Source organism: Neodothiora populina (genome assembly GCF_041146345.1).
Source record: "Neodothiora populina strain CPC 39397 chromosome Unknown canker_contig_11, whole genome shotgun sequence".
Lineage (NCBI taxonomy): Eukaryota > Fungi > Ascomycota > Dothideomycetes > Dothideales > Dothioraceae > Neodothiora > Neodothiora populina.
In genome coordinates, this window is record NW_027191410.1 from 362,582 (window position 1) to 790,761 (window position 428,180).

The 428,180-nt window shown below is 51.4% G+C and overlaps 136 protein-coding genes across 150 annotated transcripts; 73 read left to right on the plus strand and 63 right to left on the minus strand.

The window, feature by feature from the left end:
- Positions 1-5,048: 5,048 nt before the first annotated feature.
- On the minus strand, positions 5,049-6,516 carry AAFC00_000446 (uncharacterized protein; the record flags this gene model as incomplete). Its single annotated transcript, XM_069344233.1, has 5 exons — positions 5,049-5,431; positions 5,530-5,597; positions 5,651-5,768; positions 5,848-6,244; positions 6,355-6,516. 5 exons carry the CDS (start codon positions 6,514-6,516, stop codon positions 5,049-5,051), a joined length of 1,128 nt encoding a protein of 375 aa, XP_069200280.1.
- A 2,456-nt stretch (positions 6,517-8,972) lies between these two features.
- AAFC00_000447 (uncharacterized protein) lies at positions 8,973-9,694 on the plus strand (the record flags this gene model as incomplete). The annotated part of the gene is made up of 2 exons (XM_069344244.1): positions 8,973-9,138; positions 9,237-9,694. 2 exons carry the CDS (start codon positions 8,973-8,975, stop codon positions 9,692-9,694), a joined length of 624 nt encoding a protein of 207 aa, XP_069200281.1.
- A 419-nt stretch (positions 9,695-10,113) lies between these two features.
- Positions 10,114-11,658, minus strand: AAFC00_000448 (uncharacterized protein; the record flags this gene model as incomplete). The annotated part of the gene is made up of 1 exon (XM_069344257.1): positions 10,114-11,658. The coding sequence occupies one exon, from the start codon at positions 11,656-11,658 to the stop codon at positions 10,114-10,116; it is 1,545 nt and encodes a 514-aa protein (XP_069200282.1).
- Positions 11,659-12,046: 388 nt separating this feature from the next.
- AAFC00_000449 (uncharacterized protein) lies at positions 12,047-14,349 on the plus strand (the record flags this gene model as incomplete). Its single annotated transcript, XM_069344268.1, has 3 exons — positions 12,047-12,124; positions 12,197-12,392; positions 12,620-14,349. 3 exons carry the CDS (start codon positions 12,047-12,049, stop codon positions 14,347-14,349), a joined length of 2,004 nt encoding a protein of 667 aa, XP_069200283.1.
- A 441-nt stretch (positions 14,350-14,790) lies between these two features.
- Positions 14,791-19,791, minus strand: AAFC00_000450 (uncharacterized protein; the record flags this gene model as incomplete). Its single annotated transcript, XM_069344279.1, has 1 exon — positions 14,791-19,791. The coding sequence occupies one exon, from the start codon at positions 19,789-19,791 to the stop codon at positions 14,791-14,793; it is 5,001 nt and encodes a 1,666-aa protein (XP_069200284.1).
- A 693-nt stretch (positions 19,792-20,484) lies between these two features.
- On the minus strand, positions 20,485-22,740 carry AAFC00_000451 (uncharacterized protein; the record flags this gene model as incomplete). The annotated part of the gene is made up of 2 exons (XM_069348558.1): positions 20,485-21,602; positions 21,657-22,740. The coding sequence occupies 2 exons, from the start codon at positions 22,738-22,740 to the stop codon at positions 20,485-20,487; spliced, it is 2,202 nt and encodes a 733-aa protein (XP_069200285.1).
- Positions 22,741-23,445: 705 nt separating this feature from the next.
- On the minus strand, positions 23,446-24,131 carry AAFC00_000452 (uncharacterized protein; the record flags this gene model as incomplete). The annotated part of the gene is made up of 2 exons (XM_069344291.1): positions 23,446-23,963; positions 24,017-24,131. The coding sequence occupies 2 exons, from the start codon at positions 24,129-24,131 to the stop codon at positions 23,446-23,448; spliced, it is 633 nt and encodes a 210-aa protein (XP_069200286.1).
- A 1,092-nt stretch (positions 24,132-25,223) lies between these two features.
- AAFC00_000453 (uncharacterized protein) lies at positions 25,224-26,190 on the plus strand (the record flags this gene model as incomplete). The annotated part of the gene is made up of 4 exons (XM_069344302.1): positions 25,224-25,696; positions 25,794-25,888; positions 25,986-26,043; positions 26,127-26,190. 4 exons carry the CDS (start codon positions 25,224-25,226, stop codon positions 26,188-26,190), a joined length of 690 nt encoding a protein of 229 aa, XP_069200287.1.
- Positions 26,191-26,706: 516 nt separating this feature from the next.
- On the minus strand, positions 26,707-28,294 carry AAFC00_000454 (uncharacterized protein; the record flags this gene model as incomplete). Its single annotated transcript, XM_069344313.1, has 2 exons — positions 26,707-27,995; positions 28,063-28,294. The coding sequence occupies 2 exons, from the start codon at positions 28,292-28,294 to the stop codon at positions 26,707-26,709; spliced, it is 1,521 nt and encodes a 506-aa protein (XP_069200288.1).
- A 1,216-nt stretch (positions 28,295-29,510) lies between these two features.
- AAFC00_000455 (uncharacterized protein) lies at positions 29,511-31,661 on the plus strand (the record flags this gene model as incomplete). The annotated part of the gene is made up of 5 exons (XM_069344322.1): positions 29,511-29,544; positions 29,612-29,680; positions 29,739-29,976; positions 30,038-30,501; positions 30,553-31,661. 5 exons carry the CDS (start codon positions 29,511-29,513, stop codon positions 31,659-31,661), a joined length of 1,914 nt encoding a protein of 637 aa, XP_069200289.1.
- A 481-nt stretch (positions 31,662-32,142) lies between these two features.
- AAFC00_000456 (uncharacterized protein) lies at positions 32,143-32,520 on the minus strand (the record flags this gene model as incomplete). The annotated part of the gene is made up of 2 exons (XM_069344334.1): positions 32,143-32,304; positions 32,389-32,520. The coding sequence occupies 2 exons, from the start codon at positions 32,518-32,520 to the stop codon at positions 32,143-32,145; spliced, it is 294 nt and encodes a 97-aa protein (XP_069200290.1).
- A 535-nt stretch (positions 32,521-33,055) lies between these two features.
- Positions 33,056-34,051, plus strand: AAFC00_000457 (uncharacterized protein; the record flags this gene model as incomplete). The annotated part of the gene is made up of 1 exon (XM_069344347.1): positions 33,056-34,051. The coding sequence occupies one exon, from the start codon at positions 33,056-33,058 to the stop codon at positions 34,049-34,051; it is 996 nt and encodes a 331-aa protein (XP_069200291.1).
- A 2,679-nt stretch (positions 34,052-36,730) lies between these two features.
- Positions 36,731-38,699, plus strand: AAFC00_000458 (uncharacterized protein; the record flags this gene model as incomplete). Its single annotated transcript, XM_069344357.1, has 5 exons — positions 36,731-36,775; positions 36,830-36,899; positions 36,953-37,430; positions 37,487-37,895; positions 37,950-38,699. The coding sequence occupies 5 exons, from the start codon at positions 36,731-36,733 to the stop codon at positions 38,697-38,699; spliced, it is 1,752 nt and encodes a 583-aa protein (XP_069200292.1).
- A 720-nt stretch (positions 38,700-39,419) lies between these two features.
- On the plus strand, positions 39,420-40,568 carry AAFC00_000459 (uncharacterized protein; the record flags this gene model as incomplete). The annotated part of the gene is made up of 3 exons (XM_069344369.1): positions 39,420-39,740; positions 39,977-40,413; positions 40,502-40,568. 3 exons carry the CDS (start codon positions 39,420-39,422, stop codon positions 40,566-40,568), a joined length of 825 nt encoding a protein of 274 aa, XP_069200293.1.
- Positions 40,569-40,986: 418 nt separating this feature from the next.
- Positions 40,987-41,946, plus strand: AAFC00_000460 (uncharacterized protein; the record flags this gene model as incomplete). Its single annotated transcript, XM_069344382.1, has 3 exons — positions 40,987-41,015; positions 41,082-41,788; positions 41,870-41,946. 3 exons carry the CDS (start codon positions 40,987-40,989, stop codon positions 41,944-41,946), a joined length of 813 nt encoding a protein of 270 aa, XP_069200294.1.
- Positions 41,947-42,234: 288 nt separating this feature from the next.
- On the minus strand, positions 42,235-44,045 carry AAFC00_000461 (uncharacterized protein; the record flags this gene model as incomplete). Its single annotated transcript, XM_069344393.1, has 2 exons — positions 42,235-42,942; positions 42,996-44,045. 2 exons carry the CDS (start codon positions 44,043-44,045, stop codon positions 42,235-42,237), a joined length of 1,758 nt encoding a protein of 585 aa, XP_069200295.1.
- Positions 44,046-47,071: 3,026 nt separating this feature from the next.
- Positions 47,072-51,436, minus strand: AAFC00_000462 (uncharacterized protein; the record flags this gene model as incomplete). The annotated part of the gene is made up of 1 exon (XM_069344405.1): positions 47,072-51,436. The coding sequence occupies one exon, from the start codon at positions 51,434-51,436 to the stop codon at positions 47,072-47,074; it is 4,365 nt and encodes a 1,454-aa protein (XP_069200296.1).
- A 602-nt stretch (positions 51,437-52,038) lies between these two features.
- Positions 52,039-52,596, plus strand: AAFC00_000463 (uncharacterized protein; the record flags this gene model as incomplete). Its single annotated transcript, XM_069344416.1, has 2 exons — positions 52,039-52,349; positions 52,416-52,596. 2 exons carry the CDS (start codon positions 52,039-52,041, stop codon positions 52,594-52,596), a joined length of 492 nt encoding a protein of 163 aa, XP_069200297.1.
- A 7,141-nt stretch (positions 52,597-59,737) lies between these two features.
- AAFC00_000464 (uncharacterized protein) lies at positions 59,738-60,429 on the minus strand (the record flags this gene model as incomplete). Its single annotated transcript, XM_069344452.1, has 2 exons — positions 59,738-60,004; positions 60,079-60,429. 2 exons carry the CDS (start codon positions 60,427-60,429, stop codon positions 59,738-59,740), a joined length of 618 nt encoding a protein of 205 aa, XP_069200298.1.
- Positions 60,430-61,399: 970 nt separating this feature from the next.
- Positions 61,400-62,958, minus strand: AAFC00_000465 (uncharacterized protein; the record flags this gene model as incomplete). Its single annotated transcript, XM_069344461.1, has 3 exons — positions 61,400-62,317; positions 62,372-62,727; positions 62,793-62,958. The coding sequence occupies 3 exons, from the start codon at positions 62,956-62,958 to the stop codon at positions 61,400-61,402; spliced, it is 1,440 nt and encodes a 479-aa protein (XP_069200299.1).
- A 1,360-nt stretch (positions 62,959-64,318) lies between these two features.
- On the minus strand, positions 64,319-64,925 carry AAFC00_000466 (40S ribosomal protein eS19; the record flags this gene model as incomplete). The annotated part of the gene is made up of 3 exons (XM_069344475.1): positions 64,319-64,671; positions 64,757-64,820; positions 64,896-64,925. 3 exons carry the CDS (start codon positions 64,923-64,925, stop codon positions 64,319-64,321), a joined length of 447 nt encoding a protein of 148 aa, XP_069200300.1.
- Positions 64,926-66,865: 1,940 nt separating this feature from the next.
- Positions 66,866-68,978, minus strand: AAFC00_000467 (uncharacterized protein; the record flags this gene model as incomplete). 4 transcript variants are annotated; one of them, XM_069344488.1, is made up of 3 exons in its annotated part: positions 66,866-67,050; positions 67,106-68,722; positions 68,885-68,978. In XM_069344488.1, the coding sequence occupies 3 exons, from the start codon at positions 68,976-68,978 to the stop codon at positions 66,866-66,868; spliced, it is 1,896 nt and encodes a 631-aa protein (XP_069200302.1). The 4 variants fall into 4 exon arrangements, with proteins under 4 accessions (XP_069200302.1, XP_069200304.1, XP_069200303.1 ...); XM_069348184.1 differs by lacking the exon at positions 68,885-68,978 and having other exon boundaries at positions 67,106-68,747; XM_069344489.1 differs by lacking the exon at positions 68,885-68,978 and having other exon boundaries at positions 67,106-68,483.
- Positions 68,979-71,140: 2,162 nt separating this feature from the next.
- On the minus strand, positions 71,141-72,812 carry AAFC00_000468 (uncharacterized protein; the record flags this gene model as incomplete). The annotated part of the gene is made up of 4 exons (XM_069344501.1): positions 71,141-71,926; positions 71,992-72,268; positions 72,327-72,730; positions 72,786-72,812. The coding sequence occupies 4 exons, from the start codon at positions 72,810-72,812 to the stop codon at positions 71,141-71,143; spliced, it is 1,494 nt and encodes a 497-aa protein (XP_069200305.1).
- A 4,808-nt stretch (positions 72,813-77,620) lies between these two features.
- AAFC00_000469 (uncharacterized protein) lies at positions 77,621-78,905 on the plus strand (the record flags this gene model as incomplete). Its single annotated transcript, XM_069348559.1, has 3 exons — positions 77,621-77,731; positions 77,795-78,514; positions 78,594-78,905. The coding sequence occupies 3 exons, from the start codon at positions 77,621-77,623 to the stop codon at positions 78,903-78,905; spliced, it is 1,143 nt and encodes a 380-aa protein (XP_069200306.1).
- Positions 78,906-81,350: 2,445 nt separating this feature from the next.
- On the plus strand, positions 81,351-83,687 carry AAFC00_000470 (uncharacterized protein; the record flags this gene model as incomplete). Its single annotated transcript, XM_069344511.1, has 1 exon — positions 81,351-83,687. One exon carries the CDS (start codon positions 81,351-81,353, stop codon positions 83,685-83,687), a length of 2,337 nt encoding a protein of 778 aa, XP_069200307.1.
- A 563-nt stretch (positions 83,688-84,250) lies between these two features.
- AAFC00_000471 (uncharacterized protein) lies at positions 84,251-88,818 on the minus strand (the record flags this gene model as incomplete). Its single annotated transcript, XM_069344522.1, has 3 exons — positions 84,251-85,329; positions 85,381-85,447; positions 85,507-88,818. The coding sequence occupies 3 exons, from the start codon at positions 88,816-88,818 to the stop codon at positions 84,251-84,253; spliced, it is 4,458 nt and encodes a 1,485-aa protein (XP_069200308.1).
- A 1,603-nt stretch (positions 88,819-90,421) lies between these two features.
- On the minus strand, positions 90,422-91,643 carry AAFC00_000472 (uncharacterized protein; the record flags this gene model as incomplete). Its single annotated transcript, XM_069344532.1, has 3 exons — positions 90,422-90,949; positions 91,003-91,157; positions 91,229-91,643. 3 exons carry the CDS (start codon positions 91,641-91,643, stop codon positions 90,422-90,424), a joined length of 1,098 nt encoding a protein of 365 aa, XP_069200309.1.
- Positions 91,644-92,525: 882 nt separating this feature from the next.
- AAFC00_000473 (uncharacterized protein) lies at positions 92,526-94,517 on the plus strand (the record flags this gene model as incomplete). Its single annotated transcript, XM_069344541.1, has 3 exons — positions 92,526-92,585; positions 92,649-92,819; positions 92,877-94,517. The coding sequence occupies 3 exons, from the start codon at positions 92,526-92,528 to the stop codon at positions 94,515-94,517; spliced, it is 1,872 nt and encodes a 623-aa protein (XP_069200310.1).
- Positions 94,518-94,688: 171 nt separating this feature from the next.
- On the minus strand, positions 94,689-96,125 carry AAFC00_000474 (uncharacterized protein; the record flags this gene model as incomplete). 2 transcript variants are annotated; one of them, XM_069344553.1, is made up of 2 exons in its annotated part: positions 94,689-94,846; positions 95,276-96,125. In XM_069344553.1, 2 exons carry the CDS (start codon positions 96,123-96,125, stop codon positions 94,689-94,691), a joined length of 1,008 nt encoding a protein of 335 aa, XP_069200312.1. The 2 variants fall into 2 exon arrangements, with proteins under 2 accessions (XP_069200312.1, XP_069200311.1); XM_069344552.1 differs by having other exon boundaries at positions 95,276-96,047.
- Positions 96,126-96,503: 378 nt separating this feature from the next.
- Positions 96,504-96,955, plus strand: AAFC00_000475 (uncharacterized protein; the record flags this gene model as incomplete). Its single annotated transcript, XM_069344566.1, has 3 exons — positions 96,504-96,633; positions 96,704-96,886; positions 96,951-96,955. 3 exons carry the CDS (start codon positions 96,504-96,506, stop codon positions 96,953-96,955), a joined length of 318 nt encoding a protein of 105 aa, XP_069200313.1.
- A 938-nt stretch (positions 96,956-97,893) lies between these two features.
- AAFC00_000476 (uncharacterized protein) lies at positions 97,894-98,724 on the minus strand (the record flags this gene model as incomplete). The annotated part of the gene is made up of 1 exon (XM_069344579.1): positions 97,894-98,724. One exon carries the CDS (start codon positions 98,722-98,724, stop codon positions 97,894-97,896), a length of 831 nt encoding a protein of 276 aa, XP_069200314.1.
- A 353-nt stretch (positions 98,725-99,077) lies between these two features.
- On the plus strand, positions 99,078-99,773 carry AAFC00_000477 (uncharacterized protein; the record flags this gene model as incomplete). The annotated part of the gene is made up of 1 exon (XM_069344592.1): positions 99,078-99,773. One exon carries the CDS (start codon positions 99,078-99,080, stop codon positions 99,771-99,773), a length of 696 nt encoding a protein of 231 aa, XP_069200315.1.
- Positions 99,774-101,795: 2,022 nt separating this feature from the next.
- On the plus strand, positions 101,796-102,718 carry AAFC00_000478 (uncharacterized protein; the record flags this gene model as incomplete). Its single annotated transcript, XM_069344605.1, has 2 exons — positions 101,796-102,420; positions 102,474-102,718. The coding sequence occupies 2 exons, from the start codon at positions 101,796-101,798 to the stop codon at positions 102,716-102,718; spliced, it is 870 nt and encodes a 289-aa protein (XP_069200316.1).
- A 2,158-nt stretch (positions 102,719-104,876) lies between these two features.
- Positions 104,877-106,930, plus strand: AAFC00_000479 (uncharacterized protein; the record flags this gene model as incomplete). The annotated part of the gene is made up of 4 exons (XM_069344617.1): positions 104,877-104,879; positions 105,082-105,150; positions 105,358-106,236; positions 106,301-106,930. The coding sequence occupies 4 exons, from the start codon at positions 104,877-104,879 to the stop codon at positions 106,928-106,930; spliced, it is 1,581 nt and encodes a 526-aa protein (XP_069200317.1).
- A 1,227-nt stretch (positions 106,931-108,157) lies between these two features.
- Positions 108,158-108,835, minus strand: AAFC00_000480 (uncharacterized protein; the record flags this gene model as incomplete). The annotated part of the gene is made up of 1 exon (XM_069348202.1): positions 108,158-108,835. One exon carries the CDS (start codon positions 108,833-108,835, stop codon positions 108,158-108,160), a length of 678 nt encoding a protein of 225 aa, XP_069200318.1.
- Positions 108,836-109,766: 931 nt separating this feature from the next.
- AAFC00_000481 (uncharacterized protein) lies at positions 109,767-111,374 on the plus strand (the record flags this gene model as incomplete). Its single annotated transcript, XM_069344626.1, has 2 exons — positions 109,767-110,033; positions 110,094-111,374. The coding sequence occupies 2 exons, from the start codon at positions 109,767-109,769 to the stop codon at positions 111,372-111,374; spliced, it is 1,548 nt and encodes a 515-aa protein (XP_069200319.1).
- A 461-nt stretch (positions 111,375-111,835) lies between these two features.
- On the minus strand, positions 111,836-113,234 carry AAFC00_000482 (uncharacterized protein; the record flags this gene model as incomplete). Its single annotated transcript, XM_069344639.1, has 5 exons — positions 111,836-112,102; positions 112,201-112,366; positions 112,465-112,751; positions 113,020-113,077; positions 113,152-113,234. The coding sequence occupies 5 exons, from the start codon at positions 113,232-113,234 to the stop codon at positions 111,836-111,838; spliced, it is 861 nt and encodes a 286-aa protein (XP_069200320.1).
- An 845-nt stretch (positions 113,235-114,079) lies between these two features.
- AAFC00_000483 (uncharacterized protein) lies at positions 114,080-115,427 on the minus strand (the record flags this gene model as incomplete). Its single annotated transcript, XM_069344649.1, has 3 exons — positions 114,080-115,137; positions 115,234-115,302; positions 115,397-115,427. 3 exons carry the CDS (start codon positions 115,425-115,427, stop codon positions 114,080-114,082), a joined length of 1,158 nt encoding a protein of 385 aa, XP_069200321.1.
- A 5,845-nt stretch (positions 115,428-121,272) lies between these two features.
- Positions 121,273-121,779, minus strand: AAFC00_000484 (uncharacterized protein; the record flags this gene model as incomplete). Its single annotated transcript, XM_069344667.1, has 4 exons — positions 121,273-121,345; positions 121,472-121,627; positions 121,685-121,722; positions 121,774-121,779. The coding sequence occupies 4 exons, from the start codon at positions 121,777-121,779 to the stop codon at positions 121,273-121,275; spliced, it is 273 nt and encodes a 90-aa protein (XP_069200322.1).
- Positions 121,780-122,504: 725 nt separating this feature from the next.
- On the plus strand, positions 122,505-123,360 carry AAFC00_000485 (uncharacterized protein; the record flags this gene model as incomplete). The annotated part of the gene is made up of 2 exons (XM_069344679.1): positions 122,505-122,897; positions 122,953-123,360. 2 exons carry the CDS (start codon positions 122,505-122,507, stop codon positions 123,358-123,360), a joined length of 801 nt encoding a protein of 266 aa, XP_069200323.1.
- A 1,237-nt stretch (positions 123,361-124,597) lies between these two features.
- AAFC00_000486 (uncharacterized protein) lies at positions 124,598-126,457 on the plus strand (the record flags this gene model as incomplete). The annotated part of the gene is made up of 1 exon (XM_069344690.1): positions 124,598-126,457. One exon carries the CDS (start codon positions 124,598-124,600, stop codon positions 126,455-126,457), a length of 1,860 nt encoding a protein of 619 aa, XP_069200324.1.
- Positions 126,458-130,574: 4,117 nt separating this feature from the next.
- On the minus strand, positions 130,575-131,915 carry AAFC00_000487 (uncharacterized protein; the record flags this gene model as incomplete). The annotated part of the gene is made up of 2 exons (XM_069344704.1): positions 130,575-131,087; positions 131,142-131,915. The coding sequence occupies 2 exons, from the start codon at positions 131,913-131,915 to the stop codon at positions 130,575-130,577; spliced, it is 1,287 nt and encodes a 428-aa protein (XP_069200325.1).
- Positions 131,916-133,376: 1,461 nt separating this feature from the next.
- On the minus strand, positions 133,377-135,150 carry AAFC00_000488 (uncharacterized protein; the record flags this gene model as incomplete). Its single annotated transcript, XM_069344717.1, has 5 exons — positions 133,377-133,394; positions 133,456-133,488; positions 133,547-134,143; positions 134,198-134,704; positions 134,770-135,150. The coding sequence occupies 5 exons, from the start codon at positions 135,148-135,150 to the stop codon at positions 133,377-133,379; spliced, it is 1,536 nt and encodes a 511-aa protein (XP_069200326.1).
- A 596-nt stretch (positions 135,151-135,746) lies between these two features.
- On the plus strand, positions 135,747-137,385 carry AAFC00_000489 (uncharacterized protein; the record flags this gene model as incomplete). Its single annotated transcript, XM_069344727.1, has 2 exons — positions 135,747-136,595; positions 136,663-137,385. 2 exons carry the CDS (start codon positions 135,747-135,749, stop codon positions 137,383-137,385), a joined length of 1,572 nt encoding a protein of 523 aa, XP_069200327.1.
- A 4,638-nt stretch (positions 137,386-142,023) lies between these two features.
- On the minus strand, positions 142,024-146,979 carry AAFC00_000490 (uncharacterized protein; the record flags this gene model as incomplete). The annotated part of the gene is made up of 1 exon (XM_069344741.1): positions 142,024-146,979. The coding sequence occupies one exon, from the start codon at positions 146,977-146,979 to the stop codon at positions 142,024-142,026; it is 4,956 nt and encodes a 1,651-aa protein (XP_069200328.1).
- A 722-nt stretch (positions 146,980-147,701) lies between these two features.
- On the minus strand, positions 147,702-149,656 carry AAFC00_000491 (uncharacterized protein; the record flags this gene model as incomplete). The annotated part of the gene is made up of 3 exons (XM_069344752.1): positions 147,702-148,852; positions 149,085-149,393; positions 149,461-149,656. 3 exons carry the CDS (start codon positions 149,654-149,656, stop codon positions 147,702-147,704), a joined length of 1,656 nt encoding a protein of 551 aa, XP_069200329.1.
- Positions 149,657-150,602: 946 nt separating this feature from the next.
- On the plus strand, positions 150,603-155,862 carry AAFC00_000492 (uncharacterized protein; the record flags this gene model as incomplete). The annotated part of the gene is made up of 2 exons (XM_069344764.1): positions 150,603-154,830; positions 154,889-155,862. The coding sequence occupies 2 exons, from the start codon at positions 150,603-150,605 to the stop codon at positions 155,860-155,862; spliced, it is 5,202 nt and encodes a 1,733-aa protein (XP_069200330.1).
- A 1,628-nt stretch (positions 155,863-157,490) lies between these two features.
- On the minus strand, positions 157,491-158,045 carry AAFC00_000493 (uncharacterized protein; the record flags this gene model as incomplete). The annotated part of the gene is made up of 3 exons (XM_069344773.1): positions 157,491-157,654; positions 157,717-157,881; positions 157,946-158,045. 3 exons carry the CDS (start codon positions 158,043-158,045, stop codon positions 157,491-157,493), a joined length of 429 nt encoding a protein of 142 aa, XP_069200331.1.
- Positions 158,046-160,674: 2,629 nt separating this feature from the next.
- AAFC00_000494 (uncharacterized protein) lies at positions 160,675-162,043 on the plus strand (the record flags this gene model as incomplete). 2 transcript variants are annotated; one of them, XM_069348214.1, is made up of 3 exons in its annotated part: positions 160,675-160,865; positions 161,007-161,356; positions 161,412-162,043. In XM_069348214.1, 3 exons carry the CDS (start codon positions 160,675-160,677, stop codon positions 162,041-162,043), a joined length of 1,173 nt encoding a protein of 390 aa, XP_069200332.1. The 2 variants fall into 2 exon arrangements, with proteins under 2 accessions (XP_069200332.1, XP_069200333.1); XM_069344786.1 differs by having other exon boundaries at positions 160,789-160,865.
- Positions 162,044-163,843: 1,800 nt separating this feature from the next.
- AAFC00_000495 (uncharacterized protein) lies at positions 163,844-165,379 on the plus strand (the record flags this gene model as incomplete). The annotated part of the gene is made up of 1 exon (XM_069344806.1): positions 163,844-165,379. One exon carries the CDS (start codon positions 163,844-163,846, stop codon positions 165,377-165,379), a length of 1,536 nt encoding a protein of 511 aa, XP_069200334.1.
- A 1,658-nt stretch (positions 165,380-167,037) lies between these two features.
- Positions 167,038-168,547, plus strand: AAFC00_000496 (uncharacterized protein; the record flags this gene model as incomplete). 2 transcript variants are annotated; one of them, XM_069344811.1, is made up of 3 exons in its annotated part: positions 167,038-167,602; positions 167,654-167,967; positions 168,026-168,547. In XM_069344811.1, 3 exons carry the CDS (start codon positions 167,038-167,040, stop codon positions 168,545-168,547), a joined length of 1,401 nt encoding a protein of 466 aa, XP_069200335.1. The 2 variants fall into 2 exon arrangements, with proteins under 2 accessions (XP_069200335.1, XP_069200336.1); XM_069344810.1 differs by having other exon boundaries at positions 167,275-167,602.
- Positions 168,548-169,122: 575 nt separating this feature from the next.
- On the plus strand, positions 169,123-169,655 carry AAFC00_000497 (40S ribosomal protein eS21; the record flags this gene model as incomplete). The annotated part of the gene is made up of 2 exons (XM_069344824.1): positions 169,123-169,154; positions 169,427-169,655. The coding sequence occupies 2 exons, from the start codon at positions 169,123-169,125 to the stop codon at positions 169,653-169,655; spliced, it is 261 nt and encodes an 86-aa protein (XP_069200337.1).
- Positions 169,656-171,871: 2,216 nt separating this feature from the next.
- AAFC00_000498 (uncharacterized protein) lies at positions 171,872-173,437 on the plus strand (the record flags this gene model as incomplete). Its single annotated transcript, XM_069344833.1, has 3 exons — positions 171,872-172,217; positions 172,366-172,922; positions 172,988-173,437. The coding sequence occupies 3 exons, from the start codon at positions 171,872-171,874 to the stop codon at positions 173,435-173,437; spliced, it is 1,353 nt and encodes a 450-aa protein (XP_069200338.1).
- Positions 173,438-178,506: 5,069 nt separating this feature from the next.
- Positions 178,507-181,494, plus strand: AAFC00_000499 (uncharacterized protein; the record flags this gene model as incomplete). The annotated part of the gene is made up of 1 exon (XM_069344844.1): positions 178,507-181,494. The coding sequence occupies one exon, from the start codon at positions 178,507-178,509 to the stop codon at positions 181,492-181,494; it is 2,988 nt and encodes a 995-aa protein (XP_069200339.1).
- Positions 181,495-182,658: 1,164 nt separating this feature from the next.
- Positions 182,659-183,155, plus strand: AAFC00_000500 (uncharacterized protein; the record flags this gene model as incomplete). Its single annotated transcript, XM_069344856.1, has 3 exons — positions 182,659-182,702; positions 182,842-182,926; positions 183,009-183,155. 3 exons carry the CDS (start codon positions 182,659-182,661, stop codon positions 183,153-183,155), a joined length of 276 nt encoding a protein of 91 aa, XP_069200340.1.
- Positions 183,156-184,130: 975 nt separating this feature from the next.
- Positions 184,131-185,003, minus strand: AAFC00_000501 (uncharacterized protein; the record flags this gene model as incomplete). The annotated part of the gene is made up of 1 exon (XM_069344865.1): positions 184,131-185,003. The coding sequence occupies one exon, from the start codon at positions 185,001-185,003 to the stop codon at positions 184,131-184,133; it is 873 nt and encodes a 290-aa protein (XP_069200341.1).
- Positions 185,004-187,446: 2,443 nt separating this feature from the next.
- AAFC00_000502 (uncharacterized protein) lies at positions 187,447-189,009 on the minus strand (the record flags this gene model as incomplete). The annotated part of the gene is made up of 2 exons (XM_069344878.1): positions 187,447-188,771; positions 188,838-189,009. The coding sequence occupies 2 exons, from the start codon at positions 189,007-189,009 to the stop codon at positions 187,447-187,449; spliced, it is 1,497 nt and encodes a 498-aa protein (XP_069200342.1).
- Positions 189,010-190,558: 1,549 nt separating this feature from the next.
- On the plus strand, positions 190,559-191,563 carry AAFC00_000503 (uncharacterized protein; the record flags this gene model as incomplete). Its single annotated transcript, XM_069344886.1, has 2 exons — positions 190,559-190,593; positions 190,648-191,563. The coding sequence occupies 2 exons, from the start codon at positions 190,559-190,561 to the stop codon at positions 191,561-191,563; spliced, it is 951 nt and encodes a 316-aa protein (XP_069200343.1).
- A 1,038-nt stretch (positions 191,564-192,601) lies between these two features.
- AAFC00_000504 (uncharacterized protein) lies at positions 192,602-194,320 on the plus strand (the record flags this gene model as incomplete). Its single annotated transcript, XM_069344895.1, has 1 exon — positions 192,602-194,320. The coding sequence occupies one exon, from the start codon at positions 192,602-192,604 to the stop codon at positions 194,318-194,320; it is 1,719 nt and encodes a 572-aa protein (XP_069200344.1).
- A 351-nt stretch (positions 194,321-194,671) lies between these two features.
- On the plus strand, positions 194,672-195,884 carry AAFC00_000505 (uncharacterized protein; the record flags this gene model as incomplete). The annotated part of the gene is made up of 7 exons (XM_069344904.1): positions 194,672-194,725; positions 194,790-194,808; positions 194,884-194,999; positions 195,064-195,206; positions 195,268-195,405; positions 195,477-195,786; positions 195,849-195,884. 7 exons carry the CDS (start codon positions 194,672-194,674, stop codon positions 195,882-195,884), a joined length of 816 nt encoding a protein of 271 aa, XP_069200345.1.
- A 485-nt stretch (positions 195,885-196,369) lies between these two features.
- AAFC00_000506 (uncharacterized protein) lies at positions 196,370-197,663 on the minus strand (the record flags this gene model as incomplete). The annotated part of the gene is made up of 3 exons (XM_069347792.1): positions 196,370-196,599; positions 196,661-196,709; positions 196,797-197,663. 3 exons carry the CDS (start codon positions 197,661-197,663, stop codon positions 196,370-196,372), a joined length of 1,146 nt encoding a protein of 381 aa, XP_069200346.1.
- Positions 197,664-197,716: 53 nt separating this feature from the next.
- On the minus strand, positions 197,717-199,561 carry AAFC00_000507 (uncharacterized protein; the record flags this gene model as incomplete). Its single annotated transcript, XM_069347793.1, has 2 exons — positions 197,717-198,892; positions 198,950-199,561. The coding sequence occupies 2 exons, from the start codon at positions 199,559-199,561 to the stop codon at positions 197,717-197,719; spliced, it is 1,788 nt and encodes a 595-aa protein (XP_069200347.1).
- A 588-nt stretch (positions 199,562-200,149) lies between these two features.
- AAFC00_000508 (uncharacterized protein) lies at positions 200,150-201,379 on the plus strand (the record flags this gene model as incomplete). The annotated part of the gene is made up of 1 exon (XM_069344915.1): positions 200,150-201,379. One exon carries the CDS (start codon positions 200,150-200,152, stop codon positions 201,377-201,379), a length of 1,230 nt encoding a protein of 409 aa, XP_069200348.1.
- Positions 201,380-202,803: 1,424 nt separating this feature from the next.
- Positions 202,804-204,428, plus strand: AAFC00_000509 (uncharacterized protein; the record flags this gene model as incomplete). Its single annotated transcript, XM_069344926.1, has 2 exons — positions 202,804-203,113; positions 203,170-204,428. 2 exons carry the CDS (start codon positions 202,804-202,806, stop codon positions 204,426-204,428), a joined length of 1,569 nt encoding a protein of 522 aa, XP_069200349.1.
- Positions 204,429-204,828: 400 nt separating this feature from the next.
- On the minus strand, positions 204,829-208,074 carry AAFC00_000510 (uncharacterized protein; the record flags this gene model as incomplete). Its single annotated transcript, XM_069347794.1, has 1 exon — positions 204,829-208,074. The coding sequence occupies one exon, from the start codon at positions 208,072-208,074 to the stop codon at positions 204,829-204,831; it is 3,246 nt and encodes a 1,081-aa protein (XP_069200350.1).
- A 62-nt stretch (positions 208,075-208,136) lies between these two features.
- Positions 208,137-209,606, minus strand: AAFC00_000511 (uncharacterized protein; the record flags this gene model as incomplete). Its single annotated transcript, XM_069347795.1, has 2 exons — positions 208,137-209,492; positions 209,565-209,606. 2 exons carry the CDS (start codon positions 209,604-209,606, stop codon positions 208,137-208,139), a joined length of 1,398 nt encoding a protein of 465 aa, XP_069200351.1.
- Positions 209,607-210,830: 1,224 nt separating this feature from the next.
- On the plus strand, positions 210,831-213,251 carry AAFC00_000512 (uncharacterized protein; the record flags this gene model as incomplete). The annotated part of the gene is made up of 1 exon (XM_069344936.1): positions 210,831-213,251. The coding sequence occupies one exon, from the start codon at positions 210,831-210,833 to the stop codon at positions 213,249-213,251; it is 2,421 nt and encodes an 806-aa protein (XP_069200352.1).
- A 617-nt stretch (positions 213,252-213,868) lies between these two features.
- Positions 213,869-214,998, minus strand: AAFC00_000513 (uncharacterized protein; the record flags this gene model as incomplete). Its single annotated transcript, XM_069344946.1, has 3 exons — positions 213,869-214,246; positions 214,305-214,640; positions 214,747-214,998. The coding sequence occupies 3 exons, from the start codon at positions 214,996-214,998 to the stop codon at positions 213,869-213,871; spliced, it is 966 nt and encodes a 321-aa protein (XP_069200353.1).
- Positions 214,999-215,435: 437 nt separating this feature from the next.
- AAFC00_000514 (uncharacterized protein) lies at positions 215,436-221,021 on the minus strand (the record flags this gene model as incomplete). Its single annotated transcript, XM_069344959.1, has 2 exons — positions 215,436-217,823; positions 217,878-221,021. The coding sequence occupies 2 exons, from the start codon at positions 221,019-221,021 to the stop codon at positions 215,436-215,438; spliced, it is 5,532 nt and encodes a 1,843-aa protein (XP_069200354.1).
- Positions 221,022-221,698: 677 nt separating this feature from the next.
- On the plus strand, positions 221,699-223,491 carry AAFC00_000515 (uncharacterized protein; the record flags this gene model as incomplete). The annotated part of the gene is made up of 7 exons (XM_069344971.1): positions 221,699-221,747; positions 221,800-221,871; positions 221,922-221,998; positions 222,055-222,213; positions 222,265-222,384; positions 222,445-223,286; positions 223,407-223,491. The coding sequence occupies 7 exons, from the start codon at positions 221,699-221,701 to the stop codon at positions 223,489-223,491; spliced, it is 1,404 nt and encodes a 467-aa protein (XP_069200355.1).
- A 509-nt stretch (positions 223,492-224,000) lies between these two features.
- AAFC00_000516 (uncharacterized protein) lies at positions 224,001-226,021 on the minus strand (the record flags this gene model as incomplete). Its single annotated transcript, XM_069344983.1, has 2 exons — positions 224,001-225,922; positions 225,976-226,021. 2 exons carry the CDS (start codon positions 226,019-226,021, stop codon positions 224,001-224,003), a joined length of 1,968 nt encoding a protein of 655 aa, XP_069200356.1.
- Positions 226,022-228,877: 2,856 nt separating this feature from the next.
- AAFC00_000517 (uncharacterized protein) lies at positions 228,878-230,647 on the plus strand (the record flags this gene model as incomplete). Its single annotated transcript, XM_069344992.1, has 4 exons — positions 228,878-228,994; positions 229,060-229,147; positions 229,210-229,592; positions 229,646-230,647. The coding sequence occupies 4 exons, from the start codon at positions 228,878-228,880 to the stop codon at positions 230,645-230,647; spliced, it is 1,590 nt and encodes a 529-aa protein (XP_069200357.1).
- A 1,545-nt stretch (positions 230,648-232,192) lies between these two features.
- On the plus strand, positions 232,193-234,020 carry AAFC00_000518 (uncharacterized protein; the record flags this gene model as incomplete). The annotated part of the gene is made up of 4 exons (XM_069345005.1): positions 232,193-232,474; positions 232,536-233,030; positions 233,096-233,750; positions 233,839-234,020. The coding sequence occupies 4 exons, from the start codon at positions 232,193-232,195 to the stop codon at positions 234,018-234,020; spliced, it is 1,614 nt and encodes a 537-aa protein (XP_069200358.1).
- A 1,160-nt stretch (positions 234,021-235,180) lies between these two features.
- AAFC00_000519 (uncharacterized protein) lies at positions 235,181-237,451 on the minus strand (the record flags this gene model as incomplete). Its single annotated transcript, XM_069345017.1, has 1 exon — positions 235,181-237,451. The coding sequence occupies one exon, from the start codon at positions 237,449-237,451 to the stop codon at positions 235,181-235,183; it is 2,271 nt and encodes a 756-aa protein (XP_069200359.1).
- A 1,039-nt stretch (positions 237,452-238,490) lies between these two features.
- On the plus strand, positions 238,491-240,467 carry AAFC00_000520 (uncharacterized protein; the record flags this gene model as incomplete). The annotated part of the gene is made up of 1 exon (XM_069345030.1): positions 238,491-240,467. The coding sequence occupies one exon, from the start codon at positions 238,491-238,493 to the stop codon at positions 240,465-240,467; it is 1,977 nt and encodes a 658-aa protein (XP_069200360.1).
- Positions 240,468-242,682: 2,215 nt separating this feature from the next.
- On the plus strand, positions 242,683-245,233 carry AAFC00_000521 (uncharacterized protein; the record flags this gene model as incomplete). Its single annotated transcript, XM_069345041.1, has 5 exons — positions 242,683-242,802; positions 242,881-242,983; positions 243,050-243,289; positions 243,364-244,489; positions 244,546-245,233. The coding sequence occupies 5 exons, from the start codon at positions 242,683-242,685 to the stop codon at positions 245,231-245,233; spliced, it is 2,277 nt and encodes a 758-aa protein (XP_069200361.1).
- Positions 245,234-247,352: 2,119 nt separating this feature from the next.
- AAFC00_000522 (uncharacterized protein) lies at positions 247,353-249,016 on the plus strand (the record flags this gene model as incomplete). Its single annotated transcript, XM_069345053.1, has 2 exons — positions 247,353-247,883; positions 248,003-249,016. The coding sequence occupies 2 exons, from the start codon at positions 247,353-247,355 to the stop codon at positions 249,014-249,016; spliced, it is 1,545 nt and encodes a 514-aa protein (XP_069200362.1).
- A 1,261-nt stretch (positions 249,017-250,277) lies between these two features.
- AAFC00_000523 (uncharacterized protein) lies at positions 250,278-253,610 on the plus strand (the record flags this gene model as incomplete). The annotated part of the gene is made up of 1 exon (XM_069345066.1): positions 250,278-253,610. One exon carries the CDS (start codon positions 250,278-250,280, stop codon positions 253,608-253,610), a length of 3,333 nt encoding a protein of 1,110 aa, XP_069200363.1.
- A 2,135-nt stretch (positions 253,611-255,745) lies between these two features.
- On the plus strand, positions 255,746-257,156 carry AAFC00_000524 (uncharacterized protein; the record flags this gene model as incomplete). The annotated part of the gene is made up of 2 exons (XM_069345078.1): positions 255,746-255,956; positions 256,015-257,156. 2 exons carry the CDS (start codon positions 255,746-255,748, stop codon positions 257,154-257,156), a joined length of 1,353 nt encoding a protein of 450 aa, XP_069200364.1.
- A 3,685-nt stretch (positions 257,157-260,841) lies between these two features.
- Positions 260,842-262,169, minus strand: AAFC00_000525 (uncharacterized protein; the record flags this gene model as incomplete). Its single annotated transcript, XM_069345091.1, has 2 exons — positions 260,842-261,475; positions 261,535-262,169. The coding sequence occupies 2 exons, from the start codon at positions 262,167-262,169 to the stop codon at positions 260,842-260,844; spliced, it is 1,269 nt and encodes a 422-aa protein (XP_069200365.1).
- Positions 262,170-263,049: 880 nt separating this feature from the next.
- AAFC00_000526 (uncharacterized protein) lies at positions 263,050-264,791 on the minus strand (the record flags this gene model as incomplete). Its single annotated transcript, XM_069348560.1, has 2 exons — positions 263,050-263,186; positions 263,243-264,791. The coding sequence occupies 2 exons, from the start codon at positions 264,789-264,791 to the stop codon at positions 263,050-263,052; spliced, it is 1,686 nt and encodes a 561-aa protein (XP_069200366.1).
- A 2,316-nt stretch (positions 264,792-267,107) lies between these two features.
- Positions 267,108-268,724, plus strand: AAFC00_000527 (uncharacterized protein; the record flags this gene model as incomplete). Its single annotated transcript, XM_069345103.1, has 4 exons — positions 267,108-267,176; positions 267,247-267,303; positions 267,435-268,622; positions 268,698-268,724. The coding sequence occupies 4 exons, from the start codon at positions 267,108-267,110 to the stop codon at positions 268,722-268,724; spliced, it is 1,341 nt and encodes a 446-aa protein (XP_069200367.1).
- A 676-nt stretch (positions 268,725-269,400) lies between these two features.
- On the minus strand, positions 269,401-271,493 carry AAFC00_000528 (uncharacterized protein; the record flags this gene model as incomplete). Its single annotated transcript, XM_069345115.1, has 4 exons — positions 269,401-269,411; positions 269,479-271,066; positions 271,145-271,269; positions 271,331-271,493. 4 exons carry the CDS (start codon positions 271,491-271,493, stop codon positions 269,401-269,403), a joined length of 1,887 nt encoding a protein of 628 aa, XP_069200368.1.
- Positions 271,494-272,180: 687 nt separating this feature from the next.
- AAFC00_000529 (uncharacterized protein) lies at positions 272,181-273,191 on the plus strand (the record flags this gene model as incomplete). The annotated part of the gene is made up of 1 exon (XM_069345127.1): positions 272,181-273,191. One exon carries the CDS (start codon positions 272,181-272,183, stop codon positions 273,189-273,191), a length of 1,011 nt encoding a protein of 336 aa, XP_069200369.1.
- Positions 273,192-273,228: 37 nt separating this feature from the next.
- AAFC00_000530 (uncharacterized protein) lies at positions 273,229-276,183 on the minus strand (the record flags this gene model as incomplete). Its single annotated transcript, XM_069345139.1, has 1 exon — positions 273,229-276,183. One exon carries the CDS (start codon positions 276,181-276,183, stop codon positions 273,229-273,231), a length of 2,955 nt encoding a protein of 984 aa, XP_069200370.1.
- Positions 276,184-279,099: 2,916 nt separating this feature from the next.
- Positions 279,100-279,853, plus strand: AAFC00_000531 (uncharacterized protein; the record flags this gene model as incomplete). Its single annotated transcript, XM_069345151.1, has 3 exons — positions 279,100-279,115; positions 279,184-279,597; positions 279,669-279,853. The coding sequence occupies 3 exons, from the start codon at positions 279,100-279,102 to the stop codon at positions 279,851-279,853; spliced, it is 615 nt and encodes a 204-aa protein (XP_069200371.1).
- A 922-nt stretch (positions 279,854-280,775) lies between these two features.
- Positions 280,776-283,892, minus strand: AAFC00_000532 (uncharacterized protein; the record flags this gene model as incomplete). Its single annotated transcript, XM_069345162.1, has 3 exons — positions 280,776-282,914; positions 282,978-283,261; positions 283,316-283,892. 3 exons carry the CDS (start codon positions 283,890-283,892, stop codon positions 280,776-280,778), a joined length of 3,000 nt encoding a protein of 999 aa, XP_069200372.1.
- A 1,093-nt stretch (positions 283,893-284,985) lies between these two features.
- Positions 284,986-286,595, plus strand: AAFC00_000533 (uncharacterized protein; the record flags this gene model as incomplete). The annotated part of the gene is made up of 2 exons (XM_069345173.1): positions 284,986-285,380; positions 285,452-286,595. 2 exons carry the CDS (start codon positions 284,986-284,988, stop codon positions 286,593-286,595), a joined length of 1,539 nt encoding a protein of 512 aa, XP_069200373.1.
- A 5,252-nt stretch (positions 286,596-291,847) lies between these two features.
- On the minus strand, positions 291,848-293,179 carry AAFC00_000534 (uncharacterized protein; the record flags this gene model as incomplete). Its single annotated transcript, XM_069345204.1, has 1 exon — positions 291,848-293,179. One exon carries the CDS (start codon positions 293,177-293,179, stop codon positions 291,848-291,850), a length of 1,332 nt encoding a protein of 443 aa, XP_069200374.1.
- A 1,012-nt stretch (positions 293,180-294,191) lies between these two features.
- Positions 294,192-295,868, minus strand: AAFC00_000535 (uncharacterized protein; the record flags this gene model as incomplete). Its single annotated transcript, XM_069345214.1, has 3 exons — positions 294,192-294,209; positions 294,260-295,685; positions 295,753-295,868. 3 exons carry the CDS (start codon positions 295,866-295,868, stop codon positions 294,192-294,194), a joined length of 1,560 nt encoding a protein of 519 aa, XP_069200375.1.
- A 1,186-nt stretch (positions 295,869-297,054) lies between these two features.
- AAFC00_000536 (uncharacterized protein) lies at positions 297,055-299,980 on the plus strand (the record flags this gene model as incomplete). Of its 3 annotated transcripts, none has more annotated exons than XM_069348241.1 (4): positions 297,055-298,195; positions 298,251-298,775; positions 298,826-299,544; positions 299,600-299,980. In XM_069348241.1, the coding sequence occupies 4 exons, from the start codon at positions 297,055-297,057 to the stop codon at positions 299,978-299,980; spliced, it is 2,766 nt and encodes a 921-aa protein (XP_069200376.1). The 3 variants fall into 3 exon arrangements, with proteins under 3 accessions (XP_069200376.1, XP_069200377.1, XP_069200378.1); XM_069345226.1 differs by having other exon boundaries at positions 297,289-298,195; XM_069345227.1 differs by having other exon boundaries at positions 298,183-298,195.
- An 822-nt stretch (positions 299,981-300,802) lies between these two features.
- On the plus strand, positions 300,803-302,906 carry AAFC00_000537 (uncharacterized protein; the record flags this gene model as incomplete). 2 transcript variants are annotated; one of them, XM_069348243.1, is made up of 3 exons in its annotated part: positions 300,803-301,069; positions 301,146-301,346; positions 301,563-302,906. In XM_069348243.1, 3 exons carry the CDS (start codon positions 300,803-300,805, stop codon positions 302,904-302,906), a joined length of 1,812 nt encoding a protein of 603 aa, XP_069200379.1. The 2 variants fall into 2 exon arrangements, with proteins under 2 accessions (XP_069200379.1, XP_069200380.1); XM_069345238.1 differs by having other exon boundaries at positions 300,944-301,069.
- A 1,097-nt stretch (positions 302,907-304,003) lies between these two features.
- Positions 304,004-306,841, plus strand: AAFC00_000538 (uncharacterized protein; the record flags this gene model as incomplete). Its single annotated transcript, XM_069345249.1, has 4 exons — positions 304,004-304,165; positions 304,226-304,444; positions 304,497-305,357; positions 305,408-306,841. The coding sequence occupies 4 exons, from the start codon at positions 304,004-304,006 to the stop codon at positions 306,839-306,841; spliced, it is 2,676 nt and encodes an 891-aa protein (XP_069200381.1).
- A 1,428-nt stretch (positions 306,842-308,269) lies between these two features.
- On the plus strand, positions 308,270-310,896 carry AAFC00_000539 (uncharacterized protein; the record flags this gene model as incomplete). Its single annotated transcript, XM_069345261.1, has 2 exons — positions 308,270-308,644; positions 308,746-310,896. The coding sequence occupies 2 exons, from the start codon at positions 308,270-308,272 to the stop codon at positions 310,894-310,896; spliced, it is 2,526 nt and encodes an 841-aa protein (XP_069200382.1).
- A 188-nt stretch (positions 310,897-311,084) lies between these two features.
- Positions 311,085-311,483, minus strand: AAFC00_000540 (uncharacterized protein; the record flags this gene model as incomplete). Its single annotated transcript, XM_069345271.1, has 1 exon — positions 311,085-311,483. The coding sequence occupies one exon, from the start codon at positions 311,481-311,483 to the stop codon at positions 311,085-311,087; it is 399 nt and encodes a 132-aa protein (XP_069200383.1).
- Positions 311,484-312,521: 1,038 nt separating this feature from the next.
- Positions 312,522-314,426, plus strand: AAFC00_000541 (uncharacterized protein; the record flags this gene model as incomplete). Its single annotated transcript, XM_069345282.1, has 5 exons — positions 312,522-312,648; positions 312,706-313,016; positions 313,075-313,582; positions 313,638-313,896; positions 313,952-314,426. 5 exons carry the CDS (start codon positions 312,522-312,524, stop codon positions 314,424-314,426), a joined length of 1,680 nt encoding a protein of 559 aa, XP_069200384.1.
- Positions 314,427-315,826: 1,400 nt separating this feature from the next.
- Positions 315,827-317,028, plus strand: AAFC00_000542 (uncharacterized protein; the record flags this gene model as incomplete). Its single annotated transcript, XM_069345294.1, has 2 exons — positions 315,827-316,233; positions 316,323-317,028. 2 exons carry the CDS (start codon positions 315,827-315,829, stop codon positions 317,026-317,028), a joined length of 1,113 nt encoding a protein of 370 aa, XP_069200385.1.
- Positions 317,029-317,490: 462 nt separating this feature from the next.
- AAFC00_000543 (uncharacterized protein) lies at positions 317,491-319,594 on the minus strand (the record flags this gene model as incomplete). Its single annotated transcript, XM_069345307.1, has 2 exons — positions 317,491-319,343; positions 319,390-319,594. The coding sequence occupies 2 exons, from the start codon at positions 319,592-319,594 to the stop codon at positions 317,491-317,493; spliced, it is 2,058 nt and encodes a 685-aa protein (XP_069200386.1).
- A 1,346-nt stretch (positions 319,595-320,940) lies between these two features.
- Positions 320,941-322,925, plus strand: AAFC00_000544 (uncharacterized protein; the record flags this gene model as incomplete). Its single annotated transcript, XM_069345317.1, has 3 exons — positions 320,941-320,988; positions 321,059-321,490; positions 321,549-322,925. 3 exons carry the CDS (start codon positions 320,941-320,943, stop codon positions 322,923-322,925), a joined length of 1,857 nt encoding a protein of 618 aa, XP_069200387.1.
- A 1,528-nt stretch (positions 322,926-324,453) lies between these two features.
- On the plus strand, positions 324,454-325,607 carry AAFC00_000545 (uncharacterized protein; the record flags this gene model as incomplete). Its single annotated transcript, XM_069345329.1, has 2 exons — positions 324,454-324,478; positions 324,547-325,607. The coding sequence occupies 2 exons, from the start codon at positions 324,454-324,456 to the stop codon at positions 325,605-325,607; spliced, it is 1,086 nt and encodes a 361-aa protein (XP_069200388.1).
- Positions 325,608-325,945: 338 nt separating this feature from the next.
- On the minus strand, positions 325,946-327,088 carry AAFC00_000546 (uncharacterized protein; the record flags this gene model as incomplete). Of its 2 annotated transcripts, none has more annotated exons than XM_069345343.1 (3): positions 325,946-326,138; positions 326,254-326,338; positions 326,419-327,088. In XM_069345343.1, the coding sequence occupies 3 exons, from the start codon at positions 327,086-327,088 to the stop codon at positions 325,946-325,948; spliced, it is 948 nt and encodes a 315-aa protein (XP_069200389.1). The 2 variants fall into 2 exon arrangements, with proteins under 2 accessions (XP_069200389.1, XP_069200390.1); XM_069345342.1 differs by having other exon boundaries at positions 325,946-326,153.
- A 722-nt stretch (positions 327,089-327,810) lies between these two features.
- AAFC00_000547 (uncharacterized protein) lies at positions 327,811-328,776 on the minus strand (the record flags this gene model as incomplete). The annotated part of the gene is made up of 1 exon (XM_069345353.1): positions 327,811-328,776. One exon carries the CDS (start codon positions 328,774-328,776, stop codon positions 327,811-327,813), a length of 966 nt encoding a protein of 321 aa, XP_069200391.1.
- Positions 328,777-329,192: 416 nt separating this feature from the next.
- AAFC00_000548 (uncharacterized protein) lies at positions 329,193-331,378 on the plus strand (the record flags this gene model as incomplete). Its single annotated transcript, XM_069345364.1, has 3 exons — positions 329,193-329,290; positions 329,360-330,113; positions 330,554-331,378. 3 exons carry the CDS (start codon positions 329,193-329,195, stop codon positions 331,376-331,378), a joined length of 1,677 nt encoding a protein of 558 aa, XP_069200392.1.
- Positions 331,379-332,372: 994 nt separating this feature from the next.
- On the plus strand, positions 332,373-335,407 carry AAFC00_000549 (uncharacterized protein; the record flags this gene model as incomplete). The annotated part of the gene is made up of 2 exons (XM_069345377.1): positions 332,373-332,599; positions 332,656-335,407. 2 exons carry the CDS (start codon positions 332,373-332,375, stop codon positions 335,405-335,407), a joined length of 2,979 nt encoding a protein of 992 aa, XP_069200393.1.
- Positions 335,408-339,982: 4,575 nt separating this feature from the next.
- On the plus strand, positions 339,983-342,256 carry AAFC00_000550 (uncharacterized protein; the record flags this gene model as incomplete). 2 transcript variants are annotated; one of them, XM_069345403.1, is made up of 8 exons in its annotated part: positions 339,983-340,098; positions 340,148-340,318; positions 340,370-340,416; positions 340,465-340,571; positions 340,635-340,769; positions 340,866-341,380; positions 341,433-341,763; positions 341,831-342,256. In XM_069345403.1, the coding sequence occupies 8 exons, from the start codon at positions 339,983-339,985 to the stop codon at positions 342,254-342,256; spliced, it is 1,848 nt and encodes a 615-aa protein (XP_069200395.1). The 2 variants fall into 2 exon arrangements, with proteins under 2 accessions (XP_069200395.1, XP_069200394.1); XM_069345402.1 differs by having other exon boundaries at positions 340,468-340,571.
- Positions 342,257-342,553: 297 nt separating this feature from the next.
- AAFC00_000551 (uncharacterized protein) lies at positions 342,554-343,852 on the minus strand (the record flags this gene model as incomplete). Of its 2 annotated transcripts, XM_069345415.1 has the most annotated exons (5): positions 342,554-342,997; positions 343,049-343,466; positions 343,515-343,551; positions 343,607-343,690; positions 343,747-343,852. In XM_069345415.1, 5 exons carry the CDS (start codon positions 343,850-343,852, stop codon positions 342,554-342,556), a joined length of 1,089 nt encoding a protein of 362 aa, XP_069200396.1. The 2 variants fall into 2 exon arrangements, with proteins under 2 accessions (XP_069200396.1, XP_069200397.1); XM_069348561.1 differs by lacking the exon at positions 343,747-343,852 and having other exon boundaries at positions 343,607-343,697.
- A 1,164-nt stretch (positions 343,853-345,016) lies between these two features.
- Positions 345,017-345,668, plus strand: AAFC00_000552 (uncharacterized protein; the record flags this gene model as incomplete). Its single annotated transcript, XM_069345425.1, has 4 exons — positions 345,017-345,101; positions 345,172-345,456; positions 345,514-345,550; positions 345,611-345,668. 4 exons carry the CDS (start codon positions 345,017-345,019, stop codon positions 345,666-345,668), a joined length of 465 nt encoding a protein of 154 aa, XP_069200398.1.
- Positions 345,669-346,251: 583 nt separating this feature from the next.
- AAFC00_000553 (uncharacterized protein) lies at positions 346,252-350,735 on the plus strand (the record flags this gene model as incomplete). Its single annotated transcript, XM_069345438.1, has 3 exons — positions 346,252-346,772; positions 346,828-347,491; positions 347,544-350,735. The coding sequence occupies 3 exons, from the start codon at positions 346,252-346,254 to the stop codon at positions 350,733-350,735; spliced, it is 4,377 nt and encodes a 1,458-aa protein (XP_069200399.1).
- A 247-nt stretch (positions 350,736-350,982) lies between these two features.
- On the minus strand, positions 350,983-351,741 carry AAFC00_000554 (uncharacterized protein; the record flags this gene model as incomplete). The annotated part of the gene is made up of 3 exons (XM_069345449.1): positions 350,983-351,165; positions 351,223-351,602; positions 351,654-351,741. The coding sequence occupies 3 exons, from the start codon at positions 351,739-351,741 to the stop codon at positions 350,983-350,985; spliced, it is 651 nt and encodes a 216-aa protein (XP_069200400.1).
- A 1,102-nt stretch (positions 351,742-352,843) lies between these two features.
- On the plus strand, positions 352,844-354,938 carry AAFC00_000555 (uncharacterized protein; the record flags this gene model as incomplete). The annotated part of the gene is made up of 4 exons (XM_069345458.1): positions 352,844-353,170; positions 353,229-353,352; positions 353,403-354,470; positions 354,541-354,938. The coding sequence occupies 4 exons, from the start codon at positions 352,844-352,846 to the stop codon at positions 354,936-354,938; spliced, it is 1,917 nt and encodes a 638-aa protein (XP_069200401.1).
- A 1,143-nt stretch (positions 354,939-356,081) lies between these two features.
- Positions 356,082-357,890, minus strand: AAFC00_000556 (uncharacterized protein; the record flags this gene model as incomplete). The annotated part of the gene is made up of 3 exons (XM_069345470.1): positions 356,082-356,386; positions 356,442-356,731; positions 356,782-357,890. The coding sequence occupies 3 exons, from the start codon at positions 357,888-357,890 to the stop codon at positions 356,082-356,084; spliced, it is 1,704 nt and encodes a 567-aa protein (XP_069200402.1).
- A 3,098-nt stretch (positions 357,891-360,988) lies between these two features.
- Positions 360,989-362,102, plus strand: AAFC00_000557 (uncharacterized protein; the record flags this gene model as incomplete). Of its 2 annotated transcripts, XM_069345478.1 has the most annotated exons (5): positions 360,989-361,268; positions 361,322-361,393; positions 361,447-361,777; positions 361,829-362,038; positions 362,093-362,102. In XM_069345478.1, 5 exons carry the CDS (start codon positions 360,989-360,991, stop codon positions 362,100-362,102), a joined length of 903 nt encoding a protein of 300 aa, XP_069200403.1. The 2 variants fall into 2 exon arrangements, with proteins under 2 accessions (XP_069200403.1, XP_069200404.1); XM_069345479.1 differs by lacking the exon at positions 362,093-362,102 and having other exon boundaries at positions 361,829-362,042.
- Positions 362,103-362,723: 621 nt separating this feature from the next.
- Positions 362,724-363,408, plus strand: AAFC00_000558 (uncharacterized protein; the record flags this gene model as incomplete). The annotated part of the gene is made up of 4 exons (XM_069345490.1): positions 362,724-362,869; positions 362,963-363,063; positions 363,172-363,318; positions 363,386-363,408. The coding sequence occupies 4 exons, from the start codon at positions 362,724-362,726 to the stop codon at positions 363,406-363,408; spliced, it is 417 nt and encodes a 138-aa protein (XP_069200405.1).
- A 4,108-nt stretch (positions 363,409-367,516) lies between these two features.
- AAFC00_000559 (uncharacterized protein) lies at positions 367,517-369,334 on the plus strand (the record flags this gene model as incomplete). Its single annotated transcript, XM_069345503.1, has 2 exons — positions 367,517-369,110; positions 369,213-369,334. The coding sequence occupies 2 exons, from the start codon at positions 367,517-367,519 to the stop codon at positions 369,332-369,334; spliced, it is 1,716 nt and encodes a 571-aa protein (XP_069200406.1).
- An 854-nt stretch (positions 369,335-370,188) lies between these two features.
- AAFC00_000560 (uncharacterized protein) lies at positions 370,189-372,393 on the minus strand (the record flags this gene model as incomplete). Its single annotated transcript, XM_069345514.1, has 2 exons — positions 370,189-370,828; positions 370,883-372,393. The coding sequence occupies 2 exons, from the start codon at positions 372,391-372,393 to the stop codon at positions 370,189-370,191; spliced, it is 2,151 nt and encodes a 716-aa protein (XP_069200407.1).
- A 1,129-nt stretch (positions 372,394-373,522) lies between these two features.
- AAFC00_000561 (uncharacterized protein) lies at positions 373,523-374,257 on the plus strand (the record flags this gene model as incomplete). The annotated part of the gene is made up of 1 exon (XM_069345526.1): positions 373,523-374,257. One exon carries the CDS (start codon positions 373,523-373,525, stop codon positions 374,255-374,257), a length of 735 nt encoding a protein of 244 aa, XP_069200408.1.
- A 403-nt stretch (positions 374,258-374,660) lies between these two features.
- On the plus strand, positions 374,661-375,859 carry AAFC00_000562 (uncharacterized protein; the record flags this gene model as incomplete). The annotated part of the gene is made up of 2 exons (XM_069345539.1): positions 374,661-374,790; positions 374,862-375,859. 2 exons carry the CDS (start codon positions 374,661-374,663, stop codon positions 375,857-375,859), a joined length of 1,128 nt encoding a protein of 375 aa, XP_069200409.1.
- A 510-nt stretch (positions 375,860-376,369) lies between these two features.
- Positions 376,370-376,972, minus strand: AAFC00_000563 (uncharacterized protein; the record flags this gene model as incomplete). Its single annotated transcript, XM_069345548.1, has 2 exons — positions 376,370-376,381; positions 376,439-376,972. The coding sequence occupies 2 exons, from the start codon at positions 376,970-376,972 to the stop codon at positions 376,370-376,372; spliced, it is 546 nt and encodes a 181-aa protein (XP_069200410.1).
- A 2,299-nt stretch (positions 376,973-379,271) lies between these two features.
- AAFC00_000564 (uncharacterized protein) lies at positions 379,272-379,703 on the plus strand (the record flags this gene model as incomplete). The annotated part of the gene is made up of 1 exon (XM_069345559.1): positions 379,272-379,703. One exon carries the CDS (start codon positions 379,272-379,274, stop codon positions 379,701-379,703), a length of 432 nt encoding a protein of 143 aa, XP_069200411.1.
- Positions 379,704-380,754: 1,051 nt separating this feature from the next.
- On the minus strand, positions 380,755-383,307 carry AAFC00_000565 (uncharacterized protein; the record flags this gene model as incomplete). The annotated part of the gene is made up of 1 exon (XM_069345571.1): positions 380,755-383,307. The coding sequence occupies one exon, from the start codon at positions 383,305-383,307 to the stop codon at positions 380,755-380,757; it is 2,553 nt and encodes an 850-aa protein (XP_069200412.1).
- Positions 383,308-384,102: 795 nt separating this feature from the next.
- Positions 384,103-384,569, plus strand: AAFC00_000566 (uncharacterized protein; the record flags this gene model as incomplete). The annotated part of the gene is made up of 3 exons (XM_069345583.1): positions 384,103-384,111; positions 384,170-384,183; positions 384,272-384,569. 3 exons carry the CDS (start codon positions 384,103-384,105, stop codon positions 384,567-384,569), a joined length of 321 nt encoding a protein of 106 aa, XP_069200413.1.
- Positions 384,570-384,928: 359 nt separating this feature from the next.
- On the minus strand, positions 384,929-385,241 carry AAFC00_000567 (uncharacterized protein; the record flags this gene model as incomplete). Its single annotated transcript, XM_069345593.1, has 2 exons — positions 384,929-384,998; positions 385,066-385,241. 2 exons carry the CDS (start codon positions 385,239-385,241, stop codon positions 384,929-384,931), a joined length of 246 nt encoding a protein of 81 aa, XP_069200414.1.
- Positions 385,242-386,555: 1,314 nt separating this feature from the next.
- On the minus strand, positions 386,556-389,033 carry AAFC00_000568 (uncharacterized protein; the record flags this gene model as incomplete). Of its 2 annotated transcripts, none has more annotated exons than XM_069345606.1 (4): positions 386,556-386,714; positions 386,807-387,236; positions 387,289-388,685; positions 388,902-389,033. In XM_069345606.1, 4 exons carry the CDS (start codon positions 389,031-389,033, stop codon positions 386,556-386,558), a joined length of 2,118 nt encoding a protein of 705 aa, XP_069200416.1. The 2 variants fall into 2 exon arrangements, with proteins under 2 accessions (XP_069200416.1, XP_069200415.1); XM_069348264.1 differs by having other exon boundaries at positions 388,902-388,997.
- A 1,137-nt stretch (positions 389,034-390,170) lies between these two features.
- AAFC00_000569 (uncharacterized protein) lies at positions 390,171-391,235 on the minus strand (the record flags this gene model as incomplete). The annotated part of the gene is made up of 1 exon (XM_069345618.1): positions 390,171-391,235. One exon carries the CDS (start codon positions 391,233-391,235, stop codon positions 390,171-390,173), a length of 1,065 nt encoding a protein of 354 aa, XP_069200417.1.
- Positions 391,236-393,419: 2,184 nt separating this feature from the next.
- AAFC00_000570 (uncharacterized protein) lies at positions 393,420-394,406 on the minus strand (the record flags this gene model as incomplete). Its single annotated transcript, XM_069345627.1, has 2 exons — positions 393,420-394,032; positions 394,096-394,406. 2 exons carry the CDS (start codon positions 394,404-394,406, stop codon positions 393,420-393,422), a joined length of 924 nt encoding a protein of 307 aa, XP_069200418.1.
- Positions 394,407-395,064: 658 nt separating this feature from the next.
- Positions 395,065-396,922, plus strand: AAFC00_000571 (uncharacterized protein; the record flags this gene model as incomplete). Its single annotated transcript, XM_069345640.1, has 4 exons — positions 395,065-395,593; positions 395,649-396,034; positions 396,091-396,774; positions 396,830-396,922. The coding sequence occupies 4 exons, from the start codon at positions 395,065-395,067 to the stop codon at positions 396,920-396,922; spliced, it is 1,692 nt and encodes a 563-aa protein (XP_069200419.1).
- A 1,289-nt stretch (positions 396,923-398,211) lies between these two features.
- Positions 398,212-399,801, plus strand: AAFC00_000572 (uncharacterized protein; the record flags this gene model as incomplete). Its single annotated transcript, XM_069345654.1, has 1 exon — positions 398,212-399,801. The coding sequence occupies one exon, from the start codon at positions 398,212-398,214 to the stop codon at positions 399,799-399,801; it is 1,590 nt and encodes a 529-aa protein (XP_069200420.1).
- A 180-nt stretch (positions 399,802-399,981) lies between these two features.
- On the minus strand, positions 399,982-400,929 carry AAFC00_000573 (uncharacterized protein; the record flags this gene model as incomplete). The annotated part of the gene is made up of 1 exon (XM_069345661.1): positions 399,982-400,929. One exon carries the CDS (start codon positions 400,927-400,929, stop codon positions 399,982-399,984), a length of 948 nt encoding a protein of 315 aa, XP_069200421.1.
- Positions 400,930-401,182: 253 nt separating this feature from the next.
- Positions 401,183-402,962, minus strand: AAFC00_000574 (uncharacterized protein; the record flags this gene model as incomplete). The annotated part of the gene is made up of 3 exons (XM_069345672.1): positions 401,183-402,272; positions 402,326-402,593; positions 402,650-402,962. The coding sequence occupies 3 exons, from the start codon at positions 402,960-402,962 to the stop codon at positions 401,183-401,185; spliced, it is 1,671 nt and encodes a 556-aa protein (XP_069200422.1).
- Positions 402,963-404,795: 1,833 nt separating this feature from the next.
- On the plus strand, positions 404,796-405,722 carry AAFC00_000575 (uncharacterized protein; the record flags this gene model as incomplete). Its single annotated transcript, XM_069345690.1, has 1 exon — positions 404,796-405,722. One exon carries the CDS (start codon positions 404,796-404,798, stop codon positions 405,720-405,722), a length of 927 nt encoding a protein of 308 aa, XP_069200423.1.
- An 896-nt stretch (positions 405,723-406,618) lies between these two features.
- On the plus strand, positions 406,619-409,200 carry AAFC00_000576 (uncharacterized protein; the record flags this gene model as incomplete). The annotated part of the gene is made up of 7 exons (XM_069345701.1): positions 406,619-406,900; positions 407,036-407,097; positions 407,163-407,211; positions 407,271-407,355; positions 407,456-408,071; positions 408,127-409,078; positions 409,144-409,200. The coding sequence occupies 7 exons, from the start codon at positions 406,619-406,621 to the stop codon at positions 409,198-409,200; spliced, it is 2,103 nt and encodes a 700-aa protein (XP_069200424.1).
- Positions 409,201-410,009: 809 nt separating this feature from the next.
- On the plus strand, positions 410,010-411,476 carry AAFC00_000577 (uncharacterized protein; the record flags this gene model as incomplete). The annotated part of the gene is made up of 3 exons (XM_069345713.1): positions 410,010-410,073; positions 410,161-410,941; positions 410,999-411,476. 3 exons carry the CDS (start codon positions 410,010-410,012, stop codon positions 411,474-411,476), a joined length of 1,323 nt encoding a protein of 440 aa, XP_069200425.1.
- Positions 411,477-411,607: 131 nt separating this feature from the next.
- On the minus strand, positions 411,608-413,440 carry AAFC00_000578 (uncharacterized protein; the record flags this gene model as incomplete). Its single annotated transcript, XM_069345724.1, has 1 exon — positions 411,608-413,440. One exon carries the CDS (start codon positions 413,438-413,440, stop codon positions 411,608-411,610), a length of 1,833 nt encoding a protein of 610 aa, XP_069200426.1.
- A 531-nt stretch (positions 413,441-413,971) lies between these two features.
- AAFC00_000579 (uncharacterized protein) lies at positions 413,972-414,548 on the plus strand (the record flags this gene model as incomplete). Its single annotated transcript, XM_069345735.1, has 2 exons — positions 413,972-414,218; positions 414,295-414,548. The coding sequence occupies 2 exons, from the start codon at positions 413,972-413,974 to the stop codon at positions 414,546-414,548; spliced, it is 501 nt and encodes a 166-aa protein (XP_069200427.1).
- A 1,653-nt stretch (positions 414,549-416,201) lies between these two features.
- On the minus strand, positions 416,202-419,036 carry AAFC00_000580 (uncharacterized protein; the record flags this gene model as incomplete). The annotated part of the gene is made up of 1 exon (XM_069345745.1): positions 416,202-419,036. The coding sequence occupies one exon, from the start codon at positions 419,034-419,036 to the stop codon at positions 416,202-416,204; it is 2,835 nt and encodes a 944-aa protein (XP_069200428.1).
- A 2,773-nt stretch (positions 419,037-421,809) lies between these two features.
- On the minus strand, positions 421,810-423,491 carry AAFC00_000581 (uncharacterized protein; the record flags this gene model as incomplete). The annotated part of the gene is made up of 2 exons (XM_069348272.1): positions 421,810-421,969; positions 422,023-423,491. The coding sequence occupies 2 exons, from the start codon at positions 423,489-423,491 to the stop codon at positions 421,810-421,812; spliced, it is 1,629 nt and encodes a 542-aa protein (XP_069200429.1).
- Positions 423,492-428,180: the final 4,689 nt, after the last annotated feature.

A 428,180-nucleotide genomic window follows, 5' to 3' on the forward strand; every position in this document is an offset into this window, starting at 1 on the left:
GGTTTCCTATGCTCTCTACCGATCTGGGAAGCCCCTTGGATTCCGGGTCCATACCTGACGACACACCCTCACTTCAGGGTTCATTCCGGGGCTCCCAGCTCTCGCTTCCTCTGCGACCAGGTCTGAGCCCTCGCAGTAGTCTACCACGCACTCCTTCCGGTGCCCTTCAGCCCTTTGAGCGGCGTTTCGCTTCCCGCTTCTCTTCCTCCCCGTCTCCTTCACCTCGTCGAGCAGCTTCTCCTGCATTTCTGTCGCCACACTCGCGACACTCTTCCATGTCCTCCCACTTGCCCGCCTCCGACACTTCCGAGCTTGCCGAGACACCTGAAGCGCCGTGGGACGTGGTGAGGTGGACTAAACTCAAGAAAATCACTGGCCAAGCTTTCTCGGAAGTGGGCAAACGTAATTTCGGCTCTCCTACCTGTCTCGCTGTAACATCCATCATTGCAATCGGCACGTCTAAGGGTTTGATCCTCATTTTCGACTATCACCAAATCTTGAAGAGCATTATCGGACAAGCGACGAAAGCCATCGAGTCGGGAGCCATCACTTCACTAGCCATTGCTGCCGACCACAGTACCATTGCCGGAGGCCATGCATCTGGCAACATCTTTACCTGGGAGATCGCGCGCCCCGCTCGTCCCTTCCTTCACATCCCACCGGTGTCGAGGACCGATGGCGCTACTGGTCGGGACGGTCATGTCCCCGGACGCTCTGTTCTGCACATAGGTTTCCTCGGCACTCGCCACACTGCCCTGGTGTCTGCCGACGATGGCGGCATGGCATTCTCCCACCTGGCTACGAGAGGCCTTGGAGCTGTCACTCGTTCAGTCAAGTCTACACGTCTGCTTGGTCGCTATCCCCTGCCACCCGCACCAGAAAAGCCTCTGCAGAAACCGAGCTCTGTTCTGGCCTTGGCACCCCTGCCGCTTGGTAATGTCGAGCAGTTGACCGACGAGATGGGCCTGACAGCGCTGCTCACTCCTTATCTGCTGGTCATAGTTTCCACCACCCCCATTGCTCAGACTCAACACAAGGCTTCCAGACCCAAAGACCTGCATGCTCATGGTGCTCTTAGTGGTTGCCTCGCTTGGTTTCCATCTGTCAAGCTAAAAACTGCCAAGGGCGGCAAAGCAAATTCCAACACCAAGCTGGTCTACTGCTGGTCGAACATCCTGACTGTTCTTGATGTGGAAGCCCGTCAGCCCGAGTCGTCTGCCGGCAAAGACAAACCCCCCGAGCTGTATTTCCAGTCAAGGAGCCGCTGGAGGTGTGAGGAAGCCATCGTTGCCGTGCAGTGGTTAAGCCGTTCTGTCATTGGTGTGCTCACTATCAGTCAGCAGATGATCATCCTGGAAGATCCCAGTCTACATGTCATGGAGTCCGTCGATCTGCTGCAGAAACAGATCTACCATCTCGACCTCTTCTCCGGTCAACTACATCAGGTAGTCGAGCAGACGGATAATGAACATTCCGAACTGCACGGTGTCATCGCCGACGCTTTCTACCAGAGCTTCCGCGTGTACAAGGGCCGCATCTTTCTCCTTGGCGTCAGCGATGTGTCTATCGGTGTCGTTTCTAATTGGGCTGACAGACTCACTGCTCTGTTGGAACATGGTGACAACATCGCAGCCATCCGTCTCGCCAAGAATTACTGGACCGGCGAATCTGGAGGTGTCACGGTGGGCATGCCCGAGGATCCACAGGCACGCCATGCTCTTGTGGGCGATCGCGTCCTCGAGCTCATCACAGCTTCGATCACTTACACCCTCTCCGAAGCCTCAGAGGACCGTCCCCTGCGTGCGCTGGTGGTCGAATGCTTTGACGCCTGTGTCACCATGGACGAACAAGACTTTCTATTCGACCAGGTTTACGAGCCTTTAAAAGATGCTGGCCAAGGAACTCCCTTTCTCGATATCCTCGAAACATATATCATGGATGAAGAGATCAACTTTGTACCACCGCCTGTAGTCAAAGATCTTGTCGAACTTTTTGTCGACAAAGACGACATTGCCCGCCTGGAAGAGATCTTGTGCAGATTGGACCCTAGAACACTGGACCTCGACCAGATCACGACGTTGTGTAAAATGCACTTTCTCTATGACGCGCTTATCTTTGTGTGGAACGAGGCACTTCAAGACTACGTGACGCCCTTTATGGACCTGCTGGCTTTGATCAGGGATACGAAAGACACGGAAATGGATGATGACGATATTGCTGTGGAGTCGGCGAGGAAGATATTTCCTTATATGGCCTTCGCTCTGACAGGCCGGAAGTACCCTCAAGGGGACTTTATCGATGAAGACGAAGCTGACAATCACAAGACGGCTTTGTACAAGCAACTATTTGCAGACGAATATGTCGCGTGGCCGACCGCAGATTCTCCGAAGTTCAGCACTCGACTCGATGGCACTGATGGACCTTCGTTCCCATACCTCACTCTGCTTCTTGAGTACGACACAGCAAGTTTCATGAGCATGATGAGCGAAGCGTTCGAGGATCCTTTCTTGAACGGAGGTCAAGAAGCAATTGGAGATGGCCCTCTCTCCAACGGCAGTGGAGTGAAGATCACCAGGCAGCACATTGTGAGCATTCTGCTCGATGTCATGGCAGACTCCGGTTTCGCGCCTGAGCACACCATCTATCTCGACATGTTCATAGCCAGAAACCTGCCGAAATACCCTCAATTCATGATCTTGTCCGGATCGCAACTACAACATGTGCTTGATCGCCTTTGCACATTCCGTTCAGACGACCTGACCGCCGACTGTCAACTGAGTGTCGAGTACCTGTTATCTGTCTACCATCCCTCAGTGACACCGACACTCATAGAGCAGCTACGAGACGCCAGATTTTATCGTGTACTTAAGTCACTTTACAGGGCTGAACAGAGGTTCGTAGATTTGATTAGCATCTACTTTGAAGATCCATACGACAAACAGGAACTCTTCCACGACTTATCACAAGCCCTCAAAGTTGTAGCTCCCCAAAAGCAAGCAACGCAGGTCAAACAGCTTTTGTATGACCATGCTGATGATATTGCGACAATCAACACGCCTCAAACAGCGAGGACCCTGGCACGATTTGCACCAGATACCTTGGACCATTTTGTCGATGCATTAAAAGAGACCTATCACCGCTTCATCTTCCTTCGCACTCTTCTCGAGCCTTCGCGCCTTCACGGCAGCGCTGGCCGAGCTGCGGCCGTCGACGCCATAGCGGAAGAGATGACAGCGGAATTCTGCGAACAATACGTGCAACTCATGTGCATACACGATCCCCGGCACGTCGCTGAATACATCGGCATTCTCGACTCTGGCGACCTTAACCTTGACAAGGTACTTCCGGCAATGGAAAAGAATGGAGTGATAGATGCTGCCGTACTTTTGCTCGCGCAGGACGGCCTGGCCAGAGATGCCATAGACAGACTTTGCAAGCATATGTTGACGTTACAGAATGCGCTCTGCGGTCTGATCGAGGCTGCCACATCCGCGCCTGATCCGACCAGCACAGAAGAGACTGCGAACGATCTCACAGCAGCCGTAGACAAGTATGTTCGTTTGGGCATGTGGCTGTGTCAAGGACAGACAGCTGCCGCTGCAAAATCGAGGCGCCCACGGCCGAGGACCAACGTGGCATGGGACGTTCATGAGTCCGATCTGGATCTTGACGAGCAGCTGTGGCTGGATCTACTGGACTCAGTAGTAGCCTTGTCAAAAGCAGTAACATCAGAGACCGTCGATATTCCCATATCGGACTACACCGATTTATCGACAGCTTTCGACCTGGACAAAGTCAACAACACCCTTCGGGGTACAGTCCAAAGCGCATTCACCGCCCTACTGGCATCCACATCCTCAACACCAGACACGCAGACCTCGCTGAGCAACAGCCATCAACACCGCTTCAACCAATCCTTCTTGCGCGTCTTCCGCGCCTTCCTAAGCCGAGCATCCAACTCCTACGCTCCCACCCTCAGTGATCTGCGTAAAGTGCTCCTCGACATCTTCACAGCCTACACGCACGAGTCCTCGGTCCTGACCCTCGCATCCCAGCTCCTGGACCAAGACGTCTTCACCGACGTCAACGACATCCGCGTGCTCCGACAACGCGGCTGGCGGCCCAAAACCCAAGTATGCGAGCTATGCAAGCGTCGAGCGTGGGGCACAGGGACGATGCAAGATTTCCACTTCTCGGACCCCAACGCCAACGCCAACAACGCCACCAACGACGATGAGCCCCGGATCACTTCTCGCCCCAATCATCAAGGAACAGAGATCATCTGGCGCGAGTGGCAACACATGACTCTGGAAGCCGCCATGGCCAAGACGGAGCGCACGCAGAAGAAGCGCGAGCAAGAGCAAGAACCGAGCGACAACAGAGGCAAAGGCAAGAGACCGTCCGTCGCCGTCGTCCACGAGCGCAGCCCGGAGGAAGTGGCCGCAAAGGAAAGAGGCACGCTGGTCGTTTTCGCCTGCAGACATGTCTTCCACCGCGCGTGTCTTGATTCTAGGATCAAAGAGAGGCACGAGAGTAATAATATCCGAGGCGGGGCAAGGAATGGCGGAGCGGTGAAGGAAGGTAATGATGCAGGAGACGACGACGATGACGATGAGAGAGAGGGGTACTGGTGTCCTTTCGACTGAATAAAGTGAACGAAGAACACTAATTTCGAGGGCAACGAAAACAAGAAATCTCAATAATCATATTGCTGCCTCCTTTTGATTTTCCCTCTGTCTCTATCCGTTGCTCCGTCCTAAGAAGTCTTGTCTAGCTGTCTGTCCCAACCCTTTTGTCCTGTCAACCATCTCTTCCAGCTGGGGTATATACATCTATCTCCCGAAAACCCCAGTCCAAAAGTTACATGTACGTGAAGGAAATTAAATTCATAGAAGACATGGCGTGTCATCCCAATCCTCCCTAGCCCAGCATAAAAGGAAACAAAAGAAACAAGCAAGGGGAATAGCCCCTAAAAGTAAAACAAAATCTCATAAGAGAAAAAGAATTATAGAGAAAAGAAGAAGAAAGAGAACCAGAAAAGAAACAAATCATCGACCACCAGCAATAACAGCATGATGAGTCAGCAAGACAGGATGCACAGCCGCGCGCACGGGATTCGCATCATCAGCGCTCTTGACCAGATCCTCCTGCGAGGACCCCGCGCTATGATGCTCCAAGTCCAACTCTCCCGTAGCGGAGAGGCTGTAGCGTCGCAAGCTCGTCAGCTCGACGCTGGCTTTCCGCGTGATGCCGCCGGACGCGGTTGATGCCATGGTCATGGCGGCGTGGGAAGAGGAAAAGGGTCCGAATGTCGAGGATTGCTGCGTTATCCAGCTCCAGAGCGGCCGTAAGGGCAGCGAGAGTAGTGAGCCGGTGAGGATTATTATGTTGGCTTCTAGGATCACCCAGATCATGAGCTTGACGAAGTTGTCTGCAGTGGAGGATTGTGTTAGTGCTACGGTCTACACCCTGTTTTTTTGTCCGAGGATTGTTGCTGCTTGGGATGCTGAGGTGGAAAGATGGGCTTACAGGTTATGTCGGTACTGCTTGAGAGTTCTTTGATCTCGACGGCCTTCACTACTGATGCTGCAACAGCGCTAGGAGACTTGGTCAGTACACACCAAGAATGATCATCAGCAAAGACACTTACACATAGCTGACCATAAGAACCAGGCACAGTGACGTCTTTTGCTGTCGAGTGAGCTGGAGACTGAAGATGATCAGGAGCGGAAATGAAGACAGCAGCAAGTCAACCAAAGAATTCAAGGCTGACGTATGAACAGATGTTAGCTTCCTATCACACAGACGATCGAAGATCCCTGTGACATGCACAGGTTCGCAACGCACCACTCTGGCCATATCCAACATTAGTCTCGATGCTCATAGATTGGCAATGAGCAGTAGCAGCCACAACAGGATCCCACACTGCACTAAAGTCCTTTCCGCACTCGGTATATACTTGCACCACCGTGGCAAGGTTGAAAGCAGTACTGAGACCGACGACCGACAGCACCACGATATAAGCGTTCCGTTGCTTGCTGCGTCCCGTGTTTTTGACGTACTTGCCCTGGTCCAAACCCACGGAGACACGACCTAGAGTAGCGGGAACAATGGTGAAGCCTTTAGTGATGGCAATCCACTTCTTGGTCTGCATCAGCTGACTCTCTGTCAATGTCGTCGCATGGCGACCGAGGCCTTCAGCTACGCCACCGGTTATGCAGATTGCATGTCCGATAATAAAGATCTTTCATTGTCACTCGTTAGCCAATGAGTCCAGGATAACATGCGGAGAACAAAACCATTGTTCGTAAGGACAGGACCAAAGGCACCGAGAATCGGAAAGAAGATACATACCAGAGACAGGAACATGAACCAATCCGAGGCATTGATCCTTCGAAAGTTGTATCTATGATGACCGCCTGCCTCAGCATTGAATGCCGTCCTAGCCCAGAACCGTAGAACCAGGATCGACACCGAGGCCGATATCATCGCCCAAGCGAATGCAACGAGCCACATATCGACGGTCGTTATGCAGAACACAGACAAGGGATCATGCGACACCTATGTAGGAAACCTCAATCCAGTGGATTTGTTTTCTTATGCTTCTTGATTACAACGGTCGCCAGCTGAGTCTTACCGGAGCAAGATTATGATGTAGTAGTTCACCGGTGCCGCGCATATACTGCTTCTTGGACCCGAATGAATGGCGAGGAGGGGTGCAGATCACAGGACATGATGGGATCCATAGGGTTTATCAGAGCCCACTCACAACGTGGTTGCAAAGAGGTTGGTCCCGAGGCCTGGGAATATACAATAGATGACCCCACCCACGCCGCCGGATCCGCAATCATGCACTGGCTAAGTTTTTAGTATCAACGGCTGCGGAACGTCGTGCGATTCTGTACAAGACACCGGAGGCTTCCCTGAACCGTTCCCCGGCACTCTCCCCGGCACCCTCCCGTAATCCATAAATTTGAGATCCGTAAGAGAAAGGCGTTACGTCCGTAACCGAACAGGAGGTAAGGTTTGTAGGGTGATACTGGTACCTGTATGTGCTGTATATAGTACTTGTATAGGGCATGCTGTGGGAGTTAGACTTCATCAGTTGGTTCTCGAGATAGACCAAAGCCCATGCGGCAGATCATTTTAGCTCCGAAGATGCGCTAAACGATCGAGAGCCATCAGGCCTGCAAGTCGTATGGTTTTTCTTATCCCCCAATGCCAAGATGCATACCTAGTTTAATGAACGAATACAGCATATGCACGCCGCCTTTTGTTAAGCGACCAGTTGAAAAGCGAGACAGAAACAACCAAGAATCAGCCGAGGCCGAGGACCCGCTTGCTTGTTCTCTATATTACTTGCATGATGGGAGAAATGCCTATGAACCTTATCACGGACGATTAACCCTGTTGCGGGTAATCTTGCGAGATGTATTTTGTGCGTAATCCTCCGAGACCCCCAGCATGTCATTTAGTCTACATATTCGTGGAATGTTCGACACCAGAAAGATCTCCGTTTTTTCCGTTGGTATGGTTGATGTGAGGGATTGGACTAAAGCTTGCACGTTGCTTTGACCTCGATCTTTCTGACTTTGGAGTCAACCGAGTCAGGATTTGCGATGTGCGTGGGCGCACTGTCATTGTAGCACGTGTTGGAGCACGGAGAATCGAGGGCACAGATTTACCGGGAGCGAACGAAGGGTCTCCGTGCTGGTGGTGTCGATTCTTCATCGTTAAGCCTTCGTTTCGGGAAGAGCGGCGGAAGAGTGCTTAGGGTAGTGTTGTGCATCTTTTAAGGTGAGACAAGCTCACAATCGCGTAAGCACTAGGAAGGAACATTTGTGTATTGTAAAACTTGGTCGGATAAAAGCGTTGGACTCAGCTCTGTGTGCCGTACAAATTCCACCTTCCACTTAAGGTACTCGTCGAACTGCTGGCCCGCGTGGTGTGTCGCACATCTACGTTATATGGTCTACGCCCCAGATACACAATCTCGTCTTGATCTCCATTAATTATGGCTCTCGGAGACGACCCTTTTGTCTATCGTAAGATTGCATACAGGCGCGAAGGTCACTGACTCATAAAAATTGAGACTATGCGGACCTGCAATCTAATGACGAACTCTGTTGTCGCCGAGAAGCGCCGTTACGGGGATCCACGAACCAGTTCGCCCTTGCGGCTTTCGCTTAGACAATACAAGGTACGAACCGCGGCAGCTGTAACCTCAAGTAGCTGTTAGACGAAGGCTTAGGTGCAGCAAGTGGATACTAACCATACGTCTGTGTACACCTTTCCTTGACCTTCCCTATCGAGTCGCATCTTGTCTGGCCATATCTTGTCTGGCCATATCGTACAGGTATAGTATTAGCCAAGACGGTCTTCTTATATCGCTCTAAGGGTCGCGACTGGTATATGCACAATGAAGTCGGCGAGATAGTGTGTCCCCATAAATGATGGACAATCTACAAAGGACCGACCTAGCCCGGCACATATCGATTTGGATTCAAGAAGGGGCCCACCAAGTCGTCCCACATTTTTAGAATAGGGAAGGTAGGCGACGAGTGGTGTAATGGCAGCTACAGCTCAGACCATATTCTTCATCTTTTCCATATGGCCCACCGGGAGTGAATCCCGGTGGAACTTGACGTTATGGGGCCTCGGTGGGCAGGCATAGAAGTAGCACATATTGATTTCCAACTACTGTAGGTCTGAGCCCAGCAAGTCCCGTAAATAAGATTCCAGACCAAGTAAACCCTTCATGGCGAGAGAACTATGATTAAGTTTCAATACCATTGACCACTGCGAAAGCGGTGGTTGGTAATCCCATTAATAGCTGGCTTCGTAGAGCCTTTATCTTTCCACTCTCCTCACAATCAGTCCACCGTTCTGCCAATTGATATTCTGTTGGTAACCAAGGTCGAGAAATCACGCGGTCATACTCAAAGGAAGAGAAACGTAACATCTAGACCAAAATGCCGAGTATCAAGCATCTAGCTGCGTGGGCTGCTGCAACCTCAGGCCCATTGATGGCCTTCTGCCAGACCCCAGCAGGGTGGGAACCTACGGCGAACACCTCCATCGGTATCGAGTTTGGATCAACAGCCGTGACGCCGGCGGGGCTTTTGCTTCCTCAATCCTGTAAGCTTGCTCCTTCATCTGCTCTATCTCCCTTCTCGACATGTGCCCTGAAAGCGTCCGAGAGCCCGGAACTAACAGCCATGCCCTCAACCAAAAAGTGGTCGACGCAGGACAACCCCGAGTGTACTCCCCAGCGATCTACCCCTCGACCTACGTCTTCGCACTGATCGACGTGCGCGTGCCCCGAAGCGCAGTCGAGACGTCCGATCCCACGTCTCTATTCCCAGGCCTCGGCGCCGACCGCACGACGCGTCTGCACTGGTGGCAGGACAACGTGTCGCAGACCAATGGCACAGGCGACTTCAGCGCGTCGTCGCCTCCTCTCGCCGACTATCAGGGCCCTATGCCGACGCTCAACGATGCGCCTCATGATTATATCTTGTATCTGTTTGATCAGCCGGCCGATTGGGTCAGTCCTGCTGGCGCAGAGGAGTATTATGCTAATCCGGCTGATATGCACCGTATGAGCTTTAATGTCACCCAGCTGGTTGAGGAGTTGGGCAAGCCCATTGCGGCGAATTATTTCACGGTTCAGAATGAGAATAATACTGTTTAGAGGACTAGGAGGGAGGGAGCATCAGGGGAGTATGTGTGTCATCTTTCTAGTGATAGGAAAAGTAAGGTAGTGGACAAGACATAAAAACTTCCTTGTGAGAGTAGGACCTCGACAGTCAAACAACCACAACTTTTCGCTTTGCTATCGGTGACTCCGGTGGTCTGGTCTGGGTCATGAGACCTTTAAGTTGCATTTGCGTAAAGGGGGTTTCCATCATTTTTGGAATTCCTGTATATCGTAGAGGACAAGACTTTTTCGTCCTTTGCTAAAGCTTTTAAATATCGTTCTTGTGGGAGGCGGCAATGATGATAAAAGCCTACATCTGTCCCAGCGCGCAGGGAAAAGCTGCCATGGTCGACCTCCACTTCTATCCCATCATTGACTCTTTGCCATCTATAACGTGGCTGCAGGTCTGACACCTATAAGCTCAGAGTCTCAGTCTTGGCGGCAATGGTCTCAACGGCGCTGCTCTGGCTCTTCGCAATCTTCTCCTTGACCTCCTTCTCCAGGTTCTCCATGGAGATGGGCACACCGTCCTTCTCCGGGTGTCCATCAGGCAGACCCATCTCCTTGAACTTTGCCTGACCGGCCTTGAGCTCCTCCTCGCCGAGGATAATAGCAAAGGGAACGCCGTTGGTCTCGGCAGCCTTGAACTGCTGTGGTAGCTTGGGCTTGACCTTCCAGCTGAACTCGGCCTTGACGCCGGCGTCCCACAGACGTTTGGCCACCGCCATTCGCTGGGGCAGCAGGCCGTCGAAGCCCTTGCCGCCGAATGCCATGACGTAGACGTCGACCTCGTTTGTTCGCACCGCCTTGGCGCTGGCGTCGGCCTCCATGCGCGACTTGGTGATGCTGAAGATGCGCTCGACGCCGAAGGAGATGCCGACGCAGGGCACGTTTTGCTTGCCGCTGAACATGCCCACGAGTTCGTCGTAGCGACCTCCTGCGGCGATGGAGCCGACACCAACGCTCGGGTCGTTGCTGCGGTCCTCGTCGTCGTTCTTGGGCTTGCCTTCCTTCTTGGCCTTTGCGGCGCCGGCTGAGCTAGCCTTGGGTGCTGAGCCTTCGGTGACGACTTCGTAGATGACGCCAGTGTAGTAGTCGAGACCGCGTGCTAGTGACATGTCGAAGGAGATGTGGTTGAGGACGCCGAAGCTCTCGAGATAGTTGAAGAGGAGCTCCATGTTCTCGAGGCCGAGCTTGGCAGATTCGTTCGAGAAGAGAGTGTCGTCGGCCTTGAGGTCGGCGAGGAGCTCTCGTCCTCCCTTGCGCACAACGTACTTGCCAATCTTGTCTGCCACTTCCTCGTCCAGGCCCTTGTCGACGACCATCTCCTTCTTGACTTCCTCCCACGGCAGCTTGTCCAACTTGTCGACGGCTGATGAAATGGTTCTCAGCTTGTCCTGTGGCACACCGCAGACGGAGAATATGCCGTCTAGGATCTTTCGGTGGTTGATCTTGATTGTGTATCTGCCGTTCCAGCCCAGATCGTCAAAGATCTCGCACGCTATCCTCAGGATCTCGGCGTCGGGGAGCATGGGGTCGTACTGTCCGGCAATGTCGAAGTCACACTGGTAGAACTCTCGCATGCGGCCCTTGGTCATGGCGGGCTGGTCGCGTCGGTAGACCTTGGCGATGTGGTAACGCTTGATGCTCTGGACGGACGAGTTCATTGCCAGCCACCTGGCAAAGGGGACAGTCAGGTCGTAGCGCAGGGAGCACAGTTCGCCACCCTGGTCTGCAAGGTCGTAGATGAGCTTGCTGTCCTCGCCGTACTTGCCAGACAGGATCTCCTTGAGCTCGAACACAGGGGTGTCGATGGTGACTGCTCCGTGGCGCTTGAAGACGTTGGCGATTGTGCCGAAGATCTTCTCGCGGATGACCATGTCCTTTCCATCCCAGTCCTTGGTGCCCTTTGGCACCTTGAGCTGGAAACCGCCCTTGCCCTCGTCTTTCTTGCCCATTGTGTCTGCTTCTTCTGTCTCCTCTTGCTTGTTTCCCGTTGACGCTGAAAATGCGCGATTGGCGACGAAGCAGGTGGCGGCCTTCCTTGTGTATTGGTGAGACAGAAAAGAAAGTCGAGAGTGTTTGGCGAGGGAGACGACGACCCTCATAAATCAACGTCCGGCGATGGGAGAAAAAGATGTAGTGGGGTTGAGGAGGGGCTGGCTAAGAGAGTGACTCCCACTTCCTTCCTGCTACAAAAGTTGGTTCATCTCTCGGTCATGGTCCCCCGTCTCCGATGTCACGCATGACTCGCTCATCCACTCCCGCGCCAAGCCAGACTGCTCCAACCTCACTTCACTATACCCCGGTCATCAATGTATAGGGTATATTCTCAATAAACATGTAATGGCGCCACAGACGCATATAAATCCCCAAGACATAAGCGACAAAGCTCGCAGGGACTTGCTGTTACTGCTCGAGAGCGTAAGTAAGGCTTGCCCAATCATCTTGGTTATCTTCTGCCCTCGAGCACCACGTGTTGACAGACAGTCCTAGGTCCCTGGCAAGAAGAACCTGGTAATTGAACGAGCTCTCGCAGGTCCTGTTGGTCTGCTCGTCAAGTTCAGTACTTTACAAGAATATGGCGTCGATAAGCTGTTCTACATAGAGAACCACAACGTCGATTCGTCACAGCGTAATGTTATCTTTCTGTCCAGGGCCGAGAAGCCTAAGCATGCCCAGGCGGTGGCAGGTGAGTGAAAACAAATATATGCACACTGCTCCTTTTCCTGTCCTTATCCCTGTTTGTATCTTCGAAAATCTACTGTCGGGCCAAAAAGAGAGTGCGCAGGTATCATTGCCACCCTGCCCACTCAGTCTTGTGCCCCATAACAACGTCCTCTTCTGCATCAATACATTAGCGTCCTTGTTCAGAGTTCATTCGAGCCTCGCCATCAGAAGGTGCTGACATGATTGTAGATTCGATAAAAGAGATTCGACAGAAAAGCGACGTCAGCCACGACTTTTCTGTCTTTTGGGTACCACGACGCACCCTGGTCAGTGATCGTGTATTGGAGGAGAATGGTGTTCTCGGCGAGGTCACGATAGCCGAGTGTCCGCTATACTTTATTCCCCTAGAACCGGATCTACTTTCATTGGAGCTGGATGAGTCCTTCAGCGATCTCTACTTGCGCAAGGATCCGTCCTGCATCTTCCATGCGGCCAAGGCTCTGATGCTGCTGCAAAAGTCTACCGGCTTGTTCCCGCGGATTCTTGGTAAAGGCGACAATGCCAAAAAGCTGGCAGATCTGCTTTTGCGGATGCGCGCAGAAGAAGACACTAATGCATCCTCGACGTCGTCCTTTACGTCCTTTGGCACAACACCCAGCGCTGTTGTCGACAACGTCATCATTATTGATCGCCAGGTCGATTTCACTACCACATTACTCACTCAGCTCACATACGAAGGGTTGATAGATGAGGTGTTTGGGATACACCATAATCAAGCCGAAGTTGACACCTCGATCGTGGGGTCTGTTCAGCAACAGCCGCGTCCGCAAGGCTCGTCCGCCGCGCAAAACACCACTGCCGCTGCTCAAACGGGGATGAAGCGCAAGCTGCAGCTTGATGGTTCGGATAAACTGTACCCTACCTTGCGCGACTCCAATTTCGCCGTCGTTGGCCCTTTGCTCAATCAGACCGCTCGCCGATTACAGTCTGATTACGAAGCTCGACACAAGGCAGACCAATCCATCTCGGACCTGAAGTCTTTTGTAGCAAAACTGCCCTCCTACCAAGCCGAGCAAGCGTCGTTGAAAATCCACACCTCTCTAGCAGAAGAAATCATGAAGACAACACGAAGCGACATCTTCGGGCGCGTCCTCGAAGTGCAACAAAACCTAGCCGTCGGCTCCGACCCAAGCAGCATGCACGACAACATCGAAGAACTAATCGCGCGCGACGTCCCCCTCTCCCTCATCCTGCGCCTCCTATGCCTCGAATCCTGCATCGCCGGCGGCCTGCGCCAACGCGACTTCGAGCACTTCAAGCGCCAAGTCCTACAAGCGTACGGCTACCAACACCTGCTGACGTTCGCGAACCTCGAGAAAGCCGGTCTGTTCACCCAACGCGCCGCGAACACAGGCTACCTGAACCCCATGGGCGGCGTCAACTCAGGCACGACAGACTACAACGCCGTACGCAAGCAACTCAAGCTCTTCCTCGACGAAGTCGACGAGCAAGACCCCTCGGACATCGCCTATGTGTTCTCGGGCTACGCGCCCCTCAGCGTGCGGCTTGTCCAATGCGTGCTGCAGAAACAGTATATCCAGCAAATCGCCAACTCACGCACGCCCGCCCTCGCCGCCGCAATGAACGGATCCGCATCTCCGCAAGCAGCAGGCGGGTGGCGCGGCTTCGAAGACTTGCTAAGTCGCATCAAAGGCGCCACCGTGGACGAGATGCAGAAAGGGTCGAACAGCGAAGCGACGCAGGCGCGCCAGGTCCTGCGCGGCGCCGCCGCGAACAACGGCCCTCCGAAAACGACTATCGTCTTCTTTCTCGGCGGCGTCACGTTTGCTGAAGTCGCGGCGTTGAGGTTCGTGGGCAGGCAGTTGGGCGAGAAGAGGAAGGTGCTCGTTGCTACTACCGGCATGATTGGTGGCAGGGCGGCTGTGGACTCGTTGACTGAGGTCGAGGGGTTTAAGTGAATCTGTTCCTCGCTGTTGTGGACAGAGCGGGGGTTTGTCGAGCTTCAGAACGATCGTCTGATCTTGTCAGCTCGTCAGTATCGTGTTCTGTGTCGTGAAGGAGTGAAGACTAGGGTACCGTTACCGCCGTCACTTGGTAGTCTGATAATAAATGTGCGACAACCCACTCCAATGTCGCAAAATGTGTTGACGGACCGATGAATCCTATCCGGATCTCATTCCATCGTGTACATTCCAGTATACACATATAACAAACAGCCTACATCGACGCAAATCGATATCGAAAAGATCGTCCTTTTGAATTTGTTTCGTTTCTTTTTCTTCTCTGGCCATAGAACGATATCTATGTATATGTGTGTACATACGTCTTTCTCTCCCTCCCCGTTCCTCCGTCTCTCCACTTTCACCCTCTCTGTGTTGTCTCTTGATTTCTTTCGCTGACTAGGGACCAGGTTTCTTGCCCAGCTTGAGCTTGAATTTCTTGCGCTCGGTGGGTTCAGCAGGCGAAGACGCAGTGGCTCCTCCCGTTACTCCAGCTGCACTTCCCGCCACTGATGGTCTTGCTCCGCTCGGTCCACTAGTAGAAGTTTTCGACGCACCTTTATCTCCGAACCCTGACGACGTGGGTGCCGCGCTCTTCTTCATGCCTGCTACTGATGACGAAGACGACGACGATCCTCCTCCAATTGCAGATATAGGTGTGCCGGCTCTGCTGTTCGCGGCGCTGTTGTTACCACCGCCGCCACCACTGAAAGACTTGGGAGTGCCTGATCTGTAGGCGCCGTTCCCAGTCCCTCCCGCAGGAGTGCCTGATCTTGAAAATGTGATTTTGGGCGTTGCGCTTCTTGACGGTACACCGCCAGAGGCAGCTCCGCCGGACACACTGCCTCCTCCTCCTCCTCCTCCTCCTCCGTGTTTTTCTTTCTTGGCGGCAGAGGTCCATGAAGACGTCATTGGCGATATGCCGGATGCAGGCTCGTCTTCGGTTTTGATCCTGGCCGCCGAGGCGGTGCTTCCTCCGCCGTAGAAACGGAAGCCGCCAAAGTTTTGGTTTCCGGATGCTGCGCTCTGGACTGCGGGTGAGGAGAAAAAGTCGCTGCCGCTGGACGCTGGTGGGACCGGTGTTGTCGATGCCGTTGTGGATTTGGGCATGGCGGCGATTGCGGATGCGGTTGATGCTGGTAGAGGGGTGGTCATTTTTATCGTTGTTGAGGTCGGTGTGCTCTTGGGTGTCGCTACGAATGGTCTCTTTGTGATGCTGCTGCTGCCACCGCCGTCCCCTGTCGAGACCTTGAGGGTCGGCCGCGGCTTCTTGGAGAGAATGGAACGCAATCGGTCTGGATGTGCAATCTTGAGTTTCACAATCTTGGACGGTCTCCCCGGGCCGATCTTGAGACGAGCAATGATCGAATTACGACCATTCTTGGTCTTGGTGATGGTCGGGCTGCGAGGAGGCTTTGGAGCAACAACTGGAGGCGGTGCGGGTGCTGGAGCAGGAGCTGGTGGGGAGAAAGCCTGCCTTTTGGGACTGCTGGCACGAATGCTCGTTTCGGACACGGTGCTTTGCTTCCTCTTCAAGCTGATCTTCGGCCCACCTGATGAAGGAGTAGGTAGTGCTGGAGGTGACATGGCTGTGTTAGATTTCGGTAATGCCTGAGATTGTTGTTGAATCTGCATTTTCAATGCAGCAATCTGTGCTTTGTGATCTTTGTCGTGTTGCTTGGCTTCTCTCTGATGGTCTCGCACGGCCTTGGACAGCGGACCCGTCCATTTGAGGTGATGCTGCTGAATCAATTGCCATGCTTCTAGGCCAAGACCATGCACTGGAGTGGTCCTGTACATTTCTGTCTCCTTCATTACAAGCACTAAGCTTTTTCTGCCTGGCATAACGTCCTCGCGGGCATATCTCGATACTAGCTTCCTGTGTCGCGGATAGCGAAGCTTGACCATGAGTGCTGTGGATGGCTCATAGAGCAGTGCTGCAATATCAAGGAAGCCAACGACCTCAGCTAATGTGAATAATGGCGACTGGATCACTTGCCACAATGCATGCTTGAACACGTCATTATCTTGCAGTGCAGTTTTAAGCGCCTCTAGGGCCAGTTCGGGTGGACTCTTGCTCACAACTTCTTGCGGCTCGACATCCATCGGTATTTCCTGCTCCAACTCTAGGCCAGAATCTGCCGCGGGCTTGGGTGCAGGTTTACCGGGCTCATCGCCTTTGATTGCAATGCTGCCCAGGGCGCGGCCGAAGACTCGAGTCAGTCGGTCTCGGAAGTATGGGGACAAATCATCGGAGATGCTGAACAAGAGGTATTTCAGCGTATTAGGCTTCTTTGCGAAGATTCCAAGATTGACCATGCTGCTGAAAGCGGTCAATCTCACATCATCAGCGTTTCCTGCCTGAGTGTACAACATGATTTGCTTCAGCTGGTTGGGAATCGCGCCGACCATTTGAAGCTTCTGCATGCAATTGAGTGCAGTAACCGAATAGACGTTCTGATAGGAAGCTATCCATTCATCGATCCTTCGGTACCGTTCCAGTTCGTTCAGCGCTTCTTGCTTGATACTCTTGTTTGCTTGGATCTCCTCCAATATATCATCGTCCTCATATCCATCAGCAGTGCGGATGCTGTCGCGGGGGACTTCTGAAGCAACTAGAGTGTCGGCAAGACAGCTCATCAGTGTCGCCACATAAAAACAATCAGAGAACTCGTTGTTCGAATTGTCGTTGAACTTCAGCTTCTCAACGAAGAAACGCCTGACGCTCACTGGCGCTCTTCCTCGGGGATCTCGAATTCTCGACATCGCCTTCGGTATCGCGCATTGTATGATGTAGGACGTGCGGTCAGAGAAGTCGTTGGCCCGAGGCATGGACGAGCCTGGTATGCAGAAAAACTCTTGAAATGCCTTTTCGAGATGGTATAACCCGACCCAATTCAAGTGCGCCAGAGCGCATCTTGCCAATCCAGCAGCAGCAAGTGTACGTATACCATGGAAGTATCGGCTGTCCATCAGTGTTCGTATAAAGATGGTAGACATTAGCGGCGTTGGAATTTTCGTTGCAATGTGTTGCAGAGACTCGTATTGTGCCACAACATCCCTGTCTTGTTGTAGCTGAGAAGAATACATGTAGTCTGGCATGTCAAGCTGCATCTTCATGATCCACTCGAAATCGGCATCCATACGGATCCACTCGTAAGACTCCTCGCCCATTCTGTCTTCTTCTTCTTTGGGCCAATCGACTAGACGCCACTCCTGAACGTCGTCTTCTGATTGCAAGACATCTCCCAGGCAGTACAGCAGAACGTCGTTTTCCGCTTCTCCAGCGCCATCCGTAGTGTCGGTCTTTGCCAACGCACGCTCCTTGGCGCGCTTCGATCGCTTGAGTCGCTTGTACTTTGTGTTGTACGGGATCTCTATCTGCGTGTACGCTTCCTTGATCTCGACAATGTGTTCATACGGCGTGCCGTCGGCCTCGTGAATTCTAATCGTCATGGATCCGGTGAAGACCGGTTGGACACCAGGAGCCCACGCCTCCGAGACCTGCTCCTTTATCTCGCGCATGAAGTTTGTGGTCTCAAGCTTCGGCTTAGTCTTTCTCTCGGACTGAATCTGGTATATCCGCATGTCAACGACCAATTTCTTCTTGTTGAACTTTTGGCTGACTCGGAACATGGGACATCCGGCGCCCAAAACCCACTGTCGAAAGAATGGATCAAGCTTCTGGTGACCGAGCTTCTCACAAAGCTTTTGGAAGAAATCCGTCGATATTTCTCCATTCTCGAGATCTCCAGTCTTTTCGTTCAAGATCAGTCTGGAAATGATTCGTAGCATGCCCGCAGACCCACTGGCCTTGGCGAGTCGTCGATCCAATATGAAAAGCACTAAAGGAGCTTTGAGGGCCAGAAAGTCATACTCGGAAGGATCAATGTCAAGCACACCGCCAAGTTGATAAATGGAATAACGTTCGTGGTCCAGTTCAAATACCTTTTCTGAGGCAAGCTTCTGTCTGAAACGGTACTCGTTGTTACCAGCCAATTTCTTCATGAACCAGTCGGACATGAAACCGGCGACGCCAGTTATAACCCATAGGTCGGTAGGCTCCCTCGGGATGATGTTCACGCCTATGTACTGACTGGCCAATGCATGGATCAAGATCCTCGTGTTGGAGTCAAGCGGTTCGATAACGTCATCGGGGAATAGCAATCGATTGCTGCAGATGGAAAGCGAGGCGGTGTGTGCGACGTCCTGGACCAAATCATCGACGAAGAGCATCTTGTAGTTGGTGAAGGGGAATGAGCCGTAGTCCAGGGTGAAATTATCTATCGCCTTGGCCATAGGCATACACGTGTTCCGTAGATCATCCGCCCGCCCTGGTAAGCAGTAACCGTGAACATGAATGGCATTCTGGCCGATCTTATCGTCCGAGTCCATTTCACGGAATTCCGAGAGGTCGACGTGCTCGAATGGACCAACACCAAAGCCAATGTGTCGGGCACACACCGGTGTCGTCTGAAGGAAGGATACGGTTCGCATGGTGGGATCCTGGGGATCAATAATATCGTCGGTCAAGTCTGCGGAAGCAATAACAATAATGTCGAGGGCACGCTCTTCCTCAGTGAGATTGATCAGGTATTCATCCCGGACTCCTTCAACTTGCTCATTTGCAGCCATGACAACATCCTGATCCTTGTCTTGCGTTGTGTGCTTCCTGAAGGCATCTCCGAGTGTTTTTGGACAGCGCACGGAAATGTCCCACATGCAACGCATGTTGAGATCATCAACACAGGGAAAGATGGAGCTCGTGGATCCAGGGATGATGCTGTTCATCGTATACAGATGAGGGTATCGGCCATCGCCATCTTCGAAACCAACAAAATGTATTCCATCCCTGAAGTCCGTCACACTGAATTCAAGGAAGACCTTCAAGGGCGCAAACTTGGCCAAGTCCTGGGCGTGTGATGTCTGGGGGGTTTCGGCGCCACCCTGACCATTGTCGCTGTCTTGCCGCACGAGAGAGATGCGGGCGAGGGCCGCAGGATCATTCTGCAGTTCCTGAATGTGGACGCGCGAGGGAATGGTCAAGACCAGCTCTGACTCGGGCGGTAATTTGACGTAGGGCTCGATTCTGTTGCGCAGATCTTGATACTGGTATATGGTGGAGTTGGGGCGCACGCGCAGCCTTTCGTAAGGGTCGACATAGTTGAGGGCGGCAGTCTTTCCCTCGATGCGCGCCTCGGTGATGCGGGCCTGTCGGCAGTTCAGACGAATCTCCTTGAGGTCCTTGTACGAGGGCTGGATGGTGATTTCGGTGCTTCCCGAGATGGATCTGGAGGCGAAGTCCACGTTGAAATTGACGCGCTGCTGTACGACGGTGAAGCCCAGGTCGGTTGTGGTTTCGGGGGGAGGAAGCGCTCCATCAAAGTAGCCAGACGACATGGCGCCTCCTGCGCGCTGCCTATAAGTTTCCTCCTGATCCTTTTCTCATTTCCTGGGTTGACTGGAGCAGTGCTCTTGAGGGGAAAGCAGCGGTGGCGAACGAGTCTTCGCTTTGCGAGATGTGGATCGAAGATGTGTGCTTGATGCGAGAGAATGAACGTCGACGTGGATGTTGTTGTGCGCTGTGTGAAAATGGTGGCCCGTCGTGGAAGTGAGAGTACGATGGTGATATTATTGGTGGTGTTGTTATTAATTGATTGAAGACGCGCGTGGTGTCTGGCTATACCGGTGACAATACCATCAATGAATAAGACAATACCTTACCTTAGCCACGACTCGTGGATAGAAAGCGTGACGCCCATGGAAGGTGCACAGAAGCACAGACCATTTCTCTTCCCTACTTGTAGATGGACGATCAGCGAGGTTGTGAGATATACTTCATATATATTGTGTGTATCTTCCTTTGGTCGGTAATTCAACCCAGTACACAAGCAAAAGCATACCTGATCAAAAAACTCATCTGAATTAATTGCTGAGCGATTGATTGTTCTTTCTTGGTTGGTGGTCGAGTGATTCTCTAGGGAACCACTCGGACAATTCTACCTTAGCATTGACAAATCCCATGCACCGAGGTATACCCCAACGCCAATGCTTATGCCCTTATCCACAATCCTGTCCTCACTCGTAGACTCCTCACTTGCTTGCGCTTCCATCCATGAGGCTCTCCCTCTTCATTCTGCGCCGTCTGCGGGCACTCTCCTTGATCGCTTCTGGAGTTATATAGTCTGAGGGAAGCGTGAACTCTCGCTCCTCGACCTCCGGCAGCGCCTGACCAAATGCTGTCAGCTTCCTTCCATGCCGCGCCTTTCCCAATGCCGCCGCTCTCAGATGTGGTTTTGCATAGAAGCTCGTGAAAGGCCCTTCGGGTGTCGGTGGACGGTAAACCACCGGGGGTGGAGGTCGGGGCGGCGCCAAAGCCGGTGCTTTCTCTCGTTGCTGCTGATTCAGAGGCTGTGGATGCTGGAGTGGCCGTTTGCCCTTGCTACCTTTACCTCCCTTACCACCTCGTCCCTTGCCTCCACCAGATGCTTCCAGCTGGAGCTGACGCGCTGCTGCACCGTCGACATCACTAGACGACGGTTCATCTTCCGACCCGTTTACGTCATTACTCGCACCTTCCTCATCGTCACTGTCGTCTTCATCCTCTTCGTCGTCGTCGTCGTCCTCCTCTTCTGCTGCTGCCGCCGCCTCTTTCTCCATCTTGAGCCGTCTCTCCTCGTCCTTCCAAGTCTTGAACTTCTGCAACAATGCCTGCACTTCGCTGATGAAATAATCGCGTTTCTGTTCATATTTCCTTGATTCTGTGTCTGTGACGCCGGTTATGCCCATGATTCGGAGCCAGTCGTAGCCTTGCAGGCCGTCCAGCAATCTTTCTAGCTGCGCCTTCTCGTGCATTGCCCGCTCTTTCTCGATATTGCGGAGTTGCTTCTCCTTACGCTCTGCGCGACGATGCGCCGTGAAGTAGAAGGTGTCATTGAGAGGGTCTTTGGGATGGTGACCCACACTCTTTTCAATACTAGAGAAGTCGATCACCTGGGCGCCGTTCAGGCGGTTGCGGTCTTTCGATGGCGACGTGACGCTCGTCGAAAACGGCTGGGGCTTAGGCGAAGTCAATATGCGTTGCGCTGGGGAGGTCATGTCGGCGTTTTGTGCTTCGAGTCTCTCCTTGCTCTTTCCTTTGCCTTTTGTCTTAGAGGGTTCTGCGTGGACATGATCAATTATCACGAATCTAGTGTCAACATCTAAGAGTTCTGCGAAACGTCAGTAGGTGTTACTTTCAGAAGTGACCATGAAGAACGACATACCTGGCTCTTGCGGCGTATCGTACACGACATCCTCGTAGTTCGGAAAGTAGACTGCAAGTTCGCTCTTCACGCGCGAGCCTTCATCGTGCGATCTCAGACTGCGCCGATCGGCCGTCTTCCTCGTCGGCCTTTGCGCAAGCTCGGCGGCCGAGGGTGCGACTGGTGCATCCTCGAGAGCGATGGGTGTGGCTGATGGTGACGGTCCGGACACTGCGGGTGATGTAGATTTGACGGCCTGCACGGCATCTTGGGTGAAGCTCAGTCTCGTCTGCACCCCATTGGTTGTCTTGAGCGCATGGCCATGGGGCCTGGTGAATGTCAATCTAGTCGGCGGCCGCAAGGTTGGTGGCGGCGAGGTATTGTTGTGTCTAGCATTGACGCCATCGGCGGCGGTAGTGATTGTGTTGAGGGTGGTGGAGTTGCCATCTGTCTTGGCGCTCCGACCTTGACGCGTGTCGGAAGACGCGATGGTGGGATCGCGGACAGTCAATTTAATTCGCTTGTTGGATCTCTCGCTGCTGCCTGAGGTGGAGGCAGAGGATTGTGCGTAAAGTATGCCTGGTTGCGGAGATGCGGGGTCATCGATTTGATGGAGTTGACGATGATGTTGATGGTGTTGTTGTTGTGGTGGTGGTGGTGGTAGTTGATGGTGATGGAGATGATGGTGTTGATGATACTGGGGTGGAAGCTGGAGCTGGTGGTGACGATGCTGATGCTGATGATGATGATGATGATGATGCTGAGAGCTCGAAGTGGTGGAGGCTGAAGCTGAAGCTGAAGCTCGACTGGCCACACCCACGTCCGGGCGAGTCGGTGACTGCCTTGTGAGAGGTCGGAAGGGATTGCCCATACCGATTACTCCCGACGACCATTTCGGGGTTCTTTCCCTTACTCTGGACGAGTCATCCAATTGCACCGCTATCCCTCCTGGATGCTGCTGCTCCTGTTGCTGCTGCTGGTGCTGCTGCTTCTGCTGGACTTGGGCCTTTGTGAATCCCGCGTCCTGCAAGCTTTGCAGCAGTGTTCGTTCGCAGCTTCCCCTTTCCGACCCGTTGGCCGTCGCCGAGGACCAGAGCAGCGTCATTGCGCCTCCAATTAGAACTTTAGCTGACCGTCATGTCGGCTATGTCTGTCACGTACACCACTGACTAGATTTGGTTCCGTACTTGAGATTGTGTGTACTCTGGAATTGTTCTCATATCATTGCTATTGATCGAGTGCTTCACCCTTCAATCCTTTATTGCACGCTCTTCCCTTGCTCACGCTAGTTTTGCTTTCCGATCCCACACCTAAACCTTAGAGCACAGAAGCTTACTCTTTGACTGTGTCGGCCATGTTCCGTGCCAAGATGCGGAGTCGAGTCCTGGCTGGTGCATAAGCGCTTTGCATTTACTAGACTTGGATGTGTACTCCGTAGGTACAAAGTCTCGCCTGAGCCATCATGCATCGACCATTACTCCACAAATCACAGCAGTGTGATGTGACGGTTCCATCACAGCCGCTGTCGACGGATAGATGCTATAGCTAAGGTATACAGGTCTCACCACACGGCTCCATCTTAGCTACAGCATGTTCTCTTATACGGAAGGTAAGATTAATATTGTCGTAAATTGCCGCTGTGATTCAGTCCCGGCCTGTTTTATGATAAATCGAAATCGCAACCAACGCCATGCATCATGTATGCTCTCTCAAGGAATGACTATCGCTCCGCTTGCTGGCTCGCTATCGCCAATGCAAATAACAAAGGTCCAATAAAGATCGTAAAGATTCCGCAATACCTGGTGTTAGCTCAGAGAAGAAGAGCAAAGCCACCGAAGAGGCCTGCAGCAACGACCATCAATCCGTAAGCTTGACCAATCTCAAGAGCGGTGGCGCCACTCTGACCAGAGGAGCCAGCCGCGGTCGATGTAGCGGCAGATCCTCCAAGTCCAGTAAAGATCGTCTGGCCTGCGCTGTTGGTTGTCTGACCAGCAGGGGCGTTGGTGGCCGTCTTTGACATGGTCGAGCTGGTGGTTGTGTTCACACGTGTAGGGTTTTGAGCACCGCAGGGGTGATTGGCACGGCAATCGGACGCGCAGGACGAGTCAGAGCCACAGCCAGTGACACATTGGTTGCCCCATTCGGTGCAGATGAAGTATGGCAGCGTTTGCGAGAACTCGGATGCATTGGGGGCGATGCCGTTGCTGCACACACAAGAGTAGGTCAAAGTATCGGGATCGCAGGTATTGGCGTCGGTGTCGGAACTGGCCGCAGCGGTCTGCAGGCAGATGAGTGGGCAGGCGGCCTGTTGCGAACTACACCAACTGTCTACGACATTTGTAAGCTTCGAAAGCAGGATGTCATGGATCCATCTGACTCACCTCTGGTATCGCTTGACACTGAGTCTGGTGAGATGTAGTAGGTGCCGGCGGTGTTGTTCTGGGAGGCAACCAGGGTAGCCATCATGGCAATGGCCCAAGTGGCGTAGGAATGCATTTTTGGTTGATGTTATGGAATATAGGTAGGCAGGACCTTGATGCAAGGATGTCTCAACAGAAGGCAATCAGATCAGCCGTGCTTGTTAGACTAGTGCTGAAGTGCTATCCACAATTGATAAGCACAGCGATTGAATGATCAACGATAATGTTACAGGTCAAGGTGAGTGTCAAATCTTGACAATAGCGACAGACTATGCACTCTCTTATAACACAACACAAGGGTGAGGGATGTAAAGGGCAGAAGATTCTGGTCACCAGAGCAGGCCATGGTTCAGGCTTTATGGTCCTCGAATGCAGGCCATAGCTCAGATAGCTATATCAGTTAGCTTGCCACTTGGAATGCACTATCCGTCCTGTTTAATGGACAGAAGTGGATTGGCGCATGGTCAGTACGCTCCATGCATGTGCGACTAGACCTATTCCCCGGAGGAAAATGATAGAACCTGAAGAAATCTCCCGTCGAAGGCGCGCCTGGCGAGAGGAGCCCGGCGAACCTCAAACGGCCCAGACGTGGATATGCGTGTGGATAGAGCAGGACGCGTAGGCAACGGTTCTCCACGTTGTCTAAGTACACGGTACGCATTCCCGTAACCCGATCTCATGTGACTACGAGGCTGTGGATAGGCATCACGGTATGCACATGTAGGAAGGGGTGACTTTATTGAGTCAAGGGTTCGGGGATAAGAAGTATAGTGTAGTGCTCGGGGAAAATGCTAGACCTGTAGGGATACTTTTATTGGAGAAAGTCTACTTGCAGTAGACGTGGACAGCCCGTGAACCCTGCATATCGCTGGTCTAGCTGCAGAACTGGGTCGATCTTCAATATCTAATCTGGCCAGTTCGACGCGAGCCAAGCCCGGTATAGCTAAGCGTGCTTCTCCATCCTACGGCTTGTGTCCACCCAACCTCTCGCCATCCACGCATAGACGTATCGCGATTTCACCGTATCTCACCCCTCGTCTTTCTTCGACGAAAAGGCTGTGCGCTTGAGACAGACCGTGGATTCCTGGACTAGCCTCCTCTTCTTGCTATTTCTCCCCTGATTTCTCCTTCTACAGGCTAAAGCCATAGAATCCTGCCGAGCCCATGGATGGAGCAAACCTCGGAGTCGGAAACTCAGAACGGTGACACCAAGTCTCCCCGCAATAACGGAGGCGCTCTTCCTGAGCTTGTCGCCACCACGACCGGGAATGATGCAGCAGCAGAGTCAGCATCGATAGAATCACAGCAGCAGCAGCAAGGCTCGAATGTGGCATCGTCCTTGACAGAGGTACCGTCGCTGCCTGGAACCGCTACCAATACCCCGCCATTCTGGAAAGGTCATGACCGTACTGCCTCATCTGCGAGTGATGTCTCGCCTTTGGAGTCTCGACCCCCACCCATCCAACTCGAGGATCATTCCGACGAAGATCACGAATTGGGCAGAGCGTGTTGGGCCAAGCAAGTGACGATCGAGGAGTACACCATCGTCGGTGGGGGTTCAGTGACTGGAGCAGGTGCATATGTCGTGTGGATATGCACTGTGGAAACTCTGAAAGGTGCTCCATTCACCATTCGAAAAAGGTAGCTTCCTTTCCCTACTCCATCATTGTTTCCGATGTCCTTTATGTTTTTAAGGTTTGCGGGCTGATCACTCGATGTGCTACGTTTGGAGAAAAAGGTATTCGGAATTTGATACATTGAGAGAGAATCTTGTACGCGCGTTTCCGCACTCAGCGGCTTCTATTCCGGAACTACCTCGAAAAAGTGTCATATGTATGTATAAGGAACTCACCCACTTTTTCTGCTTGCACCTTCTTCGTACTTTTCAAAAGATAAAGCAAGCTAAGACCATTTACTTCGTTTAACACAGCGCGGTTCAGACCGAAATTCTTAGAGCAACGGAGAGCTGGACTTTCACATTTCCTCAAGTGAGCCTTCCTGCCCCATCCTGTTCCTTCCTCAGTGGTCCACATGAACTCACCTCATCTAATCTTTCGCCTACCTCCCACAGCTGCATTCTGCTGAACCCAGAATTTTCCGGTTCACCACTGGTCAAAAACTTTGTATTCTCTTGAAACTCCAAAAGAACCAAATGAAAACGAGAACAAAGCATATTGCAGATCCTGACTACAGAGCATCATGGCATACCCTTGACGAGCGCAACAGTCTTCATCTCTTTCTGTATTCTCTTTGTTGTTCTAGCATTTACGTATATTTCACTTATATCCACGGCCACATAATTCGCAGTTTTGAACAAGAAAGGCTTTTCATATTCCATCTCTTACCGCATTCTTCTTTTCCTTATTCCCCTTACGGGAACACTTGTTCTGGTGGCAGGCTAAGGATATCCCTTGCCGCTTTTCTGCACAAGATACATGGACAGCCGCAGCCACAAACACTTGCTAGTGAGAGATAATTGTGCTCATCTCAATGGTTCAGAAGTCAATTAATCATGCCTTGGAACATTCGAAACATATGCAAGCAAACAAGCACAAAATATGAAATAATACACATGAGGGAACTATTCGCTTCGAAACAGAAAAAGACCACAGAACTTTCGGCGAATCTCCCTACAAGATAAGGTTGCATTATCACAGACGCGTGGCTTGCTTCATGAAGAAACCCTTGACAAAAGGCAACTTATCCACGGCCTCGAGGCCGAGTGTCCGCACCCACACGACGGGCCCACTGCCGGCGCTATACAACTTGTGCAACTTGTCGACGGTGCCAAGCATGATGTTGTTCTTGGGCCATTGTTCCGCGTTATACGGTTCTAGCGCCCAACTGCTTCCAATGTCTTTGCCGACCGCGACTGCTTCTCCGATGTGTTTGGCGAGGGACTGGGCGTCGCCCAGTCCGGAATTCAGGCCTTGACCTGCCAGAGGATGTACGGTGTGGGCCGCGTCGCCGAGCAGAGCGACGCGGTGGCCGATGTATGTGTCTGCGTGGCGCATGCGCAGAGGAAATGAGGCCACGCTGCCTTCCTGCAGGCCTACTACCTTCTGCGGAACTTTGCGCGGGTCAAATGTGGTGTTTGATTCGCGCCATGAGAACTCGTCGGCTTGGCCTGATGTGATGGTGTGCATGTAGTCGAGGTCCACAGGCAGGAGTCTGAAGGCGGCATTGACCATTGCGAGGAAGTCGGCGGGGCTGAGGCGTTTGAGCAGGTTGGCTTTGTCGGGGGTTGTTGACCAGACAAGGCTGGCATGGTTGTTTGGTAGTGGTAGCAATGCGACGGGACCAGAAGGCAGGAAGCGCTGGTAGGCGATCTTGTGTCGCTCACCGCCCCAGCCGAGACCTCTCATCTGCAAAGTGGCGACGACACCCTGGCGATCGTAGTCCCATCCTCGCGAAGGAATGTTGGCAAATCCACGTACGGGGCTGTTGGCACCATCTGCTCCGATTAGCAAGCGTGCAGCCAGCTTGCGAGAATTCGACAACGACAAGACAGGCCAGGTGGATAGGTCCAGCTCTTCTGTGTCCTGGCCCAGCTCAATCTTGTCCACGCGGGTCTTGTCAAAGATGTCTATCGGGGCGGTGGTGGCCAATCGACCGAGTAAAGCGGAGACTGTGTTTGGGTTTTCTGTCATGTAGGCGACGACGTTTCCTTGTTTCGATGTTCCGGGGATCGTGACGGGATCGAAATTGATGCTGCTGCCGGAAACGCCATCCCAGACCTGCATCGAATGGTACGGCTGAACCCGTGCCGAGGTGATATGGTCCAATGCTCCTACATCTCTCAAGAACTTGACTGATCCGGGTGTCAGGGAACTACAACGGTTCGAGAACTCCGTGGCGAGGGCATCCTTCTGCAGGCTTTTTGAAAGATCTTGGCTTTCGACGAGGGCGATCTTGAGGTTCGCGGTGCGTGGTGACGAACCTGTGATTTCAATCTTTCAGTTCCGCCCTATACAACCTGACGTTGTTTGTAGTCGGGTTATGCTTACGAAGGGCAGTGAGCAGACTCAGACCAGCCGGTCCACCTCCGACACAAACAATGTCGTAAATGTCTGGTTTAGCAGCCGGCGACGGCGGCGGCGATGAGTGAGAGGCGTCGGCGGCCAAGGAAGAATGCGACCAGAAAGAGCGGCGGCGAGGATTGATGGGGATTAATGATGAGCATCTCCATGATGACATGGAGAAATCACATGGTGTCCTTGGGGAAAGGCGCAGTGGCATTGCCGTGACGAGTGGGTTTGCAATTGATTAGATGCTCGAGATCTACTCGAATACGCTTGACTTGAAATTCTTTTTGTTGTCGTGGTTGTTATTATTAGGGTATTATGATATAAGACAATTGGGAATAACAGGGCGGGAAAGTCTACACGCTACTTCGGCCCATAGTTTTGCTACAATGGCGTGAGATTGACGATTTGACCTTTCTTTTCCCCAGATCTTCCTCGGAGCATTGACCTTTTCGGGCAAAACAAGGCTCCCCAGCCCGTCAGGGGTTTACGAGGGCTCCGGAGAAGCATTCACGCGAGGACCGAGATTGGTGTTGTTGCTCGTATATACAGGATGTGGCCAAGTAGGAGCACAGCAGACAGGCAGGCTCGAGAGTCATTCCAGGTCGGGATACCCTGAGGCAGAGGCCGGTCGTTCCAGTTGCACATGACAATGCACAGCAGTCACGTGGAAGGACTGTTGTAGGCAAAGTGTGTTGTACTGTACAACGATCACACGTTCACCGACGGCTTACGACCGAGAGTGGTGTGATTGGCTGTCCGAGGTCGGTCAGCTCGGAATCGTCGTCCCTTCACATGTCAAGCGCCGAGTTAGTGCCAGGACGACCACATGCGAACGCTGCAATTGCCCACTGTTCACTTTATCTGTCATGTCGTCAAACTCCACAATTACCGACCTGCCTTGTTCTGTAAAATCTGGATACCTTATCTAGCAGATTGTCACGCTTCTGGTCTGCGGTTCCCACGCAATTCACTCTGTGGATCATTGCGCGACGCACAAAAGATCTTCGCTCGCATGCTGTACAATGGTAAATACTACACATATCACCCCCGCGAGGGACAAGCATCCATAGGGTTCAATGTTATTCCCAGACTAACCCGCATTCGTGGCTGCCTCGGCATCCGCTCCCCCAGGATCTCCACAAGACTGTCCCAATTAGCGCCATCTCGGGCCAGTAACATGTGTATTCCAGTTGCTGCTGACCTTTGATTGTGCGTGTGTGTCTCTCTTATTGCAGAGAAACCCCCTCTATCTGCCATTTAGTCTTCAGCCCCACACAGTTGGCATTCGGCATCTGCTTCTATTCACGCCGTTTATATATACTTTACCTTGACTCTGCTCCTTCCTCTTCTCCTTTCCCTTCTTGCCTCGTGATTCGTGATACCCCCTTCTCTTTTTACTCCCCTACTCTCTGTCTTCCACATCAAATATGCCTCAGAGAATCATCGTCGTTGGCGCCGGGCGTGAGTTACACCTGATCTGCTCCTCTCGCGCATCGGATCTGCAGTTGGCTAATCGTTTGTTATGCAGTTTCTGGCTTGAGCGCAGCCCATACCATCTATCTTGCTGGCGGCAATGTCGTCCTTTTGGACAAGAACAGTATGCGCAACCTGATTCTGTTAGTCGAGGGTCCTGTTATACTGATTGCTCTTCCCAGACTTCATGGGAGGAAACTCCACCAAGGCCACATCCGGCATCAACGGAGCCCTCACACGCACACAAGTCGACCAGAAGATCCAAGATAGCGTCAAGCAATTCTACGACGACACCCTCAAGTCTGCCAGAGACAAGGCGAGACCGGACCTGATCAAGGTCTTGACTTACAAGTCCGCTGCAGCCGTTGAGTGGTTGCAAGATGTCTTCAATCTCGATCTGACGCTCGTGTCACGGCTTGGGTAAGTTGAGATGATCATGCTGCGCATCGTAAAGCTAGGGATGTGCTGACATTGCCCACAGAGGTCACTCGCAGCCCAGAACCCACCGCGGTCACGATGCCAAATTCCCCGGTATGGCCATCACCTACGCTCTGATGCAGCGCTTCGAGGAACTAGCCGAGAAAGAACCCGAGCGAGTCCAGCTCATCAAGAAGGCCAAAGTCAACAAAGTCAACAAGGATGGAAATACCGTAAGTGGTGTCACATACACATTCAATGGCGAGGAGAACACCATCGACGGTCCCGTCATTCTCGCCACCGGTGGCTACGCTGCCGACTTTACCGAGACTTCTCTCTTGAAGAAGTGGAGACCCGACACCTTTGGTCTGTCCACCACCAACGGTGCTCACGCCACTGGCGACGGCCACAAGATGTTGATGGACATTGGTGCCAACGGAATCGACATGGACAAGGTGCAGGTTCACCCAACTGGCCTTGTCGATCCCAAGGACCCTGGCTCAAAGTGGAAGTTTCTGGCAGCAGAAGGTGAGCAGTTTGTGTTTTCTTGAGGAGAAATGTCGTACTGATATCCGCCAGCTCTCCGTGGAGAAGGTGGTCTGCTTCTCAACAACAAGGGACAGCGCTTCTCCGACGAGCTCGGTCACAGAGATTATGTTTCGGGCAAGATGTGGGAAGAAAAGGAGAAGGGAACATGGCCCATCCGCCTCATTCTCAACTCCAAGGCTTCCAACGTTCTTGACTTCCACACCCGTCACTACTCTGGCCGTGGCTTAATGAAGAAGATGACCGGAAAGGAACTTATCAAGGAGATTGGCTGCTCCGAGGCTGATCTCAAGAAGACCTTCGATGACTACAACGACATCGCCGAAGGCAAGCAAAAGGATCCGTACGGCAAGAAGTACTTTATCAGCACGCCGATGAGCGTCGATGATACCTTCCACGTGGCTGTCATGGAGCCTGTCCTTCACTTCACCATGGGTGGAATCGAAATCAACGCTTCAGCCCAATGTTTGAACCAGGAGGGCAAGCCATTCAACGGTCTTTTCGTCTGTGGTGAGCTTGCCGGAGGCGTGCACGGTGCGAACCGTCTCGGTGGTTCGTCACTGCTCGGCTGTGTGGTTTACGGCCGTGTGGCAGGTGAATCCGCTAGCAAATATCTTTTCCAGCAAATGCTCACCGGCGGCGGTGCTTCCGCTGCAGCACAACGTCTCGGACAGATCAGTCTTCACATTGACCCAAACACACCCGGCAAGATTTCTGTCGAGTGGGCAAACGGGGTCGGTGCATCTACGTCGAGCGGTTCCGAATCTACACTCGAGAAGCAATCACAAAAGTCGGCAGCACCTGTCATGGCAGGGAAGGGCGCCGACTCAAATGACCCGGGCAAGGTGTCCCAGCCGAACAAGATGGAAGACTTCAAGGTGCCGGACAAGGAGTACAGTCTCGAGGAGGTGGCCAAGCACAACAAGAAGGACGATCTGTGGATCGCCGTCAAGGGTGTGGTGATGAATGTGACGGACTGGGTAGACGAGCACCCTGGCGGTCCTCAGGCTTTGTTTTCGCACATGGGCAAGGACGCAAGTGAGGAGTTTGAGATGCTGCACGACGATGAGGTTATTCCCAAGTATGCCGCCGGTATTGTCATCGGCAAGGTGAAGGGACAGGCTGTCACGTTGGAATATTAAGTGGATGGAATTTTGTCAATGCAGCAAATGTTAATGATTCCGAAATGAACAAGGTGGATTCTCTGATGAATCTGAAACGTCTGCTGTTGTCATTATTTGGCTTCCTTCTCCTATTCATCCTGAGCCGACAAACCCCACCACTGCGGATGGATTCTATACACGTATCCGTGATGACTGATAAACAATTTCCATGACTTGCTGACCAGTGGTAAATAATAACAACATTTCATCCGCAGAGCTCGACATAAATAGCACGATATAAACACTCGACAGGGAGGAAAACCCAGCAAAAGAGAACTTCATATTCAAGCATCACTAATCGTACACCGGGGTATCACTCGACATCCAATCCACTTCTCCTCCTACCGTACAATGACAGACAAGACCAACAAAAGCGATCAAGTCCCAACCCCAGCCAGGCTCCCCCTCATCAAGCCCCATCACCTACCCATCCTCCAAAAGCAGGAAAAGGCAACAGCACCTAAAGGGCTTTATCAAGCGTGCCCTTCTTCTCAAACTGGCCCGTACGGAACTCATCTCTGCCTCCACGCGCCACGTATTCGTCTCTCTGTTGCGCCGCCGTGTCGCCGCTGAAGTGGTCGATTGCGCCGTTGATTTCGCCGCGCAGCGTCTCGCCTATGCCCTGTTTTTCATCCACCATCGTTCAGTGACTTGATCTTGATGAGGTGTGTAGAGGGGAGGGGAGGGGAGGGGAGGTGATGCCTACGTGGCCTTTGGCGAAGATTCCCTTGAGGCCTTCGCCGGCTTTTGCGCCTGTTGATGCGCCGCCTGTAGAGGTGCTTGTGGTTGTGGTGGGTGCGGAGCCCGTGCCGTAGGTGTAGGTTTGGTTGTGGGTCATTTTGTTCGTTACTTTACTTTGGTTTTATCCTGGTGCAGAGTTGATGGTTGTTTTGTATAGAAGGTGATGTGTATTTTGGATGTGTAAATAGATTGGACACAGGTTCGCTTTGTGGGTGGGGTATACATATATATACTCGGAGAAAGTAAATGGTTTCCGAACGGAGAGACACGGCAACCAGCACAAATGTCACACGCCCACAACTAAGGTAAATCAAGCAATTCCATCAAGCATTCGTCACCCACACGACACCAAACTCTGTCAATCAAATCCAGAAAGAGACGCGGCCAGTCCGGTCGGTCGATGACCAGAAACAAGTAGAAAAAAACGACATCATAGGTGGGTTGTCGGTGGATTTCCCCAGGGTCCGTAACTGACGTCATGGAAATCACATGTGTGTCTTGTTCCTCCATACCCGGATCTAGACCATTGCTCGAGGATAGGCTGTGGAAAATCACGGTATTATCGCCATTGGATCTGCAGTCTTACGTGATATTAATTCTCTCTTTGGCTCTCGAAGGTAGACCCTCGAAAGATGAGTGTCGATGCGAGCGCTTACGAGTCGCGAAGACTGGAAAACATAAGGCGTAATCAGGCTTTGCTCAACGAACTCGGGATCGAGAAACGGAATCTCGCTATAAAGCAAGAGGCATCTCGACGGCCCGCTGCCCAAAAGAGGAAGTTGTCTCCTTCCATCGCAAAACCTGCCCGTGCATCTGCGCGTATAGCTTCGTCTGTCACGCGTCCGAACTACAACGAGGATGTTTCGTTGCGCGCTACCCAGGTATCCTCGTCGAGAAATCAGAGAACGAGGACAGCAAACAACAAAGTGAAAAGAGAACCAGTCACTGCTGCTCCTGTTGTAGATACATCGTCACCTCCGCCCGACCTCCAAGACATCCGAGCGGGTTGGACATCCTGGGACTCAGTAGCTCCTCCACCTACGAGAGACGAAGATGGCACATTCCACTTCGATTCCCATCCCACCTTTCTGCCGAATAAGTCACCTGCTGAGATGCTAGCCGAGGGCGCATTTGGAGGGTCGTACTATCGACCATTATACTCCAAAAGTCTACGCACCACAATCGAGGACGACTGGAAAGAACTGCCCGAAGCATGGCTCACAAACCTCAATGTCGACACTCATCTCACCAGTACCACATATGATCCTGAGGTCAATAAATTTCGAGTAAAATGCGGCCAGAGCATCGAAGAATGGGAAGCCGCTGGGTGGATCGCTCACGCCTACGATGTGCGAGGGTGGTTCCAGTGGTACACACGTTTCTGGATGGGTCGACGATGCGACGACGATGATAGACAAGTAGGAAGGTGGGACCGATGCGCAGGTAGATCAGGCAGGTGGCGGAGAATGCTGCTGAAGAAATACCTCCAAGCTGGCGTCAGGACTGTCGCTGATGAGGGTATGGATGATGGTGAGGAAGTCTCGCCGGTCATGCATCAGACTTGTCATCAGTGGGCCTTTGAGGTCAGACAGCAGGATCTCGACGATGCCTGGGCTGGCAAGACTTGAGTACGCTACAGTCCTCAGTAGTGCATGCGTTCCTTGCTCGAGCTTCGCCGTCTTTCGCATTGTCAGCAGGCTCGGGAGCCGCTATGCGCCTCGACTTTACTCTGCTTCGGCAGTCAGTCTTGTAGGCTTGATGAGAAAGTATAATCGAAACCATAGCTAGGGCTCTGCGAGTCATGATCGGCATAAAAGCGACAGACTAGTCCATTGAAGTTGATCTGTCTGTAGCATACTTGGTCATCCAGACAGACGTCAGAATCATGAGCGTATTGCGTATCTCAGGGACCGTGGTGTTGAACGAATTCCGTGTCTTGCTTCCCAAGTAAGACGAATAATCGCAGCCATTAATGGATATAAAAGGCAAATCCAAGAATATGGGCAAAAGCTTGGCGGCGCAATTTGGTAAACTCAAAACGTGGCATTGCTATTTCTGTAAGTAAATGGAAATGAATAAGCATATTTTGTCCTGGTAGATGATTGCATCTCTTCTCAAAGAGTAACCGGATGACCTCAATGATCTCTAGTGTAAGTCATGGAATGCCAGAGTCAAAATATCCCACGCGCGTTGTAGCAGAAGCAGCCTGCATCACGTGTGCAGGAAGTAAAAGTGCGGAAGACAAGCGATGAAGCCAACCGCTGCCATCAAACCATGCGTTGCCATCTTCATCCTCCTCCAGCTTGTGCTCAACGACCCCAGCAAAATTGTCTGGCACATCACGAATCGACAAATCGTCAATTTGAGGATGTAGAGATCCCTTTAACGGGAGATGCACTGGTAGCTTCAACGATACGTAAGATGGACGCAGCCGTCGCGTTCCTAGCCTCGGTGTAGGCGCCCCTTTGACTAACCCAGCGAAGTCGAAGTGCTCCGTGGCAGATCGAGCATCCTTTATTTAATCAAGATTGATCAGTATTCGATTCCTATCCTCTACTATACTCCTTCTCTCCGCTGCTATTGTGGAGTCAGGCACTACTGTCCCATGATAATGTGGGGTTCTCGGATGATTCATGCGTTAGGAAGAATACAGCACCGTCAACACGATCCAAGTTCATAACTATCTCCTATACGAGTTTCATCTATCCGGCATAAATTACTGGGATACCATGACTGTACCACGCAGATATGACCAGATCACCACTTAAGTCACGCGGAATGGAGACGACGCTGACGAAGACGAGGCTCTTCTCCCACCCAACGAAGCGCTTTTGCAAAAGCCCCGAAGCCTTTGTGTTTTCCGAAAGATCTCCAAGATATACTCCTAGCTCTTCTGGACATACCCTTGCAGCTGCTGAAGGATACGAGAAAAGAATGGATGCATCCCACAAAGCATGATCCGTTTGCCATTCCAAAGCTGGTGGGACACAAGTGCAAAATGATAATCCATTCCAACGATGGGTGCAAGGAAGACTTGAGACAAGATTCGCCAAGGCTACTGGCCTCGAGCAACTCAGACTGGTGCAGACACGGTGACAGGATATCCTCTGCACTGCAGTGACGCTGCATGCGTCACCTATTGTAATATGAGCTACTTTGCCTAGCTCCGCTTCTTGTAACATGTTGGTCAGTTTAAAACATACGAGCACTGAGATGGGGCAGAATCTACCAGGTGTCTGGCCATCTTGTTCGACTGAACAGGCCTAGTACCCGGAGAACCGACTATTAAGCAAGCTTACACATCCTCCTCTGCCTCACCGAGTCCACTCTCCGAAGTTACCATCAATGTACTGTTCCCTTGCCAGGTCATCTGGAAGAATATTTCCCTTACACAGTCTCTGTACGGCTGCTGTAGAGGGACTCTTTCCCCATTCAAGTCGCCGAGTGCAATGCGCGCCATCAACGGGCCGAACGCGTCTACAGCCGTAGAACAGTATCGCCTTTGTAGCACATACTCCATCAAGTGCAGCAGAGATAACCGATTCACAGCCGCGCCTACTGGATCGTCATCTGCTATCCAAGCATACCCGTGGCTGCCTTTGAGCCTGGCGGAACGCTTACGTGAATCGCATTCACTAGGTGGTTCGCGATGAGCATGGGCTGAGAAGAGAACTGCGGTGTACACGCAGTACCAGAGGTAAGCGCAAACCTTGGACGTCATATAAAATCAGGCGGTAGGTCGACTATACCAAGGTTGTTTATCAGTGGCATCTGTTGCGGCACTTTTCCGGCTCCACGGCTGTAGCGGGTCAAGGCTTTTGCCGACGTTGCGCTGGTGAGGAGAACATGGATTCAAGCCAAGACGTGCGACTTTCTCAATTCTCAACTATCACCATCACTTCTTTCAGTTTTAATCATCGGGGGAGCAAGAGAAAATATCCAATATACCCATCCAAGGTTTTTATTGTCACTTTCCACGCGTTCAGGTGTTGAGTTGTCGCGAAAGTGGTTTTGACGTCACGTGACGATCTGCTGTCGCTGCGCTTCCCTCATATTTCGAGCTTCGCGTTGGCTTTCTCATCCTTCCGTCCTCCACACAACACCACCTTGTCCTTGTCACTGCCACAACTTCATCGACTTCACATTGACGATCTAATTGCGCATCTCAAGTAGCGCATCTGTTACACCTTTGTGACCTCCCATCTCAATTTCGCCTCACCTGAACGCGCTTCTCGCGCTAGTAACGCGTCACCACCCCCCGTCGATTACGTCAAATCACGTTTCAGCTACCACTCCGGCACGTCAGGATGGCTGAGGAACAGGCAACCACTGCTCCTGAGGAGACTCAGACTGTACTCATATCTCCCACACCTATCGGTCGACTCATGTCGCTAATTGACACACAGACCACCGCGCCAGAAGCTACCAATGAGAACAGCACTGACGCACCTGCCACAACCAGCGACAACGTTGAAGGTGAGATTGATCAGGAAAGTTCATAGATCTCATTTTGGACTAACTCATCTCAGCGACCCCCTCCACTGACGCTGCCGCGGACGAGAAACCGGCAGAGAAGCCAGAGGCTGACCCTGCCACAGCTGGTGAGCAAGCAACCACTGAAGCTACTGGCCCTGATGGCCAGACCGCACAAGCTGAGACCGCCCCATCGGAAGGCGCGTCTGCTGCTACCCCTGCTTCTGCCAAGGGCAAGAGAAAGTCGACTGGTGGAGTTCCAGAACACAAGAACAAAAAGGCGAACAAGAGAAAGTCGATGGTCAATATCATAAGCGGCGCGCAGCCGGGCGACTATTTCTTTGCCAAGTTCAAGGGTTACGCTCCGTGGCCGTCCATCATCTGCGACGAATCCATGCTTCCCGAGACTTTATTAGCGACTCGACCTGTCAGCACTATCAACGCACAGGGCGAGCTCCGTGCAGACTACCGAGAGGATGGAAAGAATGCCAAAGACCGCACTTATCCCATCATGTTCTTGGAAACCAACGAATTGTAGGTTGAACTTTGCATATTGCTGGGTAGGATACCGATACTGATCCGTTCAATAGTGCTTGGATCGTCAACACTGCTCTTACTCCGCTCAACCCCGGTGACACTGCCGAGGACAAGCTGAAGCCTAAGATGAGCCAATCTCTCAAGAACGCCTATGCACTTGCCGAGGAGCGTCACGACATCGAGTACTTCAAGCAGATCTTGCAAGAGCATCAGGAGGCTGAGAAAGAGCTTCAAGAGGAGCTTGCTGCTAAGGAGGCCGAGAAGGCCGAGAAGGCTGCCAAGAAACAGGAGCGTACTGAGAACGAAAAGGTCAAGGAGAAGAAGGAGAAGCGCAAGAGCACTGCCAAGAGCAAAGATGCCGTCTCTGACGAGGACGAGATGGACGTTGACGGAAAAGCGGAGGCGGCTAAGCCTTCGAAGAAGCGCAAGAAGGAGGCCGAGAGTGAGGGAGAAGGTGCCAAGGTAAGTCGCACACCATGTCCTACCAAAACTTGTCATTCACTTACCGTGTCGCAGCCTAAGAAGACACCTAAGACTATCAAGCTCAAGGCCGAAAAGACACCCAATGGAGACTCTGCGAAGAAGACCGAGAAGAAGAAGAAGATTGTCTCGAAGCCCGAGGAGACTGAGGAGAAGGAAGTCCTCACTGATGCGCAGAAGCTGGCCAAACGCGAGACTGCCGTTCTCTACCTTCGTCACAGGATGCAGAGAGGATTCTTAACCCGCGATCAAATCCCTAAGGAGGAGGAGATGGACACGATGGCCGAACTCTTTTCTCAGCTCGAAGCCTTTGACAACATCGAGCCAACTATTCTTCGCAAGACCAAAATCAACAAGGTTCTCAAGGGCATTGTCAAGCTTGCTTTCATCCCCAAGGAAGAGGAGTATCACTTCAAGAAGCGATCCAACGATCTTCTTGCACAATGGAACACTGCTTTGGACCAAAGCAAAGCCGAGACCCCTACAGACGCCCCTGCTACCGATGGCGAGGCCAAGACGAACGGCGAAGCTGCCGAGAAGGACGAAGCTGCCGAAGCTGCTCCTGCCGAGGAGCCAGTAGAGACAGAGCAGAACGGCCATGATGCCAGAGACGAAGCCGCTGATACCGTCATGACTGATGCGCCAAAGGAGGACAAGCCCGAAGAAGCTACTGCGGAGAGCGCCATCGAAAAGCCCGAGGAGAAGGCAGAGGAGAAGACGGAGGAAAAGACCGAAGACCAGGCAGAAGCCGCACCCGCCGCCAGCGCGGAGGAGGCTTCATCATAGGCGGTCGACAAATGAGTCCTGATGACAATGCTTCATCTGACGTGATGGCTAGCAAGCCTACGTATTTCTCTGTGCATAATTAAAGCACACTTGACAAAAATGGTTATCATGCGAAGCAAATTTCGAGCCAAGATACTTTCCCTTTTGCTTTGGCGTGGAAACAGCGATTCGAAAGGTGGGACGGGGGCAACGTATTCACGGAGGTTTGCTAGTTGATCTGTTTCCTTTCCTTTCAATATTGCCACAGTCTTCTGATCAGAAGACGGATAGGCAGGCACATTCTCTGGCTCAATGAGATGGACCAAGACAGGGCTGTGTGCTAGACACGCGATGCAGTTCGCTCTTTATTCTACATGAGGATTCTGAATGATGGTTTTTCATACCTTACGCCTCTCTCTCTTCTCATACTGTGTCTCTGTCGAAGACTGCAATGCTTTGAGTTGTTGAAGGGTACTGTACATATCTATTGTACGGCGGAGAGCTAAGGGCTGTGGCTGTACATGACGTGATAAGAATGCCCCGCATGTTTCCTCTCCAGCTCTCGACTCTCGACGCGCCCCGCAAGTGAAACAGAAAAATTATGCTGGAGAGAAGGCCGAGTCCGGGTCAAGGACAAAAGTATATCATCATATTATCAGAATTGCATACCCACAAAGACAGGTCAACACTACAAGTACCAACGAATACTTTTGACACCTCCACATAACTCAACCAGCTACCATGGCCGAACCCGCCGTATCAGCCATCGACGGCGTATACGCAAACACGCAAACCACCGCCGGCCGCAACGACAACAACAACAACACAAACCCCGATGCACTGATCACGTCGCCGGATCACGATCACCCGGCGAACCTGATCTGCTCGCTATGTCGCCAGTTCTACACTCAAGGGTGGGTGACTGGTACGGGAGGTGGCACCTCGATAAAGAAGGGCGAACATATCTTTCTCGCGCCAAGCGGCGTGCAGAAGGAGCTCATGCAGCCCAAGGATCTTTTTGTCATGGATGCGAAGAGTGGGGAGTATATTAGACGACCTGAGGTATGTCTCTCCGGCATTTTTCCGATTTCTTCCTGGTGGTATTTCGGAGACGAGGGGGGTGTTGGGGTGGGGTTAAGGGATCCAAAATTCAAAAATGTCTTGATTGAACGAGAAGTGAAACGGAATGTGATATTGTTCAGTAAGAGGTTCAAGGAAGGATAAGGAGATAGGAGGAGCTCGAGAGATGGCCGAGTTATTTAGTACGCCCCGCTGACAAAGATCTGTGTTCTGTATAGGTCCTCAAGCCGTCAGCATGCACACCCCTCTTCATGGCAGCATACACACTCCGCGACGCAGGCTGCTGCATTCACACCCACAGCATCCACGCCGTCCTCGTCACTCTATTGTGCGAATCCCTTCCCAACCTCAACACCGACGTCTTCGAGATCGAGCAGATCGAGCAGATCAAGGGCATCGCAAGAGGTTACGACGTGCTTGCCGACGAAGCAGGAGAGGACGGCAAGAGAGCAGTCATGAAGAAGGCGGGCAACCTCGGCTACTTTGACAGGCTCAGAATTCCCATCATCGAAAACACGGCGCACGAGGAAGATCTGAGGGACACTTTGGAGGAGGCGATTAAGCAATGGCCGGATGCGCACGCTGTCTTGGTCAGACGGCATGGTATCTATGTCTGGGGCAGAGATGTCGCGCAGGCTAAGACGCAGTGTGAAAGGTATGTTTGTTGCATTTTCTGTTCGGCCTGAAATACAGACGGAAAGGGTGCTTCATCATGTGATCGCTGGCTGACTTACTGCTCACAGTCTGGACTATATCTTCCAACTAGCTGTAGAGATGCACAAGCTTGGATTACCGTGGACGAAGAACTAGAGAATTTAGTAAAGGTTCATGGTAAATATGGGAGAAGGATGTGGTACATGAATATAGATGGATTCCTTTCACATGCGTCGGAAAGACATTCGTCACATATAGACCTTGTGATGGCTCTATTTGGTTTTTAATGCTCCATTGGTCGTCACAGCTAATTGATAGTAACCAGCCTGGTGTTCAATTATCCGTAGTCACAGGATGGTTTATCAAGGTAGTCAGGAAGTGATAATATAACGCAGAGGGGCGTAAACCCGGCTATAATTACCGTCTCCGTGATCTGACGTCGCGGTGTTTGGATCCCACGTTGTGCCTTCCCCTTCCAGCTGCTATACAGCACACTCCACCGCATACAACACCCCTCATCCGCCAGCAAACTTCGACAATTACTCTGATCTGCCATAATTCACAACCCAACAAAATGGCAGTCGATCAATTTGATTCAGCTCTGTAATTATCCCCTCTTTCATCTTTCAATACTTATCGACCGAATGAACTGACACGGAAGCCTCCCAGCGACCTCCTCCGCCGACTGAACCCCAAACACACCGCCACCAACCTCGCCTCAATCTGCACTCTGGTCCCCGACCAAGAGGAAGAGCTTCTCGCATCCGTCGATCAACCTCTGCAAGTCCGCCGTTGCAAGAAGTCCGGCCGCGACTACCTTTTGTGCGACTACAACCGCGATGGTGACAGCTACCGCAGTCCGTGGAGTAACGAGTTCGACCCACCCGTCGAGGATGCCGAAGTGAGCAGCGAGCGAGTACGTCGCATGGAGGTCAGAGCCAATGAGGCCTTTGACGTCTACCGGGAGCTCTACTACGAAGGCGGCACCTCCTCCGTCTACTTCTGGAACCTCGACGATGGCTTTGCTGGTGTGGTCTTGCTGAAGAAGGGTGGTGCCGGCACTGCCTCTTCGCCCTCTCAGAACGCCGCCTGGGACTCGATTCACGTGCTTGAGGTCAACGAGCGCGGCAGGACAGCAAAGTACAAGCTTACCTCCACTGTCATTCTTTCTCTTGGCAACTCCAGCGAGGCATTGGGCGACTTGGACTTGAGCGGAAACATGACGAGGCAGGTCGAGCAGGACTTGCCTGTTGATGGTGACGAGGCCCATGTCGCCAATGTTGGCCGTATGGTCGAGGACATGGAGCTCAAGATGAGGAATTTGTTGCAAGAGGTTTACTTTGGCAAGGCCAAGGATGTTGTGGGAGATTTGAGAAGTCAGTATCCTTTCGTTTCTTCATTTCATTGTGTTGGACATATCAGCATTGCGTATTCGCATTACTGACAACAATCTACAGGCATACCGTCCATTTCGGAAACCAACAAGGATAGAGCTACTCAGCGGGAGATGATCAACAGCATAGGAGGCCGATAGATGACTACACCTTCGCGTGCATAGCTAAGAAATGCAGAATAGAATGCGTGAACAAAGCACCATGAAAGAGAGCTGTCGTTGGCTCCGTGATGCTACTTTTCCTATGACTTCGCCTCCTTTCACACTGCACATCAGGACTGATACACAGAATGAATTTTGATGAGAAAACCAGATTACAATATTCATTATATCATGAAACTACCGAATTAACGCTATGCAAAAGAAGCCACCGCTATGCGTCAGGATTATACACATTCGTAAATGCTCGTGTTCTTTGACCGTCATTGCTCACTTGCGAAGAGCGAGGATTCTCTCTGCCGCCCGCTCAGCAGCCACAACGATGGCGGCACTGGGGTTAGAGGTCGTCAACTCGGGGAAAATGGAACCATCGACAACAAACAGGTTGTCCATGCCGTACACCTTGGTGTCAGGATCGACAACCGCAGTGCCTCCGTTGCGTCCATCGTCGGTTCCGAGCTTGCAGCTACCGAGCCAATGGTTGACAGCTGCGTGCTCAGTCGAGTCGACATAATCGCTGGCAGAGACTTCCGGTTTGGGTGACAAGATTGTCAAGTCACTGACGTTGCTCAACGCTGACCTCATACTTTCGATTCCGTGGATGATGGCCTCTCTGTCAGCAGCGTTTTGACTCGGGCTTGGCATGGTCTCGACGATCATCTTGAGCTCAGAGGTGATGGTCGTTCTACCTCTGGCGACCTGGCCGAGACCGAGGTAGTTCGAGATGGTCATAGCCTTGCCGTCGTCGTTGCTGATGCCGAGAGAGGGGGCCACACGCGCGGTCCATTGCAATTGGCGGTACTTGCCATCGCTGCCAGTCACAGGCTCCCATACCATTGGGTTAAGGTTTGAAGCGCACTGAGCGAGGATGCCAGCGCGATTTTTGAGGTAGTTCTGCTTGTCAGACTCGATGGGCGAGTTGTAAGCGGCTTGCCAGTCGTAGGGCACGACGTTTGGGTGGTGAATGACAATATCGGTCTAATCCTATATCAGCTCTCAAGCTCGTAGCATCGTTTCATCGAATAACTTACGTTGATGTTGTCGAGTAGGTTCTTGCCCACGGGAAGATCGATCCATTGGTCCTGTGCGATCATCTTGTCTGACTCGGCATCACGCACAACCTCAAGCATATCTTGTGGACCAATTCCACTTCTGAACAAGATCTTTGGTGTTCCGAAAGCACCAGCAGACAAGATGACACTGCCACCGTTGGCAGAAATGCCGACGCTGCCGTCGTGACCGCCGTTACCAGCACTCTTCAACTCGAGTCCGGTGACCTTGCTTCCGTCTCGGATGACCCTCTCAACCATGGTGTTTTGCCACAGCTCGAAATTGGGCCTTGCGGATGCCTCGACCAAGTACGTGGCCATGGGACCGCTACGCTCGCCGTGCTCGTACATGAATGTGGTGTTGGTGAAGACTCTTCTCTGCGTCTTTTGTTCCGGAGTCTCATTGCTGAGTTCTCTCTCCCACCCAGCGGTCTCGAACGCCCACTCCAACACGCCCGGCCCCTGCTGCATACTGATTACTCCGTCACTGCTGGGCACATGCGTACCGGGAATCTTGTTGAACACCCTCTCGGTAGCAGGAGCAAGATCACCACTTCCCCAGCCGACGTTAGCAGGGAAAGTGTCGTCCCAGTCCATGCTCGCGGGCTTCCACCAAAGACCAGCATTGATAGCTGTTCCACCACCCAATACACAACTTGCGATCGCACCTTCGACATCGTCGCAGTAGATACCGTCTTCCCATCCTGTGCCCGCCCACTGTTCGTTGTACAGACTAGGCACATCGAACGAGCTCAGATTCGTTCCTTGCAACCAAGGCGCCACACGCAGGTTTCCTCCCCATCGACCTGACGAGGGAGGACCGCGCTCGATCAGAAGAGTACGGGCTCCAGAGGCGGATAGCTGTGCAGCCAAGGGAATACCTCCCGCGCCAGAACCTACGACGATGTAGTCGTATGTGGATGTGTCTTGGCGTGTGGAAAGAGGTGCCGCAGAGACGAGGACATCGGCCGGTAGGGCCAGGAGGAAGGCAGTCACCGCTGCGCTGGCGAGCCTGAAAACTGTGGGTGCCATACTGGTTCTCTTTTTCTGCCTTGACGGTAGTCCCGTTTACTCGTACAATATAGAAAGTGGTTCTTTCCAATCTCAAAGGGTAAAATATGCCAAACGATGTATAAGATATCCAAAATCGAGTATCTATTCTCTCACAATAGTGATAAGGGACCTGTATCGAAGGAAAGATATGTATATACAAAAACCAGAAGCCTCATAAGACGGACATCTAGAATGCTATATATACGAATCCAAGAGCAAAGCATACCTCGTCCAGAACCGCCACATACATACTACCACTCTACACTCCAGCCAACATTCCTCCCATTCAGGGACCGAACGCAACTTGACGCAACGCACAACCCCCCCCCCCCCCCCCCCGAAGCTAAACAGACTAACGCAAGGCATCTGCTGTACATCACTCTACCGTACCATAGTAAAGTGTCCGTGTCGTTCCCTCCCAGCATCAGGACAGAAACTAAAAATGTCCACAAGCCAAGACCTTACGCTTCCACGAATAGACTTCGCCGTTAGTTCCCACTACGCATTGACGTCCGACACGGCGATGATGATGCTGATGATGATGGTCGGTCGTGGATGGTTCTGGTGGTGAGGAGGGAATCGTGACTGTGACATTGACATGACACGAACCTTGCGGGTTACGGTAAGGTCGAGATTCTTTAATTTTTGTTTTTTGCTCTTTTGGCCTGATCTTAGCTTCCGCTCTGGCTGTGCCGCAGGGTGGACGGCCGCCGGGCGTGCTTATACGGGGATTTTGGACGCCTGGGGATTCTCCTCGTATCTGTTCGTCTATACAAATCTGCGTCTGTGCCTTTCGAAGGGTAATCGCCTCGAGGTCGCTGGCCCATCGTGCTGTACCGTGTATTGGTCTCCGTTGCCGGAGCAGGACGAGATTGAGGGAAGGGGGATAGGCACGATAGAAAGCTAGCTCAATCTTACCGACGCTGCCACTAAGGGCCCATTCCTACTGTATCTCTTTCTTCAAATTTCTCTCAACCTTGCAAGTACTGCTCCTGTCGACCCCAGCATTCATTTCGCATACGGTGACGGGCAAACAAAAACTAAAACCCAAAACACAAAAACCAAGAAGCATAAAAACGCCTCATGCCATCATTACCCGCGCGAAAGCGCGAACTTTCAGGTCAAGAGATCCAAAAATAAGAAAAAGCCAAGGTAGACCCCACCACCGCCTCCGCTGCTGCCGTCGCCGCCCGCCGTTTGGTACAGTAGCACTGCACTGTTCCCGCTCGTCAGGTAGCGTCGGTAGGAAGACAGCGTTGGCGGGGATGAAGAACGGTAGAAAAGAGAGACCCAACGAGGAAAAGGTAAAAGTTATTCTTAGTCGTGGACTAGTACTGTATGGGTACAGTATTTGGTCTTGGGAGTGGACGACGGACTAGAAAGGCTTGGCTTTTCGCTTCGGGCCTCCAGGGTAGTATCGTATCGTATATATCTCGGTATAGCAGCGGTCGGTAGTGGGATGATATCGATTGTCTGATAGACTAAAATGCCCGAGTGAGATCTCGTATGCAAGTGCAGACAATTTAGATTGGAGTAGAGAGGAGAAAGAAAAAGCATGGATATAGAAGAGAGGAGCCTCGTTCAATAAACAGCCCGATATCGACAGGCCACTTTAAATTATCGCTCGTATTCACACTCTCCTCGCCTTCCCTGCCCAGGTCATTGCACTCTACGCACACACACGACACAGAAATGCCAATGCCCCTTAGAGGGTAGTCTTTAGCGAAGCGCTCAATGTCATGACGGCTTCACCACTCGCGAATCCTCTGCTCAGATACAAAAACGAAGAATCAGCATTTGAGACACTCCACTATCGCTTCAGACAAGTAATAAACCCGTGATTGTGACTTTCACCCTACCCTCACACACGGATCGCGAAAGACCAAATAATTGTTTCTCTACACGGACTATGTGCAAAGCACACTCCTCTCTCTTCTCCTTGAGCACGAACGTCCCCGCGTGAAGACCCGACTCGCGCAGACGCAGTGGTCGCGCAACATGCCCTGTTGTTCGGTAGTCCGTGTTCGCTTCGCACTCTGTGCTCCCTTTCGTACGTGACACTCGAGTGAGGTTGTCTCTCGTGGCAGCCAAGACGGAATAGGATATCCATCTACTGTGTACGGGGCTCTGTCAAAGCTCGGTATCGGCGAGCCCGTCTGCTCTCGAGTAGACTTATCTGAGCACTCGAACACGAGGATATGGCAATCGCCTGTCTGTTATGCAAGAGCCATGGCGCTCTTTACATTACTGTGACCATGACGGAAAACAAATACATTCACCTAATCCAACACGAGAACCAAGTGCGGTCTCAGGCACCCGGCATGCAGCAGCAATGAACGCATACATGCATGTCCAGTAATGTAAAAGTATGCGCAATGACGATGGCCTCGTGTCGTACATAAGGTGAACAAGCCTTTCTAATCGAGCCGTAAAGCTTACCTTAACCTTTTCTATCTTGCCCGCTTCTTCAATGCTCTTTTGTACGAACATGATGACGGAGGCAGTGAACGTTGGAGGCTTCTTCGGTAATAAGATTTTGGAATATGACATACATAGAAGTAAGGTGATCCTTGCAGAGCATCAATGCTACTGAACACGATATTGCACAAACTGTGTACAGCATCATGCTATGTCAAGAACACACAAAAACAGAGAGTGTTCAAACCTTGACTACTTCTGTGTTAGCATTCCGTTAAATTGGCATTTCGTCCATGTCTGGCTGGGAAATACAGATTTCTTGACGAGAAGTGATGGTGCTATTGATGTGTGCTTTATCACGCATTCTTCGGCCCATGGCTACTAGGGTATTATGTGGCACATATGTTGTTTTCTGTAGTATCTAGTCTCGATCTATGCATGGTTGAAGATGCCTAGCGTAATTCCGAGAGTATCGTTGTTCGTGAATATATGTTACGACTAATGGTATGCTGTGGAGTAAGAAAGACGACATCAATGCTGAAAGGGAAATGCAACAGCTTGTGGTAATCCGTATTACGTCTCGTGTCTCAGTCATCGCTGTCATCGACAACAGCCCGTCTCCTACGCTGCACAGGCTGACGAAGAAGAGACACATGGCTGCTACCTTGTTGCGTTGCAGCACTATCGCTCAGCTCAGCCAGAGCCTCAAAGGCAGCTCGGCCAATGTCGTCTTCGTCTTCACTCTCTTCATCACGCATACGAGGTAGTGAGGAGCTGATCATCTCAATGGGAGCGTCACTGCCGACCACGAACGCATTCAATTCAGAGTCGGGTTCTCCGTCTTCGTCTTCCTCGCCCATCGTGTCGTCGGAGCCAAGATCGATGCCCTGAGTCCCTATACGCATATTCGCTGGTGTAGGCTCTGGTTCTGATTCGTCGCCTTCCATTTCTGAACTGTCATTCCTCCTTCGAGCAGCAGTACGGCGTTTTGCAGCTCTACTCGCTGGTTTCGAGGCTGTCTTGCGCCTACTTGCAGCCGTGGCCTTGTTCTTGCTGCCATGGGTAGGTAGGGTGGGAAGACGCGGCAGCTCCATATCACTTTCTGGCTCACCAAGAAGATTATCAGCGCTATCTGTCAGATCAGAAAGGCGGAGACGATTCTTGAACAGCCGAATGCGATCTGAGTCCATGTTGTTGATGTTTCTCATCGTATTGGCGATCGCGAGGGAACGCTCACTATGTTTGACGAGCCTTGAAGGACCTGGAAAGCCCGATGTAAAACTGTCAAGCTTTGGAGCACCAACGGTAAGCGCACCGTCACTTGTGCCGTTGACATATTGATACTTCCGCTCAAGCTCCCGTTCCTGGACCTTACTCAACGTGATATCGCTGACAAAAGGTAAGGGAACAGCTTCAGGCTCAGGTATTGGCGCTTTAAGCTTGGAGGCCGGAGCGATCTTCTTGGACGTAGTCTTCGCTTTTGGTCTGACAGCAGCTTCTTCTTCGTCGGATGCATCCATTCGCGACGCATTGACAAAGCCAGTCCGGACGTTATCAGGCATGTGGAATTTTTTAGGCGGTTTCTTTGGCACTCTCTTACGCTTGTTCGGCTCAGGCAGGTCAGCTTGCGAGTTTTCCACAGGAATCTCGACGACACGCTTGTCGACAGACGGATTCACCCCTCTAGGAAGGATACGCGGCGACTTATCATCGTGGAAAGTAAAGCGAGAACCTTCGCTGATCATGGCTTGCATCTTTTCGTAGTTGTCCTTTGCCTTTTCGAAATCGACTGCTTCCTTGTCCTTCATAAGCAGTACGGCGATCTTTCCCTTGCGCTTTCGACCAGTGCGACCCATGCGTTGAAGCATTCGGATTGGTGATGAAGAGGCATCGTAACATACGATAAGATCAACCTCGCCAATGTCGAGTCCTTCCTCACCGATAGATGTAGCGACAAGAGTATTGTAGGTCCCATCCTTGAATTTCTCGATGACATTGAGCTGGAGCTTCTGATTCATTCCTTCAGATCCTTTGGACGCTGCTTGACCAACAAAAACGTGGGCTCTGATCATGGGCTGATTTCGGTTCATGACACGAACAATTTCTTCAGCGCTATCTCGCCAGTGCGCGAAAATCATAATTCTTGTACTTTGATCTTTCGAGTCAAGGAAGTGATTCAACACTACACTTCTCAGATACTCCAGCTTCGGGTGACCAAGAAATTCAGGGTTCCTGACCCAGCTCTGTACGGTTCCCATCAGTTTGCGGAAATTCTGATCCTCGCGTATTTGTTTCGCGTACTTCTTCTTGTTTTGTCCACCATCAACCTCATTCTGAAATTCGCACATGTTATGATAGAAAGGAACGATTCCGTGAAACTTCAGAAGGGAGATGCCATGAGCGAGACTGCTGAGAACAGAGAAGATAGAGACTACCATGCCCTTGATCGCCTGTGGTGCCTTCCGGCCTGGTTCCGACTTGCTCCATTCGCGCTGAGCTATCGTGCAGCCAAAAGCAGTCAACTTCATGGGGTCTCTGTTCCAGAACGCATTCTGACCATTGAGCTTGCTGAGAACAGGCTGTATCGCCTTTGACAGTAATTCCATAACGAGGTTCATTTCATCGGAGTAATCGAACTTCATTGCATCAATCTCACGTTCATGCACATATTGTGTTATGTCGATAGATCTCTCCGTACGAATCTCGACTCGCGAGATATCCAGACCGTCAATGACCTCCTGCACAGCTTCGACAGTCGAACCCGGTGTAGCAGTCAGAGCCAGCACTCGGAAGCTCTGGTTGAAGCGGCGGAGGAATTTGATCAATTCCACATAGGCATAGCCACCGGTTGCACGATGAGCCTCGTCAACTACAACTAGCACAATTCGCTTCGGGTCGCAGTAGCCGTGCTTCAAATCATTCATGATCGTCTGTGGAGTCATAAAGAATACCCTCTTCTCTTTCCACTCTTCCGCTCGTATCGCTGGTTTGGTCTCACCGGTGAGCAAGACAGTTTCCGAACGAGGGATGCCAACAATGTTGAAGCATGCATCGATCTGCTGTGCTACCAAAGGTTTCGTTGGGGCGACAAACACCATCTGAGACTTTGGCGCCCACCGGAACCAATTGAGCATGACTGTGGCAGCGATGAATGTCTTGCCTAAGCCAGTTGGGAGGGCAACCAAAAGATTGTGGAACAATCCTCTTGCAACGATGTTGTATTGATAATCTCTGATACTGCCCAGATTCGTAGGATACACCCACGTCTTGATTGATTCTAGATCAAGTGCGTGGTGGGTGGCAGGTTCTTGCTGTGTAGCCAAAGGCCATGCATGTTTCTTGTTCGTCATAGTAGCAGCAGGCTGATTAGGCGCCTTGCTGCCGAACAGTGTTGTCTGGACAAGTCCCGATTTGGGCGCTGCAAGATTGCGGACACGATGTGCAGCCGCAAGCTGGGCTTGAGCCACGATCGGCTGATCAAGCTCTCCAAATGACATTGATGAGTCTGAATCGAATGCATCTGAAGGCAAATCCACAAGTTCATCCGGCGCCGGGGTTGATAGAGCCGAGTTGCGAACCTGATCGAGACCTTTACGAGATTGCACTGCCTTTTGTGGTAGCATTGACCTCGGATTGTCAGGCGCAAGCTCTGTTCGGTGTTTCGAGGAGATGGCTTGAAGAGGAGCATTTGCAAAAGCTTCTTCGTCTGATAAGTCGTCGTCAATGTCGATGAAAGGAGCGTGATGTCCCCTTTTCCCGAGTGTTCGAGATGGATGTTGTGGCGACCGATTCGTGACAAGGGCTTTAAATTGGATATTACTGGAAGCTCTCTCGACTTCGCGGTGCTCAGATACCGCAGCGTTCCTTGCTAATGGCTCGGTAGCACTATGTTCCAGCATCGACCAATCTTCAGCGTCCAATTCATCGATAAGGATGGAGTCTTCAACCAACTCCGGATGTGCGGCATCGTCTTCGACCGGCACCTCTGTACTAACGGGTAAATTTCCTGCTGCGATAGAATGTTTTAATGAAGAATTATGTGCAGTCTCCGCGGGCCGGTTGACTGTTCGAGCTGGAGGAACCTTGGGTCTCTCGTAAAGGTGCGCCCAATCCTCCATATCCAAGTCATCACTATTTGGGATGTCTGAAGGCTCAATCGCTGCCCTTGTTGGGAGTGACGCAGGGGGAGAAGGTTGCACGCTAGGCAGGGTAGATATCACGGCATTATTCGGTCTTGCAGATCTTGCGGTACCACTTACTGCTAGAGAAGTAGACGTGACTGGCGGGCGCATGGCACCTGGAGAACCTGACTTGGGAGCAGTGTGTACATTATCGAAAATTCCTTTAGGCGCGTCTCTTTTCCAGATTGCACCTCTGATCTCCCACGGATTTGTAGACGGTGGCGGGGCGTTGGCATCCAAAAACCTATCCTCCAGATACCCCTCAGCAGTGATATGGATAGCATGCTTTGGCTTTTGCGGTCTGACAAAGTCATCATCATCATCAATACCGTTGATGGTACTTTGCCTTCTGCTTCTACTCTTCTTCGATCGAACCGAAACAGCGGAGCCATCCTCGTCGCTATCGAAGGTGGTTGATCGCCTAGTCTTTCTTACAGGAGGTTTGGCTGAAGGGGAAAATGCCTCGTCGCTGTCATCTACGACAGTCTTTGCCTTCTTGCCTCTTGCACTCCTCTTGGACGGCGCCGATGTGACTGATGCATCATCGTCACTAACGATGGTAGGATTCTTCTTGGGACGACCGCGCTTGGACTTTGGTTTCGATGTTGCAGGAGACTCAAAATCATCATTACCATCGGCCTTGATAGCCTTTGATGATTTTGTAATCTTTTTGGAAACAGCTGCCTTCACAGGCGGTTTTGTAGTACCTGAAACAAGCCGACGTTTCTTCACAGGTCGCGGTGAGGAGTCGAAGTCCTCATCATCAGTCATATCGCAGACACTGCTGGGAGATATGCGGAGGAAGTGACTGTTCAATTCGCTTCCATTGATGGTGACATTTGTCTGCTTGCCACTCATACAGATAATTGACGCCGATCTCATAAGGGCACCTCAAGGTAGACGCGTTCTAAATTGGAACACGCGTCTCACAGTGGCAAGAGCGAACCTGGGGTCATATTGCCAAGACCCACCAACACTGAGGTGTTCATCTATCACCAGCGCTGGCTTGATCATTACAAGTGAAGCAGAATACATCCTGCGTTAGTGATATTTTACGTTGTGCGTGTGAAGTGTCACCGTTCAATTAGTCAACCTGTGTTGATTCCTATAGGTCTCCCACTCGTTATGCTAAAGTTGAGGCAGAGCGATTACATTCCGCACCTCCGTTCCGCGATACCATGAATAGGCGCAATGGGCCGCTCGCTACCTTATACTTCACCGGATCCTCGCACGCCCATCTCGAGTGCGGGGGTCAGACAAGTTGGTCAGCAACTCGGCACCCACATAACTCGAAGGAGTCAACGACGCCATGACATGTAGACCTCTTCAGGAACTCAATCTACTCTTGTCTCTATAGTCGGTCTCCTACCAAAATGCCAGAGCTTACAGGCGACCCCAATCAGCATGATCCCTCTAATTTCGCCGAATCGATGAGTGGCACCTGTCTTTGTGGGAGCATCAAAGTGACTATAAACGACAAAGAACTGTTCACAAGGCCACGCGGTCATCTCTGTCACTGTGCAAATTGCCGCAAGGTGGCTGGGAGCTATGTATCCAGTAATCTGCTTATCGAGGAGGATAAAGTCGTTATAGAAGACCGGAACGGTACTTTGAAGTCTTACACAGATACGGAGACTGGAAGCGGGACGCCGCTAAGTAGGTTTTTCTGCGGAACCTGTGGCAAGTGAGTTCTTCCTGGAGACATCGCCTCTATGCTCTAGGTATGCGGGATGCTGATGAGTAGCACAAGTCCTATCAAGTCCGTGGTGCCGCGGCTTTCTGGCAAGGTCATCGTCAAGATGGGCATGTTTCCACGGATACCAGCACCAGAGCTTGAGAGTTTCGGTCTTCATCGTCATCCCTGGCAGGGTACTCATGAGGGAGTAACACAATATAAGATCAAGATGGGAGAGGAGAAGTTACACGAGTAAACGGTGGACAGTCAAGATGTCTCTTGGGAGGTGATCACTGCAACTTGCTCTGCGATTGTTGGAGCAATGGCAGCTGCATCTTTGATAATTCGTACTTAATGGAAAGGTGTTCTTGGTCTCTAGGCAATGAATCCAGTCCCTGTCCAATCCTCAAGGTCGATTCTGAGATCGAAGTTGGCGACCCTCGCTTTCTTAGACACACCGGTCTATGTTCGGTTTTCAATGCTATGAGACTTGTGACCAATACGCCTTCCGTCGATGTATTGCAATGAGTGACCAGAAGAGAAGACCAGCTTCAACGCAAATATGGTTTAGTAGTACACACCTCAAGAATGATGAAATTGCTTATGTCTTCTAACGCTCTTGCCATTCGTTCTTCAATCTCATCTGTAGCTAATCAATCCTTATATACCGGCTTCGAAGGGAGCGACCACTGGTCATAGGCGTGTCCATTTCCTCAGGATCCTTGACATCATCACTTAGATTAATGCGTGCTTGGGATGGTGTCTCCGGTGTTGTTTTGACTCTGTAAAGGCGACTGATAGCTCGCTGACCAAGGTTCTTTGCCCCCTTGGTCACTCTAGTGATGACTGCTCCGAGCAGCGATGGATGTCTTTCGGGGATTTCTTCACCAGCCTCCACTTCTTGGACAGCAGGCGTAACATTCTTCTTGGGCTCTGTGTTCGGTGGCGAAAGGTATGTGTTCCTTGTCGTGAGGTCATAGCGATGAGGATATTTTACTGAAGTCTCACGAACCAGCGCATCCATGCCGTCATTACTCTCAGTCGTGAGGTCAGTACTTGGAGGTGTAGCAATTCCCGTGTAGGGAAGTACACGACCAGGTGACGAGATCACGGCAGTTCTGATGCGAAAGAGCTCAGCCGAGATTGAGCTCATGGTTTGTGCCTGCGCTTCTTGTGATTCTTTAAGGTGATTGGAGTACGTCTCATGCTGGATCCTGATTTGTGCATGTAATTTCTTATGCTCAGTGTGCAATGCGTCATACTTCTTCAGCAATAGGTCATGTTGGTCTCGCAACTCCAGAAACTGATCACGAGATTGCTGCTGGAGACTAGTTACCTCGGCCCAAATCGCGGCACTCCGTTGGGTGAAGTCAAGACGAGAAGAGACAAGTTCGTCTTCTTCCTTTCTGTGCTGTTCTTCAATCGGCTCAGTGTTGCTCAGAGTTCTTATGAGCTCGTAAACCCCTTCAGGAAGCTTGTCAAGCTCGAAATCAAGTGGGGTGGCGTAACGAGTCAGCAGGCTTTGCAGCTGATCATGTAGTTCAAACGTGGCATCTACAGGGTCGATTGGCACTGCAATCGCTCTTGAAGAGGACGCCTGCAAGGTACGCTTGATGCGACGAACAGGCTTATCAGGCACGCTGCGTGGTGATGGGATGTCAAGGCTATATCCAAGGGAAGTGGTAGGACTTTCCTCCCTGCCCGTCTGGGACTTTTCTTGTAAATGTGCATTATCGAGACGACGACGCTGCCGCGATCTCGTGAAGCGACTGTCATCATCATGGTCATCGACAATGGACTCTGCGACAGATTTTCGCTTGAGTGACGCTTTCAATACCGTGTCGGCCTTCTTCGACTTTGGTTCTGGAGATGTCTTGATTGCGACGATCAGACTACTTGGGGAAGAAGAGACACGCCTCAGCATTTTAGCCAAAATTGATGATGGACGATTATCGCTGATATTGAGGTAATGATCGATAATGGTCGATGGCACAACTCCAAAGAGCGCGCAAGTTTGGCAAGAAACGTGCGCTCAGCGATAGATTTGCAAGCCTCAGAATTCCTCGTTATCAGAGTCCACGAGAAACACGTGACAAAAATGCACCAAAGTTAGCGTAGAGACAAATGACCGATCATGTTATGTATGGAGGAGAGATAATCCTCATTGACGGTCCAAGATTAGAGTCTACGTTGAGTGATGGGAAAAGCGGCATGTCTCGAGTGACTGAATCAGCCTTGGCCACTTTCGCCGGATGTGGGACGGTTAATCTCTCTCCTGCCACACAAAGTAAGGTACCCTACCTACTCTTACCAGCTTTCAAATATGAGGTATACTTGAGGACAATATATCACGTTATGTCCTGCTGGGGTTCGTTGCGCTTGTCTTGCGAGTACATGCTATAGGGGCTCTGTTCCACAGGTCTTCTTGAGTGTATAGGTTCTCAGTGTTCCGACCTGAAAGCCGGTGATACGGTATGCTCGTCTCGACTAGATTACATCAAGACTTGTCAGGGTAGCAGCACAACCGCTAGCACATTCCCGCTCATTGCTACTCATTGAATGTTACACAACGTCTCCCACATGGCATTATATAACCATGGTACAAGTTCATCAATGGTTACGTAAACCTCATAAATGCTTCAAGCAATTGCATGATCTATAGCGAAACATCTGTACAATGACTCGTATGCTATAACCACGAGGATCTGTTTAACCAAAAGTCGGACCTGACAGGTTGAGACGGCTACTGAGGTGCATCTAGTACTTGGCTGTCGTCCTTCTTGATAATTCCCAAGCAGCTCTTAGCACTGCTATACCTCCACCCTGCGTTTCTACAGTCCGGCCACGCCCGCGGTCATTAACGTCATTCGTGCCATCAGCTCGAGATCGGATGTCAGTTGCAGCGAAAGTCGTAGCACTCTGCTGCGTATCATATGGCTGTAGATCTTCTAGCGACGTCCAAGGAGACAAAGACAAGAGCGACACATCATTCCTATAATCTTGTGCACCTTCAGGTAAAGGTGCGGTAATGTCGTTGTCGACGCCTGAAGAACCCCACCACATACCGAACTGCCCTCTGGTGTTTCGAGATCGCAAAGCTGCTCTCGCGTTATATGACGCCCAGCGGCTTATCTCGGAGCATTGTCGCCCATGCGTGCTCGCAAGATTTGGACTGGCGTGGTAGGTCTTGCCAGGCAGGAGTGGTTCGACAGGAAGCGGCATGCAGAACTGTGTCAGATGTTGGAAGAATATACCTTTGAAGGTTTGCGAGTCTTGACTACACTGTCCTGAACTGTCACAGATGTCCTCAAGAACGCCATTTCGTCCAAGTCCAGCCCAATCAGGGGATCTAGACGAAGCGTCCTCAGACCACCCGGTCGCGGCCATCACATTCCGGATTAGATGATAACCATCTTGCAGGTAAGCTTGATTGCCTGTGGCTTCCCAAAGACCCCGCAGACCAGTCAGAACAACACCTTGGTTGTACGTATATACGATCTCATTGCGCTCGTCGCATTTGCCTGTTCCGATCGTCCCGTTCACACCCCAATCTGTCACATGAAACCCATCTACGTAAAGACCTTGCGCGTTCGTCATGTTGCTATCCTTGAGCCAGGCGTAGCCCTTGACAGCAGCGTCAAGATACTTTGGATCATGAGCACGGCCAAATGTCGAGTTCGTTGCATCGGAGATGAACGGGAATGTGTTCTCGTCTCCTGGAAAGTAAAGATACATAGAAACAGATGCTGAAATGAACAATTGATTCGTGATCGCATTCTTGTACGGCGTAAGACGAGGGTTCCAGATCATACCACCGTCGCAGATCTTGGTATCCCAGCCATGCGACGCGAGATCCCAGAAGACTCGTGCTCGATGAGCAAAACCTGGTATGAATTGACTTCCATGCCAGAGAGCGTCAGTCCTATTGCGAGCATTGATGAACTTGATACTTTCCAGCCAGCCTAGGACGACCCAGAGCATATCATCAAATGCTTCATTGCGTATACCGAACGCATCTTCGCCGAAATAATACGCAATGTTATGGGCAAAGTATTCGTTGATGATTTCGGTAGACTTGACGCGGCCAGAGTCGTTGTCGTGTCGAGCCAATGATCCCAGGAGGGCCGATACATACGTGTTGACCACAGCACCAGTCCAGTCGATACAAGTAGGCCAGGTCCCGATCCAAAGCTCGAAGAAACGCGCTTGCATTGTTTGAAGCGCATTCACGGCTTCATCCAGAAATGATTGGCCGGAGCGTTGCAAGTCATTCGCTGGATAAAGACGTTCCTGATCGCTACTGCGAATAGCATCTCTCGCCACATCATGGTGATTCTGCCAATACTCGGGTAATAGAGGGGTGTGCTGTGAGGCGGAGGCAATTTCGGCAGGTTGACTGATCGCTAAGCTGACGTGATGAGACAGCAAGCAGAGGGGGATGCTACTATACGCCGCCAAGTAGGCTGCTGCTCGACTGCAAACATGCACCATGATATATCATTCAATGGAAAGAATATATCTCACACCCAGGGCTGACAGATTCGAGCGAGGCTATGCTTTTATACAATAATAGACGGTCAAGAGATGCTGTTCGGCGGGTACGGGTGGATGATCACAATCCGAGCTGCAAGTGGATCTTCAATAGTTTGAATATCAGCCCTTCATGGCCACGATGTCAACTATTTGACCTCTTCACACCGCATGAGAAGGGCAATTGGAGATGGACACTCCTGGGCGGATGCACGTTTACCCAACGCATGACATGTGCTAAGACATCTTGGTCTTATGGTCGCATCCTGAGGCTCGGCTGAGAGATAAGCGTGCCTTGAGCCTTCTCCGCTTGGTTATTGCGTAAAGTTCAGAACGACCTGGACTGAGACCACGCGGCGGCTGCCCTTGTAATACTTTTCTTGTATTGTTAGACACCTCTGAGGAAATTGTAGGGACAAGAATCCTATCTGTATATAGAGACGAGCACTATGTATCAAAGAAAACTAAGTATGAGTGAGTCTTACCACGTTGGTGCTGCGACTCGGCGGCCATTGCGACAACGCAGACCCGGTTACAACCGCCATGAGTGACGCGACCCTGTCCTCGTTATGAAGTGTGTATTGCATCCACCTACCCCCGACCTTATCCACCACGAACATTGCAATCATGGAATGCAGAAGGCTGTTCAATGACTCTTTGTGTCAATGTAGAATGACAGATAAGCAAAAAAGTCAAGGACGAGCAGCGTCATGTCTTTCAAAGCAGGCATATTCTACAGATTAGTGTGACTCGATTGATATGGCTATTCACAAGAATACTCTAACCGTACTTACTCCCTCGAGAAGTGAAGTCCGGTGATGAGGACTACCAAACCACATAGCACACTTTCTCCATGCTCCTTCCCAATGGTATGGCGCCGAGGTGCCGAGAAGGGACAGATGCGACAAACCCACAAATCCGTTCTTTCCAAAATGCAATTCCTCGGCATGGGTGCCTATAAAAGGAGGTGGATCTCCCACAACGTTCACTTTCCTTTCATCTCTTTGCTCGACCGCAACTTCGTCACAACAAAGTGCAGAGCAATACAGATCCTCGAACATGTCCGTTGAACAGTCCAACCTCTCGAACGGTGCCCCTGCATCCTCCGCGTAAGTGTCTTCTGTCAGGCATGACTTTGTTTACTCATCTGGTGTTGACTGACCTTCTAAAGCAGACTCCCACCTATCTTCATCGGTATGAAGCGCACCTCTGACGGCATGCCAAAAGCCATGCCTGACGACGTAGTTTCTGCAGCCGAAGATGAGCAGGACGTGGACAAGGAGAAGCACAACAAGAAAGTCAAGAAACTCATGACCAACATCCTGTGCTGCGCAAACAACATCATCAGAGAGACCGAAGGGGAGGGAGACCTCGAGGCAATCCGCTACGATGCTGCCAAGATTGCCGACAACCGCGACTACCTCGAGCGTGTTCTCAACAAGTAAGTTTTGTTCTTCACTTGGGAGAAAGTCATTAGCTGTACTGACAATGTCTGGGCAGGCGCAGTGACGAGAACATGCCAGAGACTCCCAAGAGTGGAGGTGCGATTCGCAAGGTTGACATCGACGCAAAGCAGCTCAATGCGTTGATCCAGAGCAAAGTTGAAGAAGAAGTCAAGGTGGTCAAGAGTCAGCTCAAGGCCTACATTCGTCGCACCATGGATCGTATCGGCAGAGAAACCAAAGACGAGGTCCAGGACGCCATGACCTTTGACCTCCATGAACGCATCGTGGAAATTGTTGAGTCTCACTTCAATGCCGGATTGATCGATTACGAGGATGATATGGGTGTCCACATCAGCGAGCGTATCATGGACGGTATGAAGGAATTCATGGACGAGGACATGATAAAGGTCAAGCAGGCGGTCATGGCGGTCATTCAGGCAAGGGAAAACCAGGGTCTTCCAACTACCGCTCAGGGTCAGCTCAGCGCGGTCGCAGGCCTCCTTCACTGAGAAGGCACTTCTCTGACCTCGTTGTCGTCCAGAACTCACATGCTCACAGCAAAGGAAGTGCGGATGGAAAGGCATGAAGCCTGCAATAGCTGCCTAGATGTAGCTGTTTAGCTATATTAGCACTTCAGCATAGGAGAATGCATGAATCTGTACTTTTACTCTATCACCCCAAAACCTTCCAGACCGTGACCAGTGATACTGTCGGATAGTCAATCAACAAAGCGATGATGACTCTACACAACATAGGTCACAAGAAATCACACAGCCATGATCCTGATACCCAAGGTAAATTTCATCGTGAACATGATTTCCTTGCAAATTTTGTTTCGGATTTTCTCAATCTACAAGCAGGTCATTAGTCTCTTTTTTTCCGCTCTCAATCTCAATTACCATTCCTTGCTCTTCTTCTCAACATGCAGACAGAGAGGTGGGGGTCGGGGAGAAAAGGCTCACCTAGACAAATCATCAATAATCACCGACTTGATCGTAAAGAGAGCAAGTCGGCATACAGGCAAGTGGAAGTCAACTTCGTCTTTCCTCTTCGTCCTGGTGTCAATCCTGACCAACGAGACAAGACAAATTCCCTCCTTGTATGGTTCTCCTGATTCTCTTGTTTCCCGCTTGTTCTCTCGTGCCAGATGGACGAGAAATGCTGTGGTCGTTGCTGTGTATTTTTTACGCTCAGGAGATCAAGGAATTTCTACACCGTCGGCGATGTGTTTTTCTTGCTTATCGTTGCGTTCCCTTGCGTCGTAGTTCGTGAGCCCATTGACTTCCTCGGTGATGGCTTATGGAGTCCAGAACATGCCACGAGCTGCAGTGATCGAATCATCCAAGCTACACTCGCATCGCCACGCATCGCCACGCATCGCCAATAGTCAGGGAGAGGAAAGGCGCAGGATCAAGAGCGCGCTCAATCCACAAGATCATCATCGTCGTCTCCGCGTCTAGGCGCACCCGGACTTCTACTCCTGCTCCTGTTTCTCTGTCTGCCACCATTACGTCCCCCTCTCACGGCGCCGCCATTGCCGTTGTTGTTGTTACTGTTGTTCTTGCTGGGAGGAGGCCTGACGAAGGCAAAGTCGACGTTGATGGTTTGCTCAAGCAGTTTCGTGCCGTTGGCGCCTTCGACGGCTGCTTGTGCTTCTGAGAGGGTCGGGTACTCGATTAGGACATAGCCCTTGGGGGGCGTGTTAGTATTGTTCTCGTGTGCCCTGCAGGAGCTGACGGAAGAGAGTGTGTTTCCAGTCATACCTTGACGTAACCCGTCCTCCGATCCAGATTCAAATGCAGATTCCTGATCTCGCCGAACTCGCCGAACAAGTCCATCAGATCCTCTTCGGAAGCCTCCTCGTGCACGCTCGTGCATATGACGATCCAGCCCTCGATGCTGCGCACTGCCACGGCTCCTGTCGTTGTCTTGACTTCGTTGGCTGAGGGTTTGCTGGTGCTGTTGTTGTGGTCTTCGTCGACGTCGCCGTCGGCGGCCATGGGGGTCGGCGAGCGTGAGATCTGTGCCTGCTGCTGCGGGTCTTCCTGTTGGATAGTGTCTGCGGGACCGGTCGCGTCGACTTCCATTTCGGTGGTGTTGCTGGCGTCGGCCATGTTGGGTTGTTGCTTTTGTGTTGCGAGAGTAGGTGTCCTGTGTTTTTGCGCCGAGCGACTGGTGCCTCTAAACACTTGGCGAGCCGGGTCTTGGGAATGTAGATGCAGCGCGCGAGGCGGTGCAAGGTTCAAGGTTCGAAGAGCGTTGCAATTGGTGCTTTCTCTGTCTTGTAGGTGGGATTGTGAAGTTGTGACGTGGAATTGCTGTTTAGAATCATTCCATTATTGGGAGCTTGAGAGAGTCGCGCGTAAAGTCGCGGCTTCGGCCGAGGTTGAGCCGACCCTGTCACCCCCACTACGCCTTCCATCTTCTATACCAGACCATTGCCATGACTGTCGATTCACATGGTTCTTCTCTGTCACAAGCCATGCACTCGTTGCAAAAAGGAAGGTTTGTAGAGACATGGCTGTCTGTTTGTTGATTGATTGCGTTGCTACGGTGGGAGTGATATAACAGGATACACAGATTGGTAGTTAAAACCAATATCTCCCATGTGCGGTGTTGTTTGCAAAGCATTCGCTAGGTAGAAACTGAAAGAGCACATCGACTTTTGGGGAAAAGGCCACCAACCGTTGGAACAAAATCAATCTTTTAGACTTACAACAAGGGAAGCTACGTAGTATAATGCTTCCGATCCGCGAAAAGGAGGGTTCAGTACGCGCGCGCGGGTCATTCATATCATTGCTTTCTTCTCCCAGTCAGCGCTCCCTTCTTTCCATGCAATGCACCAGATGGGATCCGTGTTCGGGTCAATGAGATCAACCACTTAGCTGCTTGGGAGATTGCACTTGGTCCATGTCCACCAGATCCAAACCAGAAGGCATCCTGCGGCCACTGATACCAGCAAGTTCTCGTGTCATCCGGCCTAGATGTGAGGCAAGGAACATGTAGTTAGGAATCGAGTACAGTGGTCTTGCGCACCTTGACAACCCTGTTCCCCTTATCGTATCTCTGTTTCCCCAGACTGCTTCATCCTTGCGCGTCCAGCACTTTGTCCGAGTCTTGCACGGGCCCCGTGACGCTGCCTTCGAGGCCGATCGGCTCGAGGACCGTCTCCTCTCCCTTTTCAGGCGTGAAGCTGTACTTTGCTGTCGAAGCCAGCATCTCTTCGGGAGACTTCTCTGCATCGTTGAAAACAAGTCGCTGCGCCTTCTTGGCCTTTTTGGGTTCCGCTTTCTCCGCCTTCTCTGGTGCAGGGGTGGGTGTGGCTGACGGCGCAGCAGCAGCAGCAGCAGCAGCAGGTGTTTGGGTTGACTGTTCAGCCGCGTTGGATATCAGATCGTCGACACTCTGTGCATTGGTGTTGCCATCTCCGGCGGACTGGGACGGTAGCAACTGAGGTTGCGCTTCTCCAGCGGCATTGACGCCTTGATGCATGCCCGCCAACTGCTCCCGACTTACATGAGGCGCGTTGAATGAAGGACGTTGCGGCAGTCCAGGAGCCGCGGGCAGGCTGTTCTGGCGCGGGGGAGCTTGCTGTGTGGGAGGAGGACCAGTCGAAGGGAGGCGCGGCGCATACTGATTGAACGGGCTGCCGGCGTGCGGAGCAGCATGTGGAGTCGGAGCACCGGGTGGCGCATACTGACCAAAAGGCGGTGGAAAAGCCGATGGCTCTCCATAAGGCTGCTGTGGTGCAGGTGAGAAGTGCGGTTGCGGAGGAAACTGACCTGGAGGGAAAGCTCCTGGTGGTGGCGCTTGCGGTGCACCCCCGAAGGCATCTGCATAACCGTACGGCGCTGCTTGCGGTGCGCCATAAAAGGGTGGCGGAGCGCCTGCCGCGGTCACGGGTGGCTGCCCATACAGATGAGGATATGCTGGCTGTGGAGGACTTCCAGCAGAAGGTGCCGGATAAGGGTTCTGAAATACAGGTGGCGTACCTGTCTGTGCCTGAAGACAAGGTTCAGCTGGATTGCAATTACCAGAGAGAATAGAAGAACTCACCGGTGTGTTGGGGTCACTGCTAATGGAGCCCGCAGCTTCGGCAGCCTTCTTCGCCTTGTGCTCCGCCAGTCTCTTCTTCAAATCGGCCGGAGACTCAAACTTTGGTTTCTTCGCCCCTGAGCCGCCCTGTTGATTGCCAGAGCCACTTCCAGGTCCTGCATTTCCAGATATCGCGCGTCGCTCTGCCTCGGCGGCGAAGAACTCATGGCTGATCCTCTGGTTGTGTGCTAGCAGAATGTCTTCAGGAATGCCCTCCATACCAAATATCTCAATGTCGGGGGCGGAGCGGTTAGCCAACGCATTCTCCACCGTCGTCAGGTTTTCCTTATGGACTTGATTCATGTGCACAGACAAACCTGGTAAAGTGTCAGCAAAGCGGCGGACCTCCCCGACATGTATTCACGCCTCCAGCTCAACATACCTCCGGCAGTGTTCAGTCTTCGCCCGCATCTGTCACACTTGTAGTGCTTCGCCTTTTGATGAGAGATGAGAATCTTCAAGTCGTCGAAGTCACGCTCACAGTAATAGCACCACGGACGCGCCATGATCTCCTCGACATCGGGGTGGTTTCTCTTCTTCTTACCCATGATGACGACTGAGCGCTATGGACACAAAGCCAGGGACAAAGCAACCAGAGGCAGCAAAGAACAGCCTAGTCTGCGAGTTTGGAGATGTGTAAACAGCGGAGTTAGTTCTTGAATGGAATAAGGTGTAAGTGCATGACGAAGTGGTGTAGCATCGCAGCATCGCAGCATGTGAACTCCGTCAAGCGCTCGGACCAGCTCGATGTCGTCGGGTAAGCTCCGGGATAACGCGGTGCCAAGCGGCTACTTGGATCATCTTGATCTGTCCGCTCTGTCCGCGTCTCTTCTTCATTTTGATACTGAGAAAAGCTGGACTATGTCTGTTGTACAATACCCACTTCAGACCATGAAGCGTTGCAATATCGGCCCGGTCCATGTGTCAGACCTCGACGCCATTCCGCTCAGGTGGATGAGAGTGTATAGAGCTTCGGAAGCACTGTCACATTGTTAGGTGACCAGATCGGACCAGCAAAGGTCGATAGTCCTGCCCGCAGTACAGGATAGGATGGATAGAGTCCGGGACAAGACAATGAAGCATCAAGGCAAGTCGGTATTCTGGGAGCAACGTAGAGAGGATGGCTTTCCAGCAGTCGTCTCAAGCGTGGTTGCCATGCCATCACAAGAAACTTCCCCTGCACTTCACCACGACCGCAACACCTCAAACCCAGCCACTCACCCACTCATGGACACATTGGAGGTCCCCTCTCGCGGGGGGAGCAGTCTGTCTGTTTCACGTCTTGTGTCCAGGCAATGCTGTGGGCTGGAAAAGAGGGGGGAAGTGAACATGCTTCGGCATCTCCTTTTCTTACCACCGTTGCAAGACCAAACTTATTACCAGCGTCCTCATAGTTCATATCTTCGCAGTCTGATCTTTCACTCTTTTCTTTTGGAAGGAATGGAAACCCGGGCCCTCGGTTGAAGACTGACTCCGTGCGTCGCAACATCTCGTGCCTCTACATACATATCAATTATCACAACATAGACACCATCGCATCTCTTACGTAGTCACTGAACATTTGAAACATCAATGAAAAGGATTCGTTGGTCTCATTCACATATAGAAGAAAATTTGGTATCTCGGATTCGCGACTTTTGTAGAATAGCATGGCGGAGAAAAAGGCGTCAGTCGATTTGAAGAAATTGCTGCGCTGTACTGCAGGTGCAGCCAAAGTAATCCAGTACTGAAGCATCAGGTTCCCCCAGCCGTGTGTCTGGCATTTCCGTAGCCAGAAAAAAACTAGTCCTTCAACGCCATGTAGCTGTTGTTTCGTAGCTTTTCTTTTGCCCGCTCTTTCTTCATCTGATTGAGCCTCTCCACCCCCTAGAGCTTGGATATATGCATCATGTTGTTGATTGCACGGATTTACTCCTCATCCTCCTCGTCGGCCTCGAGGGTGGTCATGGCGATACGGTCCAAATCACGCTGGCCGGACTGGGTGATGCGGCGGCCACCCTTGTCCTCGTCCTGCTCAAGGACGCCGATCTTCTCGAGGGACTGGACGACCTTGCGGTCGACGGAGCCGGAGGCATCGACGTGGTGAGAGGGGCGGGAGCCACGGTTCTTGGTGGAGCCGTGGACCTTGCGGAGACGGCCGACACCGACGGTCTTGCGGAGGTAGATGTGGCGAGCGACGGCGGCAGCGCGAACGTAGTACCAGTCAATGCTCTGGGGAGGGAGCTCCTTGGAGGGGCCGGTCTTGACAGTGTCAACCCAACCTGTAGATAATGTCAATATGCCATTCTTGAAGAAAGTGCGGCGGACATTATCCCCCGATGTTTCACGGGATTCAGGTGGACGCACCAGGGATAGGGAGCTTTCCCTGACGCTTCAGGAAAGAAGCGTAGTTCTGGATGAACTTGTCCGCCTTGAGAGATCAGTCAGTAAAGATGCACACTCGCGCCGGGACAGGGACGTCGCGTTTTTCATCGCGCAAACATACAGGGACATCGCGCACGCTGACACCGGGCATTTTGGCGGATTAATGGAGATGGTTTGTCGGTGGTGGAGGAATTGTCGTGCGGAAGTCGTCGTCCTTGAAATCAAGAGAAGAGATTGAACAACGGTATGAAAATGCGTGATTCGAACATGGATTTTGCGATGGCCCGTGCGCTGTGTGAGCCCGAAGCTTAGGCGGTCCAAACCGGCTTGGCGTTGGGGTTGTCCATCGATGTCGCTTCATCTGAGCGCTCTTGCTATTTGCTTATAGTAGCACTGGTATTACAATACTCATGTCCTGTTCTTGTCCAACGTTGAAGATACTCACTTGTCAGCCCTGTAGCATCATCATGACTGCCTCGTTGCGATCTATATATGTTCAATCAGCTCTTGCTGAGATATACCGGAAATCTATGGAGTACAGCTAGTCATTTCCCTGGAACGAGTAAATGATCAGGCAGACACAGATGCAGTATATAATACATATCTAATCAAAATCCTGCAGCAGTGTTTCAATCGCCACTTGCTTGCATCCTTCAAAGACTTATCGTAAAACATACAAGTTTCTTTGTTGACTTTCTACTCTCGACTATAGCCCAGTCTATGAGTATACGACTTTGATCTGAAGTAGGAATGTGCCGTAGTCCCTGTCCCAATACATGGCTTCCACCAGCTTGGATTACGCAGTAGAGCAAGAAGTCAACTCCTTCTTCTTTCAGGCCACTACGACGCGAGCTGCCTGCGATGCCCGTGCAATCGAGCTTGTCGGTGGTGGCGTTACTCTGGTCGCTGTGCAGGGCGTCTGCAGCTGTAGATGTGGTTCAGTTTCGACTCAAATCTCTCATGCTGCCGCTCGATACCGTGAGCCTTGCCCACAAGATATACGGGCCCTTCGTACCAAGCGTGTCGTTCGAGGGTCAGCTTGGAGAGGAGGTGGAGGATAAAGAAGTCGTCTACGTCTATGTCATGTCTCGAGTCAAGGGCATCAGCCTTTTAGACTTCATACTGGCCAATGGATATCCGGCTGACAGCTCCGCCATCTGCGCCGCGCGACTGAATATTGTTACCGGTGTCGCCCAGTAAGCTTGTGCTCGACTGGCTCTGATGGTACGTGTTGACAAGGATTCACTCAAGTTCTTCGCTCTTGGATGGGCAGCTCCACAGCACGTGGATAAAACACAACTCGATGACTTGCGTGGCCGCTATGAGAAGGACCTAGGTCTGCCATCCACTGCGCTGCCAGACCGCTTCCGCCCAATCATCCAAGGAGTTCTTCACGCCATGCCATTCACCATGTCTCTCCCCTTACTGCTCCTCCACAAAGATTTCGGTGTCTGCAACATCATGGTCGACGAGAAGACGTGCCACTTGACTGGAGTGATCGACTGGGCCGAGGCAGAAATCGGACCGTTCGGGCTCAACCTCCACTCTACGCGGCAGATAACGGGTCACTTTTATCTGCGTAATGGGTGGGCTCGATACATCGACTACGAGGTCTTGCATGATGCATTTTGGCAGACCCTAAGGGAAGCAATGGGGGGCTTGAGCAAGGAGGAAATCCGCGCTGTCAAGGCGACTATGGTTCTGGGATTGTTGCTATCTCATGGATTCACGTCTCGCCTTGCGAACATGCCTGACCCGGTCCCTATCTCTGATGATGAGACCGGGGCTTACAATATATTGCACCTCGACGGTTCGCTTCTCAATCTTGACACAAAGTTCATTGATCAGGCTGAGTTGTTCGACCAAAACTACCAAGAGTGGACACCGGACACTGATAGACATGTTTGGCAAGATAAATACATTGACTGTTGAATTGTTCTAACCATCGTGAAAGAATATAGGCCAGGCGCGATGAGGACGATAGGAAAAGGATATCATTAGTCATCAGTAAAGCCTGACACTCATTATTTAAAAGTCCTGCGTGCCCATATAGCCACATGATTCGAATGTAATCATTAGTCAAAAAGCCTCCTAATCACAAATCGTAGGTCTTCTTTTCAAACCTACAGCGTAGCGCACAAACAGTTCATTGATGAAATGCTCGTGCCTGATTCCCGGCGCTCTCTTTTCGGCAAACTCGTCGATGGCGTCCTGGACTTGGTAGCCTAGTCTTTCCACCATGTAACATACGACGAAAAAGCCGGTCCTGTTGTAGCCTGCAATTCGTCAGTTTGATCGTCACTACCTTGGAAAACCACTATTAGTGCTCACCATAATGACAATGCGTGCCGATCGTGGCATCCTTGTTATCTTCTTCCTTGGCGATCTGCGCTCTAAGAGCATCGATGAGTGCAATATATGCTCGGACTTCATCGACTGTGGGCGGCAGTTTGCTGACAGTAGGAAACTTGTGATACTCAATCTGACCATCTTCCAGACCTTTGGGGTCGTAGACTGGACTTTCATGGCTGATATCGACGACCATGCGTACACCCTGGGGAATATCGTTCTTTGCAGCCCATTTCTTGACAAAGACTGTAGGCGTGTGTTCCTCGTCAACTTCGCGCAGCGTCTTCATGCCTCTGAAGACGTTCGCTATGGGAGGGGACACTGGCTGCACTTTTTGCCACTTTTGTAGGTTTTTGACGTCCCATTTGCCTTCGGTCGTCAAGTGCTGGAGTTGCCAACCTAGGGAGAGACGGTGGTCGATGTGCGTGGCTAGGAAGGACTGAAGTAAACCCGAAAGAATACGGACTGTGGATGATTGGTAAGGTAAGGCGTGGGATGCCGGTGCTGGGAAGACTGTTGTCTTTAGTACGAATACTGGTTTCCTTGCCGTTGGCTTTTCTGCTGTTTGGCGCGTTTCGGATAGAAGTTCAGATGATGGTTTCTTGACTTTCACGTCGCCACTCGATCTCGTCTCTGGTCGCTCTCCTCCTGTAAAGTCTGCTGTGGGGATCTCACCTGCCGCAGCAGGTAGTGATGTGTTTGTAACAGTTGCTGCAACCGACGTTTTGGTGTGATGATCTAACCATTTGGAAATCATCTCAATATTTATTGGTGGGCAAACGTGATCTAATTCACCCGCGATCAGGAATAGAGGGACTTCAATGCCTGACCAGATAGTCTTCCCAGGCATGCCATCGTGGACGTTCCCGTTGTTAGAGTCCTGTGGCACAAGACCGGCTGCCATAGCAAAGAAGACGTCAGATTGACTCTGTTCGTTGAAGCGCAACTGTAGGCGCTTGGTCTCTTCGTCCGCGTCTTTGCCGGTATACCGTATGACACTAGCACTTTCGACACCACCTCGCCTGTCGTACGCGCGAAATAGATCGAAAACAGGCAAAGGCATGTATTCCATTGCTAGTCTCTGGCCTAAGCCTAAGGTTGGGGCTTCCGCACGAGGACACAATGCAATGAACCCCGCGATATCGTGACCCATGAGGTGGTAGAGTGGCGAGGTTGATGATGCTAACATCGCAGCAAGTGAGCAACCCATGCTGTGGCCAATCAGGATTACTTTCTGCTCATTCTCGACATCCCTATGTTGTTGAATTGCCACCGCAAGGAGTCGCGCGAGTGCAGAGGTTCGATATGCCCCCAGATCCTTGGGCGCAAAATCGGAAAGACCACAGCCAGGCAGATCCATCGCTAGACATGGCGCTGCATTGATCAAACTCGTAAGTAGAGGACCGAATTGCGCGGCACCACCACCTAATCCATGAACGAAGACTAAAAGTGGCAGAGCCGTAGGCTTTGTTGGAAGTTTATCGGCCTGGATGTGAGGATGGTAAAAAGTCCGAATGGATGGATACTGAAAGCCTGCTGCGGAATAATTTTTCAAGGAAGAATGCTTCTTCAGTAATCCCGGATCAGTGGTAAATGCATCTACGTCGCAAGTCAGATCAAACATGTTATCCTGATGGGACTTCCACTCGAATGGCAAGATCCACTTGCGGGACTACAGGGTCAAGGCTCGTAAATGATATGTAGTATACCACATATATACGGTGACACGATCAAAGGAAAGAAAATAGCGCAGATGCTAACCATTTTTACCGTTGCCGCGGCTTCTCGCTCTCGAAAGGAAGAAGATTGGTACAAGTAAAGCGGTGACCCCTCCCAGCACCAGGAGTGTGGCCATGCCTTCGAGCCAAAGGTATGTATTGGCTCAATTGATTGCAAGGCCGCTGCGAGATTTAGTGCCTGTGAGGCGCGGCCACCTATAATCAGTGTACCATGTAATAAGAAGGGTGAGAGCCTCGCTCGGTATTGAACATCCGTGTAATCAGACGAATGATGCGATATCCTTCAAGGTTGCAGCCAATCGCTATAATGATTCAGATAAGATGGGTGCCAATCCTCCCACCAGGCAGTGGGGAGTGAAGCAGAAACCGCAACGCCGAGGGAGAATAACATGGAGAAGGCGGGATGACGGACCAATCAGCATCAATCACGAGGCACGACTATGCAAGCAACCAGATCGGTTGGTTGCATCGCATTGAAGTTTCAAATCTTCAACTTGGGACAGTGCATGACATTGAGGATTCTTGTCGGCATCGAGCGGTACTGCATACTGTACACTTGTCATACCATTGGCGGACAGTGCCTGCCGTGGTCAGATCGGTATGCTAATAGCATAGACGATGCAAGTCAAAAAGTCGGTAATTTGAGACAGTGTCCAGGTGGTATCGATCCGATATAGTCATTTCCACACGCGGAGATGGTCACTATTGTACCGATAGTTCCTAGGTCGTTTGGATGTCAGGATATTACAGCGTGGTACTTTCGCGTACTCTAGGGCGTGCGAGGTCCATTCGAATTGTTTCAACACTCTTGATGTGCCTTACCATACCCATTTATGGTATGGCTTGGCAGTCAGGGTTTGGCTCGGCCAGAGCCGCAGGGCACATTGTTTCTTGTCAAATGAAGAAACAACTCATGGTCGAATATTTTCATATACTTGTCATTGCACTCAATTGAAATGTCAATATTCCGATCGAAATTGTCAACCGCAATACCGGACATATTACTGCCTGGCCGAGTTTGTGGGCGGAAGGACAGATGGTCACATATATTCAGATCTACACGACACGCATCATCTCGATCAATTTATAGCGAGGCGGTACCGCTAACCCAGGACGTCACGCAAGATGACTTTCTGCATGTTCATACCAATGAACGACGAAAGTTGACTCAAGAAGTGCAAGATCGACCAAGAGTGCGGTATGATGCACTTTGGGATAAGATTCATGATGGGCCATTCCAAGTTCAGACCGCTAGTGGCATGGCGAATTTTACAGTTGGCACTTATCGCGTAGCAATTCCAACAGAATTGAGACGACTTTGGAAACTCGATTCACTACCCAGAGAGCTGCAGCAAGTGCGCGTTAAATTTGACCTGGCGAATGGAGAACACGAACACAAGTGGGCGAAGAAAGCCACCGCGGCTGACGATGCATCCCGCTTGGGTATCATGGTACGATTCAGGGATAACGAACCGACCTGGATACAGTCGAAGTCGACTTCAGCAGTAGCAGTAGGTAATGCATTTGGTAAGTTTGTGTCCAACCTTTGGATTCGCGTTGATTTGACCACTGATTCCTCTAGTTGATTGGAAGACTGGCAAGATTATAGATCCAAGCACACATAATTGGGGCGCGGATAGATTTCCTTTCTTAGGGGGTCTGGATGACTGTATATCTCTGGCCTCCTGGAAGCAATATTTCGGGCCAGAACGTGCCATGTCAACAAAACCGCTAGAGGCGAGATGGACTCTGACCACTGCATTCTGGACATGCGTGGCTGATTTCAAACGGAATACCACAGACAGGCATTCATTGTGGGTTCTTGATCAGACAATCAAGCTATACGAAGAACTCGGCTTCATTCCGGGAGGTCTGATTTATCGGAGCCCCAAGACTGCAGTGAAACTTCGTTCGAAAGCGATGTCTGTTTTGTTGAGCTACAAAGAATCGCACCCACACCTCTTCAAGACCTGAGGAATATTCCCAGACTTGTCGTGGTCATGAGAATACAGAGCAAAGATCTGGCCTGAGGTCACATCAAGTAGGAACACTGTGTTCCGTCACCCTATGGAACATCACTTGGATCTTATCAATTCAGGCTATACTGGCACTTGCCGCTAAGCAGCAGCTCTTCCTCCTTTTCTGACAGCAGACCTCAACAGATCCGTCCAGAACACCAAAACAGATCCATCGTTTCATCAATACTTCTGCATTGCTGGAAATGTCAACGTAGCCAAGCAGAGTCTTGTCCAGAAACAACATGACCAACAACCCGAATCTACGCAGGCTTCCACTCATAATGATATTTGCCAGTCTCGGGCAAACCTTTCGGGTCTTCTCCCTTCTTGTCGTACATGTGTTTGCCGAAGTAGTCCAATTCGGCCTCATAGAAGCTCGTGGGCAAGTCGAGTCCCGTGCTGTACTTGATGTACTCAAGGGTGCTACTGAGCGCGGGTATGACGTGGTCGTTCGCAACCCCTGAACTCACGATCTTCTTAAGAGCAGGGTGGCCCTTTCTAAGGTCTGCGGCGATCGAGGATTGGAAGAGAAGATTCATGGTTTCTTGAGAACGGAAATCGGCGAATATGGGTTTGAGCAGAGATGCGATGTAGTCGGCTTGGATAATGCATCCGGCACTCCAGATCTGGAGGATTTGATCGAAGTTAATGTTCCAGTGGTGTTCTCGATTTGCTTGATCGATGATGTTGATGCCCTGCACGTAAGCCGCTAAGCAAGCTGTGTATGTGGCCCGTCGCAAATCCTCCAGGAAAGCGGATCGGTCCTTTACCTCGAGTTTCTGAGCCGGGAAATCAGCTCCGAAGGTCTTCTGGGCGCGCTCACGTTGCCAGCGGTAAGCAGAGGCTAAACGCAGGTAATGTGCTGATGTCAAAGTTGGGGCGGGTACATGTGCTTTAACTGCTTGCTCGTTCGACCAGATGCCCGTCCCTTCTTCGCCTGAGATATCTTGGACTACCTTGTCTTCGACACTATCGAGGACGCGGGCACCAGATGAGTCTTTCGTGCGGCAGATATCTGCACCGATCCAAACGAGAAAGGTCCCTTGCTGCTCAGGGGTGATCATCAGTAATGCTCAATACTCTCAAAGAACGGATAATGTGGGCTGCGTACAAATTCACCCTCTTTGTTCCACTTCTCGAAAACATCGCCGATTTCGTCCTCGTCCATGCCTAGTCCATTAGTCATGATGCCCCAGGCCTCTGATATGGCACTCATCATGCCGTGCTCGATGCCGTTGTGTACCATTTTCACATAGTGGCCTGCACCACCAGATCCGGCTTTCCCAACACAAGCATTGCCATGCTTATCCTTGGCTGCCATCTTCTGGAGAAAGGGAAAGACGAGGTCAAGTGTCTCATCGTCAGCACCAGGGCACATGGAAGGGCCACTATAGAAGCATAGTCAATATTAGTCAATCACACCATCCTCTCAAGGTTCTGTCGTACCGTCTTGCAGCCTGGTATCCACCACTCACTCCACACCCTACATAACGAACACCACGAACGACACATTTGCCCTGTCTCCTCTCTGTATTCTCCCAGTGCTCATTACCACAATCAATGATGATATCGCCCTTATCGAGATAAGGCAGCAGGCCAGCAAGGACAGTATCTCCAACACTACCATGAGGCAGACTGAACATGAAAACCTTTGGCGAGTCAAGGGATTCGCATAACGACTTGTAATCGGTATATTTGTGCATCTTCTTCGCCACATTGTCCTTTTCGGCTTGCTCTATTATGGTATCCATTGCCTTCTCCGATGGATCCTGCAGTGAGACTTCGCAGCCTTTCTCGGCAGCGAGCAAGGCCATGCCGCCGCCCATGCTGCCGCAGCCTATCATTGCGATCTGTGGTCTCGTAGTCAGCAGATATGATGTCTGTACTACTGTAGCTCTCGCTAACCTTTTTGATGTCAATAGGTGGCGCCATAATGGAAAGGCGATACGCTCAAGTATATCACTTTCACACTTCTTGATGAGAATATGGTACAAAAGTCGGAAAAAGTAACTGAACCTGTCCACTCTCAAACTGCTGTGTTTATAGTAGGTACAGCTTCCTCAAACAAAAACAAGATTTATTGTATCCGGAACTGTTGACTTGATCGTGATACACGAATTAATACGTCGAAGGTGATGGCGATGTGATGTGACGTATCTGGGGTTACAAACGTCAGATCGACGCACAAGAAAGCTTCTTTCAAGGATGGCTCCACGGTCCCACCACGGCAGGCCTGCAATAGTGATCAAGCTTTCGATGGAGAGCTTCATCTGTTTAGCTGACGACTTCACGATAAGAGAGATACGGTAAGGTAACATCTCTATTTTCTCACGCCGATTTAGACTTCAGATATCCACTTCCAAGCGCTTAAACACCATCAAGTAGCCATTTGCTGCGTCCGTAGGATTAGACAGGGTCCCCCTCTTGTGCGCGGCGTGGCGTACTACTATACCGCGCGTGGGTCCAGCCTTGATCGTATCAAAATCTAATCACATTGTTTCCCGTCCTTTACGCAGCGTAGATATTATTCCGAATCACACAGAGCACTGATATTGCACACATGCAGGGTCAACGCACTCTGCTTAAGCGGAAAAGGGTACATCGTCTATAGCGATGAAGCAATTGAAACGACGCTTGGTGACTATGTAAGCTGATCACTTACTCCGGTGTTCCTTGTTCGTTGAAATGCTTGATGCATAATCTACCGAAGCACTTGCTAATCATTGAGCATAATAACACGCCTGTTCGTGTCTGTATGAGGGCAAGACAGGAGCTGCTGTAATCTCTGCTAGTCCAAGTCTTATCATCGTGGTCAACTCAGACAGCAAGCAAGGTATGAAATTATTGTGCTGGCATGCTTGTTGGTGTAGTTGGTCTGTTGCACATACTCCATACCTTACCTTACCTTGTGAATGGTCCTGACGAAGCCACCCTCGTCACATCTTCACCCCGACCACATGGGACGTAGCCGATGGCTGCGGGGTACGAGTGTAGTGCGGGGAATATAGGTACGGCAGGAAGTGCGAAGGATACGAACAGCGAATCAAATAACAATAATGGTAAGTACTATGGGAAATACTACTACTCTTCATTTTCGAATATACCACATTCTGAGAGTATCATTGAATCAGTATTCAAGTCATGGAACCTGCAAATCTTCAACAACAGCATGAGCCCGAGGAGCCTCGCTATCTCCAATTCCCGCATCATGATACAATGGAGGATGGCTCTCCCAGGCTGAACAGATAATCGCACGTCCTTACCCGCGGTCATGACTTCCCAGGTGCACAGGCGATGCTGTACGCGGCCGGGGTACCAGATAAGAAGACTATGAAGACTGCACCCCAAGTGGGTATATCGAGTGTGTGGTGGGAAGGAAATCCTTGCAAGTTAGAACTGTCATCCAACGAAGTGGTTCAAACGCCTGCTGACCGTCGATAGTACCCATTGTATGATAAACTGAGAAGGTCTGATGGCAATTGACTAATCAAAGTTCTAGTGAACGACTTAGGAAAGGTTGTCAAAGACGCAGTACAGAAGCAAGGCATGCTTGGGTGGCAATACAATACCATTGGTGTTTCCGATGGCATCACCATGGGCGGGGAGGGAATGCGATTCTCTCTGCAGACACGGGAGATCATCGCAGATAGCATCGAAACAGTGACCTGTGCTCAGCATCATGATGCAAACATCGCAATTCCGGGCTGCGACAAGAACATGCCCGGATGTGTGATGGCGATGGCTCGACACAATCGCCCTTCGGTTGTGATATATGGCGGAACCATTAACCCGGGTTATTCACCATTACTCAAGAAACCGATCAACATCACGACTTGTTATGAAGCACATGGAGCGTACAACTTTGACACGCTGAAGAACCCAGATGATTTAAGTCAAACCAAGGATGACATCTTGTCAGATATCGAGAAGAATGCATGCCCAGGCGCTGGGGCGTGTGGTGGTATGTTCACTGCCAATACGATGGCAACAGCAATTGAGACGCTCGGATTGAGTCTTCCTGGATCAGCAAGTACACCTGCAACGTCTCCGGCCAAAATGCGCGAGTGTATGAAGGCAGCGGACGCTATAAAGATCTGCATGGCTAAAAATATTCGGCCTCTGCATTTATTGACCGGCGCATCTTTCGAGAATGCTCTAGTCATGATGATGGCTCTTGGTGGCTCTACAAATGGTGTGCTGCATCTTCTGGCCATGGCCGGTACTGCGGGTGTTAAGCTTACTCTAGATGATTTCCAAAGGGTGTCTGACAAGGTCCCGTTTATTGCTGATCTTGCTCCATCAGGCAGATACCTGATGGCTGATCTATACGAAGTGGGCGGGATCCCCGCCGTGTTGAAGCTACTTATAGCATCTGGCATTCTCAATGGCGATACTCCAACTGTCACTGGTAAGACATTGGCCGAGAACGTCGCGTCCTTCCCATCTCTATCTGCTGGTCAGAAGATCATTCGCAGTCTCGATCAGCCAATAAAGTCAACCGGCCATATCGAAGTCTTGCGTGGCAACCTTGCTCCTGAAGGTGCTGTGGCGAAAATCACAGGCAAGGAAGGTCTGAACTTTACTGGCAAAGCCCAAGTTTTCAACAAGGAGCACGAGCTCGATGCAGCCTTAAACAAAGGACAAATATCTCGCGCAGAGAACCTAGTTCTTATCGTGAGGTACGAAGGGCCAGTTGGAGGTCCTGGCATGCCGGAACAATTAAAGTCAAGCGCTGCCTTGATGGGTGCCAAATTGACCAATGTTGCCTTAGTCACAGATGGACGATACAGTGGTGCTAGCCACGGATTTATCGTTGGACATGTGACACCAGAAGCTGCTGTTGGGGGGCCGATCGCACTTGTAAAGGATGGTGACATGGTGACGATTGATGCCCAAACGAAAACGATCACTATGGACGTGCCTGAGGATGAGATTAACAGGCGGAGAACGGCATGGAAAAGGCCAGCAATGACGGTGACCCGGGGCGTCCTGGCGAAGTACGCTAAATTGGTAGGCGATGCAAGCCATGGTGCAATGACTGATTTGTTCTGAAATGTAAGTATTGGATAAGGTCAAATAGCAGACCTCAAAAGGGGCAGTACTCTCAAGTCAATTGACTCAGCCAAGATGTGGCAGGACAAAAAATGCCAACCGCTCTCATTCTTACCCAGATCAGCTCAAGCGTCCAGAGACAACACCGTGTCCATGACTCGACACCTGATCGTCGTATCATCACTATGGAATGGTTCATGAATTGGTAACGAGATCTTGACAATTAGTCTGATCTGGCCGATAAGCAGTTTGTTCCTATGAAACTATCGATTTATGCTGCCCGGTGCCGTGCTGTGGAAGGCGCAGACATTGCGTCGATTGAAAGGCAAGAAATGGAACCGCCTTCGAGTCTTCGCCTGTAGATCTACTACCCGAGGCGCAGCTTGCTCAAACAACTTTACACCAGTCCCAATCGTTGCATGGGCTGAGTACATGAGTATTCAGATCGCTCTTCGAACTTATGGGAAACCTCTCGTGGGTGAGCGAAAGTAGTGAATAGGTACAATGACGGGCAAGTCGGACCGTATCCCTCACATCAACCCCAGATTTGCGCTGCATGTCTAGCAATGACACTTGTACAGATTGTGAAGCTGAAGATCGCCATGCCACATTTGCTCTATTCCACGCGCTGGTCATGTATGCGTAGATGAGAGTAGAACTTTGGTCATGTTTGTGCGACCTGTCCTGAAACAACGCTAAGTCGTTCCAAAACAAGGACTTTAGCAGGATATGCAGGCTGATCAAACGTGAGCCATTCGCAGAATATGAGCCAAATTAGGCCTCATTGTTCCAAATATAGGCACTGCATACTAACGGATCAGATTGACGCTTATTTTTACAACCTCTCTCGAGCCTTCTTCTATCCTTCCATTGTAGCCAGTAGATCTAGCGCCGGACCCCACAGTCCTGGGGCTTTCTTACTACACCCACTGCACAATGATCAACCAGGGGGCTACCGTCTGCTATGTCATTTTCGTGTACTGTCAGGTGGGGTGCGGGGCCTCAAGGTGAGCAATCTCGATTCGCAAGATTATGTTCGTGGATGAAATCGCCCATTACACAGGCACCCAGAGGATTTGTAAATTAGGTCGTTCAGTCACACGTCAGCCTATTGTCTCGAGTTTGACCCGACTTGGTCCAGAAAACATCGATTGATCGCGCTATCCGAAAGTAGGCTTCTTTCTCGGGTCTTCAGAGACCGCCCCTTGATCCTCCATCAGAAACATGCCGGACCTCAGAGCGCGTTAATGCAGCCGCGGTCGATATGATCTCCATGGGCGCTTGATGCCATAAATCTAGAAGGCAGCGCTAATATCGAATGCACTGTGCAGCAGAGCCTCGAAAGCCACACTGGTGAATTCTCCGGATGTCTTTCCACCTGATATTTTCGCTGGCACTGGTCATGTAGTTTATTGATCCTTCTCATGCGGATGCAGCTTTCCAAGTAGTCTATCTTTGTCCTGGGGATACTGTACGTCTCCCATTAGACTGAGCCGAGCCACGCTGTGTACCCGTCCTCTAATACCTACGGTGAATAGAATAGTACAAAAGACGGGGACATGCCTTCGAGAAAATATAGGCTCGTTACCAGCCCCCCTAGAAACAAATTCTTCATACAATATATATATTTCCTTGCCTTTCAAGTAGTGTGCCTTACGCCTAGCAGTCCCTCTTTATGGATAACCGCAATGTCGAATACGCCGGCATACTCTACTGATGCGACGCAGTCCAACTGTGTGGCATCTAGCTCAACAGATGGCGCGCCACTCTACCAGACACCGATGTACTTCCCTACACAAGTATGTTGAGATATCTCGATTGGCTTGAGCTGTGATCACCATGCATGGCGCTAACCGTTAAAGTCTTACTATCCCATGCACCCCTTCTCATTCTCTTCTTACGAGTATGACCCGAGTATGACTCAATGCTCTACCATATGGGGACCACAAGAACCTCCAGCCAATGCTACCACTAGTGCGGCGTCCGATGACCGAATATTGTACGCTTTGCCACCAGGCATGGCGACATCAACAAACAGCCTCCCATATGGGCTCGGCATATCATGCCCACGAAGCAGCTCCTGTAGTCCTCCGAACATGCTAGATCTCCAGCCTGCGATGCCCATACAGCACGATAGAAGGTTGCTGCCTTTGCAAAGTGAAGATACACATATGTGGCCACATCTGGTGAACGGATCGTACTCACCAAGATCTCATCAGTCCCAGATGTCACAAACACGAGATCAAGCCGGAGCGGGATCTAGACGTCGCAGAGATGAAGCTGATGCATCAGAAGCTTCTTCTCCTAGTAAGCGTCGTAAGCGAAACTCATCGGATCCGAAGTTGATGGACGAGAGTGCAAAGTTACTCTTCAGACTTCGGGACACAGAGATGTCATGGGCTGAGGTAACGGACATATGGTCAAGGCGGACCGGCGTGCCAACCACGCGTGATGCTTTACAGATGCGATTCAAGCGTCTACGTATCCGGTGGGGTGCTTCTTTCAATCCGCCGGATGAAGAAGCCTTGCGGAAGGCGCGCGAGTGGTACAAGGACAATGAATGGCTCTTCATAAGCAACAAGGTATGTGACCTCATCCTGCTCCGTGTACCTGAATCTGGCTCTTTTGGGCAAACCGTTGACCTTCGGTATATTCCAACAGTTGTCAGAGCTTAGCGATATCAGAGATTGCCCTCCTCTAGTATGTCGAGAGAAGTGGCAAGAGCTCGAATTTCGCGACCAACAAGGGACCTCTACCAAATCTTCTCCAACTCCTCAACAGCCCACGACAACGCCTAGCTCAACGCCACAGCATATACCCTCCTCTCCGCTTCCAACAGGGCTGCGGACTCTACAGGACCCCTCCCGATTACTGCAAGCTTTTGTTACGACAGCGCCGTTCTATCCCACTCCGTCTATCGCCCCATACTCGGAAGGCTTTTACTCCTTCACAGGACCTCCACTCATCGAGTAGGGTGAGATTCTATGAAGGCTCTCGGCAGTCACGTCAATGACACAAGACAAAACAGGCCCCTTGTTTCTAGCTATTTCACTCCCCAACTTATGAGGACAGTGAATGACCCGTGGCTTTTGCTGGCTCGAGTTGCAGTCTGTCAGACGTTTGACATATTCTTTCCCTGATTATTTTCACTTCTTTTTGTAGCTCCAGGACTTCCTGTGGTGTCTATACGTTTCTCCCCACTTTTCAAATGCATTATCACATCTGCATGTTGATGTAAGAGGAGTTTGACTTATTCGTTCGGTCTTCTGCTTCATTGCTCTATATCATTACGATGCCCAACGTCACTCGCTTTGGTTGTGTCCTTTCTATTTCTTAGACTACTGCATATCGATTTCATTTTCTGTCTGAACTTCTCAAATCTTTCATTTCCTGCATTTCCACTTTCTCAATCACAAATCCTTCTTCATTGTTCTATTAGTCCATCGTAAGCAGAGCCGAGGTGCCCGATTTGGATATGTCAGGGAGCTCGGTGTGTGCGGGTACCTACAGAAATTGTGCTTCTGCCAGGCGCTGTACAGAGCCAACCAATTTACCTAAATTAGGCTTGACAACCAAAGCCGAGCAACACTCGAATCACACTCGAACCAATCCATACTCGCTTGGTATTGGATTTTTGGAGCTAAGTATCATGTTTCGTATGTGCCATCACGAAGCGTATGTTCCGGGTCTTCGAAAAAGTGCTCATAGGATCGTACTCCTTACTGACACTATCCCTTTACACATCTTGTGCAGCACCAGCCAAAACAGCAAAGCAACACAAATTTAGGACAGGTCCAAGCGATCACAAGTCTTGTTTAGTCCTGCCACTTCCTGGCTTTTTTGCTGCCTTTTATTTCCCCCTGATGTCAGTATCGTCCGTTGTCTAAAGAGTCCTTTTCGGATACAGCCGATCTGGACAATTAGCGGCTCGTAGATCCCAAAGACGTGGCTGACAAGAATGAAGAATCGTCGGATGTAGAGAATGTGTGTGGTGTGTTGCGCGCGACATCCTTCATATACATCATCTGATCGAAGATGACAATCTTGCATCGAGTTCTTTCTCTGTACATCTGTTTCTATGCGTACTTGGACCGTGTATATGCCTATATCGATGGCGAACTTGATCACCGGAATGTCTTATATTACTCACTATGATGATGGGACTACAGGTAGATCATTAATTAGTCCACGGGCACGTCACACAAGTTCGAGACAATATTCATATGCAATATATACCCCATCATACTATACACTACGAACAGTCAGGGGTCGTTGTTCCAATCGCATCTCCAGGATAGTTAATTCTCGGTTGTTGTTCCAGGTTCCATCTATCGGCTCCTGTGGGTGCCGTGTTATCGTGCACGCCTTCATACATCAGGGTACATGCAAGAGCAAGATGACAAGCAGTGCGTTCGATTGATCTGTGCCAAGTGTCAATTCATCAAGAGATGATGTTCTCATGTCGGCCACGTCTTTGAGACAAGATATTGACAGCGAAAACGTCTCGCTGCGGTTATTATCTTTCCATATGGACCTTTCCGGGACCCTGCAGACCAGACACTCATCACACGACACACTAATAAATGTCGCTAGAGGTCCAACGCACTTGGCACAAGTGCTGATCAAGCTACGTGATATACTACCGAATAACACTGCCACCCCACTAGCACTTTGCGATAGTCTGTGAGTTGTGATCTATGCTTACTGGTTCTGATCACGCCGTTCTGCTGATTTTCACAGATATTAACCCCCACAATGATGCGGTACGCTCTCAATGTTCGGAAGGTGATCATGTCAGCATCTCGATTCGCAAACGCGATCCGTTATGGAAAAAACAACAATCACAACAGATATCGGACCTTCCAAACCGCAATCTGTCTTGCAGTGGCCCCAAGATAAGGGTTCAAGGGTTGTTGTTTGTCAAGTTTCTGTCATTCCCTGGAAACGGGCAGCAAAAGCCCAAGCTCACCGCAAACGAAATAAGCAGGGACATAAGGCAAGTACAGAGTTTTCAATGCCTCATCTCCGAAGAGTCATGATCCGGTGGTATAATCAGCCATTCGCAGTGAGAGAAGTGGCGGAGATCAAGCTAGGCAGCGTAAGATCCATATGTTTTTCGAGGGTTCAAGCTTTTGAAATTGAGGGTCGGGCCAAGCACAGACCCTTTGTTGACGTCGTTCTATTTGGAAGTGTAAATATCTAATATCAAATGAAGCCAGGGAGTGTCATGGCGGTGAATAAAAGGCATGTGCACAGTACGAGGCCGCCGTCTCAGTCTAGCACTATGGCCATCCTGCAAGAGGAAGGCCTAGGACCATATAGATATCTGATGGATTCCCTCGACTGATAAGACTTAAGAAAAGGTTTGTTTCCTTTGTACAACACAGACTAAGTATTACAATATTTTACTCATCAAATATGGACACTGGTTTGGAAGACGTTTGGTACAATTGGCTTGGGTCTTCTTACCAATCAATACGATTTCTCAAGAACACACCAAAGAAAGAAAGCTCCGAAACAAAGGGCAAAAAGCCGATATCAAAAGTCGAGGAACACATTAGCAATCTCACCCAATCTCTCTCGGAAACCCAAGTGGCGCTTGCTCAGGCAGGAGATGCAGAAAAGACAGCACGTGATCAACATGCTGGATGTGCAGAAGCATTAACGAAGCAGAAGAATGTAAATCAGCACTTGGAGCAGGAGATGCGGAGGTTGTATGGAGAGTTGGAGGAAAGCCAACTAAAACGTGATGATCAAGCCGCGGTCCACGAACGCCTCAAGGAACGGATTTCCGAACTTGTCGGGAAGATCAAGCAAGCAGAAAAAGATGCAGATGAGACTCGACATCAGATGGACCATGAGCGACTGATCCACCTACAAGAGCGCGAGGCTCTACGGGTGGTACACGCCGCGCACGAAGACTGTCTAGCTTCCCTTCGCGCTGCTCAGGAGACTTTGGTCGCATACCAGGAAGACCTTGCATTGAGGGACGGTATAATACAGAACCTCAAACGTCACAAGTCCCGGATATCTTCGAAACTCGGCTACTTTAGTTCCTCTCTACGTCGAACCGCCAAGGAGCTGGAGGATACGAAGAAGCGTCTAGCCCAAGTTTCGGACCAGCTCGGACAAGCTGAACAGATTATCCAGCAACACTTCACGATGCTGTCGTCGCTCGAAACCTACAAGCAACGATTAGCTGAGGAGCTCGGTCATCTACGTAGTAATTACGAGGACCGGACACAACAATTAGTACGAATGCGGGAGACACTACTGGAGAAGAACGACACCATAGCCGAGCTCCGCGATCAGGTCGAAGAGCAAGCAACACAACTCAGAGACACCAAGTCACGGGCTCTCTCGACTCAGCAAGAGCTAGCTGACACAGTTGCTGGGCTTGCCACAGCCAAAGAAGCTACTACCTCGGCTGAGAGGGATATCCTAGACATCAGAGAACACTTTGCGAAGGTCTCCAATGAAAAAGACCACACGATAGCAGAGATGGACTCTGAAAGGAAAGAACTGAGAATGGCTCTAGAGGCAGCATGGCACGAGAACGATGCTTTGAAATCTGACTTGGTCATCTGTCAGACTCAAGCCTCGACGAGTGAAGAACGACTGGCAGAGGAGATTGCAGCCCATAGTCGTACCTCCGCTGCCGCCGAAGCGCAGAGGTTGCGCTTGCAACATAGCATCGACGATCTCAGGAGCAACCTGGAAAGGGCGAACGGGGATCTAAAGCAGACTCGGGAGACACTCTTCGCTCTAAACGAGAAATGCCACAGCCTCGCCCGAGCTCAAATGTCGCTCGCAAGTTACCAGAAGCGAACCAAGATCCTCCTAGACACCGAGCAAACCCACAAACGCCACGATTCCGGCACCTTTGTCGACGACTTCCCACCTCACGAACGTGAAGACACCATCTCCCGCATCTCTACAAGCGATGGCTCTTCCCACGATTTTCACAATGACGATGACGATGACGATAACGATAATGTAAACAACGAAAATAACAACGAAAGCAACGAAGCAAACAACATGAAGAAATGCGATGTTAACGTAGCATTCATGCTCAAAGTAAAGGCGCGCCAGCAAGTAGTGCATCGCCTCCAACAATCCGCGCAAAGAAGTCCGATCGGCGTAGCACCCGAGGACGTTCACACGAGAGGGCCCGAGTCTATCTTCGAGCCCATAAATACAGAAGGTACACATGCTCCTGCCTCCAAGGCCCGCCATACACCTCCCCATCTCGATCTCCAACCTTTGTCTCTTCTGCAGCGACAACAGCCAGGACGAGGAAAAGTGCCCGGAAGTCTCTTTGTTGATTTCTCTCAACTACCCGATACACCTCCCATCACACCCGCCTCCACAATCGACGGTTTCTTTCCTCCCGCTTTCTCTACTACAACCAGCTCCTCTACCACCACTACATCTAGCACCCGTCCAATGTCTAATGCCACTACCGCCTCACACCCAAGTCTCTTTCCTCAACTCTCTTCTTCCTCTTCTGCTTCTGCTCAGCAACAACACCAACAACAATCGCAACATCCCAAGCGTGTCAGGTTCGCTGACGAGGGCTACCAGACAGACGAAGAAGTAGCAGCGGACTCTACTCTTACCACAACCTCTGAACATCAGATCTGGGACATCATCGGCAACCTCGACCGTGCGAGGCGTGGCTTCAAGACGGTCAAGAGGAGGCAGAGGCAGAAGAATCTCCAACTCGCCTCGGGGGCTGCTACTGATGCTGTCTGAGCTTGTTGCCTTACGACGAGGCGTGACATCGAAGAGGAGGACGGAAATGAAGAAGACTGTAGGAATTGATGAAGAGACGAGATAAGATCGACGAGACGGATGATATTTTTTGTTTATTTTCTCCTTTGTCATCATCTCACGGAGGGACGGAGTCATGGGTAATGCCGAGCGGGCGATAATCCATTTTCGTCCTTCCAACCATACGCGTTTGTGGTTCTTTCCTTCCCTGTCTGTTCATATCTACTGTCTCACGGTGGGCGCTTTGGAGATGGGTTTCATTTTCCTTTTATTTTCATTCTCATGTGATGATGCCTGGAGATAGACGTCGACGAAATTGTAACTTTTGATGTTGACGAAATGGAAGACTATATGCGAAGAATCACCAATAGACTCTATGAGAGAAGAATGATTTGATTGATATACTCGATGTGACCTTTATGGTGAAGCTAACCTTTCTCACGTGTTCCCTGTCCGTCGCTCTCGTCGAAGAGACAACATTCGTTCGTTTCTTAAGTTCGTCTAATGTATGATTGTCTTCAGTTCCAATTCCTTTTTCATAAGTCCTATGTCCTACCCGGTGTCTCATCCCCATGCGCCACCTCCGACTGACCGAAAACCATCTCTCCCACCTCGGCAGGACTACCTTCGCCAATGACTTTCCCATTACCAAGAGCGAGACAGTATTCGGCGTCTCGGACAGCAGAAGGTCTATGAGCGATAGTGATGACCGTGCTGCCCTTCATTTCCTCCCTCAGCACTCTCTGGATCTTCCATGCTGTGTCCATGTCTATACTGGCGGTCGCCTCGTCCATGATCACAATGGCGCTTCGGCGCAGGATCGCGCGCGCAAGTCCGACGAGTTGGCGCTGGCCTTGACTTAGGTTCTTGCCGCCCGTGTCGATCTGCGTGTCAAGTGTCCATTGGTATGACGGACATACTCTGGCGATGACGGCTTCGCAGGCTTCGTCGGAGTGTTCTTCTGTCGGGTCGAGGTTGTGGCGGAGAGAGCCGGGGAACAGAACTGGGTCTTGAGCGAGGAAGGTGATGCGCGTGCGAAGAGCTTGTTTGTCGGCTTTGGAAATGTCTATGCCGCCGATGAGGATCCGGCCTGACTCGGGCGTGATGGTGGCCAGGAGAGCTAATGCGAGTGTACTCTTGCCTGATCCGGTTCGTCCGATCACAGCGGTGTTGGTACCACCTTTGAGCTGGAATGATATTCCTGATAATGCAGGTTCGAGGTGGGGTGCGTAGCGTATGGTGACATCTTCGAAGATGATGTCACTTTCGTAAGATGGCCACCATGCTGGCGGATCTATGCTACCTTTCGGTTCCTGCTCGAGATGAAGCAACTCGACTACTCTCTCCACAGACACGAAATCCAGCTGCAATTGGCCATACTGCTTACAGATTTCGTGTGTCGCACGCACAAAACTACTTGCCGATACCAACACAAAGGCGGTCAGCCCAGAGGTCAGCCCAGAGTAGATCGCTAAGATTGTCAAGATGAAGGTAGAACAGCCCGAGAGAATGTCAAAGCGGTACATCAACCAGCTCTGCAGACTCCAGTAGAAATGATCCATCTTCTGGAAGTTGTCAGTCACGGCAATCACGCGATCTTGGAATTGAGATTGGGCGCAAAATGCTGTGAGCAGGGTTAGCGATAGTGCCTCCGATTTATTGGATACCAACATACCTCTGACGGTTGTAAGACCATCCAAAAGCGCACCGAAGTTTGACATGAGAGGGCTCAAAGATACCATCTGCAGTTTTGTCAGCTTATTGTTTTCTGTGAACTTAATTCATGAATAAAGATGCGTACCTCAAGCCTGCGCAAGCTTTGAGATGTAGGGAGAAAGCGCAAGAAAACAAATACGAATGCAATGGTCAGAGCCATGGAAAAAATGAGAAATATCGGAGTGATGCTTGCAATGACAACAACAGCAGACACCCAAGCAATAGATTGCCACACAACATTCAAGAACTTATCCGAGATGTTGCCATCGATTGTGCCGACATCAGAAGTCAATCTGTTCATAAGACGTCCGACTGGGGTGACATCGTAGTAGCGGAAAGTTGTATAGCTGACACGTTTCATGATGTCTCTGAACATCTGGCGCCCTGCCGAGTATATGACTACCAGCATAAAACTTTGGAGGACGAGGAAGCCGGTCGCCTGCGCAATGGCGATGAGAAGATACCCGATGAGCCAGGGCTTGACGTTATCCGATGGGTTCGGGAAGCGGCTGAAGAATCCAGATACCGGACTCGACTGCATATGTAGTTGAGCGGAAAGGCGTTGGGCTACGAATGCATTCACTCCAGCTTCGTTATATGCCTCGCCCCACTCCTTGAGAAACCAGGATTCCAGCACACGGACTAGACGACAGAACGCAGCGCCTAAAATCACAAATGCCCACCACTTTAGCTTGCCGGCTTTGACATATTGCCAATATACTTTGAATTGCACACCCCCATGCTTGCGGTGTTCATCTTCCGTGAACTTGTCAGGAACTGCGGCTGCTTCTTGGGCTTCGTCCGAGGATCCATCTACCAGGGTACCACCGTCGGAGCCAGCTTGAGGGATGTTCGACCCGTCAGTCATTTCATCGTCATCTACGACGCGTGCCGTGCCATTCACGATTTCGATGGCGTGCTCAGCTATACCCCGGCATAGATCAGTCCTGTGGGTTACGAGAATGACAACGCGGTCTTTCGTTAGATCTCCGGCGAGACATTTGGATACAATCGCTTCTGCAGTCTGCTGATCTAGCGCACTTAATGGATCATCGAGCATCAAGATATTTGCTCTGCTGTAGACTGCTCGTGCAAGAGCTACTCTGGCTTTCTGACCACCTGAAAGTCCGATGCCGTTCTCGCCGATCGGCGAGAGATCACCATGCTGGAAATTCGCGAAATCGGAAACGAGAGCACAAGCGTCCAGAGTCTGTTTGTAACGAACCTCGTCGTATGGCGAGCCGAACAAAATGTTGTCACGTATGCTCATGCTCTGCAACCAGGGACTTTGTGCGCAGTATGCAACCGGGGTTTTCGGTTTATGAAGTTGCCCACCGCGGAGGTCAAGTTCCCCCAGAAGAGCTTGTAATAAGGCAGTCTTCCCAGACGCCACTGGACCCGATATCACGGTCAAACCAGTCGGAAAGGACAGTGTAACATTGCGCAGGACATTGCGAGATAGTCCTGGCCATGCGAAAGACGCGTCCTTGACTTCTAGCGCTTGCTCTATTCCTGAGGGTTCCCCTTCAATATCCAGATGTGCCCGATCCGGCTCAGCCATGAAGTCCTCGATACGCCCAACAGCAACATTTGCATTCAGCAATACAGTGATCAAGCCGGGTATATCTCGCAGATTCCCTTGCAGTAGAATGAACAGCTGTAGGGCGGGAAAGGCTACCGAAACTCTTAATTGATGGCCTGCAAGTGCGGTATATGCCCAAAACGAGGCAACAGGCAGAATGCCACTACCGAGCATATTGAAGAATATGATAGCGAGGTCCCAGATGTTTGTCAGCACCTTGAGCTTCAACTCCTTTTGACGTGCGCCCATAATTCTGTTAAACCATGTAGGATGCCATCCATACCATCGCAGGTGTCTGATGGCTTCGACATATTGGGAAATCTGCTGTAGCTTTACATCTGTAGCTGCTCGACGCGCCTTTTCGTTCTTTATAAGTTGCCGCACGAGTAAGGCATTGATACACTGAGCGATGATAACAACACTGATGCCAATGAGACATGGCCAGCCTATCAATCTCCAAACCAGGATGACCGATAGTAGAAGGCCGAGCGGTTTGTTGATAATTGACTGGAACTCCCAGAATCGCTGGGCGACTTCGTAAACATCACCACGCATCAGGTTCAGAATCTTTCCCATTGATGCGGGCTCCTTTTTAGGCGCGTCTTGCTTTCCCATCTTGAATGGCACCAAGGCTCGAATTTTTGCAGCAACTCTTGACGTGAGCTTCCCATGCCCGCTGCTCTTCTTGATACTACCATTCAGTAATGCACTATCCTCGCCAGATTCGTCTTCGATTGGATCTTCTTGATCTGGACATGCTGATTGCCCATTCCGCATGGCTGCATCGTCGGACGTGCTGATTCCTTCGTTGTTCACACTGCCGATGATTTTTCTATTCAATGTCTTTTCAAAAAGCATGGTAATCATCTCGCCTCTTGAACGCTCGTAGCACCGCCTTCCGAACCAGAGACTGAATACAGCGCTTTGGGCAGCGACAAGCCTTAGAGTCAATATCAATACTGCGAACGTGATGGCAGGTCTCCTGTTAAGATCGATCCGGTCCATTGCTTCCAAGAGATTTTGCAATAGAACAGGAGTTGAATAGTTTGCAACGAGTTCTACAATTGCTAAGATTGCAAGGATCGCAAGATCAATCCAATTGGCGCGAAGCAGCCGTATCACCACTGTGCCTTTCAGATCCTTGAAGGCGTCATGTAGATGACGATGTTGGAATTCATAGCCAAGCTGCCACACATCTTCATCGTGCAACTGTCTCTCAGTGCCAACACGAATGAGGGACGACATCCAGGACACGGTCATCCATTGCAACAGCGTCAAATTGTCTTCAGGCGAACGAAGATCGTGGCTCGGAGTTGTGAAGGGTCGACTTATATCTGCCTGTGACTGATCGGGCTGTCGTAACGGCATGTTGACCACAATTATACAGGCGAGGAACGACAAGATCGCATTGCTGAGAGCCAGCACATCGAGTGGCGACTGCTTGTACCATCGTGCAGGTGAACTCTGATCCCAATGAGATGCAAAGAATACAAGTTGCAGGGCGAAAATGATACTATATGTAAGGAGAAGTGCTACAGATGCTGTCCGTGGGCGACGGAATGCAATACCCAATGCTGATAATGCCCACAAGATTGACGGTGCAATAGCCGGGAGAACCTCTATCGAAGTCACAACTTGAATGGATAATCCGCCAGCGGATATTATCAACAAACAAATTGCCGCGTAAGGTAGCCGCTGAGTAACCTTGTAGTCGACTTCGTTATCGTCGGTAGGTTCCTCGACAAAAGGGCGAAACCAGGTAGTCCGCCGAGGAGTGGTCCATGTGGCGATCCATGATGAGCCCTCGTCAGGCATATCTCTGTGGTTTACCTTTACAATCACATAGCATGCAATTGCGAGGAGAGAGCTATGCTTACAGGGTCAAGTTCTGGCAGGCAACAGCAATAGTTCCACCTCCGCTGCTTATCGGACTGCTCGCGCGCATTAATTAAACTGACGTGCTTGATGATGCATCCGGGTGTCGGCCAGAAGCGAATCGATGTGGCGTCGAAGGAAGTCGGACACGAGTCATGCCAATGCAGAGTAAACGTGTATGCCTACTGTACAAAAATGGGGTATTTCAACACTGATAGCTTTTCCCTCATCAGATGTCTGTTCAAGATGAATGGAAGCACTGAAGCATCGCTAGTCTATTGGTCTTATGGATGTACCGGTATATGTTGCCATACCTAGTTATAGCACAAAGCAAGCGAATCTGCTGTCCCCCAGGTGCAAGTTTAACCTGTCTTACCTGGCGTGGGGTGACGCTCACCTCTATATTGTCTTTGGATACGATTTTTATATGACGGAAGATGTGCAAACTACTGTGGTCATTCTTCGTGACGCCGCTCATAGACATTGTGTTGCTTACTATCTTACTATGGGCAAATGGTTAGTTCCTCTTACCTATGTTTGCCATAGCCATAGGCGTCCTCTACTAGTCACCTAACAGGACGTACCATAGGTAGTTCGTCGTGAAGATCAGCATCAGGTTGGTTCAGCCCAAGCGGTAGATCTTTTCTGTATTCATGGTATCGTTCACAATCGCCCGCAACAATCGTTCGGGATCCTCGGTAGCTGTTAATCGTACATGGCCTGAACGCACGGTATGTCCCATATCCCAGAAGAGACGCGTCGCAATAGACGAGCACTCTCTCATAATACTTGCGGTTTCGAGTACCCTCTTTCTCAAACCAATAACAGACCCACAATTGAAATCATCGCTATCATCCGCATTACCGTTGACTTACAGAAGCCGGGGGGGTTAGAATGGTCTACAATCCCAGCCAAAACACAGGGTTGCCCTATAGACGGTCCTATTAATCGACTTCGAGTCTCATAACTCCTGATACTGGTATCCAATCACATTATAAAAAGTATATATACTTGACAAACGGGAATGTCGATATCAGCAAGGCCGCGTGGCCCAATGGCAAGGCGCTTGACTACGATTCAATCTATTCGATTGAGCGGTATCAAGAGATTCCAGGTTCGACCCCTGGCGCGGTCAATTTTTCGCGGAACCACACCACGATCCACACAAAAAATGACGCTCGGTATATGTGGGTCCAGAAGGCTCAAATTTTGCTTGCAGCTGATCAATAGAGTTTTTTTTGGGTCTGACCCTTCGCGGATTTGGGGCGCTTTCGCCGCTTGCCGAGAAAACTCCGGGTCAGCTCGACTCGAGGATGCTCCGATGGTGGAGGGACTGGTACATATCCCGGGGATCGTATGAGCAGCTGCTGTGGTCCGAATATACCGTGTGAAATATATTCTGTGTTTGTAGGACGACTGATCATATTATTCCATGCCAACGGACGGCATTCTTTCGTGCAGCAGACATGCCTCCTTTACAGTCGAGCAAGTTGATGGTATAAGGGAGATTCGAATGTTGTACACAGAGTGAGCCACTTGCTGTTCAATACCATATACTTCTTGTTCGATGATGAGGAATCGCCGGTTCTCCAGCCTTCTCGTTTTCCTTTGCCAGATCATACAAGAAGAAGTCGATCAAAATCGCATTGACTGTGGCCTCAGGGTGGTTTCTGAGTATCTCTTGTTTGATGAGCTCAACTGTCCAAATGCTACAGCCTCGTAATTGCGTTTCCCAGCTACTACCGCTCTCGATAGGCTGTTGTGTTCGTATGGCTGAGTCTAGAGGTGGACTGTACGAAAGACATTGGAGCGAATGAAGCATTTGCGGAACTCGGTAATCAGCAAACATAGTAACACTGTCAATGTCGTTGAAGTGGCCATAGTCCTCGCCATTGAACGCAGCCCATATGTCGGCAACAAGTATCTGGGGTCGTTTCATGATGTGTACAGTCTTACGCTCAAACTTGGCACAGTCATTGAAGCAGATGAAGTGATGAGCTAAAAGGTTGACTAGCTTGCCCGCACTGTTTTCGGAGGCTTTGATGAGTTCTGCCACGCTACCGTGGAAGTACTGGACTTGTCAGGCACGAGTATTGGAGTAGTTGTATGACACAGGACACCTACCTCTTCTAGTACAGCACCTGCCTCTCTCATGCAAGCGATACGTTCTGTAAGGAGAGGAATTGGCTCTTCGGTAGAAGAGCGAAACACGGAGGCTATAACTTCATCTGGACATTCCTCATCGTCTGTGTAGAAGGCAGGAGTGGTGATTGGGATGCCTGGATGGTGATGAGATGGTTCTCGACAATGATACATTGAGCTAGAGCCTCAAGTCAAGAGTCAGCCTTACCTTGATCGAGTGCACGTTGCAAACACGCCACAAGACTCCAATATCCAGTCCATCGCTTCTCGCGATACTCGACAGCGAATCGTTCATCTTCACTTTTGTCGCTCCAGAAACTGAAGTTCAGCAAGTCCATGAGGAAGATGAAGTTCAATGTAGCTTCATCTTTTGCTTTGGGATGAAGTTCATGTTCGGACCAAGTATGAGTGCTATACTGCCGTGACTGCATCTGGTCCCATATCATGACAGCAGCCTGCTTTGTACCTTGCATCCCCACAGCGACATCGACGCTGTTGTCGTATATGTATCTGGCATCCTGCAAGACTTTTGTGGCCGATGTGATTTCATCACTGGGAGCAGATATACCTAGCGATGCTCGAAGCAGGTTGAGCAATTCGGGGTCTGCTTCGTCGTCAGACATATCTTGGATGCAGTACAGTACTTTGGTGTTGTAGTCCCTTGTGGTTGGCGGTTGGTGCAGCTGCAGCACGCAGCACGAATCACAGTGGATGCGCAATCCAAGTCAGCCCGCGCCACAGGCGCTCGCCTGCTACGGCGAATAAGCTTTGCAGCTGCTATCTCCTATGCCCGATAACCTGGGCTCCAATCGGGTCAATGCAGGCTTGGCAGAGAGGAATCCTGTGGGACCAGACTTTGTAACTACTGGTTTGGGCAAGGCAAGGTGGTGCCTTGCTGTACTCTGCGTGGATATACTACTGTGAACACAAAGTTGATGGACTTAGTGCCAAGTTGCTGTATGCACAGCGATTGATACTACGTGAACTGAACGATGAAGCTTTGACACGATAGTCCTACTCGTTCGCGAAAGAAAAGCCGGAGTGCGAGCCTTGAGCCGTACCTGTCTCAAAAGAAAGTACAGGTACACGGCGGTACCTGACGCAGGCAGAAGGACGGCTACGCGGTAACCGAGCAAGCTTGGCACGTATCCCTCAGTCCAAAAAGTCCAAAAGATGCGTCAAGGCAAACTGCGGGGGCTCCCTTAGTCATGTTAGCCTCAAAGGCAATATACAGTAAAGTACCTTACAGGCCGGGCAGGGTCGTCGGCGTCATGTCATCGTTGCTCTTTGGCTCTTGTGGACGTGGGAGACTTTCTCAGGTCTGTATCGACACTGACGATTCGTAATAGGAGGGTGCAAGCGAATGTCTCCTTTACCATCCAACACCTTCATTGCCTTGTTGGCGACACCCGTCTCTCACTCTTTCCTTTGTTCGGTCTCGGTGCAGTGATTGTTGTCTTTTAGCCTTCTTGGATTCTATCATTACTGGCCAATCTTGCGCCATCATGGCACGCGACAGATTCCTGAAGCAGTCGCTCGGCTCGCTGTACAGCTCAATCAAGCAGGTACGACCGTCTTCACAATCATCGCACAATTCATTTCTCACCTCAATACTAATTTTGCCACAGTCGCGCATCCTTGTAGTCGGCGCGGGCGGCATTGGCTGCGAATTACTCAAGAACCTGGTCTGCACCGGTTATGGTCACATCACCGTCGTTGATCTCGACACCATCGACCTCTCAAACCTCAATCGCCAATTCTTGTTCCGCCATTCTCACATCAAGAAATCAAAGGCTTTGGTCAGTGAAAGACAGAGGAACGGTCTTTTGACATTTGCTAACGCGATGAGGTAAAAGGTGGCAAAGGAGGCTGCTGGCAAGTTCAACCCCAACGTCAACATCGAGGCGCATCATGCCAACATCAAAGACCCGCAATTCAATGTCGACTGGTTCAAATCATTCGGCATTGTCTTCAACGCGCTTGATAATCTAGAAGCACGTCGACATGTCAACAAGATGTGTTTGGCTGCTGATGTCCCTCTTATCGAAAGCGGCACTACTGGATTCAATGGTCAGGTTCAACCCATTCGCAGGGGGCTGACAGAGTGCTACGATTGTCAGCCGAAAGAGACACCGAAGAGCTTCCCAGTGTGCACTATCCGGAGCACTCCCAGTCAGCCCATTCACTGCATAGTCTGGGCCAAGAGTTATCTGTTCAACGAGCTCTTCGGAGTCAGCGAAGACCAGGCCGCAGACCTTGATCATTCGGAAGATTCCGAGAATGCGATAGAGATCGAGAACTTGCGACAGGAAGCTCAAGCATTGCAGAAGATTCGTTCAGCGATGGGATCCGAGGACTTCCCGCGTCAGGTGTTCGACAAGGTTTATACCCAGGACGTCGAACGATTGAAGAGCATGGAAGATATGTGGAGAACACGCAAGGCGCCTACTGCTCTCAATTTCGACGAGCTATTACCACAGTCCGAGAGCGTCTCGCCAGATATCGCGAATCAAGACCAAAGGACATGGACAATTGCCGAGAATGTAGCTGTTTTCAACTCGAGCCTTAACAGACTCAGTGCTCGTCACGAAGAGCTCAAGGCCACTACTGAATCCGATGACGCCTCACCAATACTGAGCTTCGACAAGGATGACAAGGACACCCTGGACTTTGTTGCTTCAGCAGCCAATCTCAGATCTGTCGTCTTTGGCATCGAGACCAAGTCCGAATTCGACATTAAGCAGATGGCTGGAAACATCATTCCGGCTATCGCAACCACCAATGCCAACACTGCAGCACTTTGTGTATTGGAGGCCTTCAAGATCATGCAACAGAAACTGGAGAAAGCCAGTATGGTCTTCTTGACCAAATCCACGGATCGCATGATTGCAAGGGAGCCTTTGCAACCGCCAAAGCCCGACTGTCCCGTTTGTGGCAATGCGCAGGCAAGATTGGCGACCATCCCAGAAAAGACGACACTCGAGCAGATCGTTGAGCAACTACTAAAGGCCAAGCTAGGCTACACTGATGAGCTAAGTATCAGCACTGATGTTGGTATCGTCTACGACCCCGATATGGAGGAGAACCTTCCCAAGACGCTGGCTGAGCTTGGCATCAAGAAAGACATTTTCATCACCGTTCGTGACGAGGAAGATGCGAACACAAAAGTCAATCTCGTCCTTGCCATCTCCGAGATGGACGACAACACCTTCGAGGCGCCTTATTATCTCATCCCAGAGACCATCATCGTTCCGTTAAAGGCCAACGCTACCAATGGCACAGGACCAGCTACAAACGGCGACGTTGCCGCCGTCACCGCAGCTCCCGCCCCTGTTGCCACGAAAAAACGAACAGCGAGTGCTGCAGATCTCGAAGCAGAGCCTGCGACTAAGCGTGGGAAGCTCATCGAGAGTGCCGAGATTGACGGCGCTAATGGCAGCACAAAGGACAATGAGCCTATCGTGCTTGACGACGACGGTACCATTCTACTCGACTGATGGAGCGGTCCACCAATGAACAGTAAAAGTTTTCACTTTTTCTCGCGATGAAGCATGGCGTTGGTGATTCCTCCGTGTGTATCTGGAGGATTCGGCGTCAGAAGAGCGGTGGAAGCTTCCTTCTCTAGCGTTTGAAATGGTTGTGATTGCCGCTCACGCCTCGCGATGCCTCTATACGGCACTCAGGCCACCATCCAGAGTGATGACACAATTGTTGGCGTATGCATTGCTTGCCAAGAAGACTGCTGCCTCAGCTATCTCATCCACCGAACCGAACCTTCCGGCTGGAATTCTTGAGAGCGCTTCCCCGCGTGCTTTCGGCGCCATGGCTTTGATTGAGTTTGTCAGCGTATGCTCCGTTGGATGGCATAAAACAGATTGGCATATGACGGTGTTTTAGAATCTAGATGGGACCGAGACAGGACTTAAGGGCTATAGGCACATGGGAATAATGGGACGTACAGGAGGCGGTAGTGGCTTGGCTGGAGAATGAGCACTTGGAGAAGATGGAAGGGTACGATAGCCGGGAACAGTGCTTTTGGTCTCGCGAATCCCTTCGGCCTGCATCATCACGGCCTGGCAGGTGCAGCACGCAGCCCACACCCCCACCCCCGGCGAATGACACACCACATGTTAATATACTCCCGATTTGCCTACATGATCGCCCTCGCACTCGGCTCACCAAAGTGATTTGGGAAAGGCTCGAAAAGGAATGCAGCCAAACATAAGTAGAATCGAAAGACGAGAAATAGACATACCTTTAGTCATATCACTCTCGATATACCCGGGCAGAACAGCGTTGACTCTGATGCCCGCGGCGCCCAACTCAGCAGCCAGACTCCTCGTCAGTCCCAGGACGCCGGCTTTACTAGCGGCATAAGCAGCCGAGCCCGCGCCACCGTGTGTGGCAAGTAACGAAGCGACGTTGATTATGACGCCCTTTGTGCTGACCGCGCCCGGCTGGGTCTGAGCCTCGTTGCTGTTGCTGTTACCACGAAATCGCAGCATCTGCTTGCCTACAATCTGACTCGCCCATAAGGTTCCCATTAGATTCGTTTGAATCACTGACTCGATCTGGGAGGCGCTGGTGCGGAGTAAGAGCGAGGAGTGGGTCACCCCGGCGCTGTTCACTAGTATCAGAGGGCCTGATTGTGTTTCTCCATTGGTGGAAGAAGACGACTGAGAAATGAGGTCCTTGAGGTTTAGCGAGGTCCAGAATTCTCGTGAGCTTATGTCTCCCATCTCGACAATGTGGCGTTGTTGTGACGTTGCAGACGAAGACCCGTCTCCAGAACTTTGGTTGGATGTATTGTTACATGCTTCGAGAGTGCGATTTAAAGCTGTCTGGTCCCGACCGATGAGAATGCAGTTTGAACCTTTTGAAGCAAATGCTGTGGCGATTGCGGCGCCTATTCCTCGGGATGCCCCTGTGATTATCGATGTTGTTCCTCCCAATGGAGGTCGTGTTAATGAAGATGCGGTGCTCAGCGCTCGATTTTGTTGCTGCTGCTGTTGCCCATGCTGAATCATGTAATAGAATGATGGTGATGGTCGAGCGGCATTCCTGTAGAACTGGTGCCGGAGTGGAGTCGAAAGTCGAGTCGCCATCGTTCTTCTCTTCTCGTTTGCCTCGATCACGGCAATTATGAAGAAGCTTATAAGTTACTGATTGTGACAAATTCGATGACACCACGTTTCTTGTTTCATGTCTCTATATACTAATGATGATGGTATTGGAGCACACAACACGGTAAGGTATGTGATGATGAATGCCAAGAGTTTATTGGACATGTAGTACTTGGCAAAAACCCGCATCCACTCTTTCTTTCCCTCGACACGTCGTGCTTCAAGCTTCAGTAATTCTTTCTCTTTCCTCCTACACTGATAACCTAGAGAAATCGTCTAGACGGGTCTTTCATCAACTCCTGTCTCGTTCCGATCTTCTTGCAGATTCTTTCAGAAAAGTATTTTATAGACTTCATACCCATGGCGGACACAGAACAGCCTGCCAGACCAGAGTACGTGACTCTAGTGTCCAACGACGACTTTGAGTTCAAAATCGAGCGTTCGGCGGCTCTGATTTCTCCCGCCATTGCTCGCATGCTGAACCCACAGAGTGCGTGTCTCTTCTCAATCTATCCCTGTCTCTCTGTTGGTCATGAAAACTTGCTGAACAACAAAAACAGATGGCTTCATGGAGTCCAAGACAAACGTCTGCGTCTTTGATAATATCAACGGCATGGTGCTGGAGAAGGTCTGCGAGTACTTTTACTATAACTCTAAGATGAGGGATGCAAAGGATGTGCCTGAGATGGATATCCCGCCTGAGCTGTGTCTTGAGATACTCATGGCGGCTGATTATCTCAACGGTGAGTCTTTTCCTTTGGATTCGATGTGAAATTAATGAGGACTTGTGTGCTAATGTCTTGATAGTCTGATTGGTTGACCGATCGAGTCCTTAACGAATACGAATATTGACGATTGAGGCTACATGCAATGATAAGAAGAGAAGAGGTTTGATATTTCAGCGACGGCGTTCTGGCATGCATGCTGGTCAATTGGCATAGCGGTCTGGTATACCCACGGAGAAGTAACAATAACGATATACATGATCATCTCCTTACGCCTTTTCTCCTTTATCTGACAATCTAAGCTCCTCCACTTTATCTTTCACATTGCCCGAATCTCATCTTCCGGATCACGAGCATATACGCCGAAATACCCTACACTCCTCCACGGTACGGCGTCTATAGTTGATCCAACAAAGACCTTCCTTTCTGATCTGGACTGTCGCCTCTCATTGCTTATATGGGGTGGCGGTCCTTGTTATCTGGAGACATATTCTTTCTCTTCTCTCTAGGTTTATCCTACTCGTCTTTGATATATAATATAGAAAAATGACAATGTCTCTCCTAAGCTATTTGTTGAGGACTAGTAAACTCGGGCCGTAAATCATTATGGTTTCGCTCAATTGAGCGGCGGTTCTGTTCCTCTTGCCTTCGTATGGCCTTTTGCTTTCCTCAGGCTGCATGTATCATCGCATAAACCTCCTGGAAAGTAGATAGACCCCACAGGGGTATCAGCCTGTCCTATTGAAGGCAGCAGCATGGGGAAGCGGACAGCATTGCCAGCGGCGAGAACAAATGTGTCCACGTTCTGTTCTTCTCAGGCGCGGGGACTATGGTCGTCGACTCGCTTGAAGAGAAAATGAGGAACTCTCGGTTTGTGTCGGTGGAGAGGGTTGCCGGGGATTTCTTTCCTTGTGGTTCCTCTGCCGTGGAGGCTTCTTGCACCGCCGAGGCTTTCTCATCTATTGAGACTTTTGGTGGTCGGTTGGTCAGATCAGAGCGTCCTTTACAAGGAGGACAAGGCATGATCATGCGTTTGTCCTCGATCCGAAAACATGTGCCTTGACAAACTCGACGTAACCCAATTTCCTGCCCCTCAACAAACCCACGACGTCCTGAGCGATTCCAAAGCCGAACCCGACCTTGAGGCCCATGAGGGCGGTGCGAGCAGACGTCTCGACGGGGAAACGATTCCAGGCGCTGAATGCACCTGCGGTGCCCAGTGCGGCGACGACCGTACTCAGAAAGTCGCGCTGGACGTATACGCCGGGGGCCTCGCCGCCGAGCTTCTCGATGCCCAACGACGCATCATCCTCGTCATCGAAGAAAAGCCCTCTCCTCTTCTCCTCCCTCCTGCGTTCGCGGAACCCATACCACCCGCCCCACACAGCGCCTCGAAGCCGATCGACAGCCTCCTCGACGGCAAAGAAAACCCCCGTCCACGCCCCGACTTTGACGCCCATCTTCATGCCCTCTTTGATCCCGCCTAGCATCGCGTGGTAGTTCTTGCTCTTGTGGTATAGGTACCATCCTACTTGCGAGGTGGGCAGGCGATGGGCGTTTTCGGCGCGGAAGCGCAGGCCCGCGCTCGTGCCGCCGTGGGTCGCGCCTAGGAGGAAGCCGGTGGCGGAGGCGAGGAGGGTGCAGAGGGGGAGGCGGAGGGGGAAGGGGGTTGTCAGGCGGTCGTTCGAGATGTTCTGTGGCTTTTGTTGTTCTTGGGCAGATGGTGTTGTTGAAGAGGTCGGCGGTGGTGGTGGTGAGTCGGTTGTGTTTGTGAAGGGCGTTGTCAGGGATGAGGATAGTGCTGGTTCGCGTTGGAGTTGTTGGTGGTTCGGCTGCTGGGAGTTGAGCGTCGTCATGGTGCTTGATGGTCGCTCAAACAGCTTTGGGTGGATTATTACAGGTGTTTAGTGGATGATAATGGTAGTATTGAATGGAAATGGAGCTTGAGGCTCGGAGGTGCCCATTTTCGCCGCAACCTCGGGTGATTGTGGACGCATCTAATCTTATCGTTTCTCGTGCCCAATCTAATCTTATCGAGTTACCTCTAGACGTGTTATATAAGCTCCTCGTCTTGCTCATCCTCTTCACACTCTATGCGCCACTTGACCAATCTCTCAGATCACTAATCATTGCTCTACACAGCTCAATTCATACAGCTGCCTCAGCTCCTTAGATACTAGACGTGGAACAATCAAAGCGCTCCTTCGCCATGCCCCTCGTCAAACCCTCGCCTCTGACCTGGACTCTACGCCTCAAGTCCCACCGAACCACTATCCTCCTGCACGTCTCACCCACCACTCCCTGGTCAGACATCAAAGCCGAACTGCTGCGCGCCTTACAGCAGACATCAAGCAACGAGTCCAGTCCCACTCTGAACGGCCAGCCCCTACCTTCTTCCGCAAACGACGTTCTGTTCGCCAGACTCATCGACCCAAACAGGCCCGAGGCGGGATGGACGAGTCTCGGGCCCGAAGACCTCGATGCTGCCGAGAACAACGACGATGACGAAGAGCTGGGAGATATCGACGACGAGTTGTTCGGTGGTGGCAAAGGCAAGGCCAAGGCCACGTCTGCTGCGAGACAAAAGCAGAAACAGGCAGGGTTCAGAGATTGTCCTCAGGGCTGCGGACTACGCGAAAACGCCATTGTCGCTTTCAGATTCAGAGGCGCTGCTCCTGCTGCGCCTTCTGCGTCCTCTGCTGCTGTCGGACTAGGTGTCCACAAAGGCGCTGTTGATGACGAGGGATACGTCGACGAAGACATGGATGATGGAGCACAGCCGTCGCGAGAATGGGACGTCGTCTTGCCTCAGTTCGAAGATGTCTACGGTATCAACGAGCTCGAGCCTGATGACGAATTGGCCACGCCGCGCGCGAGAAAAGTGGCCGACTTTGCGGGTATATGAATGAGGGAGTGACTGACGAAAAGACAACCACTCATGATTCTGCTGGATCAGTCATCATACCGCCACGGATCGCAGAGATGACATCAGTCTTCCTAAGCTTTGCCCGCCGTACGCCTTTTGCTGCTTGTTCTATCGACGAGTCTTTGCGACACGGACACGAATCAGGCACATACCCCATGAGCTCACCCTTTTATCCATCTTAGTATGTCCCAAACAATCAAGATCGGATGGAGAGGAGTACGAAAGAGGAAGTCGCCTCAAGCAACAATCTACCGCTCCGGAAACCCCTTAGCCAACGTTCTACCCCCTCCAAGATTGATCGCTGAAATCATGTGAAGAGACGATCAGAGAGAGAAGCAACAGAACCATGACAGACAAGATGACCATGCTTGGAATGTACCATGCCATTGATAATCTTCATAGCCATTAACACAAAATGGACATGGACATGGACGAATCTTTATAATATACCTCTCCAGCGCTAGCGCATACATACTGCGAAAAGAGAGATAGGATCATACCATAGTCACAGTATACGATGATTTGAGTATACGACAAGCAGACTTCACGACAAGAATGATTTCCATACCTTAGGTACATCAGGAAAACAACAAACCCTCCATACAAAGCTACCCTACAATAAAGCATGGTACTCTATAAGCTTAGGATATAGCGACTGACGCAGAAAAGAATAGGCCCAAGGTTGTGCAAAAGGTGGAACGAATCCCTGTCTATCTCTTGAAGCACTCGCGTACATGTAGCTGCCAAGCTCTGGTCTGTTCCAAAGTTCGTGGTCCCCCCAAGCTGCAGTAGTCTTATCACACACACATACCCACTCTCCCGTACACCCACCGAGTCAAGAAAATGAAATCCGTTGGGTCGAATGATTAGATGACGCCTTTTCACATGCGTTGAACACAGATGGCTTGCAGCGGCGGAAGCGCGCCGACGAACCTTAGGCACAAGTACCTTGCCTATTTCACCGGCCTGGACCGACTTTCTCTTCTTCTGCATGACTGCTTTGTCTTTCTCATGCAATTTGATCATTCCAAGCGAAAGGATCGAGGACCAAAAGTAGTGAGTGCTAGGAGAACAGATGGCGATAGGCTAAATCTGACGGAATACATCACAGAGGCGCAATATACCATTGGCAATAGCGTTACCCGATATAAAGAGATACATACTCTATTGTGACATGGTGTCTTCATGCGGTGCGACAGTAGCGATGGGAGACAGGTAGGATACGGTACAAAAGTGAGACAGATGTCAGGGACCAAGCTCTCTCTGTCTCCCCGCTTGCACTGAGTTGTTCAACTTGGCCATGCGAGTACAAGTATAGTGGGGGATTCTGAGCCGAGGGTTGCAAAATAGAAGGGAAAATTTCATCCCCACCATACGACAATACTGTACATAATCTTGAGATGCAAACGAGGTACGAGTACAGGTTTCAGAGCACAAGTAAGGTAAGGTAGCACATAGCTTAGGCAAAATACCTTAATTACTGTTACGTCAAATCGTCGTTCTGCCACACTTTGGCGTAAATTATACTAAAATCCGACTTTCTCTGGTGTGCTGCTGCCCGCTTGCAATTATCTTTTGTGCTGCACTCTGCAACAGTCTGCATCTGCAATCTGCAATCTGCCAATCTGCCAATCTGCCAATCTCCAGTCTGCAGCTAATACCTTACCTTCTTCTTCGTCTTTCCGTATCTCTCTCCCTCCCCATCTCCGTACTTTGCCTGCCTCATCCGTTGCCCGACGATCTGCCTTGTCCCTCTCTTCCCATTCGTCTTCGCGCCCGCCTGTCTTCTTCGCGTCCGCCCGTCTGATTGCCAGAACGGCACGGTCCGCTTTTTTTCTACTTGTGTCGGCTCACTTGCCTGCATAGCGTCTCGCTGTCTGTCGCTCGCCTGCCAGTCACAGTTGTGTGCGCCTATCCGCCAGTCCATCACTCTTCCCACACCGCTACGCTACACATCCCTCACCTCAATCTATCTGTGTTCCCCCTCTCCCCGCTTCCATCATGTCTGGCACCCCCGTCTCGCACGACGCGCATCCTCCCCACGGTCACCCCGACAATCAGGGTCCGAGCAGTCAATCTGCAGATAAACCATCCACTGCCTCTCATCCTCGCTCAGACAAGCCAGATCCCACCACCTCGCAGCCTCACTCCAAGATTCATCCGCACGGCGCAAACGTCCAAGATGCCTCCCAGGGACGACTCTCCGCCTCCTCTGCCTCCTCCCCCGCCGAACTCTCCAGTCTTAAGGTAAAGCTGAGGAATGCTCTTCGCCAGTACCCCGACTTTCCCAGCCCGGGCATTCTTTTCGAGGACATCATGCCCATCTTTTCTTCCTACCAGTTGCACAGCGACCTCATCAAAGCCCTTGAGTTGCAGGTGCTCTCAGCCTTCGACAAGAAGCCCGATGTCATTGTCGGTCTTGAATCACGCGGTTTCCTCTTCGGCCCTTCGCTCGCTCTTCGATTGGGAGCTGCCTTTGTGCCAGTCAGAAAGCAGGGAAAGCTTCCCGGCAAGCTTGAGACCGAGGGTTACGAGAAGGAATACGGCACCGACTTTTTCCAGATCCAGAGCGATGCTATCGAGAAGGGACAGACTGTGCTCATCGTAGACGACATCATGGCCACCGGTATGCTATACAGAAGACTGGCTTCTTCAGAACGAAACTGACGCATTTCACAGGTGGTTCTGCCACGGCTGCGGGCACCCTCGTCGAGAAGATCGGAGGCTCCATCCTCGGATATCTCTTCATCATGGAGTTGGAGTTCTTGCATGGTCGCGACAAGCTCAACGCCCCTGTCTCCACCCTCCTCAGCGGTCAAGACAGCGAGAGCAGAGAGCTTCCCTTGGGCCAGACCAAGGAGCCTGCTTCGGAGATCAAGAGTGTGCAGGACGCCGGTGGCGCTGCGGCAGAGACTCGTCCTTAAGATAACGTCTAATTATCTGTGTTGTTTTCCCGGGCTTCATTTGATGTAATTTTGGACAAATGATTTTTTTTTATCATGGAGATATACCGCTGGATACCCCATATAATACACACACACACACAAAGACACGATGATTACGTTGCGACATGGCTTCATACCGCAGATCTCGTACAAAAGCTTACATATACATTCTATCACTTTGTTCACTCTGTCATGCTATTCGGGTGTCGTCTATATGCGACCATAGGTAATCTCTCAAGAAAGTGTCATAGTGAGGCTTCTTCTCAACCCCTCCACGCCCAAAGAAGAAAAGCCCGAGATCGGAGGCCCGAACAGCCCACCGCCCCGCCATTGCCCCTCCAAACCATGCTTAAACCTGACTAAGGTAAGCACAAGGAAGGACGCGGGCAAAATAAACCGACCTGTGTAAGTTGGGGGACTCACTCGTGCGAGAACAATCAATCACACCCAAAGCTTTACCGTCTTCCTTCCCATGCTTCGTCGTCCACTTATACATATACTCAGAAGATCTATTGTCGTTCGTCCTACTCCCGCCGCTTCCAGACTCTTCAGTACTTCGCAATTCAAAATGTCCGAGATGCAGCAGATCTTCACCTCCAACTCCATGGCCCGTAAGTCTCCACCCGAGGATTGATAGCATGTGAGCTCAAGCATTGACTTTTGTTGTGTAGCTGTTGGTCCCTACGTACGTGGTGATTTTTCGTCTATATCCACATGCCTCTGTCCTCGGGTACAGAGAGGGAGTCAAGCGTTGAGAAGAGCTCAAGCGACACTCTGCATATCGAACTCTTCGCATGCAGACTTGTTCTCTTCGATATATCGTGACACGCCTACCTCTGATCATAGACACTGACAAAGACCCCAATAGAGCCAAGCCATCAAGGTCAACGGACAGATCTTCGTCTCTGGCCAGATCCCCGCCGACAAGAACGGCAAGCTCGTCGAGGGTACCATCTCCGATAAGACCAAGGCTTCCTGCGAGGGCATGAAGGCCATCCTCGAGGAGGCCGGCAGCAGCCTTAGCAAGGTTATTAAGGTCCGTGACTCATCAATGTCTTCCTCCTTGTATTGTCATACAATTCAAAGTGTGGAAGAAAGGCAATAGTATGAAAGAAAGAAAGAAAGAAAGAAAGAAAGCTGACTTTGGACGACAATAACCAGACCACTGTCTTCCTCGCCGACATGAGTGACTTTGCCGAGATGAACGCCACCTACGAGAAGTACTTCTCTCACAAACCTGCTCGTAGCTGCGTCGCTGTCAAGGAGCTCCCTAAGGGCGTCCCGGTTGAGATTGAGTGCATTGCTCTCGCTTAAGTTTATGTAGTCAATGACATATAGATGGACCACAAAAAGACATTTTTTTTTATCACTTATTGCTGATCGCATCTCCATTGTATTATCGTCCTCGTTGACTTGGGAGCGAGAAGCTGTAAATACTTCCGTTCTCATTCCATCTTTTGTGTCAGACTCGTGGCTGAGATGGACGCAGTAATATGGGAGAAACAGAACACCATAGCACAGCAAACCAAGACATGCTGGGCCCTAAATTGCCGTGTTCAAGGCGCGCGCTGTAGTCTACTACTGTACCGTACAGTACTGTCCCGTTCGAGCAAGATACTATACGGGCGAGTCGGGCTCGGGACTGAGTTCCCTAAATCCAGCTAGCGCAGAACCTCAGATACTCTGAAGTGCTGTATGATCGCTCTTGCTAGACACATCGCCGATCAAGCATATTTAAATGCATGCGAAAGCCGGAACAAGAACAGTGTTCAAGTTACAGCTCAGTCGTGCAATATATATGCAGATGATCATTAGATCGTCAATAATGCCATATGTTCAAAACAATCAATGGTTTCTTTCGCTAAAGAGCCTCAAGCGCCATACCCATCCAAGACTAGTGGCAGAAGTCACATCTGCTGATGGACTGCTCTTCCCCTAGAAACAGCTTACTGTATCATTACTCCGTTCTCCGGCGCATTCCCTTTTTCTTACACCGTTTGGCTTAGAATTACTGTACTTTACTGTACTCAGAGTACTCGCCAATTACGATTTTTACTGTACCGTACTGTACCGTACGGAGGGATTTTGTCTTAGCACCATCCGGCAAAGGTCCATTGGCCTTTGATGCTGCGACGCAATGGTATGTTCAATGCTGTAGGAGTACATTAGCTTCGTCTTCTTTCCCCCCCCCCCCTTCTTTCGTCCTGCATCTGTATATTCAAATTGTTCTACCAAATCCACGCTTCCGTCTTGCCGCCGTGCTCATCCGGGCGGGCGTCCATGGACCAAAAGCAAAGGGCAATAATGTAGTAGTATACTGCTGAACATGGATTTTGTTATAGGGCAGACATGGCAATGTTGATGTTCAAAAAGCATTCAAGGAGTTTCAAGACGACGAAAACCCGACCAAGGTAGGTTTCTACAGATGAATTTCTCATCTCTTCTCGTGTTCGTGTTGTATACCACTCCCGCCATCTCTCCTCGACGCGTCCACTGTACGAGGTTCTCACGCGTCACATACTGTCTGATGGCAACAATTTTTTTTTTTGTTCTTTCCCTCTCTTTGTGTTCTTCATAAGTAGGTACAAGGATAATGGCAACTGATTATTTACTCGTAGTGTAACAAGGTTCGCTGTGTGCACTGCGGGTTCGTACGTGCAAAGAACACGACGCGCCAGGTGGAACACTTGCAGGATTGCTCAGCATACTTGAATTCACAACAACAGCAGCAGCAGGAGCAGCAACAGTCGTCGCAACAACCGACACCGCAGCCCCCGCCGGGGCATATGAATGCATCTCATAACGGGAGCACTAACCCAAGTCCGACCATGAACAACTCTCCTGCTCACGTCACACCGACGCCTGGCCAGAAGAACTTCCTCATGGGCCAGAGACCAAATCCGAATCTCATGGGTACCCGTCGACCATCCAACAAGCGCACTATTGATGGAAACATCAAGCAGAACGGACGACCACCAATGGGAAGGCCGATGCCTCCCCCGCCTGTTGCTCCCGCGCCTGTGCCTGTGGCTGCTCATGCTCCTGCTCCGCCTGCACAAGCCCCCAGTCTGGCGAACTATCTCCTTACTCGTGATCCCGGGGCTTTCAGCTCTGCGACCCAGCAGCCCTTTTTGTCTCACGCAGGTTGTGGTACTTTGAGCGCAGGCGCTCTAGGGCAGTGGCTGGCGCAAGACTCGCATATCTCCAGAGGCTACATTAGCTTTGTCGGACAATTGATTGGCAAGATCAAGCTTCCTGCAGTGCAGAACAGCCAATTACATCCGCTCTATCGCACCATGGATCTGCTAATCAGCGCGCTGAACAACGCGAGGCGGGAAATGAGCTTCTTCGAGGTGACAGCGACAAAGTACAATCTGCAACTCGTGCGCGAGGAGCCGAGTCCCATCACAAAGGCCTATCTTGACCTATTCGTTGCATCCAGCTCACCGAGTGCAAGTCTGCTAGAAGGAATGGTGGTATTATGGGCGACCCAACACGTATGTATTTTCTCTGTTGCAGCAACAATCATTGTTTCTTTACTGACTAGAGTCCAAATCACAGTGCTACCGTTCGTCATGGACCTACTCGTCAACTTTCACTTCCACCCTGAACCAGCCCATTTTACCTTCCTTCAGCGTAAACACAGACTCCCACAACGCGGCGCTGCATCAATCCTTGATACCCAACTGGACCTCTCCTGCATTTGCCAAATTCGTCGATGCCTGCCGAGCAGTGGTCGACGAGCTAGCGAATGCCCAAACAAGCGGCAACGGTCGAGAAGAGATGGCCAGATGTGAGTGCGCATGGAAACAAGTGCTCTGGCTATGGGAGCAGAGTTGGCCCGAAGTAGACGGCATGGGAGAGGAAGAGGAGAGCGTCAGCGTCGATCGGTTCGGGAACAGCATGAAGATAATGAGCAGCGCCGGCCACGGCGGCAGCAGCGTAGTGAATCATCCCACAGCTACTGCGGTGGCAATGTCCACAGGACCCCCTGCGCCGAACGTCGCCGCAGGTGCCATGCACGAGCGAGACGCCGAAGCCGCAGACGACGACGACGACGACGACGATGAAGAAGACGTCGTCGAGGTCGTCGGCGGACGAAGAGAGAGCGGGTTGGTGGGCAGTCCGAGCTATGTCAGTCCGTATGGCGGGACGGGATTGCAGGCCGTCGAAGCCGCCACGCATGTTTGATCCGCGGGAGCCAGCCGAGCATCGTAGGCTCTTGTTTCCAGCATGTCCTCTGACTGCACTTTCGTATTGTCTTCTTCTTCTCATGTACGCGAAGAACCAATTCCGTACTCTAGCATGGCGTTCCGAGACGAGGTCAATCGGGGAGACCTTTTTTCTTTTCTAACACCTTCTGGACTTGTGGCGATGCGGTCATCTCCACATGTATGTCGTAGCATACACGAATGGACACTGCATGTTTGCAGTTGTCTTCTATTTCTTGATTTTTTCTGATGGAATGGTAGTAGATATGGCAAGCCCAGTGTAAGCTTCGAAGATGGCTGGTTGTTGGATCGTCATCTCTGTTGAAAGTGCTGGCTTGGCTAACTTGCCTGTGTACGGGATGTACGTATATCTCAAAGTAGATATGACACCTCACGGTCGTCGGTACTTGATTGCTCGTGATTGTCGTAGTCTTGCTTTTCTTGTCATTCATCTGCTGAGCACTCTACTGTATGCATGCTTTTTTTTTCTTCATAACGATTCATATCTAACGGCGTATACTCTACTGCTAGAAGTCCTGTGTCAACGACGACGCCGACGATCAGATATCAATATGCTCATCGAAACCCCTGGGCTGCCGCCCCTCAGCAACGAAGCCCGTGTTGCTCTCCTCTTCTCCCTCTCCATCGACCTGCTCGCCCCCATCCTCATCCCCCTCCTCATCCTCAATCGGAAACGTCAAAAGAGCAGCAACGCCGCCCAAGCCCTCCAGCCTCCTCCCACTCTCATGCATCGAGCTCAAAACCCTGACCTCGCCGCCCTCATCTTTCCTTACCCGATCAACCAGCCCGACCCACCTCCGCCGCACATGGACGTCTTGCGCGCGAAACAGCGCATCACTAATGAGCAGGACTCCGCCTCCACGGCCCACGGCGCCCTTGGCGACGGCGTTCTCGACCTCTCGCGGGCCGTAGCACGCGCGTCCGTCGTCTTTTCGCACCAGCTCGTAGAAGCGGTCGATCAGCGACGTCTCGCGGGCGAAGCGCGTGTCGCTTAGCTTGGAGGTGATGGCTGGGGAGGCGAGGACCTGGGCCAGCGAGTGCAGGTGGCCTGAGGCCGAGTGGGCGACGATGGTCTTGGAGAGGAGCTGCGAGAGCGGTTTGTTGGTTGGTGAGCGAGCGGATTGCGACTTTATGTAGGATTGGAAGGAGGAGGCGGTGAAGCCGGGCGAGGCGAGCAGGATGGGTTTTAGGTCTGACGAGGAGTCGGACGAGGTGGATGAGGAGGAGGAGGAGGAGGAGGAGGAGGGGGGGGAGAGTCGGAGATTTGCCGGGTCAGAGAGTCGAGCACTGTCGAGAAGAACTTGTTCACAGCTTTGTCGTGGTCGGACGCGGGTTTGCCGGGCCGCTTCTTGGGCAGAGACACGGTGATTTGCTGGCGCAGGATGGTCTGGTGCGTCGTGATGAGACAGATGTTCGCCAGCCCTTCCTGCATCACCACCGCCCACAGTTCGGCTTTGGCGCTCTGGTCTAGCGACTCCCGCAGCGTGTCCAGCGCCACACTGTCCCATCCGTCTGCTTTTTCCAGCGTCAAGTTCCGATGCAGTTCGAGGTCCAGCGTGTGATGCGCGCCCAGCTTGACGTATTTGTTCTCTTCGGCGACGCGCCCGCTGACGTGCAGTTCGCCCGCCTGAGGATCAAAGTCGAGAGAGGTCACGCGCAGCGTCAATGTCATGTGCACTCGCTGCGACGACGAGGATCCCGTCGCTGCGGATTCCGTAGTCACTCTTCGGATCGCTGATGCTCGTAGCAGGTCGTTGGGTCGGATCAGGTTGTATGCGTGCCACATGTCTTCGGGCTCCTCTGGCAGGAGAGTGGCGCTGCCGCTGCCATCTTTGGCCTCGATGTTTTGTTTCATGAGTTTCATGCTGGACTTGGTCGGATTTCATATACTTCTGTATGCTGTATGAGAGGTTGATTTGGTGGTGGTGAATGCACAGCAGAAGGTGAGACTCGAATAATTGTAGACTTTGGGCAAAAAATCATTGGTATACAGTATTGTTATAGCATACATCAAACATGACCCGAAAAGCTTATATGCAGTTTACAACCGTGGATATCCTCATGGGACTGCGGAAACTAATCACCACCGCTTTGCACGCTGTCGAGGGGTATAGTGGGGTTGATGATTGAGTAAAAGATAAGGCCCAAAGGCGGTGAAGCACAATCGTCCCTTCTACGGAGTCTCGTCTTGTACAAGGCGTACACAAGGGCAAGGAGTCGCAGGTAAACATGCATAAGATCAATCTCGCATTGATGAATGCAATCACCCGACGTCATGAGTCAAAGGAAAGTCTCGGCTTCGATGACTCGAGTCGTCCCGTTTCTGGGCGGTGGTATTGGCAGAAGGAAGGATTATTCCTCTCAACAACAATGTTACTCATATACACTTCCCTTGCCTTTTGTTCCCTTTTTATTTGTGAGAGCGTTCTTGCTTTGTCTGTCACCCAAACACAACGGCAACACAATCAATCTGTCGACATCTGCGGTCTTGCAACAGAAATCACTGCGCTCCGCGTCCAGTCACTATTCGCCACACCGTAAAGTACGAAAAGCAGCTCTGCGATATAGCCATGAATCCATTGAGCCAAGAATCTCTCCTAGATCAAGTCCAAGGTATCAGGTAAAAACTCAAGCATGCGCCGGTGTCCAGGTTCCTTGTTACACACAAACCTCGGTCTGAGATTATACGGTTGAACTTGATCTAGATAATTCTAGCGAATGAAGATCATGCTTGTTTCATTTTCTAGTCCGGCTCCTGGTTTGGGAATAGCTGACCGTGTTCGCAGGTTCTCAATATGAACTCCACCCGCTCGACGGATCCTGAAAAGGGTGCTCCGTCGCCAGGTCTTCAGGCTGATGCTTCGTCTATTGGAGAAATGCCATCACCTTCTGATGGCGTCTGGCCAAAATTCAGAAACTATGCCAAAACATTCGAGCGTACTCTGATAAAGTACAACTTCGAGGCTCGTGGCATTCAGCGAGTCTTGCCCTCTGAGCGCCACTCTATGGGCTTTATGCAGATTGGTCTGCTGTGGTTCTCCATCAACCTCGCTGCCAATAATGTACGTCTCCTTTCCTGTGGGTATTTGGTTACGGTCACAATATACTGACGTACTCCTCAGATCACTCTGGGAATGCTAGGCCCAGCCGTGTACGGGCTATCTTTCCTCGATTCGGCCATGTGTGCAGTGTTTGGCATGCTCGTGGGAGTTGTCCCCGTTGCCTACATTGCCACCTTTGGTCCCTTGAGTGGACACCGAGCGATGGTCATAGCTCGATACGCCATGGGTTGGTACCCTGCGAAATTGGTGGTCATCCTGAACATAATTGTCATGCTCGGCTATTGCCTCATCGACGCTGTTGTGGCCGGTCAAATTCTGTCTGCAGTCTCACCGAATGACTCACTGAGCGTCATCGTCGGGGTTGTCATTACAGCTGTAATCACCCTGCTCATCACAGTCTTTGGCTATAGCGTCTTCCACTGGTACGAGCGCTACTCCTGGCTCCCCCAGCTGATCGTCTTCTCCATCCTTGCCGGAGTGGCGGGACCTCACTTCGATCTCGAAACTCCCACGCAGGGAGACCGCCTCACTCGCATAGGCAATCGACTTTCCTTCTTCAGCATCTGTCTGTCAGCAGCAATCACATACTCAGGAAGCGCCGCCGACTTTTTTGTTTATTATCCCGAAAACACTCCCAGGTGGAAAACCTTCAGCATCACTATCATCGGCCTCTCCCTGTCATTCACCTATGCTTTCATAGTGGGCATCGGCCTCGGCTCGGGATTAGCTACACAAGCAGCCTGGTCCAGCGCATATGAAACTTCCCAAGGCGCCCTCATAACAGCCGGCTTCGCACCCCTCGGCACGTTCGGCTCCTTCTGTTCCGTCATCGTCGCCCTAGGTCTGATAGCAAACATGACGGCGCCAACCTACGTCTCGGGCGTCGACTTCCAAGTGCTAGGAAGCTGGTGCGCCGCCGTGCCGCGCTTCGTATGGAACACCGTCGGCGTGATAATCTACACGGTATGCGCCATCGCCGGCCGAGCCTCCCTCGCGGAGATCTTCACAAATTTTCTTGCGCTAATGGGCTACTGGGTGACCATCTGGATCGCCATCACCCTCGAAGAACAGTACATCTTCAAGCGACTCGCGGGCGTGGGCTTCGACTGGGAATTCTGGAACCAAAAGGATAAATTGCCGATTGGCATTGCTGCTCTTATCGCGTTTCTGGTTGGTTGGGCTGGCGCTATTATCTCTATGGCCCAGGTCTGGTATGTCGGTCCCTTGGCTGCGTCGCTGGGGGAGTACGGTGGTGATATGGGGAATTATGTCGGCTTCGCTTGGGCTGCGCTCGTTTATCCCCCGCTTAGATGGCTTGAATTGAAAAAGTTCGGGCGGTAGGTGAATGGTCAGGCGCTGGTATTTGTTGTGTGTGAGAGCAGAGACGGATTGGAGAAACTTACTGCGAGTTATTACCGAGTTGTAAGGCTTGTCGAGGGCAGAAGTGTAGATGAATTTCGCTAGAAGTGGACGAAGATGAGAACACGGATTGGCAACGCCTCTACCTGGTGCTCTTTCCGTTGTTCGACGTACAATGCAAGACGCAAGTCATATCACACAAACGACGGTCGTTGTACATGTCCAACACCGACACTGAATCGTGTTGTGCACAGCAGCAGAACGCGATGAAAGACAAGGCCCAGAAGATATGCTTAAAGTCAACGCATCTCGGCTGACGACATCCAAACCCCCCTGCGCCTAGGCCGGTGCTCGATCACGGCAATATCCACAATTCCCCCCCCCCCCCCTCGACGCTTTCTAATCCCGTCTTTGCCCATCGCAGATATACACCAACCCAGCCCCTAATCCATAGTAGTAGGATCCCAAGCAACAGGCTCATAACTGCTCGGCAAATGCAGCGTCTTCATGTCCTCATCGTCCAGCTCGAAATCGTAGATGTTCGCGTTCTCCTCGATCCGTGCGGGCGTGACCGACTTAGGCAGCACGACGAATCCCTTCTGGATGCCCCAGCGCAGCAGGATCTGAGAGGTCGTCTTGTTGTGCTTCTTGGCTAGGGAGACGAGGAGGGGGTCGTCGATTTTCTTGGCGCGTACGAGGGGGCAGTAGGCCTTTTTTGGGGGTTGTGTTGTTAGTTACTAGGCTGGAAAAATATGGGGGAGGGGAGGTTTGGAAACAGGAGGATGGGGATGGGGATGCTACTGCTTACCTCCATGACAATCTTGCGCTCTTTGCACCAGTTCACAATGTCTTCTCTGGGCAGCCAGGGGTGCAGCTCGACTTGGTTGACGCTGAGAACACCAGGGTTGCCGCCTGCTGACTTGGTCTCTTTCTGCCACTGCTCGAGTTCTTCGAGGTGCTTGACTCCGTAGTTGCTGTTTAGGTTCGCGGTTGCGTTAGCGGTATACCACTATGATGACAGATAGAAAGTGGGCGAGGTTGGGAGATACAAGCAGTCAGCTACGAAACATACCTGACACCGATACTCCTGATCTTGCCAGCCTCGACAGCCTCGACGAGAGCCTTCCAGGCGCCCAGTCGACCCTCTTTGCCACCGTAAGGTGCGTGGAGAAGATAGAGATCGATGTAGTCGAAGCCAGTCTTCTGCAGGGTCTCGTCGACGCAGGCCTTGGCTTGCTCGTAGGACATCAGTGGTGGAGGCACTTTGGAAGTGAAGAATTGCTCGGAGCGTGGGATGCCGGCCTTGATCATGCCTGATGAGGAAGGGGCTTCGTTCTTGTAGAACACGGCGCTGTCGACCTGCGAATGAAGTGGTCAGATCCAGCCATGCTTGTTTCTTCTGTTCCGCATCTAATCGCCATGGTGGTATTCTTGATAGATGGCCTTTATATAAGGGCAAATAGTGGTGGTTGGCCTTCTGCTCTCTCGTGCCCATGATCTCAGAATAGAGGATTACTGTTCTTTACGATGAAAAGCAGAAAAATTGATGCTCCAGATGCACGTATAGCTTAACGAAAACATAGAGTCTCGCAGGTGTCACCGTGAAGTAGAACAAAAAAGTACTTACATGGCGATACCCAGACTTGATGGCATGAATAGTGACTTCTTCCGTCACTTCAGGCGGACTGTATAACCAAATGAACCTTAGCATACGCATGCCACACGACCCCATCATCACTCTTCCAGCTTTCAAACTCACGTCTGATAAACACCATATCCCAAAACCGGAATCTCGTATCCCGAGTTCAGACGTAGAGTTGAGTTGATATTGAACTTGGCCATATTGTTGTTGTTGTGCGAGAGATGAGAAGTCAACAGTTGCAATCGAGATTTACTCGCGAGCATTGTTCCTCTTATAAACCACAAAAGAGGGGAAACGGGGACTTTGGAAATCTGAACACCCCCACCTATTGTCACTCTCGTCACTATGCTTGCTGCTGCTGCTGCTGCTGCTGCTCCTAGCTGAGCGATAAAGACAGACACAGGATTGTTACTGCATTAGTAGATATTTCGGAGCGATAACGGCGGAGTTTAGAACGGATTCTGGGCGGTGATGACGACTGATGGAGGGGTGTGGGGACGCCCTGTCTGTTTTAGGGAATGTGGAGCCGGCTTTAGGGGATTACCTTTACTTTAGGTAGTAGTCTTACCACCGTAAAGTGTGGTGTAGAAAATTGAAATGCGGTTTTGAGATCACATAGGGTAGAGCACGGAAGCGTGTTCTTCGAATCCATAGGGGAACACAAAACTAGGCTGTGTCAGACCTTCGTTTACGGTCGAGCATATCGTATGGGGATGGATCAGTAACCTGAATTAACTCAGCTCACACATCAGCACACCCGCTCCTCATTTATAAGCTACTTGTAGCTAGTGATCAGCCATCAAGCTTCGCCTATGGATTCCGCTTCTGAATGTATACTATAGTAGATCTGGCGGGGCAAAGATTCCCGACAAGAGAGCAGGATCACGTTCGGTTGAAGTAAGTAGATACTGCATCCGGAGAGCATTTACTGCAAAATCGAGTAGCATCAAAAGCTGCTGGTCCAAGCATAGGAAGTCAGATCTCATATATAGTGTAATGTATCGATAGCTTTGCTATTTGTCTTTGGACAATCTGCAAACGTGATTCAACCACTACGACCTGCAGTGTTAAAGTCGCTGTATGCCTCATCTTGCTCTCTCCACTCAGCGCCGCCACCATAGACGCCACTCCTGCCCGCCATGTCGTCTTCGTCGTCGCTGTCGTCACTAGGCATCTGATCATCTCTGTGCAAGCGCTGTGGACTAACGATAACAGCGTCGTTCTCGGCCTCGTCGTCTTCAAAGGCAGCGGGATCAGTAAGACCGTGCATGCTCTTGCCAGCGCTACCATCCTCGGCATCCAAAACCCCTTCGTCTGCAGAGACGGAAATGCCGCGGGGACCCCAGCTGTTACTCTGCTGTCGCGGGGGACCGCTCGGCCGTACGATGCCTTCTTCTTGTCCAATGAATCTTTCGTCTTCCTCGTCAACTGCAGCGTCCCGAGCACCCCTTCCGCGACCTAACAGACGTCCCACGAGCCAGCCTCTGCCCAGGTCCTCACCGTCGACCACACCGCCGTACCTCAGTTTTACGCGTTGCCGCGTCCAGTACACCCAGGCAAAGTCGACGTACAAGAGCGTCTGCACGATACCGAAAAGGACCGAGATGGGGAAGATGGGATCGACTGTGGTGATGTGTTTGGTGGTGGCAGCTCGCACGATCCAATTGAGGAGGTAGAAGAAGCGGTATGAGCCCAGAGTAGCGAGATAAAAGCTGTCCAGCACTGTAGGCACAGATGTCTGTCTCAGTAGCAAGAGCTGCGGTAGAATAGCAGTTGACTCCAGCGATAGAGAGAAAGTGTATAGACTCTCGAAAGGGTGCTTGAGGCCCCATGCGCCCTCGAATATGGCAACGGCGATAGGTGCAGCAAGCACACTACCGCCTAGACTGTACGCGCCTAGCCGCCATGCTTGCTCTCTCTCACGCGTGCGCGCAAACACGCGCAGCATGAGAAAGACAATGTAGGCTGAGCTGGTGATGTAGAAGATCTTGAGTGTGAAGTTCCAGAAGGACTCGAATGAGTGAAAGGGTGCGCTCCATAGTAGATCGAGATAACGCGAACAGAAGACGAGGATGTACAGTATTTGTGTTATGAGAGAGACTCCTGGACGGCAGGAATGTCAATGTCAGCCCCGGGATGCAGGAGAGAAAGAGAGATGAAGACAGGGGAAGTAAGCTCCGTCGCATCGGTCAGACAAACCTTCAGCAGAAGTGTTACTGTGTATGGACCATATCAGGATACACTTGGACACTGTATGAGAGACATCTCCTGCTCGGTTGTCAGCCATTAATGTTCTTGTCGACTCGCTATCTCTACAATGCAGTGCGCCAGCCTCATCGCCAAGTGCTGCTGCCTAACATACCCAGTATCCGAAAGATATTGAAGTGGATCATGGTTATAGGTGACCGGTCAACATTGAATTCTGTTCAATAAACACTGCAACCTTCATTGCCCGAGATATACACAGACTCCCGTTTCATGCAGGCAGGCGGTTGCGTGGCCTCTTGACGTCGAGGAGGCGGAGTCTTTGTTTGTTTCACATCTGTGGCTCATTCCGGGGGATGAAGTCGTGGCTGAAGCTCAAGCTGGAGCTATCAGGCCTGCACTGAGGCAATCAAGCACTGAGGCAAATCGGCTATAACTGTCTCGCTATCTAATTACATATTGAAAGGCTGGGGATTGAAGGAAGACTCGATGCCCTAAGTCCAATTGATAAAAGCGGCTGGGAAGGATGCATGATGCTACTGGCCCACTTCTTGTAACAAGTAAGCTCTCATTAATTAAATCACAATTCATCAGTATGTTTAATATTTCTGCTGAACCCAGCATTTGCATCTCGATCGTGAGCATGAACGAACGGCTTCAGGCATTTAAATGCATCCAAGCTCACTGCGCCGCTTCTGGCGTACAGGCATCATACAGCGGCAGTGCCAGCGTCGCAATAGGCGCAGCCTGTCAATGGCTAGAATATAAATAAAAACAAATGTTCAGGTAGGTGAGCGGACTACTCATGCAGCTACATCTCGACACGCATACGTGCATCGAAGGACATCCTGGACGCCTTAGGTTCAACTCTCCGTCAGCCCCGCCTGCAGCTGCCCGTCCTGCGCACTATTGTCCTAGCTACTGTACCTTACGTCCAGCGCATCTCGCCCCCGCCGGCGCCACTGAGTCTCGCCTTGTGGAAATAGGTTGCCAACCTGGTTTCCCTGTTCACCGCTTCAGCACATATAGCAGCCGGAGGACCCACCTCCAAAGTATAAGCAATGACTACCGCCACCTTGCATGGCGTCGTTCTCACTAATCATGGCTCCAATATCCACCTTGCATGCCGCTGCGCAAAATGTGCAGAACCTTGTAAAGGCCAACCCGTTCCCTGGAATCAGAACGCAGTGGCAGAATCCAAGTGACCTGTTTTCCATACTTCTAATCGTCGGTGGGGATATCATACAGCGAGCCATCGCGCAACTCTGCAGTCACTACTATATCACCCCTGTTGCCTTTTCTTTCGGTTGGGTGGCGTATACCGTCAGCGCCATCACATCTGCAATCGGCGATGGCAAATTCATGCCAGAAACCGACTGTCCCGCGACCTTGATCAATGTCAAGAGTGGGTACAGCCGCGAGAACAACTCATGGATCCTCGGCCGTATCCTGCGCGACTGGGATGAAGGCGAATTGAAGAAAGACGGCAAAGACTACGCCCTGGTCATCAGCATGTGTACCCAATCCGCTGCGGAAGCGGGACGGCCGGCAATCGATTTCGTGTGGCAGCTGGGCGTCCTGACAATCATCGCTCAGATTGTCCTGTCTATAATCCCAGGCGTGAAATCCGGCGAATGGACCGTCCTGGTCATCACAGTCGGCGGCACACTGCTCTGTCTAGCCCAGAGCGCTCTCCCCCAATGGGACAAGGAAAAGTTCAAATGTCGCAAAGTGAGCAAAAAGCCTCAACAGATCGCTCTGACGAGGGGCAACGGGCACAACCATGTTGTCTTTGTCGAGACAGAGGTAGAGGGACTCAACCTTGAGGACCTCGCCGTCGGCAGAGTCGACAAACATCACTCTACCTTACCCCTGACTCTCGCCTACTCGGTGTGTTGGTTCGTCCTGCTCCTCACGGCTATCGGCGTGGACACATACACATGGTATCTTCTCCTGATCGGCAGCATCGGCATGGTGCAGAACATCTTCGCTGCAGGCTTCAAACGGAAACCCTGTGCGTTCGGTATTCATCTGAAGCAATACGCCACCATAAAGCCCGCAGCAGCAGGTGACTCGCCAGAAAATAAAGTCTTCAAGGTCATCCAACAAGCAGAGGAGCAAATACCCGGACTGGGGTTGTCTCTTATGCCGATTTTCTTTCCAGGAACTTTGTTCCCTGCAGAGCAAGATTGGATGGGAAAGGCCATTGCGAAGAATAAACCGAGCAAGAAGAAAGATGGGGAGAAACAAGAGATAGATGTTGATATTCATGCAATTGCTGCAGCTCAAGCGACTGATGTTGCTCCTCAGCAGGTGAATCCTGAAATTAAGACGATATAATATGGAAGATAATAGCATGATCAATGAAGTATAACGAATGTAATGATAAAAGACCTTGGTCGTCAAGACCACAAGAACAATTCTCACTCTAAGCTTCCACGATGAAAGGTATAGGTTCTAATCGAACAATAACACTCATAATCAAGTATGATGTCGTGCAAAGTGAACCAGGACAACATGAGCGCATAAAATAGGAAAAAAGTGCAAATGAGTGTGGAAGGACAAAAGTTCGACGCCTGTGTGATTCGAACACACGCTCCCGAAGGAAATGCCTGTCGGCTAACAGCTCAAGAAGCTGAATAGCAGGGCATCGCGTTAACCACTCCGCCAAAGCGCCGTTGGTGTTGATGACGTAAGTTTCAGATACGTAATATTATATACTCTAGCAATTAAGCTTAGGGTTTCTTGGGAATATCTATGGACGATAGTAATATACTGTAGAAGTTCCCCTATTGCGAATTGTAAGGACATATATGGTGATTATGAGGTATAATACTGGTTCCGCAGTTCATGTAGCCTTCGATCGATCTAGGGGAATCACCACTATTGCCATAGTTTCCACGTTCTCTCTTCCCGCATTGAACTTCTGCTCAGCTTTATCAGCCTACAGTAGATGCCCTCCACGGTCTAAAACTTCCGTCCTTGACAGCCCAAGCCTCACATGGACCGTGTATATATCTCTGAACCCAGTCTTCGAACATTCCTACATACGCAGTCAGCTCAAGCAGTCTAACAAGTGGAACTTATGGCACTTATCGGAAAAAATTGGGCTGCCTTCGTCTTCCCCAAGGAAGAGCAAAGGCAGCAAGAAACAGCGCCCAAATGCACCTATACAGCCCCTCATCCACTCTTCAACCTAGGCCTGCCAAACTAACCCTCGTCGACTATACTTGTTCACCTGATAGGACACAGAGAAAATCATGAGCCAAGGATCTCATAAGAGCCGTATCCTCCGCTGCCGCTCGGCGAATACTCAAGAGACTGAAATATAACAACAATAGATCACACATCTGGCGGATACAAGGAACAGACAAGCCAAAGCTTTGATCCTCACTCGAGAGAGGTCCTGTCCTTGTAGCCGTGACCCAGCTGTCACGATCATTGCGTTTGTGTGATTGTCCCGAGTCCGTGGGTGAGCGCAGCGGGTTCGAAACGGCTAGAAATCGAGGTTGATTGTTTCCCTTGCAATGTGCTACATCCACAGCGAACAAGTATTGCGGCAAGGATCAACCGACTGAGCCTTGACGTCGAGTTTCCGAACGACCATGTCCACCCTTGTGACTAACACTATGCAAACTAAACGACGTGGAATCCGAGTCAACCACACCAAAACGTATGCCTAGTCGTTACACTAGACCCTTGGAAAAACTCTCACGATTCAGATCAGCATCCTCTCTCAGTGTGTGATGCATTGCTCTCGGAGACACGTCTTTGTTTCCTCGTTCGCTCTGACAGGCGGGGCCAGGCAAGACGGGCATTTGTGGAAGCGAACAAAGTACATCATCAAAAATCGCTTCGGTCTTCGTCACGAAGACCACGCAGCCTCTTCAGCAAGCTGAGGAGCGCGCAGGAGGTTCGGCGTCCATCAATCGACTTCCTTGTCAAGCAAGGAAGGAGACGGTTAACGTGACTGATCGAGACAGTGGCGATTGAGCCAGCAGAACCTGGAGCTGGTGCTTACGGTTCTGGCTCGGCAGCCGATTTCGTAGCAACCAAGAGCGGAGAGAAGGTAGATGGCTGTCTCGAGCGTGAAGCTGAGAATAGTGGGTAGAAGAACGGTACGGGTGATCTTTGTCGAGATAGTCGCAAGTTGATGTGCAGACCAATGCAAGAACCATTTGCGTGACGATATCCTTACCTTTGAGGACTCAGACAAACCATGCAAGCCACGACATCTGCACGTGAGCGTACATCAGACAGTACAGGTTGAGAGGCAAAGATATACAGAAATCAGGAGACATCGATATGCCATGGGGTGACAGCACGACCTGCAGATACCTCTGTGTGTAGCTCGGTGGCCTTGCTACGCGCAGGTGCACGATTCTGGCAAGTGCCTGTAGAAGAGCCAGGTGGAGGTAGCAACAGTCGTCCTTCGTCTGTACGGAAGCAATATCGAGCTCATCTCTGAATACCTGAGCTTCCCACTGCCAGCCATCCGTACATCTCACAACAGGCACCTTGAGGTGCTAATGACGCTTTGCATGATTCGCAGGGTCCGGATCAGGAGTACCGACTTTGCTGGACACTTGTATGTGTCGACACCTCGCAAGTCTGTCCACGACACGAGCAAGACCCCAAAGACATCCTCATACAAGGTGCCCGACGGTTCTTGCCTACCCAGCCCGAATGTAATTGCCACAACAGACCGTAAGAGCTGTCCGTGTATGATCAGAGCATGTTGTCCAGCCAGCCGATTGACGCGTGGGTTCTCAGAACCTCTTATCAAAACGACGCATATAAAGGCTGCGATTAAGGCTAATGCAGCACCGGACGTCAACGACACTTTGACTCCCGTTGCCGTGATCTTCATATCGATGCCACCCCGAAGAGAGTATGCAAGTCAAGAAAGAAAGCGCGAGGAGGTAATCACGAAATTGGCAGCTTCCTGGCCAGAGGATCACGAGACTTAAAGAACCGAGAATAGAGCATTAGGGTTAAGTTCCGGGATACATGCCCACCTGCGTTACCTTGCACCAGAACACGCGCCAGCAGCCCAGTGTGAGCCATGCTACGAGGCTCGAGCGCAGCGCGTGCACCGATGTAAGGACTGTACAGATGGCTCAGAGAGATCCCAACCTCGGGAGAAGTCGAAAGATGCAGCCCGTGACTGTAGGGAGAGTGCCATGCGCATGTATTAGAGAGACGACTGATTTCTGAATCGAGAAAGCATCAAAGAGCCCAGCTTCGCGATATCAGCGGCATCACGGTGGTGGGTTGAGTTGGTGATCGATTGAATGAGGAGTGTGTGTAACAAAGGCAGATGTGTATGCTACGGTAAGAAGCTCGACAGAGGGCAAACATATAAATAAGGTCAGAGTCCGGGCGCGTTACATCGATAAGGCGATAAGACGTTCTTGGCGGAACTGTCGCGTCGCGCTGTCACGTTGCTCACGTATTGCCAAAGAGGCGACTTTCATCACCATCAGTTGTGCATGATGCACGATATGATTACAATCTTGATCTACAGATACCAAGTAGCATGATTGTGGTACGGTCGGATATAGTCCTCATGCCTTGAGTGCTACATTCTGCTCTACATTCTGCTGACATTAGTAAGGATTTTGAGCCCCTGCAAATCAGATTTCATCCGTGCTAATGGAAGGCAACTCGTAAGATTGGACAGTCGTACAACTGCAAAGACCGAACAACCGTGGGGAATTTGAACGTGGGGTATATTTTTTGTGGCTCCAACTACAGGTAGCCCGATATAAGCTTGACTTCTCCGCATGTTTTTCCGACCAATACGCCTTGAAACGCCTGGCCATGCCATCTCTCACACTCAGATATGGTCCCAGCCAAAGTAGCCTGATTCTGAGAACGCTCCTGCTAGAACGCGCAAGGAGTGCGCTCGACTAAAGCAGCTAACGGGAGCTAATGGGATCTCATTGCAGGCGATGCTAATGTGTCGCGTAGGATGCCCATGTATGATCTGGATCGTGTGTCGTTATTGTAGGTTCCCTCTGGTATGCAGCTTCATCCTCGCATTTCCGTGTCTGCGCCCTTGGTAGCGGCGTCCTTTGCAGCGATCCATAAAACGTTGTTGCACCTGTGACAGAGTTCAAGATTAGCGAGTCGTCCACGACTTGACTCTGAGTTGGTCCGAACGACAGATCGCCACGGTGTGAACTACCGCCACGTGTACAATCTGGTAGGGAAGAATGGACATGGTTACCTGATGAGGACCTGTCCCAGGCTACCAGTGCTCTTGCCATCCATATATTCTTCGGCGTTGCTGAGTTGTATGTTCATGTATGAATCGACGGAGACTAATAGACCAGTGTATTCGGAGGTTCCCCACTTCAGACGAATTCTGACTTCCTCGTTCACACTGCAATGGGGCGTCAGTGTCTATAGGCGCAATGCTAGTCATCAACCAAGGACGTACAGAGATTGCAGCATAGGCCGCGGGTTCAGAGGTACAAACTAATCGCTGTCAGTAAAAACTCTCCTGAGGATATAATGCGCAACACCTACGCTCATGTTTCCGACGGCTTGTGATGAATTTCAAGTCGAAGTAAATTGGTCCTGGACGTTGTCGCGCGCTGGATGAATCTCACAAGTGACGGGGGAGCTGTAACAACGGAGGTTGGCTTCACGGCTACTTCCGTCGCCAAGCTGCGTGCCAGCAACGTGTACATGGAATCAATCGCTTTACTTCTTGCTCACTTTGGCAACACCTTATTGACATTCGATCCTGCAATATCCTGAAACAGACTATCGATGCTATCGTCTGACCACCTGACCATATCTACTTGATCGATGAGTATCACTGTGACGCGAGTTCGTTTACATTGACCCAATTGAAAGGACTTTCGCTTGTGCTATCCACTATCTGAATCTGTAGCAATGATGGTATACTAGCTACGCACCGAAATGGATGTCGCCTTGAGGAGAGCGATGCTGAATCGGGTACAATGAGCACAGTATCATATCTCTTGCATTTTGTGAGGGATCGGATTGATAAAGCTTATGAGAGCAGCGATCCCGGCGACCGCTTCCTTCAATGAACCCCGCAATCCTGATAAGGTGCCTTAGTTGGGGGGATGTGGGAAGCTACAGCGCCTGTTTGTGAGTCAATGATAGCAGTGTCACGGAGTCATACGAACCTTCAAGTAACACCCAAGCAAGCTGGTCAGCGTCTCGTTGGAAGGCGCACTGTGACTGCTTGTCTCCATTCTCTCAATCACAAAAGAAACTCTATCAGCATGCCTCAGTTCTATGGGTCCATGTCAGACAGCCTACGCGACTGGGCACTTGGTCAACACGTCTTCTTCATCGCATCCGCACCCCGATATGGGAAGCATGTGAATGTATCCCCTAAGGGCCTTCCAGCATCCACATTCACGGTACTCGATCCGAACACAGCCTGTTACATTGACGCTACGGGGTCTGGTGCCGAAACCATCGCACACATGTATGAGACAAGTCGTGCAACCGTCATGTTCTGCTCTTTCGATAAAAGTCCGAGGATCTTGAGACTCTTCTGTACTGGACGTGTAGTCGAATTTGACCAGCCGGAGTACGAAGGTCTTTTGAAGAAGATGGGCAAGGAGCAACTCTCCGGCGCCAGGGCTGTGATACTGCTCAACATCTTTAAGGTCAATATGCCCCACCTTGGCCCCCGGAAGGCTGTGCATGCTCATAACAGTATAGGTCCAGACATCTTGTGGCTATGGTGTGCCACTTTTGGCAGACGTAGATAAGTCTGAAGTCGACAACGAAGAACCACGAGCTCGATTCGAAGACCGTCAAACCTTAGGCCACTGGGCGTCAAAGCGGGTCGAGAAAGGGGAGATGGTAGACTATCAAGCCAAGAACAACGCGAGGAGTCTAGATGCGATGCCTGGACTCAAAGCTGCCAGAAGAACGAATGGCGAAATGATCTGGCTCGAAGACTTCAAGGCATTCCTAAGGACATTGTTGCACCAGTGGCAAGCCGTCATCATTGGTATGTTGTTGGCTATTGCATTGACCTCGATAGGCGATGGGTTTCTGATAAAGTTTTGTTTCCTCATCGTTGCTCTCATCTCTTTTTCTACAGCATCGACCACGATTCATTAGGAGAAAGGACGTGGCCTCCCACTGTCACCTTGCTGTCTGTGTGATGTGGTCACTTATTGATAGCAATATCTAATGAATCAAAATGCGTTGTGCTGAGAATTCCTCGCTCCATAACTCACTAACTGATCAATTTATACCTGCTCAACTAGCCAAGAGCGCTGAAAGTGTTGAAGCACCCACAAGACAAGACTCATAGATGTGTACTTCAGCCGTACCTGACATAAACATCACTACTCATTCCTTTTGGGAGCATCTCACAATGAGTAGCTATGAGGATATTGTTAACTGTCGAACATATCACGCCGTGACCCACCAACATCCAAGACCAGGAAGACATTTGCATAGTAGAACCAGATACTTAGGGTAACAGTAAGAGAGGGCATCGGGAGTAGGTGTATAACCAGAACAGTAGGTGACACGATGTGTGACTCGGAGTTCTTAGAGTTCTCGTCTCGCCATGAGCGCAGGCGTGAAAACTCCCCTTCTTTTCATGCATTAGGTTCGTACCACACATACAAGAGCGCTGCAATTTGATCGGATGGTGGCCAGAATATGTAGCTTTAGATGACCCACACAACTATAGCTCTTCTCATCATTATTGCCGAAAGGCTATCATGCCACCATACCAACTAATTGAAAATATGGCGAATCAGAGACGAATACAGTCATATCCGTGTCTAGCACATCCATACACAAAGGTCACAAATCGACAGTATCGAACAAAGTATGGTGATGATTCGAGGACATCTTGATTCATCAGCTTACCCTACCTAGTCATCTCTCCTCTTGCCATTCATCATTCCTGTACGACTCAATAAGCGGGCCGCCGGTCACTCAAAGGATGGACGGGTGCCAGCCATACTGCCTGGAGCGGTCTCAAACCTTATTCTCGTTGCTTGGCCTGCGTCAACAGAGATCTTCGATCGCCACGCCTATATCAGCGACTTTAACATCGACGACGATACAGTATTGGAATGTATACTAGGTACCTAGTTTTGTTTAGCTTATGGCTCTTATGAACATTTCCTTACGCTCTCTCTCTCTCTCTCTCCACATCTGCGGTCTACCACGTGTGTGTCTGTTTACATTCACGCTATATCCATCCTCGTTGTTAATACGCCATCCCACATACCACTGCTGAAGAAGTGTATTTGACAAATCCAGATACGTTCGGAAGAAATCAATTGATCATCAAATCGATTTCACCTCTCTAGGTACAAGTAGAACATATTCAGCCATGCCTCCCAAACGTAAAGCATCGACCCCGTCCCCGACAGAATCAACCCCTCCGCCATCAAACCGATTCTCTCCTACCAAACCCTTTTTCTCTGCTTCCAGACCCGCTACGACCACGCAAGAACAAATGCAAGTCATGTTTCCAAACAGCACGGCGTCTCAGCGACAAAATGATGATGCCCAACACTCCCAACCCGAAGATGAAGACATCTCCTCATCAGCGCAGGATCTAAGATTCTACCCCCGAGAAATGCCAAACTCGCGCTGCGAAGCGTACATTAACAACCAGATCCCACGTCCGCTAGCTGTTCTCCAAAAAACACTTGCCGCCACGGCGTCGGCGCGCGCAGGTATTTCGGTCGGCGAGAGTGTGGTGCACTGGTTCAAGCGCGACTTGCGAACACGTGACAACCACGCGTTCACGCTGGCGGCGATCAAAGCTGCGGAGAACAAGGTCCCGCTGATTTGTCTTTTTGTCGTCAGTCCGCAGGATTACGAGGCGCATGTGACGAGTGCGCCGCGGGTGGATTTCGAGCTTAGATGTCTTGAGGAGTTGAAGGGTGGGTTGGCGAAGCGCAGAGATGTGCCGCTTTATGTGCTTACTGTGGAGGAGAGGAATAATGTTTGCGGAGAGGTGCTGAGGCTGTGTGAGGAGTGGGGTGCTAGGCATGTTTTTTGTAATATCGAGTATGAGGTCGATGAGCTGAGGCGGGAAGAGAAGCTCGTCAGGATGGCTTTGGAGCAGGGCGTGAATTTCACTGCTGTTCATGATGATGTGGTTGTGGCACCTGGCGCTCTGACTACCGGACAGGGGAAACAGTATAGTGTCTATTCTCCATGGTACAAAGCGTGGGTCTCACATCTGCACTCGCATCCATACCTTCTCAAAGAACACATCCCACCCGAGGGCAAGAATCCCGCTGGTACGAGAAACAGGTACAAGGAATTATTCGAAGCACCGATTCCCCCTGCGCCGGAGAACAAGCGCATGACGAAAGAAAGAAAGGTGAGTTTCGAGTCTCTTTGGCCTGCCGGCGAGCTCGAAGCTCAAGCACGCTTGAAGAAGTTCATCGACAAGCGTATCCACACATACAACACCGGACGCAATTTCCCTGCGGCGAACAACACTGCCGTGCTATCAATCCATCTCTCCGTGGGAACGCTTGCGGCACGAACATGCATCCGACAAGCGCGCGACGCGAACTCAACGACTAAGCTCGACGGCGGGAATGATGGAGTCAAAACCTGGATCTCGGAGGTCGCGTGGCGAGACTTCTACAAGCATGTTCTGGCGCATTGGCCGTATGTTTGTATGGGCAAACCATTCAAGTACGAGTATTCCAGCATACGATGGGAGTACAACACGGAGCATTTCGAGGCATGGTGTCAAGGACGCACTGGATATCCTATTGTCGATGCTGCTATGCGACAGATGCGGCGGATGGGTTATATGCACAACCGCTGTCGGATGATCGCTGCCTCGTTTCTAGCGAAGGACCTGTTGCTCGATTGGAGGCAGGGGGAGCGTTTCTTCATGCTCAGTCTGATCGATGGCGATTTTGCAAGCAACAATGGTGGCTGGGGATTCAGTGCGTCGTGTGGAGTTGATCCGCAGCCCTACTTCCGCATTTTCAATCCGCTGTTGCAGAGCGAGAAGTTCGACCCAGAAGGCGAGTACATCAGGAAGTGGGTACCAGAGCTAAAGTTCGTCGAGGGCAAAGCCATCCACGATCCATACGGCAGAGGCGAGGGCAAGACGGCCGAGAGAGCGGGCTATCCGAAGCCGATAGTCGTGCACAAAGAGTGCAGAGAACGGTGCCTAAAGCGATACAAGGAAGGGCTTAGAAGAGACACCGCCTGAGTTCGAATCGAGCCGGCGAGGTCTGTCGAAAGTAATCAGCTCTCGTTTTTCTTCAGGTAGTTCGGTTCGGAACCGAATCCACGCGAACCGTGCCGGTGGACACCTCAACGAGCGTCTCACTATACCGTACGGGGCGTTTCACTCCGGCTGAGTTCACAGAAAACCTCTCGGATCTTCACAGCTGAGTATTGGCTTACGCAGCTTTGACTCTCGACGAGGAGAGGTGGTGTCACGGTCGCCGTCGTACACTCTGACAACTGGTTCGATCCGTCGAGCTGAACACTTCTCCGTTGATCGTGGAAAAGAAAGGAGAAGTCGAACTCGTACGCGTAGACGAAGTTCGCTTACGCCTTGTACAGTAATCGTCGCGCAATCGGGTATATCATCAGCTGGAAGTGTCTTCCGAAGAAAGCATTGTCGTTGCGCCGACGGTCGAATTGATTACAGCCGTGGTTGAACTTCTATAACTCCCGGCGACGCGTCCAATTCCGGCAGCCCTGGCGACGAAAGAGGAATACATGACTGCGTGCTGCATCCGCAGCTACCCGTGGCTTACCTATATTACGTGTTGATATTTTTGTTACTCGAGGCTTCATATAGAAGATGTGATGGATATTGTTGTAAATTGCCTGCGAGTCTTTTTCGTCCAGCCACAATCTAGACGCTTTGCAGGCCGTCCTTTCCAGCGTTCGGCGTTGCATACTTCTATAGCCAAGCCAGATATCTTTTTCCGCGGCAGGTTGATTATGCAAAAGCATTATCCCAATTGGCGCATCGCAAACAAAAGCTCAACAGGAAACTCTGTTTGAGTGGTCGGATCTAGGCACCGTTCTTGTGCGATCATTTTCGCTTCATCGTACAGGAAGGATCTGTACTGTGGTGTTTCAAGCGAAGCGTAGTGGGGCGCGGCCACCAGGCTCTCACGTCCCAGCGCCAGGATCGACCGCTATCATCGCGGATGTACGGACCAGACATCATCCCGGGCTTATAGAGTGTGGTTCGCTTGGAACATCAGCAGCAACACGTAATCAGAGAATTACGAATAGAGACATTGTTCAAAATTGCTTGATTTGGGTGTGTGGACGCTTTTGGTGTGGGAAGAAGATGCGTCTTAAAATTTACGATAACGAGGCCTACCTAAATCACCTGTCAAAAAGCTGCAGAGATCGAATGCCGCATTGATGTCTCGGGGTGCATGCGGCTGAGTAAAGAGTATTTGTACCAGGGGAGTGCCTCGAAGATCAATATGGAGGGCACAAGATCACAGGGTCAGCACTGGTGACACAACGCATATCGCTCCAATGCGCACATGCTCTGCGTAGCAGATCTGAGGTAGGAAATGGCCTGATAGAAGCCCGACAGCATGGCTTACGGCGCGATCGTGGTCTGATAAGGTATGAAACTGGAGATCTGTGACACTGTAATGGGCTCATGGTCACGTCGGGAGACCTGGTGTGTCTCACTCTGAAAACGCCTTGGTACTTCATCAGATCTGTGAGCAGATAGGTGCGTACCGGCATCGTCTTCCAGGGGATGACCTACATCAAACACTCTTCAATCAGCAGTTTCTGGGGTGCCGACCGACCTCGGCCGGACGACGGCTTTGCTCATCGTCCAAAGTAAAGTGAATGATACTTGCGGGTAACGACAATCCCGTTCGCGGGGGATTTGTCGCAAATCGTCTGTTTCGAACGACATGGGTCCAGGATTTTAGGATATTGCGGCACATGAAAATAGACGAAGAAGGGAAATTCATACGGATGCCTCGTTCCGACTCTCCTATATGCTCGTCGGGCCCATTCCCTTGGGACAGGGCTAATAATTACCCTAAGGGCAGAATAGGGGCAGCCCTCATGTAGGGTACACGGGTATGGCGCATGTCGTGACTCGCATGACAGATGGCTTCGACGGCAGCTATTCCTACACGGCCTGTGGGATTGGACTGGCATCACCAGTGCTACCAATAGCGTCGCTCCGCGACGGGGGTTCCAGGTTGCCCGTCTGTGGTCAGCAGCACTAAACATGACGCGGGAGGGAATGTGACCATTTCGGGCATCCCTGGGGCGGTGAAGAAGTGTGGACCATGCCATGTACAAAGATCACAACGACACAACAGCCGCAACCTATCGTGAAAGCCGTTTCTCGATCGATCTCAGGATTTGAGATTCTAGTCACCACGAGTGTTGATCGCGTGGCAGACCAATAAATCGTACTGCTAGTGTGGCTGCGTGGTAATTGAAAGATGTGTCGTCAAGATAAGGTTTTTGTCAACTTGCTTGAGACGTGTCTGGTGCGACGAGCGGTGCGTGAGCCAATCAATGGCGCAATCCACATGACATGCTATGGGGATGAGGAGATGGACGCGTTAGCGCCCCTCGCGGCTAGTGGTCAGAGTTTTCCGCGACATGATATCGTGGTGGCAGGCTCGCTACAGGTCGTGGGATGTTGGCGATGTGGATTTCCATGTGTGCACTGTATCTCAAAGCCCCCGAGATGTCGAAAACGGTGGATATGCATAGCCGAGCGACCACATGTGCCAGGTAATAGTTACCGACGTGAGATGTCAGGTTCTTGTGAAAAGATTGAAAGTTTCCTGGTTAGTGTCTGCATTGAGACGTTGTCCAGACCCCTCCACTGTGGAGGTCATGGTTTTCGTGGTGGCTGACGGGGGTCAGCCGGGGAAGCTCGCCAAGTGGACGATCAATATAATATACAGTAGTGTCCGTGTTTTGTAGATCCCACAGATATGTTGGGTCTTTGAGCGAGGATAAACATGGACTCTGGTTCCTTGACATGTATAGGAAATAGCTGTTGTGTCAAGTTGCAGCAGTCCCTTGCAGGATCTTAGCCACGTGAAAGCCACGGAAATGTCAAGTTCTTCCATCCAGATAGCATGACTGGTAAATCCGTCACCTGTCACCGGAGTCATTCGCTCTCAAGCATTGTTTCCAGGGTGAGACATCTCAGGACACACCACCAAGTCCTGGTCGGAGTATTGTTCCTTGATTGGCCTGACTCACGAAAATATGCTAATGACTTATCCGGTCGGTCAGGGACGGTCCGCACCGATTTGTAACCTTGCAGCTGTCGCGCCCGTATCGACGTCCCAAATACGAAGTGAGATGCATAATGTGATGCACCAAGTGGCGAACGTCCCTCTCTCAAACCAAGATAATCTACTTATCTGAGACTGACTGAGCCCCGATTGATCGATATGGGTTCGGTCTCCCTTGCAGACGGTGGCACTCCGCCCAAATGCCCTTTCCCTTTCCGGAGTCGTCAAAATGTGAAGTATTCACCCGAGCAGGGGACTAGGATGCAGTAAACAGGACGCGGAGTGGGGAAATGGCGCAGGTAGCGCCTTCGCTACAGGGCAGCCCGGTTAAACCTTGTCTTGTGCGACTCAACGTCAAGTCCCAATAATCCACCACGATTGTGATCAAATCTTACTTTGCTCCGACCAACATATGACCTTCTCTACTCACTACTGCGAATAATAACATGTACTGTGCATGATCGGAATCTTTCACACTCGAGCTACCGACATGCAGGGCTTCGTTCCATCGCGATGCTAGTATTGCACCTCACCGCACTAATCATGCGTCGGGAACCACTTCCGGATACCTTGGCAAGACCAGAACTTTGGAATGAGAAATTATTGGGCATTAATGTGTCTTTTGTCTAGATGATGAGACTTTTGACGCTCGCAGCTAGATCCTGCCTATGAAACCCAGATGCTTTTGGCCCAGTGCTCCAGCCCAGATTGATCCATATCGCATAGTCTATAGTAAGTCCAGGCTTTTTTCGCCGTAACAACAGATCGGCTTAATATACAGAGTTCGGGGAACGTATTTCCTTATCCTTTCATGACTCTCAAACGCCATCGCTAGCAATTAAATCGTGGGTGGATGATTTTCCCTAAAGGTAGCTCGTGCTTTCCCGCGCTTTGTCGACTCCGTAGTTGTGGAACCCCAGTGTAATCAACGTATCCCCACCAACCAATTCCTGCCCAAGGGTATCTAGAACGCCTATTCCCGTGTAAAGAAATCCAGTTCTTATCGTACATGATGCAAATTGTGAACCCTGTAAGGGAGACAAATCACCAGTTGGCCGCATATCACATTGCCATCCAGGATTGTTCGGCTCCGAATCCGTAGCCGAATCCGGGTGTGTCATTCTCGATCTTGCACGAAAATGGAGCGGTGTACATGGCTTGGTCTTGGACGCCGACCATAGTGGGCCAGTATGACGATTCTGTAGTCAATGGAATGTTGACCATTGGAGATGGTGACACCGTAGTCACTGCGCGGGCTCGGCTAGGGTAGGGTTCATCGCGATAGCTTTTGCCATGACGCGAGGTGTCATGCCAATTCGTAGACCGCGCGGCAGCTGCGGCGCGACGATTAGCGAGCCTTCGCGTGGCTTGTCCTCCCTTGGCTCCGGACTTCACTCGCTTATCGTCAGGGGTACCGTTGCGGTTGGCACGCTGCGCCTTTCGCTTACCATCTCCCTTACGGTATCTTGTCGTTGACTGAATGCCGTTGGTTACAGCATCATCTGTCAACCTCCAAAAGCTGCGCTGTTTGCTTCCGCTGCTAGCCGAGCTATCATCGACGACTTTCTCAAAACCCTGATGTTCTTAGCATTAGAAGCAAGCTACTTCGATCGAGATAGAGATCCTTACCTGGTTCATGGAAAGGTTATGCCTGACACTGTTTTTCCAGCCCGTGCTGTTTGGATCTCTTGCCTTTGGACTGTGCTCAGCTACCCAGGTATAGAGATCACGGAGCGACATTGTGTGATTTGGGGCTTCGAGAAGGCATTTGCGCAGAAGTTCTGCATAGCAAGGATCGGCTGTGTCAGAGTCGTCTTCATCCGGACTATCGGCCGAGACTGTCTGTGGGTATTCATCGTCGCATTCGTTCTTGTATCTCGGAGACTCCGAGGCTGTCACTCGTGGACATGTGGGTCGATCAGAAGCAGGAGAGGAACTCTCGTAACCCAGCTCCGGTAATTGCACGGGGAGATACTGCTCACATGGACAATACTCGTAGTTTGCTGTACTTGAAGGCCAGGCCGGACCTTGAGGTAAGTAGTTTGCGCTTGATTGGGGCGGCAAAGAGTACGTCCACGGCAATGCTGAAGTCGATGGATCGATGCTGGTTGGCAAGAGGCCACCATTGAATGTTCCATGTACATCGAACATGGACGGGTTAGAGAAGACTGGTACCCCCATATCAAACATTTGGGATCCATGAGGAATGGTGCGAAAGTCTTTCCCATCATACTGAGATGATGTCTCGTCTACAGCTGGTGTTTGAGATTGCTCAGATCCAGCATAAGCGTTGAAGCCGCCCATTACTGGTGGAGACAGGCGAGTCTGGAACGTTGCCATGTGCTGCTGATGTTGAGCATACCAAGGTGGGAATGCATACTCGTAAGTAGCGTAGTCAGTCATGGCTGATTGCCAAGCGATCACCTTTACGAAGAGAGGATCTTCAAGGTGGGATGTAAGACCAAAATCGGCTAGAGCTTTTTGGTCTTTCAAGAAAGATATCTATGGGTCAACAAGTATCTGGTGGTCAAGAGAAGGATTTTGTGTGGAAAGGAAGTGCAAGGGGGGGCCGGCGGAAGACTTTATGTAGATACAAAGAGTCAAGCGGGCTGATTGGGTTTTCTCTCTGAAACAGAAGAGGCTTTTAACATGCGACGGTAGATCTAGAGAAGGATGATAGAAAACAACAAAGTGGATGCATCGTCCAATAGACATTAGGCGGGAAATTTAAAGATTGAAAGAGCACAAACCACCAGAATGGGAAAGCTATCACAATGCGGGATATGGCAATGCAAGCATGAGCTGGCACAGATGGCCTATCAATCACGCCCATGAGCGTGACAAAGAAGTGTCCTCATTACATGCGGTACTACGGCATAGACATCACAAAAGGGGACCACCAGGCAGTACAAAGTGGCTTTGCCAGGCGGACGGACCATGCGTATCTGTATCTGTCATGCAGTATGTACATACGTTGAGCCATATCCTGGTCTGTACGCCAGACCTGGGATGCTGCACAAGAAGAGGCAGTATGTAGGGCATAGAGAAACAAGGATACGATAGACGTGTGCAGCGATGCGCTTTGCCGTTGTTTCCCCCCGTCAAGATGCGCCTAAGTGGCACTTGCCCCGGCTTCCTGCAAAATTCAATTCTTGTCTAACGCACGACGGACCGTGCTTACAGTTGACTACTGCAACGTCATTAAACACAGATCTGCCTGGCGGTCACGCTCTCGACAGCGATGCATGATGATATTGTGAGAGATTGAGCGAAATGAAGAGACCGGTCGATTCTTGAAATTCGAAGTTTCGATCACTGTTCCTTCTGTACTATACGTGGGGATCTGAATGTGCCTATACATAAACGCATACCTCGATGAGATCAACACCAGATCAAGCATCATGGCGCGTCGATACAACGAGAAAACTGGCAATGCTTCCATGCAAGTTTTTATGTCGGTAGTCTTGTGCATAATGGCCGCGTCATCTGTAGCGTGATGGTGGTCCTGTCATGCTGCGAGCTGGGTTGACATATGCAAGGGCGAGGCGTGGTCCTATGATCAGATGAAGCTTCCTGAAACGCGAAAGGCAATGCTCGTGAGATTCATTGGACGCGGTCAATTTGAAAGAAAGCGAGTACAGAACCGCAGCAAGATGCCGGCTCCCGTAACGGTCTCGCAAGAAGAATAGACCATGCGACGACGGGGTCCTGCACGGGTGTCATGAACGACATCACTTTCTGATCTATGTATTTGGAATGTTCGCAAGAGAGATGAAGTAATTCGGTATTGGTTCTCGAAAAAGCAGACCAAAGCAACAAGCGACCAGACGGTGTCCACCAAGTGTGCGATGGAGTGTTTGACCCTTACTTCCGGTAGTAGACCTGCAGGCGAATTTGTGTCAGAAAAAGACATCTCAGGCGTGATGGACCCTAGCGGACTTACTTTCTTGAACTGGAAGTGTAGCTGCAGAATACCCTAATCTGAAGATTAGCAGGTGGATCGATACGAGATTTGCGGCGTTTTAGTGCCATACCTTATCGAAGCTGCTTCTGAAGTTGCGATCTCTCTTGGCGCTATAATCCCATTCCTTGTCGACTATTCTGAAAGCGATGTCCTGATACGGTGGCCCAGCGATGAAACGGATCAAACAGCTATCATCTTCACCAGCGGGAGCGAATGATTGGCCTCGCTTGCGGCCATTTTCTCTCTCGATTTTGAAAGTCGGGGCTTTAGTGGCATCGACGAGATCGGGATAAAAAATATTGAATTTGTAACCTTGTACGACCTTTGGAGGGGGATTGTCGTGATCGTAATGGGTCTGATTATATTTGTTCCACTCATAACCCATCTGTACTCTGTTGAAGTAAAGAGGCTTGCGGGGCTTGTACTTGTTGGCCCAGGAGGGTGGGGGTAGGTCAAGCTCTTCCTCGACGGCGAATGCTACCTCGTTGTCGCCAAATCCTCGGGCGGCTTCACGTTCGTACAGGGCACTGGTCGTACCCGAAGCATGTGAGTCATGAGTGAGTTTTCGTCGTTGATGAGTAAGTGCTCCAGTCGTCGAGTCTCTAGCCAGCGTGCCAGATCGAGCGGGGATAAAACCAAGTTTCAGTACCCTTCGTCGATCGGAAAGCTGTGCGACAGTCAGAAATGCCAATTATATCATGGAAAAGGGCGTTGAACCTACCAATTTGCTTGTGAAGTCGCCCACCTCGACCGACGCTAGTGCCTTGTCTTCTGGATTAAGCTTGAGGAAAGGCTCTGGGTCGAGGAGCGTGGCGGCGCGTGCAAGTTCTTTGTCAGCTGTGCCTTCATCTGTAGCAGGAGCAGCGGCAGGCTGTGCGGTCAAAGTAATGCTTTGCCTCAGATGATCCTGGAACGCGTTGGCGTCCTCCGCTTGTTGCCTGCGCAACGTATCAAGGCGAGCACCAAGAAGTGACTGTGATACGTGACGTAGTCTCGCCTTGGCCTTGTAGATGGAAATGCTCTTCAACAAGTTCTCCCAATAATCGACATCGATGGGCTCATTGGACTTGAGCTTCTGCTTAACCTGCTTGTCCAACGTTTCTAGCTGCTCATACGTCTTGGGCGCTAGTAGTTTATCGAGATCAGGAGAGATGGAGGACATGCCGCGAGCGGCCTGAGTACGGTTTCTGCTATACTGTAGTCGGTCTCTGCAGATCACCTTCATCATCTGAAGGAAGAACAAGTCAGCAACTGGTAGACAAGCTCGCGCACGCATATCTGAATCATCCTTACATTCCAGAAATCTCGGTTGCTCCTGCTCTTCTCAAGCACAAGATAGTTGTCGATGCCCTGTTCAAGCTCAGAGAGCTGTTCATCGTCCAGGCCTTCGAAGACTCCCTCGGGGTCCACTACGGGCAGCTCTTCCTCGTCGTCGTCGTCGTCGTCGCTGTTGTATCCATCGCGGGCATTATCGAGTGCGCGTAATGTCACGGCAAGCAAATCGATAGGATCTGATCTGCCCGCGCGCACGCGAATCAAAGCCTTCTTCTTGGACTGCCTCAACACAAATTTATCTTCATCGGCGACCCAAGCATCCTCTTGCGCATCTGCAGCGCTGCGCTTTGCTGGTATCGTCGATCGGGGCGGTGGTCGGGGACCGTTGCGATCGGCCATGCTGTGTGCGTGCTTCCTGATGTGTTCCTGTCGTGGCTCCGATCCCGGCCTGGGCTATGACGAGGTGATGTTCTTCTTCACACCAGGATCTGCTTGTATCACTGATGCAGCGAAGAGTAAGGTCGGCCTCGGCGAGTCGATATTCCAGGTTGCGCCGAAGAGTCTTGTTCTGGTATGAAGCTGGGACGGTATTGCTGATGGTCGACTTTGATGAACCTGTGATCCGTCCCTGCACAGTGGTCTCTGTAGCCGTTTTCCTTCTCTTTGTCTGGCTATGATATAATTCTCCAAGGATCAATAGATTATTATCTGCTCTGTACCTGTAAAAGCATGTCTCGGCACCGAGGTCAAGCATCGTCACTAGCGTCTGTGCGGCCCGTAAACTCTATCCATGGCGTCAAGACCAGGATACCCTACCTACCTTAAGGTAGGTACTTTGTTCATCAGACCCTGATATCACAGGCGAAGACACCTAATTACTGTACCTTGTCCAACAGTACAACACTCAGTCTATTTCCGCAGCTGTCCTGTTTGAGTAACTTTCAGTGTCATAAGTGAACCATCTTGACTACCATATGAGAGATCCATGAGGCACCATGACATTTGGGAACGGTTGGAGGGTTCTCCACCACAATCGTCCTGAATTCCCAAGCGTGCTCGTCAGATTCATATCCTTTGATACCGGCTATACTGTAGAACTGACGGATCTGACCATTGTATGGGAGGAGACTCTGGACGAGACCGCCATCTCCTTGCGGGCTGAAGAGAGTAGATGTGCCATAAACCCGGGAGATGATCCTGGTCAGTTGCGCATACTTTTGGGTAAGATCGAAGCAGCTCTGTGCCATGCTGCTGGTACTGCTGTGGAACTCAGCAGTAAAGATGCATCGGACGACTTGATTCTCACTGTGAGCGCTCCACTACCCAAGCCCCTGCAGCCCTTGTCGTGGCAGATCAACTTGACACGAGGAGGTGCTTCTGGTCTCACCAATGCCGTCATCTCCCCACTGCTGCAACATGCACTGCATCAACAAGATCAGCTGGAAAAACTTAAAGCTCAGCTTCAACTCAAGGATCACGTCATTGGTAAGCTTCTGGACAGAATGGAGTCTGCCAACCTATATCTGGACAGTGTTTTCCTCCTCCCAAACCTGAGATTCTCAAAGAAGGTCTCGCAACGAGATCAATTCGCAGAGCATGTGCCCGGTCTTGCCCCGTACGTCCCTTATACTGCGAATCAGGCAGATTTGAGGCCCCCTATATTGAAGGATCTACTTGGCATACTCGAAAATGTATCTAGTGCTGACGGCGACCCTTCTGTGCTGCCTGTGCCAAAATCTCGATGGTGGCATGATATCAACGATACCAGTCAAGCTCATATCACCTTAAAGGCAGAGCCTAGTATGGACTTGGATGGAAACGAGACGGACGATGAGGAATTCCAGGTGAACTCACCATCTTACCCCTCGAGTTTCCCCATGTTGTGATGTAGGACTAATGTATCTGTTCCAGACTCAAGAGACTTATAGCAGCATACCCAGCGGTATCCCTCTGAGTTCGATACCATCTGCATCAGATGAGATTGGACCCGAGACACCTCCGCCGGAGGTCGATGAAGATGCCGAGACCGTCGACGAACAAGAGTCGTCGCCACAGACTGTCAGGCCTATCCGGACGGGTAATGCTTCCGGAAACCCGCGCTCCAAACGCGACAGATCTGAGTCTCAAGCAAGAGAGTCCAATGATGCCGATCCGAGTTCTTCAGTACTTGGATCCAGCCCGCCGCCCCTCCCGCCACCTTTGACAAGTCGACATTACAGATCAGCAACGCCCTTGTCAACAGGATCCGTACCAACTACATTAGCCTCACCATCAAAACGTAGACTTGGGACAATTGGTGGTCTCCGTGGCTCATCACAATTGCAATCCCAATCGCAATCCCAAGCGGTCCGTGGGCTTTCTCCATTCCCGACTTTGAACTCCGACCGCCAAAGCACAGTGCCCCGCTCAGATGGTGGAGGCCAACCACTTGACTCTATTGGAGCTTCCCAGGGAACAAGTGGCTCGCAGTTGGACAAAGGCAAATCATATCGACGCGATCCTCTTTTTGGTGAAGCAGGCAGCTCACAAGTCAGAGAGACCTCGGTAGAACGCGCGAACCGGAAACGTGAAGAGCTTAGAAAGCAGCTGGACGCGAAGGTGAAAGCGCCTGTCAAGAAAAAGCGAAGATTCTGAGACCAATGACCACGCTGCGTTGGCATGGCACCGTTTATCAGCAAGTATACATCAAGTCCGCTCATCCCTTTCAGCAGTCTTATATTCAGGTCACTCAATAAAATACTTCATCCCAAGGATTCCGCAATGTGTGTAGACAAAACGCGGTTTGGAGTCTACTCTATCTGCACGCGAGCGTGCACGGGCGCTAGCGCCTCTACCTCCTCGATGCCCTTCGCACCTCACTTAGCTTGCGACCAAAAGGCAAGTGCGACTTCCAGAATGACATGTAGATGCTTGGCAGGCACAACTGCTTTGAGCCTCTTGGTCTCTGAAACCCACGTTCTATGTCTGATTGATAAACTTCACGGCGCGTTGCTCAGAAAGACATCTTCACTTCCAATGATCATTAACAAGCAGACAATATGTGCTTCTATAGATATCATTACTACTCGCAGTGCTCCCATGCTGAAGTATATTGTTATCAATTCTGCGATCGAGCTATCAATCTGGAAGACAAGCCAGAAGATGAGGCTTCTGCTATAAACTTGGAAGCCACGAGGCATGATAACGGGACGCGTCATGGCGATTTGATGTCCACAACAGACATTGCACTCCCTTTCCAGGACATCTCGGATCCGGCTTTATTGCTCTCGACTCAGAAAAACAGCAGCAGCTTTTTCTTTCAAACTCCATCATTAACGCAATATCGTCCCATGAGTAGCATCACAATACCCCGTTTGCCAGGATCTTTATCAAGTGGCTCATCATTACCCCTGAACACTATCCACAGCAGCTCAGGGCATCGCTCAGAGTCAGGACACAATCAAGGAATTCCGACGTCTCCAGCATATTTTGAGGTAAACAATGCTCGGCCTTCTATGTTCTTCTTTAATGATTAACCTCAACTTAGTCAACTATGACTGAGTCGGCACGTATCACACATTCTGGTCCATTCGGGGTCAAGCCTCATCAATTGGGGTATGAAGTCTGGGGAGACGATGTTCGCCCTCTTCGCCATCAGATGTAAGTACAAGATGGACCAGATATCACCTGTCATCACTGATTGCGTCACATAGCCATGGGGTTGTAGCCAAGCCATTGACTAGACCCTTTCTCCGTGGCGGTCGTGATGAGAGCGCCACTGTCAGCACACTCTCTACCCAGAGCAATATCCATCGTGACAACCATGCAGCATATGTCGAAGACAGCAACGATGATGACTACATTTCACTCCAGGCTGAACGAGATTTTTTGAAACAGGAGGTACAGCGACTACAGAAGGCTGAGCACGATCGTTGCCTCGCTGTCGATTTCACGAACGTGACCGAGCCGTCCGATGTCTGCCAAGCCGAGGATGGACATAACGACCAACATGTGACTAGGACAGCTGAGGAATCTGCAGCCATGCGACTACAGAAGGCACACGAACGACAAGAACGATTGCTACCTCTACCTCAAGAGAGTCATGCTGAGGCATTTCCGCCTCCTGCACTCGAACTTGATTCTTTCCCTTCTTTGGGAAGTACATCAACTTTGGCAGGCGCCGAAGATCAGTTTCATAACCCTGATCGCATAGCGCCAGTCCGATCTTATGCAAAAGCAGTGAAAGACGTCGTTTCCACACATGGTAAGAGAGGCATTGTCTATTTGTCCTTTAGAACGAGCACTGATCGTTTGGACAGCTCTGGCAAGCCCCAGTCAAGACAGTGACAATCAATTCCTCCCTGAAAAAGATGACCCAGTCAAGTGCATAGTAAACGACTCAGACACGATTCGTGGAGGGCGAAAATTTCAACCACACGAGCACATTCATCGTCACAACTTGTCTAGTGCATCTAATCTTTCTCACTCAGACGCTTCATCCATCCTTGCGACTGAAAGAAGAGCGACCGATCGTCACAGACGCAAGGTGCTCCCAGAGCAATGGACGCTGCCCAATTGGGAGGACACTGAATCCAGCAACAAGAAGTCTGATGATAGTCGTTCAGATCCTCCAGCTGATAAAACCAATGACAAGAGTCCTGGTGCTGATGAATTGATCCAGAATGTCAAGACTCAAGCTCACCACAGGCAGAAAGCCCCCATGTCTGAGTATGATGATGGTAGTACTCGCAAGGTTGGCCACAGAAGCTTTGCCCCCTACACCACTCCTCCTCGGCGCTTGGTCAAGGCCAAGTCGCAGGGCAGCCTGCAATCACCGTCCAAGCATTCTACTATCCGCACGCCCAATTTTGCTTCGCCGACAGCCGCCTCGATGCTGCGATCTACAGCCAGACCTAAATCACAAAGCTCTATCGGAAGGGCGGAGCAGCAACCCGCGGTCAACAGTCAACCTACCACCGTGCCAGGCGATTACCCATCCTCATTTCCTCGGGCAAGCGGGCTCCTCGATCACAGTGGTGAAGAAGTGGCATCTACAAACATAACCACTCCACTCCAGCCTTTACCACGTTGGCCTAAAGATGACCATCATATGGCACTTGCAGACTCAGCTGGTAACGAAGAGAACGCTAGACCTGACCAGCAAAGCCATGCAGACGATCGTGCTGAGCTTTATAGTGCCTGCAACAGCGCAACCTCGAAAGATCCGCGTACAATTTTGCCATCTGTGTTCAGATCATCTGCTACCCGCACTTTGAGTCCTGCAGATCCTACTCCAATCCCGCGACCAATCAACAAGCCACAGAGCCCTCCGATAAGGTTCGTAATTGATGCTGATTTAGACCCTGCGTCCCAACTTCAAGATGTGGCGCAGGAGCATATCGCCTCAAGCGATAGTGCACAAGACCCTCAGCGTGAGACACAGGCCGTGAGGATTGTGCACCTGAAGGGAGAGCGCGCGCCTTTGCTGCGCGCCATTGTAAGAAGACTCTCCAGTGCTGGATCTGGGTCGCAGTCTGCCCGCTCTGATCTCGAGCCCGACGGTGGAAGTACTACACCTACATCTGGAGATACTCATCACAAGCACTCCACTATGGATACTCCTCACCTCACAATCAAGGATGTTCACGATCGCGAAAGAGAAAGTGTCACTACTTCTGTCCCCCCTAATGCTCAGTCTAGCACATTTGTAAGGCCTCTACATTCTTCGGATGCTGCGTACAAGTCTGCCTCTTCGTGGCTTCTGGGAACGATACAGGAGAATGCGGCAATGATTGCAGACAGGCTAGGACCGAGGATCAAAGAACACGAGTCTGCGCATTTGAACTCGCCCTGCCGACGACTTGACACAAGATCACGGGCTGATAACAGCAAGTCGGTGTCCAGGGTGCAACAGTCACCACTGAAACTCTCAAGGAAGGGAGGTTTACCATCGATATATGAAAACGGCTACCAAGCCGACTATAGCAGTCAAGTGGAGCGTCGTTCCGGATCCGGTAGCCTTCGTGCTACTGCGCCTGCTTTTGTACCAACTTTCAACAATTCCTTCACTCGCGCTCTGTTACCTACTCTAGACACAGCTTCTGTGCAGCAACAGCAATCGGCGCAGCAGCAATACACTTCGGCTGATCATGACCTTGACACACCAAGTATCAAGCACGACGTACAGAGGGACACCGATATCAACTTTTGGCTTTCTAATGATGACTGGGGCTCGCTCACACCAAACGAGAGAAATCATATCAGAGGAAGACGCAGAGAGCGACGCTCCAGCTCCACGTCATCAACTGGTTTCTTTGGCTCATTTGCGTCTCCGGCCAACGCTCTCATGTGTCAAAGCCCCCAGAGCAACAGGATTCGAAACCAGGGGTCGTATCCGACCCGCCCTACACGCTCTACTCGATTCGGTAGAGCCCCTCAACCTGATATAGAAGAGGCGGAACAAACGGAAGGCGGTAAAGGCTGGGGTATCGGATCAGCTGCGCCCGGATGGTGGTATGGTTGGCGCGGTGGCGATGGCCTGGAGATATCGTTTGTCGGTCACGGACCTGACGCGGAGAAATATCCAGGTGCGCCTGTCAACTTCCACAATTACCAGCCTAAAAATGCCGAGCAAACCGACTTGGTCAACACGGGCCATATTCGCAGCCGCGAAGATTCAATGGGTAGCAGTACTGAGCAAGAGGCGAGTATTCCCAGAGCTCCAAGGAAGATGAGACATTGGGCGATCAAGAAGGGGTATCCGCAGATTCCCTGTGGAGATTTTGAGATCACACATGCTGTTGAGCATATTGGTAACGAAGAGACGCGCCAGTTTCCAGATGGGTGGTGTCATTGCTGCAAACCCGATTATTGATACGGAGAAGTTTCACCGTAACGGAGGATCCTTCTGTTGATGGATGGGATGCATCGCAAGATATATTCTCATCGCTGGGAAGATCACGATGGCTACCGAGGGGGTGGACCAAGTGCATGTACTCATATGGAGGCAGTGCGTCTGACATGCGTTGTAGACGTCGTTTTTTTTTCGTTTCGTTCTTCAATACCCTCAACCACAGTTGTTTCTGCGGCATGCGTTAGAGTAGTCGTCGAGCAGGTTCATAGATGAGCAAACCTGATTATTAAGAAGAGCGAGAAGTATTGATGAAAACAACTGATTTTGATTACGAAACCGAGAATGGATACCAGTGACATTTCAAATCATGAATAAGAGAAAAGGGTACTACATGATGACGACTTATCCAAAAACAATACAACCAGGAAAAGGTTCATGATTCATCGACCACCCTTTCCTTTTCTCTTATTATTCTGCCTACCACCACCAGAAGCAGAGCCAGGCGAGTGTGTGCCCGACCCCGCTCTGAGAGCGACTCCCGTTGCCGGCGCACCAATACCGCTTCCAGAGCTGGATTTACGTGTATTATGTGGTGGCACGGATAGACGTTCCTGCTGCTGCTGCTGCTGCTGCTGTTGTGCCCCCTGTCGTTCATCGCTCTGTTGTCTCTGGATATGCATCTGCTGTTGTCGAGGGAGGAGACTGGGGGATGCGGTCGTTTCTCTATTCCCGCTTCCTGTTGCGCCTCCTCCTCGTCTTCTTCCTGATGATGGTGGAGCCACGCCACCGCCGCCGCCACCAGCTTGTTGAGAGGATTTCGATGATCCTTGACCTTGACCTTGTTGTGATCTAGGCTTCAGAGCCGGTGACGGTAATCTGTCTAGGCCCCCATCTGTCCCTGTTCCTAGATGATTACTATTACTGCCGCTGCTGTTGAGCCCCGCGATGCGCGGAGAGGGCGCCTGCTGTCCTCCTAACGCCGCGCTCGTCTCACGCACCGCTCGGCTCTCTCCCGCGACCCAGTCGTCTTCTTTGATCCGTGGCGTGTGCGGTTGTTGTTGTTGTTGTTGTTGTTGTTGGTTGTGGGATTGCGAAATCGATGCGCGTTGTTGTGCACTCGATGTTGCGTTTCTGCGCTCGGACTCGCTGGCTTCGAGGTATGCGAGGGCGGCGGAGCGCGCGCGGCCGGGCGTACATGCGCATAGACATGATTGTGTTGGACACAGGCCTTCTGATTGCGGATCTGGGTGCTGAGGCGCGAAGGGCGGGGGCACGTTCTCGTCGACGTCGTCGTCGTCGTTGTTTTCTGCCTCGCTCTCGGCGGAGGACGCGGTGGTGTCGGGAGAGTGCCAGACTCGGAGACAGGCCGTGTGTGCTGTGTGATTGCATAAGAGGCAGGTCGAGTATAGCAGGGGTTTGTGCAGGTCGGTTGGCGGGTATGCCGCCACGGTTGTGTCTTCTGTCGATGATGTGGTGGGTTCGAGAGGGGTGGCTCCGATGGCTCCGATGCGCGCGGCTTCTTGTCGATGTTCCTGGTGCTCTCTTCGGTCCCAGATGTCGTCTACGAAAGATGCTACACTATTTTGATCTTCAAGCTGGACTATTCCGGACCCTTCTTGCTGCGTTTCAGTTACGTCATGATGCTCGACTGCTTGTGCTTTGCTTCCTTTGCTGCCGTGAATATGCTTCGCCGGCGCTTCGAACGGACTGGTCACGCACAAGCAGATCGGACAAGCCTTTTGTCTCGTCTCGCAGTTCTCGCAGCGAAACTTATTGGTGCCGTTGTTGATAGGCTTCTTACATTCACCGCACAGGAAGCTCATTGCATTGTCTTTCAATCCCTGTTCGTAGACACCTGGATATGTCGGGTACGCAAGACGTCGGAGATATGCTGCGTTGTTGAACAGTCCTAGGCGCTGAAGCTGGTCATGATAGGTCATCATGATGCTTTCAGCCCACAAGGGCTGCAGACCGGCCTTGATCAGTGATTCAAACGAGTTCTGAAGCAACGAGTAGATCTCCTCGTCGGTATACCCGAGAGCAGCAAAATGTTCGCTATAGACTGTGATGGTGCTGTCGATTTGCGATGCGGTAAGCTGATGGGTTTGAGGCAGGAGCGGTGTCAAGAGAAGCAGAAAGTGCGCGGCCGCCTGTGCGTCAGGGACAGTACGGGTATGATACTCTAGAAGTTGCTGCAAGAGCGCAATCAGTGGGAAAGGTGTGTGCTGTTCAGTGTCGACGTGGAAGTCTGTGCCAACAAAGTCTGCCGGAACAAAAGGTACCATGTCTGTATGATGGTTTGATTTATGAGGCAATGCCGTAGGTGCATTATCAGCCTTGTGTGTTGAAAGGAAGGGCTGGTTAGAAGCTCTTGAGCCTTCTCTTGAGCGGGGGAGTCTGTTTTGAATATGCACAAGAGGCGGAACAATGGTGCCAGACGCTTCCATGTTTTCTGTCAGGATGTCTTCGGGGATAGTCTCAGGGAGAACCCCCTTAGAGGCCTTCTGACCCTCTGATGATGAGGTGATCTCGGAATCAGAAGAAAAAGATAGCTGATTGTTCAGTGCGAGGGCTTTGACATCACCCACAATATCACGGACTGGTGGTATATCTGTTGGCTGTGCATGAACCTCTTGGTCAGCTTCCTTGTCCGCTGCTGCAACATCACTATGGCTTTCTGCCGAGGATGATATCACGGTCTCTGTTGTAGCCGCCTTTCGAGGCACCATTTGGGACGGGTAGCTGTAAAAGCTTCGCGGGAATGTTTCCTGAGTGAGATTCGGCTCCGAAGACGAACTGCTACCGATATTCATCGACCCTTGCGGACTAGGACCCATGAGATTCTCGTGGACAGTGTCCATAAGAGACGTCATGCTTGCCACGGACGATACTGGCAGTGATGCATCGCGAGATGACACAGACGGGAGTAGAACAAGACTATCGTCGGAGTAATGCCTCTGAGGTTTTTGCCAAACATCCATGCCGTTCCTTGATTGTGGCGGCTCGAGGCTGAGGGGTTCCTTCGACTGTACACGATATCCACTAAGCTCAGCTTTTCGCTCACCTAATGCTTCAGCAGACTGGTACCACGGACTCTCTTTACCACCATCTTGCCTCGACACGCGATGTTCCCGGTCCATAACTTGTTGCTTCAGACGTGACGGCGAAAGCAGTGATGGAGGTAGGGCCAAGCCTTCGTCGTCTTGACTTATTGTTTGCAGTTGGGTGTGGTTCCTGCCTCGAGGAGAAATGATGTGCTCGGTCTGCGGCTTCGCGATGGGTGTCGCTACGTTGGAAGTGCTTTCGAAATGCGCTACATGCGCTGCTTCCAGCGCCTTCACTGGCTTCACAAGCGGAGTCGCTGGTTTCGAACTCAATCTCCGACCCGATGCCAGCCATTTCCTTGCTCTCTTTGCGAATGGTGATTCGTCAAACAGCCCCTTCTTCGGTGGGTTGCCTTTTACCCGGAATTCTCGATGAGCGACGGCTCTGCGGCGAAGCTCTGTCGTAGTCGCTTGCCCAACCACGCGCCATGCCTGAGACATACGATACATACTAGCCTGCTGAGCCGCAGCAGCGTTGACTTCGAAGACTTCCTGGACTCTCAGATAGTTCTCGACTGATGGGGGTTCGCCAAGAGGTCTAGTCTTGTACTTTTGTGCAAAGTATGCCAGAAGAAAAGCGTCTGGTGTCCCCGGTAAGGCACCAGCTGCAGATCCTTGGCTGGGGTGGAAGATCCGCTTCTTTGTTAAAGTGTCCTCAAAGCCCATTGTTTTCAAGCTCTGGGGCGGAGGGTTCTCAACTGGGGCAGACGTGGGTGGTTCTGTAGCAAGTCTAGATCCTTTACTGGTGCTTCCCCGTCGTCCATATTTCTTGCCAAATGAAGTGCTCAAGAACGTCTCTTCGACACTGTCATCCGCACTTCCACGGCCGGTCAGCTGCTGAGAATTCTTCTTCTCGTCTGTGTCACGGTGCTTTTGCGCGAGGAACTGGTCACTATCGTTGGCGGATAAGCCTGGCCTCGGCTGAGGTGGTCGTCTCTGAGTGGCAACGTTAAACTCTCCAAGAGGACTTATGGCTAGGGCTTGCATATTGCGATTGTCGAGCACTTTGTTTGCATATTTCACATCATGCTGTATGAACATTCCTTCCTTGCCGACTGTCCACAGCAGATCCTGAGAATGCCATAGCAGATCAGCAGGAGCAGAGCAATAGCCTGTAACCTCACGGAATGGCAGCCATGGACGGCGGAAATCCCATATGTGCATAACGTCAAAGTCTCGCTCATATGAAGTGACTATTTGACTGCACAGTCGTGCGCCTCGGTCCTTTGGTAGTACAGATTGGCAGGATGGTCGCCATCTGGCATTGCGTATCGGGTATGGCGCCTTGATTTCATGTGCAGGCTTTAGACGCCGGCCACTCTCGGCTGACAGATTCCAGACCTTGACAGTCTTGTCCGCACTCGCCGAAAGAACATGCTTGCCATCAGGATGCCAATCAATCGTGGCGCAGGGTGAAGTATGTGCTGCTATACGGGTATGGGCGGCAATTTTGGCCAGAGGGGATTTCAGCTTCCGCGTGTCCCACCTCTGCACAACACCTCCATCTGTACAGAGCGCAAGAGCGAAAACATCAGTAGGGGACCACTTGACGTCTCGGACACCCTCGTTCTGACCCGTCGTGGTAAAGCGACTGGCGAAGGAGGATGAATCTCTCCGAAGATCTCGTAGATCCCAAAGTCTGACGGTGCCGTCTTGACTTCCTGAAAGAAAGTGTTGGCCGGCATGAGGATTGAACGTGACTCTGTGTACCTGGCGCCGATGTTCATGGAGTCTAGCAACCTCGATGCCAGGGTGGGTCAGATCATATATGATGATCGGTCCATTGTACGTTGCAGCTGCTATGAAATTGCCATAATTGCCTTTTCCCCAGGCAACATCATGTATGTTGACGGCGTCCTTGGCGAGACCTCCCGTGGCCAGGTGAGCATCGTAACTTCTGATGGCAGTCCGTAGATTGATATCTTCCGTGCAAGTGCCTTCTTCGACCCTGATGGTCTTGAAGATTTCGCGTCCAGCTAGCAACGCGTGAGTTCCCTCATCATTTATCGACAGTGAGTTGATTTCCAGGCCAGTCTTGTGGCTCGCACTTGCATCGTGAGCAGAAAGACTTGGCAGTCGTCCTGCAGTAGCTCTATTGGCCTCAGCCAAATACCTCGTGCCTTGCCCGTCGTCATCACTATCAGAAGCACGAGCAGGAAATCCGAGGAATCTGTTCAGAGCATTGCGAGCTCTCTGCTGCGGCGGTAATGGGGGTGCAGGTGGAGGAGTCTGATGATTCTGTGGCACAGAAAGTGGCACTGTGGCCACCCGTCTTGGTGGATCTGAACTCATGGCAATTCTGAAGATAATCCCCCAAATTCTATATCATGCTGTTCCAGGTGCCGTAGCCGTGTTTTCAAGTAGTCGTACATATCCACAACATCGGTATCATTATTTCATATGTCGTGCGCAAAGGTGAGACGATGCGCGAGCGCTCCTGCAACACTAGACGCACTGAAAGTAGTGCAGACGACGAGCCACACTAGAAATAGTGAATCATCGGTGGATTACACGAGAGCGCAAATTGGTACCAAAAACGCAACGCGCACTGGATCTGTAAATGATACAGATACCTATCTTATGCAACGGAGTACAGTACAGTAAAGCAAGGTAAGGTACTGGCACGTTAGTGTCGGACATAAGTCGCGCATACATCGCCAAGACTACAACCATGGCTTGTGGCACGAAAATGTATCTTACACCGAACGCTCCGCAGAGGTAAATGTAATTCACTTATCGGAATAGCAGACAAATGAGCATGTCACTCATGGGGTCTTTTGAGATGGAGAAATCAAACAGAGTAATAGTGTTCTGTCGAACAGTAATTTCGTTCTTGTTGACACAGTAGTATAGCGTAAATCATCTCCACCTCTCACTCTCGTATCAAAAAGCGCCAGGAAAATGCCGAAAAACAATCATAGTCCGCCCAATATGTTCGCCCAAACACTCCAAGCCCCCATTTTTTTTTGGTCTCCCCACCGAGGTGAGACTTCGCTTTTGAAGTCGTATCACATCTAAGAGTAAAGCTTCTTGTCGAAGCTGTGAAGACCGTGGACGTTGCCCTCAGCCTGGGCACTGACAGTTCTGAGCTCGAATCTGACCTCGCCATCAATGACACCTTGTCTGAGAGCAGTCAAGCTCGTGACACCAATGTCCTGAAGAGAGTGCTGGATACCAGCGATGAGGTATGGCACAAACTTGGTGATGGAACCACGGTCGAGCACGCTTCCGCTGACACCCTGGGCAACAAGAAGTTTGTCGCCCTCGGAGAAGTAACGAGCGGTACCGGCGTTGGAAGCCTTGGGGTCGTTGGGGTTGGAAGAGCCAACACCGGCCTTCTTGTCCTCCATGGCGGCGATGGAGCCCATACCACGGTAGGCCTTGACGAGCTGGCCCTCACGGGAAACAAAGTACTCTCCGGGAGACTCGGTGGTACCGGCAAGGAGACCACCCATCATGACAGTGCTGGCACCAAGGGCGAGACCCTTGACCATGTGTCCGACGTTCTGAATACCACCGTCTGCGATGCAAGGAACACCGAAGCGAGCGGCGAAAGTGGTGACGCTGTGGATGGAGGCAGCCTGAGGGCGACCGACAGCCATGACCTCCTGAGTGATACAGGCGGAGCCAGAGCCCATACCGATGCGCAGACCGTCGACACCAGCGGCGATGAGACCAGCGGCCTGCTCGCGGGTGACGACGTTTCCACCGATGACGTCGAGACCGGGGAACTCGTTCTTGATCCATTTGACCATCTCGATCTGGAACATGGAGTTACCCTGGGAAGAGTCAAGAACGATGATGTCGAGACCAGCATCGACCAACTTCTTGAGACGGAGCTTGTCCTCGGGACGGGTGCCAATGGCGGCGGCAGAGATCAGCTGCTTGGAGTGGGGAAGCTTGGATGCGAGAGGGTAGTGGACGTTCTTCATCAAATCGGCGCGGGAGAGGAGGGAGACAAGGTTGCCATTCTCGTCGACGATGGGGAGCTTGCCCTTCTTGGACTTCTGGAGGATGCTGTTGGCCTCGACAAGGTCGATTCCGGAGCGAGCAGTGACGAGATCGGTGGACATGATGACGGTGACGGGGTCGCTGTCGTTGTCGTGGAACTGGGTGTCACGGGGAGTGACGATACCGATGACCTTGGAGCCGAGCTTGCCGGTCTCTGTGCCGGAGTGTCAGTGGATTCTGCTGCTGTGACATGCCAAAAGGACAATAGGTAGAACAGGCAGCGGATTTGCTTCATGCTCAGTACAAATTGTTTCTCCACAGTACGACGAGCACACTGGCTCGCACGGTAGATGCGGTTGAACGAAAGTTATAAAAATTGAAAATCATCATTGGGAAGAAAAAAGGACGAGGGGGGGTGCTGCAGCAGAGAAGCGAGGGATTCTTACCAGTGACAGGGTAGCCTCCGAATCCCCACTTGGCCTTGAGGGCCTTGGTCTCGCCGACAGTGGTCTGAGGAGAGATGACGATGGGGTCGAGGATGAAGCCGTTCTCGTAGCGCTTGACCTTGCGGACCATCTCGGCCTGGTCGTCGGCGGAGCAGTTGTGGTGGATGACACCGAGGCCACCGAGCAGGGCCATGTGGATGGCCATGTTGTGCTCGGTGACGGTGTCCATGGGGGAGGAGAGAAGAGGAGTCTTCAGGGTAATGCGCTTGGTGACGGGCGAGTCGAGCTGGACCTGGTTGGCGGAGAAGCCTGTGAGGAAAAGAGTGTAAGCGGGCTACATCCTGCGGCGCTCATGTGTCGACATGGCACGGCATACCAATGTAGCCAGGAAGAACGAGGAAGTCATTGTAGGTGAGACCGCCGTTGTTCTTCGAGTCGAGCAGAGTCTGGACGTCGATGCCGTCACGCTCGGGGTATTCCTTGAGCACATCGAGGGCGGTGTTGAAGTCAAGGATCTTCTCCTTGTGCAGAATGGGGATCTGCTCCATGCTGTCACCGTTGAGAATAGGCATGGCTGATGGTTTACCGATGACACAAGAAACAAGATGGGGGTATCACAAAAATAACAAAAGACAAAAGCACCACTGGGTTCAAAGGTGAGCCTTTTCCCCAAGAGAGAAAGAGAAATGTGAGGCCGAGGAGGCAGAAAAAGATGAGCAAATTCTTGCCAAGATTTTGATGTGCTGATTAACCTGGTTAAGTCCGGTAAAGGCCTTGTGTGCCTCTTTTTTCTTTTTCCTTTTTCTTTTTGTGGTCTGTCTGACCCTTGCCAAGCTTTGTTGTATTGCATCACAGCACAAAGGACGAAGAGCGAAGAGGGCTAGAATTGGCTTTCTCTTGTCGCCCCGTGCTCTCTCGCTTGCTTCACACTTGCTCAATCGGACAAGAACAAGGGTTTCGGTGGAGAGAAGCCGGGAAAAAGTGGGTTCTCTGTGTTGATTAGGAAATATGTAAACAACAGAGACTCTGGTAGTCAAAGCAGGTCGCGCATAGGTCTCGCACCTTTTTCTCTACTCTATTGTCATGTCGCAATACTATACCGCCCTGGGCAATCAAATTGAGATTCGAGCACGATCTAGTGTTGAATGAGATAAAGTGCCGCTAGAAGTCATCATTCCTCGACCTGACCATAACGGGCGAGAGTGAATGTTTATGGAGAAGGCAGTAACGGTTTTGATATGCGACCCGTGAGAAGACCGCTGCCACACACCCGCTACCACCACTTTCCACCGCGTGCCTCCACAACGCCTGCCCTCCGTACCTGCCTTGCCTTGCCTTATTCACCTGCACGCCCAGCGACAACCAAGTAGGTACGACGGCCACAACGACGACGCAGGAACAACAAGTCTGTCGCCACAGGCCACTGAGCTCAAGCGTACACATTTCGCATACTCCATACTCTCGTGCTGAACCTACTGTGAACCGGACAGTAGGTCACTCTGGAGAGCGAGTGTTGTCATGTCGTCTTACTACTCAACACCGCCGGGGAGTCGGTCGGGCCTTCCTGAAGCATTCCCTTCTCCCGCCTCATTACGACACGTACCTTCCCCATTGCGACCGGGAGCGTCACCGTCGACGAGTCCAGTCAAAGCACTGGCAGGAGCCTTCTCGAATGGCCTTGGCTCACCATTCACTCTTCCCACTCATTCGCGCACCAACACATTGACTTCTCCCACTCACTCAATATCAGCACAAGGTCAGGGGCACAGGCGGCATCAGAGTGAAGCCCCAACCTCACCGAGAGCAAAAGACTTCTGGACCGCAAAAGAGGCAGGCACCACGTCGACTCCCTCGACGCCTGACAACTTCCGCGCAGCCCTTCGTTCTCTGCCTCAGGCACCCGGACTCACTCCAAACTCTGCACATTCACATTCACATTCTCGCACCCAGAGCTATGATACCAAGATGTATCTCAACGACGGCGCAACCTCGCCGCCTCCTCAATCAAGACCGCACTCGCTCGCCATCTCTCGAGCAGACTCCGTGCGTGCTCCCATTCACGACCGATCAAACCGCAACTCGACCCATGTCCATTTCGCCTCGTCGCCAGGCCACATGGAAAAGTCTGACCTAGAGAGCCTGCAGAAATCCACAACCGGTCACCTGCGCACGTTGAGCAAGTTCGCCAACAGTGGGGTCGAGGAAGACTTCACCATCAAGTCGCCCGAGCAAGAGGTCGTCGGTCTCCACGGACGACGCAGGCTGAAGAGATCTATGCCTTCGCAAGACAAGACCGGCGTTGATGGGAAAAGCAGGTTCGCCACGAGTTGGCAGGCCAGCAAGTGGATGGACCAGCAACGTCAGTTCCTCCAGGCCTACGAGTACCTCTGCCACATCGGTGAGGCGAAAGAGTGGATAGAAGACATTGTGCACAAGGAGATCCCTCCGATTGTTGAGCTGGAAGAGCGCCTGCGAAATGGCGTCACTCTGGCCGAGATTGTCCAGGCTCTGCATCCTGAGCGCCCTCTGCGTATCTTCCACAACGACAAGCTCCAATACAGACATTCAGACAACATTGACCTCTTCTTCCGCTTTCTCGCCGAGGTCGAACTGCCTGAGCTGTTCCGCTTCGAGCTCGTTGACTTGTACGAGAAGAAGAACATTCCCAAAGTCATCTACTGCGTTCACGCCTTGTCCTGGTTGCTCTTCCGAAAGGGCATAGTCGACTTCCGCATCGGCAATCTGGTCGGTCAGCTGCAGTTCGAGGACCATGAGCTGGAGGCCATGCAGAAGGGACTGGACAAGTCCGGTGTTAGTATGCCTAATTTCTCCGGCATGAGCGCCAATTTCGGCGAACCCGAACCCGAACCCGAGCCAGTCGAGAGCGAGGACGATCGGATCGAAAGAGAGCTGGCCGAGAATGAGGCTGTTGTGGAAGACTTCCAGGCTCAGCTTCGCGGCGCCATGGTCAGGATCAAGTTGGGTGACACAATGCAAGAGCTGTGGGATGCTGAGCAGATCATCGCCGAGCTCCAGGCCTTCATAAGAGGTGACTTTGCGAGGCAGATATCCGCTTACCATCTGGACATGAGATCCTTCACCACCAAACTCCAAGCATCTGCCAGAGGTTACAACGTTCGCTCCCGCCAGAGGCACAGCCAACGACATTGGGACAGTCACGAACCGCAAGTCATAGCTCTTCAGTCTCTCGTACGAGCACGGAAAGCGCGGGCTGAAACAAAGCAACTGCGATCAAAGTTCCAGCGACACGAACACGGCGTCCGCAACCTGCAGGCTGCAATCCGAGGTGCTCTTACACGATGGGATGTGGGAGATCAGTATCATGCAGCACATCAAGCCGAGGACCATGTGCAGTCCCTTCAAGCTGCTATAAGAGGCGCTCTTGTTCGAGGGAGGGTGGAACAGCAGTTGGAAGACACCAGAGAAGCCGAGATTCATATTCCTTCGCTGCAAGCCTCCATCCGTGGCCTTCTAGAACGTAAGAAGCAAACCAGCAATGCAGTATCATTCAAGCAGCAAGCGAGATCTGTCGAGACATTACAAGCAGCGGTCGCCGGCTTGTTACAGCGAAAACGTATCCAGAGAGTTCACGGCTCCCTAGAAGTCAGCGAGCCAGCATTGCTTGAGCTGCAGTCTGTCGCACGCGCCACCGAAGTCAGGGCATCAATCGCAGGCTTGAAGAGAGCTCTTCACGGCCAGAGCGAGACTATCATTGCCATGCAAGCATCGATCCGCGCACAGAGGGTACGACAAGAGACTGCCGGAATACTGTCTGCACTCAGGCAGGAAGAGACCAAGCTGGTGGATTTGCAGTCCATTGCTCGAGCTCACATGTACCGGAAGAAGTATCAATCTGATATCTCATCACTCTACGCGCAAGAGGGCGCTATTGCGGAGCTACAGGCTCTATCGCGAGCCTCTCTGCAGAGACAACAAACATATGATGTTCTCTGTGCTCTTGGGGAGGAAGAGGACCAGGTAGTAGAGCTGCAAAGCATCGCACGCGCGTTACTGCTGCAACGAGACATAGGCCTGGTCCTCGCCGCTCTGGAAGACGAGGAAGAAGGCGTCGCCGACTTGCAATCCGCAATCCGTGGCAATCTTGTCCGCCATCGCTTCGCGGAGAAGCAGAAGTTCTACAAGGAAAACATGGAGAAGGTCATCAAAGTGCAGAGCTTCATCAGAGCCAGACAGCAGGGACAGGCCTACAAGAGTCTGACGAGCGGCACTAACCCTCCCGTTGGAACTGTCAAGAACTTTGTCCACTTGCTCAACGACAGCGACTTCGACTTTGACGAAGAGCTGGAGTTTGAGAGATTGCGAAAGACGGTCGTCCAACGGGTACGACAGAACGAAATGGCAGAACAATACGTCGATCAGCTCGACATCAAGATCGCCTTGCTCGTTAAGAACAAGATCACTCTGGACGAGGTCGTCAAGCATCAGAAACACTTTGGCGGCCATGTTGGCAGCCTTTTGAACAACAAGGAGATTGCCTCGAAGGATCCATTCGATCTCAAAGCTCTCAACAAGAACTCCAGGAAGAAGCTTGAGCACTACCAGGAACTCTTCTTCGTTCTGCAGACTCAGCCTAATTACCTTGCTCGCTTATTCCGTAGGCTAAAACAACAAGGAATGCCCGAGCAGGAAGGTAAACGCATCGAGTTGCTTATGCTGGGCCTTTTCGGCTTCGCGCAAAAGAGACGAGAGGAATACTACCTCCTGAAACTCGTGTCAAGGTCGATCAAGGAAGAAGCCGACAATTGCGAGTCCCTACAGGATTATCTAAGGGGCAACTTCTTCTGGGGCAGACTTTTGGCTGCCTACCTTCGCAGTCCCCGGGATCGCAAATACTTCAGAGATCTCTACGGGCCCCTAGTGAGGGAGAGCATCTTTGAGAACCAAGACTTGGACCTCGAGAGTGATCCGATGCAAATCTACCGAGCTTTGATCAACAACGAGGAGTTGAGCACAGGTCAACGTAGTCTGCGAAACCCAGACATACCTAGGGAGCAAGCAATCAAAGACCCCGAGACGAGGGAGACCTTTATAGCTCACTTACAGGATCTTCGCGACATTTGCGATCACTTTTTTGTACTGCTGGAGGAGACGCTCACCCGCATGCCCTACGGCATAAGATACATTGGACACGAGACGTACGATATCCTTTGCGCGAGATTCCCGGAGGAGGACCCGCAATACCTCTTGCAAATTGTCGGGCATTGGTTGTGGAAGACTTATCTTTTCCCTGCGCTGACCCAACCGGAGATGTGGGGCGTCATCGACAGAGGGTTAAGCCCATTGCACCGAAGGAACCTCGGCGAGGTAGGCAAAGTTCTCGGACAAGTCTATGCTGGAAGGCTCTTTGGTGGTGAGCACGTCTACCTACAGCCCCTGAACACCTGGGTGGGTGAGGCACTCGAGCGCATGCAGGATATTCTGATCAACCTCATCGACGTGCGAGATGCAGAGAAGCAGTTCGAGATGGAGGAGTACAACGATCTCTTTGCCCGCACAAAGCCCACTCTCTACATCAAAATGGCCGACATCTTCGCTATCCACCAAATGATCGTGTCGGAGCTGCCTGCTCTATGTCCCCAAGATGACCCTCTACGAGAAACCATCCGCGAGCTTGGTAGCGCCAAGAGTAACGAAAATGAAATGATGGGAGTTGGTTCAAACGAAATCAGCCTTCAGTTGAACCCCAAGTATCACGAGCAGCATGGTACGTGGAACAGACTATTTTGCCTCTGGATGATGATGCTAACCTCTCTTCTCTCCAGATCCCGATGCAGATATCAAGTCATTGTTCATGGAGACGAAACGACTGATTCTCTACATCATCCGTATTCAGTCCGGCTCTAATCTTCTCGATATTCTCGTACGACCTATAACCGCCGAAGACGACGACAAATGGCTTTCCCTCCTTGACGAAGAAGTGATGAATCAGACGCGGCATCCGAAGGCAGCACCTTCAACTTATGCGTCATCCGCCATCGACGAGGAGCCCTCCTCCACGCTTATCGACATCACCAACATGTCATATGCCGAGGTCAAGTCTGCTGCGCTAGAGAACATCTTGGTATTAGAACGCGCAGGCCGTCTGTCCCGTCACAACCACTATCAAGACCTTCTCAACGCGATCGCCCTGGACATCCGCACAAAACATCGTCGTCGCATCCAGCGGACGCGAGAACTGGAAGGCGTGCGCGCCACACTCGGCCAATTGGAGTCCAAAGCTGCTTTCCTTGACGAACAACTCCAATCTTACAATGACTACATCGAACAAGCGATGATCACCCTGCAGAACAAGAAGGGTAAGAAACGCTTCTTGTTGCCCTTCACGAAACAGTACAACCACGAGCGAGAGTTGGCCCGAAGTGGCAGGACACCACGGTTCGGAAGTTGGAAATACTCGGCTTCCAAGCTTGCGGAGAAGGGTGTTCTTGTTTCATGGGAAGGCTACGACCCGAGTCAATGGAACAGAATCAACCTCACCATTTCGTCTGACGAGGTTGGTGTTTTCCACATCGAAGGCAGTGCAGGCAGTCTCATGATCCCTGGCGCCTCAGCCAGTGTGCCGCTGGACGATTTGCTCCAGGCGCAATTCGATGGTCACCAGTTCATGAACCTCTTCAAGAGCGGCGGCGGTTCGGCTGGTGGACTCGGCACTGGTTCAGGAGGCGGAGAGGGGTTGAGGCTGAATGTGAACCTGTTCTTGCATCTGGTGTTCAAGAAATTCTACCGAGAGGAATGATAGATTGGATGGCCCTGCTGTTCCCTCTACAGTTCTTTCTGTATATTCCTTGAAGGGATAGATGGACAGAGTGACGATGGTAATGACGATAACGGGTGGGAAAGGGGGTCTTCTGATGTCGATCATGACCTTTTTCCTTGTGGGACGACTTTTTCTTTTCTTATTTCTTACTTTCTTCTCTTCACGAAGGTATACCAAATTTTTCCTATCCTCTGCATTGGATGATTTTGTTTTATTTTTCCTCTTTTGGCTTTTTTCTTTTCTGTAATTGGCATCGGATATGCGAGATGACACGTATGTGTATACCGCCAGGGAGGGGAAGGGAAAGGGTTTCATACGAAGAGAAGAGAAACGTGTATGCGTGTGTACGTATGGACGAAGATCAGACGTTTGAATGATTGATATTCGACTGGGAAATGGCTATGAAACGTGTGAAAGCACCGAGTCTTCCTGTTCTCTCTTGATGATACAAGACGATGAAGACGGCGAAGACGGTGAATGGGAGGGAGCGGGTGGTGCATGACTAGCATTTTCCAGTCAAGAGGTGTTTATGGGCTTCTTCTTACTCTTTTCTTTATTTGATACTGAACATATACAATGCCTGTCTTCCGCCCTATTGCGTGTTCCAAAATATCCCGTGTCCACCCCCTATTTCTGTTGTCACTTTGTCTGTCGTGAAATGATTATGCTGTAGAGTAGATACTGTAGTATATATACATGACATAAACCACATTACTTAACTACACCCACCTCTTGTTTCTCACCTAGGTATGGACATCTTCAGACAACAGAACAAGATAACAAATACATGAATTAAAGAATACAGTAAAGAATATACACATAACCTATCATTATACAATACCTTATAACACTTTTGTCCACCAGAGCTGACTGACCGTCGGCTGATATCGGCGCTTGGCAGCCACAGCAGCAGTAGCCGCCGCGGTGATGTACTTGCGGTGATGTACTTGTGTACAAGAAACAGGTACAAAGGTACATTCCCTCCTCGCTGCGGCTTGCGCGGAGTCGAGAGCGAGCAGAGTGCACAGCTGTCCAGACCTGCCCAAAGCTCCCACTCTGTCGCAGCAGAGTAGAGCTTCCCCGAATCCCATAGTATAGCAAGATCGAGAGAGCTACAGAGAGCTACAACTCGCGCCAATGATTTTTAGCAGTGCTGTAAATAATTGCAAAAGTGATTTATACATGTCTAGAATGGGTTTTGGCAGGTTTTGGCGCGATGCTCTGGATGAGTGTAGCTCTGTTGTCTATGGTTGCTTTACAATGGCATCCGAGGTTGCCGGAGTATCAAACATAGCTAAGGTAGGTAGCTGGCTGCAATGTTGCGATATATGCAAATGCGCCTTTCGCGTTCAGCGCATTCAGTAAACACAAATTCGGGAAGATGTTTGAAGGAATTGGGAACAGTAGTTGGTTCATGAAGTGGTCAGGAAGGCGTCGCGGGTGGTTTGCCTATCCGAGGGTTTTTCGATTTATAATGCTGTCCTGTAGAACTGGCATAGGCCAAAAAAGTTCCTTTGAATAGCTGTTCATCCCCCCCATTCCGCTCTTCCCCGTTCTCCCTCTCAATACTGTACAGACATCCCCTGTGCAATAACTCCATCGCTAATTTACACGTACTTGCACATCATGGCAACCATGAGGTCGAAAAGACCGATGGCCTCGACGAAAGCGAAACCCAGAATGGCGTAGGAGAAAAGCTGGCCACGGAGGGAAGGGTTGCGGGCGACACCCTGGAGGAGGGCAGCGAAGACGAGACCGATACCGATACCAGCTGTTGATGGTCAGTAAGATTTGCGTGATTCGAATATCGAAAGCAAATAGGTGTATATTTACCTCCACCGAGACCGATGGCAGCCTGACCCATACCGAGGTTCTGGGAGACCTGGACGAGGGCGTTGGCCATCTCAGAAGAGTAGGCGCGGCGAGCGACGGGGGCCATCTTGGTCATGGAGACGACGGAAGGACGCTTGGCCTGGAAAGCGGTCTGCTGGCGGAGGCCTTTAATTCGTAGAGTTAGGGATTCGTTATCTGGAGCTTCTTCTTTCGATTGATCATGTATTACCAGAGAAGGCACGCTGAGCGACCTGGGGCTTGACAGCCTGGCGGAGGGCAGGGCGGGCGGCCATCTGGGCCATCTTGGGGGCGACGATGCGAGCAGACATTTCGACTGATGTGTGGTGATGGGATGGATGGAGGGGAGAGAGTTGTTGATGGAAGATGGATGTTGAGGATGAGAAGATCGGGCGGAAGCTTCCTTGGGACGACGAAGAGAGGTCAAGGGGAAGTCGTCGGAGCCAACGCAGAATTTTCTTGTACTGCCGGTCCGGACGGCCGTGCCATCTTCGACCCTGTTTGCGTCGAGAGTGTCCTGAATAGGCAATTTGAACGGTTGATTGTGGATCTTGGCTCTCAAAACGCGTCCGTGCTCAAGCTCAACACGCGCATTCGCTTCCTTTCGATACACGTCGTAGAGGCTGCTTTGAACACGTCTGTACGATGGTCAATTGAACACGTCAAAGTCAAGTCAAGCTACAGCTCCATGGAGACTTGCCGACAGAGCAATTGTCATCCGCTCAGTGGTTCTCAATGGCAGTGGAACTGCAGCTTCGACAAGGCGGCACACGACGCTTGCCCTGATCGTGTCTTGCGAAATCGGTCTAATATGTTGTTCGTACTAGGCGATAGCTTCCGGCTGGGGTGGCCTCCCCGGGCAACCGAAAGCCTGGGGCTGCTATACAGTACGAGGCTCGGCCATCGCGTCTCGTGCCAGTAGGCAATGCACATAAAGCACGGCATGGGCTTGCCCACACAAGAAGATGCGCGCGATGCGATGAGCCGCCGCTATAGTCACGCTGACATGTCTACATGGTCTCGCTGTGTTCTTCGTGGCCAATCGACCTGTCCGTCGACACCTCTTTCACTCATCCTCTGTAGTAGACCTAATTGACGCTCAGATCCCCGATCCGATGGGACCCGATTCTACGAGGATCCGTGTGCGAGGACTAAAGGTAAAGCACCTCCACACAGCACAGCAGCAAGCACTCGCGTGCGTCATCACAGACACTCTGATGCTGTTGTAATCAATTGCTCGATATAATACAACCTCTATCTGGCATTTTAGAAATCCAATCTGCTTCTAGTTCTTCTTTTACTAACAAACCTCTTCAATTTCGACGATTCGAATCGACCTTTTTTTGCTCAACTTCGTCGTCAGCTGAGTTTCCAGCAATGCGATCTCCGCGTTGCCATAAGCTACACACGCCTTGGTCGCCCGAGCTCTCTCCGAGACCAGCCGCCGTGCAATTTCACGAATTCAAGTCGGGAGAAAGTACATAACCTACGCACTTGGCTTGCGTTATTCCTGTACGGCATAGGCATCGCAGGCAACGTGCAATCGTAGACAGCGATGCATTCCCTGCGCTCCTTTCGCGGATAGTCGTACTCGTGGTTGCGATCTTGCTAAGGTTCACTGCGCCCATGATCACAGCATAGACTCGAGACTACATAAGTATACAGTTGTAAGCTGACTGGTGGTGAACCGACTCAGTGGCGACACAGTAGGTAGGAGGAGAAAGCTAGTGCATGGTTTGTAGGTTGCGCTTCCAATCTATCTTCGAATTCCTTATCACGATCATGTTTCAGGCAAGTTTCTGTCAATCATACCTCGATGATCATCATCCCTTCCACACGTCTCGCACTGGGAAAGCATGAGAGCACATTCTTGCTCCACTATTATCAAACCTCCTCGCGACGCGTGCATAGCTTCAAGCTTATGTACGCAGCAAGACCGCCAGATACAGCAGACATTGGGGTTCGGAACCTGTGGACCAGCGCTGCAATCCTGATATCGACCACCTACAACGACAACGCTTCAGCATTACTCTCGCGCTCTCGCCCATATAATCGAGTCTATACACAGTTGAGCGTCGCTCCGCGTGCAAGAAACGGATTCTGTTATATTATGTTGTCAAGAGACACTCGACTTCGCCCAGAAGCATTGCTGTGCGAGCTTGAAGTAGAATCCCACTCGACCAAGAAATTCAACAACATTAGAAGGAAGACGAACAAAAAAAGAAAAAAGATTCACTTACAACGTGTATGGTAGCAATCCTAGAAGCGGTCCAATTGGAAGGCGTGCCGGTATATTATGTAAGAGGAAGCACGGTGAGGAGATAGTCGTCAGAAAAGTCATATGAATCCCTCCCAAGGACGGTGAGGCCACAAACTGTGCTGCGTACGAAAGCAGCATGGAGTCCGTCCTCGATCGCGATTGACACACGTGCTGCATCCAATCGCAGTATGCACTAGCCTTAGTGCAAGACAAGAGGCAGAAATTATCGAGCACGAATATTTAAACAAATAGTAGGCAACACGAGCGGAAGGAAATTGGAAACAAGACGAAGACGTAGGATCAGGTGCAACGGGACTAATACTAAAGCATTGCGCAGGGATGCAGACTTAAACGAGCAGACTGGAATTCAAAGGCTCTTGAGAAGGTGATTCGAGATGACGTTGATGAGTATACATTGTAATATTGTAAGGTACAGTTGGTCAAATATCAAAGCATTGCGGCTCTGGCGCTGTTGTAAGTGTTAGACGCTTCTAGCCTCGGCATCTCTCTATCCGTCTCCGCATTTTGAAGGTCGACGTCAGCAACAGTCTAGTATAAAGTACCTTATATTTAGGGACTAGCGATAATAAGGCATATGCTGTACAAGAGTAAATAGTGTACCTCGGACATTGATGTACTGTAGCAGAGCCGTTACCACTGTACATTTATCATAGACCTTGATGCCTCCTCACTCGTGTTACAAGCAGTTCCTTACGCCTCCATTCGCCAGGTCATTGTTCACTTCGTTGGACAGCACACCCTTGGCCTCACATCGTTGCTATCGGCTATCGAACATGTCAACGAGTAGGCGATCGTCTACCAAAAGTGCGAAGGGTAGCAAGACCATTGCAGTTCCGAGACCGAGTTCCAGGTGTGTTCGATACGCAACTGCACTTGTTATATAAGAGCTTCATGATATATTGTCTTGCTTCGCAACACTTTAGTCATTGAGCCACAGAATCAGACGGTCATGAAGTGAAGCAGATCACTTGGCTAATATCTACGGCTTAAGCGTGATCCTTATCTCTCCACAAAATCAAGTCTTGCTACTACAACGAGTAAAAACTTCGTCTTCATTTCCTTCAGCGCATGTCTTTCCAGGCGGTAATGTTTCAACCTTCCATGATGGCGAGGTTGCGCCACAGGGAGAGTTAAGTCGGCATTTCGACAGCGAGCAATACCGGTTAGCAGCCGTAAGGGAGACATTCGAGGAGAGTGGCATCTTACTCGCTCGGAACAATGGATTTGGTCGCTTGATCGAAGTGCCGCAGGATGAACTAAACGAAGGAAGGAAGAAAGTACATAGTGGCGAGATCGCCTTCACGAAATGGCTTTCACAGAAGGGTGGTCGAGCTGATCTTGGTGAGAGAATCCCTTAGTCGATCACCAATCCGTGGCCACTAATATGGATCCGCAGATGGGCTTATCCCTTTTACTCGCTGGGTGACTCCATCGAACCTTGCAAAGCGCTTCACGACACAAATGTACATTTACATGCTTCCCTTGGACCGCTCTACAGTGGCCGATGGTATTGCGAGCTCTTCAGACGAAGACGGCGCTGGTACGATGATTCCAGTTCCTACTCATGACGGCGGCATCGAACACACAGCTGCTCGTTTCTTGCCTCCTTCGACGTGGCTTCGGCTGGCTCAATCAGGACGCATCATTTTGTTCCCGCCTCAATTCTTTTTACTGCATCTACTTTCTAGATTCTTATCTCCTGATAATCCGTCTGCCAGCACTCCAACGCCATCTGTCGAGGAGCTGACGCAGAGACGAAAGGACATGCTGGCATTTGTACAGTCGGGGAACCCGTCATGGGGTGAGAAATGCATTAGTCCAACAGTATTGGCTACTCCAAGTGGCAAACGAAGGGAAGATGGGCGAGTGGTTCTGGGTCTTGACATGCCCGGTCCTGAATTAGAAGGTAAGCGGAAAGGGGAAAGTGAGCTTGTTGTTCTCGTTGAGTTCAAGAAAGAAGGACCTCGCCGCATCGAGGTGAGGGGTAAGAAAGAGGTGCTCAGTGAGGGCAGAGAAGCCAAGCTATGATGAGTGGAAGAGTATGGTGAGGTAGTAGGTGTAGATCGCTTCACATCTCCATGCACACTTCGACATTCGGTTCCACTTCAGGCCTAATTTCTACCACAAGAAGCAGGCTTGGAATTCATGATCCCATCATCGCAGCATACAATGTACAACAATATTGGTGTATTCGATAGTATAGTCGTGAACATCACTATGTCATCATCTAGCGCGCAAGGAGTGAATGGTCAAGTAAAAGTTCATGGTGTTGCGACTTTACAAGCATGTCAACCCCTTCGTCATGTTTTAAGGGGGGGACCCTGGACAAGTCGCACGGCGCATGTGCAATTTCATAACGATTTTTATACCCCTTGCAAGTAACATCAAGCGCAGGAGTGTGTTCACAGTAAACATATCATTATTGATGGATTGATAGGTACATCGACCACGATACAGATCAATTTATTACAGACATGTCATTCAACGGGGGTATACAATAGCAGATTATAGTACTCCTTTAGAGCCACAACGTTGAACCACGGACAAGACTCCGACTACAGCAATCCAATCACCTATAAGGACCTTATTCACCAGTATAACAGTTGAACAAAAAGAGAGCCGTGTAAAACAATCAACTTCAAAAGAATGAATAGCCTACCATTCCTGTCATCTACAAACAAGCATCTGTTCTTTCGTCTCGCTTATCTTTAGCCAAGGGGGGATTTGCGCAACATGGTCTGGCTAGCATAGCCCCCTAAGGGGCAAAGCAGTAGCTTCTCACAGGCATGTATGATAATAGATCTATACCATGGCTTGCCGGTCCACGTTGTTATCAAATTGTCAAATTTATCGATCAAACGGGTGCGAGAAACGGCTTTCTCTGTAACGTCTTGCGAAGCTCCACCAGAGGAGGGTTTTATGCTCATGATGAGCAGTATGGGGTTGCCCTGATTAGTTAGTACAAGTAGCGATAGTTGCGGATTCGCAGATCAAAGCACTTGTAGGAATGCTGAACACTGGAGATACTCTGAAGTAGAATATTGGAAATCGGACTTGAGCTGGGCCCTATGCGCGAAATGCATTGCATAGGGATAGCTGATGTTTATGGCTATAATCTGGTGGCTTTGGGGCGCATGTAGGGGAAAGTTGCTTCGCTCAAGCGTTAAGAAATGTTTGTACACCTGTATCTTTGTACTTGGCGATATGCTCACCTAAGCCATGATGTGATTTTCCAAGCTGGGCTGTCAGCCTTGTAACTTTGCTGTGATCTACTTGTACAGCGATCATTTCAAGGTCCGTGGATCCGGTATATTGCAATTGTCACACTGAAATCTCAAAGTCATAGGAAAGGTACGGGGAATGTCGGCCAGGGGCGAGGAATGCGCCGTTGGAATCTCCACGACAAGGTGGGAAGTGTTCAACGCTCGCAGGCTATAAACGACTGTTCGATCCAATTTCGCACTGCAAAGCATTATGCAATCAAGGCATCGCATGGTCTGAAACCGCAAGAACCGTGGGGTAATTGAGTGAGTTCGTATTGGAAAAGAGCCGCTTCAGGGAAAGCTTATCCATAAACTCCACGCTACGCCTTCGGACACACCATAACGTTTATGCTATCGCTGCGCCAGGTGAGCTGAATACGGGCGTGAGAACGGTGTCAGCCCAAAGCAAATTTGAAACATCGGAATGTGGGTAGGTACGTACAGTAAACCAGGTAGGAATGATGAGACAAAAGGACTACATTTCTTGACCATATGAGGCCGGCATTGCCTCTCGTTTCCTCATATTGCATCGAGGTCTGTGAGACTACAGCGCCAGGAATTGAAGATGCTGTTCAGACCTGGCAAGTTGAGCTTTATTGCTCTGTTTGTCTTACTCGTATATGGCTGGACACAGTGGTCTCCATTGCGTCTGCAGTCGAAGGCTGCATTGCACCGTGGGTGGGATGTCACGAAAGGAAAGGTCGCCCAAGGCGCGTCCTTCGCAGATGATTTCTTGGAAAGAGTCAACATCATGAAGACAGAAGCGACCTCTATTGTGGATGATAGTGCAGTAGCACCAACATCGACAAGCACATCTGCACCCTCAGTGGCAGTGGACTTGTCCCAACATGATGACTCTCCCTATGCCTACGTATTCTACGTGACCCAGGACACCTATGCTTGCTCTGCCCTGGTCAACATTGAACGCCTTCAGAACATGTTCAAGACGAAACACCGGATATTCGTCCTGGCCTCCCCAGATGTATCAAAAGTATATATCGACTCTTTCGAGAAGCGCTCAGTGAAAGTGTCAATACAGCAACCTCCTAAGCTGGCAGACGGAGGCGTCGCGTACTACCAAGACTGTCTCCTGAAGTTGCACGCCTTCAACATGCACCACATCTATCCCACACTGAAGAAAGTCATCGCCATGGATTCGGACCAGTTGATCATGCAGAACCTAGACCACCTCTTCGAGAGCTCTGTGGAGGTTGATTTGGCTGCTCCACGCGCATACTGGATCGCAAAAGATGCAATCAGTAGCACATTCATGCTGATCAGTCTATCTGATCATCTCTGGGGCACAGTATCTGCGGCGATCGCCAATGTGACGACCGACAAGTACGACATGGATCTGGTCAACGACATCCTGGGAGACACGGTCATGATGCTCCCGGGAAGTTATGTTACACCAAACTCACACTGGGAAGACTGGAATCTGCCGAAGTGGTTTCACACCCCCACGAATGCTACGGCATACTCGACGTTCGTCGCTGTCAACGCGACCACCAAGGATGCGCTGGCGAAGAAAGAAGTGGACTTTGACGCGGCTCAAAGCATTCGTCATGGGGCTCAGGCTACTATCAGCGCCATCGCTTCCAATATAGTGAAGGAGACTTCAGTCGGAGGCGGGTCAATTCTGGACGGTCCTGCTTCTTCCAGTCCTATCAACGAGTTCGGCCGCGAGGCTGAGCAAACAAGAGGCTCTTCTGGTGACATATTTGACTACCTTGAAGATGAATCCTCAGATGATGAACCCAACCAGGACAGTGGCTCCGAAAGCTTGGTGACTCGAGATGAGAGCGAGGATGAGGAGACCAATATGGCTGAAACCAAGGCAATTGACACCAAGGTCGAATTCAAGTTCCAACCAGCGACCCTGGACGAGATGCAGCAACGACCATTTTTCCATGGGCTTTACTCATTGTATCCTGCGGTCTCGGTTTTGCACTTTTTCGGCCTGGGCAAGCCATGGTCATTCACCTTGGACGAAGTCAACAATGCTCGACCAGGAGCACATCCACTGTTCGTTGAACAATTCAGAGTCTGGAGGGAGACGGCACTACACGTCTGCCCTTCGGGAATACTGGACGCAGTCTGAACCATGTCAAGAGCGAAGAAAAAAAATCCGAGAGAGAAAGTCATCTTTCGAGTACACGAAGACTTTACAGCTTTAACAAGGCTGTGATCTTATCTGATGAGCCTTCAATCATCTCTAGCCATGGCTCGCGAGTCTGGGAACAGATCTGGTACTAGGTGGTTGAATGCGGTCGACGAGGACCCGTTGCCGACGTGTCTAGCCCGCAACATCCGACTGGAAGGCCTGCTCTCTTAATGTGTACGCACGCCAACAACACATTGTGTTACTCGAGTCACGACGAGAAGACCAAACAGACCCGCGTCATAAAGCAGATGCTAGTGAGGATTGTTGGTCTTCTGTCTGGTATCTTCCACAGGAGTAGAGAACGTCGGTATCACTAGCTACCTTAGCGATGTTTCCTAAATGGCTGGTTCGCTAGCGGCCGGCTGTACGGGAGCTGAGTAGAGTCTACCGCTCTGAAGCGCCTTGACACGCGTACTTCAGGTGCAAGCACAAATGGCAGAATAGCCTATTACGAAATGGCACCATCGTCTGTCGTAAAACGCTTCAAGCTGACTACTAATAATGCTTCAGTCACTCCGTTGTGGTTGATGTTTAGTAAGAAGGAACATGTCTTTCACTTAATATGTAGTGATGGTTTAACCAGCACTCAGTAATGCTTCGATAGATTACTTGTCGACTAGGATAAAATCAATAATACTTCTGCTGTCACGCTTGGTCGTATCCTTGAACACTTTGAAAGCTGATGTCGAGTCGGTCGGTCTATTCTGAGATGGGGGGCATGATCTGACGGAACACTGCAGCAGCACTTCCATGGTCTTACTTTAACAACTAAGATCGAACCTTGTCTTTTCGGCATCGTGGACGAGAAAAAGCGCCCAACAAGTAACACAAGCAAGCAAGCCGTGATTGCCGGCCGAGAATATATTCTTACAGCACAACATGGTGACGACTTGCACTTCCAAAGGCCCAAAGTCTCGTATTTAGAGTAGAGGCAAATGATGAACCGAGCACCAAAGGCACCGTGGATCACGAGACGGACGATATTCGCCACGGACCTATTTTAGGACCATGCTTGGCCTCAAGGGGTTTAGTCTCCAAGGTACGCCGTGGAGGTATCCGGAGGATTGTCGCCTCAGAGGGAGAAAAAACGGGGTCAGGCTCGTCTTAGTGAGGATCTTGGCGCTTCGATTGTACCTCTGTACTGCTGTGAGGTGAGGTAGCACTACTACCCGAGTTTGGCCACTTCAGTCTTCCATCCCTTGGAAATGCATTCGTGATTATTACTCCTTGGTGTCGAGATTGTCCACTCTTATCCTGTCGTTCCTCTTCTGTACAAAATTATATTATCTGTGTGTCTTTGCGAAAGTTTGAGTCCTACAACTGCATTTCACCAGACCATTCGCTTGTCGTTCTTGTACAGCTCGCTTAGTAAAAGAAAAGACTTATTCTTGTTGTCGCGCGACCGTTTCGTTGGCACAGACAACAACCACATTCCGCAGTCCCGGGACACCTCGAGCGTCTTTCGCTTCACTGTATAGCTTCCCACAGGTTCATAATCAATCACTCCATCATCTAGGCATCATACTCCATCAGGTCCCGGTGGACTGGCCCTCCAGCTCAATAACAGAGAGAAAGAACGCAATAAGGAGTTCAATATGATGAATATGCTAGGTGCGGCAGGAGTGACGGTGGCAGCCCTTGCTACTGTGGCTCAGGCGGCCGACATGATTACCTGCGGAGACAACAACCCATGTCCGGCGAGTGCACCGTGCTGCTCGACATACGGATTCTGTGGTGTCGGCGCATACTGCCTGGGAGGATGTGATCCTCAACACTCGTTCTCTCTCCAGTCATGTATGGCTGCGCCTACCTGCAAATCCCAAGATTTCAAGATGAACAGCCTGGACTCGATCATGTCCAACGCCGACTACCTCGGCGACCCATCCCAGGCAGATTGGGTCAGCCAGGGTACTCCCGTGGCCTATAACGACGAGGCTGTCCTCCTCACCATGGCCCAGGGCACCGTTGGCACTCTGCTCACGAGTACACGCTATGTCTGGTACGGCAAAGTCAGCGCTACCATGACGACATCTCAGGGAGCAGGTGTTGTTACCGCCTTTATTTTGATGAGCGACGTTAAGGACGAAATCGACTTCGAATTTATTGGCACCGACGTACAGACTGCACAGAGCAATTACTACTTCCAGGGAATTACTGATTGTGAGTTGCTTTCGATGATCGCGAGGGAGAGCATAGGCTAATTCCTTGCAGATACCAACGAGAAGAACCTGACTGCATCCAACACGGAAACCCAAGCACACACTTATACCATAGATTGGCAAGAAGACTACGTCAGCTGGGCCGTGGACGGTACTATCTTACGCACCATGTTCCGCAATGAGACCTACAACTCGACCACTGGACAGTACCACTTCCCCCAGTCGCCTGCCAGAGTTCAGCTTTCGTTGTGGCCCGCGGGTAGTCCTTCCAATGGACAGGGTACGATTGAATGGGCTGGCGGTGAAATCAGCTGGAACAGCCCTTACATGCAAAATGGATACTACTATGCCATGATCAAAGACATTGTGAGTTTCGGCCTAGTTCGTGATAGCAAGCGCATTGACTGACCGTTCCATCACACAGACTGTGCAGTGTTACGATCCCCCAGCTGGATACCAGAACCACGGCGACAAGGCGTACTACTATAGCACTACTGCTGGTACCAACGACACTGTTGTTGTCGGCAACAACAATACGATCCTTGCGTCATTCTATGCAACGGGCGACGACCCAAAGAAGGACCCCAATGCCACCAAGTCGAAGAGTGCTGCCAGTGCCACTGGCAGTAAGACGGCATCGAGCGCTAGCCAGTCAGCGACTCCCGATTTGCAGACTATCCCCGGAGTCAGCGGCGCAGGATCTCGGGGTGACACCCCTAGCGATAGTGGCTCGGGTTCTTCCTCGGGCTCCTCCGGCTCTTCTGGCAGCGATAGCTCTTCAAGTGGAAGCTCCAGCGGCTCAGACAGCTCGGGCTCCTCGGGATCAGGCAGCACGTCTTTCTCTCAGGGCAGTGCCCCGAACACCAACACTAACGATGGTGCTCACTTGATGGTCGGCAGCCTTGTTGCATTGGTTGCCTTCCTCGCAGCCGCGATGATGATTTGATGGTGAAGTGTACATGGGTGTAACGTCGAAGAGGATGAAAATACGGGTGTGATGCATATATGAGCGCCTGATCTGAATGTGGATATTTTTGGGTTTTAGTGTGACACTATGTGTCCAATACTTAATGGTTGAAGTAGGAGGCCAGCTCCAGATGGTGGTTTGGAGTGGCATCGTGTTTGCATAGCGGGTTATATCCAATGGTAAAGTCATGTCATAGCATTCGGAAGCTTTTTGTTCGATCTCACGTCTTGCATCTGAACAGAATCTGTATTACTAGCGACGACGGAACCATATTCATGCAGTTGGAGATGGACAATGATATCATGTACACGGTCGAGACGGAGCACCAAGATCACGTGCCTGTCTGCAACTGAGAGGTGATGCCAAGACCGGCTATCGCACGGACCCCAGCACGCTCGCACCTCCGGGCTTGCGAAATTCGAGGAATCACAATTGCCGCCTGGCGAATCTTGACTCTCCAGGAAAAGCGACCGTCAAGCACAAGCAACTTTTCCTCTTCGTCCAACAGTTCAATCCTCAAGACAACCCAACCTCCCCCCACCTCATCAGCCAAAATGGAGAACGAACGCGGAGAGCTCGTCGACCTGTATGTCAGCCCGATTCGAGAAGCAAGACAGGAGAGGAACTGTCGCTCTGTCTCTTGTCTTGCTCGTTTCGCTCGTCAATCATCACCCTGTCCGCCTGTTGCTTGGACATGTTCGAAAGAGGCGATTATGGAGAGGGAAAGCAGGAAGAAAAGAAAAAAGAAAATGAAGAACGGGAACACTGCGCCTTGATGAACATGACACGACACGGACACGTTGAAGAAAGACGAACGATTGAGGAAGAGCACAAATGCTGATTGTAAAACCACAACAGTTACGTCCCTCGCAAGTGCAGCGCGACCAACCGCATCATCAAGGCCAAGGACCACGGTTCCGTCCAGATCTCCGTCGCAAAGGTTGACGAGAACGGTCGCTACACCGGCGAGAACCAGACCTACGCCCTCTGCGGTTTCGTCCGCGCCATGGGCGAGTCTGACGACTGCATCAACCGCCTCGCTCAGCGTGACGGATACCTCAAGAACGTCTGGTCCGCCTCTAGGTAAATCTGTTGTTCCGCAGATTTAAGGACTTGAGAAGGATGAGGTGAGTCGATGATCTTCCTTTGACAGGAACGATTATAATTTGCTCCGAGTCGATTGCAAAGGCTGACCAGTCTTCCATTTTTGCTGAACAGGTGACGAATAAAACGGCTTCTGAGTTCCTTTGAAAAGCACAAACATATGCGCGCATGGCAAAATGGGTTAAAGGGTGTTTTTTCATTACTACCACCACCGATCAGGGAAGAGAAAAGAATTCAAGTCGATCTCTTCTCTCGCTCGTCATAGCGCTTTTGGAGGGGCCATTATGTTCGAGCATTTTTATTAGAGATCATAGGGCTGGTTGCCGGACTCGAAATGGAAAAAAGCTGTGCCAAATCCAACACTCTCAAACTCAACGCAGCAGCAATATACCCCCCTTTTTGTTTTATATCTGCCTTTTCGCGCCGCTCTGCTTGCGAGATCATTACCCACTAATCTTGACGCCATCGCTCTACTTATTCTCTACAACTCATGGTCCTCCGCGTGATGCGCGCACTTCTTCCCCCATTGATGCCACGACTGCCGGGACGTCTGGAAGCTCAAGTCTTATACGCAGCTCGAGTCCCTTGAATCGAGTCATAGCGTATACTTTGAGTACTGGCAGCAAGGCTATGGCCACCAAAGCTCAAAGATGCACTGCACGAATCAAATTCCTCACTTACCCACTTTCCCGTATTCGTTCTGCTTTATGTCTCTCACATGCAATACTATTTGTGGTTTTTACTCTCACACTATACCACAGATGAACGAGACGAGGTAGAAGTGGCCATTCCTTTCTGCGCCATTTACCTCAAGACCTACCACTTCGAGACCATGTCAATAAAATCTATCCCCACAAATTCTATATAGACCATAGAGGTACAAGTGGTATGGTGTTTTCACACCGGAGACAGCATAAGAACTAGGAGTGGTACCCTGAGGAAGCTTGAGAAACATACATGGCCCAAGTCTGTCATCGTGTTCTGCAGACACCGACTCCTTTGGTGGTATATAATCAACAATTGTTCACCTTTCCTCCACGTACGGCCACAGGCAGCTGAGAACTGGGCATCCCGTCCGCTCTGCCAGACATAAGCAGTTGACCGGCTGATTAGTACTACGGTGGGTGACCACGTGGGAATCCCAGCTGCTGTACGTTTTGTTTTTGTCGTCTTGCCAGAGAGACATGTATGTACTTTTTGTCGCCGCAAAAATGGTGATCAACTCAAGTATAGCCGCGTATCTTGAGTATGGGTCGATCCGGATCGATAGCACGAGAGGAGAAGGAAAAGCCTCTTTAAAGTCTAGATGCAATATTTTGTCTCGCATACCGGACCGCAATTGACCTTCGCGTCGTCGACAGCGATCACGGCGAGGCACTTTCGTTAGTCGTGTGCAGCATTTCGAAACGCCGCTACGAAGCTCTAATGGTCCTGTTCAATGAGGTAAGCAGACTATGGCTGACATGATTACGAATTGATGGAAAGCATCAGCAGGACATCATAGCAAGACTATAATATTCGCATTCGAGGGGCCAGCATCCTAAATGATGGTATGCGACGTGAAGGGCTTCTCAAATTGACCTACGTCTACACGAAGGGACCGGAGCGGATGCAGTCGAAAGCCTCCAATGAGGCCAGACTTCGCCTGAAACGATGTGTCAGTGCTTGCACTTTATATGCAGCTACGCGGTGATTCAAGTATACCAACCCCTCTAAAGGCCCTTCGGCAAAGCCAATTCACTCTTCCTTTATTGTCTTTTCCCACTGAAGATGTCCCGAATAGCCTGATTGTAATCCACTGACGAAATACAGAAGGTAATTTACATGTATGATAGACTACCATCCGCGAGAGCCAAGATTTGGACGAAGAAGTTCCACCAATCGAACATGAGCATTCTCCGACTTCATCTACCTATGCGGGCGTGATAGATCTTGTCAATCTCCCTTCTTGTTTCGACCAGCAGGCCGTCCCGCGTCTCGTGCGCGGGGTCCTTGTATATTGCGGAGAAGGTGCATGCAGTGATGCATGGTTCTAGGTAATTCGCCATCATGGTAGATCACCAGAGAGTATCAAGGGGATGGGATGGGATCCGAACCGAAGATATAATAGACACGGTCGCCCCAAAGGTGTTGCTGTTTCTCAGCAGACGAAGACACAGACTCCGATTAGACAAGTGAACATCTCTTAGCATCAGCAAGATGTTGTTCAGGTCGTCAGCCGTGGCGACAGTCCTTTGTGCCGTTGCGAGTGTAGCATCACCCACCCGGCCAGTGTCGTCGCCGAAACATATCTCGAAGCAACAGGGCACTCGCCCTGAAATCGTCTTTTCACCCAAGCAGCCTTTCAAGCCTTTCCCTTCGTCTTTGGCTAGAACGAAGGATTGCGTAGTGGCCACCCACGGTGACGGCAAGACAGATGACAGCCCTGCTATCTTGTCGGCCATCAAGGAGTGCAACCCTGGCGGGCACGTCGTCTTTTCTAGTGGAAAGACATACATAATTGGAACTGCTCTTGACTTGACCAACCTCACTCATGTCGATCTCGGTATGTTCTTCACGTTTTATATATTCGTCGTCTTCCGTCGTTCAACCATATCTATATTCCCGATGCTGCCCTTTGCCACAGCCACCAGGGGGAAATACACTTTTCTGCGCAACTGCTAGTGATACAGCAGCGTGCTAACTCCACTCAGACATCCAGGGCACTATCCAGTTCACAAACGACACGGACTACTGGCAAAAACATGCCTTCAAACTGATCTTCCAGAACGCCACGAGTTTCTTCCAATTGGGCGGCGAGGACGTGAATGTCTACGGCGGAGGCACCATTGACGGAAACGGACAAGCATGGTACGACCTCTACGCCAAGGACATCTACATCCTACGGCCTCTTCTCTTCGGTGTCACCGGTCTCCATGGCGGCAGCATCAGCAACCTCAACATGCGCTACTCACCGCAGTACTACAACTTCATTGCGAACAGCACCAACGTTGTCTATTCAGACATTAACATCAGCGGCTACTCGAAGAGCAAGAACCTTGCCAAAAACACTGATGGCTGGGACACGTACCGCAGCAGCAACATTGTGATCCAGAACAGCGTCATCAACAACGGTGACGACTGCGTGAGTTTCAAGCCCAACAGCACCGAGATCCTGGTGCAGAACTTGTTCTGCAACGGCAGTCACGGTATCAGCGTTGGTTCCCTCGGACAATATGCCGGCGAGACGGACATTGTTGAGAATGTGCTCGTAAGTCGACCTCTCTCTTCTTTCCTTTCTCTCTAAACCCAAATATATACTGACCCAAAGCCCAGGTCTACAACACGAGCATGCACAACGCCTCGGACATGGCCCGCATAAAGGTGTGGCCCGGCTCCGCAGCCGCGCTCTCGGGCGACCTGCAAGGCGGCGGCGGCACAGGCCGAGTGAACAACATAACCTACGACACAATGACAGTGACCAACGTCGACTACGCCATCGAAATCACACAGTGCTATGGCCAAAAGAACCTGACGGCGTGCAACGAGTTCCCCTCCGACCTGACCATTTCGAACGTCCTGATCACGAACCTCTCCGGCACCACGAGTAAGGCACGCAGCCCTTATTCGGGCTACGTGGTTTGCTCGAGTGAGACGACGTGCAGTAATATCAAGGTCGAGGATATCAATGTTACGAGCCCCAGTGGCGCGAAGGATGAGTTCCAGTGCGGAAATGTGGACGAGTCGCTTTTGGAGGGCATCAAGTGCGTCGACGTTAAAATGTAGTCACAGTATCCGTGTACTGGTCTCCGTTTTCGATGTTTTTTTGGTCTTCTGAGGTCTCAACTTGTCAAGCTATTTAATCTTTGCTACGTGTCCACGCACGATATATAGCAGTCTGAAGAGAAACAAAAATTCACATTCAAAATCGTCTCACGGGTTGCGTAAGGACAGGGTCATACGACATTTCGAGTAAGCTAAGCACCTTACTCGAGATAATTTGAGGTTCTTTACCTCTCTCTCCCAAGATTCTTAAAGAGCAATTCTGGACCGGTAGAGAGTCTACTTGTGAAGGGGTGAAGATTGTGTTGGGCGGATTTTCGTGAAGTGAGTTGCGACCCTCGCGCCTTCCTCATACGGCTGAAGTAAATAGAGAAGGCGTGCTTTTTCTCAAGATGACTATCTAGGTGAGTAGCAGCAGTGAAACCCGAGTACACGCTTTCTATACCAGTCACTCTATGTTCTCAATCAATTTTGCCCTCTATCATTCCTGCGTTTCATTACACAATCACGCCTCGTTCACAGTATTCATACTCCAAAGTCTATCGCTATGCAGCCGAGCAAGGTCGACTCGGTCGTTCTATCTCAACGACGCCACCTTGCGGAACTTCTACTGAGAAAGACAGATTCGGCACATGATCAAAACATGATATGTACGGTCACAAGATGGGACGTTGAGAGTCCATTTGTTGCGTGCCTTTTTGCACAGAAAATCCATTTGGAGAACCTGTTGGATGGTCTGTGGCTCGCGATAGACGAACTGCACGGCTGTGTCGTCCACTAGAAGAAAGAGATGGCTGCAAAGAAGATCGTGGGCATTGTCAAGCAACTACCGGAAGCATGCGAGGAGCCATGGAAGCTTGACTGGAATGCTCTGTCGACATGCGCAAGGCTCTCCGCGGATTATTGCCTTGGTCAGATTCAGTTCTGTCAAATCAGATTCGCTCAAGAGCTGAACCTTCGTCTGCATACACTCGAGCAGATTCGGCCTTTCACTCTGAGAGACGTTCGTTGCGGATCGCGGGCCCAGCATCAAATCGAGGTCTTGGTTCAGCAGCTTTGGCATCAAGCAGGCAAACGAGATCCATACAAGCCTCTCTGTTATGTTGATTTGTTACATTCGCTTCGCATAATTGCCGAGACTAGCAACGATGCTGACGATAACTTGCGACTTGTCGATTTTCCTCCCAACATGGGGCCGGTCTGGGAAGATGAGCCGACGCAGTGCTCAGACGCCATTAGTAGTGGGTTCAACATCGCATGTCTCCACTTCGCTGATTATGGGTAGTATCGGCGGAGTATCCAGCTGGTATACCAACAAGATCGAGTACTTCGGTTGGAGAGCTAGCAGGCGACTCTATGTCTACTGCTGGAGTAGTAGATCTGGACGAGCTTGTTCCAGATGATGGAAACACCATTCACAATGACCTGTCTGTGTCTGAAAGTGGTTCGTCCGCTCACTTTCTTCGGCTCTGATACTGGACTAAAAAGTCGTAGCAACGACGCTTGTCTACGAAGAGGGGTGGCTAGAATCAGGGTCTGCAATTTATTGTAGGTCAACCGGGCGCATCACTAGAAGAACGTTCGCGATCCAAAGCAGCTGAGCAACAAGTACAGATCGGGAAAAGGCACCGCACTGGCATTCCTTACCAGGTTGGTACCGGGTATATGGTCAGAAATTGAGGCGTTGGAGTGCTGGTGACATAGACCGCAACAACACAATTCAGAGCTTCTGGAATGGCATCTGATCAGAGGTGGCATTCTGATCGCTGTATATCTATTTGTAACGCCAACCTTGCAGTATTCATCAAAGTCCAGCTCATCCGGAACAACGTTGGTCGTATGAGTACGGAGTATCTTGAGAAAGAGTCGACTTCTGATTACTGCTGCTCTATGTTCAGCTTAGCACCACTTTCATCTTCGCTTGAGCGGCAGTTCTGCTTCGCAACGTTGCTCAGAGTCCGAAGCAGCGGTACGCATATGATGTTACGCGAAGCTCGCGAGTGACCACCTGCGACATGGTCACACAACGAGAGCAAAGCATGCTGAATGCATCTTCTCGTATCAAGCCTGGTCACATGTATATTGACCCTGATATGAAGTGGAGGGCTTTATACGCAACGGAGATTGGCTTGAAGGTCTCGGCAGGGCATGGATGCGGAAATCGAAACGGTGGGTTCACTTGCAGTGGTTGACCGCCCTGTGCTGCCACAAGCCGTGAGGCTCAGTCCCATGGATTTGAAGACAAGATAAATCTGAGATGAGCAGGTGAGACAGCAAAGCAGAGCGCGTATATCCTTTGGGGAGGGACCCAGAGGTCCAGCAATCATACTCACCGCATGTGGGATTCGTAGATAGGGTTCAAGAGTATCATTTGCCCAAGTATCGATTTCTTACACGCACGCACGCACCTACATCGTCTGCACTTGTTGATTTGTTGGTATTGGAGCCCAAAAGACCGAGTGGCACAGGATTCAGTTGCTGTTGCATAAGCAGTCAAAGTATTGGGGTTCAACGCAACTGGGATCAACGTGGTTCCACTTGTAAGCCTCGATGCAAGGGAAGCAAACGCAGCAATCACGGATCCGCCCCGGGCGATGTGGTTGAGTCGAGCATGAAAATCAGAAGATAGGGACTGTCTGTACAGGTTTCAGACGATGCTATCATGCTGTAGACAGTCGAGACGAAGAACAAAGTGGTAAGCATGCGGCATCGGCGTTTCCTTCGAGGACTGCCGCAGGTTTCCGTCGACCCATGTGAGGCAGTGGTCCAGAAGCATCTGTCAGATGGCAAAGGTGACGCAACGGGTATCCACAGACCACATTGCATACACGCACGCGGGCGCGGTCGATGATGAGACGTCGGGCTGTGTCGGTCGATGGTAACCGCAGGAAGATCTTTCCTCCACAGCTAACGGTAGAGCCGCAAGTGTAAAGGAGAAGGAGATTTCGCTCGGCGGTGAAGAAAGAAGTGCATGTTGACAGCACATGGTCATGCCGGATCAACAATGGGGAAAAGAAAGTGTATTAGCTAAAGATAGAAACAGAATGAGCACTGGCATGTCGACAGCGGTTAACGGTCCAGGGGTGGTGGGGAGTGAGTTACAGCAGAACGGTCCAGATAGGGAGAGAAGTTGCGTAAGCGAAGCGAAGCCACGCTCGCTATAAAGCAATCACGATAAAAATAAACAATCGCAGAACGCTCTGAGGTTTTGCGTTGATGAAAGATATTGGAGATGATGAATGGGAGATCCGAAGCCGGCTCTGCTGGTCCGCACGCCCCTTAGGGTGGGGGAAGTGCACATAATCATACCTTACCTTAATACAGTAATGTAAGCTAGAGGAAGGTACTGTACTGTACAGTAGAGTACTTGTACAACAAGTTGGAGTCGGTGCGACACGAAAGCTCTAGCGACAATTCGGCCAGAGGCTGCATCGCGCAGATGCAGAGTACAAGTGTCAGACGGACGCAGCAGTCACAGCGGACGACCCATGTGCCCGGTTCTTGATCACCGACGTTCATATGGGCGTAAGACAGGTCGAATCCCGGGACAAAGTTTAAGGTTTATGGATACACATACAGGGCTTGGACCCGAGCTTCATGTGACAATGGTCACCTGCGCCGCAAGTGCAACTTCAGCAGTGAATCGCAAAAGCGTGGAAAGTAAAATCATGAACCTTTGCGACAGGGGGATCTTGCACGCGGCCGGCGTGGAATTGACACGTAAGGGCGGAGCCAGAGGGAGAGGCACAAAAGGGGAGAGCTGACGTTCGCTTAATGTGACTGTGAGTAAGTGGATAATGTACGTGTAAGTACCTTTACAGTATACCAAGGTACCCGTCTGATGGACCTGAATTTCGAGACACAAGAGATTGAGCTCGAGTGTCGATTGTCGATTACCTACACTAATGCAATCTGCATTGGTATAAACTGTGACCAGAAGAGTAAAACAACGACTCGTGGCCAATGAACAGTCCAGACACGGCGAAGACATCGGCCCAGTTGTCGACGCTCCGGGCGGGTCAAGGTTCCCCCCTCGGTCTAAGTAACGCCACCAATGCAAAGTGTCAAGGGAGAAGTTGTATTGTCAAGTAAAGTAGCGGAGAAAGTCATGTAGCGTGAGTTGTAGCGGCCATAGCAGCAGCTAAGAAGTCAGTCCGACAAAGCTGATAATCAAAAGGCAAGAAAAAACAGCTCATTCGTAGACAAACAGGTGAGTGCGTGCATGCATGCATGCATCAAGATCGACTGCGATACAAGTCATTCCTGTACCTTGGTATCAATATTCATTTGCATTGTTCTGCATTGCATCCGACCACTCTGCGAAGGTACTACGACCGGACCAGAGCCAGAGCCAGACTCGAATATCTTTTTTATTTATATTATCCCCCGCTGTCTTTCCTGCACCCACTGCATCTGCACTTGCACCTGCACTGCGTCGGTTCGTACAATTATTGCATTGCATCGGATCGTACTGTATACCTTCCTTCCCTTGCCATTATTACTTGTGTATTCAGTTTTGACTGTGCTGTACCACTGTACCTTGCCTTGGTCTACATTTTTACCATCTTTTCTGGTGTACCTTACGAGTGCCACTGTACATATCTACATCATCTACAATCTTCGTCTCGGGTTTTTGTTCCTCTCTCCGTTCTTTCTTCATTACACAACCTCGACGTCAAGACCCAATCTTTTCGCCGACGTCGACCAAACCGAGCTTCCAAGAGAGCGAGAAGATGCTGGTTTTGCAAAGCTCATCTCTGTAGATCGCCCTCTCTCGCCCATCTAATAATTCTCTTTTCCAATACATTATTTTGCTTCTTTAATTGTTAGCCATCCTTTCGCTCGGCTTCCCTCTGTTCAAGCATCTCCTGTTGCTACTCTTCTCTTCGTCTCCTCTCGCTCAATTCCATTCGCCACGGACGACGGGATCCCACCGCTTCTGGTTATATTGTTCGCCCACGTCAAACCCCCACCTCCCTCGTCGCCTCTTCTAGACCCGCCGTCGGTCCTGCACGTTCGCTTACTCGCCTCGTCCTGCCGGTTGCCACGACTCTCGCCACCACATTCCCATCATGGGATCTGCATACGATGAGAGTCGTCTGCACTCGACTTCCAACCATCACCATTCCTCGTGGCCCTCGAATCAGACCTCGCTGCGCATCCTCAAATACCTACACTTTGCCTATCCGCTGATCCTCTTGGCCTTTTTCATCACCACATTCACCGCACACAGTATAATCTCCGCCAATCGCGCTCACAAAAAGAGCGTGCAAGATCAAAATCAGACCACCGATGAACACACGGGCCCTGGTGGCAAAGCACTGCCCAAGAAGACGGGAGCGAACGCAGCCAATGACAAGAAGAAGGTATTGGATTTCAGCCGGCCGAGGAAGTTGTTGTTTGAATGGCTCGCATTGGGTGCCGCCCTGACCTTTGTCGGGAACGCCATCACCGTGGTCACACATGCCCTCTTTTCCAGGGAAGAGCAGTGGTGGTGTGGACAAGCTGTAGTCATATACATCGTGGGCTCCTTCATGGTATATGCGCTCATCCTCATCTCTCTTCTTGATTCAACCCCTTCGCCAACATGGGCCCACGCCTCGTCATGGGCGCTATGTGCCGTCATGGAGATCATGCTCCTCGGCGCATCCATTGCCCTGTACTCGCATAAGCATCACGAACCCACTGTCGAGGATCCGGATGGTGGAGAATTGGAAAGGGGCATGACTGAATGGGAGATTACTGAGGTTACCCTGGATCTGGTCCGCATTGTTCTGCTTCTGGCTCTGGTCGCATTCTATGGGCTGTTCGTCGGACTCCAGGCAAGGAAGCAAAAGAAGGAGGCAGCTTCTGCTGAAGAAACCACCAGCTTGCTCTCGGAACATGGCGCGGAGAACGGAAGTGCCAATGGAACCGCCAATGGGTACGGCGCAACCCACGCCAATGGCACTGCTCAACCCAAGAAACCTGCAGATGCACCCGCAGGCTGGGAGAAGCCCACTACCACTCCGTCAAGGAGCTGGTGGGAGTATATTAAGGGTTACTCCATGTTCTTTCCATATCTCTGGCCCTCAAAGGACCGCAGGCTGCAAATCGTCGTTGTCATTTGCTTCATCATCATGATCGTCCAGCGTGTCATCCAGGTCTTGGTTCCCTACCAGGCCGGTGTCATCACGGACGACTTGTCTGGCGATAAAGAAGGTATGCCCTGGAAGGCCATATGCCTCTACATTTTATACCGTCTGCTGCAAGGCAACAATGGCATCCTCGGAGCCCTGCGGTCCATCATCTGGGTTCCTGTGGGTCAGTACTCGTTCCGAGAGCTTTCCATTGCTTCATTCGAGCATGTGCACAGCCTGAGCTTGGACTTTCACTTGGGCAAGAAGACTGGAGAAGTGCTGTCTGCGCTCGGCAAAGGCAATGCGATCAATAACTTCCTGGAATCCGTCACCTTCCAAGTTTTACCAATGCTGGTCGATCTGTGTGTGGCCATTGGATACTTTTTGACCCTATACGACGTCTACTACGCTCTCGTTGTTGCCGTCGTCACATTCTGGTACATATACCTAACCATCCGTATGGCCCAGTGGCGAGCCGAGATTCGGCGACAGATGGTGAACTCTGACCGCGAGGTCGATGCCATCAAGAATGACTCGATGGTCTCATACGAGACCGTCAAGTATTTCAACGCTGAAGAGTACGAATTCAACCGCTACCGCGAAGCAGTCACCAAATATCAGAAGGCTGAGTATTCGGTTTATCTTTCCCTCAACTTCATGAATGTCACGCAGAATCTGGTCTTCATGATTGGCCTCATGATTTCGTGCTTCATTGCCGCCTACCAAGTCACAACCGGACAATTACAAGTCGGCAAATTTGTCGGTTTACTTACATATATGGCACAATTGCAAGGCCCGCTGAATTTCTTCGGCACCTTCTACCGAATGATTCAAAGTGCCATGATCAACTCAGAGCGTATGCTCGAGCTTTTCAAGGAGCAACCCACCGTTGTGGATCAGCCTGGCGTCATGACCCTGTCCGCCTGCCAGGGTGATATCCGATTCAATGATGTTCACTTTTCGTACGACACGCGAAAGCCGGCATTGCACGGACTTGATTTCCACTGCAAGCCTGGCACCACCACCGCACTTGTCGGAGAGTCTGGTGGCGGCAAGTCAACCGTGTTCCGTTTGCTTTTCCGTTTCTACAATGCCGAGAGCGGCACCATTCAGGTCGATGGACACGAAGTCACCGACGTCTCTATCGATAGCGTAAGAAGGCATATCGGAGTTGTACCACAGGACACGGTTCTTTTCAACGAAACCTTGATGTACAACCTGAAATATGCAAACCCAGCAGCGACCGACGAACAGGTCTTCGACGCTTGCAGGGCTGCTTCCATCCACGACAAGATCCTCAGTTTCCCCGATGGCTATAACACCAAGGTCGGCGAACGCGGTCTCCGACTCTCCGGGGGTGAAAAGCAGCGTGTGGCCATTGCTCGCACCATTATCAAGGACCCCCGTATTATCCTGCTGGACGAAGCTACTGCAGCTCTCGACACAGAGACAGAGGAGCACATTCAGGAAGCATTGCTGACTCTTGCATTGGGTCGTACGATGCTAGTCATTGCCCATCGTCTTTCCACCATCACCATGGCGGACCAGATTCTTGTTCTCCACGAGGGTCGTGTGGCTGAGAGAGGCTCTCATCAAGAACTGTTAGATATGAAGGGCCGCTATGCAAGCATGTGGCGCAAACAAGTGCGCGCTCAGCGTGCAGCCGAGGAGGCTAAAGTGCTCAAGGACAAGGCCGATCGATTACGGCGTGAGAGCCGGAGCGGCGACCATCCGGGTACTGAATCGGGCGATAACAGCGCTAGTAGCTCCGAGGACGAACGGGGTGCGATCAAAAAGGTACAAGGGATGCAAGTGTTTGTGGACTCAGTACAAGCAGCGCCGCAAGAACTGGCCAAAGCGCAGCCAGCCGCTGTTGCTCCATCGGCGACTGCATCAGCACCGCCACCGGAGGATGGTGGAAACCCACCTGGGCATCCTTGAGATCATCGCCACGGTTTGGGACAAGCGGTCCCGAACTGCACTCCTGTAAAGCTACTAGATGATGGGCTAGGTTTTGTTCTTTCTGGGAGGTTTACCTTGTCGGAACTCACTAGGGTGTATTTTTGAAGTTCGACCTTTTTTTCGCCGTATCCTCTTTTCTTCCTCTTGCCTCCGTGTCCATTTATTTTCGGCTTGGATTTGTCACACATGGCTCTGCTTCGAGTAAACAGAATCGCAAAAAGCATGGTCGGTGGTAATCTGCTTTTTCTTGCTACGCTTGTGGGCGGGTTTTCCTTTCAAGGAACACTCGATAATGGAAACCGTTCAAGTGGGCTATCGTGTTTGCAAAGGAGGGTGGTTTCATTTCTCACACTCTTCCTCACGTCTTTTAGCGGGTCGTTCTTCGTTCTAGCATGTGTGGATATATAGCGATTTAATGCAGTCCTCCATTCATATGATCCAGCACTCGACGCTGCGACGTGCGTCCTCCCGTCTTGTATTCTCGTGGATAGTGTGCTGCTGCTGCTGCTGCTACTGCTACTGCTACTGCTACCGCTACCGTAAGACGTATGATTGTAATAGTCCCGTTGGGAAGCATTGATTTGTTTCGAAACATGTCTATACCCATAGAAGCATTCACAGCGAAACTACATATCCAGAATGAAATTGACCCCATCATCCAACCCCACAAGTACGATCAAACCAAGCAGATACGATCTCAAGGACTTCGCCCACACTAGTATCTGCTAGTCATCAAAAGACGACAAGACGATGCCGCTTCCCCAGTATCTCGACTCGCTACATAATGTTCTTGTACAGTAAGGTAAGGTACCTTACCGTCTTCAGGTAGAAGGATGATATGACGCTGATGTGCAGACCTCTTGGCGTGGGGCAGCAGGGCCCTTTTCCCCGCAGAAAACAACTCTCGACACTCCGCGCCGAAAGATGCAGAGAGGCAGAGAAAGAAAAAAAATACTGTAATTACCTGGCTTCGATTGCGCTTAACTCCGGGGTGTATACAAATCCACCTACCTTGTTCAATTAATCCATCTCGCACAACGACCACCCTTCTTATTCGAGACATATATAAAGCAGGAGGCATCGAGCGATCACACGACAAGAAAGACACATATCCACACAACCAGGACCGGAAGAGGCAAAAAGATGGCACAAGGCACAGTCAAGCAAAAGGTCGTCGAGCCGAAAAAGTACGTTTTCATCCAATGAATCGGACACAGAAAGACCGCGCGAAACAAAACCCCCCTCCTTTGGCCCACCAACACGTCAAGAAGAAAAGCTTCATCATTGGATGTGTTTTTTCCTAATCTGTCATGAACCCTCCAACAGGAGAAAAGACCCCGGCTCCTCGCGCGGCGCGCGTATCGTCAAACCCAAGAAAGCAGCGCTCGTCAAGCAGAATAATCTCAAGAAGGTAATCCTTCCCCTGCCTCCTTGCTCTCCCCTCTCCCTCTTCTTACCTGCGCTTCTGTACCAAGCTGACGACGAAAAAAAAGAAACATTCAGCAGGCCTCATCTCGCTGACGGAGAAACGCCTCGCCGAGCGCGCGGGCCATCTTGAGATGATCAAGGGTGGAAAGAAAGAGAGAGATGACAAGGCTAAGGCTAAGGCTGCTGCGTTGAAGAATATGGGCAGGAAATAGATTTGAATTCTGCTTTAGGGGGGTAACAGGAGGAAGAGAAAGGGGGTGGTGGTCATGAGTTGGGATAAGAGGAGGCTGTTTTCATTGGTTTGAAAAGGCAGGAAACGGATTTCTTCGTCGCAAATTGAGGGTTCGAAGGCTTGTTCGGGCATGAGGGGGCATAGCGTTGGCGTTCACGTGGTTCATTTCATTACTGGCGTTATGGGTTGTGATGAGTGTGCAACTTCGGTCTCGTAAACATTCATACTGCTGTTCTACCGTAGTTACAAAACCACGGAGCTGCCAGATCGGATATGTCACGTCTCCAGTTCCGAGTGCGTTGTTGCGATCCAGGCGTTAACGAGGAGTGTTGTGTCCTAGGGCTTGCAAGTTCACGAATGGAATTCGATGCTGTCTTGAGTAAGTTTGTCACTGAGATTACTATATGACAATCCAAACGATCGAGTGTATACAGCACTACCCTATGTCGACAAGCCCTATTGACTAGTGTCCTTCGCATGGTTTCTGTTCATACTATCCTGCTGCATCGTGTATATATCACTATCTGTTCACGTCTTTCAACGGGCACATCAGTAGCACAATGACTCAAGTCATATGTACAACACTATGTCCATAAGTACGTACAATGATAAGCCTCGTACAGAACCCTAATTAAGTCTTGTAGACTTGCAGTTGTACTCATCAGGGAAGACTGACCCTCTACATCGACGGTCCATCACACTCGGACCTGAGTCGCAGACCAGAGAAGATCGTGGTCGCGCCCTCTGAGGCTAAAGAATCAACCGTCTGAGACTAGCCTGACATCACTGCCGTGGCCAACTACAGGTCCGGACACATTCGATGCTATCTGGCTGTTTCGTGCTCTGGACAAGCTACTCAGAGGGCCATGCCGCAATGATGAATCCAAAGAATGTACGGCTTCCCGTCAATATCGGGAATTGTCCCGCCTTTATAGCTGCAGATCTACAGATCTCCTCAGATCCGCAACCTTTTGCCAGCATTATCGTCTCCAGCGTCCAGTATCGAAGCCGTGGCCGGTGGGATTTGCAAGAGGGCCCTGGTTTTAGACCACTTCCAGCCCTCTCGATGAGCCGTGTCGAGCAGACCCTGCGTCGTGGTCTTCCACGCTTTAGATCTACCTTCGAACGCAAGGCCATCGAACTTCATCGTCGCGTCTTCAAGGGTCTGCGCGTCTACACTCCATCCAGCAGCCATATAGACCTTTTTAATACCAAGCTGGACCAACAGCGTCTGGTGCTTGCCACACGATTCAGCGCTGGCGACTGCACGTTCCAGCTCCTGGGCTGGGGGTTGTCTGAGTATAAGGCCCCATCCTGTGCTTTCGCGATACGGTATCCACTCGAGATTGAGCAGCTTCTCGGTCCATTGGCCCAAGAGCTCCTTCGGCGCGCAGGAGGGCAAAGAGTCATAATCAGAGCCCTTCTCCGAGGTTGACCAAGATATACATTCGCATGTCTCCATGTCGTAGATCAACACAATTCCGCTTTTGGCAGGATTTGTCAGGACAATTTGGGTGCTTTTCACCATGGGAGAACCCTGGAAAAGGGGATCCCGTGCCCAGTCCAAAAAGTCATCATCTAGGTAAGATCGAGGCTTTGTTCCATCTGGAAGTATGGCGAGATCTTCACAGTCTACTGAGAGGTACGGCAGTTCTCTTACCAACGATATCATCTCGTCGCCGAAGCCCTGCTCACGAGCAGCTTCTGCGTCGACATTTGTGTGGCCATTGCGAGGAGGCTTAATCACATGAGATGACTTGATGTATTGCAGTGCTACGAGAGTCTCATAGTAGGTAGTGAGGCAACTGATAAAGTCTTGATGGCTCATGTTGGAAATGAAGCAAGTCTCAGATGAATATCAGTATGGCTTTTTGAAGCCATGCACAATTGAAGTGAGAATCCGGAGTATCCTTTCTCCGATCGATGCACATATCTACCCGCATACCTGCTACCAGACAACATACTCATCCTTTGTCTACTTCCATTCTTTGCTTGTATAGAGAACTTGCAGTGTGTCAGAGTCTGCCATGACACGAGTAACCTCGAGAAACGTTTATGCCTTCGCATACTGCAGACAATACAAGTACCTAGCAGCACCAAGACGGTTTCCATCATCTCTTCTACTCGCCCACAAGAGCTTGGCCCCAGTGTTCATGTGGGGTAAGACATACGTACTGCACATGCAATACTCTGGAGCGAAGAGATCGAGAATGATCCATTTTGAGTCGATTCAGACGAGTCCAGCAGTATCGGCAACGGCCGCTTTTCTACTTCGAAAAAAAGTTGGAAAACCATATTTCCCAGAAGTTTGGTTTATTAGTGTCACACCAAGACCCATACTACAGGTAAGCAACAGAGTCAGGCACTCGATTGACAATTTCGGTATAGACGCCATGATTTCGTATTCGATCGGCCAGATGCAATATTGGTTTTTTGGGACCTTGCTCGTCCTTAGATTAAAGATTCCCGTGGTCGTTTAGCCCATCTCGCCCATGACGTTTTGCTATATCCACATTCGACCTGCGTCATACACGTTCCACCTGTGCTTGAATACAATCTTCTGCTTCGGGCGATGATCCTTGGTGGTGTGCATGACGTTTTCCCTTGATTTGGCAGTCCTGGACCTCCGCCCTGTTGGGTTTTAATATAACTTATACTTCCAAACAGGTTACATGGCTGTAGCGGACAGTTGATTCATGGCGTGATTTTGTCTGTCGATGGATCTGTTCGGAGCATCTTCCGCGCATCGAATATTGCACAGCCACAGCTCGAGTGCCAATCTGATTGCATAAGGTAGTTAGGGCTTGAGCATTGTACAAGACACACGGAATTGGAATGCTTCGTGTGTGTGCATAAGGTACGGTGTGTAAGCTCAATATTTGGTTCCCGTTCAAGTGCTCTGCCAGTCAATCTGTTTGCGCGGAGGGCAACCCTGGTCATAACAATCCCAGTGAAGTTCCATTTCTACCAGGGCGACAACAACGTGGACTCTTTCATGCATTGACATATATCTGCGATTACTTGATTTACAATGCCATACTCAGTCTGCGTGATTGCCATGTTGTAATGTGAGAACTCGTCATTCAATCTATATTATATCTGGATTTTCCCAGTGGTGTGACAGCAGGACCACTTATTTAAGACATGTATTTTCAAGTCATCAAAAAAGTGCGTCCTTCTCAGTAAGCACGCTCATTTCGCGAAAACATAATAGACAATTCATCGTAGTGTACTCCAAAAATTTAGAACAGGGTATCACCATACTCGCACTACGCAAGGACCACGTCTTGGGCATAGTAGTAGTAGACATAGAGTGCAAGAACGCAAAAATTGCAGCTTCTGTGGATCGAACACAGTACCTCCAGATACCGCACAGAATGCTTTGGACCAAAGTAAACTTCAGTCTGGCGCTCTCCCAAGTGAGCTAAAGCTGCCGTTCATGAATTGACTGAGATTGAAGATGTATATAAATCGATAACAGCGAGACGTCAACGCTCAAAGACGGATCCATGCTCAGAATCTACGATCTGGAAAAGAACGCGCAAAGCTTAGCTCACACGAGGCGTCCTCCAGATCGACAGGATCTGCACACCCTTACCTTACTCGAATTATCGGCCGCGGGAAGTGTAAGGTTGTTGCATAAGGTAGACAGGGAAGTGGCCACCCTTTGCACTAATGCACTACCTCGTCCCGAGGGAGCCAATCAGGCACAGGGATGTGTGTGGCGCTGTCGAAAACCACGTGGACTCGCAAGTGTCCGCCAAAAAACTCTCAAGCTGCAAGCACGTTATGGACTGCAAAATAGCGAAGACTCGACGTGAATAACAGTACAGCGATACGAACTTGATTACATAGGGGCCAAAATGTGATCGCTGCCCCCTGACAGAGTCGAACTGGCGACCTCGACATATCGTGCTGCTATCGCTAGCTTACTAGTGTCGCGCTCTACCAACTGAGCTAAAGGGGCTTCGATATCGACACGACGACACTGATGGCGCTATATTCTTTGCAGTGCTCTCGGATTATCATGTGCAATTACAATCGACAGTATCTGCCTGTTGTGATGTTGAATTCGCTAAGATGTAGGAAAGAATTATAGAATAATGAACAAATGATTGTTCGCCCCGCCCATGGATTTCGCAACGCCAGCGCTAAAGTGCTCGAACAACATCTCGTCTCCATTGCTCCCACTCATCGGAGGCTCTGGGTTCTTCGACTTCCGGCTGGATGTCCTCAGCAGCTTTTGATCTTTGAGGAATCTTCCAACGGAGTCAGGCGGTCTGTGTGCTGCGCCCATCGATAGTGTCGGAGATCCCAGCTCTTGAAGTTTTCTGCAAGGGTGATGGCCCTGAGGAAGTATCATGAAGCGAAAGCCTACCCGTGTCCTCAGAGGATGGTCCCATTGTAGCGCGCATTTGCTCAGCATGCAGACGTGAAGATCCAGTGATGGGGCCTGTTGGCGCGTAAATTCGTAGGCCATCATCTCGCGGATCCTCCGAGCCAAAATAGAATGGTTCAGTCTGACCAGTGAATTCGCTGTATTGCTCGAGTACTGGCGGGTGAATCCAGGTGGTCTCAGTTGTCGGTACACCGGCAGCCGACATGTATTCCTTGTACTGGCCCTCGTCTCCATGGAATTTGCGAGCAGAGAACCTGATCGGTCCACGTATTGGCTCAGTCTTCGAAACGTTCTCGACAATGGCCCAAGTTCGGTGGTATGGTCCTGTTCGTCCCGGGATCTCGTCCTCTGTGATCTCGATTTTGCCACCTTTGCCATCAGGCACGAAATGTCTTGCAGGCAGGACCTCAATGTCAATGATAGGAAGAATGCGATGGTACACATCGTGATAGTGTATCTCCCTTGTCACAACTTCCTCGCGGATATGGTGCACTTCACGATTGATGGTGTTGTGAGTCACCGCAGGAGCCCATTTCTCCTCCACATTGGTGTCCATGGTGTTGCTAAGATCCACGACACCTTCAAGTGATGGTGGCTCAGCAGCATCTTCAACGATGAAGCGCCTATCCGTTGAGCCAACAGGTGCTTCCATGTTTCTTCGTGGTGTTTCAGCTGAAATCGGCACACTTCCAAGACTGCCGGTTGCTTTCAAGTCTGGTGAACTCGTCTTATGTTCAAGATGATGACCATTTGCTGTTGCTAGTTTTGGGTCCTTAACGGCCTTCCTAGAAATAGACTCGCGCCTGCCGTCTGGGACAACAGATTTTGGAACATTGTCAACAAGTCGCTCACGTGCAGGAGCTCCAGATCTAGCCGCAGAAGTTCTTTGAGCGTGTCTGTCACCATCTTTGTTGAGCTGCAGTGGCGCTGGAACCGCGCTCGAGTGGTCGTTCCTATGCCCCTGGGTGATATTCCAGTCGGCAACATCCTCCGAGTAGCGACCTTCCCGTCCGCTCCCAGGGAGTCGACTTGATCCCACTACATCTTCGCTTCTGCGCACCGCTTTGCCATTGGTGGTTGCGGTGTTGCGCTGGTCAGCGTCGGACAAACTTCCGGAAGGATTTGCGGGGTTGCCTCGGTCTATCCCTAATGCATTATGTGAGTTGGATGATGTGGGAGATGAGCTATTATCATGTCCTGTACACGGTATAAGTCTTTGGGATTTTCTTTTCCAATGCATAATAGATAGTATAAAGAACTGACTTGAGTCTGACAATGGCCTGTGACCAGAGCGGGGACTGCTGTTGTGTCTGGAGTCCTCATGGCGGTTGGACTGAACAGTGTACGTTGACTGACGCTTTGAATCCGGTGAAGCTGGGGGTGATTCATCGTGGTCAAGGTGCAGCGCCTTCTTCAACTTCTCACGGAAAGGCATCGTCGCAATATGCCTGCGCTTGAGAGTTGAGCTTTAGGTAGAGCTTCAGAAGCAGTGAAGATCGATCCACATGGGAGCCGTGAAAGACCCAATGGTTAGAGATACTAACCTTGGAAGGTATAATAATTGTGAGCTTGCATGATGTCACATGTACAAAGATGGCTAGATCCAAGCAGAACATCTCAAGCTGCATAATCCTCGCAATGTTGCACACTTGCCTCCGACCACTGACAAGTTTATTTTCATGGAGGTTCAAGCCACACGAGGCCTGGTCCCATCGCAATGCGCCTCCAAGCGCAGTCGCAGATTGCAAGTAGTTTAGCCCCATGTAACGTAGCGCATGAGTGTGTAGCTAGACTCTCTAAGGTACGAGGGACGCTTCCAGGCATGCCATGGCGCAACGCTGAGCGTGTCATGAACGGCAACACCGAGCAGGCTGTGCTCGGGCCGCGAAGGGGCGTAATGACATCAAAATGTCACACACAGCATCTGAAGCTCAAGCTCAAAGGCCCACTTCTCCAACGATGCAAGGAGCAATCTCGACAGACCTCAGTAAATAGGTGGACCACCGATAAAAGCCAATCAGACTGCACACGTCACCACTCATCGCCAGGGGAATCAGCGGATGAGCCAACGGCGTGGAAGTACTGTACTGCAGGTGGAGGCGCCGATGAAGCAGGGAATGGGATCAGACTAGAGACAATCTGACATATGATAGTGTTTACAGCGTAAATGCTGAATTATGCCCGGCTTATGAAACATATATCGCTGCTCTAGGCAAGCTTTGGGTGATCTCCCGCTTGTGGCAGATCACTCGACATGGCTCCTCGGCGTTAATCTACGTGATCGACGGGCTTGCAGTAAGACCCCTAAGCTGGACGTCTGCTGAAGAACTCTCGGATCAAAAGACGCATCGTCACGAAAACATGACCGTGCTGCTGTGAGAAACAGGGCAGGCAGGTTTGGCCAGATTTCGTGTTCGGAGTATAATGGTGACGCTGTCAGCACATATCCACGGTGCCTGTGGGTCATCCTGTCATTTGGATCCACTCTTCAGACTAAGCAAAGTACCTTTGAATGAGGGCTTCTCTGCATCACACCAGGGCGCAACGTGTACTGGTACAGGCTGGACATGTTGCCGTTGGCGCACGGGTAGCAGCATGAGCGGGGTTGTCCTAGCTCCCAGTAGCCTTCTTGCCTCATGTAGCACATTAGCCTCACTTCTCCCCACGAGGGTGATCCATTGGAAAACTTGGCATCGCTACAACTATGAGATCAGAGTCCAGGATCGATTGAGTCTGGAAGTCGATTCCACGGTGATGAGACCTGCGCCACATCATGCTAAACGCAAAATACCGCTCCTGCCGCTTGAGTCCACTATCACGCAAATTACGTAGTTGATGTGGAGGTCCGCATCTGGAAAGATACATAAGGCACCTTCTGCAGGACTGACTTTCTCCTTCATCAACATCAAACCTCAATACCTTGATACCAATACCAAGTGTTTTTCTTCGAAATCTTCAATTAACAGTTGCACTTTATCATCACAATGGATGCCGCAAAGAACGCAGTTAAGGACTTTATGTAAATCTGAGCCCTCTCGTGACTGTTATGATCTTTCACTAATAACTACCCAAGGTCCAAGTCTGGTCACCATGACACTACCGTCCACGAGAAGGTCGCTCCTGGAGTCACACACGAGACCATCAACAGACAGAATCACGAGAACGTCCAGACCGCGATTGATAAGGAGATCCACCAGGACCACTACCACACTTCTGTCCAGCCGGTTGTTGACCGCGAGGTTCTTCCCGAGCAACACCACCACAAGCTCGGCGCTGTTGAGCACCGCCAGTTTGAGCACGGCAACGACAGAGAGGTTGCGGAGCGCCTGAAGGCCGAGGCTGCCCAGTTCCACGACAAGACCATCCAGGGTACTGAACGCCACACCCAGTCCGTTGCTCCCACGCTCGCCGGTGAGCACATCCACCACCACGTCCACGAGACCATCCAGCCCGTTGTCCAGAAGGAGACCATCGAGCCTCACGTCACCCACACCACCGTCCCCATCCACGAGGTGCACCACAATGCTGCCCAGCACCACTCCGCGTCTGCTCTCCCCGCTGTCAGCCTTGCCGACTTCAAAAAGCAGGGAGGTGTTCTGACCGGCCGTGAGGAGCGTTACGACGGCTTCGAGGGTGAGCCCCGCTCTGTCGGTGGACACTCCACCACCAGGGACACCCTTGCTGGTGCCGCTGTTGGCTCTACCACCAAGGACCACCACCTGACTGGCGCTGCCACTGGCGCTGCCACTGGCCACCACCACGGCTCTCACAGCTCCACCACTGGCACCTCAGGTGGTTATACTGATACTACCGGCACTGGCGTTCCCGGCAGCCGTGGTACCACCACCTCCGGCCTCACCGGAAGCAGCTCCACCACTTCAGGTACCTCAGGCACAACTGGCACCACTACCACCAAGCCTTCGCTCTTGGACAAGCTCAACCCCATGAAGGACTCTGACCACGACGGAAAGAAGGGCATGATGGATTAGATTCTCCATCGGATGGCATAAAACATGATACCTCTTTTTTGATAACGACGTATGATGATAGCACTTGCGCAAGATGACACGAAGCGTGTAATATAGCGATATTCCATTAATTCCAAGAATGATCCAATTCAACCTATTACCTATACAACAGTGTGCGCTCACAATCCTCTGTGAACCTCTTATTCACGATAATGCTGCTCCGCTTCCAGCCTCAGTATCAATTGATTCGCTAACATCAAGCGGATAGCATGCTGCCGATGATTGCAGTATCGTGCGACGTCGAAGGCATATACAATGTGGTTACCTCAGACTTGACACAATTGGAGAGATGGCCGAGCGGTCTAAGGCGCTAGCTTAAGGTGGATTTCCACTCGTGGATCATCACATACGCTAGTCAGAAATGGCGTGGGTTCGAATCCCACTCTCTTCATCATCTTTTTTGTCGACGAGTAGCCTTCATGGACTCCCACTGCGATCGCGTTATAGTCGTGGTTGTGACGGACGGCGATGGTTACCACGGAGATCAAGTGGTTCAGCGTGGAGTCTCTGTAGACATCCAAACTTTGGGCATCGCATTAGTCGTTTGTTTTCTCGGATGACGGTGGCATTGCTTCATCCAGCCGCCATCCAAGGACGATTAGTCTAGGCGGAGCACGATAACGTGTATTGCACTGCTAATAAACATCAATATCATCGAGTCAAATCAATGGGCGAGCGAGGTAGTATGTTAGCTTATAACGGAAGGCGTGTCGTCTAATGAGTGCCTGGTCTGGCTCCCGTCCTTAAGGTAATAATGATGTGTGCGGGAGCAGCCGCAGAGCCTCAAGTGCTCAGGCCAAGCAGTATTATCTTACCTTAAGGTAGTACAGGGCAGGTAGCCTTGAAACGCATCATCACTGCATCCTCAGCTCAGTAATTATTACGGTCGGTCCCCTCTCAGACTTCTACCTATACCTTTCACTCAGAGGACTTCACCATAAGGCAACTCCAACAAGGCCTCTCTGAAAACTCCTACAAGGGCATTTTCGCAGCACAACCATGCCTCGTCAAGCAGATGATCCGGACAACATACGTCCCACCAAACGACGTGCACCACTAGAGGAGGATGGTGTGGCTATGGACAATGGTGCAAGCCAGTCCTCAGACAGGTCGAACCCCCGCAAGCGCATGCGTGAAGCCGATCTACCAGCTTTCCGTGGTCCCAAGAGAGCGCGCAGCCCCATGACAAGCAGTCAGCGCACCGAAGCCAGAGATCCCTCGCCGATGCGTCGTGAGCCATCCAGATCACCGCCTCGTAAGCGTCCTGGACAGGGTGCGCGTGTCAGCGCTGCTGCTCGCCAGGCCGCCGAAGAACGACGTCGCCAACGAGAAGAGGAGGAGCGTAAGCATGCCGAGAGCCGCACCCCTGGCGCTGTCGACATGGTCAGCGCTCATTACAACGCTGTCCCTGAGCGCGGCAGAGAATGGAGGAAGACAGACTCGCAGATCAAAGGACTTCGCTCCTTGAACAACTGGGTCAAGTCGACAATCATCCAGAAATTCTCCCAGCCCGACATTCCCACGCAGAACCTGCTGGTCCTGGACATGGGTTGCGGCAAGGGCGGCGATCTGATGAAGTGGCAGTCTGCTCCGCAGATGCCCAGACTCTACGTGGGTGTTGATCCTGCCGAGGTCTCGATCAAGCAAGCCAGAGATCGCTACGAAGACATGATGAAGAGAAGAAGAGGTCCTCGCAACAGACAACCTCGTCTATACGAGGCGCACTTTTATGTACAAGACGCTTTCGGTGAGAGTTTGGAGAACCTTCCCACCGTGAGAGACGTTGGCTTCGACCCCCGTGCTGGACCCGAAGCAGCGGGAAGCATGGCCGCGAGGTTTGCAACCGGCGGCTTCGACGTCATTTCGATGATGTTCTGCCTTCACTATTCCTTCGAGACCGAAGAGAAGGCTAGAGGTATGCTCAAGAACGTTGCTGGTGCTCTAAAGAAGGGAGGCAGATTTCTCGGTGTCATGCCAAATTCAGATGTCATCAGTGCCAAAGTCGAGGAATATCTAAAGAAAGATGCCGCCTCGAAGCCCTTGTCAGCTTCACCACCCAAGGTCAACGACGACGATGGTTGGGATCCTGAGAAGCCCATTGATGCCACGACACCCATGAGACCCAACGATGCAGCGGACAACGATGACTGGGACCCGGAGAAGCCTCTCGATACTTCAGCAAACAAGGAAGAGGACAGTTGGGATCCGGAAAGGCCCCTCGACGCCACAGCAGCAGCTGCTTCTGCTGACGACGAAGGTTGGGACCCGGAAGCGTCGTTGGATACCTCGGCCACAAAACAGCCTGCGGCCTCCGCCACGCCTGCCGTCAAGACCCCAGCTCCCGATGAGCCTCCTCTACAATGGGGCAATAGCATATATACTGTCAAATTCCCAAGGACCAGGCCTCTGCCCGCTGACGGAATCTTCCGCCCGCCTTATGGCTGGAAGTACTTTTATTACCTCGAGGAGGCCGTGGACGTGCCGGAGTTTGTGGTTCCTTGGGAAGGATTTCGTGCGTTGGCTGAAGACTATGGCCTCGAATTGCTCTACCGGAAACCCTTCCCCGAGGTCTGGGAAGAGGAGAAGGACGATCCGATTCTCGGTCCGCTTAGCGAGCGCATGGGAGTCAGAGACAGAAACACCGGCAGAGTCAACGTGAGCAAGGAGGAGATGGAGGCCGCGGCTTTCTACCATGCATTCTGCTTTTATAGGATCTAGACTACTAGTGAGACGAAGCATCTCTCACGGACTTGTTGCGGTTGCCATGAACTGTATGAAACACATATGAAGGTTGCAAAGACGTCGTTTCCGTAGTCAATCCCATCCATGTATATATATCATTATCCCATGGTGCTTCTTGAGACGGATGTGCAACCATCAGGGTTGGATTTTTGTCTTGGCGTACACTTATGAGGCGGGGCCGGCATACCTTCCTAATGCATCTCCGCACCTTCCTCCACCCCCCATCCCTCGCAGGCAGACCAGCGTCATTGCCATTGGGTATAACCAAACAATCCCCCTTCGTCGTCCTTCTCCCCTTCTCTCAATCGTAGATCGTCAGGCACAATCATGTCAAAGACCGATATTGTTTCTTCTTTCGTGGAAGCAGCTCCGCCAGGCGAGGTAAGTTTCGATGTGTACAACGCTGCTGTAGACCACGAGCTTCAAACTGACGGTGCAAACACAGCTGTCTAATGTCATCGCTGGTATGCCGAACCCATAATTGTCTCGACCATGTTCAGAATGACATAACGACTTACTCACTCGATTGTGTCTGCCAGACATCAAGGCTCTTACGATAGATGAGCCGTCTCTGACCGACTCTCTTGCTCCCGCATTCAAGAAGTACAACGAAGAGCAGTTCTCGACGGTGAAGCTACCGGGTAGCAGCCAGCCGGTATGGAAGCAAAGACCGACTGAGAGCATCTTTGTGGGAACGTCTCTGACAGAAAATACAAAAGGTCATTGTCAGCGAATTCAACTCTCTAGGGGATGGACGATACTTCGACAGCGCAAGCCAGAGTTCATTTGTTTTCGATCATGCCACCCAGAAGGCTTCCGATGTTCAATCACACGTTGCCGAGTCCCAGCATTCAGACCTGGTGTGAGCGATTTATTTCGGTCCTTTCGTCGGCGAGAGATATGTGCTGATCAGCTACGTGCAGCAAATCATTGATCAAGTCATTCGAGAAACACGCCGAAGAACACTACCCTGCCTCAGCCATCGGTGTCTACCCAATCGAGAACGATTCCGCCATTGCGCTTGTCCTCGTGGCGAACAAATACAGCCCCAACAACTTCTGGTACTTGTTTCCTTGCCAACTTTCCAAATGACTGAAATATATCTTCATTTCTGATCATCTATGAAATATAGGAACGGCCGCTGGCGCTCGCTCTACGTATATGATCCCTCCTCCAACTCGCTCACCGGCAGCATCAAAGTAGACGTCCACTACTACGAAGACGGCAACGTCCGTCTCCTGACCACCAAGCCTATCAAAGCCTCTTCGTCCTCGGCGACCGCGTCAGACGTCATAAGACAGGTTGCCACTGTAGAGAAGAAATACCAAGAAGACCTCAACAGAGCATTCACGCAGTTGAACGAGGGTGCTTTCAAGGGGCTGAGGAGACAGTTGCCTGTCACTAGGCAGAAGGTCGAGTGGGAGAAGATCAGCGGATACAGGGTGAGTTATGCTTTTCTGTCATGCATGTTATATTGTTATCAAGGCTAACTTGTGGACATCAGCTGGGTCAAGATATCGGTGGCGGCAGATCGAGGTAGGAGAGACACCACCATGAGATCGGGGATTGAAAAGTTGCATCATAGACTTTGATAGTTGTATGGCCATTTTGTGGAAAGCGTTGATTTACCATTTGTCGTTATGTGCACCTGATAGACACATTCTCTGACCTCTCTTGAGTCGTTCAGCAGATTCACGGCGTTCCATTGTGTGCTGCCGATATGACAGCCCTCGACGTATGAAGCCAACAAAAGGTCCCCTGGTAGACAAATCATAGCTCGTCTGCTACATCTCGCGTATGAGAAACTCAAGAGGCGAGAAAAATTCTAGTATAATAGCAGGATAGAGATACCGACTCCTTAAACCCGCTCCAAACAATTCGAATTCCATGGCACATACGAGTGGTTTTAAACTCCCCCATCCAGCTAATCATACATGACCAATACAACCAGAGCAATACGTCTACTCAAAAAAGCGCCCCTCCACCTCTTCTTCCCTCTAAACATTGTCAAAAGTACATGAAGAATCAACGCAGCAACTTCCCAATATCAGCGACCCTCGCCTCCCGCCTCCTATGCCCCTCCCTCCCTTCTCCCGCAGCCGCCCCGCGCTTACTGGTCTTCTCCCTGAACGCCATCATCATGAGCTTGCGCTTGTCCGTTTGTATCTCCAGCACGCGGTCTTCTATCGTGTCGTCGACTACGAGGCGGAAGACTTTTACGGGCTTGGTTTGGCCGAGGCGGTGCACGCAGTCGACTTTTGTGGTGTTAGTTGTGGCAGGGGGTTGAGGAGAAGGGAGAGAGGGGATGATGCTTACTGGCTTGGTCTTCGATTGCTGGCGCCCACCAGGTGTCTGCTAATATCACCTGTGTGGCCATCAGTAGGAGAGGACCAGGGGGAAGGATCATAGAAGAAGTAGGACAGAGGAAGAAGGGATGGAATGGAATACATACCTGATTCGCAGCGACGAGGTTCAATCCCACGGCACACACGCCCAGACTGGCCAACATGATGGTGCAGCTCTCGTCTTCGTCCAGAGCACGCAGAGCGCGATCACGTACAATCGCAGTCATTGTGCCGTCGATCCTGCAGAACTTGAACCCTTCCTTTTCGAGTCGCGATTGCACAATGTCCAAGAACCGAGTCCATTGCGAGAAGACGACGGTCTTGTTGCCCGAGGCGCGAGAGGCATTCAGGATCTTGAGCAGCGCGTCGAGTTTCGTGCTGCTGCCTTCGACGACGGTGCTTCCTTCGCCGTCGTCGCCGTCGCCGTACTCGTGTCTGGGCTCTAGAAGGTCTGCCTCGGACATGAGCGCGGCGCGGCACATGGGACATTTCTGCTGGGTAGTGATGACGCGCGTGATGCATTTTCTTCCAAACGTGTGCGCGCAAGGTGTTATCACGGGCTCGTGGAGACTCAGTGCTTCGAGACAGACGGGACAGTCGTCTTGGGCTTCAATGGCCAGTTGTACGAGGTCTTTTAGCACTCTTTTGTTTTCTGGGGTTAGGTTGACTGTCTTCTGGGATGCGAGTGCTGACATGAGCTGCTTGATGCGCTCGTCACCGCACAGCTCGTAGTGGTTGCAGACTTGGCGCATTCGCAGCAGAATCTCGAGTAGATGGCTATAGGCCTCTGCTGCATTTCGCCCCTCGGCGCGATGATATGTTCGCAGAGTTCCCTTTGCTGAGTCGAGGAATGCATCGTATTTTCCTCTCTCATCCTTAGTGAAGGTGACTCGTGAGATGAACTCCTCCAGCTTGAGCAATCTGAGATCGACGAACTTCATCTCTTTCTTGCGGCGCAGACATAATGAGGACATGATTGCCTGGAGAAGAGCGATTGCGGCCGAGTCACCGGATTTCAGGGGACGTTCTAGCACATCGGTCCATACAGGGAGAGCTTCTCCAGTCCGCCACTAAGACCGATGAATCGCACAAGAGTATAAAGATCGCGCAATGAGTTGACAATTGGCGTACCTGTCAGAACCCATCGGGACTTGGCCTTTAGGTCATTGACAGCACCGGCTCCCTTTGACTGCGGGTTCCTGACGATATGGCCTTCATCTAGAATGATGCGGCGCCACTCCAATGAGTACAGAGTGTCTGAACGTGGAGTAGGATTACTCGGGGACGACCAGTCAAACACTAGCGTGGGATACGTTGTGATTATAACATCGTGCTTTTTGAAGTCTGCAGTCTTCATCTTCTTTCTGGCCGAGCCGTGGTAGATACACACTCGAAGTGACTGGTCCTTTTTCATATGTCGGTCAATCTGGTCCTTCCAAGTCGACATGACTGATAGCGGCGCAACGATGAGCGTCGGCAAAGCCTCGTCAGGGTCCTGTTCGTCCGAAGCCATCAGGGATATCATCTCGAGGGTCTTGCCCAAGCCCATGTCATCCGCTAGAATGCCCCCACTCGCAAGCTTGGGTTCGCGATCCTTGACAGAGAAGTTCGTCGCTATGTTTGTATAAGCGCTGGCAACACTATCGTGGCGACGCCACAGCTGCACTACATCATGAGGCGGCTTGGAGTTGGCTGTAGGTAACCTTGGATCTTCTCTGTCGCGGAGCCATGCTAGAGCCTGTAACTGATACGGTAGCATCTTGGTCTCGATTCGCTCTGGCTGCTGCGCCATTGGCATGGCCGCTAGGTCGTCTTCTGTGTTACCGAAGTCCTCAGAAGCATCCTTGATATTACGGGAATCAAAGCGCTCGCTGCTGTCGATTATGTCTTCTATATTCTGCTGCTGCGAACCATCTCCAGCATTTTGAGAACCCTTCCAGGTCGGGTCTTTGGTAGCTTCAATCGCAGACTTTGCAGCGCGCTTGCGCTCTGAAGTCTGACGAGCTTTCTCGTGCTTCTCGAGCAGGTTGATATGCTGAAGCGGCAGACGATCTTTCTTCATCTGGGACCTAATCTCTGCACTTTCTGGGTCATTTAGTGGTGGACCGAAGACATTCATGATGATAGGGCAGTCAAAGTCACCAATGGTGCCTGAAATCACCGCCGCGATAGCAAGCCACCCATTGTCAAGGTATTTTGCGAGCTTCGCTGCCATGGCTCTTGGGACATGACTGATCTGATCACCGACCATAGAGTCAACCCTGATAGCATTGGAGTCATAAGGATTTCCTGGCTCTCTCAAGAGCTCGATATGCTCCCCAAAATTAGCCCATCCTTGGTAGAAGCGCACGCCTACGATTTTGGTGGGGATCTCGCTGTACTTTACATAATCTTCATTGCCTACCGTGACATCCTGAGAAGACGCTATAGTCTCATAAATGTCACGTTCGTCTGAACGTTCCTGAGTGGAGGGTACCAGCCAAGATTCACGCTCATCCTGGCTGTTTGGCACAAAAGCGTGACCATTAGTGGCAGCCGTGTCCACTTGGTTCTGTGAAGAATCGCGAGCTGACGAGCGATTATCGGACGACGTTGGTGCAGGATGGGCAAGGGATTCTGACTCAGAAGGACGTCTCCATTCGCCACGTGAAGACGAGGACGATGCAGGTTTCTGCGAAGAACTATCATTGCGGGGCGCTTTCGCAGCTCGTGGCTGTGTTTCATCATCTTCTGTCAAGTCAATGGTTTGGACTTTACATTTACTGTTGCCGGCGCGGGCTGCTCCACTAGCTGCAGCAGTTCCACCGGCCCTACCACCTCTGCTACCTCTACCACGTCTGACGTGTGGTGTCCACGTGGATCCTCTGGGCATTGTTTCGAGACGTTTATCAGCCCGCACTTACAATGACAAAGTAGACCTAGGGTAAAACAATCGCAGCCTGCTAAGTAAAGAAAGCTACTCCGACTTTCAACGTGTCGAGAGCCCAGCTTATACCCTCAGTGCGCGTGCGGAGAAACTCGCGCTAGGACTGCGCGTCCATGTGATGTGATACAATATCTCTGTACCTACTTTATCTGGAGCGCGCGGAAGCTCTTCCTTGAAACACTATTACCTGTACATGTTAATATGCATCTATAATCTCGATTATAGACATACCGGAGGTCTGCCTGAGACGATGTGTTACCGGTCATTCTTGATACCGTGCACAGGTACTTTTGGATACTGCGGAGGAATCCACGCTGCCGGGCAACGTTGTGTATAAGCTTGCGCCCACAAATAGATACCGTATCCACATCTCTTTTGCTTTGACATCACTGCCTGCTTTGTCGCGTGTAGCCACAAGTGCATCAGACAAGAAGACACCAATCGAACCCCCAATAGATCCCACTAAACATATATCGCCGAGTGACATCTTGTGAACATATTACCTTCTTGAGACGAGTCGTCAGAGCAGCCAAAATGGCTCCAAAGAAGGCGAAGGCGGCCAAAGCTAAACAACAAGAGACCAGCACCAACACGAAAACCAAAGGCGACGAACCCGTTGCGGATACTAATGGAAGCCAACAGAATGAATCTGTCATCGAGAAGCAATCGGAGAAAGACCCAGCAGTGACAGATTCTCAAGCCAAAACTCAATCTGATACTGGCTCAGCTGCTAAACAAAAGAGCAACGCGCAAGAATCGGCTCAAAGCCAAAAGCGCAAAGCACCCGAGGAGAGCAATGATGATGCCGTCAAGGACGAGGACCCGTCTACAAAGGTCGAAAATTCTCCCAAAGATGCCGAGGGATCTTCTAATGAAAAGGACTCTCAAGCCACGCAAAAACCCGAGGGCGAGGAGAAGCCTGCTAAAAAGCGCAAGGCTGACAAGTCCAATGAGAAGCGCGATGGGGTTCGCAAGTCGGGCCGCGGCACGACGAAGCCGCTGCCATCGCAGCAGCAGTTGCTCAACTATCTACTCTCTGATGCTGCCGCAGAGTTGTGTCGTCCCGATGATGAGACGAAAGAACTCCAGAAGAACGATAGTCTTAAGACTTACTCTTCCTCGGTATTGACCCCTTTCGAAGAGCTTATTTGTGCTGTTGTCCTCAGCAGACCTATCTCTCACCGATTGGGTTTACGGACCATTCGAACAATCTTCTCGGAGCCATACAACTTTATAACGCCGAAGAGCATTGTGGACGCTGGGAGTGAGAAAGTTCATCAAGCCTTGTACGACGCGAAGACGCAACACAAGGACAAAACCGCCGAGCAGATTCGCTTGGTGGCCGAGGTTGTCATTTCCAAGTTTGCATCCGACCCCAGCGATACAAGCCTTGAGAAGCTCAGGGAGTCTGCTGACTGGGACACTGAGAGAAATAGTCTGCAACACAGCATCAAGGGACTGGGTCCCACCGGCCTTGATATCTTTTGCAGACGTACCCAGTGGCTTTTCGATGAGTTCTTCCCTTTCGTCGATGAGAGGACAGCTCGAGGCATTGACAAGTTGGGTGTCGGGCTGCCTAAACAGGCTACAGACCTTTTGAAGGCACTCGAGAACCACTGGTCTGAGCTGGATACCAAGCATATTGCGGGCAGTGATGAACAGGCTAAGAAGAGACGCGCCTTTGTGATCATCTGCGAGAGAGCTACCAGCGCAGATCTCGAGGGACAGATAGAAGCACTCCTAGAGGCTGCAATGTCCTTCTAGAGTGTTTCCGTGCTCATACAGCTGCATGTCAATTCACGTGTCTGGGATAGGGAAACACTTACATCTGTCGATCATGCGGACATCATTTAGCGAATCCTGACAGGAAGTTCTTGGCATATATGGATGCATATGCAGGGTTGTTAAACGGACAGATAAGATGGTATACGAGATTTCATATGGCTCCTAGATACACAAATGGTAACTTGCTATCAGTCACATTGTCAACTTAACATGATGAACAGAATAACATACATATTCATACTAATTGCTTATGATCTCGATAATTATTGATTGACCTTAAAAAGCTCCACCTTCTTATTGCAGAGATTCTCTGCGAGTCCTTCGCATGATTCCGCTATGATGTTGTTATCTGAAGCAAACCTCTGTAGATTGGCTAGGGCACAAACACTTCCAGCGTTGCGCATATCTGCAGAGATAGGGCCTACTATATCGCAGGACTGTCATTCGGCGATCAAGATTATCGCGAGGCACGATCAACACCAAGACTTTCTTCACAGCGAGCCCGAATGCCTAGACCCGCATATTAGAGCGATCTCCGATACAGAGAAACCTCCATCAGTAAACACAGCATCGAACTTCAAGGTGGATTTCTACACATCTCTGAAGTTCTGTCTGTTTCCATGTCATGTCTTTGTAGACATGAGCATCTGAGAGAAAGGTCCTGATCGAACATACGGATATAGCATGTGAGGCCAAATTAGACTTTTGATTGGCTGGTCAAGCATGGAAAGTCAAGCACAGATCGGGCCGTCCGCCTTGTGAGAAAGCTTGACTCCACTGCCAACACTATATCCGTCCAATCAGCAGGCTCTCGGACAAGTCCGAGAGCTTGTGTATGAGAGAGGTTCATCATTGGAGGATCATCCTAGAGAGAGGTACTCTCGAACAAGATAACACAGGAAGAAAAAAGGGCGCGCTGACCCTTGCGCCTAGAGCAGGAATGCTTATCTGGGATTACACTTTACGTGCCGAAGGTGGCGAGTGGAGCAAGACCAGGATTGGAGAACCAGAGGAGAGGGGTGGATGATATGGGAGTGGTGAGAAGCGGTCGCCTAAAACCCAATGGAATGCCGAGCTTCCGCTTCGGTGGATCACCAGGACGGTTGTAGTCGATGATGCTACTCTTCAGTATTGTTCGGCCGATAAGCCAATCGAATACGTCTCATTGGTTTCTTGCTGTGTTTCCCAATCCATGGGCCAAAAAAACGAGCGAAGCCAATTCGCCAATATGACTTTTCGGCCTGGGGATATATTAACCTTGGTTTCCCCCTCCTGCAGGAAGCCCAGATGGTGTCCAATTCGTTTGCTCTTCATTTTCCTTGTGACATTCGTTGAAAAGAGAGCGACTGTCTTCATACTCCTACCTCTAGTGCCCTAGCTCATTCCAGCACTCGAGGCCGAAGATGAAGAACCCTTTCTCCGCAGGCGACGCAATCGATAAGAAAGTCGGTGCTGAAGTTGTTTCCCCAGACCCCGATGTGGACATCCATCATCAACCATTAGATGCGACGAACAAGTCAAGATGGGAACGTCTGTGGCCTGTGATGGCCTGTGGCTCTGGCTTGTTTTCTGATGGGTTCTTGAACAACATCATCGGAAGTGTTTCGACGATTCTGGCCATGATCTACCCCGACGAGTACGCCAACTCTCCTGCTGCGAGCAATGTGTCTTCGATTGCGTTTGCTGGTACCGTGGTGGGAATGCTAGTGTTCGGTGGGTCAAGAGGAAACAGGTGCATCAAGGAAAACCAAGTGGCTGACAAAATCCAGGATATACTTCGGATCTGTCCCGTAAATGGTCTCTGGTCATCTCGACTGTCATCCTGTTCGTCTTTGCAGCACTTGCAGCAGGATCATATGGAGCAGGAGGCAGCGTAGGCGGCATGCTGGCGGCCCTGACTGCCTACCGATTCTTCATTGGTATCGGCATAGGAGGCGAGTACCCTGCAGGAAGTGTAGCCTGTGCCGAAGCCACTGGCGAGCTCAAGTCCGGCACGAGGAACCGATGGTTCGTCTTGTTCACCAACAACATGATCGACATCGGGTTCGTAGTCAGTGCATTCGTGCCCATGGTTGTCGTTCTCGCAACCACGGAGAAACATCTACGCGCGGCATGGCGCATCTGTCTAGGGCTGGGAATCATACCTCCCTTGTCTCTGATCTACCTCCGACTGAAGCTCAACGAGCCCGAAGCCTTCAAGCGCGAAAAAATGACCAAGGCAAAAACCCCCTGGCTGCTCGTCATAAAGTTCTACTGGTTCAGACTGACCATCGTCTCTCTGATCTGGTTCATCTACGACTTCTCAGCCTACAGTTTCGGCATCTACTCGTCGACCATCACCGCCAACCTCCTCGGCGAAGACTACCCCCTCTGGAAGTCCTTCGGCTGGAACACCGTCATCAACCTCTTCTACCTGCCGGGCTCCATCTCAGGTGCCTTCGTCTCCGACTGGCTCGGCCCCAAGAAAACCCTCGCATACGGCGTGACCGCACAAGCAATCGTAGGCTTCATCCTAGCAGGGTGCTACGGCCAGCTCTACAAGCCCGAATACGTGGGCGGCTTCGTCGTCGTATACGGTATCTTCCTCGCGCTCGGCGAACTCGGGCCAGGCGACAACATCGGCCTCATCGCCTCCAAGACGTGCGCCACGCCCATCCGAGGCAAGTACTACGGCATCGCGGCCGCGACGGGCAAAATCGGCGCCTACGTCGGCACCAAGGTCCTCGGCATTCTTTACAGCAAGTACTCGACCTCCGACCCCGTCAAGGCCGGCCAGTTGCCCGTGTATATCTCCTCGGCGCTGTGTGTTGTCTCGGCGCTGCTCGCTTGGTTCCTGCTGCCGCATATCGGCCAGGACACGATTGATTACGAGGACGTCAAGTTCAGGACGTATCTTGCGGACAACGGGTATGATGTCTCGCAGATGGGCGAGCGTGATGATATCACGCGTGAGGTGAGCAGTAGCAGGCATGGCTCTTCCGAGGGAGAGGCTGTTGATGTTGTCGGCGGGCGGAGTGAGAAGTATTGAAGTTGAAGTCTGGGGTTTCGCTCTTCATCATAATTAGTTTGAAAGAAAGGCGGAGAATGCGAACCATGGCTGGAACCAGTTAATGTCATTCCCGATTTCGACGAGTTCATTCCATCTTATCGCTTTTGTGAGCAGTCCCTCGCAGAGTGGAAAACACATCAACAGTGTTTGTTTTGTATTCACAATGATTGTAAGACTATCATCTGTTCAGGGTGACCTTGATGGAATCCCTCTTCTTGGTTTTCTCTGCCCTGTTCGGTTCTTCTACTTGTCAAGTTCATACATCAGCAGTGCACGTACATGCTAAAGCACAGATATAACATCTTTTTTTCTAGCATAAGTATATATCTACATATGTGCATATACATAAACCTCCTCATTCAATACAGACAGCCTAGATCTAATCGACAAACCCAGTCAATGCCTCAGCCGCGCGACAAGCGACCCAGATATGCCATGGGACAGCACCAGTGGCATCCAACCCTCTGATTCTGGTCAGAAGACCTAGTCCCCGATACCAGTTCAGAACTTCCCTCAACACGGCATCGGAGGCTCTCGGCGCCAACCAGGGTGGGTATTGTTGCTGTTGTTGTGCTGGCTGTTGTTGTTGTTGTTGCTGCTGCTGTTGCTGTTGTCCTTGTTGCGTACCGCCCTGTGCGCCTACTGCTGCTCCCCCTGCCGTGTCGCCGCCCGTGGTCTTGGGTATGATGATATCGACAATGTCAACACCGAGACTGGGTAATGCGCGAGTTTCCATATTGCCGCGTTTGAGCAGAATGCCGCTGGCTAGAGTGCGTTTGAGCTCATACGGACCATGGACCGCAGAGAAAGGCAGCACGAGCCCCCATGTCTCGTCTGTGGCGTCGATGAGGTAGGCGTCTGGGTCAGGCGCTGCTGACGCGGACTCGGACAATGCTTGTTGTTGGTCGACTGGGGTCGAGGGAGCGAGACTGCCATGTGCTTCGGGAGACACAGTGAAACTTGCTGCTTGAGGCGTTGACACTGGCGTCAGAAAACCTACACCCCCTGCCGGCGAAGTGGCGGGGAAATTCGCTGTAGTAGATGTCGCCGAGATCTGCAACGTTGGACTTGTGTCGACTTCAAGCAAATGAATGATCCAGTTGCTGTTTGTCTGTTCTCTCCATACGTCCTTTTCCCAATTGCGCATGGCACCCACGCGAGCGACAAAAATACGCCAGGTCGTTGTTCTCGCTAGACTGAGCGTCATGTCGCGCACCTCCCCGAGTATGTTCTTGCCATCCATATCTTTGGTGTAGAAACTGGTATTGAACTGGTACCTGCCAGTGTTGTCGCTCCAAGCAGCCGTTAGCCAGCTACCGTCGCTACTGACGGTATAGGCGACGTGAAGAATCTGGGCTTCCTCGAGCAGACTCTTTGGAGGGCGGTCGTTGAGGGCAAAGTTGATGCGTCGCGGCAAGGGTGTGATGAGCTGCACGCTGGGTGCGGACGGTATGACCCAGACAGACTTGGGGTCAAGGGGACTCCGCGACGGGATCCGATCGTAGACTTGACTTGCCAGCGACGTCAGCCACGTCGGCTCGGGAACGGGCAGAGCATCCCTGTTGGCAATCCGATCGAGTGGTATGACTTGCAATACAAAATCAGACAGGATCTCATCAGCATCGGCGCCTTCAGCATGCGCCTGCTGTAGCGCCCAAAAGCAGCCGCACAGGTATTTCGTAAAGGCAGGATCGTTGTCGAGACAGAACATGTAGACAATCACGGCGTTGTCAGCGTCGAGCGAAGCTTCATCGCGCAGTACCTCCCCTAAGCCTACCGATGCATGACGCATGCTGTCGAGTGCAGACCGCGCAGAAGCATCTCGAGGCAGCGGAAAGTTTACGAGACCGTCGCTGTTGTCCGGATAGGTGGGTCCTCGTGTATGGGTGCCGAATCTGCAGTTTTCGTAGGCTGATCCGATCAAATCAAGGAAATCCTCTACCGACCGGCTCATATCACCGCTCTCAGGATATATGGCATATGCTGTGACATTCTTTGGTCCGCTGGCAGGCTCGAGACTCAAAGGCTCCCAGAACTTGACCGATGAGGGAAGCATTTCCCAAGCTGTGCCAGCTCTGCGTAAGTGCACAGACGGTGGCTGTATGGCAAACAAATGTTGTGCGCCAGCAGCACCGCCGGGCGTTCGCCGCGCAGGAGTAGGATTGGGTCTCTGTTGGTTCTTGGCGGCTGGAGTATGCTCTGCATGGACCGAGATGATGGACGCTAGCTTGCTAAAGTCACATGCTGCCGAGGAGGTGAAGACGTGCTCGACGGCAGCCTTGAAAGCCGAAAGAGCCGCCATCAACGTACCATTAGAGTCTAAGACTTCCGCAGATGTGTCAGCCTGTCGGCTGTCGGACGTCTCACAGACATGCCCGTTGGACTCTGTGTTGATACTCTGCTGGGCCAGCAATTGAGCAATACCGATCAAGTCTTCTTGTGTGAAGTCGAAGATGTCCCACATGTCGTCCATGTGGGGACGTGGAGATGTCAAATCTTTCCAGACGGCCGCCTTCTCCCCGAAACGGTGTTGACTCTCCTGTATATTTCGCTGGGGATCTTTCGATCCGTCACGAGATGTCAGAAGATCCAAGACGGCGGTGAGGTCTACGACGCTTTTGTCTTCAGAAATCGCACTTTCCACATCAGATTCAATATCCGTAGCTGTTCGAGGCGATTGGATCGAAGCGCCGTCGTCGCCCAAGAGGCGCTTTCGTTTGCCAACTGTAGTGGATGGAGCGACATGCTCGCTCTCACTACTCGAACAGTCACCATCGGAATCGCTGTCAGAGCTCGAGGAGATGACGCTTTCGGGCACGCGAAGCCGCGCTGGAATTGCACGTTTGCCATTCGAAGACGCGCTTCTTGATGGCAGATCGATGATACTGTGCGACCGGGTCTGTGTTGTTCTGGGAAGCGGTGTCGCCTCGGCGACGTGGTCCTGTGTTTCACGAGGTTTGCCACTGAACCGACCGGGCGTGCGATACTTGGCGTCAAAAGACGCTATGTCTTGTTTGAACACGACTGGCTGGAATAGACTGTTGCGACGCGACGAGTCCACATTCATGAAGCTCCTGTCCTGAACGTCGTCGCTGTCTTGAACTTTGGGCGAAGGCAGAAATTTCTGTTTGATCTGCAGAGGGCTCAGGGGTGGTGTCTGGATACGCTCCCGTCTTGCTTGCGGTACTTCATGTTGTTCCACTTCCGAGACATGCGGTGCATGGTGTGTCTCGACATGTTGAAAGTCCTTTGCATCCACCGCCGCAAGTTCAGTGTCATTATCCTCAAAGGGACCATCCGTGCCATTCATTCCAGAGACGGATGGAATATCCTGCGCCGTCGATGCAGCTGTGAGAGGGCCATCGACAATAGCGGCACCCTCCCGGTGTTCATCTCCAGAGTCGGGGGCCCCGCTGTCCGGATGCAGTGTTGCGTTGGGCACAGTCTGGTCGAGGCGTGTGACTGGGCGCGTGTTGCTGGCAGCACGATCAGCATCATCGAAGAAGCTGAAATCAACGTCTGTCACGTCGTTGTCCCGAGCGCCAAACATTTCCTCATCCATGTCGCCGAAGAGTTCGTCGGTGCTGTCCTTCCGTGGGGCGCGCTCCTGTGGATCTGGCGGCATCGCATCACTTGGCCTGGCAGACGGCGGTAGTGGTGCTGCTGTCGCTGCTACTTCGTCATTGCTCATGGTAGGCGCAAGATTGACTTCCTCAGGGGCGCTGATGGAGGTAGCAGGCTCGTTGAAGGCTCCGGGGGGATTCCATCTGGAGGAGTGGGATACACACCGTTCAGAGCACTGGTCTCCTGGGTACGTATGTTCATGGGCGACGACAGAGACAGCTGATCCTGTTGCATGTCCACATCGACAGTGTGGAAAGTCGGCGGATCTCTTTCAGCCATGGCCTGAGGCTCGGTCTGCGCAGTCATTGTTGCTGCGGCCGCTGCTGCCTCATCTCTTGCGTTCTTGCCAAGGAACCATTGTTCAGCCGCATGTAGAGGGTCGACATATGCGCTGGACGAGAGGCTGTCGGAGCGCGCGAGGTGATCCGATGCCGAGAGAGGTTGCGATTGGTCAGACTTCTCGAAGCAAAGCTTGGAAGGCCACAGACAGGTGTGATCCCACGAAGCTGGCTTAGGACGGTCCCACGGGGATCTTGGAATCGAGTCTGCAATGGGCTTTTGGCTGGTGAGTCTGACCCTGGTCCAAGAAGCAGAGTCATCTAACGACGCCAGCGGGACGCCGACTGCATGTGCCAGCCTGGTCTTGACGGAAGATTTCCATGCCTCCTCGCGGGATTTATGCGCCAACCTGGCTCTTGCTTCCTTCCGCAACTGGCGACGCGGCTTGTTCGTGTCGGGCTCGCCGTCTCTGGCGGACAAGGAGGACAAGTCGGAGGCCATGGCGGCTGAAGCGCCGGAAGGGGCCAGCAGGAGCGAGGCATCGGAGTCGGTATGGCGCGAGACAGTACTGTATCGCGCGGGATAGGCGTCGGGCAACAGCAAGAGGGTGCCAATGGCGGTGATCTGGGTGCGGAGAGTGAGCAGAGAGTAGTGCGCCAGGACACCGGCGTCTTCTTGTTCGTTGTCGTCGAGGGTGGGCACGATCCATGTCAGATGGCCGACGCGCATGGCGCGACAATTGGTAGCAAGAGTGATGGTCAGAGACTCCTCGACGGCGGAGAGAAACATGCCGTAGATGTTCTGGTTGGTCAGGTTGACTTTCGCATCGGGACCGGGTCGGCTGAGGGAGGAGACATCGAGGCGCCCCGTCAGAGCCAGCGGCCAACCCAGGTCTTTCATGTATTCGGCGGCATTCTTGAAGCCACCGAAGACGCATATCTTCTTCTGCACGGCGGCGGACTGCACCAGCACGCTCCTGCCACGCAGCTCGAGGAGAATGGCGTGGCGCTCTTCCGTCCAGCTCGCCGCCGGCTGAGGTCTGGCCTCGGCAGCCTTTTCTGTGGTGGAAGAGGAGACATTGCCGCTGTGGTCGGACGGCGGTGCGGTGTAGATCTGGTACTCGATGGAAGCATAGCCCTCCTGCAGCAACTGTCAGCCTTGTTTGGTTTGTCGCGGTTGCGAAGAGGTAGAAACTCGAGACTCGGGACTCACAATAGCGTGGAGGTTTGTTGTGCAGGATTTCAAGAAGTCCATAAGTGGGAATGCTTGACGGTGGTAGGCAACGTCGCGTCCATAGTCCTCCGCGAGAGATAGAGAGAGAGAGAGAGAGAGAGAGAGAGAGAGAGCGAGAGGAGAAACAAATGCGAAGATGGAGCAGAAAGAGGAGGGTGGTGATAGATGGAGTCGAAGTGGGAAGGTGCAGAGGGAAGGATTTCCCTAAGCGGAGCAGAAGATAGTACCTAGTGGACAGGCACTGTACCTTGAGGTACCTTGAGGTACCTTGAGGTAGAGCAAAAGGTAGTGTGCAGTAAATGATGGTCAAGTAAATACCTGCACCCACTCACAACAGCTGGATAGACGATAGCTAATCCGCGTGATCGGGGATCTCTGCGTCTACAGGGACTTGTACTTTGTCTCGCACTCGCTGTCTCGCTCTTCTCGGCTTTCTTTTGTCTCAACAAGGGAAGACGCCAGGTGCACACGGGAATCTGAGCGCCGGAACAGTGTGTGGGGCTGATATCATTGCCGAGCCCGAGTATGGCAAAACATGCTGCGAGTTGGCCCACGAGTATATGTAATGGTATCTCGCAGCGCACATATATGCACGACAGCAGTTTGTCATGACTGCAGGCAGGCGGCGAACAATGAATGTTCCTGGAGGCACTGCTGCGGCATAGTGTGGTTATATACCTGTACACCTGGGATGAAAAGTGTGATATCAATGGACGCTGTCGCTGTGTCTTCACCCCGAATACAAATCATCCGACACGCTTCTCCATAACGATGAGCTGCTCCATGAGTTGGTGGGACGCCTTGATGTGTACCTAGGTAAAAGCCAAAGGTACGATACCCAAGGTAGTCCAAAGGAGCTTTACCAGTACTGTAGTGTTCTTCTCCCCTGCCTCGTCTAGTACCTTGGTTGAGAAACAAACAGTCGAGAGCGGCGGACTGAGTCTCGGCTAGTGTGCAGACTCCAGCATCGCTCCGATATGATACGTAAACATGTCATGACTAAGGTAGGTTGTACAAGGAAACGCGAATAACGACTGGATATTCGACACGGAGACGAACAACATCCTAATTGATACTTGTGCAGGGTCTGCGGGGAGACTAGCGCGATGCGGGGAACGCGAATCAAGTGGCCTGTGCATCGGAAATCCAATGACTTTTTTCCCAAGAAATGTCAGCAGTAAATCTAGTTTGCCTGGGTATCTGATCCAATCCATTCGTTCTTTTCATCTCTCATCACATCCCAAGATGAAGTTGACCAACGCCTCGACGGTGCCGGTGTACACGATATCCGGCTCGTCGACCGCTCGTCCGCTACCGGAATGGCTGGCTCGCAAGAGGAAGAGAAGTCTGAAACAAGACGTGGAATACGCCAACCGCATCGAACTGCTGCAGGACTTTGAATTCGAAGAGGCCAGCCAGTGTGTCAGAGTCAGCGAGGACGGCAACTGGGTCATGAGCACGGGAACATACAAGCCTCAGATCCACACCCACTACCTGCCGCATCTGTCCCTCTCCTACGCCCGCCACACCAACACCGTCAACGACACCTTCATCCTCCTCTCTTCAGACTACTCCAAGTCTCTTCACCTTCAGACTGACCGCTCTCTCGAGTTCCACACCCCTGGTGGTCTGCACTACACGGCGCGCATTCCCCGCTATGGACGCGATCTCAAGTTCAACAGGAGGAATGCAGAGGCTCTCGTGCCCGCGGTTGGAGTCAACGCCGACGGCATGGGAGAAGTCTACCGTCTGAACCTCGAGGTGGGACGCTTCATGAAGAGCTACGAGATTGATGTGGGAGGTGACGACTTCTCCAGCATGGGCGGTGGCGCTCTGCAGGGAGGAATCAACGTGGGATCCGTCAACACGGCCGCAGTGGCGGAGAATTCACACAATCTTCTGGCTTTCGGCACCTCAGTCGGCACCGTCGAGTTCTGGGACAGTCGGTCACGCAGCAGAGTCGGTCTTCTTCGCCAACCTCAGAACGCCTTTGCTTCTTCCCTGGACGCAGACTCCCGATCCGAAATCACCGCCATGGACTTCCACGCTTCCGGCCTCAACCTGGCGACTGGTGACTCGAATGGCATAGTCCAGCTCTACGATCTCCGTTCGCCCATTCCTTTGCTCACCAAAGATCAGGGCTACGGCTACCCTATCCAGACCCTCAAGTATCTGACGCCCGCCACCCGTTCTGCCTCGGCCGTGTCGACGGAGAAGATCATGTCGAGCGACAAGCGAATCATCAAGTTATGGGACAAAGAGACGGGAGACCCGTGGACGTCGGTCGAGCCTGCAGTCGATCTGAACCACGTGGAATGGTGTCCCGACTCCGGCATGTTGCTTACCGCAAACGAGGGCCGCCAGCAGCATGCTTTCTTCATCCCGCAACTGGGACCCGCGCCCAAGTGGTGCGCCTTCCTCGACAACCTCGTCGAAGAAATGGCCGAGGACGCTCAAGACCCCAACGCCTACAACTCGTCCGGCCTCGCATCGGCGACGGGAGCAGTTTACGACAACTTCAAGTTCCTGTCGACGCAACAGCTGCGCGAGCTCAATCTCGACCACCTCATCGGCACGACTTCGCTGCTGCGTCCTTATATGCACGGATACTTTGTCGCGCAGAAACTCTACGAGCAGGCCCGACTCATCAGCAACCCGGAGATGTTCGAGCAGGCACGCGCAAAGAGCATCCAAGAGAAGATCGACAAGGAGCGCGAGAGTCGCATCAGAGGCACGAAGAAGGGCATCAAGGTCAAGGTCAACCGCAAACTGGCCGAGAAGATGGCGGCGCGGGAAGAAGCCAACGAGCAGAGAAAGGCACGCCGCGTGTTGCGACAAGGCGGAGACGAACCCACGCAGGATCAAGACGAAGAAATGGCAGACGCAGACGCAGACGACAAACTCAGCCAAGCCAAGGGATCCGACGAAGAAGAAGAAGAAGAAGAAGGAGAAGAGGCAGAAGACAAGCCCACAAAAGGCCTCATGGCCGACCCTCGATTCTCCAAACTCTTCCAAGACGAAGACTTTGAAATCGACGAATACTCGCACGAGTTCGCACTCCAAAACCCCTCCTCCATACCCCAAGACAAACACTCGTCCTCATCGACCACCAAACCGCGCGGCCTCACAGCCGTCGAGCAAGACGCTCTGGACCGCGAAACCCGGCGCGCACGGAAACACTCTTCCGACTCGGAATCCTCTTCAGAAGACGACGACGACGACGACGACGACGAAGAGAACCTCACCGCCCGCCAACGCCAACGCACCCTCAAGTCGTCGGACGCAAACGAAATCAACAAAAACCGCATCTCCTCGACATCCTACAAGAAAGCAGGCCACAAAACCCAAGGCTCCGGTCCTCGCGGCCCACAGATGCGCGTGTCGTCGTCGAATCCCTCGGCGAACAAGCAGCAGAACAGAAAAGATCGCTCGTTTGGCTCTCTCGCTGCCGGGCTGTCGCAGCAGAGAAACAATGATGCGCAGAGAGTCCGGAAGGGCGGCGTGGTTGGCGAAAAGGAGATCTCTTTCGCGCCTGCTGCAACTCAGAAACGAAAGTTCGAGAGGAGAGATGGCGGTAGTGTGGGTGGAAATGGGGATAACGGACGTTCCGTCTCGAGAGGCAAGGAGCGTAGGAGTGCGTCCGGTAATGTGTTCAGGAGGATGTAGACGAGCAGATCTTGTTCTTTCTCTGCATGTTCTTTTCTGTGGCATTTGTGGCGTTCCTTCCCCTTTTGTTTCTACGTTTCATAAACTATAGAGATGGGCAGCGCTTTGCCGTCGCACTTGTTGCTTATTCGGTCTCTCTATCTTATAGCTCATGGTGTCCATCAACAAGAAAAAGGTATGGTGTCCAAGGGAGTTGGCGGTGTTCTGTAGATACATGCAAAAAGCGTATTCATTCATCATCGTCATCATTAAGATATAGATCTCACGTCTAGTACTGTCTAGTACTCGTTCCTGCCCCATCCAGAACCATTTGTCTGGAGCATCCCTTTTCTTGCCGATCTCTTCTGTCTCTTTTCCTGGAATCTCTCTCCTCTTACTTAGATCTGGTTGTTACACACGCATCCAAGTCAGTTCCTTTCCTCGTTTCTTCTATGCTTTCACCAACGGAGCAGGAAAATGGGGTTCAGAAAAGATTCATCAATTTCATTATCCTGTTTGAGTGTCTCCGAGAAGAACAAAGGGGCACTTTTCCACCATCTACTCATGTCTGTCTTTCTCGTTCCGCTTCGCTCCGTATCTGTCTGTCTGCCTGTTGCCTACTCCTCTCCCGCATCCAATCAAATATGAGACTTGAGGATCTGGCCAGCCTCGAACCCATCTTGAGCTTCGAGTGTGATCCATCCATTCACGGCGCCGGCCTCGACACACACCATCTTCTTGTATCCATCCTTGGGCGCGTAGTCGCCAATAGCCGCGGCGCCTTCTTTCCAAGGGTTCCACACCACAGTGTCGCTGAGGTTATCGCGCTTGACGTCGAAGTAAGGCTTGTTGTCCACGAGGATCGAAGTCGTGTCTTGCGGCAGCGACTTGTAGACGCGGTCGACCTGACCTTCGATTCTCAGACTAGGTGTCGACGAGTCGTGTTCGGTTCCGTCGAGGACTTTGTCCGTGTACTTGACGCCTGAGAGGCCGGTGATTGTGACCTTTGAGATATCCTAATGATCATGTCAGCCCTACTGTGCTTTGGTGCGAATGAAGACGAAAAAAACTTACGGGAATGGCGAAATAAGTATGCGTCAACATCTGGAAATCAAACGGCTTGTCGCCCTCGTTGCGCACGCTGAGCATGGTCTGCAGACCGTCCTTGCCCAGGGTAACACTGTACTGAAGACTGAAGTCATAAGGCCAAGCCGCCTTACTCTCCTCACTGAGGTTCGCCGGGGTGAGACCAAAGTCCAGTCTGACGGCGTCGTCGCCTTCTTTGGCAGACGAAGACAAGACCCCAGACTCGGAGGACGATTTGCCCAGATATTCCCAGCGAGAGATGCGGCCGAAACCATGCTGAGGCAGTTTGGAAGTGGCATGGTTCTTGGGAGGCGGGCCGAACACCTAGACACGAGAAACGTTCAGTCCATCAAGTCCCACCGTTTGCATCGCTACACACCCAAAACAACCACAAGAAACCAAAAGACGGAGAAAGGAAAACAGGACTCACAGGAAAGACAACCGGAATCCCACCTCTGACAGCCTTCTTGCCCGTCAAGTCCGCCTCGGAGCTCAACCACAGGTTCTCTCTGCCTTGGCTGCTCTTCCACGAAGTCACAGTCGCTCCGTACAGCAGGACCTCGACCGAGTCGCCTGTCGGCAGCGTGGCTGTGACTTTGTCGCCGTCCGACTGTACCGACGGCTGCGGGCCTGATGTGTTGCTGGCCGACAGCGCCGAGGGGCGGTTGCTTCTGTCTACCATTTTGGGGGTTGGTATCTGTGAGAATTTTTCTTTGGGATAGCCTTATTGTTGAAAATTGGAAGGTATGAATGTAACAAAAAGTGGTCTGATCAGGGTGGTGTGGTGGGGGTGTGGTGTTTGTAGTCAGGTGGAATTGCTGGCTGCGTCAGTCTGTTATTTGTATGGCGGGGTACCTTCAGGTACGAATGACTTCAGTGGGATCAAAGTGAAGCTTCATTGAATGTGAAACACAGGGCCAACCTCGTCATGCCCAAAGCAAGCATTTATGCAGATGGAATCGATAATCAAGGTGAGTTCAAACAAGCCATTAGATATTCATCATTTGATCGTTACCCTCTCTCTTCACTACTATCTAAGATATTGACCCGTAAGTCCTATGCCCTTTTCTAGCGCTATGATATACTATACAACAAATCAAGACCATCTTCCAAGAAACCTCAAGAGTCCTCTTCTCCGCGAATCGCCGCCTCGTGCACTTCCCTCCTGACATCAAACAAAACATTGTCCAGTTCCCTGTACTCCTGAGACCCGAGCACAAGTGTTCTGCAGTCGGCCAAGATCGACCTGAGCCTCGCGATGATGCTTCTCGGTTGAGCAATCTTTCTTTCTGGCTGCTGCGATGCCGCCTCGATCTCTGTGCGTAGTTGCGAATCTGCATCTTCGCTTCTGTCCTCTCTACTCGACTCTTCCACGGCTTCTTGCGATTGTGGTCGAGGACTCGAGTGTATCACCACAGCCTCTGCTGTACGCGTAGCTGTGCGGGGTACCTCAACAGTAGCATCGTCAGTGGAAGCATCTGTTGGCTCCACTGATGATGCCTTTCCCGATCTGCTTCTTGTGATTCTTGCTGCTTTCCTGGGTCTTGGTGTGCTTACGGCTTCCGTGTCATCACCTCCGTTGCTCAATGCTGATGACTTTCGCTTCAGTTTTGATCGCGTGCTCGCTGCCGGGGACGAATCCATCGCGTCAAGAAAATCGGATTTCATAGCCTTGCCCCTGGTACGCCGCGCAACTGAGGTCTCGCTTACTTCAGGCACAGCAGCTGGCTCAGCCACCGGTGCAGGAGCTAAGTCAGGGACTGACATAGAAGGCGGTGCAGAAGCTGGTGCGGATGACTCCTCGATCGCTTTCTCAGGCTTCCTCACAGCAAATTGCTCTGGCTGACTAGCAACGACAATGCACTCTGCGATGTCTTCATCGTTCTGGGATCCCGTCACCCAAGAGAAGATACGTTTCAGAGGAGAAGACTGCTTGCGTCGTTTCGCAGGTGTGGACTTTTGACTCTCGCTTCGTCGCTTGCGCTTTTGACTTGATGCCGGCGTCTCTGAGGCAGCTCCTGCATCTTGCCCAGGATCACCACCGGGTCTTTCAGGCGTTCTCGAGCGGGACGCAACATCGGCCATGGATTCGTAAAATGAGTCTTCGACGCTGCCGGTCTGCAAGTCTGCTGAGGCGACTTCGTCTCTTGGCTTTCCTTCTACCGCGTCCTCCATAACACCCTCTACAGACGCGAGGGTAGGCTCGGCTGGGCTATCAGAGAATCGGATCGGAGAAGAGCTTCCCTCATGGCCGAGTTTCTCCACAGAGTCGTCTGCATTTTCCCTTGTGTCTGCAATTTCGACGTCTTGTTCATTGCCCGAAGGGTGAGTCGAAACAACGAAGGCATCATTCTTGTCTGTAGGTTGCAAATGTGATTCTTTTGTATCAGTAGTACCGGCTTGGCCATTTTCGGATCCTGCCTGCTGCTCCGGTTCTGCAGAGGTGTAGTCCATGTCACCTTTGACGTCCAGTGCCGGCATTTCAGCCTCTTCTTCAGGTTCATCGACTACCTCGGATTGCTCGGCGCTTTCTTCCTGAGCATCAATCGAGTCATTGTCAGGTTGCCCATTGATTGTTGCACCTTCCAGGTCTTCAGATGTGGGCGGAGGAGAGGAGGGAATGTCGATGCTATCCGCAACGTCGTCAGGCGGTGGCGAGTCACCTCTGTATGCCTCCGCATCTCTGCCTTGCATTTTCTGGGCAGCTCTTGGCGTAGGCGACGAAACAACATAGTCATCCATTGGTCCATGCTCCTCGTTGTGAAGAGTAGGTGTTCTGTAGCCGTCTGTGCCCACCTTTCGTGCAGAGAAATCCAAAACACGCATGTGCGAAGCGGCAGCTGGGGATCTCTGACCTGGACTAGACGAGAAGTCGGGATAAAGGTTGGACATCTCAAAACGTTGACGAGACTGCACTTCTTTCTGATGGTCTGTCAGTAGTTGCGTTTCCAACTGAGCGTCCACAGGAGATGAGCTTTGCACAGCGGTGAACTCCAGCTGCGAATTATCGTGACGAAGTTTTGCCTTCTGCTGAGCCCCGAATCTTCGTTGCCGCGGTGTAGACGAGCCGTCATGTGCTTCCGGCCGTGTACCATGTGTAGGTGTGCCTTTAGAAGCGGGAAAGATGATGTCCCGATTGAACCCCTGCTTGCTCGACTTGCCCTTCCGTCCACTTGGTGTCACCATGAGTTCAACTTTCCCAGTCGATTGAGAATCAACAAAGTCCCTGAGCGGCGATGGCTGATCTGCGGCACTCCTTGGAAAAGTTGGTAGGTCTAGTTCCACCAGTGGCTGAATGCGCCTGAGAGCTAGCTCTATCCTCGCCGGATACGAAAGCGAATCGAGCTGGCCAAAGGTCTCGTTCCAGTAATCCACCGTCACGTTGACTATCGCGCGGTGACTACTGTTGAGACCAGCAGCGATCAGTAAATCCAGAGCTTTCAGTACGGTCTCGTTCGATGGCAATGGCTTGAGTGCGGCGACAACACTTTGCCACAAGGAAAGAATCTAATATCTGTGAGCTCTCTAGTCCAATGTTGCTTAAAATTCGCGTGGTCATACCTTGAGGGAAAGGTTGAGGAGTCTGGCCTCACTTTGTACAATCAGTCGATCCTTATCGCCGATGACTAAAGCTAACCCTTGCTGCGTCTTATGTAGCGTGGCATGCAATTGAGACCCGGGGCTGCTTTTGAGAAAACCGCCAAAGTCCTCTGCGAGACTAGCCATGAATGTGTGACACTCGTCAAGCGCTTCGTACCCTTGTTGCAAAGCCAGATTACAGAGGCGCAGCAAGTGGATGTACGGCTCGAAGATGGCCTGCTTCGACGAAATGATGCCGGTGTTCCACAGTGCTTTCCGGCCTTCGTCCATATCCTGACGACCACGAGGCCATGAAGCCTTCACAACGACCAAGGACGTCAGTTGTACGACAACAGGCGTTGGCAACCTTTGTGCTGCGTTCATGATAGCCTCAGAGATTGGTTCTATGAGACCTAGCACAAGAGCACCTTCACCTCCCTCCTTCCTCAACAGACTCACTGCAGTTTCGTATAGTTCCATCCACACAGGTATGCACGAATGATCAACGTTGGCCACATTGAGACCCAATTTCAGAATGTGGACAGTATCCCGAATCTGATTGCCTAGATGTTGTGACTCCTGTCCTGCCTGATCTGCATCCGGTTGCGAGATTGCGGTTATACCTTCTCGAGCCAAGACTACCCAGAGATTCGCTTGAGTTGTCAACCCGGGATTTGATTCAACATGCTTTGCCATGACCTCTGAGCAATGGCGTAGTAAGTTGAGACGAGCCCTTCGGGTGACTTTGGCTTGACAAGTGTCGTGGAGCAGGGTTTGAGCGACTCGGAGATAGTCTGATTCTGCACTGACAGTGGCAGGTGGATCACTGAAGAGGCCAAAGAGAAAGGCAATTGGCGACTGGAGCACAGCATGATGTTTGGAGGGCCGATGCGAGGGCGTCGGGGCTGCTTCGAAAGTTTCCGTGTCGTTGCGGACAAGATTGGCCTCGCTATAGTGTAGGGCTCCGAGCTTAGAGATGGATAGAACAACCAATTCCCCGAATCGTTTGATCCACATGCCACGGAACTGCTCCACGAAGTCTCTCGATGCCACCTTCCAGAGCCGACCGAAGAGATTCATAAGACAAGCCAGGGCGTCTCTAAGCTCCATGGATGTCCTCACTTCTTGACTACCGGCCTCAGCTATAGCGGTCAGGAGCTCTGACCAGCAAGTCTTGTGGATACCACTGTCCTCGCCGGGTGAGCCCAGGACGAGTATCAGATTGGGAGTGATAAGATCCAGTATCTTCTGTGTCCGGGATCGAACCCACTTGGGGTCCAGGCGTGGTAGTTGTTCAGGGGTCATTGCGGTGGGTTCATTGGCGAGGTTCGCGTTCCAAACACTCGAGGTGCCACTGAAAAGAGCTTTGAGTATGCGCGAGGCAAGAAGTGTGTCCTTGTTAGATGAACGGAATAGCTTCGCAAGGACCTGATGGACATACTCGTCCCAGTACATATCAAGTTCTTCGAAGCTCTGTGACGGGCGCAAGGCGTAATGGAGAAGGTGACAGTAACCCGAAACAGCTAGCTGTCGGGCCTCTCTTCCTTGCTTGTCGCGGTCTCTCTTCTCGAAAGCGACAACGAAGGGGATCTTGAGCATCTTCGCAATGCTGTCCATGGAGGTCATGGTTTCCTTATCGGGAGAGATGACAAAGATAAGTCTGTTCCACGCCAGGTTGGCACGATACTTGACTTGCAGATCGCTCGAGTTCATGCACTTTTGTATGATCAACAGCCACGACTTCTTGAACAATCCCCAGCGAGGCAGGCGGCTTTTGTTGCTCCTGAAGAAAAGAACCACCATAGACCAGACCTGAGGAACATGTGTCGCGAGGTCTTTCTGGTTGGTCATCTCGGTCAATCGTGCTATCAAGTAGTCCCCATACGTGTCAGCGCCCTCCGTAGGAGTAGCAAGCAGGTCTGTCACCGCTTTCGTTGCCTGGTAATGTGTGCCCAGAGCAAGCCCAGCCTGTAGTCCGGTTTCAACTGCGCGCATGCGGATATCCTTGATGCTACTGAGTGAGCCGTGGAAGATGTGTGGCAACCAGTCGTTGATGGTCGATAGCATGACAAGAGGAGTCTGTTCGAGCATTCGTTGGAATATGACCAGCCGCGCTCCCACGACGCTGTTGCCAGTGACGCGGTCATGGATAGTATCCAAAGCAGCGATGAGTCTTTCAGCCTTGGCAGCAGTGACGACCTTGGAGGAGAACCTCTGCACCGCGAGGAGGTGCATGTGGTGGTTTGCGATGATCTTGCTAACTTCTGGGCGAGCGACGACACCAAGTGATTTGTCCAGGAGAAAGTTCTGAAAGTCTTCGTCATAGCAATCCTCCAGGGACTGGATCAACGGAATAGCGGTCGCAAGCTTGAGCGCCTGAGTTGCGATGCTTGAGCTGACAGGATCGTTCTTTGTGGGCGAGGCACTTGGCGAGGCTGAAGCAGAGATGTCACGAATCATGAATCGAACCAGAAGGCCCATCTTGGCCTTGAGAGCCTGAGGATCAGGAAGATCATGATACGCTTTCAGGGCGCCATTCAATGTGCGATAACCATCAAGCCGCATAGCTAGAGAAGGAGCAGCCAGCAGCTTGACTACGGATTCCAGCATATTGACGAAGCTCGGTGGTTCAACACCTGCTGTTGCATCCGCGGTGGCGACAGAGAAGTAGTCGGGACCAGGTGAAGCAAGGCTATCAGGAGTAGGGGAGTCCCTGTTGGGGGTGGATTTGAGGATAGATTTGAGCGGTTTGGAGTCCTTGTTCAAGGCCAGCCTCATCAGCAAGGGATTGCCCTTGAGTGGTGTATCAAACGTGTTCGGCTTGTGGGCAGTGACACATGGTGAGAACTCGACCTTCTTCCCCAGCCTGTCCTTGACACTGTTCTCCAATGACGAGGGCGGCGAGGAGGGAGCTTGCTCTTGTGGATCTCGTGCTGTCGAGGAAGTTAAGGTGATTGGTTCCTGCTCGTCTCGAAACTTGGGGGCCGCTTGGAAGTCTGACTCCAGGAATCGGATGGCCTCGTCTATGTTCTCATGGTGGTCTTTGGGCGGAGTGGGTGGTCGATTGGTGAGACGCTCGAAGGCTGTGGTGCTTGCGGTTGCGCCGGTGGTGGGTTTGGAGACCATGACCAGGACGGGCCGACTATAATTGGGAGATGGTGAATTGGAGATATCCGCCCATGCTGAACCGAAGAAGGAAAGCGTCCGGTGTTCCTCAACTCCTCTGGTCTTTTTGTTTAGTCTTTTTGTAATAGTGAGAGGTGAAAGTGTTCTGATGAGAACAAAAGAATATGTGAATGCAGTTACTGCTGAGACAACGCGCAACACGCTCTTTCCGCTTTCTACACGCGACTGCACTTTCAGGGCGCGTAAAGTGCCCGAGCCTTATTTGCACTTAACTCCGCGGTCGCCGACAGCCATTCTACCTAAGGTACTGTACGGAGACCAAAGCTACTTTACCTTAAGGTACCTATAGAACAACCTGCAGTCCTTTACATTGAAGTAGTCGTACACAATTTTAGACTATTCTTGTCCATTGAACTTAGATCACTGCACTGAAAATATAAAGCCATCATACTTTGTCATCGTAATATTGGACTCATAAGTCCACAGCCTTGAACTACATGAGATATTCATTCGTGCTTTCCCACTCATACAAGTACAACAATGCTTGTGCAGATCGCCTATATCTCAATAAATTAAGCTTCACCTCCTTCCGTCTCTCTAACCCTGTTCCGACCCTATCTTGCCACACCTTATAGACAACCATCTGCAGGAACTCCTCTGGCTTAGGGTATCACACTATGATGTCTCTCCTTGCTCGGTCATTGCCCAGTCCTGGTACACAGCAAGGTCAGTCATGCGCATTCGTCTACAGCTCTGATCCTTCGCTTATACTCTATAGCAATCAAAGAAGTGGATAGTCTTCTAGCCCGACTCCGCACGGATCTCACCAAACACGATTTATCTGCCCAAGGCAAGCGAGACCCGTCAGTCAATCTTGCAAGCATGTGTTGATACAGTCAGACCAAAAAGTATCGCTTGAAAAACTCAAGGTGCTGGGCCGACAGCCTTCCAATTCAGGGGCAATCTTTGCCGAAGACGTAAGTCGAATTCACTTGTACCTATTCGAGGCTTGAGGATTGAATATTTATGACAGGGCATAAGCCTCCTTTGCACATATGCGTTCGATCAAAATGACCTCGATGTGGCTCACGAAGCCTCGCGATGTCTAGCGAATGCGATGTTGCTGTCAGAACCCTCAAGGCAGGTCTTCCTTGATCTAGGTTATGCCGAGAAAGCAGTCAAGTGCCTAGCAGTGAGTGCGGTTCAGCGAGGAATATTGTATGCCTTACTGACAGGCCAAAAGAAAGACGACCGAGATGACGAGTTCCTCCTCTCACGCATCATTTTCCTTCTGACGTATGGAACAACAGTGGATCTGACTGTATTGGTGCGAGATCTTGGGCTGGCAAAGAACATCTGCAAGGTCTGTATACCAGCTCTCAATGTACCTATCTCTTAACAAAAGAGCTGAACTTCCTTCCAGAACATTGCCTCGCATGCAAGAAGGCTCGAGGATCCCAATGAACCCAGACATCCAATGGATGACATGGCTCTTGCTGAGACACTGAAACTGCTGTTCAATGTGACGGCAAAGGTCCCAGAGCTTGCAGAAAACTTTGCCGATAGCGTTGCGGATCTGTTCACCATCCTAACGAGCAGAGAATTTCCCTCACTACCTCTGCAGTCTCCAGTGGATTTGATTCTGAACGCACTTATGAACCTAGATATACCTCCTAGATGCGCATCGAACCACGCCTATACGGAGCGCCTGTTGGGTTTACTAGAAAGTTGCGTGACGAACTACCCTGAGCGCGAACTCGACAAAGCTGCAATGCCTCTTGTGACCCTCCTACGAAAATTCTACACCGCCGCTTCCCAAGAGAACAAGCAGACCATGCAAGCCCGCCTCCTCCCCGACGACTCGGCCCGTTCACAACCACTCGGCAAAGACGACAGCCTGCCCTCGCGTCTACTACGCCTGTCCGCTTCTGCATCTCTACTACAACTCCACCAGAACATTTCGACTCTGCTCTTCGAGCTATCAGACAGCGACGCCACGAAATTCATCCACAATATCGGCTACGGCTATGCGGCGGGATTCCTCGCCTCGAACAACATCGATGTGCCACAAAGCGCAATGCAGAACGGCAGCGCGTCTGGCACCACCACCAGTAGCAATGTCACCGAGATCAACGACGATAGCGACGACGACATCAATCCCATCACAGGCCAGCGAAGAGCTGCTGAGCCAGTCGACGATCTGCCCGAGATGACTCAAGAAGAAAAAGAGCGCGAGGCCGAGCGATTATTCGTTTTATTCGAGAGGTATGTTGTTCCTTGCCTTTCCTCGCAAATATTGTTGTGTCTATTTCTGGTTCGGGATCGAATGCATCATAGTTTGCGTAATAGTAGTAGCAAGAAAAGACGACTAAAGTGTGAGAACAGGCTGCGAGCGACGGGCGTGGTCGACGTCAAGAACCCTGTACAGCAAGCTATGGACGAGGGGCGATTTGAGGAACTCGATGATTAGACCTTCTCTTTTTCCTCATTGCATCATCTCTGGTTGAAACTTTAGAGTGGTGAGTATTGCGAAAGTCTGTCATACAGCCTGCGAAGGCCACGACAAGGCCATATCTGTTCGCCATGCGACGAATAGTATCCATCAAGGACGGAGTGAGAGAGTAGAAATATCCAATAAGATGACTTTTCCTATTCGGATCACAGACTATCTCGGGGTTTTTCTGGCTTGTTTACTTCCACATTGTTCAAGGAAAAAGATCTAGGAAAAAGATCTAGATTGGATATAGAATGAAAGCTGCCCTTGCCTAATTACACCCAAAACAAACAAGACACCACCTATGCCCGACCCCACCTCTTTGAATATTGAGTATAAATCAAATCCCTATGTTCCAGGTTTCCCATATGATTCCACCTGCCCCCTCCTCCCTCCGCTGATAACCCCATGGGAGTTTCGTCTGATCAAGACAGATCTGATGACATAGATTGAAGGCTGAAATGAAACGAAACATTATAACAAATCTAAAGCACCTGCCAAGCAGCGACAGCGAGCGCGGCCACGAGCGTCATCGTGGATCTCGTGGAATCCGCAGATCCGAAAGCCAGACCCGAAGCCGCGCTGGTGACGTTGATGGCAGCGACCTTGAAGTCAGGCGAGTAATCAGCGGGACGGGTCGAGTTGATGGTTCCGTCCCAGCAGTACGTGTTGAAGCACTGAGTGCAGACATCTGGGACCGGGGTGTTGGTGCGGTTCAGCGAGCGGCTGAGGATGGCGCATCCAACGCAGGTGGGCCACATGGGGTCGATGGTCGAGTTGCCTTGGGTCGCTACGTCCCAGCCGTTGTTGATGATGAAGTTGCGCTCTGCGTCCTCGTACTCGAGGTCGTAAGTGCTGACGTTGCTCTGGTAAGAGTAAGGTGCGTTGGGAAGGTAGACAATGAGAGGGGTGGTCGAGGTCGTGTTTCCAGGGTCGCAGCCGAACATGGTGGGTCGGTTGTTCAGGCCAAGGTTGACAAAGGTGTTCTGGTCCGGGACGGAGGGGAAAGAGGTTCCGTTGGCAATGTCAAGGAACGTGCGGGCGTAAGTGGCAACAAGAGCGGTGCCGTTTGGCCAGCTCGCAGCGTACGGAGCGACCGTGTCTGCGGAAGAATCGACGGCAAAGATAACATCCACATGACGAACAGGTTGAATCAGGGGGTGGAGAGGGATGTTCTGAAGATCCTCGCCACCATCGACAAGAGTCAGCTGATCGATGTTGGCGACGGGATTAGTGGCGTTGTTGAAGTGGTAGAATGGATTGGGATAGTCGGCGATATCGTCATCATCTTCGCCAATGTCGGCAAGGATGTTAGTAAGGACGGTGTTCAGGATGCCGGTGGATCCGTTGATTGATAGGAAGGCTTGGTTAAAAAGGGAGCTGGAAGTTCCCATGATGAAGCCGACGTTGTCAAACCCGCGCACACATTGCTGGTTTCCAACAACCTCACCGGCAGTGAAATTGGTGCCGAGATATTCGATAGGAACAAAACCGTAGGTGGTAGGATCGAAAGTACCTAGTTCCCAGGGGTTGACCTCGTACACTGTCGCGTTGCCGTCCACGACCAACTCGCCAGGCTGGCGACCATCGGTTGTGAACAAGGGCATAGGAACACTTCCGGACGTGAACCAGTCCTGGAGGGCAATGGATGAGAAGGTGTACGCAGGGCCACCATTGCTGGCATTCACCAGCTGGTAAGACAGAGCACGTCCCCAGTAGTCGGTGATGGTAGTGTTGTAGCCTGCGTCGTTCTTGCCTTGCACATCATCATAAATGGCCTTGTAGTACTCGGCCGAGTCGAGCAGCTGAATAGAGCCGGCATCGGGTCCTTCCAAGATCGAGTTTCCAAACTGCCAGAGTGCACCGCTAGAACTGTTGTCTAGGTCGAGGATATTTTGCACGGAAGTGAAGTTGTTCGTGAACAGACTTCCAACCATCCATGATCCACCAGAAAGACCTGCTAGGTACGTCGAAGATTGAAGCAGACCACCCAGCTGTCCTGGACTAGTAGAGTTTGCAGATCGGTCATCGAATGCGGCAACAGCACCTGCAGCGTTCATCAAAGCTCGGTATCCTCCACCCGATACGGCGATAGCAATGTTAGGCAACGCACTGACGTTGTTTGCAGCGCTGTCAATGTAGGCGTCGGTATCCAACCCTGTAATGTTCAAACGTGCAAGCAGCGTCTTCATGGGATTGACTGTATAATTCCTTCTAAGCTGCAGCCATTCCGTTTCATTGGACGACAGTCCAGTCGCATTACGGATCGTGGGTCGGACAGCCGGACAGTCTACAGCTTCAGGGGTGTAGCCATTCGGCGCGTTAGGCAGAGCACGTCTCGGCAGAGCCAACGCAAGACCTTCTGCAGCAGCTTCTTCGACAGTAGGATTACGGATCACAACAGATGCTTCGAAGTCTCAGCGGCCAGCTTTAGATGTGTTGATGTGGTTCTGCACTTACCGGCTGCGGTCGAGATGAGACCGGCCAAGATCGACGGGCTCTTCATGGCAAAAAGTATGTGGGGTAAATCGTGAAAAATGATATGCACTCGCAACCACGCCCAGAGGCGAAGAGGGGAGTATATATGTTTCGATACAAAACGGAGATTCTCTCGGAGCACCGCCGGCTGAGTCGGGAGACATACGAAATGCTTTCAAAACATACATTCCCAATGTGACGTCGCACGGTACTTGGCTATGCTTAAAAACCGGGGCTCGGATGCTCCGGTCCCGGGTTCGCATTGGCAATCCGGACAGATCATATTTTCAAGTCTTCGACAAATTTACTATTTTCGATAAGCTTTAGGTCGGGTATGCGTGTAGCAGAACGCCTTGAACGCCTTGAACTCCTGCGGTGGGCATACTGTACTATACAGCTCAAGGCGGGCTTGGACGTTCTCTTAGACCGATATAGTACCCTACGCTTAGCAAGTCGCTGGTGCTCAGCCATGTCGATCAATCCTGGGGAGCTGGTAATTTGCAGTTATGCCCTTCTTCATGCAGGACCAACAAAGCTGCGCCTCCAATCCCGCAGGGTGCCGGGCAAATCTCCTGCAGGAACCGCCGACTGCAAATTCTGAACCCACACTTGTCTTCCTTACTTACGTCCGCAACAAATGCAAAAGGAGCGTTGTTAGGTAAGATCAGTCGGTCAGACAACTGCCCAAGTCTAACGTGTAGGAATCGGCCAGTGAAACAACTCACAACCTAAGCTCCGTGCCTCGGGGGTCGATTCACCAGAGCTTAATATCCATTCATGAGGTCATCTATCGCAACGCCCCGCGGTTACACCTCTAATATCTGGAATCATTCATACCTAAGGTAAGTAAGGTAAGGTACAGTACCTTATTCGGTTCGAGATGTATGAACGTCTGCATCGACAACGTGGTTAAACTTGCTCCATTCTCTCATCACACCTTGGACTTCAAGTCTACCTTACTTAGTTTATATGACTCAAAAACCTCTGTAAAGCTGTACAAGGTAGCGCAGTCTACTTGTGCACTCGGCGAGGGACTCGATTGATGAATTGATAGACTGCGTACTCGTCAAAGATTATCTCGTACCATAATCCAATGTGCAGCAAATTGCTTGCTGCGTGACCACCTCGAATGAGTATGCTTGACTTGTTCCTCCGGCCCCCTTATCGTCACGACGAGAAGCAGTCACGACCGATATACAGCCTGCCAGTGTACAATAAAAAGACAATCAAGTAGGATCGCGGGTGTGCCGGGCTTATATTACTGCTCGCGACGCACTGAGATCAATCGCGATGCATTTATACAAACAAGTCAGGGGCGGTTCCATCTACAGTACTCTATCGCACGAGTGCTTGTGCTGCAACATTATACAAAGTTGAGACATTCCACTTTGAGAGATTTACCATCTGTGCTACGCTTGCACGCTAATTTATATGATGGCTTTCCGTGTAGCAGGCGATCTCCCGGACCCGTAGTTCATCGGAGAAATCATGGATCAGGGTACGGTACGGAGTACTGTTCAAATAGGTTTGGATATAAGTCAGTGAAGTACTCTCGGTACTCGGTAGAAGCCTTTCCAGCTTTATTTCCGATCGAGAGGGTCGAGTTTGGTTTTCTGCCGAAGGCGGTATGCCAGCAGCATCGATGGCGATTAGCTCGCGTCGATAGGCAATGTGAACAGGTTCCAACCACACTCACATCACTCGCATACTGTACTCCGGCGTATTGGTCGTCGTGGTATCCAGCACGAAAGAGGTCCCTGATAGCGTGATAACTCAAGACGATGCCAAAACATCAAGTCATGATTATGCAATCTGGTAGGCACCCGATGCGTATGTCAAATTATGCTCTCTGCATTTTTGCGAAGTACTGTCTCTGTAATTGTTTCACTATGGACAACTTTACGATAAAGTCGTGCTGATATCGAGCTCAGGTACAGTAATGTAACAGTTTGTATAGTCGTTGCCAAGTCCAGGTGAGCTTCGGGCAAGCGCACTTGTATATGAAGGACCAATTACCATCAATTTTGTTAATCATGCCCTTGCATCTAGCTGAATCTATTGCATAAGCACTACCCTCGTCACACTTCAGAGCTTCACGAGGCCATCTCCTCGTTCGCACGCAAACATCACATGAGGCCACGTTCCAGACATGAATTACAATCGGGTTGATGGTCATGCTCTGTGAGTTTCCCTGGAGAGTGATTGGCGGTACTGCTAAGGTATAATGAAGCGACTCGAGAGATGTCGGGGTGATTGACGTCTATCAGGACCTGCGAATGGACTCTTTATCCTGGGACCTACCCACCTGTCTGCAACTACTAACACTACACGTGCTTTACAGACCTTTGAAACCGAGTCACTCCGTGTGAATGGGTATTTTGGACTGGGTAAGGCAAGGCAGAGTAACGGTGGTGTGCAGAGTACAGTGAGTAAGATATGTGTAAGGTAGTGGGGGAAGGCGAACCCGGGCCGGCTTATCGGTGGATGATCTTACAAACTTATCTCTTATGTGTAGCACAAGGGCGTGATTCGGCCAGTCTGCAGAGCCGTGTGAGCAATTATGGCCATGTTTATAACCAGATGCAGAGGCCAGAGAAGACTCATTCCAGTTTTTGAGATGATACAATCCTTGAGAAGAACATATTCAGCATAGGTGCAAAAGCGAGATAGACACACCCACATTTCTCCAAGTCTGCTTGTAGCTGTAACAGCAATTGGAACTGCATCATCTGCATCCCCCCGCATCAGCCATTTCTCCGCAATCACTGCGTCACCTCCACTGAGATTACAGCAGCAATATTGTCTTGGTTGCTTTTGGTTTTCTGCCTCGGGATAGAATCTTACTCCGGTATTCATAAGACCTCTTTTCCACCCAATCGTCGCAATGTCGCTCCTCACACGTCTTGCTTCAAGGTCGAGCATCAGATCTAGTTTTCAACCGATAGCCCGCCTGAACATCACCACAAGATCATACGCCGCCATGGGTCACTCTGTTCCCCCTGTGAGTATTGTCCTCATGCTTTCTCTCCTTGGTCATTCACTGACTCGGCTCCGCACGCTTCACAGCTCAAGGACCCGTCCCTGTTCAAGCAACAGGCCTTCGTCAATGGCAAATGGGTCGACGCAAAGTCGGGTCAGACCTTCGAGGTCCACGGTACGGCGATAGAGACACGGTCGTGACGATGCAGCAAATGACAACTGACACGGTGCAAACAGATCCCGCCACCCACATGTTGATCGGAACGATGCCAGAGATGAGCAAGGACGACGTCCAAACCGCCATTGACGCCGCCGCCGCCGCCCTCCCCGAGTTCCGAAAGAAGACTGGAAGAGAGAGGTCCAGGTTACTACGAAAGTGGTACGATCTCATGGTCGAGAATGCCGACGATCTGGCCAAGCTCATCACCTGGGAGAACGGAAAGCCCATGGCAGACGCAAAGGGCGAGGCGAGCTACGCTGCCAACTTCTTCGAGTGGTTCAGTGAGGAAGCTCCAAGAATATACGGAGACACTATCCCTACATCCGTCGCCGCAAACAGAGTCTACACCCTCAAGGAGCCCGTTGGTGTCTGCGGCTTCATCACTCCCTGGAATTTCCCCGTGAGTATTGCTGTACTTCCATCTTCTTCGAGGTCCATTGCTGATGACTGCAGGCTGCCATGATCACCAGAAAGATGGGACCCGCCCTTGCCGCAGGATGCACCGTTGTCGCCAAGTCTCCTGGAGAGACTCCCTTCACTGCCGCCGCCATTGCCGAGCTCTCTGTCCGCGCCGGGATCCCGCCCGGTGTCGTGAACATCGTGACGGCAATGAAGAATACCCCTGAGGTTGGCGAAACCATCACATCGTCAAAAACCGTCAAGAAGGTCTCTTTCACCGGCAGCACTGGCGTCGGAAAATTGCTCATGAAGCAATCCTCCGACACTCTCAAGAAGCTGTCATTCGAGCTCGGTGGCAATGCACCTTTCATAGTCTTCGATGACGCCGACCTTGACGCAGCAGTCGCCGGCGCCGTCGCCTCCAAGTTCAGATCGTCAGGCCAGACCTGTGTCTGTGCAAACCGTCTGTACGTGCAGAGTGCCATCTACGACAAGTTCGCCGATGCTCTCGCTGCCAAGGTCAAGGCATTCAAGGTCGGCCACGGATACGACGAGGGTGTGACACATGGCCCTCTCATCCATGACCGTGCCATTGGCAAGGTCGAGCAGCATGTCCAAGATGCCGTCGCGCATGGTGGCAAAGTTCTCGTTGGCGGTCAGAAGTTACCCGAGCTCGGTGACAACTTCTATGCACCAACCGTTATCCGCGATATGTCCTCCGAGATGAAGCTTACCCACGAAGAGACTTTCGGACCTGTGGCCGGTCTCTACAAGTTCGACACCGAGGCTGATGTGATCAAGTTGGCCAACGACACTGATGTCGGCCTTGCCGGATACTTCTTCTCGCAGGATATCCAACGCTGCTACAGAGTGGCCGAGGCTCTGGAGGTCGGCATGGTTGGTGTCAACACTGGCTTGATCAGTGACCCCGCTGCACCTTTCGGAGGTGTCAAGGAATCTGGTTTCGGCCGAGAAGGAAGCAAGTATGGAATTGCCGAGTACACGGTCACCAAGATGGTCACGTTGGGTGGCAACGCACAACCTCTGCAATCATAATTTGTATATATTTTCGAATAGCCAGCTGGTCCTTCATGGACCAACAAATGATACACGACCCATGCAGCCTTTGACAATTGCGCAAAGCCTGCTTGTACAAAGACTGTTTTCTGAGCTCACAAGTAATCATCACTCATATATCGAATTCATTCATGCCTAGCCATGAGCGGATCTACCATCCATGTGGTGTTGCGTAAAGGCATACTTTTTGCAGGGTTGGCTTTTCACAATCCCTTTGAGATCACGATGCGTTGAGGCTCATTCCACCAATACAGTAAGTTGTCTCGGGTTATAATGTTCTCACCCAGTCAAAGAATCATTTCAGCACCATGGTCGCAGTCTATGCACGTCTCAGGGACTAGGGCTGGAGGAACATTGGTAGCATTGTCCATGTTCTTCCCCACTTCCCCACCACACCTCCGCGAATTACAGTAGTGCAGCCCGCATACGAATCAAGGCGTCGTTATTGGTTCCTGCCCCACAGAAACTCAATCTTCCGCGTATCCAGTCTTTCCAACGTATGCAGAAGTCCCAAAACAATTACACCTGCTTATCATGACAAGCCTTTTCATTATGACCAAGGTAGCTGGGGCATCTCGAACAGACTGCGTTCAGTCCTGCCTCGGCACTGTCTGGAGACAAGGATACCATTAGCCAGCGGCACGGGATGGATGGCAAGAGTAGGTTCATATGGAAGGTTGACAGACGGTAAAACATGTACACGTAGCATGGCACAACGTGTCTGCCGCCCTACTGAGATCGACAATGGAGCCACTTGCCGTGAAATGTATCTTAGCCGTCCAGCTGACTCTCAAGGGACTACGGCACATCAGACATATGGATACCTACAAAATCTGACTTTAAGAGCCAGATCTGGCAACTACAAGCCAGGCTGCGAAACGTCAGTATTGTACGTACAAACAAAAACTCTGCAGATGTTAAGGAACACGGAGTGAGGTCCAATCTCCGGCGTCTGAGACCCCTGCACTTTTTCCCAGACTGTCAATCCCACCACCCGTCATAATTCCCTGCGACGTGACTGGACCATTATGGACACTAGCCTTCAGAGTCCACTTTCAGAGGCTAAACTCACGTCGACCATCTGCCGTTAACACAGGAGAGTAACCCATAAGTAAGGATTCTTCCCATCGGGCCATCGGGTCGTGATCACGGCATTTCATACATCTTCTTTGCCCTCGAATAAGCCCTCTCGAACGGGCCCTGATCTATATTGACAAGCATGAAACTAAACAACGTAATTTGTGGGGACCCATGGGGCAGTCATTCATGGAGTAGTGTACCGTAGATCAATGCACTGTCATCCCAACCCCGACACATTTATCTGGCCATGGCCACATCGAATCCGATACGGCTTGCCACTTCTCTTTTCTTCATTGCCATTGCTCTCCACCTCGCTTTGCAACAGACTAGTAGGTCGACTGGCTGGTTCACCTCGTGTAACAAACATCAAGTCTGCTCTCAAATTTCGATTTCTTGCATTGACGAGGCTCCCTTTCCCTTATCCTCTTCCACGAGCGGGACGACATGTCCAACATGGCCGAGAAAGATGGCACCCAGCGTCACGACTTTGTGAGCCAGTCGTCAGATCACGCGAGAGTCGCTGATGACGCTTCCATGTCCAAAGCCGATAGCGAGAAGCTCGATGATGTTGAGCTGGGTCCCAAAGCAACATATATCAACACTGGTGCTGCAGCGGGTCTGCCCCAGGAGCATCGAGACTACCTCCTTGCTCGACATGGTACTCTAGATCTAGATCCGGTCCCCGATATGGGGGATCAAGATCCGTATAACTGGCCGACGTGGAAGGTCCGATTATCTAACAAGACATACTGCGTCTTGAGACCGGTCATGCTGACTTGTAACATAGAAAACTACAAATTTGGTACTTGTTGCCTTGGGTGCAATGGTAGCCACAATGAATGCTGCAGCTATCATTCCGGCATATGAGGATTTGTCAGAGGCACTCGGGGTCAGTCTGCAGCGCACATCCTACCTCACGTCACTGCAGATTGCAATCTTGGGTGGAGGTCCACTGTTCTGGAAACCCATATCCAATCGTTACGGACGCCGCCCTGTTTGGTTCATTTCGTTTCTCTGCGCCTGTCTCTTCAATGTTGGATGTGCACTCAGCACAAGCTACGCTGCCATGGCAACCTGCAGGGCCTTTGTAGCCTTCTTCCAGAGCCCCCCTGGTGCTATCGGAACAGGTGTCGTGACGGAAAGTTTCTTCAAGAAGGAGAGAGGCAAGTATGTTGGTGTATGGGCCATGCTGGTGACCCTGGGTGTACCGGTTGGGCCGTTTCTCTTTGGGTTTGTGACTTACCGTGTCGGATATGTATGGATATACTGGGCCCTTGCTATCGTAAGTTGCTTGCTTGAGAGTTGCCACGTATACCCGACAATGCAAACTAACTAAGACTTCTACAGTGCAGTGGAGTTCAATTCATACTAGCAATATTCTTGATGCCTGAGACACGCTACATCCGTCAAGGAGTTCAGCACTATGGCTCTGCGTTCAAGCAAGAATACATGCAATTCCGATGCATCGACCCGACCCCCTTCTCAGCCTACGAGTTCATCCAGCCGCTGTCACTCTTCAAGTATCCTTCCGTCGCTATCCCGATCGTAGCGTACGCCATGGTATTCCTCTTTGCCAGCGTCATGACCACAGTCGAGATCCCGCAACTCTTCCTTCCCAAATTCGGTCTCAACCCCCAAGAAATCGGTCTGCAATTCCTAGGCATCATCATCGGCACAATTATCGGCGAACAACTCGGCGGCGCCCTGTCAGACTACTGGATGAAGCGCCACGGTCGCCAGATCAATGCCGCCCCCGCACCCGAGTATCGCCTCTGGCTTTCATACGGCGGCTTCGCCCTGACCATCTGCGGTCTCGTCGTGTTCCTGGTCCAGACCGCGCACGCGACCCATGGCCACTGGAACGTGACTCCCATTGTGGGCGTCGGTATCGCTGCGGCAGGCAATCAAATCGTCACTACTGTTCTCGTCACTTATGCCATTGACTCGCACCCGGAGCAGAGCAACAACATCGGCGTATTCGTCAATGTCGTCCGTCAAACCTGTAAGTTGATTTCTCCAAACCCAAACCCCCCTTCTCCCAGCACCCGCCACGAAAGAAAAGGCTCAGAAAAGCTAATACAAAGAAACAGGGGGTTTCCTCGGCCCCTTCTGGCTCCCAGACATGTTCGCGACAGTAGGCACAGCGGGGAGCGCAGGCGTAGTGGTCGCCATGATCATTGGCGTCAGCGTTATCCCAACTATTTATCTACACTGCAGAGGCGAGCGGTGGAGGGATGCGAAGAGGGCGCGTCATGAAGCTAGGGGCCAGTAGTTTGAACATGAATAGTCTCGGTTCGGGTTTGGGGGGACAGGGAGGTTAGTGAGATAGTGAAATTGACGACACGAATTTTGCGCAATGATCCGAGAGCATGTCTGCTGCATCCTGGGAACATAAACCCGAAGCTGGAAGTGAACGTATATCCCGCATATCATATCCCGCATAAAATATCGAGATATTGTTATTCCAGAGCATCAGGACCATTATCATCTATATGTACATCTGGCATGCCTGCGTGAGGTCCTCGATCAACAGGGTCGCCCCCAGCTTGTTTCCTGCCTTTGACTTGCCTACCTTGTCGAAAGATACAAGAAGGGCCTAGCCTCGAAAGGACAAGCCGCAGCAAATAAAAAGAAGCCACACGAGAGTCATCAGGCCAGAAAAGTGAGACACATACCGTACATGCACATGAATTCCCAGACAGGAATGCATAGAGCTACCAGCGGGATCAGGCGGTCGCGTAAGACCATTCGGCAGCCCCGACCAGCTTTCACCAGCGCAGTAGCTGTTTCAATGAACCAAGTACGACTGAGGCAAGAATGCTGGAACCAATACACCCGCCAACATGTACACTATAGAAACGACGAAACTCGAGCTCGAGAAGGTTCGGATGAAAAAAAAGAGTAAGAAGAGTAAGAAGGATTTGTTCTTCTTGCTATATACATATACATTCACCAGGTGGGGGGCGCGGGAGGGGTATCTTGTTCTGGAAACGAGGAAATGAAGTAGTAAGAATGGGAAGGAAGAGAGACGAACGCGCGCGCGACGGAGAGGGAGGGGCGGTAGGGAAAGGAAGAAGCAGACCAATCGCTGGCAACAAGAGACAGACGCACGTTGGTGGTGAGTCTCTTTTCTTTTCTTTCCTTCCCTTCCGCGACACTCGGTAGCGTTCGAGAACAAGCAACAAGTGACAAAAACAGATCAAAAGCCGAAAAAGAGGGAAGAAATCAAGATCCGCTCCTCGCTGTGTATTTCGCCATCACCACCCGTCATATACAATACTGCGCCGGTTTGCCATGCATTAAGTTTATGCGATATCGAGAAGCCGAGAAACCGCAGCTATTGCCCGTGCCAGGAAGTGGTTTGTATGAAGGACCACTAGAGCTCTCATCTCATCTCTCTAGGATATATTGCTGTTGTGAGATCCTGTCTCCTCAGCTATATCCTGAGCCCCATCCTTTCTGATGAGCAGGATGGTCTCGGCTCAGTACAAGTGGATTTCGTAATGGCGTAGGCTTCCCGAACTCGACTGCATGACCATTCCTCACAGGAGTTTGTTGCAAATTGCTGATCTCAATGCCGCTATCCTTCTCACTTCCGCATTCAACGAAACTCCCACTCTGTCGCGAAGAAGTATAGCTGTCGCCTGGTCGGAGAGCGAAATATCCACCCATGGCTTCGGCAACAAGATTGTCGACATTCAATATATCATCGTCTGCCTCGTACTCATCTTGAACGGAAGCCTCTTCCTCATCTGATTCCTCGTCGATTTCCGCATCAATCTCCTCATCGTCATCGTCCGTCAGTATCCGACCTCCGAGCGGCACATCTGATGGCACCTGATATTCCAGCGCTTTCTGACCGGACTTGATAAGATCCTCGGTAAAGGCCAAGCAGCGTTGGAGACTACTGTTCATTCTCTGCGTGTCGAGAAGCAGTTCTCGATGCCTGTCCAGGTCCAAGCGTAGGCGCTCCTCGTCAATGGCCCTTTGTTTAGCATTCTTGTCGGCTTCAGCCTTGGGAGAGAGCGGCGGGGCGGAAGAGTTGATCGAGTCGTCGTCTTCGCTCGAATGGTCCTCGGCAAGTTCCGACATGAACGGACTCGATGATCTTCCTATTGAGTCCCTAAAGTCGGGCAATCGATCGTCGCCTTCTTCGTCGAGAGTTGACATGCGATCAGCAGCCAGGCTATCTCTAGCAGGGACATTGAACTGACCGGCGCGACTCAGGCGACGATATCGTTTTAATTCGGTCTTCTGCTTTCGAATCTCACGCTCTAGCGACTTGTTGATCGCCAAAAGAGAAGAATTCGAAATTTCCAGATCCAGAACTTTCCTCTCTCGCCGAGCTTCGGCTGCGAGATCGGGTATAGATTTTGTGGGGCCATGCGTATTCTCGTCCGTCGGGGATCTTACCTGGGAACCAGCCCCTTGGTCAGTCGTGCCCGTAGTACTAGAATTCGAAGGGACGCCATAGGCGTCATGGTAAGCGGGTGCGGTAGGAGGGCGTCCGCTGGTTGCAACATTCACATCTGAAGCGGGCCCGCGTGCCTGAGCCGGGCTTCCTGTGTCGATAGATGACAGGCTCTGGGATTTGGAATGCACACTCCTTGCAGGTCGATAGGCGGGGTTGCTCGGTTGCAATTGTGAGCCTTGCACTGAGATGGGATTTCTTCCCGATATCGAAGATGCTGGAGATCTAGTTGTGCCTGAACCAACAAGGTGTGAAGCAGACAATCCTTGCCGTTGTGGTAGATGTGCGGTGTCTCTTGAGGGAGATCGCGGGCGGTACGACGGTGAATTCACGGCGGAGCTCACCGCATTGAAGGACTTGGACGACACGGCACTTAAAGGTGGAGATGCCGGGGATGCTTGCCGGGCGTCATATGGAGAGGGCGGTATAGTGATGTGCGGCGACCGCCTGTCCGGGGTGACATAGAGATCCGGAGAGAGGGTACGACCAATTGGTCTTCTGACCCTGTTTGTTTCATCGTTGGCGTGCAGGAAAGGCGCGGCTTTGCGCGGAGCGAGTCTGTCTGGCCGCTTCTGTTGAGTGGTGGCAGTGGGTTGAGGTTTGACCTGATCCGCGTGGAAGAACATGGGACCAGTGGCATCCTTGCTGGGCTTCTGCGCTGCATGGAGCTGCCCCAGCCCTTGTGCCAAAGTGGATGCCTGACTTCTCACCGTCGGTTGGCTTCGCGAGGCATCTCTGCCGTTCACCAGACTCTTAGGCCGTGATAAATTTAGTGTAGGCCGGGCATCTTCGACAGAGCGACGCTGCACCACGGGCTCGCTGACACCGGGGCTTAGTAATTTTGGCCTGATATAACTTGGTGTATCATCGCCAGCGACCGGGGTATTGTCCGTACTGTCGACTCTTGACTTTCGAGTAGATGAACGTGGCGTAACGTTGTCCGCAAGCAACGATTTGGCAGGAGTCGATGCATCTTCGAGCAGTGACGGTTGGAGGGAAGGAGCGTGACTTCCGCTTTTGTGCGTCGAACTTCCAGATATTATACTACTACCACCTACCGCTACTCTTGGCGCGGCGACCCTGGGGAAGGTGTTACTGCTCGAGACCGAAGTACAGCTGGCATTTGTGGCAAGTCTAGGGGCCACTGGTGTTCTGGCGGTGCGGTGCGAAGCAAGAGCGGGTTTCAAGGGCCGGCCTTGATGCGTTGCGTTTGTTTGTCTGTTTGATGCCATTTACGGCGACCAGCACCCCGGTGTCAATGGCGAAGGCGGACGACTAATGGTATTTGGCACGGTGACTACTACGACTGCCGGCAGGAGGCAGGACTGGGAATGGGACTGCAGAACTGTTGCTCGACTTGCACTTGCACAGACGGCCCTTTGGTCGGAATCATTTCGCATCTGCTTTCTGCAATGCTGGGAGTGTGGCTGGGGGGCAGGTTATCCTTTGCTATGCTGTTGTGGTGGTGGTTGACATGTGAATAGAATATACTTGGAGGGTCTATCTGACTTGTCGTCGTGAGTGGTTTAACCCTATTGCCCCTCGAGGACTTGGTCGGTGTGTCTATGTGTCTCAGAAACCCGTCCTCTCTCACAAAGGGCCAATGTTCTGCAAGAACAAGAGCCATGTTTGGGTTATGCGACGTTCACAGCCACTAAACTCCACGCCGCCACCGGCCCGCCCAGTGGAAAGGGTGCTTCAGGTGCCCTGAGGCAGTGAAAAGAACGTCCAGTAGAGGACCCGGCACTGCCCTAAAGGGTACGATGTTGATTAATCGTTTTCACCGTGTTACTGTGCACTGACAAAACGATGTTTAGTCCTTGATCCCAAGCCTTCTATCGATAAGCTATTCTTTATTGCAGTACCGCTGCAGTGCTGCACGGTGCTGTGTGCTCGTTACAAGCAAGTCCATGTTTGAGATTTTTCCCACCGCCAGACTTTTACTCTCAGTGCTACAGCATGCCTCTTCTGTTACGAAGCACTTGTGCGTGTGTTCACCCCCGTCACCGCCTTTCGGGCTTGTCAGAGCAACACACTGCACAATGACGCGCTAGAGCGGAACCGCCAACAATTAGCCTCTCGCGTGGCGAACACTTTTGTCGCGTCTGCCTGTCACAGGACTGTGATTCCCCAGATCGCTCTCCACAGTCCAGCGTCGACTCGCATAGGCTAAATTATTACGTCTTGACTTCTAGAAGACTCAAACATCTGGATCTGTTTCCTCTACTGCATGTATCACCTGTCATACACGGCCGACTCCGATGGACAGGCATGAACGCTCCAGACAAAGGCTCCGTCACTGCCTACGTCGATGATCAAGGCGGCGCTGCGCCAGACTCGAGCCACTCGACTCTCAAATACCACTTGCTTGGGCCATCACTCACCAAGTCAGGTCAAGATAATGTCGATCAACAGAAAGTCTCCGAGATCATTTACAATGCGTCCAAGGGCAGCAAGTTCTTCAACAACGAAGAGAACCGCGACAAAAACCTTACTGTCAAAATCAATCACATCCTCGCCAAAAAGCGACAATTAGAGAACCTTGATCTCAAGTCTGACCTGCGCAAGGCCGATGACTACATTGCCGAACTTGAGCTCACGCGAGATCTTACCCAGCATATCGTGCACATCGATTGCGACGCCTTTTATGCCGCCGTGGAAGAGCTAGATCACCCCGAACTGAAAGACGTTCCCTTCGCCGTGGGAAAGGGCGTTCTAACAACATGCAATTATCATGCCCGCAAGTTTGGCTGTAGAAGTGGCATGGCCGGCTTCGTAGCCGACAAGCTATGTCCGGGCCTGGTCCATCTGCCTCTGAACTTCGAAAAGTACACAGCCAAGGCGAAGGAAGTGCGCGCCGTGCTGGAGCAATACGACCCTCGTTTTGAGAGTGCAAGTATCGACGAAGCATACCTGAACATCACCAACTATTGCGAAGAGCGATCCATGACGCCAGAGGATGTGGTCAGCCAGGTGAGAGCCGAGGTGTTTGAGAAATGTAGCATCACTATAAGTGCTGGCATCGCAGCTAATGCGCGGCTGGCGAAGATCTGCTCAGACAAAAACAAACCCAATGGCCAGTTCAAGCTCGCTTCTGACCGTGTTACGATCATGGCGTTCATGCGCGCACTGCCCACGCGGAAAGTCAATGGAATCGGAAGAGTTTTCGAAAGAGAACTCGATGCCATTGGTGTGAAAACGTGCGGTGACATCTTCTCGCAGCGCGCTTATCTGTCGAAGCTCTTTGGTGAAAAGGCCTCTCATTTCCTCATGGGTGTGCATCTTGGGCTTGGAAGGACTTCTGTTCAACCGGCAGAGGAGCATGAACGCAAGAGTGTGGGGACTGAGAGCACCTTCAAGGATATGTCGGATCCCCAAGAGCTTCGTGAAAAGCTTCGCTGGATCGCTGAGGAACTCGAAAAAGATTGCGGCAGAACGCAATTCAAAGGCAGAACGCTCGTCCTCAAAATCAAATTGCATACCTACGAGGTCTTGACGAGGCAGGTCGCACCTCATAAGGCTGTTCACAAAGCCGACGACCTGTACAAATTCTCCTTGCCGATGCTTTCCAAGCTGGAAAAGGAGTTTCCCAACATGACTTTACGACTTATGGGCTTACGCATCACGCATCTTGTCAGTATGAAGAAACCAAATCTGGACTTCTTTGGCCGGCAACAGTCATCGGGAGGAGGTTCTAGACCACAATCTGCTCACCTGGATGAAGATGGATGGGAAAGGTGGCCGGATGTCGAATTTGAGGAAGCTGCACGTCAGGAGCAGCAAGAGGAATTGGAGGAGCTGGAGCGTCTCAGTCAGGAACACGATGTGCAGAGAGACGACACTGCAGGACAGAACCTTGGGGCAGATAAAGACAAGGAGCGACAAGCATTTGAGACTCGAAAACACGACAACGGGTTCGCATGGCGGCTTCTGCTCGAGGAGGAACGAGCGAAAGAGCAAGCTGAGGCGGCGCAGCACCAACAACAGGAAGAGAAGTGGGACTGCCCCATCTGTGGACTTCCACAAGTGGCCGAGGACAGGAGCTTCAATGTTCACATTGATGCTTGTCTCAGTAAGCAGACCATCAAAGAGATTGTGAAGACGTCGTCCCGATCGGCATCTCCTGATCTACGGCCAAGAGATCCAAGCCATGTTGCTAAGAAGCGAGGACGTGGACCAGGCGGTCCGGAAGAATACGTCCAGCAGGAGAACAAGAAGCCCAAGAAAGCCTTCTTTACGCGAAATTGAGATGGGAGTCGACTTCATCACGAAAAGCAGATCCAAAATTTAGGATATCGAAGCATGTCATGTCTTCACAATTGTAGAACTCACGAAAGTCTGACAATAGTGCATGTGTGATTCGAAAGTTCATGGGTCAACTTCCCCCCCGGCGCATTCAGCAATACGTCTTTGTTGGTCTAGTGGTCATGATTTCCGCTTGTCATTTCGGAACTCTTCGATTTACAAGCGCGGGAGACCGGGGTTGGATTCCCCGACAGAGAGTTGCGTGCAGTGCCTACATCATGTCAGACATCTACATTTTTTTTTCATGTACACTCCATTTTTGGCGTTCTTTCTCACTGAAGGCGCTTACTTGTGATATTCTAGTCAATGCTCGGACTAGAAGAGTTGCTTGGGTGCTGCGGTATGCAATTGGCTGGCACCATATATCATACCTTGCATTATACCCTACTGTTAATGATGTTACGCTCAGGCAGCCTTCGGATACGAACGGCAGGAGTGCTAGCACAGTACAGGTAGTAATCGCTTAACCGTTGCATTGCGCGCGCAGGCATGTAAGGTACCTACAGTAAGGTATGCATGAATCGTATCGGGGCGCGCCATGCCTCGCCAATTTCAAATAGCTCGATATAGTGACGTGGGTACAACTGCAACACAATACTTCTCTGCTCCGCTTGTCAATCGTTCAAACGGTTTACGTTTTCGTCCATGGAACAATAAAAACCCGGGCTGGGTCGTTTTTTGTACAAGATGAGCTGACACCGCCTGCTGCAAGACTGCCGGGTGGGTATCGATAGTCGTACTAAGAAGCAACGATCCCCCAGTTGATAATTGAGCAACAAGACGACGTGGTTGGCTGAACGGCTTCGACCCGTCCACTCTTTTGTCTACCTTTGGTCACAGTGTCGTCAAGGGAAGAGGCACAAGTCACTGATCCGGTCTTCCTTCCAGAGCAGTGGTCGCGCGGGTGGGATTCTACGTATTCGTTCTTACGTGATGGGAACACTCTGATGCATGGATTGAGTATGCACGGCGGTGACACTTTTTACTTTCAAAGTTCGGTACCATGGCTTCAGGAACATCAACCCAGTCGACCGTGCATGGGCAAGCGAAAAGGCCCCATTCGCTCCGCGTGCATCAGCGATTGGCTGGCTGGCTGGCTCAGGGTATGGAGTTGTACTGTGCATCTCGTGATTCGCCCTGCAAACAGGGTCATGAGGGGCAAGCGAGAATGGCATTCCAAGTACAAGCCTCAGACACAGAAACTTCGCGCCCGTAATCTTGAGTGAGGAAAGTATAAGTATACAATACCTGCTTTGAGCACAAAGTCACGGTCAACAATGAACCATGTTTCGCGAGCATGAGGAGCTGAGGCACAACTTCGACCGTTTTAGGATTGGCGTGTCGAGTCCCCGCGCGACAACCCTGGTGACTTTGGCGACCAGCTGCTGCTGCTTGCTTTGGCTGGTACAGTACCTTACGAAATCATACAAGCATTGGACTAGGTAGTGGAGAGAGGTACGGTAGGGTATACTCGTGGTGACAGTGACCAGGTTTCCCAATACCTCATGATACTTGTCAAGCAAGATACGGGCATTGTTGTCTCTCGGTTGATCATGGGTGGCACACGAGAAATGGAAATGCATCAGCCATCGGGCAGGTCGGTGGAGCCAGCGTGTAGCATGCAGGAGACGGTTGGCTGTACTGGGCTGTAGTGAAACCGGGAGTCAGTAGTTGCTCTTCTGAAGGATCTGTGACCTGGTGCTCTGACGCACAGTAGTAGATAAGATAGCAACTAGCACGGTAGTACTCGTACAGCACCGTACAGTAGTAGCAGGTGTAGTCAGTGGTTCTCTCTCGAGCAGATATTCAACACAAATTTAGGCGGAGATTCGGCAGAGCTTCTTCCCATGTAACCACGCGTGATCGATTGTCGTCTGGGCGCACCGTAACTCACTGAACTTTACTGTAGCAGTCTGCTTATGCTGCTTTTGTAACCTCTGCCTTTTGCTCTGGAGTCACTACCCTGCCTGACTGAAGCTGTTGCTTGCTCAAGCTCGATCGACTTCTGCAATCAATTTCCGCCATTTGGAATCTCTGTCAAACCCCCATCTCCCAGGCCTTTGAATTGCAAAAAAGATACACTTCCCCCACGAATTGCTGCTGCCGATAACTATTCCGTATATCTTCCTGGCTCGGAGCCAGCTGCTGCTTCGCCGAGATGAAAGCAGCCCCTCTTCTCGTGGCGTGGCACAACGACAACACACCCATATACTCTGCGGATTTTGAGAATCATGGAAAGGGACGTCTTGCCACTGCAGGTGGTGACAACAATGTCCGAGTATGTGCTTGTCACTTGTCACTATGCTTCTGGTGGACTTTTTAATCGGATTCGGCTAACACTTTACCAAAATCATAGTTATGGAAGATAGAAGGCACGGGGGAGGACAGGAGCGTCAGCTACCTCTCAACTCTTGTCAAACACACCCAAGCCGTCAACGTTGTCCGATGGTGTCCTCGAGGTACTTGATACTGCTGCTCTTGCTTTTGCTGTTTCGCGAGATCATCATGCTTACACACTTCTCCAGGGGAACTACTCGCCTCTGCTGGAGACGATGGAACGATAATCCTCTGGGTGCCCTCAGACAACCCCAGCTTACATGCCAACTTTGGCGAGGAAGGACTGGAGGACAAGGAGACATGGAGAAGCAAGACAATGTGTCGCTCGTCTGGTTCGGAGATTTATGATCTGGCATGGTCGCCGGATGGCATGTTCTTCATCACCGGCAGCATGGATAACATCACACGGATATACAATGCACATACAGGTATGATTGGAGAAGTGTACAGCCATGTGAAAGTCCAGGACCTGGAGAGCTTACATTTCATCTTGTTTCTGCAGGAGCACTCGCAAGACAAGTGGCAGACCACAACCACTATGTGCAAGGAGTCGCATGGGATCCGCTGAACGAATACATCGCCACGCAATCCTCGGATCGTTCTGTACACGTCTACACACTGAAGACCAAGGACGGCACTCCACTGCTCACAAAACACAACAGCGTCTCCAAGATGGAAATGCCCGTCCGTCGAGTCTCCCACAACAGTCCTGCTCCGCCTGACTTCCGCGGTCGAGCATCCTTCGTCGGTGATGTGCCTGCCCACGCTCACGCCATCGGCTCTCCTGCTACTTCTGCTCCAGGCACACCGCAATCCCTGGCTCTTCCCATGAATCCGCCAGCGACCACACACAGCCGACGATCTTCCTTTGGCTCTGTCTCGGCACAGTCTATGCGCCGATCGGTGTCGCCGAGTCCGTCGATGCCCTTACCCGCCGTCATGCCGGCTGCTTCGCCCAGTGTCGGTACAGGAGGTGGCATACACAATGGAACCAAGACCACCGCTTTATACGCAAATGAGACATTCACTTCGTTCTTCCGCCGTCTGACCTTTTCTCCGGACGGCAGCCTGCTTTTCACACCTGCCGGCCAGCACAAAGAGCAACACCACCCTACAACTGAGCCCTCGCGCACCGATGACACAGCGAACATGACATACATATATACCCGAGCTGGTCTCAACAAGCCTCCAGTTGCCAAGTTGCCCGGACACAAGAAGCCATCGCTGGCAATCAAGTGCTCACCCGTTTACTACACTCTTCGCAATTATGCTGCCCCGACCAAGGAGATCACCATTGACACTCATAACGAAGATGACATTCCGGCCCTGCCCGAACCAGCCATGGCAGCCAAGCCCACACCTTCTCACTCATCCATGGATCCTCCGCCAATTGCTCCCTCACCGGCTGCCAGTGGTGCTGCTGCCCCGTCGCCACGATCTGCAGCGGACGCAGACGGATCTGGAACACCCGGTCCATCCACAGGCCCGCTCCCCGTTTTCGATCTCCCGTATCGACTGGTTTATGCTGTTGCAACTCAGGACGCTATCCATGTCTATGACACTCAACAAGCCAAGCCCCTCTGTGTCGTCAGTAATCTACACTATGCTACTTTTACTGACTTGACATGGTGAGTTCTTCCACTTTTCCCCACATCATAAGATAAGAAACGCTGATTCCATTCAGGTCCAACGACGGACTGACATTGCTCATCACGTCCTCCGACGGCTTCTGCTCGTGCTTGACCTTTGTGCCTGGCGAGTTGGGTGCAGTGTATCATCACCCCCCTCAGCCCAAGAACCTATCGAGTGTCACAAATATAGCCGGGTCGCCAGTGGCATCGACCCCTGCTCAGACGCCGAACTACAGTGCTCTTCCTCCGTTAGCTCGGCAACCCTCATCGCAAGGCGCAAACCCTTCGCCCTCGCCTTTCACTATGGCACAGCCCGCAAGTCCTGCTCGCTCAATGTCAAATGCATCCCTCTTCACACAGAATTCAGGCGCTCCGGCTTTTGGAGACTGTGATGTATCCCAAAATGATACCCCTCACATGAGCGCTATGCCCGGTCTCACAGCAACCAATTCCGGCACACCAACTGTTGGAGGTGTGCCTCTATACACTCCACCGCAAACCCCAGGCTATACTGCAGCTATTCCCGTAGCGACCAACACTCAGACAGTCTTGCCGCCACCTGTTTCCTCTACCATTGAGAAGCGAGAGGGCGATGCAGCGGAGTCCAATGGACGGGAAAAGAGGCGAAGAATAGCGCCGACCCTCGTAAGTGATGCGAATGGCGCAGTTCCAGCGGCCCCGGCAGCAGCACCTCAACCACCGACCAGCCAGGTGGAGGAGGGACCCAAAGAGACGAAATGACAAGGCGTGGAGGTGCATCTGCGAAGCTGACAATTGGTCCAACTTTTTCTCTTCGACTAACGTATTCGGCATGACGGTTCATGATTTTATTGAATTCTATCTAAAAATGGCGTTATCATAGTGGGCATCACATGGACTGACCTCGCTGTCTCTTCACGAGCCAGACCGGATGAAGTATGACGGTTCTGAGAGCGAGCGAGAAGAGAAGAGGCTTTGGTCATGTGAAGCTGGAGGTCATATTCCCATTTTTTTCTGGTTTCGTTCAGATTCCTTTTCATGCGATGGCGTTCTGGTCAACGTCTGTCGCGTGTATTCTAGTAGCATGTGTAGCAATATTCACCCAAGTCTTAATAGCGAATCAATAGTATTTTCCATCACCATCTTCATCTTCGTAAGGTCCTTGTTACGAAGCTATTAAGCAGATTGACCCACTATGTATATAGTACACTCGTATTACTTGTTACTCATTACTGCGGAACAAGCACGTTGCAACTCCATATAAGAATTTCGACTTGATTGATATTATTACTCCGGTTTCCGAATAGGAAGGAAGGCTCACCTCGACTCCGGTCTGTCGGGCCGCGTGATAATACTTGTACATCTACCACTGCATTTAATTTATAAGTACTCACAGTACCGGGAATCACTCTACCTAATCCTCAGCGTTCGCTGGGACCGAGTAAATTTGTTGCGAATTCCCCTTTGTTTCCTTTGTCATCCGAAGGAGGAGTCTATGTGAAGCAGATATGATGACCGAGTATCTATCAAGACCATGAGATCTGCCGCTCGTAAGTCCCGGGGTTAGGTATGCTTTATACTGAGAATACTGGACGAGGGTTGAAATATAAGTATGTCATCGACAACGCGGGCAGCTCTTAGCATCCAGACTAGGACACCCAGAAAGCTTGAGTAATTACTGACAATGATGATGACGATATGGTTCCAACCCGAGATCTACGCGTTCTTAAGATCGTCTAAACTACTACAGGCAGGAGGAAAGTCAACAGACACTGACCCGACGGCGGCATCTGCTGGCCGCAGGAGCGCAGGCGAGATATCTACAGCTTATGAGAATGCATCTCCGGACGCTGCATAGAGCATCTCGCGGCTCTCTGGGCAGGCACGTCACGGCTATGCGGCGTCTACCTTACTCACCACCAATATCCGCGTACATTGATATCGACGTAGCGAAAAGCTGGTTCTCTTTGGGTTTCATGTCGTCTGTTCAGAGAAGGTGAGTAAGATATCATGCGGCTTAGAGCCAGCCAGCAGATTGATCGGATGCGGGGATGATGATATGATATGATATGATATGATATGCGGGCAGGCATTATTCGTGCCTTATCAGACCACCACTCTCCCTCTCTGCTTTACCTTTCGTTGTGTCTTTAGGTAAGATATCTCTGCGATGCGACTCGCCTTGGGATCTCTCTGGTCGACCTTTACTTCTTTCTGTGCTGTTGTATCGATCGCCGCCCCGTCGAGATTGATAGGCTTCCCGTCCGATCGCTTGGGATTGTAGATGCATACTGTACATGGTTTGTGGACCGGGGGGAAAGTAGCTTGATCATCGTCTCTTGCCTGTCTGGGTGGTCTTGGATGTAGGTTTATATAAGGTAGGTTGGTCTGTCTCGCGCTCCTGTGTAGTCTTTATTTTACACCAAGTTGACTTTACTTGACTTGACCTTTCGAAGACTACGCACAAGGAGGGTCTGCTTTGCTGTGAAGGTTGTCTATTCAGTCGTTGTCTCGAGTGTTTTATGCTTCACTCGACTTTCTCTGTTGTTCCGTTGTCGAACCCATCTATCATCATTGATCGATACCTCTTCTCTTTGACATACAACATCTGATCTACATTTGCACCCATCAATTGTCCTGGGTTTGCGGAACCATGCATATCTATAGGTTGGTCACCAATGCCTGTGCCCTTGTGGGTGCAGCTATCGCCGTGACTGCTTCATCGTGTACCGACACTTCCAGTAAGCCTTCTCTCCTATCTCTTCTGCCAGCCCAGCACTCGTGGCAAATGATCTCCTGAAAACACTCACATCTCATTCCTTGTCGAAGTCACGTATCTGATCATTCACCACAAACAGTCAAAGGACAGCACTTCCCTTCCATGATAGATGTGACAACCGAAGACCTCGTCCGCGGTCTCGAGTCCCACCTCTTCACGAGTGTCGATCTAGTGAAAGCCTACACAGCACGCATAAACGAAGTGAAGAGCACCCTGCACATGGTGACGGAAGTGAACCCGGACGCGCTGGCCATCGCCGCCGAGCTAGACGCCATGAGAGCAAACGGGACGGTCCTGGGCCCCTTGCACGGCATCCCGATACTGATCAAGAACAACATCGCGACCGCAGACAAAATGAACAACACGGCTGGATCCTTCTCCCTGCTCGGTGCTAAAGTGCCTCGAGATTCGACTCTGGCGGCCAAGTTGCGGAAAGCGGGTGTCGTCATTCTGGGCAAGACGAACTTGTCACAGTGGGCGAATTATAGATCGAATAATTCTACGAATGGCTGGTCGGCTTACGGCGGGCAGACTGAAGCGGCGTACTACCCGCATCAAGATCCTTCAGGAAGCTCGAGTGGAAGTGGTGTTTCTTCTTCCATTGGATTGGCGCTGGCGAGTCTGGGCAGCGAGGTATGTCACTTGTTTGCGGAGTTGTTGCTGTCTTTTGCAAGATGTGATGCGCGAAGGAAGGGCGATCGTGCAAGGCCTGCATGCTTTGATATTTGTTTAATCGCTAACGTGCCATTTAGACATCCGGTTCTATTCTGTCTCCTTCCGATGTCAATAATCTCGTAGGCATCAAGCCCACGGTCGGTCTGACATCGAGGTACCTTGTGATTCCGATCTCGGAGCACCAAGACACAGTCGGCCCCATGGCACGTACGGTCAAGGATGCCGCATACTTACTTCAAGCCATTGCTGGCCAGGACAGCAACGACAACTACACCTCGGCGATTCCGAACAATGGTTCGATTCCAGACTATGTAGCTGCATGTAACTACTCTGCGCTGAGCGGCGCCCGCATCGGTGTTGCTTGGAACGTCCTTGACCTCTGGGCCGCTGATACAGATGCACCAGTAGTATCGGCGTTCTACGATGCCATTGCCACCATCAAAGCGGCCGGCGCGACAATTGTGTCTGCAAACTTCACAGGATTTGCAGCCTATACCAAGGATAATAACGAAACGCTAGTGCTGAATGCCGACTTTTTGACCAATCTCGCCACCTACCTTTCAGAGCTGTCGTACAACCCTTACAACATCACCAATCTCGCACAGGAGCGGGCGTTCACGCACGCGTTTGCCCAGGAAGACTGGCCAGACCGAGACACGGCTGTGTGGGATGATGCACTGGATGACCAGAAATGGGACAATACGTCTCCTCTCTTCTGGCCCGCCTATCAAGCAAACCTGTACTACGGCGGCGAGGGCGGCATCCTAGGCGCGCTGACGAGGAACAACGTCTCGGCAGTCTTGCTTCCCACTCAGCTGTCACCTTCCATCCCAGCTTTGGTGGGTAGTCCAGTCGTCACGGTGCCCATGGGATTCTATCCAGCGAACTGGACCGTCACGTATAACCGCCGGAAGACACTTGTCGAGACTGCACCGAACGTGCCTTTCGGGTTGAGCTTTATGGGCGGCAAGTTCGACGAGGCGACACTGATCGGTTACGCGTATGCTTACGAGCAGAGGACGATGCACAGGAACGATGTGCAGCCGTACATTGTGCCGAACATTGAGCTTGCGGATGTTGTTGGGGCTTGAATCGTACGGCGTGCGGAAGATACATGTGCGCCGCGGTGGAGTGCTACGTTGATATTCGGCAAGGCTTCAGAAACATGTAGAGGCAGTCATACGGCGTAGAGGAACATGCGAAACGAGGACGATCCAGAAATATATCCTTCCCATGCAGTACGATGATATGTCTTATGCAGCAGACCCACAAGCATGATTCGTTAGTCCAACTCCCGATTGGTTCAAGTGCAGTACTGTATAATTTCCACCTTCACGACAATCGGGCTTGGCGCACGCTGATGGTTGGTAGTGATGTGCAACCAGCCTATCTGCAATAGGTAGGTATAACAAGGATTGTTGGCCGAACGGACACAAGCTCCGCAGCTCAAACGAGCCAGCGCAGTGCTCTCTGATATGTCAACCTTGGCCTACTGTACCAACAGAAGTCTGGTGGTTGGCTGGCTGGCTGGCTGGTGCAGCTACCCCCCCTACCCATTGTCTCCAATGCTAAAAAGAGCTGGAAATGGCTGGGGCATGTGAAAAAGGGAGGCAACAGAGAATAGCTCTCGTCGGGCAAGAGCCCTCGAATGGAGAAGGCTGCGACACCCACGCATGTTGACGTATAGATTACATGTGTCTGAGCTTTGGAGGACGAACCGAATCCCCTCCTAGCGCTGGACGGATTGGAGGCACGTGCGAAATGAGATGTTGCCAGGCCAGTGACACGCTATCTGTTGGATTGAGCAATGAAGAAAAAGTTGTAAGACGCCACTTGTGTGGATTGTGTGGAATGGGTATGTGTTACAGATATATGGACTCAAGGTCGAGATGCATTGGATTGTAGAGTAACTCTGTGCCATGAGGCAACACGTGATTGTACTGTAAGGTAGGTAGACCATCAACGTCGTGAGGTACAGTAGAAATATGACGGCGATAGGTGACACAAAATAGTCGAATAGAGTTACGGCTTTTCAGGGTTTTCTGCCAGCCACCGGTTTTGCGTTTCCCCCGCGATGAAACGCGAACGAACGTGCGTCATTATCCTTCGACGCGCCTTCCAAACTGGCAACTGCCCTTTTTCCTGGTTTTTGGCTCAGCTCAGTTGCTGCTACCTTCCACCTTACTCTGACTCTGGTGTCTTTTGCATTACATTATTGTCTTAGCTTTACACAGTTTCAGTCTATTCTCTCACAGTCACTTGGATATTGCAGAGAATCATCATCCTGCTATTCCGGCGTGATATTGTTTGTTGATCTCCCAGCCTTAGCATCCTTAGGACGAGCTTCCTATCATGCGCACCAGAAAGACAGAACGCCAGGCGTCGGCAGAGCCCGCCAAGCGCACCTCGAGGAAGCGTAGAGCGAGCTCTGCCTCGGTCGTCGAGCAGAATGAACCAGGCAGCAGCAGCGGCCAGACGGCATCGATGCAGAACAAGAGAAGGAAGCGACAGAGTGGGTCACAGACCATCGAGGAGAGCATAGAAGAAATCTCCTCGTCGGCTCAAGCAGCACCAGCCTTGCTTGAAGACGCGGAGGAAGAAGAGGAGGTCGAGGAAGGCGCGTCTGACCCGAACGCGCTCCGTCAAGTCCATTTCTCCGAAAATGCCGCATCCGGTGGTAACGGATCCACTTCTGCCCATCTCACCCCTCACGTCAACAAGCACAAGAAGATCCACCGTCGCATCACTCTTTCTCCTGCCACCCTCGCGCGATCTCCCTCTCTCTCCCGCAGGTCGAAACCTCGCGCTTCTCTGCCACCAAACTTCAATCCTTCGCAGGATAGTCCGGTCAAGGTCCACGAGCTCCAATTCGCCCCTCTCAGCCAAGTCCTGCATGAGCGCGTCAAGCGTCGTCTCCGCCGCAGTCACTTGAGCGAGGAGACCAACAGTATTCTGGAGGAGCACAGAGACGCGATCAAAGCCCACCATGAGCTCAAACAGCTGCGCGCCGAGATCAGAGCTCGCGACGACAAGTTGAAGCTGTTGGAGGAGGAGCTTGAGATGCAAAGGCAGCTAGGAATTGACGTCAGCGACGAGACCGCTGCTGACCAACAGAGAATGAAAGACCTGGAGCGCGAAATTGCTGCGTTGAAGAAGGTCAACGATGAGAAGAAGGTCGAGGAGGCTGCAATGCCCCAGGCTGACGGCGACGATGAAGATATGATGTTTGACGATGACGAAGACATGCTGGTCATCAACAGTCCCATACTGCGCGAGACCAGCGGGGAAGTCTCTTACCCCGATTTGTCCTCGTCTCAGCTGGTTCCTACCCCAAGCCGTACCACCGTTAGGTCAACTGCAGATGTTGCTCTCACTGACGCCCAGACCCAAATCGCTCTCCCTGATACAACCAGCCAGGCCGAGCGCGTGGCTTTTGAAGAAGCGATCAGATTCTGGACTAGAGAGGCCTCCGACGCAAAAGCTGCTCTTACCATCCTCACCATTGAACTGCAGTCGCTGGGCTTTGGCGACGCAAGCATCAGCCCCGATGTCATTCTCGGATCGATACGGGACTCACTGGTGAATGTCCGCGAACGCCTCGAGTCTGCGCTGCCAGGACAGGTCCCCGCAGATGTCTCCAACCGTGACCTGATCGAGCTGGTGGCTCAACACCTCGAATCACTTGCCGCTCAAGTCGCGGCCCAGGAGGCGGCTCTTGAAAATGCCGACAACCTACAAGAAGAGCTTGTCAACCAGATCGATGGTCTCGTCGATCGATTGAGTGAAGCGGAGATTCGAAGAAACGAACTGGAGATCCGCTTCCGTGAGGCCGATCGTCAGACTCAAAAGGACGAAGTTTTCATCAGCGAGCTTGAGGACAAGCTCAAGGAGATCACGGAGGACCACAAGATTGTTCAGGACATGCTCAATGCCAAAAATTCGGAACTGCAGAACCTGGGCATGTCGAACATCGAGCTTGATGCTACTGTTGATAAGCTTGGTGTCGCTCTCGAGGGTTACAGGGTTTCTGAGGAGAAACTACGGGCTTTGATCGAGCGCATGGAAAGCGAGCACCGCCACGCCCTGGCTGATCTCGAACGTGTCCACAAGGATGCTGTTGACACTCTCGAGGAGAAGCTTAACTCGGAATTGGACCAGCGTGAACTTGCTGAGAAAGACGCAAGCGAAAAGCAGACTTCAATCGACAACCTTGAGCGCCGCGTCGCACAAGACGAGGCCGACATTGAGTCACTCAAGCAGCGTCTCGCGCAAGTGGAGGCAGAGAGATCTGGTGAACAGGCTGCCAAGGAGTCTGCCGAGAACGAAGTTGACGAGAAGACTGCCCTCATCGAAGATCTCGAGGTGAAGATTGAAAACGCCGAGAACAGCCTCGAAGAACTCCGTGGTGACCTTGACCGCCTTCGCGACCTTAATGAGGCCGAGAAGCGCCAGCGCGTGGCCGCCGAAGAGGAGCTTGATCTGCGCGAGACCAAGATCGACGATCTTACGAACAAGCTACACGAACAAGGCATTCAAGCCAACCAGCTCCGTCAAAAGCTCTTCGAAATCCAGATGCGCGAGAAGGAATCTGTACAGAACCTTGAACAAGATGCCGTCAAGCGTGAAGAACAATTCCAGGAGGACATGAGCAGAGAGATTGCTCGTCGCGAAGAAGCGGAAGCTACTGCAGCGTCTCGCAACGTCACTATCGCGGACATCGAAGAGGCTCTGCGACAGACCGAAGAGGCGATGACGAATACGTTGAGAGATCGTGATGATAAGATCACCGAGCTGGGCGCATTGGCCGACCGTCTAGAGACTGAACTTGAGAAAACCACCACCGAGCTTGAGAACACAATCACCGAGCTCGAAGCTCTACAGAGCAAGTATGCGTCTGACACTACTCAGCTTCAGGCAGATATCGCCCAACTCCAAGAGCAGGTTGCTGCGCAGACTGCGACTATCTCGAACCTCGAGTCGGAGGCTGTGAGCACCGCTGAGACTCACTCCACCGCAATTGCTCAACGTGATTCTGCAATTGCTGATCTCAATCATGAAATCTACCAGGCCACCAATCGCATCAAGACCCTCGAATCAGAGAAGGACAGCCTCGAACGCCGGGTTGAAGCCGAAGCCGAGTCTATGCTTGAGCTGCAATCTTCCAAGGACGATGAGATCGCCGCTCTCAAGGACACTATCACGACCAAGCAGGCAGACATTGAGAACCTGAAGCATCGGGCCGAGGAAGTCGACAAAGCTTGGGACAAGCTTCTCGCTGAGCGTGACGAGGAGATCGAAGAGCTCAGGGCCACTGGCGAGCACAGCAGCAAGTCTGTTGCCCGTCTCACCAAGCTCAACACACGCCTCAAGGAGAAGCTCCGCAGATTTGTACGCGATTCCACTGCTACTGCACAGGCCATGCACGAGGACCTCGATTCTGCTCTCGCCAGTGCTGCACAGAAGAGTAACGATCTCCGTGATGAGGGTCTACGTGTACTAGAGGAGGCCGAGGCTATGGACGAGGTCGGTGAACTGGTTGAACTCGAGACTGTCGCCGCTTCATCCAGCCGCGGGTCTGCGCCAAACAAGACTCTTCAGAAATTCAAGAAGATCGGTAGATCCAGGCGTCAATACGACTCGGGTATTGGCGTTGAAGAGGATGAGGAGAGCATGCTGATGGAGTAGTCCTCCATCGACGATCGTCCTCTACCAACGACGGAGCCGAGGAGATTGGATTGGGAGTAAATGGCAAGCACGGCTTTGTCGAATGTCAGGTACAGAAGCGAGTGTACAGTATCATTAACCCGAAGATTGCTTGGATCTGAATCCCAACTTGTCCTGGGACTGAATTAAGAAGGATGGAAAAGAAAAATTGGGTATACCACAGCACGATACTTTGGAAAGTTCATGTTGGTGATGACATAGAGCAAGCTTGATCTTGTTCTTCAGGATTATTTTTCTTGTGTATTGAGTTTTTGGATTTTTTGAACAGCGATGGACATGCGAATGGTACCGTAGCATAGCGCAGCACACATAATGTTAGCATTAATGACCTTTTCTGATGTACATCCGTCCACTTCCTAATCATCTCTGTTGACGTTCTCAATATCCTGCTTGTTCCCATGCCGTGGTTCAAGATCTGGTACAGGTACACATCTCGCATTTGCATGTAGACTCCATGAACGCAGGTACTTGTTCATGTCCAAATCGAGAGATCTCGCTCAGCAATTGCGTATCTGTTCCTGCCATGGATCTACGCTAGCAGGGGGCGACCGGGAGGAACAGTCACAAGTGGGTGAAGTAATCCCGGCATGAACGAAATTGGAAATTGCCCGCGTATGCGACTACCTACCGCTACCTCCGGGCCTATGTATCTCGAAGTACATGACTCTGTTTGTGCGCCTGCAATTGCGAGGTGTCAAAGCCTTCCGTCGACACTCTGCTAAGATCAGCGCCAAAAGCCTCCTCCTACTCAAATTCACTTCACAGCCTTCTCGCATAACAAGCATGACGATGACGATGACTAGTAGGTAGGCAAGGTAGCCAGCAGACTTTCCAACGAAACAAGGGTGCCGTCATACCGTAGCGTGCGATACCGTTATAAACGTTACTCGCAATAAGGTAATGAGGCTCAACTCTTTTTTCTCCTTGTGCACCACGGAGGCTGCTGCGGGTAATAGGGTCATCATCATACCTTACCTTGCCCAGGGCGATGGAGCGATCTCCGATCTTGCCACGATGTTGGCGTCGCTTGATGGGGAATAAGATGTGCTTATCCCCACTTGGATATTCCTGTTTAGGTCGACAAGATTACTTCCCGTAGCTGTGGTACTGGTACTGTACCTTAGATCCGCGCGAGGATGCGTACCTTAAACGTTTGGTAATCCGGTCGAGGGGTAAGGTCACCAACTAATTGGTTCATGCTCATTGGTTGTATAGATGCAGCGACCATGGTCAACCCACGACTTTTCAGAGTACGAGAGCCGCTGACGGTGTTTCGGAGCTCGTTTAGACTCTCGGTTTTAAAGCTACGCATCTTGCTCAGCTCGGATTTTTGACTTGTACGAAGATCGGTACAGCTGCAACTACAGTCCCTCCATTAACCTAACATGCAGAAGCATCTGGTTTGGTCCTGGGTAATGCATTCGTTGTGATTGGCGCTCGTTATGCAGAAAGGCACCGGAAAGATCGAAGCGACTCCGCGCGATCTGAAGACGCAAAATACACGTCCGCCGTCCATGCTTACCTTAGCTTAATCGACGTTGGTCAAGGAGCCTCATGGCAATCATTAGCGAGATCAAGTCAGTTTCTGATCAACAATGCAAACGCCGTGACACCCGAAACCATGGCGTCCTCATGCCTTGACTGAAGCTCCTGAGGGTCTTAACGATAAGTGGGTCCGACCCAAGATGTGACGCTCTCCTACAATACCATCAGTGACATTCTTGCTATCCCCTGTCGATGAAGCGCACAGGCCTCGCTGTATGGACCTCGAGGACGGCAACTCCATGATGATCCTTTGTACATCTTGCCTCACACAGTAAGTGCATCACAAACGACACGGCAATGTTTGAAGTTTTGGGAAGTATACCAGAAGATCGCCATTCCCATCGCTCGACATTGTGCTGTCATCCGGCTCCAACATGCAAAGATGATCGAGCCTTGTCCCAAACAATTCAACTTGCGGATGGTACGTGAACGTAGCACTGAGAAGAATGGCCAAAGTGTGGGTATATAAATATATCCTCAAGATCGTTTGACAGAACATGCTCTGATACATCACTACCCTTCTGACAAAAAACATCTTATCATATTTCACTATGAAGTGCCAGATACTGTTCACGGCACTGCCATCGTTAGCACTTGCCTTTCCTGGCATGCTTCCAGGTGCATCCAAGGAGGAGATGTTGAACGCAATGAAGGCTCGTTCTGAGTCTGAGAAGCTGCAGGACAGAGATCTCATCAGTGATCTATCTGGCGTTGTCGCCAACACTGTATCTTCCTTGGTATCGGACGTCGAAGGATTGATCCGTTAGTCTACCCCGAACTGCCATACATGGAGGAAGCCTTGGACTAACAAAATTTATAGAATCTCTGGCTAGTGGCGTCGATCCGAACGACAAGCGTCCTCAGGAGGGTTATGAGTTCCAAGAGCCTGGTTCTGGAGACAGTCGTGGTCCCTGCCCTGGACTGAACCTCCTCGCCAACTACGGCTACCTGCCTCGCAACGGTCATGTCTCTCTATCACAGGTTGTTGCTGCCACTGCAGAGGGCTTCAACATGGGAACGGATCTTTCTACCCTTCTCGCAGTTTTTGCTGTTCTGACTGATGGAGACCTCGCTACCGAGTCATGGTACCTCGGCGGCGACCCCTCTGGTGCAGGTGGTCTGAACCGTCACTCCACTGTTGAGGCAGACGTCTCGCCCAATCGCGAAGATTTCTACAACGGCTGTGGTGATAACCATCACTTGTCTTCTCGTATCTTCAAGCAGAATGTCGGATTTGCATCACAGTCCGCGAACAAGGACTTCGGTCTTGACACCATGGCGAAACACTACGCAGCTAACGCGGCCTTCTCCAAGGAGTACAACCCATGGATCTACTACTTCCCATTCCCTTCGATTGTATCCTTCGCAGCTTATGCCTTCTACCCCAACTTCTTCTCCAACGGTACTTACGGCTCTGGTGGTGTGGCAAACTATGAATCTATTTCGTCCATCATCGGTGCAAAGTTGAACGAGAAAACTGGCAATTTCGAATATGTTCCTGAGCGCTGGCCCGAGAACTGGTACCGCCGCTCGTACGAATACGACGCCGTGACCGCTTTGACCCAAGGTCTCGCAATCTATCTCACCAACCCCATCGGCATGCCCTTCGGCCAGTTAGGCACCGCTAATCTGAATCTCACCACCGTCCTTTGTGATATCTACCAAGGCATCAACTCCATTGTTCCTCTGTTTATTACGGGAGGCGAAGAAGACGTCGCAGCCGCGGTGACTTGGGTCGCAAGCAAGCTTGAGCCGACGCTCACTGGCACTCTACTTGGTTGCCCGCTCAACGCACTCAGCGCCAACAGTGACTTTTCGTTGTTCCCTAACAGCAACACTGAAGGTGGTCCTTTAAACAGACCCCCTTCAGTTGAGGCCAACACTGGAGACAACGTTTACTCCAAGGTGTACTTTACTGCCACGCCTACCTCGCCTCTTTGCTCGCACGTGGCTACTGCTTAAAAGAAGTTCACATTGTCTGAATTTATTTCAATAACGACCAGCGAAGCTGGAATGAGCGAGCAAGTCCTCAAAAGGGGTGGTCGCAAGGGAGGATATGAGTACTTCCTGCTGTACGTGGTAGCCTTTTGAGGATCCCGTGCAAACAAATAATGAATTCTTATATATGCATGACACTAATCATCAATAATGGACCAATGACATCTCGTGTCTTTTCTCAAAGAACGATTTTACTTTCCATATTCACACCAGGAAAACAATACCAAACTTGACACCGTGACATGATGTCGTCTTCTGAGCATCAGCATGACACCAATAAACTCGCATACCGTACGAGTCAGTGCTCTTGAGCATTACACACTATACCCACAAAGTTGCCTCATATCAGCATTAAGAAACAATCGGCTTGCAGTAGATCAACTACTCTTATGACTCTTATGCAGAAACAAAGCAAAGCCAAGAACGCATTTTGGCTGAATCATTTCCAATCCTTTTCCCCGCTCCCAGACCATCAGGTCCAAGAGACAAGTACGGTAACAAGAAAGCCGATTGTACCGCTTCATGTCGTAGCACGTCATGAAATATCAGTATACAGCAAGTATTCAAATGAGATGTCTACCTACCTTCAACCTGCGAAGATGAATACTCAGCTTTAGTCAGGTCTTGGGCGAGAAATTCGGACGTCCGATTCAGTGAGGTCCCCCAGACCGGATCTATCTTATTGTAATTACCTTATTATTAGCCAAACGCGACGTCGTCTGCGCCCGCACCTTAATTAGTCAAAAGTGTAATCGAGCAAAGTAGCCGGACCTCGGTATCTGTCGTGCAAATTGGGTCTTCCACCACCATTACCCCTCCAAAACTACTTTTTGTATTACGTGAAACAGGTACAGTAGAATGCATGCAGGAGGTAGGTAGGTAAGTTGGTTTCTTTGGGAAGAAGATATATACAATGTATGTCGGCTAGCCCAAGTAATACTGTTCCCGTCCGGTTGGTATGTTTCCGTTTCCTTTCTACTTCTCGATCTTGTAGACTTTCCTGTCGGCACCTTTTTGATACCCAAATTTCCAATTCAATTGCTCTCTTGTGGTCGTGCAATTGAACAGAGTCTAGCTAAGAAGCGGACGTTTGTATGGTAAGGAGGTTGGTCGGGCATCGTTGATAAGACATGGCGTGTAAGACAATCGTGTCTTCTACCTTTAAGGGAAAATAGCAGACTAAACACATAGACATCAGTCACTCTACCGATTGCCGCCCCGGCTGTCGTAGCATCACTGGCCTACCTTAATGCAAAGACCGGCTTCTCCTCAGATTTCACACTTGTCAAGGCAGGTGTACTGGGTGGAATCGCAGGACAGCGCGCACAAAAGACGAACAAATTAAACTTGTTTTGCATCCTGGAACAATACGCACTATCGGCTACCCATGGACAAAGATCATTTATTGCCGTCCCACCGACTATCTCCAAGGACGTCACAGACATTCCGGACGTACGTGATCTCGAATGTGTCGAGTACACTTATAGACAAGTATACGACGTGGTTTTGTTATATGCAGCATGGTTGAAACATAAGCATGGTGTGCAGAAGGGCGACATCATTGCCTTGAACTTGACAAATAAGCCCGAGTTTGTGTTTCTCTGGCTTGCCATTTGGTCATTAGGAGCCAAGGCAGCTTTCATCAATACCGGGTTGAGGGAAGACGCTTTACTCCATTGTATCAAGACGTCGTCGACACGGCTACTTTTGCTCGATCCAGACCTCGAGGAGTGCATCCCGGCTGTACAGTCTGGCTTGGCAGAGACTGGTGTGACTACTGCCGTGGTTACCAAGGACGTGGAAGCAAGATTACGAAGCAATGGAGCCTACTATCGTGCTCCGGACGAAGATCGTGCAGGTCAGAAACTGAGCGATATGTGTCTCCTCATCTTCACTTCAGGTACTACCGGACTACCCAAGCCTGCTGTTGTTCCATGGCGGAAATTTCTCGTCTCCGGCAGGACTGTATCCATGTGGCTGGGGATGAAGTCTACAGATCGATTCTACACTGTGAGTGCCGCCCCTATTCTGAACGAAACCTGAATGGAGCTAATTCGAAAAACACCAGGCTATGCCACTCTACCACAGCTCAGCAACCGTATTGGGACTGAGCCTCGTTCTTCATGTTGGTGCAACGTTCATCGTATCAGATCATTTCTCACCAAGGACTTTTTTTGCGTCTGCAACAGCCAGCAAAGCAACGATAATGCAATACATAGGCGAAATGTGCCGCTACCTGACCACGACGCCTGCCACGCCCTTCGACCGCGCTCACAACATCCGCATTGCGTTCGGCAACGGTCTACGTCCAGACGTCTGGCAGTCCTTCAAGTCCCGCTACAACATCACCGAGATCTGCGAGTTTTACTCGGCGACCGAAGCCGTGGGCGGGACATTCGTCAAGAGCAAAAATGACTTCGGCGCCGGCGCCGTGGGACGATCAGGCGCGCTTCTGAGGACTCTGTACGGTGCGCGAGAAGCCATCGTCAAGCACGACGTTGAGACGGGCGAGCCCTGGCGAGATCCAGAGACGGGTCTTTGCGCGAGAGTTCAAGCTGGCGAAGCAGGTGAAGCACTCAGCTGGCTCGACCCGGCCAATATGGAGGATAGATATGTCGGGTACTTTGACAACGCCAAAGCATCCAACAGCAAAGTCCTGCGGGATGTGTTCAAGAAAGGAGACGCGTGGTACAGAAGGTATGAAAAATCCCTTTTCTTCTTTTTGCCATCCCCTCTATAGTATCTGTTGTTGTCTAACACCGAAGCAAGCGGCGACCTCCTTATACGCGACCCCCAAGGTCGTCTCTTCTTCATCGACCGCATCGGCGACACATACCGCTGGAAGTCGGAAAACGTATCGACAAACGAAGTCTCAGAGCTCTTTGGCTCGCACGCACTCATCTCCGAAATCAACGTCTACGGCGTCGAACTGCCGGGCCACGACGGACGGGCTGGATGCGCAGCATTGATCCTCAAAGGCAACTCATCCCAGAAGAACAACAACAACAACAACAACAACAACAACAACGATGACAAAGAATCAGAAGAGGAAAAGAAAATCATGCGCTCACTAAGCGAGCACGCCCGGCGCAAGTTGCCCAAGTACGCCGTCCCGCTGTTCCTGAGACTCGTCGATAAATTCGAAGTCACGGGCACGAGCAAATATACGAAACACGGACTCCGAACGCAGGGTGTGGATCCCGAGAAAGTCGGGGTTGACAAGGTGTTTTGGCTGCCGCCTGGCGCTGAGACGTATGTGCCGTTTCGTAGGGAGGACTGGCAGCATATGAAGGCTGGTCGTGTCAAGCTTTGAGGCCAGCGAGGAGGCTGGGGGTTTTGGACGTTCAGCAGAAATATGTTTGGGATGGCTTCCTTTGGCTTTGTTTATTGGACCTGGGTCAAGGTCATGATTATTGAAAGTCCTCACATGCTGAACAGAAGGCGGAAATGTACATTTTCTGATGCATTCATGATGCATTGCTGTTTTTGAATTACAATTATACTATCCTGAGGATATATATACACAGTTGGCTTTTTTGTTGCACTCATACATAATTCGTGTCGATGACATACATGACCAAGACAGGATCATTAGCTATTTTCGCTTCGCTCATCAATGACTGGATGGAGCTGTCAAAACTGTCAAGATTTATACTCTGCCAATGTGGACAGGCATATATCTCTTGCCAGAACTGCTTCTCCTCATGCGTCTTCCGGACTCCAGATCTCTCTTGAGCGCGGTACCGCCGCCCTCCTGCGGGGCTCCAGGGCCAAAGTCAGGCTCGCCGCCAAGAGTGGCGAATATGTCACCAACGTAATTGGTGGCATTGACGCCGTGGGCGAAAGTGCTGTTCCAGCCGTGGAGGATTCCCTCGACGACCTTGACACCAGCGAGATAGATGTTAGCGATGGCGGGCTCGAAGCCTCCCTGGGCGGCGTAGAACAGGTTGTAAGTGGCGGCCTCGCCGGGGTAAGGGCGGTCGAAGTCGGAGATGGTTCTCATGTTGATGATTCTGCTGAAGTCGACGCTCTTCTCCACTGCGGCGCGGAGCAGGGCCTCGAGAGTCGCGTTGTCCTCTTCCGCCGTCGAGCAGTAGATGCCGCTGCCGTTGGTCATGAGCGTCGTGAAGTTGCTGAAGGCTTCGCTTAGGATCGTGCCGCTGTAGTAAACATCTGAGGTGGCCACGTCGCAGAGGTTGATGCCAGGTCCGGCAGTGGCGGCCTTGTAGGCATCTGAAGCAGCGTACATGGCGCGATACGCAATGGCATCCGTCGAGTCGTTACTGTGAGGGTCGTCAGTATGCTCTTCAAGAAGTGCAAAACGAATGCGGATAAAACGTACAGGGTAGCGTTGCGAGCAAAGTTAGCAGCCATCTTCTGGAGGTTCTCGTTCAGCTCGAAAACCTCGGTGCCGTAGATGTTCTGGGGGTACTCGTCGGGAGTCGTGGAGCCGAGAGGAACGTAACCGGTGGAGAAGTTGGCCTCGATCTCTCTGGGGTCAAACTCATACTGGAGAGCGACCTGCACAGCGTACTTGGCAAAGGTGACCGAACCAAGGGTGGTGTGTTCCGGGTTACCACCACCAATACCGGCGATCAGCCAGTAGGTCGAGGCCAGATCGAAGCGGGGGGAGCGGACGAGAGATCCGATGGTGACTGCAGCATTGATCTCGGACTCTCCGGTCACGACCTGGCAGACCTCGCCGTCTTCAGTGCAGTGGACGTCAGGGAAAAGAGGAGAAAGTCCAGGAACAGTGATGTTCAGGCCGAGGATGTCAAATTCGGGGATGCCGAACCAGATGTCTTGCTCGGGCTTGAACATGGATACAATGAACACCTTGGGCTTGACGATATACTCAAAGGCTCTTGCCTCGAGAGCAGAGACCTCGACAGGCTTGGAGATGACCAAGCCAGAGACGGCAGAAGACAGAGCAGTCAGGCTCAGAGCAGCCGACGAGAGGGAGGTAGAGAATCGCATGGCGGCGTCAACAGTAGCTTGCCCAAGGAAGTGGAAATGCCTACGATTGGAAGACCTACTGTAGCTCTAGCTGGGGGTCACGACCTCTTTATGCCGGATAGCTTCATTACACCAGGATCTCACGATTGCATGCCTTGAATCCATGCAGCCTTGCCTTGCCCCGGACCTCGCCGTTGACTCAACCATCTATCGCGAAGGATTGCGTGAACATTGTTCATTATCATTATTTTTTCTCCAAATATGTCTGGTCTTATCGTGAGCACGTACGTCATGGCGCAACATGCTTGCGCTGCAGGAACCACGGTGGGGCATACCACTGTGCCGGACACTTTGCTACAACGGGCAGCTGCTCACGATAGCGCCCGAGCTTAATTGTCTTATCTTTCACTATCCGGCGTATCTACCCCATAGCAGCAAGCAACGGGAGAATCGCTCGGCATGCTTGTCAATACTTCATGGACTTCATGCTGTTTTCTGCTCATGCTGGCGATATCGAAGCGAAGTTCTTGAGGCTAAGTTCGGAGACGTGAACCGCTAACCCTTCGGCGACGACCGAAGTGACGCTATAGGATCTTGATAGTTTCAATGGTACGGTATGGCTGTCTAGACCAACATACAGTACTGTTCTGCATCGTCAACTAACGTTCATGATCAGGCAAGTCCGATATAGGCCACGCTAAAGCCATGCATGTCTTCCAATATACTGTAGCTTCCTCGGCCACTTTCATCCGTCCCCAATGTCTGCAGGTACCCGTGAAGGAATCATGGTAGTGTTGATAATCACGCTCGAGATACACAAACAAGTGCAGTAGTGTATCAAAGCGTGCGGTAAGGCCCATATCTCACCCGAGCAGTCAATTCCTAGAAGAGTCGGCATCGTTCACTCGATCTCTGGAATGTCCAGACGACTCAGGCGCTCCTGCGCCTCGACAAGCTTTTGTCTTTCATTTTTGAGCGCGATACGTTGTGCTTCGCGGAGCGGATCTTCGAGCAAAAGGCGTGTGCAATGTTCGTGGGCTGTACCAAAGAGGAATGTTAGCAGGGTGAGGGGATAGAGTCAAGATGTCACATACCATTCTCATTGCCAATTTCTAGACCGAGGAGCAGTTGCTGATGCAGACCGCTGCGGCACTGCTCGAGGCCGTGTTGCGTCTCTTGAACCACACGGTCCAAGAACCGAAACATGGCTACTCGATAGTAGCCACAGACTCTCGACATGACCTCGATCTCCTTCTGGAATACATCTGCGCCCAGAGACATGCGCAGGGTCTTGTCGTTTTGGATTTTCTTACTACGATCGGCACCACTAGTGATTCTGCCCGTGCGCTGCTCAGTCCTGTCCAGGTACTCAATCGCGCGCTTTCTGTAACGTACGGCTTCGATGCGCTCGAGCTCCTCTTTCTGCTTTTTGTCGATGTCTTCGTTGTTCAATGTGAGCGGCTTGAACAACTCGAGTTGGAGCGCGCGACAAGCATGGGCGCGCTCTTCAGACATGGTGACATCAATAAAGCTGTCAACCATCTTCTTCGTTTCCCTATAGAACTCGGTGGCCGACCATTTTCCGCAGGTCTCGTGGAAGACCTGACCAAGCTTGTCTTTCAAAATGATCGCAATGTCGTGCAAGAACTTGTCCATTGGCCCTTTCCAGCCAGTGAGGCACTCTGACCTCAGGTGATCGACCGCTCGTGGGTCAATCTCACCCGGAATGTCGCTCATAGTGAGGTTCTCCAGTGTGGAGCGGATCTCCATGAGGGTGAAAACCCGCTGCGCAATCTCCTTGAATTTGGGCCTCGGATTGGACCTCATGTTAAGCATCTTGAGACGATCAGTCGCAGACGACGATTCGATATCGACCTTTCTTTTCTTGTTACTCGTTGGGGTAGAGGTAGCGACAGCGCAAGGCGTGTGCCTTCCTTCGTGACTCGCTATATCGTTCATGTCTTCGTCCTCATCCTCGGAAAGTAGATTGACTGTGGCCGCAGGACCATTCGGCAGAAATCCTTCTGGCGTTGCTACCTTCAAGGTTGGCTTCAGGTCTTTGAGGGCTTCTCTGAAGGAGACTGCGACCTTCTTTACATCGTTGCGGAACTCGTTGTGAGGGAAGCTACCTTCCAGGTGTCGCTCCGTGCTCGTCTTGAAGAGTGTCAAAGCCTCAATGATGTGACCCAATGCATTAGCAGGGGGGTCTGGATAATTCTGTAGATCCAGATCCACATGGGCAAGGCGAGCATCGATACGATCAGAAATATCTGGAAGACTCTTCCTGATTTGGTCCGCGAGCTTTCTGGATAGGGCAATCTGCAGCTGCGATGTGCCGAAACGGTGCTGAAAGTCCTTAAGCGTATTGGACCAGGGTTCCTGAGCAAAGAAGTGTGCCTCTTGAAGGCGTGCCTCGTCGGCGCTGATACCCGTATCCAGCATGAGCTGCGAGGGTTGCATGGCAACAAAGTATCCATGCCCGACAGTGAACGTCTGACCAGCGAGGACTTTTCTCACATCTTCGAATTGGCTATCCGCGGGCCTGCGGTCAGGTTTGGTGAGGACACCAACGCATCTTTCCTTTGCACCCGCGCAGTCCTCCACAATTTTGGAGGCGCGAGAGTTCGCCATATCAGACTCCATGGAGCAGGCCAGGAGTACGAGTGTATTTGGGTTGCTCACGTAGGCTTTGACCAAGGCTTTGACGAATCTGACAAGCCACTTGTCTGCGGCGACCTCGGTCTGATTGATCACACCAGGAAGATCTACGAAAGAGAGCGATGGGGAACCAGGCTCCCTGATCTCCAAACGTACGATGTTGGGCGAGAATGGTACCCTAAGCGGCAGCTCAGACACGTACAATGCGTCTAAATATCTGGCTGGCTTGTCTCCAGGGTTCAAACAAGCAAATTGAGCCCGGCGAATCAATTCTTCCAGCGCTGATCTATCATAGGTCTGGGCAAAAACGACCTCATCGGGGTCATATTTTTCGCGCCAATTGCCGAATGGCGAGGGTTTGCCTCTTTCATCGAGAGCGGGGCTTGAATAGTAGTCATAATGCTTCTGCAGGGTGATGGTGCAAGACCATCTGTCATCTGCACTATCCGTAGGGGTCAATGATATCTGAAGAGGGCACTAGGGAAGTCGTCAGCAGACGGTGGGGATAAGATGAGGTGTGACTGACTCTAGTGCAGGTTCCAGAGCTTCGTGGAACTTTGATTCCGCTATCAATGAATTAGCAAACCAAATCATCTGTAGTGTCGTACGGAGAGCAGTACCTGATGCCTTCGATGAGCTGTAGATTATGTCAGTGTGGTTTCAATCTAATGGAACATGCCACCTGAACTCACAGAACTTTTGCCAGCACTCTGGTCGCCAACGACAACAATCTTTGGCAGGGGCAAATCCTTGGTTTCTATACCCAAAGACTGGAGCTTGTCTACAGCTTGAACAAGAGCCTTTACCTTGTAACCAAGGATGTTGATGCCAGAGTCAGCATTACTTCCTGCCTCAGAAGCAATGTCGTGGTTGGCTGGAGTCGTCGAGGAACGTCCTGTAGCAGAAGGAGCCGCAATCTCATCCACCAATGGGGCAGGGGTGTCAGAAATCGGGACGGGGACGATGCCGGTCATCTCGCTGTCAACTTGGTCCGTCATGATAGATGCCCTGGGTGCTGGTGTAAGGGTTGCCTGACGATAAGCCAATGGTGAGGCCGCAGCAGGGCCAAGGGACTTTTCGCGTTTGATCCGCGAAGACCTTGTCAGAGTCCTGTGCACAGTCAGACTTGGAGTTTCAGAGAGTGGTGGGACAAGCTAACATGAGTTATGTTTTTTCTCGCCAACAGAGTGTTGGAAAACAAGTCGAGCAAGATGAGAGTGGAAGAGAATGCGCGAGAGTGGATGGTATGTCTTCAAAAGGCGTTGTTGTTATTGAAGAGTGAGATGGACACCAAGAGGTATTTTATACACGGGGATTACACCTTCACATTGCACACAAGATGATTCGATACGGAGGATGTGTTATCAGTAACCTACAGTCCACATACTTCAACTTGAAGTGTCCGATCACTTCTATGATTTCCAAGACCAGTGCTGTCATGACTTGTTGAAATGCACGACAGACAAGGTGGCATTAACTTGTAACAGCACAAGAAGACATGGAGCTGTGTCAAGTCGTCCTTGAGTACTGTCCACTACACAGGACTTGCATGTCATCACGAAGTTCTCTGTACGGTGTAGCTGCTATATCGTTTTAATGCGTGAAGTATGCGTGAAAGGCAACATTATGCAACTGGAGAGGCTGGGTGACCCACAATTGTGTTACACAGATTGCCGGGGTGCGACAATCAAGCAAACGCGAGGGCTACGGTCGAAGAGGCAAGACTGCCATTCTCGGTCGAGTATAACACATCTCGACGTTGTAGGACGATGGATGTCTCTATAAGCCAAACAGAAGAAGTAGCATCGCCGAGGTCAGGAGTCGTATCCGTTGCGGGCGAAGACAGTGCGACCAGCAAAGTAATTCGCCATCATCGTAGTCATTGTTTCTGTCCTGATTTTGACTTCCGCGAATAGCATCATACGAGAGAGCTGCTTGCAGAACTGCTAAGCAAGAGGGTCGCGACGTCATGGTCAGTCTGAAGTTGTAAAGGGTGGCGTGTGAACACGAGGAACGGCGTCGGAGAGTCAGGGGCTACCTTCCCGTCTGTTGTACAAGGAGAACGAGGAGGAGCAACAGCAGCAATAGGAAAGGGAGTCCGCCCCGCAATGTCAATGCGCTTTACGAGCCCAGAATAGACGTAGACACAAGCTCGACAAGGGATCAGGAGCAACATTTGGGGAGACACGTTTATTATTACCAAAAAAGACTCCCTTTCTTTTTGCTTCTGCTTTTTCAATTGACAACCTTTTCATTTTCTCCCGATTTGACTCGCTCCATCACTCTGTTACTCTGATAGTCATGGCGTCTCTGCAGATCCCCATGCGCAACAAGAGTGGCCATGTTCCCACCACTAAGGCTGTAGTTCTGGTATCATATATATACACCATCAGATAAAAAGTACGAGGAGCTCTGACACTGACATTTATGGCGAACAAAGGTCGGAGGACCCAGCAGAGGAACCAGATTCAGACCATTGTCTCTCGATCTACCCAAGGTGAGCTTCTTTTTCTCTATGCTGCGCGACTTCCTCTACTTGCCCCTCCTACCCCTCTTGCTGCCTGATATGAACATGTATATCTACCTTCCTTCACTCTGGCCATTCCTCTCTGAACAACCAAACCACAGCCTCTCTTCGAAGTCGCCGGACACCCCATCATCGAGCACTGCTTCAACGCCATCACCAAGGTCCCCTCGATAAAGGAGGTCTTCATCGTCGGTTACTATGACGAGTCCGTCTTCCGCGACTTCATCAAGGATGCGCACAAGGAACACCCGCACATTTCCATCCGCTACCTGCGCGAATACACAGCTCTGGGAACGGCAGGCGGTCTCTACCACTTCCGTGACGCCATCCTCAAGGGCAAGCCCGACCGTTTCTTTGTTCTCAACGCCGATGTCTGCTGTTCATTCCCCCTGAACGAGATGCTCCGACTGTTCGAGGAAAAGGACGCCGAGGCTGTGATCCTGGGTACCCGAGTCAGCAACGAGGCCGCCACGAACTTCGGTTGCATCGTCAGCGACTCGCATACCAAGCGCGTGCTCCACTACGTCGAGAAGCCCGAGTCACACATCAGCAACCTGATCAACTGCGGAGTCTACCTCTTCAGCACCGAGTGCATCTTCCCTGCCATTCGCACCGCCATCAAGCGTCGCGCAGATCGTCCCCGTCTCCTGTCATACCCTTCGTCAGAAGCTCTCGACTCCCAAGACTTCACCCTCAACACAGCCGACGACGACGAAGATGAAGAAGTCAAGACAGAAGTCATCCGTCTGGAGCAAGACATTCTCTCCGACCTGGCCGACACAAGCAAGTTCTTCGTCCTCGAGACCAAAGACTTCTGGCGCCAGATCAAGACCGCGGGCTCTGCCGTGCCCGCCAACGCCCTCTACCTGACCAAAGCCTTCCAGCAACAGAGCCCGGAGCTGGCCAAACCGTCGGCGACGATCCTGCCTCCAGTCTTCATCCACCCGACCGCAACCGTCGACCCGACGGCCAAACTCGGGCCCAACGTCTCCATCGGTCCGCGCGCCCACGTCGGAGCCGGCGCCCGCATCAAGGACAGCATCGTCCTCGAAGACGCCGAGATCCGCCACGACGCCTGCGTCCTGTACTCGATTGTCGGCTGGGCCTCGCGCGTCGGCGCCTGGGCCCGCGTCGAGGGCACCCCGACCCCGGTGCGCGAGCACTCGACCAGCATCATCAAGAACGGAGTCAAGGTGCAGAGCATCACGATTCTGGGCAAGGAGTGTCACGTGGCCGACGAGGTCAGGGTGCAGAACTGTGTCTGTCTGCCGTACAAGGAGCTCAAGCGGGTGATTTTTTCCCCTTTTCCTTTTCCTCTTCTCTTTTCTTTTACCGATGCAGTCGCTGACCTTGTTGTTTCTTAGGACGTTCAAAACGAAGTCATCATGTAGACGTCGGAGACACAAAAACAAGAGAATGGCGGGAGCAAGAAGAAGGAGACGAGAGAAAAGAGATGATATTAATGAGAGACAGAGCAAAGAGTGCAGAGCGAACCAAACAAAGAAAAGCAGGAAAAAAGCAACCAGGAAAACAATACAAACACTCGGCACGTTTTCGAGTGAACAAGCACCCGGTGGTAGTAGTCAGTATTCAGTATATCCCTTGCAATGACGAGAGAAGATGAAAAGAAAAAGACACCATGATTCAAGAGTGGACGGCAATAGACTTGTTTTCCCTTTTCTCTTTTACCCCAATTTCAAGTGTCTTTGAGATGGGATCCAGTAAGATCATGATGAAGGTATGACACTCATTGTGGTGCTGTTTCATAGGGTTGGTAAATTCTTCTTGCTTCATTGACACGTTTATATATCCCGATCTTTTGTCTCTTTCTCCTTTCTCTAAGCCCTTTTCCTGATGACCAACAGAAGAAACAAAATCAGAAGGAATAGGAAGAGAAATGAATCTATCTTTCGTTTCCGTCTTGCTTTCTGCGATCATATGCTCCTCATGCTAGAGTTCCTCTTCACGTGAAGCGGATGAGGATCTACGTCTATGAGATGTTCTCGTCGATTGGCAGGTGTGTTTGCGTCGTCAGTGTAGGTGGGGTGTCAGACATCGTTCGCTGGCTCATTTGTGGGCTGCAGACGGACGGATATTAGCAATCTGATGTGAAAGCATTATTTGTGGTCAATATCAGAAACTTACGGATCCCCTCGACGGGAATGGGCGTCACATCGACCACCTCGGCGGCCTTGGGCTTGTTGCTGTCCTGCTTGTCGTCCTTCATGAAGGGGAAAGTGAGAACCTCCTTGATGGAGTAGTGGTCGGCGAGGAACATGACCATGCGGTCGATACCCATGCCCCAGCCACCGGTGGGAGGCAGACCGAACTCGAGGGCCTGGCAGAAAGTCTCGTCGATCATCTGGGCCTCGTCGTCGCCTTGCTCCTTCTGGTTGGCCTGCTCCTCGAATCGCAGACGCTGGTCGAAGGGGTCGTTCAACTCGGTGTAGGCGTTGACAATCTCCTTCTTGCAGACAAAGGCCTCGAAACGCTCGCAGAGACCGGGGTTGCTGCGGTGGTACTTGGCGAGAGGGGACATCATCTGAGGGTGACCGGTGATCATGGTAGGGTTGATGCACTTCTCCTCGATGAACTCGCCGACGAGCTTGTCGAGCATGCGGGCGTTGGTCAGAGGAGGCGAGCACTGCACGTTGGTCTTCTTGAGCATGCGCTTGAGGAACTCGTTTGCCTCGGAGGTGTGGAGGGTGTCGCCAGGAGGGAACTTCTCGCCACAGGCCTCCTCGAGGGCGGGGATCATCTCGATGCGCTTCCATGGCTTGGCCCAGTTGACCTGGTAGACCTCGCCGTGCTGGGTGTGGAACTCGGTCGTGTAGCCGCCGGTGACCTCCTTGACCAGACCAGAAACGAGCTCCTCGGTCAGGTCCATGATGTCGTAGACGTCGGCGAAAGCCTGGTAGAACTCGCAAGTGGTGAACTCGGGGTTGTGGGTCAGGTCAATGCCCTCGTTTCTGAACTGTCTGCCAATCTCGTAGACTCGCTCGAGACCTCCGACGACAAGCTGCTTGAGGTAGAGCTCGGGGGCGATACGCATGAAGAGCTCCATGTCGAGGTCGTTGTGGTGAGTCTTGAAGGGCTTGGCGGTGGCACCACCGGCAATGGCGTTCATCATGGGGGTCTCGACCTCGATGAAGTCACGGCTGTCGAAGAAGCGGCGGACGTAGCTGACCATCTTGGAGCGGGTGATGAAGGTCTTGCGGGTGTTGTCGTTCATGATCAGATCGAGATATCTCTTTCTGTGTCTCTGCTCCTGGTCCTTGAATCCGTAGTACTCGTCGGGCAGCTGGTGCAGACAGGGGGTCAGGAGAGTGACCTCCTGGGCGAAGATGCTCAATTCGCCGTCGTCTCTGTTCTTGGGGGCGGTGCGGCCAGGGTAACCCTTGATGCCGATAATGTCACCTCTGCGCAGAGGCTCGTGTTGCTCGGCGAAGGACCTCGAGCTGGTCGACTCTTGGGACTGGCACATGATCTGCACTCTGGTGCCCTCGGCGCGCACATCGTAGAAGCAGAGGTTGGCGCCGGAAGAACGCTTGTTGTAGATGCGGCCGCCGATGGTGATGATCTTGTCCTTCTTGTGCTCGCCCTTCTGGAGGCTGCCGAAGTCGTTGACGAAGTTGCGCAAGTCGTAGGCGACGTGGAACTTGTGGGGGTAGGGGTTGGGGTCGTGGCTCTGGCGCAGCTTCTGGATCGCTCTGCTGCGGATCTCGAAGTATTGCTGTGAGGGAAGGTGTCAGTTGCGCTTTTCTCTCGCTGTGGCTGCACTGCCGTGATTCGATGGTGAATAAAAACATACGTTGGGGTTCAGGTGAGCCTCCTCCTCTTCTGCACTGACGGCCTTCTTCTTGGGAGGTTGGGTGGTAGTGGCTGCCTTTTCGGCCTTCTTGGCTTCCTTTTCGCGGGTCTTCTGTCTCTTCTTGACTGCAATTGGCCAAGTCAGACTCCTGATCTCTGGGGATTTATGACGGAAGCAACAACATACGCTCGCTCTTGGAGACCTGCTCGCCGGTGACATCGTCGAGGTAGGTCTTCTGCTCACCAGCGGCGGCGCTGTTGTCCTGGGTGGTGAGCTCGCCGACCTTTTCGGTGACATTGGAGACGGCGTCCTTGACCGCGTTTGCGGCAGCTTGTGCTTGTTCCGCCATGGTTGGTTGTGTGGGAGATAGTAGTTGTGGTATAGCAGGAAAGACCCTCTTTAGATCAACATTTTTCGCTCGAAGCGTCAGTCATACCCAATTCACCCACCCACATGCAGCAGGAGCCACCCACCAGATGCAAATTTCTTGGCATTGCTCTGCTCTGCTCTTGCTTCTTTGCTTCTTTACTTCTTTTGACCCCTCGCGGGGTTCGTTTCTTACAGCTGCGCAGCTAACTCGGGCGCTGGAACAACCTTTGTCCGCATCATCGTCCGGCAAAAGAATACACCGAAATGGTCCTGTGTCAACTCCACCTTTTCAGACACCAGTAATGATATAACACAGCACGTCACTGGTCTAGACTTCCTGGTGTGAACAAGGAGCAGCCACAGGCGTGATACAATACTGTACGATACTATATAGGAGCTGTTCCAGACGACCAGACTTGTGACGTTGAATCGTCAAATCTCCAATGCATTAGCTCAGTATAAAAGATAAGAAGATCCTGTAGCTATTGTGTAGGTACAACTAGTATTATTACTATCATGACTTGTTCTCTTTCTGGCCTTTGTTTATTCTGCACGAGATCAGCTACTTCTCTCGATTCCTCTGTCTTTTCTTCTACTAGCACCTGAGCCGAAGGATACAGGTCATCTTGCTGTGCCAGCGTCAACTTCATTCCAAGCATACCTAGCCATGCTCTCCCTCTCAACCGTCATCCAACTCATAGGCGCCTCCTCCATCCTCATCTCAGCCTACCGCCTGTGCGCCTTCGCAAAGATCTACCTGATCCCCTCGACCCTCTCGCGCTACCACCACGGTAAGCCCGGCTCGACATGGGCGCTGGTAACAGGAGCGACCGACGGAATCGGCCACGGCTTCGCATCGCACCTCTGCGCCTCGGGCTTCAATGTGCTCTTACACGGGCGCAACCCCTCCAAACTGCTTGCAGTCCAACAGAGCCTCGAGACCCTCTACCCGGCAGTGCAGATCAAGACGGTCGCAGCCGACGCGTTCGTGTACGCCAATGAATCCGACCTCAAGCGCATCGTGGACGCTGTGAAGTCGTTACCTGGTACACTGACCGTACTGATAAACAACGTCGGCGGCGTGCCCCTGAGCCCAGCGTATGCTCCGTTCGTCGAGTCCTCGGCGTCGACGATCGACGACTTGATGAACCTCAACGCGCGCTTCCCGACGCAGCTGACTAGAGCTCTATTACCGCTTCTTATGTCAAATACCAACCGCGACACCGACGGCGGACCTTCATCATTGATCATGAATATCAACTCCGGCACTGCCGTCACCGGCAACATGCCATTCATAGCGACGTATTCCGCCGCCAAGGCGTTCGGTTTGATCTTCACTACTTGCTTGCACGCCGAGATGAACGCTTTGGCGAGCACGTCTTCGTCGACATCTTCATCGCCTCCAGTGGAAGTTCTAGGCATCATCGTCGGCAACACGACGACAGCGCGCAACCCCAAGAACGTCGCCGGGGTCACTTGCTCCGCGGACTACTTGGCTTCTCAGGCGCTGGCGCGCGTCGGCTGCGGGCAGATTCATGCGTGGGCATGGTGGCGACATGGGGTGTTGGCGTGGGTCATGGCGAATTGCATGCCTGAGGCGCTCGTGCGGTGGATGGTGGCGAGGGAGCTCACGGAGAGGATGGGTCAGGAGAGGGAGGAGATGAAGAAAGCGACGTGAAAAAAGAGTATATGATGTGGGAAGTGAGAAAAGAAATCTACCAGATCCGTTTCGCAACCATCATGTACCGCCCCACGCCATCGAGTTTGACCTCACCCCCGCTCTTCGCCGCCTTTTCCCTCGCCTTGGCCTCTTTAGCCCGCAGGTTCCTGAGCCCCTCGTCGTCGTCCTCGTAGATCCATTTCCTCTTGTCCTCGTCCACCTCGATTGCGCCCCAGCCCCCTAACCGTCGCGTCCCAGTGTCAAAGCTCTGCCTCTCCCTCTCGCGCATACCCTCGTATCTGCCGCGTGCGAAACTCAACAAGCACATGCCCAGCACGAGCTTGAAAGCCAGCAGCAAGAAATACACAACAAGAAAGAAAACAAGCATCGTCGTGAGAGCTATGACGTCGTCTAGCGACCACCAGGAGAACGCCGTCGCGCTGCCGTTTGCTTCGAGTCCGGCGCCAAAGGACGAGCGGCCCAGCGCGCGCCGGAAGATGAGGTCGATATGTGCTAGCGCGGCGGTCGTGGCGGGGGAGGTCTCTGAAGACGCGGATTCGACTGCTAGAGCTGTCGCGGTGGACGCGATGGGCAGAGGCATGTGTGTGGCGACGAACATGTGGTATGTCTGCACGGAGGCGCGAATGAACAAGCATGCGAGCGGCAAGACGGGGAGACCGAGGCGCTTCATGAGGTTTTGATCGACAAAGGCGTTCGAGTAGTAGTCCTTGGCCAGGACGTCGAGGAAGCGGCCGTAGATTTGTGGTTTCACCCCGTTGAACTTGTTGATGTAGGCGTGTTTGAGCCAGTCGACTAGCATCTCGCTGCCGAGGACGATCAAAAAGGGTCCCATGACCTGGCCGGACCATTTGGGTATCAGAGTGAAGGCTTTTGGTAAGATACCGATGCTTTGAGCCGAGGGCCCTGTCGCGTTGACAGAAGCCGCGGGCCCGGTCTGGGAGAAAATGTTGATGCTTAATCCACCTACTTCGACGATGTTCCGCAGAGCTATAATGAGCAGCATCAGCCACAGCTGGAATCGCTCGACCACATCTGCACACGTCATTTGGAACAGATTCTCCTTCTCGAGCTTCTTGAAGACGCTGCCTTTGATCTCGACGAACTGATTAGACATCAAGAGAGTGAGAAGAGCGTTCGAGTACGAGTTGACAGCGACATTGAGTGTGATGACTTGGTAGAAGAGGGCGGCAGCATGTATGACGTTGTATGCCAGAGCCAAGACGAACATCCAGAATGGCCGGATGACCTTGCTCCGTCCGTTCGGTTTTCTCTCGAGCGTCTCCTTGGAGAAGAGGCATTCGAGTACGTCTTGGCCGATGGCAGCGAATAGCCGATCAAAGACCTCAAGGGTGTTGTAGATGACGTACAGCTTGATGGCCGATTGACCACGGATGTTGTGGTAAATTCTACTGGCATCAAACCTCAGCAAGATGATGCAACTGAAGATGATCAACAGCCCCTGCAGAATATCGGCTTTGTGGTTCGGGAGGAGAGCAGACGGAGTTGACCTTGTTCGCCTGTGTCGGTGGCTGGCAGAGCTTGGTCTGTTCCGCTGTGACGGACGCTGGGACGAGGAAAGGTTTGGCGGGTCGTCTATGTGCACATCAACACGCGGAGACGTGACGTCCGCAGGTGGTGCCGAAGGAGACGAAAGAGGGTCGTCGACGCTGGAAGCTGAAGGAGCAGCAGCGGAAAGAGAGGCAGATCGCTGGCGTTGCCAAAACCTGCCAAAACCTTTGTGGATGAAAGCGCTGATCACCTTGACTTCTGTGATCAGCGAGCGAATGCCCCAGCGCAACCAAACCAGAACGGCTTTACAAAAGCGTAAGGGCAGGATGGTGAACGTGTAGAGCCACGAGTCGAGACAGGCCAATGCGCCAAAGATCAACGTCTGTTCCAGCTGCGGAGGTAACAGGAGAAAATTCAGCAGGCGTTCGAATTTGAGTTTCGAAGATTCATAGGGAATATCACTAGTCAGAGAACGATGAATGTATAGTGCAGATGGTCGCTCTGACGAAAGTTCGAGCTGCAGATATGTGGGGAGAGACAGCGGAGGGAGAGGGAGAGAGGATGGGGCAGGCGCAGCAGCAGAGGCAGCCGGGTCCACAGGCTGAGAAGGTCTCGAAGAAGGGTTAGTGGCTTGATCTAAGTGGTCTCCAATTTTCAGTGAAGTCAACGCGGGCCTCCTTGACTTTGTCTGGTCCTTGGTGTCGATAGAGTTGCGCGGGATGACAGAAGAATGTTTTCGCCTGATAAGCGGTGAGGAGTTGGAGCGAGCGGCAGTGGCAGGTCGTGGAGATTCGTTCTCAGCATGAAAGGCACGAAGATTCGTATAAGACAGCTTCGCAGGGATTCTCCTATTTTCGTCGCCGACTGATGGAATGGCTGCAGAAGGAGGAGTGGTGATGCCCAGAGCCGGCATGGTGGGTGCATGTTCAAGGGGCAACGTCGAGGGACGCAAAAGAGGTGAAGAACCAGTAGAGTCGAGGGGAGGAATTTCTTCGACTATAGGAGAAGTTGCCCGCCATGGAATAGAGCCAGGCGAAGATGTCAATTCGACAATCTGGGCAGGTGATAGTTTCAGAGTCCTCTGGTCTAGACTGTCGCTTCTTTTAGGCTCGGCATCCTTGCCATCTCCATTCTGTGCCTTTCCTTCTTCTTTACCGTGTATCTCCAGATCTGCTTCCTTCACCTTCATGGCCGGTGAGGGTGGATCAACAGTTTTGGCGTATCCATTGCCCGACTTTTGCTTGACGTCGGGCTCTTCATTTTCACGGAGATTCAGTGGAGTCACGGGTCGAACACTCTCATGGCCGTTTGACAAATGATTCTCTGCGTCGGGTTGGTCCTGCAGCAGGCCGTCGTGGTGCTCATCGATTGGCGAAAGGGAAGGGGTAGGAAGGTGAGACAGTGTGTCGGCATTATTGGTCGAGGGTTTGGTAGGCAGACCAGCACCAACATTCAAGACTCCATCCGCAGCATCCTCCATAGTTCACAGAGCACTTCCTTTGTGCAGATATCAGCATTGCGAGGCAAGCATACTATGATCCATTTACGGTCCTGTGGTATACGAGATACGACGATGTTGTTCGTGTCGGTCAACACCTTACCTTGCCATACTGTAGAGAGACCCTGATGTGAAGACTTATCACCGGCTAATCTCCGTTGGGGTAAATCTACTATACAATATTCAAGCAAGGTTCTGATGGATATGACTTCTATTGCCGGCACGAAATCTCAATACATGCTTTGTGAAAGTCTTGGGATCGGAGAAGCAACCTATTGCGCCACATCCAACCCAAACCTCGAAAGCTGACAACGGAGGGAGCAAGAGTGATCCATCCAATCAACTGGAGAGGCCAGCTTCGCGGGTCAATTACCTGTATATAACAAACGTAGCATGCCAATCAGTCATACTGAGAGTATAAGTTCTATTAGTATTCACACAAGCAATTGATTCATCTGTCCAATGAAAGACTGGCCCGTTCCTGGCGACGAAGTACCGATCAACCCCTCATCCGAGATGGCAGCTATTGCGTGCTTCCACGAAGCTATTGCACATGCTGATAACTATGCCGCACCCAAGAATCCACACAATTGCTGAGAGCTTTCATTTGCGTTGTGCTCAACATGGTAGCCATAGTTGATCCATTGATAAGCGCCACAATACCCTGACCAGCTTTAAGCTATCCTTCAATCAACTTTTGCATAAAAGAGGCTCTTGACGACTTTGTATATATCACACATCAACATGGGTCTGTCAGCCCTGGACAACATATCCCCGGATTCCGGGTTCCCTACTACCCTCCATCCCGTAAGCGACAGCTACCTGTAGTATGATTCTACAAGCTCATAACTCTTCAGCTCTTCAACCCAAAGATCAAGGATTGGACACCTACAGACCCTCTTCGTACCGAGATCGAACCACCCAGGGACAGAGCCTTGTTCGCAGACCCTGAGAAGAAGGCCCTATTCTCAGTATCTAAGCCCGTTGACCTCACTGAGTCAATCGGCACCGTACTTGAAGGCATACAATTGTCTGAGCTCGATGACAAACAGCTCGATGAGTTGGCATTGCTGGTCACGGAACGCGGAGTCGTGTTCTTCAGCGACCAAGACTTGAACACCGACCAGCAGGTCAAATTGTTCGAGCATTACGGTATGTGTCCGACCAATATGGTAGTGCCTGTCGAAGCAGTGACTGACTTTTGGAATCTCCAGGCATACTTGACAGACACCCAGCGCAGAAGGTAAGTAATATTTCAAACGATTCTCCTTAGATCACTACTAATCTGAGCAGGATCAAAAGGTGCGTCTCGAGTCTTCCAGACTTTTTGGCAATGCAGCAACTGACAACAGCTTAGCATGTGACAATTAAAGGAAACAGCTCAGACGCCCGAGCAGTTCTCGGGTATACACCATGGGTGAGGATCCAAGAGTCGACCTTGCAGTGAAACTCCGCTAAGAAAGTCACAGCCTTCTGCTGGTTGGCATGCTGATACGTCGTTTGAGATAAATCGTATGTTCAGCGAAGAGATCTCACATGAGATGTTACTGACCTGCTTGCCATAGCCCCTGCTTACTCCATGTTGCGGATGGAAGAGCATCCAGACGTTGGTGGAGACACTGCTTGGGTAAAACTTGCAAATTCATGTGTCGTAACCTGCTAAATGTGTGTAGATTTCTCAGTATGGTCTTTACGACGAGCTCAGTACAGCCTACAAGCGTCTGTTTGAAGGACTACACGCGATACATACCTCGCGCCTGCAGTGTATGCTTTCTCATGCCGCTCCAGTGTAGATGAAGTGCTCACAACCATGCAGATGAGACGATCCTCGACATGTGGGGTGTAGGCCCTAACCGTCCTCCAATCGACACTCATCATCCTGCTGTGCGGACACACCCAGGTAAGTCGCCCAGAAGTGCGAGCCACCGTCATACGCTGAACCTTTTTAAAGTCACGGGCTTGAAAGCATGGAACGTGAACGAAGGCTTCGTGACTGGATTTGCAGAACTCAAAAAGGTCGAATCGGGTAAGTCCATAGCTTCATGTTTCAAGTCCACGTCGCAGAATCCAGCACAAGACTGACTTGGGAGTAGACAAACTCCTCGACTTTGCTCTGTATCACATGCACTCTGCCGACGACCACTACGTGCGCTGGAAATGGGCGGTGGGCTCAGTCGCCATGTGGGACAACAGATGCTCTGTGCATCGAGTGATCCCTGGCAAATACGAGTCTGGCACGAGACGTGGTGTGAGGACCACTGTCTTTGGCGAAAAGCGTGAGTGGAACCACCATTGTGCTCAGCCATTACGAGTGTTGTACTGACAGCTTGATAGCTTTCTTGGACCTCATCAGTGAAGGTCGGGAGGAGCGAGCATTGAGGACTGCGGTCAAGGAAGGCACTACAGCTGCGGAGAAGATAGATGCGACCAGGAACGCGTGATTTTCTATACTAGGTCATGGATAAGACGCCAGGTTATCTCCAGTCCAGAAGGGCCTGTATCAGAGACAACAAACAGCATTTGGTCCAAGGTTACCTTTGTTCATGACTCTTGTGTTCCTCGTGAAGTTCAATGTGATGTTCAAGCGCGTGGAAGGGCGGACGCTTCTACCGCATCCCCGACACGCGATACTCAATTAGGAAGTAATCAAGGCGCAAGCAACGTGGAGATGGATGCCTTGTGTGAGACAAGATTGGCTGACGTGTGACGCTCGCTGCCTCATGTGCTGTATATCATCATCCACTAATTAGTAGCAATACACATCTATAAACTTATCCCCCAAGTTCATTCTCCTCCCATTTCCGACCAAATTAGAGGACTTCTATCTGTCAGAGACAACGCAAGTAACACAAGTCAGAGGACTGCTACTTGATCAGACAACCATATTGCCCGTCCATCATGTCAGGCTACGAAGGTATATTTGTTCCACATCACCATAAACACCATACCTTACTTTGTACACTGACACCCTGCCCTTCACAGTGGAACACAACATCACAGCCGAGCGCGCAGACGCCTCATCCTCGACGCGCCGGCACATGCCCGACCTAGACACATTCTTCTCGCGCCTCGACCAAGTCGACACAACCGGCACCCGCGTACCACAGAACCACAACTCCGTTCCCACCCCGGGCGACGTCTCAGCCACCTTCCGACTGCTAGCAGATGCCTACGCCGTGATGCTGCGCGACGAGGGCGCCAACCCCGTGACGGCCACGGGAGGCAACGAGAACCTGCTTGTGCAGCTCGTCGAGCAGCTGAGGGATACGGCTGAGCATCCGCCGAGGGAACTGCAGGGGGTGCCTGATGAGTTCCTCGATGAGCTCGAGAGGGTGCCGAAGAAGAGGTTGCGCGAGGCGGATAGTTGTCCGATTTGTAGTGAGCCTTTCTTGAATGGTGAGTTTTGTCTTTTTTTTTTAATATTGCAACATGTGCGGAACGGTCAAAGGCTGAGACTACGGAACTAGATCAATATCCCCTCGTCGTCCGCCTGCCGTGTCATAAAGACCATCTCTTCGACTACGAGTGCATCCGGCCCTGGCTGAAACTCAACCCTACTTGCCCCCTCGACCGCCAGACTCTTCTCAAGAAGAAAGCCCCGCCGCCACCGCCTGATGAGGAAGACGGCGAATACGACGACATGTTCGCCTGAGAAAAGAGTGTTTTGTAGAGTAATCTGGTTGTCATGTGAATCACTCGGGCTGGAGTCTGGCCATCTGGAACACGTTCTTCCTTGAGCGAGCATCGTACCTCGTGTCGGGAGGAAACAAGGGAAGCGACAAGGGCTCCCTGCCTGGCTGTCTCTACATCTCCTCTATCAGACATTGCTTGAAAAGAAAAAGAGAGGGGGCCGACTCGAAAATCATGCACGCAGATCCGGCAGAACCACGTTCTCCTCAACCCTCAACCAGGGATGCAAAGAAAACATCCACAAGAGAATGCGAGAGAGGGAGATGAAAGAAGGAGCAGAACTGGTGTCGGCAGAGATGTATATACGTGCCCAGATCTGCCGCATAAAATTCCTCGACTCTGTCGCATGACTTGGAAGTCAGGAGGACAGAAGAAGAAAATAGAGTTTCACAGAAGATGCAGGTCAGGCTCTTTGGCCCAGTGAGAAAAGGGAGGCGGTACAAGTCCTCCCCTCAGTCTAGTCGACAATTACCACAGATGGATCAAGAACAGAAGGTCTGTCCATTCAAGAAAAGAAAAAACTCGAACGACTTTCATGTTCGTCCAGTGGTGGAGGGAAACACTATGGCCTCTTGATGTGGAAGAATTGTACTGTATATAATCAAACAAAAAGTGAAGTACCACAGATCTTCATCAACAAAACGGACGACATGAGAAAGGATCTGAATTCCCTCGTTTATGAGCATAGAAATAAACATCATTGCAACCAATTTCACTCGTCCCTTTTTCTTCTCGTTCGTTGTGCTCTGCTCTGGTTCTGATGATATGAAAGGACAAAAAAGGGTCAAGAAGAAATAGATGTCAAGGGGGTATCCCGCGTATACTAGACTCTCTTTGCTATGCCAAATGGAACCCAAAAGAAAGAAGAAAAGAAAAAAAGAAATTCAAACGTTGCCAATCACAATCATGAACCTGAGTTTCCCATCCTTCTTGACCACACTTCCTTTTCTCATCCCTGCTCCTGCAAGTCCTCCTCCTTCAGCCCCTGCTCCTGTCTGGCCTAGGCCTCCTCCTACGCTCCCACCTCCATCAGACGAACCGCTGCCCCCACCAGCCAAAGGCAAGTCCATATCATCGTTTCCGTCATCGGACATTATCCCATCGTCCAACATCAGCGTGCTCGACTTCCAGCCCCAGCTCTGCGAGAAATTGAACGTGTCGGGCGCGCTCTCGTACACGCTGAGCATGCGGCCGCCTTTGCTCGGCGAGTAGATCTTGAAGTATGTGCGGATGGTCGGACGGCCGTCCATGTAAGGTGGCAGCGTGGGGACGTGATGAGCTCGTGTGAGGCGCAGGAGTTCTGGGTCTTCGGTTTCGTCGTCTTCGTCGTCGTCGGCGTAGAGGGTTGCGTCGTCGGCAAAATCTCTGGTTCCTGATCCTGCTGCTGTCGCACCTGTCGATGACCTCTCTGCTGCCGTCTGGCTGGTTTTTCTGCCGAGCGTCGACGCTCTCGAGGCGCTGCTGTCTGCTATCATCGTCTCGGGGTCTGCGCTGCCACTGCTGTCGCCGCCGTCCGCTTCCATCTCGCCTTCGTAAGCACCATGACGGGCAATCGTACCACGTCTGCCATCGACGCCTCGACCGGTTCTCATCAGCATCTCTCGTTCCAGCTGTCCGATTCGCTCGTCCACGCTGCTCTGTCTCAGGCCTGTCGCGCCGCCTGCTATGACCTCGGCTGCTTCGCGCTCTTTGGCGCGGTGCAGGTACACACCTAGCTGTGGGTTCTTGCCACGCCGCACCTTTTGCACGTAGACGTTCCAGAAACTGCCCATATAGAAAACTGTCTGGCTGTATACTCGCTTCCTTTCTTTCAGCACGCGGGGGTTCGGGAACTCGGCCGCAAATCTGAACGGTGGGAAATGCGTGTAAGCTATGGGTCGCATTTCGCTGGCGTCACCGCCAACGGTCGAGCCTGGGCGGAGAGTCGTTCCGCTGAGTCGTTTATCTATAGTGTTGGCTGCAAAGTCAGAGGCCCATTGCACGTCCTCTGGATGTATCGTCGCAGACAAACGAGATGTGTGGTTCTGTAAGGCGCCAGAGGACGAAGTGGCTATGACTGGATCCGCATTCCCACCCATGACGATGTTGCAATCGGATGAGGGAATCCAGAATTTGCGCGCCTTGCCGTTTTGATCCCAGCTGTCGGATGGAATGTCCTCGTTGGTGGTATTGTTGGCCCAGCTCGGTTCACCGGCTTTGTTCTTGCCTTGACTGGGGCTCATCGCGTCCGTGCTAGCAATGCCGGTCTCCCAGGTCACAGTAGTCGGGTCTTGCCAGTCCTCGGCCGGCTGACTCAGTCCAAGTTCCATCTGAGAGTCGTGGGCGTTCAAGACTTTCTGGCGCAGCTCCATCTGCATCCAGAGAGCATTTGATATTATGCGTTCGGGTAAGATAGGTAAGCCGAGTGCATCGCGTGCGCTGCGTATGTACTGTAGCTGCTCGAACGGCAGATGCACGTAATGGATGCCCTCGTCCAACAACACAAGGATCGGCTCGATCTCGGGACTCGTGTAAAGCGTGATCCAGGGATGCAGTACATCGGGTATGCCGCCAGCCGTAGTCATGGCATTCCTCCGATAAACATTGTCGAAGCGCACGGCCATCAAGTTGGTTGCGTCCGGGGCTTTGGCTACTCTGTTCCGCGATTTGGGATCGACCAGTCCTGCTGCAAGAGCGAGGCTCTTCAGTCGTCGATCCAGTATGCGCTTGGCAAGCACCCAGCGGCTCCATTCTCCGTCGATGAAGAAGCCATCGCCACCAACGATTTCTCGTACTATGTCTCCCGGGATGCCATCCCATAGGCTCAAGGGCATCTTCCAACCATCACGACACAACATGGCCTTGGCTGAAGCAAGGATCTTGTCTCCAGATCGACCGTAGTAGTTGCCCGTCACCAGTCTAATCAACGGGCTGAGGGTTTCGGCGGACATTTGACGCAACATGGACTCGATGCTGGAGTCGACGAGATCGGGCATTTCTAGCCAGCAACCGGTAGCGAATAGAGCTGGAGCCTCGGCGTCCTCCTGCAACGTGTTAGCTGAGAGTCGGCGAAAGGGAGTGACATGTGGAAGGGTGGGTGGCCTTACTTCATCTGGATTACCAGCACCATAAAGCCTCTTCAAAGCAAGCTCGAACGCGGTCTGTGTGATGTTGCCATCTATGTCTGAGGGATCAATAGTCATCTCTCTTGCGTTACTCTCGAGCCAGGGGCCAGACAAGGCTGAAGCGAAGAACGGAGCACGGTCGAGCAAGATACGGTGTAGTTTGTAAGGGTAGCCGAAAGCATGGACGGTGATATCGGAATGGCGACCACCAAGGAGACCCCTGGTATAGAGGTGCTCCGGAAGCGGGACGTTCTCGCCGGTGACAGCTTTAGAGGATCAGCAAGGTGCTCAAAAGGAGAAGACAAAGGAGTAAGACATACATCTCCGTGGCTTGGGACTGGATCGCGGGTCATGCATGTAATCCCTGCTGTCTGTGGGAGAAGTGGCCGCCTTGACAGCAAAGAGCCGACTCAAGGTGGTGAGGGTGCTCGACTGGTTGCGACTGTGAGTTGCACGACCGGGACGAGAGGACTCGGCCTGTGTTGGATCGTCTACATCTTTTTCGACCCGCGGTAAGCGTCTGCGGTTCGCCGTGGCACGAACTCGGTCATCTTCCAACTGGGCAGGACGCCAGTCCTCGGGTGAGGAATCGAGAGAAGCCAGGTTGGCCGAGATATTGGGAGGGGTACGAGCAAGATAATCTCCAGTGGTCTGCCTCGGACGCTCGGGGATGGGCAGAGGAGGAGTGGTCGCAGATGTGAAGCGTGAGGGAGAAGTAGGCGAGGCGAAGAGAGAAAGACGCGAGCTTCCTTCAGGATTCGGTGGATTATGAGATGAAGAAGAAGCAGAGGCAGCAGCATCAAAATTCCATGTGGAAGCATTTGAAGCGTTCAAAGGCCAGATGGGATCTCGAGCATGCTGTGACGAAGGTGGGACTGGTACGTCAGACCGGTCCATGATACCTAAAGATACCAGATCTGTTCAAGACAGACAGGCACGCAGAGGAACGGCGGGGCAGATATGGAGGGGGGCGAAAAGCGGTGGCATGCCGCAATGGTCACACAACTACCTCATCAAGCATACAAAGGTAAAGATAGTCTTTACAGAGAAGCGGCTCGTGACCACAAGAAGCCTATCAGGGTGTATCACTCCCAAGTGAGATCTTGATAAAGACAAGATAGGACGCCTCGAGACCAATCGGCGAATACGCGAAGCAACGTACTGTACAGTAGTGCGGTGTACTTGAGTACAGGGTACGCTTTAAAGGTGCACGATACCCAGACAAGACGGCAGGCTACGTACGGTATGCGGAGATAGTCGTACTTGCTCAGATGGGTCTGGGGTACAGCTCTGTACAAGGCAGATGGAAGAATGGAAGAGTACCTTGAGGTACCGTCAAATGGTGCTCGCGCGATACAGGGATGCTTCGGCGGGCTGGGTGTATGGATAATGGCTCCGTCACCGACGATGAGCGGGACTGTGTCCGAGTGCGCGCGCGCCGTGACTTTGCCAGACGGCTGACCGGGGGGCAAGAGATTAGAAGGACAAAAGACGACAAGAAGAGATCATGTGCTTAAGAAAGGTAAGGTAGACACTGTCAAGACACTGTCAAGATAAAAGTAGAAGAAAGCCGAGGACCCTGACGTATGAGGTTCGAAGCTTGAGCCATGAGACAAAGCGGGCGTTGAGTGGGTCATTCGCGGAAAGAAACCGTTTTTCTTCGAGCAAGTAGGGCCCGATCAAGGAATCCAGCCTGCCGAATGATACAAGTATAAGATTTTAACGAATGACTCGAACTTTTCAGATGGCGAAGAAACCCCTTTGAAACTCGGCGTCGTCGGTATACGGCAACACAAGCCAGAGAATAGAGGCTGAACCACGCCACTTCCCCAGATCCAACGACAATGGACTATTCCAAATCCGATATAGAGGGAAATTGCTGACCTAAAGCACTCGTATACCACGACAATCAAACTCCGATTCCGTTGCATTGCCTCTCTTTTTTCTCTTCCTTTTCATATGCAATCGAGTGTACAATAGAGCAGGCATGATGCAGCCAGCGTCAAGTGTCTTCCGCCTGCTGCGGCAGACAGTCCCAAGGCTCGGCCAGGACGCCACCTTTGTGTGTCGTAGATGTGTACAGAGTCAAGCATCGCTTAAACAGACCCCGACGACGGTATACAAGTCTACCAAGCAGACTCCCTTCCTCCAGGCCTTCCGTTCGCCGTCACACCCGACATCAATTGGTCTCCGACACAACTCGACTTCTCCCTCACTGAGTCAAGTCGGCCAGGCACTTGGAAAGGCAGGCGCTGAGCAATCCGCGAAGAAGTCATTCTTGCCCGAGACCAGCTCCAAGTCTGTGGCATATTTCCTGCTCGGCAGCGCTGCAAGTGTCTTCGGTATAGTTGTATTTGGTGGTCTCACACGATTGACAGAATCTGGGTATGTGGCTACTGCTACCACTACTACTTGCAAGCATGAACTGCAGGAGAATATCTGACTCATTCTTGTAGTCTGAGCATCACGGAATGGCGCCCTGTCACAGGATCATTGCCACCCACAACCACGGAGAAATGGGAAGCCGAGTTCGCGCTATACCGCGCATCGCCTGAGTTCAAGCTACTGAACTCCCGGATGGACCTGGAAGAATTCAAGCAAATCTACTGGATGGAATGGATACACAGACTATGGGGACGTGTCGTCGGCATTTCCTTCCTGCTACCCACCATCTACTTTGTCTCACGTCGCCGCGTCTCTGCTCCGATGGCTCGCAATCTCACTGCCATCTGCGGTCTGATTGCCTTCCAGGGTTTCATCGGTTGGTGGATGGTCAAGAGTGGTCTCAAGGATGACTTGTTTGCTCCCGGCAGCCACCCTCGCGTCAGTCAATACCGCCTCGCCGCCCATCTAGGCACTGCCTTTGTGTGCTACCTGGCCATGGTATGGAACGGCATCTCCATCCTCCGTGAGCACCGCCTGCTAGCCAACCCCGCCGAATCGCAGAAGCTCCTCGCCCAGATCTCCCGACCACGCCTGAGATTCTTCCGCGGCAGCGTCGCCGCCCTCTGCGCCCTCGTCTTCGTGACAGCCATGTCCGGCGCTCTCGTTGCGGGTCTGGACGCCGGCCTCATCTACAACGAGTTTCCCTACATGGGCCTAGGACTGACGCCACCCAAGGCCGAGCTCTTCGACAAATTCTACAGCCACACGCCAGACAACTCCGACCTCTGGTGGCGCAACATGCTAGAGAACCCATCGCTCGTGCAGCTCGACCACCGAATCCTAGCCACGACAACATTCACCTCCGTCATCGCCCTGTTCGCCTACGCGCGCTTGAACCCGTCCATGCGCGCCCTGCTGACCCGCGACGCGCAGAAAGGCGTTTTGGGCCTTGTGCATCTCGCCTCCATCCAAGTCATCCTGGGCATCAGCGCTCTGATCTACTTCATCCCGACCCCTGTCGCCTCAGCGCATCAAGCGGGCGCTCTGGCTCTGCTCACGGGCGCCACGGTGCTAGGACGCCGCGTGTGGATCTCGAAGAGAGCAGCCAAGCTTGTCGCGAAGAGATTATCCTCATCTGCGGCTCCGCTGCGTTCGAGTCCGCTGTCTAGAGGCCCGGACGCCATGTTGCGCGCGCAGACTGGTCTCGCTAACTAAGCGAGCGAGCTAGCTAGTTATTGAAGGACCATGCCCCCTCCTCCTCTCTGTCTCATCTTTTTTCTTTCTACTGTATTGTATGTATATATATATACCTCGATAAATCAAACATGAAATGTTCGAACACTGCCCTTTTCCTTCCCCTCTCCCCTGTGTTTCTAGGTCAGTAATGCTCAAAAGGCGTATAACGATTCCAACAGAGGTTATGAGACGCGTGCTGTACACCTTATTCTTTGCAATCTCCATGGGTCAAGTAGATGGAGGGGAGGGTTCCTGGAGTACCTCATATCTAGATCGACAAGATAGATTCGTGTCGCTGTTATGTGTACTCTTCTGCTTTTTCTGCTGTTTACTTACTCGCAATGCTTGCTTGCATTCTTGCTTGATCTGGTAAATATATTTATAGATTGTATACCTGTTGATGATCGCGTTATATACCTTTTAATGATGGCGTAACGTACCTTAGCTGTTCCAGTCTGTCAGCATGTTGAGGTGCTCATTGCATTCGTCTTGTCCGTCCAGGTACAACTGTCTATCCATCCATCCATCCGTTCGTTCCTTCTAGAAATAACCACTGCAGAGCAGGAACTCACATGTCCAACTGTCACAGCCCTCCATCCACTTTTCTTTACCTTGCCTTGCCTTGCGTCACTTTGCTTTGCCCTACCCTTACCTTACCTTACCTTGAGCTGGAGTATTGACGCCCAAGAATCCTCGCAATGAAAGACCAGAGACATTTTTTTTAAAAGGGCAATACCAGGAAGCTGTCTAATCTCGCAAGACTACCACTAGAAGCCAGAGCAACAAGAGCAACAAGCAACAACAGTGAAAAAGCTCTGACCCCTTTGCTTTTTCCTTTCCAAAACAGCAAGAAGAAACGGTTTAGTCGCATCCGACCATCCATCCATCAAGATATCCAACACCAAAAAAGACGAGAAAAAAGAGAAGGTGATATCCACATCCTAGATGTTCCTCCATCCCAAAGTAGAAGAGCGACAGACAAGAAAAAATTCCCCGAAATGAAAGACCCATATCCATCTCCTCGTCCTCCAACCCTCCGTCTCCTCTCCCAACTCTCTTGTGCCAGCTACAAACCCGCCGGTTAAGGCAAGGCAAGCTAAGCGCACAAGTCCACGAGAAACGCGAGACAAGATGATGAAGAGTGATGAGGAAGTCAAGGCCGGCACCAGCTGCAAACCCTTGCGGGTAAGCTATTACTCACGACCAAAACTCCTCAACACTCGACAACACCCTTCTCGACTCAGTGAATGTGAAAGAAGAAATGGAAAAGAAAGTCCTGTTGGATTTACTTAATGGTGATGATGATGATTGATGAGCCTCTGCTCTTGACGTATGGTGGGAAAAAGAAAAAGGCTGTTGGAAAAAAAAGTGTGTGAAGGAGGACAGTCGAGCCCGCAAGAGGCACTGTCGAATTGGCCCAAACCCGCAAGAGGCGCCAGTGTTGTTGTGATGTTCCCCGATGACGATCAAGCCCGCAGGAGGCATCGTGTCTGACATGACAGTCAAGCCCGCAAGAGGCACCGTACTTTGTGTTGTTGTTGTTGTTATTGTTATGTCCGAGCAGGTGGTGACAGCTCCATGGTGCCGTAAACTGAAGCAATTGCTTGAAAAGTTCTCAAAAGCGCCGACCCAAATATGCCAGAGCAGTGCGTGGACTGATGGTTGAGAATGCTTAGGTAGGGGAACAGAGCCCTCAGAAGTGCCCGATCCAATGACCAGTAACCCAAAACCGCCAAAGAAAAAAAGAACCAAAAACTCCGTACCGTAAGCCGCTGGTTCGATAATGCGAAGACCAGGGAAGAAAACATTCATAGGGTATAGAGCGGAAAACAAGTGGTCGTAGGTATCGTGACATCATTGATGATTTAGAAGAAGGTGGACATGTACTGTCCCTTCTGCTTGAGAGGAGAGCGAGCACTTACTGTCACCATGGGAGCTGCTGGGAGCTGGGGGACACACTGAGAGACGACGGCAGCGCGTCGAACGCGAGGTCTGGTGCGGTGAGTGTTGCTGTCTCTTGGGACGGTGTTGTCCTTGACATCACGTGCGACACGAGGTCTTGTCCTTGGGATGGTAATGTCCTGGGCAGAGACCTTGGCGCTAGCCTCGCGATAGTCATGAGGACGAGTGCGGGTAATGGAGATATCCTGAGCAGCGACCTTGGTGCTGGCTGCACGGAAGTCATGAGGACGAGTGCGAGCGATGGAGATCTGCTGGGCAGGAACCTTGGAGCTGGCCTCGCGCAGGTCACGAGGACGGGTGCGGGCAATAGCGATGGCAGATGGCGAACAGTTGCCACTGACATCGCGTGCAGAGCCATGGATGGTCTTGGGGACCGGGGAGACGAGCTTCTCAACCTCGGCAAGTCTGCGTGGAGTGTACTCATTGCTGGAGTCGAATACACCAGTGAAGTTGGTGTTGTCGACAAGGTAGGCTTCCTGACCGAAGTCGCTCATGCCAGTCATGTCGCTATCTTGGGTGATGTCACTGACGCCGGTCATGCCCGACTGACGTGAGTCGATGCGGAACTCGGCGGTACCGCTGACGCGAGTAGGGAGGCCAGCGAGGTCCTGCTGGGCAGGTTCGCTGTCTTGGATGGAGGTGGGACGCTGATATGCATTCTATGCACCGCTGTCGTCGATGACGCCGCTGAAGTCACTGATCTGACTGGGCTCATCGAGGCCGCTCAACTGAGTTGTGTCTCTGTCATAAGAGGCAGCAATGTCTTGAGTGCGGGTGTGCTGCGCGAGGCTCTGCTCGGTGAGGGTAGGTCTGCTGTCATTGATGGACAGGTTGGACGAGATGGTGATGTCGGTGCCGGTAGAGACGACACGCTGGGACTGGCCGAGCTCAGAAACTCTGTGGGCCAAAGCCACGGGATCAATGCTGATCTTTTGCAGAGTGGTCTCGAGGTCTTCGGCGGTGCCCTTCTCCTGGCTGAGGATGACATCTTCGAGGTCGTACAGCTGCTGAGAGATGTAGCGAACCTTTTGCTGGAGACGACCGATCTTCTTGTCGACACGAGTACGCTCTCTACGCGCACCGGTGGGCTCAAGCTGGCAAAGCTTCGACATGTTTGTCTGGAGCTGATCCTTGGCAGTGTTGTACTCGATCTCGAGGTTCTGCTTGATCTTGGACAAGGCAGCAGCGGGTGACTGCGATGGACGGACGGTGGCCATGGTGTCATCGATGGTGCCATCGACAGAGTCGTTGAGAAAGCCCATGTGGGCAGTGACATCGTTGTTTGCAACGGCAGACCTCCGAGACTTGATGGTAATGTCAGGGAGCAGAAAGTCAGATGTCATGCCTTCCTCGACGTGACGAGTGTCATGGCCGGCTGCGGACAGGGCCTCGGCCTCCTTCCTGGCCTCCTTCTTGGCCTGTTCACGACGAGCCTTGTCGGCGAGATGGAGAAGACGCTCTGGAGAGTCCTCGGGCAACATGGCAGCGAGCTGGTCAAGAGCAGGACCGGCAAAGTTGGTGCTGTGTTCAGAGTAGGAGATGGCATCAGATGCACGAGGAGACTGGACGCGGACGCTCTTGGCCTTGTTGGCAAGGTAAGAGGCCTCGAGGCTCTTGCGGAGATGTGAAACGGCATCTTGCTCTGGCTTGGTGACGTTGGTCAGGTCGGCAGTGATGTCAAGAGGGTCTTCCTCGGTGGTCACAGTCTTGGATGGGCCGCGGTTGTTCTGCATCAGGCGCTGGGGAGACTTGCGAGCCTTTGCAGGAGAAGTCTTGGGCAGAGCCTTGAGCTCCTTGAGCGCTTCTTGTGCGGAAAGGGGAAGATTGAAGCTCTGCAGGTCGAGCTTGGTCGAGACTTGATTGTGTCGCTGGGTGTGGACCGAAGTCTGCGAGGCCTTGCGGCTCTCCTGAGCACTGCGGAGCTGAGCGCGAAGAACAGCGTTCTCGTTGAGTGCGTCGACAAGCTTGTCGGCGGTGGAACGCGTCAGACTCTGATAAGTCTCGCGCTGTTTCTGCTCCTTCTGGAGTTGTGCGGTGAGGCCGTTGATCTGGCTCTCGTATTGTTCGAGTTGTTCATATTGGCTGATGTTCTCTGACTCGAGCCTCAGGATCTTATTCTTGGCGGCAGTGAGGTTGGCGAACAGGCTCTTCTCCTCGCGCGGGAGGTTGAGCGTCTTGACTCCGGGCTGAGTGATGGTGGCAGTGTGGCCAGTGGAAACAAAGCGTGTGGAGGCTTTGGCATTGCGCGCCTTGCGGCCGCCAGAGACGAGTTCGGTGATGTTGTTGAGGTCAGGGAGGTTGAAGTCGCCGGTGACGGTGTTGCCAGCAGGCACGGCGAACCTCGAAGGCATGACGGTGGACATGATGTTTTTTGACCTAGACTCTTGAAGAGCTTTTTGTCCAAGGTCGTTTCTTGTGGCAGGCAGAGAATCAGATCTCGCGCGAGCTGCCGAGAGTGGTATTTGGGTGCGGTATGGAGGCTTTCAGAGGCTTTCAGAGGCTTTCAGAGGCTTTCAGAGGCTTGTTCTGCGTCTGTTTGGAGGATCAACAAATGTCGCGCGGGCGCTACAGGAGCCAAAGCGCTGTGCAGTCGCTCACAATAGTGCTTAAAGGCTGTGGACGGGAACGGGTAATCAAGCTTGTGGCTGGATCTGGTGTTTCTGGAACGTGATTGGGTGGTTTGAGCTGAGTGTTCTGGGTGGTAAGGGTATTGTGAGATGTCTGTCGTACGGGCAACGTCGCCTTTGCTTTGTTATGGTTGGAGGGTCACATGACCGGTGGCTGACAGGGTGGCTGGAGCCACAGGGCTGACATGACTTTTCCCGAATCCGAGCTAGTCCACATTGGTAATTGACTTACACCTCTCGCTGGACCCGGTATAGACGTTTGATCATTAAGGTAGGCACATCCCTTTCACCCTCACCAACACTTGTACAGAACTTCATACAGCCAAGTATAGCTCAAGTCAAGAAGCATGGATTTCCAAGAATGACATAATAACACAATAATGAGACATGATACACCCTGCGCTTACATGCAGTATGCGTACATACAATGACAGCATTGGGGAAGACACGTCTAATGAATCATCATCACATCCTCTCAACATCTCCCCTTGCACGCAGCAAGTCATGATCAACTTCGTGTTATTATGCACTAAGCTAATTCGTGTACAGACACACTACTGGACTGCCAGCCAATGGACAATCAATAGACACCGGAGCCTACCAATACTCATCTCGCTCTCTAACAGCCTCGAAACACGACACTCACACGCCCTCGAGATCCTCGTGAGCTTGGCGGATCTCCGCCCTCATCACAGGGAGATTCATGTTGATGTCTGCCCTCAAAACATACACGCTGTTCCTGACCTCCGACTGCGGCATCGCGGGAGAACCGGGCTCAGGTACAGGCACAAGTGCCGCGCCACACAGCTTGGCTTTGCCTTCCTTGATCCAGTCAATCCCTTCTCTCACAGCTCCGATTGGAACCTCGTTGTACTCCATCTTCTCATACGCTTGCACATCCATCTTGTTGAACAGTCGACGATTGCTGCCAGCCTTTGGTTGCCAGGGTACGAGTTCGAGGTAAGCACAGTACTTGGACGTGAGCGCCGGTGCACATGCGATCGGTTCCATCGCAGAGAATGTCATGTTCGCCCGGTGTTGAGCGAGAAGATGGATCTTCTCTTGGAGGTCGTCCAGACAAGGCTTGGTTGGTCCCATTCTGCCAAGAGAGATGCATTTCTTCGCTTTCTTGCAAAGTGGTGATCCGTTCATGTTCGGGTATGTCACTTTCTTTCCGTCTTTTCCTTGTCCAATGATCATCTTGATCGGCATGTTGTTGATTCCGGGCCCAATCTTGTCGTTCAGGGGGAACGTAATACTGGTTGCCCTGGTAGCTGTGGCTGTGGATGAGGCTACAGAGTCTACACCAATCTCGCTCGACCCGAGACTCGTGGTTGATCCATTCATCGAACGTGAGGGCAGCGTTGACGAGCTTGAAGAAGTGACAAAGCTCTGGGGCTCGTCGTCGGACTCATCGACATCCTCATCATCATCATCGTCATCGTCGTCATCGTCGTCATCGTCGGTCTCGTCCTCAATCTCGTCGTCAACGACCTTGGTGGCACGAGATGCTGGATGCTGCATACCGGGCGCCTTCTCTACAAAGTGTATACCTGAAGGCATGGAGCCTGTCAGACCATGGGTAGACACATCAGCGTCACGAAATGCCAACGATGGTCTCGCATCACTGCTCATCGCCTGCGTGACAGCTGCATTGGCTCCAAGAGTAGTCCTCTTCTTGGCGAGGGCGGCGATGTAAGTCGGTGAGCCCGTGATTTGCGAGTGTCTTGCTGAGATAATAGCTGTTCGTCTCAACTTCTCGTTATACATTGTCCCGATGGTCGCCGGACCCTGCGAGGCTGTAATGGGAAGCCGGACGCCATACGTGTCGATACCGACGGTCATGACGAACTCCGCACATTCGTTGCGGAATATGTCACGAGGACCAGGATGTGCACATCTGCTGTTGATACTTCCACTGGCCACGGCGATCATGCAAAGTGCAAGAAGTGTGTAAAGACGTGAAGCTCTCATGTTGGCTAGCACTCGAGGAAGCAGATGAAGTGGTCTGTCCAGTCCACAACGTCAATAGACGATGATTACAGTGTCGATGGAGATTCACTTACCTGATGGATATATATATCAGTCTGATGATAAGGTATGCAGTAAAGCAATGGTATGATACTCGAGAGGAGTTGCCCTGGCAAGTAAAGTATACCTGTATGTGATGCAATTAGTCGCTCTGTATGACTTCGAACCACAGCAATCGCGAGTACATACAAAGTGGAATATGCGAGACGGTATGATGTGAGCAACAAACAGGAGGACTAGTGAATATATACGGTTATCTCAATATCCAAGTGTTGAGATGTTCATTGCACAAACGGAGAAGGAACGAACGGCCATCCTTCCATATTTCACAGACTTGCGTACTCAGCGAATCAAGAAGGCCAGGGCATCAAGAACATTAGACATACACCTTCCCGAAGAACAGTCACCAGATCGACGATGGCTGGATATATGTGCTGGTAGCAACCTAAAGACTCGACGATGGGGGGTGGGGGCGACCCTGGCCATTTCCGGGGACTCTGTTGAAGAAGTGCATCTCAAGCGGCAGCAGTGTGTTTTCTGGATGAATGTAGGAATACATGTTCATGGTCGTTTCATCATTACTGTCATTGGTGTTTAGTAGACTGTATTATGTTCTTGTAGTGTGTTCTCGTCATTGAGCTTGCTTGCAGTGTTGTCATGGTTTGATGTGATATTGTTCTTGTTGCCTACTGCACGGTCTCGTAACGCAAAAGGGAAACAATGGTCACAAGTGACATATTCCAGATTCTAGTGTTGATGCAGTCCGAATTGGAAATGTACCAGGCACTTTCTCATTGATAACAAAGTTCTGGCTACAGGCAAACAACGCTTCCAAAAGTCCAAGTCCAATACGGTGCGTCTATTGCCATCGCCTAATGCCTAGACAGCCATCCTCGATGCCGCGTAGTTGCGACGCCAATGCACAACAACAAGCGACAGAGCGACATGCATATAACTACTGGAGCAAATGGTCCTGAGGCAATCGTCAGCTCTATCACAATATTCGGAAAACTGTAAACTTACTCTCCAGTGCTTCTGGTTGTTGCCGCGCTTGTCGTTGCCCCACTGGTAGCGGGCCTGGGCTCGTAGCTCGCGCTTCTGCGTCTTCTTCTCTACAGCACGAACCTCACGTTTCTTGTCATCAGAAACACCGAGCATACCCAAACCACCGTTCGAGCGAGACACGACTTGACGGCCACGATCGTGGCCTCTGGACCGTTGCGCGTCTTCGTCATCGGAATCGTGGCGACCCTCGATGGTTCTTTGCTCAGCCCGTTCTGCAGGCGTGGGATAGTTGCGCAAGTTCTGTCGATAGTACTTGTTGAGGGAACGATGTCCAGCAGTTCGTCCAGATGGAAGGTGTAGCTCGTAGTCATCGTGATACACCGCACGTGGCGTGTTATGGGCATGTGAGTGAAAGCCATCGGTGTTGCGATGCGGTCTGGGATCGCTGTGAGAGTGGTGTCTGTGGCGGTCGAGAGTCTTGTAACGGTGCGAGTGGTCGTCAATCGGTAAGGCGGTGATTTCATCGGTAGGTACAGAGGAAAGAGAGCCATCACTTTCCCATCCTTCATCATCCCCATCGGCCATCTCTTCGTCTCCTTCGTACTCGATCGTTGTCTTCGTGGCTCTTGCAGCACCGAGCTTGACGCCTCCTTCCTGGAGATCATCGGTCTCGTCCTCGTCGGAATCTTCATCATCCGAGTAGGTGCTCCTGAAGTCGTAGAACTCGCCGATCTCGAGCATCTCATCTTCAGTGCCATAGGCGATCATGCAATGGCCTCGGTCCCTCATGTGAGTCTGGATTCCGCTGGCGGTGTGTTTGAGTTGACCGCAGAACAAACATTCGTGATCCTCGTGGATCTTCTCGTGAAGGTATGCCAGGAGTCCCTCGATATCGACCAAGTACTCTTTCTCCGGGATATACATACCATGCTGTTTGGACATGTGAGCGACGTTCTTGTCGAGGTCGTCCGAGATGAAGTTGCAGAAGAGGCATTGGGCAAGGTTGACCTCTACCACGTCTTCAGAGTGAGTGCTGTTTGTAGGAGTCTTGGACAAGCTCTCCTTCTCGGCGATGCTGGCGTCCTGTAGATTGCCAGCAAGTCGATCAGCGCCGTCACCTTGGCCGTCCTCAGTCGCAGCATTTGACGCTGTCTCAAGCGGTTCGCCCAGAGAGAATGTAGAGCTCATGACGGAAGCGGCATCGTCTGCTGCGAAGTTGCTGGCCTTCATGCGCACCACCTGCATTCTGTGCTTTTGACTGCCCACATGGTTGTTGTAGGCATTCTCACTGTAGTAGGTCTTCTGACAAGGCGTGCAGACTTTCTCGAAAGAAGCGCGTGCCGCTGTTGCTGCGGCTGAAGCCTTGTTGGCAAGTACCTTCTCTGCAAAAACCTCAGATGTCAGAGGAGGCAGAGAGGCGACTCTTCTCTTCAGGTTGTACCGACTATTGGAAGGAGGAAAGTGAATCAGCTGGACGTGCTTGGTGTAGATAATTCGACATTACTACTTACTGCCAGTCACTCTGCATGTGCGTACGCTGCAGATCGCTTGACCGGAATGCGACCTGGCAAGTGTTGCAAGTGAATGGGTGACTCGCACCCCCACCTGATGTTCCGTTTGATGCCATCTCTATTCAGGATTGGGCGCCGAATTTAGTGGTTCTTGCTCTTTTTTCTGTTATTTTTTTCTTGTCGAAGAAATTTCTTTTCAGCAAATTCAGCTGGTTCCTCCCCGAGAGAAAGAATGTGGGTGTAAGTGTGGAACAAATTCAACAAAGCACTCTTGTGGCAATGAGGAAAAAAAATAAGATAGATCGCAAGATAACCTATCTTACCAATCTTCGTGGTTCGGAGAGGGGCAAAGATCACACTCAGGCAGCGCCGCTGCTGTACAATTCGATTCAGGCAATTGACGCAATGACGTTAGGCAGATCTTCTTCAGCCCAGGGTCCGATGCCAAGCTTTTATCTTCTGATTCGCCTTACACGTTGCTTTACCCTAATCTGCCTTACCTTAATTTATTCAGAAATTAATGTAATAGCGTAGCGCGCTTGAATTGACACTGCTTCCAACGCACACAGACACAGGGCGCATGATCCAGGAAAGAGGTGTGGTGCCGGAAGTAGAGTACTACATCTCGGTGCACTGTAAGCCAACGCTAACTCTGTTTGCATAAGGTATTTTGCCTATCTGACTGTACCTTACTTTGTGATGGCATAAGTTGACACGCCGCAGTTTGTACAGTCGTGATCCCATACAACCGAACGTGCATGTCTTATGCGTCTGGCCCTCTATGCTAGCACCTCGTGAGACATACCACTTTGTACAGTACAAAGCCTCACGAACATTCAGATGACATTAATTCACATAAATTGTTTGCTCCTGCCTCAAGTGCTGGTCCACATACACACACCAAACCAAAATTCGCCGGTGTCGGTGATCACGAAAGTGCGGCAATACCTTATTTGTTGTGTGAGGCTCCGTTTGTGTGCTTGAAACCTGCCACCATCCGCCTGGTACTGTGGAGAGGACGAACACTTAAGCTCCCTTAGCCTTCGCATAGTATAACATCAGAAAGCATTGGTGCAACTAAATGTCATGACCGCAGCTGCAAATGCATCTAATGCGGTTGCCTCATCCGTAGCCGAACACCGCCAGCGAAGACAACGGGATTTGGCTCAAACAATCAATCGGTTCATCTTCCAGTTGCAGTCAGGATGTGGGAATCCAGCGTGCACCACCCCGACATGTTACACTTGCAGAGCGCTCCACTCTAATCAGACCAGAAAATACAACTTGGTCACAGCAAGAGCAATGGCAGTCCAGCTTGCCACTGCGGAGGATCCACATTCTCAAATGTGCTCTCACCTCTCGGACGATCGCATCGCTACACTTTGTGAACCGCAGCAGAAGACTGATCCCAAGTCGCTCGTGCAGCAACTTTTCAATACCAACGTTTTCAGGGACTTCGTACAGGACTCGGCTCGACTACCTGAAAGGTCGGGTGGTGGGTCCTCAACGCATACCACACATCTATCTTGTGACGACATGATGAGAATGAAGACAATAATCGCTTCACTTCGCTGTGCCGCAATTGAGGATATCGTGATTGCCACGAATCGTCCAGGAACCCGACAGGACGATAGAACAAGCTCACAAGGACAGGAGTTGTTTGGTGCACTCTCCAGCTTCGATTGCCTCTCGCATTCCTTTCGTGACCGCCCTCTGGAAATTGTGATCACCCAAAAAACTCATCGGGATAACTTTCCTGTTACACGGATAGACAGAGCATTCAGAGATTGGCCAAATCAATACCAGACTTTGATATTCGAAAGTCTTTGGCTGGCTCTGGGACAGGTCCTTCACTCACAGGCCAGAAGAGTCGCTATCCTCTCACAGCCACTCACCGTCACCTCGATAGCGATTGTGGTCACCACCACAATCCGTGCTCTCACTGCATCAATCCCACGAGCCGAAAAGGGCACGTGGGAAGTCGTGCAGCACACATTGGCGAATGGCTTGACGGATGGCCAGCAGGACTCAATTCACTCCAAGCGGCATGTCTCCTGTTCCTTGCGTATACTCGACGCATTCGAATCAGAGTCGGCTCTTCGACTAGTGCAACGCTTGGTGCAGGTCATCGCAGCTCGTTCGAGGATTGAAGAAGCGCCGATTACACAAGCTATCGACAGACGTACTCGAGAGATTCAACTTCCGCCGTCTTTGCGACAAATGATCCTCAAATCTCTGATTGAAGAGCAACGAGAATTGCACCGTACAGATCGTGATTCTGGAAAGTTCAAAGATGAGTCGCGAGATCAATTCTCACATTGCACGAACGCCAACATCTGGCTTGAGTGGCTCAGAAAATGCTTTTTGAAGCACTGGAATGGAGATCATAGACTTGCACGGTATGGTGTCGCGCATACCATACTCGAGCTCATGGAAGACCTTTGTATGTACATATCCACTCTAATCATTGCGCCAAAAAATACTCACATATGTGATAGGGAGCCACAGAAGTGCAGACTTCCTCGACATCTCGGACAATTTCTTCCCTACCCCTGCACTCTTCAATCACCTCAATGTGGAGAGGGCAACGATCGATTGGATACATCAACAATATGAGCCACTCACTCGACATTTATTCTCTTTCCACTTCCTCTTTGGCACGAGAGACTTGACGATGATTTTCCGCGGTGTGAACCATAGATTCATGCGACATGCATACAGCACATCTAGTGCGATTCAGAAGATGCGGCTGAAGACTACATCGAGAGCGTCAGTAAGCGATAATGCATATCTAGATCAGCGCCTGAAGATCGCACAAGAGCCATACCTTGTACTTCGGATCAACCGGCATTCTGTCCTAGCAGACGCAAACAATCAGCTCTGGCATCGAATGAGCAATGAACTACGCAAACCTCTACGTATTCGGATGGGCGTAGAGGAGGGTGAAATCGGTCACGATCTCGGCGGCGTGCAGATCGAATTCTTCAAACTTGCATGCGCGGAAGCCTTGAACCCAGACTACTGTGAGCAGATCAACTTTGGTGATATGACAAAACGAACTTACAGATCCCAGCTCTTTTCACGATCGATCCCCACTCCCACCTCGCCTGGTTCCAACCAGGCTCAATGGTACCATTGTACAAGTTTCAATTGTTCGGCACCTTGTTCGCATTGGCTGTATACAATGGTGTTACGCTGCCAGTGTCCTTCCCACTCGCTCTATATCGTAAGCTTCTGACAGGGACTTATGGGGACACTGATTTGGAGCAAGGCTGGCCAGAACTCGCCAAAGCACTGCAAGACCTATGCGCTTACAATGGCTCAGTTGAGGATGACTTAGCAAGAGACTACACATTTAGCTTCGCAGCGAATGGGTTATATATTGAAGCGGACATGGTGGATCCATGGCAAGATGCATCTACGAGTACTAATCACTTGCCAACATTGGCAAGGGAAAGGGGCCAGATGAGGATTCACAATATCTACCCCGATAAACATCACCCTGAACTATATGCGCGCACGAATGGCAAGGATATGGCCATGGTAGACACACAAGCTTCAGCCTTCCCGAATTCACAGCAAGAAGCGGCAACTCAACCCCAGAGTCTTCATTGGCCAGGTTGGGAGCTAAGTGCAGCTCGTACAACCGAAACCCCACCAACTGTTACTAATCTCAATCGCGAAGGTTACGCGAGAGACTATACACGCTGGATCTTGGACTACTCAATCCGACCACAATTCTTGGCTTTTGCGAAAGGCTTCCATAGTGTGGTGGACAGCAAAGCCCTAAAGGTATGCCCGGTGCTGCTTAGACTTTTGTCTACTAAATTCTAACGATCCCGAATAGCTCCTCACACCGGAGACACTCCGTGCCATTGTCGAAGGATCAACGCATCTTGACATCGACCTTCTCGAAAAAGCAGCAACATACCGCGGGTACGAAGCCACTTCAGACGTTGTGAAATGGTTCTGGGAAATAGTGAAAGACTATAGTGAAGAAAACCAGAAGCTATTGCTCGAGTTCGTCACTGCAAGCAGCAGAGTACCTGTAAATGGTACTGAGAGCTTAACGTTCGTGATAGAACGACTGATGGGCGACAGCACGTCACTTCCAGGAAGCTCGACTTGTTTCAGCACTCTCAGGCTTCCAGAGTATGAGAGCAAGGATATTCTGGAGCACAAGTTGACTATTGCACTGCAGCATTCTCTTGGGTTTGGTCAGGCTTAGTGTCATGATTCATGCCTATGCAGATCCATGATGAATAGTTATGATGGTCATCATGATGGCCATCGAGACCATCGACAACAAGCTAGAAACTCGGAAGAAGTAGGAAGCGTACATCTCAGTCCAAGCGTGTATGAGGCGAGGCTGATCAATTGTGGCCTTGCAGCTGAATCCATAAATTACCCAAGCAAGTAATGTCAGGAGGAGAAATGTGAACCGTCAGAAGTGTAGCTCGGTACGTATGCGCGGCGAAGTGTTGTACTCCATAGTACCTTACTGACTGTGAGGTACAGTACCTGAATATTGTACTCTGTGTCTCGAGTCTGTTTACTTCGAACTGAGGTATTGAGCAATACCTATCATCGTCGAGGTTCTCGACCTGGAGCCCCGCGATATTTGGCGTCCAGGCTATATCCGTCTTCCGTCTCCGCAGTCTTCCATCCGTTACCCCGCTGGAGCAATTTGCAAGTTGATAAATTGCTCAGCCGTCTCATTATTACGACTGCGCCTTTAAAATGCTCATAGCGCATCGTCATTCGCGCTTATTCGGCGATTTGACAGTGCAAATCGAAGAGCGATAAACATTAGAGTGCGTAACCCGGGTTCGACCGTAGCCTCTACCCGACTTGTTTTCGTGGCCTTGGCCTCCACATTGAGCTGGCTTCTAAGTCACGAACCCTAAGACCAATCACAGCTCTCGTAAACGGCGGGATATACAGAGTTGCGCCTTACTCCCTCGGCAACTTAGCGCGGATATCGACAACCGTGGTGAATCGAGAGAACCCAGGTCGTTGTAGCGTAATCGCCCGTTCGGAGACCATAGCCATGTCGTCTATAAAGCAAGAGCTCTCCCCGAGTCCATTGCCCATTCGATCAGCTTCACCTATCCCTCCATTGCAAGCAGATTATCTTCGTCAACAATTCAATAAACAGCAAAAAGGAAACTTCCACTCAACCTCTATCAAAATGGTGTCCAGCACGGTGAACAAGACCAACCTACACCCTGGTGGCATTGAGCCCCAGCGTGAGCACACAGAACTCGAGGAGGAACTCCACGAGAAGGCTCACATTGACTACGATCGTGTTGCAATTGTAAGGATTGAATCCCATCCTTCTGAATTGGCAATATTGGTATAACAGATATGCTAACTGTGTCTTCCTCGACTAGGTTGCCAACCCCTCTGCAGCCGCTCTATACGAAGATGCTCTGGTCTACGAGACCGGCTCTGCAATCACGTCTTCCGGCGCTCTATCAGCCTACTCTGGAGCAAAGACTGGTCGTTCACCATCAGACAAGCGTATTGTGGACGAAGAGAGCTCCAACAAGGAGATCTGGTGGGGACCTGTGAACAAGAAGATGAGCACTGATGTAAGCTATTCTCCAATATTTTCCCCACTGCTTACGATTTGCGCTTCCGTGTTTGGCTCTTCACTGTCCGGCGGCTGCGCGATTTTGTGGGGTGTTCAGAAGAAACGTCACTGCCCCGCTTTTCGGGTGGCTCCGGAGCCGCTCGGCGGAGGCAGATCCCCCTTTCACGTGCAGATCTCGCATAGCGTTCCGTGCTGACTGTTTCGGTAATCATAGGTCTGGCGGATCAACAGAGAGCGTGCTGTCGATTACCTAAATACCAGAAACCGCATCTACGTTGTCGATGGTTATGCAGGATGGGACGAGCGATACAGGATCAGTGTCCGTGTCGTTTGTGCTCGTGCCTACCATGCACTTTTCATGCGTAACATGCTCATTCGCCCTTCGAGAAAAGACTTGGAAACTTTCCACCCCGACTATGTCATTTACAACGCTGGTGCCTTCCCAGCCAACAGATTCACTGCTGGTATGACCTCAGCAACGTCAGTGGCCATCAACTTCGCCGAGAAGGAGATGGTCATCCTCGGAACCGAGTATGCAGGTGAAATGAAGAAGGGAATTTTCACTGTTCTCTTCTACGAGATGCCCGTCAAGCATGATGTCCTCACATTGCACTCGTCTGCCAACGAGGGCCAGAACGGAGATGTTACCGTGTTCTTCGGTCTTTCAGGTACTGGTAAGACCACTCTCTCCGCCGACCCTAAGCGTGCTCTCATCGGCGACGACGAGCACTGCTGGTCCGATAAGGGTGTCTTCAACATTGAGGGTGGCTGCTACGCCAAGTGCATTGGCCTGTCTGCAGAGAAGGAGCCTGATATTTTCGGCGCCATCAAGTTCGGTTCTATTCTTGAGAACGTTGTCTTCGACCCTGTGACCCGTGAGGTTGACTACGACGACTCAACCCTCACTGAGAACACCCGTTGCGCATACCCCATCGAGTACATCGAGAACACCAAGATCCCCTGTATCTCGACTGCTCACCCCACCAACATCATCCTTCTCACTTGCGATGCTCGCGGTGTCTTGCCACCCATTTCCAAGCTGAATGTTGAGCAGACCATGTTCCACTTCATCAGCGGTTACACCTCCAAGATGGCTGGCACTGAGGACGGTATCACTGAGCCCCAGGCAACTTTCTCGTCTTGTTTCGCTCAGCCCTTCCTTGCTCTTCACCCAATGCGCTACGCCAAGATGCTTGCGAAGAAGATCGAGGAGCACAAGGCAAACGCATGGCTCCTGAACACCGGCTGGGTTGGTGCTGGTGCCACCTCCCCCAACGCCAAGCGTTGCCCTCTCAAGTACACTCGCGCCATCCTCGACGCAATTCACAGCGGAGAGCTTGCGAACGTCGAGTACGAGGTCTACGAGACTTTCAACCTTTCGGTCCCTAAGACTTGCCCCAACGTCCCAAGTGAGATTCTGAACCCGGCCAAGAGCTGGACGGGTACTGCAGACTTCAAGACTGAAGTCAAGAAGCTTGGAACTCTTTTCAACGAGAACTTCGAGAAGTACGCCTCAGAGGCCACCCCCGAGGTCCTCAAGGCAGGTCCCCAGGTGTAAGGGATGCATATAAGAGCCGAGTGGTGGAAAAGAGCTTATAGCGTCTTATACGTTTCATGTGCATATGCGTCGTTCACTTTTGAGTTTTTCCCAATACCACTGCCCAGCATTGGGCTAATAGCAATCGAGTCTTCTATACTACCATAAGAATTGGTCAGATAGCAATCAAGTTTATTCTTTCTCTACTACCATGAGTCTCGTACAATCCCTTGTCCACATCTTGTCCAAGGTACATTCTGTGTAGTACGTTAACATCAGAAGTGGGCATCTGTGCTACCAAGGCACCTCTTGACCATGCATGAACTAAACATTGCAAGATCCGAACGAGTCCGTCCCTTAATTACCACCGGTCGTTATTTACAGAACATCTTAAGCGATAGGTCGGGTACATTTCTGTTCGTGTGATCAAGCCATCAAATCTGTCACCGCCATGTCACAAGATCTCGTGAAACCATATACTTGCAGTGACTCAGTCGCATGTGGCATGCCAAGACGAACACGAGCGGTTGTGGCGTAGTCTGCAGATGAGCAAGGGGTCCACGCTGTAACAGTTACAAAGCCAGTGCCTCCGTAGAATGGTGCGGACTATGCCACAAGCAGACTGTGAATGCGATGCAGTCGGGCATCTTCGACCACACCAGAGATCTGTGACCATGATATTGGTCGGGGGATTTTCCCTTGTTGTCACTTTGCGGTGAGCCCGCGAGATAGGGAGGCACTGTACTGTGTACGACCAACTTGGCGTTTTGGCCCTTCTCATCTGACAGACATGAGAATCACCGAAAAAGTCAATAAGCACTTCTGACAGTAGGCATGCGGACGCGTTGGAACGCCTAGACCCCCCAAGCCTCCCCAGACTTTCTCGACTACCATCTGCACATAATCTACGCTGATCCTCCGCATTCTCATTGTCTCATTTGAGCTCCCGATCATGCATGGCCTTATTAGTAAGGTGTATGTGTAGCATTTGTTCTTCTCCTATCATATTGTCATCATTTTCGTTTCTCAAACATATACTACTATCATTCTCCGGCATTTCAGCATTCATCAGTCGAAATCTCACTCACTTAGGCCTTTAGGGCCCTTTGCTCGTACTAATGGCCACCATCACTGAGGTAGTGACTAGTATAGTCACGAAGACGGTCGCGTCCACAACTCCTACCTCTACACACAAAGCCGCTCCTCAGGGAGGTATCCTCGAGGGATCGAATCCTACCGAATATGACCCCAAGAACCCCATTATTTTGTTCATCATACAGGTTCGTAAATACGCGTTATTCTTCCAGTAGACTATGAAATATTGACGGATGTCTCTACAGGCGGGCATCATCATCATGTTTTGTCGTCTTCTGCATTGGCCTTTGTCGAAGATTCGACAACCTCGAGTCATAGCAGAGGTCATTGGAGGCGTCCTCTTAGGCCCCTCTGTGATGGGACGTATTCCTGGATTTACCAAAACCATCTTCCCTGCTGCGGCGACGCCCAATCTAAGTCTAGTCGCAAATATTGGTCTTGTGATGTTTTTGTTTATTGTCGGGGTAAGGACCAGTCTTGATTTATCGAAAAGCTCGAAATCTGACCATGTCACAGTTGGAAGTGGATCTACGACATCTCGCGAGCAATTGGAAGAAGTCGCTTAGTGTAGGAGCCGCTGGAATGGCGCTTCCGTTTGCTCTAGGCTGTGCTATTGCCTATGGCTTGTATCACGAATTCCGCGATGAACCAGGTACTGAGCCTGTCGCGTTCGGGACCTACGTCTTGTTCATCGGTGTGGCAATGGCCATTACTGCCTTTCCGGTTCTCTGCCGTATTCTGACGGAGCTGAAATTGCTGTCGACACCTGTTGGAATCATTGTTCTCTCCGCTGGTGTTTCTAATGATATCGTTGGCTGGATCCTTCTTGCACTATGTGTTGCTCTTGTCAACTCCGGTAGCGGCCTGACCGCTCTCTGGGTACTACTCACAGCCCTGGGCTATACACTTTTCTTGGTCTTTGCAGTGAAACCTGCATTCACCTGGATTCTCCGCAGGAACCGTAGTTTCGAGAACGGGCCGAGCCAAAGTATCGTTGCATTGACGTTGATGATGGCCTTGACCTCTGCATTCTTCACTGGCGTGATAGGCATACACCCTATCTTTGGCGCCTTTATGGCTGGACTTATCTGTCCTCACGAGGGAGGTTTTGCGATCAAAGTCACAGAGAAGATCGAGGATCTTATCAGCGCCCTCTTTCTGCCACTGTACTTTGCCCTTTCTGGGCTGTCTACCAACCTGGGACTTCTGGACGATGGCATCACATGGGCGTATGTGATCGGAGTCATTGCTGTTGCTTTCTTCGGAAAGTTCGTTGCTGCAGCACTCGCGGCTAGGCTGAATGGCATGGTTTGGAGGGAAAGCTTTGCAATTGGAGCTCTGATGAGTTGCAAAGGCTTGGTGGAGCTGATTGTGCTTGTGAGTCGAGTCACGGTCTTTTCACTAGAACTGTGCTAACAAACTGGTAGAACATTGGACTGCAAGCGAGGATATTGAGTCAACGTACCTTTACCATCTTCGTAGTCATGGCGTTAGTCACGACATTCGCAACAACGCCCTTGACAATTGCTCTGTACCCACCATGGTATCAACAGAAGCTCGATAAGTGGAAGCAGGGCTTGATTGATTGGGACACTGGTCTCCCACTCACGGACCCCTTCGGAGACGACTCCTCAGTCATGACTGCGAAGGTCAGCAGCGAGAAGGTCAAAGACCTGCTTGTGTACCTCAGGTTGGACCACATGCCTGCGCTGCTGACCTTTGTCTCTTTACTGGGTGGTCGCACCGACGAAACCAGACTACACCCGACCCACGTCAAAGATGCAGAAGCCAGAGGCCAAGCAGTCAAGCCTAGCACCCTACGACGACCAATTGGAGTGCACGGTGTAAGGATGATGGAACTGACAGACAGAGATTCTTCGGTGATGAAAGTGTCTGAAGTCGACGAGTACAGCTACAGAGATCCCATTATCAACACCTTCCGAAACTTTGGGCGTCTATACAATCTCGAAGTGTCGGGAGAAATCGTGGTAGCGCCCGAGACATCGTTCGCGGAGATGCTAAGTCGCCAAGCTTCACAGGATAGTCCAGATCTACTACTACTTCCATGGAACTCAGAAATTGGTAGCGTGAGTGAGCGCCAGCCATTTCTTGACGGTGCGCAGACGAAGGGCGATGGTACAAGCTACACAGGATTTGTGTACGATGTGCTGAACGCACCAACCTGCAACATTGCCGTCCTTGTCAATCAAGGTTTCGGCGGTAGCGCGCCTCTGCTGAGACCAGGTCCTCTTCGCAGGGCGACGAGTACCGTTAGCATGCGAAGTCATCGCGAGAGGGTTATGCCAGTGATAGATCGCAGTCATCACATCTTCATACCATTCTTCGGTGGTGCAGATGGACGTGTGGCACTCCGCCTCGTGCTACAGCTTGCCGAGAACCCGGATGTCACCGCGACTGTTGTACACTTTACGACACTCGACACGTCAAGGTCCGAGTCGGACTCAGACCAGGTTACTGGACATGAGGTCGCCGAACCAAACTCTGGTCACAAATCCAAATCGGGACCTGTAGTACACAGTTCAACTGAGCTTCGTGACAGGGACACAAGTCTGTTTAATGCACTACAGCGATCTCTGACGAGTGACTTCACATCTCGGGTGGTATTCGAAAGTGTGCAGACTGCAACACCGGTAGATGAGGCGATTAGACGTGCCGAGGTGGAAGTCTCCCAGAATCCCAGAAACGCAGGAGATCTCATCGTAGTTGGCAGGCACACAGGATCGAGATGGACGAAAGCTGCAACCAGTGGTCCTCTTGGTAGCGCAGCAGATGTCTTGCTCGAACGCGGACTCCGAGCAAGTCTGCTCGTTGTTCAGGCATACGGTCACGGTGACGAGTAGATAATGACGTTGGTGATGAGATTGATGATATTCCTTAGCATTGCATCACGCTGAATGAGATTACACGACTGGCTTATTTGTTTTGCACAGTAGACTGACTCGATGGATCTGATAAGTGCAGTGCTATGATATCGTTACACAGTTGACAACCAAAATGGCTTCAGTGCTAGTTGGAAGATGTGCTGTAGGCCTGCATTGTGCGTTCCGACCCTGCATGAGCTACCACTGACACCACAAACACACATCTATAGGTCATGTACGAGGGTCGACAAGGATTCCTACCCGGCAGGTTTAGGTGAACGCATGATCTTGGGCACAAATAAAGACGACGTGGCGCGTAGCAGCAATGCGACGGAACATGACTCCGCCATAGCTGCTAGCTGGATAAAAGTAACGATGATACTGTATATTTGTATCGCAATAGACTGGCTGTCTCAGCTTGAGACCTTGATCGCGTGGACGTTAGAGCCCGGCGATGTGGTAGAGCAGTGGGGTTGTGACTCCATATTGGTGCTGATGGAGTATGACATGGATTCCAGTGCATACGCCGAATGCGGACACTCCAGCAAGAAATGCCCAATAGCCGGCTCTGTGTACCCTCTCAACTGATGGATGGAGTAATTACCTTACTTGTATCTCGAGAACAGCGGGTGTGGATCATGACGTTGACTGCACGACTGGAGGCACCAACACAGCACGGACACGCATAACAGCTCCATCAGATGCAACGAAGAGATCTCGATCAGTGCTTTGTTAGGCGACAGTAGGCCCCCCTTATCTACGGCGTTCCGTCACATGCGTGTTCGGACTGGTCGGAGATTGTCATGACTCCCTATCCATCTGATCTGTTTTGCACTGTGCCTGGCCTGGAGAGGATATGTACCTGACTGTGACAGTGTCCAGCCCCCTTATAGATAGTATGCTCGGGTAGGAAGTCGCAAGTGTACCTCCGTACAACACAGGTACACGTTGGAGAGTTGGAGAATTGGAGCGTGATACCTCGAGAAGTGGGTAAATAAGGTTAGGATTGGCTGGGGAAAGAAACCAGATAAGTGTCACATGCGCCATGCGGTAAATACGGTTTTGCTCGAATCTTGGCTCTTTTCTGGAGGGGGAGAAAGTCAGGTTTCCACGGAGCATAAAGAACGATATCTTGCATGTTTGAGTAAGATTCATAATAAAGAGCGAATGATGCAGTAATCCGGGTGTCACTTTCCATCTGTTGGCAGCATTTCCACCCGCGTTTCCAACTTTCTGTTTCCCTACATATTAAAACCCGAACCCGCGCTTTCGACTCCTGCCTTTGACCTGCGTTCAATAAATAATATGGCGTGTTGATCTTGCATACCGCTACCGCATCCGCCGGCCGACAGCGCCCGCAACGAGAGTTCCATTTTTAGGAATCCTCGATGGCTGCTCCCACAGCCGATGGACTTTCTTCTCCGTGATGTATACTTGCCCGGCCTCGCTCATGAAGGGAGGTTGAATGACAACTCGACATTGTCAGCATCGTCGTCGTCGACAGTCGCAACGAGGCCGAGTCACAACAGTCATGGTTCCAACAACACCACCAGCAATTCAACTATTCTTCCTCAGCCGGCGTCATTGTTAAAGCTTCTCCGCGGTCCTCAGACAAGCAGAAACAGCGCGGCTGGCGCATCACAGCCCCAGGGAACACGGGCGTCAACTGCCATAGGCTCCGGTTCATGGCTAGGATCAGAGAGGCTCGACGCATCTGCTATCGACGGTCCAGGCACGGACAATGAGTGGCAGAAGCAGGTCCTGCGCCTGAAGGTGCAACAGGTAGGCAATGCGTCATCCGATGTTCAACAACCCACACGGCTGCTGTCTTGCAAGCATTTCAGTCCTCAGGACAGTCTAGCTAATGTTCATCTCCTTCGCAGGCTAAATGCTATGCCGACTGGCTAGCTGCATCCTCGGAATTAGACGTTCTCGAGAACAACAACGCCTGGAAGAACGAGGAAGAGAGCACCGAGTACAATGCTCCTCTCGTCCGAGCCCGCATGGAGCAACTCGAAGAAGCCAGGATCAACTGCGATGCCTCTCGAATGTTGTTCCTCGTGCGCACGACCTTGACAAGGAACTTGGGTGGGATGGGAGACATCTGCCTCTACAAGCACTCTCGAGTCGGCACCAAAGCTCGCATAGAAGCCTACATCGAAGCTGCGCTTGACACTCTCGAGGCTGTTGTCGACCTATCGTCACCTTCGAAGACACGCCCGTCTCTCGACACCCGCGATGTCTACGAGCAGCTCTTACGAACCCGCCAAGCCTTTGGCAGAAGTGCACTCTTGCTGTCAGGAGGAGGTACTCTGGGTATGAATCATATTGGCGTTGCAAAGAGTCTCTTCGAGGCGCAATTGCTACCACGCATTGTATCCGGCGCATCCGCAGGGAGCATTGTGGCCGCTGTCCTATGCACTCGCACAGATGATGAGATACCTCAGTTGTTGCGAGACTTTTGCTATGGTGACCTGGATGTCTTTGAAAAGGACGGCGAGGACGAAGGCGTCTGGAAGAAGGCATTTCGTTTCCTCACCGATGGCGCTCTGTTCGACATCTCCAATCTTATTCGCGTCATGAGAGATCTTCTTGGTGATTTGACTTTCCAGGAAGCCTACAATCGCACTCGGAGGATTCTCAACATCTGCGTCTCCACCGCCAGCCTCTACGAACTGCCTCGCTTACTCAACTATGTCACTGCACCCAACGTCATGATCTGGTCTGCTGTCGCCACCTCATGTTCTGTGCCTTTTATCTTCTCTCCAGCGCAACTACTCGCCAAGGATCCGAGGACGGGGGAAGAGGTTCCCTGGGATCATTCGCCCCAGAGGTGGATTGATGGCTCTGTCGACAACGATCTTCCTATGACTCGTTTGGCGGAGATGTTCAATGTGAATCACTTCATAGTCTCCCAGGTCAACCCGCACGTTGTCCCTTTTCTCGACAAGGATGACACTTTTCCAACTTCTGCGCCCGATCGTGTGGTGAAACCTCTAGCTCCAAGCTCCACTTGGTTGCGTACTTTGGCCGAGTTGGCCAAAGGCGAGGCTCTGCACCGCATGCAAGTTTTGGCCGAGCTAGGCGTTATGCCTACGACAATGTCCAAGGTCAGGTCGGTGCTTAGCCAGCGCTATTCCGGAGACATCACAATCCTTCCCGAAGTCTCATACGCACAATTTCCGAAAGTGCTTCGCAATCCGACCACTGACTTTATGATTGGAGCTATGCTCAGCGGCGAGCGGGCCACATGGCCGAAACTCAGTCAAGTTCGGAACCATTGCGCAATCGAGCTTGCCTTGGATGGTGCGGTCCAGCGCGTCCGCACCCGGCTCGTCTTCTCGCCCAGTCAGATCGACCTTCGACTGAGTGCATTCGCCAGGTCTGATGTCCCCAACCTGTCCGGTCCGGGGAAGAGAAGGCAGAAGAAGAGACGTGCGAGCCATGACAGTAGTCCTCCCCCAGATCCGCGGTTGTTTCTCACTGTACCTCGGGGCTCTCGCCCTTACAGCGCATCTATGCATGATCGATTCGCCATAAAACTTGCCGGATCCGAGGCTGGCTCTGCCTCGTCAGGTATCGAGACCGGGCCATCGTCCACTGCAGACGATGTCGAATATTCTGAGGATATTCCTTCGAGTTCAAGTCTCGATTCGCCGCCGTCACCCAGACCCCAGATCACCTTATGGCCAACATCACGCCTGCTGTTTCCTTCTGTATCGCAGCCTAGCACGCCTAGCGCCGCCCCTAGGGGCTTTTCACACTTTACGTCATTGTCACCTCAGGCTCCGGCATCTTCGACGGCATCATCCACGACGTCCCAGACAGGTCCCAGCGAGCCAGAGAAGAAATACAAGCAGATGTTTCATAGATCCAGGCTAGGAGAGTCGCCAACGATCCGGCCCGAGCTTGTCGACGCTACAGCCGAGTCTGCTGCTTTTGACGAGGACATTTCAGGGACTCGAGGCATGGTACATCGGAAGAGGAGCCTGAGTACAGGCTTGAAGGGTATCTGGCCCCCCAAAGCGCGTTGAATTATTTATTCTCATTGATCATTGAGAGCGGCTCTTTTCGTTTCATACAATATACCCCCTTACCAAGCATACCAACTTTAGAAAATACAAGCAAACGAGCCCCTACCACCAACCCTGAATTTGAGACTCCGATCACACTGCACTATGATTCCATGACCAGAAATAAAGAAGAGTCACACACTACACCTCTAACTCGTTCCCCACCCCTCCAAATTCTGCACAACAGGCCCACTTCCCACCGCCCTCGTAATGACCCACTTGACCTCCTCATCCCCATCATTGACCTCGCGATGCTCCGTCCACGCCGGAATCAAGGCAAAGTCTCCAGGCTTCACCTCCTGCCTCTTTTTGCCCTCCTCACTCACAATCGCCCCTCCGCGTCCGCTGACGGCATACACGACCGTGTCCTGCGGCCCGTGGTGATGCACGTCGGATGCGGAGTGCGGCGCCGCGAGCATCACTGATGCGCAGAGATTGGACGACAGGCCGGTGATGGCGTTTTGGCGTGCCATGCCGTTTGTCTGGCCGCCGGAGGTGCGCAGGGTCGAGGAGGGGACTACGTGGACTTTTCGTTGCCCTTGAGACATCGCGTTTCTTCGATGGCTGATTGGGGGGTCTAGAGTGTAGAGGAGTGTGATGGTTTGAAGGCAGATAGATGCTTTAGGTGTGTTTGAGTGGAGTGTTCTAGGTCATGATACAGAAGAGGAAGCTTTGTTGTTGTAGGGTTTCTTGTCACTTGCCTCTGCGAATGTTTACTGTTGTGAACACTTACCTTACTTGATCTGGAGAATGATCTGTGGGAAGAGGGAGCTCGAGGTCATCCCGCGGGACCGCTTTTTCGCAAAGTCGGTGTTGGCGTAACCTTGAAGCAAGGTACCTACTCGTCTGAAGATTCGGGAGTCCTCTTATTCATGTCTGGCATCCTCTAGACTGAGGACGGTTCACAGAAGAGATACAGTAGGGGTTCGGGTTTCCTTTATATACCATTTCAGAGAGGTCCCTTGCATAGGTCCTAGTTGTATGCTGCAAGAATAAAGTCAGTGACATGACAGAAGACTCACACATGCACGTCGGCGCGGTCACCCGGAGCCCCGGCTACAAGGCGTCGAGTCGTTTGGATGTGGAGAAATGGCCGGGGACGACACGTTCAAGGTTTCCAAGCACTCCGGGGGAGACAAATTACAGATACAGTACCTTACCTTGGCTGGCGACCTCGGCATCTTTGTCTCCATGCTGACCTCCCCCCTCGTGTGCCTCGGTTCACATGTCAGATGATTACGCCGTCCATGATTGCTTCGGTCTTCCAAGTGTGAGAGCCGTCCATTCCCAACATGAAAGGAACCCCCCTCTCACCCCTCCCCCTTGGTAGCCACGATATACTGTAGACTGTTCAATGCTTCGATCACTTCACTAAGAGCGGACTTTCAAAAGTATGTTTCTGGCCTGAACATGGAACGGGGTATAAGAAAGCTGACATGTGACTGTAGCCAGGAACGCTTTTATAACTTACACTTATACATCTTCTTTCCTTCTCTCTGGCCTTTCTCTTGTTCTCCTTTGATTGTTTCTCTATCCGCGTAAGATAAAATATCACAAATAATCAGAAAGATCCTCGCACCGCCACCATGTCTGGTTCGTATTCCAAGGGAGACGTCTCATCACACAACAAGACCGATTCGTTATGGATCATCGTCGATGAGGACGTCTACGATTTGACCAAGTTCCAGGATGAGCATCCCGGAGGCAAGAAAAGTGAGTTTTAATCTGTACATTGTCAAGTGAAGAATCATACTGATATTAGCTTCTCAGTTCTGCAGCGAGTCGCTGGCAAGGACGCCGGTAAACAGTTCTGGAAGTACCACAACGAGGGCATCCTCAAGAAATACAAGGGTCAACTCCAGGTCGGCTCTCTAGACTCGAAGAAGGCCGCAGTAGTCGCTCCTCCGACGCCACCTGCCACTCCTCCACCAGCTGCCAAGAAAGAGAAGGAAGTCGTCAAGCCCTCCGCCGAATCCGGTACCGTTGCTCCTATGCCAGGTCCCGCAGCACAGGAAGAGGCCGAGCCCATGGACACATTTGGAGATATGATCCCCGGTGCCGACCCGAACTGGTATCAGTCGGTAAGTTGAGGTTGTGCGATTCTTTCTTACCATTCGTCTAACGAGTCGCGCTTCAAAGTATCACACACCCTACTACAACCAGTCACACGCAGACCTTCGCGCCGAGGTCCGACAGTGGATGGAAGACGAGATCATGCCAAACGTCACCGAGTGGGACGAGGCGAAGAAGGTCCCCGACGACATCTACAAGCAAATGGGCGAGAAAGGCTACCTCGCTGGCTTGCTGGGTGTGCCATACTCGAAGACAAAGCATCTGACCAAGAATCGTGTAAAGAGCGTGGAGCCAGAGAAGTGGGACTTGTTCCACGAGATGCTGTTGACAGACGAGCTCTCCCGCTCAGGCAGCGGTGGCTTCGTGTGGAACTTGATCGGTGGCTTCGGTATCGGTGCCCCTCCTGTCATCAAGCACGGCAAGAAGGCTCTGGTCGACAGGATTATGCCCGACGTTGTCAATGGCGACAAGCGCATTTGTCTGGCTATCACTGAGCCAGATGCCGGTTCCGATGTGGCCAACTTGACTTGCGAGGCGAAGCTCAGCGAGGACGGAAAGCACTACATTGTCAATGGTTAGAAGGCCCTATGGGGTTCCACGGAAACAGTACCATTGCTGACCTTGAGCAGGCGAGAAGAAGTGGATCACCAACGGCATCTACTGCGAATACTTCACCACCGCAGTCCGAACCGGCGGCGAGGGCATGAACGGTGTGAGTGTACTCCTGATCGAGCGTAGCTTTGGCGGTGTCTCCACGAGACGGATGGACTGCCAAGGTGTCTGGTCGAGCGGAACCACCTATGTCACCTTTGAGGACGTCAAGGTTCCTGTCGAGAACCTGATCGGAAAGGAGAACCAAGGATTCAAGGTCATCATGACCAACTTCAAGTGAGTGAAGCCCTGTCAAGTTTCATGGATGCACAGACATACTGACAATGATTAGCCACGAGCGCATCGGCATCATAATCCAATGTCTTCGCTTCTCTCGTGTCTGCTACGAGGAGTCGATGAAGTACGCCCACAAGAGACGCACGTTCGGCAAGAAGCTCATCGAGCACCCGGTCATCCGCTTAAAGCTTGCACACATGCTTCGACAGATCGAGGCCTCATACGCATGGCTAGAGAACATGATCTACCAGTGTCAGAAGATGAACGACGTCGAGGCCATGCTGAAGCTCGGAGGTGCCATTGCTGGTCTCAAGGCACAAGCGACTGTGACTTTCGAGTTCTGCGCCAGAGAAGCGAGTCAGATCTTTGGTGGTCTGAGTTACAGCAGAGGTGGCCAGGGTGCCAAGGTCGAGAGATTGTACAGAGATGTCAGGGCCTATGCCATTCCTGGTGGTAGTGAGGAGATTATGCTTGATCTAAGCATCAGGCAGTCCTTGAGGGTGCATAAGGCACTGGGTATGAAGCTGTAAGAACTGCTCGGCGACGAGGTAGATGCATATAGTGTCTAGCTATTACTTTTTACGACATCGAGAATGAGTAACATGACGAAAGAATTGTCAACAACAAGACTTTGGTTGGTATTCTTATTACTGATCGTTTGTCACAAGCATGCCTGTCCTCATAAATGCGCTCGGCCGGTCAGATATGTATGTCTCGAACGCCTCCAGTCTTGGCCGACTGAAACAGGCGATAAGAATACTAGTACTGCTTTACGGTAATGCACAAAGTGCTCATCTGATGCGCACTCCGCAGAGGTCAATATCCTCATACTATCACATGACGCAAGCAACCAGATGCCATGCTGTACATGAAAACTCCCCAAGAACACTCAATTATGCATCTCTAGTAATCTGTTCCCTGGACACTCTTGATCGGTGGGGATCTACAAAACCAACAAAATGTTTGCTACCCAGTTTCCACTATGCAGTGTTGACTCAAACAGTCGATTGATCGACCCAGAGATTTGGAAGCGAGGAACACAGCGCAAGTCTTAGTTCCGGGTCCTGTCAGCCTCGCATCCCCCCGAGACCGAAAACGGCTGTCTTTCTTCTATCCACTGCAAGCATGACAGAAACCAAAGACTATTAAGAAGAGGCAGGCTCGCTAGTACCATGCATGAAGCGAGACTAGACTTCTCGAAAGAGGAGACGTGGACGAGAGACATGCTGCTAGAAGGGGCAGGGTTCGTGCATGCAAAGGCTCGGCCGTTGGGTAGGTGAGTCTGTTTGCGTATGTCGTCGTCGTCGGTCCACGTCGCTGAGATGCATGTATGCATGCATGCATGCGCTCGATCTCTCTCGTGCGACAATATATGCTCTCCGCGTTCCGGACATTTCGAATGCACTGTTTGCCATGTGCTGTATTGTGCCGCTGACTGCCTTTTCTCTCTTCATGCAGAGGCACAATGTTTGGCGCGATGGGCGTCTAGAAAATCAAGAAGAGAGCCCTTTGTAGGTCTGACTGCTGCTGATCATGACATCTGGTTGCCGAACGGAGGTAAGTGGACCATGTTTTGGTGAATGGTGATGTAGGTACAATATGTAGGAACGCGGCAGCAAAAGTCATGCTCTGCGTGCCTACTACTGTGCCTTTCTCGTGCCCATCAAACCCGGCGCAGACATGCAGTAGTTGGTTTCAAACCATCCGCTTTTCTCTCCCTTTTCTTTTCTTCTCTATTGCCTCCTCTTTTGCCGTCTCTGCTTTTTCTTCTTATTGTCGTGCTGTATTGCTATGGGTGTGCAGACGCTGCTGTCGAGAAGTGTTGCATCCAATTGACCTGTGCTATCTCACCTTATCGGAAAGAAAGCATTTGCCACTCTGCCATCTCACTTCATGCGCATCCTGACAAAACACATCCTCCGAAAACACAATGCAACAAATCCAATTCGGAGACGGGCCCTCTCCGCAATCATCGCGGCCGACTTCTGCATACATCGCACCATCGCGAGTATCGAGCCTCTACCAATACCACAACGCCCCGGAAGTCGCACCAGGCCATGGACTGGAATACGACGACACGAGCTACCTCTCATCAGACAAATACACCGTCTCATATGGTGACCGGTCCCGCCCTCCTTCTTCTTCGTATCGACCGGGGTATGACAACAGCAACGTCAAGTCGCCGCTCATAATCTTCGGCATGAAGATCCGCACATTTGTTATTGTTGCTGTCGTCATGGTGTTGATTATCGTAGGGGCATCCGTGGGAGGGGCGGTGGGAGGACGGGATATGCATGGGGGGAATATCAAGGGCCAGTTGGGTGATGGGGCTTCGCCGTAAGTTGCACTAGTCATTCCTCTTGTCCACAGTGGTGGGATTACATAGGTGAAGATGCTCGTGAGGTCAGAGCACTGATGACTACCAGTAACGCAGCCTACACGCCCTCTGCGCCCTCACAGACAAGCCAGGCGGCGGCGGCGGCGGCGGCTGCGGCAGCAACGCCATCAGACTACTGCCCCTCGTCGAACGGCACTCTCTACACGAGCACGACCGCTGACTCTTCGTCTTCGTTTACTACGTACTGCGGATTCCTCTCGCCCTTGTCAGGCTCATCTGGATCGTCTTCGTCATCATCATCATCATCATCATCAACCGCCAAAACAAGTACAAGCATGAAGGTGAACACGACGACGATAGCCCAAGCGTTCGTCTCAACTCTAAACGACTGCATCGACATTTGCGCCGCGATGAACTATTATGCCAGCAGCAGCAGCAAAAGGTCAAATTCCAGATCCTGCTCGATAGCAGTCTTTGATCCATCTGCTACTCGCCCGATATCAGGACCAGGATCAGAACCAAAAACAACGGCTGAAGCAGCAGTAGTAAACTGCTGGATCGGTTCCGCAGACGACGATGTATCTGGCGATGACGGTCAAGATGATGATGATTATGATGATGATGATGATGATGAAGATGAAGGTGATGCTGCGCGGAAGAGTCACTTGTTGTCACTTTTACGTCCTGATGTGGCTGATGGCGGTGTCGGTGACGGTGCTGCAGATGGCTCGTCAGGACTAGTCATTGCGCTTCTGTCCTCATCGTTGTCGTCGTCGTCGAATAGTGCTACTTGAGATCGCGCTCCACTACGTTGTCATGGGTGCAACGAGGGTGTGGACCAGCGAGGAATGGTCAGTCTTTTCTTCTTCCCGTTGAACAGAGTGTGAGATGCGCGTTAGTCACAATTAGAGACAAGTGTGTAGATTGGGATTTTTATCTTTTGCTTTTCTTATTTTCGCGTTGGTACATATTTAGGAGCCTGGTACAAGCAAGCATATCTAGGAGGAGTTTCGTTTATGCGTGTTTGGCGTTGGTTGCGTTTCGCTTGGTTGCGGTGGATTCGTCGTGATCTTGGCTGGGGTCTCGATGCATAGAGTGGGACTCGGTACATTGATGTGGGTGATGGGTTTTGCCAAGGGGGAGGGCCGGCTATATCTAGATGGGTATAATACAATACAATAGTCATAGTCTACAATTCGTCGTTCACGCCCACGTATCTCTTGTCCTTTCTTTTCGCTTCGAGTAACACGCTATGCCTACTCGCGCAAGCGCAGGTGATAAGTCTGTAGTTGCTCCTCGGTCATCCTCGACGGACTCTTGACCAGCAAGTCCTCGCCCTTGCCACTCTTGGGGAAAGCAATGACGTCTCTGACTGACTCGCGGCCGAGCATGACTGCAACAAGCCTGTCGAAGCCCAGAGCCAACCCTGCGTGTGGCGGACAGCCGGCGCGCAAGACCTCGATCAAGTGCGCAAAGTCCTTGAGGCGCTCGTCGCTCATTTTCAATATGTCGCGGAGAACGAGCTCTTGCACGGCGGCACTATGGATACGACGACTGCCTCCGCCGAGCTCGACGCCATTGACCACCAGGTCGTAGTGCTCGGCTTTGACTTCACGCGGGTTTGTGAGTAGCAGGTCGACGTCTTCGGCGGTTTTGGGCGCGGTGAATGGATGGTGGGTGGCTGATAGCCCCGCTGAGCCACCTTGGCCCGGTTCAGATGTTGAGGTGGGAGAGAATAGTGGGAAGTCGGTGACCCACATGAAGTCAAATCCTTCGGGCGCAGGAATAAAGTCCCATGCTACGGCGGCTTTGTGAAGTGCCAAGCGGAGGTTTCCCATGAGAGTGGAGCCTCCGAAGAGAGGTTCTCTTGGACGAGCTTGCAAAACGACAAGATCACCATCTGTCAAGTCCAGCGTGTCTTCCAAAACCTCTGCTGCCTCGAATCCGAATGCTTGGAGTCCGGATAATGGGCGGCGTGGATCAAAGATGAAGATACCGGGTTGACCATCAGGGTTTTCGTTGAAAGGCTTAGATTCGGGCGAGTCCATGAACTTGGTGACGAACTTGCGCGTGCGAGCGGGATCATCGGAAATGGGTATTTTCATCACTTCCACGATCGGGTCGTTCAGAGGTCCAATCTTGCCAATGAGATCCACAGGCAATAGGTATTCGATGCGTTGGATCTTGGATCCGTATCTTCTGTCAGGCTTATCAGAGCCATAAGTAGACATTGCCTCTTCATAAGTGAGCCTAGGAAAGGCGTCAGGGCGTTCCACACCGAGCAGAGTCGACCAGAGCTTCTTAACAGTGCGTTCGACGGCACTCATCACATCTTTGCCCGTTGCAAATGCCATTTCCAGATCCACCTGGGTGAACTCTGGCTGTCGATCTGCTCTCAGATCTTCGTCACGGAAGCACTTTGCGAACTGCAGGTATCTCGGTATGCCACTCGCCATCAGAATCTGCTTGTACTGCTGAGGACTTTGGGGTAGTGCATAGGCCATGCCCTCTGCTCTAGTCGGTACTAAAAACTCTCTGGCTCCCTCAGGGGTGGACTTGAACAGAAGCGGAGTTTCCACTTCGATAAATCCTTGATTTTCGCAAAGCTCGGTACGTATGATGCTTGCTGCGCGACTTCGGAATCGCAAAGCATCTCTCAACCGCTTCTCGTTACGAATTTGTAGATGCCTTTGCTCAGGAGGAAAGACGGTTTCGTCGGTCACAATGATATCCTTTGGGAAGTGATTGAGAGGAGCTATGTCCGTCAACTCAACCTCTACCTCGGTGATCTGTGTTGTCTCTTCTTGAATTTTGGAAGATGATGGCTTGGCCTTGCGACCCTTCACGAAGCCAGTAATGGCCACAGGAGAGTCATTGTTCAGTGACTTTAGGCTAGCATATGCAGCATTCTGCGCCGCGTCGCCTTTTTGCACGGCGACTACTTGGACAACATGAGTAAGATCAGTACTTTGCAATTCCACAAAGATCAGGTTCTTGCCAGCTTGGCGTTTGTTGCCGAGGTAGCCATGTAGCACTACCTGCTTTTCTACTGCTGTGTCGACGTTCTGTCCGAGATCTTTGATATCACATGTGGCTGCTTGGAAATGGACTGGAGACAAGTCAGCCACGGTCGGATTGACAATCAATATGCATACATGTCTCCTTGAAGTCTCTGAGAACTGCTTCCTGATCTACAGTTGCGAGGTTTCGCGAACATGAGAAGCTTCTACATGAAGTTGGTGTGGTGCCAAGTGGAGTATTGGTCGATGACTTTTTTGGGATGCTGCGGATCACTTTTGCACACGCATTTTGATACTTGTGCGTGCTAGACACAGCAAGTACGAGTCTTCTGTGGAGCATCAAGTCGCAATAGAAACAATGATGCAATGGTCCAAATTGATGCGACTGTATCCTCGTTATATCACGGGAGTGCTTGGAACATATGCGACGCAAGGTAGAATGTGCAAGAACGAGTGCACGGGCCAAGAATGAAATCTCTATATGAAGCCATGTCAGAAGCCCAACTGTGAGTTCTTCTCTTCATGACCTTCCAAAGTTTTTAACTTGTATGTATCCTTTTTCAAGTGAATCAAGCGAGTGCCTCACTGACATTGTCCGCAGTATGATGAAAGCCTAGTGTGTAAAATTCGAGCTGACCTCAGCCTTCTTGTCGGGCTCTCTCCTTCGGGTGCTCAAGGGCCTTGCGAGAAGAGTTGAGGTAGCATGAGATCTGCGTTCGGCACACCTCCTTGTTACCAAACGGACGCGAAGATGGCATCTCTGATCATTAACTTTGGAGGACTAGATAGGTCGATATCTTGCTCCATAACTGAGCACAATGAATGTTTTTATGAAAGCAGACGACATCCGTTGCATTATTTCCCTCATCTTCGTGCCTGTTTTCTCGTAGTCCCCGCTGGTCATTATAAACGGGATACCAGGAAGGCCATTTGATGCCGGTATCCCCTTGAGACTCAGCGGTATAGAAACCAAAGATGAGCATCAGCAACAGGTCGCGCAGCCCTCTGTCGTGGCAGCCTGACCGTAACACTGATGTGACATGTTTTATTAGGAAAGGTGCACTATAATTATAGATCTAGTGATCTGCATGCCCTTCACATATGAATGATGGGAATCAACTGTTCTCTTTTTTTCTTGCTATCATATCGTATAAGACGGGTCAATCCTCTGAATGTACGATAAGAGAGCGACAGATGTTGTTCTATAAAGAGTACTTCTTGGTCTGTGTCTGCTATAATTGCGATGGTACCTGAACCCCCCAAGTCTTTTATTCTGAAGCGCCGATACCCGATCTTCACAGGCTCGGCATCGTCATTGCCGCGGGCGCTCGCGATGGCACCGACACGCATTGGAACAAGCCCCCCAGGCTGACGGGGATGTCTCGATGTTTGCCTGGTTATACTGAGTGATGTAAGTTGTTATTAGAGAGACTTTGGGTATCTGGGTTTCTCGAGTCTCTGTTTTTACCAAGCGCGTCTAAATCACAAGCATAGTGTCCGTGGTCGGATCTCAGAGAAATGAAGCCAACCGCGAGATATTGATAATATTACTGTACCTTAATTCACGCCTCCGATCGCCTCAGTCCTTCCTTCGCGCCCAACTCGCATTCATTCCTACTACCACGACCGTTCCTTCCTATTCCTTCTTTTTCATATCGCCTCGGGTCGCACCAAGGGATATTCCCCATGTCTGGCTCTTTTGAGAAGTCGGTAAAGGGCGGCACCAAGATCAAGGTACTTCCTCCCTCCACCAAACAACGGCCATCGCAGGCGCGTACCCGCATGCTGAACAATGTGGCTATAGGCTGCACCGCCCAAATCCAAATATGTCGAGCACATCCTCCTTGCGACGCACGCAGGTGAAGCCGGAGTGGCCGAGATCTTCCGCGCCCTCAAGGATCGTCTGAGAGACTCGACCTGGACTATTGTCTTCAAATCGCTCATTATCATTCATCTTATGATCAAAGAGGGCGAGAAGGATGTCACCCTCAGTTACCTCGCTCAGTCGCCAAGAAGTAAACTGGCCATCAACACCTTTACCGATGTCCAGACACAGGGTCAGAATATCCGGCGGTACTCAGACTACCTGATTGCGCGCGCTCAGGGCTTCGCCGACACCAAGGTGGATTATGTTCGTTCAGGAACTAGCAGGATGAAGAACCTACCCATAGAAAAGGGACTGTTGAGGGAGACGGAGTGTATCCAGGCTCAAATAAAGGCTCTCGTCAAATGCGACGTGCGTATCATCAGGAGACAATTTCCGTCGGGTTCGAGGCTCGTCTAATGTTTCACAGCTCCTCGATACCGAACCGGAGAACGAGATTTCTCTGACTGCTTTCCGTCTGCTGACCAAGGACTTGCTTGATCTTTTCGCCGTTATGAACGAGGCTGTCATGAATGTCCTCAGCCACTATTTCGAACTGTCCAAGGTTGATGCTGAGCACGCCATTGGCATTTACAAGACCTTCGCCAAGCAGACTGATCAAGTGGTGCAGTATCTGAGTGTTGCCCGTCAGTATGAGCATGTTACCAAGCTGGAGATTCCAAAGATCAAACACGCCCCCACCAGTCTGGCTGCATCTCTTCAGGAGTACATCGACGACAACGACTTCGAGGTCAACCGAAGACAATATCTGGCCGAACAGCAAGCAAAGGGCGGCAATCATTCTGGCAGTCGCGCTGGGAAGTTTACGACGATCAAGGCTACCAATTTCGACTCGCGGCCGTCCACGGCCAAATCGGCCAAGGCTGAGGAGTCCAAGCCTTCGCTGCCACCTATCAAGTCTGCAGATGCCGAATTCATAGACTTTTTCGATTCGATAGAGCGGCAGCAACAACAGCCGGCACCTCAGCAACAAGCACAGCAACAGGCCCCGGCGATACAATACGCGCAACCGCCCGCGCAGCAGTTCCAACCAGATCCGTTTAATCAACCATTTTTCCAGTCCCCGGTGAACGGCACGATTCCGGTCCAGAGTACGAATCCTTATGGCCAACCACCGCCACAGCAATTCCAGCAACCTCAGTCTCCGCCGCAGCCACTTCAGCCAGACTTTACTGGCGCAGGGTTTGGCGGTTATGGACCACAGCCGCAGCAACAACCACAACAAGTGCCGCAGGCCGCTTTCTCGCCTTCCAATCCTTACCAAAACAATATCCAGCAATTTCCACAGCAGAGCCAAGACATTTTCGGCATGCAGCAACAGCAGCAACAACAAGTACCTCAGATACAGCAACCACCTCAGCAATTAATGCAACCTCCGTCGACCAATCCTTTCCGGCAATCTATGATGCTCACCGGACAGATGACAGGATTCGGTGCGCCACAACAACAGCAACAGGCACAGCCGCTACAGCAACAATCAACCAATCCATTTGCGCGAGCCCAACAAAGTGCGATTCAAGGAAATGGCGCGACCACATCACCTCAACTGCAGCCTCAACCGACGGGCACCAACCCATTTGCTAGACAGACTGCATCGCCACCACAGCAAGGATCACCGAGCAACTTTTTGACTCCTTCGGTGACTGGAAGCACGAACCCCTTCCGCCAGAGCGCATTCGTCAACCAGCAGACAGGACAAGGGTGGCAGAATGCAGGACAAGCGACGCTGGGAGGATGGGAACAGCTGGAGACGACGCCGGTTTTCCCCCGACCAGGCCAGGCTTGATAGTAGAGCAAAGAACCCGAACGCATGTCTTGAGGCATTCGACACGTTCGCTACCCTTGTCATTATTAGCGTGGCGTTTCCGGGACAGGAAATGGAGGGGGGGACCTCCGTCTCTAGGTGAAGAGTGCTCCAGAGTGGAATAAAGGAAACGCATCCTCGAGTGACGGACTGGGTGGTAAGGGATCCTTATACAGGGACGAGGGGTTGGGTCGGGCTGGATTGGGTCGGCGCAGCTATGTCGAGAGGTCTCGCAACCCCACTGCAGCAGAGCTCCGGGCTTTCTTTTTCTTCAAACCTTTTTCCCCCTTCGCATTGACATCACCATCCAGAGGAGCACACACGCCATCTAGCTCCAGACCGTGTCTGAACAACAGACAACAGGCAGGAGTGAGTGGGATGTGTCTGTAACGATAGAAACCCCGCCAAACGCAACACCTAACAGCGACCCAAATCGAGGGGTTGCAATGTCTTGTCGCTTTCTCTTATTCGTTTGCGTTTCTTCTCTTCTTCTTTTACTCCCATAGCATACTTTAGCCAGGCCGACCGAAAACGAATACAAGAGACTCTTCCTTTCTTGACGTTGATGGGTGGGTCACTTCGCTGGACGCTTGTGATGAGGGGTTCACGATGTCTGTTGGATATCTACTCCCTGTACAAAAAAGGCACGTATGATCCCATGTCCTGGTTGTCTCCCGTGATTAGGTACCCTGCCCTGGAGAAAGTCATGACTTTCCTTCCTGTGGTAGTATTGGATGTGGAAACTTTGATCTGCTTCGGACCCTTCCTGCACTGCACTTCGATGCTGCTACGATACAGAAGTCTCGAAAGGTCTGTCTACCTCTCTTGTACTGGTGCACGGCATCGATGAGTAGAGCATGACTGACCCATTCTCGCCTCGATTTGGCTGCTACATCCGGATTTTGTCGATTACTATCCTACTTACTGTACTGTCATTTTCTAGTGTTGAAATGGTACCGTGGCTACACCTGATGTCTCATCATTCTTGTCGAGGGGATTCACATCATGGTCAGGTTGAGGTTTTCGCTCCCTGCAGGGAACAGCAAGGAAGGGTTGACTACAGTGAGTCAAGGCGCTGAAGTGTGTTCGGAGGTGATGCACTCGCCGCAAGCTTGGCGTTGTGCTTCTCTGTTCATATACAGCACCTTATTGTAGTTCTGCCACTTGACAGTCGTCGCATTTGGAGGGGGCATTTGGTCTGCCTGTCTCCTGGTTGAATGTCCCGAGTGTTAGGGATGATCCTCTGTTTCTCTTATGACAGCGAGTTCATGTTCAGATGTTCTGTAAGTAATGAAATGAAAGAGTGACCGTTTGTGTATGGAAAATAGGTATATCCCCCACACGATGTCGCACAACCCCACGATTGCAGCTCTAGCGACATCGGCCGATTTTCTCCAGTGAAGCCACTAGGTGAGGTGATTACTGACTGACTACACTCAAGTCATAAACATACAAGTAGCTATACCACTGGTGTTTTCGACCGCTTGTCAGACACACGAGACCACCAAAAATGGCAGCCAGAACTCTCAGAATAGGTCAATCGCATCCGTCTCATCCCCAATAACAAGAGCAAGCGAACATGTCCCACTGACACACCAAACAGGTCTCATCCCCGGTGATGGAATCGGCCGCGAGGTCATCCCAGCAGGCCGCCGCATCCTCGAGGCCCTGCCTTCGTCGCTGAACCTCAAGTTCCACTTCACCGATCTGGACGCCGGCTTCGACTGCTTCCAGAGGACCGGCGCCGCCCTGCCGGACAAAACCGTCGAGATGCTCAAGTCCGACTGCGACGGCGCCCTCTTCGGAGCCGTGTCCTCGCCCTCGACGCCCACAAAGGGCTACTCGTCGCCCATCGTCGGCCTGCGCAAGCGTCTCGACCTCTACGCCAACGTGCGCCCCGTCAAATCCGTCAAGCCGACGGCCAAATTCCCCAACCCGATCGACCTGGTCATCGTGCGCGAGAACACCGAAGACCTCTACGTCAAAGAAGAAAAGACGTACGACGGGCCCGACGGCAAAGTCGCCGAAGCCATCAAGCGCATCTCGGAGCGCGCCTCGTTCCGCATCGCCGACATGGCAGGCGACATTGCCCTGCGCCGCCAGCGCGTGCGCGAGAACTCGGCCTCGGGCTCCAGCGCAGACCGCAAGTCCCTCGTGACCGTCACGCACAAGAGCAACGTGCTCTCGCAGACGGACGGGCTGTTCCGCACGACGGCGCGCGCGGCGCTGGCGCAGGCGAAATTCGCCTCGGTCGGCGTCGAGGAGCAGATCGTCGACAGCATGGTGTACAAGCTGTTCCGCGACCCGGAGACGTACGACGTCATCGTCGCGCCCAACCTCTACGGCGACATTCTGTCCGATGGCGCCGCCGCGCTCGTGGGTTCGCTGGGTCTTGTCCCCTCTGCTAATGTCGGCGATGGCTTTGCCATGGGCGAGCCGTGCCATGGTTCCGCCCCTGATATCATGGGCATGGGTATCGCGAACCCCATCGCCACGCTGCGCAGTGTGGCGCTCATGCTGGAGTTCTTGGGCGAGGAGGCTGCTGCGGCCAAGATCTACGCTGCTGTTGATGGCAATTTGCTCGAGGCCAAGTTCTTGACTCCTGATATGGGCGGGAAGTCGACTACTGACGAGGTCACCAATGATGTTCTCAAGAGGCTTTAGTTGATGGTTTTGATGCTGTCGGTTGGGTGGATATGTGAAAAGAAAGTGAGGCAGGAGGGGAAAAGACTGATGGAATTGGACGACTCTGTATACCGGGGGGGGGGGCCTCTTCTCCCTAGACACAAAAACGAAAAGATGTATATTGAACATAAAAAAGGGTTTAGAGAGATGAACAAAAAGTCTTCGTATACCGTATGCACCTCGTGATGATTTCCTTTTCTTGGGTATGCCCGATTGTTCCTAGCTCCGTCCCTTTCCCTGCTCCAGCAAAGTCCCAGCGCAGCCTCCCAGCCTGTCGTGGATCGATCGTGTGAACGTCTCTTGAATACAAACAAAATCTAGTCCAAGTCGTCATTTCCCCCAGCCTCAGAAGAAGAAGAAGCCTTGCCATCTTTCTCCTTCTCAGCCTCGTCCGCTTGCGGCACCGTCTTCTTGTCACCGTCTTCGATCTTGTCCGCCTGGTCCTTGGGGATCAGGGTGAATATGACGACGAAGAGGACTTCGTCCGTCGCGCGGTTCTTGAGCACGTATCTGATGGCGTGTGAGCTTTTGAATCAGCCCGCCCCGCCGAGGGAAAGGTGTTAGAACGCAATCTTTTTTCTTTCTTTTTCTTTTCTAATTGGAAGGCAAGGGATGGCGAACTTACCGAAGCGGCTGACCGTCCCAGTAGCTGATGATTGGAATGGTGATTCCGGGCACAAGACTGAAGCCGGGGAGTTTCAGGGCGAATTCTGAGAGAGAGAGAGAAAAGGCATCGTTGTCAGCACATTCTGCCTGCATATATATGTTTCTGAGCATTTCGTTTTCTCACCATTGAAATCCAGATACGGGTTGAAAAAGTCGGCGGAATAAGTCCTGCCCTTGTCGAACTTGAAATTGCTCAAGTGGTCCTTGTTCAGGAACCATTTCTTCCTGGCGGCGGCATCGTCTGGTATCTTGGACTCGGCGCGGGACTCGGCACCGTCTCCGTCTGCGCCCTCTGTGATGATGACTGGTTCACCTGTTGAGGAGTGTTGCGCTGCTCCTGCATCTTTTGCTCCGACTCGAAAAGTATTGATCGAGCTCAAGAAGGGGCCATACAGATACGGCTCGTCGGCATAGGCATCTCCATAAAGACCAGGATCGATAAACCACTGCACGATCTTCAGCGCCTGACTGAAGCCAGGCGGCAGCTTGTCTCTGATCGGGTGATCAAAGTCGTTTCCAAACACCAAATCATTGCCGTTGACATGTTCTTTGAGTCGGAAGTTGAAGGCCAGACTGTAGAGATCGCTCTTGTGCGGGTCTTTGTCGAAGTACGGCGACGTCTCGGGCGAGCCTTTGGGCAGACCGTGGTATTTCTGCACGCGGATCGTCACGTCTGCGTCGATCTTGGATGAGGATATCGTGAAGGGCGTCTCGGAGTTCACGGCGATGACTTTTTGGTTCGCCTCGTCGTAGTCTGGGCCCGCCGTCGCCTTGAGGATGTATCGGTCTGCCATGGTGCAACAACAAAAAATCGAAATCAGATTGCGATCTCGGAGCGATGCTTGAAGGTGAGATGAATCTGGTAGAGTAGCATATAGGTAGTCAGAAGGAATGCAATAAGGATGCCGTTATCGAGAGTCAAGATCAAGAACTTGAGTTCGGTTGTGATTACTGGAACGCGCGGATCAATAATGTCCGTTGTGGTTTTCACATGCGATGACGTACATGGATGCTTGCTGTGAGGTTTCGATGAGGCCGGCGGGAGAGGAAGTGTGTTGTTCTTGTCCAGGACTTCATTGTACAAGACTCACTAAGCGACCAATATTTTGTCTATCTGTGGATCACGGTCCTCGACACTCTTGCTCCCACTGCAAGACTGCTAGATCGTGTCATGTTCTTCAAAGCTCGCCAGGACGGGTACGAGACGATATCGCAAAGCGCAGGCTTATGCTCCTGACTTGGGCATCTGTGGTATTTGTGTATTGATGAAACGGAATTATGGAAACTACGTGATCATGTTTAGGACGCTGATTATGCGTCAATGTACTGTACAAAGACAGACAGCGGAAACATGGACCAGGTCACAGACACGCTGAGACGCAGGCATTGACCAGGACCGATGATCACAGTCAGATTAAGATTCAGAAATGGTTCTTTTTTTTTTATACCGGGTGGCTGTCAAACAATGCCGGATGATATATTTCTTAATCTTGCGGTTGTCATATAGAGCCAACGACTATGCGATCTCGGGGTCAGTCTTGCCTCCGGTGAGCTCCTCGCCGATCCTGGTCACTCTCTCCTTGGTGATGCTGCTGGACCTGCCCCTCAGAGCAGAGCCGATGGCGCCTCTCGTGGTTTGTTGTCCAGAGGCACGGTTGAGCATATCTTGGACAGTGTCAGGCTTGCCGTTCGCCCAGATGCTGGGGATCTCGTGCTTGTAGTCAAAGACTCTGGGTGCGTCGACAGTCCCGAACTCGGCGTCGATGGCCGAGGCGAGCTGGGCTTCGTTGATGATGAAGCTGCGGGCGTTGATGTAGAGTGTGTGCAGAGAGTCGGCTCTTTCTTCCTTGCGAGCAGCCTCCTTGCGGGCAACACGCTCCCTCATCTCAGCGAGACGGGCCGATCTGTCAGCCGCGGGCACAGCGTTCTTCTCCAAAAGCCGTAATAGCTCGAGCTCAACGGTAGGCGCGGTCAATCGCTCGTCGTCACGCTCTGCGGCGTGCAACATTGCCTCTCTCTCTTCCTGTCTTCGCTTTCCCTGGGCGGCGAGGCGTGTGTCGGTGCGGACCTTCCTGTCCTTGAGGGCACTCAGACCCTCGCGCAGGTTCTTTCGTCGCTGCTCGGCCATGCGCTCCTTCCACGCCAATCTCTCGGCATCGGAGCGTGATGAGCATGTGACGCGGCGGTCCTTGGTTGTCGGTGAGGGTTCTTGAGTGGCCTTGAGGACATTCTCGGGGTCGGCCTTGTCGATTCCACGACCTGGTGCGGAGCCAGCGAAGATGTCACGGGGGACTGGGAGGGCACCGCGGATGCGCGGCTTGTCCGGTGTGGTTTGTTGCGGAGGTTGAGGGATGTCGATGTAGCGAGGTGATTCTGGGCCGATCTGTGCGACGGCGGCGGAGCGAGAGAAGGCTCTCCTGGCAACGCAGGAGGGACATTGGTAGGCCTGTGGTAGCACAGAGGGGGCTATCCGGGGAGGCATGTTTGGAGGTTGTGTTGTGCTTGCGGTAATTATGGTGTGGTTAATTCAAGCCCATAGAACATAATTAGAAGATATCTGCCTCTGCCTCTGCCTCTGCCTCTGCCTCTGCCCTCGGAACTTCACGACCGAACCCTAGCATATCCCTGGAGAGCCTCGGCTTGGCGTTCCTTCCACTTGTACCTGAGTTTTCCCGCTCTTACCTTACACAGAAGAAAAAAAGTGGCAGTCCGGGGTTTTGTGGCCTGTGCACTCCATGGTACAGTATCTTCTCTGCAACTTTTGTCTTGTTCGTGCTGCCTCCTTGCCCTGCACCATACACTCCCTCTCCCTTTCTTTTTTTTTTGAATCCAAAAATCTTTCCCGTCTTCCATACCCAATCCAAGCATTCGTGACTGCCCCTCGCGGATCTTGTCAAGATGGGTACCGGAAAGAAGGAGGGCGCTCGTAAAGAGCGCCAGGGCAAGAACGTCGATGGCATGAACAATGTCAAGACCAAGGGCGAGAACTTTTACAGGTATTTGACTGTTGTCCATCCTGCTATTGTTCCCTGACGCAGTTGACTGACCCACCTCGTTCTCCGCAGAGATGCCAAAAAGGTCAAGACGCTCAACATGTTCAAGGACGGCAAGGCCCAGCACAATGCTCGTGGCGACATCACCAAGGCCGCCTCCTTCCAGTCTCGCGAGACGCCGTCTGCCCGCATCGAACCCAACCGCAAATGGTTTACAAACACGCGTGTCATCTCGCAGGATGCTCTCGCTGCATTCCGTGGCGCTGTTGCCGAGACCAAGAACGACCCTTACTCGTATCTCCTCAAGCAGAACAAGCTGCCCATGTCCTTGATCAACGACAACGAGAACACAAAGAACGGCATCAAGCAGCACCAGGCCAAGATCGCCATCGAGACCTCTCCTTTCTCCGACACCTTCGGCCCCAAGGCTCAGCGTAAGCGCCCAAAGTTGAGCGTCGCCTCGCTCGAGCATCTCGCTGGCGAGACGGAACAGATGCATGATTCATACCTCGATCGCCTCGAGCAGCAGCGTCTCTTGAGCGGTAACGCCAACGAAACCGAGCAAATCGGCGAAGCTCTCCCTGAGCTCACCGGTCAGCTCACCGCCGCCAAGGAAGCCATCTTCTCCAAGGGTCAAAGTAAGAGAATCTGGAACGAGCTCTACAAAGTCATCGATTCTAGCGATGTCATCATCCATGTTCTCGATGCCAGAGATCCTCTGGGAACGCGTTGCCGAAGTGTCGAAAAGTACATCAAGGACGAGGCTCCTCACAAGCACTTGTTATTCGTCCTGAACAAGTGCGATCTTGTCCCCACAAGTGTCGCTGTAAGTCTCTGCTCCCACCCATTCTTTCTGTCTTTCCTGCTCGACTATTGCTTTTGCTCCGTGCCAAATATCCCCTTCCGGCCTTCTGCGTCGTTGCCATCGTTAAGTCAAGGCTTTTCCCCGCATCCATTTGCGTACTTTTCTGTGGGATCAACCTGTTACAACTTTGGCAGATCAAAGTCGGTCCCGCCGCTGCTAGGCCGTTATGGTCCGGCAGTAGAGTTGCTCGCCGTCTTGGCTTGTACTCACAAAGGGATCGAGCGTGTCTCGTTTGAGTTGAGTCCCTTCTCTGCTCGCAAGAGTGGCCTCATGGAGGATCTCTTAGTTATGATTCACACATTTCACTCTCTTCTGTTCAGCATTTCAGCTTTACTTTGACTTTATCAAGCACTGTTGATGGCTTATCATTGACCGAGCCATGTGCTAATGGAACTGAACAGGCCAACTGGGTTCGTGTCCTGTCCAAGGAATACCCCACTCTTGCGTTCCACGCCTCCATCACCAATTCTTTCGGTAAAGGGTCTCTCATCTCACTCCTCCGTCAATTCTCCTCGCTCCATGCCTCTCGCAAGCAGATCTCTGTCGGTTTCATTGGCTACCCCAACACTGGCAAGTCGTCCATCATCAACACGCTCCGCAAGAAGAAGGTCTGCACTGTTGCTCCTATTCCAGGAGAAACCAAGGTCTGGCAGTACATCACTCTCATGAAGCGTATCTACCTAATCGATTGCCCTGGTGTCGTTCCACCCAACATGGGCGACACCGAAGAGGACATTCTTCTGCGTGGTGTCGTTCGTGTGGAGAACGTCGAGAATCCCGAGCAGTACGTCGCTGCTGCCCTCAAGAAGTGCAAGAAGCACCACGTTGAGCGCACCTACGACATCCGCGGCTGGGAAGACCACTACCAATTCCTCGAGGCTCTTGCCCGTAAGGGTGGTCGTTTACTGAAGGGTGGCGAGGCCGACATGGACGGTGTCGCCAAGATGGTGTTGAATGACTTCTTAAGAGGCAAGATCCCTTGGTTCACTGCTCCTCCCTCGACCGAGGAGACCAAGACCGGTATCGAGGGCCGTGATGGCAAGCTAGGCGAAATGGCCAAGAAGAGGAAGAGAACTACCGAAGACGATGGCGAGGCCGATGGAGGTGTCTCCGTCGCTGCCAAGGATGACTTTGAAAGCTTCAGTGAGCACGACGATGAAGAGGACGAGGACAGCGAAGACGACGACGAGGACGAGAAAAAGGAGGGAGCTTCGGAACAAGGATGAAGCGCTCCGGGGTTTCCAGTAAACAGCTACCACTATGCCTCTCCCGTGGTCACCATCCCAGCTTGACATGCCACGAGCAACAACAAGTCTTGAGGAGATGACCGCGATTGGAGGACGCCGTCGCCACCACCCCTCCGCCGCGGTGTGTTGACTCGATGCCATGATACCCCACCTCAGACAGGTGAAGATGACAAAAACTGTCATCGGCTTCGATCGCGACTCAGACGCGTCTGAGCGACCCTGATGGCGCCATTAGACATTATCATTGGCGCGAAAAAGATGCGAGTTCACTCAGACGCATAGCAGGCATGGGCATTCACGGGTCTACTTGACCTGTCTCCGTCCGGGATTGGACACCGCCTTGCGAATGCTCGATCACTATTGTTTGATCAGCGCTGAACTTTAGATCCCACCTCCACATACTTGTATCAGGTCCATGGATCTTAGAAGATGCAATCACTGCGTCGAAATAGAAGGCTCTAGCTTATTTGCTAGTACATCAAACTTATTTTACCATCACGCACACCATCTGCTCTTTGAATCTCCTCGGTCTTGTGTTCTACATCTTGAATCCATCATGTGCGACAACCAATACACACTCGGTAGAATCGACCGTAATTATGCTTTTAGGCGTGACCAAGGGAGATGTCCCTCCGCTCTCTCGCTTCTCCACTTACTAGCCTGATTCGGCTCGCTTCGCTGCAGCGGCCTTGCTTTCTAATATATCGCCCTGAGGGGTCTTGTAGCATTTGACCTGATGATTGACCTGACGTGCATCGTGTACCTTCTGCAGTCTGCAGGACCATTGTCGATCTCGGTGTCTCCATTGGCGGATAATCAGATGCAACCACGCGAGCATCACTGGGCAGCCACTCGTATTTCGCCATAATGTCTCATGGACCTGCATCGATGTGCTTCGCGTTTGTAGATATACATAAAGGCAGGTCCCTGTTCATCGAGATGTTATCAGATCAGATCAGTCATTGCGGCGACCATGCGTATTATCTCTGTCTTATTGCTATCCGTGCTCTGGTTCTTGCCACTGTATGCCACGGACGACGGTCTCACTACCGCTGTCACCTGGGACCATTTTAGCCTGACGGTCAATGGAGAGAGAGTCTTTATATTGGCAGGCGAGTTTCATTATCAGAGGCTACCGGTACCTGCATTATGGGACGACATCTTCCAGAAGTTCAAGGCCAATGGACTTAACGCCGTTAGGTGAGGATGTTGTGCAGCTCTTTGTGACGTTGCGCTCAAAATTGACTTTTTGACAGCATATATTTCTTCTGGTCATACCATTCCGCTTCACCTGGCGTGATCGACCTCGAGACGTCCGGGAAGAACGTTCAACAAGTCTTAGACGCTGCCAAAGAGGCTGGTCTCTATGTCATTGCCAGACCAGGACCGTACAGCAATGCAGAGACCAACGCCGGCGGCTTCGCCCTGTGGACTACGGACGGCAGTGGGGGCAGTTACCGTACTTCTATCGACACCTACCATCAGGCCTGGCTGCCCTGGCTGCAGGAGCTCTCCGCCGTCATTGCTCGTAATCAGATTACCGAGGGAGGACCTGTCATCTTGTATCAGATTGAGAACGAACTGTCCGAGACTGTGCACCAGGCTGATAACACCTTGGTGGTGTACATGGAACAGATCGAAGAAGCTGCGAGGGACGCAGGCATCGTGGTGCCGTTCACTTCCAACGAGAAAGGACAGCGCGCTCAGAGTTGGTCTACAGACTACCAGAACGTGGGCGGCGCTGTCAACGTTTATGGTTTGGACTCTTACCCTGGTGGACTTTCCTGCTCCAACATCAACTCGGGTTTCAACGTGCTTACCAACTACTATCAATGGTTTCAGAACTACTCCTCTTCCCAACCAGAGTATTTCCCTGAATTCGAGGCCGGCTACTTCCAGCCGTGGGGAGGGTACTTCTATGACCAATGTCTTGCAGAGCATGATCCGGCGTTTGCAGACGTCTATTACAAGAACAACATCGGGCAGCGCACGACGCTCCAAAGTCTATATATGGCCTTCGGAGGCACCAACTGGGGAAACCTTGCAGCTCCCGTTGTTTACACATCCTATGACTACAGCGCTCCACTGAGAGAGACTCGAGAAGTGCAGCCCAAGTTCGCACAGACGAAGCTGATTGGATTATTCACACGAGTTTCGAGTGACCTCCTTTACACGGAGATGGAGAGCAACGGGACTGGAAATGCAGTCAGTACTGCAGACATTCGCACTTGGGTTCTTCACAATAGCGACAGTGACGCCCGTTTTTACGTCGCGCAGCATTCGACTTCGAGCTCTCGTGCAGTCACAGACTTTTCCGTCTCTCTACGAACAAGCATCGGTGAAATCATCGTGTCTGATGTTCAGCTGAATGGCAGGCAGAGCAAGATCCTCGTCACAGACTATAGTCTCGGAAACAAGACCTTGCTGTACTCTTCCGCGGATATTCTGACGTATGGGAGTTTCGGGTCCGAGATTGTACTCGTCCTGTACCTCGAAGCTGGACAATCTGGTGAATTAGGTTTCTCTGGTAACATCACGAACGCCGCTTTCTCTGGTACTTCCAGTATTGTACCCACTTATGTTGCGTCGAACCAGACTACTGGATACACGAGACTTAGATATACCCAGGCCATCGGAACAACGACTTTACGCTTGTCCAATGGTGTCCTGTTGTATTTATTGGATCTGTCAACAGCCTGGACCTTCTTTGCCCCTTCCATCACATCTGACCCGAATGTCGGACCTGACCAGCACGTTTTTGCCATCGGGCCGTATCTCGTCCGAAATGCTACGATAAGCGGCAATACTGTCGTACTGCTAGGCGACAATGCAAATGCTACTACACTTGAAGTATACACAGGCAGAAGTGGTGTAAACACAGTCTCATGGAATGGACAAGACCTTCCGACACGAAAAACGCCATATGGCTCTCTGAAAGCAGACATCGAGGGAACTGCTGACCAAGAAATCAGCCTTCCGATCTTTTCAACATGGCAAGTTGCTGACTCCCTCCCGGAAAGGAGCAGAGATTATAATGACTCTGCATGGATTGTCTGCGATAAACTCAGCACGCTTAGCAAAGTGAAACCACTCACTTTGCCTGTTCTATTCAGCTCAGACTATGGCTACTATGCCGGACAAAAGATATACAGAGGATACTTTGATGGGAGAACCGCCACCTCGGCGAACATCACAGCACAGAACGGCCTCGCGAGTGGATGGTCGGCCTGGCTCAACGGCAAGTTTGTTGGAGGTTCACCAGGAAACGCATCTCTCAGTCCCACCTGGCGCCTCCTCAACTTCACTGGAGTCACTCTCTACAATACAAGTAATGTCCTGACGATCGTGACAGACTATACTGGTCACGACGAGACATCGACAGGACCAAGCGGAGGTGAGAATCCTCGCGGCTTACTAGGTGCTGTTCTCTACGGCCCGGCAAATGCAAGACAACAATTCGCAGCGTGGAAGATCCAAGGCAACGCAGGAGGCAACTCAAACATCGATCCCGTGCGTGGACCAATGAACGAAGGTGGAATCTACGGCGAGCGCGTGGGGTGGCACCTACCGAACTTCTCGCCCTCCAACGAAAGCTCTCAATGGACCACGAGCAGCCCGTCCCAAGGCCTCAACGCAAGCGGCATAAACTGGTACCTAACAAGCTTCGACCTCTCTCTGCCATCCAACCTCGACGTCCCCCTAGGTCTCGAACTCGGCGCGACAGAGGGCACAATCGCCAGTATCCAGATCTACATGAACGGCTACCAATACGGGAAATTCATCCCTCAGATCGGCCCGCAGACGCGGTTCCCCATCCCGCCGGGAGTCATTAATAATCAGGGACGTAATACTCTCGCGTTAAGTGTCTGGGCGCAGACGGATGCTGGGGCGAGGTTGGATACTGTCAGGTTGTTCGCGTATGGGGTTTATGAGTCTGGGTTTGATTTTGCGCAGGATTGGGCGTATTTGCAGCCCGGGTGGACGGAGGATAGACTGCAGTATGCGTGAACTTGGTTTCCGGTGAGGTGAGGAATGGATGGATATGCTAAGTAGCACAACTGGTAGAAGGGGAATAGTATAAGTCGCCAGGCTAAGCTCCATACCGAGGACTCATCTGGACACTCTATGTTCACCCACGTCACACCATCCCTCTCAACACCAATTCATGTGCTACGTGTCGCACTCAGATCAAGTGTTACCCGCGACCATCAAACATCACTTCATATTCAAGGCCGTTATTGATGATGTGAATTGAGTATGGGCCTACTATACAGTATCCACGAAGAACTACGCAGAATGACAACAACCGACGTCCACCGCGGAATCCATTCCGCACATATTACATATCCACTCTGAGAACCTATCCAAACCTCAACTGAACAATGTGATACGAGCCCTCATCTTCTAGTCAGCACACTTACTTATGATACTTGTGTAACACAAACATAGAATAGAGTAACAAAAGTCAGGATCTAGAAAACAACGACCAGTATCGAAAAACAAAGGCATAAAAACCATGACATCCATTTCCGACGACAAACCCGCTGCAAACGCAACAGCAGCAGCAGCGCATCTATCAGAAAGCCTGAACCACCTCCTCCAAGATATCCACATTTCGCAGGCCCAATGCGACCATCTCTTACACACCGAGACCTGGCAACAACTAAGCATTCTAAAAAACCTGCTCTGCCAACGACCGCCCTCGCCACTCCTACCAGAGAGCCGCCTACTCAAAATCGACAACGTACTAGCCTACCACGCAAGCCATCGCGCACTAACCCCTCTAGCCTCCCTAACGCCTTACGCAGTCTTCGATGGCAAGAACAGAAAGACGCCCTTGCGGCTCTCCCTGTGGAAAGGCGACATCACCTCCCTGCACGGCGTGACCGCCATCGTCAACGCCGCCAACTCAGCGCTCCTGGGCTGCTTCCAGCCGAGCCATAAATGCATCGACAACGTGATCCACTCTGTTGCCGGGCCGCGCCTGCGCGCCGAATGTGCGCGCGTGATGGCGCAGCGAGGAAATGAGCCTGAGGCCGTGGGCAGGGCCACTGTCACGCCTGGGTTTGCGTTGCCGGCTCGCTATGTGCTGCATACTGTCGGTCCGCAGCTGGATCCACGCAGGAAGGGCGAGCCGTCGACGCGGCAGTGTGAGGAGCTTGCGGCGTGTTATCGCTCTTGTCTTGATGCTGCGGAGGCGTTGCCGGTCGATGAATTGGGCAGGCTTTCCGTGGTGTTTTGCTGTATTTCTACGGGGCTGTTTGCGTTTCCTGGGAGGGTTGCGGCGAGGATTGCGGTGGATGAGGTGATCAGGTGGATTTCTGCGCATCCGGATACGCCCATTACGGATGTGGTCTTTGATGTCTTCCTTGAGGAGGATCGAAGACTCTACTTGGATGTACTGGCCAATGCCGAGTTACCGCGGGAAATGCCACTCCAGGCTTCTGGCCATGCTATACCTGCGACAACACAGGAGAACAGAAATATGCGAATTGCGAAGGAGTGGCTTTCGCAAGCCGATTACTGCATCATCACGGCTGGCGCGGGACTGTCCGCTTCAGCGGGACTCGATTATGGCTCTACTGCTCTCTTCGACGACTACTATGCTGGGTTTCCGAAGATCGGTCTGCGCAGAGTAGGCGACTTTATCGGTTTCGACGACTGGCCCGACACTCTCACGGAATGGGGCTTCCAGTTCGTCCATTTAGAGATGGTCCGATCCTGGCCCAAAAGTCAAGTATACCAAACACTGCTCACGTACGCAAAGAGATTCGGCGACCGATACTTCGTGAGAACGTCCAACGCAGACGGCTTGTTCGACGCCAACGACTTTCCCCAAGACCGACTCAGCACACCGCAGGGCCACTACAAATACCTGCAATGCTACAACAACTGCCGCCCCACGGCCGTGTTCGAGACGAGCAAGTACCTCGACGCCGCCCTGCCCGCAACAGACCCCGAGACGCAGGTGCTCACCGACCCATCACTGATCCCCACATGCGAGTACTGCGGCGGCGACCTCACGCTGTGTGTCAGAGGAGGCGACTACTTCAACGACACGCCGTTCCGGGCGCAAAACAAGGAATATCGAAACTTTGTGGATCGGATCCGGGATGATGCACCAGAGAAAAAGACAGTGGTGATCGAGCTGGGTGTAGGGATGAATACTCCTAGCGTCGTCAGGTGGCCTAATGAGGAATTAGTCGAAGAAGGCGATGGCAGGTTTCGGTTGATCAGGATCGGGTTAGACGCTTCGGGATGCGTGCCGTGGGACCTAGAGGGGAGCGGGCTCGCTGTCGGTATCGAAGGCGATATCAGCGCTGTGATCAGCAATTTGTTGTGAGAACAGCATGATCCGACCTGATGGATCTAATAACGACATTGAACGAAAAGTAGCTCTTGGAAAGTGAAATAGGCAGCCTTCGTCAAGCCACAGTATCCCCACGGACTTGGTCCGTCAGACAACAGCACGAGGGTGTATCACATCAGGCAAAACTTTATTCATGGCATCCGTTGCAAGGTCGAGGTACAGTAGCGCAGAATAGGGAACACACAGAATCGAGAACTGCTCTGCAAGTAGTATCAGATCGTCGTTGCCACCTGACATAGATGACTGTGAAGCAAAGTCAGATGCGCTGGAGGCAACAGAGACAGAACCGATCACGGACTCATGGACACATCCGCGATTGACACAGGCACTTGATCTAATCGACATGTCAAAGCAAGTCGGCAGATCTGCCAAGTGCATTTTCCGTGCTGGACCCACGTGTAGAGCACAGCATAGCATCTATGCGCACGAGAGCTTCGACAGCCGCATGAGGCGCAGCGGGAGCGAGCACCGCATGATGGGTGCATAGCGTGCCTAGAGTCTTCAGCATACTTAGCGCGAACCGTGGAAAGCGCATCTGTAAATCAAGCATTTTAGGCTCTTTCTGGGATGTGCGAGATCGAAAAGGTGAGATCCTTGATACTAAGGCGGTTGAACGGGCCAAGGTGCCTTGTCTCCGCGGAAAAGTATGTGACATAGATTTAAATGCTGTCAAGCTGATTCATGATTGGATTAGCTCCGCTACGACAGGTTAAACCGGCTGTTGTGACATATTCGCCGCTGCATGTCTATGTCAGTTGGAAATGCACCTACCTTCGATGTCGATCAGGATGATAAGGTATGCTTGTTCCACCTACTATTTGTGCCACACCTCAAAGTCATTGCTCACTACTAGGTAGGTCATTCTAGGTCTCGAGCACAGATCGCACTATCTTAAAACACTTGTACAGTTGTACCTTTGTGCTTCACATCAAGTCTTTGGCAAGGTAGCAAGGGGGAACGACTGTCCAGATACCAGATACACCGAGACATTCGCGCTCTGCTGTCCTGAAAAAGGTTGACGTCGAGCTATACAATGAGACTACAAGACTCCCGCAGAATCTTGGTCTTCTCGGCGGGTCCGTGAATGGTCTATAGCGAGAGGACGTAGCGAACACAGAGGTACGAAGTTTCTTTTTCTATACACAAGGCCTACTGGAGCTGTCGGCTTCGTGCATTGGCATATGCGTACCCTTGCTAAAGCCGTTGGTCTTGGACAAGGGCCTGGAGGAACTGTTGAATTGGTCACACACAACCTGAGCAAGGTATGTTCCCAGCTATGGGGATCCAGGTAAAGCTTGATGGATTTATCCGACGGTGGTTCGCCATCATGTCTGATCCTCTTACCGACTTTCGCTGTATACGTAATAGACATCAATTGTAATCCATCATATGCTGGGAAAACTTTTCCTTACTCTTGCTCCTGAGACGTGATATACAGCAAGGACGGGTAGAAAGTAAAAGGTATGGGCCGACGTCCAGACAAAGTTGAAGATCATGGTCCATGCAGATCCTCGCCGTGCCGTTCCAGCCACTCGCGTTTCAGCTTGTTTTGGCTATGAATCATGACCACCCATGATTTGGGGATCCGTCGTGGTTTCCGACGCACAACATGAAGAAGACACCAACACGTCCGGGATCTTCAAGATGAGTCTGCTAGCATATGCGGTGTAGCTTCATGCACAAACGTTGAAGACAGTGTAAGCGTTCGGCTCGTACGGAGCAGCCCGTCCAGCTAAGCGCAAATTGTCACTCACTACATCACATTACTCGATACACCAAGTTCAGGTAAAAACTCTTTTGCGACACGGACTCAAGGCGATACACTAGGCGTCTGCTTCCAACGCAGAGCTGGATATGGTCCTATTTGTGGGTTCAACGGCCGACAGGGATGCAAGTATCCACATTTGTAGCAGCCCTTCGTCTTCATGTTTCTGCGGCATCGATATCCATGTTGTAGATTGCCGTGCTTGCCAGTCCACTATCTCGCTCCCTGCTTGTCAATGTGATCATGATGCGCACACAGCCTAGCCAAGCTGCAGAGATTGGCATTGAAGGTAGGGATATGTTAGGGTCAAGACCTACCTCAGGCGATGTTGTTGCGTCCGACATTATTATCAAGCTCGGTCCCTAGAAGCCTGCGCGAACTTGCGTATTTTCTCATTTTCGCCGTTGGTTCTTCCATCTCACTCTCGTTTATACATCAGAAAGAAAAAATGTCCCGATGGTTTACCTCCATGGCTGCACTCACAACGCTCGTGTGTGCGGGTAGTCCGAGCCTACCTATCTTCCAGACGGCGCTGCCAATTGCACCGATAGCAACTCCATACACGTAGGTATTGTGGTTACCTATGCAGGATCACCAGTTAATGTTGCCCCAGGTCTGCTAATGTCGACGGTCAGCAAATTGACTATTACCAATTGACTATTGAACCTTTCCAAAAACAGTTATTTGATGGCCTCGCCGCCACAGATTTTGTTGGATACGACGGTTTCGCCCCAGGGCCTACATTCTATGTCCAAAGGGGTGTTCAGACAGTCCTCCGTTTCAAGTGAGTGAACCTCGAGACCTGGAAGCATGACAAGGACTGACGTGGAAGCAGTAATAACCAATATCAAGATTCGGTAGTGCACCTGCATGGCTCGCCAAGTGAGTATTTCACGTAAGAGTGATAAAGTGACATGTTCTGACTTGCAGTAGCACATTCACCTTGGGATGGATGGACGGAGGATCCGATCAAGCCCGGCCAGATCAAGGACTACTACTATCCTAACACTGAGAGCGCACGATCCCTGTGGTACCACGTAAGATGTTCTCGCTTAAATTCCTCACCTCTGTCGTATGTAAGTCACTAACCACTAGTACAGGACCACGCCGAAGGGCTGACATCGGGAAACTGCTTCAAAGGACTCACAGCGTCCTATATCATCTACGACCCTGCCGAGGATGCTTTGGGACTACCTACAAGCAAATATGATGTTATACTACACATATCGGATACTGTAAGTCTCTCGATCTCTCGCTCTATCATCTAGAGTGACGACCCAACTCTAAGTGTCGTGTCTGACACTGAACGCGCCTTGACTAACTCGCTACAGATGTATGATTCCAATGGCCAATTTGTAAACGTCAATGACGATCAGGAGAGCCTGTACGGGGACGTCATAGCGGTCAATCATCAACCATGGCCGTACATGCTAGTTGAACCACGAAAGTATCGTCTTCGTCTGTACAACACTGCTGTCAGCCGACCCTTCGATCTTCATGTCGAACAGGACAATGGAGATTGGTTGAATATGCAGATCATCGCTTCCGATGCGGGTCTGTTTGGTGCGCCAGTCGAGTCACCTGATGTCGTGATCGCCATGGGTGAACGATACGAGGTTGTGGTTGACTTCTCGCAGTTCGCCGGACAGAACTTGACGCTCAAGAACACTTATAGTACGGCTGAGATGCCCAGCTATGCCAACACCAATCTAGTCATGGAGTTTGTTGTCGGCGGCGATGTCGCAGATTGGAGCTCCAACGAAGTCCCCAGCTCATTGGCACCAAGCATCGCCTGGCCACAATCGTCAAAGACTGAGCCTGATCGCACATTTCGTTTCGGCTATGGGTGAGTACATAATCTTCTTAGTTACGAAACTCCTAATACTGACAAGACCAAGTGGTGATAATCACTGGACGATAAACGGCATTTCGTTCACCGACGCCAACAACCGTGTGATAGCAAATCCGCAACAAGGCACCGTCGAGCTATGGGAACTACAACACGCGACAGGCGGGCGAGACTTCCATCCAGTCCACATACACCTTGTCGATTTCCAGATCGTCAGCCGCACAGGTGGCAGCAGAGGTGTGATGCCCTACGAGTCAGCGGGGCTGAAAGACATTGTGCTGCTCGAGCCAGGCGAGACAGTGCGCATACTGGCATACTACGGCGTATGGTCGGGACTATACATGTTCCACTGCCACAACCTCATCCACGAGGACCACATGGTACGCCTCACAGCCACCAAAGAAGACCCCTGCATCCTTCGACCACTTACGCTAACATACCGCACAGATGATGGCCGCATTGAACGTGACGCGCCTCCCAGAGCTCGGCTACGACAACGTTCAAGGCCTAGCCGACCCGACCGACTCACGCTTCATCGCCCAAGACTGGTCCGCGGACGTCTACTCGGACGCCAGCATTCAGAGCACGCTCACTTATCTCGGCGGATTAGGTGCTTACAATGAGGGCTACGAGATGTCCACGGCGCTGAGTGCGTATTATGCTACCAATACTGCGGGGGCTGTGGTGGCTTCGGCGACGACGCAGGCCTCGGAGGCTATGGTGACGTCTGAGTCTACTAATGATGCTGCTCGCTCGCATGTCGAGTGGAACAACCATGCTCCTGCACCGTCGTCGGGTTCAGCATGGGGTTCCGGGCAGAATGGAGGCCACAACGAGCAAGGCAATGGAAAGGGTCGTCCTTGGCAGACGTAGAGCAGCTTGAAACTGGCTGAGTCCTTGTGCGCAGCATATATGGGGATATTGGGGAAAGATTCCCCTGGTTCCTTTGGTTCCCACACGACATTGGAGCAATACCATGTCGACGGCATTAGTGCTATTCCAAAGGACCGAGACTAATTAATCTAGAATTACAAATCTGTACATACAAGCTATACACTTCAAGCAAATATTCATCGGGACATATCGTCAGAATTCCAGATCGAACGATACTATGGAGTTTCTGGTTATTAGACTTTAAGCGCGGGTATAAATTAAAATTCCGGCATACCTCTATGCCTTCTCCTCGTCTCCGTTGGATCGTGTTCGTTCCGCGTGTGTCTTCGCGTACGGGCTGTCATCACTTAGCTCTTTTCCAATCGCACTCGTCATCTGTCCACTGGACTGAGGAAGCTGTTGAGCAGCAGTCGCAGTCTGCGCGTTCTGGCTTGATGGATTGGAAGCGTAAGGATCTTGACCGACAAGTGTGCCCTGGCTTTCTGGTCGCCCCTTGGCCTTTGGACCGTTCCGCATGGGTCCTCCGGCCTCCATTGCTGATTGCAGGCTTCCAATATTGAAGTCGATCTCGACACTGACGTCGCCGGTGAGATAGAGATACCAGTAAGCGGTACTGACGAAGAGACCGCCTCCTACCATATTACCCAAAAGTGTAGGGATCAGACTCTTCCAGATGTAATACCCTACGCCGAATGGAGCACCACACCAGATTCCCATAGGCTGCAGTATGATCAGTCAATGGTGTTGGTAAATGATACAAGAGATACTTACGATGAAGAACATGTTCGCAACAACATGGTCCAGGGCTAGTGCGACGAAGGTGGCTGTGGGCCACCAGATGGCAATGATCTTGCTCACAACCTCTCGACTACTAATGCTGATGAACACCGCAAAGCACACAAGCCAGTTTGCGCCTATAGCTCGTAGGAAGATCTGATGCCATTGTGGGTTCTGCGCTTTCTGCACAGCGAGATTGACGGCAGCATTCTGATATGCTGGAGTTTCCTCGAACACACCTCCGTAACCAGTGATGATGGCCATGAAGAACAATGTGCCTGCCAGATTGCCGAAGAAGGATACAACCCAGTTCTTGAGCACATCTAGTATTGTCACACGTCTATGCAAGAAGGCCGTCCACATGAACATGATGTTGCTCGTCAAGAGATCCGCTCCACTGAGGACGATCATGCTAGGCTTGTTAGTGGCAGCCGACACCGGACATCGATCCTTCACTTACACAAGTCCCACAGGGAAGAAAAGAGCGCCTATCGTCCCTAGTAGCTGTCAGGGTCTGCTTACGTTTGGACAATGCTCATACAATGCACTTACTTATGAGACCAGGAGCATTCTCCTGATACCATGGAGCAGCATTAGTGCTAACGAGCACAGCACATCCGAATCCAAGAAGAGGACCTTTCATTCTGTGAGTACTCGAAATGCTGATCATCACAATACTGGGGCGTATAGACCTGTCATGAACGAGTTCCACCACAACTTATCAAGTCTCATGTGTGCTTTCTTTGTGCCGATACGAGAGACCAACTCAATGGTCTGTTGTGGGGTGAAAGCATCCATCGCAGTGTTCAGTAGGAAGATGAGCAGAGTATGAATACAGAGCCCCGAATGAAACCCAGCAAAGCTGCAAGCAAGAGAGTCGAAGGTACAGTACCTCAACTAAGGAACAGTCCCAGTGCTTGTATATAAGCTCGAACATGGTAGCCATGATTGTGACCATATTCTGTTCACAGGATCAACCCTAGCATTTGGCAAGCAATTTTGGATCGCGCAGGAACCATCACGACAAAGCAAATAGGCTTTGACGACGTCAGATCTGTTGTATAGATCGGGTGAAATAATGTGAGGCTCAACGATCATAGGTCTCAGCAGAAGAGGCTGTCGTGGGGAAAGGTAAGATAGATCGACAGTGGAGAGATAAGCAGCAGTAGGGGATCGTAGATCGCAACAAGCCTACCACGTGCAATAGTGTACTCTGTGTTCCCTTTAGGTCAACGCAGAGACATAACTGTGCTTATAGAAGGATGCGCGTGATCTCCTCGGAGATGTCAGAAGATGTGCATCAGTGATCAAGAAACAAGTATAGCTTCGAAGATAACAGAACAGACGTGAGCCAACGCATAAGACAGGTATCCATGACCTTCGCCATGGGGTAGGTCTGTACGTATACTTAGAGTCTCACAGATTTCGGCGACAAAGCTTGTGGCAGACAAGCTCGATTCTGACTTGGCATCAGATTTTTTTTAGTTCACCTGAAGATGCTACCACTGCATGTCAAGGTACACTTCGGAGGTGTGCCAGGATTGGGTTTGTTATCATCAATGAAGAGAGTCCGCCGTCCTTAAATCCAGGAATTAAGTAAGGCCGTTCCGTGCTGTACTCGTACAATAAGTACCTCCGTACCTCGCAGGGCTGAGGGCCTAAGCCCAACCTCGAGGAAATTTTGGTGCCAAGATGTGCGTCACCTTCACTGGCACGTGGGGTCATGGGAAGAGCACACAGCCGCTGCGACTCGAAGATGCAAGAAGGAAGAAGACCATTCTTTTATATTTTGACTAAGGCGCTCACTCAATAGCAACATTGGGTTTAATTCGAAGATATATACGCCTTCATATTGTCGTGTTATCAGAAAATCAAATTATAGCCAATTATTCACTGCCATCATATCCATACCCAGCGACACCCGCAATCCAACTCAAATTTAAACAACCACAACGACCAAATATGTCTCTCGGTCCGCCAGGCGCTCAGCTCAGCCCAGAGCAGGCAGATAACTTCGAGGATATCGAGAAGCAATTTGCCGTCAAAGGTATGTGCAACATGTCATCGGCGCAGATACAACGCGCATTCGTAGAGCGCCGCGCTAACCAGTAGAATAGTCGTGCAGCACATGTCAACATACTGGTCCATCCTTGAGAAAGTGCCCGGATCAAAACTGCGCTTGACCAAGATCGATGACGAGATCTACGAGCATTTCCAAAAAGAATTTCCCGATTTTGACGCCAAGGCAACCATCAATGAAGATGAGATGAAGAGCAAAGCAGGAAAGGAACGATGGAGGAACTTCATCAACCAGTACGAGAAGAAGGTTGACGATTTCAACTTCGGCACCATGCTGCGAGCGAACCCTGCTTGGGAGTACGGCGAGAAGGAGACGATATTCGGTAAGCATTTACTCGGTGTGGAGTGAGCCCAAGATTTTATGCTAAAATTCATTGCAGCTGTACGTATGCAGTTTTATGCCGTCGAGATTGTGAGGTATGTATTGTGCTTATCTGTCGAGCTGTTGCAGACTCATTTATGCTGACGTGCATGCAGGAACCGACAAGGTCTGAACGACTGGATCTATGAAAAGGCGCAAAGCCAGAAATCATGAGCGATATCCTAGTCGATGCGCAGAAATTAAACCACTTGAAGCTATGCACTCTAATGGAAATCCGCTGCGCGCACAATCGCAACCTACGAAACCCCGAATGGCAGCGTAAGAGTCGACTCAATGAGATCAGTATCGAGATTTGCAGGCGAATCGCTGTTGTAGTCCTCTCAGTACTTATCGTCTCGATACTTTATTCGTGACCTCGCAATATTGAAACGAGGTCATAATATTGCACGACGATTGGAGGACACATCTCTCACGAAAAGTGTTATGCAGAAGATACAGGCTGGGGAAAGCAGGTACTTTCATTCTCGAGTGGCCTTGCGTCCCTTGTCTCGCTTGTGCCCCATACGGCAGGTGAGAACAATAGTAAGACGTCCATTCTTTGAAAGTCATACCCGCCACTCGCGTCACGCCTTCACATTGTCCTATACTCTAAGGCATGACATATTCTACTGTTATTGTCTTTCATGAAATACATACTGCAAACGTAAAAAGTCCAATTCATCATTTCATTACTACAAGGAAAGCACTCCTTCCAGCATCCGTTGCAAATGTCCATTATACAGTTCAAGACTTCTTGATGCCGAGCTTCGCAAGAGTCCGTCGCTTTGGTCGAAACGATCAAAAAGCCAAGGACGTCAGGAAAGAGGCGATTGAATTACATGACCTTTCTGAAAATGGAAACGCGATCGATGACAGGAAAACAAACGATGCTCCGGATACCCCGTGGAAAGCTTTATTTTTCTTTACGGACAAATCACATCTGACTTGTCTCGTTGTCGCCATCGTCTCTGGCGTTCTCTCAGGCGTGGCTTCGCCTGCCGCCGCTCTCCTAGTCGGGAAAGCATTTCAAGCATTCACAAACTTCACAGACACCGATCAGTTGGTGAGGAAAGAGTCCCGTTTTGCACTCAATTTTCTTTTGGTCGGTATTGGAAGTTGGATACTACATTTTGTTTTCTTTGCAGCATGGGTAGCGTTTGGAGAACTGCAAGCTAATAGCGCACGGAATCGCCTGTTCTATGGCATGCTAGTCAAAGAAACTGAGTGGTACGATCTTCGAAAAAATGGTATTGGCGCTCTAATACCAAGACTCCAGGTGTATGTGCTGATGCCACGATGCTCAACACGGACTCTAAAAGCTCACAGAACATAGACAAATACGCGAACTACAACTTGCCACATCTCAACCTTTAGGAAGCCTGGTGACCATCGCCGCTACCGCGCTCTTCAACATCGGTCTAGCATTGTTCTATTCCTGGAAGCTTACCCTGGTCATTATTTCCACAGTCCCGCTCATTGTCACGATCCTCGGCTATCTGGGAGCCAGTATGCAACCGAATGTCAAGAAGCAACAAGATTCATTAGCGGATGCACTTAAGTATGTCAACAGTGCCTTGAGCGCGATAGAAACAGTGAAATGCTTCAACGGACAAGATGACGAGATTGTCAAGTACAAGGGCGCCCTCGCCAGTGCTACTGTCTGGTACATGCGTGTAGTCAATATCAATGCTCTACAATTCGCACTCACGGTGTTCATTACTTCGGCCATGTTTGTCCAAGGCTTTTATTACGGCGGTGTACTAATCCGTAAGGGCGAGAAGACGGCCGGCGACGTGGTCACCACCTTCGTGGCTGCACTTGGTGCCTTCCAAGCAATATCGGCCATCCTACCACAGATGATTGTTTTGGAGAAGGGCAGAACCGCGGGCGCAACACTGAGAGCAGTTCTGACCCAGATAGAAAATGGGTCTTCGGTCTCTCGAAGTGAAGGCGTATCTACCATTGACAATTTCGAAGGGAATATCGTTCTCAGAGGTGTATGTATTTTTGCATTCGACCGAGAAATGATTCAGCTAACAATCTATGCAGGTATCCTTTGCATACCCCACTCGGCCGAGCCAGATGGCTCTCAGAGATGTCAACTTATTCATACCTGGAGGTGTGACCACCTTCATCGTTGGTCAGAGTGGTTCGGGCAAGAGTACTCTAGGGCAGCTCCTGATGCGATTTTACGCCCCGAATACAGGCGAGATCCTGCTCGATGGGTGTCCTCTTCCTACTCTGGACGTTACTTGGTTGCGGACCCAGATCACCCTCGTTGAACAGCAAAGTGTTCTCTTCGCAGATACTCTCTATAACAACATAGCTTCAGGCACAAGTGGTTCTTCCAAAGTCTCAGATGAAGAAGTCAAGCGTGCGGTAGAGTTTGCACTTCTACAACTCATGATCAATGATCTGCCTCAAGGTCTGGACACCATCGTTGGCACAAAGGGAGAGTCGATGAGTGGAGGACAACGGCAACGCATGGCGCTCGCAAGAGCGTACGTACGCAATTCACCGGTCCTATTGCTGGATGAATCAACAAGTGCTCTCGATCAAATCAGTCGGGCTCTGGTCATGGAAGCAATTCGGAAGTGGCGACAAGGCAGAACCACGGTAATCATCACACATGACATACCTCAAATACTTCCGAATGATTACGCTGTTGTGTTGAAACAAGGTCGTCTCGTCCAGGAGGGCTATCGGAAGCACATGGAAAAGCTAAAGGGAAGTCCATTCCAGGACTTCTTGTCCGAAGAACAACAGGCCCAGCTCTCCCCATTCGACTCGCGCCGACATGACTCTGAAGACCTGTCACTTCGAATTCAATCTACTGATGCTGGTGTCATTCCTGAGGCTCACTTGGACCATCTCAATGACCCTCTCGGGTTCCATCTGGCAGCTGGGGAGCAGAAGAGAACATCTTTTCGCCCATCCGCTTTTGTGAATACTCACACGAGCATGGTCCTACAGGGCGCTGGAAGATCTGGCAGGCCAATCAGTACTTTCAGACCTATGCACGGTACCAATGAATACAGCTTGTCGCGCATTAGTACGCACTCGAGCGGCATCAATAACGACACACCCGAATCACAGATCAGAGATCAATTCGCTGTGTCTGATCAGAAGATAGCTTCCCCAATGACAGAAACGCCAGAATCATTCCTCGACCGGACAGGGGCATTTGCTTCCAGAGCTAGACTCCATGTCAAGGGGCATCGCCAGCGCCTACCCTCTGAACCTTCGGCCGATGACAGTGCTATTGAGGGCAAGAGTCAATCCTTCATGAACAGAATCCGCAGACCAAAGCCCCCGCATGATATGTTACGCACTGATGACGGGGTCTTGTCGGTCTCGTTAATTCTCAGAACTATCTGGCCAAATATTGAGCTTCGACCCCGTCTACTGTTGCTTGTAGGCGTTCTTAGCACTGTCCTTGGTGCTGCTTCAGCCCCAGTCTTCTCCTTCATTCTGTCGAAGCTAATCCACACATATGGGCGAGGATCTCAAGGTCAACATCAAGCACTTGTATACTCACTGAGCATTCTCGGAGTATCTGGCGTCACTGCGGTATGCGCATATCTCCAACACATATGTTTAGAGTATGCTGGCCAGCAGTGGGTGAATCGCATCCGCGAGAAAGCAATGGAAGCAGTTCTAGATCAGCCGCGAGATTTCTTTGCGCAAGAGATCAACTCGATATCCCGTATCACAGAGGGGCTCGATCGTCACGCCGAAGAAATGCGCAACCTCCTCGGTCGATTCGCTGCTACTGTGCTGACAGCTGCCATTATGATATCCGTCACCTTGGTGTGGGCTTTGGTTACGCAATGGAAGATAACTCTCATCGCCTTGTCAGTCGGTCCATATGTCTGGATCGTGACAAGAGCGTTCGCATCGATCAGCGCGAAATGGGAGGCAAGGAGTAACGATGCATCGGATGTTACTGGCTCCATCTTCTTCGAGACCTTTACTGCCATCAAGACTGTGCGAGCTTTGACACTAGAGAAGAAATTCAGCGAGAAGTACTTCCAAGCAATCAGAGCGACCTTAGTCGTTGGCGTAAAGCGTGCTTTCTGGACTGGATTTTTCTTCGGTCTTTCAGACATCGCAGGAGACCTAGTCATGGCCCTGATATTCTACGCTGGCGGCATAATAGTCAGAGACGGCGCCTCGGCACCAAAAGTCCTCGAGGTTTTCATCCAACTCGTGATCACCATCAATAACGTAAGCAACCTCCTCAATCTTATCCCACAGATGAGTTCGTCAAGGGAAATGGCCTCACGGATCCTGCGTTTGTCCCAGCTCCCCAGGGACTCCCACGAGCACTCCGGAAACACTCGGATCACCACTACTGGAGACATCGTATTCACAGATCTGAGCTTTGCATACCCCTCCCAGCCAGATCAGCGCGTGCTCAAGAACGTGAGTCTCGTGATCCCGTCCGGCAAGTGTACTGCCGTGGTGGGATCTTCAGGGTCTGGAAAGTCGACGGTAGCGGCCTTGTTGGTCGGGCTTTATGCAACCTCCAGAGACGCACATCGACAAGCGCAAGGTGTACCCGATCTCATGGTGTCGGGCCGCGATATCAAACATATCCACACCCCGACTTTGCGCTCGTTAATTGCCGTAGTCGCTCAGAGTCCGGTCATCTTTGCAGCGACGGTTGCTGACAACATTGCCTACGGCCTGTCCAAGGACTCTCCGTTCAGGAGTATTGCCGCGATCCGCATCGCTGCCGCTTCTGCTGGCATAGACGATTTCATCTCCACGTTGCCCGAAGCGTATTCGACCCGGATTGGGGAAGGAGGCGTTGGTCTTTCTGGGGGTCAAGCACAACGCATCGCTATCGCACGCGCCATTGTTCGCCGCCCAGCAGTGTTGATCCTGGACGAGGCGACTTCGGCCCTTGATGTCGAGAACGCGGCACTGGTCAGACGCACAATTCAATCACTGGCTACGCAGCATGGTGGCATGACAATCATTATCATCACGCACAGCACAGATATGATGGCGATTGCTGATAACATTATCGTTCTCGAGCAGGGTCAGGTCGTCGAACAAGGCAACTTTTCCCAGCTTCTTGCTCAGGGCGGTGGGCTCAGTCACTTGGTCAGTGAAGGATTGTGGGGATCGAGTCATGAGGGCAGAAAAAGAAGTTCGGTGGCTACGGGATTGACTGATGTGGTGAACTGGTCCGGCTCGACAGCGACTAGACTCAGTACATCGTCACCCCTGTAGATCGTGAATTCGTAATTACATGTGGTCAGCAGCGCACGGCCGTGAATGTAGAACATGAAAGGAAAGAAAATGTAACAACCTCGGTTCATAAAACCAAGGCATTCAAGACTAAGAAATTAAAACCATCGTAACGTCAATCATCATAGCTTTGCCCACCGAATGTGGCCGTTGTTCGGGCTTCAGTAGTATCACAAGGTGAGCTCGAGCCTTGCTGAGTAAGATAGCTGCGAAAGGGATAATCAGCTACTCAGACATTGCTTGTATAATGACTTCGTCGTGAGCTGTGGTGAGTTCTTCGTGGAGAGGTCCGCCTGTCGTAGGCCGAACCGCGGCTAGAGCGACGTTGTGAGTGACGAGTAGTGTGATACTCGCGCTTGACGACAACACGTTCATCGTCACGGTGATGTCTGTGTACGAGCAACGCAAGCAACTACGCAAATCTATCAGCAAAAAAGATTCACGCAACGAATATCTCGAGACGACTTACGAATGTGATGAAGAAGAAGATACAATTCATGATTCCCAATGCGAAACTTGCTTTGAGCATAGCGCAGGTCTTGTTGATGTGAAGAGCCCACGGACTGTTGCTTTGACGACCATAGTATCCGAATGGACCAAGGTCAAAGTAAAACCCACCGGCGGTGAAATTGGAACAGTTCGAACCAGCGATACCGCGCAGCTCATAGACACCAGCGATGAAAGCACCGACAAATGCCAGATCGACAAGCGCAACGAAGAATGCTGAGTGTCGCGCGCGAAGATAGGTTATGACAGTCGCGACAGCCCATGCTGCTGCTAGCACTGATGTTATGAAGAGCACCAGGATATAGGTTGGCGTAAGCGTGTTGCTTGCGACAAATCCATGGACTGAACATTTCAATGAGTGTACTTATAATTTGATGGGACGAGGTAACATACCGAAGTAGGCAAGCATGCCAACTATGGGTATCAGTGTAACGATCTCAAAGATGCGCCACGAAAGGAAAAGAAAGCCCGAGAGCGCCATTTTGACCGTGATAACGCTGTCGATGGCAGGGGAGCGATGAAATCGGGGATGTTGCGATGGAAAGCTCAAGAACGAGTAGCTCAAATGACCGACAGGAGGTGGGTGAGGTAGCAACGAGACAGTCGCGGTATCCTGGTAAGGTACAGGGTTGGGCGAATCGAAGCAACTACAGCAGGTACACAATGTGTTCAAGTATGAGCGCTGAGCAGCCTCGCTTTGGGAAGGCGGCCTGAAATCTAGACAATAGCACGAGTGAACTTCAAGTGAGCTATGAGTTCCCGCACATATACATAAGCCGTTATCAAAACAAGTTCAAGAACTACGCTGATTAATCTACGTTGGCGGGTAGAACCTTGATTATGTACTGTACCTTTCTGCGTGGCAGCCATGCGACAACTCTCAGTGGCTGGGATGGCTGGGATGCGTCGCGAATTCAGGTTTCGTGAAGCCACACGCATAGAACCTTGTATCGAGGAACACCTGCCTTTTTCTCTCTCCTCTGCACTATCAGACATTGGCACATAACTGTATGCTTGCTATAATCCAGACATTACTGGCGATGGTGCCCATCTGGACAATTGAGGAGTCTCTTGTGGCTTTGATGTTTGCCAGCTTCCTCTTGCCAAGCATCAGCGCTCAAGCCATGGCCTTGTGGCCTATTTCGAGACGACCTTCTTACAGACCGTGCTTCGTCTCTAACACGCCTTCTCAAGCCCAGACCAGGTGAAAGTCGCAGAACAATGACAATGGCCATGAAGCAAATGTCTACAACACCGGATAATGAGGTGTCCAGCGTGACCTTTCTATAGTCTGTAACAATAGTAGATGCCAAACATGAATAGCATTTGTGCTTGGTTTTATGTGAGGTTTGGATCCAGGAGTTATAGACCTAGGAAGGGGTTCCTCATCTTATTGATATCGTAGTCCATTGCTGATCCAGGCTGATGAGGTAAGTGAAATGAGCACTGGTAGCGTAACATAATCACCACTCTCCGCTCGTAAAAAAGAAGACGGTCAGTCACACCTGCATCTTCGTTTACCTGGAAGGATCTTACAGTCGAGGGCGAAGGGAGATGATCTAGATCCGTAATTCTCCACAAATATGCCAGAGTTTCTTATTCCTGGGACCGAAAACGACGCTCCGCTCAAAGCAGGAGTTAAAATCGACGTTGCATCTTCGATTAAAAGGAAGCCTACAGTTCGTAGGAAGCCGCTTCCTGCATCTGCAGAATCCTCATTAAGGAAGCACTCGGACACGCACCCGGTGACACGGCATGGCGAGAGACGCCAGCAGATGGTGCTAGCACCCTCACCGAAGACATCGATTTACGAAAGGAACAGCAGAGATGAGGACGCACTATCAGCGCCTGTGTCACCATTCATATACGGGGATCAGCTTTTTCCTAGAGTTCCATATTTCGAGGAAAAGGTAAGTAAACGACAATCACGGGGCGGTAGCTCTATTTCTTTACCAACACCATGTATAGGATTCCGAATTGTGGCGAAACGATGGCGATACCGTCATTTGTGTCGGGAGGAACGTCGAACTAAGGATAGACAGCTCTACGATTCTTTCGTGTAAATACAGATCGCTCATCGATAAACTACAAGGTCAGTGGATCATAGCAGATCAGTGGATATCGCATTGACATCTGCTATAGAATTGAACGAGTCTGATTCTGCTGACTTCACGGCCGCTGCGCCCTTCGGTGAAGTGCCTATACGATATATTATCGAGCTTCCAGAGCCAATCCGGTCAGATCCTAAAAGGTACTGCGTCTCGGTCCGCAACTTCTTCGCAGCTCTCCGTGGCAAGCCCATTGCGGGAGAGGATCTAGTATCTGAGCTAGATCAGCTGCATTGGACTGCTGTGGACCTTTTTGGGGTGCAGGAGCATCGAGACATAGCGAAAAAGTTCGTACGCGGCTATGTACAGTCACTGAGACTGGATGACTGTCGCTCCATGCTCTCGGAAGCCATTCGCCTATTGGCATGGTGTGAAAGGACCAAATGGGAGAAAGGATGGATCGAATGCTTTGCGCATTGTGTTGGCATGATGGACCACGACATGGAGGAATACGACTCCTTCAGTGAGCTGTCTGAAAGAACTAGGAAGCTCCTATACCGGAGTTTTCGGAAGCAGCAAGAAGGGGTGTTCGCGCTCCAGCAGATTCTTACTGACTTCAGTTTCGCGGGCAGTACTTCCACAGTTGATCTCGAACATGCCGCTGGTCTGAGATCTGCTCGTTTGTTCGAAAAGTTCCTCAAATCCTACTACACTACGAAATTTGGGGGCGTCTGGCCTCCACCCGCAGATGCAAGTGGACGTTGGCTCACTCGCAACATCGTTCAAACATTGCAAGAAGACCTCGGTGGCCTGTATGACATGCTCGTCAACGATTCCGTCATACAATACATGGAAGGGGCGATCCCATACTTACTACATATCAATGAAGACGAGACTCTCACGCCACTAGAACCTTCTTCACATGCATCTCAATTCCCCTTACAGAAGATCGTCTCGAGCTGGAACTTCAGGTGTGGCTTCACGCCTATTCCGCACCCGTGGCCTTTACTACCGACGCTTCGTGATACATCACCTGTTCGTGATGCCAGTCCAGCCAATGACTCCCTAGTCCCTGCGCTTCGCGAAAGGAGTGCAGACTCTGTGCAAGATCGGCATGACCTCCACAACGCATACTGCCAAGGGACAAACGCATATAGCCACTGTACGTATGATTGAGTAGCAGTCTCCGATATGACAGGTAAAAATATCATAGTGTTGACATCAAGTTCTAGCATCACACTTCGTCTTGGCATTCCTGGACCACGAAGCTACAACCCGGTTGAAAGGGGTGAACACACATGATGCGCGCCTTGGCCGGTGGCTCGTCATTCATTGTATGCTACAGATGCTCGCTCGTATCGCAGTTGATATTCAGGGTCTGTGGTATACAACGGGCGTACCTTATTTCCTGAACTGCGACTTGGAAGACTGTCCGCCGTGGGCCGGTGCCAAACCGCCAAGAACAATCCGCCCTGCGCACTTCGAAGACAGTTGGTGCTGGCTACATGCCAGAGGGGTCGCTGACGCTAGACACACCACCAACGCTGGTGGGGAGAGGCGAAAGCCGCGTCCTCACTATCATGTTCATTGGGATCAGGAAGGTCGTTGGGAACTTGAGCCTATTGGCTAAGGTCACGGCGGCAAGCAATCAATGTGTTCGTCGAACAAAGTTCGAAAGTAGCCCCTGTTAACTCGAGTACTTTAGTACTCCGGACCGGCATAACTGCTATCATTTTTGGGAAAAGCATTGCAGTAGCAGGCTTGACCCGTAGCGCTTCCGCACAGATACGGAGTGACGTCTTGCTTACGGGCCGCGAGGCGATAGGGTATAGTTCCCTACCGTACGGCTAGGGTCAATTAGTGCCTTGGCTTCGGATCTCAAAACCTTTTCATAGTGGTGCCAGGAGGTCAGATAGCATCAGAATATGGTTTCCCCGTGGTGGCAGGGGTGTCCGGAGTCAGAAATACATTGCCACGTCCATTGCGTCGGCCAAGACACCTTGGAAAGGTCTGGGCGGAGCTGTTGAATTGGGAATGGGCATTGCGGAACACATTATACTAGCCTTCAGATCAGGCGTTGTTGGCGTAATTCTTTAGTAGAGCGTCAATTGATATTGGTCAATATACTGGTTTTTACATGGGCCGGACTCTTTGTAAAGCTTGAAGAGTCGACCCTTTGATCGCGCGTGAGGATTATCAATCTGTTCCCAGGCGGCGAATCGAGCCTCGACTTCGTTGAACGTCGACGTCCTCCAATGTCAGTCTTTTGCGAGAATGAACCTCCCGGGAATGTGGGAAGGTAAACGGTCAGGACAGGCTGTTGTTAGCAGTATTGGATGCCGCTAACTTCCCTATGTACCGACTGCTCCTGTTGAAACATGTTAGACAATATACGCCAGTGCCATGCGATTTATGCATATTTTATGCAAGAAAAACCTACTTACCGTTGAACAGTCGCAATCACGCTTAAAATTACAGAGCTGGAAATGTTCATGTAGAACAACAATATTGCAAATACATAAATGGCATGTCATTAAAACTTTATTAACTAATCATCAAAAATATTGAACTGCCGCAGATCGAAACGCCGGGCTTCGTTTGGGTATGCAACACATGTCCGTAATCCAAGTGACGTGGCGTTTTGCCTGTTGTACAACTCCGTGAACAAAAATGCGAGCCGGCATCCTATGTCGGTTTCTGAAAACTCCACGCAATGCAGTATATATGCTCAATTGTAAATCATAATGATGTTCATGAGCGCATCCCTAGTAGCCTAGTAGACGAGGCAACGCTTCGACTTCGCTCTCAGGACACTTCCGTACTTGAAGAAGACGTAAGGGATGACGGTGAGGAGGAGGGTCAAAAGGGACAGAATGAGACCAGCATATTGCGAGCCAACGTTCTTGAAGAATTGAGATGCGAAGAGGGGCGAGACAGCACCAAGACTGTTTCTCATGAGACCCTGGGCAGCGATGGCAGATGAGGAGCTCTCTCCGTAGCAATCGGCGGTGTAACTGTAGGTTGACTCGAAGATGAAGAAGATACCGAAGCTGATGATTGCAAGAGCGATGACGGGACCTGATACCAAATTAGTACATTGCTAATAATGCCATAATCCTGGATGTATACTGACCGACCCACACCAGGTATGCGTACTGGGTGAAAGAGTAGATGAATAGACCAATAGGCAAGCAAGGTGCTCCCCACATGGCGCCGTAAAGGCGGTCCTCGGGAACAATCTTGTGGTTGGGATCTTGTCTAAGTCTGTTGTATTTTCTGATCTGGAGGAAGTTGTTTGCGATCCAGCCGAAAGTGCAACCAAGCGCGAGGGAGATGTAGGGAAGACCGGCAACGCCCTCATTCCAGTGGTGCTTGTCCTCAAAGGTGATGGGGATGACAGAGAGGAAGAGGAAAACGATGAACCTAGAACTAGTCAGAATTGAACGTTGGGAGGAAGCTGATTCGAGACTTACCAAGAGAAGGCAATCCAGAGACCGAATGCGAAAACAACACCCTCGGTGACAAGCATCTCAATGGCCTTGACTGAAGAGTTCTTAAGCATAGTCTTGATATCAGGACTGGCGAACTCCATAGCACAAGAATAGCGTTCATCACCAGTAGCTTTACGGAGAGCAGCAGCGCGCTTCTTGAGGAAAACACCTCCACGGGTTTCCTTGAAGAAGAGGACGATAATAATGAGCAGGGGAACGTTAGCCAGACCCTGGATACCTTCAATCCATCTCCAGCCGATCTTCATATCAATGAAGCCCGCGTAGATGGGGGCACCGACGGTTCCGAGGATAGCGATCCAACTGAACATAGCCATAGGCTTGTCGCGCTCTTCGGGCTCGTACATATCGCTGAAGGTTCCGCCGACGAGAATGGTACCGATACACCCGAATAGACCGAGGATAGTACGAAGGACAATGATAGTTGCGATGTTCTTTCCGAGGGCGAGACCGATGAAGCAGAGACAGAATCCGAAGAAACCGCCAACGTAGACGACCTTTCTGCCAGCCATCTCACAGAAGGGGGCGAGGAACATGGGGGCGATAGCGCAGGCAATGTTGAAGGTAAAGAGACCAAGCTGACCCATCTCAGTACCACAGTTGAGCTCCGTGACCATTTTGCCGATACCAGACGAGTAAGCGGTCGTGGCAAGTCCAATGAAGAGAGTCATCAAGTTCAAAAGAGCAGAAATGAATCCGCGCTTGAACTTAGGCCATTTGAAAGGGTTCTCAGTGTCGCCAGGCGCATACTTGAGCTCGATGAATTCCTTGCCATCGTGCATCAAGAGGACGGTACGGGTGAGAGGCATATCGATGTCGACTTCGGTGAGGGGCCCGTCAAGATCTGCGCCAGCTCCATCTTGCTTGAGTGTTTCGAGATGCTTGCCACCACAAACCCAGCCTTGTCTTAAGATCGCATCTCCATTGTCTTGCTGTTCTCCAGCATGCTCAGCCTTTTGTGCATCAGCTACAGAGTTCGAGGAATCATGGAGATCCCCTTGAGGCTTCTCCTTGCTTTCGGACCATGCACTGGCAACGGAAGGATTCCGTTCAGAAGTATTTGCGTTATTCATGATTGGTACACGACAATGTCGAAGTGATGATGTGTAGGTGGAAACGGAAACTCTGTTCATGGGGGGAAGGCCTTTTTGAGGGATAGCAAACCGGGGCGCCATGGGTAACATCCACCATCTTCTGATTCTAGCGTCCACCGGTGGTCAACGCGGGAGTATGAGGTCAGTCCCTCCAAACCTTCCGCATGAACCGTGAGACTGTTGAAACGAGAGGCCGTAGTGTGACCGACTAAAGGACCGAGAAGGAGATTCTCAAGGTGGACTTGCCATCATACTAGCAACTTAATCGCCGAGGGGTGTGCTTGTGCATCTTTTTACGAGGTTTATGAAAATGATGAGGAAATGATTAAACTACAGGTGACTATTACCTACTACGACATAATTCATGCGATAATTTACAGGGTGCAGGTCAGAAAGTGAGAGTACTTCTTCCGACGGCTGAACGTTGTTCTTAGCACGTTCTGGCGCAGGAGTATGTTGTTCTGCGTCTCTACAGCAGAGATGGCTCTTTGCCCTGCTAATCGGGAGAATCGCGGCTTGGATGTAGTCCCGAATCGGGATGAGAATTTTCTGCCATCGTCTCTAGGTTATCGCCGCCTACGACATTACGACATGCTTGGCCTACGCAAAGCAGGTCACCTTAGGTCAAGGTCGGTTGGTGAACGGACTCCACTGTCATTGTCGACAGTCTCTAGCTCTTTTCGTCCGCTCCGCAATCGATGCATAAGGCAGGGTCAGGAGCAATGGCGAGAGTACGCGAGCGCATGCTTGCCTTAGGCCATCGGCACATACTGATAAGCGAAGCCACTAATATATTGTCCGGTACAACATGGACCATTCTTTCCGCAGCGCGATGCTCACGCTCTGTAGTCACACGACCAGGTTTAGATACATTTATGTGATATTGCCGGCTGTTCTTGTCATGGGGAATGTAGAACTGCTGACTCGCTATGAATCTTGCTCGTTCGTGGTAGGTAGGGCTCCAAGCTCAGGGCTACGACGCGAGGGTGAGTCTCAACCTTAACGCGGCCCGGCCACTGAGCATCATAGGTGAAAAATTGGGGACGCCACTGCCGAGGTCACAACCTAGAAGATAGAAAATGTTCTCGAAGCCTGCTCCATCCGGAAGTCGGCAGCCGGAGCGAGGTCTAGAGAACGACCACGACACACAGTAGCCCGGACGATCGTTGCACTGTCAACATGCGTCTGGTTCCGCAACGACGTGTCTCGCGGCCTTGTGGCACATTTGCATCCGTACGGAGTTCGCTAAGTCACCCCATCACCATATAATATATGTCTCCATGTTTGTGGTCCGCTGTGTTGATCTGATAGGGAGCCGAACGTGGATCAGTGCTCTTGACGCCAACATCTCCAGAGTCTTGTATCAATAACCTATCCTCCGCGCACAATGCCATAGCGCTCCTCCACAGTCTTACCATACTGTACTGCAACACGATCCCCTGAATTACCGAATTTCTGCGCAATCTGTCAAAACCATCGACAGCGGGGTATCCATCCATCTCTCGACAACCGAGGCCATGAGCCTGGGCTTTGATCTCGGAGGAAACATGTAATAGACTATTGACAGTATACTCCGATCTCAATCGGTGTAGCTAAGGAAATTGCCTCCGTGCTCGAGATAATGTTATCGATCCCTCACTAGCTGATCATTTATCTTGGCGGCCGTGGCTCAATGCCGTGAGAGTGCAAACCCGTGCAAACAGGCGACTGTCGCGTAGCAGTTGTTGGCCAGGGGATGTCTCACATTTCGTGTCCTTCGGCAATACATCGCAGGCCTGACTCTCTCGATCAGGTAAAGTGGATACCTCGTTCACGTAAAACGCTTGTAATAAAGAGCTTATGAATATCTGTGCGATGCTCAAGCTACAAAAACAAGTGATACCTGCTGCGGGTAGCAGCTGGCAACCTATGCAACATCTTCCAGTTTTGATTGCTTACCGTGGGTCAAACTTCCAAGTCCATGAGAATGCCGATATAATTTGAAATTTGTGCTATTGACTCTGCCTTCACCCAACCTGGTGGATGAAAAGTGTATGGATTCACCGAGTCCTATCTCGTTTCCGGTATTCACATCGAAAGATCGTTCGTTGCTGTAAAGGAGGGAATGGATCTTTTCCATGATTACTCGATCACTGATGCTAGATGTTTATACCTCGTATGTAAGACGAGAAAAACATGCCAGGCTCACGTCGAACATAAGGTACCTTACCTTGGTTTTGGGACAGCTGAGGTACAGTAGGGCTTTTCTGCTCCTTCCACTAAACTGTAAGTTCTGCACTTGTCAAGCCACTACTCGTGCTTGTTACAGTAACGGACCTCGATGCCTCACAAATAGCCAACAATGTGACCTTTGAATATGCTGTTTCAATTGAGGGAAAGTCAAATGATGGAGATCCATGAACGCTGAAAGGTGTCTACAGCTGCTCTGGGAAGGTTCGACAGATGATAGCTACAGGAGAACACAGACATCACGAGGCGTCTGCATGTTTGCGCGGCTGGTGCTGCAAGTGTAGTACGATCCAGTTGTGCAGCGATCTGGTTTTCCCGGTCGCTGCGGCTGGCTGTTCCTTGATTTTCTCCGATCCTGCTACGATTACACGACGTACCGAATCAGGGTTGGCTTCGATCGTCCGGCGAACGGTTAAATCCCACACGCAGGACATGCTGCGACTTTGAAGGAGAGCTAGCTCCTTGGCGCTATAGAATACTGTAATAATGGTAAGCTGTTGATTCCACGCAAGATCACGCCGAAAATCAGCGTCTTCTTCATCGACATCAGCTGAATATGCACGATACATATCCTCCATGTTACAGATTAAGGCACTGGGAAGTTGTCGCATGTGTTCAATCGTAAGCTGAAAGCTATAAACATGGTTGGGGTAAGATGACGCACGGATGCGAATCGATCGAGCTCTATACATAGTGACGTATCCGATCTCCGCAATTGAATGTTGATACCTATAGCTACCTTACCTACCTATACCTCTCGACCTTGCCCCCTCTTCTATTTCGTCTCTTTCCACATCTCACTCAAACAGCTCAGCATCGAACTGTCCTTTTGCTGATTCTTCTCCATCATGATCATTGATCCAGTTCAGGCTATGGCCATGAAGCCTACTAGCTCCGTGTCTCCAATCCCCACCGTCGTCCCCAGCCTGCCTGAATATCAGGTTGCTGGAGAGACTGGTCAGAGGACTCTATGGGTCGTCTTCGTTCTCATGGTCATCTCGACCATTGTGTTCACTGGAATGGCTTGGTCGGTTCCTATTCAAAAACGTCTCTATCACATTGTCACCACCATGATCGTGATCTTTGCATCGATCTCCTACTTCGCCATGGCCACGGGTCATGGAGTCAGTATGTATAATTGCAATGTATGATTTTAATAGTCTTGTACTTATGGCTTCCAGGCTACCATCACACCAAAGTTACTGAGTCGCACCGTCACGTCCCAGACACCACCAAGGACATCTACCGTCAGGGTATGTATATGCAATCTGACAACTGACGGCAATTAGTTGACCTTGCTCTTTAGTTTACTGGGCGCGTTATGTTGACTGGTCTGTCACCACTCCTCTCTTGCTCCTGGATCTGTGCCTCCTTGCTGGTCTCAGCGGTGGTCACATCTTCATGGCCCTCGTTGCCGATGTTATCATGATCCTGACCGGTCTGTTCGCTGCCTTCGGCAGTGAAGGTACCCCTCAGAAATGGGGATGGTACACCATTGCCTGCATTGCGTACCTTGTTGTCGTCTGGCACCTCGCTGTTCACGGCCGTGGTATGGCTATGGCTAAGGGCGGCAAGGTCGGCAAGTTCTTCATCGCTATTGGTAGCTTCACCTTGATCATCTGGACTGTCTACCCCATGTGAGTTTGATCTCCACACCTTCAATTGCAGACCACCACTGACAATACCAGCATTTGGGGCATCGCCGACGGCTCCCGCAACATGTCCGTTGACATGGAGATTGTTGCATACGCTGTGCTTGACGTTTTGGCTAAGCCTGTTTTCGGTGCTTGGCTCTTGTTCACCCACATGTCTGTCCCCGAGACCAACATTGACATCGGCGGTTTCTGGGCCCACGGTCTCGGGTCTGAGGGTGCTATCCGTGTTGGCGACGACGACGAGTAAGGACCACACACGCAAGCTCAATGATGATGTGGCATGTTGACCTGTGGTAGGGGTGCTTAGGGGATTGAATGTCGGTTAAAGCCAACGGGCCTTGCTAAGTTGATGAGAAAGACTAAGGTCCCGAACCTGGGATGAAATGGAGATGATGTGGATGCATGACTAACGATTGCGATTAACTAAGAGGATAAGCTTTGTTAACGTCGACTTCCTTACTTCATGATGTACGATAGCACTGCAAAGTAGCACTCGAAAACAAATGAAATTGGCGATTGACCTTTTTCAAGCTGGAACTTCTTTCTGTACCTCGCATGCTGTATCTCGCATACCCCGCGATTTGGAGACCTTTCCCCGCACTGCAGTGTGATTGTGCATCACAGCTGTCTGTCCTAATGCCCCTGCTTTAGCTGGAATGCCTCCACTGCTAAAGTACCTTGTACATGCGGTGTGCTAGCCCACCTAGGTACTCTACTTGATTAAGTAAAGTGCATCATACAACTCATCACGCGATTGGATTTGCAGGAGGAACAAGCCCAACCACCACATTTTCAGTGCTTCGTTTTGTACTGCTACAATTAATTGATAGCACGGACCCTGGCGTAATCGTTTAGTAGGTAAACACCAGAGCTCGCAAGCTCCGACTACTTTCCTCAGATCAATCCCACTCGTCTCATCATCACGAAAATGGCACAAGCTCGCGAAGACGTCCTGGACGAATCTCCTATATCTCCTATCGAGAGTCGAGATGGCCTTGAGAAACATCTCCAACATAGACCTGAAGTCCAGGATCTGAAAAATAGACATATTTTGTTGGATACCACAGCTGCCCCGTAAGCTACCACCGACACTCTCGTCCCAGCTCTGGCAGACGGCGGAGGGATATAGGACGGCATCATTCGGCATATGTACACTAACAAGCGCAGTGCATTGCAAGCTCAGCAGCAGGAGCTCCAACGTCAACAGCTGACGGACAATCTCAAAAAGGGTCTTGAACACAGACCTGAGCGTGACTGGCTAGTCGAGCGTAAGTCATCGTTTTCCACATGAGAGATTACATACACATACATACGCCTAGTCGAAGCTCGTATACCATGAGGGATGTCAAGTATTTATGCCTTGTGCGAAAAAACAGGTAACATCCTCCCCGACTCGACGGCTGCGCCCGCCTTGCAGTCGCAGCAGCGTGAGCTTGCTGCCGCCATGCGCAGAGACAGTATCGAGAAGCACCTGCAACATCGCCGTAAGCCGGAAGATCTGGTCAAGGAGGGTATCCTTGCAGGTAAAGTCGCCTTTTGATGATCGTTTTGATGTCGAGACTTGTGTTTATTGCTGATGCTTGGATGTAGCTGATGAGGCTCCCGTGGCTTGAAAGACGGCGTTCTGATGGCGGACGTATTTGCGCCTGCTGCAGAGATGAATGAGGTCCTTCGCTTGTTGAATGGCTTTCTTTGCTCCAGTGGGTAGTGGTCTATGTATCGGATTTTGCTGTTGCTATCACTCGGGTGACTGCACTCTTTTTGATGCATCACCTTATGACTACTCATATGGACAGTGTGCTACGACGGGGAAGCTTATGTGGAATCCACTCTGTGTTTTCTCTGATCAAACAAAATCATAAAATCATAAAATCATAAGTCTTAGCTCGGTCTCTATCACCATGTACACCGCAAGTCTATCAAGCGCGATATATCTGTATAAACACAACCGTCATTCATTCTTCATGCCGAGATACTTCCTTGCGACCTCAGTACTCGTCTAGTGTATGCATCGTCTGCGAGTTGCGTCATTGCCAGCATAACTCTCCCGTACATCAAACACCATCAGCCGCAAGTGGAGCACTTGGTTTTTTACGGCCAAAGAGCGATCCCAAGTCCGCCACTACACCTTTAGCCACGTCTCTGAGCGCTCCTGCACTTTCAACCTGCAAAGTAATGGTCAGCTAAGTATACAGGGTCGAGATACACCAACACTTACAACAGGGTATATGACGCAGATGATCATCGAGACCCAGATCCAGATGAATGAGACAACAACCCAGCCGGTGAAGAAAGGTTTACTGAAGACGTATCGATCTCCAAACAAAGTGAATGGAACCAGGATTATGGCAATCGCTAGGTATACAATGTTCGCTCCTATCGCGAGCCGTTCGGCCTTCCTGATCAAGACTGGGTCCATGGGCTCGATGTAACTTCTCTCCAGGTAGTCGACGAGTTCGTTACCTGTTGGTACGAATGCCTCTGCTTGTGGAGCTGGTAACGGTTGGCTTCGTGCATCGCTCTGGACCTTTGAGCCTCTATTAAATGCTTCTTTGGGTTTGGTCTCATGATCTACGTCGGCGGCACCGGACGTTTTCTCGTTCACAATGGTAATCGAGGGCGACCCTGTTCCTGTTGCAACCCCCTCTATCCTGTTCGAGCGTTCGATATGTTCCGGGTCTAAGGACGCAAATTTCTGTGGGAAAACAATAGTAAGGACAACAGCAGCGATCATGCCGACGCCCCACGAGGTTATGTTACCGGCAAGTGCGTTCAAGGTATCGCCGGATGTGGCCACCGAAATCACTCCTGATCTTTTCCAGGTCGTGATGAACCAGGCGATTAAACCACAGGTAAGCCCTATCCACGGAGCTGTCACTGTAGCGACGGAACTCATTCGCTTCCACAAAAGGACCAGGCCTAGGGGAATGGAACCACCTCCTACAATAATTCCCAGAACTGTCAACAGCCAGGTCAAGGAAAGGCCCGCCGCGTTGAGGCCGCTGCAGAATGCCGCCAGAACCACACTGTACGCAACGATGCCGAAATGGCTAATCTGAGCGAGCTTCGCCGACGAAGCTTGAGGACAAAAGTACGTCTTGTAGACATCGAAAGTTAGAAGTGAAGATACTGCGATGAGTTCGGCGCTTGTCGATGATGTGACGGCCATGAAGAGTAAGATCAGTAACAGCACAGCGCCACCCTGGCCCATCAGAGTTTATTGCAGTGGCTGGAGATGAAAGACCAGCGGCCACTTGTTCTGGAGTCAGAGGATTTGGGTAGGTAGGAAAGCGAGGATTGCTAGTGAGAGCAGCGCTACCCAAACCCATCGTGGTTGCGAATCCAAAAGGGATGCCTGAACAAATTAGCAGGGATATAGAAGGAGCCAGGACTGATACACCTACCATACCAGGCTATACCTCCGAGAAGGTAAGCTCTGACCGATGTCTCTGGGCGCGAAGCAATCGCGCGTTGCCAGTATGCTTGATCTAGCCACACCGTGCTGAAGCCTGCAACGAAAAGATCGAAGGCAAACACCAAGCCGTTCACGGACTTGAATGCAAGATATGAACCATCTGTATTACGTGCGATAGGCATCTTCTCCGACGTTTCTTGTAACATATCATACAATTCAGAAGGACTGCCGACTAGATCGCTAGTTGCATACATCAAAAAGGCGAAGATCTAAAAGCCGAGTCAGCGGATCAATGGTTCTATCTACGTGAACTGCGGTAGCTTTACCATGATCGCCAGAAACAGTATGACTGTGTGAACGTAGTCGGAAATGAAAGTTGAACGAAGACCTCCAGAGATCACGTATACCGCAACGACCTGCATGTATCATTAGCAATGGCGAGATTCATTCTAGAGGACCGAAGCGTCATACCAGAGGTATCAGCCAACAAGCAGCCTGCAAGCATGGTCAGATACATTGAACGATATCCACGTAGGTGTGACCACATACGTAGACGTTCATACCAGAAACAGCAGCCACGACCTGAGATCCTCCAAGTACAAGACAGGCGCCGACCAGCATATTGGTTGCGAGGCCATTGAATAGGTACGTGATGTGGGCAGTTTTGCCATGACGCGCCAGAACAATCTCAGGAAATGTATGAGCACCAGCGGCACTCGCCTTGATCTTGATGACAATGAGGGCGAAGAGCAGGATCTGGAAAGTCCCCATAGCCCCATACCACTAGGAGATATCAGCAAGGGCGATAGAAGCCAACTATGATAGGAGGTGTACCATTGGTCCACACACGCCATAGCTATACGCGAATGTCGAGCATGTTAGCAGGGTAGCTGACCATGTCCAGGAGGAGGCAATGCCGCTAGCGATGAGGCCTGGCTTTATAGATCTCGACGCGGTGTTGAACTCCTCAGTCTGATGCGTCGAGAAAGTGGTATATCGATTCTGTAGATAAGTAAGGCCTAACATGAAGGGAGCAAAGGCACCTCCAATGCCGATAACAATGCCATAACCAGCTCCGCTTGTGAGTACTTGGATACCACTACTGCCTGCCATACTTGAATGAATCTCAAGTCGAGCCTGTGTCTATATGCACTAACCCACAGGTATAGTGTCTTTGGAAGCATAGTAGTATAGCTCCATGCTCATTTATAGCTGCATGCCTTGCCTGATCACTCAAGTAAATCCGAAGATACGGCATTGCGATGCATGATAACATTGTGATAAAGGGAACAAGGGCACATTATAGGCGAGGTTGCCCAACTATGTTGCCCGTGATGCCTTTCTCATGGAACTGATAGCTGTATCGCCGAAAACATACTACAAGCGGAATGAATGATCGTCGAGCGTCTGTCTATCATAAGCTTACTATACGCTGTAAGACTGATATAAAGCTCGTCAAGCCCAGAGTTTTATTGGTCGAGATATTGCTTATCTGAGCGTATGTCGCAGACTTCGAACCAGGAAAAGTTATCGGCTTCCCTCGAGTCTCTTATCTGATGATGCGTAGATACAGAGCCTGCTGCCAATGGTCATTGGGTTGCAAAGGTTCATAGATATTGCGTGGTCAGGGAGTGACACTTCTGCAAATGACCTACATGTGTATATGAGGCATACTTACTATAGTGTAATCGTAGATGTACACTGAGAATGGATCTCGCTACGGCTGGGGGAAAGAGGTGTATAGTGATGCAGAAGATGGCACCATATGCTCCACTAAGCATCATTGTGGGCGCAATGTACAATTGCAGCTTTCCCAGCAGTCGCCAACGGAAGCTGCATGGTGGAGTATTAGAACACTGTCATACTTTGTGCAAGATTACATGTGAAATGTCAGCGGCGACTGCACTATACTATTCGTAGAAGGTGCACCTAAACTTCGCTAGACATGAAACATGAGACCTCCTGCACCGCAAGCTTATCTGCTCATTGCTACTGTACAACCTCAGAGCGTCAGATCATCACTCACTATAGCTTGACTTTTCTAATCGCGATAACACAATATACCGCAATTCGCATGGATCGTACATGCTGAGTGCCCATGTACTTTGCTAGTAGTAGTCCTTGACGTCAAGATACAAATACCCCCCGCAAGGTCGCGGAGATAGGGTAATCCGAACCGAGGGCCATCAAGGTCTTGCCCTGGAAGGCACTCCAACAATCGAGACAGCATTACTTAGCAGATAGACGTTTGGCCGTTCGCTTGGGCACAAGCGATGTCAAGTGGAGCAACGTAAATGCAGTCCACTATGGATGAGGCTGCCGTATCGACCTTGCTAGCGTTGCCCGCAGAGCTCATCTACCACATCCTAGCGTTTTTGCCTCCTGCTTCACTCGCCGCATTCTCAGCCACCAGCCGACTATCACGGCACCACGCACTGTATGAGGGTATATGGCAGCGGCTTGTCAATGACAACATTGCTGAGCCTCTGTCGTCTTCTTCACCGTTACCATCATTCCGTGACCTGTTCATTGCCCATTATGAGCACTGGTTCCTGCCTAGGCACAGACTATGGTTCGCAGACAGCGAGCCCAATGGCAAACTACTCCTCGCACGATATGATCCTCGACGCGGCTGTATCGAGGCATACGCCGTAGTAGCCGAGCGTGGAGAGCATCGCTCAGAGCACTGGAAACATGATGCCAACGTATCGATACATAGCTTCAATCCTCGCGTGCAGCTTGATCTGAACCAGCCCGTCCTCAAGCTGGATGTGGGGAGTCCGAGGACCGAGATTCGAGCTCCTCCAAAGCCACAGGCTCTGGGAATGAGCAATTGGTTTCGCCCTAGCCGTCTGTTTGGGGAGGAAGATGTCAGTAGCTCGCAAGAGCCGATGCCTCGCTTGTCACGCGAGATCCTGATGGATTGCTCTGCCCCAGCCGGTCTATATACATCCTTTATGTTTGCCAGAGACCACCCCGCAGATATCACCGGCCCTGGAACACCTGTTTGGCCACCATTATCCATTCCAGCACTCTCACGAACGCGAAACCTATCTTCGGACTGCTTCTTATCTTCTGGGCATCGCCCCAAAACCATCACTGAAGTATCACAAAACACATTCCGCCTGCGCAAATGGATCGAATTTTCAAATCGCCATGCCATATCCACTATGCTCGTCGGTGAGAACAATGAAGACGATAATTCATACCTACAGATGGGTATCCCTCGCAGCATGCTAGGACAGAGCGTGCGTATGGGCGAGGACGTCGCCACATATGCGACTCTGCCTTCATGGTGTTACACTCCCACCAAAGAGAAGCCCTGGCAAGGGATCTGGTGCGGAGACTACAGCGGTCACGGATGCGAGTTTATAGTCGTCTTGCAACCGGACGAAGGGGACGAAATGCCCTTGCCAGACGGCATGAGATGGATGCACGAGTGGCTCACCACAGGCGTTCGCAGACGTGAAAGCAGCAGCACATACGACAACCACATGAACGCCGAACTCCGCGCGATCCTTGACGGACGCCGACACTCGGTGTTTGACTTCGACGAAGATGCCGAAGCAGACGAGCAGGACAATGTCGATTCCGTCAACATTTCTCCTCCTTCCCCTACTATCTCAAGCGACAGACCGGATCGCACGACCAATGACGACAACGCCGATGTGCCCGACTCGTCACCTGCAGCTCCGTCATTCAACCCCAACAGTGTATACAGCGGGCGCATAGAAGCGGTCAAGCTGACCGGCGATCCCAATATCCCACGTGGTCAACACACCTTCATAGCGCCCGACATTGGCAATCGAGGCTTCGTGCGCGTGGCGTCCGAGTCCCCATTCGAGGGCGCCCGGGTTGTTCGTTCCGCCGGTCATATTGCCGGTGGAGGATTTGTTCATGGTAAGGCTTTTCTGCGGCTCTTTGTGTCTGCATTTCTATATCTCTTTTTTTCTTTTCCTTTTGAGGGGGAAATTTTCTGACTAATGCTCATCGACCGACTAGATGAATTCGTGCCCAGTCAACTCATGCTCATATCGCCCGATCGCATGGCGCAGTATTGGATGTATTTCGGACATGTCAGTTACTATCGGCGGGTCAATGTGGAGGAGCTGTTGCGGCTGTGATGGGTCGTCGGGTTGGGGGAAAGAAGGAGAGGAAAGATTTTATATATACAGTAGTCAGAGGAGTAGTCTCAATTCCAATGATGATCCGGTACAGTACATCCAAGTCGGTACAATATGATCGGAAGAGACTGGGTGTGTGTGCGCGTCTTTGCTGTGGGACACTGTACTGTAAAATCTGAAAGAAGCAGCTTTGTGGACGCTGGCCTTCGATGTCTTCTTCACAACATGTACACACTCGACGAAGAAAGACAAACAAAGGCACCAGGTGAATCCTACCACGGCCCTGCTGTTTCCAACAGAGGAGAAGACAAGAAGAAGCAGAAAAAAAAAGACAGCGGCGAGACATCGACCTACTCTTATAGACCGTGAGAAATATGAAAATGGGCAATCTGACGTAGGAGAGGTCGTGGATCCGATCCCTGATCTTATAACTTAATCTTCGAAAGAGCCCTTGTTTTTGCGCACGTATTTCATCTTGTTGTTCGTTTGTTCTCATCTCGTGAAATGGCGGAATGAGGCCTACATCGCAGTGGCTCCACGATGGCTCTGATTATGGGAGGAAAGAGCGAGAGAGAAAAGAAAAGAAATGGATGGGACGAAGAGCTTGTTCGTGGCAGTCCTAGAACCTCAAATCTGTGTTTCTTCCTTGTCCTTGGGATAGATGACTTGTAATGCTTTTATTACTATCCTACTCTCGATACATATCGCTTTATCTTCGGGGTTTTTATTTTATGGTTTCGCGTACACGCATACAATACAAGAGTGATTGAACCGAGTGATAAAGAACGAGAGTGTCTTCAGGCCTGGAGCGGCACGGAAATCTCGATCTTTCTCTATGGTCAACAGGGTCAAGCTTAGCGAATAGTGTCCTCGTTGAAAGCCGGAGTGGCTTCCAGAGCCGCGTTGTTCGAAGTCTCTCCCGCGGCAGGCTGTGGCGTAGAGGCGCCGGCCGCTGCGTCCTCGTCGTCCTTAACAGGCGCTTTGGTTTCGGAAGCACCGTTCGTGTGGGTTTCTGATGCCGCCGAGGGCGGCGCTGCGTTGGGCTGGATATCGAATTTGGGAGGAAGTTTCGCTTTGGTCGCAGCAGTCGACGCCTTCTTGATCACTGAAGATGCTCTCTTAGGTGGGCTCTTGACGTCGACTTTGTCGTGCGTTTTCTGCGCAGAGCTGGCTGTAGGCCGCATCATGCGCGCAAGGAAGGAGTCGTCGGGAGCACGGGTTGTAGTGCGAGCTTCGGGCTTCTTCTCCACCGACGTAGGACGCGCGAGCGAAGGACGAGGCGCAGGCTTGGTGCCGTTCATCGATGGTCGTGCTTGTCGTTGCGTGGTCGGAGGGGGTCTAGACGTGGCGGCAGGCTTGGCTGTTGCTGCGGCGTGGCCTTCCTGTCTTGCAGCAGAAGCAGCAGTCGGGGCAGTCAGGCGCGAGGGCACCTTGGAAGCGACCGCAGGCGACTTGGGGCGCGGCTTTGTTGTCGAAGTAGCGGACTTGCCGTCGCTGAGATGTCGTCAGTTTGAGACCGAACACAAATGATAAATTGATCAATTTTACCTGGAAGAAGGCTTCGATGCCGCAGACTTGCTCCTAGACTGAGACGTGGTGGTTGACGAAGCCAAGGACTGCCTGCTGGCCTTGCGAAGGGGTACCTTGGGTGAGAGTGTGGAAGTCTTTGCGGCTGGGGATGCTTTCGACGGGGTCGAGGCAGCAACAGTCTTGCGTGTCTGGGTCGGCGTCTTGGAGCGACTCGACAGGGCGACGGGAGGGTTTTGCTCTTCGACAGGTTTCTCTGCCTCCGCTTTGCTTGTGACAGGCTCAGCAGCAGGTTCAGTGGCAGTCTCGACAAGAGTCTCGGGTTGGGTGGATTTTGGCTCGCTCGCGGCATCGGGAGCCGGAGCGATGATAGAAGACCTACGAGCAGCAGGATCAGCTGGTAGTGAAGCTTCACCAGGAGCGACGATGGAGCCTCTGCGAGGGTTTGGGGCACTGCCCACAGCATCGGGTTCGAGGGCAACCGACTCTCTCCTGGCTCCTGCCGTTGCAGCAGAGACAAGATCCATAGGGGCGGTGGAGCCTCGACGGGCACGAGGACTGGATGGAGTGGGAGCGACAACAGATCCTCTGCGGATCTTTGAAGTCGGGCAAGATGTGGCTTCGGAAACGACAGTGCTATCATCTTTGGGCGTTGACTGAGGCGAGGCCTCGGTGGTGGCGACGTCCGATACGCTGACCTTCTTCGGCGTGGCAGGAGCGACCGACTCTTCAGGCAGCGACATGGTGGCTTCCTCTTTGGGATCAGAGGGAGCCATTGGGCCGGGCTCCTCTTGCACCGCAGTCCCCGGCTTGTCTGGATTCTCGGCAGGGAGATCTGTCGTAGAGACGCCGTTACTGGCTCTGATGTCGCCGCCAAGCTCGTCCTGACCAGGGAAGGTCATGCTCTTGAGATTGGTGCCCAGGGCGGGAGAATCTTCCTGGATCTCACCGGCAGCCATGTAGTCCTTGGCCTCGACAGCGGGCGTGTTCGTGGCAGGGGTAGCCTCAATGGCCTGCTCAGGAATGGTCTCGGAGATGGCAGGGATGGATGCTCTCCTCTCTCCTTCCTGTGAGATTGTCTTTCTCAGAGTAGCAATGGCATCGCTGTCCGCACTCTCGTCCAGACTGAAGCTCTCTCTGCGCAAGCTGGCTGTGCTCGCTCGCTTTTCATACTGCGCCTTTGTTTCTTCGGGGTCTATTTCCATTGCGGCATTCAGGCTGGTCGAGGCGGCGGTGACGTTGGATTGGGCGTCTTTGTTGTCGTCTTGAATTGAGTTCTGCTGTTGCTCCTGCTGCTGCTCGTCACCCTGAATGGATTGGGCAAGCTGAGTGGGTTGACTGGTCGGAGGTGGTTGACTCGGCTCTACAGAGACAAAGCTGGATCTGACCTTGGAAAGTGGCCGTTCTCCCGGCACGTGGCCGTTTGGCGAGCGGCCGCGGGAGTCTGGAGACGACGTTGTGGATTCTTGGTTTTCGAACATTGCTCTTAAGGAACGTACGTCACGTTCTCTGCTTTCTCGCGTTTGTGACATGGCTGTAATGCAGAACACCCCCCGGTCCAATAAGTTAGCCTTGAATTTCCCTTGATTTTACACAGCCTCAACAGCTTGACAGCTTGTTCGCATCTCGTGGGTGGACTGGGAAGACGCAGTGACGTTGCCGTTGGCGTTGACGGGCAGTGGGCCAATTGGGCAGATGGGCAGATGGACAGTGGGCAGAATGGGCAGTCCAAGGAGTGCAGCAATATAACACTGTTAATGAACTGCCTGCAGTCTGGCCGTGCCACTAACTAGGCGTTTCATCATCAACATGATCATACAGCTGCACCAGATACCTTAAAAACCCCCCTTCTGCCCACCATCAGCAACAACCGAAACCCGAGCCAACGTTCGCTCGGATCATGCCTGTGGCGTCTTCTCTGGCAGGGAGGGGCCGACTCGAAACTCTCGGGGAACAACTTACACTTCACCTCAGATCAAATACCATGTCATTCGTCCTTCTTCGCTTGTCTGGTCTTTTGTAGTGCAATTGGCAGGTCGCCACAGGTAACGTACTGTGACTCGTCCTAAGGTACTTTACTTAAAATTGAAAGGGGTCACTCGTGTCAGCCAATAACAATGCCAAGCCCCTCCGCATCATCTCCTTCCGGTGCGGCTTCACTTTCCTGAGCTCTGAGCTCTGAGGCTCACGGCTCTTTCGAGCCCTGACGTAAGGTACAGCACTGGTGCCTGGCTCAAGGGTCTCGAGCAAACGCCCAAACACTGTATGTTCTTGGCTCACACCTCATCTTGAAGCTTCTTGTGTCAATTTGGACGGGCTTAGTGAACGTTACACCGTAAACTCCACGAATGCATTCTCCTCCGCCTCGTAATTCTCGCGGGACAATAATGTTGCACAGCACCACCATAGACATGACGGAGTCACTCACCCTAGGCAGCTACGGCGCTATTGATGCATGCTGCTTCGGCGTTGACTCAATCTCCTCGGCCGACTATATCCGACCAGGACAGAACATGTTCAAATAAGAAGCGTAAGCTGCTCAGGTAGGAGTTCCCATCTCTCGCAACGAAACCTTCTCTCAAGCCTTTCTCTTCTCTTCTGGTCAGCTTGTCTCGAAGACCATCCAAAAAGCAATACCTCAAAGCTCTACTATCTTCCAACATGTCCATGGCTACGGGTGTTTTCGTCCCGAGCTGGTACGAGCAGGATGAGCGCTGGACCAAAGTCGATGCTTATACGATGCAACATCTTCATCCCAAATCAAGCCATGACCATGCTTTCCTGTCAGTAGCTCTGAAGCACTCGCTGGATGCCGGTCTACCCGACATTGCCACCCAGCCTGTCTTTGCGAGGCTCATGGCCATCCAATGCCGTGCCAGCAACGTCAAGCACGCACTCGAAATCGGCGCTCTGGGCGGCTTCACTTCGATCTTTCTGGCGTCTATGAATCCAGACATGCAGGTGACCTCTGTCGAAATCATCCCAAGACACGCAGAGGTCGCTCGCGAGAACATTGCTCGAGCCGGGTTCAGCGACCGGATCAATGTCATAGTCGGGCCTGCGCTCGAGGTTCTCCCCCGGCTGAAAGAAGAAATCGACGCGGGCTCTCGCCCTCCGTTCGGCTTCACTTATATTGACGCGGACAAGCAGAACAACTGGACATATTTCGATCTCGCGATCGGCTTGAGCAAGTCCAGTGGCCTCATCTATGTTGACAATGTGGTTATCATGGGAACTCTGGTCGACGAGCGACTCATCAGAGCACGTGATGAGCGTGTGATGGGGTCACGCCAGCTTGTCGAGAATGCAGGCAAAGACAGTCGTGTGGCGGCTGTTGTGCAACAGACTGTGGCGGAGAAGACGTACGATGGGTATCTCATGGCGGTAGTGTTGTAGATGACGTGAAGAAATGGAAGCTGGCACACACAAAGTGCAATAGGACCAAGGAGATAGACGGATAGACAGATGCCTTGAATACAAGTAACGGAGAGTCACCATAAATCGTAGTAAACACAATAAGCGAACGTGGGACAGTGTACAGTATAATGAATGGTCTGTGCGCCGACGGCGATGCATTGCGAATCTCTGAATCTGTCTCTAGCGTGTAATTATTTGTCGTGTCCTCGGGGGCAAAAAAAGTGGTGTTAATGAGTCTACAAGACGGAGTTACCAAATAAGGTTACCTGAGGCGGCACCGGAACATCAGCGAAGAAGATCACCTTCCGTGGGGGGATCGAGCAACAAGGGTTTCTGTCCTCAAGAAAACAAGTCACATGCTATCATATAGCATTTCTTAGCCATGTTTCGTACAGCAGTGCGCCGCTTCGCCTCGACGGCGCTGAAGTCAGCGGAAGCATTCGCCCCTCCCTCGGCTCGCCTCATTGATATCGCCCAGGCACAGCGCATCTCGCAGAATGGCCTGGTCGACGGTATGTCTCCAGTGATCGCTTTATTGCCCATCGACAGCGCCATGGTCGGCTGACTCTGTGGCCACATACAGCGATTGGAAACACGCCGCTCATCCGCATGAAGCACCTGTCCGACGAAACCGGATGTGAGATTCTCGGCAAGGCCGAGTTCCAGAACCCCGGCGGCAGCGTCAAGGACCGCGCCGCCCTCTACGTCGTCAAGGATGCCGAAGAGCGAGGACTACTCAAGCCAGGCGGCACAGTGGTCGAGGGCACCGCGGGCAACACGGGCATCGGCCTCGCCCACGTCTGTCGCTCCAAGGGCTACAAGCTAGTCATCTACATGCCCAACACGCAGGCCCAAGGCAAGATCGACCTGCTGCGACTGCTCGGCGCAGAGGTCTACCCGGTGCCAGCAGTGGCGTTTGAGGATCCAGAGAACTACAACCACCAGGCGCGCCGCCACGCCGAGCGACTCGACAACGCCGTCTGGACGAACCAGTTCGACAACATCGCCAACCGCCGCGCTCACATCGAGACGACGGGCCCGGAGATCTGGACCCAGACCTCTGGCAAGATCGACGCCTTCACCTGCGCCAGCGGCACCGCCGGCACCATCGCCGGCATCACGCGTTACCTCAAGACCGTCTCGGACGGCAGAGTCAAGTGCATCGTCGCCGACCCCCCTGGTTCCGTCATCCACAGCTACATCCAGTCCGGGGGCAAACTCGGCGAGAGAAAGGGCGGCAGTATCACCGAGGGCATCGGCCAGGGCCGCATCACGGACAACCTGAAGCCAGACATTGGTCTGCTCGACGACTCGGTGCACATCCCTGATGCCGACAGCATCGCCATGGTGTACCGCTGTCTCGACGAGGAAGGCTTGTACCTTGGAGCCTCGAGTGCTCTGAACGTCGCTGCTGCTAAGAAAGTCGCCGAGCGCATGGGCCCCGGTCACACCGTCGTGACCATCCTGTGCGACGGTGCCTACAGGTACGCCGACCGTCTCTTCTCCAGGAAGTGGCTCGAGGAGAAGAAGTTGTTGGATGCCATCCCTTCTCATCTCGAGAAGTATATCGTGTTGCCATAGAACCTAGTGTATAGACAATGTACATGGTAGGAAACAAAACGCCCATTCTGCTCCTTCAGGCATCAAATGGATCTTTAGGCGATTTCTGAGGCAACCTCTGGAATAGAATGGATAGTGTCATGATGGCATAGAACGGCCACTCGAATGATTCGGAAATTTGACGCTAAATATGACGGAGAGAGAAAACAAAAAGATGCCGAATATGACGCCCCGCTGGTCCCGATGATATATATTTATTTCCCAGATCCGTACCCATTTTCCCATTTCGCAACCACAAGCAATAAATTTTCTTACGCCGTCGCCGAATTATGGCCATGCTGCACGACAACAACACTCTGTGGATTCGCTGACTTTGAATGATGAACCAACAACCATGACGAAGATAAACAGGAAAAGAAAGACGTCAGAGTGTGTATGCAATGATACACACTCATTTCATAACTAGTGCACCAAGGCCGAGTCTGCCGTGGCCTCATAGCTTAGGCCAGCACATTGACACCGTCATATGGTTCATTTGGGAGACTGGAGGACATATCAGCTGAGTGTTCCCAGAGCACGTAGAGCCCAAGGGCGACTCACGGGATGGTTAGAATCACCATTTTCGCTCCTGGGACCAAACGGCAACCAGGCATTGTTGGTGGTAGCCCCCAACCGGGGCGAGGGTAGCGGTGAGTTGTACGCCGAAGCGGCAAGACTGCTGAGTCCAGAGGGTGTGCCCACAGGTGTCACAGGCTTGGTGAAGCTTGGGAAAACGGGAAAGGAGACGGTGCGGTTCGGGGCTCCGGGGCGTTGGATACCGCTGGGGGATGGTGTGCGTGCGTTGCCTGAAGATGGCTTCTGCATCTGCGCCTGGAACACGTTGAATGGTGCGTTCAGGTGCGTGGACTTGTGCTTCTGCGGCTGGGCGGGTCGTTCGCTGTGGGTGCGATCATGCTGTTGTTGGTGTGGCTGGACGGCCAGATGATGCGTGCGCTCATCCTCCTGTGCCTTGGCTCTGATTTCGGCCTGAGCCTGTGCTCTCGCTTTGGCTTTGGCTTGTGCCTCTGCTTTCTCCTTCTTCTCGATTGCGACCAGGTTGTCCGAGACGTGCATGCCAATGTCGAAGCCGTACATGGTGGCGGGTTTGAGATAAGAAACGACTGTGGGTTGTTACGGGGCTTGATGCTCTGATGTAGTAAGCGTCCCACGCGCGGTGGTGTCGATGTCGATATTTCGTCACTGCCGTATTTCTCCGTCACTGTCACTATGACAGCGTCGGTGGTAACGGACGTCTTCCGGAAGAAGGAAGGTGTCTCGACGATGATTTATCGATCGAGGGAGCGACGAGGAAGCGACGAGATGGCTGATGGTGTTGTTGATAACAGACCCAGGCGTGCAAGAGGGAGAAATCGATGGAAGATGGAATTGTTTTGGGTGTCTATGTCACTGTCAATGTTGTGATGGATGGGAAGAAATCCAAGGGCGAATGTGGCCCCGGCAAAGGATGCTCACTGTTGCTTTCAAATGGAGACAAAACGGAGACAGACAAATGGGGACAAGTGACGCTGCTTACCGCTTACCGCCAACCTCTGGCTGCATTTTGCACTTGGCCCTTATCCGCCCACAGAAAGAAAACGCTTTTTTCGTCTTAGTTTCTCCTTCAGGCTGCCTTAAGGTTGCCGGGGATCTGCAATCTCGCCCGCCATTTCTGGGGGATAAGGCTGGGCTGGGCGACTTCGCGTCCACAGGGTTCACCATTCTAGAAGTCCTGGGAGTCTGCCCGGTCTTGTCGGTTGTCCTGCTACCGTGCCTTGTGCGAGGGGATCCTGAGCCCGAGGTACTTGTACCACACCTCTCCTGCATTTCCAACGTCCATGTTGCATAAGGTAACGAGGTCGGGGTAGGCAAGGTAAGGTAAGCTTCACCCTTCTTTCCCAGGTATTGATTAACACAAATACATTATCCACGTGCAACCCAGCTCTGCACCGGTGGTATCCTTGGTTATACATACGACGACCGTTGTAAAACCAGCTAGGTAAGCTGCCTGACCTCATCGATTGCGATCAAGTACAGAGAAAGCTGCTCGAACTCTCTCACTGTCTCTCTGTTGCGTCAGATCAGACAGGCACCAGATGCGAATGCGTGTCCACGCATTCGCATGTGTGCGTTGCTTCCTGCGACACAATAGATCGATCTCCTGCATACGTGCGGAATCACTTGCACCATAAATCCTCCGATTATGTCCTGCGTTTTAAAAGGTACACAGAGAGCTGTGGAAGAAAAACAATCAGTAGTCTAAAACGTCCATGCAATGTTTCGTCTGTGGACGTTTTCGAGAATGCAAGCCCAAAAAGCCCGACCCGTCGAGGGCTGACACTAGTGCTTTGTACCGTCGTCGCTCACGAGTGTTCGCGGTCGATTGATCGCTGTGATTCCCTGTCCAGCTCCATATACGGCGCCCATCACTATTTTGATACTGTACAGGCGTACAGTAGCTTGTTCTTCAATTCTCTCAATATCTACTATCCGGAGCTGTCTGTGCCAAGTTCAAGCTATAGCACCATGTGATCTGTCTGTCTTTGTTCTCCTTCGTCAGCCGTCTTTTATATCATCCGACACATCCAGATGGTATATGCGCTGATGCAACACGAAGTTACTACGACCTGTGCGCAGACTTCTGGAAGAGCTAATGACGGATCTTCGAGGATTCACGAGCGTCACCGCCAGTGCTACCCATCAGTGCTTATAGTAGGTAGTTCTCTAGTTCATTGCGCATCTTGCAAGCAATCCGGTCGGTCCGTACATGTACAGTATACGACAAGCTGCCAACTATTACTCTTTACCTAATGATATTGATCGCAATTGGCAACACCTACTCTATTTCTATTTATGGCCCCTAGACGGTGTCATCAGAGCTCTGCGGGGGCTGTGCGCAAGCAGACGTTACGACACAGATCTGCTGACTGCTGCGTTGAAACACCACTTTTATAGAAGACCTTGGGGTATTGATCTACCTTGCCAATCCGCTATGGCTTGCCTGATTCACGTCATACTAAGCACCTAATCCACCTGGAGGTCCAAGACATCTCGTATTTCGTGCATACGAATAGACATCCTACTATGCGGCACGCTCGCACCGCGGCATCGCAGCATATTAGCCTACGTCGTCCTAGGAAAACATTACTTTTTTCGCGGAACACATGATCAAATGGGATCGTCTTTGCGAGAGAGCTCTCGATGTAACAGTGTACACTGGATGAACACCGAGAGCGGACGAGAAGTTGCGTGGTCGTCGAAGATATAAAAGTAGGTGTCTTCTCCTGCGTTTGTAGGTCCATCACAAAACCAAAGCATAGCAACTAGAACAAGAATCTATTCTACATACCAATCTTATACCCATCTCACCAATCTACTCTTCATACCAACCATCACCATGCGTTTCCAACAAGTCATCGCCAGCCTCGCTCTCATCGCAGGCACCGCTGTCGCCGGCAGCGCCGTTGTTCAGAACAACTGCAACGAGGAGGTGTGGCTCACCATCACCCGCGCCGACCAGTCCTCGACACAGCAGAAGCTCGCCGGCAACGGCGGTCGCTACTCTGAGCAGATCTCGGGCCAGGGCAACTCCTTCGGCCTGACCAAGAACGCCGATTACTACTCCGCCTCGACCCCCAAGCTCATCTGGGGCTTCTCCGACTCGAACCCCACTCTTTACTACTCTGTCAGCAGCGTCAACGGCGACCCCTTCGCCGGCGAAAAGTTCCAGCTCTCGGCCACCGATGGCAATTGCGCTCAGGTTAACAGCTACACCAGCTTCACCTACACCTGCGCCGACAGCAACACCTTCACCCTGGCCACTTGTTAAGAAGCTCTCTCTTTCTTTCGGATTCACTCTGTAGTAGTGTTTTTGCAAGCATCTGAAAATGGTTTCATGTTACGATCGGGAAGGGGGCCAGCTTACGATCAGGATGGGGACAAAAAAAAATTCACACACGGTCATTTCATGTAGCTAAAACCTCACGTCCTTCATTATGAACATAATCGATAATGTCATCATCTTTCCCAACACAACTTCTTCTCTTCGTCCAGCGATTATTCACCTCGAATATTGATAGTGCCTGACCTTGGTCTGCTCGTGTTTTCTGTGCCAATATATCTATCTTTTGTAATTCTTGTCGATTCGATTGATTGCATGGAGCACCTTTCTGTATCCATCACGCGCTGATCACTCTTGTCGCAGTCTAGCCCTATTGGGTTAGAGGTGGCGCATCCTATCGAATCTCAGAGTGCTTTGCTCCGCGTCGCAAGTTGGTGCGACATCTGGTTCATGTTCAACCATGCGCTGAATGTCAAGATTCCCCTCCAAAAGCATTTGTCAAGCTGAGAGACTATTGTATGCTCGTCAGCGCCGCCTGAGCTCCGTACACTGTACAATGTGATGCGCGAAGCTCTTGATTACTCAATCATCATAAAAAGAGTACTTGGAGAAGACGATACGCGGTCTGTTAGATACAGTGCGAGACCCAGACCTTATTGTATCATGGTCATGGCTATAGACATTCCAGTACTCACAATGAGCACCTTACATGAACATGAACCAGATGTCGCACCAACTTGCGACGCGGAGCAAAGCACTCTGAGATTCGATAGGATGCAAGTATGTAGGTATATGGAGATATCTTAGTGAGGTGTTGGTTGAGCGGTTGAGCGTAGAGCTTGATTGGCAGTGAAATCATTGCAATCCAATTTTTTCACTCTTGATGCTCCGATTACAAATGCAGTGCTGTCTATCTCTCTGCTGCATATAATCAGCATGGCAGGCCTGCGACGGAGCAAGGAGTTGCTGATCGTGGATTTGTTACTATCTATCTCTTCTCCAATTGCTTTGTTCGAAGAGTCGATTGCGAGCAGATGGCCTACTCCGGTACTTCTCGCCCCTTCTTGATCCTCTCGTTCGTCTTCTGGATACCCTTGAAAAACTTGCTCTTCGGCGCCTTTGACAGCTGCTTGTTCTGGCTCTTGTTGTACTCGATGTAAGCCATGTTACGGCCTCCGGCCAACTCGGCAAGCGACCCAGCAGTTCTTCGCACAGCTCCCTTGTGCTTGTGACCCCGAGGCATCTGCCGACCACTGAAGAGGTCGTCCTGGATGTTCTCAACTCCGCCTGCGTCTTCGCTCTGTAACAAAACATCCTGCAGCAACTCCATGCGTTCAGACTGTTGCTTGTAGTGTAGCTTCTCCATGCGATCGATACCGTTGAGATGTGTGATGACTTTGAAGGCGTAGCCTTGGTCGACGAGGAACGCCTGTCTTTTCGAAGAGTAGAACATCTCGTTCGTATCCTTGGAGACGAGCGAATAGAAGAAAGCATTGAAGCCCTCGTCGTTGCGACGCTTAGCCCGCAGAATCCTACCTAGTCTTTGAGCTTCCTGTCTCCGCGATCCGTAATGGCTGGAAATTTGAATCAGACAGGTGGCCTCGGGCAAATCAAGACTGGTGTCACCAATCTTGGAGAGGAGGATCGTCCTGACAGATTCATTCTGCTGGAAGTTCTGAAGCACATTCTCGCGCTCCTTTTGTGGTGTATCACCATAGATGAACGGTTTTGTGAGCTTCAGAGCGTACGCTTTGAGAGCATACACGTTGTCAGAGAAAACGATGACCTTGTCGCCTCGCTTCTCGTGGAAGTCTATCAGAAACTGACAGGCCTGAAACTTTCTAGGGTTCATGGTAGAGAGCAGTGATCGCTGGTTCGTGGTTCTCGATTTGAGGTACTCGGAATAGAACTCAGTAGTCATCGGACACCAGACTTCAGCGCACTGCACTCGAGCGATGTGTCCCTCTTCAGATAATTGCAGCCAATTGGCTTCGTAAAGCTTCGGGCCAATCAAGAAATTGAGATCCTTGATCTTGTCATCTTCTCGAAGCAGAGTAGCTGTCAATCCTAACTTCGAGTGCGTCTTGATCTTAGATGTGACTCTGCGGAACATCTCAGCTGGAACAACGTGCACCTCATCAAGGACCATCAGACCCCATTCGCGAGACGTGATGAAGTCCATGACTTGTTGACTGTCGTGTGCCCTTCTGGTGTTTTGAGTGACCATACTGTAGGTGCAGATGATGATACCTGCTTTGGCATTCAACTTCTCCTTTTCTCCTGACGTGAAAATAGCAATATCGTCGGGATTAATGTTGGACCACTTCAAAAATTCGTACTTCCACTGCACCACACTCATGGCCGAGGTACACAGCACGATGGCGGACTTCTTCACAGTACATGCGGCAGTGATGCCGACCAAAGTCTTGCCTGCGCCACAGGGAAGAACGATGATGCCACTTCTAGCACGACCATTACCGAACATCTTGCTCAAAGCATGCTCCTGGTAGTAACGAATCTGGGCCGAGGGGCGGAGGTCGATGTCGAGATTGGCGTTTACTTCGTCGTTGCGGAAATCGTACTCCTCGGTGAGGGGCAACTGAAGCTTGACATTGCACTGTTCTTGGACAGCTTGAATCATATTTCCATCAATCTGGAACGAATGCACCTGGTCGCCCTCATCGTCATCGTCGTCGTCTTCGCGTAAGTAAGTGGTCATATCCTGTTCAGCGTTTGCCTTCTCTCCGTCATCTTCCTCGTCAGATTCATCATCGTCTTCTTCTTCCTGCTGTTTTCGGCGAGCGGCCTGCGCTTCCGCCTGTTTTACACCAGCCGCATCTTTAGTACCTGGAATGACCAGACCGGCCATCTGCGGAGCTTTCTCTTGTATCAACTCATCCGTCTCTTGAACTCTCGCGGCTCCGATGACGGGATCGCGAAGCAACATCTGCAACACGGCGGGATCCTGACTTTCGATCCAGTACTTGTTGTGTTTCAGAACCAGGCGCACTTTGCCGAATGATTGAGTTGCGGTGAAGATGAAAGTCTTGAGGCCTTCGGGCAGCCTCGTCTTGGAGAAGGTCTCCAACTGACGGATAATATCATCGGTGGTCAGGCCAACAGATACGGCAGCGAACAGACTGTGGGCGGTGATAGTGTACTCGTGAACATTTGTAGTACGCGATTGCGGTTCGGCGATATTGATCAGAAAGTTCTGAGCCTGCTTGAAGGAGGGAGAAAAGGTCTCAAGGACTACTTTGCCCTTTTCTGGGTCCAACCAGAGAGGACGCACGGCATGATCTGGTTTCAATTCAAGGTCGGAAAGGTCACGATTTGATTTGAAGAGAGAACTGGCAGCGTCCTTCTCTACATGTATCGGGTTCTTTGAACGGTATGATGACGCTTGGAATTTCTTGACTACATTTCCGAGGTCCTGTTGTGGCATAGAGCCGGCATCGTCGCCGTCGTCATCGGCGTAGTCGGAAAAATCGTCGTCGCTACTACCCATACTAACAGGCGTGTTCGCCTCTGATGCCACACGTTTGGCAGGCCTGCTGGCACTGGCAGCCGGAGCCTTGCGTTTGGGCGCCATAGTTGCGACAGTGATGCGTTACGACGTTACAGTCCGCGTTGCAAGATGGAGGCTGGTAGTCGACAGGCGTGCTTTTGACTATGAATGCTGACTAAACGCTGCGACGGAGATACAGTACATACGGTACCAGTCAGTGTACTTGTAGCCTAGAGCCTCAGTGGCGAGTGGTCTATGACTCAAGGAAAGAAAGAAAGCAGGCTGATGCGGTGTGGACCGCGACTCGATCACAGTGTTGAAATGTGGCTGTTCTGAAGACTCGTAGATATACTTTTGCGTGGGAAGAAAGCAATACTCGAAGTGAAGTCAATTGAAGATGGCTCAAATGAGCAACTCACGAGCGTATTGCAATCAATGATGTCGGAGATGGACAGCGCTGTAAGACATGATTTCGTCTTGGCTGGTTCGGCGTCAACGGCGACTCGGCTTGGCAGTCCCGCGTCCCGATAGCTCACGATCCCGCTCCGATATCAGGTGAGGTTCTAGTCCGCCCTTCCTTGCGCTGGACTAATCTCGAACAGTGCAGTACTTGCCTTGCCAAATTGTATGTTGTTTTTTATGTTTGCGCCTTCTACCTTCCTTGCCATTCATCCATCTCTCCCGTCTCGCTCGTGTCTGTTCCGCCAGACTGAAATTACGATTGCCTCATCTCAATCGAACGGCTCACTCCCAGTCCATTCCATCATCTTACCATCATCTAGTGCCAAGGCTTACATCAGTTGCGACTGACGGCAATAACCAAGAAGTCATCTTGCTTCACATTCACATTACGCACCTCTCTACAAATAGACAACAGCCATGAACACAGTAAGAGCAGACTCTTTTCAGCTTTGCGATCATATAGTCAATACTAACTTGCGGCTAGGTGAGATCCGTAGGGTACGTTATCTTGGGCTCGCATTACCCACCATATCCGTGTTTGTAGCGGTTCGTCAATCGCTCCGGAGCTGATTCACCATCACCATAGTTACGGCTGGGGTATCCTCGTTGCTGCGGGCGGCGGTGCCTATTACTTCGCCAAGAAGAGCATCAACGCAGACCGCGCTGAACGCGCCGAAGCCGAAGAACGACGACGACAAGCTATGCAACAGCTCCAATGGTCCCAACCCCCTCCGCCGCGAAAGAGCAGCGGTCATGCGGAACCGAGCAAAGAGGCACAGCAAGACATGTCCCCGTCCATGGGTCACGTTGACGAAAGCAAGGAGCCGCCCTTGTATGAGACCAGCAAGCCTTTTAGGAGCAAGAAGGGTGACAGGTTCAGTTGATCACATCACACACGGCATGATCATTCTTCTCAGGCATTTTGTTATGAGATTGTATTTGTAGAAAGGGGAGCTGAGCAATAATGGCTTCCTTGCTTTCTAATGTGCATCGACTCTCTCCTTGATCCTTCTCAGTCCTTCCAGCAGCTGTACCGCATGTTATGGTATACCCAATGAAAACAATAGACCCCAGCACTTGTGAAAGTGTGCTATCCGTTCGCGACCTTTGCGATCACTAGTAGGGAGGGTATGTCCGAACGCCGGCAAGATGCCTCAATATCATAAACGCCTACCCATGACTGTGTGCCAACAGTCAAGGACTCAATGAAATGCAATTGTTGTCTTCGCCCGGCGCTGGACATTTATATCCTGCCGAAGTCTTCCAGGCGAGATCCGTATGATGGAAGGCAGTCTCTGAAGCTTAAGGGTCGCCTGTTATATGGTTAGTCCATTGCTAAGGTACCTTAAGCGGACTTAACAACGCGGGGAAGCTACCTACATTTTGGCAAAAGTACCGTCCTTGCGGGTTCGTCTGCTCATCTCCGCTGCACCTGCGAAAGGTGCGCTGAAAGCAATGCAGATATATGCGACAGTGGCTACAAAAGCGACGCGGTCCTTGACAGTGATTGGGCACCCGACGCGGGCGGCGCTAGAATAAAATCGTAGGCTCTGCATGGTTGTTTGTGAAGTAATTTGAGACTCGTTGTCCGGTGAATATGGAAATCAACAGTATTGTTTACTGTGATGCGGTCTGATTCGATGGCGTAGTAGAGGCAGTAATCACGAGTGCGATGTCGAATAGTTTATGGTATGTATTGATTGACTTGACAAGCAATTGGTAACCTTGTATCGAAGCGAAGCTTGTACTATAATGGTACTTGGACTGTGGGAAAAAATGGTATCTAGTTAAGAGGACTAAAAAGCTAAGGGAAAAGGAAACTGGCAATACCCAAATCATATATAAAAGCAAAAGCCCGACCGGTATTGTCTTGTCTCTCTTGTTATGACGAGTTCCTCAGACCACATGAGCCCATTTATTGTGGGCTAATTCACTCCATATCGGGCAATCTTTGCCCAGCTTGCCAGCCCCCAGCTCCACCTTCAGATGCACCTTGCAGCAACGAATCCAATTTATGGTGCCACATCGCGTGATTGCCAAGTGCACATCCGTGATTCACACAGTGTAACTACTCGGAATCTTCTGTGAACCACAAGTGTCTCATAAGGAAGTCACTCAGACAGACAAAATCATGATTTGCATTTTTCTTGTCGCAGCGTATCATATTTCGTATTAAATCCCCCCTCAACCTGTGAGACCCTTCTCGTGCGATTCTGAGTCGCTTTGCATCTTTTCCGAGCAAACCAGACCATCAGGGTCGTCCCGTCCCATATGCCGCGTCTCTTTCGCGATGCGGGGCAATCTTGTCTCGATGTGGGGTTGCAGTACCGTTCATCACTGCCTGAGTTATTTTCTTCGACCAACACTATATCGCCCCATGTGGTCCGCCAGGGTCCAATCGTCACTCTGCTAACTATAAGATGTACAAGGACTCGAAACGTGCCGTTCATTGATCTTCGCGGATGTGTCAGTCGGTATTGTACAGTAGCAGGGAAGCTGATGAGCAAAAGAGGACGACATTGCGATATCGCAAGTTGCGATTCGGACCCCCGCCACGTGAACCTTGAGCTCCCCAAGCCCAAAGTCGGTGAGCGCAAAATTGTTACAGTCACGGGCGAGATCAGTCAATTGGTGCCTTAGCGGCGTCCATTGACGTATGCGGAGCTGTCGTCGGAAGTCCCGTCGCTATCACTACGAGATGATTATGACTCGGATGTGCACCGTGCAGAACACGAGGCCTTGATAAAAAGTCTGGGCTATACTCGGCACTTTTCTTGAATCTGAACAAGTCTGACCATGACTACCGAGAGCTCGAGGGAATCAGGAGTGGTACAGGACACTACGGAATGCACTATAAAGCACCAGTAGATCTATAACTTGCTCCGTCGTGTAACCGTATCCTCTACTTTGGCGAATTGATAGTAGTACTCAAGACTCTCTGGGTTAAGCAAGGTACCAGAAGGCTTTACTATTTCCCCACTAACAATGCGTTTGACAGGCAGCTCGACTTTTTTGAGGTTCACGGTTGTCTGTGTGTACATCAGCAGTTGCACAGCGTGTACATTGCAAGGCAGTGTGTGGACGACACCGAGTATGTGACTTCAGCATAGGACTCTCTTACCGGAATTTCGGGCGTTTCGAATATGTACTTGGGGATATGCCGTTGCGAGCACTCTTTCCCAATCCTTTGTCGGACCTTCTTGACCAGATCTTGGTTGAAAGTCTGACCAGGTTTCATGAGCAAGAAAAGCATCACGCTCTCATCTGCATCAGCTGGTCGTCTACGTCCAACGCATAGGCTGTCCTGGACCTCCTTGTCAAAGAACGTCTCGATGGCCGAGTATATCTCAGCGGAGCCAAAGCGAACTCCTGACGGGTTAAGCACGCCGTCGGAACGGCCAAGGAAGTAGACTCCCCCCGTTTTGGGGTGGACATGTATGAAATCACCGTGAGTCCAAGTATTGTCGAAACGACCAAAATATGCGTCAAACAACTTTTCTCCTGTCTTGTCGCCCCAGAACATTACTGGCTGGTTGGGAAAAGGTGCAGTTCTATACTCGTCAGTCTCGGAATGTCTGATATCCTCGGGGTTCTTCAGCTCACACGACAAGTTCACCAGCCTCGCCAGTAGCCATCGGTTTTCCTCGAACGCCTTTTCCCCCTTCTAACGTCTGATCGAATATCTCAACCTTCAAACCTAGTCCTCGTGCTTGACACCCACCGACATACACTGGCTTTAGTGGCGTCTCTAATCCAAAACATCCTGCCAAGTCAGTACCTCCTGAAATATTCGCGAGCTGTACCGTAGGTGGGAAGGCCACATCATAGACCCATTCAAACAGAGACTCTGACAGAACCATACCGGTCGAAGTGATGCGGCGCAGGTGTGAGAGATCGGTTTCTGCCTTTGGGATTACAGGAGGGGATGCTGAGGCCAATGTCTGCAAGTATCGTGGAGAAATGCCTAGATCGGTGACTTTCTGCTCCCCTACCAATTTCACGAAAGTCCGAAGGTCAGGTTGGAAGGGCGACCCGTCGTATAGGATCGACCTAGCTCCGTGTTGGAGTGCCATCACTGATTGGAGATACATGATCCAGCCGGTTGTGGTATATTGAAGACCAACAGTCGTTGGTCCCAGATCTCTATGCAGCTTTCCTTCCTTCTGACCATTGAGCAGGACTCCCCCTATCGAATGTACGATGCATTTCGGGACACCAGTTGTTCCACTGCTGTAGACTATGAGGAATTGATCACAAAAATCCAGTCTTTCGAATACCAGATCCTTTCTGCTTTGGCTTTTTTTAAGGAAAGAGGCCAAACTCAGGCTCCTCGCCACTTTTCCCACGTCCAGAGGATCCATATGAAATCTAGGCATACTCACGAGACCTTTGAATTCGCGCACGTGCTGCATACCTCCCACGATCTCCTCCATCTTTCCCCGCAGATCGACCTTCTTCCCGTTGTACACCGCCCAATCGTCTACGAAGACGAAGCGCGGTTTGATCTGCAGCAGTCTGTCGAGTATGCCCTTGATTCCCATATCCGTGGAGGAGCTGCTGAACAGACCACCAACGGAGGCGATGGCGAGCATGACGGTTAATGTATCGATCGAGTTGGATGCCACCACAGCCACGCGATCTCCCTTCTCGACACCGTGCGCCTTCATCGCCTGCGCCATCAAGCCCACTCTCTCCCGCAACTCCCTCCACGTGGCGTTCTGTATCTCATGGCAGCCCTCTCTGACCTCTGTACAGGCGGTCTTGTCGTCTTCTTTGCCCACAACAGACCGTTCCGAGTTGTCTTCGGAACCTGTAGAGAAGAGGATGTTCTCGGCAAAGTTGAGTTTCACACCGGAAAACCATTGGGGGCTTGAATCCATGCGGGCCGTGGGGTCGACCGGTCGCGTGTACTTGCCATGATGCACGAGCGGGTGTAGATCGAAGAGGTCGGCCCAGAAATCAGTACCGGACACCGACCACTCGTATAGATCTTCGTAAGTCTTTGGGAGAAGCTGTCAGTATGTTTATAAGTGCATATGTTCCATATATGAGTCGTCATTAGTACTGTCAGTAGGGGGTGGTATATATATCTATGCTAGAACTCCGTCAGAGGGGGGGGCGTACATTGGACAAATTCATTGCGTCCGAGACGTATAACCAAATCAAATAAACAACAGTCAGGCCATTCTTCACGTAAGACTCTAAGTAAAGCTTACCTTCAAGCTCAACCCTCTCCTGCGATTGACGTCCTGCATAAACCTCGCCATGTAGGTATTCTGAGGACTCGGATGCTCCCAGAGCTTCCTAGGCATCGCGAGCGACGCAGACGAAGACGACGACGAGGCCATTTCGCCACTACTTCAGGATGATCGACCGTATATATAAGCAAACGAGTTCAAGCAGCTAGAGGCAACAAAAGACTATACACCGTGCTTTTTCTCTCAACAAACGAACAACAACGACCCGAGGCTAACAGTCCGTGATGGTCGATACGTGACGAATACGCTTGACTATCCTATCACGCCAAACAGTAAGATGGCTAGAGAGGGCGAGTGAGGGAAGGGTCCCGACGGACGGCGCATGCTCTACCGTGCGGAATCTTACCACACATGCCCACATACATTCACCTACGGTACCGCACTTTCTACTTGGGAAGTGGTAGCTACCTGACCTACAACATAGAGGAGCTCGGTAGTACGGGCGCGAATAAGGTACCTCGTCGCGGTACCAAACGAGCGGAGAAGCGGGGTTATGAATCTCAAAGCGAACCGAGGGCGTGGAGCTTCGAGGGCGACCCTGGCTTGTTGGTTGTTGGGTTGAAAAATCGACATTATGGATGACTTGGTGGTTGTCTTACTCCATGTCGTTCTTAACAAGTGCGTTGGTGCTCTAATGGACTACATGCTGTAGGACGGGATGTAGAAAGTTGTTAGAGGCGTATGTTGGCGGCATGTCTTCGAGCCATTGTAGTCTGGAACTGATAGACGACTGTGCGGATCTTTTTGGAGTACCGAAACTTATATAACTTTGCGATTGTTTTTCCCTTGGAAATATCCATAAGATACAACAAGACTACGCTGAAGTGCACACTGAACCTCAATGGCCTAGCCTCGAAGACGTTGGTAAGAAGAATTGAGCATATTGCATTTGTTTGCTTGTATTGTCTTTACGAGACAGAAAGATTCCGAGCTCTGGCATCATCGAGACGGCCTATATACGCTCGAAAATAAAGACCAATTTGGTATCAAACAGACGTGAAGCATGGGCATCAGTGGATGAAATTAACAGAACGTCCCGAACGCCTCAGCAATGGCCTTGCCATTTGTACAGTCCTTTCCAAAAATGTACCAGACATTAAATCCACCCTTTGTGTTTCGTAGCGGCAATGCGCTTCATCTCCAGAGGGGTCGACCCGACGTAGACCCGATCATTATGATCCACAGGCGGGGCAACGGGTAACGATCACCCGCACACAGATTGCTCCCTCATCGGCTTCGAAGATTCATCACACTCTCGACTTTTCTCATAGTGGGGATGCGCATTCGTTTCGACTGACTGCTCTCACGAGACTCCTCGATGGGACCGAAGGAGTCCATTCTGAGAGCAAAGGGACGGGGTGTGACCGAGTATCTAGGCTGCGCAATGGGAAAGTCCGGCAAGTTCTTGGCAAAAGGGCGATCGTTGTTGTTAGGTCGCGTCGCAGTCTTTGACCGAAGGCTTTTGTTGCTATACTCTGATGGAATGTAAGAGTATGTAGGAGGTGCACTTCGCAAAGCGGATGATCCAAGTCGCGGGTCGGACGTATCGTGCTTAACAATTTGCAGCTTCTTCGGGCGTAGTTCTTCATGGGCCTTACGACCCTTAGCCGTTGTGGTGGACTTCTTGGTAAGACCAGGACTAGCGAGGGGATCGAAGTGATATGAGTAATTCGGCGTGTTGGGTGTAGATGGTGTGCGGGCTGAGGTTGGAGTTCTCAGACCTTGCTCCAGCAGCGGTGTTGAAGGAACGTTGCTCTCTGCAGACGATGACCTGCTGAGGCTGCGTGCGTATTGTGTCTGCGCAAGAGCCTCGTTGATGCTTTCGCTGAAAGCTTTACTTGTACGATCGTGCACTCTGCTCAGGGTCACACGTGGGTGCCTGAGCATGGGCGCCGATGTCGTTCTAGGAATGTGGATGAGCTTTGGTCGACCCGCGGCGAACAGTCTTATTGCACGAGCATGCTCGTACTGCTGCTTGATGAGACTGCATTCCTCTGCTAGAGATTCTGGTAGAGTAGTGACAAAGTCGAACGCCGAGTCATCACCACCAACGTTGGAAAAGGTTTTGGTACTGAAGCTCATGTCGTCGGATTCTGGTGCAGAACAATCTTCTTCGTCAGACAGGTAAGAGTTCAGGAACAATGGTTCAGAACACAAGTCTGTAATTGTGGCTGACATAATAAGTGGTGCAGGTTTGTAGTCGTGACCGTTTTTCTCCTGACCCCTGCGCATGTGACCCGGGCTGTGGAGGACATGCTCCGCATTCAACGAGAGCGCGATGTCAGAAGCCATTATCCTTTCAGCAACGAGATGACCGATACTGGTCAGATTTGAGGTAGTGCTATGCACGTGTCCCAAGGATGTGCAGCTCTGTGACAAGAATACGACTTGTACTAGCAGGGCAGGTTGCTCGATGAGTGTTTGGTGACTTGACCCAAATTAAGAGAAGGTATTCAGGTTCACAGTCAATTTCCAGACTAATGAATAGATGTTCAGAAAGCACGATGATCTGGCGTAATGCTCAATCGATAGAGATAGTCAAGGATAAAAGGAATGCAGGCCGAATTGGCGAAAGTTCAGATTTCAGAGAATGTGGATCAGTTGGAATACTAGTAAAGAGCGTAAGGTGAGGAGGCAGTAGCACAAGGAGCACAAAAAAGCAAAGTAAATTGGAATGTCTGACACAACGTGGATAAACAGTATCTATTAAGACATGGCAGGTGGACGCGCACTCACTGAGTTTTCAGTTGGTGATGCGGCATAACCGCCATGCTCCGCCATCCTCTCAGCATCATGGCTTGTCGACGTGGAGAGTCTGGTATGCAGTGACGCTAACATCACTCAATCGCTGAGAAGCCTCACGGCGATTGCCCCTAATCATTAGCGGCCGGCGCTGACGGGATAAGCAGCGTGTTGTCCTGGATTGGCGGTAATCCTCGATTGTCCAATCTGGTTCATGTGCAGCCATCTTGGCGTCTTCAGGAACCGGTACACTCCCGTCCATGTACGTCGTGCCGTCTGTCTGGCTTGCTGGGCGACCTGTCGCTCTCATGTACTTGCCCTGGCAGAAACTTTCCCCCAGTTTCTGTACCAGAGATTCGCATTGTACCTCGAGATGTAGACGGAGTTCAGCTCCCCAACCCACACATTCTTCAAGCCAAACGTGCAAGGAACAAAAGCATGGTGATGCCCTTGGGTCGGCTAGACATTCACTCGATCGCACGATGGAGTGCTATGCTATGCACAGAAAACGGGAATTGGAGTCGAGTCGCTCGTCTCCCAGCCGTTGAGACACTGCACACCACCACTGTGATTGCGATCTATCCGTCTTCTATTTTAGTCGCAATTCTTGAGACCTTTGATTATAGCCGTTGACCTTCTGAACCGCGTCGCGTCTGTGAGTGTCTCGGACGAGACAAAATGGGTCAGCAGGTCGTCCAAGGCATGAACATATCAGCCTGCTTGTGTCTTCACGCGAATGTCGCAAAGTAGTCCAATTTTTTTTTAAAAAATCTGCTTGATTGTGGACCTGTGGATGTTGACTAGCGACGAAGTTGCTCGTGAAGCCAGTTCGTGAGGCTTCGATCAAGACCAGCTTCAGCTTAGGTTTTTCTTCCGTAGCTGCCTGCTTCACCCCCTATCAATCGTATCGACAAACGCTGCAACGTTTGTCTCCTATCACAACGGTCGCGTCACGACAACGCGTTCCGCGCTCTCCTATGTGCCTGCGTTGATTGTGTCCTCATGCTTTGTTCGCGTGAACAATAGAGATGGCGGGAGCAGTCCATGACGATGACGGGGCAAGAGGAGCATGCATAATTCGGGGTTATATCGATGTACAGTACAGTATCCTGGCCTTACGCGTTCGGTCACAACGAACCGAAGGTATCGCGCAGGCAGGGACCGCGACACTGCGAGACACGTGGTTCGCAGCCAAGCCAAGGATACTCCTTGTAAATCACGCAAGACATAATCTCATTTGAGTTTAAGCTCCAAAGTGGTTCGTGTTCGACTGATGTCGCTACAGCGGATATACGTCGTCCAGAGTCTCTTGTCCCATATCGATCTGATGCTTATGGCTGATGCATTGCGAGGACGCATGTTTCCTGCGCCTAAACATGTGATGATCGGCTATGCATGAGTCTGCACAAGTGGCGCATAAATGTCAAGGCAAAGCATGTGAGTGTGATCAGCCCAACAATGCCATCTGTTGACGGGTTACTTGGAGGTACCAACAATCAGACACCCTGATGATAAAACATGCAGAGTAGCAGCAGATAGCACTCGACGAGTTTTTTCGTGAATCCATGCAGTGGGAAGGTCATTACGATAGCGTACAAGTGATGAACAATGGCAAGAGCCCGAGAACAGGATGAAGGGTATCATTGAATATTGCTCAGATCAATCATCTCGTGCCAGAGTGATTGAGATGCGTAAATGATGTACATGATTGGTCTCACCGTCGAGGGCAACTGCTCAAGCAAACAGACCGGTGCCACCAGGGCTGCCTCGCCCTCGTTCGTACAGCCACTTGCTGTTCAGGCCAACACTTGCCTTGCCGCTGGCCAGACCAGTCGTTGACATGGAAGGTAGGGAGTTTCCGCTTCCGGAGCCAGACAGGTCTAGTGGAGAAGACCCGCCGTAGCTCAAGCGTCGAGCGGCAGAAGCACCCCCAATGGCCTTCTGCATGAGTGGACTGGAGGAGGAGTATGGACTCCCAACGGGACCTTTACTTTGGCTCATTGTGGAAACGTTCTCGAACGAGGAGGGGCTTGCAGCTCTCGCGGAAAGTGGCGATCCTGAGGCGAGTCTTTGAGCGTTCGCGCTTGATCGAGGGGTAGAGGAGCGAGCGTAGCGAGGCGGAGTGATGTATTGCTGCCCCGGCGTCAGAGGAGCTGACGACGGCTTCAGACCGAGAAGAGCTCGCTGAGATGGTGTAAGAGGTATGTCTTCGACTTCGTCCTTGGCACTGAACAGCGGACGACATGCCGATGCGATGTTGAAGGTAAACAACAATCGCACGGCCCAGGCGGCATAAAGAGTGATCGGGTAGAAGGAAGCGAGCAGAGTCGAGATTGCTGTGGTGATGCTGCAAAAGAGCAATGTTAGGGCCATGGTGACGACATACATAATGAAGACAGGAGCAGCTTACTACGACTCAACAAAGGCCGGAAGATAGATTGACGCGACGAGTAGGCCAGCATTGATCATGATACGATTGACATTGTCGCCATTGAAGACGGCAGCATTCTGGCGGCGGGCGATCTCATCGAGGCTGGGATGGCTCCACGTTCCCGGCTGCGGCGTGCTGCTCTTCGACATGGTCAAAGGGGCAGAAGTCGTAGACGAGCCTCTTGGTTGGCCTCTGGGTTGTGGTGGTGTTGATGGTGTGTTTGATGTGTTGGTGCGCGACGACTGGGACACCGAGGCCGCACTGGGCCTCGCCATGACAGCGGAAGACATGACTTATATTAAATCGCTGGTCCGCTTGACTCTTTTGTACCTGTGCTCGGCCGACACACTACTGCTGCCAGTTGCAAGAAGAACCCTGCGATATTGTGCGACGAGTGAAGGGATCGGTTGCGGGTATCGTCGTCGAGATTGATTTGTCTCTTATGCCAGCCGCATGGAGGCAATCCTTATAATTGACTGGGTCGGATCTGATTTCTGTCGCTTGTCGCTGGGTGGTCTAGACGCGTGCTGCGGAACAATAGTCGATAACAATTGACACAACAAGCACATTAGACTTAATTAAGGTGTTTCGGATGTGCAGCAGCTGCTTGAGTCAGCACGTTCAAGGGTAGCTTTCAAACCTGACTCAACCACTTGTACTGAGTACTTGTACGGAGACATCACTGCACGTGTCGCTGCTGCCATGAAACACAGGCGGAGCGGAGGACATAGCTTGGCATTATTGCCTCGGTTCTTGTGGGGAAGGAACCCTGTGTACAAGTATTGTGGTGTGTTCGATGGGTAAGCTCGCTATTTGTTTCCAACATCTCTGCTCTGATTCATCTTCTCGGCTCTTACCATCACGCATCCTTTGACGTGTGGCGTAGTGGATTGCAGGAGTGCTACTCAATCAATGCTTCACCTGTAAGACCCGTGAAGACACGGAAGAATGGCCAACGCAATAGAGCAGCTGGACGCTAAGATAGCCGAATTACTGGCTTCGTGGAACGGCTACACCACCGTCATAGCTATCGTCCTCGCTGCCTTTGTCATCTATCCTCTGTTGGTGTGGGAGGAAGCCGACACTCATCCTCTTCTCCTTGCCCGTCAAGCTCAAACCTCTCCGGTCCGATATGCCGGCGAATCTGCTGTATACCGCTCCGCCGAGGTCCCCTATGGATATCCCCTCAGGACCGGCCTGAATGTCCGCACAGCTGGTGCACCCAAGTGGACTGCTGGCAGAGATGGCGATTTCAGAGACATCTGGCGCGAGTTTGTCATGCCGACACATCCTGACCTCGAGGGTTCTCCCGCCAGCGCCATCATGACCATACACGGCTCTGAATCTGCTGTTGAGCATGGCCCAGCGCAAATCACAAAAGCCATTAATGTTATCGGCAAACTTCTGCAACAGACGCGGGCAACCAGGGTGGCTATCTACTTGCCAAACTCCGTCGAGTATCTTTCTGCCGTCTTCGGTACATTTGCATCACACAACCGTGCTCGATATCCGCGCTGACCATGTTGTCCTAGCCTGTGCCTTCTATGGTCTGTCTCCAATCCTCATTCCTTACAACCAGCCTCATGATGTGGTCCTTCAGTGGTTGAACGAGGCCGGTGCCGATGCCCTGATTGCCGGTGCTGGATCTCTGCCACTTCTGGAACTCAGCAAGAACGTACCTAAACTCAGCCAGCTCATCTGGGTTGTGGAGAAAAGTAGCAGACACATGGATTGGGACGGAACTCCTGAAAGTGCCGCTGGTAATCTGAGCGTCGCGGTGTGGCACGATCTTCTCGAGCAAGCCAACGGGACAGACAGTACAGATCTGCCTACCACTGATGAGCCCCTTGGTAGCGTCACCACATTTTGGCAAGAAGAGACAGGGGGTCCCGCTCGGCTTGTCGAGTTCACACAGAAGGTAACGATGAAGCTCTGCGCCAAAGTCCAGTCAGAGAGCTAACCCCTTTGGTATAGAATCTGATCTCCGCAATTGCTGCTATGATCTCCGCCATACCAGCACGCCAAAGGCTAAATCCATCCGACCTAGTCTTGCCGGCGGACACTTTCAGTAGCACATACGTTCTATGTCAGACTATGGCAGCCCTATTTCAACACGCTTCGCTAGTCCTCAACTCTGTAGCTGGCCCAGGCGTTGATCTGGCCCTGGCTTCTCGTGGTGTCTCGCCTACCGTCATCATTGCTTCTTCCGAGACCCTTGCCAACTTACACAGCTCCGAGGTTTCTCAGATGTCCAGCGGATTGGGCAAGCTCGCTTACATGAGCCAGGTGCAGGCCATGAGGGCTGGGCGCATGCCTGGAAGCAGCCTCTTGTTCAGACCTTTTGCTCCGAAGGGCTATGCGATCGGTAACTCGCCTGGGAAATTGCGTCTGATTTTCGCATCGGCAAAGATCGGCGCAAAGTCGACAGCTCTTACTACAGCTACACTGAGCGACCTTCGTATAATCACGCGTTCGCGAATCTGCTACGCCCTGACTGCTCCAACCGTAGCAGGTGCCATTTCGCAAACGAACCTATACGACTACCGAACCGATGGCAGATCAGACACGCACTTTGGTGCTCTTCTGAGCAGCGTCGAAGTGAAGTTGACGGACAAGGACGACCGCAACATCGAAGGTGGTGGCAGTCCCAAAGGCGAAGTGAGTGATGTTGTCCCCTTGATATGTGCTTGTTCTTTTCTAACACGAGCCATAGATTGTTGTCATGGGTCCGGCTATATGTGGCGGTGAAACCAAGCTAGGTGTGCGCTGCAACTTCCGGCAGGACTGCACTCTGGGCTACGCATAAATGGTCAAAGGGGATGTGGAAGTAGGCTGGGGGATGCGACAGTCGTCTTCGCCCAATTGGTTGATTTCACGACCTTGAAATTACTCGGTCGGACTGAAGAGGCGATGAGAGTGGGACATAGAGTATTACTTGGCTGTGAGGACAGGCTCTGTGAGAGAATCGACCGAGTCGAGCGCATTGACCAATTTCTATATCATGCATCTCATCGACGATTCTGGCAGGAGGACAAGAGGGCGACTGGATTTCCACCCAGCGTTCATACGAAAAGCACAACGATAGAGCAGCGAGCAAAATGTCCAGTTTTAGATTGTTCACATGACAGCCCGTATGGTTCATCCTTGTATTTGTACAGTACAAGAAACACAATAAGTTTTGTAGAGGGTTCGATTACCGTTCTGGGCGAAAGGTGGGCGGCGGGGTGAATAACAAAAGTGACGTTTCGTCGCCGACTGCTCCACATCCGACTCTCGGGAGACGCACAGGCGATTGCGTCGTGCAAATTCTACCATAAAGCTACCCATCTTCGACCACAATTCTATAACTTGGTCTAAGTAGGTGGTAACCATCTGTTTTCGGCATTTTCCCTCGATCCTGCAGTCCAGCAAGATCCTGGAAGTATCTCTCCGTCGCGTTCGCTGCGAAAAAGCGTCCTAATTTGAAGAAGAAGAAAAACTTCTAGGACGTCAGAAAATCAATCGAATGAAACGTTGGGCAATAATTATTTGTCCATAAAAACACGAAAAACACACTCTTGTTACTTCTTTCCATGCGTCGAGAAGACCTAGTACGATTTCTGTCCAAGCCTGCCAAGTACGCAATTTATCTGTCAAAAATCATTTGTACCTCACCGATCTTCACCGTTGTTTTCTCCCGGAGTCTTGACTTTTTATTCTTCGTCCTCATCCTACTTGACCAACCTCGGATCGGTCCACTCATCCATGTCGCTGACATTTCCTGACAGACCTAGATAACACCCCCTTGATTCGCAACAATCTACAAACAGACATCAGCTCAGCATAAAACTCACAGGGTAGACACACCTCGTCTGCTAGACCCGGTACTTCCCAAGGGTATCGGTATCTGACAGGGCGAGCACTGCGTCACATCTTAACGTCAACATTCCGCGAAGGAAGTCATCATTCATCCCCTTGTCCGCGAGACCCCCATAACGGCCTCTCGGTCATTACCTCTAGATTCGCCATTGTTGCTGGCGAAAGCCAGCCTCCACAAAAGTTCTCCTCTGCCCATATTCCTATCCCACCTGAGCCCAATCCACTACAAAGCCAAAGATGGTCGACATTGAAGTACCCGCCCATGTGACTGGTTCGCCAGGTTCTTTCACCGGAACGCCCCACCTGACCATCAATCGCGAGGCCACCATCGATCTTGACTCCAGCAATGCCTTCGAGGGACCCGAGAAGCTGCTCGAGGTGTGGTTCAGCCCCTCGGCCACCACGCTTCCTCCTTCCGCCCAGCCAGCGGGTCTCAAAGCCGTGCCAGCAGACACATGGAAAGAGATGCTAGACTTGGTCAACTGCAAAGTTTTGTCAGTGGTGGAATCCGAGCAGCTTGACGCCTACCTGCTCTCCGAATCCAGCATGTTCGTCTTTCCCCACAAGCTTGTCCTCAAGACCTGCGGCACAACCACTCTGCTCTACGGTCTCCCTCGCATGCTTGAGATTGCCGCGCTCGAGGCAGGTTTCCCTCACGTCAAGGCCGACCTGCAGGCCGCAGTGCCTGCTGCTGCCACTCCACACCGAGTCTTTTACAGCCGCAAGAACTTCCTGTACCCCGATCAGCAGCGGGGACCTCACCGCAGCTGGCGCGACGAAGTCAAGTTCCTCGACAAGATGTTCCTGAACGGCAGCGCTTATATGATAGGGAAAATGAACGGAGAGCACTGGTATCTTTACATCACAGGACCCAACACCCAGCTTACTCCTCCCGCTACCCCGGACGGAGAGAAACTCGACCCTAACGAGACTGTCACGAAGATCATGGATCTTCCTGAGGGTATGACGGCGGCACAGTATGACGCTGCCCAGGACGAGACCTTGGAGATCCTCATGACCGATCTCGAGGAGAGCAATGCTCGACAATTCTACCTCGAGGACGCCAGCGCAATCGCCGAGAAGGACTACTTGCGCCGGGCACATGAAGCTCGCAAGGATGCGATCGACCACCTCGGCGTCATCCCAGAACTCAACGGTTCTACTTCCAGCATGTCGGACCGTACTTTGGTCGATGAACGTTCTTCCGACCAGAGCGCGTCGTTCGACGTCTTCGCCCAGACTTCGTCCGATCACTCTGACCTGAGCTCCGAGGAAGAGGAAGAGAAGTTGACATTCCCAGAAGAGTTGACCACCGAAGGCCACACTCTGGGCACTGTCGTTTCTGACGCCTGTGGTCTCTCGGACGTTTATCCTGTGTCCAAGTACCCCGACGCTCGCATCGACTCCTACCTCTTCACTCCCTGCGGCTTCTCTGCCAACGGTGTCGTTCCTTCGGCTGGAGACAATGCATCTGATGGACACTATTTCACCGTTCACGTGACTCCTGAGCCCCAGTGTTCCTACGCAAGTTTCGAGACAAACGTACCTGCTCGGCAGACGGGCCGTGAGACGAGTGACATTGTTGCTCAGGTGGTGCAGATCTTCAAGCCTGGTCGCTTCAGCGTCACCCTGTTCGAGGCTAAGAATGAGGACGACTGTTTCGCCAAGGCCAAGGCAAAGAAGGACAAGAGCATGGACAGCATTGCCGGCTACAGGCGTGTAGACCGCATTGTCCATGATCTGGAGGGCTACGAACTCGTCTTCCGATACTACGAGCGTAACGATTGGAAGGGGGGTGCTCCTAGGCTTGGAGAAATTATGTTTTGAGGTTTTGCTTGTGTGTTCTTGGTGTCGACGTCTTCGACAGTCATGGGTATCGTTGGTCTTTGCAGCAGTCAACAATGAGGAGGGGGTGTCGTCGTTCGTCGCTTCATCCATTATTTATAGTCATTCCGCAGCATAATTCATTGGTTTCAAACACGCCTCTACTTGTTTTCTACCTCACGCCTATCCATCCTGCAAGACCTTTCTCGTCTCGCCCTCATGTGCCCACATCAGCGCCCCCTGTTTGCCCGAATCGACGTTCAAGACCTGCCCATGCACATTCGACGACCATCGCTCACTAGCAAGAAACAGCACACTCCTCGCCACAGCCTGCACAGGAACCGGCTGCCTCAGCGCCGTCGTAGCCTCACACTCAGCCCACCACTCCATCGTCCCCTGTCCCCCCGTCTCCTCGTGAAACCGCGGCGTATCCACCGGCCCCGGCGCAACAGCATTGACTCTAGCCCTGGCACAGATCCGCGGTGCATCAGCCCTCAGACTCTGCAGCAGACCATACTGCACGGCGGATTTACTCGCCGCGTACGCCGCCTGCGTGCGCACGCCGAAATGCCCCGCTTCGGAGCCCACAAGGATCAGGCACGGGTTCTTGAGCTCTGCATCTGCATCATCTGCATCTGCATCTTCGGCTCGTCGTCGTCGTCGAGTGCGCGAGTCGTCGACGTGCTCTCGGATCCCCCGCAGCCACATCTGCGCTGTCGCGAACGTGCCCCCGATGTTAGTCGCCAGCACGCGCGCGATCGTCTCGGCGTCTGCGTCGGCTAAGGAGTCCGTCTGAGGCAGCACGGAGAGGTCGAGGCTCGCGAGCGCGACGCAGGTTTCTACAGTTCCGAAATGGGCTGTTGCGTGTTGCCAGGCGGAAGCCAGAGAGGTGGCGGATGTGATGTCGCAGTGGAGTTCTTGGAGGTTTGATGATGGGGGGTCGGCTTTGGTCTCTGATGTTGGGGAGGGAGAGATTTGGTTAGGATAGCTTATGTCCATGCTGGTTACTTTTGCTCCCGCTCGGAGAAAGGCCGTCACTACCACGCTGCCGATGAGGCCTGCGCCGCCTGTCACGACTACATGGGTGTTTTCGAGCCCGAGTCCGAGGTCGAAGTTGGAGGAGTCTGCCATTCGGCTTGTTTTTACTTCTTGTTTAATTTTTATTTCCCGGAGATAGTGTTTATTGTAGCTCGATATATGATTTAGGGTTATGTTGTGGCAGTTGACGGGTGATGAAAGTAGAGTGACTAAGGTAGAGATATGTAAGGTATAAGGCACGGGACGAGTGATATGACGACCGACCACCCTTGGCGACGCACGCCATACAAGGATTCAATCGCACCACAGAACAATATGAACATTTACGAATTGCGCCGTCATACAACTACAACTTGGACGGAATACTGGTAATGTCTACGACCTGGGCATCTTTTGCGGCCCACTCGCGCATTATCTTGCGCTGGATCTTACCGCTGGCAGACTTCGGAACTTCATCGATAAAAGCAACTCCTCCGGTCAGCTTCTTGTGCTTTGCCACCCTGTCGGCCATCCATTTGACGATGCCCTGCTCCTTGCTTTTGCCTTTGTAGTCCTGCTTCAACACAATATAGGCGCGAGGTAATTCTTCGTGATCTCTGTGCAATGCCACAACTGCAACATCTGCCACAGCATCATGACCCAGCAGCACCGCTTCAAGTTCTGCAGGGGCGACTTGGAAGCCCTTCACTTTGATGAGCTCTTTCTTGCGATCCACTATCCAGTACCATCCTTTTGCGTCGCAAATGGCGACATCGCCAGTCTTCATGAAGCCGTCACCATCGAAGACCGCCTTCGTTGCGTTCTCATTCTTCCAGTAGCCCAGACACACGTTCGGGCCCTTTACGAAGATCTCTCCTCTTTCACCAGGCTTGGTGACCTCTTTGCCGTCATCGTCGATCAATTTCATCTCCGAGTTCGGATCGATGAAGCCCACACTTCCACTTCGGTCATCTAGTCCACCTGGGACGTGGAGGCAGGAGCAAGTCACCTCGGTCATGCCCCAAGTTTGCACGACCTTCAGTCTAAATCTATCGCTGACGGAATTCTGTAGTTCCTTTGAGAGTGGTGCAGCTCCACAGAGAATGTTGACCAAACTGCCAAGATCATATCTAGACGTTTCCGGTCTCTTGTCCAGCATGACCAAAACTGGTGGTGCAGTCTGGATATGTGTAATCTTGTGGTCCTGGATATGCTTCAGGAAGGGCTCGAAACTGAAGGCTCGCATATAGTAGCATGGCGTTGAATTAATTGCAGCTGCCGTGATGGACCATAGTTGACCGTAAGCATGATATAGAGGAAGGAAACCAAGCCAACGTTCAGGAGGGGCTTTGTTCGTTGGATGCGACTGTTCCAGCTGTCTCATATACAGCGATTGGCAGACGTTTGCGATCACGTTCTCATGGGATATCATGACACCCTTCGGAAGACCAGTGGTACTAGGATAAAAGTTCAAGACCATCCCTTTGTATCCGAACAGCGGGCTACTTACCCTGAAGAATAATTGAGAACCGCTATCCGTGACTTTGATTCTTGCGGTGTCATTCGATGCCACTGCCAGGCCTCAGCTTCATCCTGAGACGCTATGAAAGAGTGCCAATCAGGGACACCTCGCTTTTCCTGGCATGTCTCGTCCGAGAAGAGAAAGATACGAGACCGAGGAAACCGAATCTGATCGACAGCCTTCAATACGGTGTCGAGAAGAGAGGGATCCACCAGAATAAGTCTAGCACCAGTGTTCGTTATCTGGAAAGCAATCTCTGTCAAAACATCAGCGTCCAATCCAGTCGCGAGGACCATCTGTTTCAATGCGTACCATCAGGTCCATAAGCGGGATTGCATCCGCTGAACACTCGACCGCTGCCAGTGACACCCAAATAGGCTACGGGGACGAAGATGTGGTTGGCGGAGTGCATCAGAACCACATCATTCTGTCCGATGTCAAGGTTGTCCAATCCAACACCTAATCGCTTCACCCATTGCAACAACTCCTTCGGAGATAGTGACTTATGTGGAGAAGCGGCATCGATCCATATCGGCTTGTCAGAAGGTTCTTGATGCTCAGGAAACACAAAAGATAGGATATCAGTGCCAGGTATGTCAATCGTGAAAGGCGACTTTTGGGGCATCTCGAGGTCTGTCCAGAGATGGAATGGTAGGAAAGACCGAACATGATGGGAGGGGCAAGGTCAAGGTTATGTCTTGAGGTCAGACTCGACAGCGCAGACGTGGTAAGAGGGAAATAGTCCTATGAACGAGGTACATTAATTGACCTACCATAAGTCTATCCATCCTATAACTACGGTAGCACCCCGCGTTGACCTACATCATACTTATTGCTTCATCTTCCGTTACCCCGCATGATTACTATCAGGTCTTCTCCATTTGCTCGTCCGAGGTTATGACCGACCTCTGAAAGAAAAATGTTTGAGCTCTGTTTGAACAGTGTGAGCATGCACTGAGGATGTACGGCACCGTCCTTGAGGCAGTAGTGTGGACCACAATTTGCGTACCTCAAGTGACAAAACTGTGTTCTTCACAGCGGTACTCTATGGCTTCATATTGACGACCTCAATGTTATGTGCTGCAAAAGGTGATCGCAGGACCATGCTCCTGTTCTTCTCAACGTGTTGCTTATTGTCGCTGCTGTCGGTTTTTGTCTGTCCGATGAGAGTCGAAGGTCCTTAAGCGCCAAGCAACCTTGTTAAATCGTCATGGATGTGGGGTGAGACAGCCCATCTTCAACCTGTATATTGTCGGATATTCGTTGTCATTTCATACTATTAATCGCATTCCATCATATGCGACCTCAGAATAAGCCAAGGTACTATGCCGGTCTTATCATGAAACGATATAACTCGTGCCTCTCCAGCTGGGCATCCAGCAGTCTACGGAAGACCCACGATCGGCCTTTCTGGTGTTTTAAGCGAGGCAACCATACTGCACCCACTCAAACATCTTCAAGAGTGTCACGCATCGAGTCCCGCTTGCCTCGTTTCTTGCAACGATACGTACGACCTCTCCGGAATGCGCCAATCTCTCACATCACGGCGTTCCTGATACTGCACGAATTAACAGCTATTGTACCACTATTTGGCCTAGCTGGAGTTTTCCACTATACCGACTGGTTACCTCCTTATATCAGCGAAGGGGCATGGGTGAAGCAGGGCACCGAGAAGTTTGGCAGGTATCTGCGAAGGAAGGGCTGGCTTGGAGACGAGGAAGGTGGTGGAGTCAAGTGGTGGGGCAGAGGTGAAGGTGGCGTCCAAGTGGTGATTGAGTTGGCTACCGCTTATGCAATCACCAAGGCTCTTCTGCCATTGAGACTTATGTTGAGCATATGGGCCACCCCCTGGTTTGCACGCGTTACAACTCTACGGTTTGGCAGAGCCGTGAGCTCCATGTTCGGGAAAAGTGGCAAAACAAAATCGCCGCTCGCTGCTGGGACTGGCGCTACTGGGGGAGGCGTGATTACCAAGAAGTAATTCGTTGCTACTTCTATGCTGGTCCAAGGAGTTAAGAGAGAAATATCCTTCTGTGACATTCTAATTGTCCAAAAGGACGACGACGCAGTATAAATTGTTGTACAGCAAACCACGAAATTAGTTGTAAAGAGGAGATTTCAAGCGCATGCAAAGTAATGTACAGTACAGTACCATTCAAGGATACCGTGATACAGTAATTACCACGAATAGCAAGGTACCGTTATCGGTCAGCCTTGGTGAGACTAGGCTTGACACGGAAGTTTGCTCGGTTTGTCCCGCATTTTGTGACGATATCAGGCAAAGGCGAGTGACCTCGAGTTGCGGAGATACTCCGTTTATTGGTAAACCATTGGTAAGCATAGAGAAAACATTAGTATAAGCCCAAGAAACACGCCGAGATAGGACAAGAGTGCAAATATCATCGCTCCTTCCTCACTCGCTGGTATCACGACGCTCTGAAATCAGGACTATCCGACCATGTCGCTTGCAAATATCAAGGAGATCATCCTGGTCCTTTCGGGCAAGGGTGGCGTAGGAAAATCGAGTGTCACTACTCAGCTAGCGCTTTCTCTTGCTCTAGAAGGGCAGTCTGTGGGCGTTCTGGACATAGATTTGACAGGCCCGTCAATGCCGCGATTCTTCGGTATCGAAGCGTCCAAGGTCAAACAAGCACCTGGAGGATGGCTACCAGTGCCTGTTCATGAGTCTCGCACCGCACCTTCCGAGGCATCTTCTGGCACATCATCAAAGATAGGAGCACTATATTGCATGTCACTCGGATTTCTGCTCGGTAGTAGAAGTGATGCAGTGGTGTGGCGAGGTCCGAAGAAGACAGCAATGGTGCGGCAATTTCTGTCGGATGTGCAATGGGGCGCACTCGATTACCTTTTGATAGACACACCCCCAGGTACTTCTGACGAGCACATTTCCCTAGTGGAGACCCTGCTTAAGACCACCATACCTGGCCAGGTCTCGGGAGCCGTAATTGTAACCACGCCACAGGCCATCAGTGTTTCAGACGTCAGGAAGGAGATCAACTTCTGTAAGAAAACCGGCATCAAGATACTAGGAGTAGTTGAGAACATGGCAGGATTCGTGTGCCCGCATTGTGCTGAATGCACGAATGTGTTCTCCAAGGGAGGTGGCCAGATCATGGCGCAGGACTTCGATGTGCCTTTTCTCGGCAGCGTTCCAATTGACCCTGCGTTTGTTGCGCTCATTGAAGAGGGAACCAGACCGACGTATCCAATCGGTACCTTGATCGGCGGAGAGAACATGGCCAAAGCCACCGAAGCACCAGCAGCCGAGGACGATGGCTCCCTTGTCGAGAAGTACCAGAGTTGTTCACTCTCCGTCATCTTTCGTGGAATCGTCCGACAACTCATAGCAGAAGCTACGGCATGAACACGGAATCCACGCAATATCACATTCATATGCCAAACTCAATCAAGAAGACTTGCAGCGTCCCGGATCACACATACTTGGTCCACGAAATGTCATTATGAGAATACGCTATACGCTATACGCCACATTCTGTGTTGCGAAATTGCTGGCACTCAGGAACCACCAGGTCCGCTGTTACTCACAGTACCCGAGGACCGAGGAAACCTGGGACCATCCTCAGACTGGAATTTAAATCAAAGTCTACAATGGTCTACGGACGATGATTCTCAAAAGAGTCCGTGGAGGGCTCTACACTTCTTCATTAACCCGTATGAAGAGTGGGTTTTTGGACCAGAGCACCGCTTTGGCTTATTTGCCAACTCATGGTGATCCTTGCTCTTGTTGTGCAGCCACAACGAGTGCAACATACAGCTCGGTTGTCCATTTCTAATAAGAGCTGCTGTCTACGGTGGTATAAAGCAGACAAGGGGTTATGCATGTGCAGGAGAGTCACAAGCGGCAGGTGGAAGCTTGTACCCCAATATAGTCAGAGGACAGCAGTAACGCAAGACATAGATAGGACGAGCCGCAAGACAATAAAAGGATTACGTCGCTCTAGTACAAGGTGTGCCTCTCATCCAACGTACAATTGATGAATCCATAGATAGATGTCTCATTGTAAAGGATGTAGAAACGTGATAAAAAGAGCAAAGCATCGAGCAGCACTGCAAGACGTTGGATGTTGGAGCAAGTGGACCGTGCACGTGTCGAGCTCCGGTGAAGTGCTCGCATTCCCTCAACGTCATCAGGAAGGCACCTCATTCACCAAGTAATTATCCACCACTCTCTACTATTCTCTGCGCTACACTCCATATCCAGCAGATCTAAACACCCGCCTGTACATTTGCGGGTAGTGTATGCTTGGATTGCGACCGCGACTTGTAGCCCGCCCATCGTTGCTTGACCTACTGAGAAAGCAAGACATCGACCGCCTTTCATCCCAGCCCCTAGCTCAGTCGCCAGCCGGCTCTCGAGTACGATCAAGAGCATCCTCTGAATCAGAAGTAGACGACGGCATCGAAGAGCACAACTCAGATAGCCCATATTACGCCCCTCTACCTGCCAGTCCAGTCGAAGCCTCACCCACTGAGCACATACCCAAACAAGGACAAAAGCAGACACCTAAAACAATGGCTCAAGTGCGTTCATGCCCGTATACCAACCCGCAGCTCCAGCAGCTTGGATCCATTGAGCTCAAGTTCTGACTCGACGTTGGCCTTGATGCGTTTAGAGGTTTCTTTCATAGATATAACGGTCTCTAACATTGGCTTCAGAACAAGAATGCAAACACCGATGCCGAGTTGGAGCAGTTGGGCTCCATCTTCTCGGTTTCCGGGTACGTTCTAACTGCGATATGCGCAATCAGCAACTTGGACTATAGATGTGCTGACACTGTGCTAGACCCGTCATCGTCGCCGAGAACATGATTGGTGTTGCCATGTACGAACTTGTATGCGAAATTCCCCGCCCAACAGCTGACTGCTCTCTGATCATTGCTCACCATTTCAGGTCAAAGTCGGACACGACAACCTAGTCGGCGAGGTCATCCGTATCTCTGCCGACAAGGCTACCATTCAGGTTTACGAGGAGACTGGTAAGATTGCGCCAATCAAGCTCTGCCGTGACACGCAAAAGAAACCCAGTCACAGCACTGCCATACATGTTCTGGACCACGCTGACAGTATACCTTACAGCTGGTGTCACCGTCGGTGACCCTGTCAAGAGAACTGGACAACCTCTGTCCGTCGAGCTCGGACCCGGCCTCATGGAGACTATCTACGACGGTATTCAACGACCTCTTAAGGGTATCGCCGATGAGTCCAACAGCATTTACATTCCTCGTGGTATCGACGTTCCCTCGCTCGACCGAACCAAGAAGTGGGAGTTCAAGCCTGGCAAGTACAAGGTCGGCGACCACATCACCGGTGGTGACGTCTTTGGCTCCGTCTGGGAGAACTCTCTCCTCAACGACCACAAGATCCTTCTTCCTCCCAGAGCCCGTGGTACCATCACCAGAATCGCCGAGGCTGGCGAATACACCGTCGACGAGAAGATCCTCGAGCTCGAGTTCGATGGAAAGAAGTCCGAGTTCAGCATGATGCACAAGTGGCCCGTCCGAGTCCCAAGACCCGTAAACGACAAGCTTGGTTCCGACTCGCCCTTCATTGTTGGTCAGCGTGTCTTGGACGCCCTCTTTCCATCCGTGCAGGGTGGTACCGTCTGTATCCCCGGTGCTTTCGGTTGCGGCAAGACAGTCATCAGTCAATCTGTCTCCAAGTTCTCCAACAGCGATATCATCGTTTACGTCGGGTACGGTCCCAGATAATCCTCCCTCAACAGGCCTTTGCTGACTTCCTTCTTACAGATGCGGAGAGCGTGGCAACGAGATGGCTGAAGTCTTGATGGATTTCCCCGAGCTCACCATCGAGGTCGACGGCAAGAAGGAGCCCATCATGAAGCGCACCACCCTCATCGCAAACACTTCCAACATGCCTGTCGCTGCCCGTGAGGCCTCCATCTACACCGGAATTACGGTCGCTGAATATTTTCGCGATCAGGGCAAGGACGTGGCCATGATGGCTGATTCGTCTTCTCGCTGGGCCGAGGCTTTGCGTGAAATTTCTGGTCGTCTCGGAGAGATGCCTGCTGATCAAGGTTTCCCTGCCTACCTCGGAGCCAAGCTTGCTTCTTTCTACGAGCGTGCCGGTCGCGTCACAGCTCTTGGTAGCCCCGAGAGAAAGGGCAGTGTCAGTATCGTCGGTGCCGTCAGCCCTCCCGGCGGTGATTTCTCCGACCCCGTCACATCTAGTACTCTTGGTATCGTGCAAGTCTTCTGGGGCCTCGACAAGAAGCTCGCCCAGCGCAAACATTTCCCATCCATCAACACTTCGGTCTCCTACAGCAAATACGAGAGATCTCTGGACGCCTACTATCAACAGAACAACCCCGAGTTCCCTCGTCTGCGTGACCGCATCAAGGAGCTGCTTTCGACTTCCGAGGAGTTGGACCAGGTCGTGCAGTTGGTCGGAAAGTCTGCTCTCGGCGATGGAGACAAGATTACCCTCGATGTTGCTACTTTGATCAAGGAGGACTTCCTTCAGCAGAACGGATACAGTGACTACGACCAATTCTGCCCACTTTGGAAGACGTTCTGGATGATGAAGGCTATGATGGGATTCCACGATGAGGCACAAAAGGCTGTTGGTCAGGGACAGGCCTGGAACAAGGTCCGCGAGGCCACGGCGGATATCCAGACTCAATTGAGAAGCATGAAGTTCGAGTTGCCCACGGACGGCGAGGAGACTGTCACCAAGAAGGTAAGAAGACGCCTCTTCCATTTTCATTCATTAATGTCCCACTTGCTGACATTCGAATCACACAGTACGAGGAATTGCTGCAACATATGAACGAGAGGTTTGCATCTGTTATCGACGAGTAAGCGCAGGAGTTTCACAGTTTGTCAAGTGTAGCGTTTTTGTGGGGGGAGAACGCAGAATGTAGGCGATAGAATGGTAGTTGTGTAGCGTATTGGACTGTACATAAGTCTTCCGAGTCTGTATCATCCATGAGATTTCCTGTGGTAATGATGATGATGGTGGTTGTGGTTGTAGCGAGCAATTTGTGCAGCATGCGGATGGTTCAATTTCATGGACCAGTACCGAGGTGAATCCATTTGGTGATCATCAGTAGTCGTGTACAAGTGTTTGTCGGTGGGGAATCTTTAGACAACCCCCCATACCCCGCTTCCCCGCGGCTATTGGACGTCAGTGGAGTTGAATCACCTATATCGATGGTAATTACTGGTATCAGATATATGAATAGTCACGGCCGTCTGTCAACCAGTGTAATCATTAGTTTTCCATTTCGAGCGATTTTACATCATAAAGGTCTAACACAATCGATGGAACCTGCAACACTGCTATATCGACCTCAAACCTTCTCTGGTATTTATCTGCTTTCAGTGCCTACCTCTGCTCATGTGGTTCTTGTTGTGTCATCCTGATCGAAACCGACATCATCTATTTTGTGTTTGAATGTCTGTTCGGACAGTCGTCATCAATATCTTCCAATCGGCGATTGACAAGACAAGACCACACCAGACAAGACCACACCAGACAGCAAAAAAGCAGACAGCAAAAGCCCGAGCATAAAACCTGCGATATAGAGTAAAGGCGCAATCGACGACAAGCGGGCACGATTCAGATAGAAGAATCGGAACATAAGGAAAACAGGAAAAGGAAAGACAAAATGCCACAATACCCGCCTCCTCTATCGGGGATCAAAGTCCTCGAATTCGCGGGATTGGCGCCTGGTATGGTATCGTTATTTTCCTCTTCATCTTTCCTTTTCTCTCGATATTGTTGCCAGATGATGCTGATGTTGTCTCTTCTCGTCACAGGTCCGTTCGCTGGAATGCTCCTTGCGGATTTCGGAGCGACGGTGTTGCGGATTGATAGAGTAGTGGCTCGGCAGCCTCAATCTGGGCCTCCTTCTTCTTCTGCGTCGTCGTCGTCGTCGGCATCATCGTCTCGTGATCCCACTCCCACTTCACAGTCGACAGAGAGCAAGACCAACAGCAACAGCAACAGCAACAGCAGCGGCACATCCGACCTCCTAACGCGGCGCAAGAAATCCATAATCGTAGACCTAAAATCACCCGCCGGACTCTCCCTAATCAAGTCTCTGGTCCCAAATGTCGACATAGTAATCGACCCCTTCCGGCCAGGCGTGCTCGAGAAAATCGGTCTTTCCCCCTCTAAAGTCCTGCAACGACTGAACCCGCGCCTCATCGTGGGCCGCATGACGGGATTCCGCCGCGATGGGAAATACGCCGATATGGCGGGGCATGATATCAATTACCTCGCTGTGTCCGGGCTGTTGGACATGCTGGGTCGGAGCGGGGATGGGCCGCATGCGCCGGCGAATATTCTGGGGGATTTCGCGGGTGGGGGGCTGGTTTGTGTGCTGGGGATTGTGCTGGCGTTGCTGCATAGAGAAAGTACGGGTATGGGACAGGTCGTCGAGGCGAATATGGTTGATGGCGCGGCGTATCTTGGCTCGTTTATGCGCTTGTTGCAGAGCACGCCCAAGTGGGATAGGCCGAGGGGTGAGAATCTGCTTGATGGCGGGTGTCCTTATTACGATACGTATGAGACCAGGGACGGGCGCTACGTAGCCGTGTGAGTCTAGCGTGCTTCTTCCTCCATCCTGGATTGTGCTGAACGACAACCTCACAGGGGAGCACTAGAGCCACAATTCTTCGCCGCGTTGCTGAAAGGCCTCGACATCAAGTCGTCAGCATTAGGTGGCGCACGCGACGACCGCGAGACCTGGCCGTTGATGAGAGACGTCTTCCGCACGGCGTTCTTGTCCAAAGACCGAGCGGAGTGGGAGGCGATATTCGATGGCACAGACGCCTGCGTCACGCCTGTGCTGACGCATCGGGAGCTTGCGGACGCCAAATACGATCAGCGACCGATTGTCACGCTCAGAGATTCTCCCAGTAGGGCCATCTCGGACCCAGACAAAGATGAGAGACCGGCGGCTGAGGGGCAGGGACTGGGCGTTGAAGGCGAAGGGTGGGCTAGTGACGGCTTGCAGCCTGGTGATGGAGGCGAACAGCTTCTCGCTCAATGGATGGGCTGGAGTCGAGGGAGAAATTACGAAGTCGTGGACGGAGGACTTGCGAAGTCGGAGCGCAAGGCAAAACTGTAATGGCCTACAGGGCTGGAAGACATGAGATATTCATGAAAATCGTCCAGCTCTATGCCGCGAGCGAGCATGTAAAATTGACTTTAGGGGGGTATCTTATCCTTTTATGTAATCGTACACGAGCAGCAGGTCGTCTAGAACCAGTCACTCCAATCGAAGCCCCCACCTGATCCGCCTCCGTCGCCTCCACCTCCACCACTTGAGCCCTGGTTCCAAGGATCATTGCTCTGTCCCCATGGGTCTTGTTGGTTTGGTGGTTGGCTATCATCCCATTGACCCCATGGCGATTGCTCGGAACCGTCTGGCGGCCCAGGCTGGCCATCTTGTGGGATCGACTGCTGGTCATAGGGATCACTCGGCGCGGTCGGACTTGCATCGTCGACCTCTTGCTGCTGTTGCTGGCGGCCGCGCTGCATGGCCTCATAGCCAGCCATTGTTCCAGCGCCTCCCACAGCGCCCGCAGCACCCTCAGCAGTTCCCAAGCCACGAGCGGCATTTCCGACAGCACCTGCGGCCCCTTCAGCGGCGCCGACCTCACCGATTGCTCCCGCGGCTCCTGCGGCCTCACCAGCACCGACCGCTCCTCCAGCAGCACCGCCGACGGCACCACCTTCGGCTGCCCCACCCATACCGGGAAACCACAGAGGGAAGAAGCCCATACCACCAGTGCCAGCACCAGAGTGACGGGAGAAGTAATCGAAATCTATACTCACGGCGGTGGCGAGCATGACGGCGCGCTGGTCAAGAGTCATGGCCGTCTCTTCTCTGCCGAGCGACATGTCGTCACCGGAGAGATTGCCGACAGGTTCGTGGGCGAGAGCAGCAGAGTCCATGCGCAGGGCATAAACACCGGTATCGGTAAAGATTTCTCTGGCGAAACCTCCAAAGTTGCGGTTCACGCTTCCAGTCACCCGATCTTGATAGTCTTTTAGTGTGAAGTCCCAGGACAGGAAGGGCTCGTTGACGTAAGCAAATTGAGCCATGTTTGCCTCGATGGCTTCTTCCGTGGGTTCGGCCAGGGTTACAGCCTTGGAGGCGGAAGTTGACTGAGATGGTGCAATAGCAGGCGTGCTTTGCTGTGATGAAGCGGGAGAGCGGTGACTGAAGAGATTGTACTTTCTTCTCAGGGGCGCCCACTGTTGCTGGGCTTCACCTATGATGCGCATTTGCGAGAGGGGAAGCGGCGAGACATGTCCAGGCTCCGTGGCTATGGCGACCGAAGTCTCGGGCGAAGTCAGGTCAGAGGAAGTATCAGCAGAAGGAGTGGCAGAGTGTGGATCATATATGCGGATTCTCGATGAAATCCAAGAAAAGGGGCGGTGTATCCTCAAGACCTCGCGCTGGTTCAAATCAAAGATGTGTGCAGTGAAGCTTCTGTGTGTCCTGAAGGCTTGTCGAGCAAGAGCTTTTCCGATGCCGTGGTCTTGTTCTGCCATGTAGCCTATAGTCTCGCCTTTTCCATCCATGATGACATATTTGTTTGCCTGTTCGAATCCCGCAAAGACATTCATCATCTCGAGCTGCCTCTGGATGACCAGGGAGCTATTGCTCAGCAGAGCCATGGCGGGATGGCCCTTGTGAAGAACACCATCCGGGTCATCCGGGACAGTGACCGGGGTCACGAGATCTGAGCTTTGGTTCTCGGCGAGAGCATCAGAGACGAGTTCTGTCTTGGACGGATCAGGTTGTGGTTGGTTGGATGGTGGCGGTCCTTGTGCGCCCGAGTCGTCCTGGCTCTTTGGGGACCGGGTTGACTGAGGCCTTGAGTTCCGCAGCGCATGAGCGGTGACCCTGCTCCCAGATACATCTTGTGTTGATTTCCGTGCTCCGAGGAATGATGGCGACGGTGATTCGTCGACTATAGATCGAGGTCCTCGAGGAGGGTGAGAAGACGAGTTTATGGCGCGCCATCCATCGTAAGCGCCAGTGCGTCTCACGGCTCTCGAGACAGTGACAGCTCGTTTCATTGTGAGGATGGTCAGCTTAGAGAAAGGTGTACATCAGCAGCAATGTATAGATGACTTGAGTGGGATGGATGGAATAGAATGTCGAAGGTCGCACGCACAAATTCACGCATGACGCCAGACGTACGTTGTATCACAGTCACGGTGAGGTATAACAGATCTCTTACTTGTGCCACCGGCACGGGCCGAGTAGCAAGCAGTACTCGAATAGCCAAGGTACTGTATCTATCATGCGGACCATTCTCGCCATTATTCGTTTTTTGCTATAGACCAAGCGACCTGCACTCGATCGTACCCAAGTAGTGCCGTATAGTGATACCAGTTCCTCTTGCTCTGAACCGCCCGGCTATATGAGTGAGGATGATATAACACTCATCAGGCTGTAAGGTGCCTGTAGCATATGAAACCCCCGGCTTGGCAGACTTCGCCGCAGTGTGACGTGCAATTGACTTGGATCTCAAATCAACCCTTCCCATCACACTCGATACTATACCATCCGACTTTGTTCGACTGTCCCTGTGCCTTGTTCGCGACATGACGACTTCCGTGGCATCGAAGCGTCTCTTCTCAGAGTACAAACACCTCACGCAAGACCCTCCCGAGGGAATTACCGCCGGACCGGTCTCAGAAGACGATCTGTTCGTCTGGGAGGCTCTGATCGAGGGTCCCGAAGGAACTCCCTACGAGGGTGGCATCTTCCCCGCCGAACTCAGATTCCCCAAAGATTACCCTCTCATGCCGCCGACTATGAAGTTTCTGTGCGACATCTGGCACCCAAATGGTGTGTAACCTTGCCTTGTTCTCATGTCATGCTACAGTCAGTAGTACATCCTTGCTGACATGCGACACCGTTTTAGTGTACTCGAATGGCGTCGTCTGCATTTCCATCCTCCACGCCCCGGGCGACGACCCGAATCACTACGAGCACGCATCCGAGCGCTGGTCACCCATTCAGTCCGTCGAGAAGATCCTCATCAGCGTCATGAGCATGCTCGCCGAGCCCAACGACGAGTCTCCCGCGAACGTCGACGCCGCGCGCATGTGGCGTGAGAGGAGATCTGATTTCGAAGAGAAGGTCCGAAGCGAGGTGCGGAGATCGCTGGGTCTTTGACAGTAAAGATGAAATAGATGATGATGGGCGAAGAAGATTTATACCTCAGACGGGGACGATGACATCTCAGTGGCTTTTCTTTCGCGCAGGTATAGAGCAAGGCGTTAGGCAGGACATAGGGGTCATTTTCTCACACAAACACATGTGTTCCAATCATATCTCGCTCTGCGACGGCACTCGAGATGCGGTCATCTAAGGTCACCGAGGCTCGACTCGTACACGAGAATACACAAGGTCATATTAGCATCATGTGATTGTTGTCAAGGCCACAGAGCCGGAAAAGGACAGTAAGTCATGAGACCCTGAGCTCAAACCTCGAGGAAAAGTATATCAGTAGCTATATCGCGCATCTCTCTGTAGGCAAAGAGGTACAATAAGTACCCACTCCTACATCTATTCGGAGGTATCGTGTATACCACACGCTGGCACGCACGACACTCATACCTAGAAGAGGTCCGCAAGTGGCTATGCTACCACCCCGGACGATGCTAAGACTTGGAAGAGCAAAGTAGGAACGTCGCTCACAGTAGATCAAGCCTGTGTATGGAATTTCAATGATCTGATCTGGATGTCAATTAGCATATCTTGCAGATTGATGCGACTCCATATCTTCAGCACCACGGACAGCATTAATGAACTTACAACACGATGTATCACTCATCCCAATGGCGAAATTAGAGAGGTAGGACCCATATTCCTATTGGAGAAGAACAAGTGTGTCCATGTCTCTTCAAGCAATCTTTCCCTGTATTAGATATGTAGTTATATAGGGATAATTCAGTGAGAAATTGATGGCATAACGCCTTAGAGAAGGGGGAACGTCCTTGACTACCGACCTCCTAGTCAATCTTTCAAGAGGCTCGAGTCCATCCAGACTCCTTAAACACCCCGAGCCAGCCAATCACTTCGATTATTCAGCTCACCGAGCGGGACCCCTATCGCGCTGCCCTGATCTAGATTGCTCAATCATCAACAGTCTGACTAAAACCCCAAGATCGAGACAAGGGTGGCTTAAACCAATGTAAGATGGACTTATGGCGAGGTATTGCTAAGGTTGATGAACGTGAGCAAAGGGCTTGTGTTACGGATCCTCGAATCTTCGACCTCCAACAAGGTGATGAGTCCGAATATCACAACACAAAGACTCAACGACGGTCTTCCGCAATGAGACGAGATACGATCGCAATAGGTCTTCGTGTGCAATCACTCGAACATATGTGATTGAACACGTGAAGCTCTCTAGTCTTGCTTTCGCGGTCGAGACTAGCCCACTGTGGTTAGGTCCAACATTGCTCGTAGATCACAGACTGCCATTGCGAATCTCCCTGCTTCATTCCGCGTTTGGGACCGCGTATTGCCTTGTCTTCAAAACGATCACTGTAGACCTGTAACCAATAGAAAACATCTGATAATGGCCGACGCGAGCAGAGATATGTTGTCTTTGTGGAGAGAGCTGACTATATCAAATTCAAGGTCAGATCGTGTAAATCATGTCGTTTGTCATTTAGAGCTTTCGATAGCATGTTTGCATAAGGTACTAATGAACTCAGGTAGCGATCACTAATTATTGATGGAAACAGCCATCTTCCCCTAAAGATGGGTATAACAAATAGAAACGAAAGAACATTCCCGCTGTGGTTGACTGGTGTCACTTCATGCCTTTTGTTTCCTTGGAAACTTGTAGGCGTACTTCTGATATGGCGAATTTTCATCGATGCCACACTCTTCCCGACCCCACTGACCTAGCAATACCTTACCCATAAACTCCTTCTCCTTTTCTAGTTGAGCGACCTTGTCCTCCAAAGAGCATTTGTCTTTACGAGCTTCCTTCAGTTTCGCACGCCACGAATCTTCCTTCTTCTTCATGACTTCGGAGATGCGCTTGTCGAGATCCTGCTCGAGAGCGTTCCTTTCCGCTAGAGACTGCTCGGCTTTTTCCAGGCTTTCCTTTGTCAATTCACATTCTTGCTTCATGGCTGAGACGTGTGCGGCCGAAGCAGCGCGATCTTGTCGAGCGCCAGCCATGGCTTCTTCGATAAGAAGGACTGCTTTACGATGCTCTTCGGCCTCGGCAGCACGGATTTTCGCGTTAGCTTCTGTCTGAGCTGCCACATGGGCCTTCACGTTGGCGACGTCCAATTCGCACTGCGACTTGATGCTCTTGATCTTGGAGTCGTGTTGCTGCTTGAAGCTCTTCATCTTGGCTTGGTGTTGTCGTCTTTGGTCCTGAAAGCGTTTCTTCAGGACCTCCATCTCCAGTCTCAGTGAGTCGGCGAGCTTGAGAGCCTTGTCATATCCGGCATTGAGCTCGTCGAAGTCCTTGGATGGCCCATCAGGTGCATCGAGATCATCAGCGTCCAGTCTGCTAAGGTCCTGCATCACATCGAGCTCTTCTCTCAAGGCCTTTGCTTCATCTTCAGCTTTCTGTCTAGCTGCCTGCTCCGCTGCACGCTGTTGAGATGCGCTACTCAATTGCTGTTCCAGATGCTTTCGCGATTCCTGGTCATTGGTGCGTTCTTTGTTGGCAGCTGCCAATTTGTCTTCGGCCTGCTTTCGCAAGGCCTGCTCTGCTGCATAGTCTTCTTTCAACTTCTGGAGTTCGGCAAGGGTGTTGTCATTGGTCTCCTGCACATTGGTTCTGCGTTCATGGGTAAGTTTTTCAAGCTGACCCTGAGCTTCGTGCAGACGTCGCTCCAGACTGAGGCGGAGCTCTTCTGACTGGCGCAACTTCTCGTCGGACACTGCGCCGACCGGCGTATGACTCCCATCGTGGACATGATTGGTTTCTTGGAAAGCCTTGAGCTCTTCCAACTCGCTGTAGTACCGGTCTGCGTCCGAACGAGCATGCTCTTCTTGTCTCTGGGCTTCGTCGAGTTCCTTACGCAGACGTTGAGTCTCGTCTCTAAGAGCGGTGGCGTGCTCGTTCATTTGCTGGCGCAGCAGGCGTAAGTTATCGTTGGCAACTTTCTCGGAGTCTCTGCTGTGTTGTAAATCAGACTTTGCGGCAGCAAGGTCTTTCCCCAGACGCTGGACCTCCTCGTCATGAGCGCGCCCTTGCTCCTCAAGATGGTTCTTGAGCTCGTCAAAACTGCTCCTCGTGGCATGTTCGGAGTTCTGGGCCTGTTGCAGCTTCCACCTCATATCTTGCAGCTCGGCATCTTCAGACTCATGCATTTGATCGAGTTCTTTCGCTCGGTCGTCAGCCAGCTGCTGAGCGTCGTAGGCGGCATGCTTGGCGGCATCGAGATCTTTTCCTCTTTGTTCCGCAAGATGGAGTAGCTCTTGTTCGGAGCGGCGCAAGCCATCCACTTCATTCATCAGATCGTCTATCTGCCTTTGATGCTCTTGTCGGTGCAGTTCTGCAGTGTGCTCCATCTCATAGTTGCGCTCTCGCACGAGCTCAAATTCGGACCTGAGACCCCTGTAATTCTGTCTTTCTTTCTCAAGCTGAGCGTTGAGTGTTTGCACTGCATTCTGGGCCTGGGACTGCGCTTGTTGTACATCAGCGAGCTCCGTATGCAACGCGCGGAAATCGTTGTTGCGAGAACTGCTATCTCTGAAGTTGTCATTCGGCAGGAGAGCACGAGTCGGCGACAGATTGTCGATTGACGGCCGGTCAGGCGAGTGAATGCGTGGCTGAGGGCGTTGAGAAGGTCGTAAATTCAAGGCAGATACTGGGCGACGAGGGGGATCAGGTGTTAGTTGAGCAGTTGACTGGGGCACAGTCGAATGCGGTCGAGCTGGAGTCAGATCGCTATTGTAATCCTCTACAGTGGGTTGAAGTAGGCTTTTGGGTCGACGCATTTGAGAGAAGCGAAGCGAAGAAGAATTATGCTGAGGATCCCAGATTGAACTCTCTTGGTCAGCTCCTAGCTCTTTATCGTCGTCGTGGCTATCATATTGGTCGCGGTCGTCATTTTCGCCGTCGTCTTGGAACACCGACGATCCCTGCGTATACGCCTGGGGCTGGTCAATGTTGAGATTTGTTGCACTATCCTCGAGACTAGATGCCCTGGAATGGCCCGAGCCTGCTCTCTCATCTCTTCGTACATGATCGATTGGGTCCTGGCCAGCTTCAGAGTCGTCATGTCGGACCGCACGCGAGTGGGTTCCATCATTGCTATCACTTCTCGCGCCACCGGTATTCTCTTCACTGTTGGCGTTTCCCTTAGCCTTCGACGTTCCAGAAGGAGATCCAGGTCGCGACAAAGACCTCTGTCTGCTTTCGTCATGGATGGTGTTGACTTTAGACTTATCGAAGCTGTTCCTAGCTACGCGCTGTCTGCGAGAAGAGCCATTGATATATCTACCAAGGTTGATGGTAAAGTCGGTCGGACCATCAATGTCGCTGCTTGCAATCCTATCTATGTTGACCTCTGGGAGGAACGACAAAGGTTCTGTGTCATCAAGATCAAGAGCGTCAAGGTCCAATGAGTACTGGGTTGGAGAAGCAGGACCATCTTCGTTGGCATGGGCCGCTGACTCCATGATGGAGTGTAGTGGTTCCTCAAGTATCGAGATTTATGCTCACGCGTCAAATACACAATATCAGTATAATTTCCGTCGATTCCAAAGGAGTGTTGATGACTTCATCAAAAGTCTTGATTGGATTAATGTTTGTTTTGGTCCAGTGTTTAGATCTAGTGTTTTGGCTCTTCAAGTGCGGGACACTTCCGCCTGCGCCTTCCCCACAACGAACGGCCGCCGAACCCTGGCGATGCATTTATCATATATCACATTACCGCATTTATCGCATTATTGCAGAATCGTCCTTGATTCTGTGACAAGACTAGGTGAAGTGAAGTAAATGTTGTGCATCGCTTGACGGTGATGTGGTTGGTGATGCAATCGCACATGATAGTGTTCCCGAATTGCCATTCGTGACTCCCGAAGATTTTAACCAGGCCTCCAATTCACCAGGTTTGGAGGCGAGGGAGCGAGTCTCCCACTTCCTTCCGGCTCCGAGTCAGCCTCTCTCTTCCCCTGCGATGCTCTAGCTAGAATGGTCGTCGTGTGATCCCATATCTTAGGTCCGGCTTGCTGCTCACGGAACGACTTCATCCTTGCAGAATCGCTCGTTGCCTTGCCGTCCCAGTCTAGCAAGTACGCTCCACTCCCAGGTGTCCCATCACTTCCAGTCATGACTTCCATGTCCTCGGGCAGTGCGACGCCAATACCACCTTCTCGTGGGGAATAAACTGAGCTGGTAATTTGGAAAAGGTGTCTTTCGCCACTCTCGGCCACGTTCAGAATCCACGGTGTCATGACTGAGTATAGTATCTTGACCGCAAGTCGCACTGGGCCTGTTAGCTGATTTGCGATGCCTGTCTTGATCGTTCCCGGATAAGAGTGGAGGAACGTTGTCTTTCCATGGCGCTTTGCAAATTCTTCCATGATAAAGTCCGTCATGACTACGCAATGTGCCAGACATGCATGTAGAGTGAAGTTCCGTTTCAGATCAAGATCGTCCATTCGTATGTCTCCCTCAGACCCAGCTGCGAGTACCGAGCACACACGGGAGAGCTCCCCGTTCTCGGCCGCAGCGGTGACCTGAGGCATCAAGTTGAAAATGAAGCGCACGCGAGAGTAGTAGTTCACAGCCATCTTATGGTCCAAGCCTTCCGAGGTTTCTTGAATGTAGTGCGTCAGCGACCATAAGATTCATTGCACTATTGTGAATACTGACCATTACGGCCTCTTAGGGTCATGTACCCGGCTGTGAGGAATAAGACGTTGATCTTGTCCTCACGGCGTTGAATCTCTTCGCACACCGCATCGACATTTCGTAGCAAACTGATATCGACTTCGAGGAAAATAGCCTCAGATCCGGGGCTGCTTTCCTCGAGCTCACAACATAGCTGCTTACCCTTATCTACACTCCTGAAATAGGAAGTTAGTATTGTATGGTAATGGCATCTCTTTCACTAACCTGCCAAGTATATAGGCCTTCGGAGCAGTGGTTCTTTTGAACACCTCTCTTACGGTACTCTCACCGATACCGTTAGTGCCACCAACTACGGTATAATCGATCAGTCTTTGGTCTTAAAATTAAATGTATACCGACTCTCGGGTACAGGCAGCAGTCTCACCAAATACACAAATCAACCCTTTGAGGAAGTCCGCGCGAAGATTTGATTCGAGAACAGTCTCCCTCGTGACCGTCTCAATATTCGCGCCAAGTATCAGGGAAGCAATGGCTGCTATGGACCCAGCTGGTAACAGCCAGCGGATGCCGTGGAACACTGTAGTTAACAGGACAGTTGTGATAGAATAAAGCTTACTTTTCTTCAGCTAAACTCGTCTCTGATGATGTTTCGAGTTTTGCCCGAAGAAAATTGTCGTTTTGCCACGGAGATCTCCAGAGAGTGTCCCCTTCCGAGCCGGGAACTCACAGCGCAGGCTAGAAGAAGAGTCGCCTCTTGACGCTGAGCGACTCTTGGTCACAGTGAGTGTTGACGACTAGGAAGTTATGCAAGTAAAATATTGTGGACTGAAGCACGCCCAATGCAGTAATAATCCTCTCGAAGTCCTACTGTACAAACCTCGAGTCGCGTAGGCGAGATTCGGACGGGCGTGCTGTGGTGCCAAACTCAAATGCAACTGATCATGCTCCGGATAAGGGTCCGACATTATCCTCGCTAATTACGGCCATCTGCGTTGTGCAATGTACCTTGAGATACTTTGACTCCAACCCAGTGTCCAGCATGCTTTCAGAAGCTGCTCGCAATGCAACATGCTTTCAGAAGTCGTTTGCAAGCGTAAATACAAAGCGCATTCGTGATTCCGTTGTGTCACACGGGCACTTCTAGAATTACCATCTAAGATCAGGACCCACAACATTGTTTCACGATCCAGGGTGATAACAATAAATTATGAAGCCAATTGCGATATCATTGCTAAACCTGCGATACATACATGCAGGTGGCCTAAAACTCTATTCATGATAATTCCAGAAGCGCGTTGATATATGCAGAAGACGAATACGTCATTCCTCCTACCTCAAACTGGTTCTATATATGCCTTTCACAGATTACTGGGCCAGGTAATGATATATACCGTGCTAGCTGACCAGTTGCTTGAGTGCAACGATAATGTCATGTTAGATTTCAAATGTTAGAAGAAGCTACGATATGATCTCAAGACACATCACAATGATCAATGTTACGCTGAACAGTTGTAGGTATGTGCTTACCATCAGGCTGACATATCTCAAGTAAATCTATGTTGCCCGTGTTCATGGTCCTGTGATTGGTAATGTATATCATGTGTCAGTCTTTGGCTTTTTCCTGATCAAGCCCTGGTTCAGCATACTGACGGCAGGCGTGGGCGTGGGATCAGATGAACTGGTCTGCGAGGCAGTAGCTCCTTGATCGGCTTTACGCTTTTTTCGAACGATCATGCCTGAGAGGTCATTTGGCGAGCTGGCTACTTGTTAGCGATGACGAGACGACATTGAGACAGAAATAATACGAACAGTTTGTCGTTCGATAGTGTTGTCGGATTGTGCTGCTGGGCAGCTATAGGCGATCTTCCCACGATCAATTTACCCCAGTCGCCTTTCACGCCAGCAATGACTCTGACTTCGTCTACCCACTTATACGTGCTCCGTATAGCGGCCTCTTGTGTTGCAAAGTCAAGGCGCAACAAGAGATCATGTACTCGCAGATAGGAAGGATAGTCCACTATCACTTGGCCACGGCCCTCAGATGTCCATCTGTAGTAGGGTGACGTCTCGGACATGGATGTGAGGGGTTCAGCAGATGTTGTCGATTTTATTTTGGGCATTCTTGGAACAATGCGTCCAGTCAGTTTCTTTTTCTGGCTCCTGGTCTTCGACTGCGTCGAGCCGGATGGCTTGATTGTGAGACGACTTTTGTTCGAGAAAGATGCTCGCATTGGCTCCGGACCAGGCTCCGGTGTGAGGTGGCTGGAAAGTCCCGTCGACTGCTGACTATTGGCATTGGCGGGCGTGAAGAGGACCCAGATGAACCCTACGAGCCTGCCTGAAGCACATTCTTGTCGGAAGGCCATGGTCTCCCAGAATTGATCAAGGGTCTTGATGCTCGTCCACATACCCCGACCTCGCTTAGAGGGGCTGAAGAGGGTACTTGATGTTGCAGAGTCGGGTATCTCATCGTCCAGCTCATCGAGATATCGAGCTTTGGGATCGTCTGGAAAGTGGGGAACCAGGCAGCGAGGGGGTCCAGCAGGATTCGGCGCTATCTCCCATAGTGGATGACCATATAGCCACTTGGGCGCATCTGTTGGATCACTTCTCCACGAAGGAGGGAAAAAGGAGGTGGTCTCGTACTTGTCGTGGCCCGGCACGATGACGAAGGCCTGCGCTTTCGTGTCGGTACTGCTTCCATCTTCCTTCACGCCAAGAATAGGAGACCTTCTCAATACCGGGTCCAGCGTCTTACACCACCACCTGATCAGCTGCCTGTCATCCAGCACATGTTTAGTACTGTTTTCCACACTGCCGGGGAACAGATACTGGTCTTGTGCCCGGGCAAACAATGACACCACAAGTGGCACTTTAGTTCTCTGTCTGCATTCTGACAGCCAGGAGATGAAGATTGAGGTTATGACACGTAGTGGTGATACGGTGGGGCGGGCATCAGCTTTTGTTGATTGCAGAAAGCCAGTCGAGTCAGCTTTTGCGACAAACAGAGTGGTTAGAGACTTTGTTGTGTATATCAAAATTTCGATCGCGTACACAAGTACGTGGCGCCGACCTTGCTCAGTTGACAAGTGGGTGGATATAGTCAAGAAATGTGATTCGCAATAAGTCCGTTGCTTCTTCTCGCCAGGCGCGGATGCAAATAGTGGATCACTCTTAGTTGGAGGGGTTGAAACATGATGAAATGTAAACTCGGTGCTGAGAGGCAGAACGTCAGCCAGACGATCGTAGAAACTACGAGTGCGAGCGTGTTGGCCCATTGTCAAATCGTCTTCGCGCAATAGAGAGATGCATTGAGCCTCAATACAAGAGACACAATGCGTATATTATCATTGACATTAAAGACTAGGGTGTTGGGGGATGCGTCCGGGGAAATCAATTCTTGATCTGAAGGACACGGCACGGAGTGGACGATCTCACGCTAACGACTATCGGCAATTCTGTGGTAGATAAATAGACCTCCTGTTCAGCTCTACTCAATAGCTTCCACCTCACATTAGATCTAAGGTGATACTACTCTAATTACTTTACTTTGGTGGCACATTTGTCCACATATATCATTCCAAAGATGCAAGTCGGGTCTGATTTCATGGTCCAGTATTGCCATTGCTGCTGGGTGGGCATAGCTTACTATACAGTGCCTGTCCACTGTTATGTAGCTTAGGCATTCGCATCTCATATTGTGCCATCTGCACCACTGGAAACAGACCTTGTCAAATATACCGGTGTCTACCCCCTCGAACTTGATTGACGCAACCGGTCGCATGGCTATATGGCTATCGACGAGATCACGCTTAAGGTATATAAAGATTTACAAGAGCTCATCCATTATGCATCTCTGGTGTCTTTTCTCGCCACTATCATCAAATTTCTTGGACTTGTCTTGTAGTCGAAGATTGGCAAGATGTCGACGTGCCGGATACCATGCTCTAACAAGAAGAAGTATCTGTCCAGTGCTATCGCGGACTCTACGACTTGGCATAGCAATACCGATAGTGTCCACAATATCGCTGTCACACCTTCGCTACCTCGATAAGTATTCTCGTACTTTACAATCTCGTCGTCGGTAACGTCAACCCCAAAAGTCAGACCCAGGCGGTTAATGGCTCGTGTAGCGTAGGACTCAAAATTCTTCAAGTCTCCAGTTCTGATACCCCATACCGCCCGGTGGTCTGGATCCCCAAGACCTTTATCGTGCAGCAGCTTCTCTAGCACGGCACGGTAGAAGTACTTGTGCGAGAAAGTCGAATTGGGATGGTGCAGCCAGTTGGTTGGAGCTTGACATCCTGTAATCAGCGCTGAAGTGGAAAGCTTGAGACCATGCGTGCGCATGTATTGCGAGATCGGAAATCCGTCAGGTTGGGAGGCGCTCAGAGGTCTGATATGATTATAGCAGCAGCCGACGACCGCGAGGCCGGCTATGCATATAGTAGTGGCACACAACCGGACCATATGCTCTGTAAGCGAACCACAGGCATGCAGCCCTACCAGTATACAAGGCTCGTTCTGAGACCATGCGAGTAAGTCATCGCGCACTCCAACCCCGTCAATAAAGCGGACCATATGTGTTATATCAACACCTTCCACTAGTCCAATAGACCGCGCAGCGCATTTAGAACCCTCTATTTGCTTCGAGGAACCATCTATTGCTAGAACCTTAACATTACACGTTGCCGCCAAGAGGAGACTCAGGTAGCCTTGGCCACTGCCGATGTCGATGACTCGATTGATACCATTTCTGGTACAGAAATCTCGAATATATGTTGCGGCTACTTGGACTTCTTCAAATTTCTTGGTGATCATACGAGATCGCAAACCCTCCGGTATAACGACAGGGTCCATGTTTTTGCATACTTGAACTTGATCCCGATCAAGTCCCAGGAAACGAATCTGGTCCAGCCACTGCGTCAAACTTGCCGGTCGATCAGCAAGAACCGCTGTGCTCAGATGCGAAGTTGAGCGCAGGGTGTTGATCAAATCTTTCTGCGCTTCTCTGTAGTCATCTATTCCCTCCCACCATTGAGTCCACTCCGTTGGGAGATGATCCCACGCATCTAGAACAAAAGCATCATTAACATGTATGCCTCCTGTTATTTGCTTTGAGAGTGGACGGTGGAGAAAAGCAAGCAGATCCTGTGCGTACGCCTCAACATTGGCGTAGCCAGCAGGTAACTTGACCATGCGTTGATGCTAAAGACTAGGCACCCAGGTTTTATTGACCCGTTGAGATCATGACTCTTGTGCTGGAAAAAGGCACAGTGTTATGACATTTAAAACACCAGTGTGGTGACTAGGCACTAATTAAAGCCCATCACTGCAGTAAAGTCAAGTGAGTGGGGAAGTGCCATTCATCGGACTTCATCCGAAGAACAGGGCTAGTCTGCCACATCGCAGCTGTGCAGCAGCATAGCGATCGCTCAGCAGCCGGCTTTCACATTCCACAGCATCAGTAGTAAAGCAGCTCAGCTAAGAACATCGAAGTGATGAAATATACCCACGTAGCCGGGACACTGAGAACTGTCACTGGGTCTTTGCGACAAAGAGGCAATGAAATCAAATACATACTGTAATTTGTGGATTCTACGAGCAATCGTCCCAGCTCGTATACATGAGCCAACCTCGTATATCGGACAGCTAAAGGAGTTTTACGTATTGACACATCTTCCGCCAGCGACCGCAGAGGTCCAGTCATGTAAGTCAACTTCACCTTAGGTAGGATTGAAAGGGAAAGTACGATGAAACGTCCTGGAGTCCACTAGAGCGGTCGTACCCATAATTGAGTTTTGACGCTATATGTCTAACTCCAGCATACCTCTAGTGGTAACGGTACTTGTGCGCCATCGTGTTCCCTGCTGTAGCTAAGGTACACATGTACCATTGGTGAGGACAGATCTCAGTAGCCTATGTGATCGAGGATGGTCAAAGCCGACTAATTCCCTTCCAGCATCGAGCACAGGCGGAATCGTTGAATGGATTGTGTCAAGATTCACTGGTTATGCTGGAGGACTCGGTAGTGGACGGGTAGGTTCCGATGCGATGTAGTCAACATTTGGAATCAATCTGCCGAGCCCAGGTATGTACTCCACTCCACACCCCAAGCCATTGTCAACGTGCGTTGATCCTTTTCCACAACGCCTCTAAATCATAACGAGAACAAGTCGTCGCGAGGTCGCCTACATGCAATCCCCTCATGTGCGCGCACATGAGTGCTACACCGCTTTGCTCACCGGGTTCCGAGCGAGTAAGAATATGCGCTGCACTGTCGCTATAACTCCGCCAGGAGCAAAAAGCTAAGACTAGATCCCAAGCATCCACCCCAATCTGCACTCTCATGTGCCTTCATCCGCATCGAACACACATTCGACCCTGCTACGATATATTGCCTGAGCGTAAACTTGCCGTGGCAGAGGTAGCACAGTAGGTCAATCGCATATGAATGCCACCCGTCCACGCAGAATATTTGTCAAGCAACTATCTTGGCGCCTTCCTCAGGGCGCGACAAAAGCCTAAAACGTCCTAAGCTTTTCCGTTCCGACGGTATGATTTGCATTTGTCGTCAAACAGCTTGGGTAGTCCGACAAAGTCCAAACTGCCTGGTTTATGTCATCTCAATGATTTGACCTCACGATAAGCACACCGTTTGTTACTCGGTTTGAGATGCCTCTTGAACAGTTACCAGGGACCTGCAAAGGTTACAGCTATCTTCTCAGATGTACTCAAATATATCCATTGCCTCCGGGATCCCTCCTGACCTCTCCCACCTCTTCACAACTCTATCTGTGACAGACATTCAGACAGGCTTTTCAGTACTATCGATATCTTGATCTAATGTCTGTATCAGCAGCTAAGCTGCGTGACAGTGATGTCTCCCAACGGAGCAACTCCTCCCACGAGATTCGTACACCATCGCGTGCTGCAGCAGTACGTCCTCCAGGCTACGACCCAGTAGCTATCCAGTCCTGGACGCAGAATCTATCCAACCAAGATACATCACGAACAGCATATACCCAGGATCCTGCTGTTCAAGCCTATCTCCGGGCTAAGATGGAATTGTTCCAAAACTGTAACTGAACAGTCTTTGAGCGAGGCAAAGGGTGTCTTGTTCGAACATTGCAGCGCAGCTAGAGACAACCTAGCCATCGGATGGTTACTTGACATTACTTAGTCCCAGGTCCTGCCACCCAAAAAACATGATCCGCCCCACTCACCACATGACGAACTCTGCATAGATTCTTTATCAAAACCTTGCCCACGGTCACTCAAGCAATGCAGCCATGCACAGCGATGTCTTCGAAAATCAGAGGCAGCACGCGTTATCATCGATTCTGGAAACTTGCTCATGGATCACCAATGTCTTGCATTGACATGCCTTGGCAAAAGCTTCGAAGTCGTTCTTGGGAACGACATCTCGAATTCACTTCGCCCAAATCGAATCAAAACGCATTGAGCTCGATCCTGTCTTTTACCACAGGCTCTGTTCAGAGCTATTCCGGGCTTTGGTATCGCATCTGCGTCATCCGGCAGTAGTGAAATGGGTCCAACTGCACGGTAACACCTGCTGAGGAAACCGGACTGTCCCCGATCATGGATCCCTCTACACGAGCTGCGGTATCTATGCAGCAAACAATATCGCAGCCGTGACTGCCTCTATCAGTTCACCGCTCACTGCCGTGGACAGGCCGCGCTGACCATTCGCATCCACTGCTTGTCGGGACCCTCTATGGATCACCCTGCAGCTCCAGGACACAGTGGGCTTGATAGCAAGCAAAGGGCAACGATCATACCTACTATAGTGCTCACATGCCTTGCGACCTTTGTCGTGCTACTCCGCCTCATCACTCGAGGTAAAATCGTACACAGCCTTGGGGCAGACGACGGAGTGATTGTGCTATCTCTGATACTGTCGTGGGCAGTATGCGGCTTGACAATCGGCATAGTGGAGCAAGGTA